Raw genomic sequence first — 576716 nt, 5'->3', positions numbered from 1 at the left:
TTGGTTTCAGAGTATGGGTCTACTGAAGGTTGATTGGTGCCAATATAGATCCCACATCCTCACCAGAAAATACAATTTTCACAGTGGTTCCCAATATTGGATATTTTGAATTCATTCCTCTTCATCTGCGTCTGGGAGACTCGAAATTAGGTGAAAGTGTAGCTACTGCTGATTATATAGAATCAGAACCTGTGAGTTTGACAGAAGTGAAGGTTGGTCAACAATATGAGGTGGTTTTGACAACATTTGCTGGGCTCTATAGGTACAGGCTTGGTGATGTCCTGAGAGTTACCGGCTTTTACAATTCTAGTCCGCGGCTGCAATTCATTTGTCGAAGGAACCTCCTCCTTACAGTCAATATTGACAAGACAACCGAGAAAGATCTACAAATATCTGTTGATAAGGCCACAGAGCTCTTAAAGGAAGAAAACGTGGATTTGGTTGAGCTCACAAGCTATGCTGATCTGTCAACTGAGCCTGGTCACTTTGTAATATTTTGGGGAGCTTAGTGACAAATTAAATGAGGAGATTCTTAAGAGATGTTTCTCAACAATGGACGAGACTTTTATTGATCCAGGTTATCTTGGTTCCAAAAAAAAAACTATTGGGCCTCTCGACATTCGTATTGTCGAGAAAGGTACATTCCGGAAAATTATAGATCACTACATGATCCGTGGAAGGTTGATCTAGAAACAATTGCCAAGGCATTTGGAAAGCATTTTGAAAGAGTACCTAAATTATAAATTTCAGCAGCCATATCAGCAGGCTTTATATTACAGTTCATTACTGATAAATCATCGCATGCGGCAAAGGAATGAATTCCTTGCAGTTCTTCCCCATAATGAAGCAGATAATCTTCTGATTTTATCCCACGGATAACTTCACGGGCATTCTTGAATGCTATGTTTCAGGTAATATGACATCAAAGGAAAATGAGTTCCTGGTTCGGGATATTGAAGACTTTTTTTTTAAAGGGCCCTGTAGCTCCAAACAAGCCGCTTTTTCCATCTCAGCAAGTGGAAGAGAGAATTGTTACACTAGATTCTCGCACAAACCATTATTATCCTGTTGAGGGCCTAAGTGAAAAAGATAAGAATTCTACACTGCTTCATTACATTCAAACTTGAACCAGATTTCAGTTGCCTATGTTTATTTTTAGCAATGGGATTGACACCTGTAATGCCACCTCTTCATCAGTTATCAAGTAGAAGGAGCGCTATTCTATCTTCAGAAAGCGCTGATTGTTTTTTTAGTTTTATTTATTAATAATGATAAAACAAATCCCTGGTTTTGGGGTCGATTGGTTTTCCCCTAAGCAGAGTTTATTTAATGTATTTAAAAATCATTTGTAAAGGTGAGTGAGTGGGGGGAGAGAGTTCTGAGAGCTGGTGGAGAACAGAGAGATTTTATTGTACAGTCTTTGACAAAGATTTTAATGAAAAATACAGCTCTGACCCCTGAGATTCCTGTGGTATGACAATTTAGCATAAGTTTTCCTTCTGTTTCATATGTAACCTGTTATGTTTTCATTTCACTTCATGATCATTTCCAATTGAACAAATGAAGTGTTTAGGTAGAATTCATAATATTTTATGCTCTGCCTATAAGTTTGTTCGTATTTAATGTTTTCTTCTGTTTGACAAGGATTCATCCTCTATGCCCTTGTCAGCTCCTTAGCAGTGTTTCCATCCCATTTAATCTCAATTTGATGTTAAATTTCTTGCCTACCTTGCCTCAGGGGATAATCTGTGTTCTTGATTACATTTCTCAGCTCAAGTTGTTACTTTGCCCATGCAGCCCAGAAAAACCCCATCATTTTATTAAAAACTCCTTTTTTATCAATTTACTAGCCTAAAATCAGTTTCTTTTAAAGTCATCTCAGCCCCTTTTAGAAAACTTTTTGCTGAGATAGACCGGAGAGAGCCCTCTCCTGCCCCGAAGGGCTAGCGACGAGGCTAAGTGGTTTTGATGTTGCCTTGGATTTTGTCCTATTCAGCCTGAGGTCAATTTCGAGCGCTAACATATTGGCGACCATACTGGGGAGAACATTCGACTTGTTGATTGTCTTGTCCCAGTACATGAAATCAAATTGCAGATCTGATGCTGATGGTGGACAGCAGTCAGACACATATGCAGGCTGAACCATTCACCTGGCGACTCCAATTCGATCCAGACAGTCCAGTGCTCGCTGATCCATTCATGCAATGGTAGGGTATGTGGCAAACCCTGCCCTGTGTGAAGCTGTAGAAGAAATAAGAAATGAGTTAGCAGATACTGAATTTGATGAAGATGTTTTCAGTGCCTTGCTTCAATGGTTGAAATCTTCAAAGTTCCCTTGGTTCAAAACTAGATTTTGTGAGTTAATTGTTGAAAGAATCGAAAAGGAGATTCAATGTTTAGATGAGCAAATCCAGTCATATGATTTCCAAGACCCTAAAAAGTTTTTGGAAATTCTTCCTCCATCGAAACAAGAAATAACAGACTTGCCTACAGATGTTTACATTGACAGTGTGCAGCTGGAGGTATGTATTGCAGAGTTGGGGCAGCCAACAGAGTCTGGCTTCCGCGATCCAATTGCGATGTACATGGAAATGTTTTTCAGTTTGATTGATAGATCAGGCTGTCTTGTACGTGACCAGGCTCATTACGTGCATGAAGGGCTGCCAGCAATAACATCTGTGTCCTGGCGGAAGAATTATCAAGCAGCATCATTCTCAGGTTTACTTGAATGGTTAATCTGGCATTTTAGTATTACCTGATCTATTGTTTGTACAGCAGATTAGGGTAGATGTTGTAAATAAATAAGCAGCCAAAGGGCAGCATTTTGTTCCAGTTTCATTACAGTTTAGTTTGAAGTTTGCCGAATTAGTATTTCAATCAATTCAGTTCCAGTTAATAAGTTGAGTCTTCAGTTGTGTCGATTTGCTGGAATGATGACTCCATCGCCTAATGGACAGAGGCACTGTCTGCTCTCCCAAAGTTCTGCGGTTCTTGGCACCTCCAAGAAGTGGCAGCTGCCATCCCAAGTGGAGCCAATGTTAGACTCCGTCTTCTCAAGTCCTCGTCAGAGTTCAATTCAGATAGGTGGCTGTCAAAGTCTCTTTTCAATATGCAGGCTAATGTCAATCATCCACCACAGCTTAGATGTTTGTATAGCTTTGTCTTCAGAAGTGTCTCAATAACATGTGCAGAGCTGGAGAAGGGAAATTGGAAAGTCTTATCTGACCTCATAAAAGAGAGTCTGGGTGAGGGAACAAACATCGAATGTATCATGGCCTTCAGCAATGTATATAATAAGCCTGAAATTGTTGCAATTCTTAATTTCTAGTACAATCTTCAAACTCAATTTCCAGCAGGGAAAGAGTAAAAATATTCTTCAGCAGGGTATTCCATTACTAACACATCTGCATGATGCCCAAAATTTCTCCAATTCCTCCACAACTCTTTTCTTACGACCCAAAATGATGTTGGTGTGATTAGCATTCTCCACTAAATTAAGCTTTTCTTGACCAATCTTGCACTTAATTGCTAAGCTGCACGTTAAAGGAACCACTCCATCCTGTTTTCCATGAATAATCATTACTTTGCACTTTGATTCCCTAACAATTTTCAAATACTTATCCATTGCTCTAGCCGCCCCACATATCACGTTGTGGAAGTTGTGCCAAGCTGAGTAGTGGGTATGACTTGTTAAGTCTTCAAAGACGAAATCCGGTTGTCTGCTGGATCGCAGTTGCTTCGGAATCCATTCCCATACTTGGTGGTTCTTGCATATTATCAAACAAACAGTTCTACCAACATGCTCATACCATTGCATGAAGTTATCCCAAAAACTTGGCCCAATGCTAAGTATATCATTTCTATCATGACAGGGGCCATGGAGCCTTATCTGAAAAAACTGAAACATTATGCAGGCAATTTGCTATTGTTGGTTTCAGAATATGGGTCTACTGAAGGTTGAAATATAGATCCCACATCCTCACCAGAAAATAAAATTTTCACAGTGGTTCCCAATAATGGATATTTTGAATTCGTTCCTCTTCATCTGCGTCTGGGAGACTCGAAATTAGGTGAAAGTGTAGCTACTGTTAATTATATAGTATCAGAACCTGTGAAGTGAAGGTTGGTCAGCAATATGAAACGGTTTTGATAACATTTGCTGGGCTCTATAGGTACAGGCTTGGTGATGTCGTGAGAGTTACCGGCTTTTACAATTCTAGTCCGCAGCTGCAATTCATTTGCCGAAGGAACCTCCTCCTTACAGTCAATATTGACAAGACAACCGAGAAAGATCTACAAATATATGTTGATAAGGCCACAGAGCTCTTAAAGGAAGAAAATGTGGATTTGGTTGAGCTCACAAGCTATGCTGATCTGTCAACTGAGCCAGGTCACTTTGTAATATTTTGGGAGCTTAGTGACAAATTAAATGAGGAGATTCTTAAGAGATGTTTCTCAACAATGGACGAGACTTTTATTGATCCAGGTTATCTTGGTTCCAAAAAAAAAACTATTGGGCCTCTCGACATTCGTATTGTCGAGAAAGGTACATTCCGGAAAATTATAGATCACTACATGATCCGTGGAAGGTTGATCTAGAAACAATTGCCAAGGCATTTGGAAAACGTTTTGAAAGAGTACCTAAATTATAAATTTCAGCAGCCATATCAGCAGGCTTTATATTACAGTTCATTACTGATAAATCATCGCATGTGGCAAAGGAATGAATTCCTTGCGGTTCTTCCCCATATTGAAGCAGATAATCTTCTGATTTTATCCCACGGATAACTTCACGGGCATTCTTGAATGCTATGTTTCAGGTAATATGACATCAAAGGAAGCTGAGTTCCTGGTTCGGGATATTGAAGAGTTTTTTTTTTAAAGGGCCCTGTAGCTCCAAGCAAGCCGCTTTTTCCATCTCAGCAAGTGGAAGAGAGAATTGTTAGACTAGATTCTCGCACAAACCATTATTATCCTGTTGAGGGCCTAAGTGAAAAAGATAAGAATTCTACACTGCTTCATTACATTCAAACTTGAACCAGATTTCGGTTGCCTATGTTTATTTTTAGCAATGGGATTGACACCCGTAATGCCACCTCTTCATCAGTTATCAAGTAGAAGGAGCGCTATTCTATCTTCAGAAAGCGTTGATTGTTTTTTTAGTTTTATTTATTAATAATGATAAAACAAATCCCTGGTTTTGGGGTCGAATGGTTTTCCCCTACGCAGAGTTTATTTAATGTATTTAAAAATCATTTGTAAAGGTGAGTGAGTGGGGGGAGAGAGTTCTGAGAGCTGGTGGAGAACAGAGAGCTTTTATTGTATAGTCTTTGATAGAGATTTTAATGAAAAATACAGCTCTGACCCCTGAGATTCCTGTGGTATGACAATTTAGCATAAGTTTTCCTTCTGTTTCATATGTAACCTGTTATGTTTTCATTTCACTTCATGATCATTTCCAATTGAACAAATGAAGTGTTTAGGTAGAATTCATAATATTTTATGCTCTGCCTATAAGTTTGTTCGTATTTAATGTTTTCTTCTGTTTGACAAGGATTCATCCTCTATGCCCTTGTCAGCTCCTCAGCAGTCTTGCCATCCCATTTAATCTCAATTTGATGTTAAATTTCTTGCCTACCTTGCCTCAGGGGATAATCTGTGTTCTTGATTACATTTCTCAGCTCAAGTTGTTACTTTGCCCATGCAGCCCAAAAAAACCCCATAATTTTATTAAAAACCCCTTTTTATCAATTTACTAGCCTAAAATCAGTTTCTTTTAAATTCATCTCAGCCCCTTTTAGAAAAATTTTTGCTGAGATAGACCGGAGAGAGCCCTCTCCTGCCCCGTAGGGCTAGCTACGAGGCTAAGTGGTTTGATGTTGCCTTGGATTTTGTCCTATTCAGCCTGAGACCAAATTCAAGCGCTAACAGCCTCAACTCAAACAATCATATTACACCATAGTTCAAATATATATATATATATATATATATATATATATATATATATATATATATATAGACACAAGCGGAAAACAGGTCCATCGTTTAATGCACCCACACTCTGTCACGAGTTTTGGATTAGATGCCTTGCCTTTGTATCCACCTTGCACTTCATTTATGACAAATAACACATGGCCTTATGGCCCATGGGTCGGCACCATGCTTGGGGTCTATGCCCCATCCAGGGTGCCTCTCCTAACAATGCACAATCGCCTTAGCTCGAATAATCTTATTACACCATAGTTTAAATATATGTGTGTGTGTGTGTCTCTCTCTCTATATATTCATATATCCTTTAAAACATTTCAACATAAGCGATGTTTCAAATAACACACATCTTATACCTTGTAACACCTCTACATTCGACCTCTCATATAAAACATATAGATATTTTCATATAAAACATTGTATAAGACATTTACATAATAAAACACACTAAAACACTTGCCCCATGATTTGCGCACTCAACAAGGTCGAATAAAATTGATATAAAACATTTCATATGAAATATATATAATCTTACATCACTCCCCAAATTCATATATACACATACACACACGCACATGGGCGCATAAAACATTATAATATGAAATAAAAAACATTTAATATAAAATACTATACACATGTAAATTATTATGTATCTCTTTGAATTTGACCTTTCATATGCGATATATATATATATATATATATATATATATATATATATATATATATATATATATATATACCAAAAAGACTAAACACGTAGAAATGGTGTCATGTGCTCTAATTTTAGCTTTATGAGGCTAAAATTGTCGATTTTTTTACTATATTCATAGTAAATTTACCTACTAAATCCTTCTTGGGCACCTACGTTCTTCTCCAGGCAAATTTAACCCAATTTCACCATTGTGAATTTTTTAAAATAATTGGTGAACAATAACTTTTCCAAACGATTGGTAAACAATCTATAATTTTCATATTTTGCATCTAATTATGGCCTAATCAAGCCCAGCATTGAAAACGTGGATGCAATACCACTTTGTAACGACCCCAACCTCCTTCCTGGCAGCATTACTGCAACCACTACACTTAAAAGTGTCCAATTTCATCGTGAAATTGAAACCCTTAGTGTTCAAATATGAAATGCAAATTTAAACTGCTTGGGGCATGTCATTCATTACATAAAATTGATTTCATCATAGAACAACAAAATTTATTAGCTAAATTAAACATGTCCATTTATATTCATCAACTTAGGGTGTCAAGCAACAATGTATTAACACAATAATAAGTAACCACACTTAAATACATGTCAATATTACGCACAAAAAAAATAAATAATTAACCATTAATTAGTAATTAGCGAGGCTTATAAAAATTAGACACTTATCTATATAAAAATGGCATGTGCATGTGGGATATCCATGTTCCACCCAACCATAACCTCATGGTTCGTCAATCTCAACCACGAGTCACCCTTGAGTTGGGCTTGCAACTCCACAAGCAACAAAAAAACTGATAATAACATGTCCATGGCATAGGCACCAGCCCAACAACCACAAATCTAACCTCTGTGCTCTGCTTCCCCATACATGCACCCAAGTTGCACACCCTTCTTTGGGACTCGATTGTCCCTCTGTGACACCCACCTTCTAGGGAACCTTATGACAAACTAGGAACTTCTCACCAAAAGGGCTCCAAAAGCTCACGCTACTTCTAGGGCTTCTAGGCACCCTTCCTGGCAATAACTAGCTTGATAAATTTCAGAACCTAAGTGGTACACCCTTCTCTATAAATCGTTAGTTCCTCTGTGATGTCCACCTTCCAGGGTTTACCAACCAGTCACCAGAGCCCCAGTTGGTTTCAGAACCCATGTGGCACACCCTTCTCGAGGACCTACCAATCCCTCCATGGTGGCCACCTTCTAGGGCTCACTAACTAGTTCCTTTGAACCAAAGGGAACCATAATCCTCCTTTGATTAATCACCATAATCATAATAGCCATCATGATAATAATACACCACCTCTACAAGAATGCCTATAAATACTTTTTGCATTGCATGGCCTTTATTTGCCATGTGGCACTTCTAAAGTCGTGTGGGCCCCAAGTGCCTTTTTCACCAACATTTGTTTCCAAACACTCTATTTCCTAACACCATGGAGTTACACCTCCCCTCATACTTTTTTCCATGGAGTGGGCTTCATAACTAGTCTCTTTTATTATTATTAAAATATTTACAAATTACATTGTATTACAGTCTTGGCCCTACGACCACTTAACCAACACATGCACATATGCCTAGACACACTAGCCCCACAATACATAACATATTTATATGGGAACACAGGCCACAAAGACACGTAGGTCCATAATATGCATCGAACTCACCAACCTAATATCAAGATACATACAATTATATCATATTTACATCATAAGCCAATAGGTGGTATTACACATAATATCAACGAGCTACCCTATCACATTAATAGTAGGGGAATCTCTTTTCCTCCTACTTGGCCTTCTAAGACATTCCTCTTTAATGAACTTATTATGTTAGGAACATCCTTGATGGGTTGAAGGAGAGGGATTTTGACACACAAATTCTTCAATTCTCCCAAAATTTTATCTTCTTCTGGGTTGTGTACATTGTGGGTGGTCAACTTATCAGGACAAGATGACTTTGTTTTCAGGACAAGGTGACTTGAGGTACATGTTTTTCTAAAGATTAGGATGTCATACAAGTATACAAACACAAAAGAGTTTGTGAATGGCCGTAGGATATCATCCATCATCCTCATGAACATTGTTGAAGCATTATATCAAGCCAAAGGGTAATTCCAACCACTCAAAAAAGCATTCTTTAGATTTGAAAGTTGTCTTCCATTGATCAATTTGTTTGATTGGAAGATAGTGATAGCCTAAATTTAGATAAATATTACTAAATAAATTGGCAACCTTAAGATGATCAATAAGATCATCAATACTAGGGATCATGTATTTGTTCTTGACAATGATTTTGTTTAGGGATTGATAATCAATATAGAGTCTTCATGTCCCATCCTTCTTCTACATCGATACCGTTAGACTCTTGCAAGGTGAGGATCTTGGTTGAATGTGGCCCTTCTGGATGAGCTCATGAATCTAATGTTTTATTTTCTCATTCTTTAAGACATAGTGTCTATAGTGTGTCAATATATTTAACCATTAGGTCAAGGAGCACAAAGTATCAAGTTATTTAGTGTTTGATCTGACATTGTAGATGCACCCCATAGGTGGAGCGAAGATATCTATGTATGTCTCTACAATCTTGTCCACTTGCTTCTGTTATGAAGAGAGGCCTCATGTAGAGGTTTTGGTGGTTGTAGTGACCTTTTTATCACCTTCTTCCTAAACTATGAAAAGAACAAAATTTGTAGTTTGAGATATTACCTTTTGGCACTATTTTGCTAATATAAATGAAATTGCAGTAGTTGAGACTAATTCTAATATCCTGTATGGATGACCTTCGAGAGTAAAAATGACATTACGAGGAAGATACTCATAAACAACATGTCGTTTCCACATATAAGGTTTTCCTAAAATAACATCACAAGATTTAATTGGGGCAACACAATACCTCATCTTTGAAGGGCCATATGTCATAGGACAGGTGACACTTCTGGATGACATAGATTTTTCATCCATGTATCAACCAACCAATGAGCTATGGTTGGGGTTGTGGCACTATTAAAAAATTAAATCTATCGATGACATTAGTTGATATCATGTTCTTTTGGATCTTTCTATCAATGATGAAATGGAGTGGAGTCCCCTTCACCCACATCTATGAGTAGAAGAGGTGCTCCTCCTCTTCACATTCCTCTGACTCATATGGTTGTATATTTTTGGTCATGGTGGTAGAATTAGGCTTTGCATCGATGATATGCTTCCCTTATCCTATTCTAAATCGAAATCAGATGCATAATCTATTTCCTTTTCTTTCAACCTCGACAACAATGATTGTTTCAAGAGACATTCATCAATGTTGTGCCAGTGGATTTTTTTGAACTCACACAACTTTCTAGTGTATCTTTCAAAATTTTTGTTTATTGAAGGTGCCTCGATCGCTATTGGTAGTCATTGAAAGATTTAAGTGAAATTGTCCATCATCTCTAGACATAGTTACCGGCGAATCCACAGTAAAAACCATTTTCCGTCAACGTTTCAAATCCCAACTCGGATCCATCATCAGGACTTTCTTGAATGCTAGTAGTAGAAGAGCTTAATTGAGGTAAGCTCTTCTACTATCAGCATTCAAGAAAGTCCTGATGATGGATCCCAGTTGGGATTTGAAACGTTGACGGAAAATGGTTTTTACTGTGGATTCTCCGGTAACTATGTCTAAAGATATATACCATAGATGTCTTAAATCCAGTGTCCATCATCTCATTCATCTATCACGCAAGTGCTTCCTTGAGAAATAAATTGATAGGATCTCCTACTCCATCATCTCAGTTTTCTTCCACTATGGGATGCCTCTTGGGTTTTTGAGAGAAATTGTTCCCAAGTGAAACTAACTTTAGACCCAACTCTTTGTACCCTGACCTCAATGAGGACATGCACTAAGAAACAACGAGGAGCATATTACTATGATACCACAAATACATGTCATACAAGGAATGAAATGAAATGCTGGAAAACAAATGGAACAAACACTGAGAAATATAATAGGTATTACAATAATGTGGTGAAAACCCAACTTATATTAATAAATGAAATGCAACATTCTATAGAATATAGATTGGCTAGAATGATGGTAATTATCACTGAACAGAAAGAGATGGCAACTATGCAAATTTGAAAAATATATTACAAGAGGTTGAGAGAATGAACATTTAACATAATGAAAGAACCCTAGAGGTACAAAAACATAACCCTAGAATATGAAATGCCTGAATATTTGCAAGCCCCAGTTGAGGTTAGTTGGTACGTCGACTTTCCAGGGTCATAACTTTTGCATACGATCTTTGTTTGACACACTCAACAACCTATTGGAAAGGTCTAGATGAGAAATACACATTTTGATTTGGGCCCAAACAAAAGCCCATGGCTATCACCTCGATCCCTACCACATAAACAAAATTCCATTTAGGGCCTATAAATGGCCATATAATTTTAGGACTTGAAAAACTGTAAAAACACTAACAAAATGGATAATTGTGCTTTGAGCCAGTGGAGTAGGTGGATGGCCACCGATATCCACCTAGATCATTCCTACCCCTTTATGAATAAATTGTATCCATTGTGTTGAGTTCCCCCATCAGATGGGGAAACTTCTATTGAATTTGGATCCTAGTGAGCCACTTCCCTTGGTGAGGAAGATTCCTTGCTTTCACAACCCATTAAAGTTGTATGTGTTGCTAGCGGGTATCCTTTGTCTTGGTGTCTATGATCTAATCCACTTTAGTTGTTTCAATGTAGTCGAGACTAAGTTCTATGGGGGTTAATTTATCAACTACCTCCAAGGTGTCAAACAAAGGTGGAAAATATGGTTAAGGAAACTCCACATTAAACACTGGGTGCAAACCAAGGAAAGGGAAAATGCTTAATTCAAAAGTGTTGTCACCCACTTCCTTTGTGATTGTGTAAGGCCCATATCATAGTGGTATAAGCTTCCGATTGGGGCCTATGGGACACGCTTTATGTAAACACAACAACACCTTATCACCAACCTAAAACTTATGTGAAACCTTGTTGTTCATGTAGCTACTTGTACTTGGCATTTCCTTTTTACAGGATTTCATGGACCTGTTGTTGGAGATGTTGCAGTTGCTCAACAAATTTGGTTTGCTTGTTTGCCTCAACTTGAGCATGGGAGGACTCTTTTGTTGTATATGCAATGGGCATAGCTACATTAATTACGGTCATAGGTTAGAACCCCAAGCACACCTGATACGGACTGTGGCCATTAGAGTTTTAGAGGGCTTTGCTATAGTTGTGTTGAACATATGGAAGGATTTCTTCCCATGTATGTGGGTTCTTAGAGTTGTACATGCATAAGATATGGACAATCATCTTATTGACCACTTACTTTTATCCATCTGATTGGGGATGAAAGGTAATCAATTTGGTAAACTTGATATCCATGAGACACCCTAGGATAGACCAAAAGGTGTTGAGGAACCTACAATCCATATCTGAAATAATGGTTCAAGGTAGCCCAAAATGAACTGAATATTCTTAAAGGAGAGTTTAGTAGTGGCTTCAGGTGTGATATTCTTGTTGTAGGGTGTTGATGACACTGGAAGTCTGCCAACATGTTGTAGCAGCTACAACCACCCTCCAAAATTTTTCCTAAGCTTCGTTTTGGAGCCCCCCTACTAAAATCCCAGCAACTTATCTCACACTGCCCAAGTACTTGTGCTTTAATTGAGTTTTAGCTTTCGCTTTACAACTTGTGTTTTCCTACTTTCTTTGCCATCTAACCACAAGATGACCCCTTGACTTGGTTACAAACCGGTTCTAGCACTGTCTTGATGATATGCGCAATACTTGAGGGCAACCAACCTTGCTCTCACGAAATGCACAATGCAACCCAACAGTGAGCTTCGGCTCTAGAATTGCGTAGAACCAGCTGGAAGCTTGTCTTCAGCTAGGAAATTGCGCAGAGAATGAGAGGAAAAAAGTGAGCCTTCAAATCCAGAATTGCGCAGAGCCACCTGACATCTTGCCTTCACTTGGGAAATTACATAGAACCTGAGAGGCAGCCCAGAGCCACCCAGCCCAAAAATTGCGCAGAACCTACTATGTTCAGAAACTGCTCAGTGCATGAATCAAAGAGTTGCCTAGTCCTTCCCAAAACTACGCAATATTTCTAGGGAGTGCATGAAAGTTTTCTTGAAAAGCAAGAATCCAAGAGGAAAACCATCCCTAGGAAGTAGGGATCTATTATTAGTTTCTTGAAGGTGACACATTTCCATCTTTAGAAGTTTCTACCAAGTGTCGTTGTTGTCCTTGATCTCAAGCGTATGCATCATGAGCTCCATTTTACTCAAATCTATGTAATGGATGCCTCTAGATCTCACTTATACATTCTATCATCAAGCTATAGCTTCCTTAGGAGAGAAAGGAGCCTTTAGAGCATTGTCATCGCTTTTTGGGGCAAGTTTTGCTTCTATCGCCTTTTGCTGCTCTTTCTATCGCTTTTGTTTGGTTAGCTTGTGAGAGTCTTATTTCACTCATTTTGTTGAAACACTGTTGGCGTTTTAAATTGTTTTAGTGTTGTTTCAAGTTATATATTTCTTTTCTAAAGTGTCAAATGAGCTTTCCTATTTTTCACCAACGGTCATCGTTGCAGCGACTCCATTCACAAGCTTCATGTTCCTTAAGTTTGATCCATTGCTACATTTGTATGCATACATCTACATTTTGTTAGATCTACACTCATCCTCACATCATCCTTCACATTTTCTTGTTGGCACACTCCCCATGGACAAATCTGGGCTCCCCCTGCTCGAATCTCATATCACGCTACATGCACTGCGCAATTTGGGAGCTTAGAGCGTCTGCCTTGGCTTCTGGAATTGTGTAGAGCCTATCCTTGGCTGTCTCCAACTACGCACTACGCAGTTCCATGATCTAGACTCCCAGCTTGGTCACTAAGACTACACAATCCACAGTCTCTCCCAAGCCTTGACCCAAACTGAACTACACATTGCACAATTCCAGTCATGAAGCTTCCACACTGACTATTGGAACTGCACATTGCACCATTCCCACATTCAGTTAGTCACCCTTGTCAGTCAAACCTGCACATTTCTTCTCATCATATGCCTTGGTTTCTGCTTGATCATGTTGTGAAGTTAGATTTGTAAGAGCTAATGTTTGCTTGCCATGAGTGTCCTTTCTATCCCACAGGTACCACACTCATGAAGCACTTCTCTCCAGTAGTCATTGTACCATGGCACTAAAGAGAGTTGCTTCAAGAGCGACCACTAAAAGCAGTACTGGGGAAGCAGTTGAGAAAGCGCCAATTTACTTTCTAATATATGCAGATTCCCAACTATTTACAGAAAAGGAATCAACACTAACATGGCAGCAAGACCAACAGTAGTGGCAGAAGGCAACAATCCAATACAAGATCAGGGAAAGAGGAAATTGTTGACATAATAAAGGGAGAACAAAGCTGCAGAGCAAAAGAAGATTCAATCTTCATGTAGGTAGCTTTGATAACAAAAGAAAAAGGAAGCAGAGGACATAGACAACAGAGCAAAGGAAGAGAGAAGAGCAGAGCTTGCAGGTAGTAGAACTAAGATTGCAGCAAGAAGAACAAGAATTGAAGGAAGAACAGGAGTTGAGAAGGAAAGAACAAGAAAAGAAGCAGAAACGTGAAGAAGAATAAAGGTAAGGCACAATGACATAACAAACAATGCCCATACAGGTTGATGAGTTGGAAAAGCCAGCAGTTCAGGAATAGAGTGGACATATGCAGGTTCCCACACCAATGTTAAGCACAATAACTAAGTACAGTTAGAGACCGACAGGTACATGGCGCAGCTAAGGCAAGAGGCCACTAGAGATGACTTGGATTTGAGTGCACCAAACATGCAGAAGCACACTGGTGGTCCTATCATGGTCTACAACACATTGCACATGCTTCAGGATGAGACAGACATAGGTTCCAAGACCATATACCCAAAATGTATGAAGGTAAGAGTCCATTATTAGGAAGACACCATCAAGCAGTTTGGGGACATCATAGCATAGTACCAAGCTTGGCATCAATATCATCAAGTGGAGGTTGTTGAGTTTCTCTTGACCCAAACTTCAGAGTCATAGTGTTGTGTCTTGTTAGGGTGTCTCTAGCCTATTTTGTCTCACATGGGTACATGTGGAAAATGTATATTATTTGTAAATATGTTGTAAGTGAAATTCCAAGTGTCATTAGTGGAATGTGAATAGTCACTATGTAATGTAAAGAGTTATTTATAAAGAAGTTGAAGGGTCATGAGGGTAGTTGAAGATTCACAAAGGGGAATGTCAAGGGTCACCTCACCCTTTATTATAAATAGAACCTCATGACTCATAGAAGGGGATTTTGGGAGCCAAGCTTTTGGATAGGCATTGCTTAGAGAAGGCTTGAAGAGTATTGTGACAAACCTTGACTCCTCCACAACATAGAGTGAGTATATCCCTTTGGACTAGCAAGAAGCGTTGACTGTAATGTTCCACTATTGGGGTTAGTGGCTTTCAATAGTGTATGTATGGATGGAAGTTTCACTTAATAATATAACTGATCCAACACATTTTCATGCATATGTTGTTATTGTAGTTCGACTATTCTGGTTACTTTAGCAATTTATGTTATTTATCTTATGCATTTGTGTATGAACTATTTTTTATGCAATTGTATGAACCTTGTTGAAGATGTGTTGTTGTATTAACCTGTCACGTTGGATTGTGGACTATTCCGCTTCCAGCCTGTGATTTCATTCCGCTCGCGTGTTCCTTTCAGGTTGTGTACTATTACATGCTTCTAAGGGACACACTTCATTTTCCCCTCCATGTGTTAGAACCCTCATGCATTTCACTTGACTCGTTGCAAATTCACACAATTGCTTCCGACAAAGTTATCATACTTACCTCTAAGCGCTACCACGTCCAAGGCACTACTTTACTACCCACTGTTGGGACTTCTTACTAGGGAGATCCCATGAAATGTTGACGTGTCCAACACCGTCAACATTTATGGTGCTAGAAGGAGGGCCAGATGACAAGTTGAGACCTTAAAGTTTGTTTTGCATCTCTGCACATCATTCATGACTTACGTTACAATCTCAACTCTGGGATGTTTTTCTCATGCACATGATTTTGACGCACCGGAGGATGTCATCGATGACTTGTCACAACTAAAGTACAATGGTGAAGGCGGAATAGCCCTACTAAGACATGGAGTTGCCTTCTTAGGATTTTATGAAAGGAATGGAGTCCCCTCGGATGACGTTGCCTGTGGGCTGTTCGCTTACACGTTCAAAGGGCATGTTGAGCAATGGTGTCGCACATTGCCCACAACCTCTATTCATTATTTTAATGATATGATTAGGGAGTTTGGCAGTGCTTTCTTCCATTATGACCATAAATCACTCAATACAAAAATTCTGGAATTACAGAAAGCACTTAATGAATCTATTGCGAAATTTTGGGATCGCTTCTGTAATCTTTCTTTTCAAATCCCTAAGGATGAAATTAGTTGGACATTTATCAAAGAAAGATTTTAGTATCTTCTTCACGTATTTGAAAATACACATGAGTTGAAATCATTCAAACCCCTCCCAACATACCTTGGTGTTAGAGCTTCCAAATCTAAGACAGACAAGGTTTCTATCAGAAGTGACCCTCCATCCTCTTCTCATAAAAAAACTCTAGCTCCGCAGGACGAGGTGGGAGAAGTTGCGAACCAATTTGTTGAAATGTCACCTCCTCCCACCCTCTAATATCTATGCAGATTAGGAATGCAACCTTGATGGTTGTCACATGATCTTGTTCTCTCAACCTTCATCTTTTGGTTCCTATGGTCCTTTAGATTTGACTGTGTTGTGTTCATCCGTTCCAGAATCCACATACGATGTTCATGAGGATCAAGTTGTTGATGAAGTTGGTGTTGAGTAGCCAACCTGCACTATCATTTATGATGAGTATGTGTGGGAATATGAAGAAGAACCTGTGGTGAAGGATGGCCTCCTTTTGTTTGCACCTCATCCGCTCTATCTTGACATCTTCTGTGATCTTGCTATTTCTAATTTTCCTTGTGAAAATTCATTCCTGTATGTTTCTACTTCCGATCATTCACAGGACACACAGGATGTCAGTTCGTCATTTGATTGCGGTGAGGACAAATATTTCTTTCCGAATTCACCCAATATGTCATATTTTCTTTCTGGAAATTTAGAGGGTGAAAACTTTTGTTTCTCATCAACCCCTCTGTATGATTCGTCAGATCATGAGGATGCCTAAGCACATCTCAAATTTTCTGGTTGTGGTTGTCATGATCTCTTTACTCATTCATTTGATCATGATGTTGATTCACTTACTATTGATTTTTCTAAGCCACCGGTCTTTGATGATACATCTGTTGATGAAGTGGAAACCCCTCAAGCTATCAAGGAACTTCAGCCCAAGCTGATGGTTATGTCAGGTTCTCGCAGTCTTGAGGTTAGTTCCACTTCCGATAAAAAAACTGTTGAATCACCCCAGGATCCTCATCACTCTCTCGTGCACATTGAAAATCAACCTGATCTACAGATTTCACATCCTCCACCAAAATCTCATGATCCTATCGCTCATGCATTGGAGGAGTCATACGTAGCAAGTCATGTTGCGAAACAAAATTTTCTTCTTTCTGCATGTTTTCTCATTTGTCAAGATTGAAAGAGTGTACATGCTTGTTGTCTACGCACAATGTGATGCAACACCATGACACGTCTACAGAGTGTTTTTCATGCACTTTTACTCTTTTATTTTCTATGGACACATTTAAAATTTGAGCATGTTGGTTTTCATTGCTATATATGTCTTGTTTGCTGGTCTGCCTAAATATATTTCTTGTCAACCATGCCTTCACTAACATGGGCTAACTAATGCGTCGATGGATGCATTGGAATATCACTTCACGTGAGTAGGCCCATGCATTGTTTAGCTTAGGATTAGAAGTAGTGTTTGCTTTCATGTTTTTTTTTCTTTCATGCTTTTCTTTGCTTACTTTTTTTGTTTTTGTGGTATTGCTTTCCTTTGCTTGTTTGTTTGTTTATGCACTTGTAGGATTAGATTTCACCGAAAATCATGTTTGGCTTCTTGAGACAAGCTAGGGAAATATGTTAGGTAAACTTGACTTAGGATAGAGTCAAAGTTGACCAGGTTAAACAGTGATGGTTTTGGGGCACATGGTATTGTGCACCCATGGTACTCTGCCCATGGTATTATATCTAATGGAGCTTATAAAAGGCCATAAGGACTTCTTTGTAATGCAAGACCTGGAGGTGAGCGGTGAAGGCTCACTTGGTCAGATTGGCCAGGGTTTTGGCCAATGCTAATGAGATCTTATTAGGTTCGGTTTTTCCCCAAATTTGGGGTTTTCCCGAATAAACATGTGTTTATGTGTTTATGGTTGTTGCTAGTTATTTTCATATTTATTCCTCTCAGTGATTCTCCGTAATTATTTAGGTTATGCTGTAAATTTCTTAACAATTGGTATCGGAGCCATCATTCAGGGTTTGAGATTCTAAAGTACGCTTTTAATGAAGGATTTATTTTTAGCCCAACGGATAAAAGGATCAGCGCATAAGTTTGTTGTTATTGCTCGTGAGATCACTGTTGAAAATAGTTAAAGACAATTAAATTCAGATTTGGCATAGATTTGGATCAGCGATGTTGGTCAAAGCCTTGGTGGATAGATAAATTTGCGTGAGAAGAGAACGGATCTATTATGCATATGAAAAGAAGTCAGAGTTGGTCAGATCTAATGTGGATCTGTGGATTAGATCTGGTGGAGGCCTTGATACACTTGTTCGACTCCTCGTAGACCTCTGCACGTGAAGCACGCCAAAGGAGGGTTTGATAATGACGCTGAGAAAAAATGTTGAAGAGTAGTCGTGATGCTCATCCAACAGCAAATTGGATGAGTGGATCTGGGATCGCTCGCTGCTAGAAGGAAAATATCCAAGTTTGAAATGGAGAAGTGATCCATATGACAATCTTTGTGAATATCTGAATGCTGGGATTGGGTAAAGAAGATGTCAAAATACACATCGAGGACGGTGTGTTGGTGATCAAGGGTGAAGGAGAATCAGAGGAGTTGAAATGTAATAGCAGGGTTCGACTCCCCGGGGATGTATTCAATGTTAATGCACATGGAAAAAGAGAGCAATGCGTTGGAAATTGATGGGAGTCGGCGCCGAGAGCCACCGTCTCGCCACACGGATCTCAATTCCCTGTTAAACAATGTTTGGAGTCCCTTTTCACCAGCGACTACGAGTTCCTTAAGCCAAGCCATGGACGCTTCCAATTGCGTTCAGATTGATACCACTCATTGGGTTCTAGACATGTCTGTCTTTGTAGGTCAAGAAAAAAGCCAAGTGAAAGAGATCTGCGTATTCCTCGTCAGCGAAGTGGTTTTTCCTCTAGAACAGGTGTTGGCAGTTTAAGCACAGTATACTATTCCGGACCATGTACACGTGTCACCTAAATTAAAGGCAGTTAAACTTGGTAAGAAGGCAGCAAAGAAACGAAACAAGGATGCCGCAATTGAGAGAGGATGGGTCAGAATTGCAGCAGCAATAAACAAAAAAAAAATAATGAAGTCAAAATTATTGCATGTAAATGGGCATACCACTGTAAGACCTGGTAAGGCATGTGTACCCCTAGGTAATCACCGGTAAAGTCTGGGTTAGACCTAGGTGATAGGGGGATGTCAGGTTAACAATACCCCGGGTAAAAACTTTGAGGGGGGTAAGAGCTAGAGTGAGCGGGATTGTCTCACTTAGCAGGTTTGGCTGGAGTTAGTCAAGGAACCCCAAGTCAAGTTTAAGGGGGGAATTGTTAGGTAAACTTGACTCAGGATAGAGTCAAAGTTGACCAGGTTAAACAGTGATGGTTTTGGGGCACATGGTATTATGCACCCATGGTATTATGCCCGTGGTATTATATGTAATGGAGCTTATAAAAGGCTAGAAGGACTTCATTGTAATGCAAGACCTGGAGGTGAGCGGTGAAGGATCACTTGGTCGAATTGGCCAAGTTTTTGGCCAATGCTAATGAGATCTTATTAGGTTCGGTTTTTCCCCGAATTTGGGGTTTTCCTGGATAAACATGTGTGTTATGTGTTTATGGTTGTTGCTGGTTATTTTATATTTATTCCTCTCAGTGATTCTTCGTAATTATTTATGTTATGCTGTAAATTTCTTAACAAAATACAATATGACTTGTAAATCTATCAATATTGGGTTATCTGTCTATTCCATCTCCTTATGAAGATCTTGTGTTATTTAAATCAATGATACCGTGATGGAAAATACGTTCCTTTAAGAGTGAGTCTTGGTGAAGTCACAACGCTTGCACTTTTAACTAGTACCGTCTACTCTAATTGGTTTTCTATTTTCGGTTAACCCTTGTCAACTCAGTCAAGTAGAGTCAGGTGAGGGGGAAAACCTTAACAAGTATGTCATAGGTATATATAACATCTTTTTTTGTAGGGACAACCTCTTCTACTCTCAATAAGTCGGGATCCCTCTTTCGCCTCATGAAAATAAATAAGTGCCTATGCATAGTTCTTTGAAAAATGAAAAAAATAAAATAAAGATGAAAGAAGAGAAAGGCTTCCTGCATAGGGAGGTGAAGCAAGTAACTCCGCCGGGGTACTATTCAGGCTCGCTGGCAGTGGAGAGATGCTTGTGTTCCTGAAGTGACTTCGCCGAGGTACTTTCCAGGCCTGCTGGTAGCGGAGCAACACCAGAGATGAAACTAAAACTATGATAGTCTATATTAATTGTGCATCAATATACCCCTCATCCCCAATCGAAACAACTTAGTTTACTTGGCTTGGTATGTGCGCTGAATGATAAAGAGAATGGCAGGGACTATATCTTTAACTCAAGCTAGTGAAGGAACCATGATGGTCAAAGAATTGAACAATACTTCCAGAGGAGTTAGACTCGCTTTACATGAGACAAGGTCCATACATAGAGCTGGAGTTCTACCAGTGTGTCACCAATGTTGTAGTGGCTACAACCACCCTCCAAAATTTTGCCTAAGCTTTGTTTTGGAGCCTCCCTACTAAAATCCCAACAACTTTTCTCTCACTTCCCAGGTACTTGTGATTTCGTTGAGTTTTATCCCTCACTTTATAGCTTGTGTTTGCTTACTTGCTTTGCCGTCTAACCACAAGATGTCCTCGTGACTTGGTTGCAAATCGGTTATAGCACTGCCTTGATGATCTGTGCAATCCTTGAGGGAAACCAAACGTTCTCTAAGGAAATGCACAATGCAATTGAATAGTGAGCTTTAGCTCCAGAATTGAGCAAACCGAGTTGACAGCTTATCTTCAGCTGGGAAACTACGCAAAGCATGAGAGGTAGCAAGTGAGCCTTCATCTCCAAAATTGTGAAGAGCCAGTTGACATCCTACCTTCAGGTGGGAAATTGCGTAGAACGTGAGAGGCATCCCAAAGCCACTCAACCTAGAAATTTCACAGAACCTACTATGCTTAGAAACTGCTCAGTGCATGAACCAGAGAGTTACATGATCCTTCCAAGAACTGCATAATATTTCCATGCAGTGCATGAAAGTTTTCCCAAAAAGCAAGAAGCTAAGAGGAAAATCATCCCTAGGAAGTAGGGATCTATTATTAGTTTACTGAAGGTGACACATTGCCATCTTTAGAAGTTTCTTCCAAATGTCATTGTTGTCCTTGATCTCAAGCATAAGCGTCATGAACTCCATTTTTCTCAAATCTATGTAATGGGTGACTCTAGAGCTCACTTATACATTCTATCATCAAGCTCTAGCTTCCTTGGGAGATCAAGGAGCCTTCAGAGAATTATCATCGCTTTTCGGGGGTGAGTTTGCTTTTAGTGCCTTTTGCTTCTTTTTCTGTCGCTTTTGTTTGTTTAGGTTGTGAGAGTGTTGTTTCATCCATTTTGTTGAACAATTGATGGCCTTTAAACTTGTTTTAGTGTTGTTTCAAGTTATAGATTGTCTTTATCAAGTTTCAAATGAGTTTTCCTGTTTTGCACCAAAGGTCACCATTGCGGGGACTCCCTTCACATTCTTCATATTCCTTTAGTTTGATCCATTGCTACACTTGTGTTACATGCATACATCTACACTTAGTCAAATCTATACTCATCCTCACATCATCCTTAAGATCTGCTTTTTTGCGCACTCCCAATGGAAAAATCGGGACCCCCCTTTCCCGGATCTCACATCTCATTGCATGCACTGCACAATCTAGGATCTCAAGGCCTATACCTTGGCTTTTGTAATTGCACAGAGCATGTCTTGGGTTGGCTCCAACTGTGCATTGCATAGTTCTAGGAGCTAGTCTCCCAGCTTGGTCACTTAGACTGTGCAATACGTAGTCTCTTCCAGGCCTTGACCTAGACTGAACTGCGCATTGTGCAATTCCAATCATTACGATTCTACACTAACTGCCGAGATTGCGCAGTTCCCACAGTCAATCAGTCACCCCTGTCAGTCAAAACTACGCGTTTCCTCTCATTAGATGCCCTGGTTGCTGCTTGATCATGTCATGAAATTAGATTTGTAAGAGCTCATGTTTGCTTGCCATGAGTTTCCTTTCTATCCCACACTCATGAAACACTTCTCTCCAATAGTCATTGTACCATGGCACTAAATAGAGTTGCTTCAAGAGCGACCACTGAAAGAAGTATTGGGGAAGCAGTTGAGAAAGAGCCAATTTACTTACCAACTTATGAAGATTCCCAACTGTTTATAGAAAAGGAATCAACACTAACATGGCAACAAGACCAGTAGTAGTGGCAGAAGGCAACAATCTAGTACAAGATCAGAGAAAGAGGTAATTGCTGACATAATAAAGGGAGAAAAAAGCTACAAAACGAAAGTGGATTCAATCTTCATGCAGGCATCTTTGACGAAAAAAGCAAAAGAAAGTAGAGGACACATACAACAGAGCAAAGAAAGAGAGAATATCAAAGCTTGCAGGTAGCAGAACTGAGATTGCAGCAAGCAAAACAAGAACCAAAGGAAGAACGAGAGTCAAGAAGGTAAGAATAGGAAAAGAAACAGAAAAAGGAAGAAGAACAAAGACAAGGCACAATGACATAGAAAACAATGCTCATATAGGTTGATGAGTTGGAAAAGACAACAATTGAGTAAGAGAGTGAACATATGCAGGTTCCCTCACCAAAGCTAAGCACAAGAACCAAGTCTGGTTAGAGGTCGACAGGTACATGGAGAAACTAAGGCGAGAGGCCACCAGGGATGACCTGGAGCTGAGCGCACCAAACATGCAGAAGCACATTGGTGGTCATGTCATGGTCTACACCACACTGCACATACTTCAGGATGAGACAGACACAGGTTCCAAGACCATATACCCAGAAGCTATGGAGGAAAAAGTCCACTATCAGGAAGAAACCATGAAGCAGTTTGGGTACATCATAACATAGTACCAAGCTTGGCATCAGTACGCGACCAAGAATCATCAAGTGGAGGTTGTCGAGTTGGTCTTGCCCCAATCTTTGGAGTCATAGTGTTGTGTCTTCTTAGGTTGTCTCTAGCCTATTTTATCTCACATGGGTACATGTGGAAAATGTATATTATTTGTAAATATGTTGTAAGTGAAATTCCAAGTGTCATTAGTGGAATGTGAATAGTCACTATGTAATGTAAAGAGTTATTTGTACAGAAGTTGAAGAGTGATGAGGGTAGTCAAAGAGTCACAAAGGAGAATGTCAGGGGTCACCTCACCTTTTCTTATAAATAAAGCCTCATAACTCATAGAAGGGGCTTTTGGGAGCCAAGCTTTTGGCTAGGCATTGCTTAGAGAATGCTTGGAGAGTATTGTGATGAACCTTAGCTTCTCCACAGCGTAGAGCGAGTACATCTTTTTGTAGGAGCAAGCGATGTTGATCGTAATGTTACACTATTGGGGCTAGTGGATGTCAATGGTGTATGTATGGATGGAATTTTAACTAAGCCAATACATTTTCATGCATATGTTATTATTGTATTTCAACTATTTTGGTTACTTAAGCAATGTATGTTATTTAATTTATGCATTTGTGTATGAACTATTTTGTATGCAATTGTATGAATCTTGTTGTAGAAATGTTGTTGTATTAACCCGTCACTTTGGATTGTGGACTATTCCTCTTCTAGCCTATGATGTCATTTTGCTCATGTGTTCCTTTCAATCTGCATACTATTACAAGCTTCTAAGGGACACAATTTCTTTCCCCTTTTGTGTGTTAGAACCCAATGCATCTCACTTGACTCTTTGCAAGGTCACACACTTGCTTCCGACAAAGTTATCATACTTACCTCTGTGCACTACCGCAGTCAAGGCACTACTTTACTACCCACTGCTGGGACTCCTACTCCAAACAGTCTGAGGTCTAGTTGGGACTTCTTACTGGGGAGATCCCCTAACATGTTGACGGGTACAACACAATCAACACAACAAAAGGGGGTCTCCGTAGTATGAAGTCCCAATCAAACCTCACACCATTTGGGATAGGAGCCCCATCTGGGAAATTGACCTGACTATCATTATAATGATCTTAAATATTTATGTTGGCTGAAATCAATCAACATAAGAGAAAATGCACATAACTAGTGAGATAAACAAGTAAGTTAGCTCTATGAAACATACAATTGCAATGTGTATAAATAACTTTCATGGATGGGAAAATAAAGAGTGAGCTCTTAGAAGAAAAGTAATAGTACCATCCCAATAAAGACTCACACATACAAGAAATAATTGTTAATTATTTCGCAAAATAGTTCACAAATTAACAACGATAAAAAAAGAAAGTAAGACACACATTTCAATTAAGATGTATACCAAAGCCAACAAAATAGTTTATTTTCCTTAGTACAAATGAACATCAACATACATCACAGATGTGAAAGAATTTTCTTACAACATACAAAATACATGCATAAAAGTGCATCGAGATTCAAAATATTAAGTGAAAGTGCCAAGATACACAATTACAATGATGCATCACTAGCCCCAATAGTGGAACATGAAGCCACCACTTTCTCCTCAAAAGAATGATCTCTCCCTCCTATGCTAAGCTTGAGAAGCCAAGGCTAAAAGTACTTTACTTGAGGCATGGGCCCTATTTATAACAAATTGGGTGATTCTTCACCTCCCATGTGACTCTTGAGCTCCCATATGAAATTTTCACTTCCTAAAGACTCTTCACGTTCCTCATGTGACTCTTATACTTCCACACACAATTTAAAATTTTTATTATTTTTTGCAATTACAAAATTACATTTTCCAAAATTATGGAAAAAATCCACAAAATACAACGAAACACAAAATGTTTGCATTTGTGGGAATGACAACTCGTTAATTGTGACATGAAGCTCCATTGTGATGTGTTGATACCAATATTTATATTGCACTACTATATATCTAATATTTTTTGGTAGATATGGATTATATCTGGTCTTTCCCTCTAAAGCATCTAGATAAATAGTTTTGGAGCTTGATTGTACACTATTCCACAACATGAATAACTTTATATGTAACTTAATTGGTTCAACTACATATTGCATAACGAAGTATTTTGTCACTTCTAAGTCATCTTGCATGGCCTCTCATTTGATACGGTACAAGAATTCCTCTAGTTCTTGCCCAATAGTATTCCTGCCTTTTATCTCCCCAAGTGCACCAACAAAAGGTATTTTGTGTATACGCAGCTAGGCCTCCAATCCACTATACAACTGTGCATATGCTGACATAGTGTTGGTCACATTATTACTGAGCTGCTCATAGACTTGTATAAACATTCTTATCTCTGATTTTTCCATTTTAGCATCATGCCTTCCTTTTCTAACCAACATTACAGGTACATTCAAATACTTGATGCCCCATTCCTGGATTGCATCTATAGTTGCATAAGTTGTCTTCAAGACTTTCAAATTCTCCTATGATCATGTTTTTACCTCATACAAGGGTGCAAATTCCTTATTCAAAGTGATCATTTCCTCATACATTGTGTCTTCTAGTGGCTTGATTTCTTTAAGTATGGCTACCTATAATCCCTCTCTGTTAGCACTGGTGGAAGATATACTTTTATTTTTGAAAAGGAGATTATCAATATGCTGCTTTGAACTAACCAACTCCTTATGTAATTATTCATTCTTTTTCATCTGGAAATTTGTATTCTTTTATGTTGCTACTGCAAAATCTGCATTTTCTGAGGCAAATACTCTATGATTGGTCTTGGTGTTTGACACAATCACCATTTTTGTATTGATGGAAACATGATGATTTGGATCAGTAGGGAAGTAACTCCTCTCTTGTATGATATTGTTCTTTAGCTCATTTGTTAGGCCCCTATAATACTAGTGATTCCCCCATTACTATTGTCATTGTATCCCTTATTGTTATTATTGTGCCCCTATTGTCCCCATATTGTTATTAGTATGCCCCATAGAAACCCACTATTGTTATTTTTGTGCCGTTGTTATTACTATTATGTTGGCTTGATTATATTGTGACCCCTTAGATTCCTATATATAGAAGGGAGGTTTAGTCATTTGTATCATCCAAAAATTGTTCATTTGTATAATCTATCTTTTCTATCTTTTTGTGAGCTGGTTTCCTAACATTTGGTATCAGAGCTTTGGATTCAAGGGTTTCGCTGCTCCAAACAAGTCATCAGGGAATTTTCTCTATAACGTTTTTCTGCGACATTTCAGAAGCGACAAAAAAAAAACCCATTTGAGCTGAAATCATTCTTAATTTTGGGTTAGAATTTCAGAGCTTGTGTCGCTATATTTGCGGAGATATGATATGAGGAAGTTAGAGTTTTTGCAAACTCCCGAATTACATTCCAAACAGGCGACCTGGGAAAAATCATCATAAATTTTGTTTTGAGCATCATATTGAAATTTCATAAGACGTTTCAGAAAGAGGACGGTCTGTAGTTTTCTGTGTATCAGTTTCAGGTACTAAGGTCTAAATAGTGACATGTGGCACGTCATACAAGTTCACTCTACTAAACTAGTTTATAATTAGGTCACTGTGGGAGATTTGGCATAACTCTTCCTTGGAGGATCTAATATTAATCATACTTGTGGGGTTAGAAAGAGGACTCAAAGGGATACCATAGGACAAGATTTCAGATATTCAAGATCCGCAGTTACAGAGATACAACAGATTCAATATCGAGCTCTTACAAAGTGAAAAAAAAAAAGTGTGTAGTTTTTTTTTTTTTTAAATTTTGCATAAGGTTGGTTTGAAAAATTAGTTTGAAGGAATTCAAACGGAATAGTGAAGAATTATTAGCATTAATTAATTCCCCAAAGAAAGAAAATGGAAACACCTAGTAAGCAACCTGAAATCTCTAGCATGACTCGTGAAGAAGAGGAAGAAATGCAACATGATATATCAAAATTACAAGACCAAGTACAACAAATTTCACTCTCACTAAAGGTAAATAAAGCCAAGATGAATGGCGTGGAAGCTAATATGAATGGCATGAAAGTTAAGATGGAAGCTAGGATGGATGGCATGGAAGCTAAGGTGAATGGCATGGATGCTAAGATGAATGGCATGGACGATAAGATGGAGGAATTGAAGATAAATTTGAATAAGTTGCTACAAGAAATGGTCACTAATGGTGAAAGGGTAGTAAAGGAAACTCATGATGAGAATAAAAGAAATGTTAATCATGATTTCATAGACTCTAATGTTGGATTGAAGACGCACCATGTTCCAAAAATTGATATGAGGAAGTTTGATGGCAAGGATCCCGGAACATGGATACTACAGATGGAGCAATTTTTCGATCTCCATAATGTATAAAACACACAAAAAGTACGTATTGAAACTTTATATTTGGAACCAAATTAGTTTGTATGGTTTCGAGGGTTTTGCTCTCGTAAACAAATTGTCACTTGGGCAATTTTTACGGAAGAAATGATAGCACATTATGAGGATACAAAAATCAACACCTTTTTTAGCCAATTGATAAATCTCAAACAAAAGGGTTCAATGATGGAGCACATTGAGGACTTCCAAAAATTGAACATAAGGGTAAAAGATATTCCAGAGGAACATAGGATTGATGTGTTCATAGGTAATTTAAAGGATAATATCCAACATGAGGTTCACCTTTGGGAACCTGATTCATTGGAGAAGGCATTTAGGTTAGCAAGGAAAATGGAAAGCAAAATTATGGCAACTAGGACGCCTACCACTCACAACTATAAAGATGGAAGTGTTGTTTCTCCTAGCCTTCCACAACCTACAAGGTTGACACCACAACAATTGGAAGAAAAAAGAGCAAAAGGGATTTGTTACAGTTTTGATAGCAAATACACTGAAGGTCATAAGTGTGCTGAGAAGAAATTTTTCTACCTAGATTGTGAAGAGGAGGAAGCAAAGGAACAAGAAATGTCAAAAGAAGAGGATATACTCTAGGAAAAAACCCTAGATAAAGAAGAAATAAATTCAACCATATCTTGTAATGCATTGGCTGTAATTACCACTCCTCAAACTATCAAGATAGAAGGACATATCAAGAAGAAAAAGGTAATAGTGTTGATTGATTCGGGAAGTACCCATAATTTTATTCATTGTAATATAACAAATGAATTGAATTGCTTCCTATATCCAGCACCAGAGTGTCAAGTGATGTTTGCAAGTGGAGGAACCATAAATTTCTCTGGAAAGTGCCATAATATCAAGCTATCCATGGGAGAATATGTATTAAATAGCCCAATACTTTCCATTCCAATGGGTGGTGCTAATGTTGTACTAGGAGTTAGATGGCTACAATCCTTGGGTACAGTAGCTTTTAATTTTCTAGAAATTTTCATGAAATTTTGTGCGGAAGGAAAGGAACTTGAATTAAGGGGTATTGCAGGGAAACCGGGAAAGATAATCAGCTCTAATGGTATTAAAAAGCTTCAAAACAAGGAACAATGAGGTGTAATTGCACAATTATGTTCGCTAAAGGTTCCCACATCGAAATCATCTATTTCTCCAGGTCTCCAAAAAGTCTTGGACAATCATTCCAAGGTATTTGAGACTCTCGAAGGTCTCCCACCTATTCGTGATCATGATCATGCTATTCATTTGATTCTAGGAAGTACTCCTCCAAACATAAGGCTGTACAGATATCCCTATGACCAAAAGAGTGAAATTGAACGTATGGTTGTAGAAATGCTAGAGGTTGGTATAATTCAACCTAGTCAAAGTTCTTTCTCTGCTCTAGTAGTATTGGTTCACAAGAAGGATGGATCATGGTGCATGTGTTCGGATTATAGGGAGCTCAAAAAGCTCACTATTAAAGATAAATTTCCCATTCCTATCATTGGTGAATTATTGGATGAATTGCATGGATCAATTTACTTCGCCAAGTTGGATCTTCGTTCAGGATATGATCAAATCAGAATGAAGACTGAAGACATTTAGAACTCATGAGGGTCATTATGAATTTTTGGTCATGCCTTTTGGCCTTACCAATGCACCTTCTACATTTCAAGGTTTGATGAATTCTATTTTCAAACCCTTCCTTAGAAAATTTGTGTTAGTATTTTTTGATGATATACTAATATACAACAAGTCTTGGAAGGATCATGTTGAACATGTTGACAGGGTGCTCAAACTATTGGAGGAGAAACAATTATATCAAAAAAGCTCCAAATGTTTCTTTGGAGTACAAGAGGTGGAATATTTGGGTCATATTTTATCTCATGAAGGTGTTAAGGAAGACCCTAGAAAAATTAAAGCCATTAAGGAATGGAAAATCCCCATATCCATAAATCATCTGAGAGGATTTCTCGGGTTGACAGGGTATTATTGCAAGTTTGTTAAGAATTATGGGAGAATATCAGCACCTCTAACAACATTATTGAATAAAGATGCATTTTGATGGACTCCAAAAGCAATAAAGGCCTTTTAACATCTTAAAGAGGCAATGTGCCAAGCACCGGTCTTAGCTACGCTGGACTTCACAAAAACCTTTATTGTGAAATGTGATGCTTCAGGAAATGGAATTGGTGTTGTTTTAATGCAAGATGAAAGACCCATTTCTTTCGAAAGTTGTCCAATCAAGGGAAAGTATTTACACAAAGCTATTTATGAGAAGGAAATGTTGGCAATACTACATGCACTTAAGAAATGGCGACCCTACCTAATGGGAAGACACTTCAAGGTAAAAACGGATCATGATACTCTTAAATACTTTTTAGAACAAAGATTATCCTCTAAAGAGCAACAAAAATGGGTCACAAAGATGTTGGGTTATGACTTTGAAATCATCTACAAAAAAGGGAAGCAAAATTTTGTGGAAGATGCACTCTCAAGAAAGGATGAGGATGTGGAAGCATTGTTGTGCACCATTTCTATTATCCAACCAAATTGGATAAATGAAGCAAGGGAGGAATGGAAAAATGATGAAGAAGTGTGGGCACTCATTCGAAAGTTACAACAAGATCCCACTACATCTGATACATTTAGTTGGAAAATTGATTCGTTATGGTACAAAGATCGCTTATACATATGTAAGAATTCCCAACTCAAACAAAAGATTCTTATGGAATTGCGCACTTCTCCCTTAGGAGGGCACTCAAAATTTTTAAAAACTTACCACAAGGTTAAGAAGGAATTTTTTTGAAGTGGCCTTAAATGAGATACTCAAAATTTTGTGGCGGAATGTTTGGTTTGCCAACAAAATAAAGTTGAAACAATTAAGACCCCAGGTCTATTACAACCTTTATCCATTCCAAGCCAATGTTGGGAGGAGGTTTCAATGGATTTTATTACAGGTTTACCCAAGTCTGAGGGAAAGAGTGTCATCATGGTTTTATTTGACAGACTTACCAAGTATGCACACTTTTGTGCATTATCACATCCATTTAAAGCCAGTACAGTTTCCACTGCATTTATGGAAACAATTCAAAAGCTACTTGGAAACCCAAAGATTATTGTAAGCGACAGAGATCCCATTTTCACTGGAAATTTTTGGACAAAATTATTTTATTGTATCAGTACTTAGTTAGCTCATAACTCATCTTATCATCTTCAATTTGATGGGAAAACTGAGATAGTAAACAAATGTTTGGAAGGATATCTTCGTTGGCGCAGAATAGAATGAAACAACAAGCATATCAACATCGCAGCGAAAGAAGTTTTGATGTAGGTGACTGGATATTCCTACAGCTATAACCATATAAACAAATGTCCCTCAAGCAAGCTAAGAAGGATAATAAATTATCACCAAATTATTATGGTCCATACAAGGTGTTGCAAAAGATTGGTACTATGGCATACAAATTGGAGCTTCTTGCAGCTTCCCGAGTGCACCCAATTTTCCATGTTTCATGTTTAAAGAAGGTTTTAGGTGACAAGCTCCTAGTTCAAACAATATTGCCAGAACTGGACGAGGAAGGAAAAATCATATTGGAACCAGAAGCGTCACAAAATAAGAACTCGATAGCTACGAAATCGATCAATTTCGGAGTATCTCATCAAGTGGAAGAACTTATCTGCTGAAGATTCCACATGGGAGGACGATAATTTTATACAGAAGCATCCAAAACTACTCAAGAATTGAGGACAATGCTTTTCGGAAGGAGAGGGGCATGTTAGGCCCCTATAATACTAGTGATTCCCCCATTACTATTGTCATTGTATCCCTTATTGTTATTATTGTGCCCCTATTATCCCCATATTGTTATTAGTATGCTCCATAGAAACCCATTATTGTTATTTTTGTGCCGTTATGTTATTACTGTTATGTCGATCTGATTGTATTGTGAGCCCTTAGACTCCTATATATAGAAGGGAAGTTTAGTCATTTGTATCATCCAAGAATTGTTCATTTGTGTAATGTAAATGAGGTTTCCCCCTTGAAGAGGCTGAATTCTAAGGCATTGATCTATCTTTTCTATCTTTTGTGAGATGGTTTCCTAACATCATCAAAGGTGATATTGGAGATATCCATGACACTATCATCAGTTGGAGGAAGAATCCCAAATCATTAAAAGGGAGATGCCCACTAGTTAGAGGAATTGGGGGTGGAATGTTTAGAGTTTATACGATCAACTCAATGATTGCTACCTGGTCATCCTCCTCTCATTCATTATCTATGTTTTGGGCCTCCGCATATTCCTATAACTTTCTTGCGAACTCCTCTTCCTATTTCCTCTTGTTTTCTTCTTTAACTTGTAGCCTCCATTACTCCTCTTCTTACCTTTGTTTTCTGATAGCTTCTTCTTAGTTTCCTACTCTTTTCTCTTATTCAGTTCTTGTTTCTTCCTTAACATGTCCTCTCACTTATTTTTTCCTTTCTCTTCTTTTTTCTTGTGCTCTTCTTCGTGCTCCATTTTCCTACCTTCTTCCCATTCCTTCCTTTTATTCTTTGCTTCTATTTCACCATTAGTGTGAAGATCAACCTTGAATTTTTTACTCCTCTCTTCTTTGGGATCATGTCTTTGCTTCCTCTTTGGCTTATCACTAACCCAAGTAACCATTTCCTATTGGGTCCCTTCCTGATCAATATTTGACATAAGCATTGTATGGTAACACCCTTCTTCATCACCTTGTGAAACTTCTCTAGAAGCATTATACTAGTTATTTGTCTTATCTTCATCTCCCCATAGGGAAAAAAGAATAAGGTCAGGTGTACCTCAACTTTGCACAGTGTTGCAGGGTCATATCGATGGAAGCTTATCTCTCCGAACTTAAGGTGGTTAAGCTCTCCAATCTTTGCTTCTTCTACCTTTAGATTCTTTAATTCATATGACCTTATTTGCAAAGGGAAGATAGGCCATGGGGACTTCTTTGAGCTTTGAAACTAATGTGATCATCATGTGCATATATGGTAGCCAACTTCTTGCATGACTACTTTATCAATCACATACTTTGACATAAGATGTGGAGGCTTGTATGCTCCGAAGACTCTGATGAATGTGCCCTGAGAAAATGTAAACCAATTTGCAACTTATGCAACAACTTATCTGAACCTGTTTGTCTTGCAATGTGCCTCAAACTCAAATATGATCTAATAAAGCATTGCGATGAAGTGCTCAAGTATTTTATCATATACTCCCCTATAGCTGACATCTGCCAATTTTTACAATAAGAGTTGACAGGAGGTTGTTTCTTAGTCCATTTCTACTCAAGGCCCAAGAATTCATTCTAAGAACATATCCCATCAAGCAAGAAGGATGACATGTAGAACTCAGGTTACTCACCTTGCAAAATATTCTTCGCCTTCACAACATTCATTTGTAATTGATGGGCTATTATGTGTGACCAATTGAAAATCTTTCCCTAGGAAGCACATGGGTGATCCATATAAACCCATCCTTCTTCGAAGAACTTTGTGCTTTCACACCCATACAACCTGGAACACATAGACATGAGATACTGATACACTTTCCTTAATGAATTTATTCTATGGATTCCATAAGTCTTATGGAAAAATTTGTTCGAATCCTACCACCATGGCTTGAGAATGTCCATAGTAACAAACTCAAAATGACAAGCTCCATAGAATTTTGATTTTGGGTACTCCTTTGGACTTGGAAGCTTATAATAAGAATGGAAATCACAGGGTTGATACGTAGTGAGCTCTTTCCTGTAGGTTTTAACCCTGTACAAAAATTACCTGCATACGAATTCTAAAAATAGAAAATAAACAATGGCGAGAACATAAAACATAAAATAGATATACACAAAGATTTTCCCCTAGATCCAAAAATCGAGAATACCATATTGGTTTTTCATTATGTTCCTTTCGATGTTACAATACATGTATATCCATGCCGAAGAATTCATAAACCCCAATCCATTTACCGTGGATTAAAACATAATCGTAGTTCCCTTGACCGGATCTACAAAATACCATGGTATGAAAACCATCATGCCCAAAACCATGAAAAAAGACATGCACAAAACCATAGTTAAGTCCACCCATCTAATACAGGGTCCAAAAAAGTTCTCCCGAGGCACTGCCCCAGACCTTGTGTTGAAAATAGCAATAAGAAATGATAAAAATAGAATCTAGAAATTCCATTGTAATTTGTCCTTGAATTAAACTGAGAATTAAAATCGAATTCTATTATCATAGCAACTTGTAAATAGTTAATTCAGTTTAATTAACTAAATTAGCTTAGGAATTTCAAGTTGGAAGTCTTTCTGAAGTCATGTATATGTTCTCCCTATATTATAGGGGTCCACGATGAGTTAATTGTGAGTTGTAATTAGATAACTCTGTTTACTGAGTTAAGTTAAATTATTTCCAAACTGTTTGAGGAAGTAATAGTGTGTCAACAATCAGTTGGTACACTAATGCATTAACTAGTGCTACTCCAGTTAACTGAAGATCCCCTCATCAGAAACTCATGCATGTCGATTCTGAGAAAGACCCAATTGAGACTAGACTACAGGGATAGTGTACTATCAGTTGTATAATTTTCTGAGTTGTGCAAATGGTGCATGAAATCAGGAACTAAACCTAGAAGGGATTGCATAGTTTTGGATGCCTTGGTTTCCCTTTAATATGGGCTAATCAACCATAGGAATTATGCAAGGAAATAGGGGCTTGGAGAGTAGAAGAAGAGGCTAATTTTTTGCTTGAGCTTGCTTGTGAGCTGGGAGATTGATCATGCTATGTGTTGGGATTGTTCTTGTGAGATTTCAGATTTAATGTAATAAAAATAGTGGGGTTTTGAGTTGTGGATTTCCCCAGATACTTATTATGTTATGTGCCATTGATTTGTCTTCCTCTTGCTATTATTGTTTTCATCGATCTATTGGATTCCACTAATTGAAAGTAGAAGTAGATTCTTGCCCTGTGCTTTATTAAATTGCATGAGTTTGTGAATCTACATGAAATTCTACATGGTATCAGAGCTAGAATTGTAGAAAGCATTCTACATGGTATCGAAGTTGAGAAAATTATAATAGAGGAGATTTCAAAGTTCTGAGTTTTGGGTTACAAGTGAAATTCGAATTTACAATACATACTTTAGGATCGATAGATGGAATTCTAAGGTTTAGAGCTCGAGTATGCCTTGGATGGAAGCTCAAAATATATAGTCTAGAAGGACAGGATGGAGGCCATGTTGGAGGATAATGGCTTGAAGGAATTCATTGATCAAGAAATTCCTAAGCCACCAACATCAGAAGCTCAGAATCTGGTCAAATGGAAGAAGTGTGTGGCAACAGCGAGGCAGATAATCCTTGAGGGAGTTTGAGACCATATTTTCTTGAGTCTCCATGGGAAGGAAACTCCACATGATATGTGGAAAGCATTGAAGGACCTTTTTCGGAACTACAGTGACCAAAGGAAGTTGGCTCTGAAAGATAAACTTCGAAAAATCAAGATGGAGGCGGGTGACTCAATTCCAAATTACTTGAGCAAGTTCACTCAATGTCATGATGAACTTGGAAGTGTTGGAATCACTGTCGCTGAGGATGATATGGTGAATTTTTCTCTTCTAGGACTCCCAAAGAGTTGGCATAATTATCAGGACTCTATCAATGGTCGGGAGAAGCTACAAGATTGGGAACTACTGTGGTCGGATTTGATGCAGGATGAGATTAGGAGGAACACCAGTGATGGGACCTCTTCCAAGGAAGTGGAAGAGGATTTTTCCTTAGCGAGTAAGCAAAGAAGACCAAGGGAAATAAGTCCCAAGGCAAGGAGGGTAGAAAGAATATGGACTTGATGAAAGTCAAGTGTTTTCACTGTCACGAGCACGGACACTATGCCAAGAACTGCCCACAGAGGAAAGCAAGCAAGAATGAGCGGACAACAGCAACAACAGTTGAAGCTCTTGCTTCACAATTGGAACTGGATTTCATTCTCATTGCATGCATGGCCAACACTATCATGGGAGGCATGTGGTATCCTAACAACGGTGCCTCATTCCATATGACAGGGAATAGATATCTCTTTAGTGATTTTGAGGAGAAAGAACTCAAGAAAAGCATAGAGTTTGTAGATGACGAGAGGTATAGAGCTACCAAGATCAGTATGATTACCTTTAAAAGGTAGTATGACTCCCCTCTCAGGATCGCAAATGTGATGTATCTTCCAGGACTAAAGAAGAATCTTGTTTCAGTCGCGATATTGGAAGACTATGGCTATGATGTGGTTTTTAGTAAGGGAAAGGTTTTCCTTAGACACATCACCATGGGATAGGTGAAACAGATCGATGCATGTGTCAAGAACCTGTATGCTATTGAGTTTGAAGATGCATGCAAAGCCTTGAGGAGTAAGGAAAAGGTTAGAGACTTGGTAGTTGAGAGAGAGAGTGAATTGCCTCTCAACATGTAGCCCAAAAGGAAGCCTCGGAAGCAGCTTCAAGAAGTTGTGGAGAAGCCACAACTAGAGAAGCTGAGAGGAGACTGAGTGGAGATATCCACTCAAGTAAAGAAGAAGCAGTCTCAGACAATAGTGGAGCAACCACAATTGGAGAAGCAAAGAGGAGATTGAGTGGAAGCATCCAGTCATGTAGAGACCTCTAGTAGGGGTAAATTTCGAGCCAAGTGAGCAGAGGGATCACATGCAGCCATACCTCCAAGTGTGAGGTGGGGCGATGTGAAGTGATAGTCCCAAGAGGGCTAAAATTGGGCAGGGTCCATTGAGAGGTTTTATTTCATGGATTGTACCTTGCTACAGGAGCCCAAAATACATAGTAGCAGGAGGAATTAGTGGGATTGATGTAGTCAGAGATCAAAGTGACAGAGGCTAGAGCAGTCAGATACTTAAGAGCGTAGAGAAGGGTTGAAAACAGTGTAGAAAGGCAGAGTCAACAGAAGCACAAAATTTTTAGTCGACAAAGGCAATAGCAGTGAGAGACTTTGATGACAGAGGCATCATTCTGATTTAGGTTGGATGTTTTTTTGTTTCTAGTGTTGTTGTAGCAACAACAACACTAGAGAGAAGTGTTGCATGTAGAACATTCCAAAGGTTTAGGATCGGGATCGAGTTGAATGCCTTTATTGTTGAGAGGGAGTGTTGAAAATAGAAACAAGAAATGATAAAAATAAGATCCATAAATTCGAGTTTAATTTTTCCTTGAATTAAACTGAGAATTAAAATCGAATTCTATTCTCATAGCAACTTGTAAATAATTAATTGAGTTTAATTAACTTAATTAGCTTAGGAATTTCGAGTTGGAAGTCTTTTTGAAGCCATGTATATGTTCTCCCTATATTATAGGGGTCCAGGATGAGTTAATTGTGAGTTGTAATTAGATAATTCAGTTTACTGAGTTAAGTTTAGTTAAATTAGTTCCAAACTATTTAAGGAACTAATAGTGAGTTAATAGTCAGTTGGTGCACTAATGCATTAACTAGTGCTACTCCAGTTAACTGAAGATTCCCTCAACAGAAACTCATGCATGTCAATTCTGAGAAAGACCTAGTTGAGACTAGAGTGTAGGGATCGTGTACTATCAGTTGTATAATTTTCTAAGTTGTACAGATGGTGCATGCAATCAGGAACTGAACCTAGTAGGGATTGCACAGTTTTGGATGCACCAGTTTCCCTTTAATATGGGCTAATCAACCATAGGAATTATGCAAGGAAATAGGGGCTTGGAGAGTAGAAGAAGAGGCTAAGGTTTGGCTTGATCTTGCTTGTGAGCTGGGAGATTGACCATATTGAGTGGTGGGATTGTTCTTGTGAGAACAAGCATTGCATTATCATCTTGGATTTCTGATTTAATGAAATAAATATGGTGGGGTTTTGAGCTGTGGCTTTCCCCGGATACTTATTGTGTTATGTGCCATTGATTTGTCTTCCTCTTGCTATTATTGTTTTCATCGATCTATTGGCTTCCGTTGGTTGAAAGTAGAAGTAGATTATTGTCTTGTGCTTTAGTAAATTGCATGAGCTTGTGAATCTATAGGAAATTCTACACCCTGTACAGGGGGGATACAGCCCCCTTGAAACCTCGCAATATGGGGGCTACAACCCCCTGTGCCCCCCTTGTTGCTCTCGACGTAACAAACAGGGGGATCTCTCGTGCCCCCTATGAACCCCCTACACGTGTGACTATTCATGGAAACAATATAACACACATCCAACATTTCCCTCTTGCTCTGCTGAGGATTATATTCTTTGAGTCTAGATGCTACAATATCCATCCTATCACTTATACACAATGTAAAACCAAATACCTGCTAGCAATAATATAAAATATGGACTCCTTAACATTGATTTAAACCTCCCTTTCCTCCAAGTAATATGGGAACTCCTCCTTGAAAAAGTCTTTGAAAATCATTTGCCATGTTAAGGTGGTGGACTTATCAATGAAGCACTTTGTGTCTGATAGAATGGGAACTTTATATTTCGGACTACCTACGACACCTTCGATAATGCTTTCAGTTGCCTCTCTTATTGGTCCTTGAGGTGTACCTGGAGGCATAGTGTCTATGGATGATGACAAAATTATATGCTCTAGATCCACAGTACTTGGAAATTAAATTCACTCATGGAAAACAATGATCAGTCCTAGAAAACCATATACTCTATCTTGTTAATTATGAAAAAATCAAGTCACAATGGAGGGATAGTACGATAATTCGTAGTACAAGAGCACAAACTTGAGGCAAGGGTGATGTCACTGGCAACTAGATGTTCGTTATGTGCTAAGGCAAGGAAGAGACATAGTTTGAGTCCATGTCACATCAGCAAGAGATAAATTTTAGGTGCTTAACTACTAAGAATGCACAATGTGCTCATGCTGGAAGAGAGGCCATTTGGAGGGCATAGATCACATCTGCAGTGAGTAGAGGACTACATGTTATCAACTAGAAGTGCGCTCTGCACTATTGAAAGTTAGGTTGGGTGCAAGTCGCAAGTATAGTGAGAGGGGATGTCAAGATTTCTAACTAGAAGTTCATAATGATATCTTAGAGAGAATCTGACTCTTTGATGAGGGCATGTCACAGATCTAAGGAGCAGGGTTTGAGAGCTTACTACTTGGAAGAGAACAATGCACTCGTGACAGGATTATAGATCTTGAAGTTGGCACAGTGTATGGAAACAAAGATCTGTTTGAAAATTTCATAAGTGTTGAATGAGAGAAAGCAAAGAGAATCATAAGAATGAAAAGATTGAAAAGTGCACATACATATATACAAACATAACCATAACTAGAATGCAAAAGGTATAAGCATGTGGAAATACACTAGAATCGTGATGCAAGAACCAAAGTGACACTTGTAAGAGAAAAAATAAGGAAAAGAGACACATGCGAAAGAAAAAGCAAGTAAAAGGGACAATTAAGAAACTTACCCGGAAGATGGTGCACTTGCAACCAAGAGTGAGAGAATGCTCCTTGTACTCAAAGAATGCATAGAGATCCAAAGCAAAAGATGAAGGTGAAGTGAGCTTTGGGATAGACTCCTTATATAGGGAGAGCACACATGCAATTAGGGTTAAATGGTTGTTAAGTGCGCTCAACGCATGCCAGAAAACTAGGAGATGAGAGTATGTTGACTGTCACTAAGAAGTGCGACAACACTAACTTGGGAAAGTGCACTCTCTCTATCAACAAGAATTTCGCACTGAATATCCACAAGAAGTGCACAAGAACTATCTCTGGAAGATGTGTTATGTCTCTAGAAATTGTGTTTTATCTATCAACAAGAGGTGCACTTGCTTGTATTCCAGGAGTGCACCTTGGCTGTCTCTAAGAAGTGTGGTAGGCCTACTTGGAAAAAGTGTACCATGAAGGCATCACAAGCTAGGTATGTGAATGCATGAAGCACTAACACTTAGGATTTTCAAAGAATACTTGAACACTTAGAAAAATATGACCAAGGATGACTTTGTTGACTTAGAATGAATATTCACATGACCATTAAGGGGATCCAAAATTTAAATTAAGGAAAAATTATGGAGGGTGTTGTATAAGCTACGACACAGGGTGCCAAAATGTCCATCTTAGAGAACCAATTGACAACAAAAAACACACAATCATTAACATGCTTTATGGATGGAAAACCTAACATTTAATCCACGGATATTTATTCCCAAGGCTTATCTAGGGTAGGTAGAGGAGTCTACAAACCCTGCTTCTTGATGGTTGGTTTAGTGATGGCATAGGAAGTGCATGATCTGATATAGCATTGGAAATCCTATCGAAGCTTTAGCTATTAGAAATAGTGTTGAATTAATACTATCATTTTCTCCATACCAAAGCATCCTTCCACTTGACTATAATGTGCCTCCAAGATCAACTTGGCATGCTCGCTTGAAGGAACACAAAAGTGACCTAGGTAGCACAAGAGTGGATCCTTGAGGTGGAAGTCCATAACTTGTTTTCCTCCATCAACATCTATTATGTGGAAAAGAGGTTATAGTCACTATTATATAATTATGGCTATGTAGAGGTCTTTTTCCCACAAGAGTTAAGAACTGTGGCTAGCATGATAATTTGGGGCCGACTAAGGAAATCTTTGGTGCCTAAACCCAAATTATATTAATAAATGAAATAGAAAATATTGTAGAACATAGACTAGCTACAATAATGGCAACTATCTCTGTACAAAAAGATATGGTGGTTGTTGGGACAGGGTCCCTTGGGTCAGGTTTTGTTAAAATTTTGTTAAGATATTGTAAAGTCTCTGCATTTTGAGGCACGAAGCGTGAGTAGCGTAGGTAAATAGGAGCCAAAAGGGTTTTAGGAAGGTAAAATCCTCTTAGTTTGTTAAATTCAATTTGTTTTGAGACCCGCCCGTGGTTTGCAAACCATGGTATTGTAATGAAGGAAGAATATAAATCATATAAGAGTCATAGGAAAGCTAAGAAGTAGATAACTGCATAAGTTTGATCCGATTTTGTATATTCTGTACTTGGTAAAAGGGGAAGGCTCCTATAGCTATGTACACAAAGATTTTGGTAAGTTCGCAACTGAGTGTGTGGGCCCCTGTAGCTGTGTGCGTAGAGTTGGAAAGAGTTATATCTAAGAATATGAAGCATAGTAAAGAAATATTTTGAAGTGATATATGTTATATGTGTGTTTCTATTTATTTATGAAATTACAATATTTATGAACTATGAATGCCTTTAATCATGAAAAGTACTTAATAGAATCATGAAGACATAAATCTTCTTATCTATATGATGTTATGCATGTTTAGCGCAATCGATGGACATAAATCTGTTAATTGTTATTTACTATAAGTTATGGGTTTCAAGGATTAAGGTTTGTGAAGGTCAAGATAAAGCCCTAGATCTATAGAAAACACATCACATAGCCCTATGGATGCAGAAACCTAGTTCTATCATCCCCCAATACTGCCTCAGGTGAGACTGGAGCCTGCGCTATGCAGGTCGCTGCCAAAAGGGTCGATAGTGTAGGGTTTTGTTGGTTAACGCAGCTAACTCCGAACCTAGGTCCAAGCCCCTTCAAGTCAACAAATGGTTTCGTTGTCAAGACTAGGATCTATCTGAGGGACGTGTGATGTGGGGTCCATGGAGACCAACAAAGAAGGAAATTGAAAAGTCGATAGATCAGAAGTTGCATGAGTTTGCAGCTCAAGAAAACAGGAATCAACGCTCGTCGAAAGAAGATTGGTTGGAGAGATATCTGTATACAGACGAACACAAAGTTTTCTTTTGCACTTTTCCATGTGAATTATATGAATGGTTGGCTAAATTGGTGGAGGGTCAACCTACTTGGAAGCTAGATAACCCTATTGTGTGGATTCCAAAGTTAGTGAAGTGCCTGGAAGGATCAGAATACAAGGTTGTGAAGGCTGTCGACTACCAGATCAAGAGTATTTTGGGTGGATTTATCAATGAGTTCGTGATTGATATGACTGCCAGTTATAGCGAAGCTAAATGTCGATTTTTCAAAGGACCAAGAGGTAAGTATCTAAAGTCTCTAAAAACATGGATTAAAATGCTATTGTGAGAGAAATGGGTTATGCCACTAAATTGATGTTTAGAAGAGGCTCCACAGGAGCTACGCGAAGTGGGAAATAGTTTAGAAAAGACCTAGATACAATTGCTGAGTACATTCCTTTGTTGGCAACATCTAATAGTGAAGAAGAAAGCAATAACCTGAAGATGCCCCGAGGTGCACCACAGTTGATAGATCAGTGCACTACGGGAATACCACATCCATCCACTCCACCTCCGCCATCACCTCCATCTCACACACCTACACCTCCACCTCCACCTCCACCTATGCTATTTAGTATGGCTAACACTATGAAGATGCCTATATTCAAGGGTTTGGGGACAAAAGACCTTGATCAATTCTGGTTTGTAGCAGATGTTGTGTAGAAGTCACAACATATAATGGATGACGATTTGAAGAAAGCGCAGCTGGTCACAACATTAGAGGATAGGGCATTGTCTTGGTATATCAAGTATAGTACGACTAATCCAACTACATCATTAAAAGACACAAAGGATGTGTTGAATAATGAATTTAGAAATTGAAAGTCTCAAGCCCAGTATGTGATTGAGGTCAAGGAAATTAAGTAGAAGGTGAATGAATTTTCATGGGCTATTGATCAAAGGTTGAAATGTCTATTATGTCAGTGTCAGCCTTTGTAGCCTTCCTCCAGTGATCAAATATTCTCTTACAAAGTGGTCTTAGAGTGTCAAGGTCAAATTTTGTCATTTCAGTGAGTCTTCAAGCAAAATTTGGTCACTAGGCTTTAGCTCTAGGGTTTGTTTTCACTCTTTTCAAAGTTGTCCAAATGGCAGTCCATGTCATAATTCAGTTGAGTGTATCATCATTCAGAGGGTTTTCATCATCATGTCAAGTTCCAATGGGTCATTTTACACCTTGTTCATGCTTCAGTTGCGTCTAGGTGAGTTCATTTCCCTCTCCTAGGGTTTTGAAGGCAATTTCTCTTGAATGGCCAAGTCATCAGAAAAACTTGCATCCTGATGTTCATACACCTTCCCTTATCCTTAATGTATATTATTAAACACTTCCCATCATTGAGATCCCCCAAATTCTTCATTTTCACACAAACCCTAGTTTCTTGCTACAAATTGGCAATTTTCTAGGTTGGGCCTGTGTTTTTCCCTTTTGGACCCCTTCCCCTCACTCGATCTTTGAGATTCCACTTTCTCCTGCTTTCTAATATCCCTCCCTACTTCCAAAAGTTTCCCCAAGAATTTAGAAGCCCCTTATCCCCTTCATTTCGCTTCTTTTCGACAAAATTCCTTGTTTCACACATCGAAATAAGTTTCACTCAAATGATGTTTCTGAGCAATCAAAGATGAATTTGGGAAAAATGAGAGAGGTTTTTGTCCAAAACAGGCCAAGGAAGAAAAACCTTCTTCAATTTTTACACAAGTGTCATGGTTTTTGAGAAATGTCAAAAAATACAATCGCCTTGGGAGAATTGATGCACCTCTGAAGTGACCTTGGGAAAATCAATTTTTCTCCTAGCTTGGTTCGCCAAATAACTTTCTTGATGAGTCAAAGGATAACTAGGTGAAAAGATATTTCCAATGAGCTATCATGAGCTCAATTTGGAGTTGAGGAAGGCATTCAAAAGTTGACTGCAACAACACTCTTCCTTGAGGCAGCCTCATTTGACACATTTTGACCAATCTTGGGAGATTTGATTTTTGACAAGGCAAATGAAATCCAAATTGAACAATTTCACTTGGGTTGGAAATTAGACTCAAATAAATTTCCAACGAGCTATCCTGCGCCTGATTTGGACACCGAGAAGGCCTCCAAAAGCCTCCTGCAAAATGTGTTGCGCATAGAAAGTGTGCGCTGCGCATAGAGAGGTGCGCTGCGCATTGAGCCTCACTGGCCAGTGTAAATTAACAAGGGCGCTGCGCATAGAGGGGTGTGTTGCGCATTGGATTTGTGCGCTGTGCATTGGGTTACAGCAACAAGAAAACTCTATCCATGCAACCAGATCATACCAAATCCACTCCAAAACTTGCAAGTAGGTATTTCCTTGCTGCTCAGTCAATGTTATAATGTTTGAAGTGTGTTTCAAGATGGGAAATTTGTTGTATTGGCTCTTGAAAAACCGAAACCCTATGTTCATGTCAAAATCACTCCTTAAGGGTTTTTTAAAGGACATGCGGGTGGTTTTGTGAAGATTTTCCATCCTCTATGGATGAACAACAGTCCCATACTCATTTGTAAACTCTAGTCAACGTTGCAAAGGGTACACATTATATTTTTGTCCATTTGTCAAATAGTGACTGCTTTATGCCAATTCATTGAAACAGAGCATTACCATTATGGCTTGGTTTTCATGATGCTTTGGTAAACATATTTGGGTTTTGAGTATGCATTGAATTTTTGATTTCAATGCACACTTATGGAGCTGCGACAAATCCGTGAAGACCGACAAGCTGTCCGAAGACATATACATGAGATGACACCCATTGAGCAGGAGATAGAAGCTGACCGGGAGACTTGGCTTGAGAGGGTCAAAATCTACTTGGAGGAACGACTGAAAAAGGCCAATAGAGACAATGCATTATTGAAACACATGGCTATGCATTACAAGGCCCGGAACCTAGTTTGCAAGGCGCAAATTAGGAGTCTAAAGGCAAAATTGAAGAAAGCGGTCAAAAAGAAAAAAAGACAAAAAGAGCTTGATCATCTTCAGATTTTGGCTAAAGCCTCTTTGGCTGAGCATGATACTTGATTGGGGACCCCCAGCCCAAATTTCAAGAAATTTGGAGAAAATTTTGTCAATTTTGAATTTTTTGGCTCTAAAAACAAGTTTTTTGGCTCAACGCGCAACGCGCTACCCATAAGATTGGGAGGTCCAAATCACAAACGGTTTGCATTTTTGGATTTTTCATGATGAAATATACCTGCTCAGCTATTACCAAGGCATTTCATCAAGGTTTGGGTCCCCAAAGGGTCAAAAAACATGCAAAAAATGACCTCACTGCCCCTTGTTGGACACACAGGAAGCAGTCTTGGGAGAATGAACTTTTGGAGGGGCAAATGGACACCAAATGGGAAAATTCCACTTGGGTTGGAAAGTAGACATCCAGGGCTTTCCAACAAGCCAACCTGAGCTCAATTTGGATGCCGGGAAGTGCCTCAAAATCAGCCTGAAAAGTGCGTTGTGCGTAGAGATCAGGGCACTGCGCATTGAGGATTTTGGCCAATTTTTCACCTTCCAGCTCAGAATTCCGACCAGTTTTGACCAGTTTCACCTCTTGATGTAATTTTTGGTTTTCCTTGATTTAATTTGATGTATATGATGTAATTTTGGCACTATATTACCTATTCTAGATGATTCATTTACAAAATAGCAAAAATTTAATGAATGAATCAGTTTCCTAGCATATAGGGGTTAGTTGTTTGACTACCTAGTTTTCAGTTCCTTGTTTAGAATTTGTTGAAATAGCTCCTAGAAGGAGGAGCTCGACCCCTAGAGGTTAGGGAATGAGGTTAGCTTGATCTATATATGTAAATTTTCATTCAGTAGCAAGGGTTGGACTCTTTGGGAAGAGGTTTTGAGACTTTATTGTACATTTCACTTCAGCATTTTGGCAAAGGGAAGACCAAGGTTTTGCAGCACTATTTGGAATTCTTGTGGCTTTATGTCTTGATGGTGTGCTTCTTTCAGTACTTGTAAGTTTGTTATGTATATCATTTTCCCTCTCTCATTTTCTGCAATTGAACAAATGAAGTGTTAAGGTAGAATCCATAAATTTGCTATGCTCTGCCTTTAAATTTGTTTAATTTTCCATGTTTTCTTCAGTTTAAGGAGAATCCTTGAGACTTCCTTGCTCTCATTAGCTCCTCACCTGTCTGATCTATTCACCTCATTGCTTTTAAAGCATCAAAACAATTGCCTACCTTGCTCCAATCAGACCTCTGCATAAACTGTGTCTCATTCCCGCACCCAAAATTGCTTTTCCCTTTGATTCAACAAAAACCCCAAAAAAATCACCTTTAAACCTCTGCACTTAATATCTAGCCTAAGATCAGTATTCCTTATTGGTCATCTCAGCCCCTTTGAAAACCTTTTGCCGAGATAGACCCGGAGAGAGCCCTCTCCTGTCCTCGTAGGGCTAGCTACGAGGTTGAGCGTGGTATGATGTTGCCTCGAGTTTTGCCTTCCTCAGCCTGAGGCAGATTTGAGCGCTAACATAGTGGTGACCATACTGGGGAAGAAATTTTTTATTCTTTTCTGGTTGATGTGTTTATTTCATAAGTCTTAGACGGAGTCTGAAGATATGCCAGGTAGCCTTCGAAACGCTTTTGCTATGCATAAGCGAAAGTAGATAAACGCTGCTTCAGTCAATCTCTAGTCTAGCTTCTAAACGTGACATTTAACTTGTTAATTGCCCCAGTACATGTATCAAGTTCAGATCTGATTGTTGATGGTGGACAACAATCAGACACTGGCAAGGTTGAAATCATTCACCTGGCGACTTCATTCACTGACAAATTCAGAAATCAATGCTTCATGGTGACTTCACTGCAGGGAGATCAGTGGCTATGACATTTTCAAGATGGACCGAATCACAAGAAGATATGCTCCCATGAGCCAAGATCACATTCCAGGTTTTCCAAATAAGATTCCCAAGGTAGATTGGTCAAGGAATCTGCCTACATTTAACGATGATGGTAAGAAGGATGCTGCTTTACATCTAGTTGGATTTCATATGCATATTCGTAAGTTGAAGGTGGATTTTCCTGAAGATTGCTTGATGAAAATATTCCTGGCCACTCTGGAAGGTGAAGCCCAATCTTGGTATGAAAATTTTCCGCTGGCCTGTATTTACTGTTTAAAGGATTTTCATGCCTTGTTCATTGAAAGATATCAAGTATCTTACCCATCATTAAAATTAGTTCATGACTGTTGCAAACATGATTCTACTTTTATTGAAAGCCTTGAGAAATATTATGAAGATGATAATTTTATGGATGATGAGATCATGGAGGCTCTGTATGAGAATCCATTTCAGCAACATGAAGACAACCTAGTGGATACCCATCAAGATGATCAGGAAATTTTGCAGCAGAATCAAGATCAGCTGGTTGAAGATGGCCATATGGCTGGAATTGATGAAAGAGAAGAGCTTGTTTCAAATCTGCCCACAGAAGAAGACAGCATACAGATTGCAGAATGTAATAATGTTAGGACAGCTACTTCAGAACTAGATTCAAATTGTAATGACCAACCATATCTTGTGTTGAAGCCCATCAAAGAGAGCTCTCCTATTGAGATCATAGATAGAGTTTTGGATTCAGATGCTCATAAAAAACAGAATGAGATCTTTGTACAAGTAAGTGATAAATCTCCTTTCAATAACTCAGTAATAAATGATAGTTTGAATGCCCTGTCATATGAAGATAATTACTGTTTAAGTAGAAGAAACAAAAAGCATTGTCTCCTTTGTCTAAAGATGAGATATATCTACTTTTGAGAGGTCTTGTTACAGCCCAAGCTACAGCAGATTTGCAGTGCACACATAGTCAGGAAAGTGTTGGTGAAACTTCTTCCTCTTTTGAAAAAGATGACTGTCTTATAATCAGTTTTGTAGACCAGCAAAAAGATAATTTTTTCTTTCACAAAGATGATAAGGCTGTCATGTTTGATAATCTCGAACATTGTTTTTTGTTTAAGAATGACCTACAACACATTCACACCACAGAAGATCAAAACATTCAGGATTTCCATTCAGATTCATCTTCATATGTTTCATGTGCTGAAATGTTTTTCCAAGAGGAGATATGCTCATCTACCTGTTCAGAGTTTTTTGAAGCCCATGAGCATACTTTTACCAAAGCATATGATGAAGACAGATTATAATTTGAAACAAAGGACACCTTGTTCTTTAAGCAGGAGGTGGAAATGGCAAATCTTCATGTTTTTCAGGATCCAATGGCAGATTTGTTACAGTCAGCAGTGAAAGTGATTATTGATGTGTTCAGTGATGAAGGAGATCATGGTCAGCTATGTTTTTGGATACCCAGTTACCAGTATCTATTGTTGATCATGAGATCTGATTGGGAGAATCAGTTAAGAAGGCATCTGTTTGATTGGTTACATTGGCATTATGATATAGTTTGATGGTATGTTGTCTTGTAAGAAACATAGGCAGTTATGTACTGCCATCAAGTTTTAAGTTTTAAGTTCAGGTCTTGAGTTAGTTTGTTAGAGTCAAGTCTTTTCCATCATTTCAATTTGTCATCGAGTCGGTTTGAGTCAAGTTTCAGTCAGTTTTCAGTCAAGTTTGCATTCAATAAATGTGTCAAAGGTTCAAAATAATGACTCCATCGCCCAATGGATGAAGGCACTGGTCTACTCTCCCAAAGATCTGTTGTTCTTGGCACCTCCAAGGAGCTACCATCCCCATTGGAGCCAATGTTAGTGTCAGCCTTTGTAGCCTTCCTCTAGTGATCAAATATGCTCTTAAAAAGTGGTCTTAGAGTGTCAAGGTCAAATTTTGTCATTTCAGTGAGTCTTCAAGCAAAATTTGGTCACTAGGCTTTAGGTCTAGGGTTTGTTTTCACTCTTTTCAAAGTTGTCCAAATGGCAGTCCATGTCATCATTCAGCTGAGTGTATCATCATTCAAAGGGTTGTCATCATCATGTCAGGTTCCAATGGGTCATTTTACACCTTGTTCATGCTTCAGTTGCGTCTAGGTGAGTTCATTTCCCTCTCCTAGGGTTTTGAAGGCAATTTCTCTTGAATGGCCAAGTCATCAGAAAAACTTGCATCATGATGTTCATACACCTTCCCTTATCCTTAATGTATCTTATTAAACACTTCCCATCATTGAGATCCCCCAAATTCTTCATTTTCGCACAAACCCTAGTTTCTTGCTACAAATTGGCAATTTTCTAGGTTGGGCCTGTGTTTTGCCCTTTTGGACCCCTTCCCCTCACTCGATCTTTGAGATTCCACTTTCCCCTGATCTTTGAGATTCAAAAGTTGACTGCAACAGCACTCTGCCTTGAGGCAGCCTCATTTGGCACATTTTGACCAGTCTTGGGAGATTTGATTTTTGACAAGGCAAATGAAATCCAAATTGAACAATTCCACCTGGGTTGGAAAGTAGGCTCAAATACCTTTCCAACGAGCTATCCTATGCCTGATTTGGACACCGGGAAGGCCTCCAAAAGCCTCCTGCAAAATGTGTTGCGCATAGAAAGTGTGCGCTGCGCATAGAGAGGTGTGCTGCACATTGAGCCTCACTGGCTAGTGTAAATTAACAAGGGCGCTGCGCATAGAGGGGTGCGTTGCGCGTTGGGTTTGTGCGCTATGCATTGGGTTACAACAACAAGAAAACTCTGTCCATGCAACCAGATCATACCAAATCCACTCCAAAACTTGCAAGTAGGTATTTCCTTGCTGCTCAGTCAATGTTATAATGTTTGAAGTGTGTTTCAAGATGGGAAATTTGTTGTATTGGCTCTTGAAAAACCGAAACCCTATGTTCGTGCCAAAATCACTCCTTAAGGGTTTTTTAAAGGACATGCGGGTGGTTTTGTGAAGATTTTCCATCCTCTATGGATGAACAACAGTCCCATACTCATTTGTAAACTCTAGTCAACGTTGCAAAGGGTACACATTATATTTTTGTCCATTTGTCAAACAGTGACTGTTTTATGCCAATTCATTGAAACGGAGCATTACCATTATGGCTTGGTTTTCATGATGCTTTGGTAAACATATTTGGGTTTTGAGTATGCATTGAATTTTTGGTTTAAACACACACTTATGGAGCTGCGACAAATCTGTGAAGACTGACAAGATGTCCGAAGACATATACATGAGATGACACCCATTGAGCAGGAGATAGAAGCTGACCGGGAGACTTGGCTTGAGAGGGTCAACATCTACTTGGAGGAACGACTGAAAAAGGCCAATAGAGACAATGCATTATTGAAACACATGGCTATGCATTACAAGGCCCGGAACCTAGTTTGCAAGGCGCGAATTAGGAGTCTAAAGGCAACATTGAAGAAAGCGGTCAAAAAGAAAAAAAGACAAAAAGAGATTGATCATCTTCGGATTTTGGCCGAAGCCTCTTTGGCTGAGCATGATACTTTATTTGGGACCCCCAGCCCAAATTTCAAGAAATTTGGAGAAAATTTTGTCAATTTTGAATTTTTTGGCTCTAAAAACAGGTTTTTTGGCTCAACGTGCAGCGCGCTACCCATAAGATTGGGAGGTCCAAATCACAAATGGTTTGCATTTTTGGATTTTTCATGATGAAATATACCTTCTCAGCTATTTCCAAGGCATTTCATCAAGGTTTGGGTCCCCAAAGGGTCAGAAAACATGCAAAAAATGACCTCACTGCCCCTTGTTGGACACACAGGAAGCAGTCTCGGGAGAATGAACTTTTGGAGGGGAAAATGGACACCAAATGGGAAAATTCTACTTGGGTTGGAAATTAGACATCCAGGGCTTTCCAACAAGCCAACCTAAGCTCAATTTGGATGCCGAGAAGTGCCTCAAAATCAGCCTGAAAAGTGCGCTGCGCGTAGAGATCAGGGCGCTGCGCATTGAGGATTTTGGCCAATTTTTCACCTTCCAGCTCAGAATTTCAGCCAGTTTTGACTAGTTTCACCTCTTGATGTAATTTTTGGTTTTCCTTGATGTAATTTGATGTATATGATGTAATTTTGGCACTATATTACCTATTCTAGATGATTCATTCACAAAATAGCAAAAATTTAATGAATGAATCAGTTTCCTAGCATATAGGGGTTAGTTGTTTGACTACCTAGTTTTCAGTTCCTTGTTTAGAATTGGTTGAAATAGCTCCTAGAAGGAGGAGCTCGACCCCTAGAGGTTAGGGAATGAGGTTAGCTTGATCTATATATGTAAATTTTCATTCAGTAGCAAGGGTTGGAATCTTTGGGAAGAGGTTTTGAGACTTTATTGTACATTTCACTTCAGCATTTTGGCAAAGAGAAGACCAGGGTTTTGCAGCCCTATTTGGAATTATTGTGGCTTTATGTCTTGATGGTGTGCTTCTTTCAGTACTTGTAAGTTTGTTATGTATATCATTTTCCCTCTCTCATCTTCTGCAATTGAACAAATGAAGTGTTAAGGTAGAATCCATAAATTTGCTATGCTCTGCCTTTAAATTTGTTTAATTTTCCATGTTTTCTTCAGTTTAAGGAGAATCCTTGAGACTTCCTTGCTCTCCTTAGCTCCTCACCTGTCTGATCTATTCACCTCATTGCTTTTAAAGCATCAAAACAATTGCCTACCTTGCTCCAATCAGACCTCTGCAGAAACTGTGTCTCATTCCCGCACCCAAAATTGCTTTTCCCTTTGATTCAACAAAAACCCCAAAAAAATCACCTTTAAACCTCTGCACTTAATATCTAGCCTAAGATCAGTATTCTTTATTGGTCATCTTAGCCCCTTTGAAAACCTTTTGCCGAGATAGACCCGGAGAGAGCCCTCTCCTGTCCTCGTAGGGCTAGCTACGAGGCTGAGCGTGGTATGATGTTGCCTCGAGTTTTGCCTTCCTCAGCCTGAGGCAGATTTGAGCGCTAACATATTACAATAGGCTAATCTATAGATTTTAGACGAGCAACATAAGGATTGGTATATTGCTATGTTTTTGCCTCATTTGAGATTACCATTGTCACAACAGAAGATTACATCGTAGGCTGAAGTGTTGGAAATTTCTATGAAGTTGGAGGCTTTGCCTATTTAGGATACGAATCTAGGCGTACAATAGATTTAGACGCAGTTGGCTAGCCTACATATGGAGTTGTAGGACCTCAAACAGGGAAAAGAGGTAAAAAATGAGACCCATTCCAAAGTATGGTGCTTAAAGTGCAAAGGAAATGGTCATGACAAGGATCATTGCCTAGTATATCAGAACTATTTTATTGGCGGAGGTCCTAACTCCCTGAAGCCAGAAACTTCTGCTAGATCAAGTAATGGTGTAGTGCCTTGGTGTGCTATCTACCAAATAATAGGAAAACACTCAACTCACAATTTCCATTTATTGCAGAAGTTCATTTAGAGTCCCCAACAACTATTCTACAATTTTTGTAAGTCTGTAGGCCATGATGAGCGCAATTGCTGAGGTTATGAGATAATGATGGAAAAAACTCTGACATATAGGGTACAGGCTAAGAGACATCCTTAGCAGGATCAAGGTGCACTTGCAGCACGCGAAGGATTTCAAGGACGCAGAAGAGGAGCTGGAAGAGGTCGTAGACAAAATATTTGTTACAATTGTGGGGAACGAGGCCACTTTGCGCGAGATTGTCAAAACTCGACACACCCCTCTTATCAGTATTGCTGACATTTTGACCACATAATAGAAGATTGTCCAATACTCATTGCAAAGATGCAAGAGAAGAAGAACTAGAAACCCACTCAGAATATCTAGATGATGAGGTCAGAACCACATGAGGATGGCCCAAGTGTTAATATAGTTACGTGAAGCAGTGTAGCTATCAAGGAAGATAAATCCATAGGGAAACAACTAGAAGATAATACATGGGTGTGTAGGGCTGCTGATAAAGATACTAAATTTGATTTGCATAAGGCAAAAAAAAACATTTATGGAGGCAAATAAGATCTTTGTCGATTTAGGAGCTTCCACATCAAAGAACCAAAATGCACAAACAGAGAAGCCTGAAGAGGTCATTGCTGTGCAGGAGACAAATCCCTCAGTATTGAAATCTTTATTATGAACTTGCATGAAGCTCTTAAGGGACCAGAAAGCAGTGGAGGGACTACAAGAATTAATAGAAAAATGCGCTGGCAAAGGCAAGCCGCTACCTGATAAATGTGCAATCCATAAAGTAAACAAAAGTAAGAAAAGGATTGGTCGAGAGATGAGATTGACTGCACAAATCGGGGAATTTGAAATGGACCAAGTGATCCTAGATTTTGGATTTGATGCGAATGTTTTTCCTAAACATACATGGGAAAGAATGGGAAAGCTGCTGCTACAGTGGTCCCCAATTCAGTTGTGAATAGCGAACCAACAGAAGATTATTCCTATGGGACGCCTGCATGGAGTAATTGTAGACATTGAAGGGGTATGTACTATAGCTGATTTTGAGGTAATCGAAATAGTGGATGATAGTAATCCCTGCCTAACACTGCTTGGAATCGATTGGGCATTTGATATGAATGTGGTCATCAACCTAAAGAAGCGAAACATGATGTTTGAGAAGAAGGAACTCAGAGTCATTGTTCCACTAGATCCAACCGAAGGTGCATGGTATACTAAACTAGTTCAAAGTTACTATGAGGAGGACGATATTGAACAAATCTATAATCTTGTTGCACAGAACAAGGATTGGATCAATCCTATGGTGGATGGAAGAATTATTTGGGAAAAGGAAAACTCTCGTAACTTGAATTTAGATGAGGAGCTCGAGCATTGGTATAATAGATTGCATGAAGTATCAACGCTCTATTGCAACCGACTTACTAAATCACTACGGTGTATATCCAATGAGGTACACAATTTACCATATTATGATGGTTTAGAAGATGTAAATTTTTTTCTTGATAAATTTGAAAGGGATGTACTAGAGGAGCATCGGTTCTAGGCATTGGACATTGCATTGAGAGCTACGCCTACTAGATGATGGGGGTACACATAAGGACAATTTCGCAGAGTGGAAGATGTATCGAAGGATGATGAAGTTGCGATTTGGCTATGCAAACACCCATATTACTGAAAAATATATAGGAAAGGATGATCACGTGAGCATTTGGCTCATTAGACGAAGCATGAGGCAAGGAACCACAACTTGAAAGGGTCCATATATTCTACCACACCTTGGATACTATTTCGATGAATTGGTACTTAGAAACAAAGCTACGACATGGAACCACAAAGTGGGACACGTTGAAGGAGAGCTTCTTGCTAACATTCAGTTTTGAGGACAAATTCGAATGTATTGGTGAAGCATTACAGGAAATCAAGGCTGCAATATTCAGAACACTTGTAGAGCCTATCACGTGGGTACAACCTGACTGGAGCATGCAGCTATGCCATGCTCTGGAGTGCTACAATGTTACCACAGAAGAAGGTGAGGAAGATCCCAAGAATATCAGTATCCCTGAGTCAGAGGGACAACGTGAAATTTCACAACCTGAGGTAGAGGTGTCCGATATTTCAAAACCATTGAAGACAAATGAAGTGAACATTGGGTCAGAAGCACAACTGAAGTTCGTGAATATAAGTGATTAATGGGATAAGGACACAATTGAAAAAGTTGCGGAGTTGTTACGCGAATATTAGGACTTGTTTCCAACAACATTCTCTGATCTAAAGGGGATAGTAGGTGATATGGGTGTTATGAAGATCAATATGAAGCTAGATACGAAGCCAGTAAAGCAACGCCCCTACCCTTTGAATCCTGAATACAAAGAAAAGGTGCGTGAAGAGTTGGATAAGATGCTCGCATAAGGGATTATTAAGCTTGTAGAAGAATCACACTGGGTTATTCCTATGGTAGTTCAAGAGAATAAGACAAAGGGTGAAATCAAGATCTGCGTAGATATAAGGAAGTTAAACGATTCTTGTGTACATGATCCATTCCCTACGTCGTTCACAGATGAAGTATTGGAAAACGTTCGTGGTCAAGAAGCATACTTTTTTACAGATGGATTCTCAGGATATCACTAGATCAAGATCACGATAGAAGATCGAAGTAAGACTACCTTCACCACATAATGGGGCTCTTTTTAGTATACAGTTATTCCCTTTGGGCCTAAGAATGCCCTTGTGATATTTTCTAGGGTGGTAGTTGCTGCCTTTAAGGAATTTATTCATAAGTTTTTAAAGGTCTAATTTGATGATTGGACAATGTTTGAGTTAGTTAAAAATCATGTTTCAAGTCTTCACCTGATGCTGGATACTTGTAGGAAGTATCAGATCTCTCTAAATATGAATAAGTGTATATTTTGCGTACCATATGGGATACTTTTGGGTCACGTTGTTTGTAAGTAAGGTTTGATGGTGGACCCTACTAAAATTGTAGTGATTATTAATTTGGATCCCCCAAGGAATGTAAAATAGCTATGCGCAACATTGGGCCATACAAGATACTATCGAAATTTCATTAATGCATACACATAGAACATTGCACCCATGGAGATTTTATTAAAGAAAGATGTGATATTTTTATGGGATGATGATTGCCATAAAAGCTTAGATGTTTTAAAGGAAAAGATGGTTACAACACCTATTCTAGTGTTCCCCGATTGGAAGAAATAATTTCATGTACATGTGGATGCGTCTTGCATAACATTAGGAGCGGTTTTAACCCAAATAGGCGCACAGGATATCGACCATCTGATTGCATTTGCAAGCAGAAAACTGTCGAAGGTAGAGAATAACTATTCTACCATGGAGCGCAAAGGGTTAGCGATGGTATATGCGCTCTAGAAGTTCAGGCATTATCTATTGGGTGCACACTTCAAAATGTATATAGACCATTCAACTTTGAAGTACTTGGTCAACAAGCCCGTGTTGGGGGGGGGGGATTTGTAGGTGGTTATTGATATTTCAAGAGTATGAATTTGAAGTAAGTGTGAAGCTAGGAAGATTAAATGTTGAACTCAATCACCTTTTGTGGATTGAGAATAGTGAAGAACTTATAAGCCTTGATGAAGGATTGCCTGAAGCACAACTCTTTGCTATGCGTGTTGTGGATGAAGTTTTACAAATATAATCCACTTTTTGTCTATAGGTGTAGCTCTTGAAGGATATACGACGCAAAAAAAGAAGGAATTGGTGGTCAGAGCTGCGGATATCTTTGTAATTTCAAGGCACTTGTACAAAATGGGGATGGATGAAGTCCTGCACAGGTATGTGCTGGATTATGAAAGAAAAAGTATCCTCGCCATAACACATGGAGGAGTTTCTGGAGGTCGTTATGTTGGAAAATAAACTGCACAGAAGATCCTACGAGATAGGTTGTGGTGGCTTACTGTTCACAAATATTCAAAGGAATATTGTAGGGCATGTGATGTTTGTCAAAGGATCGGGAAGTCGTTGCGATGGGATAAATTGCCTCTGAACCCACAAGTCTCATTACAGGCATTCGACAAATGGGCAATAGATTTTGTGGGACCTATTCAACCACCGGGAAAGAAGACAAGAGTGCACTACATCATCAAGATGACAAGATACTTGACCAGGTTGGCTAAGGCACAACCTGTGAAGGATTGCAATGCAACTACATTTGTGAAGTTTATATTTGAGTACATTCTATCTAGGTTTGGCTGTCCTAAGATTTTGATGAGCGACAGGGGTTCACATTTTCTGAATGAAACAATCACTGCTTTGCTAGAAGAATTCCAGATGTATCATGAGAAACACATGCCATACCATCCTCAAACTAATTGAAAAGTTGAATATTTAAATAAGATCTTGAAGAATGATCTGACAAAGATATATAACATGAATAGGAATGATTTGGATGTGCATATACCAGTTGTTCTTTGGGCATATAACTACATGTAAAAATTTGACTAGACATACAACATTTTGACTTGTTTATAGACAAGAAGAGGTGATGCCAATGGAATACATAGTGCCCAGTTTGAGGATTGTTGTAGTCACGGAGATGGAAAATCGGGATATAATGGAAGAAAACCTCGCGTAGATACTTGAGTTAGAAGAAGATCGATTCTTGGTAGGTTTTCATCAGCAAGTGCAAAAGGCGAGAGAAAAGGTGTGGCATGATCGCCACATTAAGAAACAAACCTTCAAAAATGGAGATTTAGTAATGATGTATGATAGCAATTTTACTAAATTCCCATGAAAGTTTCAGATGCATTGGCTGGGACCATACATTATCAAATAAATTATGGATGGAGATGCAGTTCATCTCGTGAAGTTGAATGGGGAGCTATTTCCAGAAGAATCAATGGTAGCCGGTTGAAGTTGTACAGGGGCGATCCTGCCCCTGCGTAATGACTATATGGAGGCAAGATAGCCTTAGTACTTCAGGTAGTTGGAAGGAAGTGTGAGACTATAAACTACTATGTCAAGAGAAACGTTTGGTGAAGATATTGGGCTACGCGATGGTTAGGAGAAAGGCGTAGATGGGAGTTGCAACAAAGAAGCTATGCTAGTGAGGTAGGTCCCACACAGCCTGGCCAGACAGTGACTATTGTAAGCACTGTAGATGATTGGATGGCTATTTTTCTATTAAAATGAGCGGGTAAAAGCATTTAAGGAGAATATCCTGGGAAATCTGCTGCCAAAAGAGCATTAATGAGGGAGATTTGGAGGGAATTGATGGATTTTAATTCAAAAAGAGCTATAAATAAAACATCCCACTCCACATTCGAACACTTTGCTTCCAGAGAGATTTCGTTGAGATTTTGTGCTTAGGTTTGAGCATAAATGATTGTTGTATGTCTAGACAAGATTGACAAGAGATAGAGAGGGAGTTTTCATAAAAGGGGCTTGGGTTTGAGGTAGATTTCTTCGAGTGGAAGAAGAAACTCTTCTGGGAGAGCCTTGACAAGATGACTGCAACATTATCAATCCCAACCACAACACCTAGGTCACCGAGGCCAAAACCTACTACCTCTGCGACAAGAGAGAAAAAAAGAAGAAGCCACAATAAGCCCCGGTTCGGAAATCACTGCACAAAATCCCAACTTAGATTAGACAGAAGGGTCGTATGGATAAAAATAAGCAGCCGATGGAACCCCAAGATCTGGATGAAGAAGAGCTGACTATGGGGATTGAAAATATTAACGCAGAGGGTGTAGAGACAATTACTCGGTTACCACCATATATTCCCCCTAGGAAATCAACTGCTAAAGTGACTCAGGACCTTGACTCATTGAAATAGAAGGTATTCACACCATTGCTACTGGAGGAATTACCTATTGAGGGCGACTTGTTGGCCTGGGTATGATTTCTGAAGATGGAGGATTAGGATTTGGGCGATCATGAAAAGTTTCTATATTAGAACCCAGTAAGTTCTTGAAATCGGTCTACTATGAGGAGGCGGGCATCACCAAGCTTGAACCAATGAAGTGGGCGACCGACATTGAGCGTGCAAGGTTTCTCAACATGTTGTATGTCCCACATTTTAGCCACAACATAATTAATACCATATGTGTGCGTCAATTGTTGGCACTTGTTCATGATGGGTGCCTTTGACTGGGAGGGCCCATCCCAATTGACGACATGCTAGTCCATAGAATCACAACGCTACCTTATAAGGGTGCGAACCTCGTAGATGATTTTGTGGGGAAGTCACAAGAGAAAAATCTCGCGGATCAGATGAAGAGCGAATTCAGGTTGGTGAAGAAGTCACGAGGCTACACCATTAGCTCTATCTCAGATGGAGTTGTGTGGTTTGCTGCACAGATTTTGGCAGGAAAAAAAATGTGGAAGTATTGCGTCAATGAAGTGCCGACAATAGTAGTATCCTTAGTTGTGCATTTCAACTAGGGGGTCCAATTCAATTGGGCAAAGTACCTCTACCAATAATTCTTGGAGGATTGCCGTGAAGCCCAGGAGGATGGAAAAGTGTTCCACTACACGTGGTTACTATTACTGATCGTGCTGGTAGCTTGGAGGACGCTTGAGGATTCCCACTTCTGACCAAAAGATCCAGACTTGTGTGAGGCTGCAAAATTTTCCTTACTGTGGGAAACAAAGGACCATGACCATATCATTGAAATTAAGATGTTTTGGGTGTTGTTTGAATCAGAGTTGCGTATGGTGATCAACTGATGACCATGGTTGTCACCCAGTCTACATGCGCAGTACAAAAATATAGCAAACTTCAAAGCCGATTTTTACAATCTGTCCATATGTGTGAAGAAGGATGCCACAAGAACATGGCACAAGTTTCCTTACTTAGTCAGAGAGGATGATATTATGAGGGTAATCAGCTGATCACTGAGTGATTGGCTTACCACGTCTGGTGAAGCCGCAAGAACAAGTAAGGTCGTAGAAGTAGAAATGAGGAAAACAACAGCTGCAATAGAGGCCATGAAAGATAAGGAGAAAGAAGCACAAAAGGCTTCTAAGAAAGAGAAAGAAGTACAAAAGGCTTCTAAGAAAGAGAAAGGAGAACATAAGGCTTCTACGAAAGAGAAGGAAGCACAAAAGTAAAAATATGCGCAAGCAGCAACATCGTAGGTCACCATTGACCTCAAAGAACCTGAGACAAAGTGCACAAATGTTGAAGTTGAAATTGCAGATGAAGAGGAAGGGGGCACAAACCCCTATGTCGGATCAGAGGACTTAGAGTCCCCCTTTAGGATCAAGAAAATACAAAAGCGCAATTCGACGAGATCACGAGAGAAGCAAAAGTCTGACAAGTGTGTGGGTACTGAACCGTTGGCTCTCACAGAGGGGGATCTTGATGAGATAGGCGATCTTGTCTGCTCTGTAACATAAAATATATGGGGGCACATTGAGGACCAGTACAAGTAGGTACTGAAAAAAAGTGCAACAGGGCCTGAAGGAATTACAGGTCCAGATAGGAGTGATCTAGGTGAGTGTGGTTCAAGCGAGCATGAGTCAGGCGAGCGGGAAATCAAAGGTAGAACTGACTTCAGACCTTCGTGTAATAATGCTTCCAGAGGGTTCCATGCATGTCGAAACTGCTGAGGATCAAGGCGAGCTTCTACATATGACCAACATGAGTATCAATCTTCCAACACTTCCTATCCATACCTTGCATGTGCTGCACCAAGGAATCTCAGACGAGCTCCGCATCTGGGAGAAAAGAGCTCTATTTATTATCGACGAAGTAAAGGCTAATAATCAACGAATGTTTGCAGAAAAAGCATAGGCCTTGCATAATCATGACAAGGTGATGCAGTGCAATCAATAGCTAGAGGCAACCCTTACCCAAGTGCGCAGCGAGCTCTGTGAGCTCTAAATTCTAGCCGAGGTAACCTCTACAAAGAAAATTCTTAAGTTAGCTACTGCAATGAGGAACCAAAGGAGGAAATAAAAAAGGTTCGGTTTGAGCTACAACTGTAGATTTCATAGCTTCAATTGAAGTTGCAGCCAACCACACCTCCGAAGGTTAGAGAGAAATGTGAAGCTCCCATTAAAGCATATATGACAACTCTAGCCACTATAGTAAAGGATTGCAGCCAATTATTTGAGTAGACAATGGAAATGTAGACCTCGTTGCAAGAGGACCCACACTTGCAGACGATTGAAGCTGACATCCGTAAAAAGCAATTGCAGTTTGATGAGATCAGGGCGACAACATGAACCTTAGCACCTGTGCAGAGGTTCACCAAACTCCAAGAAGGGAAATTCATACAAACCCAGATTGATGAGTTGCATCGAAAGGCCTCTATCTTTTCCTCTAGGATGTATCCATGGGACGACGAAGCAAGCCAACTGTTGCACACCTATCGCAACACGTCCAAAGCAAGTTAAAAGCCTTCAACAGACACAAAGGACCATGGGCCTTGTAGTCGAAGGTCTAATGATGGAGAAGTTGGTCGAAGAAGTTCGCTAGGCTGCCGCGCAGGGAACAAAAAATATTCAAGCATTGAAGCTTCAATTCAGCAGGTTGCAACCAAAGGTTGAGGAAACACCAACAGAGTGAATTGGGACAAGTCACGACTTTGTGTTGGGGGATTGTTGGGATGAGGTCCCTTGGGTTAGATTTTGTTAAATTTTTGTTAAGATATTGTAAAGTCTCCACATTTTGAGGCGCGGAGCGCGAGTAGTGCAGGTCAATAGGAGTTAAAGGGGATTTAGGAAGGTCAAATTCCCTTAGTTTCTTAAATTCAATTTTTTTTTAGACGCGCCCATGGTTCGCAGACCATGATATTGTAATGAAGGAAGAATATAAATCATAGAAGAGTCATAGGAAAGTGTTGGTGGTGCTGGACCCACCAACATGTAAATGGGATCTCCCTGGTAAGAAGTCCCAATTAGACCTAAAACCATTTGGTGTAGAAGTCCCAACAGTGGGTCATAAAGCAATGCCTTGACCACGATGTCGCACAGAGGCAAGTAAGATAACTCTATTGGTAGCAAGGGTGTGACCACTACAATGAGTCAAGGAAGGTGTATGAGAGGTTTCTAACACACGTGGGTTGATATGAGTGCGCCCCTTGGAAACCTATAAGTGTACTCAGCTGGGAAGGGAACACACAAGCAAAGATGCATCACAAGTTGGAAAGTAGGTCAGTTTGGCAATCCAAAGTGATGGTTAAAATGAAAACACATCTACAACAAGATTCATATAATTGCATACAAAAGTGTTTATACACAACTATGTAAGTTAAACAACATAGATTGCTACAACAACTAGAACAGTACAACTACAATAACAACATATGCATGAAAACATGATGGATCTTATTATATAAATAAATGTAAGTTCCAATCATACAATACATCCATGTAAACCTGCTAGCCACAATAGTGGAACGTTACAACCACATCTGTCTACTCCTCCAAAGAGATGAACTAGCTCCATGCAGTGGAGAAGCCAAGGCGCATTACAATACTATCCAAGCTCTTTCCAAGATATTCTTATTAGAAGCTTGGCTAACCAAAAGCCTATACAATGAGTTATGAGGGATTATTTATAGCAAAGAGTGGGGTGACCCTTGACATTCCCCTTTGTGACAGTTCAACTACCCTCATGACTCTTCACTTTCTCTATGACTGTTACATCCAACTATTGGCACTTGACTTACACTTGACATGATGTTACATTACAATGCACATGTCTTCATGTGAGACAACATGGCTTGAGAAAGCCATACAAGACATCACTGACACTTGGTCCATTGTGATGAGACCAACTCTTTGACATGCTTTTGATGGCAAAGGTGGTGAGTTGATACCAAGCTTGGTCATCCGTGATGGTGTGCATGCACCCCATGGTGACATCTTGTTGAAGCGAACTCTTGCCTCTGTTGCAACTGGTGCATTGGTTTGGCTCCTTCGTCCAAAGCCTCTACTAACATGCATGTTATCTTCTTGGGTGTGGCTGAACCAAAAACACGCTGATGCATATTTTCTGTGCTGCTATTCAAGTATGCACTGGTGGTCATGCACATCAACTTGTCGAAGTACATGTTCAACTCCAATTGGACTTGCTTCTTGTCTTTGCCTTGGTGAGTGTGCTAAATGGGTTAGATCACATGCATGCACACAACGACATGCATGTTACCGAATCCCTTGCATGCGATCAAAAACACTACTTACCATGTCCGCTCTGTGCCAACTGCTGGGATGGATCTTTAACTTGTATAGGTGAAGTTTCATCTGTGAGTGCATGTTGCACCCACTGCTGTTCCTGTTCCTACTGCAACTCATTTGTCTATCTGTGTAGCTTTATGTTCTTCCTTGAATTGCTGCTTCAACACATGCAACTCCTTCTTTGTTCCTTTCTCTATATTCACGCGATCTTCATGTCGCACCGTTACCTCATAGCCCGAGTGTCCAAATTTGCTTTCATCATCAATGGAACTAATTAAGCTTGCAACTTTGTTCCACCTCTATGTTGTCAACAACCTTCCCCTTGCATTCGTTGCATTTGATATGCTACCTTCAGCTGATGTTCATGATGTTGCTCGCTATGATGTTGCTACTGTCATATCTTGATGTCCTTGTCTACGAACAACTTGATATCTTCGTGAGTAGGCAAGCTCATAGACATTTGATCGACTACATCTCTAGGTGTGCTCTGAAAGGTGTCTTCGACTCTGATCTCTTGGAAACCATTGTAACTGCACTTGTTGAGAGGCATATGAACACCTACAATACATAGAGACATGGAAAAACTCATGGAAAGCAATCTGTCACTCAAAAAGCAAAATGAACTTGAGAACTAACTTGCAACATACCTATGTGACTGATTATGAAGGTTGCGTAATTTCGGTCGGGAGGTTGGGAGACTGACTGCCAAGACTGTGCAAGGCACATTCTGGGATACTGAGAGACTAACTGACTATTGGATCTGCACAATGCACATTCTAGCTTCACTGCTGACTGTTGGAATTACGCAATGCACAATTTCAACTAGCAATGACTGTAGGCTCAATGACTACATTGCAAAAAAATTTGGGCCAGTAGTCATTGTCCCTCATAAATGTGCAAAATAGTCCTGAAGGATAGTGCCTAGGAAGAAATGTGCATTTCTTGAGAGGAAGACAGAGCCTTCCCTCTCAGGGTTGCGCAATGTTGTATTGGTGAGGCTCTTGGTGAGGCAGAGTCTAGGCCAAGGCTGCCCAGACTTGGCGACGAGAAACTAAAAGTGAATGTGAGTGTGAATGCATGGTGATACTGAGTGTAAGCATAAGTGAATGATAATGCATGCAAATGGTGAATGACAAATTCAAAAAATGGAACAACATGCATGTGGGTGTGGTGAGTGGTCGAATCGGTGTCCATTCGTTAAAAACAGTTTCATGCATGCGACAACAGTGAGATGGCAACGAAAACTAAAATAGTGCTAGGACAAGCTAGTATACATGTAAATTATAACAAGCATTCAAAGAAATCAAGAAAATAGTACTCACACAAGTGAAAACACAAAAAGAGACAAAAATGCAACACAAGGCATGGAAAGCGGGCTTACCCCAAAACAACTGAGCCAAATGTGCCGACTCCTCCTAGATGTGATGTGGGATGTCAAAGCTGCAAGGTTGATGTGAGGAATGAGCCCTAAAGCATCACGTTGATGAGTTTTGGTAACATCGAGGTTGTGACACGTAGGCCACAAATCTAGGGAAAGCGACACTTGGTGGGAGGTTTCTGAAATGATATTTGCATGTAACCTCCAACTGCTAAACATAGATCCTTGAAACAAGGGATGCCTTTGCATGCTACCTTAGGAGAAGCAGCCCATGCATGCAAGTCTGTTTTTCTCGGTCCTGGAGGGAACTAGTCAACTCATCTACACATGAAAGAGGTTGTTCGACTTCTTGAAGGAAATGCGCATTTATGGTTGGGAGCTGGGTTGAATGCCTAGGAGATTTCCACAATTTCTGGGTAGAGAAACTGATTGCTGCCCAGATTTGCACAAATTATGGGCTGAGTAGCCCTGTTGGGGAAAATTGCGCAATTTTCACTGTGAATGTTGACTGCCAAAATTGCGCAATTCTAGAGCCCAGCAAGCTACCAGTCAGGATTGCGTAATTTCTAGAGGGATGGCTAGTTGCCCTCTAGAATCGCACAATTTCTTGGGGGAGCTTCTTATCCTACAGTTGGACCAAGTCTGGGTGAATAGCCTGTGAGGGGAATGGATCGAGCTTTGATTGCCAGGCTACCTTTGTGCAAGCAAAACACTGAAACTTGTGAAATTGATGAAGCAAGGCAACCTACTGTGAAAGTTGGAAGGGAGGCTTCAAAATGAAGCTAAGGAAAAATTTTGGAGGGTGGTTGTAGCCACTACAACACTTGGTGACACACTGGTATAACTCTAGCTCTTTGAATGGACCTTGTTCGTGAAAATCAAGTCTAACACCTCTGGAAGTATTGTTCAGTTCTCATATCCTCTTGGTTTCCACACTAGTTTGATTGTAAGATATAGCATCTGCCAAGATCTTGGTTGATTGACACATATTCCAAGCAAAGGCAACATAGTTTTTTCGATTGGGGTTGAGGAGTATCTTGGTGCACAAGCAATATAGTCGTCAGAGTCTTAGTTTCATCTTTGGTGTTTCTCCCCTGCCAGCAGGCCTAGACAATACCTCGGCGGAGTCACATAGGAACACAAGCATGGCTCCGCTGCCAATGAGCCTGGTCAGTACCCTGGCGGAGTTACTTGCATCACCTCTTTGCACATGAAGCCTTTATCTTCCTTCGCCTTATTCATTTTCATTTTTTTTTCAAACTTTTTTCACTTTTTGATTTTTCATCTTCGTAACTATACATAGAACTTATTTATTTTCAGAGGCGGAAGAGGGATCCCAACTTATTGAGAGAAGAAGAGGTTGTTCCAAAAGAGAAGTAGCTTATTATACCTCTGACGTGCCTGTTAAGGTTTCCCCCCTCACCTTACTCTACTTGACTGAGCGGACAAGAGTTAACCCAAAAACAACTGACTACAGTAGGTGACACTAGTTAGCATGCAAGCATTGTGTTTTCACCAAGGTTCACTTCGAATAGTACATATTTTCCTTCGACATATCATGGACTGAAAGTAAACATTTCTTCACACAGAGGCAGGATGGAAAATAGCCAAGTAGTGATAGCTGACAAGGCCTCTTGTACTTTACCTAGCTTGTTTCAAGAGTCATACATGGTTTCATGCAAAACTATCCTATGAAACAAAACAAGCAAACTAACAAAAAACAAAGCAAGGCCATAGCAGAAGCAAAAGTGAAAGAAAAGAAAGTAAGCAAACAAGCAAGCAGACAAACAAACAAACAAAGCAAGTAAGCAAACAAGCATGCAAAAAAACAACTCAAAAGAAAACACTACTCCTACTCCTAAGATAACAGTGCATGGGTCATCTCACGTGAAGTGATACTTCCAATGCAGCCACAAGTGCATTGGTTGACCCATGTGTTGGCCCTCAGTTTTGGTCTATTTTTGCTTAGGGAAACCTACTTAATCCTTATATTTTCCATCCATTTTCCATCACATACATCTCATTTTGATGTATTTTATGCATATTCAGGTGTTTAATTTTAATTTTGCAATTTCTAGAAGTTTTTATGAAAATTGAGTTTCAAGTGCAATTTTGGACTGAATCAGAAATTCCCGTAATAGCTATGTGGATGACATGTTTGCAGGACACTTGGGCTCGAGTTTGATGCATGGATGGACAGCTTGGGAACTAGGACTAAGCTAACTCCACTTGGTTCGGCCAGAACAAGCTTTATTAGGCCTGGTCAAGGCTGGTCAAACATGACTAGTCACCAGAAAATCCCTAGGAAATAGGGCAGTTTTGAGATTTTATGGGATTGACCATATTTCTTGGGATGAATTGGATGAGTTCGACTTAGATAGGTGGATATGAGTAGATATGAGTGTTAGAGATAATATAGATCATTTTGTTTCATTAAACCTCTATTTAAAGCCAAGACTTTGATGGCTTTTGTAATGGAATTTGTATGTAACTGTTACATAATTTGAGTTGGGAGCTAATTTGAAGAACTTGTTTCATTCCAATTTGTTGTTCAATCTTGGTTGATTTACTAAAGTTGTTGTAGCTGAGATTTCTTCAAGTGTGCAAGGCAAGGGTGGAGGGCCCCCACACCAAGCTAAGTACACTTCTTGGTTCAATTTTCATAGTTTTCATAGACTAGTTTTTGTTTTAAATGTATTTAGATGTGTGATGATTGCTGAATGAATATTGGTTTAACTCTAATCCACATATGAAGGGACACAAAGGAATTTAAGTTAAATTCCCCTTCTAATGGATCTTGAACTAAAACTGAATTTCATTCTCCATTTCTCATTTGAAGTTATTTCTACATTTCTGGTTTGAAGCAATGGTGATTGTGATATAGTAGGATTGTGAAGAAGGACAATCTGGACCTCCTTAGTTAGGAGCATCTTCTTTTACATCTTCTGCATCATAAGCCATTGTTAATTAGTGCTCTTAGATTTATCTTCATGAAAGTAGTATTGTAGGGAAGGACAACCTAGTTCTCCTAAGTTAGGAGCCTCTTCCCTCATATATTACATAAGTGAATTAGAAATTGTTAAAATAGGTTTATATTTTTAATATGTACTTCTTTAAATCTTCAAACTTTATCTTCTAAACTTGATTATATCTGATATCCATATACAGTGGATTTGCCTCAAGTTTTACAAACCCGGATTGATAATTAAATACTTGTGTTAATTTAGTCAATAAATTAGCCCAACATTTTGGCGCCGTTGCCGGGGAGGTAATTATCACCATAGTCAAATAGAAGATAAACAAAAACACTAAAAATTTAGTTAAGATACATTTCTCTTAGTTATGTTTCTTTATGCCTAGAAATAGAGATCCTAAAATTACGTTTCCAAAACAAAACCCCCCAACAAAAACATAAAATCAAAAAAAAAAAAACTACCAAATCCATTTGCAAGACAAGATCTAAAAATGATGTTAAAGAATAGGCTACAACACTATTCCATTATTCAACATTCTTTCTGATCAAATCTTTATGATCAAATAAATTTTCATCTCCAAAATTTCATTGAAGTATATTTTTCAAATTTGGATATGAGTTTACTTATGATCTTGTTACGAAAATGGATGCACTGGAAATTCTCTTATACTTGAGAGAATGAATTAGTTTTCTAAAATAGAATAGGATAGAATAGAATAAATAAACAAGTATAATAAATTCACAATAAGACTTCCATATTAAATTTGTTTCAAACAATTTCTTCAAATCATTGTTCAATATTCATTTGAAAGGACTACATGGCAAAATGCAATAAGAACAAGCCTATTTTGGGTAACCATATAGGATCATTTTGAAATCATGTTGTTTTTTTACATATCTCTTGAAATCTAGTTTTGGAATCCATTTTGAAGTTTTCAATTTATATCACAAATAAAAATGTGATCAAAATCAAAACTAGGTCTTAAGTGACATGTTAAGAACAGAGTTAGTAGAACCTATATTTGAAGTGTCTAATGGAAACATTTTTATCTGAAATTCATAGGGAAGATAGCCCTTGGAATCTAGTTTCGAAATCAATTTGAATCACTTCAATAAGGTATCATATGAAAAAGTTATTCTTGAAATACTAACTGCTTGTCGAAAAATCTGCATGGTGACAATTCTAGGTCTTGACTGTTCATTGACATATTTGAAATACCAAATAATATTGTTTTCAAAACCTATTTATATGGGAGATATATATTCAAGTCTAGTTTAAGACATAATTTGAATCATCCCATTTGGAGGTGAAATGAAAAATTTATGCCACATTTAGTGACTGCATGTCTTCAAAACAATATAGTAAAACTCTGCCTCATAGGTCTGTTCATCACCAATTTTGTGATATCAAGCATAAGAATTTTTAAAAATTATTTCTACTGGAAATACAAAAATGAATCTACTTTAATCTCCAGGTGGAATCACATTGATCTGATCTTTATCAAAGAAGTTACGCTTCAAACAATGATTGTTGGTCTAGTTAAAAATTAACAAGCAGCTCTATCAAACATGGCACTCCTTATAATTTTTACCATATCATTTTAAATCATTTTGAAAACCTGTTTATACAGGAGGTAGCCATATGAATTCACTTCAACTTGGCTTTTGAATCACTCTAATAGGATATCAAACGAATATTTTGTAATCAAAATACCACTAGGAGGTCTAGGCTGGCCACCATTCCTCAAAGGGGTAAATAAATGCATTATGTTTGTCTATCATATTTGGACTTGTTTTCTAAGCAATGCTTGTAATGATTTACATGTTTATTGGAAGAAGAGAGACTGTACACCTCTCTTCCTCCATCATCTAATGTTGTATTGCAGGCAAGTGCTATGTTTTTGCAGGTCATAGGAAGAATGAAGGAGTGAAGTCCATGGATGAAGTAATATTCAAAGTCAAATTCATATTCCAGAATATGAATACAAATGTTCAAGTCAAAGAAAAGTGAAAATTCACCTGATTTTGAGTTCATTCAATGAAAATCAAACTCTTGAAGCTTGCTCTTAGATGTTGACCAACAACACTAACAAACCCTACAACATGATCGAGATCAAGGCAAAAAGACATGAAGCTAATCATTAGAAGAAGTAGTCAAGTTCAATACCATGTCAAGTCACATCAATCTCCAAAGAAGCCTTTCATATTGAATTCATATTGTTCATGATTTGTTCATCATCATTTGTTCATGATTTGAATTCATATTGTTCATAATCCATACTGTATGTTAAGCTCCATGACCAAGCATGTTGAAGTCCAGACTTACTACTACATCATGACTTCAATATAACCTATTTCCATAAGCTTTCATACTTCCGTACTCATTACACCCCACCTCCATCTTGGAAAAGGAAAAAATAAAAAATAGAAAAAGATCAAAAATAATAAAGGAGTTTGGTTGTGAAAATCCACGAAAGTGGCATAATACAAACTCGAATTCATATCGGAAAACCAACTTGTTTGGCCAATATGAATTCTCTATTTTGTTTTACCATTTTTTCAGTTTAAGCTTGCAAGAATCATCCTCCAGAATAAACAAGACTTGAGGACAAGTCTTCCCATCAGCAACGGGGAAGGTTCACAAAAAGAAACTTAGTTATGCAGCTGCATTGATGACGGAACTTGTATTGTTGGCAGTGGGACCTAAAATATTTTTGAAATCAATTGCAGAGGGACCTGAAATGTTAACAAACACATGTATATATTGCATAAAAATGTACATGAAAGAAGGGACCTGAGTTATTATGAATCAATTGTAGAGGGACCTTAACGACATCAGGAGTATCTTGGTGCATAAGCAATATAGTCGTCAGAGTCTTAGTTTCATCTTTGGTGTTTCTCCACTGCCAGCAAGCCTAGACAATACCTCAGCGGAGTCACATAGGAACAAAAGCATGGCTCCATTGCCAATGAGCCTGGTCAGTACCCTGGCGGAGTTACTTGCATCACCTCTTTGCACATGAAGCCTTTCTCTTCCTTCGCCTTATTCATTTTCAATGTTTTTTCAAACTTTTTTCACTTTTTGATTTTTCATCTTCGTAACTATACATAGAACTTATTTATTTTCAGAGGCGGAAGAGGGATCCCAACTTATTGAGAGAAGAAGAGGTTGTTCCAAAAGAGAAGTAGCTTATTATACCTCTGACGTGCCTGTTAAGGTTTCCCCCCTCACCTTACTCTACTTGACTGAGCTGACAAGGGTTAACCCAAAAACAACTGACTATAGTAGGTGACACTAGTTAGCATGCAAGCATTGTGTTTTCACCAAGGTTCATTTCGAATAGTACATATTTTCCTTCGACATATCATGGACTGAAAGTAAACATTTCTTCACACAGAGGCAGGATGGAAAATAGCCAAGTAGTGATAGCTGACAAGGCCTCTTGTACTTTACCTAGCTTGTTTCAAGAGTCATACATGGTTTCATGCAAAACTATCCTACGAAACAAAACAAGCAAACTAACAAAAAACAAAGCAAAGCCATAGCAGAAGCAAAAGTGAAAGAAAAGAAAGTAAGCAAACAAGCAAGTAGACAAACAAACAAACAAAGCAAGTAAGCAAACAAACATGCAAAAAAACAACTCAAAAGAAAACACTACTACTCCTAAGATAACAGTGCATGGGTCATCTCATGTGAAGTGATACTTCCAATGCAGCCACAAGTGCATTGGTTGACCCATGTTGGTGAAGGCATGGTTCGCGAACAAGGCAGCTGCACGAGCCAACAAACAATAAAGATGTAACAGTGAATAAAAACACACTTTGATCTTACAAGTGACCACAGAACAAAGATGAGTGAAAGTGCATGACATGCATTCTATGGAGTTGCCATGATGTTGTGCTACAATGCGTGCAGATGTTGAGTGTATGCATTCTCTTGACCGTGACATGCAAGCAAACGTGAGAAAGGTAGACCACTTGTGTTGTGCATGTGTGCTTGCTGTGTAAGATTCCTCCAACGTGTGAGCGATGGGATCGTGTAGTTCGAGTGGAGGAAGCAAAATCTGGGTGTTTGGTTGATATTCAATGCAAAGCAGAGAGTGATGAGGAGCCTTGAGTGTTTCAACAATTTCCTGACTGGAAGTGAAACCAATCTCAGGACAGTGAGGGCCTGACATAACCATCAGCTTGAGCTGAAGTGCCTCGATAGCCTGTGGGATTTCAACTTCGTCGACAGATAGATCATTGTAGACCAGTGTCTTGGATAGACTAAAAATGATTGAATCAACATTGTGATCATATGAGGAAGTGAATATATCACAACAACCAAGATCAAAAAATTTGAGATGTTCGTGGGCATCCTCATGATTTGATGAATCGGGAAGAGGGGTAGATGAAAAGCAAAGACGTTCACCCTCTGTGTTTTCAAGAAAGATAGATGAAAGATTGGACGGAATTTCCGAGGAAGATGTGTCCTCTCTGCATTGTAATGACATACTGACATCAGACGTGTCCTGTGAGTGATCAGAAGTAGAAGCATCTGGAAATGAGTTTTCACATGGGAAATCAACTGTGGCAGAATTACAAGGGATGTTAGGATAAAGCGAATGAGACGCGGTTGGAAGGGAGACATCCTTCACTAAAATTTCTTCTCTAGATTCCCACATACACTCATCATGAATGATGGCGCAGGCTAGCTGCATAACACCAACTCTATCAACAATTTGATCCTCATTCACAGCAAGCGAGGAGTCCGGAATGGGAGAACACAAGACAATACAATTTAGACAATCAACAGAATGCGAGGACAGAGATTGAGGGAATGAATCCACATGACAACCAACATGCTTGCAAGCCAAATCTATGCAAATCTCAAGAGCAAGTGGGGTGGCAGGATGTGATATTTCATCAGAGGTGTGTGCATGATCTCCCACATCACTCTGTGATGGTGGAGCTATTTGATGAGGTGAAGAGGACAATCACTTGTGACAGCGACTGTGCCTGCCTGTGATTGCGTAGCTCCATCACTGAAGTGTGCTGAGCGGGGTTCGAATATGTGAAGAAGATACTCAAATCTTCCATCAAGAAATTCCCAATCAATATCATCTTCGGGGAATCGGTATGCAAGATTACAAAAGCGTGTGTGAAACTATTCAACAGATTCATTGGGTGCTTTTCGTAATTCTAGAATTTCTTTTTTGAGTGCTTTATAGTTAAAGTGATTGAAAGCACGATCTATCTTTACGACCAGATGAACAAGAGAATGAATAGATTTTTTGGGCAGCGTGGCACACCAGTGCATTGGGTGTCCTCGAAGTGTGTAGATGAACAACGCGCAACTCATGTATTCTTCAAAGAATCCATGTCTTTCGCATGATCCTACAACGCCGACCGCATGCCTTACCAAGGCTACGTAGCCTCCACCATCAAATGTTTTATGAGACAAGTTATCTGAGAGCCTTTTTGGGATGATGAAATAATTTCCATAAGACATACATTCCGGAAGAGAAGCTCGGTAGTGAGTCATGATAGATGTGTAGAGATTCAAAACAGATGTGAGGACTCAGCTTGTCATCTGGTCCTCCTTCTAGCGCAAAAATTTTGACGGTGCTAGACCTAAAAACATGCAAAGGGGATCTCCCCAGTAAGAAGTCCCAATTAGACCTCAGACCATTTGGTGTAGGAGTCCCAGCAGTGGGTCATAAAGCAATGCCTTGACCGCGATGTCGCACAGAGGAAAGTAAGATAACTCTGTTGGTAGCAAGGGTGTGACCGTTGTAGTGAGTCAAGGAAGGTGTGTGAGAGGTTTCTAACACAGGTGGGTTGAGATGAGTGCGCCCCTTGGAAACATGTAAGTGTACTAGCTGGGAAGGGAACACACGAACGAAGATGCATCACAAGCTGGAAAGTAGGTTAGTCCGAAAATCCAAAGTGATGGTTAAAACAATATCACATCTGCAACAAGATTCATATAATTTCACACAAAAGTGTTCATACACAACTACATAAGTTAAACAACATACATTGCTACAACAACTAGAACAATCCAACTACAATAACAACATATGCATGAAAACGTGATGGATCTTATTATATAAAGAAGTGTAAGTTCCAATCATACAATACATCCATGTAAAACTGCTAGCCACAACAGTGGAACGTTACAACCACATCCACTTGCTCCTCCAAAGAGATGAACTAGCTCCATGTAGTGGAGAAGCCAAGGTGCGTTACAATATTGTCCAAGCTCTTTCCAAGATAGTCTTATCAGAAGCTTGGCTGACCAAAAGCCTATACAATGATTTATGAGGGATTATTTATAGCAAAGGGTGGGGTGACCCTTGACATTCCCCTTTGTGACAGTTCAACTACCCTCATGACTCTTCACTTGCTCTATGACTGTTACATCCAACTATTGGCACTTGACTTACACTTGACATGACATTACATTACAATGCACATGTCTTCATGTGAGACAACATGGTTTGAACAAGCCATGAAAGGCATCACTGACACTTGGTCCGTTGTGATGAGACCAACTCTTTGACATGCTTGTGATGGAAAAGGTGGTGAGCTGATGCCAAGCTTGGTCATCCATGATGGTGTGCATGCACCCCATGGTGACATCTTACTGAAGCGAACTCTTGCCTCCATTGCAACCATTGCATTAGTTTGACTCCTTCATCCAACTCATCTGCTAACATGCGCATGATCTTCTTGGGTGTAGCTGAGCCAACAAAACATTGATGCATAGTGTCTGTACTAATCTTCAAGTGTTCACTAGTGGTCATGCGCATCAACGTGCCGAAGTACATGTTCAGCTCCAGTTGGACTTGCTTCTTGTCTTCTCCATGGTGAGTGTGCTGAATGGGTTGGATCGCATGTGTGTGCACAATGAAATGCATGCTACTAAATCCCTTGCATGTGATCAACAACACTGCTTACCATGTCTGCTCCGTGCCAACTGCTGGGGTGGATCTTTAACTTGTATGAGTGCAGTTTCATCTGTGAGTGCATGTTGCGCCCACTGTTGTTCTTGTTCCTATTCCTACTGCAACTTATTTGTCTATCTGTGCACCTTCATGTTCTTTCTTGCGTTGCTACTTCAACACATGAAACTCCTTCTTTGTTCCATTCGTTGTCTTCGCATGATCTTCATGTCACGCCATCACCTCATAGACTAAGTCTCCAAAGTTTCTTTCATCATCAGTGGATCTGCTTGAGCTTGCAACTTTGTTTCGCCTCTGTGTTGTCAACAACCTTCCTCTCACATTCGTTGCATTCATTGCGTTCATTGCATTTGATATGCTTCCTTCAGTTGTTGTTCATGATGATGCTCGTTGTGATGCTTCTACTGTCATATCTTGATGTCCTTGTCTAAGAACAAATTGATATCTTCGTGAGTAGGCAAGCTCATAGACATTTGATCGGCTGCATCTCTAGGTGTGCTTTGAATGGTGTCTTCGACTCTGCTCTCTTGGAAACCATTGTACCTACACTTGCTAAGAGGTAGATGAACCCCTACAATACCTGGAGACATGGCAACACTCATGGCAAGCAATTTGTCAGTCGAAAACCAAAATGAACTTGAGAACTGACTTGCAACATACCTGTGTGACTGATAATGAAGGTTGCGCAATTTCGGCTAGGAGGTCGGGAGACTAACTACCAAGACAACACAAGGCACAGTCATGGCTGCTGGGAGACTAACTATCTACTGGAACTGTGCAATGCACAGTCCAGCCTAACTACTGACTGCTGGAATTACATAATGCACAATTTCAGCTAGCAATGACTGTCCCTCAGAAATGCATAAAACAGTCCTGAATGATAGTGCCTGGGAAGAAATGCACATTTCGTGAGAGGAAGACAGAGCCTTTCCTCTTAGGATTGCGCAATGTTGTCTTGGTGAGGCAGAGTCTAGGCCAAGGTTGCCTAGACTCGCCGATAGGCAATTGAAAGTGAATGTGAGTGTGAATGCATGGTGATACTGAGTGTAAGCATAAGTGAATGATCATGCATGCAAATGGTGAATGACATATTCAGAAAATGGAACAACATGCATGTGGGTGAGGCGAGTCACTGAATCGGTGACCGTTCATGAAAAATAGTTTCATGCATGTGACAACAGTGAGATAGAAAAAAAATTGAAATAGTGCTAGGACAAGCCAGTATACATGTAAATGACAACAAGCGTTCAAAGAAACCAAGCAAACAGTACTCACAAAAGAGAAAACACAAAAAGCGTCAGAAATGCAACACAAGGCATGGAAAGCGGGCTTACCCCAAAACAAGTGAGAGGAATGTGCCAACTACTCCTAGATGTGACGTGGGATGTTAGAGTTGCAAGTTTGATGTGAGGAATGAGATCTACAGCATCCGGTTGATGAGTTTTGGTAACATCGAGGTTGTAACACGCATGCTACAAATATAGTGAAAGCGACACTTGGTGGGAGGTTTCTGAAATGATCCTTGCATGTAACCTCCAACTACTAAACATAGATCCCTGAAACAAGGGATGCCTTTGCATTCTGCCTTGGGAGAAGCAACCCATGCATGCAAGTCTGCTTTACTCTGTCTCGGAGGGAACCAGTCAACTCAGCTACCCATGCAAGATGTTGTTCGACTGCTTGAAGGAAATGCACATTTCTGGTTGGGAGTTGGGATGACTACATAGGAGATTTGCACAATTTCTAGGGAGAGCAGTTGACTCCTGCCCAGATTTATGCAAATTCTGGGCCAAGCAGCCCTATTGGGGAAAATTGCGCAATTTTCACTATGAGTGTTGACTGCCAAAATTGCGCAAGTCCAGAGCCCAACAGGCTGTGAGTCAGGATTGTGTAATTTCTAGAGGGAAGGCTAGTTTCCCTCTAGAATTGTGCAATTTCTTGGGGGAGCTTCTTGTCCTACAGCTGGACCAAGTTCGGGTGAACAGCCTGTGAGGGGAATGCATTGAGTTGTGATCGACAGGTTGCCTTTGTGCAAGCAAAACACTGAAACTTGTGAACTTGACGAAGCAAGGCAAGTTGCTATGAAGGTTGGAAGGGAGGATCCAAAATGAAGCTAAGGAAAAATTTTGGAAGGTGGTTGTAGCCGCTACAACAGAAAGCTAAGAAGTAGAGAAGTGCATAAGTTGGATCTGATTTTGTCTATTCTGTACTTGGGCGAAGGATAAGGCTCTTGCAACTATGTACAAGGAAACCTTGGTAAGTCCGAAACTGAGTGCGCGGGCCTCTGCAGTTGTGTGCGCAAGGTTGGAAATATTTATAGTTGAGAATCTGAAGCATAATAAATACATATTTTGAAGTGATATCTGTGTATATGTGTGTTAATATTTATTTATGAAATTACGGTATTTATGAACTGTTGAATGCCTTTAATCATGAAAAGTACTTAATAGAATCGCAAAGACATAGATCTACTTATCTATATGATGTTATGCATGTTTAGCGCAATCGGAAAAGGGCATAAATCTATTAACTGTTATTTACTGTAAGTGCTCATTTTCAAGGGTTAGGGTTCATGAAGGTCAAGATGAAACCTTAGATCTATAGAAAACACATCACATAGCCCTCTCAATGTAGAAACATGGTTCTAGAATGCCCCAATACTGCCTCGGGTGAGGCTGCAACCTACGCTACGTGGGTTGTTCCCGAAAGGGCGGGTAGTGTAGGGTTTTGTTGGTTAGCACAGCTAACTCCGAACCTGGTTCCAAGCCCCCTCAAGCCAATAGTGGTATTCAAAAAAGATATTACAAGAGGCTAAAAGAATGAACTTTTAACATAAATCAATAACCCTAGAGGTCCTAAAACCTAAACTTATAATACGAAATTCCAGAAGGTTTGTGGGCCATGATGGGGGTTAGTTGGTACATTAACTTCCTGGGATCGTAAATTTTTGTTGACGGTCCTGGACCCGCCAACATTATGGGGATCTCCATGATATGAAGTCCCAAATATACCTCAAACTATTTGGAGTAGGAGTCCCAACAGTGGGTGGTAGTGTAATGCCTTGACTGCGGTAGCACGCAGAGGTAAGTATGATAAATTGGGTGAGAGCAAGTGTGTGACCTTGTGAGGAGTCAAGTGCAATGCATGAAGGTTCTAACAAACGAAGGGTAAAAGGAAGTGTGCCCATTAGAATCTTGTAATAGTACAAAATTTGAAAGGAACACACGAGCGGAATGACACCACAAGCTAAAATGCATAATAGTCCACAAATTAAAGTGATGAGTTAATCCAACAACATGCATTCAATAGGATTCTTACAATTGAATACACAGTAGTTCATAAGTAAATGCGTATGTCAAACAACACACATTTCTAAAGTAACCAAAATAGTCCAACTACATTAACAACATATGCATGAAAGCATGCTAGCTCTGATATTATTATTATAAGTGAATGTTCCATCCATACATACACCATTGATGACCACTAGCTCCAATAGTGGAACATTATAGTCAAGAACACCTACTCCTCCAAAGAAGTATAATCGCTCTACACTATGGAGAAGCCAAGGCTCTTCACAATACTCTCAAGCCTTCTCTAAGCCTAAGCCTAGCCAAAAACTTGGTTCCAAAAAGCTCGTTCTATGAGTTATGAGGTTCTATTTATAATAAAGGGTGGAGTGACCCTTAACATTCCCCTTTGTGACTCTTTGACTACCTTCATGACTCTTCAACTTCTTTACAAGTAACTCATTACATAACATGATGAATTTTCACATTCCACTAATGACACTTGGAATTTCACTTATAACATATTTACAAATAATATTACATTTTCCACATGTAAAAATATGAGACAAAATAGGATAGAGACAACCTAATAAGACAAAACACTATGATTCTGAAGCTTGGGGAAAGACAAACTCGAAAACCTCCACTTGGTGCTTCTCAGTTACATATTGATGCCAAGATTGGTACTGCATGAAGGTGTCCCCAAATTGTTTGATTGTGTATTTCTGAAAGTGAACTCTTGCCTCAACGGAATCTAGGTATAAGGTCTTGGAACCTGTATCCAACTTGTTCTAAAGCATTTGCATCATGGTGTTGACCTTGACAAGACCACCGCTGTACTTCTGCATGTTGTGCATGTTTAACTCCAAGTCTTCCCTAGTGGCCTCTCATCTTAGTTGGTCCATGTACTCATCGATCTCTAGCCGGACTTGGTTCTTGGGTCCAACATTGGTGAGGGAATCGATAGATGGGATCCTGTGCTTCCCCATCATTACATCCAAGCTATTCTACAACCACACATATGAGGCTTGTATGTTGTTGATGAATGGGGCGAGCTTCTCATAGTTCTAGATCAACATCTAGACCTTTGCTTTCTCCAACTCTTCCTTTGGCTTCATCTTCTTAACCAAATCAAGTGGGGTCCCTTTGTACTGCATTGTCCACTCTTGTACATGGGGTGATGGAAACATGTATGTTATTGAGAGTTTGAACAAACTCTTTGCTCCGTTGATGTAGGCCATGCACATGGAAAACTGCTTTACGCATGGTGACAAATCTATCACAGAGCTTCCACATGGTACCCTAAAGTGTTGATACTTCAGCGAGTATCGATTTCCTCATTTATCCTATTGCGGTAACTGCATTCTACTTTGATGCTCGAAGTTGTTCATTTTGAAAGTTCTTTTCCAGCTACTCATTCTCGGTCGTCGGGTACTTAACACTTGAGTTTTTCGCTCCTGCATAGGCCAAGATGGTTTCGGCAAGGGCAGTCACATGATTCCTATTGTATGACACTATCACCCTTTACTTGATGAATGCAGGTGATGTGTGATCATCCAGAAAGTGCTCTCTCCTTGCTTGTTCAATATTCTTCTGCAATTCGTCAAATGAAAGATTGCACACATCCTTGACCATATCATCATCAAGGAGAACAATATCTCCTTTCTCACTCAGGACTACTTCTGACACTGGATTTTGTGGAGACTAAGAGATGACCTCTGTTGCTCTCAACATAAGGTCATTATCTTCATTTTGTGGCTCTTGTTCGATCTCCATGTCTGTCACTTCAATCAATTGATAAACCTACTGAGTAAGCTCTCGATCCCGCATCTGTTCACCCTATTCCTCATTTGTTGTCTATTCTGACTCATTGACCTGTATGGGCGTTGTTTTCTCGGTGATCATGCCTTGCCTTTATTCTTCTTCCTATTTCTTCTTCTCTTCTATTTCTCTCCTCCTCAACTTCTATTCTTCCTTCAACTTCTTCTATGTCTCCTGCAGCTTCAATTCTGCTTCCTTTAGCCTCTAATTTTCTCTCTTCCTTTGCTCTACTCTCTTTATCCGTTGCTTTCTCTTTGCTTCTACTACCAAAGTTGACTTCTACGTGGTAGGACCTGCCTTCATCTTGTAGCTCTTCTCTGCCTCTGGGTTCTTGAAAATATTCTTCTTTCCCTTGTCCTACACTAGATCCCTACCTATTTTTTTTGTTGTTGTTGCTTCCGAAGCTGTTGCTGTTTACAAAGAAGCCTTCCAAATTGTTGCTATATTGACCAACTCATGGAGTTTGAAGGCATTGTAAAATTATCTCCAAGGGTTCTCCTTTTGCCAATGACATTTCCCGTGGATCCATGGAAAATACACCCTTACATAATGGTCCTTGCAAATACTGTGGGGATCATACCGATTAAAGTATTTGGTGCCAAAATCTGATTTCACTATCTCCTTAGCCTCAACATATGCATCCATAAAACTCTTAATCTCATATAATTCGATCCTCAAAGGAAGAGCGGGCCATGGCACTTTCTTCTTCCTATGCAATATTGCTAACAAAACTATGGAGAGGTGATATGAAACCACTTGCATGATCAAATTTTTAGTGGCATACCTTGGTAGAACATGCAAACTCTTATCTCCACTAAACACTCTGATGAAGGTGCCACCTGGTGAGGCATACCAATTTGCAATGTTTACTATTGCCTCCATTGCTTCTCAGGACATGCAAGGTGGATCCTACTCAAATATAAGCTTGTAAAACAAGATGATAAAATGGTCAATTATCCTTGCCATCACTCCTCGATAGTTGCAGTCAGAAATCCAACTTGCAATAGATGTTGACGATAAACTCTTTTGGTTTCCATGTCCAGTTCATGCCAAGGAGCTGCTATTGGGCACAAATTTCATACAGTAAGTATGCAGACATGTAAAATCTTTCTTGCTCATTCTTGGGTGGATTTTGAGTGTTAGTCATAGGGATATTCAACTGATGAGCCAAAAAATCTGACTAGTTGAATGGATTCCCATCACTCATCAACTGGTCCAGTACGACTACCCACCCTTCAGGAAAGGTTTATGTGTTCTCTTGACCATATATTCTGTAGGCAAATATGATCAATAATTGATAAGCCTTCTTGACGGACTTTGTCTTATAAAAATGATTGGGTGTCTGTCTAAAATTTGATGGCTCTTTCACCCAGCGCTTGATGATATCTCTTGTGTTAGAAAAGATATGAGTGGTATACAAAACTGAGTCCTTGCACTTCACCAGATGGGGTAAATGATACATCTGCTGAAAGTTATCTGTCCTGAAGGTGGCAAGCTCTATCCCGCTGGCACTTCTCAATGTCATGGTATGTTCATCTGTGTGTTAGACAATCCAGTTGATAATGTCCACACATGGGAAGGTGGGGTACCTGCATGCAACCTTGTATAATCTTGACTGCTAGATACTAAGATAAACTTTCCAGTCCTCTAAGTATTCCTTGAATTTCTCTACAAAAGTATCTTTTATTTTCTGCCATGTCAATGTTGAACCCTTCTCAATGAACAACTAAGTATCTGCATAAACTGGTAGATCAAATGATATCTTCTCAACTGCTTCCCCAATACTACTCTCAATAATTTCCTTTGATGCAACTCTCTTGGATGTCATTTAACTGTAACTGCTAGAGAGATGCTCAAAAACTGTTGTATGTGTGGGGACATAGAGGAACCTCATGGCCAGAAAATGTTAGCTTAAAAACCAAAGCAACTTCGAGACACGATCAAGCAACAAGTTGGGCTCATGATGGGAAATATTACACAATTCTGCTTGATAGAGGTCACTGGATGACTGTGGGAACTGTGCATTGCACAATCCCAACAATCAGTCAGGAAGATTGATAACTGGAACTTCCCGATGCGGAGTTCAGTCTTGGGCCAAGGTTGGGAGAGACTGCGCTTTGCACATTCTCAGTGTCTAATATGGGAGGATGGCTCCTGGAACTGCACAGTGCGTAGTTGGAGCCAAGCCAGGGCATGCTCTACGCAATACTAGAGGCCAAGATAGAGGCTTGAGTCCCCATATTGTGAAGTGCATGCTGTGCAGTGTGAGATTTGGGCAAGGGGAGCCCAGATCTGCCCATGGGGAGCGTGAAAATAAAGAAGATCTGAAAGATGGTGAGATGATGAGTGCATATCTGACTAAGTATTTATGCATGCATGTGAAACAAGTGTAGGAATCAATTAAAATAAAGGAAAACAAAGCATGTGAAGAGGGTCACCACAACAATGACCGTTGGTGCAAAAATGTGAAAACACATACGACACTTTGGAAAGGCGATCTAAAACTTGAAAAAAGACTTCTACAAGCTAAAATAAGTTAAAACACTAGCATTATTTCAAAGAAACACATGAAACAACACTCTCACAAGCTAAACAACAAAAAGCGACAAAAGCCTAGAAGAGCAAAAGTCACGACGGTCGCACCAAAGGTTCCTTGATCTCCTTAGGAATGCCAGAGCTCCAATTTTGAATGTGAAAATGAGATCTAGCAGCATCAATTTAATAGATTTTATCAAGTTAAGGTTTATGACGTGCATGCCAAAAATCAAAGAAAAATAGACACTTGGTGGAATTTTCCAAAATAACTCAAGTGCCTCCTTCGGGGTGCTAAAAAAATATCCCTATTTTTTAGGGATTCTTTTTTATTTTTTTGTAAAAACTGTGATGCATTGCTCAGAAATATTGCGCAGCTCTGGGAAGAACCAAGAAACTCTTTAGCTCATGCATTGTGCAGTTTCTAAGCATAGTGGGTTTTGTGCAATTTATAGGCTGAGTGGCCCTGAGATGCCTCTCATGTCTGCACAATTTCCCAGCTCAAGGATGCTTTCCATCTAGTTCTACGCATTTATTGAGCTCAAGGATCACTGGAAGTCAAGGCTATGCAATTCCCAAGAGCAAGGCCAGTTGCCCTCAAGAATTGTGCAATTCTCTAAGGCAAGCCCAGAACCGTCGAAAGACCAATTCAAGGGATTAGCTTGTGGGTTAGAAAATGAACTAAGTGAGCAAACAAAAGCCAATATGAAAGGAATAAAGCTCAATCAAAGCGCAAGTACCTAGATCAGTGCAAGATGAACTTTTGTGGTTTAGAAGGGAGGCTCCAAAAATGAAGCGTAGGCTAAATTTTGGAGGGTGCTTGTAGCCACTACAACATTGGTAACACACTGGTAGAACTCCAGCTCTCTATATGGACCTTGTCTCATGCAGAGCGAGTCTAACTCTTCTAGAATTATTTTTCAGTTCTTCAATTATCATAGCTTCTTCACTTAGCTTAAGTTGAAGATGTGGTCCCTAACATTCTATTTATCAACAACACACAAACCAAGCCAGGTCAAACTGAGTTGTTTTGATTGGGGATGAGGGGTGTATAGATGCACAAGTGAACACTAGATTGTTAGAGTTTTAGTTTCATCTCCGGTTTTGTTCTGCTACTAGCAGGCCTAAACAGTATCCTGATGGAGTCACTTCATGGACACAAGCATTGCTATGTTTCTAGCAAGCCTAGACAGTACCTTGGCGGAGTTACTTGCTTCACCTCTCTATGTAGGAAGCCTTTTCTTTTTTTGCCCTCTATTTTTAATTTTTTAAAGAACTGTGCATAGGCACTTATTTATTTCATGAGGCAGAAGAGGGATCCCAACTTATTGAGAGCATAAGAGGTTTTCCCTTCAGAGAAGGATATTTATATATACCTCTGACATACTTGTTAAGGTTTTCCCCCTCTCCTTACTCTACTTGACTTAGTTGATAAGGGTTAATCGAAAATAGAAAACTGATTAGAGTAGGTGGTACTAGTTAAGAGTGCAAGCATTGTGATTCCACCATGACTCTCTCTGAAAGGAACATATTTTCCATCAAGGTATCATTGACTAGAAGAAATGAAAGATTCACATAAAGAGAGGGAATAGATAGATAATCAAGTGTTTATAGTTGTACAAGTTCCTCTTTGGTTTCACCCTTCTTGTCTAAGAAGCCAAACATGGTTTCATGCAGAAACTAACCTACAAGTGCATAAGAAAACAAGCAAATAAAAGAAGCAAGACAAAGAAAAATGAAGTACACAAGTCAAAAAACAAACAAGAAAAGAACACACTACTCCTACTCCTAACATAAGCGAAGGATAGGCCAACTCACGTAAAGTGATACTTCCAATGCAACCATCAGCGCATTGGTTGGCTCATGAAGGCAAGAGCATCATAAGAAAGAAATATGTACAAGAGAACCAACATAAAAAAAGTTACAAAAATGTAAACCAATAAGTTTGAATCTTGAATTCATCCACAAAAAAGTACAGACAAAAAGCACATGAAAGGCACTCTGCGGATGTATCATGATGTCCTAACACATTGCATATGGAAGACAAGCATGTACACACCTTCGAACTTGAAAAACGAGAAAACATAAAGAAAGAAGAAAACTTCAATTTTGCAATAGTGCCTTTGACGTATGACTCCTCTAATGCACGAGCACCAGGATCGTGTGATTCTGGTGGAGGATGCGAAAACATTGAAATAGGTTGATTTTTAGTGTGAACAATAGAGTGATGAGGAGCCTGGAAAGATTCAACAGATTTCTGATCAAAAGTGGAACTAACCTCAAGGCTACGAGAACCTGACATAACCATCAGCTCAGGCTAAAGTGCCTCGACAACTTGAGGAGTTTCCAATTCATCAGAAGATGGATCATCAAAGACCGGTGGCTTAGAAATATCAAAAATAGGAAAATCATAACCATGATCAGATGAATGGATACAAATATCATGAAAACCACGATTAAAAAAAATCAAGATGATGATAACGACATCCTCATGATATGACGAATTGTACAGAGGGGATGATGAAAAATGAGAAATTTCACCCTCTATGTTTCCGGAAAGGTAAGATGAGATATTGGGAGGATAAAGGAAGATAGGTTTGTCCTCTTTTCATCCCAATCAAACATTCCATGTGTTTTGTGAATGATCGGAAGTGGAAACATTCAGAAATGAATTTTCACAAGATGGAACAAAAATGGTAGAATTATGGAATATGTCAGGAAAAAGCAGACGAAGTGCAGAAAACAAGAGGTCATCCTTCACTGCAGATTCTCGTTCAGATTCCCACACATACTTATAAAAAATGATAGTGCAGGTTGGATGCTCAACACCAACTCCATCCAAAACTTGATCCTCGTGAACATCACATGTGAGATCCGAGATATACAAACACAACACACCAAAATTTAGAGGATCCAAGGGACCAAAGGACAAAGGTTGAGGAGATAAGACTACATGACAATCATTGGGGTTACAATCCAAATATGTGTAAAAATCCTGAGAAAATGGGGTAGGGGGAGATGGTGACAAATCAACAAGTGGATTCTCAACTTCCCCCACCTCGTCTTGCAGAGCTAGAGCTGTTTGATGAGAAGGGGACGAAGGGTCACTTGGGACAACATCCTTGTCCATCTTAGATTGGAAGCTCTAACACCAAGGTATGTTTGGATAGGTTCGAAAGATTCTAACCCATGTGAATTCTCAAAAACATGAACAATATATTGAAATATTTCCTCTAGAAAATCCCAGTCTGCTTCATCTTTATGAAATTCATAAAAGTATTGAAGAAAATGATCGTGAAAATCTTGAAGAGATTCATCAAGAGATTTTTGCAATTTTTCTTTTTATTATTAAGGGCTTTATGGTCATAAAGAATGAATGCATGACATAATTCTCTAAACAAGTGATCAAAAGAGTGTATAGAGGCTGCAGGAAATGTGTGACACCATTTCTTTGCGCGCCCTTTGAACATGAAAGTGAACAACCCATAGGCAATGTCATCCAACGCGACATCATGCCTATCATGTAAGCCAACAAAAGTGACTGTGTGCTTGAACAAGGATGTTCATCCTCGCCATTGAACTTATATTTGGGCAAGTAATCTATGATGCTTGTCGACACTTCAAAATCAACGAAGTTAGAGAAACATGTCGGGGTTATGATTTGGACAGAAGTCATGAAATAAATGCAAAAAATTGAAAATAGACTTCAAGGGATAAACTTGTCATCTAGCCCTCCTTATAGCACCATAAATGTTGATAGTGATGGACCTGCCAACATTCTGGGGATCTCCCTAATATGAAGTCCAAACTAGACCTCAAACTGTTCGGAGCAAGAGTCCCAACAGTGGGTGGTAGTGTAATTCCTTAACCATGGTAGATCATAGAGGTAAGTATAATAAATTTGGGAGAGAAAGTGTGTGACCTTGCGGGGAGTCAAGTGCGATGCATGAAGGTTCTAACACACAAAGGGGAAAAGGAAGTGTGCCCCTTAGAAGCGTGTAATAGTATGCAACTTGAAAGGAACACATGAGCGGAATGACATCACAAGCTAAAATGCATAATAATCCACAAATTAAAGTGATGAATTAATCCAACAACACACATTCAACAAGATTCGTACAATTGCATACAAATTAGTTCATAAGAAAATGCGTAAGTTAAACAACATACATTGTTAAAGCAACCATAATAGTCCAACTACATTAACAACATATGCATGAAAGTGTGTTGGTTTTGATATTATTATTATAAGTGAAAGTTCCATCTATACATACACCATTGACGACCATTAGCCCTAATAGTGGAACATTATAGTCAAGAAAACCTGCTCCTCCAAAGAAGTATACTCACTGTACGCTATGGAGAATCCTAGGCTCATCACAATACTCCCAAGCCTTCTCTAAGCCTAAGTCTAGCCAAAATCTTGGCTCTCAAAAGCCTATTCTATGAGTTATGAGGTTCTATTTATAACAAAGGGTGGGGTGACCCTTGACATTCCCCTTTGTGACTCTTTGACTACCCTGACGACTCTTCAACTTCTTTACAAGTAACTCATTACATAACATGATGAATTTTCACAGTCCACTAATGACTCTTGGAATTTCACTTATAGTATATTTACAAATAATATTACATTTTCCACATGTATTAATATGAGACAAAATAAGCTAGCGACAACCTAACAAGACAAAAAAATATGATTCTGAAGCTTGGGGAAAGACCAAGTTGACAACCTTCACTTGGTGCTTCTCGGTCACATATTGATGCCAAGCTTGGTACTGCATGATGGTGTCCCCAAACTATTTGATGGTGTCTTTCTGAAAGCAGATTATTGCCTCCATAGCATCTGGGTATATGGTCTTGGAACCTGTATCCAAATCATTCTGATGCATGTGCAACATGGTTTTGACCTTGAAAGGACCATCGATGCACTTCTGCATGTTGTGTGCGTTCAACTCCAAGTCTTCCCTAACGGCCTCTCGTCTTATTTGGTCCATGTACTCATCGATCTCTAGCCGGACTTGGTTCTTGGGTCCAACATCGGCAAGGGAACCGATTGATGGGATCCTGTGCTTCCCCACCATGAAATCCAAATTGTTCTACAACCACACATATGAGGCTTGTATGCTGTAGACAAATGGGGCAAGCTGCTCATAGTTCTGGATCGACATCCAAACCTTTTCTTTCTCCAACTCTTCCTGTGGCTTCATCTTCTTAACCATGTCAATCGGGGCCCCTTTGTACTGCATTGTCCACTCTTGTACATGGGCGATGACAACATGTATGTTCTTGAGAGTTTGAAAAAACTCTTTTCTCTACTGTTATAGGCCATGCACACAAACCACTACTTTATGCACGATGAAAAATCCCTCATAGAGCTTCTACATGGTACCCTCAAGTGTTGATACTTCAATGAGTATCACTTTACTCATTTCTCCTATTACGAGAACTGCATTTGGCGTTGACACTCAAAGTTGTTCTGCCGCTTTCCTGACAACCTGCAAGTTCTTTTCCATTTGTTCATTCTCGACTGTTAGGAACTTAACATTTGAGTTTTTCTGTCTTACATAGTGTAGAAAATCTGGTGGTAGGTTAACCCGATAATGCAATATAAATCAAAGAAAAATGCTATAACCTACTTCTATTATCAATTTGCGGGAGCGTAAAGATCGAGCTGAACAATATAACAACAAGAAGAAGAATCAATGGCACAATACACATGAAAATACTTTGGGGAAAGCCTCAACTAAAAACCCCACTATTGTATTATCATACATGGTGGAAATACATAGGAATTATACAAATCCTTAGCTCTCACAGCTAGCCAGCTCTCCGTACAATCCTCACAGATGCTCACAGGCAATCTTAGCTTCTCTCCAGCCTTCCTCTCTACCCTCCAAGCTCCTATTTCCTTGTGATGTTCCTTGTGGATGATTAGCCTCTTACCAAGTGGAAAACCAATCTTCAAAACCGCACAATCCTCAAGGATGAATCCTTGAATGCATGCATGAGTTTTATCCATGAGAAAACACATCCAACTAATAGTACACTGTCCTTGAACATTTATCTCAATTGGGTCTTCCTCAAAATAGACATGCATGAGTTTTTTATGAGAGAATCTTCAGTTAACTAGAGTAGCACTAGTTGAGTGCATTAATGCATCAACTGACTGTTAACTCACTATTAGTTCCTCAAATAGTTTGGAACTAATTTAACTGGACTTAACTCAGTAAATTGAGTTAACTAATTACAACTCAAATATAAGTCAATCTTATCTCCTTAATTTAAGGGATAACTCTTGCATGACTTTAGAAAGACTTCTAACTTGTTAAGACTAAATTCGATTTTAATTCACAATTTAATTCAAGGAAAAATTAAATTGGAATATTCTTGTTGCCATATTTCAACACATAGACCAAGCTAGCTTCAGAAATGTTAGTCAGATGCTTCTTGGTGTTTACCACTATCACCCTTTCCTTGATGAATGAATGTGATGCGTGATCATTCATAAAGTTCTTTCTCCGCACCTGTACAATCTTCTTCTGCAATTCGTTAAATGATAGATTGTATACATCCATGACCTATTCATCATCAAGGAGAACATTTTCTCCTTGCTCGCTCGAGACTGGTTCTAACACTGAAGGTGGAGGAGACTGAGAGATTACCTCTGGTGCTTCAACATAAGGTTAGTGTCTTCGTTATGTGGTTCTTACTCCATCTCCATGTCTATCACTTCAATCAGTTGCTCAATCTGCTAGGCAAGTTTCTGATCCTGCATCTGTTCACCCTCTTCCTCAACTGCTAGTTGTTCCGACTCATCAACCTATATGGGTGCTATTTTCTCCATCATCATGCCTTGCATTTGTTTTTCTTCCTATTTCTACTTCTTTTCTCTTTCTCTCCTCCTCAAACCTTTTTCTTCCTTCAACTTTTTCTCCGTCTACTACAACTTCAGTTCTGCTTCTTGCAGGCTCAGCTTTTCTCTCTTCCTTCGCTGTACTCTCTTTATCTACTACTCCCTCTTTTCTTCTGCTTCTAAAGCTTCCTTCTCTGTTATAGGATCTACCTTCATCTTGTAGCTTTTCTCTGCCTCTGGGTTCTCGACAATCTTCCTTTTTCCCTTGTGCTGCACTAGATTGATGCCTATTGTTGTTGTTGTTGTTGCTTCCGGAGCTACTGTTGTCTTCAGAACAACCTTCCAAGTTGTTGCTATATTGACCGACCCATGGAGTTTGGAGGCATTGTAACAGTACCTCCAATGGTCCTCCTTTGGCCAATGACATGTCTTGTGGATCCATGGAAAATACACCCTCACACAATGGTCCTTGCTATAGATTTTTACTTGTAGAGTCAATAGCTTATGTGATATGATAAAATACAAGAAAGAAATCTACTCTACTCTTCAACGAAAACTAAAATTGATCTATAAAAATAATAAGGAGAAAATGAAGAATATCAATCGCACATAACACAATATTTCTCTGGGGAAAGCAACCGCTAAAAACCCCAACTATCTATATTGCATTAACCAAAATATATGAGAATAAAATACAATGCTTTTTCATCCTCAACAATTCCTGCACTAGTACAATCTAACTCTCTACTTCCTAGGCTAACTCTGGCCAACACCTAACTAATTTACTATCCTTCCAAACCCCTACTTCCTTGCGCTCACAAGGAAGCCTTGGATGAATACAATATGCTTCGCTCAATCTTGAGCTCAACCTGCACAAGTATTTTCTATCCTCTTCCTCACTGAATGCGTTTGACCAATACTTAGCCAAATTCCTAGCCTTCCAAGCTCCTACTTTCTTGCATAATTTTTGAGAGAATTAGCCCATATTTATTGGGAAATTCCCCACTCATAACTGCGCAATCCACCATAGGCCCTCAACTGATTGCATGGACCATCTGTACAACTCAGAAAATTATAAAACTGATAGTACATTGTCCATGAACTCTAATCTCAATTGGGCCTTCCTCTGAACTGACATGCATGAGTTATTTATGGGTGTATCTTCAGTTAATTGGTGCAGTACTGGTGATGCACTGGTGCAATACTCCACTAGTAGATCTATACTAGTTCCTCCAATAGTTAGAACTAGTTTAACTAAGTATAACTCAGTTAGACTAAGTTATCTAATTACAACTCAAAAGAACTCAAACTGGGCACCCATAATTTAGGGATCACTCTACATGACTCTAGATAGAATTCCAACTTGAATTTCCTAAGCCAATTAAGTCAATTTAACTTAATTAACTATTGCAAGTTGCTATGAGAATATAATTTCGATTTAATTCCCAATTTAATTCAAGGACAAATTAAATTGGAATTTCGATATGTATTTTTAACATTTCTTGTTGCTATTTTCAACACTTGCAAATACTGTGGTGATCATATGAATTAAAGTCTTTGGTGCTGAAATCAAATTTCAATATCTCCTTAGCCTCAACATATGCATCCTTCAAACTCTTAATCTCGTATAATCCGATCCACAAAGGAAGAATGAGCCATGGATCTTTCTTCTTCCTATGCAATCCCGCTGAAAACCATGTCGAGAGGTGATATGAAACCCCTTGCATGATCAACTTGTTAGTGATATACCTTGGTAGAACATGTGGAGGCTTCTCTCTGCCAAACACTCTGATGAAGGTGCCACCCAGTGAGGCATACTAATTTTCAATGTTTACTATTGCCTCCATTGCTTCTCGGGACATGCAAGATGGATCCTACTCAAAGATAATCTTGTACAATGAGATGATAAAATGGTTAGTTATCCTTGCCATCACTCCTCGATAGCTGCAGTTGCAAAGAAACTCACAATAGATTTTGATGACTCTTTTGATTTCCATGTCCATCTCATGCCAAAGAACTACAGTTGGGCACATATTGCATCCAGTAAGTACACATACATGTAAAACCTTGCTTGCTCATTCTTGGGCAAATTCCGAACGTTGGCCACATGGATCTTCAACCTATGATCAATAAATCTGACCATGGTTTCTCATCGCTCCTAAATTGGTCTAGTACGACTACCCACCCTTGAGGAAATGTTTTTGTGTTCTCTTGACCATATATTCTGCAAGAAAAGATGATTAAGAATTGATAAGCCTTCCTGAGGGACCTTTCCTTGTAAACATGATTGGGTGTTTGTCTAAACTTTGACGTCTCTTTCAACCAGTGCTTGAAAATATCTCTAATGTTCACAATGCTATGGGTGGCATAGAAAAATGGGTCCATGCGCTTCACCGACTGGGGTAAATGATACATCTGTTAAAATTTCTCTGACCTAAAGGTGGAAAGCTCTATCCCACTGGCACTGGTCAATGTCATGGTTTGTTCATCTATGCATGAGACAATCTAGCTGATAATGTCCACACATGGGAAGGTGGGCTACCTGCATGCAACATTGTATAATCCTGACCACTGGATACTATGATAAACCTGTTGGTCCTCTAATTCTTCCTTGAAGTTATTTGCAAAAGTATCTTTGATTTGCTGCCATGTCAGTGTTGAACCCTTCTCAATGAACACCTGAGTATCTGTATAAAATGGTAGATCAAATGATATTTGCTCAATTGATTCCCTAGTACTGCTCTCAGTGGTTTCCTTCGATGAAGCTCTCTTAGATGCCATGTTAGCTGTAATTTCTAGAGAGATTCTCAACAACTACTGTACTTGTGGGACAAAGAGGACACTCATGGCAAGAAAATGGAAGCTTAAAAACCAAATCAAATTCAAGACACGATCAAGCAACAAGTCGAGCTCATGATGGGAAATATTGTGCAATTCTGGCTGACTGTGAAAATTATGCATTGCACAGTCCTAACAGTCAGTCGAGAAGATTGATGACTAGAACTAAGCAATGCGTAGTTCAGTCCTGGGTCGAGGTCGAGAGTGACTATACATTGCACAGTGTTAGTGGCCAAGCTGGGAGCCTGGCTCCTAGAACTACATAGTGCACAGTTGGAGCTAGCCCAGGCCATTCTCTATGAAATTCTAGAGGCCAAGCTAGAGGCTTGAGTCCCCCAATTGCGTAATGCATGTTGTGCAGTGTGCGATCCGAGAAAGGGGAGCCCATATCTGCCCATGGGGAGCGTGAAAATCAAGAATATATGAAATATGGTGAGATGATGAGTGGAGATCTGACTAAGTATTGATGCAAGCATGTGAAACAAGTGCAGGAATCAACTAAATTGAAGGAAAATGAAGCATGTGAAGAGAGTCATCGCAATGATGATCGTTGGTGCAAAAATGGGCAAAGACATACAAAACTTGGGAAAGGAAATATAAAACTTAAAACAAGTTAAAATTCTAGCAGTCATTCAAAGGAACAACTAAAACGACACTCTCACAAGCTAAACAACAAAAAGTGACAGAAAAAGCAAAAAAAAACTAGAAGAGCAAAACTCACTCGGAAAAGCGACGACAATTACACTGAAGTTTCCTTGATCTCCTCAGGAATGCTAGAGCTCTAAGATCAAATGTGAAAATGAGCTCTAGCAGCATTGATTAAATAGATTTTGTCAAGTTAGGTTTTATGACACGCATGCCAAAAATCAAGTAAAAAGTGACACTTGGTGGAAGTTTCCAAAATAACTCAAGTGCCTCCTTCGGGTTACTAAAAATATATCCCTATTTTTTAGGGATGATTTTTTTTTCTTTTTCGGGAAAAACTGCCATGCATTTCTTGGAAATATCACATAGTTCCGGGAAGAACTAGGAAACTCTTTGGCTCATGCATTGCGTAGTTTCGAAGAACAATGGGTTCTGCGCAATTTCTGGGCTAAGTGGCTTTGAGTTGCCTCTCATGTATGCACAATTTCCTAGCTCAAGGCTGGATTCCATCTAGTTCTACACATTTCTCGATCTCAAGGCTCACTGACGGTTAGGATTGTTCAATTCCTAAGAGCAAGGCTAGTTCTCTAAGGCAACCCCAGAACTGTTGAAAGACCAAGTCAAGAGATCTTCTTGTGGGTTAGAAAATGAACCAAGTGAGAAAACAAAAGCCAAGATGAAAGGAATAAAGCTCAATTGAAGCACAAGTACCCAGATTAGTGCAATATGAGCTACTATGGTTTAGAAGGGAGGCTCCAATGAAGTGTAGGAAAAAATTTGGAGGGTGGTTGTAGCCGCTACAACACTTTTATATATGATTTCCATTTGGGACACTCAGTAGCTCGTTGGAAAGATTTAGGAAATAATTACACATTCTAACCGAGGCTCAAGCCAAAGCCCATGACCATTGTCTAATCCCTTGCCACATAAAAAAGACATCATTTAGGGCCCCAAAACAACCCTAAAAGTTCAATACCCAAAAAAATGTAGAAAAACTGCTAATATGGATAACTATGCTTTGAGCCACTAGAGTAGGTGGATGGCCACCGATCAATATCACCATTAAATTATGAAGAATTTAATGAGGGAGGCATGATGACCCGCTAATTTTCCCATTCTTGAAACAATATAATAATCTTTTCCTAGCATAAGGTCATTACAATAAGTGATGAGATATAACATTCTTAAGAGTAGTGAGCACGATAAGTCTTTACTTGTTATACCACCACAATATGAGATGGTGATGAATAAACAAGGCATGTGATACCCTTTTTATTATGTTTCATTATCTAGGAGCATGGTATTGTAACCTAATATCCTTCGACCATTCCATAACCTAATGGTGTTTTTCTAATCTTTGTGGATCCCTTGTTCTCTACCTCATTTGATAACAAGTTTATATTCCTCCAAATTTGGTAAAATGATACTGTTGAAGTTCTTAAGCAATGATAGAGTTCAATTGATAATGTGAGCATGGCCTTGAGAGGGGGAGTGTCGTAAGACTTCAAAAATATAAGAGAGAATATCACATAATTTTGAAAATTAAGCATTCAACATCGAATATATCAAAACATTCACCATGAGCAACACCAATTATTATATAAAGAAAAACCTTTGAGGTAGAGTAACACCACCAAACACTCTTTATGGAAGGAATCACTCCACAAGCCATACTTGCTACAAAACAATAAAATCCAATACATATCCAATAAAATGATATTCACTTGTATTTATAATTTCTCATTAGTATTCCTAGGGATTTATGCCAAATAACTCTTATTATTATATTAATTCCTCTTAATTACATAATGGACCTATTCCATTATCATAGCCAAATTGCATTCACTATCCCCTTCCTAGGTACATTACATTCCACCCCCCTGGAATGTTTCATCCCTGAAACATGGGAAGAAGTAATATAATATGACCTATTGATTAGTGTGAATAGTTGGTACCATGCATGATGATTCATCCATCCCAGTGAAATGTGGACATGGAGTCCAACTGTGGCCTTTCCTCCTTGATCTTTATTTTTGTTTATTCTTTGGATTTATGTCTTCACTATGATATTTTGATATCTCCTTACATTTAATTTATTCCTCCAAGTTCATCTAATTTAAATTGGATCATTGTATGATTTTTCATGCATCTTAATGCTTTTAGAGTGCAAAAATTGGAGGAATCATTTTGCACGCTCATTTTTACAAGTGGGTACCAATTTGAAGAATTTGGTTCTAAAACCCTCCAAAGCCATTTTGAGGCATTAAATTAAATTTCTTGGGGTTAATTTTTTCTTTCTTTAGAGTAGGACCTTGGCATGTTGTTCTACACTCAAAGAAATTTCCAATGGTGCAAGAATCATGTTTATTGGAGTTCATATGAAAAAGTTATGCCTCCCATAATTTGACCTACTATGTTGACCACCATGGTAAAAATGGATGCCATGTTAGCCCACCAATACTTGTACATGCATTTCTATCAAAAAATGGACTATGAAGAAGACTCTAGAATGTTTAAACCCCTAACTCTAGTTGAGGGTTGAAAGAGTTAAACCTTACCTCTAGTTGTCTATCAAGCTATTTTATACACCAGGCCACCAGGAGGAATATGGGTTCCATTCTTTGTTATTATATTTTATTACGTAGTTGAGAAAAACAATTGAGAGTGGGAAATCAAAGAACATAACAGAGGGGGTTAAGGTTCTGTAGTATTTTCATATACTGCAGATCTTATATAACTCCATAGAGAGTGCCTCTTCCTTTGTACTTGCACATTTTCCATAAAAGAGAAGAAGAGAGTAGATCATCCTCATCTTCTAGTTGGGTTCTATCCCATAGGGGTTTCACAGAACAAATATTTGCGTCTATTATGGATGGTGTGTGTATTTATTTATTCTTTCTCTTTCTCACATTCCAGCTAATTTAATTAATTAAGTAGATATTCAACTAACTAAATGATCTAGAATCTAAGGAAAAAAACAGTAAAGATTTTAGTTATATTATTAGATTTGTTGCGATGAACTATTCTAGAGGAATATCTACAGTAATTTACAAATTAGCCTCCATGTTGGTTACCTTTCTAGTTCCATGTTTATCTATAGTAAGTTTTTTGATGCTCATGCCCTTGCCTTGGCAAATGTTGTTTCCTTGAATGGTGGGGATGATGATGTATATCAATCTTAGCTATCAATTTCTCTTTCTTTGAATCTTCAACATGTAGTTCCTTTAAGACATTTAGCTCCTTAGCTTATTCTTCATATTTATGCCCTTCCTGGGGATTTTTATTTCAAGTGATTTTATGGGCTCCTTTTATGATTCAAGCCTGTACTTCTTCAGGTTCCCTATTGGGTTAATGTTATTTAGTAAGAAATGTCTTGTGATGCAATTTTCTTTTTCTTGTACCAACACTTCAGAAACTTCTTTCGCACATCAATATTGTTAAACACACATGGGCAGCAAGAATAATGTGAAGGATAAAACATGCAAGTACAATTTTTATTAACAACTGATATACATTTATAGTACATTGTTGTGACCACTGTGTTTCACATCCGAAGGTCTCTTAGACTCCTTTTGTCCATTCGGCTTCCACACTAACCCATTGAGGATTAGGTGTCCAACATTCCCCCCCTTAATCCGAAGGGTTATGTATGAGTCCAAGAAGAGAGCTGTAATACAAAATGTGCAAAAAATGCATGGCAGCACTAGGCTGAATATGCTCTCTGAAATGTTGGTATAAAGGGCGGTGGTTTAAGGATGACCACCAACACTGGAACACTTAGTGCAGTTCCCGGAACTCTTCCAAAACTGGCAAGAAGCTAAAGTCTTCTGCTAGAGGAAGTGCTCCTATTGTTTTGAAGAGGGAAACCTTCAACTATGAAAGGGAGGTCTCACCCGGCATAAAAGGGAGAACTTCAACCTAAAAAGGGAAGTCTCAACCTGTGATGGTTTAAGGATGACCAACAACTCTGGAATGCTTAATGCAATTCCTGGAACTCTTCCAAAACTGGCAAGAAGCTAGAGTCTTCTGCTAGAGGAAGTGTTCTCAATTTTGTTCCTGGAATTCTCCCGAAACAGGCAAGAAGTTGAAGTCTTCTGCTAGAGGAAGTGTCCCAGATTGCCAACTAAAGGCATGTTCACGGGCATCTTTGTCTCTGGCTACAACTCTGAAACTGGTGTGGCAGGTTGTGGCTCAGGCTCGCTTGATGTGACTTTGAAGCTTGTAGATGACCATCATTTCCCCCCCTGTCAGATACAAGGTGAGATGATGGAGAAAACTCAACTGCAAGATTGTTTAATACTCTGGAACAAGTTCTGACATGCATTTGGAATATCTTATTGGTTGTTGATGCCCATTGCCAAGAAGCGATCCATCCAAGATGAATCTTTGTTCTTGCAGGACATTTGTTTCTGAAGCATCTGTGTGAAGAATGGTTGGTTTTATGACAGTGCTTACATGGATGAAGATCAAAACAGTGATCTTTCAGATGGCCAACTCGGTCACAGTGTTGGCATTTCACAATATGTTGTTTTTGTTGTTGCTGTGGAAGAGGGGCAGAGTCTGGAACAGCTGAAGCTGAACTGTCATAAGGAGCAGGTGAACTGTCATGAATGAATCCAGCACTCTGAAACTGAATGGGTTTTGAGTAGTCTGGAATATGAAAGGACAAGTCCTTGTCATATCCAAGACTGGTTTTGTGCTTGTTGTGGACAAGCTGTTCCCAAGGTCTGATGATGGGCTTGGGAATTGCAGATTGAGTTTCTGCATCTGCATGTACAACTGCTGCTTTATGGGGTACTAAATCTGAATGAACTGTAACATTATTGTCTTGTTGTTTATGGGAGTTTGTTTCAATCTTCTGAACAGAAACAGGTTCAGAATGATGGCTCCACTGTTGTAATTCTTCTTGCCGAAGCTAAGATTCAAGCTGTAAAAAATCAATTTTCTCTTGTGCATTTTGTAGACATATTTGAACATGAGCAAGATTGACTTTGCTAATTTTTACTGTGTCTTCAACAGTACATCGTATCAGGGTTTTGAGGAACTCTAATACTTCACCAATTAGAGCCATTTATACCTTAAAAACTGATCACAACTACTACTTAATGCAGAAAAGTAATACCCACTCACAGTACACAACAATATCCTTATAAATGTGCAGCAAATGATCAGTGTGCAACAAGAAGCAACAGGTAGAATTCAAAGATGCTGAAACCAGATCAACTTGAATTGCTTTACAGTAGGCCAAGAAAGTCTTGAAGCATACTAGGAAGCAATCTTAAGTATTCATTCAATAGTATAATTCTTTCTTTCTCAAAATTTGCAAGGAGTCAACAAACTAGATAATGCAAATTGGTTCTTATTGAAAACTTTTATATCTCAATACCTGATATAGTCATATAATCTCAGTAATAACATCTACAATAGACCAAGTTCTGGCACCCAATTTCGTTAGCTCATCAAAACTATCTCTTGAATATAAGTCTTATAGAATATCAAAAAACTGCAACAATGTCTCTGAAAAAGAACCAAACAATCATACAACTTGTTTGCAGTTATATCCAAAATAACTCAAAAACAATGTTGGGAAGAGTTCAACTTTAGCAACTGATTTTTTTTTTTTTTTTTTTTTTTCAATGATGAAATTGATGCACCTCAAGCAGTTCCTTCTAAAGTTGAAGTAGGTCTTCCACCTCCAACTATTACAAGTACAGTTAAAAACCACTGGTAGCAAGGAGAATTGTTGGAAATAAAACTGGTGAGCTTGGTGTCAAAAAGGCTTACAACTAAGCCAAAGGAGGATCTTTATGATCAAAAGCCAAAAGAACTTGCATCTACTAGCATTCCTTCAAGTGCAACTATCGCAGTACAGGATGCCTCTTGCCTTTCTCGGTTCACATACATGGAGAATAATTCCAATTCAAACTCAAATGGTGGAGCACATATTTCTGGTCATGTTCCTCATGTCGCTGGAGCAGCGTTCTTAGCATGGACATTTTCCACACGAGATATACAGGAACACATTTGCCACCCTTGAAAAATAGTCACAACAACATTGTGTCAATATGAATCTTAATTTGAGCCTCTAGCTATCAAGCTCTCGGATATTGAAGCTCCATTAGAACCCTTTGCGCTCTATCATGATTTTAATTGCTCTCTGCCTGTCATGCCCCCAAATGCTAATGTTTTGTGCATATTTTCTATTCTAAAAAATATGCTTCTTGGTAAAATTCGTTGAGCATTTGATAGACTCTGGTAACACGATGAACGTATGACTAGTTTGGGAGTTGTTTGAAAACTAGTGTTATTAGAACGGTGTCGGTCTAACTCAGAATGGTGGTATTAAACTACGTCCAGGTTGGCTCAAACTTGAAGCAAGTAATGTATTGATTTTACAGGTGGACACGTATAGATATATGAACAGCGTAATAGGGTAATACATATATATATATATATATATATATATATATATATATATATATATATATATATAGATTCAATGATGAAAGATGGGAATACCACCGGGGTCTATGGGAGAGTTAGCATGTGTATTACAGACAACATATATGCAGTCAACACACAAACAATAATAACGATGCCAAGGACAGCGTGAGAGTGGTAAGGAAGGTGGAGGTTACAACAACGTTCTGACACCAACAATGTTCTAAAAGCGTTCCAGCAGCATGATACCAACAAGAATCAGTACTGAATCATCTTCCTTTACTCCATCAAATTTTCCACATTCTCTAAATGCCAAAATCAAATCCACCTCTCCTCCTTTCGTAGCCAGAATGGTACAAAATTATTTACTCTATTACTCCTCTTTGTCACTACAACAATGAATGCAGTTGGGTAGCAATCCGGCAACTGATTCACCAGCTCCAGATCGGTTCTCATGTCCAAGAATGAGCAGTAGGTCCTGGTTTTGAGCACCTCGAAGGCATCTCTCCGGTATGCGGTTATGGGTGGTAGCGTCGCAGGGCCTATAGCTCAGTGGCAGAGTGCTTGACAAGAGATCAATCAAAATACCTCAAAATATCTCGATGTCAAGAGGACACCGGTTCAAACCCGGTTGGGCCCTCCATTCACTACAAAAGATTGCAGGTGGCTACTATACACACTTTAAAAAACGCCCAAACCTGATGAAATTGAAAACGGCAAAGTAGCTCTGGAATGTGTTTCCAATTTTATGGAGTGCAGTCATCTCGAGTCGGCGTTGCCCATGTATTTTAGCAGATTGAAAGCCATTCAGCGAGTCCACATGCACCAGGTAACGATACTGATTGGAAAAACAGGTTCTGGAAAGAGTACTGAGTTGGTACAGTATCTTGCAGACACGGGGTTTGCCAACAAGGTTCCTTGGTATGCACACAACTCAGAAAAGTTGCCGCAATGTCTCTACAACAAAGAGTTGCGGGAGAATGCACATTCAAGTATTATACCCTTGGATCTTCTGTGTTTTCTCTTGAATCCAACATTGAGAAACTTCATCACTTTTGATATAAATGGTGAAATAACGAGGCGGTAAGTGCCCGACTCGATGGCTTCATCAAAGGCTCTGGCAAAAGGAACCTCTAGAAGATCCGGTAGCAGGAATCCAGCGTCTTTTCCGGCTATAGAAAAACATATGATATCAAAATTCAGGCGGAGAAAAATGTCTTGTATAGCCAACGAAGATTTCTTCTTGCGCGATTCTTCTAGGACTGGAATCAGTCTTTCCAAGAATAGTAATGACAGTTCTGACACACAGGAAGGCCGCAGGAAGGCAAGGTGCTCAGTAGCGTCAAGTATGCATGGAACGTTACAGGTAATGAAGACCAGGCCAATGCTATTCAAGGCAGCTTAGACATAGGTAATGAAGACTAGGCCAGCGCTATTCAAGGCAGCTCAGACATAGGTAATGAAGACTAGGCCAGTGCTATTCAAGGCAGCTCAGACATAGGTAATGAAGACCAGGCTGATATAAAACATTTGAATTTGCAGACCTAGCACACCAATTTTACTATTTCAGTATTATGGGCAGAGGTGCAGGACTGACATGCACATAAAAGGCCACAGAAAAACAAGCGGCTCACATTGGAGCAGGACCAGCAATCGCCTGCTCTGATACCATGTTAAACACACATGGGCAACAAGAATAATGTGAAGGATAAAACATGCAAGTACAATTTTTATTAACAACTGTTATACATTTATAGTACATTGTTGTGACCGTTGGGTTTCACATCCCAAGGTCTCTTGGACTCCTTTTGTCCATTCGGATTCCACACTAACCCATTGAGGACTAGGTGTCCAACAAATATTAACTATACCAGTTGATTCCATCCAAAGATATTGTAAAACATTGTCCACATGATCCATATCTTTGACATAACAATTTGAATGCAACACATGTTTATCCATGGTAATCTTCAAATATTTAAAAAGTTTGAACATTTTTAACCTCAACTTGTGTGCTTTGAATATTCTTTGTGGGTACTTTCAATTGTTTAGCCGAATTAGCATTGATGAATTTATGTTTGCTGCTATGGCTTATCAAAACAATAACCTTCTCTTGTTGAATACATCCACAAACCTCTAATATGAATTTTGTGCATGAAAACAAACCCTTGGTGCTTTATTTACCTTTACCATTAGGGGGATTTTGAGGTCTAAAATGGCCCTCCTAAGGAAATTATAAAATAATAGTGGAAATAATAAAATAAAATTAGATTACATCATCAAATTTTAGAGGGAAAAAAGGAAAAAAAAACTATTTTTTCAATTCGTATTTCTAACTTATCTCCCTGTGGGTTTACTCAAATTTCGAGTGGAAATACTCATTGGATGCAAAATTTGATTCCTCGTCCAAAGAGTACCCATGTGGCATACTTTTAATGGACCCTACTACATGAAAAATGAGAAATACATGAAAAACTTTATTGCAATCACACTTTTCATGTATTTCTCATTTTTCATGTAGAAGGGTCCATCGAGAGTATGCAACATGGGTACTCCTTGGATGAGGAATTAAATATTGCATCCAACAAGTACTTCTGCTCGAAATTTGAGTAAAACCTTAGGGAGATAAGTTGAAAATACGAGTTGAAAAAGTAGTTTTATTATTTTATTATTTTTTAATTTTTTTACTTTTTTAATCCAAAAATAGTGAATCACCCCCCATGGTTGACATCATTATCTTGAATCCTATTGGTTCTTATAAAGTTGATTATGCTTGTAAATTTTTCTTAGGAGGCCCATTTTAGACCTCAAAATTCCTCTAACTAACATGAGATCATTTGTCTAAAAAAAAATTCACACGTTAAGTGCCATCATATTGTAAAAATCAAATTAGTGCCACCACATGGTAATAATGTCTTTGAAACCATAGTGTAGAGAATCATTCTATTTCTTTTGCCATAATGACTTTGGTCCTTTATGAATTCTTCAATGCTATGGATCGTACAAAAGAAATTCACAAAATATATTTTGTGTTTTCTTAAGGTTTAGGCCAAAAATGTAAAATGATCATAGCTTTTGTTGTACTTCTTGGTTTGGTTATTACGACGCTAATTATGAAATGCCATAGCTTCTTTGAATCTATTGGCATTGGTTTGACTAAAATGTGTACGCTCTAACAAAAGATATGCAATCTACGAAATTTGTGGTCACTTTCAGAAGAGCCCTTTAAAAAAACCAATTTAAATCAATGCTATTTCCACTTCTTGAACTCCATTTTGGACAATTTTATTTTTAAAATTAGGTAAATTTTCAAGAGAAATTCATATCTTATGCTACATTCTCTGAATTCTTCATATAAAATTTCATGAATTGACTTGAATGTTGTCATCCTATTTTTCCTAAAATATTAGGAAAAAACTTCTCCCACTTTATGTCTAATAATTCTCCCACACATCGTGCCCAAGAAAGAGCTTTGATATCACTTGTAGTAAAGCTTAAAATGCATAAGAGAGAATGTAGATCTTAACTTTATAAATAAACCCTTGAACGTTAAAGATACCAAAACATTCACCATGAAAAGTGCGAGGTATATGGAAAGAATAACCCTTGGGGTATAGTAACACAATCAAATACTCCCTATGGCAGAAATCACTACATAAGTCATTCTTGCTACAAAATAATACAATCCAACACATCTCCAATACAATGATACTCATGTATATTTATAATTTATCATGAGCTTTCCTAGGATTTTATACCAAATACTCATTATTATGACCTATTTAATTAGATAATGGACCTATTCCATTATTATGACCACATTATATTCATTGTTCCATTAGGTATTCACTAGGTACATCATAAGGAGTTTTTTATTTAATTTAGGCAGTTGCTAACTATCACAATTTCCTGGAAAGGGAGGATCTTCCCTCAAGTTTCTCTTCTTAAAAATATTAATTATTTGTTAAGTAACAAATATATTGGCTTCATTATTGGTTATCATTTTCAAGCCTCATGCCAACTACTATCATCTTTAAAATAAAGAACAATCCATCCCACACTTGTCATCCATAAATAATAAAAAATGTTTTTGATACAAAGTGTAACTAAAATTTATTATTCAATTGTTGCTATGATCAACACCCTCCAAAATTTTGCTCACACTTGAACTTTTGAGCCTACTAAGGATCTTATAATCTATTGTCTTATGGTTACTCCATGGTCGTTTGATGTTGTATGTTGTCACTCACTGTATTGTGGGTTTCAATTGGTCAATATTTCCCAAGAGAAGTGAAGTTTGGAGTCACTATCCTAGGCCATAGAAGATCTCAAAGCTTGATCAGCCCCTCTCCTGTGCCTAGTGCTTAGAAAGAGCTTTCCAATGGTATATAGAAGTCCAAAAAGGGGATCCTGGATCAGAAGTTAGGGCCTGTTGAAGAATTCCTTTGGAAAAGCTTAGATAACCAAAAAATGGCTAAGTATGATGGCACCCCACATTCTCGCATCTTGCACATCGGCAGTCACAGCAACCCTGCAATCACAGCATACTCCAAGAACTTGTGGGTGTCGATCTTGCGATATAATGAGAAATTTCCAGGGAGGGCCAAAAAAATTTAACTCAAGAAAGGCGGACAAAACAGGGGTGGCCCCCCCTTCTCTCTCCTCCACGTGGTGGAATCCCGCACTCCCGCAACCCTGCAGTCCTACAACTCAGTGGATTGACGGGGGTTTGAACTTAAAAGAACTGCGGGGGCCAATTCACTATATAGTGTTGTATTTCCAAGGAGGGAGAGATATCATTTATAAAGGAATTTCATAGAAAAACAAAGGTTGGGCCACCCTCCTTCTGTCTCCTGCATGTGGCAGAATCTGCACTCCCGCAATATCTATGGATCAGCGGGGTTCTGACTTAATAAACCTTGCGGGGGCCGATTTTGCAGTATAACGTGAAATTGCTAGGAGAGGGACGAAAATTTTAACAAAGAAATGCTTGACAAAATTGGGTCGGGCATGCCTCTTTCTCTCTCCTCCACGGGGGGCATGTGGTGGCCTTTCATTGGTCCTCTGAGCTGATAGGGAAGCTGACGTCATCAATGACGTGGTAGTATGGATGCTGATGTGGCAAGGGACACATGGCACTCGGTTTCAGTGTTTTCAAGGGTGAAATAGAGCCATTTCTGTGTGCCATGCGTCATCACTCATAGGGTGACATGTGGAAGTGATGACATCATCCCTGCAGATCGACGATCACAATAGTTAAGGGGAAAATCTAGAGACAATTCTGCTTGTGATTGCGATATGCGGGACTCCCCCACGGATGCGATAAATTATTAAGGCAGGGTCTATAAGGATCTCGCGTCCAGAATGTCAGCCCGCGCTAAGGAAAAGGGTAAAGGGCTCCCTCTCGAGAAGTACGATTGCGATATGTGGGATTTTTCAAAATAAAGGAAAAGGCTTCCAGACATGAGTCCGAAGGCCTTAGTGCCTAAGGGATTAGCCCCTAGTTCCAGGCCCCAGTCATATGAGGAAATCCACATGAGGGGCTATGATAAAGGGGGCTAAAGGGAAATCAAAATGCTTGTTTCGCCTGTTTTAGAGGAAAAAAGCCCATGCCTACGTGACTGTGTTGTTACCATGGAATGCATCTCACCCACTATATCAAGGCACCGATAGTGCAGTACAAAGGTTTAATGGGCAGATGGGCCGGCAACTAGAAGACTTTAATGGAGCATGGTGCAGTGATGGAGCGGTACAAAGGACTCAGGAAGGTTAATGGCTCAGTATGGGGCCTCATCCCTCTACACAACAAAGGACTACAAATACAAGAACTTATAATTGACCGAGCCCCTACTCCATAGAGGAAGGCCTTCAAGTAGTAAACAAAGAAGTGATGGGACCCAACTGAGCAACACGAAAGGCCATACAACAAGCCAACTACAATCTGTAACATTGGCTATGACCGGGATGGGCACTAAGACAATTAATGCTTCTCTTTGAATGATATTCATTTTGATGTCCTGTAACATGCCTTCCTTTCAATGAGGCATTTATTTATGTAATATCTTTTTGGGCCACAGAGCCATTCATGATTGATACAACTAGTCGACCTAACAATTGAATCTAGAGGATAGATATTTTTACTGTAATGTAGGTTCTCTCTACCCTCCCCAGATAAATAGGGGAAAGCAAGACTTAGAAAAGGTTTATAAATTCTAGAGAAAACACGGCATGTTATTTTCAGACTGTATCTCCTTTGTAATACAAATCTTTTCAGAATATCAAGGAAACAATGGTGATTCCTTCTTCAAGTATTACAATATGTGTTCCCCTCATCAAATTCATTTTTATGTTCATTATTCTTCCCTGAATTCATGCAATTACAGTTGCTAGATGTATTTCAAGCTCCCTCACGGATTCATTAGTATCTACATGTTAATGCAAATTCTTGTAACAGTTTCACATATTCATTTGTCTCAACATTGTTTATGTATATGCATGTGTGGACTATTGAAAATAGATCTGTAAATCTGCAACACATGAATCATATCTTTCAACTCCTCTTTCATTCATCATTTATGCTTGTAACTCAAATAAGCATAGAAATCCTTAATGCCTCAAGCTCTATGTGTCAAGTGTAGAATGCTTGAAGCCTTATGCTCTATGTGATGAGCTACTCCTTCTCTTTGCTCTCTCTCACCGACTCTGCAAAAGCTTATTTAGTTGTATGATCTTGAAGCACTCGGCCTCCATTATTAAGGAAAAACAACTTAATGATGTAACTGATTTTATAGCAGAAGAAATTAGCAAATGGCTAGTTAGCTTTGTTAGTATTAATGATGACGTGTCTGTCTTAACTGCTCAATTACAAAAAGAGGCCATGGAGATTGAAAGGAAGATATTCAATCAACATGTTAAGCTATAAATTACAATTGGTCTAATGAAAGATTTCATTAAAGCTACATTGAAGACATTGGTTCAACATGTCATGGATCTGGAAGATAACTAATAGTGAAACAATTAACGTATATGCTTTCACATATTGTAAGTGTCCTTAAATCTTGGCATATTTTTTTTTGTTTACTAGTATTTAGTTATTGGAATTTGTTAATTGTATTAATGTCACCTAGTCTAGTTGGTCAATGTAATTCCTTGTTTTCTTTTGCAGTTTCCTTTTTCCATATTATAGTTCACGGGAGCCCAATCCCAGTCCCCATAGGGATGAACACATTTAATTTTCCAGAATGCAAGAGAAGATGCCAAAATAGCATAGTGAATGAGCTAATGAGTGTAGAAATTATGATGTAGATTTGCAACTGCTCATGAAGTTTCAATCAAGATCACAAGACACAAACCTACTCTAATGCTCCGCGGAACGTAATTCACAATCTAGAACAAAATTATCAAAGATGCAATACGAAATCATACACATGCAAATAATATCTTTCTCAAGGAAAGAAAACTTCTAAAAACCCCAATGCCTGCTTGCATTAATCTAATGAATATAGATGTAGTACAATTGCTTTGCTCAACTGAGCACAACCTTCAAGTGCATAACCTATCTCTCCACTCACTGAGAAGCTCTAACACAAACTTAGTAAATTTATGCCTTTTCTTTAGCCCCTATTTTCTTGTGCAATTCCTAAGGAAATAAGCCCCTATTAATTATGATTTTCCTCCAAAATTCTTGCGCAATTCCTCAGGGTTGATCACTTGACTTCATGCAACACCTGTACACTCAATTAGTTTAGAATTGCTAGTTAACTGCCTAGGAAACTCCACCACGACTGGGAAACTCATATTATTTTCATTCATGAGCTAATTATTACTTGATTGATAAGTTAATTAGATGATCATTGAGTTATACTGATGTCCCACTACTTAACTAACCACCAACTAGTTCTATTAATAGTTAGAACTAGTTTAATTGATTACAACTAAAATTAACTCAACCTAGGCTCCTAAAATTTAGGAATCACTACATACAACTGAAATTCATGCCCCTAACTCGAATTAACTGAGCTAATTGAGTGAAAAGAGCCATGTCACCTCAGTTAACTCCTCCAAGTTGTCTACTAATGTGGAATTTCGAATTTTCTTAATTTAATCAAGGAAAAATCAAATTGAGAATTTCTTGCTACATTTTTCAACACTCCCTCTCAACAAGAAAGGGACTATCAATAAACCCTATCTTTCACCTATGGAATTTACTACATGCAACAATTCTCACTGTTGTTGCTGCTACTGCAACATCTGCAACTAAGAAGCATCCAAAAAAAATTGAATCCACTGTGTCTGCAGCTGTCTACTAGGAAAATTGTGTTGCTGCTAACTCTGCTACTGAGTCTCCTGCTTTGCTATCAACAAAAGCAGGTATCAACACTCCTTAGTATCTGACTAACATTGATCCTCCTACTAATAAATATTTTGGGCCCCCATAGCAAGGTAATGATCCATGAGGAGAATGCCTTAATGGACCCTGTCCAAATTTTTGCACTCCTAGGACTAGGGTTCTACATCGCCCCACCTCACACTTGGAGGTATTGTTGCATGTGCTCCCTCTGCCCACTTAGATCAAACTCTTCTCTCACTGGAGGTCTCTGTTTGGTCCTCTTCATCATCATCTTCCTAGTCATCCCAACTGCTAACTCCTTGAGGCTCCATATTGAGAGTTAAATCATGCTCCCTCTCAACCACAACATCTCTAATCCTTGCCTTGCTCCTCAAGGTTGCACATGCATCTTCCTCTAATATGTAGAGGCTCTTGATGTTAACACCAAATTGATTGATCTGACATGAATCAAGATGCTTGAGGTAGGCCTTCCCATCTTTGAAGACTACCTCATACCCTTTGTCTTCAATCCTGAATTTGTTCATTAAACCAAATTTTTTGGCATCACTGTGATTTTTAATAACTCGGTGAGGGTCTTCCACATAGCAAAGGGCATCTCTTTTCCATGTAATTTCAAGACTATGTGGTCTCTCACACCCTCCAGAATTATCCTCCTAGCTCTCGCTACATCTTTCTTCCATTGAGCTAGTTTTTGGGCATCAGTTGATCTTGGTTTTGGAATGTATATCTTGACATATTCCACAAATCCATTTGTCATCCAATACCACCTCCATGTGATCCTTCCATGCAACACAATTAGAGGTGCCTTCTAAGGCATATTTTAGCCTTAGTCCATTGAAAGTCATCTTCTCAGCGCTGAAGAAATATTGTTGCACTGAACTCCAAATCTGAACCTCCTGTGAAACAACTTCAAAATTCCCGTTCTAATGTGAAATCAACTTTGATACCGTGTAGAAATTGTGGTGTAGATTTTAAACTTCTCATGAAGTTTTAATCAAGGTCACAAGACACAAACATACTCTACTTCTCTGCGAAAAGTAATTCACAATTTAAAACAAAAATCTTTGACATGCAATAAGAAATCACACACATGCAAATAGTATTTTTTCCAGTGAAAGAAAACTACTAAAAACCTCAATACCTACTTGCATTAATCTGATGACTGAAGATGTATTACAATTGCTTTTCTCAACTGAGCACAACTTGTAACTGCATAACCTACCTCTCTGCTCATTGAGAAGCTTTGAACCAGACTTAGCCAATTTCTGACTCTGCTTGAGCCCCTATTTTCTTGTGCAATTCCAAAGGAAATAGGGCCCTATTAATTAGGAATTTCCTCCAAAATGCTTGGGCAATTCCTTAGTGTTGATCACCTTACCTCATGCAACACCTATACATGCAACTAGTTTACAACTGTTGGTTAGCTTCCTAGGAAACTCCACCAAAACTCGGCAACTCGTATTCTTTGCATGCATGAGCTAATTATTAGTTGATTGATTAGTTAACTAGATGATCTCTGAGTTAGACTGACGTCCCACTACTTAACTGACCACCAACTAGTACTGACCACCAACTAGTTCTATTAACAATTAGAACTAGTTTAACTGATTACAATTAAAATTAACTCAACCTAGGCCCCTAAAATTTAGGAATCACTACATGCAACTGAACTTCATGCCCCTAACTCGAATTAGCTGAGCTCACTGAGTGACAATATCCATGTCACCCCAATTAACTCCTTCAAGTTGTCCACTAATGTGGAATTTCAAATTTTCTCAATTTAATCAAGGGAAAATCAAATTGAGAATTTCTTGCTACATTTTTCAACAATGAACTGAGCTATTGAGCATTTTCATTACCGATAAAAGCGATTTCCGTTTAGAATTAGAGTTCTTAATGTTTTGCTTAAGATATTGTATGCATATGTATTCTGACACTGCTCGGAAACATTAATAGAACATAAATTATTGATCACAATTATAATGAATAGTCGATAACAACTTTAAATTTCAGATGTATGTTTAATGTATTGTATTTATTTTAATCATAGCTATGATGATTGAAATCTGATACTTGATACAATTCTTGTTATTGTGATTGTATTTCTTAATGTTAGAGACTTATGCTTTGAGCTCCTGTATTATGCCATGCATACACATGCCAATAATACATAATATAAATGTATTTTTAGCGTTTTTTAATTTTTAAGTACTTTTGTTTTCCATCAAGCTTGAATAATGTTGATTTTTTTAATATTTTAAATTTGCGTAGACTGCAAAAGGCTGAGAAAGGATTTTATTATGCTTTACTTGTATCTCCCTACTGTGCATAATGGAATACTTTTTTCGTATTTCAAAATGAAATTGATATATTGATTTTATACGATTTTAATTTTCGGGTATACATTTGTTTGATACAAAATGTTTTGATCTGAAGTAGAGTATGAACTTTGAGGAAAATGAAGCATTATTGTTAAAAAAAGTGTGAAAATTTTTGTACGAAGAGACTTCATTGTGCGAAAAACTTTCATTGTACAAACTACACAACCTTTAATCAATTAATTAGCAGTAAAGCTTTATGCGGAGAGTTTTCATTGTGGGGAGAGATTTATAAACAATGAATGAAGATTCTGCTACACACATTGTTTTCCGCACATCTCTTTACTCTACCATAACGGAGATATGCATTGCGCATAGTGAAAGATTTGCAAAAGGAAGTTGGTCATCCCTCGGCACTTTGCACAATGAAAACAATGATTGTCTTGTGACATAATGAAAGCTTCCACACCTCTGCATTTCCTTGTAATTCTAAGACATATTGTTGAGTAGCCACATGTGCTAAGTGTGGAGGTGTTGACAAAAGCTATATGTGGAGATAAGAAGAAATGTAGAAACAATTTGTACAATAAAAATTTTGTCTCCACTTCTGCACTCCACACAAATAAAATGTTCACTTCCCTTCCGCACTACGCACAAGAAAATGTGGGCCCCACTCCAATAAAAAATGAACTCTTCCTTTAATGCATTACTATTAAATATGTTCAATACAATGTATGGATCCACACATTGTTATTTTGGACACAACTCCTCTGCATCCCCCACTTTTACCTCACAAAAAGAAAAATAGTCTTAGTATCCAAGACACATTGTTGAAGGGCTACATGCACGAAGTGCGGAGGTTGCAATAAGAGCTATGTGTGAAGATAAGCAAATTTGACTCCACTTCCGCACTTCGTACAAAGAAAACGTTGATTGTGCTTCTACAATGTAGCGTTAGTATCTAATATCAAATGAAGTCTCATTTTAACTAATAAATTATGTTCAATACAGTGTATAAATCCGGGCAATGTACGAATGGACACCTCCGCATTTCGTACAATGTATCAAAAAATCTTGGTGTTTCGTTATAATTCTAAGAGGGAAGCCAAAGTTGTGTAATGAAACTTTGACTATGACGAAATCAAATTTAACTTTAACATCACATTGTCACTTATATAAATTTTCTTATAAAATTATGCATAGGTGCAGAACAAGTAACGTTAACACATTGTGCGGAGATTGGGAACATTGTGTAGAGTGCTTGAAGATTATGTGGATCCTTAATATAGTTGCATGTTCTATTTGATATATGCAAAACTGTTGGATATAGCAGATTCAAATGACACGAGGCAAGTTTTGGAGTGAAAATACTCTTTTTGGTTTTCTAGAAACATAATTAATATGCATATGCATAATCAATTAATACTAACCACTTATTGTTAGTTTTTAGTATAATAAATACTAGATATGTTTTCCTCGCACGGGAAGTAGTTTTGAAAAAATGTTCAAGAAATGTTAACTCAAGGCTATTAAAAATTTTACATTTGCTATTGCTTATCAAAAATAAAACAATGGTGCTCTTATTCATAAGTTTATGCAATATTAAATGAACTGCCTCTTTTGTGTGAAAGAATGGTTATGCAGGATAATCAATAGAAACATTGTTCTATAATGTTTCATATGTTTGTATACATTTCCGTGTGCCTTTCTATATACAATATTACATGTTATCGAGTACATAAAAGATATAGGAAAAAAATTAAAATTGTATAACATGATAATAATAATCAAATGAGATGAAATCAATTTAAAACTCTTTTTCATTTAAGCCTTATAGATTTCGCTGTGCACAGGAGCAATTGCATAGAGCTATGAATATGTGTGGGCTGAAGGATGTGCAAAGTACGAGGTATGTGCGGGAGAACTGGAATGCAGAGGGAATTTTACTCTATAGACGCAAGCTTAATTTGACTAAGAACAAAAACTTCAATTCGAAATGTAATGGGCAAAACTAAAAAAGAGCAGGTGGGGGGAGTTTTTCCGATTAGTGCTCTGACACTAACAACAAGAAAACTATTGCTATTGTGTTTATCTTTTATTATTTTACAGATTTCGTTCTGCGAAACGAAATATGTGTAGAGGACAAAGTATGTGCGGGGAAAACACGCCTCTTAGCAAAGTTATCATTATGTACCATTTCCTCTAACTGTATCTATTATAATTTTCTTCATTTTCTCATATTTCACATTAAATTAATATTTCAAAGCTACCATCGCATATTTCTTCCCAGTTTTGCTTGTACAACCTTTCTGGCGTAGTACTCCCACAACGCTTCTCTTTCCTCTGCATATCACAAAACTAGCAAAATTAAACAAAATAGCAATGTAACATTGACAAGTTTGATTTTGCCATGTACCTCTAATTTTACTCGATTTCTAGAGACAATAAACCAGTATTAAGGTCCATATAATCTTTAAGCATTTCACATAAGGTAACATGACAATTGTAACCACTAATTTTGGTTATGTTATTTGTAAAAGCATTCACCAAGTGTTCATCATGCAATTTCTTTAGCATACACATTACAAATGCATGTTACATCACTTTTCAAACAAGTTGGCTACAAATAAATTCCTTGTCTGAGTTGTACGGTGTTATTTTGGTAGTTGCATGTCATGAGGAATTATCACTGCAAACTCATTTTGAACAAATGTGCAAAACGTGTAGTGTTTTTATCAAGTAAACAATGCATTGTTTCTTTTATATGCAAGTACTTGGAATGTTTATACAGTATACAATGTAGTTTTGTAGCAATGAGGTACAAAGTTCAAATACTAGATAATGTGATAGTGCTAAACATGCTTACACAAGATATGTTATTGTCATATAGTTCTTCCGTTTGAATTACTTCAGTGCTATGAAATTGGAACATCTTCTTTTTCTTATTTCTATATATTTGATATAAATCATATTATCAAAACAACGAAAATGAACACAAGCATAACATATACCATTAAAGGCAATGGTAACTTTGTTAAGAGATGTGTTTTTCTTCAATTTATTGTCATTTAATTATCTTTACATTATACAACCTAGTATTTTTTTTTGGTTATATTCTTAATATACTAATTTTTCAATTTTCATGAAACATATGACACTTAGAGATTCAAATCCACAACAACAATTACAAGGAATAAAATACTTTGAACATTTCTATAAAACATTTGTATTCACTAAAACTAAAATCTATTTAGAATTTATGTATATCAATAATGACTTTGTGTTCTCTGAATTTTTTTTCACTAGTGAGTTATTACTTAGTATCAATTATAATGTCCTTTTAAACAATGATTTCAATGTATTATTTGTGAACAAACAAGATATCGAGTTCAAATGATGTCATAGTAGAGATAAATGAGGGCGTAGAGATAACAATGAGCAGTACTATAGAAACATATATCGCACTAGACAAAATGAAATGAATAGAAACCAATGAGGAAACAAAAGCAAATAAATAGTTCTGTGCAAGTTTAGTTAACTGTATATCAAATTTCTATTTTTTGTTTGTGTTCTTTTTGTTTAAATTAATTTCAATTCAATGCTCATGATTAGGTAAAAAGTAATCGATTTTATGCCATTATTGATTGAAGATATCAATAACAATATAACCGGAAACATTTTTCATGGCGTTGTATTGGTTATATATCAAACATTTTTTAACAAAGCAAACAAGACAAAAGCAATACTCACATGCAGATTTAACAAACAAGAAAGTGGAAATGACGATAACATTGCTTGTGTCAACACAATTTATTGAACAACATGACACGTTGGTGTTTCCATTAGAGATATAAAAATAATTCCAAACCATAAATACGACAGTGGTGATTGTGAAAAACTATTTATCTAAATAGTTGTAGCAATGAAATTTTTTTTGTCATGTTTGTGCATAACACTGAATCTTTCCAAATATGATGATTGCAAACCTGTCGCGTAATGAAGATCCATTTCCAGTTGGCACAATCAATGCTATTGCAATTTCGGTAACACACACATCAATGCAATATGCACTAGAAATAAAAAAAATGACAATTCAAAATAGGACAAGGCAATAGTGAGCTTTGATTTATTTGAATGTTTCATTATTACAAAGTTATTGTCTATCAATTATACAATCTTCATGTATTGTTTTACAAAGGCTACATATGTAACATGTTCAAGTACACGATACATTTGTTTCGACATGTCTTTCAATTCAAAGACAAATGCAAGAAAACGTTTTTCGATTGATCTTGCTAAAAAATATAGTTAGAAAACAAGAAAGATTTTTCCAAACTTCACAATTGATGTTCATATGTCCATTGAAAACAAAAGAGAGTCGAAAATATAAGAAACCTACTTTATTCATTGAGCGGAATATGCACGATAAACTTTATTATATTGTTTATATAAACATAGATAAAGAAAAAAGATAAAAATATATTTAATTTCATGTTACTAGGCCTCTTTTCTCTATATCAATTTTACAGTACTTCCAAGGACACCTAACAACAGCTAGTGCATATACGAATCCATTTGAGATTGTATGTGCGAAATGCAGTAGTCCAATTACAAGTACTATAACTGGATAAAACTATGCTTTATTACACTTCCTGCAAGCAAGACTCTCGCTTCGTTTATTTCCACTAGTTAAACTGTATCATACATGCAAATGGCAGGACTGAAATATATTGTGTTCTAAGAGGCATTGAACTGGAAAAAAATATTACGGAAACTAGGTAAAGTTTCCTATAAGCAATACTGCATAGACAAATCAGATGTCACTGACATGTTGTCCAATTTCGAGACACGCAAATGACTCATTCTTCACAAGAGGACTTCAGTCTCCAAACTTGACGAGGAACTCAACCTCTTCTTCATTGTAAACTTATCATGTCAAAAATGAAAGTAATATGTCATCATGACATTCCAATGAACTCGCTCCATCAAAGTGTGCTCTCTTCAAATATATTAATGACAGTGATCCCACTCATTTCAATTTTGACCTTTATGTGCAAAGAATAGACTCCAACATTTTGGGTTGGGCATCCATTTTTCTAAACATGTCATTCACAAAATAGGTCATGTCCTTAATCACTCACATCACCCAAATACCCTATCATCATCAACCAACAATATTAGCAACAAGGCATCTTCCAAAGCCCTTAGTCATGTAAGAATTTTCCAGAGCAGTGCAAGGTTCATGACAACAAATTGAAGCTTCAAACAATACTTTGCTTCTTAAAACTATACAAAAATGCAACATCTGAAAAAAGGCTTCAATCATACTTCAAATGCTCTCGACAAAGGTGTATGGATCACATATCTCCCTTAGCTGGCTTCTTTACTGAACTAAGACATCTTGGGTTTGTTTTCCCAAGCCTCTAAGCTTCTTTTTCATTATCCTTTGAGGTCTTTTGACCTCCTACCCACAACCTTCCTTCACCAATTTTTTCCACAACACAGGGATTATGCGGTCCTCATTTCTCCTTTTTCCTGAGGCCTTTCACCCCTCTTGCACTTAGAGTTGAATCCATCAGTCTATGGCTAGGGCTAAGGCTATTTGGCCATGATCTAAGGCATTTGATCTCAAATAGAATGAGAAGGGCTAATGACAGAACACAACCTAGAGGAACAAGACAATTTCTTCAAGGTTGCTCTTTCACCATAGCTTTGATACCATGTTGATTTTTCAAGACCTTCTAATTTGATAATTACTTCTAATGATTTCTTAATTTAATTCTTCTTGTGTTCACATTTATCATCAAGTAATTACACAGAATATGTCAACAATAGAAACAATAATGACAATAAATTCATAAAGAGACAACCAAACATGAGAGAAAATTTTATCCTAGGAAAACCTTCTTCTAAGGGAAAACCCAACAACATTTTCTTAGATAAATTGTCCAATTCAACAAGAGATACAATCTAATTTTTCCAGTCAAATAAAGTCAAACTACCCAATAAACATGCCTACATTAAGCCTGGTCAAACTTAGAAATTTCAGCCTCCAATTTCAGCCTCATGCACCTTCCTCAAAATTCAAACCACTGTCCAGAAAGATACACAAAAAACTTTGGTTTTCTCACTTTGGTTTTCTCCCACACATGTGAAGTCAAACAAAGTCAAAACAAAGATAAGATGCTTGGACTAGCCTGGTCAAACTTCAAATTGTTTCTCTCCTTTCTCCTCCGCATAGATGAACAAAAGATATGATACTTGAGTGATGCAAATTAATGTCCAATGAAAGAGGTTGAATGGCCTTTATATAGTCATCAAATGATCCTGAATTGGTATGTCTACATGCTGGACCGGCTTGACCTTTTGGAGGAGTCGACTTGACATTTGGAGGCAAAATAAATTTAATTTTAAATTTTCTTCTTTTCATTTTCTTTTTAGGACCGACTTGAACACCAATTGTAGCTACAAAATTCAACATAAACAACTATCATGCACCTATTTCTTATTTTCTCATTTGTTAAGATTAGATATCAATTTGGTAAAAGCATTTTTACCCCATGGTGTATTGGTAAAGACATTGTTAATGCTTGCGATAAATGGAAGGGTTCAAATTATTTCCACTGACATGTGAAAGTGGGACTCTTATTCCCAAAGAGTGTTGATTTTCCATACAATGATTATATACTACACACACATAGAAAGAGCCATACTAATCCCAAAACTATTATATGTCAAGGATCAAAACCTAAAAGTATGATTAATAGATTTGAGGTTAATGATCTATGTACACTAGCATAGTCAAACAAAGATGTGAATAAAGTTGCCTCCACTCAAGTTGTAGAGGAACCCCCACATACACAAAGACATGAAGCAAAGAAAATTCCCGCTATCTGAAACATACAAGACCTCACCTCACTATATGTTTGTTGAGTTGTATGCTTGCAATAATCCATGAACTTGTAACAATGAAGAACTATCCCTGTATCTAAATCTAAGTAACAAAATATATCGACATCAGTGCATCCTAGACACGAAACTCTAACATCAATTATCTAGACCATTGGTCTCGTTTAAAGCATACATTGCTAAAAACACCCCATGAGAATGGAACTCCAAAATAATAGTTGAACAATTTGCAATGTCACCCATGCTTGTTTTCATCCCCATAACTAATATTGAAACATGCCTTACAATCTCAAGCAGGCTTGAATTTTGACATATACACATGAAATAATGAAGAACCATCCCCATCTCTAAATCTAAGTAACAAAATATATTGACATCAGTGGATCCTAGATACCAAACTCTAACATCAATTATCTAGACCATTGATGTAGTTTGAAGTATACATTGCTAAAAACACCCCATAAGAATGGAACTCCGAAATAATGGTTGAACAATTTGCAATGATCTGCATGCCTGTTTTTATCCCCATAACTAATATTGAAACAGGCCTTACAATATGCAGGGTAGTCTCAAGCAAAGCCTGAATTTTGACATCCCACAAAATGTTTTTTCAGTGTTGGAACATATTTGACAACAATAATTAAATATTAGAATGTAAAAAAATGCATCTCATTAAAACTTCAAAACATAAATTTCATTGTGATATATATATACATATATTCTATGGGAATGATTCTTTGCTCTACATTTATTTCAGTTATGTTGGGTCTAGGGAAGTTGTGAATACTAAGTGGTTTATCACCAACCCTCCAAGGATGGAGTAATATCCGATTCTGATAGCTTCCTTGGTTGCATGGTATGATTGCCAATAAGCAGATTGGAGTTTTTCACAGCAGCCTGTACTGACTGACAATTACTGTATCGGTTTTTAAAACATTCAACTTCTTTAACACCAGTCACCACAATGGAGAGATTTTGAGCTTGCACTTTGAAAAATTGAAAGGGGTTTTGGGATTTTGTCATATTAAATATGTTTCCCAAATCAAAGGTTCAAATCCAAGCAGATGCCAAATCCCAAGTGTTACCTATATGTCACCATTGGAGAAAAGTAAGGGGAAGATTGCAATGGAGCTTTTTACAGCAATGCAGTGACAAAAACCACTAAAACCTTCAAAGTTCTGTTTACAGGAGGAAAGGGCATTGACCTATTCCAAATTTTTGGTGCATAATAAGATATGTTTCAATTCCTAATTGCAATTGCCAAGAATAATTTGCATTTGCATATTTATTTGAAAAGTGATGGGCTTGTCTCTGTACTTTTTCCCCTTCTAAAACATAGGCTGTTCTGAACATTGATCAAATCTCAAAGTAAAATGACAGAAGATTAGAAAGCTCTAGAAGCTTCAAGCTTTGTATAATATGATTTTTTTAAGATGGTAAATAAAATATTATCTTCCCTTTGTTGCATATGTAAACAGTTCTTTTTATTTCTTTTCTAAAGAAACTCTCTCTTACACTTAAATAATAGAAATATTTTCTCTAATAAGAATATAGTAAAAGGATATTTTACCTATTTCCAATAGATAAAGTAACCAATTTTAAATCTACCCTACAGTGGTTGCTAAATTAGACTGGACTAATTTTTTTAGTTTCATCCCCATAACCTCACCCTCAGCCATGAAAAATGTGATACGGTCCCATTAGCTATTGAGCTCCTTCAAGTGCTTGCTGGTTGATTTCTGCCACCAAAATAATAGAATTATAAGAATACAAGTTCTGATTTTTTTTTTTTTAATTAATTGTATATGGATGTTAGTTTGCATTTCATGGTATTTTTGCTAGTGAACTATGCAAAGCAGAAAAGATGGATTTGTCAACATTTATTACAGCTGAAATTGACAAGATTTTGTTTCCTATCATGGATAGGCAGTGGATTTTACATATTGATAAATTAACATATAACAAAAAATGGCATTCTATAGTTTTGCATAAGATGTGAAATGAAGAGCATTCAAAACAGTTAACCATCATCAAATTTTCATTTTACAAGCAAGGTGAAACTGAAATTCCAGGCCTGGTCCCAAGGCATGTTGCTAAAATTATAATCAGATATGGAAACAAATGACATTCACAAATAGGAAACCAAAATGATGAAGTGATTTGTTGGGCATCTCTTTCTGATAGAGTTCAAAAGGTCCAGCACTAGATATGTTGTAAGCCTACAAGACTCTTACATTACTATACACATACATTTTATTCTGTAAAACCATGGTGATGTCCATAGATCATCATGAATTTTCAACAAATACACAAAAGCAAAGGCAGCTTTCATAAAGAGAGTAAAATGATAAAATTAAATGTGGCCTCTTAACAAAATGAATAATCATTCATCTATGTATAATCAGTAAATGATTCAAGGTTCTTGCACATTATACATAGTTCAATAAAAAATAAACCTGTTTGGCATGTGTGGAACATGGAACAAATTGTACACAAAATATAAACGATAACATCTGAGAAACCCTTGTTAATGGATCCAACAATGGATCATCACAGAGGACTCCTTTACTCTAAGGATAATATACTAGGGGCAAGTGGCCGTTTTTCCTTAGAAACAAGAACTCATTTGTGGAGTTTCTTTTGTAGCCAAATTACCCACAATTTTATAAACATCAATTTGGTTTACGACTGAAGTATACCGAAAAGAATACAACTTGTCATCCCACTTTAAGAGGATTCGATTACATTACCTTGACCACCATGTATTCGGTAATACTTCCATATATGTAATCACGTCAATTTAATGTGCAGGTAGGATCTGCAAAGAAATCAGCTAGGTACCCACAAATCACTGAAATACTCTTTGTTGGCCTCCTAATTGGTGCAAAAAGGTTCACAGCTAAAGAACCCGTTTGACATTCTTTCCAGAAAGATGTTGATATCATTAGCTTGTAGGTTGAAACTCCTGATTTCCGTGTATGATATTCAAGAAAAGTTTTCAAATTTCAAAACCATCAAAACCATAATTCTTTAGACGACAAAAATGCACAGTATATTAATTAAAACCTACGCGTATCCGTTGTTTGATTGAACATTTTATGAATCTGTTATATAATAGATTGGATAGACATTGAAAAGTGTCAGATAAATGCAATAATAAAGGCATGGAACAAACAAGCAAATGAATTGTGCTACCTGTATATATATCCAGCAGCAGCCAGTAGTTTTCAAAACTAGTACAGATATCATTACTTGCTGAGCATGCATGTATCTCGCCATCAACCTCAACAGAGACTAGATCTATAAGACTTGCCCAGTGATGTGTAATTATCTTGTCACAGGCTTGCATAAAGATAAGAGCATGTGTGACAAGGAACGTAAACTACGTGGATTCAAAGTTCCATCTTGACATGAGCAACTTGATAATATTCTGTCTCAAAGGCCTCAAAATATATTATCAATGGCACGACTCCTTCAGAATAAGTTATCCCCTGCTCCACATAGAAGTTGCTTATTATGAACAGAAGCACGTAGAATTAAAGAGACAAAAATCTATACAAAGCAATTCACCTTCTGTAGAAACTGTATTATTTTATCTTCCATTGACCACATGCACAAATGTAAATAAGGAAAATGAAAGAATGTGTATTAAAATGACAAAAAGCTAACAAATATTTCATACCCAGTCCTTCCAAAGTGATCTCACTGACTGGTCCTGGACCACCAGTTAGACGGACTTTACCTGAATGTAATTATCAATATTATAAAATTATAATCCAACCAACAATTCAGTAAAAGAAATATCGGCATAAAATCACATGTGCACTCGAGCATATATAATTGATAAATTTCCCCATGTCCATAATATACTTATGCACATACCATATCAACAAAAACCAAGGGATTGAAGTTGATAAATGGCATTTCGGTTTATAAAATCTGGTGTTTTTTCCATTTTCCTTTCCTTGAGGTGCAGTTGATATTTTGATAAAAAATATGACAAATTATACATATAAATCAAATTTGTGGATGCAAGGTCACGCCAATAGTTTGAGCATTTTTACTAAAAGAAATCAGTTGAATCTTCTAGAACAATACTTTTGTAATGTACATTTTCAAAAGGATGATTATATGGTCATACAAAGGAAAAAGATAATTCCATGCCATGTACAAAGGAAGAAAATAAATGCGAGGAAAAAGATAACAGCATACTATACAAAGTTCAAACAAAAAGGCATGAAAAAAAATCATGTGCCTGAGTTTATGTTGGCAATTAAAACATGAAATAAAATAACAATGTGGAACATGTTTGTAAACAATAAATGAGATGACTGGTAAAAGTAACTCATGCAGAAATCACATTGTAGATATTGGCTTTTCCCTATACAATATATAAACGATACTTTAAATCGAAAGGGATTTAACACAGTTAATATTGGCAACAAGCAAAAACTGAGTGAGAAAGAAAGCGTGTACTATTATCATTTATGAGACGTATCATGTGACCTCTGTGCATTGGTTATCTAAGACAACAATCTGATTTGAAATGTTATTTTGGTTGCCAACACAAATCATTCTGTTTTTCCGCATAATTTACAAAGCCATCCCAATTTACCCTCTATTGATTAATAATCTTTTTACAAAAAATCAATATTTGTTCCCAAAGTTGAGAAAACAAGGGAACGAGATTAAACAAATAAGTAACACAAGAAATCAAATGAATATAAGGTGGGAAAATCCAGTATCACTAAACTAGATATGGAGATGCCATAAGTATACTATGATCTCATATCATCAGTACGCATGTTATACTCCCATGGAAGCGGTAAATAACTAAATGAGTGAGTTCCCATCCTAGAATCTAATCTTCAAACAAACCTTCCTTGCTAGAAGAAATCACTCCATGGCTTGCAGTAAGTGGTTTAAGAGTATTACTTCATACTAGATTTGATTGGAAATAGCTGGGAAAATCGGGTACTTATCACTGAATTAGATAGAGAATTGTCAACAGCATACTATGTTCTACTCCCGTGGATGTGGTATGTAACCAAGTGAATGTCTTCCTATCCTACAATCTAATCTTCAAACAAATCTTCCTTGATGACAAAAACTGTTTCCTGTCTTGCAGTAAGACGTTTATTGGCATCACTTCATACAAGAGAATCAGCAAACCACATGCCACTAAAAGAAACACATTGACACAATGGATAGCTGATAATTAGACTTTGAAAAAACATCAAAAGCATTGGAGATTTAAACTTTTAAGGATTTGAAATAGTCAATATCTGTACTCCGGAGCATTTCAGCTTCTTTGGAGAAAGAGGTAAGCTGTCATATAAAATCTCACTTGCTTTTGGTGAAACTAAATCCCAAATTTCAAAAATGGTAATCAAAATGAAAATATCCCCCCCTGAAATGACGAGAGCTTTAAAACATTCTTCAGAAAATTATGAATTGTATTTGAATGTCACAAGCAAAATTGATCATAGAGCATACTGAAGCAGTGTTACTCTGCCTGATTTTATTTTTTAATACGTATTCAATTGTTTGTGCTAGGTCAAAACTAGAATAAGCACAGTTAATAAAGCAGATTAATTTTTCATTGACAGATATTGTAATAATTATTAATGCTATGAACCGCAAAAGCATCAGAAAATTTCCCTTCCAAGGTGACCATTCCAAACAGTTACTTTTGTAATACAACACCTGCTGCAAACTGTATTACAAATACAGAGAATTAAAGTGTCGTTGGGTAAGCAGACATACACCAACTTGAAATCAGACAGAAAATGAAGAAAACAACTAATTTATTGATGTCGAAGAAGAGAACAGGGTATAGAAATTTTAGACTTGAGAAAATTAATAAAACTCCAAAAATTTCACCTCTTTCCTAGAGGTTTCCCAGATCGTAACCCTGTGAGTTTTCATCCTTCATGCTGTTACAAAATATAAATAAACAGCAGGAACAGTGAACAATATTTCACCCCTTAACAACGTCAGTCCACTCGGCAATGCAAGAAAAAGGATACTAAAGAGTGCCAACAAGTTTCTGCCTTCTAGAGCAATCTTCTCATGAATAAAGCAGATCTGAAACTCACTTTATGGTAGCTGTAAATACAGCAGCATATCTACCCTATATTCTTCACTATTAATGTTAAATCACTTAACAATTTCAGCCTTAACTTATGTCAAATCAGCAAGACATACAAGCACTGGAAATTACAAAACCACGAAGAAATAGATGGCTGAAAATCAAATCTGCAAAAGAAAAAATTTTGGACAGCTAACAACTTCATATATATGTATAGAGATGAAGTTCATGTACATATCATAGCCTCATCCCAAGGCTAGTCAAATCCCCTAGCTCCCTTTAACCCTAACAAGGGAAAACCAAGAAAACCCTAACTCACACCAAAGAGCTTCAACAAACAACACAGAAAAGTGCCCTCTGAGGCAAGATACCTCCTCTTCTTTTCTTCAGCAAGTACAACCTAGGGATTCAACACAAAACGCTAATATTCAAGTCCCCAAAGGATGAAATAATAACCCTAGTATTCAAGATGTTCCAAAAGCACCAAGAAACCCTAGTGACTCCAAGTAGAGAGATAAAGTGTAAATGAAGATGCACAAGAGAGAGGAAGACTAGTGCACTCCTACTCACATATCTAACACAAGATAATTGACAAGAATGAGAATGATGAAAGGACTCTCTCCTTCCTCTATATATATGAGAGGTGAGGCAAACAAAACATAAGATGACCTAAACACAAGCAACCTAGAAAGCCACAAGTAGGCTCACATATGTGGAGCACTTCAATTGTACACAAGTCAAGCTCCTAGGTGATGTCATACATAAACAAGGCTCCAATGCAAGGGCACTCATGAGTCATAAGATGTGTCCAATACTCCTCTAAGCCTCCTAGGACTCCAACATTCATCTTAAACCATGTGCTACATGAACATTCCACTACCCCTACATGAACATTGTTGCAAGCCAAGGATCTCCATGTCAACTGCATCCAAGCCACCCTTTGTTGTCTAAGGCTGAACACCCTCCTCTTGAATGTGAAATGTTCATCCTCTGATACAAGGCATTCTCCAAAAAGCAACCTCCTCCATGTGGCCAACATATGGAATGTCACCAAGTTGTCTAAAGATGTCCAATGTCCTAAGGAAGAATGTGATTCAAGCACACAGTTGAGGTCAAGTAACCAAAAGCTCCTCCAATGCAAGGCATTCTCCAAGAAAGAAACTTCCTCCATGTCGCCGACATGTAGAAAGTCACCAAGTTGTTTAAAGGTCTCCAACACCCTAAGGAAGAATGCCATTCAAGTACAACTAAATAACAGCTAAGCCAGCCATATCTAATGTGCAAACCCATCAAAAACTATCTATGGTCTAATAATACACATCCTAACCCAAATCTCATGAAGCACCCCAAACATGGCATAAACACTTTCAATGTAACCCAAAAACTAATGCTCTCTCTTTATGAGGAAATTGTTTTCACAGAAACCTATCAACTCTCTTTGCAACTCTACCAAACCCATTGTTGTCGCAGAAAGTGTCTAGGCACTGCAACAACGCTTAGAGTAAGGGTTGTCACTCTAATCCTTTCTCACTCTGTTTAGACTCTCTCCTAGACAAGTCAAGGGGGGTGGTCCCTAAGGTGAATGGATGAAGATAGTCTGTGGTCAATTAAGATGGATAGACTAAAATAAGACATAACCACAAGATAAAAAAGATTATAGACTAGTGCCTTTATATTGAATTAACCATAGACTAAATAAAAATAAGTTATCCAGAAAAATTTATAAATGTGGCAAAGTGACGATCATGAATTAAATGTCAACGCCCAAAACCTTATCACGCAAGATATTCTAGCAATTAAATCCTATGAAGAATTACGAAATTGAAATGCTAGGCAATTATTCTAGATTTAAAATGATTTTCATTAATAACCCAGATCTAGAATAATTTATCAGGCAATATAATTTTTAAAACATTAATCGCACTTGCTAATAGAGAAATCAATACCACAAAAATTAAAATTTTACACTTAACCCCAATGACACCAAGGAACTTTAAATTTGAATGTTAATTATCCCTTAGGCAATTAATTTAATGTGGTAAAATGAAAAAATTAATTTTTTTAATGTGACAAAAGTAAAACAAATCAAAAGGGTTAATAAATTGAAATTTTAATGGGCCATATGCCACATTAAAAATTTTAATGTGAAAGCGCAAATCCTCTTTTAATTTAATTCTATTAGGAATTTTAAAGTCACATAAATAAAAAATAATAATTTTTAAATTTTTTTATGCTTTTAAATGTTTTTGAATATTGTTTAAATGCTTCTAAAAAAAGGAGAAAAAATAATCAAAATAAAACAAACCTAGGATTAAAAAGTAAAAATGAATCGAATTTGAAAATAAAAAAATAAAAATAAAAAATCTAAGTCAAAGTCATATAAAAAATGAAATGTAATAAAAACAAAAACAAAAAGCAACCAAATAAAAAAAATCGAATTATTAATAAACCTAAACCTAAGCTAACATAAGAAACACAAACAAAAATAAAATCCAATGCTAACCCAAACCTAAAGCATAATATACAAAAATAAAAAAATAAAATCGAATTTTTGAGTGTTTGTGCAAGTCTGGGCTTGGACGGCGGCGGAAAGGGGAGCTCGAGGGCAGAAGGTGATAGCGGCAAAGTGCAGGTGATGGAGACTGCGGGCTGCAATGGACGCAAAGAGAGGCTACAGATGGAGGAGAAGGATGGTAGCAGGAGGAAAACGAAGAGAGCAGCAGAAGCCGCAGGTTGGATTGCGTTATAGGCAGTGTTTGGCAGAGGAGCACGTATATGGAGATGCAGGTTTCGATGGTAGCAAGAGGGATGAGGAAGAAGAATGTTGTGGACGCAGTTTTTTGGATGCAGGTTTTGTAGGTTTGAGGAAGAGAGCTGCAAAGAGGAAGAGCGGAGAGGGGAGCAAGCTTAGCGTAGCTGCGGATGAAGCAAACTCAATGAGGGTTTGCTGGAGATGAAGGGATAGGTAGGCAACAATAAAAAGCGCAGCAGAAAGAAAGGAATAAACCCAAATACGCAGGCAAAGGAATCAAAATTTTTCCAAAAAGGAGAAAACACAGCAGTAGAAGAGAGAGGCTCAATACGGTAGCTAATAGGAGACAAATGGTAGCCAAAAAAACTAAGAAAATTTCCCAAAAATTTCTGATTAAAATGATATATTCTTCTGCTTAAAATTTCCTTTCACAAAACTTATGAAATCCTCTGAAAATTTGAAACCCTTCAGAGTGTAAAATCTTTTGAACAATATCCCTGCAAAATGGTATTGAGGCCAGATCTTACCCTCCAGGGCCTAGATCTGGCTTCAAATTAAACTTCTCTTTCAGATATGCACCCTATATCTACAAAAACAAAAACAAAAACAAAAAACACCTAGAACCTAGATATACAAAAATAAATAAAACCCCAGAAACCCAAGTCGGAAAACTAAGAAAAATTACATATCTATGCACACAAATGGTAGATCTATCAAATCTGAGGAGTACGAGTCCAACTCCGCTCCCAGATCTGATAATCTATGGCTCTCAATAGCCACATCTATCAATTTCCCACATAAAAATTAAATTTTTAGCTTTTAAAGGAGGTGTTTAACTCAAAACTCTTTGTATATCACCACTAAAATCTTATGATAAGCCCAGAGCTAACTTAGCTGGGCTCTTCAGAAAACATAGATCGGGAGTTGGTTGGTCCAACTGAAAATTTCCCCTAATGCCCGATGATCTCACTCAAGATTTCCTTGTAAAACTCAATCCAACCATTAAAAATAGAGATATCTGCTATTATGTTCAAAATTTAAATTATTATTCAAATCCCAGCAACTAAGCAAGATACCTATACTCAAATCACTCTTCAAAAGCAATCATCAATGGCTTTAGAAAAAATTATGCATGAAAATAAAATGTCTTACAGTATTCCCATGAAGAGTAACACCAGCAAAAATTAACCCCAAAGTCTTTCTTTATTTTCCAGAAAAATATTACAAGAGCTTTTTGCTTAGCACACGACTCAAAGATCGGACGGATCAACTGACAAATGACCTTCTATTTAAAGATAAATCCTCCAACGACTAGTTCGAGTGATCTTCGTCAAAGCAATCTCGACCGTTGATGAAGATTAAAATTTCTTTTAATCTCATTCGTCGAAATATTTAAATATTTGGGGAAATTCGAAATTTTTAATTAAATGCATTTTAATTAACTCAAAAATAAAACAATTGAGTTAATTTCCCCAAAAATTTGACTTTGACTTAACCCCTAGGGATCAAGGAAGTTGTTGAAAGAAATGACCTAAAGGTAAAATGAGGTATGTATGTTTGTATTTAATATTATAAAGCCATGTTGTATGGTTGTAGGGAACAAGGATCACTACTTCTATTTTGAGAAGCATGATCAAAGGAAAGGAATCTCCTCCTATGAAAGAACGTTGGAAGGCATGAGTCACACTAGATGAAATCCACATAATATGTCCTCATATGAAGTATGAGGTGGTTGACTACGATTATGGGACTCTGATTGGAAGCCCCTAGGAATGAAGTGTGTGAAAAGGTAGGAAGAGATCGTGATAATACGCAACGAAGGTAGAAGGCATTCAACATCTGAGGTCCAAGAGGATTTGACTAAAAGATCTCCCGGAAGAATGTGAAGACGCTGATGGAAGTTGGAAAAAGATAGACCCTTGACATTGAATATATGTGGGAGATGTGTCAATTTGCATGTAGGACGTTGATACTTACAGGAAGATGTCATGGTGAAAGATCATCACAAATGTAAATCTGATTTGAAGTGTTCAGTGATTATTTTTGAACTAACATCTAGTTGAGCTTATGTAGAACTGTAAAAGGGAAGATCTGCCTCCAAGCAGACCATATGAAAGGATGTAATGTTCTTCCGGAAATATGGCATGAAAGCAGAATGACATGAAGCAAAGCCAAATGGAAAATATGATGGATCACTTTCTGATGAGTTAGAGACATGACTAACTCATGGAAAAAAGTGATGGATGATCTGTGTTGTATATACAAAAGTTCCCAAAAGTTGAAGACTCCTTAAAAGAAATTCATGACATCGAAGAAAGAAGCTCTTCATGCAGCTAAGTATAGGTCCCTGGTTAAGAGGGAGCATGAGAAGAATTTTATTACCAGGAAGAAACTCAGAAATTTCTAAGCCATAAGCTTAGGTACATTCCTCTGTGATAGGAATGGGTACATCAAAGGAATAAAAATCTCCTGGTATAAGAAGGAGAGATAGACATGTTGTTATGTGCTTCACCTGAGAAGACAAAATGGAGGATTGTGTAATCATTTGGCATCTGATGCTCTAGTAGGATGAGTTAGGGAATCCCATGGAAGAGTAGTCATGGGGGACTGATATTCTTTTGGGGACTGGGAAGTCCACGAAAGGAATAGTTCCATGGAGCATATCCTAAGAGAACCCGGGTGGGGTGTGTTCTGAGAGAGACAATGATGAGGATGTCTATAAATCATTTGTCTCGCCAACATTTTGCTCTATGGAGAGTTAGAACTGTTAGTCAAGGCCTTGCTATATAAATGTTGGTTGGTACGTTGCTATACAAATGAGTTAGAAATCTGAATTCTTCTTATGAGAAATTCTTCAAATTGAGAATGACCAAGTACCATTATGAATACCTCCCTAGTTAAGAGGGAGTGTTGAAAAGTGTAACTAGGTTCGGTCTTCATAATCACATGTAATTGTAATGATGTAATGAAAATAAAATTATTTTTGTAAGCCTTGCTTCATGGGTTTCTTGATCAAGAGATTTTATTTTATTAGTAGACCCATTGAAAGCCTTAGGATTTATCATTAGAGTCAAAAGAATTAATGTCACGTATGAAGGGCTCTTCTTGAGCATATGTAAAATGTATATGAGTCTACGTCTATGTCTAAATAGCCATCCAATGGAAATCACAGTCCTCCTCTTCATGTTGGCTTCAAGTAAAAATAAAATATTCATGTTGGCTCACCTCAAATAGACACACCTATTCGGATGACCATGTCGGCCCATTTATGGAGGACAAACTACTATAAATACCCAGCTCGGATCTTCGCATAAGGACAATTTAGAACTCGGACAACTCTGAGATTTTCGGTGCTAATTACAGTCAACTGGTTCGGACAACTCCTAAGATTTTTGGATGTTATATCACAACATGCAATTCGAATAAAAGAGAAGGGACAACGAAGGTTTGGTTCAGATCTCCACAGTCATCAAGCTCAGATTCCTCTGAAATTCAGATCAAAGAAAGGAGGTAAGTTCGGATGGGTTTTTGGAGAGACATCAAAGGGACAATGAGGACCTTTCTAGGGACAACAAAGACATTCCAAGGGACAGCAAGGAAGGACTACAGGAGACAACTCAGATGTCTCTCTCTCTCTGAACTTGGAATGAACAATGACATAAGCAAATGACAGTTCAGATGAAGGTACATGATAAGCTGCAGTTTAAAACTAGAGTTCAATATAGTGCTATGATTCGGTGAAGGTTCACAAGAAGATCTCGGTGTCATGATGATCTGAAAATGGGGCACTTAGGCTTCATGTCCAATTTTCAAAAACCTCTCCCACTTCCAAAGCTTTAAATATTCCCAAGTCTTTATGATTAACCAATGTGGAATTAAATATGTGCTTGAAATAAGGTGCATGCTTATTCCTGTTTTAGAGTTGTTTGTGTTGTGAATAGATTTGCTTAAACTGATATATAAATACATATAACAGTAAATAATTGCAGTAGTAAAGCAAACACATAAAACAACAATTTAATTAGGATTTTACCCAAAACTCTTGGGCTACGTCTCCGTGAGCTCTAGTCAACTCAACTAGGCTCTCTGGGATTATGGTAAAGTCCTTTTTACAAGCTCTTGGCTCAACTCCACTGTTTTACACAGAAACAATGGGTTTAGACACCATTTTATCCCTAGCTCTTGAAGCTCTCACTCTGGCTCTCGGCTCTCGCTTTGGCTTTCTGCCTCCTTTCAGCTCTTTGGGATTCTACTTGACCTCCAAGTGACTACAAAAGTTTCTCTGTGCATTCACTTTTGCTCCCTCGACCTCTTTTCGCTTAAGTCTGCTCTCAATTGAGCTCTCTGTGCTCTCTTTCGCCTTAGCTTCCTGCTTTTTTTTGTCAATTGGCCCTCTGGCTTTCTTTGAGGCATTATTTTGGCTTTTCGGCTTCCTCAGTCGTTTCCCTGCGTTCAATCATGCCCCTGCGGCTCTGTGGCTTCTCTATGCTGTCTGTTCGACTGGCCATTTGGCTCTATGGCTTTGTGGCTTTCAAACGCCTCATTGCCTGCCAAAAACACCCGCTTGTAGCGTGGAATGATGATCAGGAGCTGTTACAAGGGATCTGGGCTGTTTTCCAGGCAATAAGCCGAAAATAGGAGAAAATTTCATTACACAGAGATTTCTGCAAAATACACTATCGAGCGCGTATTGCGGACGTGAAATTCCATCCAATCGCCCCTAAAATCCCTATCGGGTCCGCCATTAGGCAACATATCGCATCGCATATGTGTTTTGGGAAAAATCCCAAATACACGAGAAATACGTGAAAATCTGAATTTCCATATTTCAAATTTTATACAGTCGGGCTTTGAAATCTCATCGGGTTCGGCCTTTTTATCAGCATCGGGGGCCGCTGATGTCGATTTGCCGATTTCGGCGATCACAATGTCGCTCGGCCCGAGGTCCCGCCTTAAGTCCCATGCCATTGTCAATCTTCCGATTTCAGCGATCGCAATGTCGCTCAGCGCGGGGTCCTGCCTTAAGTCCCATGCCATTGCCGATCTGCCAATTTCGGCGATCACAGTATCGCATTGCCCCGAGGACCCGCCATCAAACACAGCGCTATCTCCGACCCGATATATCGGAGATCGGCAATCAAGGGTGGCTTCGCTCTCCGCTTAAGTCTGCCTTTGGCCCTCCTCCAATCTGATTTCCCTTTATAAGGTTTTTTGCCCATTTTAGAGGACTTTTCCTCTTTTTCTAAAGAACATGGGGCATCTTCTTTCTGCGATAACTTCTGCATCCTAAGTCCATTTTTTCCCATTCAAGTTGCAGTGGATTCAGAATGAAAAGATCTCTGCAATGGGGCTATTTCCAGGAGCTTCCTTGGACTTTCATTTTCCTCTGTGAGGAACACTCAAACTTAGAAGTCTATCCAAAATCCATTTTGGATCACGCCTTCCCACTAAAAGAACTTTTGGTCTCCAAAAGACTGATATACTAATCTAACAGTACCTGAGAGTAACAGCACCCTCTTCTTTCAGCCTCCATACACTTGCATTGCATAGTGCCTCTGAACCAAAGTCTTTGACCACTTTCCTTCCTGGATATGCTAGTCCTCTTGGGAAGAACTATCTTCCTCCTTGCCTTCTTGCAGAACTCCTGCTTAGATGGTCATAGAAGGTAGTTTGAACTTCTCTGCCTTGATCATTGATCCGAGGTGGCTCAAACAAATGTAAAGTACACCTGCTCCACAAACTTTCATTTATACTTGTTTGAAACGCTGTCAACAATCAATTGTTAACAACAACAGAAACACAAACAACAACTGGATGGCCTAAACTCCTGCTTCAACAAAAGAAACAGATTTTACATCTTGTGAACACCTCCATGTCCTACATCTGCATACAAATGATGGACTAGACAACAAGCCTACAAAACATGCCTTTAAAACAAATGACCCTTCAAGTCAAGCATGTAGAAAAGGACCATTAGGACTCTTTTCAAAAGATGAAACATTTCATCACTATCTCGATCTTGGAGACCAATTCAACTTTCCTCAAGTCAGCATTGCATCACATGCATGTCAAAGCAATCAACCTTGCAAGTTAATTACACATACATGTTCAAATACAAGGAAAACACCAACATCCCTATGTTCATGCACATCATGCTTATGCATGCATTTCATCCTTCAACTTCCACTTAAGCACACTGTACTTTCTAAGTTGAAATGAAATATAATGTTGCAGCAACAAAGTGAGTCTCCTACTCAACCTTTTTCCATTCACCTTGGTAGAAACCTGCAACTTGCATCTCATCAACAAAGAAATGCAAATAGATGCATCAATAGACATGCAAATTAGAAAAGAACCCTAACCATTTCTTAGCAATCCAGTTGAAAGGTCTTTCCTTTGTCTGCACATTAGCATCAACATGTGAATCATCCTGAGACACATCATTCATGGAAACTTCCTTTCCATTTCTGCCATCTTCTCTTTCCACTTTCTTCAGCTTTTGTGGAAGCATTGTTGGATTCAGAGTCCAACACCTTTCAGCAAGATGCCCTTGCTTAGCATCCTCTTGACAGCATGATTTGCCTTGTCCAATGGACCTTTAGCTCTCGGTTTCTTTTCCTTCAAAATTTTCTTGTATGTGGCCACTCTCTTCCAACATCTAGAATCATGATGGTTATCCAAAACACAAAAGGAACATGCAATTATTTTCCCATGCTCATCTGGAAATTTACCATGCTCTGCAAAATTAAAAGGAATATGATTAGAACCAAATTTATACCTGCCTCTTTCACCTTTATTGCCTTCATGAGGAGGTGAAGCAAATGAAGAAGTGGCTCCCTTTGGAACACCATCAATCTCTTCAAGGCTGTTAGAGTTTCCACAACTCTCTGGTTCAAGTGTGTGCTTCTGAACACCTGCATCCTGCAAGTGATGTTTCAAGCTATTGCATTCCTCCTGAACACAATCTTCACACTTTGCAATGCAACTCCTTCTTGGAGCTATTTCAATGGCCTTCATGGCAGCTTTGGAACTCTCTCCATAAGATTGTCCATAGCCAAGACCCAAATACTTAGGCCTTTCCTCAACTATTATTGGTTCAACAATACCTTGTGCATGCTTTCCCAAGCCCTTTCCTTCATAGCCCATCTTGGACATTAGCTTGGAACCTATGCCTCTAGTATGTTTTTCAAAAGAACCAATATAAGCATTCTTAGAAGAATTTGAAGACAAACTGGAATGGTTTACCTCTTCTTCAAGTTGATACTTGACCAAGGCTTCTTTGGCAACAAAGAGTTGTGACTCCAACTCATGCATCCTTTTCAAGTTCATATTTGCAATACGAAGTTGCCTCCATTTCCTTCAATTTGTCAGAAAGAAACTACTCCTCTTCCTTCATGGAATTCAACTGCTCTCTAAGTATGTTGCTCTTCCTTCCATCCTCGTACATTTCTCTCACCTTGTCCATCATGATGAACAAGTCTTGCTTCATGTCTCCATTAAAGAGTCTTGTGATGGAGGAGGAATTTGAGGATACACTTGTAGAAGTTGTCATTATACCAATGAACAAAAGAACTTCAAACAAGATTACTAAAGAGCTTATTTAAGCAACCTTTTGCAACAAACCTTTTGTGCTTTAAGGACTGCCTTGAGGTCCTTTGGGATAGAAGAATGCCTTCAGCCCTTCTTCCTCCTTGTCCTTCCTAGACTGAGCTATCAATAGCTTTCCCTTCACCTCTGCAACACAGAAAATAGTCAGTCTGCAACAAACATACAATCAATCAGACAATCAATCCTTGACTACCCAAATACCTTTCAGACAAGCAAGCTTTGCTCTGTCAATCAAGCATTCTGATATAATCTTCTTTGAAGGTGGGGTTAACCAAACTTAGGCTCCAATACCATCTGATCTGAAAATGGGGCACTTAGGCTTCATGTCCAATTTTCAAAAACCTCTCCCACTTCCAAAGCTTTAAATATTCCAAGTCTTTATGATTAACCAATGCGGAATTAAATATGTGCTTGAAATAAGGTGTATGCTTATGTCTATTTTAGAGCTGTTTATGCGCTGTGAATTGATTTGCTTAAACTGATATATAAATACATATAACAGTAAATAATTGCAGCAGTAAAACAAACACAAAACAACAATTTAATTAGGATTTCACCCAAAACTCTTGGGCTACGTCTTCGTGAGCTCTAGTCAACTCAACTAGGCTCTCTAGGATTATGGCAAAGTCCTTTTTACAAGCTCTTGGCTCAACTCCACTGTTATATCAGAAACAATGGGTTTAGACACCAATTTATCCCTGGGTCTTAAAGCTCTCGCTCTGGCTCTCAGCTCTGGCTTTCTGCCTCCTTTCAGCTCTCTGGGATTTTACTTGACCTCCAAGTGACTACAAAAGCTTCTTTGCGCATTTGCTTTTGCTCCCTTGGCATCTTTTCGCTTAAGTCTGCTCTCTGTCGCCTTAGCTTCCTACTTTCTTTCTTCTTTTTTTCTGTCAATTGGCCCTCTGGCTTTCTTTGAGGCATTATTTTGGCTTCCTCAGCTGTTTCCCTACATTCAATAATGCCCCTGCGTCTTTGTGGCTTCTCTGCGTTGTCTGTTCGATTGGCCATCCGAATTTGCGGCTCTGTGGCTTTCAAACGCCTCATCGCTTGCCAAAAACGCCCACTTGTAGCATGGAATGATGATCAGGAGCTGTTACAAGGGATCCAGGCCATTTTCCAGGCGATAAGCCGAAAATAGGAGAAAATTTCATTACACAGATTTCTGCAAAATACACTATCGGGCACGTATTGCGGACGTGAAATTCCATCCAATTGCCCCTAAAATCCCTATCGGGTCTGCCATTACGTAGCATATCGCATCGCATATGTGTTTTTGGGAAAAATCCCAAATACATGGGAAATACGTGAAAATCTGACTTTCCAGATTTCAAATTTTATACAGTCGGGCTTTGAAATCTCATCAGGTCCGACCTTTTTATTGGCATCGGGGGTCGCCGACGCCGATCTGCCAATTTCGGCGATCACAATGTCGCTCGGCCCGGGGTCCCACCTTAAGTCCCATGCCATCGCCGATCTGCCGATTTCGGCGATCGCAATGTCGCTCGGCCCGGGGTCCCGCCTTAAGTCCCATGCCATTGTCGATCTGCCAATTTCGGTGATTGTAGTATCGCATTGCCCTAGGGGCCCGCCATCGAACACAGGCCTATCTCCGACCCGATATATCGGAGATCGGTAATCGGGGGTGGCTTCGCTCTCCACTTAAGTCCGCCTTTGGCCCTCCTCCGATGTGATTTCCCTTTATAAGGTTTTTTGCCCATTTTAGAGGATTTTTCCTCTTTTTCTAAAGAACATAGGGCATCTTCTTTCTGCGATAACTTCTACATCCTAAGTCCATTTTTGCCCATTCAAGTTGCAGAGGATTCAGAATGAAAAGATCTCTGCAATGGGGCTATCTCCAGGAGCTTCCTTGGACTTTCATTTTCCTCTGTGAGGAACACTCAGACTTAGGAGTCTATCCAAAATCCATTTTGGATCACATGATGGTGTCACAATGCTAAGAAGGTAAAAGTAGTGGAAGAAGAATCTAGAAAACAAAAGCGGAAGAGGACTTGTGTCTTGGTCTTGGAGTGGCTAATAGGTGAAGGGTCTTGGTCATGGTATTCGTCAATTGGAATCTCTATAAGAAGAATTTGTGTGGGTTTTCCTCTCAAAGAGTGAGAGGTTTTGGCCCTGGCTCATAGCCTACATGATGTGTCTCTTGTGTATTTATGTTCATGCATTGGTTACTGTTTGATGAAGAAGAACAGTAATAATCTAACATGAAAAAGATCATAATCTAAAGAAGTAAAAAGCATCCACAAGTAGTCACTAATGGAAGAGAAATCAACTAAGATTAATGCCCTAGATTTCTCAACAAGGTTTTCCTCTCAAGAGCCTTACAGTACTGTGTCACTTATCTTTTATTATTGGTAATTGTCTTGATGAAAAGAAGACAATAATAATACAATGAAGAAAAAATCATAAGCTAAGAAGTAAAAGTATATCACAAGCAATTATCAAGCATAGAAATCATTTATCTATCCATGGCCTAGATTTCTCAACATCATTCAACATCAAAACCTTCAACGACTGAAACAACAACCCAAACTAGGTCAACTCCCTCATCTCAAAAAAAACAATTAAGCAAGAGTAACACCATGGCCAATTCCCTCTATCTAAGAGAATCCATCAATCTTATCCAACGTTATTAGAATTGAACAGTTGACCGAAACAGTAGACCCCCCAAACTAGGAACTAGTCAAAACTGGACTAGAACAAGTAACACAACAAAACCAAGAAATTCAATCGACCTAAAAATAGATAAAATATTCAAATTTTAAAGAAAAACACTTATATTCATATGTATCCGTTCGAATCCAAACCATTTATACAAAAATATGCAAAAGTTCCCATTTATATAGCAACTAAGAGTGCATATAACTAAAAAAGCACTTAGTGCAATATATCTTTGAACCAAAAATATATAAACAAAAAGGCTTGTTGCCATAAAATCTAGCAGGCCTAATGCAAAGCCTCACTAGGCAAATCCAAACCTCGGGACAACAAGAGATCGACTACCACCTTCACATCCACAACCTTTCTCCAACTATTTAGAATAATTTCATCACGAGGGAAGTTTTCCTATATGCAAATCACTTAATGATATTCTATAAGAAGGGGTCAAGGTGATGGATGACGTCTAATGATTAGGGTAGGGTACTAGCAGAGACTAGAGGGATAATATAATAATTGCCAAAGTACAAGCACTCCAACCTTAGACCACTTCAGGAAAGAAGAAAGTTGTTATAAATTAGGGTTTGATGGATTTTCTATTATGGGGCATTCAATGTCATATAATTCCCAGAAGAAATAGTCTTACAATGGTAAATCAATAAAAATCAAGACTATCAATTAGATATGTAGAGTGTAGGGTTTGCAATAGAGTTTTTATGACTGAAACATGCATAGAAAAGCAATAAAATGATGACGTCAACCCTGGAAATAGGGTTTTAACATGCAATAAATGCTAGATTTTACTTTTCGACAAATTTTTAATGAAATTCTTACTTAGAGAGCAATGACACATCAAACAAAATTACTTTTTTAACAATATTTCATAAAAACCCTAACCTTAACTTTAGATATCCAGAATTTAAGATAGAAGAGAGAGAATTTAGTCAACTTAGAGGGTTGGATCACCACAACCTATAATAGTGCCTTGATCTAAACAGAAAATGGAGTCATCTAGGGAAAATTCAATGAGGACAGCCTTATTGAAGAGGGTGAGATGGAAAGGACATCTACTTACAAACCCTAGTGGTCTCCCTTTTAGGGAGATTTTAAATTTAAGAGATGCACAACTTGGAACTCCCTTAGACTCGAGAAAACAATTTTGCTTACCATAAAGGACCAATATTTCTAGATAAATTTAACAATTTTAATCATGGCACATGTAGCAACCCTACTTCAAGCAATATAACATGCAAAATATAGAAAATATGCAATAAAGTTAAAAAGTTTCCATGAGAATCTCTTCAATCAATCCCAAGAAACCAACTTCAAGCAAAATTCCACCTCCAAGATCAATTCGCACCATATAAATCACATTGCAGCCAAGTAGAAGAGACAAATAGCTAGTGCACATCTCCAAAGAGACGGAAGTGTGATGAATGAATGGCGATCCATATGAAATGAGACCTCCCTTTATTTATATGACGAAAACCAAGTCGCATTTTAATAATTTTACAAGCAAAACCCCTAAAAGGTAACCTTGAGTGTTCAATAGGCTCAAAACATCACAAGTTGACCTTAAAATAGCTCTAAAACATAACAAAATTCCAAAAATAGCCCACACATGGGAAATAAAAGTCTTCATGACCTCATCCTCTAGAAACGATCAAGATTCATTAAGCAAGTGACGAATATGTCCATGAGTGCTCCTAACTCCAAGAAATACTCAAAATACATGGATACATCTCTGAAAAGTGCCTCCTCAACCATGACATCATCCACAAAGAGGCCTACGTCACCCTTCCAAAGCTTTTGGGGATGACATGGCATCATGCAAGGCAAGTGTTGGGGTCGAAGGAGTATGAGCTAGCCCTCCCAAGTCATCTCAATTACAATCATCCTCATCTAGGCTCCAAAACAAGCAACGTACATCAAACAGGGTCAAGGCCAACTTGGGGGCATCCTAGGTCCATCTGGGCTCATGATTAAGTAGTCCAATGCCCAAAATCTATGGCTAACCATTTCAGCATATGCAGGTACATGAAGGCATGCAGTATTGTGTCAAATAATCTAAAAACCTACCGCTCATATTTGGAGGGGCAACTCTGAAGCATCAAGGTCACCTCTAGTCTTAGAATGGGGCAAAACGTCCTTTAAAGTGGTGTTGAAGAGGGTCAAACCCATCCCTCAAGGGATATCTACTACAGTGAGAACACCACCTAACACAAACCTCTCAAGATCAAGTGAGATCAACAATCATTAGGGACAAAAACCATTAAAGCATCGTAGTGAACCATATCTAGTACTAAGGGCTCAAGAACACTTCACACAAAACTCACTTTCAAATGTCTAGCTAGATCAGGAATTATAAAGAACTTACCTCACTTATATTAGGGATGGTTAGATCAACAACCCTATTAGGTGTTTCTAGCCCCCAAGGGGAGTCAGATGTCCTAGGTAAGCCCATCAATCAATAGGTGTTTGCAATAATGGTGGTCATGGAGTGGGAGAGACTTCAAGGTAGGTGTCATAGCCATGAGATTAGCTAATGGGAATCCAATGTTTTGAGTGCACTGATGTGAGGGAGCTTAGATTAGGAGCGCAAGTTTGATTTTATATTTTTCCAATACCCCTTTGTGATGTAGTATTTTCTCACTCATCAAAGGTTGGGACTTTCAAGAGTTCATTTCTTTAGATGAAGTATTAAATACTTGAGGAACTAGGTGATGACTAATGAGGGGGGTAGAGTTGATGCTAGACTTTTGCCCACACGCTAAATATTGTCAAAACCACCTTTTGCATTTTACATTTTCTTTCATAGTGTCTTTATATGCTTTTAAATTTCTTTCAGCTACATCAATCTCTAGGGCAAGTTTTTGGGCCCTAACACAAGGATGTGGATGAAGAGTGCCAATCCCAATGACCAATTACTACCAACCCAAAGAAAGGAGATGCAAAACCGGGAGAGATGGAAAGTGGTTAGTATGGATTACCTTGGACACGCTATATCAATCAGTGCTTTCACAATAGTGCCCTTCCTAAACTATAATGCCTCAAAGGAGGCCCCACTAGACTAGAATCAAACACTAACCTCCTAGGTGAAATGTAGGAACAAGAAAACAATCAACATCATTTAATCATCTAGTTTGCCCCATCATACACATTAATAGGACCTTTTACCCACCATTTCGTGGGTGATATCCCTAGGAGAAATTTTTCTCCATGATGAACCTCAGCCGACATCCAACAGCCTCCTACTAGCTTGTTGTGCCATTTCTCTGCCACTTGAGCCAGCGATGTGGTCCCTCACCCACCTGTATTGATTGTATGTTTGAAGGTGGGCCTCCCGAATCTAAAGGTATGTCTTGTCATTTGGTAATTGAGTATTGGGTTTACTTATCATGGATACTTCTGGGTATGGATTGATGGGGGGATTTGGCGAAAAGGGTGGGGTTAGTTTGTGCTCTTGTCCCCTTGATCTCTTTTGGATGTTACCCTTAGATCTTAGTCCCGTGGGATCTCCTTTATAGACCATTTGGTTCTAGGGTGGTACTACTTGGCAAAACCCCGACTTTGGGTGCATGGCCCCGCTCCTTTATCCACATATAATACTCCCTTTCCACTCACTATACCCCACTCATCATTTCTCCTACCTGGGTCCACATTTACATTTTGGGTCCACATAGGGCCAACCTCCCTATCCCCTTGCCCCCCCCTTAGGTCAGGCTTGCAATGATGCCTCGAAGGTTGAAGCAGCTAAAAGGAAAAGAAAAAAGCATAATTGGCCACATTTGACAAGAAATTATACCACAAAATGCAAAAGATGGTCGAGACAAAATAATTGGCATGTGGGCAAAAGCCAATACATGAGCTCTACCCCAATCCATGGTCATCACCCTGGTTCCATAGGCCCTAGATGAGCCTTCTTTATCATTAAGGAACCCATGATTGTCCCAACCACTAGAGGGCAATGAACCGCCCTAGCTAAAAGGGGGTAATCACTGATATCTCTTACACATCATGCTCTTGTCCTTTGAGCCCCAAGTAGTTGATTAAAGAAAATTCATAAAACAAAAAAGGCATATAAAGAAGGGTGGAAAAATCAAGGTCGGGGCACCTCTTGTACCTTGATTCCTCCCTCCTATACATTAGATACCTAGGTGTGGGCTTCCCCTTATGTAGCTACCCTTATGCCCCAATATGTGGCCCAGGATTGCCCTTCTCATTCCCTACTCCATTCCACTTATTTATCACTTGCCACCCCCATTAGAGGGATGTACCTTGGAAATACTATCCCCTTTAAGGGTTGAAAACTTGAAACCACCTAATAAGGTACTTGGTTAATCCCCTTTGGAGCTTGAAGACACTAGCACATGCCAAAGCCCACTACAAAAGGGTATGCCATTATGAAGTGCCCACTTTGTTATCCATGGTTTGTAAACTCTTTTACATGATTCTTTTAATGACTGGTTGTACTGGAAGCCTAGGTGACACATCAAAACTTATGTAGGATTACAGGTGGTTTCCATTTGGGTTTGGTCTCCCTATACAGGACCCTAACCCCTAGAAGTCGACATTGGCACATATATGGTGTGCATAGAGAGCCATTGGCCTCCACAGCAGCAGACAACACTCCAGGGATCTTTACCAATGCTCAAAGACTACTAGTGATCCACTTTTGGGATGATGGTGATATGCTTGGTACATTCTGCCCAGCAGGCCCCCACAGGAGCACCACACTCTTGGCAGGTGTCCCAAGATTTATACGACGTCATGGCAGCATTCATTCCACCACTCAGACCCTTGAAGAGGATCTATAGGCATCTTCGGTTCATATGGAGACCCATGGGGTCATTTATGTGTTGTCAGACCCATTGGGAGCACCACAGGTCTACTACTTGGAAAACAAGGGGCCACCCACTTGTCCATCATATACCGAGGAATTTATTCCTCAGTATGGCACTTTAAGACATTATTAGGCCTTTGGAGGGCCCCACAACATGTACATATTATTATTTGGCCCATTGTGACGGTTATTTTTCGACTTGTGAGCTAGTTTGGTGGGCTTGTCACCAATAGGGGTTTTATTTGCACATTATTTTATCATTAGGGGCTAATGCAGGCCCATAGGCTAATTCGAACTCCTTAGGAGGCTATATATTGATGTTAGATACATTCATTTGGATCATGAATTGACTTGGGATCTCTCTAATCGTAGAGAACTTAGCATTTTTTTCTTGGAGGATATTTTTGGAGATGGATGAATTTTGATGTATGGATTCGAGCTATTTTTCTTGTCTTAAAGCTTTGTCTTGAAAAAGAAATGTTGGTTGGATATACTCTATAACATTGTAAGTAAATTTTAACATTGTTATTCTTGTTGCTACATACTACTAAAATTAGGGCTAGTTGCTGCATAATTGAAATGTGGAATTAAGCATGTTTTAGCTAATTTAATGTATGGGCCAATGTTATATGAATGAAATGTCCTACAGATTATTTTTCTCGATAAGATTTTATCTTTTTCTTTGAAGTATCAATGCTTGAAGGTCACTTTTCTTTTCTTTCTCTCAACATTGGATGAAGTCGACTTTCCAGACCTTCTTGATCAAGAAACCAAGTTCTTACTCATCATCATCCTTGACTCCATATCCCCAAGTAAATTAGTCATTGATCCCTAAAAAGGGTGGTCATCTCCTTCACCTTTTACCACTTTTTCCCAGGTCAATCCCTCAAAGGTCACCTAGGGCATCAATTTCCCAAGAATTGACCCAAGGAAAAACTTTGATCTCCTACAGGGTACTGCGCTGGTGGGTACCCTCCCTCTCCACCAAATTTGAGGCAATTCTAATAGCGGAATCTTCGAGAATCCCAAGCCCTAGCTCTAGGATCGAATTTTTCCTAGGCATCTCCAAGGCTAGACCTCAACAGGATCAATTCAACGTTTTGAAGTAAATATTCTTATTTGGTCCTTTCTCTTCACCTTGTCAAGGATAGGAACATCATTGGTTGTTGCATTCCATCCTCGAGCCTCAGTTGGGTCCACTTGGCCCTGTGTGGTCCCACTTCTCAATAAAGATTAGTTGTGAAGGACCATTTGGGAATCCAAGTTTCCCAAGGATTATAGGGACTGAGAACCTCGTCTATAGGCCTATTCCTTCTCCCTCAACCCTCCAATCCCCACCCCTTACCCATGGAGGACTAAGTCCCTTGCTTAAAGAGCAAGCAAGTTCCTTTCTTCATTCCATCCTTGGGAAAGGGTTTCCAGGGTCACTTTCCACCTATCCATTGAAATATACTTTGCAAGTGATCCCTACACTATCGGGACTCCTCCCATCAGTGAAAGTCTGTAAAGAGCGGAGAGACTTAGCTATGGTGGCAGTGGACTAAGCCTCCACCGTTGCCCTTAACCTAGTAGTTACCCTCTTAGGAACCCCTTTTAGGTTCCCTATTGGTTTGAGTGGTAACGTTTCTAACGACATTGCCAGGGAGGAAGCAGGTCTGCCTCCCTAGTGAATCATTGAGGAATTGATTCATTAACATCATTCTCATTATTTCTCTGGTGACTCCACCCATTGTCAAAACTCTAGTTTGCTTGAAGGTGAAAACATTCCTCCTTTAACTAGGGTTGCTGCAAGAAGGAAGCACGAGCCATCACTTGCTGGCACTGCTCTCTTTCTTGAATTTGAAAAAGTCAGTGACCCCACTCCGAAAATGACAAATACTTCTGGCACTGAGAACAACAAGACGACCAAAAGTGAAAGACATTTGGTTAGTGTATTTGCTCCTTTGAAGCTGAGTAATGATCCCAAGCCATTACCTGAAAAATACAATCGATGGTTATCCATGTTCAAAGGAGATAACACTATGAATGCTCGTGACTTTGTTGAAGAATTTTATTGTCAACTATCCCTAGGATGATCTTTGATGAAGAAAGAATCATGATGTTGTTTTCTTTATCATTTGAGGGACAAGCTAGAGAATGGTACCTTAGTCTTCCCCTTGGATGCATTAGTGACTCCAATGAGTTTGAAGACCTATTCATGAAAAGGTGGTCTTGCAATGCCCAGCGAACCTTCAACATCGAGAAGTTTTATCAGATATCCAAGGGAAGGGAAGACCTTCAGGAATTCATTCCAAATTTTGATATGGTCGTACGAGATATCCCTGATCACCTAAAGCCTTTTGATGCCAACGTCCTTTACTAGTTTGTCAAAGTTGTTGGGGGCCACCTAACCTATGCCTTAAGAGACAAGAAACCTTCCACATTTGTTGAAGCTAAAGAGATGGAAATGCAGGTTGAGGAAAACCTTCATATCTCAAAAATGAATGTTGATGACCTCCCTAAAGCCAAAACTGAGACTAAGAAGGAGAAATCAAAGGATCAACATGAGGAAACCCTTCTGGCTATCCTCAAGAAAATGGAAAAGCTTACCGAGGAAGTCCATTCACGAGATCGAATTGTTATGAACAAGATCACCGCTTTGGAGAAAGCCCAAAAATCAAATTTTATTCCGAGGGGGAAGCCTTTTCCAAGAAAGCAAGGTGAGGAGGATAAGCCTAGCTCATCTCAAGTCCCAAATACCTTGGCTCCAACCAATATGGTGGTCCAAGATTCATCGTCTGAAGATGAGCCTAGTGAGAGTGATGAGAGTGATGATGATGAAACAAACAAGCAAACTAACCTTGTAGAATCTAATGTACTCAACATTCTACTTGGAGGTTCATACACTCATCCTCCCATCAATGAGGTCATAACCAAAGATGAGAAAGAGAAGCCATTCTAAACACTGATGAGCATAGTGGAAGATTCAAAGGGGTCCACTATTCCCAAAGAGATAATAACAACAACCCCACAAACTCCAAAGAACCTAACAAAGAGGACTCTTTTCCCAAGCAAGATCCTCCCAAAAATGTCCCCTCTAAAGAGCCTCCCAAAGAGAAAGCCCTTTCGAGGAATCCTCTGAAAAAGGATTCCCAAACTAAAGTTGAACCAAAAAAGGGCCCTCAAAAGGGAGAAAACGCCAAAAAGAAAGAAAAGGGAAAACATGTTGGATTTAACATTGACAAGGATGTTGTTATTGGAAAGATGACTGTATCTGTCTCTCTAAAGGAGATTGCAAAACTTCCCGAGCAACAACAGCAAATTAAGAAGTCCTTGGGTTTTGAAGAGGAAGAATTACCTAAAGACTTGCAAAACATTCACATTCCCAAGTGTAACCTTGGACATGAACCTCTTATGGTCACTTTGGCTATCAATGACCTTTATCTCTATAATCGTATGCTTGAATCAGGGGCTCCTGCAAACATCATGCCTTTAACTATTATGAAGCAATTGGGTCTCAACATCACCCGACCATACAAGAAGGTGTGTGGATTTAACTCCAAACCTGTGGAAGTGGAGGGTCTCACTAAAGATCTAAAGGTCTCTCTGCCTAGGAAACCTGACATATCCCTTCTCATGGACATTGTTGTCATTGATATTCCTGATGTGTGGATGTTGCTATGTAGGAAATGGGGAGCCACTGTTGGGGGTCACGTTCAAATGGATCTATCATATGCTACCCTCCCTCAATCCGATGGGACCCCTTTCATCCTTCGTAGAGAACCTACCTACCTATCTCATATAATTGAGCTTGGTCCCTATTATGAAGCACATAACACCGAGAAACCTTCTCCCATTCTCCCTTCGAAAGAGATTCGTATCCTTAAAAGACCAAATCACAAACCAAGCAAAAGGTGGAAACCAAAGAAATAATACAAAATAGGGGACTTGGTCTTAGTGGACAAAGAGTTGGTTCCCGTCAAGATTCATGGAAAAGTTGGGGATGACTATTACTACATTGCCAAACTCAATGACGAACTTTGGCCTCAACCGGTCAAAATAATTTGCATCACTCCTTTCCTTGATACTTGACTCTGTACTATATGCATGTTAGGGTAGGATGCATTGCATGATGATTTTTGCATTAGAACTAACCGCATATGATGTTTCTCATGATAGATTAGATTGCATTTAGGTTTAAAAGAATACATATTTTATTTCTTGTTGGTTTATGGGCTAACATTAAGCATGGGTGATCATAAGGCACTGTGAAAAACATGTTGCCCCATGGCTTTGATCTTTGACATGTGCAAATAACAGGGCTACAGTGACCAAAAGATTGTTGGAGTTCGTGTGACCTCCTATTCAAGCACCCTCGTCCACTTCTTTGAGAGATCACGTCCTAGTTGGAGCCAGATGTTACCCACCACTCCGTGGGTGATATCCCTAGGAGAAATTTTTCTCCATGATGAACCTCAGCCGGTAGCCCCTTGCAACCTCCTACTAGCTCATTGTGCCATTTCTCTGCAACCTAATCTAGCCATGTGGTCCCTCACCCACTTGTATTGATCATATGTTTGACGCTGGGCCTCCTAAATCTAAAGGCATGTCTTGTCATTTGGTAATTCAGTATTGGGTTTACTTATCATGGATACTTCCAGGTATGGATTGATGGGGAGATTTGGTGGAAAGGGTGGGCTTAGTTTGTGCTCTTATCCCCTTGATCTCTTTTGGATGTTACCACCCTTGGATCTTAGTCTTGTGGGATCTCCTTTATTGACCATTTGGTTCTAGGCTGGTACTACTTGGGAAACCTTGACTTTGGATGTGTGGTCCCGCTCCTTTATCCGCATATATTACTCCCTTTCCACTCACTATACCCCATTCATCATTTCTCCTACTTGGGTTGACATTTCCATTATGGGTCCACATAGGGCCAACCTCCCTATCCCCTTGCAACCACCTTGGGTGAGGCCTGGAATGATGCTCCGGAGGTTGAAGCAGCGAAAAGAAAAATAAAATATCATAATTGGCCACATTTAACAAGAAATTGTACCAAAAAATGCAAAAGATGGTCAGGGCAAAACAATTAGCACGTGGGCAAAAGTCAATACATGAGCTCTACCCCAATCCATGGCCATCACCCTGGTTCCATAGGCCCTAGATGAGCATCATTTATCATTCAGGAACCCATGATTGTCCCAACCCTAGAGGGAAATGAAACGCCCTACCTAAAAGGGTGCAATCACTGCTATATCTTACACATCATGCTCTTGTCGTTTGAGCCCCTAGCAGTTTAATTTAAGAAAATTCATAAAGGGCAAAAGGCATATAAAGAAGGGTGGAAAAATCGAGGTCGAGGCACCTCATGTACCACGATTGCTCCCTCCTACAAATTACATACCCAGGTGTGGGCTTCCCCTTATGTAGCTACCCCTATGCCCCATATATGTGGCCCAGGATTGCCCCTGTCATTCCCTACTCCATTCCACTTATTTATCACATGCCAACCCCATTAAAGGGATGTACCTTGGACATACTATCCCCTTTAAGGGCTAAAACCACCTAATAAGGTACTTGGTTAACCCCCTTTGGAGCTTGGAGACACTAGCACATGCCAAAGCCCACTACGGAAGGGAATGCCATTATGAAGTGCCCACTACGGAAGGGAATGCCATTATGAAGTGCCCACTTTGTTATCCATGGTTTGTAAACTCTTTTACACGATTATTTTAATGAATGATTGCACTGGAAACCTGGGGGACACATTGGATCTTATGCAAGATTACCGGTGGTTTCCATTTGGGTTTGGTCTCCCTATACGGGACCCTAACCCCTAGAGGTCTACATTGGCACATATAGGGTGTGCATAGAGAGCCATTGGCCTCCACAAGAGCAGACAACACTCAACGGATCTTCATCAATGCTCAGAGACTACTAGCGATTCAATTTTGGGATGGTGGTGATATGTTTGTACATTATGCCCAGTAAGTCCCCACAAGAGCCCCACACTCTTGGCAAGTGTCGGAGGACTTGTACGACGACATGGCAGCATTCATTCCACCACTCGGACCCTTGTAGAGGATCTACAGGCATCTCTGATTGATATGGAGTCCCATGGGGTCATTTATGTACCCTCAAACCCATTGGTTGCACCACAGGTCTACTACTTGGAGAACAAGGGGCCACCCCCTTGTCCATCATATTCCGAAGAATTTATTCCTTAGTATGGCACTTCAAGACATTATTAGGCCTTTGGAGGGCCCCACGACATGTACATATTATTATTTGGACTTGTGAGGCTTATTTTTCCACTCGTGACCTAGTTTGGTGGGCTTGTCACCAATAGGGGTTTTATTTGCACATTATTTTATCATTAGGGGCTAATGTAGGCCCATAGGCTAATTCGAACTCCTTAGGAAGCTATATATTGATGTTAGATACATTCATTTGGATCATGACTTGACTTGGGAACTCTCTAATCATAGAGAACTTAGCATTATTTTCTTGGAGGATATTTTTGGAGATGGATGAATTTTGATGTATGGATTTGGGCTATTTTTCTTGTCTTGGAGCTGTCTCGCAAACAAAATGTTGGTCGGATATACGCTATAATGTTGTAAGTAAATTTTAATGTTGTTATTCTTGTCGCTGCATACTACTAAAATTAGGGCTAGATGTTGCATAATTGAAATGTGGAATTAAGCATGTTTTAGCTAATTTAATCCAATGTTATATGAATGAAATGTCCTACAGATTATTTGTCTCGATAAGGTTGCATCATTTTCTTTGAAGTATAAATGGTCAAGGGCACTTTTCTTTTTTTCTCTCAACATTGGATGAAGCTAACTTTTCGAGCCTCCTTGATCAAGAAACCAAGTTCTGACTCATCATCATCCTTGACTCCATATCCCCAAGTAAATTAGTCATTGATGCCTAAAAAGGGTGGTCATCCCCTTCACCTTTTACCACTTTTTCCCAAGTCGAGCCCTCAAAGGTCACCTAGGGCATCAATTTCCCAGGAATTGACCCAAGGAAAAACTTCGATCTCCTACAGGGTACTACGTTGGTGGGTACCCTCCCTCTCCACCAAATTTGAGGCAATTCTAATAGTGGAATCTCCGAGAATCCCAAACCCTAACTCTAGGATCGAATTTTGCCTAGCAATCCCCAAGGCTAGACCTCAACAGGGTCAATTCAACCTTTTGAAGTAAATATTCTTGTTTGGTCCTTTCTCTTCACCTTGTCCAGGATAGGAACATCATTGGTTGTTGCATGCCATCCCCGAGCCTCGGCTAGGTCCACTTGGCCCCGTGTGGTCCCACTTCTCAATAAAGATTATTTGTTAATGACCATTTGGGAATCCAAGTTTCCCAAGGATTATAGGGATTGAAAACCTCGTCTACAAGCCTATTCCTTCTCCCTCAACCCTCCAATCCTCACCCCTTACCCCTCAAGGACCAAGTCCCTTGCTTAAAGATAAAGCAAGTTATGTTCTTCACTCCATCCTTGGGAAAGGGTTTCCAAGGTCACTTTCCACCTATCCATTGACATATACTTTACAAGTGATCCCTACACTACCAGGACTCCTCCCATCAGTGAAAGTCTGTAAAGAGCAGGGAGACTTCATTGTGGTGACAATAGGCTAAGCCTCCACTGTTGCCCTTAACCTAGCAATTTCCCTCTTAGGAACCCCTTTTAGGTCCCCTGCTGATTTGAGTGGTAACAGGTCCATAACAGTAAATGAAAGCACATGATTGCAAGAATGGTTAGAGTACATGTCGATAGATGACCCATCGTCATTAAAGAAGAAATGTCAAATGGGAGAGAGATCTGATCAGAACAACAAGAGGAGAATCCTGGTTATGTGTTGACCATCATGGGGTTATTAGCTAGTTGGTTGTCAAACGAGGAGCAAATTTTCTCTTACAGTTTACCCACTTTTTGGTGAGTAACATCTGGCTCCAACTCGAGGACATGTGCTCACCATAGAGTGCATAATCCATGTGCTCGAACGAGAAGTGCATGAGAATCCCAACAATCACGTGCCCGTAGACCAGTTACTTGTATACTCACAACAACTTGTTGATAAAAACTGAACAAGGTGTTTATTGTCACCCTTGCGATATAGGATAAAGGATAACATTGACGTGAAATATTGGCTAAAAAAATCATGACATTTAACTACTACGCAGACATAATAACATGAACAATATCAACAAAAGGATGGACACACAAGAATGCAAGATACACAATGTTACGCAAACTATCTATAAATCAATGCATTAGGTTCCAACGAAAGTTGTGCAGTGTCTGCCATCCACCGGTAATGACAAGGGCTCCCCATCTAGTTTAGCTATGTAAAAATCGTTAACCCCTACTTTCTATGAACCCTGTATGGATAAGGATCATTATCGACAAGGACTAATTCCCCAAATTGGAAATCTTTCCCCCGTTTCTTGACCCACAGTTTCTTTTTATTGTTTTAATGTGTTTGTCTATTGGTTTGGGGGAAAGGAAATTAATTTACTTGGCATACATTTCCTCCACTTTCCTCAACTACGCTTGGTTTCTCGAGGATACTAGGCTCAAAGTGCTTCCATACTATCTATAGGTTTAAAGGCTTAGGGTCCTCTTCCATCTTGCTATGCTTTTAATGGGTAATGGGAAAAGGGGAAAGATCGATGTCTTCTACCATAAGTGGCTCTAGATACAAGATAAAAGGCTTTCCATTGGGTACGTGTCTGGTAACATAGGATAGATCCATCTACAAATACCCACCAACAGAGGCCAATCACTTTCTTGATACGAGCATGCCCCAAGCATTAGGAACATCAGTGACTACTATATCAATTGACACAGCTATTTATTTATTAGTAGAAATGTAACCTTAACATCTTTGATTAAGCCATGAACAGTAATGGAATTCGAGTCAAATCCACATAAATTTATGTAATTTGCAATTTCAATTGATTCATAGCTCTTAAAGGCATGATATTAGCAGAGGCTTTGGAGTTAAGCATGCAATTGTGCAATATCAAGTTATTAATTATTAGAGACAAGAAAAAAGGTGCATGCCCTCCATTCTTATGGTCATAATACATGTTTTGCAATATCACAAGGTCCTCAAGTTCACTATCTAAGCTAAGGATTTTCCTAACTCGACCCTTTTGAGGTTCAAGCTTTGCAAGCTCTAAGAGTGGGACAAGCACATTCACCTTATTTAGGACATTTCCCAAATCTACATCTAATGATACCCCATTATTGGCATTAGAGGGAGCAATCTTGGGAATGCTCTTACTAGAGGGAAGAGGTGCTTTAATCACATTTCTTTGGGGAGCAACACTACTACTTGCTTCAAGGTGGCCTCGCTCATTATTCTTCCTAGCATAATGTAGCCCTGTTTTTTATCAGGTTCTTCAGTTAGCACTTCATGTTGTTGTTGAGGAAGGGATGAAGTATCATCAAGCAAAGTAGTGAAAGGACAAGAGTCACTAATCAACTTCAAATGCTCTAGGCTATCGTCCTCTTCAAGTTGACTATATGTGTAATGAGCTATGGAAATTGATGCACATAGGGTTTTCTCAGAAAATGAGTTTTTCAACAATTTCTTACACTGCCAGAGTTATTATAGTTTATCCCTTACAATTATAATAGATAGGACTACTCTTTCAACAATACATAATGAGGAAATTTCAACTATTGCAGAAACTGGAATTAATTCATCTAACTGTAAAATCAATTACGTAGTTTATTTGCTACGACAAACAACAAATAATTCCCAACTACAATTTTCACCAAAATAAATGTTGCGGAAAATAAAAGCGCTAGAAACATAGAAATGCTAGCACAAACACATAAAAATGACAGTTTTTTTTGGACAAAAGTCCTCAGAAAAACCCAACATGGGAAAACCGGTTGCAGCAATTGAGGGTTTATATTATTATTTGCAGTGGAAAATCTGAGTACAATAATTTGGATGCCAAACTCGCAATCCAATTTGAGAAAATCATTGGCAAAAATATCGTGAGGATTTTTCCTCACCCTATAGCTGATTTCAACTCCTGAAACTGGCCCCTCAACAATTCGCAGTCCCTTCTGCATCAACCTTAGTGCTTGTGCATGCCTTGTTGCTACTACCTCTAGAACCTCTTGAAATTTGCAACTCTGCTTCTCTTAGGCTCTGGAACTAATTCACTAGACCCTGTGATCAAAATCACAGCCACCAACCACTGAATCAATTGCTCCTCTAGCTAGATCGAACTGCACTGTTGTTGTTGCCAATGTCGTCCTTCCGTAGACCCTCTGGGAAAACTCACACTCCCTTAATCTGACTCCTTAGAATTCGAAAATCTTCCTCCGGATACTGCTAAACTTATCCTGCCACCTTCTACTCACCCATTGACTCGATCTTCACTACTGAATCACTCATGCTACTAGGAATTCGACCTACCTGGGCAACTGAGTATCTGTGCTTGTGTATCCTCTATCTACCCATCGACCTCTTCTTATAATCTCCAGTTGGGACTCCAATGGCCACAATTATAACTTAATCGATGGTTGAGATGATCTCCAAGTCGATCCGTGTGAGTTTCTAGAGAATTGTCACCTTTCTCAATTACTTTCTATTAGGTAACCATTTTTCCTAAGTTACTTAGAATTTTTTTAATTATGGTCAATTAATTTAATTGAGCCATCTCTAGGTGGAATTTCCAGAAACAATTTTTGAAGAATTTATGGGTTTTGGAGAACATGTGTTTTAGCCTTTCCACAAAGTCTTGAGACTAGAACACCATCCAATGCTACAAACACTAACACTCCCTCTTAGTGAGGAAGGTGTTCTAGTGTCATAATGCTTCAACACCCTGTCTCTACATCATCCTCTATACATGTTGTTGTTGTCTAGCCACTATGATTGCATGCCATTGCCCACCAACCATTGCACAACTCTGATGTTGTATTTGTGTTGCCACTAACAACGCAATATTGCTGCCAACTCTGGATCTACACTACAACTCCCTCTCAACTGTTTTTGTTGCTACTATAACTACTACAACTGAGAAGCATCCAAAATATTTTGTCCTTGCTACTGAAATGGGTTATCCACCATAACCATCCCTTCTCTAAAATAAATGAACTTCTCTCCCTAGAACTTTCGTGAGTATGTCCGCAACCTGCGCATCTGTAAAAACATATTGTAGCTAGGCCGCTCCACACTGCACACAATCTTTGATGAAATGACTCCGAATATATGTGTTTCGAACTATCATGAAACATTAGATTCTCTGAGGGCTTGATGCAACTCTGATTATCACAGTAGACACTGGTCACCTACATCCTCTACCTGAACAAGCTTACCAGTAGCTTCAAAATTCATATAGATTTGCACGTAGTTGTGCTAGCTACCATATACTCTACCTCTGCAAATCTCAGTGCTACTGACTTCTTCTCCCACTACATCAAGAAACCATCCTTGATCCAACCTTGAAGTAGTACCTAGACGTACTTTTCTTGTCCACTAAAATTCCTTCCCAATCTGCATCTGTAAACCCACATAGTCTGACACCATCCCCTCGAGTATATTTCAATCCATACTCTATTGTGTCGCGCACATACCTCAAAATGTGCATCATTATTGTTCAATGCACCCTCTTCGACTCCACCATAAATGGGTTGACGGTATTGACTGCGAAGAAAATATCTAGCCTAATGTTGACCAGATACATGAGAGAGTTGATGAGTTGTCTATACAAGGTGGGGTCAACATCCTTGTAATCTAATGCATTTATTTTCTTCCAGTTGGTGATCAAGGGCGTCGACATGGGTCTACAATCCTGCATTTTGAATCTCTTCATAATATCCATAGCATATCTCCCTTGACCAAGGAAGATATCCCCGTCCTTCTGCCATACTTCCAATCCTAGGAAATAGTGCATCAACCCCAAATCCTTCATATCAAACTTTGCTGCCAAATTTCTCTTGCAGTCCTCTATGATTCTTGATGACCTTGTCAGGAAGAGATCATCTACATACAACACTAGGATGAGCGGCTCAACCTCTACCATAAAATAGTAAAGGTTGGGATCCGCATCGCTCTTCACAAATCCCATAAGTTGCAAGTAGTTGTCAATCTAACCATACCATGCCCTGGGAGCCTGCTTGAGCATGTATAGAGCTTTCTTGAGCCTGCGCACATGAGTGTGTCTCTCATGAGTCTCGAAGCCCTCTAGTTGTTCTATGTACACCTACCTCTATCACCCTATTCAAGAATGTTGTTGCAATGTCCATTTGGTGAATTTTCCACCCCATCTGAACTGCTAGAGATATAATTGACTGGATAGAAGTGTATTTGGCAACTAGGGTGAAGGTCTCCTCATAATCTATCCCTTCTTTCTGCACATACCCCTTTGCCATGAATCTAGCTTTGTACTTCTCCACGTTGTTGTCTGCAATGTACTTGATCTTGTAGATCCAACGAGGACCTACAACTGACCTATCCTCAAGCCTCGGTAGTACCTCCCAAACATCAATCATCATGATAGAGATGTACTCCTCTACCATGGCATCTACCCACACCTAATGTTGTGTGACTCCCTAAAAGTTGGAAGGTTTTGCAATCTAAGCCACCAATGCTTGGTACCTGTCAGGCTATTTGCGTTCTTTCCAGTTCATCTTAGGAGCTCCAATAAACTCCTCTGCATCTCTTAATGTTTGACGAATCTCCATGCTGGCTCGACCACTAGTGGTGGGAGGTGCAACCAACACCTCCTCGTCCTGCCTTTGCTGCTCTGTCTGTTGAGAATTCACTAGATCCCATGCACCTGAGGAAATGCTAGTACTAGTCACTATACTAGATCCCTGTGACTGTCCTACTAGCGGTCCCACGGTTACCCTTACAGCTGGACCAATGGAGCTTTTCTTGGCTCACTCTGATCTCCTACTGCCATTTCACGAGACCTCTTGAAGGCTCTGTCCTCCATGAACTTTATGTCTCGTCTCACTACAATCTTCCTATTGCTAGGAATGTAGATCTTGTATGCCTTTGAGGTTTTTCTATACCCAACAAGGAACCCCTTTTCTACAGTTTGATCCAATTTGGTGCACTTCTCATCTGGCACATGGCAATAAGCAATGTTGTCGAAAATCCTGAAGCGACTAACCTCTAACTTCTTCCCTGTAAAGGCTTCTTCTAGCGTTCTCTTCCCCAATGCCCTATGAGGAGTCCTGTTCTGAATATACACCGTTGTGTTACATGCTTCTGCCCATAGAAACCTGGGCAAATCTTGGTCATATAACATAGCTTTTGTAGCCCCAACTATAGTTCTATTTTTCCACTACGCTACCCCATTTTGTTGTGGATTGTATGGAATTGTGCACTCTCTTCTAATGCCTTCCTTCGCACAAAAATCTGTGAAGTATTTATCAATATACTCTCCACCATTATTTGAGTGAAGCACCTTGATCATCTCCCCTGTCGCATTCTCCACAAGAGCCTTAAACTCTCGGAACGATCAAAGACCTCATCCTTGGTCCTCAAGAAGTAGATCTAGGTTTTCCTGGAATGGTCATCAATAAAGGTGATGAAATATTCAGTGCCACTGAGAGATCTAGTGGACATCGGGCCACAAATGTCTAAGTGTGTGAGTCCTAACACGCCATCTGCTCTGTTGTCACTTCTTGGGAATGTTGCCTTAACATATTTCCCAAGCACACACCCCCTGCACACATCATCATGTTCCATGCTAAGTTCTGGAACTCCTGTTACTATCTACCTGAGCATTATGAGTGCTCCATGGTGTAAATGTCCCATTTTCCTATGCCATAGCTCATTCAGTTCTTTCCCACTGCTATTGTCACTGCCTACTGGGGTCATTGGAGAATCGAGTTGTAACCTGTAAAACATGTTACTCCTAACTCCGATCTGTCTCACCTTCTTCAAGCTTGGGTGTTTGAAAAACACCTCCTCCCTACGATGTGGACATCATATCGCTTATCCTAAAGCTGTGATACAAAAATCAAGTTCATACCCAATCCTGGCACATGCAGTACATCTGTAATGTTGGTACTTGCTCTTGACTCCCTCTGAAATCAATGGTACCTCTCCCCAGTGTGATGTGAGTTGATTCTCCACTATCTATATACCAGGCACCCTATGAAGTTGAGCCTGATAGGCAAGTAAATTCATCCTCCAATTTGAAAGCCCTCTGAATATCACATTTGTCTATGGCCATACTGGAAATATCTGTAGATATCCCGAGTATAATTCCGTGTGCTACTTCTCTTCCACCCAACGTTGATTCTACTCTAGAAAATCTGCTGCAAAACCCTTTTGCGCCCAGCGATGAAATCTACTTAGCGAAAATATTGATCTACTTCACCGTAATTACTTCTCAGCTTCACTACTGCCTGTTGGAACTGCTACTAGGTTTTGCAAAATTTTCTTGCTATGTGGACTATAATTAATCGAACCCTCTTCACAATACTTCGAACTGCAAGCCAGTCTCTGTGCAAATTTGCAAATCGAACTGCCAAACTCCCTCTGAATTTGGACGATTTCTTCCTTCCGCTTCTAAGCTCCCTGTATGATCAAATTCACTCTAATACCATGTGAAAATTTCAACTATTGCAGAAACTGAAATTAATTCCTCTAATCGTAAAATTAATTATGCAGTTTATTTGCTACGACAAACAACAAATAATTCACAACTGCAATTTTCGCCAAAATAAATGCCGTAGAAAATAAAAGCACTAGAAGCTGAGAAATGCTAGCACACACATAAAAATGATAGTTATTTTTGGACAAAAGTCCCCAGAAAACCTAATGTGGGAAAACTAGTTGCAGCAGCTGAGGGTTTCGTATTATTATTTGTCGCAGAAAATTTGAGTGCAAATAATTTGGATGCCAAATTGGTAATCCAATCTGAGAAAATCACTGGCAAAAATATTGTGAGGAGTTTTCCTCACCCCACAACTGATTTCAGCTCCTGAAACTAGCCCCTCGACAATTTGCAATCCTTTCCGCGTCGACCTCTGCACGGTGCTTGCACAGGCCTTGCTACTTCTGCCTTTGGAACTTCCTGAAATTTGCAGCTCTGCTTCTCTCAGGCTTTAGAACTGATTCACTGGACCCTCTGATAAAAATCCCGACCACCAACCACTGAATCAACTGCTCCTCCAGCTAGATCGAACTACAAAGCTACTGTTGTCGACGCAGTCCTTGCACAGACCCTCTGGAAAAACTCCCACTGTCTAAATTTGACTCCCCGAAACTAGAAAATCTTCCTCCGGATACCGCTGACCTTCCCTGCCACCTGCTACTCACCCATTGGCTCGACCTCCACTATTGAATCACTCTTGCTACTGCGAATTCGACCTGCCTGGGCAACTGAGTATCTGTGTTTGTGTATCCTCCATCTACCCATTGACCTCTTCTTATAATCTCCAATTGGGACTCTAACAGTCACGATTAAAACTTAATCGATGGTTAAGGTCATCTCCAAGTCAATCAGTGTGAGTTTCTAGAGAATTCTCACCTTTCTCAATTAATTACTATTAATTGACCATTTTTCCTACGTTAAACTTAAGAAATGTTTAATTATGGTCAATTAATTTAATTAAGCCATCTCTAGGTGGATTCTCCAAAAACAATTTCTGGGTTTTGGAGAACACGTGTTTTAGCCTTTCCACAAAGGCTCGAGACTAGAACACCATCCGATGCTACAAAAACCAACACACGATAAATCATACAGTGCAAGGATACTACTTAATCATTCATAAATTCAATAACACTTCAACAGCACAGTGAAACAATTCCACAGTACCTCCACAATCCAATACTTCAATAATCCACCACAATTTCGATTAGTGCCAATCTAGTTCTGAATTTAGCAGAGTTTGTGTTACTAGCCTATTTCTGGTCTGACTACACTAGATTGACTTCGGGGTCGAATCCACACTAAAATCCAAGATCGAACCCTTAGGGTTGTTTGAGCTGAAACTAAATTCCAGGAAACAAACTGAGTGGATGATTGAACTTTGCATTACCTCAAGAATTCTTCAACATTGTCACAAAACCGCCCTCGGAAATCTTTGTAGAGTGTGCCATCAAACACATCAATCTACCACTCATATAGCTCTCCAGCAGGAATATGGTTTAAGAAGTCTTCGCTCTATCCAAGTATTAGTCTCAATGAATAATCCACCTAGCCTTCAAGTTGAATCGACCTCAGGAAAACGCAAATCTGCTATAAGTGGCCTCAGAAACGAACCCTGATTTGCTCTAATAGTGATGTATGGCCTCAAAGTGTGCCTCGATCTGACCCTATGGTTTCTGCCTCAGGGAGAGAGTGTGATCTCCTGCAGGAATCCATTGTTTCTTTGGCCTCAAATAATATGTCTACTTCAAGGATACTTCACTCTATCCACCTCAAGGATTGCAGCCTGTTGTAGATGGGTTTTCACAAGGGTTTGGCCACAAAGATCTCACTCGCTCTTAGGCAATTTCATTCAGTCTTTGGCTCAGAAGCAGCTACAGCTACCCCAAAAATTCTTAGCCCGTATCAAGGATCCGTCTTGCTTCAGGAATTCCACCACAACCTCGTTGCTCCTTAGATAATTACATTCCCTATGCCAAAACAATCAAAAGTGCCCAATTTCACAAACCAAACCAAAGTTATCCCCAACAACCTATGCTAGAGTAAGAGAACCATGACTAGGTAGGGTGGGGTCACCTCCACCAAAACTAGTCCAAGAGTAAAAGGGGTCTTAAACACTCAGAGCCTTAGGCTCAAAGAAGAATAGAGACAAAATGATCCAATCCAATGATGCTTCAAGTGCTTCTAAGCCTCTTGTATTTATAGATTTTCATGAGGGGGGGTTTCTCTTTAATTACTTAAGTGATGTTCACACCAAGTCCCAACTTTGGGACATTTTGCCCCAAAACTTGGCCAACATTAGGTATTTTTGGGCTCTCCCTTTTATCGAGGACTATAGCTTACGAGGATTGATAGGCTACTTTGTCCCTTGGGCCAATTAACCCCTCGAGAACATTACAGTCCCCCCTCCCCGACATTGCTTGTCCCCAAACAATGACAAATCTAAGTGCTGCCACTTTTTCTCATCAACCCCTGAACATGAAAAATTTCCTTTAAACTTCAAAATTACCATTTTGAACATAGCAGCGCTTTGAGATGTTATTTCGTCCATTAGAGGTTGTACTCTATTGCCTACACCCATGTCTTTATTAGTTATTCGAAGATGATCACCTTTGTATGCTTCAACCACTATACTTCCATGGACCATGAGGCACAAACTTCATAGGTTCCAATCTGCTAAATTTATGTTGCCAATATTTTCCTCCATCAAAGCTTTCAACTATGTGTATGTTGCACCATTCTCCCTGTTTTATAGCAGTCAATTGACCCATTAGACTTCCACCTTGCTCCCCAATTTTCCAAGAATGTCCTCCAACAAAACTTCTCTGAAATTTTCACCTAATCATCTCCCAAAGTGGTTCAGGAACAAGAAAAATTGGTTCAGAATATAGACATCAACCACTATCCTCAACCCCCTACATTATTTTTTGCAATGTGCCCTCAAGTCTGCTAATCATGCCTGATAAAGATGTTGTAGTCTTGTTTGACCTTGTTCAACAACAAGCCAGTCCACATATGCAACATTGGTGTCGGATGGATAATGTGTCTTCATGCCAACTTCACCTATGTGCCTTCCTTCCCCTGCTATTGTAATTAATTTCTTAGTGACTTCAGCTGGTTTGCTATGTGCAGCTCTAGCGAGCTTTTCCTTGAGCTTAGATTTGGGGACAAAATATATCTCATCATTGTAGAAGATGATTTCGTCTTCCATCTTGTACCTATCATCATGAACGAATCCATCCAATATTTCACAAGCAAATTTATTCTTGGAGTACTCTACTAAGAGATGGGCTCTCTAATCTCTCAAGAGTGTGCCATGTTCTACATGCCTAACCTCATTGGACTATAAGTTGTGACATGTAGTTCTACAAGCTTGGATGCAAGTGACCTCTCCTTCTTTGGGTAGAACCTCCATTTGTCGAGTTGTGACAATGCGGGGAACACCATTGGTTATGCCTCGAAAGACTACCTTACTACCCTTTGGGTCTCGGAATTCCATTTCCATCGTTTGGTAGTTCATCACAATTCTTCCTAGAGAATACAACCATTGTGGTGAGTACAACCACTGAACTCCCAGCACCATGTTAGTATCTGCAAATTTTATCACATAAATATCATCAGTAAGCATATACTTACCAAGAGTGACGCTCAACTATGGAACTACCTGGGTTGCCTCTCTTTACCACTACGACTGCATCAATACAATTGTATGTTGCTCCACCATTTATAAATGCTATGACACATTGCCCTTCTATAGCGCCCTTGGTTTTGAATGTGTGATACCTAGGTACCCCTAAGAGAGTGGTGATAGTACCTCCTCCAATTCTCGGTAGTGCCTTCCTCACTACTTTTGGGGGTGCTGCTTCTTCATAGGTGTTGAGCTCCTTGCTCAGTGCTTGTGATGTATCACTCTCATTGTTGCTATTAGGTAATACTTAAATGTAGAGAATCTTACCTATTACCAAACATCGATGACCTGGTTCCAAGGCCCCAAGGAGCGCCCTTCCTCTTGAATCCACTCCTGAAGCGTGCTCCGCTTAAAAGAGCTAGGGGATTGACCCTGAGAGCGCGCTCCCAATTCACGAATATTTGGGAATGTGCTCCTAGTAAAAAAATCACTCCCTAGTTTCCAAGGAGCAATATAGGGAGTGATCGCTCCCGTATTGCTCCAGGAGCTTATTTTAATCATAGGGAACAATACGGGAGCGATCACTGCTTGATCTTTCCCATGAAAAAACCCACTCTTTCCCTTCCATTGTCCATGCACGACCAAGGAGAGAGGGGCGACATTTTGGAGGGAAAAGGGAGGGGCAAAACCAAGGTTGCTTAGGAGTGGGAGCAGTGTTGAGAAATCTATCTTTGGTAACTGCTTGTGATGTACTTTTAGTTAACTTGTTGTACTTGTAGTTAGCTCTTCTTTAACTTGATTATTATTGTGTTCTTTATTCGTCAAACAAATATCAAACAATGAAGAACAATGAGACAAGAGGACAAAAAATGTAGGCTACAAGCCAGGGCCAAAATCTCTCCTCTTGAGAGGAAAACCCACAAGAATTCTTCTCTTCTTATAGAATGTTCAGATGACAAATTCCAAGACCTATGACCCTTGACAAAGACCCCTCCAAGACCAAGACAAACTACTCTTTGATGAACTTCCTTCAACCTAAGTCAAACTTGCCTCATAGCAGATACAACTTCTCCTTTGACCAATATTTCAGACCTGCAACTTCTTGATTGCAACTCAGTCTTACTACAAAACCCTAGGCCACACGTGTGAGTGAGAATATGGTGAATTGTTCTTTCTTTTTCCTTCGCTAGTATTAGTTCTCCTTGGCAATTCGGTTTGTATACTAGATTAATGTGACACCAAAATTTGGTTTCTTGTAGGGGCCGCAATTCGGCCTTACTCCAACATAATTAGCCTAGTTCTTTTCGCATGAGTGAGAGATTCTTCCTCAAAAATAGTTCTAAAAAATTCGGATTTCTCTTTCCATGGAATCTTCTCTTTCTTCGTTGGTTCTAGGTCTCTTTTCTTTCCTTGATCGAACTTCTTATTGTTGAAGAATGTAACTAGGTTCGGTCTTCATAATGTTAATCAAGGTTGTCATTGATGTCAGTATGGCATTGACTGAGATGTCAATATTCTTGAGACCTGATGCAGGAGCATCCGGACATAGCCAACAATGTGAAAGTTTATTCACATGTTGTGGCTAAACAAGTTGAATTTCATTGACCTGATTGGTCAAAAGTCAGTTTTACTTTGAGGGTTGGAGATCTCAAGAAAAGAGTTGTATTTCATTATTGTAATAGTTAGAAATTGTCTTATCTTAGGTTCAAAGATGAGTTGTTAGCATAGGTGTGTGGTAGAGCTAGGAATTAAAGATTTACTGTTAGATTGATTAAAAATAGAGATTGAGTTGTTAAGCGCAGTTAGAGTAATCTTCGATTGATAAAAGGAAGGAAAAAAATGTAACGGAGAGAGCGAGAGGATTGAGTGAGCGAGTGCCTAGAATTAGTGTGTGGATTTCTGTTGAAACAGAGGTCTTTTCATATGTTGTAATCGGGCCAAGGCCGAGACTCTATAACTATTTTTATTATGAATAAATGACGTTGTGTGATTAATTATCAATTCCGTGTAAATCCTTGCTATGTTTTCAGATTCTTTGTATTCGGGCAGAGTGATTAGTCCTTTGTTTTTTATGTTTCACACCTAAATCACAGGATTGATAAAAGTCGGAGGCTTTTTATAGAATTACCATTGGTTGATGTCGCTTTAATCCCAACCGTTGGATCACGAACAATCGTGGCCCTTGGATCGCGGAAGTAGTTTCGCAACAGTGACAGTGGTATATCGGGCGGGCAAAAAACGGTAAACAGTATTTCAAGGAAGGTCCACGATTCCATTAAGTGGAGGACACGTAGCAGGAGGAGGTGAGAGAAAAACTGCTTTTCGGGCAGGTACTCTCCATGCAAGTTGTGCCCCTGATATCCTTGTGCACCGTTGGATCTATCGCGGGTTAATCGACGATCAAGGATCAGTGATTAGTGTCGTTGATCGGGTGTAACATCAACCGTTGGATCGGTGAATGCAATGGACAGTGGAGATTGACTGATAGAGTTCGAGTGAAAAGGACGGACCTGAGAAATTTATAGATGTGGGCATAATAGATTTGAAGCCCAGCGTTATGTGTTGAAGCGCGTTTTCCTGTGTTTTCGTGTGTTTTCGATTTTATGTGTTGGTCAGGTGTTTGAGGCTTAAATGCTAAAAGAACGCTTCCGATAGGTCATGTGGGCCATAACCCACAGGTCCGTGTGTATTGACTTCATAGTGCAGCTTTGCTGCATCATTTGTGGTATCAGAGCACAGAAGTTAAGGTTGATTGCAGAAAAAAATGCTGCCAAGGAGAGGAGTTGGCATTGGTCGAGGAAAACCTGAAGCAAATGCAGTTCTACTGGAAGAGATCCGGAATCTCCATACGAGAATCGAAACAATTGAGACTGCTCGGAGAAGAACACCTGACGAAGGAGCTGACAGTACTAAAGAAGAATCTTCTGAGGAAGAAGAAGAGGAGGAAAATGAAACTACCAGAGTTATCAAGATGTTGGCGAAAGTAGGAGGAAAAGCAAAAATGGAAATTCCTATGTATGAAGGGAGTCTCAATACAGAAGAGCTAATGGATTGGATTAATTCATTGGACAAATATTTTGACTATAAAGAGGAAACTAACAACAAAGAGAAGGTGAGATTTGCAGTTCCCAGATTGAAGGGTCATGCAGCTAGTTAATGGGATGAATTACAAACATCCAAAACAAGGAAAGGAAAGTCCAAGATCAAGCAATGGGACAAAATGGTGAGTAAAATGAAAGCCAAATTTATGCCTAAAGACTATCACTTGAATCTTTTCAAACAATTGTAGAATTTAAGACAAAAAATAATGTCTGTTAAAGAATACACAAATGAGTTTTATAGATTGAGTATTAGAGAAAGACATGCAAAAGAGGACATGGAGAAGGTAGCTAGATATATCAATGGCTTAAGGTATGACATCCAGGATGAGATCAGCTTGTTGAGTCTGAAGACTATTTAAAATGCCTATCAAGCAGGTTTGAAGGCAAAAGAGAAGATATTGAGAAAACAGAATCAGAGGAATAGAGGAAGAAGCTCAGTAAGAGGTAGAGGAACTACCAGACCAAGGGGACAACAACATCAGCATGAAGCAAGCAGCTCAAGTAGCAGACCACCACAGAGGGGAGAATTTAATAGAGGAAGATTTGCACCCAGAGGAAGAGGCCGAGGAAGAGATGTTCGGTGTTACACATGTGGAGAATGGGGACATGTGTCATGGGATTGTCCTCATAATAAACCAGCAAGTCAGAGGAATGCGAATGTGGCTGAGGCAAAGCCAGAACCACCTCTACTTATGGAAAAGGAAGAACCCCCTGAAGTAGGAGAATCCCTGTTATTGAGAAGGACCTTGCTTAAGACAGAGAAGGAGATTGAAGAACCAACTCAGAGGAAGAGTTTGTTCAGAACTACATGCAAATCTAAAGGTAAATGTTGTAAAGTGATAATTGACAGTGGAAGCACTAATAACCTTGTTTCTACAGAGATGGTGGACAAGCTCGGACTAGCAAAGACAATACACCCTACTCCTTACAGAGTGTCATGGTTACAGAAGGGACATCAGATTATTGTGACAGAACAATGCAAGGTTGAGATACAAATTGGTACGTATAAAGATGTGATATTATGTGATGTAATGCCCATGGATGTATGTCATGTATTACTGGGGAGACCGTGGCAATTTGATCGAAAAGCTACTCATGATGGGAGGAGAAACACTTATACTGTGGAGAAGGATGGAACTAAACATACATTGTGGCCATTGAAGGATGAAGCTGGCAAGGGAGCACTTGGAAATAGTGTTATGCTGATGAGTGGGAAGGAGCTGTTACAAGAGATTGAAAAAAGTGAAGAAATGCATTTTGTTGTCATACGGAGACCTAAGGTAATTTTGACTTCCACAAACTTAGATGATTTACCTGAGGAAATCAAAACTTTGTTGAATGATTTTGCTGATATTGTTGTGGATGAGTTGCCAAATGCATTGCCACCGATCAGGAGTATTAGTCATCATATTGATCTAATACCAGGAGCAAGTTACCAAACAAAGTAGCATACATATTAACTCCTCAAGAGAACGCAGAAGTTGGAAGACAAGTGCAAGAGCTGATGGATAAGGGGCTAATCAGAGAAAGTCTTAGTCCATGTGTTGTACCAACAGTACTCTGTCCAAAGAAAGGAAGAGAATGGCATGTGTGCACAGATTCCAAAGCTATAAACAAGAGCACTATCAGGTATAGATTTCCTTTACCACGCATGGATGATTTAATGGATTGTTTGAGTAGATCAAACTATTTTACTAAAATAGATCTGAAGAGTGGATATCATCAAATAAGAATTAGAGAAGGAGATGAATGGAAGACTGCATTTAAAACAAATAGTGGGTTGTATGAACGGTTAGTGATGCCTTTTGGACTCACTAATGCACCTAGCACATTCATGAAATTAATCAATGAAGTCTTGAAGAAATATGCAGGCAAGTTTGTTATTGTTTATCTTGATGATATTCTAGTTTTTAGTAAAAGTAAAGAAGAACATCTAGAGCATCTTAAGTTGGTTCTAAGAACTCTACAGAAAGAGAAACTACTGATAAATCTGAAGAAATGTAGTTTCATGAAAGAAGAATTAATTTACTTGGGATTTGTATTTTCTAAAGAAAGATTGAAAATGGATCTAGAGAAAGTCCAAGTAATTTGGAACTGGCCTATTCCCAGAAATATATTTGAGGTAAGGAGCTTCCATGGTCTTGCAAGTTTTTACAGAAAGTTTATCAAAGGCTTTAGTCAGATTTGTGCACCAATTCTTGAAACAATCAAGGAGACTAATCAACCATTCAAGTGGACAGACGCAGTAGACATGAATTTTAAGTTGCTAAAAGAGAAAATCACAGAGAAACCAGTTTTGGATTTACCTGATTTTGAAAAGGTATTTCAAGTTGAAACAGATGCTAGTGGAGTTGCAATTGGAGCAGTTTTGAGTCAGGAACAAAGGCCAATAACATACTTTAGTGAGAAACTAAATGAAGCGAAGAAGAAGTATTCTTCTTATGATAAAGAATTTTATGTTATTGTACAAGCCTTAAAGAAATGGAGACATTATTTGCTTCCAGAGGAATTCATATTGTATTCAAACAATCATGCCTTACAGTTCATCAATAACCAGCCAAAGTTGAACCAGAAACATGCCAAGTAGGCAGAATTTTTGCAAAGCTTTACTTTTGTGATAAAACACAAGAGTGGTAAGTCAAATAAAGCCGCTGATGCATTGAGCAGGGTAAGTTTTATTGTGCAAAAATTCAAAGTTGGTGTTGTAGGATTTGAAGAAATGGTTGAAATGTATAAAGAGGATGCAGATTTCAAAGATATCTATATAGCAGTTCAAAATCCACTAGTTCATAACAAAACTCAGTGGTTAGATTCAATGTTGCATTAATCGTTATCGGGATATTATCGGCAAGGGGAAAAAATCGGGAAAAAATCGGTAAAAATCAGGAAAAAATCATAATATACAAAAATATTCCTCTTTTTTCAAATTTTTTAATATCTAAAGCATCTACAACATAAAATAAATACCTTGACACATAAATATGATAAAATAACTAATATATAAGATGTGTAATATCATTTCTAGTGTTACATCACACATAATAGTGAATCATGTCCTGAATAGTAAGTCCTGACTCCCGAGTCCCAAGTCAGCCTCAAAATATCAACAAAAAATATAATAATGTATCTCATATCATGAGTCATAATGTCATATACAATGAAATGAACCAAATAACTAAAGTCTAATACTACTGATTTCCTCTGCCCCTCTGGATGTAGATGTCGGTGGAATTGGCAGTAGACTCTGTTGTGCTCTAGAAGCTGAAGAACTAGGAGCTACAAGAGGTAGACCACGTACTCTACTGGTGACGGGGGTAGTTTGGGTAGGTTGTGTCACCTCCTACTCCTCATAAAATTTTATTTATTTTATTTTATTTTATTTTTCACCGAAAAAAAAAAATTATTGTATTTATCGGGCAATAATATAAAACCGCAATTTTACGATAAAATCGCGATTAGTGCAACACTGGTTAGATTATCTTATCCAAGGAGGCATATTGTTCAAAAGCAACAAGTTGTGCATTCCCAAATGTTCTATGAGGGAAAACATAATCAAGGAGAAACATAGTGGAGGATTATCTGGTCACTTTGGACAAGACAAAACCTTTGCACAGGTAGATGTTTTTTACTATTGGCCAAAGATGCAGACTAATATTAAGAGATTTGTTGAGAAGTGCAGGACATGTCATCATGCTAAAGGGAGAAGCCAGAATACAAGATTGTACCAACCATTGCCAATACCAAACCGACCATGGGATGCAGTTAGCATGGATTTTGTTTTGGGCTTACCTAAAACTCAAAGGGGGAATGATTCCATCTATGTTGTAGTAGATAGATTTTCTAAGATGGCACATCGCATTGCATGTAAGAAGACTAGTGATGCAACACATTGCTAATCTATTTTTTTCAGAAATTGTAAGATTACATGGATTGCCTGTAAGTATTGTGTCTGATAGAGATACAAAGTTTGTAGGACATTTTTGGAGAACTCTTTGGAAGAAACTGAGAGCTAAACTCAGTTTTAATTCAACATACCATCCTCAAATAGATGGACAGACCAAAGTAGTAAACAGGAGCTTGGGAAACATATTGAGAAGTTTAGTGTATCAAAATCCTAAGCAGTGGGATTTAGCACTAGCTCAGGCTGAGTTTGCTTATAATGATACTCCAAACCAAAGTACTGGAATGAGTCCATTTCAAATTGTTTTTGGAATGAATCCAAGAGGTGTGTATGAGCTCAGAGATTTGGGTAAACAGGAGATCAGGGGTGCAAATGCTGAAGAGTTTGCAGAACAAATGCAGAGACTACAAGAAGATGTCGAAGGCAGATTGCAGGAAAGTAGTGAAAAATACAAACAAATAACAGATATGAAAAGAAGAGAGAAAGAATTCCAAGTGGGAGATTTAGTGATGGTGTATTTGAGAAAAGAAAGATTTCCTGCTAAAACTTACAATAAATTGAAAATGAAAAAGATAGGACCATGTAGAATTAAAAGAAAGTTTTCAAGTAATGCTTATGAAATTGAATTGCCAGAAGGGATTGGAATATCGCCTATTTTCAATATTGCAGATTTGTATCCATACAAAGAGGTAGAGACAGAGCTACAGGAGGAAACTACAGAAGATGAAGTTCAAACTGTGAACTGGGAAGAACAAATGCCAAAGATAGCTAGGAAGGAAGTGGAAGTTGTTTTGGAGAAAAGAGTATCCAAAAGAACCAGAGGACAGACTTATTTCCAATATCTAGTCAAATGGAAAGGACAACCAGTGGAGGATGCTAGCTGGTTGACAACAGCAGAATTGCAGAAGTATGGAGTAAGTCCTGAAAGTTTGAAGGACGATTCTTTTCTTCCCTGGGAGTCTGATGCAGGAGCATCCAAACTTAGCCAGCAATGTGAAAGTTTGTTCACATGTTGTGGCTAAACAAGTTGAATTTCATTGACCTGATTGGTCAAAAGTCAGTTTTACTGAGAGGGTTGGATCTCTCAAGAAATGAGTTGTATTTCATTATTGTAATAGTTAGAAATTGTCTTATTTTAGGTTCAAAGATGAGTTGTTAGCATAGGTGTGTGGTAGAGCTAGGAATTAGAGATTTACTGTTAGATTGATTAAAAATAGAGATTGAGATGTTAAGCGCAATTAGAGTAATGTTCGATTGATAAAATGAAGGAAAAATGTAATGGAGAGAGCGAGAGGATTGAGTGAGCGAGAGCCTAGAATTAGTGTGTGGATTTCTATAGACACAGAGGTCTTTTCATATGTTGTAATCGGGCCAAGGCCGAGACTCTGTAACTATATTTATTATGAATAAATGACGCTGTGTGTGTGATTAATTATCAATTCCGCGGAAATCCTTGCTATGTTTTCAGATTCTTTGTATTTGGGCAAAGTGATTATTCCTTTGTTTTTTATGTCTCACACCTAAATCATAGGATTGATAGAAGTCGAAGGCTTTTTATAGAATTACCATTGGTTGATGCCACTTTAATCCAACAGTTAGATCGTGAACAACTGTTAGATCGTGAACAATCGTGGTCGTTGGATCGCGGAAGTAGTTTCGCAATAGTGACAGTGGTATATCGGGCGAGCAAAAAACGGTAAACTGTATTTCAAGGAAGGTCCCTGATTCCATTCAACGGAGGACACGTAGAAGGAGGAGCTGAGAGAAAAATCGCTTTTCGAGCAGGTACTCTCCGCGCAAGTTGTGCCCCCGATATCCTTGTGCACCATTGGATTTGTCGCAGGTTAATTGACGGTCAAGGATCAGCAATTAGTTTTGTTGATCGGGTGTAACGTCAACCATTGGATTGGTGAATGCAATGGACGGTGGAGATTGATTGATAGAGTTCGGGTGAAAAGGACGGACCCGAGAAATTTATAAATGCGGGCATAATAGATTTGAAGTCTGGCTTTATGTGTTGAAGTGCGTTTTCCTGTGTTTCCCGTGTGTTTTCGATTTTATGTGTTGGTCGAGTGTTTGAGGCTTAAACGCTAAAAGAACGCTTCTGATAGGTCGCGTGGGCCATAACCCACAAGTCCGTGTCTATTGACTTCAGAGTGCAGCTTTGCTGCATCAAGATCCTCGGCTCCAGATGATGATGCCATGACTCTTGGTGGTTGGTTGACTAGGACAACATCAATGAAGATGTCAATTCACGAAGAAGTCAAACCAATAACGAAGGAAGCCCTAAGAAGTACTTGAATTAACTATGATGTTGCCAAGTGCCAATCATGTGCCTTGATTGATGATCTAGATCCTAAGTGCCAATATACAACCTCGTGATGTGAAGGATTATACTTGATGAAGCCATACTTTTGATGATGTCATACTCTTGAATGACCACACTTAATGATGGTACTTAATGAAGGTTGGAAGATTAGATGATGACATGGAAGATCTCATTTGATGGTTGGAAGACTATCTTACTATCTTGGAACTTTCCTAATGATGAAGTTGCCTATGTCATATCACTACACTAGTACATGATGACACTATGACATATCAAGATGACATGGATGAAGCATATCATGATGACATTATGACCCTAAATACTAATGTCTACTTGTTTTTATAAATCCCAAACATTATTAAAACAAACATAATCCTTGGCAATGAATATGTTTTGAAACAATATCAAAAATTCCTTATTAACAAATGGCTTTGTTTAATGGCAGACAAACATGGCATACATATGACCATACATGGCAGACATAATGTATAATGTAGGCAGCATGGTTCCCTATGACCATACATGGTAGACATAATGTATAATGCAGCAACATGGTGTTAGACATCACTCGCATGGCAGACAGGGATGGCAGATGGGATACAACACTCACATGGCAGACAAAGCCTTTTTGCATGGTGTTTTATATGGTCCATCTTTCACATGGAAAACAGATGTAATGCATACATCACATGGCAGACCATATAAAATTTGATGCTCTAATGAAATACACATGATGTGCTAAACATTCGTATAACCTTAGTGATATAATTGATTATATTACTATCATGGCAATCCCTTTGAAAAGAAGTTAAGGTTGTCTGCCATAGACAATAAATTTATCTGCCATATATGAATTTCAGCTATGAAAAAAATAATTATTTATGAGCCAACCTACACCTTGGCCTACTCATGTCGGCTTACTTCAAGAGACGTGTCTCTTCGTTGGAGGACTAGTATGTATTGACGTCTGAACTTACCATTCTAGACATCAATTTGGTGAGCATTTCAGAGAAGATTTTCAGTGAAAATCACAGGAATTCAGAGTGAGACAGCAAGGAGACCGAGGAGGATTTTTAATCACTGTTTGGGCATTTAAGATATCTCCTATAAATTCAGATCTACAACTGATTGAAGGCTTGGATTATATAGCACATTCACCTGTGAAGGAACTAGAGCAGTCACCTGAAGTGTCACCTGTAGTGAAGCTCAGATTGCAGACTTGGAAGTCTTCGGATCTGTGTGTAGAGCTTGAACATATAACAGTTTGGATCATTCGGACCTACAACAGATTAAAGCTCGGACTAGGTAGGACAGCCACAAGTCTAGGACCCAGACTAACAATTATCACTACAACTCAGACTTGTTGTTCCAACTCGGATCTGTGGAATAATAGTTGCAAAGAAGGCTCAGACTTGTTGTAGTTCGAATCTAAACTTGAGGAAAGTGTTGTGATTATATCCAAAAACCTGTGACAGTATCTCGGACTATTGATGATGGAGCTTAGACTTAACTTCAGTCTTATACTTTGAAGTTATAGAAGCATCAAAAATTGGACTTGGGCAATTCGTGTGTGGCTACTTGGAGTCTTGAGAACAGTCACTTGTTAAGGCTTGAACAGTGATAAAATTCAGTTTGAACAAGGTTGAAGGAGCATTGTTTTTGAAGATCTTGGAGCATCATTTATGAGCAGTCCTATAGCAGCATACTATGCATAGTTTGGAGAAGTTTTTTTTGAGACAACCTTTTGAGCATTCTATAGACATCTTGGAGCTGCCTCTTGAGTATTTTTGGAGCACACTTAATCATCATTGAAGCAGACTTGAAGTGGACAGATCTTGTTGTTGAGGAAAAATCTTGAAGACTATTTTGGAACCTTGTAGATCTTGGAGAGTACTTTGCAGTTGTCATTGAAGACCAATTGAAGGGAATTGGAAGCATAATAAAAGCTGATCTTGGAGACATCCTTGGAGATCATGATGCACTATTGAAGGCCCTCATGGAATAACCTTGGAGAATTTTGTTTGGGTACGATGAAGAGCAGTGGTGACACCTTCTAAGAGAACAAGGTTGTCATTGATGATGTGACGTGGAGACTAAAGTGAAAACTAAGCGAAGATTGAAAGGGCTCATTGAAGAAGACATTGGGAGCCTTGAAGTATAACCAAATACATCATGATGAAGTGAAGCTGAGGGTTGGAGCCCAGGAGGTTGGAGCCTTGAAAAGACAAGGTTGGTGCCTTGGAGGATAGGGTTGGAACCCTAGAGGATCGGAGTCCTCAAAAAACCAAGCTGGAGCCTGAACCAAATTTAGGGTTGGAGCCTTTGAGTTTGGTGCCTCAAAATTGACAAGGTTGGAGCCTTGGAAGTCCAAGTTGGTGCTTGGCAAATACAGGTTGGAGCCTGGGAGATTGAAGATCAGTGTCTTCATCTAGGGTTGGAAGCCTACATATATTGTACTTGATTTATTGTAAAGAAGAAATTAATAAAAGCAATTATTCTTATTGTTCATCTTGTGTTCTAAATATAAGTGATCTAACTGGTAAAAATAACAATTGAAAAGATATATTGATTCACCCCCCCTCTCAGTATTTCCAACAAGTAATTGTATTTGAGTCACAATGAAATGTACTTACGAAAAATAATTTTATTATTATGACTTATTAAAGCATGAGTTTCATGCTTGGGTCATCATGTTTTAGGTCAAAGTCCTCATTGGGGACTTCTAGGATTTATTCTGATTCATTAGAGTCATTGTCCATTTAAAGAGACCCTTCTTGGGCTTTTGAATCTTGTAAAAAGAATTAATATTGAGTGAAACGGGCTATTTGTCCCCTCCACACCAAGTCAGCCTTGAGGAGATCAAGTCGACCTCAATCTGGCTAATTCGACCTCACCAAAAGCCTATATATTGGAGCAGTTTGAATTCATTTGGAGTGTTCACTCTCTCTCACACAAGTTCAATATCCAGAAGAAAGAACTAGAAAAGTGTGAAGTAAGAAAGAAAGGGTAAAGGAGTGCAAAGTTGGAGGAGAAAGAAAAAGAGAAAATCAAAATTTTGGGCTATCTATCTCTCTCTTGTGTTGATTCCTCTAGTAGATTGAAGTCTCTCTTGTCAAGTCAAAATTGTTGTTGTCACTGTTGCTGCTATTTATTGGGTCAAAGTTGTTGCTAGGTCAAAGTTGTTGTTGAAGGGTTATCATGAGGAAGAAAGGGTTGACTTGGTGTGGAGGAAGTTTGTTTCTAGGTCAAGAGTCTTGGATTGTCTCAGGAAGTTATTAAGGAAGAGTTTTTGACTGGGTTTTCCCCTAGATAAGGGTTTTTCCCTGGTTGTCTGCCTACATCTAGTGTATATGATCTTTGTGCTATTATTTTGTTAATTGCTTGATGAACTAAAAGATAAAAGAAGAACATAAAGATAAAAGAGTCACAAGTAATTATCTATATAAAGAAAATCTTTCTGCCTTTCTGATTTTCTAACATGGTATCAGAGCTAAGGTGAAGAAGGAAAAAGGCAGTTTGAGGATCTACTGAAAGGAGTCTAAGAAACCTCAAAAGGTTGAGCAAGGGATCATATAAGGAGATATTATAAGGAAAGAAGCTTACTACCTTCAAGGACAATGTCTAACACAATAAAAGGAGAGAACAAATTAGAAGGAGCATCAAATTATAGGTCATGGAAGAAAAGAATTGACCTCATTCTTGAAAAGAGAAAAGTCCTGGATTTGGTCAAAGGAAAAGTGAAGAAACCTACCAAAGGATCTAGTGATGCAAATAAAGTGAAGTTTAGAGAGTCAGAAATATTGGCTATGACACTGATGGTAGAAGGTATAAAGGACAATCTTGTCCCATACATTTCCAACATAGACCATGCTCAAGAAATGTATGAAGCCTTATCAAAATTGTTCACTATCAAGAACATCGGTCAAGTAGCAAGTCTTAAGAATGAACTAAGGACCACAAAAATGACAAAAGATGATACTGTGGCTTCCTTCTTTGTAAGGATAGCTAGAATTAGAGATGACCTTCAAGCCATAGATGAGATTGTACCGAAAAAAGAGCTAGTGATCACTGCATTATTGGGATTGCCACCTACTTGGAGTGCTTTTGCTTCAGGACTCAACAGCTGGAAAGAAACTCCTTCATTTGAACAATTATGGAATGCCTGCAACCAAGAAGAGATGAGAATCTCATTAGTAACCAACAATGAAGAAGAGAAAGTTTCAAATGCATACTCCGCTTATCACAAGAAAGGAAACTTCAAGAAGTCAAAAGGGCCAAGAAGGAAGGTAGACATGTCCAAAATAGAATGCTACCAATGTCATAAAATGGGTCACTATAAAAGTGACTGTCCTGACAATCTGAAGAATAAGAAAAGGAACAGGGACCAAGCTAATGTTGTTGAAGAAGGATCTCCAAAGAAGAATAAAGCCGAAGAACTGGATATAAGGGACTTACACGACTAAGTCCTTTGCTCTAAGCTTTGGTTGTTTCATTTTTGTTTTATAAGGTTATAGGTATCACCAACTTCCAAAGATAAGTATCTTATTCCTTGTATTACCTTTTCATTTTTGGTTTCCTTTAGGCTTTACTTATCTAAGTTTGTTTGTATTAAATACTAATCACATTTCTATTCATATTTTCCTTGTTTAGGAAAGGCTTGCTAAATACTCAAGGACTATGGAAGAAAGCCTCACAAGGCAAAGCATTGGAATTACAAGGTTTGTTAAGAAACAAAAGGTATGCCTTACACTGCAAGTTTGGCTCTCTTCATGATAAATATATATTCATTTCTACATTACTAACATTATTGTGTCTAGCTCTCTTGAATCATAAAGATTTTTAAATGGGTGATTCATCATTAGATAAATCTACCCTCCTCATATCTTTGATTATTCTTGTGGAACCCTAAAAAGGTTCTTTGTAAAACCCTAACTTAAAGGTATGTTGATGAAATGTATGAAACCCTAGCCTACTTAGGTTTATTGATATGTCTAAAGAAACCGTTTGATGCTTTGATGATGTCATGTTTGGGGTTTTGATATGGTTATGAAAATCCTAACTTTTTAGGGTTGAATGGTGATGTCTGAAATCCCAAACCTTTGAAGTATTATGGTTTGTTGTGACATGTATTGAAACCCTAGATCATTAGGGTTTGGTAGGGTGTATAAGCAAGCTCGTATATTGTCTTAGGAATGAAATCCTAAGTATACGTGTGTTTGTCCGATCGAAACCCTAGTCTGATCAAGTTTGTTATATGTCTAACTTTAATATATTGATATTTGTGTCATTAGGTTTGACTAACACATGTTATGATATGCTTGTGCATGCTAATGGAATCCTACATATATGTGTTGACCTAATTGTTGATGGTCATAAGTCCTAGGGTTTGGAACTAAGCCCTAGTCGAAGTTTGATTCTCTAGGATGATAGTGTTTGTGAATTCTAGAGTTTTGTAACTAAACCTTAGTAGAAGTTCAATTCTCTAATATATGATGACAGTGTGATAATCTGAGATTTATGAAAGATTGTTGAAATCTGAAATTAAGTTGTGATTGGTTTTGATTGTTGAAAGCTTAGTGTCTCATGTATGGAATCTAGGGTTTGCATTAAATCCTAGTAGAAGTCTAACATATGAATTCAAAATTGTTGGATGCATTGTAGAACTATATTCGTTTGAATTGCTTCTAGGATTTGCAAAATATTGGAGTAGGGTATGTCATATCTCTGGAAGAAATATTGAAGCCCTAGATATAATGAAGGTTGCTATCTTGATTGAGGTGCTCAAGTCTTGATGATGAAATTTAGGGTTTATGCCAAAACCCTAGCATGTAGTTGAAGTATAAAAGTATGTGTTTCTTGATTGTAAACCTAATAAGTTTAGGTATTTGATGCTTCCATTAATGTATAATTATGAAATAGTTAATCTCATGCTTCTATATATGTATTTGTTTGTACCTGTTATCTAAGTTGTGCATGTACATAATCTTCAAAATGTTGAAGATATTCGTAAGTAAAGTTGATTTGGTATATAAGCATGATGAATAAAGTTATATGAATGATAATGAGCAAGATGTCTCGGATAAGAAGAATGGAAGCCATGAAAGATTCTTTGATGTCGTAGAAAAGAAGTTGATCTCCCTAAGTTAAGAGGGAGCCTGGATAAAGAAAGAAGTATATCTCCCAAGTTGAGAGGGAGGGCATACTATAGTCATGATGGATATCTTGAAGAAGAAATTGGAGAACGCATATTAAGGTGTTGCTGAAAGAAGGAAAGATGGATTTGGTTGCTATATGTGAAGCAGGAAAGAAAGATGTATGATTGAGGAATCCTCTGAAACTCCTGCTGTGATAGATTAAGAAGCAACATCAAGTTGTCTGAAAGACCCCGGAGGTTTGTGTTTACTTATGTACATTTGAAAGTTTATTGTTGATTGGGGTTGTGTTTGTACAGGTAAATCTCTCGGAGGTTTGATAGCATGTTTATCAATTTGATCGGGAGAGATTTGTTACCAATTTGTTTGATTGGGGAGGATTTTCTATGGATTAGAATAATCGGGAGTGTTGAGGCTTTGTGTGTAAGACACATTGCCTGGGAGAGCATTTGACCGACACTTTGTGTTGATGTCTGGAATCTGGATCCTGAAGTAGGGAGGGTGGCATTGGTCATAGAGCTCTGACCTCGGATACGCATCTGGATCCCTAAGTTGATGGTTAGCAAGTAAGCCTAATGGTACCTAGACTAGCTTAAAGCTTTAGTTAATCTCAGTCCCACCTGGATAGATTTCCCTGGTCAAGAATCTAGTCCATGGCACAGTGAGTGCCTAAACTATTCGAGGACCTTGGATAGATTTCCATAGTCAGGAATTTAGTCCATGACATTGTGGTGCCTAAACTCTTCATAGTTCATATGTTTTGAGATCTTCCATGTACTTGTATATGTAAGTATGAATACCTCCCTAGTTAAGAGGGAGTGTTGAAGAATGTAACTAGGTTCGGTCTTCATAATTATATTTGAGTCACAATGAAATGTATTTATGAAAAATAATTTTATTATTATTATTATTATGACTTATTAAAGCATGGATTTCATGCTTGGGTCATCATGTTTTAGGTGAAAGTCCCCATTGTGGACTTCTAGGATTTATTCTAAGGCATTATAGTCATTGTCTATTTTAAAAGACCCTTCTTGGGCTTTTGAATCATGTAAAAAGAATTAATATTGAGTCAAATGGGCTATTTTTCCTCTCCACACCAAGTCAACGTCAAGGAGATCAAGTCGGCCTCAATCTGGGTAATTCGACCTCACCAGAAGCCTATATATTGGAGCAGTTTGAATTCATTTGGAGCATTCACTCTCTCTCACACAAGTTCGATATCCAGAAGAAAGAGCTAGAAAAGTGTGAAGTAAGAAAGAAAGGCTAAAGGAGTGCGAAGTTGGAGAAAGAAGAAGAAAAAGAGAAAATCAAAATTTTGGGCTATCTATCTTTCTCTCGTGTGGATTCCTCTAGGAGATTGAAGTCTCTCTTGTCAATTCAAAGTTGTTGTTGTTGCTAGTGGTTGGGTCGAAGTTGTTGTTGAAGGGTTATCATATGCAAGAAGGAAGAAAGGGTTGACTTGGCGTGCAAGAAGTTTGTGTCTAGGTCAAGAGTCTTGGATTATCTTTGGAAGTTATTAAGGAAGATTTGTTGACTGGGCTTTCCCCTACATAAGGGTTTTTCCATGGTTGTCCGCCTATATCTGGTGTATATGATCTTTGTGCTATTGTTTCGGTAATTGCTTGATGAACTAAAAAGATAAAAGAGTCACAAGTAATTATCTATATAAAGAAAAAAATTACGGCTTTCTGATTTTCTAACAGTTGTGAGTTGAATCCTTGTCTTCTAATGTGATCGACTTCCATCTTATATAGGCATCTTCATGGTGGTCGAATGGCCCTAACGAGGCCGACTTGTTCTTTCATGTAGGACGAATTGTTGACTGCATGTTTATAAGTTCTTGGAGGGCCTTTTACGATACTTTTGATTTACATAAAATTTCTTTCACTTGATACATGATGCCCCAACGAGTCTTATACATATTCCAATGACTCAATTGACTTCTTTGACTCAATGACAAGACCTAGAAGCACTCAATGGATGTTTGACCTATAAATAAAATAATCTTGAGCATGAAACCCATGCTACAAAATAATAATCATAAAATTCATTTTTCTCTTTACATCAAATACATAAAATCATGATTACATTAGACACTGTGAAGACTGAACCTAGTTACACATTTCAACACTCCCTTTTAACTAGGGAGGTGTTGACCACTTCTTAAGATTGGCAACCAGGGAAAAACTTCATGTGGGTCATCTTATTCATGGCTAATAATATTTTTATTAGATTCCTCTCGTCGAGAGGTGTAGGATTGATATAAAGATCATCCAATTCCGATAAGTATTCATGAAGATATCAATTTATTTTGATTATGGAATTATTATCAAGCTGACCTACAACTCATGTAGGCTCAGAAGCCCAACAGTCGCATTTATTCACCCACCAACGTTGTGTATAAATATAAGAGGACTTTTCCTCATTTGGACTCACTCATCTCATCACATCTCTCTCTCTCTACTGCGCAGATATGAGTCTCTTCTCTACTGCGCTGAAATGGGTCTCTCTCTCTCACACATGTGAAGCCGGAAGCTGTTGAATTTGAAGATGCAACTGCAGAAGTAAAGATTGACTTGCGTGGCCTAGAAGATCTCCTCTTTGGAACTGCGCTGTAGGTTCATCTGAACCTCCTTTGAAAGCCGCAACTTTTGGTGGTGAAATGAAGTCAATCCGACGAACGGTTTGCAAGATATCGACTGCCCTAGTTTGAAGCCGGAAACTACTGAAACTGAAGCTGCAACTGCAGAAGTAAAGATTGACTTGCGTGGCCTAGAAGATCTCCTCTTTGGAACTGCGCTGTAGGTTCATCTGAACCTCCTTTGAAAGCCGCAACTTTTGGTGGTGGAATGAAGTCAATCCGACGAACTGTTTGCAAGATATCGACTGCCCTAGTTTGAAGCCGGAAACTGCTAAAACTGAAGCTGCAACTGCAGAAGTAAAGATTGACTTGCTTGGCCTAGAATATCTCCTCTTTGGAACTGCGTTGTAGGTTCATCTGAACCTCCTTTGAAAGCCGCAACTTTTGGTGGTGGAATGAAGTCAATCCGACGAACGGTTTGCAAGATATCGACTGCCCTAGTTTGAAGCCGGAAACTGCTGAAACTGAAGCTGCAACTGCAGAAGTAAAGATTGACTTGCGTGGCCTAGAAGATCTCCTCATCTGAACTGCGCTGTAGGTTCATCTGAACCTCCTCTGGAAGCCGAAACTTTTGGTGGTGGAATGAAGTCAATCCGACTGTCGGTTTGTGAGATATGGTCTGCTCTAGTTTGATAATGAAGCCGCTAATGCTGATGCTACTGATCTAGGGTTTGCTGCTGCTGATATGAATCAGATTTATTGTACTATTTCTCTCTGTTGAATTATTGAAGATAAAAGAAGATTTGATCAAAGGGTTTCCCCACACATTGTGGGGTTTGTCCCTGGCTAGCCGCCACATCTTGTGTCTCTTGTCTTGGCTTGTTTTCTGTCAATCGTTTAATGTTCTATCTGCACTTTACTTTATGTACATGTGATTGCTAATCGGTGGAATATAATAAGAAAAAGAAGTAAACTGTTATAAGCATAGAACATACCATAACTTAACATGGTATCGGAGCTGAGGTGAAGACAAAGCCCGAGCAAGAGCAGGAGCAATCATCGAAGAGAAGATTGGAAAGGCTATCCTAAAAAAACTATGGGGTCCTCAACACTCTTTCCTGCTGAAGACAAGCTCTGTGGGAAAGCTGACTATCACGGATGGAAGATGTCTATCGATCTAACCCTAGAAGATCAAGGAGTGTTGGACCATGTAAGAGACAATATTGTTGAGCCTCCATCAAATGCATCCGCTGCTGCCTGGAACAAATGGAAAAATGGAGAAGTCAAAATAGAAGATCATCCGGGACTCTATTGACAAGCACTTGGTGTCCTACATCTCTGAACTGGACACCTCCAAGGAAATCTACAATAGACTGGTGAGTTTATTTAAAGTTAATGATGCAAATCAAGTTTTTTTCTTAGAAATAAGCTGAGGTAAATCAAGAAGAGTAAGGATGAAAGTATGCAAGCATACTTCTTAAGAATCACCGAGATCAAGAACGATCTCCTATCTATTGGAGAAACTATTACTGACAGAGAAATGGCACTCACAACTCTTGGAGGATTACCATCCGAATGGTACGTGTTCAAGACTACTCTTCTGAACTATAATGTAATTCCTGGTTTCAAGGAATTAATGGCTAGATGCATTCAAGAAGAAACAAGGGAAGAAGTGCAAGAAATGCCCATGCCTAAAGGTCCTCCTGCTGCCTTTTCTTCTCATGCAAAGAGAAGAAAGGACTCACACTGGGACTATGATCAAAATCCCTCTGATGGCAAATCAAAGGAATGACAAATTCAACAGCAAAGGTAAGAGGAGAGCTGGAGATCGAGGAAAAGGACAACCATTCAGGAAGGCTAGAAAGTCCAAGATGTATTAAATGCACCTGACCTCAAAAGGAACCTAGTGTCCATCTTGGCAATGGAAGACAAAGGCTACAAGGTAACCTTCAGCAATGGCAAGGTATGTATATGGAAAAATAATGATAAAGATTCCTTTACTCTTGGGTTTAGTGTTGATTCATTATATCAGGTCGATGGAAGTCCGCTAGGTGTCATGTCTTGTGACACAACTCTTTAGTCCGAACTTTGGCATCGGAGGTTTTCCCACCTTCATTACAAAGCTCTACCCGATGTAAGACAGATGGTAACAAGGATGCCCGAATTCCAAGTAGAGAAAGAAGGTGTATGTCCGGGATGTGCCAAAGGAAATCTCAAAAGGGGACCATTCCCCTCAAGCCAAAGCAAGACCTCCGATATATTACTATTGGTTCACTCAGGCATACCTGAGGTTGGCATTAAGAGGGAGACTACTACACCACATACTCCTGAGCAGAATGTTGTGGTGGGAAGGAAGAACTGCACGATGATGGAAGCTGTCCGGGCCATGCTACATGATCAAAGACTTCTGAAGTTTCTATCGGCTGAAACTACAATCACTGCCGTATATGTACAAAATCGATGCCCTCATCAAGCATTGGGTTCCAAGACTCCTGAAGAAAAATTCACCGGTAAGAAACCTGATGTTTCTCATTTTAAAATTTTTGGAAGCCCTGTATACTTTCATGTGCCGAAATAGAAAAGAAATAAATTGGGAGCATCTGGAAAGAAGGGAATTTTCGTGGGCTATGGTGAAAATACTAAAGGCTATAGAATCTATGTAGCCGGTCAAAGGGAAGTCATAATTAGTCATGATGTCACCTTTGACGAAGATATGGCTCTCAGCAAGGTGATCAATCTTCCGACTTTGAGGAGCTCTCAAGAAGCCGACACCAAGGAACCGAAAGAAAAGGATGATGAATCAATGCCTGATGTAGAAGAACCCATGGATCCGATTGATCCTCCTCCATATGAGCCTTCCTCTTCTAGGAAGAGGCCTTCATGGCTTAAGGGGTTACTTGATGATCCTGAAGGACATGTTGCACCCCGAGGAACCTTTCGTGAAAGTAAGAAACCTAATAGGTATCAAGGATACCTGACCATCATGAGCACGATCATACAAAATGAGCCTTCGTCATTCTCAGATGCCGTCAAGCATCAAGTATGGAAGGATGCTATGACCGAAGAATATGAGTCTATCATAAAAAATGATGTTTGGGAAGTAGTTCCCAGACCCGAGGACAAGACTGTTGTTACTTCCAAATGGCTTTACAAGATAAAGCATGCAGCAGATGGAAGCACGGAAAAGTATAAGGCTCGTTTTGTTGCTCGAGGTTTCTCCCAAAAGGAAGGTATAGACTATGATGAGATATTTGCAACTGTTGCCAGATATACGACCATCCGCTCGATCATAGCCCTTGCCGCTTCACAAGGATGGAACCTACATCAGATGGATGTCAAGACTGCGTTCTTGCATGGGTCGATCAAAGAAGAGGTCTACGTGGAGCAACCCGAAGGATTTGAGATTTATGATTGAAAATCTCATGTATGCAGGTTGAAGAAGGCTCTCTATGGGCTGAAGCAAGCACCCCGAGCATGGTATGAGAGGATCGATAGCTACTTGATGAAGTTGGGATTCACTAGGAGTGAAGCCAATCCTAACCTTTACTTTAAGGTTGAAGATGAAAAGCCTATCATACTGGTGTTGCATGTGGATGACCTCTTTCTACAGGTGCAAACCCTCTCATTCACAAATGTAAGAGGGAGATGGCTTCTAAATTTGAAATGAAGGACCAAGGACTTGAAGTGTGGCAGAAGCCAAGGGAAATTTTCCTATCTCAAGGAAAATATGTGGTAAAGATATTGGAAAGATTTGGTATGATGGACTGCAAGCCTGTGACTACCTCGAGGATCTTAACTTTTAAAAGTTATATGGTAGTGATGTCGGACCAGATTTGGGAAATGCCTCTGAGTTTCATAAACTCATTCGCATTGATGTTCTTGGTGAACCTCCATCCGAACATATGTTTTGCAGTTAGCATTGTGAGCTCATATTTGGTTGAGCCTCACTGGATTGATGCCAAGAATCTTCTGAGATATCTTCGTGGCACAATGGGTTAAGATACACTGTCGAAGATGTGAGACTACTTGGATATACTGATGCTGATTGGGCAGGCAATGTGGTGGACCGTAAGAGCACTTTCGAGTGCTGTTTCACCTTGGGATCTGCTTCGATATCTTGGATGAGCAGGAAGCAGAAGTCGGTGACTTTGAGCACCGCTGAAGCAGGATATACTGTTGCTAGCATGACCTCGTGTGAGGCAGTCTGGTTGCGAAAGCTCTTTAGTGAGTTGTTTGGATTTACATTGGATACCATTGTGATTCTCTATAACAACCAGAGGTGGGATTCGATTATTGAGGAATCCCGTATTCGTTGATTGCTCCAGCAAATAGACATCATCTGGGATATGGTAAGTTGATGAGCAAGGAGGCTCCATCGCATTAAGATGATGTACAGGTTGATACACCTTGTCAAAGCCCTGAGGAAAGATCTAATTTGTGATTTTCCCAAACGACTTGGAGTCATCAAGAAACCCTTGTACAAGGGTCCTACATGTTGCATACATTGAGCTCTGGGAGCTCTGAGGGCTTGTGGTTCTTACTGGAGCAACATACGACCACAGGGTGACTCACCCTCCCCTGGTGGTGCGCACTGGAACAAGATGATTCGCTCTCTTGTGCAACAAGATGATTCGCTCTATTGTGGAACAAGATGATTCTCTCTCTTGTGGGACAAGATGATTCGCTCTCTTGTGGAACAGGATGATTCGCTCTCCTATGTAGCAGGATGATTAGTTCTCCTGTGAGGCCTGGATTGATGTGTTCTCCATGGCGATTGTAGCAGGATTGATGTGTTCTCCTATGAGGCCTGGATTGATGTGTTCTCCATGGCGGCCTGGATTGATGTGTTCTCCATGGCGATTGTAGCAGGATTGATGTGTTCTCCTGTGAGGACAGGATTGATTAGTTCTCCTATCGAGGCATCCTACCCATGCAGTCTGAGACTCATGGGAAGTACCTCTCATCTGATCAATGAGCAGGGAAATGAAGTTAGGGACCATAGTAGTACCGATGGACGCATCGTTGTAACTACCGTACTCCCTACGCTAGGATGACCTCCATTGATCTGGGAACAATGATACTGGTCTGGGACCAGTAGTAGGAGTTGTACCATACTATGACGCTGACTCCGGGTCGGTTGAGACTAGTCTGGGATCAGTGGTACATACTCTGAGACTGACTTTGAGTCAGTGGAGGATGATATTGGTCTGGGACCATTGGAGTTGTACTCACTATGACGCTGACTTTGGGTTGGTTGAGACTGGTCTAGGACCAGTGGTACATACTCTGAGACTGACTTTGAGTCAGTATGATACATCCTCGATCATTTCTTCTTCTTCATAGTTCGGACAAAAGCAAAGTAGAACAGAACAATGCAAGAGCAGAGCAGAACAGAACAAAAAAGTACAGATCAGTGAAGGGCAGAACAAGACAAAGCAGAACAGGCAAAATAGAGCAGAGCAGGGCAAGGGTCAGGCTGTACAAGGCAGTGCATTTGATGGATGAATAGTAACGACCGATAGACAGATTGCAGATGAAGTTCTCCATGGTTGAGAGGGAGTGTTAAAATTGGCAACCAGGGCAAAACTTCATGTGGGTCATCTTATTCATGGCTAATAATATTTTTATTAGATTCCTCTCGTCGAGAGGTGTAGGATTGATATAAAGATCATTCAATTCCGATAAGTATTCATGAAGATATGAATTTATTTTGATTATGGAATTATTATCAAGCCGACCTACAACTCATGTAGGCTCAGAAGCCCAACAGTCGCATCTATTCACCCACCAACGTTGTGTATAAATATAAGAGGACATTTCCTCATTTGGACTCACTCATCTCATCACATCTCTCTCTCTCTACTGCGCAGATATGAGTCTCTTCTCTACTGCGCTGAAATGGGTCTCTCTCTCTCACACATGTGAAGCCGGAAGCTGTTGAATTTGAAGCTGTAACTGCAGAAGTAAAGATTAACTTGCGTGGCCTAGAAGATCTCCTCTTTGGAACTGCGCTGTAGGTTCATCTGAACCTCCTTTGAAAGCCGCAACTTTTGGTGGTGGAATGAAGTCAATCCAACTAACGGTTTGCAAGATATCGACTGCCCTAGTTTGAAGCCAGAAACTGCTGAAACTGAAGCTGCAACTGCAGAAGTAAAGATTGACTTGCGTGGCCTAGAATATCTCCTCTTTGGAACTGCGTTGTAGATTCATCTGAACCTCCTTTGAAAGCCGCAACTTTTGGTGGTGGAATGAAGTCAATCCGACGAACGGTTTGCATGATATCGACTGCCCTAGTTTGAAGCCGGAAACTGCTGAAACTGAAGCTGCAACTGCAGAAGTAAAGATTGACTTGCGTGGCCTAGAATATCTCCTCTTTGGAACTGCGTTGTAGGTTCATCTGAACCTCCTTTGAAAGCCGCAACTTTTGGTGGTGGAATGAAGTCAATCCTACGAACGGTTTGCAAGATATCGACTGCCCTAGTTTGAAGCCGGAAACTGCTGAAACTGAAGCTGCAACTGCAGAAGTAAAGATTGACTTGCGTGGCCTAGAAGATCTCCTCATCTGAACTGCGCTGTAGGTTCATCTGAACCTCCTCTGGAAGCCGAAACTTTTGGTGGTGGAATGAAGTCAATCCGACTGTCAGTTTGTGAGATATGGTCTGCTCTAGTTTGATAATGAAGCCACTAATGTTGATGCTACTGATCTAGGGTTTGCTACTGCTGATATGAATCAAATTTATTGTACTATTTCTCTCTGCTGAATTATTGAAGATAAAAGAAGATTTGATCAAAGGGTTTCCCCACACGTTGTGGGGTTTGTCCCTGGCTAGCCGCCACATCTTGTGTCTCTTGTCTTGGCTTGTTTTCTGTCGATCGTTTAATGTTCTATCTGCACTTTACTTTATGTACATGTGATTGCTAATCGGTGGAATATAATAAGAAAAAGAAGTAAACTGTTATAAGCATAGAACATACCATAACTTAACACCACTAGAGTGGCACCTGAAGATTTTTTGAAGACTCCATGCCTAAGGATGTATGAAAGGCTGCTTGTACCATCATAGATCATCATATCACTAGAGTTTTTTAACTCTACTTCTTCTCGTCCTCTTTTGTTGTACCCAAATACCACAAGCTCTACGGAGATGATGTAAAGTGATACAAGTATGATGAGTTTGAGTCATGTAATAAGCCTACGTAACTTGAGACCTTGTCATCAAGTGAGTCTACTCTGCGAGGTTTTTTTCACTTCTTTATTTATCATTTTCCTCCAAGAATTTAATGAATAGTTGAGTTTTTTCCTCCAAGCATACCCCAAAACCCAAATTACGACTTAAAGGCAAGGCCTTGGGTGAGTTCTAGTGCCTAAAGTCATTGTATATTACCATACTAGATCAATTGTAAAATTTCGTGAAATTTAGACCCTCAAAACCCACTTTTCCTAAGTTTTGTGGAAAATGTGGCAATAAATTAGCCCAACAATTAAATAAATGAAGAAAAATAAATATCCACATATGCTCAAATGGTGTGGAAATGAGGTGGAAATTCATCTAAAGGTCAAAGTTGAGTTACCAAGTGATGTGGACTCCACATAAGCCAAAAATCAAGCAAATCGATTTTTTTGTGGAGAAGACAACGAGTTCCAGTGACAAGATTCATGATTTGAGGAAGTTAACTCGGGCTTCAAAGAGATATCATGAGTTGACTTGAGATTGGATTAGAGTTCACTTGAGTGAGGTGGAGAGTTGTCTCCTACCACTCCACTTCACTCTCCCACATGTCCTCTCATCTAATTTGAACTCCTTCATCAAAGATTGCATGGGCCTCTAAGGAAGAAATCAAGTTGTGACTTGGGAAATTTGAATTTGCATGAAGGAGCATTGGGATGGTCACCCATTTGTCTTGGGATTGTCACCATTTGCCTTGTGATTGGCTCCCAATCTTCTACAAAGTGAGCATTGGTCTCTCACTAAGTAATCTTTGGTTTACTAGATATTGTGCTTGCAAAAGCGCTGCTACGTTGCACACTTTTCAAGAATTGCAATAAAAAGACTTTGGGGGTACACTCATGGATGTTCTCATGGTGCATTGTGAGCTATTGATATAATCTCTTCTATTTATGCTTTAAGTTATTTCATTTTCCATATACCCTTGTCAACTTGCTAATGCAAAGTTATATTCTATTAACATTTGATTTTGGAAGTAAGCTCTAGATATTGAAAGTTCTAGTTTATTTTCACATAAATTTCTAGAACTTTAAATTCATTGCTTGGTTATCTAAATCTATATGGACTAATGTGTGATTGGAGTATTATAGAAGAATTATTTTCGTTGGATCAAGCGTGAGGAGAAGTCTTTGAGTGACCAACCTACTCTTGAAGCATCTTCAAAGGAACTCTCATTTGTTATTCGGATTTTCATACAAAAAAGTTTTCTTGCAGGGATCCATTAGACATAGCCTGTATACAAGTAAACCATTTCATAATTTAAATATTTTCAAATAGTGCTTCATTGATTCTATATTAGCTTCTTGAGGGCATTTACTAAACTAAAACAAGTGATGGGTTTCACCCCCATCACTTGATTTGGTTTCTTGTACACTATTTGTACTATATTTATTTGTTTTACAAGTTCTCATTACACTAATTTTCTCTTGATGTTGCAGCCCTAAGTTGGAGTGTTTGTGAAAAGAGCGTTGAAGAAAACATCACTCAAGCTCTACCCATTTTCTTGTAGGACCTGCCAAGCTTTTTTGAAGTTCAACTTCTAAGAGGTCGTGGGCATAGAAGTCTAGCTCCTCTCTTGCAAAACTTCATTCACCATTGGAGGCTAAACTTTGGAATACCAAGAGACATCTAACTCCAATCTTGAAAGCTTATTTTCCACCAGAAGACCCATGAGACCACTACTTGTGCCCCAAAGCCACTTTGAGGCACCACATGACATTTTGCTTGGAGATCAAGGGGCCACCCCCTCTACCATCATTCATTGACCCCTCTTCTTGATCATGGCACTTGAGGACTCAATTAGGCCTTCCAACAACCCTCCTACACCATTGCTACATCATTTTGGCTTCATTTGGATGGCTTATCTTACACTTTATGAGCTATTTGGTGGGCTTGTCACCAAAGTAATCTTATTTTGGACAATAAAACGTTTTTAGGGGCATCTTAGGCTAATTTGAACTCTTAAAGGCTCATATAAAAAAGTAGATCCTCATTTGTATCAAACATCATCATCACACTTGGATATCTCTCTCTTGAGAAATTCACCCTTTTTCTTAGATGCGTATTGGAGCTCTTTTGATGCATTTCGATATTTTTGGGAGTTGAAATCTTGTTCTTTCTTGGAGATGCTATCTTGATCTTGGATTTGATATATCTCTTGCAATGTGCTTTTGTGTTGAAAATTTTTATGTAATAATGTCTAATGTGTGGAAATATTGCAACTAGCTACTTCTTCTTTTGCCCTAATTATTGAATATCATTAAAAACACTGTTAGATTGCAAATTTACGCATGTTACTCACTGAATGGCAATTAGCTGAATGTTCCTAACAGATTAAAACTTGTTTTTATTCCATAAAAGTCCATTGATCTTGGGTGGGTAAATGTTAAAGAGAAGTACCTAGGGCATCACACTTTAGCCTCCTTGAAGACAAATTTTAGTCAGATATCGAATCCAACTAAATTTGGTGGCCACTCTTCTTAACCTCTCTTTTTTCTCCTTTTTCAAAATTTCGGCCCCTACCCCAAATGGCTAGCTAGGGCTGCCTATGAATTGCTTTGGGGAGGTGATCTTGCAAAACCATTTGGATAGGCTACTGTGTTGATGTTTCCTCTAGTGATCCTCCATATTTGAGGCAATTCCCATGGTCGGTTTGTGAGAAAACTCAAGCCCTAACTACATCTTTGGAAGTTATCTTCAATGTCTAAGGTGTTGGAAATATAATTAGTTTTGGTCTTCATAATTGTTATTGTACTCATTTCATGTATCTTATGTAACAAACAAAAGAATAAAAGAAAATTTTATTATTTTAAAGCATGGGTTTCATGCTCATTATTGATGGTCTTCTAGGTAAAAGCAAGTTATTCATGCTTCAAGAATTTTTTAGGTCATCGAATTTATTGTCATGAGTCGAGAGAGTCAACATCATGTTTATAAGACCCTTCCAGGCAATATGTACCTTGTAAAAGGATTTATTTTTGAATCTAGAAAGTCCTAGAAGCCTCCTAGCACAAGTCGGCTCTGGCAAAGACAAGTTGGCCTAGACACGGGTTATTCAACCTCTTAGAAACGCTATAAATAGAGACATCTTTGACCTCATTTGACACACATCATCAGCAAGTTCGATATGCAATTTAAGGACAAAGAAAGAAGAGCGACGCACAAAGAATCAAGAAGAAAATCCTAGCGAAGGAAAGCGGATGATTTTTGGTCACTTTTCTCTCACACGTGCGAGTTTTTGGAGCAATTGCAAGGGCCGAAATTTCTGCAGTCACTGCAGGTCTGAAATTCTATTATAGGGAGGGCTGAAATTTTGAGATTGGTGCACTTCTGGAAGGGTTTCTCTCTAGTTGACTTGGTTTGACTTTGACCTAATTGGAAGGTCTCTTTGGAGGGCTGACTTGGTGCTTGGAGGAGGACTTGGTCTAGGGTTTGGGTCTTTGTTGTCTCATTTGAAGCAGATTCTATAAGAAGAGAAGAGATTTTCTGGGTTTTCCCCTTAGAGGGGTTTTGCCCTGGCTTGGAGCCTAATATCTATGTCCATTGTTTTTACTGTTTTGATCTTGATATTTGTTTGATGAAAAGATCTAATAAAGAAACACAAGAAGATAAATAAAATTCACAAGAAAGTATTAAGGAATAAGGAAAATTTGAACTAATAGTTGCCACATTACATTTTCCAACATGGTATCAGAGCTAAGGTGAACAAGAAGGCAACTGGAAGGATCATCTTGTGGACACAAGAAGGGTTTGCTAAGGGAAATCACTTGCAGAAGACTACATCAAGCCCTCATCAAAGGAAATCTTGAAGAAGAAGATTACAAGAAGGTTGTTGATCTCTCCTGGGAGGAGATCTATTAAAAGACTCATTGGATCTTGGCATTATTCATCACTCTTGGAAGTTGTTGTTGAAGGTATACTAGAAGACATCTTTCTAGGACATCATTGAAGTCTCATTGAAGATCTTGAAAGTCTCAAGATAATGGAGACATCATCGAAAAAAAGGAAGCCTCTTGGTTAACAAGCAAGTATTGTATTGTTGCTCTATGTCTCAATCTAAAGGTCTTATGGGTTCTTTATGCAAGGAAAGCAATAAGGTCGTTGGCTCATTTCCTAGCATGGAAGAAAAGGATTCGCCTAGCACTTACAGAACATGAATGTCCTCGTTGAAGTTATTGAACCTAGCTAAAACGGAACTCAAGAACTAGAAACATACAAGAAAGGGGAAGTAAGGGCACAAAGGATCATTGTTGAATCCATTAAGGATCATCTAGTTCCCTTTGTTGCTAATTTAAAGACGTCTAAGGCTATGTATGACAAGCTAGTAAATTTGTACTCTATAAGTTCATCAGGACAGAAGATGTCTTTGAGGAATAAGTTATATAAAATGAAGAAATCGAAGGATGAGGATATGCCATCTTTCTATTGAAGATCTCTTAAATAAGAGATCCGTTGCAAGGGCTTGAGGAAACAATTTTTTATTCTGAAATGACCAAATGTGTACTAAATGCTTTGCCACCATAATGGAGCAGTTTTGCAACAAGCATCTACTCTAAGAAAGACTCAACCCCCTTTGATGAGTTGTGGACTCAATGCAACATGGGAGAGAGCAGGATCAAGGCAAAGGAGGATATTGAATCTAATGAGCAGTCTCAAGCCTTCATTGTGAGAACCAAGAAGTCGAAGAAGGGAAAGTTTGGGATGTCCGAGAAGGTGCAAGACATGTCCAAGGTTCAATGCTTTGGTTGTAATGAATTTGGACACTTCAAGAGGGATTGTCCAAACAAACCGAACAACAAAAGAAAGGAAAGAAGTAAAGCTAACAGAACTGAAGAAATGGAAGAACCTAAGAAGAAGTCAAAGAAAGAAGATGTCAAAGATCTTTACCATTGAAGAAGGCATCCTCCATGTTAGGTTCTTTAGGAAGTTGGTCTTTCCTTTAGAATAGCATGCATTGTTGTTTTCTCTAAAAGAATTTTGGTTTTGTAAATGCATAGCATCATGTGATAGTACCATATTTAGAAGTCTACTTGATTGAGCTGCTTTGTAGGAATCATTTAGCCTTTCAAGAAAGCGAAGCTTCAGACCATTTTGCATAGTGTTCATACATTAATTATCTAACATTATGTTAGAGGTAGTCATTTTGCTAAGGTGGATCATTAAGATACTATAAGAGCAATCATTTTGGAAGGCTCTTGGAAGAAGCATTATGACAAGGTTGGTATATATTCTATATAGTATGGAACCATTACTCTTAAAGGTTGAAGGAATGTAGTTGGTCAGATTACAGTCTTTTAAAGGAAAGAAAATATATTTCTCTTTAAGTATTAGATGCAGACTCACTTAAGGACCAATGGCTAGATGATTGAATGAAAGCATTGACTTGCATGTTTGAAGTAACTCTTGGGTAGGATTCATGCATATAGAATCCTGTAAAAGAAGTTGGTCATGATATATGCTTAGTATGTTTATATGATGCTTAAAAGTTGACTTGCTCTAGAATGAATACGGGATCAAGACTTTATCACTAGATTATATAGAATAGTGATCAACATCCAGTATAGTCTTCGAAAGAAGAATTGTAGCTTGCTAATCAAGTTCGATCCTTGGGCACTCTGATGCATGAAGGAAGATTCTTGTGGAGATGGAACATGAAGATGTTGATGCCTTAATGAGAAGGTCATCTTGATAAGTTAAGTCTAATATTAATACTTCTAGTTGGTTATCTGGTTAACATATTGTTTTGCTATCTGGAAGGATATTACAAGAATATATGATGAAAGTTGAGGCAACCTCAACATATGATTTTGGCAATTTTGAAGTCAATATGTGTTCACCTTGGTATTAAGAGGTAGCAGTGCGAGAAGATAACCTAAAGGTCAAGTTCGTACAACAATAATCACTTTCATGAGGAAGAAATGGTCAGCATGAAGTTTGAAAAGGCTCAATATAATGCCTTCATTGATAATGACAAGATGAAAGTGATGTGAAAGATTGATGTCCTAGATCATATCATGAAATTGAAGGAAGAATATGGCTCCATGACACTCTGGAAGGAAGCAAGCTCGATGTAATGAGATGTGAAGGAAAGAGGGAACCATGCAGCTATGAAGAATAGGTAGTTGATTCTCTTATGAAGACAAGAATGTAAGGCTTGTGGTGTTGATTTCCCAAATAGAAAGGAAGTCTGGAATCTCCTCTAGATTTGAGAAGGAGAAAAGGAGTCTCCTTGAATAGGAGCAAGGATCCCTGGTCTAGAGGGAATAGGGATATCCTCTCTGGTTGAGAGGGAGTGATGGTGGACATCACTTGTGCATTATTTTCTTCATGTGTCATGCACTTGACCAGGACTAATAGTCGTAAGTCTAAGTGATGACCTTGAAGGGAGAATGGTGGAGGATTGGATAAGCATTTGTGGTTTCCTTGTGGATAAAGCATCCAATAAAGGAAAGGGACCGAGACTGTTTGAGGATATCACAGGTGTCCAACATAAGAGTGGTCGAAGAGGACCGATATTCTTTGAGGATTAGGAATCCAAGATAAGAATAGTCCAAAGAGGACACACCTTGTGAGCATATGAATGGAGTATGTGCCTTGTAGAAATAGTGTTGTATCACATGTAAAGCCTCCCAGCATAATGCTCTTGAATGAAGATGAGCTTGTCTAGTTAAGCCTCAAACACAGTGTTGGTCATAATGTTGATGCTTATAGTTGGCTTATCAATCCGACTTTTCTTATGAGATCTCTTCAATCTGAGAATGATGATGTATTGGTTGTACAATTATGAATACGTCCCTAGTTAAGAGGGAATGTTGGAAATATAACTAGTTTCGGACGTCATGATTGTTATTGTACTCATTTCAATATGTATATTATGTAACAACAAAACAAGAAAAGAAAGAGTTATTATTTTAAAGCATGAGTTTCATGCTCATTATTGATGGTCTTCTAGTTAAAAGCATGTTCTTTGTGCTTCTAGGGTTTGTTAGGTCATAGTATTTATTGTCATAAGTCAAGAGAGTCAACATCATGTTTATAAAACTCTTTCGGGCAAGATGTACCTTGTAAAAGAATTTATTTTTAAGTTTACAAAGTTATAAATAGAGACATCTTCAACCTCATTTGACACACACCATCAACAAGTTCGATCTGCAATAGAAGGACGAACAAAGAAGAGCGAAGCACAAGGAATCAAGAAGAAAACCCTAGCAAAGGAAAGAGGACGAGTTTTGGGCACTTTTCTCTCACACGTGCAATTTTCTGGAGCAAATGCAGGGGCCAAAATTTGTGCAGTGACTGCACGTCAGAAATTTTGTTGTAGGAAGGGTCGAAATTCTGAGATTGGTGCAGTTCTAGAAGGTTTTGTCTCTGGTTGACTTGGTTTGAATTTGACCTAATTGGAAGGACTCTTCGGAGCGCTGACTTGGTGCTTGGAGGAGGACCTGGTCTAGGGTTTGGGCCTTTGTTGTCTCATTTGAAGCAAATTCTATAAGAAGGGAAGAGATTTTTTGGGTTTTCCCCTTAGAAAGGTTTTGCCCAGGCTTGGAGCCTAATATTTGTGTCCATTGTATTTACTATTTTGATCTTGATATTTGTTTGATGAAAAGATCTAATAAAGAAACATAAGAAGATAAATAAGTTCTAATAACATTCCATTGACCTTGGGTGGGTAAATGCTAAAGAGTGGTACCTAGGGTGTTGAGAATTCAATAGGGAAATGAATATGTTAATTCTCTTAACTTGATAACTATTTGTGTTACCTTTTTACTTATTAGCTTTGTTCGTTATTATTCCAATGTGTAATACATCAAACAGCTACCAAAAACAATAAGAATCGTGACAATATATAGGCTGCAAGCCAGGGCCAAAACCCCTCCTCTTGAGGGGAAAACCTGTAAATCTCTTCTCTTCTTATAGATCTTTCAATAGACGAATACCATGACCTAGAGACTTAGATAAATACCCTCCAAGATCAAGTTTACCACAGCCTCCAACTGCAATATCTTTGACCTCCCAGTGGATCCGAAATTTTTCCCCCATCAACTGTTGCAACTACTACTGCTTCTCTTGGAGACTTCGATCTTCCTCTAATCGCCTTCCTCTTGACTTCGCTTGCCTTGTCTTGAGTCTTAGAGCTAATAAGATACCCTAAGAGACCTTTGCTTGCCTTCCCTTCTTTTCTTCTTCCAAGATCGAACCACAGATGATCCCAACGCAGAAACCCTAACTTCGACCTTCACAAGAGAGATAGATAAGGCCCAAAAACACTTTGACTTCTTCGCACTTTCTTCTTCGACTTCTTCTCTTCTACTTTTTCGCATATCAAGAGATGAGTGAGTGATCCAATGGAGGATGAGTACCTCTCTATATATAGGCTTCTTCAAGGGTGGGCATGGCTCTTCATGTAGGTCGACTTGATCTTGGAGGTATTTTGACTCTTTAAAGACAAAATAGATTTTTCTTCACAATTTACAATGTGTGCATAGGATCTTCAATATATGACAATGACTCTCATACCTAGGAAAAACCCTATAAGCACTGAATGGGTGCTTGACCTATAAAATAAAAGAACTTGAGCATGAAACCCATGCTCCAATAATAATAATAATTTCTTTTTCATTTTACATTTACAAGAATACATTTCATACTTATGAAAACCGAACCTAGTTACACATTTTTCAACACTCCGTCTTAACTAAGGAGGTATTCATAAGAGGTACATAATCATTCTCAATCTGAAGAGATCTCAGAAGAGTTGGATTGGTAACCCATTTGCTATGTTGCCAGGAAACGTGGGTGCGGGGACGAGGACAGGGACGGAGACGGGGACGGGGATGGCATTTTTGGAAACAGGGTGCGTGGGTTCGTCGGGTAATATAATAATATTAAATTTTAATAATTATATTTTATAAATTATAAATTTATAATTAATAATATATATGAAATTTGAATTTGTATATTTTTTCAACTTTAAACAAGAAAACTTTAATGATAATCATTTAAACATGTTTAGTGTCTCCCATATAAAAACAAAATTTTTTCATAGGAGATTCTTCTCAACCTGATAGTGGTCTAGACTTTTCTTGATGTCTAATCATCCACCTGCCCCATGCATGGTGTGCTCTGTGGTAAAGCAATCCCAAAAAGTTAAAACAGTGGCAGCCTTACCCTTCCACAAAACACGCTTATTCATTTAGGCATATTTTCCTAGTTTTAATCTTAACATGATGTTATCGGAATGCTGTGAGAAATTGACAGATTTTGATACTTAATTTAGCTATTTTCCAAAATAGCCCTTCGCTATTTAACAACATCAGTTGATTACAGCTTATGGCTGGTCTCAATCCTACTTTCTATTTGATCGAAAATGTATAAACCTGTATGTCTGCATTTACAGTTTATAATTTGATGGTTATTAACTTATTTGGCTCAAGAATGAATGTTTCATAAATTCATTCCAAATTGATTTACAAGAATCTGCAGGCTCAAATTACAGAGTAAGAGGTCTCTTTTCCAGTTCTGGTTTCGATGCCATATAATATTAAAGGCATTGAAGATCCACAAATACAGGAGATTCATAATTTACATTGAGACTCTAACAAACCTTGGGCATAAGTTTTGAAATTGTTTTTATAAATTTATAGCATAAGACTAATGGAGAGACTGATCATAAGAGTCTCCTGCGGTAGGAAGGGACTCATGAATGTGCAAACAGCTACCCTTTTTTTTCCAACTATGGTCATCACCTTATTAAATATTTCCACAAAGCTACAGCCAATATGATATGATATTCTGCTTCTGGGATTGTACACCCATAATGTTCCTTTTATAATATTGAGATATCATAATCATATATGATTTCAGAATACTGTGTCGCTCATAAGTTTTGAAAAACTTATCACTGTTGATAAATTTTTACAATGATTCATTACCCTTGAGCAACACGTCATGCCCACAGAGCAATGCTAAGGCATGTGAACAAAGACAGTCTTTGGAAACTGTAATCTTTGGAAATGATGGCAAAAGATTTCCTTGAGAAACATTTAGAAGACCTTACAACCATCTCTGAAGGACAATCCAGACCAATGACCATCAATGACTCCAAAAATGATATCATTCGTTTATGGCATATATTCTATATTCTATGGCATATCATTCATTTATGGCATATCATTTTTTAAACTTCAATAAAAAAATTATTTGAAAATTAAATTTTTAATATAGTTTTTTTATGAAGAACCCAACCCGAAGAACCCAAAGAACCCAAGAACCCAAGCACACAAAGAACCCGAAGAACCCAAGAACCCGTTAAAGGAAAAGAACCCACATTTTTTTTTTGAAGAACCCGGTTCTTCTGGGTTCGTCTGGGAAGAACCCGTACCCGAATCCGGTACTTGGGTGCGGGAACCCGGGACGGGTTCGAGAACCCCACCCCCGGGTGCGGGTACCCGTGCAACACAGCCCATTTGTCTAGCATCATATTAATCTGCATTGTCACATAGCAAGGCCTTGACTAACAACTCTATCTCTCCACAAGATCAAAGCACAATGTTGGCGAGACCAATGATGTATAGACACCATCATCATTGTCTCTCAAGGTACATACTCCACCCGGGTGTTCACAGAGTATGACCTTCCATTGGACTATTCTTATCTTGGGTAGCTAATCCTCAAAGAATATCGGTCCACGACTACTCTTATCTTGAATGCCCTACCACATTTTCGAACAGTATCAAATGTCAAATGGTTACCCAATCCTCCATTCTTTCTTCCCAAGCGAAGACAAGAATGTTGTGTCTATATCTCCCTCTCAATTAGGGAGGACAAATCAACCAAACCAAGCTTGTCCCTTAAGTATACAAGCTTCTTGTTTGGAAGTGATTTCGTCAATATGTCAGCTACATGTTCATCAATGGAGATATGTCGTAGCTGCAGCACACCATTTGTACTAGCTCTCGAATATAGTGATACTTGTTGTTGATGTGCTTTGTCTTTCCATGAAACATTGGATCCTCAGACAAACGAATACAATTGGTGTTATCACAAAGTATCATTGTAGGGTTCATTGGTCCTTCAAACAAGTCGGATAGCAGCTTCCTTAACCATACTGCTTCTCTGCTTACTTCACATGCTGCAACATATTCAGCCTCAGCACTACTCAAAGCAACAGTGTCTTGCTTTCTGCTCATCCATGAGACCATGGAGGATCCTAAACTGAAACATCCTCCCGTAGTGCTTCTACCATCCTGTTCACTGCCTCCCCAGTGGGAATCTGTATATCCAATCAATTGGACATCATTCCTTTTATCATATTTCAGACAGTAGTTGATGGTCCCTTGCAGATATCTCAGAATATGCTTTGTTGCTATCCAATGATCATGCTTCAGCTCCACTTGGAATTGACTTAGTACATTTACTGCAAAACATATGTCTAGTCGAGTATTCACCGAGTACATCAATGAGCCAACAAGTTGCCTATACTTGGAAGGATCCACAGGGCTTGATTCGGAACTCCTTAGTCTCTTCAAGTTTGTGATCATCGAAGTTGTCATAGGTTTACAATCCATTATGTCGAACCTCTTTAGTATCTCGATCACATACTTTCCTTGACCTAAATAGACATCATTCGGTCCTTGCCAAACTTCTAGTCCCAAATAGTAATGCATCAGCCCAAGATCCTTGATGTCAAATTCTACTGCCAGTTGCTTCTTACATTCTTCAAGTCGATCTTCTACACCTATCAAGAGAAGATCATCTACATACCAAAGAATAATTACAAGTTCATCATTTACAACCTTAATATAAAGGTTCGAGTCAGCATAACTTTTTGAGAAGCCTATTTTCTGTAGGCATGCATCCATTCTGGCATACCATGCCCTTGGTGCTTACTTCAAGCCATATAACGCTTTCTTTAATCTATAAACATATGCCTTCCTACCTTTGACTTCAAATCCCAAGAGTTGTTCTATATAGACTCCTTCATCTGTAGTGTCATTCAAAAATGCAGTCTTGACATCCATTTGGTGGATGTTCCATCCCATCGATGCTGCCAGAGAGACTAATGATCAAATCATTGTATACCTTGTTGTTGGAGCAAATGTCCCTTCATAGTCAATGCCTTCAAGTTGGGAGAAACATCTAGCCACAAACCTTGCTTTATACTTATCTATACTTCCATCAGCTACATGCTTGATCTTATAATCCACTTGGAAGTAACCATGGATTTGTCTTTGGGCCTAAGTACGATCCCCCAAACTCCATTCTTCATTATAGATTGATACTCTTCATTCATGGTATCCTTCCATTCTCGATGTTGTACAACCTCTTCAAAGGTAGATGGTCCTGCTTCTATTAATTTTGTCATGTATGCAGCATACCCAGAATATTTCTTGGGTCTCTTACTTTCTCTAAATGATCCTTGCGCTGCCCCATGACCTTCTGCATCAAGTAGTGTGGATTTCAACCAATTAGGTCTTTTCCTTGTTTCTGGAATGACCACGGGTTGAACAGGTTCACTAGGCCCTTCTTCTTCATGGTGTGATTCTTCTCCTTCCTTGTCAACTTCTTCTCAAATATCGGAAGTTCTTCATCATTAAAATCTATGGAAAGTTCTTTTAACTTCTTGAATGCTATACTCTCATCAAATATGACATCGCGACTAAATTCAATGTGATGTCCATCTTTCATATAGATTCTATAAGCTTTTGATGAGTTACTATACCCTTCATACCGGAAGGATCCAGCTTCTTTCTTTTGTGCTTTGGTATATGAATATACACAGGACACCCAAAGATCTGGAGGTGATCTACAGATGGCTTCTTTCCAGTGAACACTTCTTCTGGAGTCTTGTTATCTAGAAATCTGTGAGGACATCGATTCTGAATGTAGACCATTGTCTTTGTTGCCTCTCCCCATAGAAACTTAGGTAGATCTTGATCGTGTAACATTGCTTTTACACTTTCTTCAATGGATCTATTCTTTCTTTCTGTGACTCCATTTTGTTCGGGATTGTATGGGACTATCAGCTCCCTCTTAATCCCAGACTCCTTACAGAATGCTATAATCTCTTTGGATGTATATTCTCCTCCATTATCAGATCTTAGTATCTTGATTCTTCTTTCTGTAAGGTTCTCCACTTCAGCCTTGAATTCTTGAAATTTTGTAAATACTTCATCCTTGGTTTTCATTAAGTAAACCCAGGTCTTTCTTGAATGATCATCTATGAATGTGACATAGTATAGATGGCCTCCAAGTGATTTTGGAGTCATAGGGCCACACACATCAGAGTGAATGAGATCCAAGATTTCTTTCGACCGCGAAGCACTGCTTCCAAATGGTCTCTTGGTATTCTTGCCCAATGCACATCCCTTGCAGACACCTTCATGATCCTCCTTTAGATTCAAGATTCCATCTACTATGGAACTTAAAGTTGGAATTATTTTGAAATGTAGATGACCAAACCTTCGATGCCAAAGTTCACATGGACTAATCTCAATGTGAATTAGGGCTTGGTTTACAGGAGATATTAATATGTAAAGCCTTCCTTCTCGGATACCAATAACTTTTGCTTGATCTATGCTTGAGTCTTTTCCCCAAACAATTACATTTACATCAATGAAGGCTACTCTATCTCCTTTGTCTTCTAAACTTGAAATAGAATGTAAATTTTTGTGCAAACCTGGAACAAATAGAATGTTGTTGAGGTGGATGTTGCTTCCATCTTTGAGTTTTATGGAATTTGATCCAATGCCTTTCACAGGATAGCTTTTGTTGTCTCCAAGTTCCACAGAGTAAGCAGATTTTCCTTTTGATAAGGTCTTCAATCGGTTGGAGTGGCCAGTCATGTGCCTTGATGCACCACTATCAATTACCCAGATGTCTTCGTCTTAGAATGTAACAAAGAGAGCAGAGAAGAGACCTTCATCCCTTTCTTTGAATGATGCCTTCTTTGAAGAGAATAAGAAACTTCATGCTTCCTTGATACCTTTCTTGAGATGGCTTGCAATTTTCTTGATGACCTTCTTCATTGTAGAGGAGATCTTCATGATGCCCTTAGAGAACCAAAGCTCTGATACCATGTTGAGAATTCAATAGGGAAATACATCAAACAGCTACCAAAAACAATAAGAATAGTGACACAATATATAGGCTGCAAGCCAGGGCCAAAACCCCTACTCTTGATGGGAAAACCTGTAAATCTCTTCTCTTCTTATTGATCTTTCAATTGACGAATACCATGACCTAGAGACTCAGATAAATACCCTGCGAGATCAAGTTTACCACAGCCTCCAACTGCAATATCTTTGACCTCCCAGTGGATTTGAAATTCTACCCCCATCACCTGATGCAACTACCGTTGCTTCTCTTGGAGACTTCGATATTCCTCGAATAGCCTTCCTCTTGACTTCGCTTGCCTTGTCTTGAGTCTTAGATCTAATAAGATACCCTAAGAGACATTTGCTTGCCTTCCCTTCTTTTATTCTGTTAGCACTTGAGATTTCACCCTAGGCTGAGGAAGGTAAACCTTCAAGGCAACATCAAACCATTTCACCTCGTAGCTAGCCCTACGGGGTATGAGAAGGCTCTCTCCGGTCAAACTCGGTAGATCTTTCAATAGGATGAGCTGACCCAATTAGGAACACTGATATTAGGCTAGTAAACTGATAAGGAGGGTTGATTTAAAGTTTTTTGGGGTTTTTGGTGGCAATTGGAGGGAGTGCAATTCAGGGTGCGGGGATTGAGCTCAGTTTTTGCAGGTGGGTCTTTGGGGCAAGGTAGGAGTTTGTGCTAATGCCTTAAGCTGAGATGGATGATCAAGGAAGAAAGAGAGAGAGCTAAAGAGGGCAAACAATGACTTTGAATCCTCTTTAGACAGTGGAAAACATAAATATTAAACAAAATTGAAAGCTGAGCATGGCATGCATGAATTCAAACTTTATCACTTCTTTTGTTTAATTAGCAGCAATAGAATAAGAGATGGAACACATAAACACACTTACAATTACAATAAGAAAACACACCATCAACACAAGAGTCCACAAGAATCCCAATGATGTCTGCAAAACCCTGGTCTTCCTTTTCCTCAAATTGCAGAGATACAAGTAAAATATACAATAGGAGCTTCTCCCTCAAGAGTCCAACCATGAAAATGAGCAAGAGAAGGCATAATATAGATCATCTAACTCCTTTCCCCGCCTCTAGGGGTCGAGCTCAGCTTCCTAGGAGCAGTTTGAACTAATTCTAAACTGAGCACTAGATAATAGGCAGTCAAAACAACTTGCCTCTAAAACTTAGGTAACCCATTCATGCATTTAATATTCACTATTTACATCAAGGAAACTTCTAGAAGTGTTAAAGGAGAGTAAATGTATCCATGTGCCATGAAAATTACCCAACAATCCATCATTTACATGCATTAAGAGTCAACCAAAGTAAAAACAGTGTTTTGCAGGCCGAAATAGTCAAAATGGTGAAATTTCCCTGAGTGGTCGCGCCCCTCCCTTGGAGTGGTCGCGCACATTCGCAGCTGTGTTTGAGGGCCTTCCTAGTGTCCAAATCAGGTGCAAGATAGCTTGTTGGAAAGGTCTATGAGTCTACTTTCCAACCCCACTGGAATTTCTGAATTTGGAGTTGATTTGACCCCTCAAAAGTCATTTCTCCCAAGGCAGCTTTCTGCAACTCAAAAAAGGGGCAGAAAGTCAAAATTTGCATGTATTTTGAGCTTTTGGAAGTCCAAATCTCCATAAAATTTGAAGTCCATCCATAGGCAAGTGTATTTTTGCATGAAAATTCCAAAAATGTAGAGTTTTCCCCGTTCTGAGCTGTCCCCACGAGTGGTCGCGCGCGGGGTGAGACCACTCCAACGGCCAAAACCTGTAAAATTCTCAAAAATGCCCAAAATGCCTCAAAACTCTCAAAATTTCTTGAGTTTGCTGCTAGGAGGAGGCTAATGAGTATCATGGTGAGTAAGAGAGGCCTCAGCCAAGATACGGAGCGGGTTGGTCTTCTTCCTCCTCTTGCGGGCCTCGGACAACTTCCTTTGGAGTATCTTCATTTTTGCCTTGCAAACATGCATTCTCGCCCAATAATGAGTTTTCATGTTCCGTAGCAGCCTTTTGTCTTGGTTGGCTTTCTCCAACAATCTCTCCAAGCGAGCATTTGCCTAAATGAGCAAAGACTCCCGGTCAACAGGCAATGGGTCCCCAGGCCTCCTACGGTTCAAGCCTCTATTACCGCGGATCCTCCATAGCTCATCAAGTTCTTTCTCCGCCTCTAATTGTCTGTTGCGCTGCTCCAGATAAGTGATGGTCCATTGGGCCATTTGGAGCTTCTGCTGCAACACGAGGTTCTCCTCCTCTCTCTGTCTGATAAGCTCATAAAAATCTGAAGAAGGAGAATGAGCATCAAGGTCAATGAAATCATGACGTGTATCGCCAGCTCTCTCATCCTCAACCATGGGCTGCTTGCCCTCCCGTACTGCCTCTGCTGATGAAGAATGCGAGGCCCCTTCCACTTGGTGTGGAGATAACACTCGTTGATCTGAAGAAGATGACGAGACCCCTTCCACCTGCTGTGGAGAAAATATTCGTCGAGCTGCTGCAAATAAGGTCCTATGACCTCTCTGATAGGTGACCCGAGGTGAAGAAGCCACATGTCTCGGAACAATAATCTCGGGCTGGTGTGATGGACCTCCCGCCTCATGAATGACCTCTGGCTCTGGCTGTGGCTGTGGTGGCACTGTAAAAACCTCATGAGAAATGAAGTCTGCCCATGGAATGCCCTGCTGACTCAACTGATGGGAAACAATGAGCTGAATGAGACCATGATGGCACAAACTCCTGTGCCGCTGAGCTGGGGACTGCCTCTGAAACACGGACACCATCCTCTGAATGTCCTGGAAGAAGTAAACTGGGATGTTCATCATCCTCACTCGGGTAAAGTGCATCAACAGGCGAATGTGACAAGCAAACACTCGTGAAAACATTCCCTCACATGTGAAGTAATGCATGATAAGCCGCATGATCGGAGCATACTCCTCTCAGAGGAATCTGAAAGGAAAGTTCCCTGACAAGTGATGTACGAATGCTGGCCTGACATATGGCTCAAAATAAACAAAATCTAGCCATTTGCGCTTTGGCCACACCTCACCCACATTTGGTATCCCGGTAGCCTCTGAAATCATCTCAGGAGAAAACACAAAATTCACCCCTGCAAGAGTAACCTGCCCATCATGAAGGTGCAAAACAAATAGCCGGGCCAACTCCCTGTGGTGCTGAATCTGGGCAAGCCTCTCGCAAAACTGAAAACATGACATGTACTGGAAACAAGTCACTGCCAATGGGCAAGCCTGTAATTCTGCTAAAGATGTGGGCCCTTCTCTCCTATGATGACCACCTTTGCCACCCCTACGAGGCCTCTGCTGTGCCTCAACCTCCGTAGAAGAAGACCGGTCATCACCTTGCTTATTAGTTTCAGTGGTTGACATGGTGTTATTGAGCAAGGTGGAGAAAATAGACAAAGTTGACTGCTGCCCTGCCTGCAAAATGCTGAGAAGTATGCTCGAGCAATTGGTAAACCAAAACGCAATTTTGAGTGGATTTAGGAAGGTTCTGTGAGTGGGAGCCCGAGTGGTCGCGCGCAAGCTCCGAGTGGTCGCGCACACCCCGAGTGGTCGCGTGCGTTAGAAATTTGAACTGTGGAGGAGGCGCCGAGTGGTCGCGCACCGCCCAGGTGGTCGCGCACACTGCCCGAGTGGTCGCGCACCAGAAATTTCCTTAATTCTTCTGCAATTCGCCCTCTTTCTCTCTTTCCGCCCTCTTGCTCTTCTTTGCGCCCTCTTGCTCTTCTTTGCTAGCTCATAGAGGCATAATGAAGATGTTTAGAGGGAAATTTACCTCTTGTAGGTTCAATTTGAAAAAATTAATTTACAAAACCCACTCTCTAATGTTCTATTTTGACATTCACTTTTAACACTGCTTTTGGAGTTGCTTTGTCCTGAATTTAGCTTTTGAGGCGCTTTAACTTCATTCTTTTTGCAGGTTGACCATCTGATGGACTCTGGCGAGGAGACCAGGGTTATTGCCGGCATTTTGAAGACTTTTGAAATTTTCCTTATTTTTTACAAATATCACATGACCTTGGGTTTAAAAAGAGGGTTTTTAAATCCAAGGTATAAATGAGCTGTACCTGATGAAAATATCCATGAAACATATTTACATACCTCCTTCCGGCTTGCTGGGGACCCATGGACCTCTGACTCATGATCTTGCAATGACATTTGACCGAAACCCTAGACCTAAGACTTTGGACTTCAAGACAAAACAAAACAAGCGTGACACAAGTTCATTAACTGATATGACCTGATCCAGCAAAGCCAAGAAGGGAACAAGGACCAGCTCCTCCATCAGTTTTATGGCATGCCTAATGGAATGCAAAACTGACATTGATGAGACACCTACTTATGCATATGCAAAGAGTTTTTTGATCACTGATGGAGGGCATCATGACCGACACTAACATATTCTTCCAAGATCGAACCACAGATGATCCCAACGTAGAAACCCTAACTTCAACCTTCACAAGAGAGATAGATAAGACCCAAAAACACTTCGACTTCCTCTTCTTCGCACTTCCTTCTTCAACTTCTTCTCTTCTACTTCTTCGCATATCAAGAGATGAGTGGTGATCCAATGGAGGACGCGTTCCTCTCTATATATAGGCTTCTCCAATGGTGGATGTAGCTCTTCATGTAGGCCGACTTGATCTTGGAGATATTTTGACACTTTAAAAACAAAATAAATTTTTCTTCACATTTTACAATGTGTGCATAGGGTCTTCAATATATGACAATGACTCTTATACCTAGGACAAACCCTCTAAGCACTCAATGGGTGCTTGACCTATAAAATAAAAAATATTGAGCATGAAACCCATGCTCCAATAATAATAATAATTTTTTTTTCATTTTACATTTACAAGAATACATTTCATGCTTACGAGGACTGAACCTAGTTACACATTTTTCAACATAGGGCATAACAATTTTGGCCTCCTTGAACACAAATTTTAGACAAATATCGAATCACATAGACTCCATAGCCCAAGGGTAAGGCACTAGTCCAAGTGTTGGAAATAATACTGAGAGGGGGGTGAATTAGTATTAGCAAATCACTAACTTTTTCATTTCCATAATCAGATTCATATACGCTACTTCAGTTAAGGGAACCCGCGTGTATACACAATTGTGTTTAATGCAACTAGCGTATATCCATTAAACTTATGATTTAATTAATCCATTATATGTTAATCTTTAATCAGTGCATCAGAACTTCATTAACCATATAAACAGTAAACAGGTGCAGTAAAACAAAACAGATCATCACACATAAAAAACACACATGAACACTATGATATAAGGTGGAAACCCAATGCGGGACAAAAACCACCTGCTGTCGTCTTCCTTTAATATAAGAAAAACCTATTTACAATCTTGTATTAGCACAGACTCATACCAGTACGCAGGCACCCACCTGCAGAAGGCTACAACCTTCTCTCGTTCTCCAACGACTACTAGAAGGGAGCTACAACCCCCCGCCTCTTGTACTAACCGATATGTTTACTAGTACGTAGGTGCCAGCCTACTGAAAGCTCCAACCTTCACTCGTTTTCCAGCTACTACTGGAAGGGAGCTCCAACCCCCTAGCTCTTGTACTGGCTGATATGTTTACCAGTACGTAGGTGTCGGCCTACAGAAGGCTACGACCTTCTCTCTTCCTCCAGGGACCACATTTCATAAATTTTCATACTAGATACTCCTGAAGCACAACACTATAATCTAAACGCCACGTTTCATCCAATTTTCATACTAAACCCATCAACAACATTGAAGCACAAAATTATCACTACTGCAATACAACCATCAACCACATCTACATCATCAATCTTTGAATCACACACAACTGAATCAACCAATCAGAATACTGTCATCATAACACAGTCACCAGAACACAGAGCAGAACCCAGAACTCTTCAACAACAACTAGATCCAACTGCAACTTCAAATATCATACTTCATACTATATACGTGACTTGGATGCGCCGAACCAATGTGTGTACGCACTTTTACTAAAGCGAACCCGCGTACAGATCTGCAAATATTAACTCAGAACTTTGCAGCTATACCAGACATCAGTCATACCCAGATCATAACATTTATACAATAAAATATGTGTCAATAATTCAAATCTAGTCTATCCATGTTCAAACCACATAATGATAATACATTCCAAGCCTTATGATCCTGATCCATCATAGGTGCATCCTTGGTTCAGATCAAGCAAAGCATCACAAACCCATAACCAGCATACTGGATCTCCTACTTCATTAGATATTCCATCCTTGCACACTTGCCCTTTGGCCTAATGATCTTCTTCTCCTTATATAGGTTTAGGCCTCTCTCAATACCATGGTCCAAAACCACGTAGGACCGATACCTTGGACCCAATACCTGGGGTCAATACCTCGGACCAAATACCATGGACCCAAATACCACAGACCAAAACTTAGTTTTCCAACATGTACGCGCATTTCCTTCTATGAAAGTGCGTGTGTACGTTATACGCACCTTTGTACATAGAGAACCTGCGTGTATACGTGACTTGGTCAATGGTGAACCTGCGTATACTTTTTCGTATACGCGACTTTGTATACAATGAACCTGCGTGTATACACGGCTTGGTCAATGGTGAACCTACGTATACCTTTCTTTCTTCATTCTTTGATGTTTACCTACTATATTGTGATCTTTCATCTGAGAGAGTTTCCATCAAGGACAACACCTGTGTCATACCTATATCATAATGCCAACAATCTCCCCCTTTAGACTTGATGGCAACAACCACACCAAGACACTCTCCCCCTTTGACATCAAGGGCAAAGGGCAAACCAAGATATTTTTTCCCTTGATATACATTTTGTTGTCCATACTCCCCCTGAGTACATGCCAAAATCTCTGATTGAGCTCCCCCTTTGTACATCCCAAGATGTACCAATCCGTCCATGCTCCCCCTGAGCACATGCAGAGTCTGCAAAAATATTTTTCAAAAAAATAACATGACTCTACAACTCAACTAAGTGAGTATGACATTCCTATCACCAATGACTCATACATACATCAATCTCCCAACCTAGTGGGGATACACCATTTTAACTCATCCACCCAACCAAGTGGGGATATACCAAATGTTTATACGTGTCAAAACAAGAACATTACTTTATCTATCCCATGCATAGTAGGGTAACAAAATAGGTCATTTCATGACCTTTACATCAAATTATATACATGACTTTTATAACAAAGACCAACAATCTAAACAAGACCATGATAGTCATCAACAACTATCATACACCATATATGATCTGCACCATAAGCATCTGTCAACAGCATCCGGACTTGTAACCTGCAATACCATTCTCTTGACCAACCAACAATAAGTAGCAAGATGTATCATTTAGCCACATAAGCATCATCACCAAAGACTTCTAACCATAATGCCAACAATGCATTATTCGAAGCATATGCTCCCCCTGAACCTATTCCATCTGTTCACTGTCAGATCTGATCATGCATATATCAGCAAGAAGTATCAAGGCATCATCATCAATCAGATATACATCAAGCACTTCTAAATAACAGCACATTTCCACACATCATCAGCAGATTGTAACCATCATCAAACAGAGCAAATAATTGACTGAACCATATCAAACCCTTTTTCCTGAGTCTGTCCCACTGCTTTTCCTCAAACCAACATATACGCGACTGTGCAGCTTCGAACTCACATATACACGCGACTTGTCTTTATGAAACTTGCGTATGAGATTTAGAACACTGAGGTTCCACACTTTCAGCTCCCTCTGAGTCTGTCATGTCTGTATACTCTGCTATGCCACATCTTTCTGACTGTACTTCCTTTTTCTTCCATATCTTCAACTGTGATGATGTTTTCTCCTTTTGGTATGGTGCCCAAAATCTTCTCCTGCATTCCTTTGCTATATGTCCAAGCTTGTTACATGCATAACATCTTACATATTTCATATTCCTTCTGTAGCAGTCAACAGCTTTGTGACCAAACATATTGCAAGAAAAACAATACCCCTTAAAGTACCTGGAATGTGATGCTCTTTCTGTGTGACGATCTTGAACCATTCTACTTCTGCATCTTGCTGCAACATGTCCAATATTATGACATACATAACATTCAACATTATTTATCTGAGAAAATAACCGACTATCACTTTCATAGTTTGGAGTAAAAGATTTTCTTTGACAGATTTCTTTCCTTGGTTGTTGATGTGGTTGACCTCTCATCTCCTTGTTGAACATTTTAAATTTTGCATTAGAGTTCCTTGCCTCACCTTGTGAGCTAGATTCACCTTCAACAGATTCATAAAAACCAAGACCAATTTTGATAGCAGGCAACATTTGACTACTAAGAATATCATCCAAAGTCTTAGTACTTTCTTGAAATCATAATAGTTTATCCTTTTCTTCTAATTTACCTTTCAAGATATTTACCTCAACCTGATGTTGTTCTTCCTTTTCCAGATATTGCTTCTTCAAGATTTCTTCAGACTTTCTTCCTTCTTCCACTTGTTGCCTTAGTTTGAGAATCTCATTTTCTTGTTCTTCATTCTGCTCCTGCAGCATTTGACATACTCTGAAGGCACACTCCAGCTGAGCTTTTAATCTGGTAACTTCTTCTTTGAGGGCACTCTCCCTTTTGTTAAATAGATCTTGTTGATCTATGATTTTATCTAATGCTTCATTTGCTTGTTCATCTTCAATCTAAGGTGATTCAGAATCTGAATACTTGCTTCCACCTAACGGCAGGCTATCATTGTTCCTTTGAGCTATCTTCTTCTTCTAACGCGCTTTCTTTCCCATTGTTCTACAGATCTCCTTCAAGCGATCAAGCTTCTACCAAAGGACCTGCTTTGATACCAATTGTTGGAAATAATACTGAGAGGGGGGGGGTGAATCAGTATTAGCAAATCACTAACTTTTTCATTTCCATAATCAAATTCATATACGCTACTTCAATTAAGGGAACCCGCGTGTATATGCAACTGTGTTTAATGCAACTAGCGTATATCCAATAAACTTATGATTCGGTTAATCCATTATATGTTGATCTTTAATCAGTGCATCAGAACTTCATTAACCATATAAACAGTAAACAAGTGCAGTAAAACAGAACAGATCATCGCACATAAGAAACACACATGAACACCATGATATAAGGTGGAAACCAATGCGGGACAAAAACCACCTGCTGCCGTCTTCCTTTAATATAAGAAAAACCTGTTTACAATCTTGTACTGGCGTAGACTCATACCAATACGCAGGCACCCACCTGCAGAAGGCTACAACCTTCTCTCGTTCTCCAGCTACTACTAGAAGGGAGCTACAACCCCCTGGCTCTTGTACTAGACGATATGTTTACTAGTACGTAGGCGTCGACCTACTAAAGGCTCCAACCTTCACTCGTTTTCCAGCTACTACTGGAAGGGAGCTCCAACCCCCTGGCTCTTGTACTGGCCAATATGTTTACTAGTACGTAGGCGCCGGCCTACAGAAGGCTATGACCTTCTCTCTTCCTCCAGGGACCACATTTCATAAATTTTCATACTGGATACTCCTGAAGCACAACACCATAATCTAAAGGCCACGTTTCATCCAATTTTCATACTGGACCCATCAACAACATTGAAGCACAAAATTATCACTACTGCAATACAACCATCAACCACATCTGCATCATCAATCTCTGAATCACCCACAACTGAATCAACCAATCAGAATACTGTCATCATAACATAGTCACCAGAACACAAAGCAGAACCTAGAACTCTTCAACAACAACTAGATCCAACTGCAACTTCAAATATCATACTTCATACTGTATACGCGACTCGAATGCGTCGAACCAGCGTGTGTATGCGCTTTTACCAAAGCGAACCCGCGTACAGATCTGCAAATATTAACTCAGAACTTTGCAGCTATACCAGACATCAATCATACCCAGATCATAACATTTATACAATAAAATATGCGTCAATAATTCAGATCTAGTCTATCCATGTTCAAACCACATAATGATAATACATTCCAAGCCTTATGATCCTGATCCATCATAGGTGCATCCTTGGTTCAGATCAAGCAAAGCATCACAAACCCATAACTAGCATACTGGATCTCCTACTTCATCAGATATTCCATCCTTGCACACTTGCCCTTTGGCCTAATGATCTTCTTCTCCTTATATAGGTTTAAGCCTCTCTCAGTACCATGGTCCAAAACCACATAGGACCGATACCTTGGACCCAATACTTGGGGTCAATACCTCGGACCAAATACCATGGACCAATACCAAAATACCATGGACCCAAATACCACGGACCAAAACTTAGTTTTCCAACATGTACGTGCCTTTCCTTCTGTGAAAGTGCGTGTGTATGTTATACGCGCCTTTGTATATAGAGAACCTGCGTGTATACGCGACTTGGTCAATGGTGAACCTGTGTATACCTTTTCGTATACGCGACTTTGTATACAGTGAACCTACGTGTATACGCGGCTTGGTCAATGGTGAACCTGCGTATACCTTTCTTTCTTCATTCCTTGTTGTTTACCTGCTATACTGTGATCTTTCATCTGAGAGAGTTGCCATCAAGGACAACACATATGTCATACCTGTATCATAATGCCAACACCAAGTAAATTTGATGGTCACCCTTCTTTACCTCTCTTTTTCTCCCTTTTTCAAATTTTTGGCCCCTACCCTAGACGGCTAGCTAGGGTTGCATGTGAATTTATTTGGGGAGGTGATCTTGCAAAGCCGTTTGGATAAGCTACTGCACTAATGTTTCCTCTAGTGATCCTCCGAATTGAGGCAATTTCCACTATTGATTTGTGAGAAAGCTCAAGCCCTAGCTACATCTTGGGAAGTTATCTTCAACATCTAAGGTTGGTGGTCTCTTTGAGGATCATTTGCACATAAAACTCAAAGGAACTTCATCTCTCTTAACCATTTCTTTTACCCTTGCTTGACCTAGAGATCATATTGGAGGTCTTCCTCCCACGATTACTCAAAAACCCTAGGTATCGCTTTGGCTTCCTTCTAGGTCTCTTTAGTGGAGTGAAAACCCTATTTTAAAGAAGAGTCGTCTTGTGAAGCCCCTTGAGAGGTCTTGCCTCATCTTGAAAGCCTTGGTTCTAGGCATACTCATTATTATTTGAATATCCTTAACCCTAGGTCTTGGTCTTCATCATAGGTCTTTCTTGGAGAGTCCTTAGCTTCTTTTGAAGCATTTGAGCCCTTATTTGAGTCTCTCCTTTAAATGGGCCTTGGAAATCACATCATACCTTGTCATTGATCCTATCATTATTAGTGATTTCACTCATATCGGGACTCCTCCCATTGGTGAAAGTTCGTATAGGGCAGCGGACACTGACTAAGGTGATAGTGGGTCTTTGTTCCATTGTTGTCACTTGGTCCAGTAGTTGTCTCTTAAGTACCCCTCCTAGGACCCTTGCTAGATTGTTTGGCAACAAGGCTCATTGATTCCATGAAAACAAGATGACCAAGACAAATGTCTCAGCTAAAATGTCTTACAACTTGCAGTAGAATTGAGTTGCAAGTAGGAAGAACTAATCCATCATAGAGATTGCCAAGGCATTGGTCTGTGACCTAGATATGTCGATGTATACACCTATCTATATTCTAAACAAGCGTCCTCCTAGAGTTTTGAAGGACAAGACACCAAAGAAGGCATTCAAAGATGAGAAGCCTCAAGTAGCACACTTTTGTGCTTTTGGTTGTCCTCCATATATTCATAATCCTAAGGAGAAAAGGACTAAGCTAGAAACTTCTATTTTGATGAGTATTTTTACGGATGACAATGAGACCTCTAAAGCTTACAAGTATACATTCCATTTTATCAGAAGATAGTTGTGAGCAAAGATGTCAAGTTTTACAAGAATGCATACTCCTCCATGTCTCAAGAACTTCCAACAAAGACTAAGGAGGTAGAAGAGCTAGCCACCCCAAAGACTGATCCACGGATTCTAGACTCACATTCAAATCAGCAAGATTTTGGAAGTGCATTAGATGACTTTTTACCCTCTAGTTCAACCAGAAATCCTAGGTGGTTTTTACCCAAACATTAAAGGATGCACAAAAGTTTGAGCTCCTAAAACTTGATTCATGTGACTCATCCTAAAGAAGTTTTTGAATTATGCGGCATTGATGTGAAGCCATCTAATTTTGATGAGTCCACAAGTTAGCAAGTTAGCAGGTTTGGCAGGATACCACGACTGAACAGTACAACTCCATGAAGAATGATGTGTGGGATATTGTGCTTAGACCAAAGGGGAAATCAATGATTGACTCTAGGTAGTCGTACAAGGTTAAGCTTGCAATAGATGACACCATAAAGAAGTTTAAAGCGTGATGTATGGCTAGAGGTTTCTCCCAAAAAGGAGTGATTATGAGGATACTATGTATTGTTGTCATGTCTTTAGTATCAATCTTTGGTTGCCATTTATATCAAATGGCTGTAAAGATTGTGTTTCTTAATGGTCTAATTAAGGAGGTGTACATAAATCAGCCAAGAAGCTTTGAGGCGTGTTTACACCCAAACATTCAACTGCAGTAGTCAATGGAGACAACCTCAACATTCAGGTTTCTCACTTCATATTGGTTCAAGCCACACCAGCGGGTTATCCCTATGGTGGGATCTAGAGGAATTGTGCTTGCTATGGGTCATGGCATTGAATAGAAACTAGAGATTGTGTTCACATGGAAATGGAGAATTCTGCCAAGCCATCTACAAAGGATGAATCTCACTATAAGTTGTTACACATTTGGCAAGTTCCATACCAAACAAGTGCCTTATTCATGTTATTTACATATATTAATAAGACAGGAAGGAAATTATAATATAAATAAATAACAAATAAAATAATAAAGTAATAAAAGATAAAGAAACAAAAGAAGTTTAGAAAATGACTTAATACTAAATAGTCATAGCCATTCATGATGAGCCACCAAAGCGCCCCCTTAGGATAATTTATACAAGACCCTCTCATTGTAAAAAGCATATCATTCTTTTTATTCATCTTTCATATATCAAACACATTATTATTCTTGTCTTACTGAACAAATTCATCAAGGAGTTGTCATTTGAAATTTCCATTGATATCAAAGCTAAGTCATATAGGATTGTACACCTCAAACAACTGTGACATCATCTGTTATCCATACGAGGCCATCATAATATCCTAGTTGTCATCATCCATTTCCATACATCATCATACCAACCACCAGTGTACCAGCCACCAATTCAACCATCACAGTACCAATCACCGATCCAACAATTATTGTAAACTTTGCCAATGTCGTACATCATAGTATCATACATTGTAATCCATACGTTCAATCAATCATTTGTACACAGTTCCATTGCAAAACATCCATACAATTCCCCAGGTCAACAATTTGTATTGTTTGAAATTATGTACTATCAAAGCCATACAAATTAAATATGCTTATCATATGTACAACCTTCCAAAACCAAATTTCCTATGTTGTTACATGGTTTCGTACATCAATGTTCCATACACCTGAGATAAGTCATACAGCAATTAAAACTTCAACTAAAATTGACCAAAAAAATACTCCTGGAATAACTAGGAAAATGGCATGCACTAAATCCACAATGGACAAACTAGAGAAACAAAGTAACAAGACAGATGCCCAATACAAAAAAGTCATTGAGGAACAAGATAACTCTAGAAGAAGGCTGATCATAACAATAATCAACTGAAGCAAGAGCAAACAAAACTCTAAGGGGTAAGTTCAAAAGAATCATGGCAAAGTAAAGAAATATATAAATGAACTAAGGGCACTCATATCAAGGCTTTCAAACAATGTTAATTGTCTACGTACAACCAATCCACAACCAAGTTCTTCAAGTACAGCTAATCCCAAGCAAGTTCACTAATTACTAAACCACATCCAAGCACAACTATGAATGCCTTATGATCGCCAACCATTCACCACCCATACAAATCCACCAATGAGGGTAAAACTACACTTGTCAAAGTTCAATGGGAATGAAAAGCATTGTGTGACCTGGTTTAACAAAGCAGAATAATACTTTGACAAAACTAATATAGAAAGATGATGAAAAGTTAAGAATGCCTCCATACATCTTGAAGGTGACACATACAATTTCAAAAAGTTATGATTCAAACAACTAGCATCCAATAAAAGCTTGATAATTTCAAAATCTCGTTCAATCCGCCTAGTTGCATCTTGAATAGTTTGTTGAATAGCTTTAAAAACCAGAACTAGCCTTTGAACTAAGCCACCTATCAAACTGGGTTTCGAACTAGAATCAGATAGAACTGGATTCAATGAATCAGTTTAAAAAAAAATACATAAAATAATTAATTTTTAATGAAAATAATTATTTCCAAGATTCCAAACCATGATTCTAAACCATGACAGACAAAATATGCAAAGTTTGTTCATCTATATACCATGTAAAGGTAAATATATCAAAATGGCACCAACTGAAATACATATCAGCAACAAAATACATAATCAATGAGGAAGCAAATGGACTAGAGTATAAAAACCAAGCTACAAGTTACTGGGTCACTAGCCCACTGCAAAAAACTGTCAACATGATCACTCATCACACTCAGAACCACTACTAGAAATGCGATCATCAACAAGAGCTACATTAACATCATCTAAATCAAAGTCTTCAGACTCCTCAGATTCCTCAACATTCTAATATAATAGAAAAACTTTAACATACCTAACCAATGATTTTGGTTTTCATGAAGGGTTATCTCCTCAACTTTCTAACATGGTAAAAAAAAGCCAACATGCATAACCAATTCTTTTGGTTTAAGTTGTTGAAAAACATAACTAGCTTCGGTCTTCATAATTACCTTTGTACTTATAACATTGTATAATTTTTGTAAAAAGAAGAAAAAGAATTATTATTTTTCTCGCATGGGTTTCATGCTTAAGATGATTTGTCACTAGGTCAAGCATGTTCTTCATGCTTCTAAGGTTTTTCAAGTCAAAGAGTCTTTGTCATAAATCTTGAAGTCAAATCCCTTTTGGCCTTTGAAATGAAATTGTAAAAGAAATAATTATTTTGAGTCAAAATGTCATTTTTGTCCCTACAAGACCAAGTCGGCCCTGTTTGGGGTAATTTGACCTCCACAAATGTGTATATATAAGAGTAGCTCGACCTCATTTGGCACATACAACAAGCAAGTTTGATCTCTTGGAAAAGGAGGAGGAAAAATCAGCGAGAAGGTCAAGGAAGAAGTCAAAGGAAAGAGGAGAAGAAAAGTGAAGTCAAAAGAGAGAGAATCTGCCCTAGAAAACCTCACACGTGCAAAAATTTCAGAGTTGCAGGGAGGCAGAAAATTGCAAGTCTGGTGCAGCAGGCTGAAATTCTGTTGCAGGGCCCGAGATCTGAAGTTTGACCAATTTTGGAAGGATTTGACCATCATTGACTTGTGAAGACTTTGACTTGTTGGAAAGGCTTGGAAGGAGGGCTGCTTGGGGCTTGTGAGTGGACTTGGTCTTGGAATTTGGGTCTTCGATTTCTCATTTGGTCTGATTCTATAAAAAGAGAAGAGATTCTTTCTGGTTTTCCTCTTGGAGGGGTTTTACCCTGGCTTGGAGCCTATATTTTGTGTCCATTGTTTTTTATGATCTTCTTGGCTTATGGTCTTCATAGTTGTTTGATGAAGAGAATCTAACAAAAATAATAAGAAGCTAACATAAGTTCACAAGCTTTTATCAAGGATAAGGAGAATTGTTTAAATGGATGCCCTACTTGATTCTCTAACATAAGTGAAGGGTACATTTTTGTTAAGGCCGTGGCAAATGAGTTTAACAATCAATACCACCAACATTAGAGGAGTTCAACTATCAATACCACCAACATCAAGGTACATAAAGGGATTTGTGCACATAATTAAATGCCAACCCCATACACCTCAGACATGATAGAAGTCAATGAAAATGTTGCAATCCTACCAATCCTAAAATCCTCAAAATTGTTAAGTCTACTAAATTTTGAGTGGGATATGAAACTCTACTTTCTTTATATGAAGTCCAATAAGGTTGGAACCACTCAAAGACATCCTGAAAAAATTAATAGTAATGTTACAAATTTAAGTAAAAGGATATCATTTTACCTTAAAAATTTTACATTGCCATAGATTGCCAACACTGCTAGGGTTGAGTTAGGTTTTTAGTTTAATTTTAAGGTTTAGGAGGGGGAGGAATGGTTTTATAGCCAAGGAAGGTTGTTTTGGCAGGGAAACAACCCCACCACTTCAAAAAAATCCATTGTGCGTCCTAGACACCCCCACACCTGTGAGATCTGACCAACCCATTAGGCTACGTTTGTACTAGTCATTTGGGTACCTAACCAGTACAAACCAGTCCTTTGGTCGACTCAGTGGGATGGTTCATCAGCTCACCCAGTTAGTTTTGGAAACAATGGTCTGCTTAGATAGGGATAGTTCCCAATTTCTACCACATGAAGTGGTTTACCCCTATTGAGTGAGCCAATACAATTAAAACTCCTAAAACTTCCCTTTCTACTAGTTCATGACTAAAGCTAAGCCTTTAAATACATCTAGTGATATTCAAAGCACCATTAAAAAACATTCGTTAACCTACTATCTCTTGATTCAAACCAATGAAAATGATTGATCTGCATTACCCAACAACAAATCAACACAAGCAAGGTTGTGAGGGAGCACCCCCGCACCCACTCCCAAAGCACGCTTTGAACGGTAGCATTTTTTAGGAGCACACTCCCGCAACCTGAAAAGCGCTCCCTAGAGGTTCCAACAAGGCTCAAGGAGCGTCGCTCTTGGAGCGTCTGGAATGCTCTCAGGAGCGCTCCGAGAGTGCGCTCCCCATCGCTCCCCAACTAAAAAAAATCACTCCCGACCCATTTTTCCCATCCGTGGCCCAATATGGGATTTTGTTGGTTTTTGGAGGGAAATGGGAGGCCCAAGGGGAATAAAAGGCCAACTCCCCTCCCACTTAACATCATTTTATGAGTTTGTGAGAGAGATTGAGAGGGTTTGATCCTTGAGGAGAAGATTTAACAAGATTGAGAAGATAAGAATGTGGGAGCTTGCAAGGGAGACTAAAGGCTACCATTTGTGAGAACTTGGGAGATTGAAGGCTTCCACCACCATTCAAGAGCCAAAGAGGTAGGGTCTAATCTCATTCTTGTTTTTTTTCCATGTAACATTCGTGTTTTTTATATGTTGAATGAACCTATCAAATCTACAAGTAGAAACTAGTTACTATTATCTAAATGTTCTCTTCTCCTACTCTTTCTCATTCCTCTCTCATTCTATTGCAGGCAAGAATCTCAAGCTTCAAAAACATGATGGGTATATGGCTTAGCCTTATCTTGTTGGTTCCAATTTTGGCTATGATGATGGTGTTGGGAAACAGAAGAAGAAGTGATGAAGATGATGGAGAAGTTGGTAGTGGTGGATTCAGATACTTTAGAGTAGAGGGGGAGTACGAAGAGGAAGAGCAAGAGGAGGATAATGTGAGTGAAGATGATGATGGAAAGTGTTGGAAAATGTAACTAGTTTCAGTCTTCAAAGTTATCATTTGACTCATGTCATGATGTAATGCTTATGTATCTATCAAAACAAGAAAGAAAATTATTTTTGTAAAGAATGGGTTTCATGCTTAAGGTCAAGCATCCATTGAATGCTCCTAGGATTTTCCATGAGTCAAGTGTCCTTGTCATATTGTAAAAAACCCTTTCAAGCATTTGTATCAAGAAAAAGGAAAATTATTTTGTATATAGAAGTGTCTAGAAGGCTCCCAAGACCAAGTCAGCCAGCAAAGAGGAAGTCGGCCTAGAGAGGGCTATTCGAGCCTCTTGGAAGGCTATAAAAAGGAGTGACTTTGACCTATTTGAGACACACATCACACATACATCTCTTGGATTCGATCTACAATTAGAAAGGAGAGAGAAAGTCTTAGAAGAGCAAGGATAAGGCTAGCGAAGAAGGGAAGAAACCCTAAAAGGGTTCGGAGATCTGAAATCTGCCTACTTCAGCTCACACGTATGAGAAACCTAGGGTTTCTAGGCATACCTCAGGTCCGAAGGTTGCAGGAATAGTGGCAGATTCTTCTTGGGGAACCAAAAGGCTAGAAGAGCCTTGCTTTTGAAGAATATTGTTTCGCTGCTCTTGTCTTGTGATGGAGAAGGATGATTGGTGGCTGGCTTGGTTCTTAGTGGTAGCCCTGGTCTAGGCTTTGGTCTTGGAAGTCTCCTTTGAATTGATTCTATAAGAAGAGAAGTTATTTCTGAGTTTTCCCCTTGAAGAGGTTTTGCCCTAGCTTGGAGCCTATATCTTGTGTTCATCTTTGTATGGTTCTGATCTTTATTGTTTTGGCATTTATTTGATGATAAGAACACAAGCATAAAACTAAGAAGAACATAATATCACAAGTAACTGTCAAAGAAGGAAAAGTCAAGTTAACATGCTCCCTTAATCGATTTTCCAACATGGTATCAAAGCTAAGGTAAAAGGCATAGGTAGTTGAAAAATCACTAGTGGGTTTTCCTTGCTCCGAAAAGCCAAAAAGAATGGACTATCTGCATGTATCTTAAAGGGTAAATTGTTCTAGTACAAGACCGAGGAAGAGCAGAAGTTTGAACATGGGATCGAAGGCAAGATTGTGCACTTAAATTCCACTGTAATCTAAATCGAAGGTTTCAAATCTATCTCATGGCATCGAGAGTTGTTTGAAGGGCTAATTTACAAGCTAGAACAGTAGTGACAAGACCTCTATACAAAGCATCCTAGGATGAGGGTTCTAGAATATTAAAGGAGGCTGAAAATCACTCTTCAAGCAGCCCAAGAAGAGGCCTAGCCTAGGCTGCAGAAGTCTGTCTCCCTTGTCAAGAAAAGCGAACATTGTAATCATGTGTTTGAGAAGTCTGTAATGTTTCTTGAAGCCAACAAAGAAAGAGGATACATTACCGCAAGTTGGAGAGGCATTTCAAGCCTAGTCTTAAGTTTTTACAATGACTATAGTAAGCCCTGACCAAAGGGTCGAAGTGAAGAATAAAAGCACAAGCTTCATAGCAAAACAAGGAAGGATTGATGTATACCATTCAAGGTTCGTTTGAAGCAAGGAGTTGTCATAGGAGTCTAGTTTGAGGATTTGTAGTAGCATCTACAGTATACCCTATCCAAAATTCAAAAGGAGCAGCAGTTAGATACCTTGGGAAGAGCATCTTGAAAGATTCTTGTCAAGAGTCTTGGGACTATTTGAAGCAAGCCTACAATTGAAGTGAACCATTGAATATGGCAAATTGACCAAGCTATATGCAGTAAGCTCTTCAGGACAGAAGGTATGGGAACCTTTGTTGAAAGAATGAGTCATCGAATTTTTGAATGAGGTATGTACAAATTTGTTTTATGTACACTTCAAGTTATAAAGGGTTTGTTAAGTAATTAGGGTTTCGTAACATGCTTTGTATGGCTAGAATCTAGGGTTTATAGACTTTGAAGGTTTTGGTATCTAGGGTTCATGAACCCTAGATAGGACTTGGATTAGAAAACCCTAATTAAGTGAAAAACCCTAATTGACTTGTCCCCTCATAGAAGCCCTAACTCTTGATATCTAGGGTTTGCAAGAAAAGATCTAAGGTATATGGTAAACCCTAGCGAGGGTGGAATTGGATAATCCCTAGTATATGACATCAAAACCCTAAGGGTTGATATCTCCAAGGGAAATATCAAGGAATTTAGGGTTTGTGTTTAAGAACCCTAGAATTATACCCTCTAAGAAATCCATGGAAACCCTAGATTGTCAAAATTGACATCATGCTCTTGTATTTGTATATTTTGCTTGGTTGTACTTGTCGGTGAATATTGCAAGTACATAAAGAAGGAAGCAAAATGAGAAGAATGGCTAAGCAAAGTAGTTCTTGTTCTTGTTAATGATGATCATGATGGACAGAGGGAACTATAAGGACCTTGAAAGAATTGATGCTAACAAGTTCAATAAAGGAGTAAGCATGCATCATCTTGTTTTAGTATGGCATCATAGATAGAAGCATGTGAGAGTAGAATATTTAGAGTCTACTTGATTGAATTGCTTTGTAAGAATCATCTAGTCTTTCAAGAATGAGAAGTTTTGGACCATTTTTCATAACTTTCATCCATAGATTATGTTAGAGGTATTCATTTTGCTTAGGGGGATCACTAAGATCCTAGAAGAACCATCGCTTTGGAAGGTTCTTGAAAGAAACATTATGACAAGGATTAGTATACATTTCATATAAGTATGGAAACAATAATTTTAAAGGGACGAAGGAGTTGTAATGTCCCAAACTAGGAAAAACAGTTATATGCAAAGAAAACCATAAAGACAACACCATAAAATTTGTAAATTCAGTTGACACCCATAAAAATTCCAGCAATAACAATCGGTGGAGCCATTTTATTATGATCTGGGAGCAATAGTACAATAATGTGGAAGAGGTTCACCTAGGCTTGCCTCAATGGCAAGTGTGATCAAGCACAGGTGATAATATGTCAAGCCTGGATGGCAGAAAGAGCTTACGCAATGATGCTCTGCGCTGCCCTAGTGAAATTGTGTTGTTTTCTACAAAAATGTTGTTGGAAATCCCACCTCCGATGCTCAGAAAATTCTACCAAATTAATCCCACACTCCTCAAACAAAACCCAGAAAGGGTGTGGCTTGGTTTTGACCCTGGAAATTCGGCCTCCCAAGAGCCACATCCTCCTCCAACGGCTGAAAGGTATGGCCTACTTGTAACTCCTGAAAAATCCTCCCAAAACACACCAAAATAGCTAAGGTAGTCTTTCCCAAACTTCCCCTTATCTCCCCCAGCAAATACTTACTCCACAAATTGACCCACGAATTCCCACGTGTGCCTAGTGAGAAGCTCTTGTGCTGGCCCTGGGTGTTGTCAATCACACTTCTCTCAAACAGCAAGCTCTTGCTCCCAAAATCCTCCCAAATGCTAGTGTCTCCCTGTACTCCCTTCACCAAAATTCTCCCAGCAATTGCTCCCCGGAAGGTCCCTGAAATAGCTATTGTGTGTTTTACCCTACTGCGTCCTCCAGAAATACGCACTGGTTGAGTGATAGTTCAGTTCAAGCTCTGAATCTCCTCATGCAATTCCTCAGAATGATAGAAAGGAACCTCACTAGGGTGGCACTCGTAGTCCGTCGAAGAGAGGGTGAGTTCTCTACTTGGAGAGCTTTATGCTAAATAGCAAGTGACCCGGTGAAGCAACTCGAGCAACTAAGGTTGAGTTCGATAGGCAAAAGATACCAAAATGAGGTTGGGCCTCCTCTATTTATAACTCGTGAGCCTCTTTCCCCCATGTGGGTCCCCTCTAGCTTGCAATTTGACTTTTCTTCCTTCCCCATTCGAAATTCCCTCTACAGGTGGTGCGTACTTTCTCATGTGGGTGGCCCCCCACGCTTTACCAAAAAGACATTTTGGCCCCTTTTTCCTTCCTAGTCTTATCCCAAAAATCACATGGTTCCCATTGGTTCCAAAATTGTCAAAATTGTAGAATAAATAAACCTGTAACAAATTAATTTAGTAAGGGACATTACAGTCCTCCCCTCTCAAATGTTGCTTGCCCCCAAGCAACTTCAGCGCTGGATGCTCACGTATGTACGCACCCTCCTAGGTGGCATCCTCATCCGGCAAGTTCCTCCAACACACCAAATATTCTCTAATAATCATGTTCCTCAGCTTCCTCTCCCTAGTATTTAGAATGGCCTCCGATTCTAGAACCAGATGCCCCTCATCATCCAATGGTGGCAAATCCACAGTTGCTGTTAATTACGGACCCAACACACTTTTGAGGCATGAAACATGAAAGACGTTGTGGATTTTGCTTCCTGGGGGAAGCTCCAGCTCATAAACCACCTCTCCAACTCTTCAAATCAACCTCTATGGCCCATAAAAACATGGTTGTATCTTCTCGGCCCCTTTCTGTTTCAAGGTGGACTGGCGATATGGTTGTAATTGCAGGTAGACTAAGTCCCCCTCCTCAAACTGCCTCTCAATCCGGTGCCTATCTGCATACATCTTCTGTTGGTTTTGGGTTGTCAATAAGTTATCCTTGAGAGCCTTGAGGATGTCTTGGCTCTCTTGGATCCAATCTTTGGCCTTTGGGGCCCGCTGTCTCCAAAAACAATGTCAGCAAAAGATAAAGCATCATATCCATACAAGGCACGAAAGGGTGACATACCGATGGACATGTGGTGGGTGGTGTTGTAGCAGTACTCCCCTAGGTGTAGCCACCGAATCCACGCTCTTTGCTACCTAGTCACGTAGTTCCAAAGATAGCCCTCCAGCCATTTGTTAACCCTCTCAGTTTGATCGTCGGTCTGCGGATGATAGCTCGTGCTAGGTGTGAGCTCAATACCCACTAGTTTGAAAATCTCCTGCCAAAACGCTCCCATGAACCGGCTATCCCTGTCGCTGACTATGGTCTTAGGGAGTCCATGCAATCGAAAGACCTCCCTGAAGAATAACTCGGCCACCTGTGACGTTGTATACTGGGTTGGGATGGCAAAGAAGTGCGCATATTTGGTCAATCGGTCTACTACCACATAAATACAATCCTTCCCCTGTACTGCTGGGAGCCCCGTGATGAAATCCATGGAGATACTTTCCCATTTCCCCTCGGGAATGGGAAGTGGCTGCAACAACCCAGTTGGGTGAGTCAACTCCCCCTTGTTCCTCTAGCAAGCCTCACACTCCTGCACATATCTCAACACATCTCCCTTGAGGCCTTTCCATGCGAACCTCTCCTTGACTGTCATATATGTCTTCCAAAACCCCTGGTGTCTCGAAAGTGGGGAGTCATGAGCTGCGTGGAGAATTCTCTCCTTTAACTGTGAGCCCAGCACCAAGAATATACGCCCCTTGTAGTAAATGACCTCAACCATCACCCTGTAGCGCTCATCAATGTGAATGCCCTCCAAAATCTCGCATGCCCTCTTGTCCTTAGAGTACTCCACCAGTAACTGCGCCTTCCAGTCATGGCAAATGCTCATGAGTGAAACTGTCGCAGGCCTCCTAGATAATGCATCTGCCACTATGTTGTGCTTTCCCTTCACATACTCAATGTCGAAATTGTAGGATACACCTTGCTAACCCACCTTTGTTACCTGTCATTGAGGCCCTGCTACCCCATGAAATGGTGAAGACTGTTGTGGTCTGTCTTCACCCGAAATCTGTTGCCCACTAGGTATTGTCGGAATTTGGCCAATGCATGCATGATGGCCAGCATCTCCTTGTCGTAAATAGAGTACGACCTCTCATGTGGGAGGAGTTTCCGGCTCTCAAAAGCAATGGGGTTCCTTTCCTGAGACAATACTACGCCAATCGCCTCGCCTGATGCATCGCACTCCATGTGAATGGCTGCATGAAATCCAAAAGTGCCAATACTAGGTAGTTGCTCATCACCTCCTTGAGGCGATCAAATGTTGATTGCGCTCTGTCTGTCCATGTGAAATCCCCCTTCTTTGTCAAATCTGTGAGGGGAGCTGCTAGCTGTGAGAAGCCCTTCACGAACTTCCTGTAATAAGTGCATATGCCTATGAATCCCCTCAGCTCGGTTACATTCCTGGGCTCAGGCCATTCTCGGATGGCCCGGATCTTCTCCTCATGTACCCTCACTCCATCTGTGCCAATGATGTGTCCCAAGTAGAGCATCTTCGTCAGACCAAACTCACACTTGGACAATTTGGCATAGAATTGTTGCTCCTCTAGAATACGCAGCACCACCTCCAAGTGCTGCAAATGCTCCTCCCATGTGCGGTTGTAAATCAAGATATCATCGAAAAATACCAATACAAACTTCTGCAACTACCCACGGAATACATGGTTCATGCATGACTGGAAAGTGGCAGGTGTGTTGGTCAGCCCAAAGGGCATGACCAAGAACTCAAAGTGCCCATAGTGGCACCTGAAAGTCATCTTGGGAAAGTCTTGATCCATCACCTTGATCTGGTGGTACCCCGAGCGCAAATCGATCTAGAGAAGTACTTAGCTCCTCTAAGCTCATCCATCAACTCATCAATTCGCGGAATGGGGTATCCGTTCTTCAATGTCTTCTTGTTGAGTGCCCCATAATCGATGCACATACATAGGGTCTCGTCCTCCTTCTTCACCAGTACTACCGATGAGGCGATGGGGCTAGAACTCAGCCTAAAATGCCCCAATGCTAGTAAATCCTTGATAGCCCGCTCTATCTCATCCTTGTAGGCCTTAGGATGCCTATAAGGAGTGGTGATGACCGCCTGCACTCTAGGTTCTAACTCAATGGTGTGCTCAAAACCCTTGTCAAGTGGTTTCCCTGGTTGTATGTCCCCAAACATTACCGGGTACCTATCCAAAATGGTTCATGCATGACTGGAAAGTGGCAGGTGCATTGGTCAGCCCGAAGGGCATGACCAAGAACTCAAAGTGCCCATAGTGGCACCTGAAAGTCATCCTGGGAATTTCTTGATCCATCACCCTGATCTGGTGGTACCCCAAGTGCAAATCAATCTTAGAGAAGTACTTGGCTCCTCTAAGCTCATCCATCAACTCATCAATGTGCGGAATGGGGTATTTGTTCTTCAGTGTCTTCTTGTTGAGTGCCATGTAATCGATGCACATATGCAGGGTCTTGTCCTCCTTCTTCACCAGGCTAGAACTCAGCCTAATATGCCCCAATGCTAGCAAATCCTTGATAGCCCGCTCTATCTCATCATTGTAGGCCTTAGGATGCCTATAAGGAGTGGTGATGACTGCCTGCACTCCAAGTTCTAACTCAATGGTGTGCTCAAAACCCTTGTCAGGTGGTTGCCCTTGTTGTATGTCCCCAAACACTACCAGGTACCTATCCAAAATGGTTTGAATGTTTGGGAGGGGTGTCTTAGGTTGTCCTCCGATCTCTGATAACCTCAGCTCCACTGCCCACGCTATATCTCCATGCCTCAAGTCAACCTCCATCCTATGCGCTAAAACAGTCTATGGAGGATATGAGAGCATGCCCAGAAGAACCACCAACTTGTCATCCGGCCTTGTGAACACCATCTCCAGTTTCCTCTAGTCAATGGTGACCTAGCCAAGGGAGTAAAGCCACTGGACACCCATCACCACATTGGTGTCTGGTACATCCACAACAAAGAAATGATCTGTCACCGAATAGTTCCCCATGGTCACTGTCAATGCAGGAACATATCGGTTGCACTGCATAGTCCTGTCCCCTGGCACCAGGACTGAGAATCCCTCGAACTCCTCTGTAGTGATGCCCCTCCTCTGGACCATCTGGGCATCAATGAAATTGTGGGTGGCCCCACTGTCTACTAAGACTGAGACACGTTGTCCCTGCACTATGCCTCGTATCCTCATAGTCAAAAACTTGGGAACCCCATGCAAAGAAGCAAGGACTCCCCCAGTAGGTGCGAAAGATGCTCCCCTGGGTGGCAGTGGTGGTGGTGGTCCCCTATCTGCCTGGCCCTCGCTATCTCCTCCGCCAAACTCCAACTCCCCATCATCCTCCTGATCACTATCTGAGAAGACCTCTATATAGTGGGCCTTGTCAGTTGTGCACCAGTGTCCTGGTGCACATGGCTTCCATGTAACGCATAGTTTCCTCCTCCGGAGGTCTTTCCTAGTCTCCTCATCCAATTGCCCACGCCCTGGGTTGCTCGTTGTGGTGGGGGTCTAGTCTCACCTCCCTTCTGTGGATAGGGAGTTCGTGAGGGAAAAGGTGCCCTGGTCTTGCAGATGGCCCCTGTAAGTCTCTCGCACAAGTCACTGCCTCTTGCAAGATCGAGGGTCTGCGTGACTTCACCAATCCACGCAAGGGCTCCAACAACTCCTCTATGAAAGTGTACACCCTCCTAGCCTCAAATAGGTCTAGCACCATAACTGAAACCCTCAAAAATTCTTATATGTAGTGCTCCGGCTGGCCGGTCTGTGTAAGTTAGGTCAATTCTCTGAAGCAAGCCTCCGGATCTGTTAAAATTGGCAACTAGGGCCAAACTCCATGTGGGTCATCTTATTAATGGCAACTGATATTTTTCTTGGATCCCTCTCATCGAGAAGTGTAGAATTAATCTAAAGATCATCCGATTCCGATAAGTATTCATGGAGATATGAATTTATTAGTATTATGGGACAATTCGTCAAGGTCGGCGAGCAACCAAATAAACCCCACTTGTGCTCAAGGTTTTAGTATAAATAGAGGTGGCCTTCAAGTCATTTCAACACATGGGATCTTTCCATCTCTACTTGTCTTTGGGTTTTAGTAGGAGGAGAGATCCTGAGGGATAACGCTGCCCTAATCTAGAGGGAGTGCCCTAGGCTCTATGCTTCCCTAACGAAGAAGCCCTAGACGCAAGAGGAAAGGGAGATCTAGCACGGTGAAGGAAACCCTAATGCTGCTCTATGAAGAAGCAGTAATACGCAGCCATGGAGGGTCTAAGAAGACACCCTATCCGCTGTCCTAAAAGGCACCTATACGCAGCCCTAAGGAGAGAGACCTATATGTTGTTCAAAAGAGCCCTAGCCACAGTTTTGTTCGTGCCCTAGTCACAGTCCATATACGCCCTAACTGCTGGCCTTATTCCGCACTAGATGTTGCCCTTCATCCGCAATTTAAGAAGACCCCTATACGCTGGAAATAAGAGGCCTCATCTCCCTAGACACAGTCCTCTAATATGCAATCTCAAGAGGCCTCTATGCTGCCCTAACCGCAGTCCTCAAGGTGATATAATCCGCAGTCAATGAGGGTTCTATGCAACAAGAGGAGGATTCCTATTGGCTGGAAAGAGGAGCCCTTAACGCAGTCAAAAGGAAGACTATTCAAGCATGCCCCAGTCGCAGCCATGGAGGAATCTTACCACAGCTAAAAGATGCCTAATCTGACCTCAGATTTGGACAGCAACAGCGTCAAGCTTCAGGCAGATGAGGAAGGTCTGAAAGCGACTTGTATGACATAGAGAAGAGTGTTGAAGGGTATACATTGAAGTCTGTCCAGCAAGGCAGCATATGTTAGGACTGTGTTGATAATAGTAGTCACTTGGATGGAGAAAAGGGTGTGAACTTGATGAAGGTTATGAACAGTAAATTCTATGAGAGAAATCACTATGTTGAAGACCTTGGTTGGAAACCTTTGGAGCAGCAAAAAGGACTGTTAGAGGGCAGATTTATATAGGCCTATGTTCAATGACATTGGTGGAACTTCGTCATCAATAGAAGGGACAGCAGACTAACATTGGGACAGCTGTATGGTACAGCAGCATGCAAGGGACAGCAAACTAACATTGGGATACTGTATGGTACAGCAGCATGCAAGGGACAGCAAACTAACATTGGGACACTTGTATGGTACTTAGCAGCAAGTACAGCAAGCATGCAAGGGACAGCAAGCAAGCAATGGGACAGTAAACATGGAGAACATGGTTCAATCTTGACACATGGGACAGCAGTACAGCATTAGGTGCAGCAGTCATGAGGTCCAGCATTGTGATGATGGGTGCAGCATGGTGAGGTGCAGCATGATGACGAGATGCAGCACGATGATAGGTGAAGGAGTCACCTTGGACAATTAGTTGAAGCGGCGTGTCTTCAACTGATCTCATGTATCATCTCTTAGAGATGATCTATGCTCTCATCTAGATAAGTCAAATTGTTGACTTCAGTTGTAAATGTACTCTCTCTCTCTCTCTAATGAACTATTGAAGAACATAGAAGAAGAATTGATGAAGGGTTTCCCCACATTGGGGTTTGTCCCTGGCTAGCATCACATCTTGTGTCCTCTTGTCTTGGCTTGTCTTCTGTGATTTATATTTATGTTCTATCTGCAATTTACTTTAATGTTGATGTGATTGCTAATCTGGGAAAGATATTGAGCTAACTGTGAAAATTGAAATAAATTGCTCTAGCATAGAAAATACCTAAAATTAACAGGATCCCTCCTATCAAATCGCTCCACCACTCTCTGTGTGAAGTACTTATATGAGGTCACACTAGCATGACCCAATGTGGATAAGCCATGAAACCACCACTCATGCACCTCCCCTTCCAAGGGTAGTGTAGCCATTTTGATGGCTTCCATCTCTGTCATCTAATTAAGCTGGAAATATGTATCCAGATTCTCCACCCAAGCTCGAGTTGTGCATTTGGAGGAACCATCGTATATGGGGAAAATAACCTGAAGTTATCTTTTGAAGAGTATTGTTTTGTTGCTCTCGTCTTGTGATGGAGAAGGATGATTGGTGGCTAGCTTGGTTCTTGGTGGTAGCCCTGGTCTAGGTTTTGGTCTTGGAAGTCTCCTTTGAATTGATTCTATAAGAAGAGAAGTTCTTTATGGGTTTTCCCCTTGGAGGGGTTTTGCCCTGGCTTGGAGCCTATATCTTGTGTTCATCTTTGTATGGTTGTGATCTTTATTGTTTTGGCATTTATTTGATGATAAGAACATAATCATAGAACTAAGAAGAAGAAGAACATAATATCACAAATAACTGTCTAAGAAGGAAAAGTCAAGTTAACATGCTTCCGTAATCGATTTTCCAACAGAAAGAAAACCAAAATAGACCAAACACCCTTGTGGAAATATGTTACAAGACTTGGAGGAGGGAAAGGGGGTGGCACCACTAAATTTCTATGCCCCCATTGCAAATCTACTAACACAGGTTCATATACCCGTGCGAGAAACCATCTATGTGGGAAAAGGCCATGGAATGGAAATAAATAAATAGGAATCAAAACATGTACAAATGTGCCAACACAACAAAGTGCCAAATATATAAGGGAAGAGGAGGAAACACAATACAAATCATAAAGATCAAAGGTTGAACATGAGGCCACTAGCGCACACAGAGCATTTAGTTGTTGAACAAGAACTCCATCGGCATCCACCCATGTTAATGGATTCATAGCATAGGCACAGACATCCCTTTAAGGCGTAGAACCGTATCAAAATTCCTTGATCAAGGCTGTAGGGATGGCGTGAATGCAAAAGTTTACCAGTTTCTCTTTGCATGTGGCATACCATTCAATGTTCTTCGCTCACATTATCGGCATGAAATGGTTACCGCCATCAATGATGCCTGTAAAGGATACAAGAGCCCTGGGTATGATAAAGTTGGAACTGTGGGACTCGATTGGGAAAAAGCCAAAATCAAAAATGCTTTGGGTAAATTCCTATGTTGCACGGGAACCCGTCCCCACCAAAATTCATGGTGTTTCCTCTGCCCCGACAATCCGAGCACTTTGGAACTCATCAAAAACTTCCCCAATTCGCTGGGAACTCCATTGGGGACTTGGGGACTTCCAAGTCGTCCCTGGGCCGTCCCTCGAAAAATCAGGGACCTTTCGAGGTACTTTTGGACGTCCCCAAATATCATGCACATTAAACTTTAAAAATATTTAAATTAAAAAATAAAATTTAAACCTAAGTTCTAAACTTTAAAGTCAAAAAATTAAAAAACAAATTTTGAAACATAAAACCTATTGCATACTACACACTACACTACACGGCGGCAGTCAAGGTAAACATTGTTACTGAGACACGGCGGCAGTGAAGGTAAACATTGTCACTGAGACATGGTGACAATGAAGGTAAACACTGTTACAAAGACACGGTGGTGAAGGTAAAAACAGGTTACAAAGATTGCAGGTAAACACTGAGCTGGAGCGAAGGTTTTAGGTAAACACGGGTTGCGAGGGTTGCAGGTAAGAGTCGAGAAGTCTGATACAGCGAGTGAAGGTAAATGCGAAACAAAAAACTCCATTCACGGTGACAAAGGTAAACAGAGTTGAGAGAGCTCGAACGAAGGTTGCAGGTGAGGTAAGAGTCGAGCAACTGGGCGAAGTCTGAGATTCTTAATTTGGGATTTATAATTAAACTTTACTGACTTATTCAAGTTTACAGTTTACAGTCACTATACTCCACGAATTAATTTGCCTTCAATTTGAACTTGTCTCTTTCTCCAAGTTTGTGACAAACCTTTTCTTGGCATGAATCTTTGAAATTTCTCTATGCCACAATCACCATGACTATAATACCATGTTAAATATACACAAGAGACAAGGAGGAGAGACTAGATGATATATCAATGTGCTACTATATTACTAGTGGTGTTATTTATATACGTAGCAAGTTCCATTATTCATTTTAGGAATCAATCAACTAATTCCCTAAATACATAAACATCATGGATTATATATAATTTATTTCACTTTATGACATTATTACTTTTGTACATAACATTTGTTACTCCTTAAATAAACATTATTGGCTAACTCATCTTTAATGCTTAAGGTTATAAGGTAAATAGATGGGATGGTAATACTCTTTGTTCTCTGTACATAATAGTGAGTATGAATGATTATGATATACATTACCCTGATGATGCGTCCCACAAGGTTCTTAATTTCTAGACTCTTAATTTAGGATTTATAATTAAATTTTAATGACTTGTTCATGTTTACAGTTTTATTAAATTTTTCTTTTAGTCTTTAAAGTTTAGTTGCTACTTAAATTTTGAAATGATTCATCGTGCATCATAGAATGATTATGTAGACAGTAATAGACTGTAGGTTGTAGCAAACTAGTAGTATTTCTTAAGTTCTGGAAAATGGACAATGATGACGAGATTTGTCTTTGTGATGCGCAATGATGATTAGATAGTATTAGATTTTAGTATTTTATTTTGTAATTTGAATTTCAAAATTAGTAATAGTTCTAATTTTTATATTTTAATTTATCGTTCATGTTCGTGCTCAATTACCAAATTTTATTTTTTATTTCTTTAATAAATATAAAAATTAGTTCACGCACTTGTCGTCCCTAACCTGACATACCCGGAAAATTTGGGGGTGCGCTCTAGTCGTCCCGAAAACTCGTCCCACGTCCCCACAGCTAGTGCGACATTTGTAAATTCACAAACGCTTGGAATGAATATGGGGTATCCATTGTATCAGATGGTTGGACAAATGTAAAAGAAAAGCCATTGATAAGTGTTCTTGGTGTGTTTGTTACAGGTGCAGTCTTCCTTTCATCTTGTGACTACTCAAATAAGTTCAAGATTGGCATCAACATTGCATAACCATTAACTCAAACAATTGAAACTATTGAGCCATATAGTGCCATCCAAGTCATTACTAATAATGCTTCTAATTGTAAGGTAGTGGGAGCAATCAATGAGGATAGATACCCCAACATATTTTGGTCTAGGTGTTTGGTTCACACAATGAACCTTTTGATGCATGACATTATTAAGATAAAGGAACCTAAATACAAATGGATTGGTTCATTGTACAAGAGAGGCAAGTACATGATAAGATTTATTACCAATCATAGCAATGCCCATGTCCTTTTCCGCAGTCACTCAAAGTTGTAGCAGTTGAAGATTGCAAAGACTCGATTTGTTAGCTATTACCTCACCTCCAGGTGACCGACTGAAGGTAAGAGAGGCATTGGCTAGCATGGTATCAAGTGAATCATGGCAAGTATTAAATGACAAGGCTGCAACCACATCTCATAAGATTTTCAAGAGGTGGAGTACATTGTTCTTGATGGTCAGTTTTGGAAAAGTGTGAAGTAAGTTTTGTAGTTCACCAAACCCATTTATAACATGATTCGATTTGCAGATACAAATGCGTCGATGATTGGGGAGGTGTATGAGCAAACGGATAGCATGCTAGGGTAAATCAAAAATATTGTTCAGCCAAAAGATGCCATCTTGTATAATCATATTCACGAACATGTGATCAAAAGGTAGGATAATCTTAATGTTCCAATCCATTCCTTGGCATATGTCCTTATGCCAAAATACTACTCTCCATCTTGGTTGGCCAAACCTACACTTAGGGGTGGGGTTAGGAGAAAACTCCATACAGATCCAGAGGTACAAAATGGGTACATGCTAGCATTAGATAAGTTGGTCCCTGACAAGGAGGAGTGTGCTAGATTGCGTGGAGAATCAAGCCAATACTTCAATCAAACTGGAATGTTTGGTACTTTGCATGTAAATGATGATAGAGATAGAATAGATCTTGTTGAAAGGTGGAACATGTATGGCTCCAAGGGACCTTTGGCAAAATTGGCAGTGAAAGTGCTTTCTCAAGTGGTTAATAACTTAACACTTCTTCTACAGAGAGTTGTTGGAGCACCTATAACTTCATCCACAATGTCAAAAGAAACTTCCTCAATGAAAATCGGGCAGAAAAGCTTGGTTTATGTACACTACAACTTGAGGTTGTTGACACATTATTGTGAGTGGGCTCGATTTGATAGAGCATATATCATTTGGGACTGTTGAAGAATGTACCCAGTGTCAGTCTTCATAGTTGTATTTGAGTCTTCATGTAATGTATTTTTCAAAAGAAAGAAAAACGAAATTTTATTATTAAAGAAATTGACTTATTAAAGCACGGGTTTCATGGGTCAATTGTTTTTAGGTCAGAGCCTCCATTAAAGGCTTCTATGGTTTATGTCTAGTGTCCTTGTCCATGTCATAACGTAAAAGGCCCTTCTTGGGCTTCATTTGTCAAGAAAGAAATTTATTTTAAGGTAAAATAGGTCAATTAGGCCTCCTCCACCAACTTGGCCTCATACTGGACAAGTCAGCCTAACTAAGGGGCAGAAACTCCTATATAAAGGCAGCAACTTGACCTCATTCAATACACTAACTCATCAAGTTCGATTTGAAGCCTTTGGGGCCAGAAAAATTGCAAAATTCAAGGGAAGAAGGAAAAAGGGCTAGCGAAGGAGAAGGAGGTCTCTATCAAGCACAAGAAGTCGAAATTCTCTCTCTCTCTCTCTCTCTCTCTCTCTCTCTCTCACTCTCTCTTGTGTGAATTTGTTGAGTTGTTGGAAGGGCCGAAACTGTAGTGTTGAATCTGGACTGAAATTCTGAGTTGTTGGGGGCCGAAATTATGGATTGTCGTTGGGTTGTGGCTATTGGACAAGAAGAGGCTATTGAAGGTTGTTGAATTTCATTGGAAGGCTGACTTGGTGCAGGAGGAAGGTCGTTTGGTCTAGGGCCTTGGTTTATTTCAACTTGAATTTGCTAGTGGAAGAGTTTGATTGGGTTTTCCCCTATAGAGAGATTTTAGCCCTGGCAGAGTGCCTACATCCACTGTCTTTGATCTTCGTGCTTTGCTTTTGGTAACTGATTGATGAAACAAAGATAAAAAAAAACATAAGAAAGTCAATAAGAACTCAAAGATATCATAAGTAATTATCAACATAAGAAATTCTTTCTGCCTTTCTGATTTTCCAATAGGGACAACAAACTAGAGGAGGATAATTTGGAGCACAAAGACTTACATTTAGAACAGTTCAAAGCAGAATTTTTGGACGATAAGGATCACAGTGATCAAACATCAGCAACAACATCAATAGCAATGCCAGCCCCATCCACTAGCAGGGCTCAAATTGCACCAGCTTTGTCGCCACCTCCATTTGCAGCATTGCGTGGGGCTCATGTGCCTTCTGGTTTTGGACGTAGTTCATAACCATTCAAGAGTAAGACTATGCAGAAGGAGACTCCCATTGTTCATAGATCATGAGAAAAGAAATTAGAAATTTCTCCTGGCAAGAAGAAATTTTAGTAGACAGTAAATTTACTTATCTTTTCTAGTTTCTAGTAAATTTTATAACTATTGACCCTTTCATATTTATTATGGTACTTTTGGTAAACAGTTTATGAAAATTTAAGTTTAAAGCTTGAAGTTGGCATTTATAACTTATTGATAATGAATTATGAATATGATGCTTCGTGAAACGTTTCATTTCATGTTTAATATTCTTTGTTATAATTTGGCAATGGTTACAACTTACAAGTACAACTTTAGGGATGACAAATGTTATATATTGAAATTTGAAACTTTGAAACTTTAAGGTTGATGGGAATCGAGATGTTGTGGACCTGTGGTTGATGAAGATTATAACTACTAGATAATTGATGTCATATGGTTTAATCCATGTTGTTATGCTTTTTATAGCTAATTCATCATTCTAGGTGCTTTTGTTGACATATATGCATAAAAATATGTATTATATAATAAAACACTCCCAAGAACGCTCCCAACCCGAAAGCTTGTGAAAATTGTCGTTGTCGCTCCCGTTCTGTGATATCCCTGCTTAGTGTTTCACTAAGGGAATATCGAAATTTTGATCAATTTTGGCATTCACATTATTTCACTTAGGAAAAGGGGGCCTAGGAGACCCATATGTGATTTTTGGCCTAAGAGGCACTCCAACTATAGTGCTCAACGAAAAATTGCGGCTTTGGTGGAACGTGGGGGCCACCACAAAGGCATTTTCGGCCCACATGGAGAGTACGCTCTCATTGGCTTGAAGAAGGTGGGAGAAAGTCAATGTGGGCCCACATGGGTAGCCTTGGAGGCAATTCAATAAAAGAGGGAGGAGCTCTCATTTTGGTTATCATTCATCATTTCAGAATTTGTCTTTGACAAGAGCACGCTTGAGCAGTGAGCCAAGTATGCATGTGTTGTTCAGCACAACGGGTGTGTCTGAGCGGAAATCCCAGCCCTTACTTCAGTGGACATCGAGTACCAGCCCAAGGAGGGAGTTCTTCTTCAGCCTAATTTGTACCAGCAGCAGAAGGTCAATTTATAGTAGCAGAGAGAACCACAGCAGCATAGGGAGTGCGCAATCACTACTAGAGGCACTCCAGGAGTTTAGCGGTTAGGGGAATTCGAGGTGGAGATTTGGTGGGAAGGAATGGGAAGCCTTCTAACAAGGTTTGCAGGCATTTTGAAGGCATTTCAGTAGCAAATCATCCAGGAGGTCGAATTTCCCAGCAGAAGAGCTAGTCAAACTCAAGGACGTCGAAATTTCAGGGTCAAGCGTTGGCCAAACCCTTCATGCATTATTCTGGATTTCTTGAGTAGATGCCAAAATTGAATTCCCATAATTTTCTTAGTAGAGAGGGCTCTAGTAGCTCTTCATTTCAGACAGCAACACCATTTTCCAGGTTTTACAACACGGCAGTTAGGTCGAATTGACAGAGCTTGGAGGAGGGTGATTCAAGGATCATTGTGGGCTTTGCTAGCTTGCTAAAAGCAAGCCCAGGTGCACTCATTCCAGCACCTTGATTGCACACCTTTTCCAATTAATAAAATGAGTATACAACGCTGTTGTGTAAGCATTTTCATGGTCTGATTGTTTGTTCTAGTTTTTATGATGTTTGTCTATTTTGCTTTGAATATTTACTATTAATTTTCCCTTAGGGATATTACAGTGGTATCATAGCTCATAGACTTGGCACAACCTACGAGAGCAGCGCAGACTATGACACCAGAGGATAGGCAAAATGTGACATACTAGAGGCAAAGGTACAGGAGCAAAGAATGACAGTTAGAGATCACCCCTGATCCTGTGACTACAGAACCAGAGGTAAAGGAACCCAACATGGGGGATAATGAGGGAGACAAAAGGGATGAGGAGAAGGAGTTTTCCCAACTCATACTGAAGGCAGTGCAGGATTTGTCTCGGAACATTGAAGGAATGGGGCAGCAAAATAGCAATGGCAACAAGGGCAAAGGAGTCCAAGGGGATTTCCACTATGGAGAAGGGTCTGGCACATCACACCACCATGCATCTCTCCATGCCAACATGCCATTGGTCCAAAACACACCCCCTAGATCCACCATTCCTACGTTCCTACAATCAGGAGCAGGAGGGCAACCAGAGCAGGAGGAAGCACCCTATGGAGACTATTTCCTGGAGCAGTGTTACTTGGGATCAGGAGCGAACGCAGGGAGCAGGAGCGAAAACGGTTGCAAGAGCGACATTTTCAGAAGCTCCCGGTTTGGGAGCGAATCCCGAAGCGTTTTTTATATAATATATATATCTTTTATATTTTTTATATTTTGATACATATATGTCAACAAAAACATGTAGAATAATGAATTAGATATAAATAAATAAAAAATAAAAATAAAACAAAAAAACAAAAAAAACAAAAACATATAGTTAACCATATAACAACAATCATCTAGAAGTTATAATCTTCATCAACCACGTCCACAAGTTAGTAACATAGTAACATACAACATATTGAGTCTCATGATTCATCAATCTTAAAGTTTCAAGCTTTCAAAATTCAATATATAACATTTATCATCATTGATCGCCAAAGTTGTACTTGTAGGCTAAGTGTAACCATTACAACAAATAATATCTAACATGAAATGAAACGTTATAAAATGAAATGAAATGAAACAACTTTCAACTTTCATGAAGCATCATATTCATAATTCATTACTAATGAGTTATTATTGCCAACTTCAAACTTAAATTGTCATATATTGTTTAAAAAAATATCATAATAAATACGAAAGAGTCAATAGTTATAAAAACTACTAGAAACTAGAAAAGACAAGTAAATCTATTATCTATTTCTTATGCTTGGGCCTCTTGCCACCACGAGAAATGTCTAATTTTTTAGTCTTGTTGGAAAAACAGGATCTTTGTCCTTAATATCACCCTCTAAGCATTAATATCCAGAGGTATCTTTGTCATTACCTCTGTATCTGTATAGGGATCTTTGTCATTAATATCACCCTCTAAGCATTAACATAAGATAGAAAAAGCATAGCATGTCAAGTCAAGATTTTGTTTGAGCGATGCGTACATTTTTAGGAGGGTCGTGATAGAGAAGTTCGACAACCAATGTCACTAACGTCAAGGTACATAGAGGGATTGGTGCTCTTGATTAAATACGAGTTCCATATGCTAATACATGACAAAATTCAATGGAAACATTGCAATCCCCAATCCTGAAATCCTAAAAAACTGATAAGTCTACTGGATTTTGAATGAAATCTAAAATTCTACTTTCTCCATATGAAATCCAGTGAGGTCGGAACCACTCTCAAACATCCCGAATCATTTCATGGTAATGTTAAAAATTTAAGTTGCCCCACTCAAAACTTATTTGTTTCTTTGAAAAAAAATTGTATTTCGAACATTACTGCAAAAACAAATTTGCAAAAAATGCTAAATGCCCCCGAAAAGGCAAGGAGTGAAATTTTTTTTAGGGAGCACGCGCTCCCAACCCACCCGGAGCGCGGATTCGGAGCGGGATCGGGGGGGGGGCACTCCCTCGCAACATTGTCTTGTAGTATCAGTCTTCTGGGCCTGAATTTGGGAGGGTCATCACTTTCAAAGATTTCTGTCAGCTGAAGGGAAACAACAAGTCCAAGGGACATAATGGAGGAGGTTATATGCAGGGGACAGACTTGCAATGCATGGTGGGGAGGCTATTTCTCCCAACCTTCGATGGGTCCTCCAAAAGCTCGGCCAAGGCTTGGGTCGAGAAGATGGATGTTTATTTCCAACTGAACCAAATGATAGAAGGTGAGGCAATCAAGATTGCCACGTTGCATCTGGAAGGGGAAGCCCACAACTGGTGGTTCCACGGATTGACCACGTTGGGGCATGCTCGGGTGACTGCCTATGATGATTTCACCAGGAGGGTGTTGGAGCAGTTTAAGAGCTGATTAAGCTCAGGCAGACTAAGAGTGCAGAAACCTACATCTCATAGTTTCTGCATTTGTTGGTGATGGTCCCATACTTGTCTAGGAGGATTTTCATGTTTATAAATGAGCTAGCAGAGCCATTGTGTGGGTTCGTGAGGTCCAACAAGCCCACTACATTGCATGATGTTGTAGGGAGAGCTCAAGTCCTACAGGATGCCCTACCCAGGACAAGGGCACCATTTCCCCCTCGATAGGGCTTCCAGCAGAAGAGGTAGGATATTAGGGCCCCACCACCGATGGCCAATCAGGGGCGTGCGCAATTGGATGATGAGACCTGAAGAGACCTCAGGCGGAGGAAACTGTGCTTCACTTGTTAGGAGCCATGGGCATCGGGCCACAGGTGTGTAGCGGGCAAGGCCCACTATATAGAGATCTTCTCTAACAGTGATGCAGAGGATGAGACTTATTTTGAGATGATGGGAGAGGACAGCGCAACACCACCAGGGGGAGGAGGAGGACCACCACCACCACCACGAGGAGTTTCTTTCGCACCTACTGGAGGGGTACTTGCATCACTGCGAGGGGTACCAAATTTTTGACCATGAGGATCCGAGGCACTGTTCAGGGCAGCGTGTCTCAGTATTGGTGGACAGTGGGGCTACCCACAACTTCATTGATGCGTAGCTGGTTCAGAGGAGAGGCATCACAACTGAGGAGTTCGAGGGATTCTCAGTTCTTGTGCCTAGGGACAGAACCATTCAGTGCACTCGCTATGTGCCAGCATTGATAGTGACCATGGGAAATTACTCCATGACAGATCATTTCTTTGTGGTGGATGTACCGGACACCAACGTAGTGTTGGGAGTCCAGTGGCTCTATACACTGGGCAAAGTCACGACAGACTGGTAGAAGCTGGAGATGGAGTTCGTAGGGCCAGATGGCAAGACCGTGTTGCTTTGAGGGATGCACTCATACCCACCACAAGGTATTTCGTCCTAGAGGATGGAGGCTGACTTGAGACATGGAGACATTGAGTGGGTTGTGGAGTTCAAGATCTTAGAGGTTGGAGGAAAACCCAAGCCACCACATCCAGAGATACAGGCTATTCTTGACAGGTATCCAGTGGTGTTTGGGGACATACCACCGAGACAACCTCCTGACCGGGGGTTTGAGCACACAATTGATTTGGAGCCAAGGGTGGAGGTCGTCATCACCACCCCTTATCGACATCCCAAGGCTTATCGGGATGAGATTGAGAGGGCCATCCATCAGACCCAGCTCTAGCCCTTTTGCTTCATCAGTTGTGCTGGTGAAAAAGAAGGACGGGTCCTTACAGATCTGCATTGATTATAGGGCTCTCCACAAGAAAATGTTGAAGAATCGCAACCCCATTCCCTGTATAGATGAGATGATGGACAAGTTAAGGGTGGGCGAAGTTCCTCTCTAAGATTGATCTGCAGTCGAGGTATCAACAGATCCAGGTGAGGGACCAAGATGTCCCGAAGACGGCATTCCGGTGCCACTATGGGCACTTTGAGTTCCTGGTTATGCCCTTTGGGCTGACCAACACACCTGCCACATTCCAGTCATGCATGAACCACGTGTTTCATGGGCAGTTGAGGAAGTTCGTACTAGTGTTCTTTGACGACAAACTGATCTACAACCGAACGTGAGAGAAACATTTACAGCGCCTTGAGACAATACTACGCATTCTGGAGGAGCAACAGTTCTATGCCAAATTGTCCAAGTGCGAGTTTGGGTTGACTAAGATATTCTACCTTGGGCACATCATTGGGGAGGATGGTGTCAGAGTGCATGAGAAGATTAGAGCTATCCAGGATTGGTCAAAGCCTTGAAATGTGACCGAGCTGAGGGGATTCGTGGACATTTGCACCTATTACAAGAAGTTTGTGAAGGGCTTCTCACAGCTGGTTGCACCCCTCACAGACTTGACGAAGAAGGGGGCTTTCGAGTGGACCACTACAGCGCAGGAGGCATTTGATCGCCTCAAGGAGGTCATGAGTAGTTGTCCAGTGTTGGCACTCCCTGATTTCACTCAGCCTTTCGTGTTGGAGTGTGATGCATCAGGAGTGGGTGTGGGGGCCGTATTGATGCAGGGAGGGCACCCCATAGCGTTTGAGAGCAGGAAGCTACTGCCCCATGAGCTGCTTTACTCCATCTATGACAAGGAGATGTTGGCCATCATGCATGCGTTGGCCAAATTCAGGCAGTGTTTGGTGGGGAACAAGTTCAAGGTCAAGATTGACCACAACAGCCTCAGGTTCTTTTTGGAGCAAAAACAGCTACAGTTGAGGCAGCAAAAGTGGGTGAGCAAACTACAGGCATATGACTTTGACATCGAGTATGTCAAAGGGAAGCACAACGTAGTTGTTGATGCGTTGTCCAACAGACTAGCCACTTTGTCCTTGATGATCATTGCCCTGGACTAGAGGGCGCAATTACTCCTTGAGTACTCCAAGGATAAGTTTGCATGTGAGATCCTTGATGGGTTGGTGACAGATGATCTACTACCAAGACCAGATTTCGATATCGGGTGATGAATGAGGTGATCTACTACCGAGACCGGATTTACTTGGTACCCAACTCCCCACTGAGTGAGAAGATTTTGCAGGTTGCCCATGATTTGCCACTAGTAGGGCACCGGGGATTTACAAAGACATACCGGACCATTAGGGAGCGCTTTGCATGGAAGGGCCTCAAGGAGGATGTTCTGAGGCATATACGGGAGTGTGACACATGCCAGCGAAACAAGGGAGAGCAGACACACCCCGCTGGTCTACTACAGTCGCTTCCCATTCCGAAGGGGAAATGGGAAAGCATATCGATGGATTTCATCACCGGATTGCCCACCGTATAGGGCAAAGATTGCATCTATGTGGTGGTAGATCACTTGACGAAGTTCGCTCATTTCTTTGTCATTTCAGCCTAGCACTCGGCCTCACAGGTGGCCGAATTATTTTTCAGGGAGGTGTTTCGACTACATGGCCTCCCCAAGACCATTGTTAGTGACTGGGACAGCAAGTTCATGGGTGGGTTTTGGCAGGAGTTATTCAGGTTGGTGGGTACTGAACTCACCCCGAGTACCAGTTACCACCCACAGACGGATGGACAAATGGAGATAGTTAACAAGTGGTTGGAGGGCTCCTTATGTAACTATATGACAGGGTAGCAGAGGTCATGGATACGATGCTTGCATTTAGGGGAGTACTACTACAACACTACACATCACATGTCTATAGGTATGTCACCATTTCGAGCCCTATATGGTTATCATGCATTGTCTTTTGCTAACATTATGTTTGGAGACAGCAGAGTCCCGAGGGCCAAGGACTGGATACAGGAGAGCCAAGACATCTTGAGGGCTTTGAAAGACAATCTGCAAATGGACCAGAATCAACAGAAGCTTTATGCAGACTGGGGCAGAGTTGAAAGGCAGTTCGAAGTTGGGGACTTGGTCTTTTTGACGCTCCAACCGTAGTGGCAGTCTACGCTCAAGCAGAAGGGGGCCGAAAAACTCAAACCCCGCTTCTATGGGCCTTATCTTGTTACTCGGAAGGTGGGGGAGGTAGCATATGGGTTGGAGCTACCACCGGGGAGCCAAGTGCACAATGTTTTTCATGTGTCTTTCCTCAAGAAGGCACTAGGGCAGTAGGTCACCGCTACTACAGAGCTACACCCTATGGACGATGAAGGCCATTTGGTACTGGAACCAGAGGCCATTTTGGATACCAAAGAGAGGCAGTTGCGTAACAGAGTCATCAGGGAAGTTTTAATTCGATGGAGGAATCTACCGAATGAGGATGCCACCTGGGAGGGGGAACAGATACTGCAGCATCCTTCTTTGCAGTTGCTTGAGGACAAGCAACGTTTTGGCGAGGAGGACTGTGATATTCCTACTTAGTGTTTCACTAAGGGAATATCGAAATTTTGATCAATTTTGGCATTCGTATTCTTTTACTTAGGAAAAGGGTGCCTAGTAGACCCATATGTGATTTTTGGACTAAGAGGCACTCCAACTATAGTGCTCAGCGAAAAATTGCGGCTTTGGTGGAACGTGGGGGCACAACAAAGGCATTTTCAGCCCACATGGAGAGTACGCTCTCATTGGCTCGAAGAAGGTGGGAGAAAGTCGATGTGGGCCCACATGGGCAGCCTTGGAGGCAATTCAATAAAAGAGGGAGGAGCTCTCACTTTGATTATCATTCATCATTTCAGAATTTGTCTTTGACAAGAGCATGCTCGAGCAGTAAGCCAAGTCTACATGTGTTGTTCAACACACAGGGTGTTTCGAAGCAAATATCTCAGCCCTTGCTTCAATGGACTTTGAGTGCCAGCCCAAGGAGGGAGTTCTTCTTTAGCCTAATTCGTACCAGCAGCAGGAGGTTGATTTGCAGCAACAGAGAGAGCCACAGCAGCGCAAGGAGTGCGCAGTCACTGCTAGAGGCACTCCAAGAGTTTGGGGAGTTAAGGGAATTCGAGGTGGAGATTTGGTGGGAAGGCTTGGGAAGCCTTCTAACAAGGTTTGCAGGCATTCTGGAGGCATTTCAGCAACAGATCATCCAGGAGGTCGAATTTCCGAGTAGGAGAGCTAGTCAAGCTACAGGGGGTCGAAATTTCGGGGACAAGCGTTGGCCAAACCTTTCGTGGGTTATTCTGAGTTTCTTGAGTAGAGGCCATGATTAAATTCCCGGAATTTTCTGAGCAGTAGAGAGGGCTCTAGCAACTCTTCATTTCAGGCAGCAGCACCATTTTCTGGGTTTTACAGCACAACAGTTGGGTCGAATTGACAGAGCTTGGAGGGTGATTCAGTGAGCATTGTGGGCTTTTCTAGCTTGCTAAGAGCAAGCCCAGGTGCACTCATTCCAGCACCTTGATTGTACACCTTTTTCCATTTAATAAAATGAATATACGGCGTTGTACCGGAGGCATTTTCATGGTCTGATTGTCTATACTAGTTTTTATGATGTGTTGTCTTTTTTGTTGATTTGGGGTAGCATCAGATGTGCTCTAGCCACAAAATTTGGTGGAGAGATTGGGGCACATGAGATCTCCAATACCCAGAAAGGGTTTGGGCAGATTCTAAACAGATCAGGAGATATTAAAATAATTAATATTTTTAATGGAGTCCGGGAAAATAAAATATTAATGTGTATTAATATGAATCTGTGTTAGAATGCAAAAGACATGGATCAAGCCAAATCTAATCTTAGCCGTTGATTAGGGACTTAATCTCGGCCGTTGAGATGTCAACAGGAAAAGTATAAGAGGAGGCTTGAGGGTCACTTGGAGATTACACCAGAGTGATCAGTCATTCTATTCTCTAGAGCGGGGTTTGCTAAGAGAGATAGAATCAGTGATCGGGAGAGCAGCTAAGGGGCATTGAGTATAGAGAAACAGAGAAGGCAGAGATTGTGTCGGGAGAGCAGTGCAGCAGCCAAGGAGAGTGACGCAAAGCCAGCAAGGGCTCACGCAGGGCCGCGCAGAGGCAGCCAACGCTGCGCAGAGCACCAGAGAGGCCATCCTATCTGATGCAGAGGCCCAAAATGCTGACACAGGGTCTTCTGGGGCTAACGCAGGCCATGAAAGGGTGATGCAGGGCCAGTGTGAGACAAAAAGGGGCTGACGTAGTCCAGATTGTGCAGATGCTAGGGTTGTAGAGCAGTTTTGTGCTGAAGAATTGCCAGAAGGATTTTCCAGGGTTTCAGCCAGGAGATTTCTCTCAAACTGTGAGTTATACCTATAGCTGCTACGGAAATTCTTTGTTGGGTAGGTCAATTTCGGCACCCAGATTGTACTCTGATATTGCTTAATAAGAAAACCCTCAGATAGCTACACCGGTTTTCCCACATTGGGTTTTTCCGAGGACATTAGTCCAAAAATAATGGTGTCATGTGGTGTGTTTGTTCTTGTTTCTTTTAGTTACTGATCTGTAATATGTTGAGCATGCATTGGTGTTTATTTTCAGTACTTACATTGTAAATAACTTGTTAAGGACAATAACAAGTAGGTAGGAATAAATCAGATAAAGTGCATGAAGGGTTTTTAAACTAAGTAAACTTAGAAACTTCAACATAGTATCGGAGCATGATTGCAAATCACAGGAGAGCTAAAAGGCATCAACCGAGTGGAGCAATAGCAGCAGAAAATAGATGTCCCGAGGTGATAGACGTTGTTTCTAGCAGCGCAGAAGCTAAGAAGTGTGACGCAGAGCCATGCAGAAGAAGTCGGGAGCTGCGCAGAGCCTCAAAGAGGCCATCATTGCTGACGCAAAGGGCCAGAGGGCTAACGTAGGGCATCCAGAACCGACACAGACCCATCTAGGGTGACGCAGAGCCAGCATGAGGCAGAGAGGGACTGACGCAGTTCACAGAGAGGCAGTTGCTGGAGTCTAAAGGCTGCAGAAATATTGCAGAGTGGAGTTGGTGAAGTACTGTAGTCAGAACAGTACCTGGCAGAGCAGAGCCAGAGGAGTTGTTACCAAGGGTTTCTAGCCAAGCACCCTGGATCAGCAGTGCAGTTGCACAAGATGATCAGAGTAGGGGGCATCTCGACAAGGGGCAGAAGGATTTCTAGAAGGGAAATCAAGACTCAGAGGGAGTCAAGAAGAGAACTTCCAAACAGGAAGTAGGGACTCAAAGGAGTCAAACAGAGAACTTCCAAGAGGGAAGTAGAGGAGCGTCATTGCACTACACGGGGTAAGAGACCAGGATAGATTGGACGGAGCATCGAACTTCGCAGTCTGGAAGGCCTAAATCTTATCAGTGCTTGACAGGAATCGTGTCAAGAACTTCACCTTGAAGGTTATAACTATCCCCATCGACCCCAATGATAACGACAAGTACGAAGAGGCGATGTCAATGGCCAAGTGCATTATCCTTGACGGGGTCAAGGATCATATGGTACCACATATAGCCGAGAAAGAAACAATAGTTGAGATGTGGGAGGCTCTCAAGAACCTGTACCAGCATACTTATGTGCAGAGAAGAATGTTGCTCGAGAACTAGATGAGGTCGTATCAGATGAAGAAGGGTTAATCGATTGACACCTTCCTCGAAGGACTGAATGAGATCCGAGACCAGTTGACTGCTATAGGAGCGACGCTGAATCAGGAGTTTATGATGAGGACAATCCTGAATGTTGTCTTAGAAGATTGGGAAGTGTTTGTCCAGATTATCCTAAGCAGAGGGACTCTCCCACCTTGGGACAATATGTGGGCAGCTCTTCGCCAGGAAGAGATCAGAAGGCAGTCGAAGACAGGTAGCAGAAGCAAAGGGATCAAGGTCAAGCAGGAGGAGGAGGATGTGGCCCTAGCGTCTGAGGGAAAGCAAGAGAAGCGGAAGAAGAAAGATCTCTCCAAAATCAAGTGCTTCCACTTTGGGGAGATGGGTCATTATGCGACCCAATGCCCAAGGAAGAAGAGTAAGGGAGAGTCTTTCGAGACTAAGGCAGCGCCAGCACGGGCAAAGAAGGAAGTTTTCACATACGATGATTGTGCCATGAGTGCACACGCACCACTTGAGCAGAAGTGGGGAGACATCGAGCCGTAGTCAGGCAGACTACAGGCGATGAGGAGCAGGATCCTCGAGGTACCTGACCTCTTGGATTAGACCTTGCTACGGGAGCCCTGACGAGGAGTAGCAGGACTTGCTGAGTGGGTAGAGACAGATGCAGATGGAGTGGCAGAGAGAGCTACAGTGCAGGAGTCCTAAGACAGCGCAGGGCTAGCAGGTTGTAGCAGTGCGAGAGGCACCTGAGTGTTGCACCAATGCAGGATGGCACAGAGAGGTGTGCCACGGTGCGAGATGCAGGGAGTTGTTGCAACAGCGCAGAGGTCAGAGAGGGAGCACTTGTCAGCGGCAAAGGGAGCTTCAGCATCAGTGGGTGTTTTTAGCCCAACAGGAAGGTCAGTTGGGAGATCAATTACTTACTTCTCAGTAACTGAGTTGCAGTGGAGCAGTGGGCAGCACGATGTAGCATGATGAGAGGTGCAGTGCGAATGCAGTGCTAGGAGAAAGGACCAACAACAGCACAGATGCAGAGGGAGTTGTCGTACAGATGCAGCAATGGCAGTGGCAGAACCATGGGCAGCAGTACAAGAGGCAGAAGTGCAGAGGATGTTGGGCAGGAAGACCTAGCATCAGCACAGGTACCGATGTCAGATGATCAGAGTAATACTCAGTCAGGAGTATTGCTAGAGCACAGTCCTCGCTAAGAGAGAGTGTTGATTTGGGTTAGCATCGGATGTGCTCTAGCCACGAAATTTGGTGGAGAGGTTGGGGCACATGAGATCTCCAATACCCAGAAAGGGTTTGGGCAGATTCTAAATAGATCAGGAGATATTAAACTAATTAATATTTTTAATGGAGTCCCTAAGTCTAGACTTAGGGAAATTAATTTCGGTCGTTGAGATGTCAACAGAAAAAGTATAAGAGGAGGCTTGAGGGTCACTTGGAGATTACACCAAAGTGATCAGTCATTCTATTCTCTAGAGCGGGGTTTGCTAAGAGAGATAGAATCAGTGATCGGGAGAGCAGCTAAGGGGCATTAAGAATAGATAAGGCATAGATTATACCGGGAGAGCAGTGCAGCAGCCAAGGAGAGTGACGCAGAGCCAGCAAGGGCTCACGCAGGGCCACGCAAAGGCAGCCAAGTGTTGCACAAAGCACGAGAGAGGCCAATGTGTCTAATGCAAAGGCTCAGAAAGCTGATGCAGGGTCTCATGGGGCTGACACGGGCCAGGAAGGGCTGACACAGGGCCAGTGTGAGACAGAGAGGGGTTGACGCAGTCCAGATTGGGCAGAGGCTGGGGTTGCAGAGCAGTTTTGTGCTGAGGAGCTACCAGAAGGATTTTCTGGGTTTTTAGCGAGGAGATTTCTCTCAAACTGTGAGGTATAGCTGCTAAGGAAATTCTTTGTTGGGTAAGCCAGTTTCGGCACCCAGATTGTACTCTAATATTGCTTAATAAGAAAACCTTCAGATACTGCACCGGTTTTCTCACATTGGGCTTTTCTGGAGACATTAGTCCAAAAATAATGGTGTCATGTGGTGTGTTTGTTCTTGTTTATTTTAGTTGTTGATCTATAATATGTTGAGCATGCACTGGTGTTTATTTCAGTATTTACATTGTAAATAAATTGTTAAGGGAAATAACAAGTAGGTAGGAATAAATCAGATAAAGTGCATGAAGGGTTTCTTAACTAAGTAAACTTAGATACTTCAACTTATTTTGCTTTGAATATTTACTGTTAATTTTCCCTTAGGGATATTACACGCTCCTGCTTTCAATTAGCCTTGAACACAAGCAACCAAACATTTTGGAAACCATAGAGTCTGTCCATAATTATACAAACAGAGAACATAGTGACAGAATATACTATCAAGAGAATATACATGAAACCAGTAATTTGTTACATTAAGGGATAAATAATACAACCATAACTAATTATACCTGCATAACAATACATGTGATAAATTTGGTGTATATCTAGCAAATGAATTAAACTAGTTACAAGCATTAAAAACCATATTACCTTGAGTATGACCGAATAATGGATTAGACAAATGTTAATAAGGCACACCAGACAAACTTGTTTGGAGATCATTGACGTAAGGTTTCTGTTGTTAATGGATTATAGGAAATCTAAGAAATTTATTAAACCATAGAAGATTTTCACATACCATCTCGTCGAACACATATTTCTGGAACATGTTTAACTGTGCCATTAATGTTGTCATTGTAGACTCTGGTCTCAATATCTCCTTCAACATAAACAGATGCACTAGTCCAGAAAATCAAACCATCCAGATAGACATCAGCAACACATTATACTAGGCGAAACAAATATCTGTATGGAAGGATACTAACATACCTATTAAACAATTTACATTAATCAAACCCTTTGTTTTACCTACAGAACTTATTCAGGATTGAATCAAAACTTGGCTTGAGCCGCCAAGGACAGAAGTAAATTCAGACAATGAAATCTATAAAATCCAGATCATACATACTCTTTAATCAGCTGCTGAACAGCATATGCTCCAAGTGGTTCATTATGAACAGCAATTCTATGCCACTGAATAGGTCTGGTGGATTTGTTTATCCCCAGAGTTCTTTGGTCAAACATGCCAGCAGTTCCTACAGTAAATATGGTCACAGTTCGACCATTCCTCAATATTTTCTGTACTGGTGGTTGTCCCACTTTTCCACAGATAATTGCCTGCATGGGCAAACAATGTACTATCAACAAATCTCAAAAGTAATAGGTACACCAGAAAACTGCACAGACAATTTATTCTCACCCAACAGATGAGATACAACCCATCTAACAATTCAGATTCATAATTTCACCAAACAGCCAATTACACAAGTCAAGGAAATGGCAGGAGAATACAAAAACCTTATGAACACCACGAAAACCCCATCCCTTCTTGGGATCTACACTCTGCGGCTGTGACTCTCTCCGGAGAGGTTGTTCACTCTGCTTGGCATCTTCAATTCCCTCCTCCTCATTAGGTTCGTAACCAAGAGTAGAGTATCCTGGCTTTAGTGATCCAAGCAACCCTGCAGTCCATCCAAGCACTTATGAATTCTTCATTGCATATTCCTTCAAAGTTTAAACACAGGCATACAAGAGTACTACTAACTAATTTCATTTGGAATCTAAATGCTGCATAACAAATAGCAACCTTTTTTAAGATTATTAAATCCAATCAGATAAAGAAAAAGGATGAGCTTCAAACAAACGTATAGTCGAAAGATTGGCCTGTCAGAAATACAATCTCTTCCAGTCTTTGAATGTGCCTATATGTATGTGTGTGTGTGCACCCTTGTGCACAGTGCACAATGAATAAAATAATATTATAATAGTACTATAAAATGAGTACAACTAAATCATAGTTCATTAACTCATTGTTTATAAATTAAACAATATCAGCCCAAAGGGTGAGCTCAACCAGTTGTCGCCAATGTTGCCCAGTTTGAATCCCCTTGGGTAAAGTGCACTAATTGACACTGACAGCTTTAATAGGGGAGCCATCCACAAATGTGGAGAAACATCCCTAGGGTTTCCCTGTGAGGTTTTTCTTGGAAAAGAATTATAAATGGTATCAATGAGAAACAATATTAAAAAATATATTTTCCATATCCATTCGTAATTGTGAATAAGTATTTGATCACTGAGCCTGCAAGAGTGAAGAAGCCTCGGCAAATCAGCAAACCCTGAAAATGGCCACCACATTCATCCATGGCAATGACTGTCAACTAAGTCACACGACACAAGGACATGGGATGCGAAGGACACTGAAATGCAAGTGTCTAACACGGGAAATCTCGACCTTGGAAATAGGACACAAAAGCCATGTTACACACACACACATATATTGCACATATATATCAATGTTCTTAAAATCGGCATCAGGATAAAATCAGCAAGGGTCTGAAAAACCAAAAAATCATAAAAATAAGGAAAATAGTGGTAAGAATCAGCAAACATCAGCAAAATTAGGATACCACCAAAATATATTAAAAAAAATCGGCAAACATCAGCTCGGCCAAAAATTCATGATTTCGCAATTTCTTCATGATAAAATCGGGATGTTTGCAACACACAAATATACACAATAAGAAAATTATAAATTACAATACAAAAATGGAATATAGACATAAAGATCCACTAGTTTTAGAGACAAGAACATTTAGAAAACACTTGGGATCCCTTCAAATATCAATTTTACCCTTCATATGCACAAAGAAGGCCCCAACCAATCTCACATGGTTCAGGTTCATGTTCCAATTCAGCAACTATAAAGTTCGATTTGAATTTGAACTTGTCTATGAAGTTCGGATAAGGTATGCCATTAAATTCATCCATATACATATTTTGAAATTTTCAATATATATATACCTCGCTTGCCTTCTAGGGCAAAGGGAAGCAAACTTATAGCTTTATTCTTCAACTTGCAAAGGGTGATGGCTTATCAAGATGAATTCGTTTATATAATTATTCTTAGGATATTTCATTCAAGATTACATGGCCCATACATTGAGAGATGTTATATAGAGACAAAATTCCACAATTTAAGCAATAATTGCATGCAGCAATTAGCCCTAAAAATAGCCAAATTCCCAATCCAATGTATATGACAAAGTAAAACAAGAATAGCATTTAAAATCATGTACTTACATGTAATAGAACATATCCAACCATCCACAATTTGACAATAGAGAAGCTCCAAGACAAAATAAACCAAATCCAAACATCAAAATTCATCCATAAAGCTCCAATTCATCGTCCAAAAAAAAGTGCGAAATTCTCAAGAAAGAGAAGAGATCCAATCCAAAGTGATGATGAGCAAATGAACTCATCTCACCTGTATTTATACATTAACGAGGAGTTTGAATTAGTCTCCTCGGCTTACATAAGCCCCAAAAATAAAATAATGTGCTAATAACCTAACTTTTGGTGACAAACCCACCAAACTAACTCACAAATGAAATAAAAAAGCCTCTTAAGAGATCAGATGATAAATAATACATGTCGTATGGTTGTCCAAGAGCCCTGATGAGGTCCATAGGTGCCATAATGAAGAATAAGACCCTCAAAAGTGATGGACAAGGGGTTGGCCCCTTGTTCTTCAAACAATAAACCTGTGGTGCTCCCAATGGGTGTGGGGGCACAATAACAACCTCATGGGTCTCCAAATGAGTCGAATATGCCTGTAGATCATTTGTAAGGGCTCTAATGATGGTGTAGGTGATGCCACATCATCCTACAAGTCCTAGGTCAGTTGCCAACCAAGTGCATGGTACATCTATGGGGTCGGTTGGGCAAAGGTAAACCAGGTGCATCTTCCTCATCCAATAGGTGAATCTCGAGCAATCTTTGAACATCCTCAAGGATCCATGCAGTGTTGTCTATTGTTGTGGAGGCCCATGGCTCTCAACGCACACCCTAAATGTGTCAATGTGGCCCTCTGGAGGGTTAGAACCTCGTATAGGGAGACCAAACCCAAAATGGAGACCATCTGCAATCTTGCATAAGATCCAATGCATCCCCTAGCCTTCCAATACAACAAGTCATTAGAGAAATCGAGTAAATGAGCTTAGCAACCATGGACCACAAGTGAGGACTTCATAATGGCCTGCCCTTCCATAATGGGCTTCAGGATGTGCCAATGTCTCCCAAACTCCAAATGGGATTAACCAAGTATCCTATTAGGTAGCTTCTACTTCTAAAGGGGATAATATGTTCAAGGCACATCCTTTAAAAGGGGGTAGTGCGTGATAGAGAGGTGAATGGAGTAGCGGATGAGAAGGGGCAGCCCTGGGCCACATGCTGAAGTGCAAGGGTAGCTAAGAAAAGGGAAGCCCGCACTTGGGTTTATAATGTATAGGAGGGAGCAATTGTGGTACATGAGGTGCCCCAGCCTTGATTTTTCCACCCTTCTTTATATGCCTTTTCCTTTTAATGATTGTTCTTTGATTAACCACTCGAGGCTCAAGGGGTAAGAGCATGATGTATGAGATGTAGCAGTGGATACCCCCTTTTAAGGTAGGGCGATTCATTGCCCACCAGGGGTTGGGACAATCATGGGTTCCTATTTGATGAAGGAGGCTCATAGAACCTGTAGGAACCAGGGTGATAGCCATGATGATGGAGTAGAGCTCATGTATTGGCTTTTACCCATGTGTTAAATGTGTTTGTCCTGACCATCTTTTGCATTTTGTGGTACATTTTCTTGTTAAATGTAGCCAAATATGCTTTTACTTTTCTTTTTAGCTACATCAACCTCTGGAGCATCATTCCAGGCCTAACCCAAGGTGTGGGCAAGGGGAACGGGAGAGTTAGCCCTATGTGGACCCAGTGGAGGAATGTGGACCCAAGTGGGAGAAATGATGAATGGGGAAGTAATGAGTGGAAAGGGGGTAACATATGCGGATAAGGGAGCATGACACAACCAAAATCAGAGTTTCCCGTGAAATACCATCCCTAAAGCCAAACGGTCAGTAAAAGAGATCCCACGAGACTAAAATGCAAGGTTAATATCCCTAAGGGTTCTAGGGGACAAAAGCACAGACCTAGCCCATTTTTTCCGTCAAATCCCCCCATTAATCCATGCCCATAAGTGTCCTTGATAAGCAAACTACAATACTCAATTACCAAATGACAAGGCATACCTTTAGGTTCACGAGGCCCACCTTCAAACATACGATCATGACAAATGGGTGAGGGACCACATGGCTGGCTCAGGTGGCGAAGAAATGGCACAACGAGCCAGTTGGTCACTACGAGGGGCTGTTGGTGTTATGTAAAAAATAGTTAATTTTAGGTTTATTATTTAATTTAGGTTTAGTTAGGCGAAAGGGCACGATCATAAGATCATGCCCTTTCCCAAAGGGTGTCCATGGCGGTATTTAAGCCAGGAGCCCCATTGTAATCAGACTTCATCTGTAATTCATCATTTTTAATAAAGTATTTTATTCATTTATATTCTGCGTATCAGAGTTTTCTGTTTCATCTGGTATCAGAGCGGTTTCAATCCTCGACATCAGCATCTCTGCGCCCTGTCCGTTCACTCATTGTTTTGTTGTCATTCCATCGTTGCCCAATTACTTGTGCACGCTCCCTTGTTCTGTCACTTTGTCTTTCCGCCCTCTGTCCTCTCGTCCACAGTATTATTCCCCCGTCGTCCGTTCTCCCTGCGTTGTGCTTCCGTCCCATTCATCTATCTGCATTCGCACCTGTCCGCAGTCCTCTGCACACCGTCCGGTTCCATACCTGTTCCCGCCTACTGTGTTACGACTTCCGTTAAATCGACTGCCAGCTCTGTGTTACGGTAATATTCGATATATTTTTGAATAGCCAAGGGGTTACGCCAATAGACGTGACGGTTTAAAAGTAAATGATATATATAAAAAAAAATTATAACTTGATTTGGTGATTTGGTTATATATATATCATATTTTAATTATATATATTATATATATAATTTAATTAAAAGTTATATAATTTATAACTTTAAATTTTATATATATATATATATATATATAATAATAATTAATAATTATAAATTATAATTATTATAATTTATAATTAAAAAAAATATTAATTAAATTAAATTATTAAATTAATTTAATTTAATTTAAAAAATATATATATATATATATATAATAATAATTAATTAAATTAAATTATTAAATTAATTTAAATTAATTATTTAAAAAAAAAAAAAAGGGAAGGAAAAATATTTTATTAGATATCATTTAATAATGCACTGCGTAAATCCCCCATACTTAAAAATATTTTAGCTGGCAAATAAATACACGCCTCCGCAAACCAGCTCAACGTCGACAATGACAATGGCAGATTTCCAGAAAAGGTTGTTGGATGCAGAGCAAAAGATAAATAACAACCACGACGAGGTCAGTAAAAGATTAAATGAAGTCGAGAGCAAGCTTGGGGAGCAAGCGGACAAAATCAAAAATCTTGAAGATACAACAAATCGAATAGAGATTAAGATGGAAAGCCAACATGTCCAAACAGGAGTAAACTTCAGAGAAGTCTTAACAATGTTGAAAAGTCTGTGTAAAAAGTCGAATTGTACACCCGAAGAGCTATTAAAAGAAGGTGAAGAGAATCAAGAACACATCTCGTCAGATTCAACTAAGTCCACAAACTCTCATGACAAAGTTGAATCCCCAAAAAAATCAGCGACACACCACCAAGAAGCAAGTAACACTGCCTTTACAAACAAGCAACTTTGGGATACCCTTACTAGTCAACACCCTCTTTTTGCTCAACCATTAGCCACATACCAGAAGAGGGTAAAGGTTGAGATGCCTAAATTCGATGGGAACGAAAAAAACAACGTTGCATGGATAAATAAAGCAGAAGAATACTTTGAAATATATGACATCACTGACGATGACGAAAAGCTCAGACATGCATCCATGAAAATGGAGGGAGAAGCATATAACTGGTATATGTGGTGGAAAAAGACAACACACGTCATTAGCTGGAGGAGATTTAAAGATGCATTCTTCAAAAGATTCCAAGGTGTGAAGGAAGAAGAGTTCTTTTCAAAACTCATCAAATTACGACAAAAAGGAAGTGTGGATGAATACACTCAAGAATGGGAGACCTTAGTAACTCGAGTGCCTGGGTTATCGGAATCTCGTTTAATTTAGTCATACATCTCGGGACTTAAAACCCATTTACAAGTAGAACTTGAGATGCATGACATTTCATCAATAGAAGTAGCAAGACGAAAAGCAAAAACAGTGGAAAAGAAATTCGAACAAATATTTTGGTCAAAAGCCGAAAAAACACATGCAAGACGAAGAACACCTCAGTATGCAGACGCAAAAAATACAAGATATGTTCCACCACATCGTCGTGAAGATGAAAAATCTAATTTGGAAGCGCAAAGGATAAAGGAGGGTAAATGCAAGCGCTGTGGTGAAAAGTGGGATCCCAAACATAGGTGTGTTAAAGGAAAGGAACCAAAGAACCTATATAATTGTGAAGCAACCAATGATTCAAACAGTGAAGAGTCTGATATTGAAGAAACAGAAGATGCCCCAGAATTCTCACCAGAACTAGATGACGAAAGTATGCCGCAAGTGTCATTATCAGCTATGACAGGTATATCACAACCTCAGACTCTAAAATTAAAAGGACACATAAAGAAGAACAACGTGGTGGTTCTCATTGACTCTGGTAGCACACACAATTTTTTGGATGCAACCATGGCCAAGAGACTCAATATTTTTTCATTCCCTTTACCAAACATGAAGGTAATGGTAGCAGATGGTAAGAGGATTGAAAAAGTGGGGAAATGCCATAAGGTTAAATTGCAAATTCAAGACTTCAGTTTAGAGTCTCCATTTTTCACAGTACCATTAGGAGGAGTAGATGTAGTTTTAGGTGTCCAATGGTTGCGAACTTTAGGTACTTATGCCGCTAACCACCAAGTACAATTTATAAAATTCAAATGGGGAGGTCAAAAGTACAAATTACATGGGTTCCAAGCACCAGAAAATCAAATTGTATCATCATCTCAGATGATGAAGATGATTCGAAGAGGAGCACCTGCTTATGTAGTACAATGTCATCAGTTAGAAATGTTATCTGCAAATATGACCAGTGAAGAGTCACCAGAGATACAAGAACTAATTAGGAAACATGAAGAAGTATTTCAAGATCTACCTCTAAAGATGCCGCCTAATAGGGAAATTGAGCATACAATAGAAGTCAAGGCAGGATCAGACCCGGTTAACATCAAGCCATACCGATATCCACATCACCAAAAAACAGAAATCGAGAGATTAATCCAAGACCTCTTAAGGTGTGGAATCATCTCGAAAAGTAAAAGTCTTTACGTTGCTCCAGTGGTGTTGGTAAGGAAGAAAGATGGGTCATTCAGGCTATGTATTGACTATAGGGGATTAAACAAAATAACAATTAAAAATAAGTTTCCAATTCCCTTTATCGACGAAATGTTGGATGAGCTACATGGCGCAAGGTATTTCTCAAAATTGGACCTAAGATCAGGTTACTATCAAATTAGAATAAGATTAGAAGACATACCAAAAACCGCATTCCGAACACACGAAGGTCATTATGAATTTAAAGTCATGCCATTTGGATTAACCAATGCACCAGCAACGTTTCAAGCAACTATGAATGAATTATTTCGCCCACATCTCAGAAAGTTTGTATTAGTATTCTTTGATGATATTCTAATTTACAGTAAAACTTGGAAGGAGCACTTGCAACATTTGGATAAGGTTCTTACACTACTTAAAGAACACCAATTTTACGCAAAAAAATCCAAATGTACCTTCGGAAAGGAAGAAGTAGAATACCTTGGACACATTATATCCCATGAAGGTGTAAAGGTGGACCCTAACAAAATCAAAGCCATAAAAGAATGGACCAAACCTGTTAATATATCCAAGCTAAGAGGGTTCTTAGGTTTGACAGGATATTACCGAAGGTTTATTAAAAACTATGCACATATAACTGCACCTCTAACAAATCTTTTAAAGAAGAATTCGTTTCTATGGGATGAGGAAGCAGGAAGGTGTTTTGAAAAATTAAAAGAAATTATGTCTAATGCTCCCGTATTAGCAACACCAGATTTTTCTAAACCATTTATCATTGAGTGTGATGCTTCTGGATTCGGTGTAGGTGCAGTACTAATGCAACAAGGACATCCCATAGCTTTTGAAAGTAGGAAGCTCAATAAAAGAGAGCGCCTCAAATCCACATACAACAAAGAAATGCTCGCTATCATGCACGCACTAGCTAAGTGGAGGCAATATCTTTTGGGAAGTAAGTTTTCTATTCGAACAGACCATAACAGTCTCCAACATCTCCTTCAACAAAAAACGCTTTCCGAAGAACAACAAAAATGGATTGAAAAAATTGCCGCTTTTGACTTGGAAATACTACATAAAAGAGGTAAAGACAATGTAGTAGCCGATGCCTTATCCAGGAAAGATGAAGAACCAACACTACTTGCAATGTCGGTTGTTGTTCCTGAGTGGCTTAACGAAATTCGAAGTGAGTATGCCAAGGATCCAGAAGTAACAGCAATAATCAATAACCTTCCCAATAACTCAAAATTTGAGTGGAAGAATGATATCCTATGGTATAAGGGAAGAATATATCTAAGTACAAATTCCAAGTTTAAGTTTAAGATACTCAAGGAATTACATGACTCACCGTCAGCTGGACACGTAGGATTCTTTAAGACTTACTACAATGCACGTCAATCCTTCTTTTGGAAGGGAATGAATCGTGATATTCAGAAGTATGTAGCAGAATGTGATACATGTCAAAGGAATAAAAGCGAAAATATTACGACACCAGGATTACTTCACCCCTTAAACATTCCAAATCAGAAATGGGAGGAAATCTCGATGGACTTTATTGAACGATTACCAGTATCTGAAGGCAAGGACAAGATTTTCGTAGTAGTCGACAGACTCACCAAATATGCTCATTTTATGGCAATAAAGAAGTCATACTCAGCAAAAGAAATCGCTGAAATATTTTGCAAAAATATATATAAGTTGCACAGTTTTCCAAAAGTCATTGTAAGTGATAGAGATGCCAAGTTCAAAGGTAATTTCTGGAAGGAATTGTTCAACCATGTAGGAACTTACTTAAATATGAGTTCTGCTTATCACCCGCAAACAGATGGACAAACAGAAGTTGTCAATAAATGTTTGGAGGCCTACCTACGTTGCTACGCTACAGAAAAACAAAATAAATGGGCTCAATGGTTACACCTTGCTGAATGGTGGTATAACTCCACCTATCATACATCAGCGAAAATGACGCCATTTCAAGCCCTATATGGATATGAACCCCCGAAATGGAAAGATCTAGCTATGGTCCAAACAAATCTACCTGTTGTTAAAGATCAACTAGAAGAAACCCAGAAAATCGTCCAAATATTAAAAGAAAATCTAAATAATGCAAGGAATCGTATGAAGCAACAAGCAGACCGTAACAGAACCGAAAGAGAGTTTGAAGTTGGAGAATGGGTATTTGTTAAGCTCCAACCATACAAACAATTATCCTTAAAACAGAAAGGAAAAAACAAATTGGCACCAAAGTTTTATGGACCTTATCAAATCAACAAAAAGATTAGCCAAGTTGCATATGGTTTAAGCCTTCCAGAGACAAGTCGTGTTCACAACGTCTTCCACGTATCTTGCCTTAAAAGGGCCCTAGGTAACAATCAAACAGCGCAAACAACACTTCCATCCCTAGATGATGAGGGAAGAGTCATTTTAGAACCAGAAGGTATTTTGTCTACTAGAGAAAGAAAGCTTCGTTATCGTACTATCAAGGAATATCTGATCAAGTGGAAGGACTTGCCCGAAGAAGAAGCTTCTTGGGAGAATGAAGCATTTTGTCAACAACATTCGTCGTTACGTATGCTTTGAGGACAAAGCATTCTTTCGAGAGGAAGGCAATGTTATGTAAAAAATAGTTAATTTTAGGTTTATTATTTAATTTAGGTTTAGTTAGGCGAAAGGGCACGATCATAAGATCATGCCCTTTCCCAAAGGGTGTCCATGGCGGTATTTAAGCCGGGAGCCCCATTGTAATCAGACATCATCTGTAATTCATCATTTTTAATAAAGTATTTTATTCATTTATATTCTGCGTATCAGAGTTTTCTGTTTCAGTTGGCTGCTGGCTAAGGACCATCTTGGAGAAAAAAATTCTCCTAGGGATATCACCCACAAAATGGTGGGTAACAGGACACATCTAAGGCATGTGCCCAACACATGTTTGGTATGTGTCTTGTTGAAGAGAACATGTCGAACACATGTCCTAGCATGCCTATATGAACATAGCACCTCTACCATGTCTATTACTTAGGTTATCAAGCATCCTTAAAAGGTGCTACAAAAGCAAGAGATTTCATGGACTCACTGTTGCTAAACCACCTTGCAAACAAGGGTTTCCATATTCATGTTATAATGCAAGTTCCATATGAAAAAATTTATGTTGTAGATATGATCTAAAAATATAAGATAATGCAAATATACCCAGAAACAATAAGAGAGAAATAGATAGAAATGATTCTTTATTATTGATCTCAAACCCTTAAGGTAGGGCAACACCATACATTCACTCCTTAAGGAAGGAGAGCACTCCACAAGCCATATGCTTGTTCATACAATAATACTTCTCTTCATATATCTCCATGTGGAGTCTCTAGCCTCTATATAGGCCTCATACATACAATACCATGCATCATTACCATGGTTTTCTCGTACCATCAACTAATACCATGGGCCCTTTACATTATTATTAACTACTTGTGGTCCCTTACATGACATGGGTTAACCACCTTATTTATTACTATGGCCCATCCCATTATTACATTATTACCTTGGGTACCTCCCTTGGTACCCCATATTATCCCCCCTAGGTATATATAACATTCCACCCCCCTAAGCATGTTTCGTCCCCGAAACATGGGAAGAACACAAATAATAAGATCTACTCAAAAGAGTAGTCCACTGATACCATGCATGTGCATCTAGCCATCCAAGAGAAAGGTGAACCCTCGATCTCGCTGGTGCCTCGCTCGCTTGAGATGGAAGTTGACCATGGCAGCTCTTCTGTGTTGATGTGCAGTGGGTGGATCTTCTCTCCTCGTGATCCGTCATGTGACGACTTGGTTTCCATCTTGATGGTTGTCTCGCTGGGTGATGTGGGTGATGATATGTTGAAGTTTTAACCCACGATGGCTGTTTCTTTACTTCACCCTGCTGTGGTGCCTGTTGTGGTGTCTTCTTTTTCAATATGACTTCAACCACTGAGCCCTCGTCTGATGTATCATCACCTGTAACCTTTTCTTCTGCAGCCTCTGTTTGTGTTTGATTGTTGATCATCAAAGGCTCATCATCTGATGTGTCAGTCCCTTGAACATCTTCTGCTTCAGCCTCCTTGGACTCTACCTGCTTATTAATGGAAATATCCTGTAATATAATTTTCTTCTTTTTATACCAGAGCTTCGGGAATTTCTTCTGCACATTAATATTGGTAGTACCCACTAATTCCATCCAAGGGTATCCCAAAACAACATCCATGTTATTCGTATCTGAAGCATAAAAATCACCATGAAACACATACTTATCCATAGAAAGCTTCAAATCCTTATAGATTTGAACATCCTTATCATCAACCTGTGTATGTTCAATTTGTTTTGCTAGGACTTGCAATTTTTTTGCCAAATTAACACTAATAAAATTATGTTTACAACTAGGATTGATAGAAACAATGATCTTCTCTTTCTGAATCAATCCATGAATCTGCAATAAGGATATACCAGTAGGAAGTAACCCTTTAGGTTCCATAGTTTCCTTCTTTTCTGTAAAAATAAAATCTTTGCTAGGCAATGTGACCTGACGAGCTAACTGGCAAGCCTCCGTCCACGTGGAAGGGTGGTGAAGTAGAACTTGAGCTTTGATGGCTTCTTTAAGACCGATGATAAAACAGTCCTTGAAGAATGTATCTGTGAGACCCCTAGTGCGGAAGGCTAAGGCTTCAAAAGCGGTAATATATTCCTCCACTGTACCAGTCTGTCGGAGCTTAGTGAGACGACCCAAAAAAGATTCTTCCTGTTCAAAGCGATCTAGGCCCGCCATCATAAAAATATTGGCGAAAAATTGAAATGGTCACAGATCTGTCAATATTGCTCAGAATCCCTATTATAACCTGTTTTTAGAAATGGAACAATCATTCTGCATCTGCCCATGTGATAAAAATCCTGATCCAGGCACTAGAATTCCAGATCTGCTCTGCTACTCTCCCGCCGTCACCCAAAATGTCTGCAAAAAGAGCTGATTTTAAATCAGCGATATCTCCCTCATCCGGACTCCGATTCGACCGATTTTTTTTTTGAAATCGGGTGTTTTTTCCCAAAGAATACAGATCTACAATTAGATTTTGTAGATCTTGCACCAGGGCTTCTAGATCTGCGCCGCAAACTCGCTGCCCTGAAAATTGTCTGCAACCCCACTGATTTTTAGATCAGCGATATCTCCTTCATCCGGACTCCGATTCAACTGATTTTTTTTTTGAATTTGGGTATTTTTTCACAAGGAATACAGATCTGCAATTAGATTCTGCAAATCTTGCACCAAAACGTACAGATCTGATCTGCAAATTCGCCACCCAAAAAATCCCTGCAAAAATAAAAATAAAAATTCCACGGTTTGCCCAAGAAAGTGCTCTGATACCAATTGTTGTAGATATGATCCAAAAATATAAGATAATGCAAATATACCCAGAAACAATAAGAGAGAAATAGATAGAAATGATTCTTTATTATTGATCTCAAACCCTTAAGGTAGGGCAACACCATACATTCACTCCTTAAGGAAGGAGAGCACTCCACAAGCCATATGCCTGTTCATACAATAATACTTCTCCAAGAATATTATAGATCTGATATGAAAATATGATATAATGCAAATAAACCCAAGAATAAGATGAAATGATTCTTTATTATCAAACCCTTAAGGTAGGGCAACACCATACATTCACTCCTTAAGGAAGGAGAGCACTCCACAAGCCATATGCCTGTTCATACAATAATACTTCTCTTCATATCCCTCCATGTGGAGTCTCTAGCCTCTATATAGGCCTCATACATACAATACCATGCATCATTACCATGGTTTCCTCGTACCATCAACTAATACCATGGGCCCTTTACATTATTATTAACTACTTGTGGTCCCTTACATGACATGGGTTAACCAACTTATTTATTACTATGGCCCATCTCATTATTACATTATTACCTTGGGTACCTCCCTTGGTACCCCATATTATCCCCCCTAGGTATATAACAATTTAGCTGTGAAAGGAGAGTTACTTGATAAAGGAGGGTTACTTGATGTGGAAGCTCATGATGGTGGAACCCAATTTGTTGAGGCTTTTGTCTTTAGACGAGGTACAATTCATTGTGAGACCCTTGAAGTTTAAGCATAAGTGGTTGTCTCTTAAGGAGAACTCACACACAAACTTGAGTCCTCTGCTAAATTTTAAACCATATAGATAGGCTCCCAGGAAGATGGGATCTTTGGCCAAGGCTCTACATAATTAGGCCAATAAGGAGGGTCTAGACAAGAAGAGGAACCTAGGGTCTTTCTGCCTCTAGCATTGCGTTAGCACCTTGCCTTGGTATCCAAGGTACCAAAGGACCCATGCCAAGTGTTTAATGAATTGTTTTCTCAATAAGTGTTTGTATAAATGCTCACAATTGATTACAGTGATAGCAAATGTGACGATGATCTTGCGGATGTTTTCAAATTCCATTGAGGTCACATGAGGGCAAAACCATTACAGTGCAATTTCACTCGCTAGAATCTATTGCATCCATTAAGCTGAAGTTGTAGACAAAAGGGGGAATCTCTATGGCCCAATAACACCTTCTATACTTTAGTAAGCAACTACATGAACACCATTTCCTTTTAGATTACAATAATGGTAAGGATTTAGTGTTATCCCTAACTCTCTATCTTTACAGAGGAGGAGGAGGAGGAGGTAAGCATATATCGTCCTCATCCAAGAGCCACTATTTAAGGATGTAGTTAATAGCAAACACTATGCAGCCATGTCCACTTATCTACCCAATGTGTATATTGTGGAGAAATCAAAGGAGGCTCCAACACTGGAGATCACAAAGGAGATAGTATTTGATCTTCCTTCATACTACAAATCCAAGGTGGTCATCTATCGGTTTAAAGGCTTCTTGCCTTCTACACTAGATTTGTACCAATGGCCCTATTACCACTTCAACAAGGCTACATACGTACATTTTCCTTTTGGAGGCCCTGTTACTGCTAAATTTAGCAAGGGTCCTAGGAGGGGTTCTTAAGGGACTAGTACTAGATCAAGTGGCAATAATGGGACAAGGACCCACTGTCACCTTAGTCGATGTCCCCTGCTCTTTATGGACTTTCACCAATGGGAGGAGTCCCAATATGAGGGAAATCACTAATGAATGATAAGTCAATGATAGGATAGGTAGTGATTTCTAAAGCCCATTCACAAGAGAGACTCAAATGATAAGGTTTGCTTGCTTTAGAAGCAAGGTGTGGGGCTCTCTAAGAAAACGCTCAGAGGAGGCCTAGACCTAGGGATTAGAGATATTTCTTGATAAGGGAAGTCCTAGACCTAAGATTCCTAAAGGAAGAAGGTTTCTAGGTGGCCTTGTGAGATAAGGAATGATGAAGATATGGGACCACAAAGAAGCCCAAGAGGACCCAAGCAAAGGCTAGGGTTTCGAGTAAAACTTCAAACAAAATGTCTAGACTAAGCAAGGGAGAAGGAAAGATCAAAAATAAATTAACTTCCTTTGATTTTTATAGCGAAATAGATCCCTTTAAAGGCCGCTAATCTAGAAGTACCAAGGGCTAAATGATTTGGGAGCTAGGGCTTTATGTATCTCACAAATCGACCGTAGGATTGACTTGAAATTTGGAGGTCATGTGGAGGACACCGTAGCACAGTTCCTCACCAACTCGCTGGGCAAACCAATGGCTAGAATGGAATTCATTGGAAGCCCTAGATAGGACGTCTACAATTAGGGCAGAAAATTTGAGAAAGAAGGAGAAAATATGGTGATCATCAAGGGTTTGTAGACCAGTGCCTAGCCCATTGTGGAGAATGGAGTCAAAGTGTATTTGATTTAGGATTTTCACTTCCTCAAGGAGCCCTATTGCAACTTCGCATGCTCTAGAGAAGCAATTACAAGGTCACAACAAGGATTTATACTTCGAATTGCAAATTAATGGAGTTTCAAGGTCAAAGTTTCACAACTCACCCCTAGGAACATTCACTTCTTATTGCCAAGATGAGTAACATATGCAACGAGCCAAAGATCACATGTGTTTCATGAATTCACATCAATATTAGGGCACAAGAAAAATCAAGACATAGTGTTCCATAAATTAGACATTAAGCATAAAAATTTTGCATGAAATAGCACTTACATGACAAAAGAAGTATATCCATCCATCACATTTGCAAAAGAATGAAGCTCCAAAACAAATAACAACTATCCAAACATCAAAATAATCTCCAATTCATCCAAAATAGCAGGTTTGAGTTCTTTCTCCAAAGAGATACAAATCCAAGTGATGATGATAAATGAAATGAACCTCTCATCAATTTATATGATCCTCTACAGGATTCGAATTGCTTAATGAGGCCTAATGATGCCCCTAATAATAAAATAATGTACAAATAACAATATTTTGGTGACAAGCCCACTAAATAGCTCCATAATAAGAATAATAAGCCTCTCAAGACGGCCAAAATGATAGATAAGTGGCTAAGAGGACCACTGAAAGGCATAGTGAAGTCCACTTATGTGCCAAAATGAATGGAAGGGCTCCAAAAATAGTGATGAAAGGGATAGCCCTTTGAACTCCAAGCAAATGACCTGTGGTGCTCCCAAGTGGTTGTGGGGGCACAAAATCACCCTCATGGGTTTCCAACTGAATTGAACAGGCATGTATCCCATCTGCAAGGGCTAGAACAATGATGCAAGCCCTCCCTTTGTCTTCCATGGTGAGACACAACCCCATCTGAGCCTTAGATCAACTACCAAGTGTGTGGTGCAAGTGTGTAGCCGGTTGGGCAAGGTGGTCTAGGTGCATCATCATCATCAAATAAGTGGGACACGAGCGAGCAATGAGTGGTGTTGAAGGATCCCATGGCATGGCTATCTGCTCTCTGCTATAGTGGAGGCCCATGTCTCTCAACGCACACCCTACAAAGACCATTAAGACCCTCTGAAGGGCTTGGACCCGGTATAGAGAGACCAAATCCCAAGAGCAAGACCCCTTTGCAATCTTGCATAAGATCCAATGCATCTCCTCACCTTCCCGTACAACAAATCATTAGCGTAATTGAGCAAATGAGCTTACAAATCATGGAACCAAATGGGCACTTCATAGTGGCATGCCCTTCCATAATGGGCTTTAGAGTGTACAGGTGTCTCCAAGTTCAATAAGCAAGTTAATCAAGGGCTCTATTAGGTGGTTTCCACCTCTAAGGGAGTGGCAAGTCCATGGTACATATGTAATGTGGCAGGTGTCATGTAATATAATGATGAAACGGAGTTGGGCATTGTAGGAATGTTCCACGCCACATGCCATGGTACAAGGGTAGCTAAGATGAGGGAAACCCACACTTGGGTGTATAGATGTAGGAGGGAGCAATCATAGTATATGAGTTACACCGACCTTTGTTTTCCCACCCTTCTTCATACGCCTTTTGTCTTTTATTGATTTTCCTTGCATAATTGCTCGAGGCTCTAGGGGATGAGAGCATGATGGGAATGATATAGCTGAATACCCCCTTAAGGTAGGGCAGTGCATCACCCACTAGGGGTTGGGACAATCATGGATTCCTTAATTATGTAGGGGGGCAATATGAGGGGCCCTAGGAACAAGGGTGATGGCCATAATGATAGGGGTAGAGCTCATGTTAGCTTTTTCCCACGTGCTAAATGTGTATGTCCTGGCCATCTTTTGCATTTTATGGTACATTTCCTGTTGAGAGTGGCAAATTATGCTTTTTACTTTCATTTTAGTTGCATCAACCTCTGGGACATCATTCCAAACCCAAACTAAAGTGTGGACAAGGGGACGGGGAGGCTAACTCCTTGTGGAACCAATGGACAAATGTGGACCCGAATAGGAAATATGTGGAAAGGGTTTATAATGAGCCAAGGAGTGATATATGTGGTGTCGAGAAGTGGGACCATGCAACCAAATCAGCTTCTCCCATGCAGTGCCATTCCTAAAGCTAGTCGTCCATAAAGGAGATCCCACGGGAATAGGATACAAGGTTTACCACCCAATTGGATAAAATGGGACAAGAGTGCAAACCAAGCCCATTCTTTCCGCCAAATCCCCCCACTAATCCATGCCCAGAAGTGTCTATTATAAGCATGCAAAAATACCCAACTACATAATGAAAGCCATACCTTCGGGCTTGGAAGGCCCACCTACAAACATACGATCATGACAAATAAGCGAAGGTTAACAATTAGCTCAAATGGCGGAGATGGTGGCACAACGGGTTATTTGGTCGCTGCAAGGGGCTATTGGTTGTCGACTAAAGACAAATTGGGAGAAATTTTTCTCCTACGAGTGTCACCCACTAGTGGTGGGTAACATCAGGCTCCAACTGGAACGTGATCTCTTCGTAGAGTGCACAAACGTACTCGAACAGGGAGGTCATGAGAACACCAACAATATTTTAAGACTACAGACTTGTTACCTGCACATAAAAAACTAAGCACATGAGGAAGCATGTTTTTGCGGCGTCTCATGATCGCCCATGCTTATGTTAGCCCACCAAAAAACAAGAAAATAAAATCTGATTTTGCATGCAAATTTACTCTAAATGCACCTAAAGAATGAAGCTCCAAGACAAATAGCAATTATCCAAACATCAAAATGCATCAAAATAATCTCCAATTCGTCCAAAATAGCAGGTTTGAGTTCTTTCTCCAAAGAGATACAAAGCCAAGTGATGATGATAAATGAAATGAACCTCTCATCAATTTATATGATCCTCTAAGGGATTCGAATTGCCTAATTAGGCCTAATGATGCCCCTAATAATAAAATAATGTACAAATAACAATATTTTGGTGACAAGCCCACCAAATAGCTCCATAATAAGAATAATAAGCCTCTAAAGAGGGCTGAAATGATAGATAAGTGGCTAGGAGGGCCATTGAAAGGCCTAGTGAAGTCCTTCATGTTTCAAAATGAGTGGAAGGGCTCCAAAAATAGTGATGAAGGGGATGGCCCCTTGATCTCCAAGCAAATGACCTATGGTGCTCCCAAGTGGTTGTGGGAGCACAAAATCATTCTCATGCGTTTCCAACTGAACCGAACAATCATGTATCCCATCTGCAAGGGCTAGAACAATGATGCAAGCCCTCCCTTTGTCTCCCATAGTGAGACACAACCTGATCTACGCCCTAGATCAACTACCAAGTGTGTGGTGCAAGTGTGTAGCAGGTTAGACAAGGTGGTCCAAGTGCATCATCATCATCAAATAAGTGGGACACAAGTGAGCAATGAGTGGTGTTGAATTATCCCATGGCATGGCTATATGCTCTCTACTATAGTGCAGGCCCATGGCTATCAACGCACACCGTACAAATACCATTAAGACCCTCTGAAGGGCTTGGACCCCATATAGGGCGACCAAATCCCAAGATGAAGGCCCATCTACAATCTTGTATAAAATCCAATGTGTCTCCTCACCTTCCAGCACAACAAATCCTTAGTGTAATTGAGCAAATGCGCTTACAAATCATGGAACCAAGTGGCCACTTCATAGTGGCATAAATTTCCATAATGGGCTTTAGAGTGTACAAATGTCTCCAAGTTCAATAAGCAAGTTAATCAAGGGCCCTATTAGGTGGTTTCAAACTCTAAGGGAGTGGTATGTCCATTGTACATCCGTCATGTGGCAGGTGTCATGTGATATAATGATGAAATGGAGGGGGGCATCGCGGGAAGGCTCTAGACCACATGCCATGGTACAAGGGTGGCTATGATGGGGGAAACCCACACTTGGGTTTATACATGTAGGAGGGAGCAATCGTGGTACATGAGTTACCCCGACCTTTGTTTTTCCACCCTCCTTCATATGCGTTTTGCCTTTTATTGATTTTTCTTTTATAACTGCTCGAGGCTACAGGGGATGAGAGCATGATGTGAATGATATAGCATTGATTACCCTGTTAAGGTAGGGCAGTTCATCGCCCACCAAGGGTTGGGGCAATCATGGGTTCGTTAATGATACTGGGGGCCAATATGTGGGGCCCTAGTAACCAGGGTGACGGCCATAATGATAGGGGTAGAGCTCGTGTTGGCATTTGCCCACATGCTAAATTTGTATGTCCCAACCATCTTTTGCATTTTATGGTACATTTCCTATTGAGAGTGGCCAAATTATGCTTTTTACTTGCTTTTTAGTTGCATCAGCCTCTAGGTCATCGTTCCATGCCCGACCCAAAGTGTGGACAAGGGAATGGGGAGGCTAACTCCTTGTGGACCCAATGGACAAAAGTGGACTCTGATAGGAAATATGTGGAAAGGGGTTATAATGAGAGGAGGAGAGTGATATATGTGGTGTCGGGATGCGAGACCACGCAACCAAATTGGGATTTCCAATGTAGTGCCACTCCTAAAGCTAGTAGTCCATAAAGGAGATCCCATAGGAATAGAATACAAGGTTAACCACCCAATAGGACAAATGGGTACAAGAGTACAAACCAAGCCCATTCTTTCTGCCAAATCCCCCCACTAATCCATACCTAGAAGTGTCCATGATAAGCTAGCAAACATACCCAACTACATAATGAAGGCCATACGTTCGGGGTTGGAGGGCCCACCTTCAAACATACGATCATGACAGATGAGCGAGGGTGCATAATGGCTAGCTCAGGTGGCAAAGATGGCGGCACATCGAACTATCTAGTGGCTGCAAGGGGTTGTTGGCTATCAGCAGAAGGCAAACTAGGAGAAAAATTTCTCATATGGGTGTCAGCGACAGGTGGTGGATAATAGGCCCTATCTACGGTATCCTAAACGTATTATGGTTGACCATGGCTAGTCCCATTGGGCTAAGTCCCTAGTCCTCTTGTCCTGTCTAGGATTGGGGGGCTTTGGATGCATCTCGTTGGGACTCATGATTTAGAGGACTCATCAATTTTGTAGGGGTGATCACACATTGTAGGGCTAATCCAGCCCATGTCATTTCCACACAATTGTGTCATTGATTCTATATGCATTCTTTAGCCATGGTATATTTACCAAATAGTTCTCAACGTTGCAGCATCACAATCTTTCAGTAGTACATGTTTTTGAATGCATGTGGTCCCAAGAGGCAAAAGATCAACTTAGCCTCAAAATGCCCAGCAAAAAATGTAGATCAAGATGACACACCACATTGAAATTTTTCCACGGCGTCAAGGCATCATCAAGAAAATGGAAACCAAAGGTAGTCCAACAACATGTGTCAATTTCAGGTGACATAACAAGGGGAAATTTTCGTTGAATGACATACAATACGTCAAAAGTGATCTACAAAATTAGTCGAACAAAACCCAAGGGGAAAAATTCCCAAGTTCAAAGGGCATTGGAGATCCCCTTCTCATTAATGATGTCATCATCATCCCATGCAACATGGAGGTCAAATATGGTAACATTGGAGTCAATTTAGCCATTTCGGCTAGTCGAACAATGAAAGGAATCAAGGATCCAACAAATGGTCAAGCGACCAATTCAAAGCAAGGATGTTGGAGATAAACCTCATTGGGCCAAGTCATACCATCTACTAGCCATTAGATTCAGCAAAAGATGAAGGTTAGATGTCACACAAGAATGTTGAGGGTCCAAGAGGGTTGTTGCATCTCAACTGGACAAAAAGGTAGCCATTGTCAAGTCAAATATGTTGAACAATCAAGGGCAGTTATGTATAATAGGATTCTTCTAAACTTGATAACAATTTGTCAAGCACTTTTACAATTTATCTTAGCTCGATCTTCTTATTATTAGCGTGTGTGTTTACTTCATCAAACTGCTACCAAAACATAGGAAATAAGAACACAAGATATTGGCTCTCTGCCAGGGCCAAAATCTCTCTCTCTTAGAGAGGAAAACCCTTTGGTAAGTTTCTCTTATTGAAGCTTCTTATTGATCAATGCAAAACCCTAGACCCTTGACTAGAATGTCCTCCAAGCACAAGTCAAGTCCTTCCTCCTTTCTGCACTTTGTTCCCCGGCACTTAGTCTTCCTTCTTCTAGCACTTTGCTCCCCGGCACTTCGTCCTCCTTCTTCATTCTTTGATTGGAGATAGACCTTGCTTATGTGAGCTCTAGATGAGATGCTTCTCTTTTATACTTAGTGATGTCCTTTAATTGTGGAGACACCTTTCTCTTGATCAAACGAGATTCTTCTTGAGATGTATATGTAGACTGATGTGACTGTACAGCAGCCCTAGATTCTCGCACGTGTGGTAGGTATCCTTGTGAATTAGGGTCCTTTCACGTTCGCTTGAGAGAGAGTCTTCTTCGCTTGTGTGGGAGGCCTTGTCGGCCTGAGTTTCTAGCCCAAACAAAGATGAATGTGTGACTATGATCTTACTACTGATATACCCGCAAAATGCCCTCCTTTTCCTCGCACGTGACTGTACTTTGCCCTAGAAACAGTCCCAAGACTTCGCTTTTTCTTCCTTCTTTCTTCGTTGCACTTGGAGACCCCTTAAACTTCGTCCTTCTTCGTTTTTTCTTGACTTCTCTTGCTCGCTGGTTTCAGAGGTGTCGTTATGAGGGAGTGGATAGGCTCTATATATAGAGGATTGTCCCTCCTTTAGGCCGACTTGAGGCCGACTTGGTATTTCTTCATTGTTTTATGCTTTTAGAATACTTATCACATATATGCTTAGTTGTACTTGCTTGTTTCCATGCTTTGCTTTGGTACCCTTCATGACTACATCCTCACTTGCTCCAACATTAGATAGTGCTTTTGTTGGATGGCCTCTTCATCATGACCTCTTCGTAGAGTTGAATAAGCTATTTGCACCTTAATATCTCCAAGGCCTTCATAGGTGTCAAGGGTCCTTTGATCTTTTTCTTCCTTTGTCAGAGTTGTCATGCCTTCTTTCAAGAGATGTCTTTAATGGATCTTGTCAGATAGTGATTCCTTATGACCATGGTGTTCTTCACATGCTTGATCTCTTTCTTCATTTGCTTCTTCTTGAATTGTTTAGATAACAACCTTATACTTCCCCATGAGAGCACTTTCTTCTTTTACTTGAACTAGTCAGCATTTCTTCATCACATGTCTTTTAGTTAGTAATCTTGTACTCCTTAGGAGAGTATTTTCTTCTTCACTTGCTTCATGGAGTAGTCAACAACCTTATGCTCCTTATGTGAGCACTTCTCTTGTTGACTTGTACATGCTCTTGAGTATGTCTTCGGTGAAAGAGATCTTTTTGTACTTGATCATGTCTTAGATCTATTCCCATGACTTTAATAATATATAAGATGACATGACTTTACCTTTTAGTGCATACATACCTCATCTTGATTTTGCTTTGATCATCTCAGCTTCATTTGATGGTCCTTCTTTATTGATGCAGCGCTTCTTTGCTTCATCCATTCTTGCCTGCATGTCATTCTTCCTTGTATTCCATGAATGGAATTCTTATTGACACATCTGCCCTTATTTATGAGCCTTCTTTTGAAGACTCTTGTCATAGGATCTTGTTGATCCTCATCCTGCAAATGTATCTTTCTTTTGATGATGGTGGCCTTCTACAATTTACAATCATGATCACTTATTCTTTTATCATGGATAAAGTCTTATAATAGGTATGCTCCTTCTATATGAATATCTTAAGCTATATGTATACTATGCTCCTATATCTAGAAGATGTTTCTAACCATGCATTTCGTTCTATTTCTAAATGCTCCTTCTACATAAGTATTTTGAACCCTATGTACATCATGCTTCTAGATTCTAGAAGATGTTTCTAGCCATGCATTTTTATTATATTCCTACATGCTCCTCTATTACTCAAAACTTTGAAAGAAGACTTTAAGCAATGTAGAATTAGTCATAGTATAGATCCAGAGGATCTTCCCTCTTTTGCTTCTTGTCTTCTTCTTTCACCTCTTGAATCATGTGAGCTTCTTCCCTTTCTCTTTTGTTGTTGTTGTCATTCTTAAGTTTAAGACAATTCCTTTTGTAGTGTCCATATTCTTGACATCCAAAGCATTGGATTTTGGACATATCTCTATTGTTTGTTCTTCGAGGACCAAATTTGCCAAATTTTCCCTTTTTCTTAGCGATGGTTGCAAATGCTTGCTCCTTTGATCCCACATCCTCTTTTGCTTTGAGTATAGTTTCCTCTATCTTGCATAGAGACCATAATTCACTTAGTGGGGTAGCTTCTTTCTTGGCATATATGCTTGACGTGAAGTTGCCCCAATCCTCAGGTAGAGCATTGAGCACTACAGTTGTCATTTCAATGTCATACATGACTTCTCCTAACTCTTGAAGTTGATCCCCTCATCTCGGAGATCTTCATGAAGTATAGAATTATTCCTTCCTTTAATATCTTCAACTTATACAAATCATTTCGAAGAGATATCACTTTTCTAGCTATGCTTACCGAGAATAGCTCTATTAATTTGTCATAGATTTATTTTGATGTTTCAAATTTGGAGACATAAGGAATGAGAGAGTCTTTGATGGATTCTATTAGAATCCTTTGAGCTCTTGTCTCATCCTTATTGTATTTGGCTAAGACTTGAGTTTGTTCCTTAGCAAGAATAGTGATATTCCCTTCGATGTGTTCTAGAAGTTCATTCTCCTTGAGAAATAAATCAATCCTCTTCTCCATGCAAGGAAGTTAGTGGTCCCAACCACTTTATTGTTTTCCTTGCAAAAAGACAGTGATGTATAATCAGAAGGGGGCATATACTTACTTGATAGAGTTTGAGATGTAGTGGACTTACTTTCTTCTTGAAGACTTGATGGCTTGCCTTCCTTGGATCTTGATGTTCTTCAAGTTGCTTTCTTCAAATGGATTTGATTGATTGCTTGATGACTTGGCTTGTAGTGCTTTTCCTTTTGAAGATGGTGTGGCTTGATGTAGGTCCCTCCTTGATTTGCTCTTCTTGTAGGTGCCTTTATACAAAAGGCTTCTCCTTTTGCTTTGTAGTCTTCTTGTAGTCCTTTCTTGTCCTTGATGAGATTGAGACTTGTTGGCTTCATGGTTCAACTTTTGTAGATGTCCTTTCTTGATGAGTGTTCTTGAGATGCCCTTTCCTTGATGTGTCACCTTAGCTCTGATACCATGTTGAAGAATCAAAGGCAGTTATGTATAATAGGATTCTTCTAAACTTGATAACAATTTGTGAAGCACTTTTACAATTTATCTTAGCTTGATCGTCTTCTTATTATTAGTGTGTGTGTTTACTTCATCAAACTAATACCAAAACATAAAAAACAAGAACACAGGATATCAAGACTTAAGGCCGATGTTGATTTAGGGTAGCATCGGATGTGCTCTAGCCATTAAAATTGGTAAAGAGGCTAAGGCACATGAGATCTCCAATACCCAGAAAGGGTTTGGGCAAATTCTAAACAGCTTGGGAGATATTAAAATAATTAATATTTTTAATGGAGTCCCCAAGTCTAAACTTAGGGAAAATAAAATATTAATTTGAATTAATATAACACTCTGTTAGAATGGTCCAAAAGGCATGGATCAAGCCAGATCTAATCTTAGCCGTTGATTAGGGACTTAATCTCGATCATTGATTTGTCAACGAGAAAAGTATAAGAGGAGGCTTGAGGGTCACTTGGAGAACACATTGAGGGAGAACAGCCAGTTCAATTTCTAGAGCGGGGTTAGCTGAGAAATTGAACCAGTGGTCTAGTGAGCAGTCAGGAGGCAACAAGTACGGAACAGAGAGACGGGATCAGCCACTAGAGATCAACGCTGAGGCAGGAGAGGCAGACACAGGGCATTTCAGGCAGACGCAGAGGCAGCAGGAGACTACATAGTCATTAACTGGGCCTGCGTGGGTGACACAGAGAGGCCCAAGGCTGATGTAGTCAAGCAGGGGTTGACGCAGAGGGTCTGAGAGCCACGTAGAGGTCAACCAGGCTGACGCTGGGATTGGGAGAAGCGCTGAAGGATTTTTTTATTTTTTTTCTCTGTGGGTAAGCCAGTTTGGCACCCTGTTGTACTGAAGAATTGCTGAATAATAAAAGCCTCCCTTGCTGCACCGGTTTTCCCACATTGGGCTTTTACGGGGACTGTTGTCCAAAATAACTGTGTCAATGTGTTGATTATTGTGCATATGTTTGTTTCTGTATTACGATGTGATATCCACAGCAATATTTATTCTAACGTTTATTGAATTAATTTCATAAATAACTTATTGTGGAATAAGTAGGAAAAGTAAATTAGTTGCTGCAGTAATAGAATTTTCACATGGTATCAGAGCGAGTAATCAGAGACAAGAAGGGAAAATCAATTATGGGTCGTGACCACGATGCAGAGGCATCCACGTCAGGGGACTCACACAGATTTTCAGAAGATTGCACAAGAGAGATTTCGATTTCTCTATGTTAGCTTCTAGGCTGGAAGAAGAAGTGGCGTGTATGACTGGTGCCGCATCATCAGAAGTATGGTATATAGACACTGGAGCCTCGTGGCATATGACGGGAATCAAGGAGTGTTTCTCAGAATATCGAGAAGAGAAGATGAACTTTCAGATCACCATGGAGAACAAGGCAAAGTGTACTCCAGTAGAGAAGGGTACCATAGTCTTTCAAACAGAATTGGGAGAATGGTTTCGTGCTACAAATGTGTTGCATGTGCCAGGATTGGGGATGAACTTACTTTCTGTGTCACAACTACAAGGCAAGGGCTATGACGTCTACTTCATCAAGGAGAAGGTATATGCCAAACACCCGAGCTGGAAAAAGAAAGTGCAGATCAAGATCAAAAGTAATCGATTGTATAGATTACAACTAGAATCACCAATGGCACTAATAGGCAGTCATGGAGACAAGGACTTGAATGAACTATGGCACAGAAGAATAGTTCACTTGCAACATGGAGCTCTGAGAATTCTCAGGAGCTCTGTAATAGGAGTTCCGGATCTGAGTACGGAATGAGATGATGTATGCAGGGAATGTGCTCTAGGAAGTATGTCGAGGCAACATTTCCTAGGAGCAAACACAAGGCCAAGAGTGTACTAGGATTGATACACTCAGATATCTGCGGACCTATGTCTGCCGAAGCTTTGAGTGGTGTCGAGTATTTCCTTACCTTCGTTGATGACCACTCAAGGAAAACTTGGATTTATTTTCTGAAAATCAAGGATGAGGTTTTTTGTCGATTCAAGGAGTTCAAGGCTCTGGTGGAGAATCTGACTGGGAAGAAAATAAAAGTTTTGTGCTCAGATGATGGTGTAGAATATGTCGATAAAGACTTCATTGATTTTTGCGCTAAGGAGGGCATCAGAAGACAGTGGACAGATCCCTACAATCCGGAGCAGAATGGGGTAGCAGAAAGAAAGAACGGGACTATTATAGAAGCAGCTAGGGGCATGATGTATGATCAGGATATGCCAAAATTCCTGTGGGCGAAAGCATGCAACATAGCAGTCTATGTTCAAAACAAGACTCCTCATCGGGCATTGGGCAAGATTACTCCAGAGAAAGTCTTCGTAGAGAAGACACCTAAAGTCAGTCATTTCAGGATATTTGGGAGATATTGCCGCATACCCGAAGAAAAGAGGAAGAAGCTAGATCAGACTGTGGAAAAGGGATATCTAGTGGGATATAGCGAGAACACTAAGGCATACAGAATCTATCTTCCAGGGAGCAAGAAGGTAGTAGTACGACAAGATGTAAAGTTCATGGAGGACAGGGCTTTCAGAAGATCTCGCGAGATGCCTTCCGTGGAGCAGTCGAAAGAGGAGTTGTTTGTTAAGCCTCTTCAACCAACAGAAGTAAAGAATTCTTCCTCAGAACAAGAAGATTCTCAAGATGAGGAGGAGGAGCGCACAGAAGCACCTGCTGGCAGAGGAAGAACTAGCAGGGAACTTCGTCAAATTCTACAAGATGCAAACGACTTCATTGGTGCGCCAAGAAATAATGAGAGGGAGCGAAAACAGCCAGATAGATATCAGGCATTAGTAGCTCAGGATGGAGAGCCTGCCAGTTTCAAGGAGGCAACTCAACATCAGGTTTGGCTAGATGCGATAATAGAGGAATACAACTCCATAATGGTAAACGATGTCTGGAAGGTGGTGCCAAGGCCTCAAGACAGATCAGTAGTAGGTTCAAGATGGATCTACGAGATCAAATACACTGCAAGCGACAGCGTTGAGAAATACAAGGCCAGGATTTTGGCTAAGGGGTATGCTCAAAAAGGAGGGATTAACTATGAGGAGACCTACGCCCCGGTAGCCAAGTATACATCTATTAGGACCGTGATATCTCTTGCAGCCCAGATGGGATGGGAGATCCATCAGATGGATGTCAAAACGGCATTTATGAACGGGGTAATAGAAAAGGAGGTATACATTGAACAACCAGAGGGCCTTGAAACTCATGAGAATAAGTCTCATGTATGCAGATTGAAGAAAGCCTTGATTGGGTTGAAACAGGCATCAAGAGCATGGTATGGTCGAATAGATTGCTACTTGCAGAAGATGGGATTTATCAAGAGTGACGCAGATCCAAATCTCTACTATCTAATTGTAGAGAATGAGCCGCTAATCTTAGTATTGTATGTGGATGATCTGTTTCTGACAGGATCATCCAAACTCATTGGGGACTACAAGAAGAATCTAGCTACGGAATTCGATATGAAGGATTTGGGACGAATGCACTACTTCCTAGGGTTGGAAGTTTAGCAACAGAAGGGAGAAACCTTCCTTGGGCAAGGGAGGTATGCTACAGAAATCCGGAAAAGATTCGGGATGGAGGACTATAGACCTATGGCTACGCCAATGATCACCAACTGGAAGAAGATTGATGCATCAGAAGACAAGGATGTCGATCCCACCATATACAGGCAGCTCATAGGGTCCCTGATCTATCGAGCCAGTACCAGGCCAGACATTCGCGACACTGTAAACACCCTCAGTTAGTTCATGGTGGAACCAAAGAGGGCACACTAGGCAGCAGCCAAACACATTCTCAGGTATTTACAAGGAACAATTGATTATTGGCTCTTGTACACTAAAGGTAAGGATATCAAGTTGAGTGGATTTACTGAGGCAGATTGCGCAGGAAGTTCAGTGGATCGGAAAAGTACCTCTGGGTACTGTTTCAACATTGGATCAAGAATGACCTCCTGGTGCAGTAGGAAACAGAAGTTCGTAGCTTTGAGCTCATCTGAGGCTGTGAATTTTAGGTATGTTCTATGCTAGAGCAATTATTTAAATTTTCACAGTTAGCAATCACATCAACAATAAGATAAACTACAGATAGAACATAAATATAAATCGCAAAAGACAAGCCAAAACAAGAGGACACAAGATGTGGCGCTAGCCAGGGACAAACCCCACAATGTGGGGAAACCCTTGATCAATTCTTCTTTTATGTTCTTCAATGTTCAGCAAAGAAAGAGAGAGAGAGAGATAACACATTTACAACCGAAGTCAACACTTTGACTTATCTAGATCATTTCGTATAACGATGAGATCAATTGAAGACATTCTGCTTCAACTGATTCTCCAAGGTGACTCCTTCACCTATCATTGTGTTGCATCTGGCTCTCTTGCTGCACCACTACATACTGCACCATGCTGCACTAATCATGATTATCAACATGTTGCCCATATCCATGATCTTATCCATCATCTTGTTGCCTTTTATGTTGCATCTTCCATCATCATGCAGCCCTATGACTAAGCTGCTCTCATCTGCTCTTATCATCATTTTGTTGCCCATGCCCATCATGATCTGAGACTAATCATCCTTATCATTCGCATTATGTTGAGACTGTAACCATCATTGCTTATGATCCTTGTCATTGTGAGTGCATGACTGCGGCTACAGGAATTTACAACGGCTCCATACCTTGACTGCAGTTATGACTGCGTATGAATATCTCTGTGCATAACATGAACAGCGTATATATATGACATATGAACAACGTGTAAATATATAACATGAACAACGTATGTATGTGTCATATGAACAGCGTGTATAACATGAACATCGTTGAACAACGTGTATATGAACTACGTGTAAGGGTATCTTCATGGCTACGTATGAACCCTTTATTAATTGTGTGTTATGACTTTATGAATACGGCTATTCCAGGCATCACGTTGACTGTCCATGAACTGCGTGTAATGATTCCATATGACAACGGATCCAAATTATGGCATCACATTGAATGATCTACGTGTTATGACTTTATGACTGCGGCTGTTCCAGGCATCACATTGACTGCATTTTACTTCTGGACAGCGTAGTGTATAAGGCTTCTTGACAGCGTGTTAGGGCCTGTTCTTGACAGCAATAATTCTTTTCTTAGCTGCGTTATAGAGGCTTCCTAGACAGCGTAGATTAGGCCTCACTTTAACCACATAGGAGCTCCCTTGACTGCGGCTAGGGCATGGCTAGGTGTCTCTGTTTGCTGCGTAGATCAACCTGCGGCTAGGGCATCACCATAAGGCCAGCATATTACTCTTGGTGTCTCACTCCTTCTCCAAAAACCCAAGACGTGGAGAGGAGGAGATCACTCAAGAATGTCGTGTCTTAAATGACATCAAATCCTCTTCTATTTATACCAAAAACGTATAGGTTGAATAGACATGATGTTTGGGCTTCTTGAGCCTACATAAGCGTTGGTCGGCTTGATAATAATTACATAATCAAAATAAATTCATATCTCCATAAATACTTATCAGAAGCGAATGATCTTTGGACCAATCCTACACCTCTCGACAAGAGGGATCCAATAAAAATATCAGCTGCCATAAATAAGCTGACCCACATGGAGTTTGGCCCTAGTTGCCAATTTTAACACTTCCTCTCAACTAAGGAGAACTCCATCCGCTGATCCGTTTATACCAAAAACGTATAGGTTGAATAGACATGATGTTTGGGCTTCTTGAGCCTACATAAGAGCTAGTCGGCTTGATAATAATTACATAATCAAAATAAATTCATATCTCCATAAATACTTATCAGAAGCGGATGATCTTTGGACCAACCCTACACCTCTCGACGAGAGGGATCCAATAAAAATATCAGCTGCCATAAATAAGCTGACCCACATGGAGTTTGGCCCTAGTTGCCAATTTTAACACTTCCTCTCAACTAGGGAGAACTCCATCCGCTGATCCATATGTCCAACTATACTATCTCTGCCATCAGTGCCCTGCACTGCCCTGCTCAGCTCTGCCCAACTCTGCTCAGCTCTGTTGGCTCCGCTTCGCTCTGCTCAGCTCTGCTGGCTCTGCTCTACTCTGCTCAACTTAGCTCTGCTGAACCATGAAGAAGAAGAATTGATCGAGAATGTCTCATACCATTCTCCACTGACCCGAAGTCAGTCTCAGAGTGCGTACCACTGGTCCCAGACTAGTCTCAGCCGACCCAAAGTCAGCGTCATAGTGGGTACCACTCCTACTACTGGTCCCAGACTAGTATCATCAGTCTCAGAGAGTGTACCACTGGTCCCAGACCAGTCTCAACTGACCCGAAGTCAGCGTCATAGCATGTACCACTCTCACTGGTCCCAGACCAGTCTTCCACTGACCCTAAGTCAGTCTCAGAGTATGTACCACTGGTCCCAGACCAGTCTCAACCGACCCGAAGTCAGCATCATAGTAGGTACAACTCCTACCATTGGTCCCAGACCAGTGTCAACCGACCCGAAGTCAGCATCATAGTAGGTACAACTCATACCACTGGTTCCAGACCAGTCTCAACCAACCCGAAGTCAGCGTCATAGCATGTACCACTCTCATTGGTCCCAGGCCAGTCTTTCACTAACCCTAAGTCAGTCTCAGAGTATGTACCACTGATCCCAAACCAGTCTCAACCGACCCGAAGTCAGCATCATAGTAGGTACAACTCCTACCACTGGTCCCAGACCAGTATCATTGATCCCAGATCAATGAAGGTCATCCTAGCATAGGGAGTACAGTAGATACAACGATGCGTCCATCGGTACTACTATGGTACCTATCCTCATTTCCCTGATCATTGATCAGATGAGAGGTACTTCCCATGAGTCCCACTCTGCATGGGTAGGATGCCTTGACAAGAGAACTTAATCAATCTTGTCCTCACAGGAGAACTAATCATCCTGTTACACAATTGCCATGGAGAACACATCATCCGGGCCTCACAAGAGAGCTAATCATCCTGCTACATAATCGTCATAGAGAACACATCATCTAGACCTCATAGGAGAACTAATCATCTTGCTACACAGGAGAACAAATCATCCTGTCCCACAAGAAAGCGAATCATCTTGTCCCACAAGAGAGCGAGTCATCTTGTTTCATAGGAGAGTGAATCATCCTATCGACAGATGAGCGAATCATCCTGTCCCACAAGAGAGCGAATCATCTTGTCTCAGTGCATACCACTAGGGGAGGGTGAGTCACCCTGTGGTCGTATGTTGCTCCAAGAAGAACTGCAAGCCCCTAGAGCTCCCAAAGCTCAATGTATGCAACATGCAGGACCCTTGTACAAAGGTCTCTCGACAACTCCAAGTCATTCGAGAAAATCACAAATTTGATCTTTCCCCGGGGCTCTGACAAAGTGTATCGACCTGTACATTATCTTAATGTGATGGAGTCTCCTTGCTCATCGACTTACCATATCCCAAATAAGGTAGTATCTGATGTCTATCTGCTGGAGCAATCGTCGAATACGGGATTCCTCAATAATCGAATCCCACCTCTAGTTGTCACAGAGAATCATAGTGGTATTCATCATGTGTACTCACTGAAGAGTTTCCACAACCAAGGAACTTCATACAAGGTCATACTCGTAGTTATGTATCCGGTCTCGACGGTACTTATAACAACCGACTTTTGCTTCTTGCTCATCCATGATATCGAAGCAGAATCCAAAGATAACCGGCACTGAAAAGTGCTCTAGTGATCCTCCACACTGCCTACCCAGTCAGCCTTCGAATAATCATGCAGTTTTCATTTTTCCGGCATGTATCTCAATCCATGAGAGATTGTGCCCCGAAGATATCTCAGAAGATTCTTGGCACCAATCCAGTGAGGCTCAACCAAATATGAGCTCACCATGCTAACTGAAAAACATATGTCCAAAATCCAACTCCCTCTGTCTTCTACAAATGAGAGGATCTGCACCTATCAGACATAGGTGCCAATATGAGAGGTCTGTCATCCACAATCTTCGGATGGTTTGGATCAATTTAACTCCTAGTGAATCTCAGCTTCATCAGACAGTTGTTGATCCTCTCATACTATGCCCCGGGTGTTTTGCATAGAGGGCTTTCTACCACCAGCGTACATGAGATTCCCAATCATGAATCTCAAACTCCTCGGGTTGTTTCAAACCTGTGGACCTGTGGCATGAGGGGAATGGTCCCCTTATAAGATTTTCTTTCAGTACATCTCAAACATGTACCTTCATGTTCTTTTTGAATTCAGGCATCCCTGTCACCATCTGACTCACAAACCTTCGGTGCTGAGTCAATGGACATGGTCCCCAGTGGACTTCCTGCAACTTGATACAGCCCTGAACTCAAAAACATCTTTGAAAAATCTATTTTCAAACACGTACCTTTCCATCGATGAGTGCCACCCTGTAACCTTTGACTTCCATTTCTGAAATGGACATCAGGTTCTTCTTGCGATCAGGTACATAAAAGAGATTCTGTAAATGAATAGAGTTACCCTCATTCAATTGAGGGATAACATTCCCTACACCCTTTCCGGGATAGGTGGCATCAGCTCCAAGTATAATCCCACGATTATTTATCCGATGAAGTGCCTAGGGTTCCTTGCTTTCTTTGAAGAGTCGACCATTTCTCCTTGATGAACTGTATTACCTGTCATTCCCTTGACCCTGGAATGATTTGTTTATCTTCATCAAGAGAAGTGTCTCTGCCATTCAAACACTCCTACGCATAACGGCCAAACTTATTGCAACCAAGGCATCCACCTTTCCTTCCATCCTTAGATCCAAACTTCCCAATGAAGTGATCTTTAGATGGGCCATCAGAAACTTCCGCTACGCCATTCTGATAATATGCTCTACTTCGATTTCACCCTTTGTGAACTTAGAAGAGAGATGTGGAACCTATTGATCCTTTTGTCTTGCCCCTATTGTCTTCGGTGATTCTTTCACTCTTGCTTGGGCATTGTCTTCACCTCAACTCCGATACCATGTTAATTTTAGATATGTTCTATGCTAGAGCAATTTATTTAAATTTTCACAATTAGCAATCACATCAGCATTAAGATAAATTGCAGATAGAACATAAATATAAATCGCAGAACACAAGCCAAGACAAGAGGACACAAGATGTGGCGCTAGCCAGGGACAAACCCCACAATGTGGGAAAACCCTTGATCAATTCTTCTTTTATGTTCTTCAAAGTTCAGCAGAGAAAGAGAGAGAGAGATAGTACATTTACAACCGAAGTCAACACTTTGACTTATCTAGATCATTTCATATAACGATGAGATCAGTTGAAGACATTCTGCTTCAACTGATTCTCCAAGGTGACTCCTTCACCTATCATCATGCTGCATCTGGTTCTCTTGCTGCACCACTGCATACTGCACCATGCTGCACTAATCATGATTATCATCATGCTGCCCATGTCCATGATCTTATTCATCATCTTGTTGCCTTTTATGCTGCATCTTCCATCATCATGCAGCCCTATGACTGAGCTGCTCTCATCTGCTCTTATCATCATTTTGCTGCCCATGCCCATCATGATCTGAGACTGATCATCCTTATCATTCTCATTATGTTGAGACTGTAACCATCATTGCTTATGATCCTTGTCATTGTGAGTGCATGACTGCGGCTACAGGAATTTACAACAGCTCCATACCTTGACTGTAGTTATGACTGCGTATGAATATCTTTGTGCATAACATGAATAGCGTATATATATGACATATGAACAGCGTGTAAATATATAACATGAACAGCGTATGTATGTGTCATATGAACAGCGTGTATAACATGAACAACGTTGAACAGCGTGTATATGAACTGCGTGTAAGGATATCTTCATGACTGCGTATGGACCCTTTATTAACTGCGTGTTATGACTTTATGACTGCGGCTATTCCAGGCATCACGTTGATTGTCCATGAACTGCGTGTAATGATTCCATATGACAATGGATCCAAATTAGGGCATCACGTTGAATGATCTGCGTGTTATGACTTTATGACTACGGTTGTTCCAGGCATCACGTTGACTGCGTTTTACTTCTGGACAGCGTAGTGTATAAGGCTTCTTGACAGCGTGTTAGGGCCTGTTCTTGACAGCGTGTTAGGGCCTGTTCTTGACAACGTGTTAGGGCATGTTCTTGACAGCGTGTTAGGGCCTATTCTTGACAGCAATAAATCTTTTCTTAGCTACGTTATAGAGGCTTCCTAGACAGCATAGATTAGGCCTCACTTTAACCACATAGGAGCTCCCTTGACTGCAGCTAGGGCATGGCTAGGTGTCTCTGTTTGCTGCGTAGATCAACCTGCGGCTAGGGCATCACCATAAGGCTAGCATATTACCCTTGGTGTCTCACTCCTCCAAAAACCCAAGACGTGGAGAGGAGGAGATCACTCAAGAATGTCATGTCTTAAACGACATCAAATCCTCTTCTATTTATACGAAAACGTATAGGTTGAATAGACATGACATTTGGGCTTCTTGAGCCTACATAAGATCTGGTCAGCTTGATAATAATTACATAATCAAAATAAATTCATATCTCCATAAATACTTATCAGAAACGGATGATCTTTGGATCAATCCTACACCTCTCGACGAGAAGGATCCAATAAAAATATCAGCTGCCATAAATAAGCTGGCCCACATGGAGTTTGGCCCTAGTTTCCAATTCTAACAATTTTAACAAAGGCGGAATATATGGCAGCAAACACACCTTCATGTGAGGCCATATGGCTTAGAAAACTGTTGGTGAACCTATTCAGAAAGAATATGGAAGCGACCAGGATCATGTGTTACAATCAGAGTCGCATCAATCTCTTTGAGAATCTAGTGTTTCATAATGGGTCGAAGAATATTCATATCTGGTGTCACTTTGTCAAAGACTGTCCAACGAGGAGCTGTACAGTTGAGCTACACTCCTACAGGAAAACAGGTGGCGGACATCCTCACCAAGGCCCTTGGAAGGACAAAGTTTGACTACTTCACGGAAAAGATGGGGATGGTGAAAAACCTGTTTCAGAAGTAGAAATGGAAGTGAAGTAGAAATGGGAGTGATAGCAACACAGATACAAAGGGAGTTGCAGTGCGGATTCAGTGTTGGGAGAAAGGACCAGCAACAGCACAGATGCAAAGGGAGTTGTCATACAAATGCAACAGTGGCAATGGCAGAGCCATGGGTAGCAGTACAGGATGCAGCAGTACAGGATGCAGCAGTCCAGAGGATGATGGACAGCAGGCCTAGCATCAGCACAGGGACCGATGCCTGATGATCAGGGTGATACTCAGTGAGGAGTATTGCTAGAGCACAGTCTTCGCTAAGAGGGAGTGTTGATTTGGGGTAGCATCGGATGCGTTCTAGCCACGAAAATTGGTAGAGAGGCTAAGGCACATGAGATCTCCAATACCCAGAAAGGGTTTGGGCAAATTCTAAACCGTGTGGGAAATATTAAAATAATTAATATTTTTAATGAAATCCCTAAGTCTAAACTTAGGGAAAATAGAATATTAATGTGAATTAATATAAAACTGTGTTAGAATGGTCCAAAAGTCATGGATCAAGCCAGATCTAATCTTAGCTGTTGATTAGGGACTTAATCTTGGTCGTTCATTTGTCAATGAGAAAAGTATAATAGGAGGCTTGAGGGACACTTGGAGAACACACTGAGGGAGACCAGTCAGTTCAATTTCTGGAGCAGTGTTCGCTGAGAAATTGAACCAGTGGTCCGGTGAGCAGTCAGGAGGCAACAAGTACGGAACAAAGAGACAGGATCAGCCACTATAGATCAACATTGAGGCAGGAGAGGCAGACGCAGGGCATTTCAAGCAGACACAGAAGCAGCAGGAGACTGTGCAGTCATTAACTAGACCTGCATGGGTGACACAGAGAGGCCCAAGGCTGACGCAGTCAAGCAGGGGCTGACACAGAGGGTCTGAGAGCCACGCAGAGGTCAGTCGGGCTGACGCTGGGATTGGGAGAAGTGCTGAAGCATCTATTTTTTTCTCTGTGGGTAAGCCAGTTTGGCACCCTATTGTACTGAAGAATTGCTAAATAATAAAAACCTCCCTTGCTGCACTGGGTTTCCCACATTGGGTTTTTCCGGGGACTATGTTGGGTCCCTATAATACTAGTAATTACCCCATTACTATTGTAGTTATACCCCTTATTTATATTGTTGTGCCCCCATTGCCCCCATATTGTTATTAATGTGCCCATAGAATCCCTCTATTGTTATTTTTGTGGCTTTATATTATTATTGTTAGGTCGGCTGGATTATATTGTGACTCCATAGACTCCTATATATAGAAAGGAGGTTTTGTCATTTGAATCATCCAAGAATTGTTCATTCATGTAATGTAAAGGAGGTTGCCCCCTCGAAGAGGCTGAATTTTAAGGCGTTGATCTATCTTTTCTATCTGTTCTTGAGCTGGTTTCATAACATTTGGTATCAGAGCTTTGGATTCTAGGGTTTCGCTGCTCCAAACAGGTCATCGTGGCATTTTCGCTATAACTTTTTTTCTGTGACGTTTCAGAAGTCGCAAGAAAAACCCATTTGAGAAGAAATCGCGCTGAACCTTGGGTCCGAATTTCAGAGCTTTTCGCGCGATAGTTTCAGAGATATGATCTCAGGAAGTTGGTCTTTTTGCAGACTCCTGAATTACACTCAAAACAGGTGACCTGGGGAAAATCGTCATAACTTTCTTTCTGAGCATCGAATTGAAACTTTCTTTCTAAGCGAACTTTAGTTTTCTTTTATATATTTTTCAGAGTCAAAGGTTGAAACAGTGACACGTGGCACTTCATACAAGTTCGCTCTACTGAACTAGTCTATAATCAGGTCACTGCGGGAGATTGTGCATAACTCTTTCTTGGAGAATCCAATTTGGATCAGACTAGTGGCATTGGAAAGAGGGCATAAAAGGCTACTACAGGTCACAATTTCAGAACTGGATGAGTCGAAATTACAGAGATACATCAGATTTAATATCAGGCTTCTACAAAGTAAAAAAAGGTGTGTAGTTTTTATTTTTTATTTTTGCATAAGCTTGGTTTGAAGGAATTCAAAGGGCATAGTAAAGCATTATTATCGGTAACTGATGCCCCGAGGAAAGAAAATGCAAACACCTAGTAAGGAACCTGAAAGCTCTAGCATGACTCATGAAGAAGAGGAAGAAATGCTACATGATATATCAAAATTACAAGAACAAGTGCAACAAATGTCACGCTCACAAAAGCTAACAGATGCTAAGATAAATGGCGTGGAATCTAAGATAAAGGGCATGGAAGCTAAGATGGATGATCTGAAGACAGATTTGAGGAAAGATTTGAAGACAGACATGGCAGATTTGAAGACAGATTTGACAAATTTTCTACAAGAAATACTTACTAATGGTGAAAAGGTTGTAAAGGAAACTCATGATGTGAACAAAAGAAATGTTAATCATGATTCCATAGACTCTAATGTTGGATCGAAGACCCACCATATTCCAAAAATCGATATGAGGAAGTTTGATGGCAAGGATCCCGCCACATGGATATTACAGATGGAGCAGTTCTTCGATCTCAATAATGTGCAAAACACACAAAAGGTACGTATGGCAACTTTATATTTGGAACCAAATCAATTTGTATGGTATCAATGGCTTTGCTCTCGTAAACAATTTATCACTTGGGCAATTTTTACAGAAGAATTGATAGCACATTATGAGGATACAAAAAGCAACACTTTTTTTAGCCAATTGATAAGTCTCAAACAAAAGGGTTCAATAATGGAGCACATTGAGGAGTTCCAAAAATTGAACATAAAGGTAAAAGATATTCCAGAGCAGCATAGGATTGATGTGTTCATAGGGTCTTTAAAGGATAATATCCAACATGATGTTCGACTTTGGGAACCTGATTCATTAGAGAAGGCATTCAGGTTAGCAAGAAAAATGGAAAGCAAAATTATGGCAACCAGGAAGCATACCACTCACAACTATAAAGACGGAAGTGCAGTTGCCCCTAGTCTTCCACAACCTATAAGGTTGACACCACAACAATTGGAAGAAAAAAGAGCAAAAGGGCTTTGTTATAGTTGTGATAGCAAATATACTAAAGGTCATAAGTGTGCTGAGAAGAAATTATTCTACATAGATTGTGAAGAGGAAGAAGAAAAGGAGCAAGAAAGGTCAAAAGAACAGGATATGCTCCAGGAACAAAGCCTAGATGAAGAACAAATAAATCCGACCATATCTTGTAATGCATTGGCGGGAATTACCACTCCTCAAACCATCAAGATAGAAGGACAAATCAAGAAGAAAATGGTGATAGTGTTGATTGATTCAGGAAGCACCCACAATTTTATTCATTGTAGGGTAGCAAAAGAATTGAATTGCTTCCTATATCCAGCACCAGAGTGTCAAGTGATGATTGCAAATGGAGGAACAATAAATTGCTCTGGAAAGTGCCATAATATCAAGCTATCCATGGGAGAATATGTATTGACTAGCCCAATGCTTTCCATTCCAATGGGAGGTGCTGATGTTGTACTAGGAGTCCAATGGCTACAATCCTTGGGTACAATAGCTTTTAATTTTCAAGAACTTTTCATCAAATTTTCTGTGGAAGGAAAGGAAGTTGAATTAAGGGGTATTGCAGGGAAACCAAGAAAGATAATCAGCTCTAATGGTATGACAAAGCTTCTAAAAAAGGAGCAAAGGGGTGTAATTGCACAATTATGTTCGCTAGATGTTTCCACATTAGAATCATCTATTTCTCCAGATCTCCAAAAAGTCCTGGACAATCATTCCAAGGTATTTGAGACTCCCAAAGGTCTCCCACCTATGCGTGATCATGATCATGCTATTCATCTGATTCCAGGAAGTGTCCCTCCAAACATCAGGTCGTACAGATATCCCTATGTCCAAAAAAGTGAAATTGAACGTATGGTTGCAGAAATGCTAGAGGCTGGTATAATTCAACCGAGTCAAAGTTCTTTCTCTGCTCCAGTAGTATTGGTGCACAAGAAGGATGGATCATGGCGCATGTGTCCGGATTATAGGGAGCTCAACAAGCTCACTATTAAAGATAAGTTCCCCATTCCTGTCATTGATGAATTACTGGATGAATTGCATGGATCAATTTACTTCACCAAGTTGGATCTTCGTTCAGGATATCATCAAATCAGAATGAAGATTGAAGACATTCCGAAAACGGCATTTAAAACTCATGAGGGTCATTATGAATTTTTGGTCATGCCTTTTGGCCTTACCAATGCACCTTCAACATTTCAAGGTTTGATGAATTCAATTTTCAAACCATTCCTTAGAAAATTTGTGTTAGTATTTTTTGATGATATACTTATCTACAGCAAGTCTTGGAAGGATCATGTTGAACATGTTGACAGGGTGCTACAACTATTGGAGGAGAAACAATTATATGCCAAAAGATCCAAATGTTTCTTTGGAGTCCAGGAGGTGGAATATTTGGGTCATATTGTATCTCATGAAGGAGTTAAGGTAGACCCTAGCAAAATTAAAGCCATTAAGGAATGGAAAATCCCCACATCCATAAAGAATTTGCGCGGATTTCTTGGGTTGACAGGGTATTATCGCAAGTTTGTTAAGAATTATGGGAGAATAGCAGCACCTCTAACAACATTATTGAAGAAAGATGCATTTTCATGGACTCCGGAAGCAACAAAGGCCTTTGAACATCTTAAAGAGGCAATGTGCCAAGCACCAGTCTTAGCTACACCGGACTTCACAAAAACCTTTATTGTGGAATGTGATGCTTCAGGAAATGGAATTGGTGCTGTTCTAATGCAAGATGAAAGACCCATTGCTTTTGAAAGTCGTCCAATCAAGGGAAAGTTTTTAAGCAAAGCTATTTATGAGAAGGAAATGTTGGCAATACTCCATGCACTTAAGAAATGGCGACCCTACCTAATGGGAAGACACTTCAAGGTAAAAACGAATCATGATAGCCTTAAATACTTTTTAGAACAAAGATTATCCTCTGAAGAGCAACAAAAGTGGGTCACAAAGATGTTGGGTTATGACTTTGAAATCATCTACAAAAAAGGGAAGCAAAATGTGGTGGCAGATGCACTCTCAAGGAAGGATGAGGATGTGGAAGCATTGTTGTGCGCTATTTCTATCATCCAACCAGATTGGATAAATGAAGCAAAGGAGGAATGGAAGAATGACGAAGAAGTGTGGGCACTTATTCGAAAGCTACAACAAGATTCCAGTACGTCTGATACATTTAGCTGGAAAAATGATTCGTTATGGTATAAAGATCACTTATACCTCTGTAAGAATTCCCAGCTAAAACAAAAGATTCTTATGGAATTGCACACTTCTCCCTTAGGAGGGCACTCAGGATTTTTAAAAACTTACCACAGGGTTAACAAGGAATTTTTTTGGGATGGCCTTAAATCAGATATTCAAAAGTTTGTGGCAGAATGTTTGGTTTGCCAACAAAATAAAGTTGAAACAATTAAGACACCGGGTCTATTACAACCTTTATCCATTCCAAGCCAACGTTGGGAGGAGGTATCAATGGATTTTATCACAGGTTTACCCAAGTCTGAGGGAAAGAGTGTCATCATGGTGGTAGTTGACAGACTTACCAAGTATGCACACTTTTGTGCATTATCACATCCATTTAAAGCCAGTACAGTTTCTACTGCATTTATGGAAACAATTCAAAAGCTACATGGAAACCCAAAGATTATTGTAAGTGACAGAGATCCCATTTTCACTGGAAATTTTTGGACACAATTATTTTCTTGTCTTGGTACTCAGTTAGCTCATAACTCATCTTATCATCCTCAATCTGATGGGCAAACTGAGATAGTAAACAAATGTTTGGAAGGATATCTTCGTTGCTTTGTATCTGATAAACAGACACAATGGGTCAAATGGTTGCCTCTGGCTGAATGGTGGTATAACACTTCCTTTCATACAGCAACAAAAATGACCCCATTTATGGCACTTTATGGGTATCAACTACCATCCATCACATCATATTTAAGAGAAAATTCTAAGGTTCAGGCAGTGGAACATCACATCGAACATCAACAACAAGTCCTCCAACTCTTAAAGGATAACCTCGTGTTGGCACAGAATAGAATGAAACAACAGGCAGATCAACATCGCAGTGAAAGAAGTTTTGATGTAAGTGATTGGGTATTCCTACGGCTACAACCATATAAGCAAATGTCCCTCAAGCAAGCTAAGAAGGATAATAAATTATCACCAAAGTATTATGGTCCATACAAGGTGTTGCAAAAGATTGGTACTATGGCATACAAATTGGAGCTTCCTGCAGCTTCTCGATTGCACCCAGTTTTCCATGTTTCATGCTTAAAGAAGCTTATAGGCGACAAGCTCCCAGTGCAAACAATATTGCCAGAACTTGACGAGGAAAGAAAAATTATATTGGAACCGGAAGCAGTTATAGAAACAAGAACTCGACAGCTACGAAATCGATCAATTTCAAAGTACCTTATCAAGTGGAAGAACTTATCCGCTAAAAATTCCACATGGGAGGATGAGAATTTTATGCAGAAGTATCCAGAACTACTCAAGCGTTGAGGACAACACTTTTTTTAAGGAGAGGGGCATGTTGGGTCTCTATAATACTAGTAATTACCCCATTACTATTGTAGTTATACCCCTTATTTATATTGTTGTGCCCCCATTGCCCCCATATTGTTATTAATGTGCCCATAGAATCCCTCTATTGTTGTTTTTGTGGCTTTATATTATTATTGTTAGGTCGGCTGGATTATATTGTGACTCCATAGACTCCTATATATAGAAAGGACGTTTTTTCATTTGAATCATCCAAGAATTGTTCATTCATGTAATGTAAAGGAGGTTGCCCCCTCGAAGAGGCTGAATTCAAAGGCGTTGATCTATCTTTTCTATCTGTTCTTGAGCTGGTTTCATAACAGACTATTGTCCAAAATAACTGTGTTAATGTGTTGATTATTGTGCATATGCTTGTTTTTGTATTACAGTGTGATATCTGCAGCAGTGTTTATTTTAATGTTTATTGAATTAATTTCATAAATAAATTATTGTGGAATAAGTAGGCAAAGTAAATCAGTTGCTGCAGTGATAGAATTTTCACAATCGACTTGTTGACTATAGGCTGACTTGGTGTTTCTTCATTATTTTTGCTGCTAGGAGGATGTCTGTGCATGGAGAGGACTTGACTTTGCTTGGAGATATTTTCTTGGACTCTTATACAAGTTTATAGTGTAACATGCCCTTAAGGGTCTTCAATAAATACATTCACTCTTTGACTTCCTAGAAGCTTTCAAATATGTTCTTGACCTACTTCAATGAGCAAGAAACTCATTGATAAATATAAGAAAAATAATATTTCTTTCCTTGAATAAATACAAATATCAAAAGTACATTTATGAAGACCGAACCTAGTTACACTTTCTTCAACAAAATCATCATCCATTCAACCAAATTGAACTACCAATGGACCAAGTCGAATTACTATGGAAGAAATGAAGCTAACTAAGCCAAATCGAGCCACAAATGAAATCATTGGGTCATCTAAAGAGGAACATTGAGGTGTTTTTGACTACTATTCTCTATTTTCTACCTTTCTAAGATCAATGCAAGTGGAATGTTGTGTTTCCAAGGGTCAAATGAGTCAAGTCGAACTCCCTTAGTGGTAAAATCATTGCAATTAAAAACTATTTTTTTAATTTACTTAGTCTTTGGGTTGTGGATGACAAGTAAAAACAATATTAATTTGGAGAAAGGTCCAACCAGCCATTGAAAGGAAAATAATATAAGGCTAGTCCCTCCTCTATTCTCAGTTGTTGTTGCATTGTGAGATCACTCATGCCATACTAGAAGTTTGTTTGCAAACTCTTTTGTCTCAAAATTGTGGGTTGGTTTTTTTCTATTTTGTTCTCTTCTAGTTCTTATTGTAACAAGTTGAATATAAGATAAACACATGGAATGTAGTTTACACAGACATCAGAAAGACGTTCCACCAAGGGGCTACATGGTCATGTCAAGATTGCAGTCAAGGTGCTAGTCTTCATTGCTCACTTGTTGGAGGTTGGGATTATCAAATCCATAGGTTGGACTTACCCTTATCGAGGGTATCTTCAACTAGGTGAAGATCTCTTCCAATCTCACAATTGACCCGAAGATTAAAGACACTTCGCTAGAAGTCACTCTTAGATGGATCTAGAAACATGTAGGATGTCTTAGATAAAGGTTGGGATGACACAATTTTCTCAATTCCAAACTCACCTCGCTATCCGATTGCAAAATCGACTTAACGTTGAATGTGATTGACAACCCAACGTCAAGAGGTACACTTGTGGCTAAGGTAAGCATTTCTTAACAACCACACTTCTTATTACAACAAACCAGCAATTTTTATTTTTTGTTTATTTAAATATTTACTAGCAAGCACTTTTCATATTTTATTCAATCTTAGCTACTAGCCCTTGGGGTTTTTAAGCATAAATTTAAATCTAGTCCAAGGGATTAGTATACCTTTGTTTTGAGCCTTATAATACCCATACTTAATTGGTATATCGCGTTGATTAGTAGTGTGTCCATGATATTCCATACCACTTTCCATCTTTTCCCAGTATTCCACTCCATTCTTCGCGTTGGTGGTCATTGGTCATGGGGATTGGCACATTTTCATCCTCATCCTTGGGTTTGGGCTAGAAAGCTTTGTCTTAGAGGTTGTTGTTGTGAAAACAAAGTTAAAAGCATAATAAAGCCACAATGAAAGAAAAAGAAAAAATGCAAAAGATGGTTGGGACATTTGAATAGCTCGTGGGAAAAAGCCTAGCACGAGATCTACCCCTCATTAGCCATCACCCAGTTTCCCAAGCTCGTGATGCTCCATCTACAAAAAGAAATTCTTGTATTGTCCCAACCCTGATGAGCCATAAACTAACTCGTCATCTAGAGGTATTAAATGTTAAATCTCAAAAAGAAAGTTTGGGCTCTTGAGCTATAAACCTAAATCAAAGCATATCATAGAGAAGTAAAAGGCACACTAGATGTTAATTTTTCATAGTGCTACATTGTTCGTGTCAGACCAGGAGGTAACTCCTCAAAAAAATTCATTGATATTCATTCAGGTTGGTCTTTATTATATACATGAGGGAGAGACTGTTCATTTCATCTCCCGGTGACTATTCATATTTTCTGTTATTTATTTACATCAATTTCAGTTATTCACCCAATCCTGATGATTAAGTGTCAACATTCCCCCCCTTAATCTAAAGGGATGTTGGTGAGTCCAAGCATCATTCTGAATCTTTCAAGCTTTTCTCTTCCAAGCGCTTTGGTGAAGATGTCTGCAATTTGCTCATTAGTGGAACAATGGCAAAGATGGAATGTTTTGGCCTAAACATGATGTCGAATCAGATGATATTTAGTATTGATGTGTTTCGTTCGATCATGGAACTTTGGGTTCTTGGCCAACTTTAATGTCGAGGTATTGTCAATCATGAGTGGAGTTGATTGTACTTGTTTTACGTGCAAATCTTCAAGAATTTTCCTAGGCCACACAATTTCTTTTGTTGCCTCAACTGCTGCCACATATTCTACCTCTGTTGTGGAATCTACTGGAACTGATTGTTTGCGTGATCTCCAAGAGACAGCTCCTGATCCAAGACTCATAGCATAACCTAAAATAGATACCCCAGTTTCTTTGTCTCCATCGAAGTCTGAATCAAAGTATCCAATCAAGCTGAAGTCGTCCACCTATGTATACTTGATTCCAAAGTCTTGAGTTCCCTTCAAGTACTTTAGAACTCTTTTTGCAGCAGAACAATGTTCCTCACAAGGCTTTTGCATAAACCTGGAGAGGATTCCAACAGCGAATGAAATGTCTGCTCTGGTAGTAGTTAGGTAGTTGAGACTTCCTACAAGTTGTCTATACCTTGTTGCATCCTCAAATTCTTTTCCTTCAATGGATGTGAGCTTTATGTTTTGTTCCATTGGAGTAGTAAGAGGATTGCATTCTGTCATGCCAAACTTGTTCAACAGATCTCCAATGTACTTCTTTTGAGAAAGGAATATGGACTTCGGATGTTGAGTTACTTCAATACCAAGATAGTAATGAACACAGCGCAAATCAGTCATTTCAAAACCTTTCTTCAATTCCTTCTTTATGGATGCAATGTAGCTTTCATTGTTCCCTATCATCAAAAGATCATCTACATATACCACAAGATATACAACTGTTTTGCCAACTTTCTTGACAAATAAAGTTGCATCATCAAGATCATAATGTTTGAAATTGAGTTTCAGAAGATGCTCAGTTAGTTTTTCATACCAAGCTCGTGGTGCTTGTTTGAGGCCATACAAGGATTTCACAAGTTTGCATACTTTATGTTCATGTCCTTTCACAGCAAATCCTTTAGGCTAGGACATAAAAACATTCTCTTTTAGATCTCCATTCAAGAAAGCAGTTTTTACATCCATTTGATGGACTTTCCAACCGTTCTGAGTTGCTAAGGCAAAGAATGTCCGGATAGTAGCCCATTTTGTTGTGGGGGCAAAAGTCTCCTCATAATCGACCCCTTCCTTCTCTGCAAAACTTTTTGCCACAAGCCCGGCTTTGTGCTTGTCAAGTGAGCCATCAGCTTTATACTTGTTCTTGTAGACCCACTTGCAGCCAATTGGTTTGATTCCTAATGGAGGATCAACCAGCTTCCAAGTGCCATTCTTTATCAGGGCATCATACTTCTTTTGCATTGCTTCTTTCCATTCATCATGAGAAGCAACTTTTTTGAAGGAAGTTGGTTTGAAATCTGTAGACAAAATCAATTCACAATCATAAGAAACATCCATATCAACAGGTGAATCAGAGTCATCTACATCACCTCCATTTTGCCGGTTTGAATTTCTAGTTCCTGTCTTTCCAACCTCATCAAGATGAACACTTTCAAGTGTCTTTGTCAACCACTTTGGGGGACCTTTCTCAAATGGTCCAGGCTGCTCCGTTGATTGAGTTGGGACTGAATCAAGATTGAGTCTCCCAATTCTGTCAATCACATTACTTAAAGTATCATCTGTTGTTGGAGTTTCATGCGGGGGAGAGAGTGCTTCAGAAGAAGATTCCACAGGTTGAACTAGTATAGGAATCCCCCCTTCAAGATGTGGAATCTGATTATCAAATTCTTGAAAAGATTTTGCATTTGTGAATCTATCTAAGCGATCAAGTTGTCGCTCAACAACATTGTCAGTTTTGGATGTTTCAAGAAAGATTACATCTCTAGATACAACAAACTTTTTATTGACTTCATAATAGAGACGGTATGCATTAGAGGTGTTTGAATACACCAGGAAGATACACTTACGACTTCTTGCACCAAGTTTGTTTCTATGTACCTTTATCAAGGCATAATAGGTGGAACCAAAGACCCTAAGATGCTTTACCGAAGGAATGTGCCCATACCACATTGCATAGGGAGTCTTGTTTCTGATAGCATTAGATGGACATCTATTCTTTATATATACAGCACATAGAACTGTAGTTTACACAGACAGACATCAGAAAGATGTTCCACCAAGGGGCTACATGGTCATGTCAAGATTGCAGTCAAGGTGCTAGTCTTCATTGCTCACTTGTTGGAGGTTGGGATTATCAAATCCATAGGTTGGACTTACCCTTATCGGGGGTATCTTCAACTAGGTGAAGATCTCTTCCAATCTCACAATTGACCCGAAGATTAAAGACACTTCACTAGAAGTCGCTCTTAGTTGGATCTAGAAACATGTAGGATGTCTTAGATAAAGGTTGGGATGACACAATTTTCTCAATTCCAAACTCGCATCGCTATCCGATTGCAAAACCGACTTAACATTGAATGTGATTGACAAACCAACATCGAGAGGTAAACTCGTGGCTAAGGTAAGTATTTCTTAACAACCAAACTTCTTATTACAACAAACCAGCAATTTTTATTTTTTGTTTATTTAAATATTTACTAGCAAGCACTTTTCATATTTTATTCAATCTTTGCTACTAGCCCTTGGGGTTTTTGAGCATAAATTTAAATCTAGTCCAAGGGATTAGTATACCTTTGTTTTGAGCCTTATAACACCCATACTGAATTGGTATATCGCGTTGATTAGAAGTGTGTCCATGATATTCCATACTTACCACTTTCCATATTTTCCCAGTATTCCACTCCATTCTTCGCGTTGGTGGTCATTGGTCATGGAGATTGGCACATTTTCATCCTCATCCTTGGGTTTGGGCTAGAAAGCTTTGTCTTAGAGGTTGTTGTTGTGAAAACAAAGTTAAAAGCATAATAAAGCCACAATGAAAGAAAAAGAAAAAATGCAAAAGATGGTTGGGACATTTGAATAGCGCGTGGGAAAAAGCCTAGCATGAGCTCTACCCCTCTCATTAGCCATCACCTAGTTTCCCAAGCTCATGATGCTCCATCTACAAAAAGAAATTCTTGTATTGTCCCAAACCTGATGAGCCATAAACTATCTCGTCATCTAGAGGTATTAAATGTTAAATCTCAAAAAGAAAGTTTGAGCTTTTGAGCCATAAACCTAAATCAAAGCATATCATAGAGAAGTAAAAGGCACACCAGATGTTAATTTTTCATAGTGCTACATTGTTCTTGTCAGACCAAGAGGTAACTCCTCAAAACAATTCATTGATATTCATTCAGGTTGGTCTTTATTATATACATGAGGGGGAGACTATTCATTTCATCTCCCGGTGACTATTCATATTTTCTATTATTTATTTACATCAATTTCAGTTATTCACCCAATCCTGATGATTAGGTGTCAACATTCCCCCCCTTAATCTGAAGGGATGTTGGTGAGTCCAAGCATTGTTCTGAATCTTTCAAGCTTTTCTCTTCCAAGCGCTTTGGTGAAGATGTCTGCAATTTGCTCATTAGTGGAACAATGGCAGAGATAGATTATTTTGGCCTCAACATGATGTCGAATCAGATGATATTTAGTATTGATGTGCTTCGTTCGATCATGGAACTTTGGGTTCTTGGCCAACTTTATTGCCGAGGTATTGTCAATCATGAGTGGAGTCAATTGTACTTGTTTTACCTGCAAATCTTCAAGAATTTTCCTAAGCCACACAATTTCTTTTTTTGCCTCAGCTGCTGCCACATATTCTGCCTCTGTTGTGGAATCTGCTAGAACTGATTGTTTGCGTGATCTCCAGGAGACAGCTCCTGATCCAAGACTCATAGCATAACCTGAAGTAGATACCCCAGTTTCTTTGTCTCCATCGAAGTCTGAATCAGAGTATCCAATCAAGTTGAAGTCGTCCACCTATGTATACTTGATTCCAAAGTCTTGAGTTCCCTTCAAGTACTTTAGAACTCTTTTTGCAACAGACCAATGTCCCTCACAAGGCTTTTGCATAAACCTGGAGAGGATTCCAACAGCGAATGAAATGTCTGCTCTGGTAGTAGTTAGGTAGTTGAGACTTCCTACAAGTTGTCTATACCTTGTTGCATCCTCAAATTCTTTTCCTTCAATGGATGTGAGCTTTATGTTTTGTTCCATTGGAGTAGTAAGAGGATTGCATTCTGTCATGCCAAACTTGTTCAACAGATCTCCAATGTCCTTATTTTGAGAAAGGAATATGGACTTCGGATGTTGAGTTACTTCAATACCAAGATAGTAATGAACACCGCGCAAATCAGTCATTTCAAAACCTTTCTTCAATTCCTTCTTTATGGATGCAATGTAGCTTTCAATGTTCCCTGTCATCAAAAGATCATCTACATATACCACAAGATATACAACTGTTTTGCCAACTTTCTTGACAAATAAATTTGCATCATCAAGATCATAATGTTTGAAATTGAGTTTCAGAAGATGCTCAGTTAGTTTTTCATACCAGGCTCACGGTGCTTGTTTGAGGCCATACAAGGATTTCACAAGTTTGCATACTTTATGTTCATGTCCTTTCACAGCAAATCCTTTAGGTTGGGACATAAAAACATTCTCTTTTAGATCTCCATTCAAGAAAGCAGTTTTTACATCCATTTGATGGACTTTCCAACCGTTCTGAGCTGTTAGGGCAAAGAGTGTCCGGATGGTAGCCCATTTTGTTGTGGGGGCAAAAGTCTCCTCATAATCGACCCCTTCCTTCTGTGCAAAACCTTTTGCCACAAGCCTGGCTTTGTGCTTGTCAAGTGAGCCATCAGCTTTATACTTGTTCTTGTAGACCCACTTGCAGCCAATTGGTTTGGTTCCTAATGGAGGATCAACCAGCTTCCAAGTGCCATTCTTTATCAGGGCATCATACTCCTTTTGCATCGCTTCTTTCCATTCATCATGAAAATCAACTTCTTTGAAGGAAGTTGGTTCGAAATTTGTAGACAAAATCAATTCACAATCATAAGAAACATCCATATCAACTGGTGAATCAAAGTCATCTACATCGCCTCCATTTTGCCGGTTTGAATTTCTAGTTCCTTTCTTTCCAACCTCATCAGGATGAACACTTTCAAGTGTCTTTGTCAACCACTTTGGGGGACCTTTCTCAGATGGTCCAAGCTACTCCATTGATTGAGTTGGGACTGAATCAAGATTGAGTCTCCCAATTCTGTCAATCACATCACTTAAAGTATCATCCGTTGTTGCAGTTTCATGCAGAGGAGGGAGTGCTTCACAAGAAGATTCCACAAGTTGATCTAGTATAGGAATCCCCCCTTCAAGATGTGGAATCTGATTATCAAATTCTTGAAAAGATTTTGCATTTGCGAATCTATCCAAGCGATCAAGTTACCTCTCAACAACATTGTCAGTTTTGGATGTTTCAAGAAAGATTACATCTCTAGATACAACAAACTTTTTATTGACTTCATCATAGAGACAGTATGCATTGGAGGTGTTTGAATACCTCAGGAAGATACACATACGACTTCTTGCACCAAGTTTGTTTCTATGTACCTTTGGTATCAAGGCATAATAGGTGGAACCAAAGACCCTGAGATGCTTTATCGAAGGAATATGCCCATACCACATTTCATAAGGAGTCTTGTTTCTGATAACATTAGATAGACATCTATTCTTTATATATACAGCACATAGAACTGCATCAACCCAAAACATCAATTTTACATTTTTTAAAAACATCATGGAGCGCACCATATTTAAGATTGTCCTATTCATTCTTTCAGCTACATCGTTCTGTTGGGGATTATAAGGCACAGTTGTTTGATGTTTGATCCCATGTTGGCGAAGATAGTTTTCAAATTCATTTGAAGTATGTTCTTTTCCATTATCAATACGAATAGAGCCAATACGAGATTGTGCATCATTTTCAATCCATGTATGGAAGTTCTTGAATGTTTGAAAAGCATCAGATTTGTTCTTCAATAAATAAACCCAACATATTCTGGTGTAGTCATCAATAAATGTCATCATATATTTATTTCCATTTGCAGAAGGAACAGGCATTGGACCACATAAATCTAAATGAATGAGTTCAAGTTTTCTATGTGCTCTTGAATGTGAATCATGAAAAGACAGTTTGCTATGCTTTCCTAGAATGCAAGCATCACATTGCTTAAGTTTCCTAGGAATTGTAGGCAAACCAGTAACACCATTTTTCTTCAACAAGCGGAGGTTGTCATAGTTCAAATGTCCAAATCTAGCATGCCATAATAAACTTGATGGAAGTGTACCTTCTTCATAATGAGAGTTGTATGAGAAATGTTGTGCACGAGCAGAGGTACCCTGCAGCGTGAGAAGCCTTTCTTCTTCTATCCCCCTCATGACAAGTGAGTGGTCAAATCATTTTCTCACCTCAAGCTTGCCATCAAACATATGAATGGAGTGACCTTGCTAGCGGATGTGGACCAAGGACAACAAGTTTCTCTTCAGCTGTGGGAGATATAGAACATGATGCAGAAGAAAGTTTGGAAGACCAGGAAATTTAAGCCTGATTGTGCCAAGCCCTGATGGCTTGAGTTTTGATTGGTCTGCTCCATCAACATTGTCAGTAAATTCTTCAAAAAAATCTTTTCTATGATTCATGTGGAAAGTTGCTCCTGAATCAAGCAACCAATCATTTTTCCAAGAAGTAAGTGAAGCATTAAATAAGTCTTCATTTACTGCGATATTACATTGTGCCACAACATAATGAGCAGATTCAGGTGCTTTACCTTTGTCTGTGTCATTAGTTTTACCTTTGGGTTGGTTTCTTTGCTGCTCAATTTTGTCCCAAGGTAACTTGCATGTAAAGGCATCATGTGATCCATTTCTTTTGCAGCGTATGCAGTGCAAATCTGACTTTTTTCCTTGAGAGTGTCTGCCCCCCCTGCCTCTGAAATATCATCCTCTTCCTCTTCGACCACCTCTTCCTCTGGAAGAATCTTAGGCAAGATTCTTATCTTTATGAGCAAGGCACACAGCCTCTTCAAAAGATTCAGGGGTTGTCTTCTTTCCAAAAGCTTTCTCTCTTTCAGCGAATTTTTTCACAAGAGGGTCAAAGGTAATATCTTTGAGATTTCCATTTGCTTGCAATGACTCAAGATAATTGGAGTAAGTAGGATAAAGTGCCTTGAGAAAAGCGATAAGAGGAATATCCAATTCAACCTTAGTGGCTTTGATACCATGCATTATAGATTTTACTTCGGATGCAAGAGCAAGAGGATCATTATTTTGTAATTCAAGAGTAAAGAGTTTAATCATAGTTGAACAACTTCAAGTGCAGAGTGTGAGTCGTAGAGTTCCTTCAGTTTTTGTAAGGCTTCCAAAGCATTTGAAAATGGCGAAATATGTCGACTCACCTGTTCACTTACAGATGCTGCATTATTGCATAGGCTTTGCTGTTCTTATTTTCCCAAATGGCGAACTCCTTGTCTGAGGTAGGCTGTTCTGGCTCTTTGTCTCCGTCTCCTTTCCACAACTCATTGAAAATGAGGGTGTGTTTTATCTTCCGAGCCCACTCAGGATAGTTCTCCTTGACAATGAGAACTACTCCCACAATAGATATGATTGAATGCATTGTAAAATCTGTGTACTGTGGAAAAAAAATACTTTTGCTGCAAAATTTTACTCCTAATGGTAAAAAAAAATGTGATCCTGGTATATGAAAATAGAGGTATTATGTGGGGAAGGTGGTTTATGGGGGAGGGAGATTATGGAGTAGGGAGTATATGGGGGAGGGGTTTATGGGGAGGGTGTATATGGAACGAGATTCATTGAACGCATAATATCATATGGTGGTATGGCGCGCAAAGATACGACCGAGCGGGAGGACTGTTGGTATATCATTCAACGTAAGTGTCCACAACATTATACTATTGAACGGAGTCTACAGAGTTATATATTAAAAACAATGATATACAGTATGCGGGCTTCGCTATATATGGAGTTCAAATAACAGTGGTATATGTAATAAGATCTGAGGAGTCGAGTATATGTAATAAGGTATGGAATATATGTAACAATAATATGGTATGGCGTTACAGTATACCAATAGAGCCGTGACAACAGAGTTGTGGGTGGAGGCACAGCAAAGGAGAGGTATGCAGATTCAAAACAATGTATACCACAAAAGATTCAAAACAATGTAAAACCACATCGTATACCACAACTTCAAAACAACCAGGTGCGGTGAGCGTGGAAATGGAAGCAGAGTTTGGGAGCAGAGTTTAGGACATTCATTCAACGTAACTGGAGCAGAGTTCTATGGTGGTGTGTCGATATTTTACCACAACTTTCGTTGCACTCAATGTAACATCTACCAAACCTCAACGTTTCACAGTCACAATGTCGTCCACAGTACCATGCTTTGCTGTGTACCTCCGGGAAATGCACAGTGGATGTTCAACGCACCAGGTTGCCTCAACGCAACAATACGCCCCCTTCAACAGTAAGATTGAATACGAAACCCAGCGTTTAACACACCAATGCATTCAACAATGCATGAAATTTCGCAGGGATTTGACAGAGATGTCAGTTTGCAAAAGATGCAAAACATAGGCAGAATGGCAGAAAAATGCAGGACAAACTTCTGAAGAAATGGCAAAACGGAGTTACAAAATGGAGCTGGAAGCCAAAAATGGCGTCGGCTCTGATACCATGTCAAACCAAGAGGTAACTCCTCAAAACAATTCATTGATATTCATTCAGGTTGGTCTTTATTATATACATGAGGGAGAGACTGTTCATTTCATCTCCCGATGACTATTCATATTTTCTATTATTTATTTACATCAATTTCAGTTATTCACCCAATCCTGATAATTAGGTGTCAACAGTTCTTTGCTTTGATAATTGCATTTCTCCATTAACACATTAAGTTCACCCCATAACATTATAACATTACTCATATTTACATCATTACTCATCAACATATGCAACTATGTAGAAATAACAATATCATCATCATCAATGCAGCGGACCATAAAGGAACAATAGAAGAAAACCATGCACACATAGAGACACCAGGATTGGTCAGAGACCAGGGCAAAACCCACTATGGGGAAAACCCTTGCAAATTCTTCTTCTTCTTAGATCATCATCAAATGATTCAGCGAAAGAGATTACAATGATTCATATCTTCATCTATGCAACAAAAATAACTATAACATCGATGACATGACCCGTAACATGCTTATACTCAAAAACCATAATTATGAGGATTGTAATGCATTGTCACTCACTGTAGTTAACAGTTGAATATTGTTGTCACTGAGCAGAAACTTCAAAGTATTGATATTTCATCTTTTGGCCCTGGACGCTCCCTGAGACACCTTATGCAAGCATCTAAGACTAACCTAGACGCTCCCAAGTGAACTACATGCGAGTGTCCGAGGCCAAACTGGATTGCGGAAACCTTTGCCTCCCAGACGCTCCCTTAGACACTGTGTGCGAGCGACTGAGACTTCCCGGACGCTCCCTTGACCATACTGTGCGAGCGTCTAGGGATGAAAATCCTTAGTTACGAGCGTGCGTCTGAGAAATAGAAACCCTAGACTCATGCGATCTTCGACCGTGTAGTTTCGGACCCTTTGCGCAAGCTTTCCTCCAACAGACCTGTGCGAACCAAACAATTGAAGAGAGAAGAAAGTGCTTGATGATTGTGTCCAAATGAGCTTGAGGTCTCTTCTATATATAGGCTTTCATGAGGGTCCACTTGATGTTGAGGCTGCCATGCCCAATTGTACATAGGGCCCACCTAATCCAATATACATGAGTGGATAAATAAATACAAAAACCAACTTTTGCTTGTCCAAATAAGGTGATCTTTAGGTCGATTTTGGTCCTCTTGAAAAGAGGAATCTATTGCAATTATTATCTTCATCATATGAGCCATCCAAAGTGGAATTTGACTGCAGTTGCATAATTTTAACAATCCCTCTCAACTAGAAAGAATTCCACATGCCAATATTTGTCCATCGATCAATATGCCATCCTGGTATCTGAAGTGTCATCACATATCATCACTGATCATCTTTGTAGTCATCATGCCATACAAATCATCAATGTACATCTCAATCCATCCCTTGCTTATCTCTTGATTGTCCCTGCTCATATGTTGAATATTCTCAAATCTAAAAGAAGAAGAATTTGTTACCGAAGAGGAGCTTAAGCTACCACCCTCTATTCATCGGGCTATTACCCGGTATCTCTGCCAACGGGCTCCTACCTGGTATCTCAGTCAGCGGACTACTACCCGGAATATCAGTCAACGGGCTACTACCCGGAATATCAGTTAGCGGGCTACTACCCAGAATGTCTATCATTGTATCATCAATGGAGAGCATATCATCAGGGAGCACATCTCAACCTAGAACCGCAACGGGGAGCTACTACTCAACCCGGAATCTCATGGGGGAGTTATGACTACGACCCCATATTGAGCAATAGGTAATATAGGGGAGCTACTACTCAACCCATCCTATCACCTACTGATCTTCCCAGCAATGACCCTCAATAGTCATGTGGTAGAACACCTGCATCATAATCCTAGCTTGGGTGAGATACCTAACTTACCAAAGGTAAGGATCTCACGCCCCCAGGCCTCCTCACTTGTTGGCCAGACGGAGAAGGATAATCCCAACAAGTCCATATTGTGGGTATGATGCCAACTGGTAATACTCTGCAAAGACCAAGATAGGGTGAGCTACTACTCCAACCCTATGGGTAACAGATAGGGGTGATACCCTATTGTCCAGATTTCCCTCAACCCCAAGAGTCCTTTATCTCAATTCCACACCCTGGGAGCTCAGACAAGGGAGGAAGAGTATGGCTTAGTGTCCTCGATCAGCGTTGCTCTCATCATACTCATATCATCTTACTTGTATCAGGTAATCATCATGTATCAATAGCAGTTGTCTCCTGTTCATACAAGACATCAAATCAAATATCATGTTAGAACATAAATAATCATATAAATCACAAAAGGATACCATAATCATCCTCCCTCTCAAGGAGGTGCCAATCACAAGCCTAAGTTTGTCTTCGAATAGTTGCATTGGTTCACTGAAAGCATCTCAACTATATATATGGGATTCTCTACCAATTGGATCCCATTCTTTATCATCACAATGTATCCAAAAACTTTCTCAAACATCTCTTCAAACGCTTCTTCATTCTGCCTCATAGCTAGACATGCTAGCAACATCATACTCAACCTCAGTCGTGCTACGAACCTTTCATCAAGATATCATGGCAGATCTCATACTAAGGCAGCACTCGTATGTGCTCATCTCATCAACACATCCATACAATCATATATCATAGGAAGAATATCTCAGACCAAAAATAGATCGTCCCATGCAAGTATCTCAAAGGGTGCTCGGTGGCAACTCTATGTGAATGAATCGACTCAGGTTCTATGCACATCATGTATGTATACAGACGGATGTTCAAAAACAGAACATCTATGCTTCAATCAATTGTTGGTTGCCAAGTCAAGTTCAACAATATCTCTTCAATCTGAGTGTCCAAGGATTTGCATTTCCTCTTTTCAATACTTCTTCAATAGCTTCACAATATAGATTATCTTTTCCCATTTTTCAGAAATTGATTCATCATGCCATGATTCATCATCTCGAACTTCAAAAGCCATCTCCCTCTTACTTAGATCATCGGAGGCTCATTACCTATCAGGAGTAGACCATCAGTGTAAACCAAAACCAAAACCAAATCAAAGTCATACCTTGGAACACATCATCTTGACTTCACCAGATAACAGTCAACGTGGACACATTCGGATCGGGAAGCTTGCTTCATGTAATGCTTTTTGCAAACATAATACTTTACCAAACCAACTTGCTCAACTTTTCATAAATCAATATTGTACCATCAACTAAGTCAACTCATCAAAGTCATCAATATCACAGTATCAATTCTTTAGTCTAGGTGACAAGTAGGGCTCATATCAAGTCTTGACCTCATTTATTATTATGCCAACAAGTTGTCATCTATCATGCAATATCAATCAAGTCATTCTCATAATCATAATACAAGTCATTTTGTCACAATATAATTCATTGGAAGTGACTATGCTCATATATCATTCTCATCAAGGCAAATCATCAGTTGTCAAATAAAATCATTAGACATTAGGTCAAATCCAAATTTGCTATCATAGAGAGATCTATAGTCCAAAAACATATCTCAATATCAAGTCAGAGTTCTAAATCATTGTCAAGTATCATGTCAAAACTTCAAACACTGCTTATCTATATCAGTCAACCAAATCTCTTGTGTCACAAATTTCAATGGTTAAATCATAATGTCATATCTATATGCTTATCTCGGCCACCTGCAAACACAAGTTCATATTAAATATCTAAACTTTTCCTGCTCACAGATCTTTTTGTCTTCATATCTATAGGACTGACATGCTTCAGGTGGACATCTGACTTTATGCACAATAATTCATTTTTCTATGATCAGCGATTCAACCCAACAACTTCAGAAATCAGTTTACAATGGAAGAATATGTCAGAGACACCTTGATTCAGACTTCAGACAGCTTCAAAAAACTCTGGATGATGGTCAACTGTAGTCAAACCCCTGGACGCTTCCTTTAGGTTATCATGCGAGCGTCTTTAGCTTCTAGACGCTACCTTGGCCTTAGCATGCATGCGTCCAGGGACGAAATCTTCCAGTTATGTGCCTGTGTCCGGAATAGAAACCCTATTTTTGTGTGAGCTTCATATTTGTGACTTTGCTACAATTCAATAATGTTAGATGCATATAAATCATACTTCAACAATTAAGAAGGCAAATAGTAATATGAGTGCTTCAGATCTATGACTTTGCTACAGTCCAATAATGTCAGATGCACATAAATCATACTTCAACAATTAAGAATGCAAATAGTAATATGAGTAAGAATGTTGAGAAGAGATTCTCCCTCTAACTGGGAATCTACTTTATTCATCTTCATTCATGTCATCAACCTGTCTCTACTAGTGTCATGCAACAGCAAATTTGTTAGATCATAAACATATATCTATCATGGTCATCAACATCATGTCATCAATCTTTCATCAAGGGTTAGACTTGAAAGATTAGGGCAGCAGACAGATGTGACATCATATCTCAAGGATCATGAACAATAACACTTTCTCTCATCGCATTTTACCATATGCTATAGTTACTCGTCACATCACCATGCTTATCATTATCAACAAGATCAAGTTAGGTCATTCAATAAAACTTTATCAAAACAACGAGAGTGTCAACCCTTCCATGAGCATAATAGTATCATGTATAAGAATCAAGGGGCTAACCTTCTATGTGAAATCCATCATGTCTTATGCATGTCAAGTATCAAGAGTATCTAGAGTCAAGGTGTTAGCTTTCTTTATGGGATCAAAATATCCAACATCAAGTATATCAAACATCAACATAGAATTCAAGAAGATCAAAAAAATGTTCAATACCAGGTGCACCATTTCATCATAAATCAAATCACCTTCATATGTATGTATGGACCATTTGAGAAGGAGATATTCTCGATAGGGCTTAACAGCTGAAACATAATAGTGAAACAATATATCATGCATACCTTGAAATATTCAAGTACTTGTGCACCTTCTCATTAGATATAGGCAGCTTGTAGCACTTTGTTATCTTTTCATGTAGTGCCTCTTTACCTTTTCCAGCTCTAGCCACCTTTCTTGCATTTCAAATGATCCTCAAGAAGGATCCACTTATCACAACTCATCAAGGAGGTTAGAAACATCCATATATTTAAATACACATGCAGGAAGTATAGACAATAATCATAACAATTAGATCCATAAGTCTAAAGTAAAGACATAAAGAAGCATCATAAGTCAAGAAATACTTATCTTCAATGAGAGGTGATCCTCTTCCTCTTGAACCAACCTTCAAGAGCCATCAATGTCCATTGTCCACATACCAATGTTGCCTTCAATTATCCAACCAAGCCTACTAGGGATTATCCCATCTAGGGCTTCATCAAATATTTCACAAGTGCTTGAGCCTCTTTACATTGACCATACTATATCTCATGTCTTTTCCATAAACCAAGGCTTTTCTCTCCAACCCTAACCTCATAGAATCCATCAAACCCTAATAATCAAGTTGCCTAGGGTTTTCTTCAAACCCTAGAATTCTTTTAGGTCTCCACCATCCTCTTCTTGCTTCCATTAATGGTGTCATCATCGGGGTGATCTCCATGGCTTTTCTTCAGCCTGGATCTAAAACCATGTTAATTTTTCATAGTGCTACATTGTTCTTTGCTTTGATAATTGCATTTCTTCATTAACACATTAAGTTCACCCCATAACATTATAACATTATTCATATTTACATCATTATTCATCAGCATATGCAACTATGTAGAAAGAACAATATCATCATCATCAATGCAACAAAACATAAAGGAACAATAGAAGAAAAGCATGCACACATAGAGACACCAGGATTGGTCGGAGACCAGGGCAAAACCCACTACAGGGAAAACCCTTGCAAATTCTTCTTCTTCTTAGATCATCATCAAATGATTCAACAAAAGAGAGTACAATGATTCATATCTTCATCTATGCAACAAAAATAACTATAACATCCATGACATGACCCGAAACATGCTTATACTCGAAAACCATGATTCTGAGGACTGTAATGCACTGTCACTGACTGTAGTCAATTGTTGAATATTGTTGTCACTGAGCGAAAACTTCGGAGTACTGATAATTCATCTTTTGGTCCTGGAAGCTCCCAAGCGAACTACATACAAGCGTCCAGAGCCAAACCTGACTGCGAAAACCCTAGCCTCCCGAATGCTCCCTTAGACATTGTGTACGACCATCCGAGACTTCCCATGGTGTGCAAACATCTAGGGACGAAAATCCTTAGTTACGGACGTGCGTCTGAGAAACAGAAACCCTAGACTCGTGCGAGCTTCGACCCTGTAGTTTTGTACCCTCTGTGCAACCTTTCCTCCAACAAACCTGTGCGAACCAAACAATAGAAGAGAGAAGAAAGTGCTTGATGATTGTGTCCAAATGAGCTTGAGGTCTCTTCTATATATAGGCTTTCATGAGGGTCCACTTGATGCTGACGCCGACCTATCCAATACTACATAGGGCCGACTTGTCCAATACTACATAGGGCCAACCTAATCCAATATACATGAGTGGATAGATAAATTCAAAAAACAACTTCTGCTTGTCCAAGTAAGGTGATCTTTAGGTTGATTTTGGTCCCATCGAAAAGAGGAATCTATTGCAATTATTATCTTCATCATATGAGTTGTCCAAAGTGGAATTTGACCGCAGATGCATAATTTTAACACTAGAGGGTTGGAAAAAGCAAGCGGAGGATAGGGGTAAATCATGCATCCATGATTGCTCCCTCCTTATATCTATACACTTAGGATGTTGGACCACCATTCGCTGGTCACTTGGCTATGGTACCCTACCCTAAAGTCATTCCCACTTCATTGCCACCATTTTACACACACACTTATGGACTAATGGGCTAACTTGGGACCTACCACTTCCCCTTGGGGGTTGGAAACACCTAATAGAGTTATTTATCTAACCATCCCTAACATAAGGAAGTAATTTGTTTACAAGACTCGATCTATTTAGATAATTGAAGGTGAGCCTTGTGTGAGGCATTATTATGCCTCCAGCATTAGGTATGGTCCACGATGATTGTTGATTTTCACTTGATCCTCAATATTGCAAAGGTCATTTTATCCATTCTAGAGAGCGAATATGACCTTGTTTGGGTACTTGACGACCCCTCATGATGCTTGACACTCCGAGGTACACTCAGATGCTACAACGTTGAGCCAATGAAGCTTGGTGTGGGAATATATTGATGATGTGCCCAGTGGACCCAAGATGCCCCCAGGTTGGCCTTGACATTGTTTGGTGGGCATTGCTTATTCCAAAGCTCGAATGATCTTAGTCATCCATAGTTTTAAAGATCAGTCAGTTAGCTAATCTCAGGATCGAACCAATCCCACAAATCTGATCCATAGGTGTTAAATTTGGAAACTAGGGCCAAATTCCACTTTGGATAGCTCATTTGATGGAGATAATTATTGCATTGAATTCTTCTTTTTGAGAGGACCAAAATCAACCGAAAGATCACTAATGGAGATAATTATTGCATTGAATTCTTCTTTTTGAGAGGACCAAAATCAACCGAAAGATCACTAAATTTGGATAAGGAGAAATGATTTTTTGAACTGAAGCCCACAAATGTGCAAATTGTCAAGGTCGGCCACACCATCATGTAGGCTTATGAAGTCAAAGAGACATGTCTTTTGACCCACATCGACTCATATAAATAAGAGTGTCCTCCAACCTCATTCGGCACCCATCAACTCAACATATCTTCTCTCTCCTCATTCCATTGGTTCGTACAGCTCAATAATTGCAGGCTTCTCTCACATATACGAAGGAGAAGGGGAGCAAAAATCACAAGGCCGAAAATCGAAAGTTGTCTACAACTTTGACTAACATTGACTTTGACTTTTTGGGCTGAATTTTAGTTCGATCTTTTGGGCATCTTTCTGTTTGGGCAAGCCGCACCATTTGGCACAAAAACCAAGGATTTTTGGGCTAGTTGACCATCGTTGACCACAGGATTGACTGCAGCAAGCAGTGTTGATAATATCGCCGAAATATCGGCGATATTCGCAAATATCGCGATATTTTCGGCGAGCCGAAATATCGCCCCGAAAAAATCGCGATATTTGCTTGTTTTGAATTTCGCGCGATATTTACGAGATTTCGGCGATATTTTCATAAATATCGCGCGACGATGGTAAATATCGCCGGCAGAGTTTATAAATTGGGTTTTTGTTTAACGTCAATGCGTCATTTCGTTTTCGTGAGCTGGAGACGCTGCGAACAATGCGAAGGAGGGTTTGAACTTTGGCTACGAAGGAGGGTTTACAGCCTACAGGTATGCTATTATTAATTTATTACTATCATCTAGATTCTATGTGAATGCCGGATGCCCCACCGTTATAATCAACAATGCACATTTTATTATTTTAATGTCTTTTCTACATAGCGTATGATGCTTCAAGCCGTAATACTGGATTATAGTGTTCAAGCCGTAATACTGTCATGACTCATAACTTTTATACCATTCCACTTGGTTTCACGGTTCACCAACCCTCTTACACTCTATAAATCCTCAATAAACAGACTACAAAATTACAATGATTATTTGCTAGTGTTGGGCTGCCAATTCGTTGCTGGGAAGTCATTTTGGTAGTGAAAACTCATAACCACATTGGATTTGCAGCGTGTTTTCATTGCATTCGACTGTCAACTATCATTGATATGTAGCATTAGTCACGTATGTATTATAAATGTTTTTAAATGGTTATTATACACATTAAAAATGGTTATTATACCTTGCTGTCCCCTGACTCTTTGTTTTGAGGTGGTTGTGGTGGGTAGACATACTGGGTACACATCCCCACTTACCCACACTGATGTACCGGAAACTTGGTGTAGCATAGCTAGAAAGTGAAGGGATCAAAATTTCAAATAAAGAAACATGGCCTAATCTGAGATGACGCTGTCACAAGGGGAAGGGGGATTTAGCCAATGCTTATAATCTTAAACAAGTGTGGAGAGGTCAATGCACATTGCAATGTACTTGATGAATGTTATCCTTGGGAGGCCTGGATTAATATGGCTTTTTGGCTTTACATGAATCACAAATACATCCATATTTATGGTATTTGATGGAATAGTAAACCATAATAACATTTCCCTTAGCTGTATTTGGGATACAAGACATCACGGGGCTGCTGGAGGGGAAGTTTATAATTGTGAATAACTTTTGTTGGAAAAGATGAAGGCCTGTGCAGATGCCTTCTTCATATTTATGTGCCAATGTGTTTAGTTCATGTTGTTATTGCTTTATATGTTTAGAAATCTGAAAAAAATGAATATATTATGCATTTTTTATGCTTGCCGATATTTGCCGATATTTTCGCCGATATTTCCGATAAGATATTTTCCGGACCCTCGCCGATATTTTCCCGATACCGATATTATCAACACTGGCAGCAAGCAGTACAGACTTTACCCAAGTTTGACTGACTATTTTGGGACTGTGTTGAGTTGACTTTGATCAGCAAGAGAGGTCGAGTTCCTCTCTCCTTTGACCGAGCTATTTTGGAGAAGTTTGACCAAACTTTGACTATTGTTGACTTTCTGGTTAGGGTTGATTTGACTATTGTTGACTAAAAGCATAATTGGAGATTTGACAGGGTTGTTTTGGACAGTGATTTGGCAAGTCAATTTTGACTTTGATTTTGTATTATTGTACTCTCCCTCTCTCTCTATTGAACATTTTATATTTATAATAAGAAGAATTGATTAAGGAATTTCCCCATCTTGGGGTTTTTCCCTAGCATTAGCCAAATAATGGCGTTCTCTTGTCTTGGTTTTTGTCTTCTACATTTATTGTTTATGTTCTATCTACAATTACTGTTAATGTGATTAATGGTTCATGTGATTGTTATTGGAAAATAAGTGGAAATTACCATTGAGATAATAAAAAGACATTGAAGTAATTGTTGCAAGCATAGAACATACCATTGTTATCTAAAAATAACATGGGATCAGAGAACAAATGAAGACAAAGTCCAAGCAAGAGAAAGAAAAGGAATCACTAAGAGACCTGTTGAACAAATATTATGGGTCAAGTCTCCATGGCCTCTACATCTTACTTCAAGTCTAAGAACAAGCTCAATGACAAATCTGACAATCATGCATGGAAGATGACTTTGGCCCTGACTTTGGAGGAGCATGAACTATTGCACTATGTGCAAGGAAAAGTGGTGGAGCCACCTTCATATGCACTTGTTGCTGCAAAAACGAAGTATAGAAGAGGTGAGGTCAAAGCAAAGAAAATTTTGATTGACTCCATTCAAAAGCATTTGGTTGCCTATATTTCTGATTTGGGAACTTCTAAGGAAATATATGATAAGTTGGTTAGCATGTTCAAAGTGAACAATGGAAATCAAATTCTCTTTCTCAAGAACAAGTTGAAGGATATCAAGATGGATAAAGGGGAATCCATCCAATCCTACTTCATGAGAATAACTCAAATCAAGAATGATTTGCTATCTATTAGAGAAGTCATTACTGACAGGGAGCTCACTCTCATTTCTCTTGGAGGTCTTTCAAGACCATGGGATGTATTTGTCACGACTATTCTCAACAATGACAAGATCCTTGGTTTCGATGAGTTATTGGCTAGATGCACTCAAGAAGAGACGAGGATGATGGAGAGAGATAAGTCCTCCAATGGAAATGATCCTACTTCTTTCTCCGCTCATGCAAAAAGGTAATATGATGTTGGTCCAAGGAGATAGGGTCAAGAATCTAAGAAGGGGTTCAAAGGAGGAAGAAAAGAAAGATGCTACAATTGTAACAGGTTTGGCCACTATGCTAGAGAGTGCCCTCACAAAAAGAATCCTCAAAGGGATGATGATAACAACAACAACAATTACAAAAGCAATGGCAATCAAAGGAACAACATGTTCAACAAAAAAGGAAAGATAAATGCTCCAACTGCTCGGAATGGAAATGGTCGACCTCCCAAAAAGACAAGAAATGCCAGGTATCATGAAAGTAATGTTGTAGAAAAACAAGATGAGTTCTATCTTATTTCTGCTCTATCTACTGCCTGTCCTTCGAATACTTTGGATCACTGGTTGATTGATAGTGGCACCTCAAGGCACTTTAGTGGATACAAGGAGGCCCTTTCAAATTTAGTTGAGAAGAAAACTAATTTAAAGATCATACTTGGAGATAATGCCACCCAGCCTGTGAAAGGGATAGGTATTGTCACTCTACACTTGAATCAAGGTCAAACCATTCATCTACGAGATATGTTGTATGTGCTTAATTTGAAGAAGAACCTAGTGTCTATTTCTGCTATGGAAGACAAAGGCTTCAAGGTAGCATTCAGTGAAAGAAAGGTACATATTTGGCATAGAAACCCTAAAGATGAATTTACTCTTAGATTTAGGGTTGATGGTCTATATCAAGTTGGTGGAGGTCCTTTGGGAGCTTTAGCGAGTGATACTTCTCTTCAATGTGAATTATGGCACCGAAGGTTTTCCCACTTACATTACAAAGCCTTACCTGGGGTAAGGAACATGGTCACAGGGACGCCCGACTTTAATATGAACCATGAAGGAGTTTGTCAGGGTTGTGCAGCTGTGAAACGTACAAAGGGACCATTCCCTTCTAGTAAAAGCAAGACAATCGATATTCTTCAACTGGTCCATTCTAACCTTTCTGGTGCCCTGCCTGTAACCTCATTGGGAGGATACATATACTATGCAATATTTGTGTATAACTACTCATGCAAAACATGGATCTATTTCTTGAAGAGGAAGGATGAAGTGTTCAAGTGGTTTCGTTCTTTCAAAGCATTGGTGGAGAATCAAACAGGGAAGAAAATCAAAATGTTGAGGACCAACAATGGAATTGAATATGAATCAAACGAATTCAATGACTTTTTCATAGAGGCTAACATTAAGAGGGAGACAACCATTCCATACACTCCTGAGCATAATGGTGTTGCTAAAAGGAAGAACTGAACAATCACGAAAGCTACCCGTGCCATGATTTATGATCAAGGTCTATCGAAATTCTTATCGGGAGAAGCTGCCAACATTGTCATATATGTTCAAAATAGGAGCCCACATCAAGCCTTGGATTTCAAGACACCCGAGGAAGTCTTCATTGGTAAGAAACCTGATGTTTCTCATTTTAGAATCTTTGGTTGTCTGGTATATATTCATGTGCCTAAAGAGAAAAGGAATAAATTGGAAGCTTCTAGGAAGAAAGGTATATTTGTCAACTACAACAAAAACTCAAAGACAAGAATATATGTACTTGGTCAAAGAGGTGTGGAAGTAAGCCGAGATGTTACCTTTGATGAAGACACTGCCCTCAGGGAAAGCCAAAGATCTCCCCATCTCAAGGAAGGACAATGATGATGTTGCTGAAAAACAAGACGAACCTCCGATTGATGAGCCTATGCCCGATGTTGATGGACCGATGGATCCTATTGATCCACCTCCTAGTGATTCCTCTACCTCAAGGAAAATACCATTATGGCTCAAAGATACTCTCGAAGATGCTGAGAAACATACTGCTCCGTGAGGGACATTTCGCGAAAGTAAGAAGTCGAACATGTATCAAGGATACTTAGCTACCATGAGTACTATTGTTCAAGTTGAACCATGCATGTTCGAAGAAGCCGTAAAGCACCAAGTATGGAAAGATGTTATAAATAAGGAATATGAATCAATCATGAAGAATGATGCCTCGGACGTTGTGCCTATACCTAAGGACAAGTCCATGGTCACCTCAAAATGGCTTTACAAAATTAAACATGGAGTTGATGGAAGTGCTGAAAAATATAAGGCCAAGTTCGTAGCTTGTGGCTTCTCTCAAAATGAAGGAGTGGACTATCACGAAATATTTGCACCAATTGCTCGATATACCACTACCCAATCCATTATTGCTCTCGCTGCCAACCAAGGTTAGAGCCTAAATCAAATGGACATCAAGATTGCATTCTTGCATGGCTCACTTAAGGAGAAAGTCTACCTGGAACAACCGCAGGGGTTTGAAGTACAAGATCGAAGGACACATGTTTGTCAGATGTAGAAAGCCCTCTATGGGTTGAAGCAAGCCCCTAGGGCTTGGTTCGAAAGAATTGACAATTATCTTGTGAAGTTGGGGTTTACTAGAAGCTATGTTGATCCAAACCTATACTTCAAGGTTGAAAAGGACATGCCTCTTATTTTGGTCCATTATGTTGATGATCTCTTTTTGACTGGTGCGGACCCTCTCATTTATCAATGCAAGAGGGAGTTGACTTCCGAGTTCGAGATGGACCTAGCACTGATGCATTACTTCCTAGGCCTTGAGGTCTGGCAAAAGCCAAGCGAGATTTTCCTTTTTCAAGGAAAATACATTGTGAAGTTGTTAGAAAGATGTGGGATGGTGGATTGCAAGTATGTGACTACTCCGATGGAATTAAACTTCAAGAAGCTCTATGGAAGCGCTGCTAGGCCCGAATTGGCAAACCCTTTTGAATACAAACAACTTGTGGGGGCCCTGATGTTCATGGTAAACTCCCAACCGGACATATGCTTCGTTGTAAATACTTTGAGTCGAACCTCATCACATACATTGGGTTGCAGCAAAGAATCTCTTAAGATATCTTCGTGGCACTATCAACTATTGGTTGAGATACACAGCAAGGATTTTGAGGCTACATGGATATTCTAATGCTGACTGGGTTGGCAATGTGGTGGATAGAAAGAGCATGTCAAGATGTTGCTTCTCATTAGGATCTGCTTCGATTTCTTGGATGAGGAGGAAGTGGAAATTGGTTTCTCTAAGCACCGTCAAGGCCAAATATATTGCAGCTAATATGCTTGTTATGAAGTTGTTTGGTTAAGGAAGCTTTTCAGTGAGTTATTCAAGCACGTTCTGGATACCACCGTTATCTATTGCAACAATCAAAGTGGGATTCGCCTTTCAGAGAATCTTGTGTTCCACAACAGCTCCAAGCATATTGATATCAAGTACCACTTTATTCGGGATATGGTATAACGAGAAGCAATAAGGCTACAACACATCAGGATTGATGAGCAAGTTGCTGACATCCTCATGAAGCCCTTGGGGAAGGTCAAGTTCTTAACCTTCCGGGAGAGACTTGGAGTCGTGGAAGGACCCTCCCATGAGGGTCTCGCTTGAATTGGACATTGAGCTCTAGGAGCTCCTAGGACCCTAGGGTACTTCTTGAAGCTATGAGCGAACATAGGGTGAGTGGTTCACCTTCCCCTGTGATACCCCATGATGATATATGAGAGCATAGGGTGAGTGGTTCACCTTCCCCTGTGATACCCCATGATGATATATAAGAGCATAGGGTGAGTGGTTCACCTTCCACTATGATGGTTGACATGTCTATAGGGTGAGTGGTTCACTTTCTCCTGAGGATGCCCAAGCATACATCCTACCCATGTAGTCTGGGACTCTTGGGAAGTACCTCTTATTTGGAAAATGAGTTGGGAAAAGAGGATAGGGACCATAGCACTACAGATGGATGCATCGTGTACTCTCGTACTCCCTATGTCTAGGATGCATGATGTTCAACAACTTGATCTGGGATCAATTCTAATTGGGGTTCTAGCCCTGGTTATGTGGACTGACTTTTGTCAGTGGAGAGTGGCAAGGTCTTGTAACTCACTCTCGATCAATTCTTCTTATTATCTATATCAATGTTCAACAAAGGTGAGACGAGATGCAAAGATTGTTCATGATGACAGGATGACATGATGATGGATGGAATGGCAAGTGGAAGTATCCCTAGTTGAGAGGGAGTGTTAAAATTGGCAACTAGGGCTAGAATTCATTTTGGACCACTCATTTGATGGAGATAATTATTGCATTGAATTCCTCTTTTGGAGAGGACCAAAATCGACTAGAAGATCACTAAATTTGGATAAGGAGAAATGTGTTTTAAAGTGAAGCCCACAAATGTGCAAATCGTCAAGGTCGGTCACACCATCATGTAGGCTCATGAAACCCAAGAGACACGTCTTTTGACCCACATCGACTCATATAAATAAGAGTGTCCTCCAACCTCATTTGGCATCCCATCAACTCAACATGTCTTCTCTCTCCTCATTCCATTGGTTCTTACAGCTCAATAACTGCAGGCTTCTCTCACACATACAAAGGAGAAGGAGGGAAAAAATCACAAGGCCAAAAGTCTGAAGTTGTCTACAACTTTGACCAGCGTTGACCAGTGTTGACTTTGACTTTCTGGGCTGAAATTTAGTTCGAACTTCTAGGCATCTTTTTGTTTGGGCAGGCTGCAACATTTGGCAAAGAAATAGAGGATTTTTGGGCTATTTGACCAGCGTTGACCGCAAGTTTGACCGCAACAAAAAGTGTAGACTTTGACCAAGTTTGACCGACTATTTTGGGATTGTTTTGAGTTGTCTTGGTCTCGTCGTTTGGGTCTTAGATTTCTCATATGATCTGATTCTATAAGAAGGGAAGAATTTTCTAGGTATTTCCCTGGCTTGGAGCCTACATCTTATGTTCATTGTCTTTATGTGATCTTCATAATGTTGAAAAATGTAACTAGGTTCGATCTTCATAAATGGCATATGTAATTATGATTTTATGTAATTGATGTAAAGAAGAAAATAAAATTATTTGTAATGCTTGACTCATGGGTTTCATGATCAAGGAATTTTATTTTAGTTAAGGCTCCCATTGTGAGCCTTTAGGGTTGGTCATCAAGTCATAGAGTCTAAGGAGTCATTGTCATGTATTAAAGACATGTTACACATTGTAAAAGGTTATTTTGATTACCCTCCAAGACCTTGTCACAAGCTCATCTTCATGTCGACCTAAGGATGCTTCCAGAATGACAAGTCGGCTTACCTATATCACAAGTCGACTTATTTTGATGGACGAAATATTATATATAGGGCAGCTCGGGCTCCATTTGTGGACAAGCAATTCAATCAAGTAAGTCTACAATAAGAAGTGCGAAGATCCCTACGAAAGGAGCTTCATAACCAACAAAGAGAAGAAACGAAGAGCAAAGATTTTGTTGTTGTTTATGGGTATGTTTTAGGACTAATACCTCCACACGTGCAAAGGAAGGAAAAATTGACTACTGCAGAAAAGGTCGAAGTCCAAGAAGCCAAATCAAGGAAGAAGATAAGTCAAGAATGCAAGCTGAATTGATGTAGAAGAAGTCTCCATCCTAAGCGAAGGGATCAAGGGTACGAAGTTGATATAAATACTTCCCACGTGTTGCAATTAGGGTTTCTAAGGAAACTGAGAATTGCAAGTCTGAAACAAGAGGCCAAAAATCTGAAGTATAGTCGAGTTCCAAAGGAAAGCAAGCAGTTTGACTAGTGTTGACTTGGTCAAGAAGGAGAAGCTAGAAAGAAGGGTTTGTGACTTGGTCATGGAAAGGGTGTGTCAAGGGCCTTGGTCTTGGGCTTGGTATTCGTCAATTGAAGTCTCTATAAGAAGAAGAATTTGTTTGGGTTTTCCTCTCAAGTTGGAGAGGTTTTGGCCCTAGCTAATCGCCTACATTTTGTCTCTCTTATCTCTTTATTGTTTATGCATTGGTAGTTGTTTGATGAAGAAGAACGCAATAATAATCTAAGAAAAGAGAATATCCTAATCTAAAGAACTAAAATGCATTCACAAGTAGTTATCATAGGAAGAGAAATCTCCTAATACCAATGCCCTAAATTTCTCAACATGGTATCAGAGCTAAGGTGACAAAGTCAAGGAAGGGCATCTTATCAAGGGACACTAGACATCAAAGCAAATCTAAGAAGATCATCTTGGACTCAAGATCTACAAAGAAGTATCAAAACCCTACATCGAAGAAGAACTCTACACTAGAAGAAGCCTTGTGATCCTCAAAAGACCACAAAGACCTACTCAAGTTAAAGAGATCTACAAATCTTGAAGACTATTCATCCAAGAGAAGCAAGATCTAGGATGTTGTCATCATCTTCAACAGTTCTAAGGCAACTTCCTCTCATTGAAGCAAGGACCTTACCATTGAAGAAGATCATCCACGAAGCATCAAGACATCATTAAGTAGTCATCATTATCAACAAAGACATCACCATCAAAGGATCTAAAGTGATCTCCCTCTTTGTGGGGTCAAGGATCATTCTAGAAGAGAACTACCTTCATCAAGGAGAAGCTCTCTATTAACTATATCATCATCAAAATTCAAGGAGGCAACAAGTGGAAGAAGCATCTTCACAAGTAATTATATTTATGCAATGTTCCACCAAGTCTCCGGGACGGGGAGACGCGGGTGCGGGGAGACGCACAAAGGGGACGTGTGGGAGAACCCTGAAATTTTAGGGAAATTTAGGGGAGACGGGGAGACGTCGAGGTATATATAATATAATTTTTAATTATATATATTATAAATTTATATATATGTATATAATTTTGAAATTTTCATGTTCATATTCATTGTTCAATAATGCTAATTCATCAAGATTCAATACCATAAGATTCAATAATAAAATTCAATATGAAATTCAAATATTCAAATACAATGTACATTGATCCATATCAATTATCATTCATCAATCATCATTCTATAATTTACATTGAAAACCAAAATAATAACTGAAACTAACATATATTCCAAACAGTTGTTTCTATATGATTAAATCAAAAAGTTATAAATAAATTAACTTCTAATATATCTGACCAACCTCTGCTATTTCGCTTTGGTTTTCACTAAAAGAATGACGATAGATGAACCACATACCTGTAATCTTACAATGCTCTTAATTTGTTCACGGTCTAGAGGTTGGAAAACAATATACTCATCAATGCGATTCATGAACTCAGGGCGGAATGTCGTTTGAGCCACTTCCATAACCCTGTTCTTCATTCTCTCATACAGTTCCTCTTTTGAGCCAGGTTCATCATCAAGCCTACTTAGAATGTACTGAGAACCAATGTTTGAAGTCATAATAATGACAGTGTTGGTGAAGCTTACAGTTCGACCCTGAGAATCAGTGACCCTTCCGTCATCTAAAATCTGAAGTAGAATATTGAAGGCATCTGTATGTGCCTTCTCAATTTCATCAAACAGAATAACTGCATAAGGCCTTCTACGTATAGACTCAGTCAACTGTCCCCCTTCTTCATAACCCACATACCCTGGTGGTGCTCCAATCAGCCTTGAAACTGCATGCTTCTCCATGTATTCACTCATGTCAATCCTCACTAGAGCTTCATCAGTATTAAATAAATAGGATGCAAGAGCCTTAGCTAATTCTGTTTTGCCAACACCTGTTGGGCAACGACTGCTAAGTGCTAACAGCAAGACGCTGCGTGGAGAAGAGTGAGGATGCGTTGAAGCTCTCGTGGGCGCAGTGAAAGCAGATGGAAGAAAAAAATGCGTTGAGGTAAGAGCATAATGAATGGCGGCAGAATGAAAACTTGAAAAATGGAGTTAACCCTAACTTGTTCATGTAATTTTTTATTTGTAATTGTTAATTTAGTTTATTTTTATTTTTTATGTTTTTTTAATAAATTAATTTTCATTTTTTTTTTAATTTTTTTTTTGTTTATAAAGGGTAATTAGACAAAAATGAAAGGGGGACGCCCAGAAGAACCCCATTTTCGGGGGGACGTCCAGAAGAACCCCATTTTTGGGGGGGACGCCCATAAGTACCCCTTTCGGGGAGTCGAGTCTCCCACATTGGGGAAACGCACCCCCTTGCATCTCCCCGAGTCTCCCCAAAAGGGGGACGTGGGGAAACGCACCCCCGAGAGTCTCCCCGTCCCGGGTGCGTGGGGTGCGCGCACCCCACCTTGGGGGACGCGTCCCCATGGAACACTGTATTTATGTCTGAATCTGTCAAAATGTATTTTTGCAAGGAAAGCAACAAATTGGTTGGGGCTTCAAACTATCTTGCATGGAAGAAGAGGAAAGATCTAAATCTCATTGAAAATGAGGTTATGGATCATGTCAAAGGATCTATCACAAAACCAGCGAAAGAAGATGCTCAAGAACTTGCAAAGTTTATGAAAGGGGAAGTGAGGGCTCAAAGAATTCTCATAGAATCCATCAAGGATCCCCTCATTCCATATGTATCTAAACTCGACACCTCAAAAGAAATATATGACAAATTGGTAGAGTTGTTTTCTGTAAGCACTGCAAGAGAAGTTATCTCTCTAAGGCAAGAACTCTACAAGCTAAAGATATCAAAAGAAGAAGGGATAGCCTCATACTTTATGAGGATATTTGAAACAAGGGATCAACTTCAAGATCTGGGAGAAATAAGAGAAGACCACTGTAGTACTAAATGCACTACCAGAGGAATGGGGTAACTTCAAGAATTTATGGGACAAAAGAAGCTACTCCATTCTAGGATCTATGGTCTCTATGAAAAATTGAAGAAACCAAATTGAAGGCAAAAACTGATGTAGGATCCAGTGAGAAAAATCAAGCATATGTTGCTATGGCAAAGAGAAGAGGAAAGTCTGGGAAATTTGGTCCTTAGAAAAAGAAGAAGAACTTGGCTAAGGTTCAATGTTATGGATGTCAAGAATATGGGCATTACAAAAGAGATTGTCCTAAGCTCAAGAAGGACAATAACAAAAGAGGTAGAGAAGAAGCCCATATCACCGAAGAAGTGGAGGAACTTAAAAAGAAGAAGTCCAAGAAAGAGGAAGTAAATGATCTCTACTATGATTGAGAGAGTCTTCCTCACCTAGATATTTTCAAGTTCCTGTTTGCTAGTTTTCTATTGTAAGATATGGCTATCATGAGTCATTAAAGAAAATGATAGGATGCATCATGGCACCATAAAAGCATTAAAAGCAAGAGCTCGTGACATCATCATAGAGAAGCATGAAAGATGGTTGAAATAGAAATCTATGGAAGGATATAGCTCTTGATAACCTCAATAAAAGCATAAGTGGCACTTATGAGAAAAGGAAGAAAAGGTCATCTAGCACAAAGCTCATCATACATCAGTCAAGAGGGAACATTTGCTAAATGAGGATACTCAAGATCCTCTATTGGAATCTTCATCGGAAGAATCACCAATCTAAAGAAAGCAAGGGTTTCATCAAGAATTCCATCTTCATGGAATTCATGGGATGATGGTATGATGACAAAAGAGGAGAAGCAGATCAAGGGATTGAAGTTCTTTCAATTAAGGAAGTTGTTGAAGGAAGTCTAGAAGACCTAAAAGAAAAATGAGGTATGCATGCTTGTATTTGATATTGTAGAGTCACGTCATATGGTTGCAAGTAACATGCTCTATTTCGAGAGCATGATCAAAAGAAAGGATCTCCTCCCTTGGAAGAATGCAGGAAGGCATGGGTCACACAATGTCTAGATAAAATCAACATAATATGTCCTCATATGAAATATGAGGTGGTTAACAAAATTGGAGGAACTATGACTGAAAGTTCTTAGAAGGAAATGTGTGAAGAAAGAAAGGAAGAGATCATGAAATATGCAACTATGGAAAAGGCAATCAACATCTAAGGACTAAGATATTTGACTAGGATATCTCCATGAAAGATATGAAGACTTTGATGAAGTCTGAAAAAAGAAAGAGACCCTTGACAGTATATATCTTTTGGAGATGTGTCAATGTGTATGCAGGATGCTGATGCGAACTAGAAGATGTCATGATGAAAGACCATCACAAAGGTAATTTTGATTTAATGTTCATTCCTTTTTTTAATGATATCTGGATGGGCTTATGTAGGGCTGCAAAGGGAAGATCTATGGATATCTTCCACCATTGATATCCATGTAGTAGGATGTCACACATTGTTTAGATAAAATCAACATAATATGTCCTCATATGAAATATGAGGTGGTTGACAAAATTGGAGGAACTATGACTGGAAGTTCTTAGAAGGAAATGTGTGAAGAAAGAAAGGAAGAGATCATGAAATATGCAACTATGGAAAAGGCAATCAACATCTGAGGACTAAGAGATTTGACTAAGATATCTCCATGAAATATATGAAGACTTTGATGAAGTCTGAAAAAGAAAGAGACCCTTGACAGTATATATCTTTTGGAGATGTGTCAATGTGTATGCAGGATGTTGATGTGAACTAGAAGATGTCATGATGAAAGACCATCACAAAGGTAATTTTGATTTAATGTTCATTCCTTTTTTTTAATGATATCTGGATGGGCTTATGTAGGGCTGCCAAGGGAAGATCTATGGATATCTTCCACCATTGATGTCCATGTAGTAGGATGAAAGATCCTTAAGGAAACATGGCATGAAGAAGGCAGCATGGCATGAAGGAAGGCCAGATAGGAACTGATGGATCACTTTCCGATGAAAGGAATAATGACATGACTGACTCATGGATGAAAGTGATGGATGGTTTGTGCCCTACAAAGAAGTCCCAAAACATGAAGACTCCTGAATAAAGAAAAGAAGTTCATGACATCATGAGGAGGAGTTCTTCAAGCAACTGGTTGTCCCATCATCTCCACCTAAAGAGTTGTTGTAGGTCCCTAATTAAGAGGGAGCTTGGTAACAAATTTCTAACTTCGTAGAAACTTAGAATCAAATTCCTAAGACAAGAGGGAGCTTAGGTACATTCTTTCCGTAGAAATGAATACATTCCTTCACTAGAATAGATATGTCCTCCCTAGTTAAGAGGGAGAGATAGACACAGCGTTCTTGTCTTCACATGGGAAGACAAAATGGAGGATTGGGTAAACATCTGGCATCCGATGCTCTTTGAGGATGAGTTAGGGCATCCAAGGTAAGAATAGTCGTAGAGGACCGATATTCTTTGAGGACTAGGAATCCAAGATAAGAATAGTCCTGGTGGAACATACTCTAAGAGAACCCAGGTGGGGTATGTTCCAAGAGAGGCAATGATGAGGGTGTTTATACATCATTGGTCTCATCAGCATTGAGCTCCGATCTTGTGGAGACATAGAGTGGTTAGTCAAGGCCTTGCTATGTGACAATGTTGGATGGTATGATGATATACAGATGAGTTACCAATCCAACACTTCTTATGAGAATTCTTCAAATTGAGAATGTCTAAGTACCTTGTATGGATTATGAATACCTCCCTAGTTAAGAGGGAGTGTTGGAAAATGTAACTACATTCGGTCTTCATAAATGACATATGTAATTGATGTAAAGAAGAAAATAAAATTATTTGTAATCCTAGACTCATGGGTTTCATGATAAAGGAATTTTGTTTTAGTTAAGGCTCCCATTGTGAGCCTTTAACATTGGTCATTGAGTCATAGAGTCTAAGGAGTCATTGTCATGTATTAAAGACATGTTACACATTGTAAAAGGTTATTTTGCAATGTTGCGAACATCGGCATCGAGATAAAATTGGCAAGGGTCGAAAAACCAAAAAATCATAAAAATCGGGAAAATATCGGTAAAAAATCAGCAAACATCGGCAAAATTAAGATACCATAAAAATATTTTTAAAAATCAGCAAACATTGGCTAGGCCAAAAAATCGTGATTTCGAGATAAAATCTGGATGTTATCGAGATGTTCGCAACACTATTATTTTGATTACCCTCCAAGACCTTGTCACAAGCTCATCTTCATGTCGGCCTAAGGATGCTTCCAGAATGACAAGTCGGCTTATTTTGATGGATGAAATACTATATATAGAGTAGCTTAGCGTCCATTTGTGGACAAGTAATTCGGTCAATTCTATAATAAGAAGTGCGAAGATCACTAAGAAAGGAGCCTGATAACCAGCGAAGAGAAGAAAACGAAAAGCAATGATTTTGTTGTTGTTCATGGGTCTATTTTAGGGCTAATACCTCCACACGTGCGAAGGAAGGAAGAACTATCTACTGCAAAATAAGTTCGAAGGTCTTGTTGTTGTCCAAGAAGCTGAATCAAGGAAGAAGATAAGTCAAGAATGCAAGCCAAATTGATGTAGAAGAAGTCTCCATCCTAAGTGGAGGGATCAAGGGTACGAAGTTGATAGAAATACGTCCACGTGTTGCAATTAGGGTTTCTAAGGAAACCAAGAATTGCGGGTTTGAAACAAGAAGCTGAAAATCTGAAGAATAGCCGAGCTCCAAAGGAGAGCAAGCAGTTTGACTAGTGTTGACTTGGTCACGAAGAAGAAGCCAGAAAGAAGGGTTTGTGACTTGGTCTTGGAAAAGGTGTGTCAATGGTCTTGGCCTTGGCCTTGGTATTCGTCAATTGAAGTCTCTATAAGAAGAAGAATTCATTTGGGTTTTCCTCTCAAGTTGGAGAGGTTTTGGCCTTGGTTGATCGCCTACATTCCATGTCTCTTGTCTCTTTATTGTTTATGCATTGGTAGTTGTTTGATGAAGAAGAACACAATAATAATCTAAGAAAAGAGAAGATCCTAATCTAAAGAAGTAAAAAGCATTCACAAGCAGTTATCATAGGAAGAGAAATCTCCCAATACCATTACCCTAGATTTCTCAACACATAATTTATGGTTTTGGTAATTGTTTGATTAATAGAACTTAATAAAGTAATAAGAAGCCAACATAACTTCACAAGCAATTATCAAGTAAAGAGAAATCACCCTAACTGTTGCCCCTATAGATTTCTCATAAAATCAACACTCCTTAGCGAGAGAGGCATTCTCCTTGGCTGCAACAGATTTCCCCTTAGTTGAAATTTCTCCTCCACAAGAAAAGTTCATGAGCTTGTTATGTTGTGCATGTCTATAAATAACTCCTTCCTAGAGTAGGCAATGTAACTCCTCACATGCACGTCTATAGATTACTCCATCCTAGAGTAGGCAATGTGAGTATCATGGGCCATTCACCCTTGGACGAATCAGCATGGCCAGCCAAGTCCTTTTGGCTTCTCAAGTGAATTTCATCTATCTCCTCTAGTCAAATCAGCATGACCCAACCAAATCCTTCTAGATTCTCAGGAGAAGATCGTCTATCTCCTCTAGTCAAATCATCATGACCAAACCAAGTCCTTCTGGCTTCTCAGGAGAAGATTTTCCCTTGGACCATTCACCCCTAGCCAAATCAGCATGACCCATCCAAAATCCTTTATGGATTCTCAGGTGAATTACATCAATCTCCTCTAGTCAAATTAGCATGACCTGGCCAAAGTCCTTTATGCTTCTTAATAGAAGATATGTCCTATCTACAATTGCCCTGGGCCATTCGCCTCTGGTCAAATGACCCAACTAAGTCTTTTTGGCTTCTCAAATGAATGTATCTATCTCCACTAGTCAAATCAGCATGACCATCCAAGTCCTTCTAACATTTCAGAAGATGGTCTGGCTGATACTGCAAATACATCGACACTCCCTCTCAACAAGGAAGACATTTTGCATCATGCCAAGCTTGTCTCTGAAGCATACAAACTTCGCTCTAAACAAAGGCTTGGTGAGAATGTCTGCAATCTGCTCGTCTGTGGATATGTATTGGAGCTTCACTACTCCTATGTCTCGGATGATGTGACTTGATCAAATAGTCCTACAAGAAGCTTTTGAAGCCACATTGTTTCACGACTTGCAACATTGGCTACAATATACTTCGCCTTTAATGTACTAAGTGCAAAAGAAGTCTGCATCTTACTAAACTTGGACATCATAGTCGATCCCAAGTTGAAGCAGCACTGGGATGTGCTCTTTTTGTCGTTTGCACTCTCGGCCCAATCTGAATCTATATATCCCTGCATCCTCAATTCACCACCTGAGGCATATCTCAAACCATACACAATTGTACCGCTCATGTACCTCAACACATGCTTTGCTACAACCCAATGTATCTACTTCGACTACACTATATACTAGCTTAGGGTGTTCTCAGCAAAGCAAATATTCGGCCTGATGTTAACCAGGTACATCAAGGATTCAATCAATTGCTTGTACATCGTGGGATCCATGATATCTGAATCTGAAGCAGAAGCACTCAGCGTTTTCAAATTAAAACAATAGGAGTAGCCATGGACTTGCAGTCCATCATACCAAGTCTCTTCAAAAGCTAGACAATATACTTTCTCTGTCCGAGGAAGATCTCATCAAGTCCCTGCCACACCTCCAATCCTAAGAAATAATGCATCAAGCAAAGATCCTTCATCTCAAATTCCAAGGTCAACTCCCTCTGACACTAAAGCAGGTCTTCCTATGGTAATCCAGGTTGCTCCCTATATCATAGAAGCAAAACTGTTGAGAATTCAATAGGGCAATGTATATGTTAATTCTCTTAACTTGATAATTGTTTCTGTTACCTATTTACTTATTAGATTTGATCTTTCTTATTCCAATATGTGATATATCAAACAGCTACCAAAAGAGTAAGAACAATGACACAGTATATAGGCTACAAGCTAGGGCCAAAACCCCTCCTCTCGAGGGGAAAACCCGAAAATTTCTTCTTATCTTTCAATTGATGAATACCATGACCTAATCTCAGACAAATACCCTCCAAGATCAAGTCTTTCACGGCCTCCTACTAAAATATCTTCGACCTCCCAGTAGATCTAAAATTTTGCTCCCCGACAACTACTGCTACTCCTCTAGGAGACTTCGATCTCCCTCTAACTGCCTTCCCCTTGACCTCGCTTTCCTTTACTTGAGTCCTAGGGCTAGTAAGATGCCCTAAGAGACCTTTGCTTGCCTTCCTTCTCTCTTGCTTCAAAAATCGAACCTCAGACTAGTCCAGTGCAGAAACCCTAACTTCGCACTTCCAGAAGAATGTAGAGAGACCCAAACACTTCGACTTTCTTCGTTCTTTTCTTCTTCGCACCTCTTTCTTTGACCTCTTTCTTCTACCTTCTTCGTATAAGAGATGAGAGAATGAATGATCCAAATGGAGGATGAATTCCTCTTATATATAGGCTCCTTCAAGGGTGGGTGTGGCTCTTGATGTAGGTCAACTTGATAGCTCATTAGGTCGACTTGATCTTGGAGGTATTTCGACACTTTCAAGACAAAATAAATTTTCTTTTACAATTTACAATGTGCCCATAGGGTCTTTCATATATGACAATGACTCTTGTACCTAGGACAAACCCTAGAAGCACTCAATGGGTGCTTGACCTATAAAATAAAAGAGATGAGAGAATGAATGATCCAAATGGAGGACGAGTTCCTCTTATATATAGGCTCCTTCAAGGGAGGGCGTGGCTCTTCATGTAGGTCGACTTGACAGCTCATTAGGTCGACTTGATCTTGGAGGTATTTTGACACTTTCAAGACAAAATAAATTTTCTTTTACAATTTACAATGTGCCCATAGGGTCTTTCACATATGACAATGAATCTTGTAACTAGGACAAACCCTAGAAGCACTTAATGGGTGCTTGACCTATAAAATAAAATAACTTGGGCATGAAACCCATGCTTCAATAATAATAATAATTTCTTTTTCATTTTATATTTACAAGAATATGTTTCATACTAATGAAGGCCGAACCTAGTTACACATTTTTCAACACTCCCTCTTAACTAGGGAGGTATTCATTAGAGGTACATGGTCATTCTCAATCCGAATAGATCTCATAAGAAGAGTCGGATTGGTAACCCATTTGTCTAGCATCATAATAACCAACATTGGTCATATAGCAAGGCCTTGACTAACAACTCTATCACTCCACAAGATCATAGCACAATGCTGGCAAGACCAATGATGTTTATACACCATCATCATTGTCTCCCCAAGGTACATACCCCACCCGGGTGTTCACAAAGTATGACCTCCCATTGGACTATTCTTATCTTGGGTAGCTAATCCTCAAAGAATATCGGTCCACGACTACTCTTATCTTGAATGCCCTACCACATTCTCAAAGAGTATCAAACGCCAGATGGTTACCCAATCCTCCATTCTTTATTCCTAAGTGAAGACAAGAATGTTGTGTCTATCTCTCCCTCTCAATTCAAGAGGACAAACCCACCAAACCAAGTTTGTCCCTTAAGTATACAAGCTTCTTCTTTGGAAGTGACTTCATCAATATGTCAGCTACTTGCTCATCAGTGCAGATATATTGTAGCTGCACCACACCATTTTGTACTAGCTCTCGTATATAGTGATACTTGTTGTTGATATGCTTTGTCTTCCCATGAAATATTGGGTCCTCAGACAAACGAATACAACTCGTGTTATCACAACGTATCATTGTCGGGTTCATCGGTCCTTCAAATAAGTCAAATAGCAGCTTCCTTAACCAAACTGCTTCTCAGCTAACTTCGCATGCTGCAACATATTCGGCTTCAGCACTACTCAAAGCAACGATGTTTTGTTTTCTGCTCATCCATGAGACCATAGATGATCCCAAACTGAAACATCCTCTTGTAGTGCTTCTTCCATCTTGTTCACTGCCTCCCCAGTCGGAATCTGTATAACCAGTTAATTGAACATCATTCCTTCTATCATATTTTAGGCAGTAGTTGATGGTTCCTTGTAGATATCTCAAAATATGTTTTGTTGCTATCCAATGATCATGCTTCGACTCCACTTGGAATTGACTGAGTACATTTATTGCAAAACATATGTTTGGTCGAGTATTCACCAAGTACATTAATGAGCCAATCAATTGTCTATATCAGGAGGGACCCATAAGGCTTGATTTGGAACTTCTTAGTCTTTTCAAATTTGTGATCATCGGAAGTGGTCATAGCTTTACAGTCCATCATGTCGAACTTCTTTAGTATCTCGATCACATACTTTCCTTGATCTAAATATTAGGTTCCTGTCAAACTTCTAGTCCCAGATAGTAATGCATCAGCCCAAGATCCTTCATGTCAAATTTTGCTGCCAATTGCTTCTTACATTCTTCAATTCGACCTTCTATACATGTCAAGAGAATATCATCTAAATACAGAAGAATAATTACAGGTTCATTGTTTACAACCTTAATATAGAGGTTTGAGTCAGCAGAACTTTTTGTGAAGCCTCACCTCTAAAGGTATGCATCCATTCTAGCATATCATGCCCTTGGTGCTTGCTTGAGGCCATATAATGCTTTCTTTAATCTGCAAACATATGCCTTTCTATCTTTGATTTCAAATCCCAAGGGTTGTTCTATGTAGACTTCTTCATCTATAGTGCCATTTAGAAACGCAGTCTTGACATCCATTTGGTGGATGTTCCATCCCATTGATGTTGCCAGAGAGACTAGTGATCGAATCATTGTATATATTGTTGTTGGAGCAAATGTTTCTTCAAAGTCGATGTCTTCTAGTTGACAGAACCCTCTTGCAACAAATCTTGCTTTATATTTGGAAGTACCTACAGATTTGTCTTCAGGCCTAGGTACGATCTCCCAAACTCCATTCTTCATTACAGATTGAAGGCATCCTTCCACTCTCGATGTTCTACAGCCTCTTCAAAGGTGGATGGTTCTGCTTCTATTAATTTAGTCATGTATGCAACATACCCAGAATATCTCTTGGGTCTTTTACTTTCTCCAAATGATCCTTGAGTTGCCCCATGACCTTCTACATCAAGTAGAGTAGACTTCAACTAGTTAGGTCTTTTCCTTGTTTCTTGAATGACCGCGGTTGAACAGGTTCACTAGGTCCTTCTTCCTCATGGTGAAATCCTTATCCTCCCTTGTCAACTTCTTCCTCAAATATAGGAAGCTCTTCGTCATCATAATCTATAGAAAGTTCTTTTGATTTCTTGAATGATATGCTTTCATCAAATATGACATCACGACTAACTTCAATGTGATGTCCATCTTTCATATAGATTCTATAGGCTTTCGATGAGTTACTATACCCAACAAATATACCTTTAACACCAGAAGGATCCAGCTTCTTTCTTTTGTCCTTTGGTATATGAATATACACAAGACATCCAAAGATTCGGAGATGATTGAAAGACGGCTTCTTCCCAGTGAACACTTCTCCTAGAGTCTTGTTTAGAGGTCTGTGAGGACATTGATTTTGTATGGAGACTACTGTCTTTGTTGCCTCACCCCACAGAAACTTAAGTAGATCTTGATCGTGTATCATTTCTTTTACACTTTCTTCAATGGATCTATTCTTTCTTTCTGCAACTCCATTTTGTTCAAGATTGTATGGAACTATCAGCTCCCTCTTAATCCCATATTCGTTACAGAATGCTATAATCGCTTTGGATGTATATTCTCCTTCATTATCAGATCTCAGTATCTTGATTACTCTTTCTGTAAGGTTCTCCACTTCGGCTTTGAATTCTTCAAATTTAGTAAATACTTCATCCTTGGTTTTCATTAAGTAAACCCAGATCTTTCTTGAGTGATCATCTATGAGTGTGACATAATAAAGATGTCCTCCAAGTGATTTTGGAGTCATAGGGCCACACACATCGAAGTGAATGAGATCAAAAATTTCTTTTGATAGTGAAGCACTGCTTCCAAATGGTTTCTTGGTATTCTTTCCCAATGCAGCTCCTTTGCAGACCCCTTCATGATCTCCTTTAGATTTGGTATGCCATCTACTATGCAATTTAGAGTCAGAAGTATTTTGAAATGTAGATGACCAAACTTTCAGTACCAAAGTTCACATGGACTAATCTCTGTATGAACTAGGGCATGGTTCATAGGAGATATTAACCTGTAGAGCCTTCCTTCTCAAATACCAATGACTTTTGCTTGTTCTATCCTTGAGCCTTTTGCCCATACAACTACTTTACCATCAATGAAGGCTACTCTATCTCCTTTATCTTCTAAGATTGAAATAGAAAGTAGATTTTTGCGCAAACCTGGAACAAACAAAATGTTCTTGAGGTGGATGTTGCTTCCATCTTCGAGCCTTATAGATGATGATCCAATGCCTTTCACTAGATAGATTTTGTTGTCTACAAGTTCCATAGAGTATGCAGATTTTCCTTTTGACAAGGTCTTCAATTGGTGGGAGTGACGAGTCATGTGCCTTGATGCACTGCTATCAATCACCCAGATGTCTTCGTCTTGGAATGTCCCAGAGAGAGCCGAGAAGAGTCCCTCATCCCTCTCTTTGAGTGATACCTTCTTTGAAGAGAATATGAGACTCCATACTTCCTTGATACCTTTCTTGAGATGGCTTGCAATCTTTTTGATGATCTTCTTCATTGTAGAAGAGATCTCCATGATGCCCTTAGAGAACCAAAGCTCTGATTCCATGTTGAGAATTCATTAAGGCAATGTATATGTTAATTCTCTTAACTTGATAATCGTTTGTGTTACCTTTTTACTTATTAGATTTGATCTTTTCTTATTCCAATATGTGATATATCAAACAACTACCCAAACAGTAAGAACAATGACACAGTATATAGGCTGCAAGCCAGGGCCAAAACCCCTCCTCTTGAGGGAAAAACACGAAAACCTCTTCTTATCTTTCAATTGACGAATACCATGACCTAGACTCAAACAAATACCCTCCAAGATTAAGTCTTTCGCGGCCTCCTGCTGAAATATCTTCGACCTCCCAGTAGATCTGAAATTCTGCTCCCCAACAACTGTTGCAACTCCTCTAGGAGACTTCAATCTCCCTCTAACTGCCTTCATCTTGACCTTGCTTGCCTTTACTTGAGTCCTACAGCTAGTAAGATGCCTTAAGTGACCTTCGCTTGCCTTCCTTCTCTCTTGCTTCAAAAATCGAACCTCAGACTCGTCCAGCGTAGAAACCCTAACTTCGCACTTCAAGAAGAATGTAGAGAGACCCAAACACTTCGACTTTCTTCGTTCTTTTCTTCATACCTCCTTCTTCGACCTATTTCTTCTGCCTTCTTCATATAAGAGATGAGAGAATGAATGATCCAAATGGAGGACGAGTTCCTCTTATATATAGGCTCCTTCAAGGGTGGACGTGGCTCTTCATGTAAGCCAACTTGACAGCTCATTAGGTCGACTTGATCTTGGAGGTATTTTGACACTTTCAAGACAAAATAAATTTTCTTTTACAATTTCCAATGTGCCCATAGGGTCTTTCATATATAACAATGACTCTTATACCTCGGACAAACCCTAGAAGCACTCAATGGGTGCTTAACCTATAAAATAAAAGAACTTGAGCATGAAATCCATGCTTCAATAATAATAATAATTTCTTTTTCATTTTATATTTTAAAAAAAACATTTCATACTAATGAAGACCAAACCTAGTTACACATGTTTTAACAAAATCCTCTTACTACTGCTGCTCCCTTTGTCACGTAAGCAAGTCCTTCTGCCATTGTTACTCTCTCTGTCACATAAGCAAGTCCTTTTGTTGTCTGACATGGTCCCTTCAAAGAAGGCATACTGCTCCTAGAGACCTTTTGTCTCTGAGCATCTTGACAATCTCAACCCATGACATCCTCTTAGAAGGCTACCCCTTCCACACTTCCTAATTTTCTGCTCCCTCGGAATTGGAAGCTCTTCCGATCATCTAGCACGATCCTGGATGTCCTAACAATTTGTACAATCCTCCTTCTTTAACACCAATCACTCTTGTTGAGTCTATGCTCAAGTCTTTAGGTCATACAAGAACTTGACCATCTGGCAACTGGAGCAAAAAAATATCCTCGTAGTCCACTCCCTCTTTTTGGGAGAACCCTCTTGCCACAACTTTGCTTTGTACTTCTCGATGCTGCCATCTGTTGCATGAATAATGTACCTATTCTTCCTTTCTACAAACTCCATTCAGGAGGCCATAGAAGAAAAATCATAACCAAGAAAAATACAAGGACAAGAGGTTGACCAAAAAATAATAATAATAATAATTAAGGAAGAAAATATGAAGTACTTATCTCTTGATTAAGGAAGAAACTGCTAAGGATTGTCAACTCCCTCTAACAAATCTGTAAGAGAAACTTGGAAACTTGTCATGTGCCTAGAGGCACAACTGCCCACAAACATTACTGGTAGTAGATCCTAAAGGAAGAATTCCTTTGACTTCTTTTGAGGTGGATGCTCATCCTCGTCCTCAACATCAATTGCTGATGCATGTTGCTTTCCTTTCCTTTTTCTTGTATGAACTGTAAGGGTTGGGGTTTCTTCATTCTGTAGATTCATCGAGCTATCTAGCCACACCAAAGGCTCAACAACAAGCTAGCATCAACACCAAGTCATTCCACATGCTATCAAGGAGATAAACCAAGTATACATCACACAAACTCCACTTGCATCCAGCACTCCAAGTCTTGCTCTAGGGTTTCATCCCACAAACCCTAAGACTTTCTCATCCAAGACTTCAATACAAGTCGTAACCTCCAAGTCTTCTCTAGGGTTTACAAACCCTAAGTCTTCCAACTCTTGTACCACACAAGCATAAAGACTCCAAGACGAATACATCAATATTAAAAGCACATACTTTAATACAGGTGTTATGATAGGCTCTCTTCTCGCTTTATATAAAAGTAGGTGAGGGAGGCTTTCTCCTCAGCTCCCTCTGGCTCTGGAGTAACTTCCTTCTGAAGATTTGTAACACTGTCTTCCATTCTGAGACTTGGCACCAATTGACAAGAAATCAAAATCTAGTCAAGTTGTTGAACACTTGTCTCTTAGGCTGACTTCAATGGTTGCTCTTTCAATAAAGCTCTAATACCATGTTGAATTTTCTACAAGAGACACAGTAGAACCAATTTTTTGATCTTATAATTATTACCTAATGATCTTCAAACAAATTATCTCATGCTGGTGATAAAATTGAGCAATTATACACAAAATATCTCAATTGTAAATGCAGTGGAAACAATAAAGATCATAAAGAGACAGCCATGCACAATAAAGACAGTATTTTTACCCTGGGAAACCCAAATTTGGGAGAAAACCCACCAACTTTTCTTAGGAGAAATTCTTCAGCAAGGTTTACAAATCAATAATTTGTCTAGAAATTTGTGTCAATACCCAAGTCAAAATGCAAGACAAATCTAGTCAAACTCCAGCGAGTCAAGGTTGGTCAAACTGTCCACAATAGTCAAAAGTCAATGTTGGTCAAATTGCCCAAAATCTACGATCAAACCAGCCTGGTTAAACTCAGACCAGTTGTCAACTCTACAATCAAATTCGACCCTATAGCTCCTGTGGTTGATTGTGGTCAAATTCAGCCTCATGCAGCTTGGTCAACTGTGGTCATACTTGACCTCTCGCAGCATCATCAACTACAGTCAAACTCGACCTCTTGCAACTCGGCCCAAAACAGACATCCTGCAACTCAATCAAATGTGGTCAAACTAACCTCATGCAACTCGGCCAAACTCCAGTCAACTCAGCCTATTTCTGTCAAATGTGCAGCTACTATAGGAGAGAGAAGATGTGATGAATGAATTGAGCAAATATGAAGTGTCACATCATGTGTAACAGTGTATACATTGATGAATGGAGGTGGCTCTGATGGCGGCATCCATGGTGGTTCAGGGGCCCAACAGCCCTGGGCCTGACGGTTTGGGTATCCCTCTCGGCTCGTCTGACCTCTAACTGTCTACCCTTCTCAACCTTCTGCGCTCTCAACCTCCCACCTCGCGGTTACCTGGGTTACTACGGCTCTTCACCTAGCGGTTACCTGGTTTACTGCGGCCCTTCACCTAGCGGTTACCTGGTTTCCTCACCGTCCCATTTTTCACCTCGACAACAGTAACTTCCACCGACCGTTTACTGTCGGTTACTATGGAGCTGGACGAGGTAGACTATGAGGAGGACCCTCATCCCCAGGAGGTCATTTGGTCTCACCATCGCTCCGTGTCGGGTTCTGGTCCTTTCGCTGCAACCCTACGACCTCTGTTAGCTGCACCCTCCGTCCAGGCACGCCCAGGTCCATCAGCGCCACATCCCCCGCCCTCGGTTAACATCGACGACGCCCCTGGTCTGGACTGTCCCCCTCTATCCTCGGCTACCCTAAACCTACTTGGAACCTGCCTCCAGCCCTCGCCCACCTTCGACGCTCCCATACCCTAGCTCCCCCACATATCCGCTCCATAATGCACCCCGTCCACCTCTCACATCCATCCGTCCGGGCCTTCCTCCCTCAATAACCCTGCTCTCTCCAATGCAACCCTAAACCCTGGTGGCCCAAACCCTAACACCCCCATTCGCTCTGGCTGCTTCAGTTCCCCGATACCCAACCCTAAATCTACCCCTTCCACTCCCCAGACTGTAAATCAGGGTTGTCGAGGACTCCTCAAGGATTATCCGACTGCTCGTCACTCGGACAAGCCCAAGAAAGGCAGGTGCCTCAAATCAGTGGATAAGGACATTAACCTAGCACTGGGCGAAGACATTTCGATGGGTGAAGTTGCAGAGACTGCAAAGAAGGTACTGGTTGGCCGTGTTCGTGGCAGAAATTACTCAGTTGAACGTCTTCGTCTATGGACCACCGAGATCTGGGGCTCCCTGCTCAAAGAACTGCCCATCATCCGGGTGTTGGCTCAAGGGTGGTTTGCCCTGCGCTTCCACAGGGAGGAATATACAAACTGGATTTTATCCCGGTTTTGGCACATTGAATTTGCACCAATCCTGCTAAAGAGATGGGATCCACTTTTCGACCCCGAGAGGGAACAACTGGGAGCTGGGCCAATCTGGGTCCGCTTGTCGGGCCTTCCGATGCAATTCTAGACCCCTGTGGTATTCAAGCGCATTGGAGACGCTCTGGGCACATACCTGGAACACGATCAATCCTTTGAGAAGACTGGAATCATGACAATGGTTTGTATCTTGGTACATTTGGACACAAGGGAGGGGCTGGAGGAAAAGATAACCCTCCATTGGAGACATTTCTCACGTCATCAAAACCTCGACTATGAAGGTGTTCCATTTCGATGTAGAAGATGCCATAAGGTCGGCCACCTCTACAAGGACTGTCCTCTACTCACTCCTACACAGGCTACTACAAGGGGAACGAAGCATCGTCAGTCAGAAGACCCGATTGTGGACGAGCAGCCCACAAGTCTGGATCATTCAAAGGTTGCGGATGGAGTCACTGCTCAGCAAACCAGTGCTCCACAAATACCACCTATATCCCCTCCACTGACTCGATCCCGGTCTGTTGCAGAGGCTGCTCCTACATCGGGTACTGCTTCTAATCCCTTTCCCTCTGCACTGTTTTTTAATAATTTAAATGTCTCTCTGGCTCATTCTGCATCCATCTATAGCATGGTTACCCCCATCAATTGTGCACTTGAACCCCTCTCCCCTATTTTCTCCACCACCCCGCCGACTGTCCATGGACAGAATCATCTTCACCATCCCCCACATTCCCCTACTGCCTTGGGCTCGCACTCCTACAACCTCTGTTCCCATCAACTGACGAACCCTAACCTGTTGGGTCTGGGCATCCCTCCCCCCTCCATTGAGCTCAAACCCTCCCGGGGCAGACCTTCAAAGATATCCAAAGCCATCAAATCTGTGGGGGCAGATGTGGCCCAGGGGCACCAGAACACCATTGAAAGGGCACTTAGAGCACCTGACACCCTTGACTCTGTTCCCTGATGAAGTGGCTTTCATACAACTGTAGGGGTTTGGCCAGCCCCTCAAAAAAATTGGCCCTCAAGCGACTTTTGAACTGTGTACCCTGTGACATGATACTACTTCAGGAAACCCTAGGTCCATCTGAGCAGATTGTTAGGACCCTTCAAGCCATCCTGCCCAGCTGGCACCTCCAAGCTCTGGATGTGGCAGGAAGATCTGGGGGCCTAGCCATTGGGATAAACCCTCTATCAATCAAGGTGATTTCATCATGGGGAGGTCAGGGGTTCCTGGGTATGGACATTTTCTCGGCAGAATTGGGCAAACAGCTTCGTATTATTAATATCTATGCCCCTAATCAAAACAGACTGGCCTTCTGGCAAACATTTCTGGAAAATCCCATGATCAGTCATTCTACTATTCTAGGGGGTGACCTAAATTTCTCCATCGGACATGAGGAATCCTGGGGGCACCACTCACAGCTAGACCCCCTCTCAGATCAGCTGAGCACCCTCTTGGAACAATATGGCCTCATAGATGTCCCTATGAACAAGAAGATGCCAACATGGCATAACAGACGGACTAGAGAAGCAGCTCTAGGGCGAAGGCTAGACAGATACCTCATTCATGAAGACCTCCTACAATCCCTCACCATCTATAGACAATGGGTGGGTTCTGGGGGAATATCGGATCACTCCCCCATATATCTGGAAGTGGCTGGCTCATCCAGAAAACCTAGGGCGCCTTACAAATTTAACTCCACCTGGCTAAAGGACCCTGACTATATCAAGATGGTCTCGGAGTTCTGGCAAGCTCAGCCCCCACTCATGGACCAGAGGAAGGCTGAAGGATTCTGTAGCAACCTGAATCAGCTAAAGAGATTAACCATTGAGTGGGCAAAAAGGAAAAAAGCTAGGGATGAACACACTCTGGCTGACATTGAATCACAGTTGGCCTCCTTAACGGATGAATGTGGTAGAGGTTTCTTATCCATAGAAGCTAAGCTACATCTTGTAGAACTAGAAGCTCAGAGATCTAAGATACTACTTGACCGAGAAGAATCATGGAGACTCAGAAGCAGGGCTATCTGGCTACAAGCGGGGGATGGCAACACAAAGTTCTTTCATAAATATGCAAATGGAAGGAAAGCCAGCAATACCATCTGGTAGATGCCCTCAGACCTGGATCAGATTGCCAACACACACCCACAGCTTGCTCGATTGGGTATCACACATTTCAAGCAGCTATTCAAAGCCCCTCCTGGAACAACACTTGCTGAAATCATCCGCATTGCTGGTCATTTCCCTGGGTTTGTGGAACCTGATGGGATGGAGGACCTTATCAAACCAGTCTCCATGGGGGAATTAGAGAGCACTCTCAAGTGGTTCAAGAAGGACAAAAGTCTGGGACCGGATGGCTGGTCTATGGAATTCTTCCTTGCCTTCTTCGACATCATTGGACACGACCTTCTCGGGGTGGTGGAAGAAAGTCAGATCCTTGGCCGCATTTATGCCCCTATCAACTCTACCTATATTGCCCTCATACCCAAATCGGACTCCCCGCTCTCCTTCAATGACTTCCGCCCTATATCCCTCTGCAACTGTCTCTATAAAATTATTGCAAAGATTATTGCAAATCGCATCAAGCCAATCCTATCTGAACACATCTCACAGGAGCAATTTGCCTTTCTTCAAAATAGACAAATCCATGAGGCCATAGGCTTGGCTCAAGAGGCCCTCCACTCCATCAAGCTGAAGAATCTGAAAGGGGTGTCACTTAAAATTGACCTCTCAAAGGCATTTGACAAGGTCAGTTGGTTATATTTAAGGATGATACTCACCCATCTGGGGTTCCCACTGGTATTTATCAGATGGATTATGGGGTGCATTACTTCAGTTTCCTTTGCAATCCTAATTAACGGATCTACCTCCCAAACCTTTCAAGCGGAGAGGGGAATCAGACAAGGATTCCCTTTATCCCCTTTACTTTTCCTCCTGGTTATGGAAGGACTGAGCAGACTGATTGCGACGGAGAAGAGAGCAGGGAGGCTCAGGGGCCTCAAGATCACAGAACAATGTCTTATAACACATCTGCTATTTGTTGATGACATCCTCATATTCCTAGATGGGGGAATACAGGACATCATTACACTCACAGAGATACTAAAGCTATTCAGTGCTGCTACAGGAATGGAAATAAATGGGGACAAATCTACAATATCTTTCTCTGACTGCACTCAACAAGAAACCCAGCTAGCACTGCAAAATTTCCCCTATCAAATCTTGGCATTGAAGGATGGATTGAAGTACTTGGGCTTCAGGATTAAAGCAGATGGATATAAAATTGCAGACTGGACCTGGTTGATTGCAAAGGTGGAAAAAAGATTAAATAATTGGAGCCACTGATTACTCTCCAGAGCTGGTAGACTAGTGCTCATAAAAGCAGTGCTGGAAGCAACCCCAGTTTTTTGGATGTCCTTGGCCTGGATCCCCCAAGGGATACTACATAGGATTCAACGAGTCTGCTGTCATTTTCTATGGAAGGGACACAAAGAAGGAAAACCCTTTGCATGGGTCAAATGGAGCAGGATCACAACTCCTAAAAAATGGGGAGGTTGGGGCTTAAAACATCTCCCTGCTTTCGCACAGGCACTGGCAGCAAAACTTGGTTGGCTACTCCTGAAGCACAAGAGCCTTTGGTCAGAGGTGGTCACCCACAAATACATATGGCCGAGCTCTGCCTTGGATTGGCTAAGACTACCCTCATGGAACAAGAAGGGTATATCAGTAATCTGGAGGGTTGTAATAAACACTCTTCCCATCATAAGGAGGGGCCTCATATGGAGGATTGGAAATGGTGGGTCTATCCGGATTGGGATCGATCCATGGATAGGCAGTGGGAATTCCTACCAACTTCCACCGGATCTGATTACTCTGCTAAACCTCAATGGAGTACACTACATCACACATCTCGGGGACCCTCACAACACAACCATATATCAACAAGCATGGCAAAAGGGGAGGCATGGGACATTCCGGACCAATGGCAAAGGCAGTGGAGGAATTATTTGCAGGCATTAATAGAATCCCATGTGCGCCTAAGGGACGAGGAGGATGAACTGATCTGGGGTTTTTCAAAGAAAGGGCACTACTCCCCTAAGGAGGGGTATGATATCATACATGCTGACCACAAGCCAGATAGACTGGAGAGTTGGTGGAGTCATCTATGGAAGTTAAAAGCCCCTCCGCACACCAAACTACTGATGTGGAACATCATTATGGACAAAACACCTTCAGGAGAAAACCTCAGGAAACGGGCATATCAAGGACCGACTTGGTGTGTCTTATGCCATGCAGAGGAGGAATCGAACCACCATTTATTCCTCTCATGTACCACAACTCAACATACCTAGGCTCAAGTCCTTCATACACTAAGAATCCCTCATACCTGGAGCGGTGATGATATCCCTAACACCTGGAAAAGGTGGTGGGAATCATCAACAGAGCCGAGAGCTCGGAACCTGCCGCTATTGGTCTGCTGGTACATATGGATGTGTCGGAACAACATTATATTTAGGGGGGGAAATATAGTCTGGCCATTGATCATTCCTAAAATCTATATGAGCTACTTGGAAATCCCAGCAGAGGAACATGCAATCAGGACCCAGAACATCACACAGGAATTCATAGACAAAGAACACCCCTGGGCCTACTTCGATGGTGCAGCACAAGCACAGGGTTGTGGTGGAGGCATAATCCTACATCTGACTGATTCACATTTCTTTCACATCTGCATGGGGTTGGGAGAGGGCACAAATAACTTTGCGGAGCTGCTCACACTCTGACACCTCTTATACTTTGCAATACACAAACAGTGCAGACACTTACAAATATATGGAGACTCCAAAATAGTTATAAACTGGTTCAACAACTTAACAACATGCCATGCATACACACTCAGAACTATTTTGGATGATATTATATTTCTCAAAACACATTTTGATCATGTCTCATGCACTCATATTTACAGGGAGCGTAATGAAGGTGCGGACAAGCTATCGAAAGAAGCAACGCATCATCCTCGAGGAGAATGGATGATTACAGAGCACTCACCTGAGTGGACCTATCGCTTTTTCCACAGACCATATATGGATCAGGAACTACAGAGGGCAGACAGGCCCTAATTTTATCAGCTTCTTTTTGTTTATATCTTTTTTTCAAATAGAACAGCAATCACCAATGGTGAAATTTTGAAACATGTAATTAATATGTATATGATCAGCTGCCATCAGTATACCCATCACAGGGTCATTTTGTAGTAATTTACAGTCTTGTTTTTACAAACTCTTCACAGTTGACTACGGTCACGGTACTTGCATATGCCTATGGCATTTACAGCATGTAATTTTCACAAATTAATGGAAATTATGATATTTTCTCCCCGGGAAAAAAACAGTGTATACATTGATTGAATGGGTGTGAATTTGCTCAAGGGACACACCCTTACATGGTGGGGCCAACTTGTCCTCTTGAGCCTACATGATGCTCCAAAATTTAAAAGAAAAAAAATATATATATTTAATTTCTCTTAAGCAACTTGGAGATTTCCTTTAGCAAGGTGAGAATACCTCTCGATGCTACACAAAAAATCAACACTTTTTAGTCATGCATTTCATTGCAAAGGAGTTGGAGCAATGGCTTCCTAGCAAGGGAGTAGAGCTCAGGCTCACTTTGGCTTTTGAATTATTCATATCCCTTTATTTTCTTTTGCATTTTGAAATTTATGCCCTACTCTTTCTCTTCAACTTTACTATAGAGTTGCATCAACCTCGGGCATTCAAGCCCCTTCTCATGGGATTTTGAAGCATGAACCTTTCTAGGAGACATGTAACAACCCAAAAGAAAGAACAACGAAGAAGGGACAGTTAGAGCATGTTATGTATGGAAAGAGACTTAGGCACTTTACCCTTTTCAAAGATCCCCAATAGTACCCAAGAGTAGCAACACTTGATTAGGAGATTGATGATGACTTCCAAGGTGAAACAAGCCAAAATCCATAGCTTCCAAGCATCATGATTTATTATGTAATTCAATCCATGATTACTACTTTCAAGTCAAATATATTGGGTGTTAAGATTTGATATGAAGCAATGGACAAATGTACCTCATGTGCATCAGGCACCATAATCAACAAATGAGTGAGCTAAACATGGTGTGCGAAGCATCTTCGAGAAATTATCTATGGAGAATCCTGAGAGTCATCCTTGGGACCAATGTCTATGATGTGGATCATCGAAGAAAAAATATCCTCTAGTTACCCTTAGATGTGAGGGGGTAACACCTACATAAGAGTGACCTCTCAAATAGGCTTTGCCCTTCTTGTCTCAAGGCAGAAACAGTGACGGATTTATTTTGGAATTGTCCATTGGCCAAGTCTTGTTGGGAGCATGTTCAAATAAATCTGTCCACTACTCTTCAAAGGCAATTACATTGACATGCAATGTTGTTGGGTGACTTGTGTTCTGTGATCCATTCTTCTCTTGGAAGTTGGTGGTATTTGACATTGCTTGAGGATTTCTACCTTCTGTGTTCTTTAGGAGCTTCAATGTATATACGTTTTTGAAAATGAGGTTAGCTCTTTGTCTACCTTTCGTTTTATGTGAAGAGAAGAGATATGTATGCAGTTGTCAGCAAAAGAGTAATTGTTGATCAAGGATGCCAAATTGTTAAACTTCGGTGCCTATTCAAATTTTATTGCTGTTCTTGTTGCTTAAGGGGGAGGATGTAAATACCATTGTATATACCATTCTGCTTTTTATTTTCCCTAGATGCAAATATTTTTGATAAATATAGTAAGTATTCTTCAACAACAACAACAACAAACTTACCAGGTGATAACTCAATTCTTCCAAGCATCCTATTCAAAGGATGCAATAGATTTATTAAACGTGGTGCCATGCAGTTATATGGATGATAACCAATGAACCTACAAAGACAAGAAACATGAGATTATTATTCTATAATCAAGAGACTGAAATCAATTTTGAAGCATTTCCATGATTATCCAAAAGTTGGAGCTTGAAATGACCACTAAAATGAATGAGAATTCCACATTGTGGGCTCAACAATAAGCTATAGAAAACCATAGATTAGAACAACATTCCCTCCAACAACAAAAACTTTCTCCTACTAACGATCATCTTTTCTCTCTCTCCTACAAAGGCTTTGAATGATATAATGCAGTATAAAGGCACAAATAGTGCAAGTTTAACTTTGACATAAAAAAAATAACTTTCTCCTTAAAGAACAATACTTATAGACATTCAAAATCTACAGTGAAAACTAAACTCAATTGAAAAAATAATATACAATGAAAAGTCACAAACTGAAATAAATGAGAATGCCAGCTCGACAATATGAACAATTAACAATAATATATGAAAGCATAACCCTCACCTTTCCAACACTAATCGAAGTGATGAAAAGTGCAAATTAGACATGGACAGAAGCATAGGCCATACATGATGTAGTTTTTCTACCCTACTATCAAATTTACATTGTTAATGAACATAAATTTGTCAAGCTTTTATTTTAAACTAGCTGCAAATAACATAATGGTAAATCTCATTTTTCTTCCATTTTGGAAGAGTAAATTTAAAAAAAGCAAAGGCCATAATTAAGTTGGCTAAAGTAGACCAACTGGACACTGATTCATAGGTGAAGGACACTGATTCATAGGTGAAGTCAATGGATTCTTGAGCCATCCACAAGTGCACTGTCCTTGTAGTGGTTCCCCAATCTATATGACATGAGTTTCAACGGGATAAAGTTGGCTGAAAGGCATGAGCCATTTTGAAAAAATAGCTACCCCTCAAACCTAGCACATAAACCAAAGGATCACTCTCTGCAGTGCAGAACCTTAGGGTGTGCTTCTTGAAGTAATTCTAAAATATTGTCTAAAGAATAACACATATCAATGAATAGGCCTATATGGGAAATGCATGATCATATTATACAAGCTGCTAATTTGCAAAAGTTAATAATGTATACACTTACTCTCCAAGTGTGATGTCAAAGGCCAAGTAAAGTATAAAAAATTGATAATCAAGAAAGAAATATTTAGAAAAAGAAAGGAACAGAAGAATATTACTTTGGACTTGCATTTACTTTTATATTCACTGTTATTATATAAAACTCTGAGCCCAGGTCTTGATGCAAAAGAGGAACTAACTCACAAGTATTGTTGACAGTGTACTTAGCATACAAACTAAAAAATTTGATGAGAATGAAATGAAAATAATTATGGTCATAAGGTGCCCCCCAGTTGGACAAAAGCCCTATATTTCACCCATAGATGACACTAGAATGCAGCAACCATACATCATGTTGACAATGCTCACTTTACAATGGCTTCAACAACACATGAGTGGACTGTCAAAGATGGTAGACAACAACATAAACAAGTACAAATACTCCATATTCTACTTTATTGCACCATCATCTCATCATTGTGTGCCATACCTGTATATATTTCCAAGAAGAAGAATGACTTGGACAGAGAGTATAGCTTTGACATAATGACATGGTATTGTGTTTCTTTGTTATTAAAGAAAGTGCAGCTCATATTGCAGTAAAGTTTCAAAAAAGTTCTCTGATCATGTTATATTAGACGGCTAAGGAGCTACTAATGATCCACCTTCTCCTGAGCATGCAACAACAGATTGTAAAGAATGAGTCAGTGATCCTACTATATGATATAGATGTTGACTAATGCGGAGCATTTCAGTTTAAGAGGGAGCTGGCAGCAGAGTTTGACATAAATGATCTTGGTTTGAGACACTAATACTTGGGGTTTGAGGTTTGGCAGAAACCCTATGAAATATTGTTTTGAAAGAACCTCCAAGTTTGGTTGATGGATTGCAGACCTATTTTGCAGAAGTTCTGATGTTGTTAATCGATCATTATACCAGCAGCTGATTGGTTCCCTGATATATTTGATTCGATTACTGGGATGGCAGTGCTGGTGATGAGAAAAGTACTACTGATAATTGCTCTTGCTTGAGATCTGCTACGGTTTATCAGAAGAACAGGAAGTAGGATTTTTGTAGCTTGTGCAGTTAGTTGTGAAGCATTTTGGCTCCATGAACCATTTTTCGGCATGCAAGATTCGACCTGATACTTTATGAAGATTGTCAATTAAACCCGATTTTTCATGGAAGGTCGAAAGCACACTATGATGAAATAACACTTTTTGAGATATGAAGTTGATGAGTGTCGAGAAGCTACAATTGGTCTCCACGGATGAACATGTAGTTGATGTAAGGAAAGCTTGAGTATTTCCAAGACAATCTTGGTCTTGTGGATAACTCCTTCCAAACTACTAGGGAGTGAGGATGGACACCTAGTTTCTCCTTGTGTCATGTACCGTGACTGATTAGGATTAACACCCTAAGTCAAGTACAAGGACCCGGATAGGAAAAATGGTGGATTGGATATGCATCATGGACTAACATTCTTGTGTCAAGTACTATGGCTGATTAGGGTTAACACCCTAAGTCAAGTACATTGACCTGGTTTAAGAATGGTCCAATGGGCTGACATTTCCTTATGTCAAGTAATGTGACCGATTAGGACTGGCACTCCTAAGTCAAAAAATATGACACTGAATTAGGAAATGGTCCTGTGGAGGACTTACTTTGAGGAACCTAGGTGGAGTATGTGTCTCAAAGAGGCGGTTGTATGGTGTCCTATTGAATGCCTCCCATCATTGTGCTCTGATCTAGTGGAGAGATAAAGATTACTTGTCAAGGCCTTGGTAATTTGAAAATGTTGGTTATGATGTTATTGATGATTCTTATCAATCCGGATCCTTTCTTACAGAATATTTCAACTTGAGAATATCTCAATGAGTCATTATGAATACCTCCCTAGTTAAGAGGGAGTGTTGAAACTGTAACTAGGTTCGGTCTTCATAATGTATATTTATCATTGATGTATTTATTATGATTTGTCAAGCATGTTCTTCGTGCTAGAATCAAAAGAAATTTTTTTTGAGTTGAAAGAAAAAATTTACTTTATGTCCCCTTCGGACATTTAAAAGAAAAAGAATGTGAATTTTAGTACAAGTCATAAGCCCACTAGATGACCAAGTCGGCCTAGCCCTCCAAGTGGCACCTATTCAACCCTCTTGCACAGCTATATATAAGAGACAAGTTCAACCTACTTGGAAGCTCATTCATTCATCACAACAAGAAGTATCTTCCACACCTAATGAAGGAGAAAGACGTTGAGCCAAAGGAGAGAAGACAAGGCAAAAACAAGAAGAGTATTCCCTCGTTGATCGAATCTTTGACTACCACAACTCGCACGTGTGGAGGTTTGTTTTCTATGGAAGAGCCTGAAATTTGGCCCTAGTTGCAGGTCTGAAATTCTTAAGTTTGAACATATTTGAAGCAGTTTGACCAATGTTGACTTTGACTTTTGAGGTGACTTGGAGGAGGGTTTGAATTGGTATCTTGGTGGCAGTTTGGTATTGGTTCTTGACTTGGATATCTCTCATTTTGATCTAACTCTATAAGGAAAGGATTGTTGGGTTTTCCCCTTGTGGGTTTTGCACTCGCCACTGGCCTAATTTCTGGTGTCTCTTGTCTCATTGTGATCTCTATTTCTTTGAATGATTTAACACATGTATAATTGCTTGATGAAGAAGACATTAGAAGTAATAGGAAGACATCAATTTTTTCACAAGTAATTATCAAAAAGGAGTAATTAAGTGCTTGTGTCTATTACACTTGGTTTCTTAACAAAGTGTTGCTTGTCAAGTGCCTATTTAGCATTAAAAAAAACAATGAGACAAATGTTAAAACCCATTAAGTAGAGAATGCCCATGTGAGGGTTTCCCTTAAGATAGCACAAGATACACTTAGCAACCTACCATTGAATGATGAGTCTAATGAGACTCATGTTGACCACTTTGTGTCAACTACCCTATAGCAGTGCACATTTCTTCAAAGCATTCCATCATGTTTGAGCTATCAAGCATCCAGAATTCATCATCATCAATTAGCAGATTATCAAAATTATGTAATCCAAACTCTGCAGCCCTATGGTGTAGGTTTTAACCCTGTACAGAAATTACCTGCATACGAATTCTAAAACACAGAAAATAAACAATGCGAGAGCATAACACATAAAACACATATACACAGAGATTTTTCCCTAGATCCCAAAATCAGGACTACCAACTTGATTTTTCATTGTGTTCCTTTCAATGTTACAATACATATTTATACATGCCGAAGCATCCAATACCATGGACCGAAAACCATCGCATTCAAAACCATGTGCGAAAATCATGCACAAAACCATAGGTGGGTCCGCCCACCCTAATATACGGTCCAAAAAACAAAATTTTCTGGGGCGCTGCCCCAGACCCCATAGAGGGGGGTTACCTACACCCCTCAAACCCCCTGTGACCCCCCCGCTACGCAATCAGCTCCGCCCCACCTCTAACCCGCCGGTTAACTACATGGGCTAGTCGTGGAAAGAATATAACACAACCCAACATATGGGCCCTATGTAAAAATGATTCTAGTATGTTTATAAAGCAATGTAACACACCTAGGTAAACTTAAGAATTTTCAGCAAAGAGTTTCACTCTAGGGAGTTTTTTAACCTCAACTAATTATTTGTGTTTTTCCCAAGCATCAAACAATTAGCGAAGTTTTTCTCCCAAGCATACCGCAAAGCTAGGGTGGGGCTTGATAGTGAAGTTTTAAGTGAGTCCTAGTGTATAGAGTCGATGTAAATTATCATACTAGATCATGTCTTGAGTCTCGCAGAATTTGGTTGAGTCTAGAGGCCAATTTTTAATTGTCAAATTTCCCCTTTCAATGGGATTTTCATGTAAAATTTGATTTAAAATGTGTTGTCTATAGAAGTTATATGTGGTATGAGTAATCATAATTAGACCTCATCACCTAAACTTACTATTTAGGCACGCTTTGGGGGTCGAAAAATGTGTCTATAACCCCCTAGAGTCATTATTTTTATTTTCTGGTAAAAGATGGCTAAATAATTAGCCAGAAAATGGTCAAAAAATTAAAATGAGAGAAAATAAAAATTCTCTCCAAGTGGAAAAACGAATTTTTGGAGAAAGTGGACATTCCCCAAGGAAGATTAAATTTGAAGGACTCATTTCCAAGGCAGAAAATCCCACAAAAAAAATCGTTGGGCTAGAAAAAATAATTTCTCAAGGAAAATCGATTTTTTTGGTCCAAGTGGTTAAATTGAATGAGGGAATTTCAAGAAATAATATTTTGTGGCCCTCTATTAAGGGAAAAAATAGATTTTAAAGGAAAATCAAGTTATTGGACCATGTTGTTTAAGTAAAGGAGCATTTTTTAAGGAGAAAAAGTTGGAAAAAATATTTTTTGGACTGGGATCAAAGCCTTCTCCAACAAATTTGAATTTTTTCTTCCAAATCAAGGATCAGGGTTAAATTTTGGCATGGATCAATCTTCAACTAGTTGTTATTCTCCGGGATCAAGTCAAATTTGTGCAATTCATTAGACCTATCCATTTCCACTTGGAGAGGGATCTGGATCTCTCATTTTTCTATAAATTGAGCCTAAGGCTCCTCATTGTAATCATCATTGGATGGTGTAATTGGCTCTGGAAGCTCTATAATATTTTTCTCTGATTAATAAAAACAAAAGCATTTGGGGCAAAGTTATGTGTGTATGTCTTCAACTTGTGATGGTAACATTACTCTGATTATTTATGCTTAAATTTCTATTAAATTATTTAACTTGTTATTTTAATTAGCCTAGCGGATTTATTGTAGCTTGTTTGATCCTTTAGTTTGGATGGGGAAACACATTTGATTAGGAAAATCTGATGGTTCTTGTTTATGCTATTAGATTTCCTTCTCGTTGTGCTATCCAATTCCTATGAAACTAACAATATCTTTCAAAATTGTGTAGAAAATGTTTATGTGATCATATATTGAGCACTTGGAGTAATTTTTGTTTGGATCTCCATCTCCTCGAGTCAAGCATTTGGAGTAATTCTTGTTTGAGTCTCCATCTGATGAAAGTTGTAACTAGTGTCGGTCTTCATAATTATATTTGGCTCATTAAATGATGTAATCATTATTATACTTGTCAAAAGAAGAAAAGAAAATTATTTATTTGAAAAATGGGTTTCTTGCCCATGGTCATTGGTCCTAGGTCCAGCACCCATTGTGTGCTCTAGGGTTTTGTCTTGAGTCAAAGTCAAAGTCATGATGTAAAAGACCCTTTGGGGCTCATGTAATAAGAAAAAGAAATATTATTTATGTAAATAAACCACCAAGATCAAGTCGGCCAACTCTTCATGTTGGCCTAGTGGAGGCCCATCCAACACTCAAAGAATCCTATATAAAGGGAGGAACTCGACCTCCATTTGACATACACTCAGTATATATCTCTTACATTTGGTCTACAGATAGAAAAGAAAAGGAAGAAGTGTGAAGTATTTGGGAGAAGGGATGAAGACCAGTGAAGAAGTGGAGGACATCATACATCTTGTTTTTACTCTCTTGTGCGAATTTTCTGTGGAAACTAGGGTTTCCATAGGTCTGAATCTTGTAAAAAACAAGCAACAAACTTTGTTGAATGAGTAAATCTCTTGGTTGGGTGGCTAACCTGGTCTTGGTGTGTTGGCATTGGGTATATGGTCTTGGAAGTGTTCTTTGAATTGATTCTATAGGAATGACTTCTTTGGGTCTCCCCTATTGAGGGGTTTTTCCTTGGCTTGGAGATTATCTTTGGTGTCCTATTGTTGTATTTTTGATCTTCTTGTTTGGAATTTGTCTTGATGATGAACAGAGCATAATAATAATGATGAAGAACTAATATAATAATCACAAGAACTTGTCAAAGTATAAGAGAAATCAAGTTAAGAAATCTAAACTATATGTTGCCCTAGATTTCTCAACACCATCTCATTTGCATATAATAACTAAGAACCCATAGTGGGATTCTCAAAGGCTCATTATAAGAACATCTTTGAAGGGAGTTTCTCGCCTTTTTCTCTACCAAGATCATCCATTTAAAAATTTATCTCACTTATTTTAAAGCATTTTCATTGATATATCTGCTATTTCTAGAGCTATATTATCTTGATCTACCGGCAAAGGTATCCTCATACCCATAGATCATACTTGTAATTTATTTGTAAATATTCTTTCTAACCCTATATATATATATATATATATATATATATATATATATATATATATATCATAGTTTTAAAAATCGGTCGGCTTAGACCGAAAACTGGTCAAACCAGCCGGTTCATTGGGCAACTGGGTCAAACCGGCCAAAAAACCCGATTTAAGGGTCCATTTCGCCAAATTTCACAAAAACCGAACCAAACCAGTCAGTTTATGATGGAACCGGTCAGTTTATGGTCAAATGGGTCAGTACCATCATAAATCGGCCAATTTATTGCCAGGGCAACTATTTGTGAGTTTTGAAGCTGTTTTGAGGGAAATTTGGAGTTGTTTTCCTCCAAAAATAGTCCCTCCAAGAAAAACATGCCTACCCTCTCATTTTCCTGACACATCTCAACACTAGCAATGTTGGCAATTAATGGTAATGTTAAATTCTTATAGCAAAAGTGACATTTCCTTTCATTTTCACTTTCATTTTCATCCTTTTACTTAAATTCTTAACATTACCATGAAATGACTCAAGATGTTTGAGAGTGGTTTCAACCTCATTGGATTTCATATGGAGAAACTAGAATTTTAGATTTCACTCAAAATTCAGTAGACTTAATGGTTTTCAGGATTTCATGGTTTGGGGGTTTGCAATGTTTCCATTTGATTCTATCATGCGTGACGGTATGAGATTGGCATTTGATCAAGAGCATGAAGCCCTTTAAGAACCTTGATGTTGGTGGCATTGATTGTTGAACTTTGTTGATGTTGGTGGTATTCATTGTTGAATTCCTCTACCATGGCCTTAACAAGAATGCACCCTTCACTCAAAGCAAAACAACTGGTTAGGCATGCTAATCTATTTCTACCACATTATAAGGTTGAGGAGATGAACCCTTCACTCAAACCAAAATCATTGGTCAGGCATGTTAAATGTTTTCAATTTCTATCATGTTATAAGGTTGAGTAATCCAAGTCCGAAGACTTTGAGCTAGATGATGTTTATGTATCTCTTGTTGATGATCCCATTTCTAGTAGCGTTGAATGAATGATGAGTTTCATGGGTGACCATGTTGATCAGTGATATGTAGTTTTGATGTCTATTTTTGCTACTACTACTAAAGTTGTGAAGGAGTTTTAGGAGTCCTCAAACTTTGAGCCATATTATTTATGTAGCTCATGTTGATCTCTCGTCTAGTAGTGGTGATGAGTTTGATCATGTTGAGGAGTGATCATGTTGTTGATCATTGATATGTAGACTTGTAGTAGGTCAGTAACACCATAGCTTAGAGCATTGTTTTCGGACTATAGAGGCCATTTAGAGCCTCATTGATTATGTATTTTGTTGCTGATATGTATTGCACTCGATGCCATTTTGATATATTCACCTTTACATGGTATATAGATGAGAAAACCTTGCATATTTTGTCTCTATTGGTTTGGAATCATGGTTTTAAATCTTAAAAATAGTTTTTTATTAAAAACTAATTATTTCATGTATTTTTTTAAAGACCAGTTCATTTAGACCTAACTAGTCCCAGTTTGACCAGTTCCGGTTTGAAACCCGGTTTATTAGGTGGACTGGTCTGGTCACTGGTTCCAGTTTTTAAAACTATGATATATATATATATATATATATATATATATATATTCATGGGTTTTTATCTTAACATTTGCTTGCAGATCTTAAGAAGGAGGGCAAGGGTTTTGATCTAAAATTCTAAATTTCTAGAATCATTTTTCCTGTGGGTTGTTTTAATCAAAGATCAAAGAAGAAATTCAAATCTATTGAATCCTATCCCGTCTCTTCATAAGCCGCTAGGGTTTGAGGATTTTCTTCTCCTCAAATTCAAATTTTTCCTAAGGAAATTCATTCTCAATTTTCTTTGCAAAATTTTTCAAGTGATTTCGTTGGGTTTTAACTTGTTTTTCTTGCAGGCTAAGAATCAAAATTTTTAGAGAGGTCGAGCTTTGAAATCTCTCTCTCTCCTTCATCGATTTAAGGAGGGCTACATCATGTTTTGGCATAGAAATTTTTTGTGTTTAATTGATTAAGCCGCAAGGGTTTTAAAGTTTCTTTCCTCAATACTTCTCTTGTTTGTCTAACAATGGTTTTGCAGTGAGAGGCGAAGGGGTTTGAAGAGGTTTTCATCACGATTTATAAGCCAAAATGTTTTTGTTTGAAGGCTCATTCCCTTAACAAACAAAATTTGCACCAATTGAAACCATTGAAGCCCACTCTCCTTGAAGGTCGACAGCCTATTTGGTAACCTTTTCTCTAGTTCGAAAGGAGCTAATTGGAGGAAGTTGCAAGAGAAAATTTTGATTGAAATCAAGCCTTAAGACCTTCATAAAATTACCCTCAAACTTCAATAAAAATTTTTAAAAAAAAATATCATTTTGTGGCTAGGCCATGAGGCTTTTAGACCTATCTCTAGCCTTGGCCAAGTGTACTTGAAGAGATGCTAACCTTTCACTGTTTTGCAGAGATTTTGCTCATTTTGGAACATTTTTTTCACCAAAATTTTGGCAAGGAATACATTGTTTAAAACTAGTAAATTTTGTCTAAGCTATGAGCTTTGTAGCCTCTAAATCATCAACGCGGTGAGCAATTTCATGACTATATTCATTCCTTGGTTTAAGGTTGTGAGGTTTTAAGGTTAGATCCATCATTTTGGAGGAGTTTTCCATTGGAAGAGTAATGAGATCAGTCTTGTTCTTTGAGGAGAAAGGAGTTCATTATTAAATCAATTTTATTATTGTAATTCTCTTCAAAGTTTTTAGGACCCTTCTCTTTGTCTAGGGATTCATTGTAAAATTAATAATAATAAAGGCATCATTTTGTTTGAGGGAGCTTGGGATCACAATCCCTTGGTATCCTTTTTTCTCCATTAAAAGGGGGATCTTGTTGACTTATTAACCTAGACTAGAGCTAATCACTAACTCATTCCTTGCATTTGCTAACTCTTTTTTGCATCTTAGTTTATGTTGGCTTAGTGGGGCCTGACCCAAGTTCAAAAGTGATTTAGCCAAGCAAATCCCGGTACTACTGGCCCTTTCAGCAACAGTCCACAGAGCGCAGACTGAGGTCTCACCCAAAGTAGTATGGGAGGGTGCTAGAACCAGGTTTCTGCACCCTGGGGATGTCTGAGATGAGGTGATTGGTACGCGGTCCAACCTTCGCACTTACTGCGCTACGCACACCTGCAGGTACCCCACGCCCTGTGATACTGTCTTCGCGCAGTTCTAGCTGCAACGCGACCCGTGTTATTTACCCAAGTCTTCCTTAATTAGTCTCTGTTAGTTGATTACTTAGATTAAATTCACATATAAGCATTCATACGAGTATTCATCAAGTGCGCGCAGTAAATAAACAAAGTAAAAGTAATGTATAACATCAACATAAAGATTCCAGAACAGATGCACAGAATAAACTTCTCTTTATTATCTTTCAATCCCAAGTACAGACCCGACTCTGCCCTACGCACTCAACTGTAGGGGTCCGCGCACTCAACTGCGGACTCTACTAGGCCTCTACGCACTCAGCTGCAGAGCCTCTTCCTACCACTACGACCTAGTACACTTCAAATTCCACTCTATGCTCTAACCATGCCTTCACATCTCTCTCTATTCTCTACTAAGCTTAGCTCTACACTTAGAGCCTTGCTCTATTTATACAATCCCATGGTTCGCAGACCATGGGTAGGCCGACACATCTTTACATTAAATTACAATTCTTAGGGCGAACAACCCTATGACTCGATTATACAATTCGCGCTCCACACCTGTACTTCGCGGAGTTCTACACCATCTTTGACCAAAACTTGGGCTTTAAGCCCCAAAACCTGTTGCAGGGGATCCCATGCCCAACAGGCCCCCAACACAATCATCGTGACTCATCCTGAGTCACTCTGCTAGTGTAGCGATCTTGGCACAGAGCCCCTCCAACTGTGCCTATGCTGCGCGAAGGTCCGCAGCGCACTATTCTGCCGTCTACTGGATCTGCTCCATTTCTGCTTCTGAATCATCTGCGTCTGACTCAATTCTCTTCTTTGGTACTGGCTTCTAGTGCTTGTGTTTATAGTCCCGCACCCCTGTCCGGCTCCTCGGGTCGCGAAGATTGTGCTTCAGTCGGTTAGTCAGATAGCCGGCCCACCCGTGTAGGGCTTCAGGCGACTGTCGTTTACTTTTCCTGGGAAGGGTTCTCCATTAAGTTTGACTAGTTGGACCGCGCCTCCATCTGTGACCTCTTTTACCACATATGGTCCCAACCAGTGCATTCTGAATTTTCCGGGAAATTTTTCGAACTTGCTGTCATACAGCAGCACTAAATCGTTTACCTTGAAGGTGCGCAACTTGATATGGCGGTCGTGCCAGGCTTTCTCACACTGCTTTTGTACCTGCTAGTGAAATCCGGCCAGAAATCGTTCTTCCTCAAGTTCTTCTAATTGCGCGAGCCTTTCTTCCAAAGCTTCGCAGTCCATCATGCCTGTGAGCGTTGCTATTCGTAGACTAGGTACGATGTATTCCATCGACATGATTGCTTCCGTACCATAAACCAACCAGAATGGTGTCTATCCTGTCAATTTCTTGCACGTTGTCCTGTACGCCCATAACACAACAGGAATACGCAGGTCCTAGTCGTCTCGCTGCACGTTACATATTTTGGTCAATGCAGTCTTTAGTGTTCTAGTGAATGCTTCTACTGTTCCATTAGCCTGTGGGTGGTATGGTGTACTTTTCTGGTGATAAACCTGGAACTCTTTTGTGAGTGTGCTAATGGTTTCATTCAAGAAATGTGTTCCGCGATCACTCATTAAGATTTTCGGGCAACCAAATCATGTCAACACGTTTTCGAACAAAAACTTTGCAGTCGTGGCAGTCGTGCAGTCCTTGACCGGTTGTGCTTCCGCCCATCGTGTCAGGTACTCCGTCGTGGTGATGATGTAGCGCGCACCCATCTTTCCCTGAGGTTTGATTGGGCCCACAAAGTCGATTGCCCATTTCTCAAATGGTTGCAGTGTCATTTGGGGATTTAACAACATCTCGTCCCTTCGTGATGGTTTTCCCGTCCTTTGACATATATCGCAGGCCTTACAATGCGCTTTCAAATCCTGGTGCAGGGTTGGCCACCATAACCCTGCGCGAAGAATCTTTTGTGCAATCGCGCGTCCTGCATAGTGTCCTCCTGCAGCACCCCCATGTGCTTCCGCAAGGATCTAACCTCATTCAAATTCAGGTACGTATCTTCATAATATCTCATCGTTGCCCATCTTGTAGAGGTGCCCTGCGATGACAGAAAAGTCCGTCGCGCGCACCACCAATTCCTTCTTCTATTGGATTGAGTACTCCTTCGGCACAGTCCCTATTGTTAGAAAATGGATTATATCTTTGAAGTGTCCATCCGCGACGCGTACTGCAAAGAGTTGTGCATCAGGTAGTCCCTCCTCCAAATTTGTTGGTTCCTCGCCCGTCTCAATTCGTGACAAGTGGTCTGGTCCTACATTTAAGCATCCCGGCTTGACTATGACCTCAAAATCATATTCTTGAAACAGTAGGAGCCATCTGCATATGCGCCCCCCAACACAGGGTTGTTCACCAAGTATTTCAACGCAGAATGGTCGGTATACATCTTAAAATGTCCTCCAAGTAAATAGTGTTGGTATTTTTGGAGCGCGTACACCATTGCCAACCCCTCACGTTCGGTGGTAGAGTAGTTCTTTTCTGCTTTGGACAATCTTCGACTCGCAAACGCGATCGGGTGATCCACACCCTCTACGCCCTCTTGTGTGAGTACGACTCCCAACGCAATACACGACGCATCAACATGTACATGAAATTCCACGTCCCATTTCGGGAAGACCAAAATTGGCGTGGAGGCCAGTTTCCCCTTTAGGACATCCAAACTCTTCATGTAATCATCATTCCAGCAGTATGTCACATCTTTTTTCAATAGCTTTTCCATCAGCGCGGTTATTTGGGCATAACTCTTGATAAACTTCCTATAGTAGCCAGTGTGCCCCAAAGTAGCGCGTAACTGTTTGACACTGCGCGGTGCTTCCAGATTCAGAATAACAGCAATCTTCACAAGGTCCACCATCAGGCCTTGTTTGCAGACCACATGGCCTAACAGGTTGCCAAAGGGAATGAGGAAGGTGCACTTTTTAAGGTTCAGCACAATCTGGTGTCGGCAGCAAGTATCCAGCATCAACCGTAAGCTCGCTACATGGTGCTTAACTAATCCAAAGACAGTCCAATCGTCCAGATAGACCTCCAAGAACTTGTGGATGTATTCTTTGAACGTCGCCACCACTATGCGTGAGAATATTGCTAGCGCGTTCTTCAGTCCAAAGGGCATAACAGTGTACTGAAAGCAGCCCCATTCTGTTGCGAAGGTTGTTTTGCTCCTATCTTCCGGCGCGATCTTAATCTGATGGTACCCTGAGAAGCCATCCGTAAATGAGTAAGCTTCCTGACCACCAACATTCTCCAATACTTCATCTGTGAATGGTGTCGGGAATGGATCGTGAACACAAGCGTCGTTGAGCTTCCTGAGGTCCACGCATATTCTTATTTCGCCTTTCTATTTTTTCTCCTGCACTACCATAGGACTCACCCAATCGGATTCTTCCACTGGTTCGATAATTCTGGCTATGAGCATTTTATCTAATTCGTTGTGGACCTTTTCTTTATACTTTGGGTTCAAGCGGTAAGGTCGCTGCTTAACTGGCTTCGCGTCCGGTTTCAGAGTGATCTTCATCATCCCTATTGTTCCTTAAGAAACCAATTTCCTGGCTGTGGAGAAATTGTGCTTAAGACATTAATGATTATTGTTTGTTGTCACTTATTTGTCACTTTATTGTTTGTTGTGTTCTCAAATGAAGGACCTGGAAAACTTGGTCTTTAGCCTTTAATACATCTATGACCAGAACATCTCAGAATGCCATTTGTTGCTAAGTATAAATGATAAATGAAGAAAGCTTGAAGGAGAAGTTAAAGATAATATGTTGCTTAACGCAGAACCTACTATCCATCACTTAGAAGAATTATGAAAATGAGAACTGAATCATAGACAATATGCTACTTAACACAGAAACTACTATCTGTGACCCTTGGAGAAGTTAAAGATAATATGTTGCCTTACACAAAAACTATTATCTATAACTTAGGAAGGTGAAAACTTCAAGTATAGGAGCGCTCTTTTAAGGAATTTTAACTTTATCCACATAAGCAAATAAAGACCTGCAGCTTCATTACTATACTTGAAAGAAGAAAACATAAGATGACACATGACAGAGAGGTTACAAAATTATACCCAACAATTCATGGAAACTCCTGATTCTTTCATTAATCAACAGTTATATCAGGAATATAGTGGCCTAATCTGAGGGTTCTCCAAAATTCCAACCACCAACCCTTTCTTTGTAAATTTTCCTCCTTATACATTGTGAAACAGTTGTTGATCTTTGGAACTCTCAAACTACTAAACTGCTTCTCTAGCTATATGAAGTAAAAACTATTACAAAATTTTACAGAGGTAAAAGACACCTCAAAGAACATACAATAATAAGAAATAACTGAATGAGAAGATGAGAATAACTGTTGGCTTGCTCTGTTAATCGATCGCTAAGTTCTTCTGTATATGCCTTAATAATGATTAATCTGCTTTAACCATAATAAACAGTGCTTGACTTTAACTTGTGCATAAATCTAGACTTACTTAAGTATCGGGCATTTTGATTGGCCAAAATACAAAGAAAACATGCCCAACTGCCTTCCTCTTCAAATTCGGCTTTAACACTGATTTTTCCTTTTACACAGCAAAATTAATGCAAACCTTTGATTATTATGGAACTCAAAAATAATTAATTATGCTTCATAAATCCATCGGATCCGCTTCATATCGCAAATCGCAATCGGCCCTTTCAAATGATATATCAATATAAAACTTAATGATATGCGATATAACGGACGTGACGGGAGAGTTAAACATAATATATGTAATATCGAATCCGAAACCCATCGCAAATCACAATCGGCGCTATCAATGGATGTATTAACCCAAACCTTAACAATCTGTGATATGGCGGACCCGCCGGAAATATAAAACATGGCATATATAATATCGGGTCTGGAATCCCAATCGCAAATCGCAATCAGCGCTATGAACCAACACATATACATAAGGCATTCTACGAACCCGCCGGCATTATAAAATGCAATATATATGTTTTCGGGTTTGGTCATTTAGCGCTTATTTCTATTATAATCCTTTATAATAGAAATACATATAAAAATGCGTAACCATAATGTATATGAAGGGCTTTTCGATATAGTGGACCCGCCAAAACTTTACAACAAAATATATATATATATATATATATATATATATATATATTTTGGGTCCGCCTGTTCAGTGTTTTATTAACTGCTTATCGCAATCGGCAATCGGTGATTCCCGTGGTAATAATTCATATAACTGCCCACTGCACTTTTTGCGATTGCGATCTAATCGCATCGCTAACACATATATATATAACGAGACCCGCTCCATATAACTATTTATATTGCGATTTGACTTGATCACATGGGCCGATTCTTTAACAATTGTTTCCTTTGTGATTCTAATATATAATAAATAAAATGCTTCATTTCTTTTAGACTTTGCGGATAAGAGAGCTTCATTAAGGTTGAACCCCTGCAATGATTTTTAGACCACACATTGTGATAAAAATGAATAATAAGCTTAAACACAATATAAGCTACAACAATCCCTAAGTCGCCAATGATCTGTTTTAAGTCCGTGATTTTGGTCGGGAACAAGTCTTGGTATTCGCGGAGTAACTCAGCGACCTTATCTACCGTAGCATCATCCCAATAGTCCCCAAGCATCACATACTTTGGCTCCGCTTCTGTATCAATGTTTACCTGCTTTGTTTTTAGTGGCGCGGTGATGTTGGGATCCTCAATTGATGGTCCTCAAACCTCGCGACAACCTTCGGTTTCTGGAATATCAATATTTCGGGGGTCGTTATCATCCTCCTCCACCTACACGTTATAACATTCTAGAGCGCTGCTTAACTGGGTTGCCCATACTAGTTGCAGCATTTCCAATGGCTCCTGTGGTACTTTGAAGATGGCGGCTTTTACTGCTTGTAGCGCATCGTCAACAGTATCCGACCATCGGTCTTCAAATGTGAATGTTAACCAAAAGCCCTCGCACAAGACATCCCATTCGCCTATAACATGTCAGAGTTCTGTCTCAGTATACCAGTTCATGGGTATTATATCCAAGGTATGGTAGAATAAGTGTACCCATTTACGCTGTGGTTCTTCCCTGTAGACCTTGGTCCATTTCGCGAGGTGCGTGCGTGGGTCATCTCGTCCATTGTATTTGTCTTCTAGCCATAGCTACGGTTTGCCAAATTGTATGCGCATCATCCTTCTACATCCGCGCCAGTCCTCGAAATTTCCTTGATGTGTACCCCACCATCGTGCGGGTGTTGCGCGCAGTTCCCACTTCAACGCATCGAACCGTTGTTGTTCCGGTACCGCACTTTCAAATTTGCTCAGGAATTCATCCACCGTTGTCAATCCATCATATGTCAGCAGCTCTCTTGCTTCCGTTGTCACGCAGCGCAGTGATCTAACCATCATGTTGCAATTCAGCGTTGTCACTTCGTGCAACCGATTCTGCCAGCGCTCTACTTCTTCGTCTGAATCCGAAGTGCAAGAGCTTTCGCGCTCCCACGAGATCCTCCCATCTGCAGTCGGATTCACCCAATCCTGGTCTCGCGCAGTTATCTTGTAAATACAATCAAGATCATCATCGCGCATTGGTTTAGTGTAGCGCGCTCCTTCGGCTAGGTCTAGTGGGACTACTACGCGTAGTGACTTTTTCTCGAAGATCATTTTGCGCTTCTTCAGGTTGATGACTCCGTTCATATCGGTGGCCCAGTCTATTCCTAACAACGCGAGATAGGGATTGTTGTCATCGACAATCTCTATTACTTCAAAATCTGCCTGCGCGCTCGTGCCTTCAATATCAATTGTTACCCCTTGCAACCTCCCATGGGCAAAATCTTATGTTGGTTCGCCATTCGTAATTGAATAGGGGACCACTGTAACGCGGGCCTGCCCATGCGTTCCCATGTTTGCTTCGGTAATACATTCACGTCCAAACCCAGATCTAGGATTACCTGATTCATTTCATATTCCCCAATTTGTGCAGTCAACCTCATTTCCCTTCCAGTGTGCAATGCATGCTTCCCCAATTTCTGGATGACGCACGGTTCCCCTGACCCCGCGCACCTGGTGATCAGTTCCTATAGTCCTTTAACCGCCTTGCTGTCGCACAACAGTTTCATGCATGTCTCCAAAAAGGTAGTGAGCATTGAAGGATCCATTCCTGGCTCTGGTTGATCCTTACTACCTGAAGTGGAGGCCTCCACAAAGCTCTTCTTAGCTTCCATGAATGTCTCCTTTGCGTGTTCTAAGTCAAACTCGAGTTCCTTCGCAGGAGCCTTGCGAACCCATGTACTTTCCTCTGGCTGTTTCCCCATATCTTCTCCCGTGGCCGTACCGCTTCTAAGCATCATGTTTACATTCGAGTCTTATTTGCACAGCTCAAACTTCATCATCTGTATATTCTGAGTCGGGGGAGGCTAGAATACCCCTTTTTTGCACATCTTTGTGATCAACATAGGACAGTCTATTGTTTCATGATCAAACTGAGCACAATACGAACAAGATATCCTCGTCGGGTTGGTACAATCGCGGGCATAGTGCCCTGGTCCTCCACAATTGTAACAAATTAACTGTTCGCGGCCCCTTCCTGGTCCCATTCCACCTCATCCCCGTCCTCGCCCCTGAAATCTAGCGCGCGCCATCCCCGTATCTGGGTCAAGGGCTCGCGTTTCGGTCTACACCCTATAGGTTGGGGTTCGATCCATCATTAGCTCATAACTGCGGCAAGTGCGCTCATCGTGGCCTACCGACCTGCAGAAATTACAAAACAATTGTTGCGGTGTCTGTGTATATTTCTACAGCAAATGAAAATTGTCCGTCGTGTGTTTCCCTCCTATCTGACAGATCGCGCACCATAAAGCGGGTGTCGAACTCGACCCTGCCTGCGCCTCCGGTCTCAGCAGCATTGGCCCTCTTCTTGCCAAGTAGTTCACGAACACTGGGCAGTGATCCTTGTCATGGCCCTGGCCTTTGCATTTTATGCACCATACTTCCTCGCGCGCCTCTGGCCGCAATGCCCTATCCTGCTTCAAGCTTTGCATTTCCAAACATAAATTCTGTAGTTGCGTGGATTTGTTGAACTCCCAACCCAGGGTCTTGTATCGAGGTCTCATGTAACCTCATTGCCATTTCCAATGCTTCGGCCTGGGTGGAAAGTTTCTGTTGTGACAGCGTCGTCCTCAAGTGCGGTGCCAGAGATGCTACAAACCATGCGCGATGTTGTCCATTTGTCAACGTCATATTGGCTTCGCAGATCGTACTCTTCAGCCGTTGATCCAGATCCCAAGGAGTCTCGCCCGGGAGCATCGTGATCTCTTTAAACCTGATGATTGATTGTGTTTTTGACTTTGGTCTGCTAAATTCCCTATTCAGCGCATTCTGGATCTCTGTTATCCCTGCATTTGGGTGGTCGTTAGAATGCTTGATATACCATGTTAATGCGCAATCCTGCAGTGCGCTCACCAATGTAGCCTTCTTAATATTGTCGTCCATGACACCCTGTGCTTCCCATACTGCTCTTACCACGAACCAGAATTGGTCCAGATCCTCATTCCCTACTCCTCTGAATACTGGTAGTTTGATCGCACTCGCCATACTGAACTATGGAGGCAGTGGGGGTGGAGTAGGTGGAGATGGAGGTGAGGGAGGTGAAGCAGGTGGCAGTGTGGGTGGAGGTGGTAACCACAGAATCTGTTGCCTTATCAAACTAACCGCGCTTCTCGGAGAAACCTTCGCGAGCTCGTCCTCGCTCTCCCGCGAGGGTGAAATTAAGGGACTGTTTTCTACTTCTTCACTACTTCCGCTTCTGTAGATCTTTCCGCTCCGCGTAGTCCCAAACATTAATTTATTCGCATAACCTGTTTTTCACATAACAACATCTTAATCCAAGTGTTCAAAGATTTAATATACTTACCTCACAGTCCCTTGAGAAAACGTTGCTCTGCCTCATTGTAACTGACGGTCGTGTCCACCGCAAACTCAGTGATAAATCCTCCTATGATTCGGTCGAGCCAGTGGTCCACAGCTCGCGCTATCTTATCCTCTGAGGCTTCTAGTCTGCACACTAGTTCCGGAGTCCACACTATTGGTTTGTCGAGCCTACACCTTCCTTGGCTATCTACTAACTTCGCAATCCACTCATACAGCTCCGACGGAAAGGATGCAAAGAAAATCTCGTGGATTTCAGTGTACAAATAGTGATCCAACCACTGTTCCTTAGATACCCGCGGATTTCTGTTTTCCTGCGCTGCGAACTCGTGAATCTTCTTATCCAACCACTCTTCAATTTCCTTCTTTGTTGGGTTCCAGTGGCACGACATCAGACATCCCTTATGCAAATCCCGGTCCCAGCAACAGAACCATTTGTTGGCTTAGTGGGGCCTAACCCAGGTTCAGAGGTGATTTAGCCAAGCAAATCCCGACACTACTGGCCCTTTCGGCAACAATGCGCGGAGCGCGAACTGAGGTCTCACCTGAAGTAGTATGGGAGGGTGCTAGAACCAAGTTTCCGCACCCTGGTATGTCTGAGGTGAGGTAATTGGTACACGGTCCAACCTTCGCACTTTTTGCGCTACGCGCACCTGCGGGTACGCCGCGCCCTGTGATACCATCTTCGCGCAGTTCTAGCCACAGCGCAACACGTGTTATTTACCCAAGTCTTCCTTAATTAGTCTCCGTTAGCTGATTACTTAGATTAAATTCACATATAGGCATTCATACGAGTATTCATCGAGTGCGTGCAGTAAATAAACAGAGTAAAAGTAATGTATAACATCAACATAAAGATTCCAGAACAAATGCACAGAATAAACTTCTCTTTATTATCTTTCAATACCAAATACAAACCCAACTCTGCCCTGCGCACTCAGCTGCGGACTCTACTAGGCCTCTACGCACTCAGCTGCAGAGCTTTTTCCTGCCATTACGACCCAGTACACTTCAGATTCCACTCTATGCTCTAACCATGCCTTCGCATCTCTCTCTATTCTCTACTAAGCTCAGTTCTACACTTAGAGCCTTGCTCTATTTATACAATCCCATAGTCCGTGGACCATGGGTAGGATGACACATCTTTACATTAAATTACAATTCTTAGGGTGGACAACCATATGACTCGATTATACAATTCGCGCTCCGCGCCCGTACTTCGCGAAGTTCTACACCATCTTTGACCAAAACTTGGGCTTTAAGCCCCAAAACCTGCTGCGGGGGATCCCATGCCCAACAGTTTCATCTCTTATCTTGCATCATTTAACTTGCTACTTAATCTAATCGCATTGGAATATTTCTTTCACTTGATATTCATGACCTAAGTGGTTTTTCTATTTCTTGTTAGCAATCTCATCTGCCATTCTTAAGTTGTGTTTACATCATAAAATATTTACTTAATTCCATTGTCTAAAGTGAGTAAAGATCATCTTTAATAAGCACACTTCAAAGGCATTGTGAGATTTTGCTCTAATATCTAATTGTCATCCATTGCATATCTTTGTTTCATTAAGTAATTATTGTTGCTTCATTGGTTATTGTATAAGTTAATTATGTGTTCTAAGTGTTTATTATAATCTTGTGGATTGGCATCTATTTCTTCGAAGCATATTGATATCATTGTATCTCATTGAAGCATTTGCGTCTTCATTTGCATCCTAAAATCTACCTCCAAGCATAAGCTTAGTTGAATAGAAAGTTAGGACAACCTTCTCCACTATTCAATTTAAGAGCTAAACCCTTGCTCAATGGTTAAAACGAGCGACCTTTCAGTTCTCTTGTGGGAAATCCCTTATAGGAACTTAGGCACTTGGGTCGTTAGAACTCCTCAATAGGTACCATTAATGAGGCCTTAGCCTCCTTCCCTAGCAGTTCTTTCTACAAACTTGTTTAAGACCTACTTCGATAATTGAGGAGAAGGCCTTCATCTAGATTAGGCATTTTAATTAAAATTAACCAAGATCTTGCATCTCACCTAGCTTAGTCTTGCATTCATTCTAACTTTCTCTCATTAAGCATATTGTTGACTAGAGAATTTAAACTTTCTTGCAATATTTCATTACTGCTCTTGTACTTGCCTTTGCTCGTTTTCCTTGTGATATTGTCATATTCTATTTGAGCATCTCTTTGGAGTAAAGTACAAGTTTCTTTCATTTCGCAAGTTATATTGTTCTACTCATATTTCAATATTGTCTCGTCCCTATAGTAACACTTGTTTTGCAACGTTGTTGTTATTGTAACTTGAGATATCTATCTACTTACAAGTATCTTGATTTACATTGAGCATTGTTTGAAGACACTGGTCTATCATCTTTATATTTTGTGTTTGCCTCATTGTTCTTAATCGAATCCATCTCATACACATTGCTCATAAATAATTATACTTGCTCTAATTAATAATCAAGTTACATTAATAATAATTGCCTTGCCCTTAGATCTCTTAGACTACTTGTTCCAACAAGTTTTTCCTTTAATTTCATCCCTTAGGGACTACCCCCCTTAGCTTGCCTAGGAGAGAGCTTAAATGGAGTGAGTAGAGAATAGGTGACAGCCCCTACTCTGAGAGTTGTGCCTCTAAAATTACACCTGGTGGGATTAGAATTTTGCCCACATTGAGGTGTAGATTTTAGGTGACAACAACTCCTACATAATGGGAACATATCAACTAAAAAAAAGATATCTAGTTAAGAATGTGTGAGATGAAGCAAACTCTCAACCAAACATCAATAAAGTGACACATCAAATACTAGGTGTTACCTCTAGAAAATGCAAATAATTAAAGATAAGGAAGCATTATCACATATGTTGAGGCACAATCTTCCAATTGAGGATACTTTTGATGCCCTTTAACATTCCCCGAGCCATATGTATTATGTACATAATTGAAGGCATAATTATCTTTATATATGCCTTTTACATCTCAAAAGGAGTTCTACATATTTAGAGACATGGTAGGGCATGTGGCATTCTCTATGTGGCACTATGGTGAAACACCCATCTTAAAATGAGAACATTTGGCATTCTCTATGTAGCACTATGGTGAAACACCCATCTTAAAATGAGAACTTGTGGCATTTAAGATGCTTTTACAAGGTTGGGTACACCTCTATTCATGAGTTGTCCAACATTTAAGGCAAGACTTTAGTACATCCATGGCATGGATCTATAATTTACTAAAGGCCATTCATCATTTTGTTGAGAAATCTAGGGCATCGAGATTAAGTGATTTCTCTTCTATTGATAATTGCTTGTGAATGCTTTTTACTTTTTAGATTAGGATCTTCTTTTACTTATGTTAGTATAGTGTTATTCTTCATCAAACAACTACCAATGCATAAACCATAAAGAAACAAGAGACACAAAATATAGGCTATTAGCCAGGGCCAAAACCTCTCCTACTTGAGAGGAAAACCCGAACAAATTCTTCTTCTTGTAGAGACTTCAAATGACAAATACCAAGACCAAGACCCTTGACCTATTTGCCACTCCAAGACCAAGACTCAAAGCTTCCTTGATGAGATCCTTAGTCAACGATAGTCAACCTTATGCTCTTTCTTCCTTCTCGGCTTCTCTTCAACTTCGGCTTCCTTCTGCTTCAGACCTTCGTTTATTTCGGCCTCCTTGAATTAGGTCTACAATCTTCGACCCTAATTCAGAAACCCTAGTTTCTCCTTCTAGAAAATGTCCTTGATACCTTCGCTTAGGATAGAGTCTCCCTCTAGCTTATCTCGGCTTCTCCTTTGACTTGTCCTTCTTCAATTTGGTTATCCAAGAGGACTGCAAACTTCTGCAGCAGATAATCCCTCTCTTCTTCACACGTGTGGCAGCAGAACTACCCCAAAACAGACCCAAAAATGAAGCTAAAAAGCTTGCTCTACTTCCTCCTCTCTTGGCTGATCTTCGCACTTGATTTCAGACCAAATTCTTCACCGAAATTCTATCATCTGGAATGAGGTTGAGCTGCCTGTTTATAGTTGTTTCCCAGTCAATTAGGCCGACTTGAGTGAGGTTGAGCCGACATGTTTTTTGGTGGAGATCTTTTATTCCATCTTGAGGCCGACTTGAGTGAGGTTGAGCCGACATGTTTTTTGGTGGAGATCTTTTATTCCATCTTGAGGCCGACGTGAGTGAGGTTGAGCCGACATGTTTTTTGGTGGAGATCTTTTATTCCATCTTGAGGCCGACTTGAGTGAGGTTGAGCCGACATGTTTTTTGGTGGAGATCTTTTATTCCATCTTGAGGCCGACTTGAAAGAGAGTCATTAGCTTGGTCTTGGAGGGCCTTACTATTTTTAATGACTTATACAATTATGTAACATGCCCAAGAAGGGTCCTTCATACATGACATTGACTCAAATTGACTTTTATGACTAGATGACAGAACTTAAAGGTTCACAATGGGAACCTTAACCAAAATAAACTTGATCATGAAACCCGTGATTCAAGTACTACAAAAATAATTTTATTTTCTTCTTTTCATCAATTACATAAAATCACAATTTACATGTCATTATGAAGACCAAACCTAGTTACATTTTTCAACACATTCTAGCCCACATATATCACATCTATTCATGAAAATGTTATTAAAGGAAGCCTTCAAACCATAATTTGTGGAGCGGACCACTTAGAAGACTCTAGAAAAAGAATTTAAAATATTATCTATGAGTATTAACCCTAATTAAAAGAAGCGTCCCACTTAGAAGCCTCTAGAATGGCACAAGGATAAAGAAAACATTTTTTGTGTGATGCCTGGCATCAGAAACTGACAATTCAACCGTTTGACATCTTCGAAGGCTTAGTTTGTGGAAGCAGCCCATTTCTAGGGAGACCTAGAACACTATTAGTATTTTATTTCCTAAGTTACATCAAAATACCATAAAAGGTACTCTTCCATTTGGAAAAGGTGTGTTTTCATTGTGGAGAAAACCCTATAATATTAGGCTGTAATCAATGATATCTCATGCAGATTTGGAAATTATTTGAGGAAATATTCAGAGCTGCAATCATCTATTGTGAGGCTCCTATTGTATCATGTTCTCCTCTTTGTGCTAGAAATATTGCTGTTGTCCTAGGGTTTATCTTCAGCACTCAAAGTCCAAAAATAGACTCGTCTGTCATTTTCAAGACTCTAGTTTCAGATCTGAATTGTGTTATGTACCCGGGCTGTTCTGTAAAATCATATTCGAGCCAACATACTAAGCTTATAAAGATACATTAATACTCTTATTGCATTCTTGTTTCATCATATAAGATCAAGATTTGAAAATTTATATAAAAGGACGACCTTTTATTTAAATTTTCAAATCTCGATCTTATATGATGAAACAAGCATGCAATAAGAGTATTAGTGTATCTTGATAGCTTTAGTATGTTGGCTTGACTATGATTTTACAGCACTGTTATGACCAGGACTGATTGCTGCTTAAGCATCTTCGTCAATTGAATATTGTCCATCATCGTGTCTTTCAAGCCTTTAAGTGTTTTGAATCCATTTTGCTCAAGGATTAGGCACTAATCTACTTGAATTCACCACCATAATATCTAGTGTACATCAGAAACATTTCAATTGCTAGATCTGGTTTGTCAAAGAAGATAATAAGAGTAATTTAGCAATCTCACTTAGGGAAACCACCCTTGTTCTAGAGGAGAACTGGCCTAATGTGAAGGGACATTCCACTGAGGTGGCATTGGGTAGGGCTTCTAGGAAGTTGCCCTAGGTTTGCAATCTTGTTCGGACTTGAATATTTTACGAGTTCAGATTTAAAAGGTAAGACTAAGGAGGGCATTTGACCTAAAACTTCATCCCCGAAGCAAAAGGAGTACAAACTAACTTGCAATCTCCATCCCTATTACCCACAAAAATGGGTAACCCCATAGGAGAAAACATTTTCTCCTATCTTGGACAGACAGCCAGCAAGCAGCCCTACACATTACTCATTGATGATAAATTCCAGTTTTCTCTGCCATTTACACCATTTACACCAGTCATGCACCTCTAACCATCCGGCATTCCTCTTGGATGAAGGTGGGCTACCACGCAACAAATACATTGACCATTTTGCAATCGAGTGCTTTTACTTAATTGTTTCAGGAATTTTAACATGGATAAATGCGTGATCCGGATGATTGTCTGATCTTAATTGTAAACGTGTTCACTCGTTGTACCAGGGGGGTCAGTGTTTAGCCTTAGTCCATGGGACCTCCTCTAAGGCCCTAGGGTCATAGCAGGGGCACAACTTGGAAAACTTGGATTGAAGTAGTGTGTCATTACCCTTTTCCATACTTAACATCTTCCATTTCACATCATTCCTTTCATACCACCTCCATCCTTCAGGTTGACTGTCATTAGTTCATTGGGATTTGGCACTCACATATCCACATCCTTAAGTCAGGCCATAAAACTTTGCCCTAGACATTCACGCAGCTAAAAGAATGAAAGAGCATAAGATGGTCGCTACAAAAGAAAAAGAAAAAGAAAAAATGCAAAAGATGGACTGGACAAAAGTTAGTGTGTGGGTAAAAACCTAGCATGAGCTTTACCCCCCTCATTAGCCATCACCCAACCCTTGCGCACTCAATGCTCCATCTCATCATGAGGAACCCTTGCATGTCCCAACCCTGATGAGCGAAAAATTGTCTCATCTTAAGGGGTAAAAGAAATGCTATATCATAAAGAGCAAGCTTTGAACCTTGAGTTATGCAACATTAAAAACAATTATCTAAAAGAAGTAAAAGGTGCACCAAACGGGTGGAAAAATCTAGCCGAGGAAAGGGGTAACTCTTGCCTCCACGATTTCTCCCTCCATCACATCTATACATTCAGGATGTGGACTCTCATAAGTTGGTCCCCTAACCATGGCACTTGGTCATGAAGTTGTTTCCCCTCCATTGCCACCTATTATCACTAACGCGTATGGATTGAAGGGTTGACCTTGGAAATGCCACCTCCCCTTAGGGATTGATTACCTAGCCACCCACACAAAGATAGGGAACGCTTTTACAAGACTTGGTCTAGTTAAATATTTGAAGGTGATCCCAGTTTGAAATATTTTTATGCCCTTAACAGTTAAGTATGGTCCACTTAGATGCATCTATGGTTATTGTCTCTAATGATTGGTTGCTTTCACTTGAGTTTGAGATGGTTTTTCTTGGTGGTTTTGAGCAGCTGAGGTCATGAGGGCACCCTATTCCACTCCTTCACATGATGCCCAAGCCAAACTACACTTACGAAGAGCATGATGATCTTGCAAATGTAGTGTTGCCCTTATTAAGCAGAGCATTGAGCACCTAGATGATCTTAGCAATTGATGGACACCCCAGAGCACCCTCAGATACCAAAACGATGAGCTTCTCTTGCTCAACATTGAGGATTCTTGATGATGTACTAATGGAACTAGCATGCCCCCAAACTAGCCTTGACACTACATGATGCGTATCATGCATTGACCCAAAACCCTGATGAGGATGATTATCCCCCAGGATGATTGAGGAAGGACTTGTTGCACCTGATGGAACCCCAACGTTGAGAGAGAGTACACTACGTTATCTACTTGACACCCTTAGAGATGACGCAGGACAACTAGAGTTGGCTTTGGGACACATGGAGATGCTTTGAGACTTTATTTGAGGTCCCCTTCTCAAATTGATGGTAGATCATGATGCCTGAGACTCATTTATCCCTTTCGGTGCACTTTTGGAGCATTTTTAGCCCTTCAAGGACATGACATCATGCTTACTAAGGGCTTATAGTTCACACATGTGGAAATTTATTGGCATATTTTGTTGGTTGAGCTAGTGGGTTGGCTCTATTGACCACTCAGTGTCAACTACCCTATAGCAGAGTACATTTTTTGAAACATTCCATCATGATCAAGAACGTAGAAATCAAGATTTGTCATCATCTGATTATCAAAGTTATGTAATCCAAATTCTGCAGCCCTATGTGGCCATTGTAAAAATGTTCTAGTATGCCCTATGTGACCATTGTAAAAATGTTCTAGTATGATGAATATAAAGCCATGTAACACACCTAGGTAAGTTTAAGATTTTTGCTAAAAAGTTTCAATCTAAAAAAAATTCCCCAGCTAATTATTTGTGTTTTTCACTGCATATAATTGGTTGAGATTTTCTCCCAAACATAACCCAAAGCCAGAGTGGGGCTCAATGGTGAAGTCTTCGGTGAGTCCTAATGTATAAAGTCTATGTACATTACCATACTAGATCATGTCTAAAGTCTCGCAGAATTTGGTTGAGTCTAGAGGTCGTTTTTAATTGTCGAAATTCCCCTTCTAACGGGATTTCCTATGTAATATTTCATGTAAAAGATGTAAAAGGTGTTGGCTAGAGAAGTTATAAGGGGTGTGAGTACTTAAAATTATACCTCAACTCCTAAAGTTTCTATCTAAACACATTTTGAGGGTGGAAAAATATGTTTAAACCCCTCTAGAGTCATTATTTTTATTTTCAACCAAAAATGGAAAATGATTAGTTGGAAATTAGTCAAAAATTAAAATGAGAGAAAATAAAAAATTATCTCCAAGTGGAAAATCGAAATTTTGGAGAGGAGGGACTTTCTCAAGAAAGAATAAATGTGAAGGACTCATCCCTAAGGAAAATTGGTCCCAAAAAAATTCGTTGGACCAAAGCAGCTAATTTTCCAAGAAATTCGAATTTCCAGTTCGGGGAGGTTATTTTGAACGAGAACTTTTTGAAAAAAGGGGATAAAGATATTTCCATGGTCCAAAGGCTCCTCCAAAATTAATTTTTGGGTCAACCCAACTCCTAAATCAAGGAAAACGAATTCTCCTTTGGATTTGTGCAATATTATCAAGGGTTCGAATTTTTCTTGAGGGATCAAGCAAACTCACTGTTTTTCCACTTGGAAGGGTCTCATACTCTCTCATTTTCGATATAAGGAAGCTCTAAGCTCCTCATTTGTATCATGAAAAATCATGAGCTCTTAGCTAAGTGAAACTTTGCTACCTTTGTAATATTTTTTCTAAGCAATAAAGTAAAGTCTTTGGGGCAAATCTATGGTGTTATTCTTCAACTATATGGTAATACCTTTCTAATTTATTGTACTTCATGTTCTACTAATGTTTTAATTTTGTTATTTCCATTAGCTCTTGAAGATTCATTAGTGTACAGTTACCTTGCATCATTGTTTACATTTGGAGAAACATTTTAGGTGGAGTAGATCTATTGGTTTTCGGTTAAACCCTTAGACTCATCTTCTACTATGTTATCCAAATCTCTGTGGATCTAACAAGTATTTTGCAAGTGTGTAGAAAATAATATTTTTGATCACATCTTAGATACTTGGGGACATTCTTAGTTGAATTAACCAACTATTTAGGGCATAGAAGTTGAAGAACTTGTTGACCACTGATGTGTCAACCACCACTAAAGCGGGGTACAGTGCAGAACAATCAGAATTTTTTCATATTTCATCATCATCATACAGTGTTTGGTCTTCATATTGTAATCCAAATTCTGCAGCCCTGTGGGCGTTGATGTAAAAATGATTCTAGTGTGTCTATAAAGCCATGCAAAACATCTAGGTAAGCTTATGATTTTTGCTAGAGAGCTTCACTCTAAGGAGTTTTTTTCCTCCGCTAATTATTTGTGTTTTTCAACACTTAATATTTAGTAGAGCTTTTCTCCCAAGCATGCGCCAAAAAGCTAGCGTGAGGCTCGATGGTGAAGTCTTAGGTGAGTCCTAGTGTATCGAGTCTATGTAAATCATCATACTAGTTCATCTGTAAAGTGTCGCAGAATTTGGTTGTGTCTAGAGGTCATGTTTTTATTGCCAAAATTCCCCTTCTATATGGGATGTCTATGTAATATTTGATGTAAAAAGTGTTGTCTAGGGGGTGTGAGTACTTAATTTTACACTTCAATTCCTAAACTTTCTATCTAGACACACATTGAGGATGGAAAAATATGTTTAATCCCCTCTAGAGTCATTATTATTATTTTCTAGAAAAAAAATTAGCTAGAAAATGGTCAAAAAATTAAAATGAAAAGAAAAAAAAAAAATCTCTAAGTGGAAAAATAATTAAAAAGGGAATGTGCATTTTCCAAAAAATGGGATCAAATTCAAAGTGGAGAAAAGTCTCATTTCCAATGCTGAAAGGACCCACAAAAGATTCGTTGGGCCAGAAGGAAAATATTTTCTTAAGGAATTTGAATTTTTTGGTCCATGTGGTTATTTTGAATGAGGGAATTCCAAGAAATTATTTTTGAAGATATTTTTCAATGGTCCAAAAACCACCCAAAAGTCAAAGATTGGCCCATCCAGCTCATCAATCAAGGAATTCAAAATTCTTGGAGATTTGTGTAGCAGTAATCAAGGGATTGAAATTTTTTAAGGAGGACCAAGCCATGGATCAAGTCCAACTAGTCATTTTTTCAACTTGGAGGCTCTCGTGCTCTCATTTTTCTATATAAGGAAGCTCTAAGCTCCTCATTGTATATTATGTAATCTTGAGCTCTTGGTCAAGTGAAGCTCTGCTACTTTGTAATAATTTTTTTGGGCAATAAAAGTCTTTGGGGAAAAATTATGGTGTTATTCTTCAATGATATGGTATAATCTCTCTGATCTCTTGTGTTCTATGTTCTACTAGTGCTTCATATTGTTATTTCCAGTAGCTCTTGAAGATGCATTGGTGTATAGTTGTTGTAAAGTGTAACTAGGTTCAGTCTTCATGATGACATGCAATTATGATTTTATGTAATGAGATGTAAAGAAGAAAAATAAAATTATTATGTTGACTTGCTTCATGGGTTTCATGAGCAAGAGATTTTGTTTTTGAGTCAAGACTCCCATTGAGAGTCTTTAGGAATTATTTGTCATCTAGTCATAAAATGATAGAGTCATTGTCATGTAATGAAGTCATGTTATACTTTGTAAAAGGTCAATATTGTCTATGTAAAGTATCATCCAAGACCTTGTCACTTATCCTCTTCAAGTCGGCCTACAATGATGAAAGAACATGCTGCAAGAAGTCGGCCTAACCTCTAGGGATCATGTTGGCCTAAAGGACATGTGTGGAGGTGTATATATAGCCACACTCGGCCTCACTTAGAGGCAAGCAACTCAACTTGCATTCGATCAAGCAGAAGTGCGAAGAAGAAGGCTACAAAGAGAAGTACGAAAAAGTGAACAAAAGGGTTTCTTCTGGGGCAGCAAAAGAGATTCTTCTTAGCATAACAAAAGAGATTCTTTTGGGGCAGCGAAGAGGAAAGGTTTCTTCTGGGCAAACGAAGGAGAGATTTCTTCTGGGCAAGCGAAGGAGAGATTTCTTCTGGGCAAGTGAAGGAGAGGTTTCTTCTAGGCAAGCGAAGGAGAGGTTTCTTCTAGGCCAGCAAAGGAAGGATTCTTTTGGGTGACCAAGATAAGGATTTAGAGACCGAGTTTCTGTAGAGAAGATCAGTGAAAGCCTAGAGACCGAGATTCTCTAGAGGAAGCCGAGAAGAAGTAGTGTGAAGAATAGAGACCGAGTTTCTCTTGAAGGAGCCAAGGAGAGCAATTCGAGATAAAGAAGAAAGTCGAGACAGGGAAGAGGTAGACCATGACATAGACCCTTGACTCTAGTATCCTCCCAAGAACCTTGTCACTAGTCTTGATGAAAAAAACACAATAATAACATAATGAAGAAAAGACTATAAGCTAAGAAGTAAAATTATATCACAAGCAATTATCAAGCAGAGAAATATTTTAACTATTCATGCCCTAGATTTCTGAACATGGTATGAGAGCTTAGATGTTGAAGTCAAGAAGGGGCATTCAATCAAGAAGGCATCAAAGAAGGATCGTAGCAAATCCAAGGGCTACCAAGGGCAAGATCTTCAAAACCCTAGATCAAAGAAATCTACACCAACAAGGGTCTTGAAATTATCTTCAAGAAGGAAGTAGGAAGAAAGACCAAAACCCTAGAAGCACTCCAGAGTTCATACATCACCAAAGAAGTGGAAGCTCTTCAAATCTAAGGAAGATTAGATCGAAAGGCAATCTTCTCTCTATTGAAGCAAGGATCTCATTTGAAAAGGATCATCCTAAAGAAGGCAGTCTTCCCTCACCGAAGTAAGAACCTTCTTAAAAAGATCATCTGAAGCAACAAGTTCGTCATTAGGTTGAAGATTCTATCTTCACAAGTAAGTACCCTTTTATAAACTAATCTAGTAAAAATGACTTCATGTTTCAAGAAGAACCATAAGTTGGTTGGGATATCAAACTTCCTTGCATGGAAAAGAAGGATAGACATAGTCCTCGAAGTAAATGAAATCATTGATCATGTCCATGGAAAGGTCTCCAAGCCATCCGAATAACAAGCATTATCTAAATGCAAGGAAAGGGATCTCAATGCTCAAAGATTCTCAACGAATCCATTAAAGATCCTCTCATTTCCCATGTAGCCGAACTGGAGACATCTAAAGAAATATATGATACGCTGGTAGAACTTTTCTCTGAAAGCACAATAAGAAAGATCATATAACTTAGATCTAATCTATATAAATTGAAGATGTCAAAGGATGAAGGGATATCGTCATGTCTTTCAAAAGCATCTCAAATAAAAGGTCCATTGCATGATCTAGGACAGATGATATCTGATAACGAAATGATCTCTGTTATTCTAAATGCATTGATTGATGAACAAGGTAAAGTCATATCTACTAGGGAAGAGGAAGCTATCCCATTCATCAAATTATGGTCTCTCTACAAGGCAAGAGAAGACAGGTTGAAGAAAGAAAGTAACAAAAGATCAAATAGAAGGGATCAATCAGTGACAAGAAGAAAAGGGAAATTTGAAAAGTTTTCTCCTCCAAAGAAAAATAAGAGCGTGGCTAAGGAAAGATGCTATGTTTGTCAAAAGCTTGGGCACTGTAAAAGAGATTGTCCTAAGTGCAAGAGGGACACGGAAGAAGCCCATATTACTGAGGAAGTGAAAGAACCTAAGACAAAGAAGCTTAAAAAGGAAGGAGCAAAAAGATCTCTACCCAGATGATCTTCCTCACCAAGAAGGTACTTTCCACTTGTAATTTATATAGGAGGCAGTGTAAATAAGATAGGAAGCATCAAATTAGAATATAACATCGTGATAGAAGCTCCTGGGAATGAAGTGTGAAAAGAAAGGAAGAGAACGTGAAAATATGCAACAAAGGTAGAAAGCATTCAACATCCGAAATCCAAGAAGATTTGACTAGAGTATCTCCCAAAAAGATATGAAGACTCTGATAGGAGTCAAAAAAAGATGGAGACCCTTGACAATGGATATCTTTGGGAAATGTGTCAATCTGCATACAGGATGCTGACACCTACAAGAAGATGTCATGATGAAAGACCATCACAAAAGTAATTTTGATTTAAGTGTTCATCTCTTATTTTTGAACTAATATCTAGATGGGCTTATGTAGGACTGCCAAAAGGAAGATCTGTGGATGACTTCCAAGAGGACCATATTGCGGGATGTAAGATCCTTCTGGAAAATATGGCATGGAAGTAGAATGACATGAAGCAAAGCCAAATGGAAATCTGATGGATCACTTTCTGATGAAATGAAGACATGACTAACTCATGGATGAAAGTAATGGATGGTATGTGCCCTATGAAGGAGACCCAAAAGATGAAGACTCCATGAAAAAAGAACTTTGTGACATCGAAGAAGAGGGAAGTTCTTCAAGCAGCTGGTTGTTCCACATGAGGAGTTGTTGTAGGTCCCTAGTTAAGAGGGAGCCTGAAAAGAAGTTTCTTACTTGGAAGAAACTTGGAAATTCCTAAGCCACGATATAGCTTAGGTAGATTCCTTTTGGGTAGGAATGAGTACATTCCTTTATTGGAATATGTCCTCCCTATTTGAGAGGGAGAGATAGACATGTCATTCTGGTCTTCACCTGGGAAGACAGAATGAAGGATTGGGTAATCATTTGGCATTCGATGCTCTTTGAGGATGAGATAGGGCATCCATCAAAAGAGTAGTCATGGAGGACCGATATTCTTTGAGGGCTGGGGAGTCCAAGATAAAAATAGTCCTCATGGAACATACCCTGAGTACCCAGGTAGGGGATATTCCAAGAGAGACAATGATGAGAGTGTCTATAAATCATTGGTCTCGCCATCATTGAGCTCAGATCTTGTGGAGATAAGGAGTTGTTAATCAAGGCCTAGCTATGTAACAATGTTGGTTGTTATGATGCTATACAAATGAGTTACCAATCTAAATTCTTCTTATGAAAAAATTCTTCAGATTGAAAAAGTCCAAGTACCATTATGAATACCTCCCTAGTTAAAAGGGAGTGTTGAAAAGTGTAAGTAGGTTCGTTTTCATGATGACATGTAATTATGATTTTATGTAATGAGATGTAAAGAAGAAAAATAAAATTATTATCTTGACTTGCTTCATGGGTTTCATGAGCAAGAGATTTTGTCAATGTTACCAGACTCGGAATCGGCAATAAATCGGCAAGGCAAAAGAGCGAAGAGTTTTAATCGGATTGGGAAAAAATCGGGAAAAAACTGGCGAATTCAATAAATAAAGATATACACATATATTAAATTTAAAAAAAATAAATAATTTCATTGATATTCAATAAAGCCATGTCCAAACAATCCATAATATCAATAGATGTCTAAAATATCATGAATGAATAAGTATCTCATATATGTTGAGTCCAAACATGATCCAAAGTATTGAGTCTTGACTCCTAACCAGTGACTACATAGAACTAGAAGCATCTGCTTCTAAAAGTTTATAAAATACTGCATACTAGTCAATAAAAAAATAGTATCTGAAATCTCTTGATTGTTGTTGAAATGATATGATAATGGTTTGCTACTGAAATCTCTGACAAAGCACACGCTGAAGCTAACGCTAGAGCACACTACACACTATGCCTCTATTACGTGGAGTAAACTGAAACTGAAACCATGCCTCTATTACCTTCTCGGCATATGAGTTGCCGGCTTGAGCAGTGAGAAGTAAGTTATAGCCTGGCGTTTAATTTTTAACCTAACGAAAACACGTGGCGAACAATGCAACAACCCTGAATCTTAAAACCCGTGCTCGTTGAGTAGAGGGCTGAAAATCACCTCAGTCAACTAAATCGCAATTAATCGGTGAGTCATGAGTCAAACTCGATCAATGTGAGTTTGACTCGTTCAGAGTTGAATTAGATCGTTTGAGGGAAGAGCAGAGTTTGACTCGTGATTAATCGTGAGTGATCGAAGATTCATGTTTCACTGGATTTTGTTTTTGAGTCAAAATTCCCATTGAGAGTCTTTAGGAATTATTTGTCATCTAGTCAAAATGATAGTCATTTTCATGTAATGAAGTCATGTTACACTTTGTAAAAGGTCAATATTGTCCATGTAAAGTATCCTCCAAGACCTTGTCACTTATCCTCTTCAAGTCGGCCTACAACGATGAAAGAACATGCTGGAAGAAGTCGGCCTAACCTCTAGGGATCATGTCGACCTAAAGGACATGTGTGGAGGTGTATATATAGCCACACTCAACCTCACTTAGAGGCAAGCAACTCAACTTGCATTCGATCAAGCAGAAGTGCGAAGAAGAAGGCTACAAAGAGAAGTACGAAGAAGTGAGCAAAAGGGTTTCTTTTCAGGCAGCAAAAGAGATTCTTTTGAGCATAGCGAAAGAGATTCTTCTAGGGCAGCGAAAAGGAAAGGTTTCTTCTGGGCAAGCGAAGGAGAGATTTCTTTTGGGCAAGCGAAGAAGAGGTTTCTTGTCGGCAAGCGAAGGAGAGGTTTCTTCTGGGCAAGCGAAGGAGAGGTTTCTTCTAGTCAAGCAAATGAGAGGTTTCTTCTGGGGCAGCAAAGGAAGGATTCTTCTAGTTGACCGAGATCAAGATCTAGAGACTGAGTTTCTCTAGAGAAGATCAATGAAAGCCTAGAGATTGAAATTCTCTAGAGAAAACCAAGAAGGAGCAATGTGAAGAATAGAGACCGCGTTTCTCTTTAAAGAGCCAACTAGCACAGTTCGAGATAAAGAAGGAAGTCGAGATAGGGAAGAGGCAGAGCATCAAGGTTAGTGACAAGGTTCTTGGGAGGATACTAGAGTCAAGGGTCCATGTCATGGTCTTGGTATTCATCAATTGAAGATCTAGAAGAACTTTGATCGGGTTTTCCTCTCAAGAGGTGAGAGGTTTTGGCCCTGGCTGACAAGCCTATATACGGTGTCACTTGTCTTTTAATGTGCATATTGGTAATTGCCTTGATAAAAAGAACACAATAATAACATAACGAAGAAAAGACTATAAGCTAAGAAGTAAAAGTATATCACAAGCAATTATCAAGCAAAGAAATCGTTTAACTATTCATGCCCTAGATTTCTCAACAATAGTTACCTTGCATCATTGTTTGGATTTGTATAAACACACTAGGTGGGGCAGATCTATTGGTTTTCAGTTAAACCCTTAGACTCCTCTATCACTATGCTATCCAAATCTCTGTGGATGCAAGTGTGTAGAAATAATTTTTCTTGATCATATTTTGGATATTTGGGGGCATTCTCCGTTGAACTAACCAACTAGCCAAGCATAGAAGCTGAAGAACCCATAGTGGGTCACTTGAAGACTTATCATTCGAATAAGAAAAGGGATTTTCCTTACCATTTTCTCTAGATCTAAATTTATCTATCTTTTAAAAACCTTTCAAATTTTATTTTAGAGCTTTAATGAATAGATCTACTAAATAAAGAGCTTTTACTTGTAAATTTGTGAATAAATCTTGTATATATTTCATTCTAACCTTATATATAATCTCTATTTGCCTTGTATATATTGTTGTCGGGTTTTCTTGTTTTTCTTTGCAGATCAGAATAAGGGCATCGATCTTTGGCTTGGATCTATTGGTATGTATTGTTCGCAGACTTGATCCCATCAAGATTTTGAATAATATCGATTTCTCAAGCCAAGACTAGCCTCCTAGCCTAGATGCCTATGGTTTTGGAGGTCAACAAATTGTTGTCTAGCCTTTTCTTGAAGGTCGCAAGGGTTTTTGAAGGCTTCTTATGCTTTAAGATCAAATTATACAAGGGATTTCACCTCTATAAATTTTTGCAAGATTTTCAAGGGTTTCGCTTGGGGTTTTGGCTATTATTCTCTTCAAATCTCACTCTTTGGGCTAGCTTCTAGCTTACAAGGGTCATATTTGGCATCAAGAGGTTTGGATATTGTTTTTGTGGCTCATAAAAAATTATGAGGCCTTTTCCTTGAAGGTCGAGGGAATTTCTAGACCTCTTCCTCTGGGCTACAAGCCCTCTAGGGCTCTTTTCCTTGCCATTAAATTTTATGTGCTAACCCTTTTGATTTTGCAAGTGTATTTAGTGAATTTTGGAGGGTTTCACCATACATTTTTTTGCATAAAATCGATTTCTTGAGGCATGTGATCACTTAAAAAAAATTTAGGAAGCCGCAAATATTTTTAGGCCTTTTTCTCAAGACCGAGAGCTCTTAGAGGACCCTTTTCCTTGACTGAAGTGAGGGACCTCTTGATAGTTGTGGGCCAGAAACTTTGGAAACATATTTGAGCCTTAAGCCTTGAAAATCACCATAAAACTTCGATAAAATTTTGATAATAATTTAAATAAAAATTTGATTGATTTTTGAGGTAATCGTGAGGGTTTTAGGTGTATAAATTTCTCAATGGATCAGCTAGCTCTGATACCATGTAGAAATTCTCACTATAGATCAACATATTATGCAATATACTAAAGCAAAATACAAAATCTACTTCTACAACCAACTTGCAGAAGCTTAATCGAATATGAGCAAGATCAAATAGAACACATATAACTGAGAGTGAGAAATCAATCACACATGAACACAGAAGAATAACCCGGAGAAAGCCTCAGCCTAACACCCAAATCTTTGTATTATCATACAAGTGGAAATATGTTCAAATTACAAAAAGAATCAGCTCACAAGCTATCCTGCTCTCTCTACAATCAAACAATACAGCTCACAGACTGAATAGACACAAGATATGCCTTCCCTCAGCCCTCCAAGCCTCCTATTTCCTTGCGCAGTTTTTCTTGGGGTCCAATGATGCCACCTGTGTGATTGGCCTCATCACACACTCACTAAACTGAAGAAGTAACTGCACAATCTCCAAGGAATGAATTCCTTCTACATGCAAGAGATATCCTCCATGGAATATTCCTGCAACTGATAGTACATTGTCCCATCATCTGATCTCAACTGGGTCTCTGTCTGAACTGACATGCATGAGTTATTTATGAGAGAATATTCAGTTATCTGAAGTGCAGCAGTTACATGCATGCATGCATTAACTAACTAAACTCACAATTAGTTCAACAAACTATTTGAACTAATCTAACTGGACTTAACTCAGTTAACTGAGCTAACTAATTACAACTCATCCTTATCTCTTTAACTAAGGGATAAATTCCTCAATTAATGGGATAATTGTTGCATGTCCTCACATAGACTTCATGTTTGATTTTCTACAACTAATTAACTCAAGATGAATTAATTAATTATTTTACAAACAGCTGCTAAGATCAAATTCGAATTTTACTTCTTTATTTTAGTTTAGGGACTAACTAAAATAAGAAGGTATCCCGAAATGCTATTTATGGCAGTGCTATTTTTAGCACTTCTATATTTAGCATTTCTTGTTTCTATTTTCAACATTCCCTTGCATAGGCCTTGGGCTTGATTGAATGGTGGTTTCTCTTGATTGAAGGTTGAGTGCCCTTGGAGGGTTAGATCAACTTGCTTGAGGTGTTGGTAATCATCATTGGTGGTTGGTCTTATTCATTTTTGCAACTTGAGGAGATTGTTTGCTAAGTTCTTTTACCATTGTAATCCTCCTTGAGTTGAAGAGTCCTTTCCTTTTGTCAAAAGGACTTCTTCTCTTGTAATATAATAGTAAAATCTTATTCTTGAGGGAGCATGGGATATTTATCCCATGATACCCTGCCTCCTTATTTAAGAGAGAGGCTCTCTTCTCTTTTGCTTTTATCTTAGCTAACTTACTAACTTGTTTCTCCTGCATTGCTAGTTTCATTGTTATCATAGTTTAGATCTCATATATTTAATTGCATTCATTTGCTACTTGATCTAAAGTGTATGTGAAATATCATCTTTTGTTTCATTTGCAATTGAAGATTTAAAGTGGTTTCTCTATTTTCTTGTTAGCAATCTCATATGCCATCATTCAATTGTGCTTTGATCATATGACTTTACTTGTTTCTATTGTCTAAAATAAGTGAATATATCCTAAGAAGTATTTCTTGTCAAAGGCAATGTGAGATATTCCTCTAACAACATATAATCTAATTGCATCTTTGTTTCATTAAGTAATTCTAAGAATTGCTTCATTTAATAAGCTCATAATCTTGTGTTCTGAAGCGACTATTGTAAATCTTGATTGTAAGTTTTCTATTGAAGCATCATTGTAATTGGATCTTGTTGAAGCGTTTGCATTTGCATCCTAAATCTAGATTGCATCCTAAAATTTACCTCCAAGCATAAGCTTGATTGATAGAGATAGGACAACCTTTTTCACCATTCAGTTTGAGAAGCTTGATCCTTAAACAACGGTTAAAACAGTTGAACTTACAGCTCTCTTGTGGTTGAGTCTCTTGTAGGAACGGAGGCACTTGGGTCGTTAGAGGCCCTGGGTAGGTATCGTTAATGAGGCCTTAGCCTCCTTCCCTAACACTTCTTTCTACAACCTTGTTTCAAGACTTGTTTCAAAATAATTGAGGAGGTGGTCTTCACCTTAGAATAGGAATATAATTAAAATCAACCAAGATCTTGCATCTCACATAGGTAGATCTTGCATCTTCATTTTGCATTTCAATTGATTATCTATAATTGGAATCGTGAGCTCAATTTGTTTACTTGCGAATCTTACATTATTGTACTTGTCATTTTCAAGTCTTTTGTTTCTTGATTTTCATCTTTACTTGAAGTGCAAGTTATATTTATACTGCAAGTCTTATTGCTCATATATCCAATTGTTGTAATATTTTGATCTCTCATACTAATTTTGTCTTGTAGCATTGCTTCTCTTGTAACTTGAAATACAATTTATTTTGTGCAAGTCCTTTAATTTGAATTCGAGCATTGTTATTAAGGCATTGGTCCCATCATTGTTTATCTTGTTAAAGTGTCATATTGATTTAATCAAATCTATCTCTAAGAATTCACAATGCTCAATAATAATAATTCACTTGCCAATTAACTTTAAATCAAGCTACCTAGAGAGCTAATTGCCTTGCACATGGTCTCCTAGAACTTCTTGTTCCAACAATTTTTCCTCTTTCATCCATCTTTAGGGACTACCCCCCATAGCTTGTATAGGAGAGAGCTTTAAATGGAGTGAGTAGGGAATAGGTGATAGCCCCTACTCTGAGCGTTGCGCCTTAGGTGTACACTTTGGGCAACAACAAAACCCATAGTGGGTCATTTGAAGACTTATCATTTGAAATAAGAAAAGGGGTTTTCTTGTCATTTGCTCTAGATCAAATTTTATTTATCTTTAAAATCTTTCAAAATTATTTTAGAGCTTTAAAATTATTTGTTATTGAAGAGCTTACTATTGTAAATTTGTACATAAATATTGTATATATTTCTTCTAGCTTTGTATATAATATCCATCTGTTTGTATATATTTGTTGGGTTTTCTTGAGTTTGTTCTGAAAAATTGAAGAGAGACATTGATTTTGGCTTGGATCAAGTTGTATATATTTTTGGCAGGATTGAAATTTGATACCATTGAACTTTGACAGAAAGACATTTTCTAAAAACAAGATCACCCTTCCAGCCTAGACGACTAGGGTTTTAAGGGCAACGAAGGTATTTTCGAAGCCGTCTAGCCTTTCTCTTGTGGCCACAAGGGTTTGGACGGCATGGCCCTCTAATTTCAGTCGCGCAAATGAAATTTGTTGTCCTTCCTCAACATAATGGACACTGAAATAAACTTCTAATTGTTGCAACCAGTGATTTAGCTTTAGAGCGTCGATCTCACCTCAGTACGGCTTGATATCGACATGTTCTTCCATTTTGAACAAGGATTGTGAATGATTCACAACACTTGCACTGGTTTGAACTTTTCGAGTCCTTTCTTTGGTTGGTTCTTTGTTTTTTCCCGATCTCCTAATTTCCCCTCGGATCTATCCTCTGCATTAGAACCCTCGTCTTCTCCAAATATCTCGTGCTTATTACTCAGGGTCGACATGATGAGATTCATATTACAGCTTATATATGCAACTTATGCTTCCAGTCGCGAAAACCTTTCCTTTACAGGATCATGAGGGTCATTCACAGATTCCTCGGCCATGATTAGGGTTTCATGACTTTTAGCCTGGCCGATCTAGATCCCCTGCAAATCTCCACAATATACTTAAAGAAACTTGCTCTGGTACCAATGTGATTTGTAAACAACTATGAATATTCCACTAGACAGTTTGTCACAACAAATATGATAAAACTATATTTAAAAACCTGAAATCTACACTATTAGGGTTTTATTTCTCTTTAGATTTTTAGATCTGTAGATTATTGTTAATTACATATGTTGAAATTTCTAAATGTTACCCATTAGAAATCCCTACTGCATTATCTGGTTTATTTCACCTACTAGTTTATTCCTTAACAAGTTATTTATTCATATAAATACTAAAAATAAACACAAATGCAACCTCAACTCATATATAGATCATCAACTGAAATAATAGACAAACACACAAGGGACACCGTTATTTTTTGACAATCGTCCCCAGGAAAACCCAATGTGGGAAAATTGGTGTAGCAGTTCTGCGAGTTTTATTATTATGCAGATTTCTTGAGTACAACTAGGGTGCCAAACTGGCTCACCCAACATAGATTTCTACACGGCAGTAATACCTCTTCTCGGAAGCAAATGTTCAACTTCTCAGCACTAGTCTGCCCCACGAAAATCCTTTGGGCGCTTCTCCAAGGCTCTGCGTCAACCTGCTAGCCTTTGCGTAGCTCTGGAACCCTCTGCGTCAACCCTTTGCCTCTCTGCGTCAACTCTCTGGCCTTCTACGTCACCCACGCAATCCCCTCAGCCTCTGCACTATCTCTAGCTGCCTCTGCGTGGCTCTTGCTGCCTCTGCGTAACCGCCTCAGTTATTGCACTGACCCTCTGGCACTATCTCTGCCTCTCTACTATGTACTCACTGCCCCTCACTGCAACTTAGATCACTTGTTCGAATTTTCTCAGCAAACCCCGCTCTAGAAAATCGAACTAACTAATCAATCTTGGTGTATCTCCAACTGACCCTCAAGCCTCCTCTTATACTTTTCCTGTTGAGTCTTCAACGACCGAAATTAAGTCATTAATCAACGGCTGAGATTAGATTTGGCTTGATCCATGTCATTTAGAACATTCTCGCCCAATTTTATATTAATACCCATTAATATTTTAATTTTGTTAAGTTTAGACTTAAGAACTTAGGAACTCCATTAACAATATTAATTATTTTAATATCTCTCTAACCGGGTGGAATTTCCCCAAACCATTTATGGGTCTTGGAGATCTCATGTGCTTTAGCCTCTCCACCAATTTTCATGGCTAGAGCACATCTGATGCTACCACAAATCAACACTACCTCTTAGTGAGGAATGTGCTCTAGTAATACTCCACCATTGAACATCACACTGATCCTCCAGCACCAGTACCTGCGCTGATGTTGGGTCTGCTGCCCTACATCCACTACACTGCTGCCTCCTGTACAGCTGCCCATGGCTCTACCACTGTTACTGCTACATTCGTACTGCATCTCCCTCTGCATCCATGCTGTTGCTGGTCCTTCCTCCCAACACTGCATCTGCACTATAACTCTCTCTCAAATGCTACATCATGTTGCCCATAGCACTGCCACTGCTAACTGTTACACTGCAACTCAGTTACCAAGCAGTAGGTAACTAATCTACCCAACTACTAACATCCTTGTCAATCCGGAAGCCTCCTGATGCTGAAGCTACCTATGTTGCTATCATGTGCTCCCTCTGTTGCCTCTGCGCTGCTGCAAACACCTCTGTGCCTCTCACACTGCTACAACCTCCTTTGTGCCTCTCGCACTGCTACAAACACCTATGTGCCTCTCGCACTGCTGCAACCCCCACTGCGCTACTACAGACCTCTGCACTCTAGCACTGCCTCGTTGCTCCATCGCATCTTGCTTCTACTAACATCCGTCATCCTGTTATTGTCATTCGGGGCTCCTGTAGCCAGATATGATCCAAGAGTTTGGGCACCTCAAGGATCTTGCCCCTCTTCTATAGTCCTCTCGACTACAGCTCTATGTCTCCCCACCTCTTCTCTAGAGATGCATGAGCACTCATGGCACAGTCGTCATCAGTCTCGACTTCTTTCTCCGCCTTAGCCGGAGCTGCCTTGGAGTCAGAAGCCTCTCCCTTATTCTTCTTCTTGGGACACTGGGTTGCATAATGACCCAACTCCCCACAATGGAAGCACTTCACCTTGGAGATGTCCTTCTTCTTCCTCTTCCCTTGCTGTCCCGCAGATGCCAGAGCTGCATCCTCCTCCTCCTCTTTCTTGATTTGACCCCCTTTGCTGCTACTCCCCGCCTTGGTCAACCGTCTAATCTCTTCTTGGCGAAGAGCTGCCCACATCTCTTCCCATCCTGGAAGATTAGCTCTGCCCAAAATGCTTTGGACAAATGTCTCCCAATCCTCAGAGACTACATTCAGGGCAGTCCTCACCATGAACTCCTGATCCGACGTGGCCCCTATGGAAGTAAGTTGGTCCTGAATCTCTTGCAACCTGCTGAGGTATAGATCTATCTGCTCCCCCTTCTGCATCTGATACGACCGCAGCTGATTCTCTAATAGCATCTTCCGCTGCACGGAAGTGCCCTGATACAATGTCGTCAAAATATTGCACATCTCCTTTGTCTGTTCTTCTTGGCAATATGTGGTACTACATGATCTTTGACCCCATCAAGGATTATGCACTTTGCCTTCGCCATTGCATCCTCGTACTTCTCATTATCAGCTCGGTCGACTAGGATAACCACGGTTCTCAAAGCGAAGCCCTTGATGCGATGTCTATCCAAAACAGACAGGGTCCTAGCCTTCCAGATGACAAAGTTGGAGGCTCCATCCAACCTATCCTGATCCCTCAGTCCATTCATTGCCATCTTCGCTCCTCCTTCTGGACTCCCTCTAAGATTCGACTTCCCTCCTGGAAATATCCTTCTAAGTCCTTATTTCGCTGCTAGAAATCTTCCCGCCAACTGTCGATCCGATCCTCTTTGCCACTGCAACTCAGATCTGGATTTCTTGGCTAGAAATCCGTCAAGGCAGTGACTCCCTCTACCTTGGTTTTGTCCCGTTAGGTACTGTTCTGCTTCAACAGCAACAACACCCCACCAGCTTCCTAATCCACAATCTGCCCACAGCTCCCTATGCCCCAACAACTGAAGAAACTAAGCCTTCCAGCTCTGCGCAATCCCAACAAAGGCTGAATCACTCCTCTGGCCAACTGTGTCAAGCCTACCTGACTAAGTAGGATGACATGGCTCTTCGTGAGCCTCTGTTGCCTCTCTCTGCCTCTGCATTGGACCTCTCTCTGGCTCGAAATGATGACGCAGACCCTCTACGTCACTCCTTCTCTGCTGCTTTCTACTTAGGAGTAGATTTGTCTCTCGGGACAGCTGCTACTGCTGCAAATAATTTTGATTATGCGGGTGCCTTTAGTCCCCCTGTGATCTGCAATTCTCTGATACCATGTTGAAATTTCTAAATGTTACCCATTAGACATCCCTACTGCATTATCTGTTTTATTTCACCTACTTGTTTATTCCTTAACAAGTTATTTATTCATATAAATACCGAAAATAAACACAAATGTAGCCTCAACTCATATACAGATCATCAACTCAAATAATAGACAAACACACAAGGGACACTGTTATTTTTGGACAATCGTCCCTGTAAAAACATAATGCGAGAAAACCAGTGCAGCAGTTCTGAGGGTTTTATTATTATGCCGATTTCTTGAGTACAACTAGGGTGCCAAACTGGCTCGCCCAAAAGAGATTTCTACGCGGTAGTAATACCTCTTCTCGGAAGCAGATATTCAACTTCTTAGCACTAGTCTGCCCCACAAAAATCCTTCTGGCGCTTCTTCAAGGCTCTGCGTCAACACCTGCTCTCCTCTATGTAGCTTTGGAACCCTCTGCATCAACCATTTGCCTCTCCGCGTCAACTCTCTGGCCTTCTGTGTCACCCACGCAGGCCCCTCAACCTCTGCACAATATCTAGCTGCCTCTGTGTAGCCTCCTCAGTCACTGCGCTGACCCTCTGGCACTATCTCTACCTCTCTGCTATGTACTCACTGCCTCTCGCTGCAACTCAGATCACTTGTTCAAATTTTCTCAGCAAACCCCGCTCCAGAAAATCGAACTCACTAATCAATCTTCGTGTATCTCCAACTAACCCTCAAGCCTCCTCTTATACTTTTCCAGTTGAGTCTTCAATGGCCGAGATTAAGTCCCTAATCAAAGGTTAAGATTAGATTTGGCTTGATCCATGTCATTTAGAACATTCTCACCCAATTTTATATTAATACCCATTAATATTTTAATTTTCCTAAGTTTAGACTTAGAAACTCCATTAAAAATATTAATTATTTTAATAACTCTCTAACTGGGTGGAATTTCCCCAAACCATTTCTAGGTCTTGGAGATCTCATGTGCTTTAGCCTCTCCACCAATTTTCATGGCTAGAGCACATCCGATGCTACCACAAATCAACAACATACACATACAAATTAAAATTATGTAGAAAATAAAGAACGACAAAATAAAAACTCACAAACCACGATTTGACACAAGATATGACCTGTGAAACACTTTCGGGAGAAAACTCAGCTAGAAGGTGAGGTCACTCTGCTCTCTTTTTCTAAATAGAAAATGGATGAGTACAAAAAAGTATGGCCTGTGGCCCGTGAACTACTACAGTGCACAAATCCACTCTATGCACCCTATCTCCTATCCCTCTCAGTTATTTTTGCTTATCTATTGAACAAATGCGCTAGCCTCCTAGTGGCCCAATTATAACATAACCGAATAGCCTAATAGTGATTAGGTTTGATGATCTAAATGTCAAAAAGGTCTTACAAACATGTTAAAAATTCCATTTATGTTAATGTGTGCAACAGATCGATAAGATTGCGAATTAACATAAATAAAAGAACATAAGCCAATATGAGCAAACATAGACAAATAACACAGTATTTGATTACGGAGTTCACCAGAACCTCTCTGGCTACCTCTCCGGGCCGCTTCTCAATCAGCAAACCACTCTTATTAGGCTTCAAATGTGCACTTACAGCAATGACCTCAAAATCAGAGGCTCAGATGCAGAAAAGGACTGCAGAATCGAACTCAGCACAAAAAATCGTGAAATTAGAGTATAAACTCGACTATATTTGGACCAAGTGACCTCTAGACCTACCAAAAGTCATTCTCCACCTACAACACTGCCAAATTTGGATAAAATCCGCCAAAAGAAACAATTCCACTAACTGTAGTGGAGGTCCGCTATCTTTGGCTGGCACTCCTAGTTCCTGCAACTTCAAAACATGTTATGTTTCGTTCCCTCTACCAGGAAGCGCTTTGGCGCATTGGTTTATAAAACATTGTGGGGGAGGGAATGTCACGACCCTACACCTGCGGTAGTCTTCAACCGTTTGTAGCAAGGTGCGGCACCACTGAACGTGTTCTTTTCACCAATACTAACATTCGTGGACTACGCCTACTTTCACATTAACATACTTAGCTTGTGTTTCGCAACTAAGTAAAAGCAATTATCCTTTATACTTAATGAAGCCCATACTCATTCATTATCATCATGCAATTATACCGAGAACAACAACAATTGCAACAAGTATAAAGGGGAGGGGCAACTCCCCGTAATGTGAGTCTGCCCGACAATATATTATATCAGTTTTTCAATAATACAATCATCAAGTATACTTGGCAAAACTCCAAGTCTATACTTAGAATATTTTACAACCAAGGCATAGAACATCCTTTTACAATCATGTGCACCCTTGCACAAAGAGAAGTGCTCACCCAAGCCACTTATCCTCTCTACCAAGTCTTGCACATACAACCCGAACCTCAGCACGCTTGCCTTCACCTCACCCAGCACAAGGATACCAAAACTGCACTTGGGTAGAGCGCATGAGCTATGCGCAGCTCCTTCTCTCCCTTGCACAGATTCTACCTCTCTCCTATGTGTGTAGAAGTGATGAGTTCGAATGATGAAAATGAGCTCAAGGCTCTTCACATATATACCCTTCCATGCGTTGGTTTACATGGGGTGGGCAGCCCCTTGGCCGACCCCCAAAAGTCTTCAACGCACGCCCACAAGCTCCATTAACAAGTCGGCTTGCACTCTTCTTTAACCATCGTATATATATGCGCACGCTCAACACTTAGTCGCATAAGTGTTGTCGCATATATCGTCGCATTATGTCCACGGCTTCGTCGCACTTTCATCACATTTCCACCGCAGCTCCGTAGCATCATGCGCACGCTCAACACTTAGTCGCATAAGTGTTATCGCATATATCGTCGCATTATGTCCACCGCTTCGTCACACTTTCATCACATTTCCACCGCAGCTCCGTAGCATCGTGCACCCGCCCGCGCGCCCACGTGCCTACCCGCGCGCCCTCGTGCACAACCTCGCCCGTCGCACCCGCAACTCGAAGGCCTTACATCCTCCTCCACCTGAAATCGTTGTCGTCCTCGACAACATACCATCCCGGTAGCCATCCACCAAGATCATCACTCATTTGTGATGTGAACTCCTCTTCGCAAGGCAACCATCCTTGCAACATATGTAGAGACTCTTCTCCACTATGTCCCGGCTTAATGACCAACTGCCACCAAGCTCACCATACCAAGGTATGTACCTCCACGGTATGCTCTCCATAAGATGTCATCTCGATCCATATGTCATCATGTGAACCTCTGTCATGATACTCCAGCATAATACCAACACATCTCTGCACACTTTCGGACCCCATGTCACCCCATGTCTGAACTAGTTGGGTAGCTAATCCAACCATCACGCTCATTCCATGAGAGTGAACATCCTCATGCCATCATCAGTTGTTCCTCAAACATCTGCCACATCCTTGACTCCTCAAGAATCCATCTCCATAATCCATGCTCAGGTCCATGGAAACTCCATCCATCTCATCTGCAACATGTCATGATGCTTGATGCCAAGCCATCCCTGCACCATCAATCATACCTGCTCAAACATGTTTAAGGACTCACTGCCATGAGCAGCTAACAATGAGCCCCATCTTCTTCATCCATCTAAGAAGATGTAGAGGGAGTAGAGCCTGAAGGCTCTCCCTCACTAATCAACTCAATCCACCTATCAGGATCCTCAATCTCCATCCTTTGTAGATAAGCAACCCGGTCTTCCTTCTGGACATCCAGCCTCACATATACCTCCTCATCATCATCATCATCATCCTCCACCAACTCTAGCCTTCTTGTCAAATCCAAGATGCTATCTGAAAGTGTCTTGATGACCAATGACTGCTCCACAAGCTTTGTCTCAACACTAGACAACCGCTTGTTCACCTTCTCCTTATCCTCCATTTGCATCACTCCCAATTTACAATCAGGCCTAGTCACACCAATGGGTACATCTTCCCTTCCATCATAAATGTAGAGCTTCTTCAAATGTGGAATGATCATAGCATCAAATTGTTTCATGAACTCCATCCCTAATACAGCTTCATAGTCATCAATCCGCACTATAGTGAAGTCCACCTTCCCGGTCCATTCACCAAGTGTAGTGTCCACCCTCTCAGCTATACCAAGAATCTCAATAGGAGGAGAATTCATTGTCTTCATTTGTGCCTTTGTCGGTACAAATTTCAGCCCAATTCTTCTCGCAGTATCTTCGCCCATGAAGTTGTGAGAAGCCCCACTATCCACCATAGTGAGTACATCAGCACCTCCAACCTTCATTCGAACATACTCCAACTTGTTCCTTTCAGGATCCCTTCTAGAGGCCACTTCCGTAGTAGCAGAAGCACCAAGTATCTACATCATCCTCACAGAAGCATCTTCATTCTTTCCATCAGACTGTGCAATAGCGGCCACCTTCGGTTTAGAGGGACAATTCTTCACCATGTGTGGTCCTGCACATATCCAACACTTCAAAGGTTTCTTCGTCTTCGAACCATCATCCGATTTCGAAGCATCATCCTTCTTCTTTTCTTTCAGCTTGTCGAACTTCTTTCTCTCATCAGAAGTCTCATCATAATGATCCACCAACCTATCAACCGCAGCAAAAGCCTCCTCAAGTGTCCTAATCTTCTGCCTCTTCACCTCATTGCGTGCCCAAGGCTTCAACCCAATAATGAAGTTGAACACCTTGTCCCTCTCCGCCATGTCGGGAAGTTCCAGAGCTGCACTTGCAAACTCTCGCTGGTATGCTTGTAGGCTTTCGGTTTGCTTGATGTACTTAATCTTCGTCCTTGCTTCCCACGTTTCATCCTGAGGACTGAAATGGGTCTGCAAAGCCTTCTTCATGTCATCCCACGAAGTGATGTCATCAGCACTGCCATTGACAATCTGATCCACCCTCCTTCGCCACCACATCTTAGCATCCTTTGTCAAGAACTGAGCAGCCACCTTGACTTGTGTCTCACCATCAGGTAGACTCAACCGTTCCAAGTACTGTTCCATGTCCCATAGAAAGTTGCCAAGAGTCTTTGCATTCCTTGTGCCATCATAAGATTCCGGTTCCTTGACCTTCACATGAGGCACTCCTCCACCTGAGTTATGCCTCACGGCCTTCTTCAACACCGCGATCTCATCCTTGGCTTCATCAAGAGATTTGTTTACCTTGTCAAGAGATTCCTTCAAGTTCATGATCTCTGCAAGACCCTAATCCCTTGCTTCTTCAACCTCCTTGACCCTTATCTCAAGTTTTGTACACATAAGATCAGTGTACTCATGCTGCGTTCGGAGCTCATCAAGTTCTTCCCTTAGCTTCGAGCTGGCCTCTTGCTCCTTAGTGAGCAAGTCCTCCCTCGTTTCCCAAGAAGACTCCATGGCTTCCATCCTCTGCAGTATTCTTTCCATAAGTGATAAAGTCCCGGCTTCATGGCTAGACCCAACTTGAGACCCGGCTGCCATCTCTAACAGCTTCTTCTTCCTTTGCGATCTAGTCTCCACCATCCAACAGCTTCACCGAACCGAAGCTCTGATACCACCTTCACTTCGGTGAAGGTGTGTAGCAGCTACAACCTTCAATACCCGGAATCAGCTGCTCTGATACCACCTGTCACGCCCCTACACCTGCAGTAATCTTCCAACCGCTTGTAGCAAGGTGCGGCACCACCGAACGCGTTCTTTTCACCAATACTAACATTCGTGGACTACGCCTACTTTCAAATTAACATACTTAGCTTGTGTTTCGCAACTAAGTAAAAGCAATTATCCTTTATACTTAATGAAGCCCATACTCATTCATTATCATCATGCAATTATACCGAGAACAAAAACAATTGCAACAAGTATAAAGGGGAGGGGCAACTCCCCGTAATGTGAGTCTGCCCGACAATATATTATATCAGTTTTTCAATAATACAATCATCAAGTATACTTGGCAAAACTCCAAGTCTATACTTAGAATATTTTACAACCAAGGCATAGAACGGCCTTTTACAATCATGTGCACCCTTGCACAAAGAGAAGTGCTCACCCAAGCCACTTATCCTCTCTACCAAGTCCTGCGCATACAACCCAAACCTTGGCACGCTTGCCTTCACCTCACTCGGCACAAGGATACCAAAACTGCACTTGGGTAGAGCGCATGAGCTATGCGCAGCTCCTTCTCTCCCTTGCGCAGATTCTACCTCTCTCCTATGTGTGTAGAAGTGATGAGTTCGAATGATGAAAATGAGCTCAAGGCTCTTCACATATATACCCTTCCATGCGTTGGTTTACATGGGGTGGGCAGCCCCTTGGCCGACCCCCAAAAGTCTTCAACGCACGCCCACAAGCTCCATTAACAAGTCGGCTTGCACTCTTCTTTAACCATCGTATATATATGCGCACGCTCAACACTTAGTCGCATAAGTGTTGTCGCATATATCGTCGCATTATGTCCACGGCTTCGTCGCACTTTCGTCACATTTCCACCGCAGCTCCGTCGCATCGTGCGCCCGCCCGCGTGCCTACCCGCGCGCCCTCGTGCACGACCTCGCCCGGCGCCCGTCGCACCCGCAACTCGAAGGCCTTACAAGGAAGGTCGGAGGTTCGACTCCCCTCGACCCCATTCCATGGCACGTTTTTGGTGATATAACCATTGATTATGCGATTTCATAGTTATATTAAGGTTTCGATGCGCCGGTTGGATATCTGCATGCTAGTTTAGAGGTGGGGGTGGCAGAGCCGCCAGTTATGGCAGGCTCCGTCCCCTCTCCTTTATCTCTGCCTCTGATATTTGCCAATAAATATATCCTCATCCTCTACTATATCACGAACTGTCCACCAAAAAGTTGGCTAGCCAGATTTGGTGAGGTCTTTGTCGGATTTGGAGGTTAAGGGTTTGATTCCCATGGAGTCTGTTGCAACCTTTTTTCGAATTCCTTGGGCCACTTGGCCTCAATCCGAACTGCCACGTGGCAGCTCCGGATTGGCCATGTGGTCCCTACTGTCCAACTGTGCGTGCAGTCACTGTTGAGTCATGGGGTCATGTGGCGCTCCCAGGTGGTGCCATGTGGCCCTTTTTTTTGCAAAACTAGACAAACTTCAACTAAGCATAGATTTTGCATACGATGTCCATTTGACGTGTCGTTCGCAGCATTGGGTGCATATCATCGAGCACTTCAACATGGTACTATGTGTCGATGCATTTGAAGCCTTTTTACAATGAGCGTTTGCATTGATCCACCTAGATCATTTGACTACCTCAACTCTTAACCAAAGTTACAATATGGACTCTTCAAGAGTCTTCTGCATCATAATCACATGGCTAGACCCTTGTCCATGAATAATGGAGGTTGATGTGGCCCTTAAATTATGGTGGTGAAAACAGAAAGGTCAACTTCTAAGTAGCATAACTTTTGCATATGGACTCTGATTGACGTGATTCTTGCGTCGTTGGAAAAGTTTTTGTGTACAATATGAAAAAAGGGAATGGCACAAAGGCAACAAAGTTTTACCACTCAAAAACGTCATTTGACGCCACAAAATGCTCTCGGAAGGTTTTAGACCCCAATTTGCCAAACTGGGTCCCGCCGGTAAAAAAGATCTTCTAAGTTGATTCCTCCACCTTTTCCACTCTGAAAGCATCGAGATGGATGATGAACAATATAATGATCCAATTTGGATCATATTCGAGAAGAATACAACAAAGAGATGTGGGGGGCTCTGACGAAGCTATACCAAAGCGATAACACCAAAAGGAAGATGGTGTTGAGAGAGAAACTTAGGGGCACCAAGATGACCTTTTATATCACCAAAATCACACAGGGTCATGATGAGTTGGATACAATTGGGGAGACCATGACAGATAGAGAGATGGTAAGGATGACCCTGAATGGTTTCATTATGTCATGCGCTCCTTTCATCAAGGGCATTCTGGCGCAAGACAGACTTCCTAATTGGGACAAACCATGGGATGATTTCATCCAGGAAGAGATTCGAGAGGAATCTCAATTAGGAGGCCAACACAGGGGTGATGACGAGAATCTTGCTCTTACTAATCAGACAAGGAAGGGCATGGGGAAAGTCAAGAAGGATACAAGTGGAAAGGCTACTTCACATGCTAGAAAGAAGAAAGATATAAGCAAAGTGAAATGCTTTGTGTGCCACAAGAGTGGTCATTATGCCTCACAATGTCCAAACAACGGTAAACGAAAGGCACAACAAGTTGCAACTTCTGTAGATACTCAAGTCAATGACTTCGTTGCAAGATTCAAGTAAGTTCTCATTGGTGTCTTTCCTTTCTGGCATTGCAACCAAGGGTGCTTGGTTCGTGGACAGTGATGCTTCTAGACACATGACAAAAGCACGAGATATTTTCACCAGTTTGTCGAACGATGACTCAGATATACACATGTCGAGCTTGGCAACAATGCCAAGTATGGTGTAGAGGGAGTTGGGACCATTCAGTTTCAACTAGAGTCAAGATGTCCTCTAGAGGTGACAGATGTATTGTATGTTCCAAGGCTAACCAAATTTATTCTCAATCTTAGCCATAGAGGACAAGGGGTATGTGGTCTATTTCGAATATGGATGAGTACTTGTCAAGTCGAGAGAATTTAACCTTGACTTTGGACCAATTATTGGAGGCAGAAAGGGTAACTTGTACATGCTAAAGCTCTAGCCTGTACGATCCCTAGTTCTTGACACTGACAACCTATGCGAATTATGGGATAGAAGGATGGGTCACTTGCATCACAGAGCTTTACCGATACTGAGGGAGATTGTCACCGATCTTATGAAATTCAATATAAAGCAACAGGGGGTATGCAGGGGATGTGCACTTGGCAAGCATGCCAAGGCTACTTTTCCAAGAAGCGAGAACAAGTCCAAAGGGACATTAGACATGGTACATATAGACGTGTGTGTTCCTATGCTAGTAGGCATCCTTCCATGGTTACAATTATTATGTAACCTTCATTGATGACTTCTCTATGAGGACATGGATCTACCTCATGAGGACCAGAGATGAGGTCATCAGCCGATGTTGGGAGTTTATTCTCTCTTGAAGAATAGATAAGGAGGAAGATTAGAGTTTTGAGGTCAGATAATGGGAGTGAGTATATCTTCAACGACTTCAAGAATTTCTACAAGGAGGCAAGAATTAAGAGGGAGTTAATAATGTCTTACAACCCACTGCAAAATAGCATTGTTCAAGGGAAGGATAGGAACATCGTCGGAGTTGCCAAGGCAATGATTCATGATCAAGATCTACTCATGTTCCTTTGGGAAAAGGCACGTAATGCAACAATCTATCTGTAGAATAGGAGTCCTAATAAGATCTAGGGGGGCAAAACTCTTGAGTAAGCGTTCACAGGGGTGAAACTGGAGATTAGGCATTTTCACATCTTCAATTATCCAGTATATGTCCATGTGCCTTGGGAGAAAAGGATGAAGTTGGAGCCCATCGCAGAGAAGGTCGTCTTTGTGGGGTATAGCGAAACTTCAAAGGCATACAAGGTGTATATTCCAACACAAAGTAAGATTATGAGATCTCAGCCATTCAATAAATCACATGAACCCTTTCTAGCAGTGACAGAGGGCAAGGAGCAAGAGGCTCCAAAGATTGAGAAGAGACCACATCACCTACAACAGGGACTCGATCTTTAGGTCAAGAGGAGGAATTGGAGTCTCCTTCTAGTTCTGTTAGGAGGAGGAATTGGAGTCTCCTTCTAGTTCTGTCAAGAGGAGGCCAAGATGGTTGGAGCAGACATTGAGATATAATCAGGAGCATGTGAAGGCTCCTAGGAGTACTTCAAGGGAAAATAAGCCTCCAAGGAAGTTTCCAAATTACATGGCTCTCATAAGTAAAATCATTGATTCGAAGCCTACCAATTTTGAGGAGGCGGCATACCAAGAAGTTTGGAGGGATGACATGATGGAGGAATATGCTTCCATCATAAAGAATGTGCGTGGGACATTGTACCAAGGCCATAATGGAAATCAGTTGAGAGCTCTAAATGATCTATAAGATCAAGCATGTTGTAGATCGCAGCATCGAGAAGTACAAGGCGAAGTTTGTGGTAAGAGAGTTCTCCCATAAAGAGGGAGTGGACTACAAGGAGACATTTGCTCCAGTCACAAGGTATACTTTTATTTAGGCTATTATATCTATTGCTTCAGGGATGGGGTAGAGGATGCATCAAGTGGATGTGAAGACAACCTTCCTTAGTGGAGTTATTGAGGAGGAAGTGTATATTGAGCAACTTGAAGGCTTTGATATACATGGGAGAGATTCTAACATGTGCATGCTAAAGAAGGCTTTATACAAACTCAAGCAAGCACCTAGAGCATGGAAGGATTAATGGGTACTTGTTGAGCAAGGACTTCACCAAGAGTGAGGCGGATCCCAACCTGTACTACATACTTGTTGGTGATTATTCACTCATCTTGTTACTATATGTTGATAACCTATTTCTCGCAGGGTCAAAGAAGCTCATTGAGACGTGCAAGTAGGATTTGGCTTTAAGTTCGACATGAACAACATTGGCATGATGTATTATTTCTTGGGGTTGGAGGTGTGGCAACAATCAAGCGAGGTTTTTGTTGGGCAAGGGAAATATGTAGTTGATATTCAGTGAAGGTTCATGAAAGTGGATTGTAGGCCTATGAATACAACTATGATCATCAATCTGAAGAAGTTGAGTGCTTTGAATTCAAAGTTGGTGGATTCCACTTTGTATAGGTAGTTGACTAGCTCTTTGATATATCTGGTCAACATTAGGCTAGATATGTGCTTTGCTATGAACACCCTAGGCTAGTTCATGGTGGAACCGAGGTGGGTGCATTGGATAGCAGCGAAGCATGTGCTCAGGTACTTGCGTGTTATACTGGAGTATGGGCTGAGATATGTCATGAGATGGAGTGCGGCTACAAGGCTATACAAACTCAAATTGGGTCAAGAGTGCAGTGGACAAGAAAAGCACCTCAGGGTGTTGCTTTAGTTGGGATCAACAGTGATTTCTTGGTTCAGCAGGAAGTAGACTTCCATGGCACCCAGATCAACAAAGGCAAAGTATATGGAAGCAAGTTTGGCAAGTTGTGTAGCTATATGGCTTTGCAAATTGCTAATAGGATTATTTGGTCAAGAGTTGGATCCTATTGTCATACACTGTGATAACCAAAGTTGCATTAAACTCTGGGAGAATCCACTATTCTATGATAGGTCCACGCATATTGAGATCAGATATCACTTCATCAGAGATAGTCCAAAGGGGGGCGGTGAAGCTTCAGTATATCTCCACAAATGAGCAAGATGCAAATATTTTTACCAAACCCTTGGTGAACAAAGATAAGCTAGGATTGGTGCAAAATATCTTCCTCATTAAGAGGGAGTGTTGATGATTATAGCAGTGGACAAGTACTTCTACATTGGCTAAGTGTCAAGCATGCAAGACTCATCCAAAGTCTCCTTAGCATACTTGATCAATTTATTGAGTAAGTTGCTTTTGTAATTTAGTCTCAATCTAACCAAGGAAAAGCACATAACTAATTATGTGCTCTATTGAGCTAAAGAAACTAAGGAAAAGTAAATTATTTATTTTAGTGAATTTGTTTTAATCTCAACCATTGATCTCAAGTGGGTTAAGATTTAATCCTAGGCATCCATCACTCTGGAGATTAGGGTTAGGGATTCAGCTAAATAACAAAATATAAAGCAAGGCTAAGGATAAGTGAAATACACAAAGAGAGTGTGATACTCAAGGCTAAAGAGAAAGAAAGTGTTGCAGTAGTGGAGGAAAATTCAGAGAAGGAAGATTAAGTGGAGGCAGAGGCCATACTATTTTTTTGAGCACCAGAGTTACAAAGAGTCACATGTGTGAGTGAGTTTCAGCTTTAAAGAGGCCGCGTGAGCAAAAGTTTTGCACAAGGGAGCCACATATATGACGGTTGGGAGTGACACACAAGTCGAGAGAAACCAACAAAGGCACAGATCGAGTTTTCTCAAGTGTTAATAAGCCATGTTTTAAATTGATATAAATTTTCCAATATGTTCTTTGTGGGCCATTTTCTCGGTAAGGGAGCCCTCATTATTCAAATAAACAAAAGTGGAGTAATTGGAGGGTTATTTGTTGTGTGAATTCCTTTGTGTGCTTCCGCTATTTAATTTTCTGTTAAAAATCCCAATGTGTTTTATATTCAGTAACTATAGAAATATTTTATGGATATAAAAAAATTGCTAGGCATTAAAATCAGACCTAGAATTAAGAAATTAACAAAAGGTTCTATAAAAAGAAGTAGAAAAAGCCATCCTCCTCCCTACAAAAGGCTAAAGGGGCAAGATCCAATACTAAACCTACTAAAACTCAAACATGTTGTTTCCTAAGTAGAAAAGTAGATTCTCACAAATTGCTTGTACAAGATGATACAAAGACAAGGCATTTCTAAGATTTGAGGGAGACCAACCGCCCATTAGATCCACGGGAATCAAACGTGTTGGGTACCATATTTTGGGGATTTCTTTCTTCGATCTTTTCTACTTGTTAAAGGAGGGGAGGAACGCAAATTGCTTTTTAAAACATTTGAATAATAAGGAGAAGAAGAGGAAAGATTGACCACCTCCTCTTCCTCCATTCCAGCGTTTGCTTCCTCCTTTTCTAAAACTAAACTTTTGTTATTTTCCCTAGATGGAATCTCTTCCTCATCATGTGAATTGATTTTCTTTGTTTGCACTTGATATGGAGCTAGTTGATCAGAATTGGATGTTGGATGAGATCCTAAATGGGCTTCTGCATCCATATCTTCTTCCCCCAAAGATTGCAATGCTCCAAATCTGTTACTAGAGGGAGTACGTTGGTGTGACTCAGGCCTACTGGCAGGATCAGACCTCTTAGACAATGGTTTCTTTTGCTTCCTTGAAACTTGTTTGAATGCTCGTCCCTCATCATTATCATGAGAAGATGGCTTTGTGTTACAAGGACGCTAAGATGCTAGAGCAATAAGACAACTTTTCACAAAGTGCCCATATCCATGGAAGGAATTGCATCTAAAAGGAACCTACTCATAATCCAGGCCCTGGAGATGGCTCCAACCCTCCATGTCAACCTAAATCACTTCAGAAAGTCCTTTTGCAAAATCCATTTCGACACAAATTATGGCATGTGAGAAGATATTCTCCTTGGGTAGTGAACAAGAAATATAGTAGCCAAACTTGTCTCTAATGGCTTTAAAATACCATCACCCCAACAAACAAGGGGAATATGCGACAATCTTATCTAGACATGTGCAAAAGAAATTTTTGTGTTGGAACTACAGTCCAGTGGGTGAGAAACATTCCTTTGGAGCCTATGAAATAGGGCCCAAATCTAAAGATCAAATCCCTATCCTCCTAGCTTTCAAAAATAAAAGCCTAATAACCTTTTTCACATAACAGAGTACCAAACAGCACATGATCTACCCAATTTTTAGAGATCCAATCCATAACAAAGCTATAACTAGGCCAAAGGCTAGTGAACTTATCAATCAACCCATTTTCCTCAAGGATATTGATGTTCTCTTTCACCAAAGAAGAAAGCCCCAAGTCAAGAGAAGCAATAGTATCCACCCATTTTTCAAACCTACTTTGCTCAATACATTTCTAACCCCCTGAACCACAGGGCGAAGAGACATGACCCGCAGCAACAGGATTGGAAAGACATCCCATTGAACAATATTAGGAGCTCTACAAATCAGCTACTCTACAGTGATGGGGAACTCTTGATCAATGGCCTCATAGAAGGTCGACAACACTACAAATTAAGAGTTGGCTAGCAGCAGCCAGGTCCCATTGTGCTTTAAAAACTTGAAAATTCGTGAATGAAACTCCGGATATGATTTGCAACCTTGCAATCAACTCTTGATCTCAATTGAACAACAATTGGGACGCTCTGCAACTCCTAGCTAGGACGAAGCACAGTGGCTAGGAAACCCTAGCTGCGCATGCCCTCACACTCCAACACAAACATTTTTTCATGTTTTTACATTTTGGTTTAGATACATATTACACTTGGTCTCATTTTGCGATATTCACCATTACGATGCTATATACATGGGAAAACTTTGCACATTTATGTAATGGTTTGGATTTGCATGGATGTTCATGAATATATTTTTCAATCAAAATTTGAAAAAAAAAAACAAAATAGAATTTATATTAAATCAAAATGCTTGCAGTCAAAGGCAAGCAGCAAATTACATAGTGTTGGCTCATAAGGTCTTCAACAAACTTGAACATTCATCTAACGTTAGAAAAAGAAGCTTATACCATATAGGTTGGCCCACATGTGGCATGCTTTACAAAGACAACTAAAAGACATATAACAATAAAACACATAAGAATGATGATAAACTTGAGCATTACCCACTTCTTCATGCCCATCATCAGTTTAGGGAAAGGAAGCTTTATTTCTCTATCTCCATTAGGTTTCTCAATTGGTCAGTTGTCTCTTACTCCTTCAACTTAGCTTGGGTTGAATTCTCTATTTCCCTATTGTTTGATGCCATTGATAAAGATTCCTTGCAAAGATTAAGTGCTATATTGTGAAACATGTTGCATTCGGATTCAAGGATATCAATCATTTTCCTCTATTGCACTAACTAGCCCATGATGTTTGCTTGTCCAATGATTCATAAATGCCCATTCTCATTGACTTTAGAAGATATCATGAGCATTGTATTGCTAATGGAATGAATGAGGTCTTCTTGTTGTCCGTAACTCTTATAAACTCTTGCACATCCCTATTCTCCATATGGGCCAAACCTACACAATAAAGATGATATGGAAAGAGAAAAAGAACACAAAGATTTATGATTAAACAAACAAGGAGGACGTAACTAAGGCTACTATGGGTTCAAAAATCAAGACTTGAATTATTTATTAGGAAGCCATTATGCCCAAAAGCCAAAGTCACTTTCTCAAAATCCAAGGATGATAAGAAATTTCCAGCCTTGCAACTAGGGTCCAAACACGATGTCTCTGCAGAGAAATTATCCCAACCTACTTTGAGATTCCAAACCTAGACAATTAATAATTTATCACTAAGATTTTCAAAATAGCCTGAGCTTCAAGTAGCCAAAATATACAAAATACCAAGGCTACAAGAAGCCCAATGACCAAAAATAACACTTCAAATGAGAGATGTGGGATTCCCCAAGGGCCAAACACCAAAATCTGCCACTAATCACATATAGACTTTCCCAATTGCAATGCCTAACCGACACAAGTTCTAGGATTCAATCAACTCTTGGTTGTCCCTAAAAATCTTTAGAGGGAATGTACCAATGAGGAAGTGGTAACACAAAGAGCCACAACAAAAGCAAGCCAAGAAACCGAAGAAGAAGAGTCTAGGGGTTAGAGACCAAGAAACCCTTGACACCCGACTCTCAAAATTTGTCGTTATGTGAATAAAAACAATCCAAAGAAAGCAAAGGCCGATAAACCACCCAAGACCTACTAAATTACTAATTAAAAGGCCAAGTGCGATGATAAACCAAACAGAATTACACCTAAACCAAACAAAATTGCACCCAATTCCAAACCCTGACCATGCCATTATCACCAAAACACTATAATAAACATCAAAATTGAGCATCCAATTACCACAAACCATATTGCCATTTGCATGTTGTGAGGGGTAATATTTGTCCTTGGATCACTCATCCCAAGCACTCACCACTGTGTTGTAGAGATTTGCCTCATGCACTTAATAAATGAATATGAAAACCCACTTAACCAAGATGATTAGAGGAACAACGTGCAAAGACTTAGCTTAGTGGATTCTTTAGTCCAATGACTGGCTTCTTTTAAATCTCATTTAATATGGCAGCAAGAGACTTTGATGAAAGAGTTGCTTTCTTGCTTAATCCAAGCGATGATATTTTTCGATTTGTGTCCCTCAAGGATGGATTTGAAAATCATTATCTTCATGATTATCTTTAAATCACAGACACTAATAAGGCTCTAGTATTTGCATAAGAACAAGGCCGCACAAAATGGCATATTCTTCTGCCAATTTGTTTCAAAATTGGTCAAGGCCCCAAGTGAATGAAATGACTGATAATAGATTGTGGAGACACCCCCTTGCTTCTGTCGCCCCTGAAATTTAATATTTCAACTATTTTTGGTTGATCAATTTTTGCACTTAATTTTACCAATGTCGATCTAGTTCTAGTCCAATTCTCATATGGTTCCTCCAATTCTCATATGGTTCCATTTTTTGGGGTCGATTGATCTAGTCACAGGTCTAATTCTAATAACATTGCTATGAGCCATCATAGATCCATCTTAACCTTGGATTTCATAAGCACTAAGAGGGATAAAAAGAAACTAAGACTTCATTCTCTCGATGCTTGAAAGACTTGGGATTAAAATGAATCTATGTTGGTTTATTTAATTCTAAATTTTATAATTCTTAGTCTTCTTTTAGTATTTTTATTGATACGGTTAGCTAATTTTTCGAAAGGAGATTCTATAGATTGATCCAAGATAGGGATCCTCCCTTCAAGATGTGGAATTTCGTTATCAAATTCATGATATGTTTTTTCATGATTGAATCTATCCAAACAATCAAGTTGTCACTCAACAGTGTTGTTAGTCTTGGAAGATATAAGAAAAATCACATAACTAGACAAAATAAACTTCTTGTTTACCTTATTGTAGAGACAATATGGAATGATGGTATCTTAATACCCCAAGAAGATGCACTTCTAACTTCTTGTATCAAGCTTGATTCTTTGTACCTTATGAATCGAGTCATGGCAGGTGGAACCAAAGACCCTGAGATGCCTTACAGAAGGAATATGGCCATACCACATTTCATAAAGAGTCATATTTCTAAGAGCATGATTGTTGAGGATTATATGGAACAGTGGTTTGATGTTGAATCCCGTGTTGGTGAAGATAGTTTTCAAATTCAGTAGAAGTATATTATTTTCATTATCAATACGAAGGGAGCCAATATGTGGTTGTGCACATTTTCAATCCATACATGAAAATTTCTGGAAGTTTCAAAAACTTGTGAGTTACTTTTCAAAAAATATACCCAATAAAACCTAGTCTAACCATCAATAAAAGCCATCATATATTTATTGCGTAGGGCCACACAAATTAGAATGAATAAGAGCAATTTTCTACATGCTCTAGAAGTAGAATCATGAAATAGTTCGTTACCATGTTTTCATATGATACAAGCCTCACATTGCTTCAATTTTGTAGGAATAGTTGCAAACCAAAAACAACATTCTTTTTTAGTAGACAAAGATTGTCATAATTAAGATGTCCAAATCTTGGATGCAATAGAAGACTAGATGGAAAATCATTAAAGTTTTGGAAGTTACCTCACCTAGCATGACATAGTATCAAAGCCAAGTTTAGGTGCCTTTGCCCTGCTTAGTGTAACTCCTCTCTCTACCATCCACTCAGCTCGTTAGATTTGTTCGCCTGAGTCTTTCATCTCTCCACTGTTGCAACTGTTTCCTTTTTCTGATGTGTTACCTGCCACCTATCGAGCCCTGGCAGGGAGAGCTCAGAGTAGAGAAGTGGTGGTTGAGTGAGAACAGGATAGAACTCTCAAGATGAGGCTCAGCCAGTATCTCAGTTTCAGTGTAAGCTAGTGGCAGTTGGGCTGACCAGCGGGATGATGAGGAGCATAGCCCAAGGAGAGTGGAGGCAGCCACTTAGTCAGAGACTCCCAGTATAGGGACAGTTTGAGCCAAGTGGGCAGAGGTTTTGGGTAAAGGAGATCAAAAGAGAGTTGAATCTTCTAGTATCACTTCCAGCCAGAAGAAGCAGCCATAGAGGTACACCAGGTACATGGCACTTATGATTGAAGTGATAGACTCGCAGAGTATGGTGAGAAAGAACATGTCTTCAGATCAGGTTTCGCAGAAGAAAGCAGGGAAGACTTCTAGTTCAGAAGGAGCAGCTACAGCAACGGAGAACGTGGTAGTGTCTGAGACAGAACTAGGTGGACGATGTTCTTCCAGAAACACCTTCCTCGCTAAGAGGGAGTGTTGAAAATGATAACGAGAAAGGGTTCCTTGATTTGTGCCTTAATCAAAGGGACCTCAACGAGTTCTTCTTAGCATGCTTGAATTCCTATAAGTTAGGAGCCAATTCCTATAAGTTAGGAATCAATTCCTATAAGTTAGGAGCTAATTCATATAAGCTAGGACGAATTCTTATGATTTAGGATGAGTCCCTACAAATTAGGACAAGTGATGAAGCAGTTAACTAATGAGTTGAAGTGGAAGGCTGAGTTTCTTGTCTTCTAGTGCGAGTTAATTTGGGAAAAAGACAAGGGATTGAATCTCAAGTTTTAGAATTGAGATGAGACGAGTTGCATGAGTTAGTTCCACTTAGTTAACTCATCAATCACAAAAATAACTTTCCTAAAAATAAGACTTGCTAACTTTAGCCATTCGAATTGCTTTAAAAGGGGCTACGAAGGCACAATTGTATTCATTCTTGAGGACGAGTTTTTGGGCTTGTCAACTTGTGAAGGAAAGAACATGCGAGAGGAGCTTGTGCAAGTATTGAAGAAGGAAGAATTTCCTTGGGAATGTGCTAGAAAATAGGGACCAATTCCTAAGAAATAGGAGCAGCCCATGCGCTAAGAAATAGGGGTATATTTCCTAGGATTTGCCCAAGGATTTCGAAGCTCATCCAAGCAAGGCAAGAAGGCATAAGGATCAGGGGTCTAATAGGGGTTTCAAGCTTAGTTCAAGCAGGAAGATCATTGTATTCTTTATTGAAACAATATTGCATTGTAAGAGATCTATTGCTCATTCTTCTTCAATAAGATTCTCAATCAAGCAAAGGGTTTTCCCAGTTGGGTTCCCCAGAAAAATTGTGTTGTTGAATTGTGTGATCACGTATTTATTTATATTCCTATTTTGTTGCAAAATAAGTAGAGAAATTATGTGTCTATATGAAAAGAAATTAGATTTCAGATTGTTCATATTAGCAGTTGCAGAATTTCGTGGATTTTCTACAATAAGGAGACCAACGCCACCTTCATAGGGTTACAACCCTTGAATTGACATGCATTTTTGTTATGTAATGATAATTAAGTCCAACTTGATGAATAGAGACCAGAGTTTAGTTCAACCCTCATTAAGTGACTTTAATCATAATTAGTGGTGCCTAAGAGGAAAACATAGCCATTACTAATCCTAATTAAGATCAACCAAGACCTTTTCTATACATATTTAGACCTCTACTTCAAAAATAACTTATAAGGTTCAATAAGATAGTTTAAGTTTAAACATCGTTTAGGGCTATAATACCTTATGTTTACAACATGTAGATATAACTCATGCATATGTACTTATAATGATCATGATTTTTGGTGTTCAAAGAACAACAAAGGCTCATTAAAACCATTTATAATTCACAAAGGCCTTGTATTTATATTTTATATAATTGTATTCACAACTGGCAACCTACACCTATTAGTGTTTACTATTCAGGCACGTAAAAGTTGCATTCTCAATGCCAATATTTCACATTATCGATTCTAATGTCTATTGTGTCCCTCCATTTCAAAGCTAGTTGATATTGTAACTTCAAGCATTCAAATTACCTTGTCTATTAAGGAAGAAAAGACATTTGTAGGATAACAGCCTGTAATGTTCCCTATTGATTAATTGCCCAAGGGAGGATGGAGTAGCCTATCCAACCCCGTAGGCTATAGTCATTAATAAAGGGGGGAACCCATTATCCAATGTTTTTGGGGCAACAATGGGTAAATTTGGGGTAGTTGGGGAAAAACGCTAGAATTGGGCGCTAAATTTGAAAACCCTCTCACTAAAATAAGGGGGAATCGATAAGGAATCTATAAATAAGAGAGAGATAAAGTCATTTTTATCATCACTAATTGGACTAGGATATCTCTATTTTCTTTGAGCTAAGGCTCTAAGGATTTTAAGACCCCTTCTCTTGATTAGTTTTGGATGTGATGATCCCACCCTAGCTAGTCTTCTCCTTCTCTCTATCATGTTGAAGCATCATATTCTCAGGAAAATTCTTATTTGGTTTGGCAAAGAAAGGGATGAATTCTTTGCAGTTGTTTGGACTATAAGCTCTTGTGGCACCGAGGCTTCTAACTTAAGGCAGTGAAGACAGTGTCTGCAGTCTGCTTGGACATTTAACTTCTGACCTATGTAGCGAATCTATTTTTGTGGTTATCCTAGGGCAGTGAAGGTCTATCTCTATGGTTTCTTGGTTCCCAGAGTCCTAGTTCAAGGTCAGTGTAGAAGAGCTAAACATTAGCCAGAGAAGTGAAGGACATCTAAGCAACGTTTGCGGTCAGATTACTTTCCTGAGGCCACTTCAAGGTAACAGCCTAACAATTAGGGCTCTTCTAGGGCAGCGGTTATATCTATTGATCAATGTCGACCTTTCTACAATAGTCTAGACTGAATTAAGTAACTACATAGCTAGTCACAATCCTGAGCCAACAGCTAATCAATAGCGAGTCCATTCTAGACAGCTCAGGTAGCAACGCAGCCAACAAGGCAGTGGTTGGATAGTACACAGGATAGCGAAGGTAATATAGATCAAAAATCTGATACTAGTTACCTAACAGTGAAGTAGATCTTTGGGGATGGCGAAGACCTAACTAGCAATCACAAGGGTGCCAGGTAGTTTTCAATCCATAACAGTGAGTTGTTAGTTATATAGTGACAATAGAATTGGATAGTGTTAGCGTAATTGTTATTAATGGATTATAGTTGGGATATCGACCCATTGAAAATTAGTATTACATTGGAATTATATTGGTGGATTATTGGTTGTATGGTTCTATTGTTCATTAAACAGTTAGTCCTAACTTATAGGGGCTTGTTGAAGAAACATAGAGCTGTTGAATATCTTTTATACCATTAGCACATTGCATAGAAGGATACCTATTGTTATATGAGTGGATGGATATGCATTGTTGTTATGATATATAATCCTTTCATAATTTGTTGAAAACCCTAGATAAGAATTGAACCCTAAGGGAAAAAAAATCTCTAGGGACATTACAATGGTATCAGAGTTGTGCATCATGCCAGCCTGAGGGATTAAAAATGAGATCTACTTTTGTTTGAGTGACCATCACTCTTTCAAATCAAAACGATGGTTCCTTCCAAAGCAGTCAAGAGGAATTGGAAGGAGTTTTGGTTTAGTCCTATCACTGATCTTCATAAGTATCCAACCATAAAACAAGTGTTTAAGGAACTGAAGGCACACCCAAGTCAACTTACATGGCTATACCCTCCCAAAAAGAATAAAAGACCTCAATCCCTTGAATATGGTGGTATGGGCAACTCAAAATCTTCACCTTACGATAGTGATGGGGTTCAAAATAATTTTGGGGATGATGAGAAGTTTAAATAGTGTTTATCAAATGGACATAATCGAGCCAGTAATATTGAGTTTTCGTGTTTAGTTGATGAGAACCGTGAGTTAGAATCTTGGGGTATTTCAAAAGAGGAACAAAAGCTTGAATTATCACCCTCAGTTGATGTGACTTGCAAGCTTGAAGAAATAGAGAGTGTGGCAGGTGAGGAGAACAAGCTCGAAGAAATTTGTGAATCTCAATCCCAAGGCATTAAGATTGCAAATGGCAGTCCTTAACTATGGAACCGATACAAGGCCATGAAGATGCTCAACACAAAATTAGCAATCTTGGAGCTTCTGGCTCCACTGTGCATCAACACCAGAATGAAAGAGCGTTAATTTTAGGTATGTTCTATGCTTAGAGCAATTTATTTCAATTTTCACAGTTAGCTCAATATCTTTTCCATATTAACAATCACATTAGCATAATAGTAAATTGCAGATAGAACATAAACATAAATTGCAAAAGACAAGCCAAGACAAGAGGACACAAGGTGTGGCGCTAGCCAGGGACAAACCCCAATGTGGGGAAACCCTTGATCAATTCTTCTTATATGTTCTTCAATAGTTCAGCAAAGAGAGAGAGAGAGAGAGATAGAACATATACAACAGATGTCAACACTTTGACTTATCTAAATAAGAGCAAAGATCATCTTTAAGAAGATGATACATGAGGTAGCTGAATTCAGTTGAAGACATGTTGCTTCAACTGATTCTCCAAGGTGACTCCATCACCATGTTGCACCCATCATTGTGCTGCTCCTCATCATCATGCTACACCTCATCGTGCTGCACCATGTTGCACCCATCATCACTATGATGCATCTCATCATGCTTCACTAATCATGATTGTACCCATCATTGTTCTATTGTACTATGCTAAGCTATGTTATGCATTGTTGCTCCTATGTGCACTACACTGCACTGTACAACATGTACTCATTGCAGCTCCCATTGTTGTACTAATGTTGCACCATGTACCATGGCTCCACCATGAACCAATGCTGCACCAAGTATCATTGTTGTCCCAAGTACCATTGTTGCACCATGATTGTTGCACCATGTACTTGTTGTCCCATGTACCATGTTGTCCCAAGTACCATTGTTGCATCATGATTGTTGCACCATGTACTTGTTGTCCCATGTACCATCTTGTCCCAAGTACCATTGTTGCACCATGTACTTGTTGTCCCAAGTACCACTGTTGCACCATGATTGCTGCACCATGTACTTGTTGTCCCGTGTACCATGTTGTCCCAAGTTTCATTGTTGCACTATGATTGTTGCACCATGTACTTGTTGTCCCATGTACCATGCTGCTATGTCAAGCCACCAATTTGGCTCCCATAGACTGCCCAACAATCTGATTCAAACTGACCCAAAGAACGGATCTAACACACATCACAACCATTGCTCCAAATCTGAGTTACAGTTGTAATGTTTGTGACTGGTTAGGGCATATTTCCCTGAAGCCACCAATTTGGCTCCCATAGACTGCCCAACAATCTGATTCAAACTGACCCAAAGAACGGATCTAACACACATCACAACCATTGCTCCACATTTGAGTTACAGTTGTAATGTTTGTGACTGGATAGGGCATATTTCCCTGTTGTAATAACCCTTGATCAGCCACCAAAACAGCCCTCCTTGAATGCGGCCTACTCTTGAAGAGGTGTTGGAACCCTTGGCTATTGTCCTGGGCATAGATAGCCCCTAAACAGCTCCACGTTTCCCTCGAAAGAAAGTTAGGACCTGCGACCCACCTACAGCATCATAGGTTGCCCTTCCTTGCACCCAACACACCTCCACGCAGGTTGAACCAACCTCTCCTTGCCTCGGCCCTTTAGGGAGTTGTCTCGGCCTCCCCTCATAGCAATTCGGCCCTCAAACATCCCTAGAAACAACCCTAAAATACCACGTTGTTTTGTCCCTCTTTGCTAGTTAGGGCATCCTTAAAACAGAGAGTTAGGGAGCCTCTTTACTGTGGTTAGGGTCACCCTTGGGACAGCGTATAAATGAGGGCAGTCTTCCTTGATAGCGTAGAGGGTTAGGGCATAACATGACTGTGTCTTCCTTGCTAGGGCATCATATAAGACTACGTTTAGAGTTCAAGCTTTAGGCTCCTTCCTTACTGCATCTAGGGCTTCCTCCTCTTAGACTTCTCTTCTACTAAAACCCAAAACAAGTGGAGAGAAATCAAGAGTAAAGTGTGCGTTGAAATGACTATCAAGTCACCTCCCTTTATACTAAAACGTTGAGCACATGTGGGGGTTATTTGGTTGCTGGCCGACCTTGACAAATTGTCTCACAACATAAATAAATTCATATCTCCATGAATACTTATTGGAATCGGATGATCTTTAGATCAATCCTACACCTCTCGATGAGAGGGATCCAAGAAAAATATCAGTTGCCATAAATAAGATGACCCACATGGAGTTTGGCCCTAGTTGCGAATTTTAACACTCCCTCTCAACTATGGAGAACTCCATTCGCTGATCCATTTGCCAAACTGTACTATCTATGCCATCAGTGCCCTGCACTGCTCTGCTCTGCTGAACCATGAAGAAGAAGAAGAATTGATCGAGAATGTCTCATACCATTCTCTACTGACCCGAAGTCAGTCCCATAGGAAGAGAGTGTGTCATACCACTCTTACTGATCCCAGATCAGTTCCAAGAGAGAGTGAGTTATATCACTCTTATTGACCCGAAGTCAGTTTCATTGATCCTAGATCAATATCACAAGAGAGTGTCTCAAACCACTCATATTGATCCCAGATCAGTTTCATTGATCCCAGATCAATATCAAGAGAGTGTCTCAAACCACTCATACTGATCCCAAATCAGTTCCAAGAGAGAGTGAGCTATATCACTCTTACTGACCTAAAGTTAGTTCCAATTGATCTCAGATTAATGTAGGTCATCCTAGCATAGGGAGTACAGTAGATACATGATGCGTCCATCGGTACTACTATGGTCCCTAACCCCTTTTCCCTACTCATTGGCCAAATGAGAGGTACTTCCCATGAGTCCCAGACTGCATGGGTAAGATGCCTCGATAGGAGAGAACCATTCATCCTGTCCATAAGTCGCCACGAGGTATCACAGGGGAAGGCTAAACCATTCACCATGTACACAGCACACCACTAGGGGAGGGTGAGTCGCCCTATGGTCGCTTGTCGCTCCAAGAAGTACCCCAAGCCCCTCAAAGCTCCCAAAGCTCAATGCATGCATCATACAGGACCCTCATAAGAGGGTCCCTCAACGACTCCAAGTCGTTCTGGAATATCACAAATTTGACCTTTCCCCGGGGCTTCGACAAAATATCTGCGACCTGCACATCAGTCCTAATGCAGTGGAGCCTTCTTGCTCATGGATGTACCATATCCCAGATAAAGTGGTACCTAATGTCTATATGCTGGAGCAATCATAGAATACGGGATTCCTCAATAATCGAATCCCCCTCTGGTTGACACAGAAGATCATAGTGGTATCCATCATGTGTACAAACAACTCATTGAAGAGCTTCCACAACCAGGCAGCTTCACACAAGGTCATACTCGTAGCTATGTATTCAGTCTCAGCAGTGCTTAAAGCAACCGTCTTCTGCTTCCTACTCATCCAGGATATCGAGCAGAACCCAAAGAGAAACAGCACCCAAAAGTGCTCTTGCGATCCTCCACACTGCCTACCTAATCAGCATCAGAATAATCATGCAACTTCACATTTCCGGCAATGTATCTCAATCCATGAGAGATTGTGCCCTGAAGATATCTCAAATGATTCTTGGCATCAATCCAGTGAGGCTCAACCAAATATGAGCTCAACATGCTAACTGCAAAACATATATCCAGACGGGAGTTCACCAAGAACATCAATGCTAGAATGAGTTTATGAAACTCAGAGGCATTTCCCAAATCAGGTCCAGCATCCCTACCACATAACTTCTGAAAGTTAAGCTCCATCGAGGTAGTCGCGGGCTTGCAGTTCACCATTCCAAATCCGGAATCCAACTCCCTCTTACTTTTGCAAGTGAGAGGATCAGCACCTGTTAAAAAGAGATCGTCCTCATAAGGTGCCAGTATGAGAGGTCTATCATCCACAACCTTCAAGCAATGGTTTGGATCGGTTTCACTCCTAGTGAATCTCAGCTTCATCAGACACCTATCAATCCTCTCATATTAAGCCCGGGGTGTTTTGCATCAAGCCATAGAGGGCTTTCTCGCACCTGCATAAATGAGATTCTCGATCATGAGTCTCAAACCCCTCAGGTTGTTCCAAACCTGTGGACCTGCTACATGAGGGGAATGGTCCCCTTGTAAGATTTTCCTTCGGTACATCTCGGACATGTACCTTCATGCTCTTCTTAAATTCAGGCATCCCGGTCACCATCTAACTCACATCGGGTAAGGCCCCATAATAAGCAAACCTCTGGTGCTATAGATGAGATGTGCCAACGGACATGGTCCCCAATGGACCTCCTGCAACTTGATACAAATTGCCAACCCTGAACCCATGAGTAAAAGCATCTTTGAAAATTCTATTTTCAAACACGTACCTTTCCATCGATGAACGCCACCTTGAAACCTTTGACTTCCATTGCCCAAATGGACACCAGGTTCTTCTTCTGATCAGGTACATAAAGAGATTCTTATAAATGAATCGAGTTACCCTCATTCAATTGAGGAGTAACATTCCCTACACCCTTTCTAGGAAAGGTGGCATTGACTCCAAGTATAATCCCACGATTGTTTCCATTTCTACCAAATTAGAGAGTGCACCCTTCTATCCGATGAAGTGCCTTGAAGCATTACAATCAATAAGCCAGATTCCCTGAGCGTCTGGGGTTCCTTGCTTTCTTTGAAGAGTCGGTTATTTCCTTGATGACCTGCATTACCTGTCATTCCTCTGATCATTAAAGATGTCCATGGAATGCTTGTTATCATCATCAAGTGATGTGTCCCTACCATTCGGACACTCCTAAGCATAATGGCCGAACTTATTACAAACAAGGCATTTGCCTTTCCTTCCACCCTTAGATCCGGACTTCCCATTGAAGTGATCTTTAGGTAAGCCATCAAAAGCTTCTGCTGCGCCATTCTGATAATATTCTCTGCTTCAAATTCAAGAGGGATGAGGAATCCATTGAAACTTTTGTCCTTTCCCAACTGTCTTCGGTGATTGCTCTTTCACTCTTGCTTGGGCTTTGTCTTCACCTCAGCTCTGATACCATGTTAATTTTAAGTATGTTCTATGCTTAGAGCAAGTTATTTCGATTTTCACAATTAGCTCAATATCTTTTCCAGATTAGCAATCACATTAGCATAATAATAAATTGCAGATAGAACATAAACATAAATCGCAGAAGACAAGCCAAGACAAGAGGACACAAGATGTGGCGCTAACCAGGGACAAACCCCAATGTGGGGAAACCCTTGATCAATTCTTCTTATATGTTCTTCAATAGTTCAGCAGAGAGAGAGAGAGAGAGAGAGATAGTACATATACAACAGAAGTCAACACTTTGACTTATCTAAATAAGAGCATAGATCATCTTTAAGAAGATGATACATGAGGTAGTTGAATTCAGTTGAAGACATGTTGCTTCAACTAATTCTCCAAGGTGACTCCATCACCATGCTACACCCATCATTGTGTTGCTCCTCATCATCATGTTGCACCTCACTATGCTGCACCATGTTGCACCCATCATCACTATGTTGCATCTCATCATGCTTCACTAATCATGATTGTACCCATCATTGTACTGTTGTACTATGCTGAGTTATGTTATGCATTGCTGCTCCTATGTGCACTATGTTGCACTGTACAACATGTACTCGTTGCAACTCCCATTGTTGTACCAATGCTGCACCATGTACCATTGCTCCACCATGAACCATTGTTGCACCAAGTATCATTGTTGTCCCAAGTACCATTGTTGTACCATGATTGTTGCACCATGTACTTGTTGTCCCATGTACCATTGTTGCGCCATGATTATTGCACCATGTACTTGTTGTCCCATGTACCATGTTGTCCCAAGTACCATTGTTGCACCATGATTACTGCATCATGTACTTGTTGTCCCATGTACCATGCTGTCCTAAGTACCATTGCTGCACCATGATTGTTGCACCATGTACTTGTTGTCCCGTGTACCATGTTGTCCCAAGTACCATTGTTGCACCATGTACTTGTTGTCCCATGTACCATGCTGCTATGTCAAGCCACCAATTTGGCTCCCATAGACTACCCAACAATCTGATTCAAACTGACCCAAGGAACAGATCCAACACACATCACAACTGCTGCTCCAAGTCTGAGTTACAGTTGTAATGTCTGTGACTGGTTAGGGCATATTTCCGTGCTGTAATAACCCTTGATCAGCCACCAAAACAGCCCTCGTTAACTGCGCCTACTCTTGAAGAGGGGTTGGCACCCTTGGTTGTTTTCCTAGGCATAGATAGCCCCTAAACAGCTCCACACTGCCCTCCAAAGAAAGTTAGGACCTACGACCCACCTATAGCATCATACGTTGCCCTTCCTTGCACCCAAGACACCTCCACGCAGGCTGAACCAGCCTCTCCTTGCCTCGACCCTTTAGGGAGTTGTCTCGGCCTCCCCTCACAGCAATTCAACCCTCAAACATACCCTAGAAACAGCCCTAAAACACCACGTTGTTCTATCCCTCTTTGCTGGTTAGGGCATCTTTAAAACAGCGAGTTAGGGAGCCTCTTTACTGCGATTAGGGTCACCCTTGAGACAGCGTATAGATGAGGGCAGTCTTGCTCGATAGCGTAGAGGGTTAGGGCATAACATGACTGCATCTTCCTTGCTAGGGCATCATCTAGGACTGCGTTTAGACTTCAAGCTTTAGGCTCCTTTCCTACGTCTAGGGCTTCCTCCTCTTAGACTTCTCTCCCACTAAAACCCAAAACAAGTGGAGCGAAATCAAGAAATGACTATCAAGTCACCTCCTTTCATGCTAAAATGTTGACACATGTGAAAGTTATTTGGTTGCTGGTGGACCTTGACGAATTGTCCCACAACACAAATAAATTCATATCTTCATGAATACTTATCGGAATCGGATGATCTTTAGATCAATCCTACACCTCTCGATGAGAGGGATCCAAGAAAAATATCAGCTGCCATAAATAAGATGACCCACATGGAGTTTGGCCCTAGTTGCCAATTTTAACAAAGAGAGAATGAAGAAGCACCATCAGCAAATGCAGTTGCTCATTCTCAGCATAATGAAACAAAGTTTGAGAAAATGGAATCCTCCCATGATGCAATGGCCTCTGCCCAAATTGGAAATTTGATAATAGAGTCGGAAGAGGATTTTATGAATGAGGATTGTGGAGAAGAAGATGCGGAAGATGAGGATGAAGAGGAAAAGGAAGAGGACGAGAAGTTAGATGAAGATGATGTTCATCACTTATCACATCCAAATGTCGATCATGATGACCATGACGTTGGTGAGCTTGGTGAGGATTATGATGAGGAAGATGAGGATGATGAGAATAACTTTATATTGAGATTGGAGGATCGGATCATTGTGTTTGACCATTTCGAAGTTCTTGGTCAAGTTGAAGGTAATTTTCCATATGATCCATTTCATGTGATGCCTATTGAAGAAGGTTTTGGTGCAAGTCAGCGATTCGGATGCACTACCTCTATCTATAACCTTCTTGGAAGGACTGAGGATCGTGGAACAACATTTCAACATTCCCCCCTCATTGGACCATTCGCCCCATGTAGATTACCCCATGTAGATCAATGCATCGTCGAGTCATAGAAAATGATAGGGTTTTCACAGGGAGTAATATTGAAAATAATCTAGCCTCATTACATCTAAACCTTATTTTCCAAACACTTTGAAGTGGAAGGCCAAGAAATCGTTTGAGCAATTGGGCTGATAATAGTCAGCAACTCAGAGGGGTGAGTGGCACTACAGTAGCGATAGTCAGCAACTCAGAGGGGTGAGTGGCACTACAGTAGCGTTAGGGATTGAGGAGCAATTTGTATCTTAGTTACAAAGGACTCAGCCAGTTGATGAGACTCCATCAGACCAAGCCCATAATACTACCTCACATGTTATAAATAAAGGTGTATTAGAATGACAAAAGTTGTACAATCTCAAGAAAATGATAGAACAGAGGAATGTGACCAACCCCATATTGAAGATAATAGTGCCAGCAATACAAAGAGTATTTCAACTCAACTTTCGCAACAAGGTTATATGGAGCAAGGAAATAAGACTACAGGTGCTATTCACCATGACCTTGAGATGCAAGATGAACACAATGAGCAAGTCATGCATGATGTTGAAGTTGTGAGCCAAGATAGTAGTGATAGTGGTGCAACATTATGTGAAAGCATGTGCAACTTGGAAGCGTTGAAGGAACTATTAAACTTGGACAGATTGATGCATCAAGAAACATGGAAGGTGTGCAAGATGAAAACTGCAATAGAGGACCATCCCAACCAAAAATTGTTATAGAGAGCAGTTACGTGCACCTACTCCCAGTGAGCAACAACAAATTATTGTGGCTGCAGAATCTAATTCTATTGATCCTACATTCCTAGAAGCTCTTCCTGAAGAGTTAAGAATAAAGGTGCTTGCTTCCTAGCAAAATCAAGTGGCAAAACCTCCAAATAATCAGCCACCAAATGCATCCACGGGGTCTTGGATAGACGGTGATCACCCGTGTTGTTAAGGCACTCCTAGATGTTAAGTTACCAATGTTGAGAAAATGGTACCAAGAAAGTGTTTCCTATGCATTTATCCTTTTGGCCTAGGAATACACATTAATATTCCTTTCTCTAAGTGACATTATGTGTTTATTAATGTCAAGGGGATAAAGTACCTTTTATGAGTAGAAGTACTAAATAATTTTAATTTATTAAAGTCACATGGGTTATAAAGTGACTTTAAGTGAAAAGTACTTAAGTGCACTTTATATTATTAAAGTGACTTTTATTTTTAGAAGTCACTTTAAGTGAGAAAAAGTGACCATGGTACTAAAACATTAAAAGGTACTAGGAAGTGTTTTTTAAGTGAGGGGGTCATCATGAGAAAGGGGTCAAGTGGAGGCTTGATCTCAACCATAGATCTCATGGGTTGAGATTTAATCTCATCCCTTGCTCTTTAGGGTTAGGTTTCCCTCTCAAAAGAAAGACAAAAGGGAAAAGGAATTCATTATTCTACTCATTCTTCTCAAAGGAAAGAGGGGAACAAAAGAGCAGCTGAAGGGAGTAGAGATTCCTATACTTTTGGGAAGTGAGATCGAATCCTTGGAGAGGCTACTAGTTCGAATCTATAGAAAAGAATAAAGGCACTAGTTTCCAAGTTAATGCTCCAAGTTATTTAAGACGAGTTTGCAGTAGGATTAGTCCAAGTTTGCAACCAAAACTTTAATTGGATTCTAGTCTCCTCTAGGCTGAGATTTGTGGCCGAGTTAAGTCACAGTTTCCATCAGATTTGAGGCCGAGAATTTCGAGAGAGCGGGACTAGATCTGAGGCCAAGATTTTCAGGAGTACAGACCAGATCTGAGACCGAGATTTTCAGGAGTACAGATCCAGTTCTAAGATCGAGAATATTGGAAGAGCAAACCTTAAACTAAGGCCGAAAATTTCGAGAAGCAGACACAACGTGGAGGCCGAAATTTTCTTTTGAGTGCAAACTCAAAACTTTCCACTGTCAGCGAATTTTTTGGAGGCTGCTTCAACGCAAAATTCATAGGATTCTAGTCAGAGTTTATGGCTCAAATCTCAAGGAGAATTACAGCTATCTTCAAGCCCTGAATTTGTGGTACTAGTGTAGAGAATAAGCTTGAAGTTTGAGAAAGTAATCAACCTATGTAAAGGACAAACAAATCAAGGTAGATAAGTAACCATTTTCTCTGTTGCAAAAATTCCTTGAAGAAGCAAAAAGCCTCCTTTCCTAGCTGGTTTTCCAGAATGTGGGGTTTTTCCAAGGTCAAGTTGACCAAAAATTCTTGTGTCTAAAGTGTGTGAGCTTGTTATTTTTCTCCAGAATCAGTTGTGCAAAAATAATTAGTAGAATCACTCTTTAATGTTTCAAATGAATGCATGAAAAATGTATATCAGCATGGCAAAACATGTTGGTTGGGTTTAAAAAACACTTGCAAAATTTGTAAACTAGGTAAGGGTGCAAATCATTCAAATTTTCTACAACCAGTTCAATTCCCCACCCTATTTGGGTGTTATTCTTGGACATGAGCATGATGTAGCCTCACTGTTGTCGAACTTACAAAAAAAAAATCAGCCACCAATGATCCGGATCTTGGGAGTAGGCCCCCAAGATCTAAAAAATTGAAATGCATCCAAAGAAACTTTTTTTATTAAAACAGATAATAATTGTTAAGGCTATAACTCAAAAGCTTTATTATAACCTGTTTTTGGAAATAGAATGACCATTCTGCATCTTCTCATGTGTTTGAAATCCCTATTTGGACATGCTAGAAACTCAGATTCACACTGCAACTGTTCCGTCGTCACGAAAGTTCTTAAAAAATAGTTGATTTTAAATCAGCGATATCTCCCACATCCGAACTCCGATTCTACCAATTTTTATTTTCTTTTAACTGGGTGATTTTTTAAGAGGAGCTCAAATCTACAATAATTTTTTCTGAAATTCTACACAAATATGGCAAAAAATTATAGGAGAGCCGTCATCCACAAATTGTCATCAAAAAAATTTCTACAACACAGCTTATTTTAAATTAGCGATATCTCCCTCATTTGGACTCCGATTCGGTCGATTTTAAATCTAGAGTAGCATTTGGAGCGGGTTCCCTTTCGAGACATGCGCTCCCACCCCGCTTTAGTAGGCACCTACTTCACATTCATCAATTTCAGCATAGCAACATCCGGCTTGGGTTCCTTGGAGACCCTCCAACCCCAAGCTATCTAGGCACCTGCTACTTTATCAACAGTCAGCATCAGGGTTATGGATCAACTGCAAAAAATCATTGTCATCGAAATCCATTTGCTAGGCTGCACACTGTTAGTATCACAATTGGTCACAAGCATTACAAGGTACCTCTATCCTCAGATCTTCTATTGTCATGGTTATGGGTCATCCACAAACCCACACTTCATCGAAGTCCATTTACTAGGCCGCACACTGTCAGTATCACAGTTGATCACAAGCATTACAGGGTATCTGTATCCTCGGATCTTCGTTCATCATGGTTATGGGTTGACCACACAAAACCCTTCTCTTCAGTGGCTCTTCATATTCAACAAAGGTTTCGCAGGAGGGAACTTCACGCAATGGAGACCATTGCTTCTTAAGGAGGGAGGAAAGATCAAAATGGAAAATGGCATCCACCCATGGTATTGTAAGTGGCATCACCCATGGTATTGTAAGTGACATCCACCCATGGTATTTTCCCATGGTACTGTGACATCCACCCATGGAATTTACCTGTGGTATTGTAACCAAAAAAGGCTATAAGTAACAAGTCACATTTTGTAAAAGGACAAAATGTCCACCATAATGTAGTCTTTACAGTTACTATATGTTTTAATAAAAAAAAGTTTCTTTGTGGTTTTGTTATTGTGTGTTCTCCTCTCTTCTTATGGCATTTCAATTTTTCAGATCTTGGGGGCTTCCCCCCCAAGATGCATTTCAATTTTTTAGATCTTGGGGGCCTACCCCCAAGATCCAGATCAACCAAATGCAAAAAAGATTGATCAAGAATTCCTTGCTACTCTTCCTCCAGATATACAAGTAGAAGTCCTTACACAACAACGAGCACAAAGATTGCTTCAATCTCATCGACTTGAGGGATCACCTGCTGATATGGATAGTGCTATAATACTAGACACGTCCCCTCCTAAACTTCGTACTGAGGTTTTTTTAAATCCTCAAATGTTGTGTTGGCTAATTTACCTGAGGCACTTGTTACTGAGGCTCATAGGTTGCGTCGAAGGTTTGGGTATTTGATGATCACCATCTATTCAACATATCAAATAGTGCCAACTGTAAATTTGAATCTAGAAACAACTAGAATGAGCAAGAGGGGCCTATTGGCAAGTAGCAGCGAAAGCTTCATGGTTGGGTGAAAAGAAAGGGGCCACAGTTTGAATGAAAGATTTATCTGAGCAATGGATACTATTGGAATGAAAAAGTTGATGCTAACAAAGATAAAATGTCTTTAAATGACAAGGATTCTTTATATCGTCATAGAGGTAGAGATGAATTTTGTTAATACAAAGATCTAGAGGAAATATATTACAGCAAAACCTAAAGAACGATGTAAAGATAAGCAAGGGGGAAGAGGTGGTTACAGAGGCTTTAACATTAGCATCATCCCAAACTTCAATATTGGTCACTTGATCACTTCAAGGCATTCATGGGCATTTTTTGCAGTGGCAAATATTCGTGATGATGCCAAAGCTAGAGAAAAGCTAGTGGTTGTTGCATCACTTGTTTCGAATGGCAGCAGGTGGTTTGGAAGTGACCAAAAGGAAGGATACAAGGCAAGTGAGCAGTCTTCATTCTTGAAAGCAGGGGGACACATTTTGTGGCACTCGAACTTGCAATTGCTTGAGGACAAGCAACATCGAGAAGGGGGGCACTTTAATGTTCCCCACTGATTAATAACCCAAGGAAGGGCAAAGTAGCCTATCCAACCCATTAGACTATAGTCATTGATAAAGGGGGAAAGCCATTTCCCAATATTTTGGGGCAACATTGGGTAAATTTGGGGTAGTTGGGGCAAAAAGCCAGAATTGGAGGTTAAACTTGTAACCCCTCTCACTAAAATAAGGAGGAGGGACCCCATAAGAAATCTATAAATAAGAGAGAGATAGAATCATTTTTATCGTCATTAATTGGATTGGAATATCTTTGTTTCTTTGAGCCGAAGCTCTGAGGGTTTTAAGACCCCTTCTTCTCTTGATTAGTTTCGGTGGTGATAATCCCACCCAAGCTAGTCTTCTCCTTTTCTCTATCTTGTTGAAGCATAATATTATGAGGCTAATTCTTATCTGGTTTGGGAAAGAAAGGGACGAATTCTCTGTAGTTGTTTGGACTAAGAGTTCCTATGGCACTGAGGCTCCTAACCTAAGGCAATGAAAGTTTTTGCAGTCTACTTGGACACCGAACTTCTAACCTAAGTAAAGAATATATTTTGTGGTTATCCTAGGGCAACAAAGACGTACCTCTATGGTTTCTTGGTTCCCGAAGTCCTGGTTCAGGCTCAACAAAGAAGAGCAAAACATTAGTCAGGGCAACTAAGGACATCTAGGCACGCTTGCAGACAATTTACTTTTCTAAGGCCACTTCATGGTAACGGCCCAACAATTAGGACTCTTCTAGGGCAACAGTTATCTCTATTGATCAGTGTCAGCCCTTCTGCAACAGTTTAGACTGAATTAAGTATATAGCTAGCCACAATCCTGAGCCAGCAACTAATCAACAGCGAGTCCATTGTAGACAGCTCAAGTAACAATGCAGCCAACAAGGCAGTGGTTGAATAGTATATAGGACAGCGAAGGTAATCTAGATCAAAAGTCGGATACAAGCTTACCTAACAATGAAGTAGATCTTTGGGGACAGTGAAATCCCAACTAGCAATCACAAGGGTGTCGGGAAGTTTTCAGTCCATTACAATGAGTTTTTAGCTATATAGTAACAATTTTATTGGATAGTGGTTTTATTTTATTTTTTTTGGATCGATCAGGCGTGCGAGAGTTGAGCTCTGGATCGGTCGCTCCTGCGCGTTGACCTGGTTCTGCGCCACCAGGGCGCTCCATTCGGCCTCCCTGCGCTGCATGCAGCGGCTGGCCCTTGCCTCCGGATCGCCTCAGCCAGATTGGGAGTGCCTGACCATTTCTGCAGAGAGATCCTGACTCTCCCCGGCCTCCCTGCGTTGCATGCAGCGACTGGCCCTCGCCTCAGGATCAGATCGCCTCCTGCGTATCTGTTCTTCCGCTGCATGCTGAGGATCGTCCAGCATCAGAGCAATCTCGCATTCCAGAACCTCTTCTCGCTGCAAATGGAAGCCTCTGGGCTCTGACCTCTCGGCTTTCTCAATGGAGGGATTGGGCTCCCCTCAGTCCCCGCCTCCCCCGCCGAGATCGTCAGCTGAGGCCTTCTCTCAGCTCCTGGCTGGCCTCCCGCAGAAGAAGACATCAGAGGCAGCGAAATTTGTCAAAAGATTAGATGAAATCCCGGTGATCTCCCTTCCCCCTGAAACCCCAATACAAGTCGCTTTGTCGCTAGCAGATCGGGCTCTCATCGGCCAATTTACGGGCTTATGGCCATCTCCAAAGTCCACCGAGAACTGGGTTAACAGAAATTGGGCGCCGCTTATTAAAGAAAACGTCACCTCATATTTTTTGGGAAGGGGATTCTTCCTGTTCGAATTCACAGCTAAAGAAGATAAGGAGCTGATCTTCCAAAATGGCCCCTATTTCATGGGCCCTCAGGGACTGTATCTAAACAACTGGACCCCGGACTTTGATCCGACAGTCGACGTCCCCAAAGCAGTACCGGTTTGGGTCAGACTCCCAAACCTCCCGGTTCACTGCTGGAACTGGGACTCATTGAGGCATATCGGCAACGCCCTAGGAAAATTCATAGACCGAGCCAACAACAAAGATCAATATGACTGTGCCAGGATTTGCGTAGAGGTGGATCTGGAGGAAGGGTTACCGGAGGCCATTACCCTAAAGGTAGGAAGCTGGACGCATCTTCAGAAATTGGATTATGAACAGTTGCCATTCAAATGTCGGAAATGCCACGTCTATGGGCATTTCGCCAGAGATTGCCCTTCCAGCAGCGAGACTGCGCAAGGGAAGGAGGACGGATGGAATCAAGTCAAGAGAACCAAAGCCCATCCAAAAGCTCAGAAACAGGGAGGCCCTCCTGGCAGAGCGAACCAGCAGACTACTTCTCATCAGAACCCAACAAAGACTGCATCAGAAAACAAGTTCGATCCTCTGAGTTCGCAAACAGAGGGCGCCAAGGAGATTGAGATCCAAAAAGAATCAGAATTAGTCCAGGAGACTGAAGGCCCATCCACAGCTCCCCCAGGAAAAAGTAACCCCACTCCTTCCTCCAAAGATCTCATCGGAAAGAATCTAGCAGGGGAGGAAGAAGAACCGGAAACAGAAGAGTCAGAAGAGGAAGGGGAAATAGGTGAATCGCATACCTCAGTAAGAAGATCCACCAGAGGACGGAAAACGGATAAAGAAAAAAGAGAACAGGAAACCTATAGAGAAAAACTCCAGGGCAGTCAACCAACATTGGAAAAACTGCTGGCACCAAAGGCGAAGATGCTAAAAGGTCAGATCCAAGGCTCCAAGGGAGCCCACCAGAAACACAAATAATGAAGATTATCTCCTGGAACTGCAGAGGTATGGGGAGCAAAACTAAGGAAGAAGCAATCAGAATTCTAATCAGAACAGAAACCCCAGACATCCTTCTGGTCCAGGAGACAAAGCTGGAAGACACCGTCTTCATCCAAGCAAGCAAGAAAATTTGGTACAAAAGTGAAGCGAGAGCAATCTCTGCCCGAGGTGCCTCGGGAGGAATAGCCACTATATGGAATATGAGTAAATTTGCAGTCATATTCGAGGTCAGAAATCCCCACTGGTTACTGCTGAAAATGCAGAACCTTGACACTAAGGAAACTTTTTGTCTTTTTAACGTTTACTCTCCAACAGGTGCTGGGGACAAAAAATCGCTTTGGGAATCCTTAAGACACCAAGCCGATTTGGTAAACATGGAGAACATCGTAATTGCTGGAGATCTAAACCTCACCCTTCATTCTTCTGAAAAAAGGGGAGGCAGCATAGTACGTGACCCAGCAAGGGAATGGGCGGAGGACATCTTGCAGGAGTGGGACATGCTGGATATCAAACCGTCTTCCGGTAAGTACACTTGGTCTAATAAAAGACTAGGCCCGGGCCATATAGCCGCTAGGCTTGACAGATTCTTTATTCAAAGTTCCTTTTTGCTGTTAGGACTAGAACCTCGAATGTCCATTCTTCCCAACAGTATTTCGGACCACAAGCCCATTAAATTGGAGCTTCTAGCCCAGTTGGATCTGGGGCCTATCCCTTTCCGCTTCAGCCCGCTTTGGATCAAGGAGCCAGATTTTATGCAAATAGTCAAGGACAGTTGGAACCAGGCGGTCAGAGGCTCGCCTTTTTATATATGGGAAGAAAAGCTCAGAAGATTAAAAAGGGATCTCAAGAGATGGGCAAAATCTCTGTCTAATCCGACCGCAGAAAGAAAATCCCTGAAAATCTTGCTTGATTCCCACCAAAAGAGCATGGAGAAGGACATTATTACTGAGGAGGTGATTGAACAGGAATCCCATTTGCAGCAACGCTACCACAGGGCCTGCCTTGCTGAAGAAGAACTCTGGAGGTTGAAATCCCGCAATCTCTGGCTCAAAGCTGGGGACAGGAACACCGCCTTCTTCCATAAGCAAACACTGGTAAGAAAATGCCATAACTCCATTGCTGAGATCAAAGTTGACAATGTCACTCATAAAGATTTTGAATATATAAAGAAAACAACGTTCTTACACTTCCAAAGCTTATACACCGAGGATAAGGAGCTGAACCAAAACTCAGACCTCCTAGATGTTGTTCCCTCTCTAATAAATCAGAAAACAAAGGAATCTCTTGAGGCCAAAATCACCAAAGAAGAAGTGGAAAAAGCCCTATTTGATATGGACCCGGACAAGGCCCCGGGGCCGGATGGATTCACAGCTAGATTTCTTCAAGCTTGCTGGCTGATTATAGAAAAGGACTTGCTGAGAATGGTGCAAAAATCTCAGATCACTCAGAAGATAGGAGGCAGCACCAACTCTGCGTTCTTAGCCCTTATCCCCAAGGAAAAAGGCGCCAATACATTCAGCAGATTCCGCCCGATCTCTCTCTGCAACATCGGGTATAAAATAATTACCAGAATCATAGCAAATCGATTGAAGCCCATCCTCCCGGACTTAATTCCTGAGAATCAAGCAGGCTTCATCCAAGGAAGGCAGATCGTGGACAATTACCTGCTCGTCCAAGAGGCAATCCACTCAAGTCTTCGGCGAAAAGAGAAAGGTATGGCTATCAAACTCGACTTAGCCAATGCATTTGATAGAGTAAATCATAGTTTTCTGTTTCAAGTTATGAATAAATTCGGGTTTGGAGAAAACTTCATCAAATGGATCCGGGCATGCATCTGGGAACCATGGATCGCCCCTCTTGTGAATGGAAGAGCCACGGAATTCTTTAAAGCTTCGAGAGGATTAAGGCAGGGGTGCCCCCTATCCCCGCTGCTATTTGTCATCCAGGCTTCCGTCCTCAGTTTCCTCCTCAACAAAAGCATGCAAGATCATGAAATCAACGGCCTGTGCATCGCGAGAGGGGCTAAAAATATAAATCATGCTCTGTTCGCGGACGATACTCTCCTCCTGGGGCCTGCCTCGCTCCCCTCTGCAGCAAAATTCAAAAGAATTTTAGATGATCTCAGCAATGCTACAGGCTGCACTGTAAATAAGAGCAAATGTCACATTTACAGTTGGAACATTTCTCCCAGGGCGCTGTCTGATATTTCCAGATGCTTGGGCTTTGCTGCTTCCTCTTCCTGGACATCGTTCAATTACTTGGGGCTTCCTGTGCACCTCAAAAATCTTTCCTGCAAGGACTGGCTTCCACAATTAGAAAAGCTCAAAACAAAAATCCAAGCTTGGGGCTACTCCTGGTTAAACATCGCTGGGAAAGCAACTCTAATCAAATCAGTGCTTCACAGTCTCCCTCTGTTCCAGTTCACTGCTCTCCTCGCCCCTGCAACAATCATTAAAAAAATGGAAGAATACATCAGGAGATTCTTCTGGCAGGGAGGAAAAAACAATGCGAGGAAAATTCCTTTAATCAGCTGGGATATCATCACTAGGCCGCTATGTGAAGGGGGCTTAAATTTTAAAAAGCTCAGCCAACAGAATGTGGCACTGGCTGCTAAGATCCTCTGGAAAATTACTGCTCCAAAGCCAGGATGGGCACAAACAGCAATTTGGAAGAAATATTACAGGGGATCGCGCACCAGGTGTCTAGAAAATGTCAGACAAATGCCAAATTCGTCCTTCCTGAAACTCCACGCTAAGGCTGCCCATCTGATTACAGACCATGCGTTCTGGATACCTGGCAGTGGCAAAAAAATCAAGATATGGAGTGATCGCATTATGAACCAGCAGCCGATTGAAAGCAGAGTCAGCTTGAATGAACTGCGTCGCTGGATGGACAGCAACTCCCTGCGCACGCTCTGGGACATTTCTATTTGGCATGAAGGTTCCTGGGCAGGCTGGATCCATTTCAACGGTCCGGCGCAGCTGGGGAAGGAATGGGCCACGTTAATTAACTGTCTTCAGGGAAACGCACCCATCAGCAGAAGATCAAGAGACAGGAAGGGATGGGGCACGAGCCTTAAAGGCTATACAGTTAACCAAGGATATGCAAAGCTGAGCGAGATCCCCTACGCTCCTCCGGACCCTGCTCCATGGCGCGGCGTGTGGAGTTCTCCTTCGCTGCCAAAAATCGACATCTTTGCATGGCAGGTATGTCATTCCAAAATCCTCACATTTGACATATTGCAGAAAAGAGGTATGAACGGTCCCTCCATCTGCCAGTTATGCAGAGAAAGCGAGGAGACAGCGGCCCATCTGTTCCTCAAGTGCCCATTCTCAAAGCTTATATGGACCGCTCTTAGCCCTCAGCCAGATCTTAATCTCCCCAGCTCCACGGCGGACCTCTTTGCTACTTGGGCCCATAACTATCCAGGGCCTGCCCCTAAAAATCTGATCATAAGAAAGGCGTGGGCAATTCTACCCAAGATCACAAGCTGGCAGATATGGTTGGAGCGTAATAGAAGGATTTTCAGGGACACAAAGCACAACTACAGGACTCTGGAAAACAAAATCAAAAGCCAAATCAAGGAATGCCTGGGGGATACCAGAGATGATACCAATTTGAGTCAGCAAGACATGGCCTGGGCACTGTCTCTCGGCCTTCAAATCAGGCCAGCAGAAAAAAAGAGCCCTATAAATAAATACTGGCAGCTAAGGAAATCTGAAAGTGATATGCAAAGCTGGATTAAAATGCAAGAAAATCACTCCCTCTTTTTTGATGGGGCAGCAAAGAACAACCCGGGCAAAGCAGGAGCAGGAGGAATCGTGCTAACTCCAAAAGGAGAAAAAGTCCAGTCCTTTGCCTGGGGCCTTGGCTATGCCTCCAGCATCCAAGCGGAGGCTTTAGCCCTCTTCCAAGGTCTCCAATGTCTAAAAGAATTAAATATAAAAGAAGCCAATATAATTGGAGATTCCCAGATCATCATCAACTCCATGATTTCCAACTCCCCTGTCAAGGATCTCAAGTTAGCAAGAATGATAACCCGAATTAAAGGATTGGAAAGGCACTTTCAGAAGCTAAGATATTATCATGTGCTGCGAATGCACAACAAAGCGGCGGACAGCGAAGCTAATAAAGCAGTCCTCCTCCCTGAAGGAACTAAGATGAAGGACGGAGAAGAAACTTGGGAACCAATCCCATAACCAGATTTTCGCCATGTTTTATTGCTGGCTATTAAACCAATTTGTCTGCACCTTCAAGTGGGGGAAAATTTCAGACTTGGAATTCTTGATATCTTCAACAATTAGGAAATCGGCAAGCTTTAACTGTATTCTCTATCTCTGCGGAAAGCAGCAACAAAACATGGAGCTATCAATTGTAACAGCTATTACGGCATTCACGCCAAGAGGAATATAACCAACCCATAACCGTTTCTGTTAAAAAAACAATTTTATTGGATAGTACTAGTGTAATTGTTATTAATGGATTACAATTGGGATATTGACCCAGTGAATATTGGTATTACAATTGGAATTATATTGGTGGATTATTGGTTGTATAGCTCCAATGTTCATTGAATAATTAGTTCTAACTTATAGTGGCTTGCTAAAGAAACATGTAGCTATTGAATATCTTATATACTATCAATACATTGTATGGATACTAGAATTGAATATCTTATATACTATTAGTACATTGTATAGATTCTAGAAGGATACCTACTGTTATATGAGTGGATGGATGTGCATTATTGTTATGATATAATCCTTTCATAATTTGTTTAAAACCCTCGACAAGAATTGAAACCTAAGGGAAAAAAAATTCCTTGGGACATTCCTGATACCATAAATCTATGAATTAAAAATAAGATATTCCTTGTCATTTGGTTAACTTTGGAGCTTCCTAGGTGACAATGACATCTGAATGAAAAGTGACATGGAGACATTCAGCACCCTATATTTTTAATAAATTACATGAAATACTTTCAAACATATTAGATTAGCATAGCCGCCTGAGTCTAATAATATAAGAAAAGTCACAAAAATATTAGTCAAGCTTGATTTATTTACTTAATGGGAAGGGGTTAAGTAAGGAAACTTGTCAATTGGATTTGGGTTTATCATGGGTGGTTGGGAGGAATGATTGTATCCTCCCTATCTAGGTTTGATTCCCACAAGTGACATGTTGAACTCATATGGTATGCCAACTTCTTGGCACAATAGGACATAACCATTCCTAATTAAAATGGGAGCTCCCTGAGCTCGAAGAATCTCCAAGATGATGAGCATCACAATTGAGAAGATATACCATGCACTACTTGGATTTGGGGAAGGCTGTATGACAGAGACAAACTTCAAGCTCATCAGAGATCCAAGCTCAAGACGAAGGCCACATCCTTGCTAAAACAATCAGCTGTTGAAGGTGAAAGGTTGGTGAAGGAAAAGATGGAGAAGGTATCCCTCAAAAGAAGAATGGTATACTGTCTTGATATGATCATGAATGAAGTTCTACACAGACAGCTACCAGGCCTTATTGAAAAGGAACTCACAAATACAGTTGCAGATCGAATGGCCGCCAGCCTGAAAAAACCAAGTCGAACAGCTCAAAGGAGCCACGAGTTTGATATATATGTTGCTTGATAGTAATGTCTCTACTCTGTTCTGAATTTGTTTAGTTCTGTCAAGTATGGTTCTGTTTTTCAGCGTGCGTATGTAAAGATCTGTGTATGGGAACAACAGTCACAGTCCCAACTTTGTACATGATTAGTTATGGAAGATGTACTCAAAGCTCGCTTTCAAATATATGCTTATAAAAAAAAATCGATTTTAGATCCATTGTCGCAGTAAGAACCGTTTGAACAAAACATTGAAGGCACTTTCACAGATAAAACTTATCCTAACCTAACAAGCACTGGTAAGTGGCAGTTATTGGGATTTAAAGAAACCTATAAAGAAAACAATATATGATAAGCTTCTTGTTAAGTCGCCATTATTGGGATTTAACGAAAACAAGATATGATAAGCTTGAAATTCGTAGGGCTACAAGAGTCCCGGGTAGGCCATGATGAACTTTAAACCACTTCCAACTTTTGGCGTTAGGGCTTTCATCTGGTACCAAGTTAGCAGATTACATGAGATACGAAACATTACCCACGGTTTATACCCAGTAATCAACTAGACTAATCACAAACTCCATTCATATAATTTTTACTCAATTTAAAGTTTAAACAATTCTGCTCATATGGTTGTAGAAAAGGCCTTCAATGCCCCATTATGCGCAAACCACCCATTATAAGCTTTTCAATGATAGAAAAAAACCCATAGAGAACAACATGGCTAACTAAACTACTACTGAACCATTGGGTGCGCGAGGAACCACTGTTTACAGTAATGGCAAACGCATTCTACTGCCAAAATTATACATGTTTAAATTGAAAGGAAACAGGGCACATAATGCCCGGACATTGAAAACCTACCAACAGAATCTGTAGCTGTCTCTGCGGAAACGAAACTGACGAATTTGAATATGGCACCGTGGACCAGTTCATTTAAATTTTGGTTTAACTTGGAAATCCCATCTCCCCAGAGTTTATGAGAGTGGCTTAAAAATGGTTTCAAGGCTTCTTAACAGCAACTCATTGGGAACGTTGTGTCTAAAGTTCGGAAATATGCTAATGTTGCGGATACCTAAAATCCAAACGTAAGTGAACAAAAACATGTAATTATTGCTTAAAGCCCCTACGCATTACATGTATTATGATAAGCGAGGCATGCAGAGTATGTAGGGTTTTATGTTCGTGAGGTTTAAGATGGCAATTCCCGATCTCAACAATCTCTTGTTTTTACATTTTTTCCGCCTTTCTTTTGTGCAACATCTTTTCGTTCTCTTATCTTTTTGTTCTCTTATTTGTGTAGTTAGCAAAATAATTTATTTTCTAGGTTTTATAGAAATATTTTCGAAAAAAATCACATTATAAAATCTTTGTCGACATGTTTTGAACCAACCAGTGTAGTTCTTCGTTAGGATAAGTTAAGTGTGATGTGTTACGCTATAAAGGTTTTAATTAAGTAAATAGGTTTAGAGTTTTCAAAATTTTAATTTAATTATTAATAAATAATTATTAAGTGGAAGTTAGAGATCTAATCTCCATAAAATATTTTAGAATATTCATAGTAATGTACACAAATTAAAAGTTGAGATTTATCTCTTAAGTAGTTATGTTGTGTTTATGTTGTGTTTTCTTTTTTAATTAAAACAAAAAAGTCATATGAACAAGTGTCATTTGAAGTGAGTTATGTTTTATGGAATCATGGTATTGAACAAATGTAGAATCTACGTGGCAAAATGTAATAAATTTCCATGGTTAAGAATTTTGTTTTATGCTTTTTTTAAAGAATATATGTTTAATTTATATATTAATTTTTATAATAAAATAATAATAATTTAGTTAGTTTATCATTTTTAAAATGTTAACAAATTGAGATGTATAATGAAGTAAGTATTTTGATACTTATTAGTCCTTGCCTTGTAGGACTTAGCAATCGATTTGCTTGTTGACCACTATTACTTTAACATTGACCAAAGCGACTTTTTTTTTTTTTTCCGGAGAAAAAAGCGAACTTTTTATATATAAAATAGATAAAAAGTTACAATCAGATGCAAAGCATTCAGTTACAGTGAGGAAACTCCCTCAGCTGACCCAGAGAAAAGATGCTCTTCTCTGAAACTATCCAAAGGACCAAAGCGACTTATGATGTTTAACTTTGAAAAATAAATATTTATTTTTCAATAGTATTAAAAAAAAATCGAACATTTCATTGGTAAGTACTTGAAGGTCTTATTGCATTCATTGCAAAAGATAATGCCAAGTGGATAGTTTTCTCACATAAATGGATAAGAATCAGATGCAAATAAATATATTTAACAGTATTACTTCTCACCATTATTTATGTTTTCCTCAACATTTATGTAATAGTAAAACTGTAAATATGTAGACTACTAATGGTTACTACCCACCAACATTTATGCAAGTCCATGTGCCAGAATTAATTTAACCACTTCACATTTCATTATTAGTTCCTCCCAAAGCAACACTATAGGATTCCATTTTCCTATTAAACATTATTGATTTAACTAACATTGAACAATGTAAGTCATAATTTTTTATGCATATTTTCCCACTACATATTTTTAACTTTAGTGGCAAGGACTAAGTTGTCCTCCAACACTTATTATGTTACCAATCACTTAATTTATATGGCTACACTAATATAATGTGTAATAACTATTTTAATATAAAAAATTCACATAAAATTATAAAACTATTTTAATTAAAATAGTATGCTTCGCTTGTATACAGGTTTCCAAAATATTATACACTTAATGATTAACCTGGTATACATATTTGAGAAAGGATGATATATAATTCAAAATATCTTCAATATTATGATCAAGATGAATAACTGCCATGTAGTATAGTCCCTGCCTCTACCTCTAATTAATTATTGAAGGTTGTGCTCTCATCATGAAAGCTCTCTGCACAGTGAAAGCTCTTTGCACAAGCATTTGTTAATAACAAATACAAGTGTGTCGTGATGTTTCACACTTTCGTATACATTTTTTTTTTTTTAACATAATCGGGTGCTGTTTTATATTCCAAAAAAAAGTTGAGGAGGCTGAACTCCTGTGTTACAAAGCGTTATGCCAGGGAAGCAAAGAGAGGAAATGCTGCGGGGAAGACAAAATTCCTCTTTGTTCCTGCCATTTCTGACTTCTGAAAAACCTAGACAAGTGTAGATTCTAATGAACTGAAACAACAGAAAACAAGATTTACAAGGCATGCTCAGTCTATGTTAATGTGGCTGATCTGGCGAGCTGTAGATTCTTCGGGCTTGATATCAGCATCAGCGTTCTTGATGCTTGAAGAGCTAGTATTAACAGCGTTCCTATTTTCCATCATAAACTTCAGGATTTCGATGGATTCCTATGCGTGACTGCATTTGTTGGAGAGATCGTTGAACTGCTGTTGGAGCGAAGAGATTCTGTGGAGGAACAGGTTGAGATCAACTTCATACTTGTCACTGGTGAGCCGGGCATGATTGGCGATCTTGGCATCCAGAATCTTCTGATGGGCACGAATTTGCTCCAACTCGGCCTGAAGGTCGGCGCAGTGGAGACAATCTTCATTTCTTGCCATTGCTGTAGACTGAATTTGATGCTTGGAGCACTGAGAAGGCCGGTAAACTGATTGATGTTGAAGCTGCTTGACTTGGATGCTCGGAGCGGGGGCTGCTAAATCCACGAAGCAGGGAAGGGAAAGCGGAGACAGGAGGGGCGGCTCAAAAATGCACTGAGAACAGTCAACAAACTCAGCAAGAGCAAGGAGCTTAGAGCAAGAAGGCAGAGTAGGCAAAATCAGGGAGGGAGACTCAACGCGTGAAAGAGGGACGACAGGCTCGAACTCAGCATGAGAAGAAGACAAGATGCAGGAATGAAAGGAGGAGGGGGCGTATAAGAAGGGAAGGATTAACAGAGGGCCTGGCGAGGGAATGTAAGGAGAAGCAGAGGAAGTGAGACGGGGGAAATCACGGGAGAGAGAAGGACGAGACAGGGAGGGATGGGCGACAAGATGGAAATCGGTTGAGCGGATCATTGCCAGCGATTTGGTGGGATGTTCAAGATGATGCTGAATATCTAGACAGATTTTGGCAGAGGTGAGGATCTGAAAAATTCTTGATAAGGCACAGATGTCAAAGTCATCAGATTGACTGCAGGTCAGACTGAGGCAATAGATGATTTTGGTCATGGGAGATAATGCTGAGATTCAACTGAGTTGCAAAGAAGATTACCCAAGGGTCTGCCGCAGGCTCTGTTGGCATAGGAGTCGGCCTCCTTATTGAGGGTGCGGAGGATGTGGAAAAAGCGCAGATCTGTCATTGATTTATCGAGAATTTGACAACGGCTAATAGTTTGTTGAAGAAGAACATTGGGAGACTTTCTATTATGAACCATTAAACTGATGACTACAGCCGAGTCACCAAATATCATTGTTGTACCTATACCAATTTTATGGAGTTGGACAAGCCCCTGATATAGAGCCAAAGCTTCGGCCCTATTATTGGAGATGGGGCCAAGCCCCCATTCATAGGTAACAATGCGTTCCCCATTGGCGTTGAATATGACTCCTCCTGCCCCTGCAATTCCAGGGTTAGATTTGGAAGCACCATCAAAGAAGAGATAGAAGATGTTGCAATTTCTGAGCCAAGTTGAGAACTCTTCTTCTTTTAATCTTATTTTCCAGTTATGACTAGAATTGTTGAGCAGGTTGTTGGTGATGTTCCCATTTTGGATACTATTGTTTTTGTCCAGCAAATAACCAATGAAGTTCCACTCTTCGACACAGAGACCAGTGATATCAATATTCCTTTGGTTTTTGGCAGAGATGGTTTCTAAGGTGAGGCTCCTTGCCTTGTTGCAAAGTTTTCTTATGACCGTTTCCTTGTCTTTGAAGACCCTGCGGTTTCTTGCCAACCAAATGTTCCACAAAAGAGAGTAGGGAAGAGTGTCCCAGACTCTTTTAACAATATTATTCTTCTTATGCTGCCACGGATAGTTCTTCTTCCAGAGCTGCAGAACTTCTCCTATGGAGTTCTGAGAGTTCCAAGGAATATGGTCGGTGAAGGATATTTCTCTCCAACAGGTGGTAGCAAAGGGGTAGGCAATGAAGAGATGTTGAATGGTTTCTTCAGTAGCTTGACAGTTCGGGCAACGTGAAGGGCCACTAATTCCTCGCTTTTGCAAATTTTCAGAGGTGAGGATTTTCCCTTTAAGGAGAGTCCAAAGGAAGAATTTAATTTTAGGGAGGGCCTCAGACTTCCAAACAGTTTTCCAATGAGTCCAAATGGGTGTGGGATGATTACTATTGCAAATGTGCTGGTGGGCAGCTTGAATTGTATAATTGGATCCAGAAGGATCCCAACGGAAGTCATCTAAACCATTTTTTTATAGGAGCTATGCTATGAAGATTGGCTTGGAGAACAGTGAAACTTGCCTTGAGATCTGTGGGAATAGCCAAAAAAGTCCAACCCGTCCATAAATGGGATTGGGAATCCCACTGGGAAATCTGATCCAAGTGCTGAATGCCTATGTTGTCAAAGAAGGAGAGGATTTGATCAGCTCCAGCTTGGCTGTTGATAGGTTGTTGTCCCATAATTTTATCAGCTCCAATTTTAATATTAGCGCCTCCCTTGGGAACTTTAGATATGTTTTGAGCCATAAAGGGGATTTCTTTCTTGCACAATCTCCAAATTTTGGAGCAGTCTCTGTTAGGAATGTCGTAGTCAAGGAGGTGCTGCCTTGGGAAGTTTAAATATTTAGCTTCCAACACCCTTTTCCACCAAGCAGAAAGGTCGGTGATAAGTCTCCAAGCAATCTTGCCACCAAATGCTAGATTAAGGAACTTGGGGGATCTGATTCCGAGGCCTCCTCGATCTTGGGTTTGAATGACCTGCTTCCAACTAACAAGATTGAACTTCTTTCTTTCATTTTTCCCTCCTTGCCAAAGAAATTATCGGAGGATGATTTCCATTTTATGATGAAAGGAGGCAGGAGCTTGGAGGAGGGTGAATTGGTATAAGGGCAGAGAGGAAATACCTGATTTTAGAAGAACAAGGTGACCTACTGGATTGAGCCAGATGGAACCCCATTGCTGCACTTTCCTTTTCATTTTGTCTATTATAGTATCCCATACTTCTGCCTTTAATGGACCAACACTCACTGGCATGCCCAAATAAGTGAAGTGCTTCCAATCATAATTGCAAGAAACTCCGAAGGTATTGGCGATATTGTGAAGGACTTGAGCTGAAGTATTCCATCCATAAATGCAACTTTTCAACTGATTAACCATTCCTCCAGAGTATCGCATATATTTGTCTAGAAGAGCTTTGAAGCGCTGGGCTATTATATTGGAAGCTCCTCCAATTAGCAAGGTATCATCAGCAAATTGAGAGTGATTTATATTCTTTACCCCATTCCCATATTTGATGCCTGTGATGAGGCCGACCCTCTGATTGAAGTCCAAAGCTTTGCTGAAGGATTCAGCCATCAAAATGAAAAGATAAGGAGAGAGAGGAAACCCTTGTCTTAGACCTCGAGATGATTGGAAAGCAGTTCCAGGTCTGCCATTAACAAGAGGAGAGATCCAGGGGCCAGTAATGCATGCTTTAATGAGGTTCAAAAAAGGCACATCGAACCCCATTTTCTTTAGTACAACAATGAGGAAGGAGTGCCTTACTCTGTCAAAGGCATTGGCAAGATCTAATTTAAGAATAAACCCTTTCTCTTTTCTAGACTGGCTTGAATGGATGGCTTCTTGGACAAGGAGGATAGAATTGGAGATTTGTCTATTGGCCAAGAAACCTCCTTGGTTTTCAGAAATGAGGGAAGGGAGGAGGGGTTTAAGGAGAGAAGCAAGGATTTTGGTCAGGATTTTGTAAGAGGAGTTGCAAAGAGAGATGGGTCGAAATCGAGCAAAGGAAGAGGGTCGATTTTCTTTGGGAATGAGGGCAAGGTGGGTGGCATTGGTGAAGCCTCCAATTTTGCCCTTTCGTTGGGCCCATTTGATCATTTTGATTAGATATTTTTTTATTATTCCCCAATAAGCTCGGTAGAAGCAGATGGGGAAACCATCTGGGCCTGGAGCTTTGTCAAGTTGGAGGGTCCAAATGGTTCTTCTTATTTCTTCCTCGTCGATCTCCTTATTCAAATTGTCGTTCACTTCCTTGCTAATCTCATTTGGGAGATATTGCAACAAATCTGTATAATCTTCCTCCTCTTTTGTTTCGGTTAAGAGAGCTTTGTAGTGGTTTGTGGCTGCTTTTTTAATAGCACCTTGGGTGTTTTATTTATTGCCATCTGCATCCAAAATAGAATTTACATTGTTTCTTATTTTTCGGACAGTAGCCTGCTTATGAAAGAAAGCAGAGTTCTTATCTCCCCCTTGCAGCCAGAGCTACCTCGATTTTATCCTCCATTTATGTTCCTCCTCTCTGTTTGCACGACACAGTTGTGAGTAAAGATCGCTCTCCTGGTCTTTGTTCTCCTGAGAGAGACCGTGCTCCTCTGTTATGCTATGAATATAGTCCAGTTTGCTCTTTATCTCTTTTTTGGTCTTCTCGGGTTCCTTATAGCAATTTTTTGCCCAATCCTTTAAAACCTGTTTGGTATTTTTTAGCTTGGTTTCCCAAATGTAACCAGGGGACCCTTCAATGTGCTGGCACCAAGTGTTTTGAATGATCTCTTTGACAGCTGGAATATAGTTCCATAGGGAACTATATTTAAAGGGAATGGGTCCAAGAGGACGGTGGGCTTCCAGAGTAAGGGTTATAGGGTAATGATCGGAGGCTGAAAAAGGAAGAATGGAGGCATAACCAGCAGAGAAGGAGGAGAGAAACGTGACATTCACTAAGATTCTATCGAGCCTTTCCATAATGTTACCTTTACCCAACCTGCGATTGCTCCAAGTATACCTTCGATTTTTTGGAGCAACATCGATGAGATCATGATCCTGCATGATGTTTTCTAACTGAACTCTGTAAGGATCAGGGGTAAAACTACCTCCTCTTTTCTCATTAGAATGAAGTATAAGGTTGAGGTCTCCCCCGAAAATAATATTATTACTTTCTTCTTCATCTATGTTGGCCTTGAGATCATCCCAACATTGCTCCTTGTCTCTGTAGTGATTAGGGACATAGATATTATAGATGACTAGAATTTGTCTATCTGTTTTGTTTTCTAGAATGGTTTTTATCCAATGCTGGTTAACAGTGTCAGTTATATGATTCCAGATGTTGTGGTTCCAGAGAGTTGCAATTCCTCCGAAGGCGCCCCTTGATTCACTAATGCTGCCATTATACTGCTTCTGTTGATCAATGATTCCAATCATTTCTTGTTGTCCCTATTTTGTTTCTTGTAACAAAAGGATTTCTGGTTTCTCACCATTAATAAGATCTTTTAAGGCAACTATTTTGGAGGGGTGCCCTAGTCCCCTACTATTCCAAGATAGAAATTTCATCATTGGGTATGCGGGGTACGGAGAGGTGCTCGCCCCCCTTGATCCTTGTGGACTGCTTCTTTATCATATTTCCCTAGAATGTATGATTCTATAGGGTTCTGAGTACCCATGGCTATATCTTTCTGAGCGTTCTCATCTCTTTGTTGTTTAGCAGACTTCCTACCCGGCCCATGTTTTTTTTAGAGTCACTAGTTACTCCATGCTCTTTTGAGGAACTCCTAGTAAGTCTAGGAAGGGGATCAAGAGAAGGATGGGAGGAGATAAGTGGAGGAAGAGAGGTTTCGAGGGCATCGGCTTGGACCAAAGGAGGGGGGGTAATTTCAGGGGGGGAGAGGACAGAGAAAGGATTGGATGAAGAGGGAGGTGGAAGGTGAGAGGGGGGGGGAGGGAAGAGGTGGAGGGGGACGAAGAGGAGGGGATAGCTGCATTATGAGCTGGAGGGCCAGCTTCAGGAGGAACTTTGGGCATGGGGCAGTTTTTTTTTTCTTAACCATTTCCCATTGATCGTCTTGTGAACCATTCTCAACATCAACAAGCTTAGTACAACGATTGGCAAAATGGCCATATTCATGACATACCTTACATTTAAACGGGATCTGCTCGTAATCCAACTGCTGAATATGACTCCAGTCATCCACTTTGAGTTTGATGGCTTCGGGGAGGCCTTTGCCTAGATCAACTTCAACACATATGCGTGCACAAGCTTGCATATTATCTTTTGGCTCGTTGCGATCAATGAATCTGCCAACTGCGTTCCCGATTGCTCGAACCGATTCATCTCCCCAACAATGGAGGGGGAGATGAGGAAGCCTAACCCAGACTGGAACAGCACTAGGAACGTCCAATTCTGGGTCAAAGTCTGGAGTCCATTTATTGAGATACAGGCCTCTGGAATCCATGAAATAAGGGCCATTTATGAAGATTAGGTCCTTGTCTTCTCTAGATTCAAAATGAAAGGTGAAGTACCCTTTCCCGCAGAATCGAATGGATATTTTGCCTTGTATTTTATCAGACCAATTTCTTTCGACCCATCTTTGCACAGTCTTCGGGGATGGCCAAAGACCCGTGAATTGACCAATGAGACCTCTTTCTGCTAAAGAAAGGGCTGCCATACGGGGAAGGGCTGGGGGAAGATTAACTTCTTGAAGAACATCTAGTTTTTTTACGAACTTGGAAATGGTTGGTCGGGGGCGCTGCGGTGGTAAAGACTTTACCAAATCAGAGAAAGCTTGTTGATCAGGAGCCGCCTCCAGTGTAGCATCCGGAGGGGCCATGGCGGAAGGCCGAAGGCTAAGGCAGTCGCAGGGCGGCTAGACCTAGCAGAGGTGGAGCAGAGCGTGCGTGGATTATCACCCATAAACACCCACACTTCCGTATACATATTATTGTTAATATTTTAATATTAAATAATCCATATCTTCGTATTGCGAATACGTTATGTCTACCGCTATTTGTAATAACAGTCAGGCAAGTGGTGGACTCATACGATATTATTGGTAAAATTTTATTACTAAATAATCCATATCTTTGTATTTTGAATGTCGCTAGTCAGTTGAGTAAAGGTTGTGTGGAGTGCGGAGAAAACTATGTACAATGAAAGTTCTTTGTACAATGAAATCTCCCACACAAAACTCTCTGCATAAGCACACATGTCGGGGAACACCTCTTGGAGACCAAGTGCAAAAGTGCAAAGAATAGTGATTTTTCCGCACTCCTGCAGAATCAACTTCTTATGTGCTAAATACTTTGCTAATTAATTTATTAAAGGTTTTGCTTTTGTAATGAAGGTTCTTTGCACAAAGCTCTTAACACATTGAAAGCTATCTGCACGAGCATTTGTTAATAACAAATACAAGTGTGTCATGATGTTTCGCACTTCTATATACATATTATTGCTAATATTTTAATATTAAATAATCCATATCTCTATATTGTGTATTGTGTATTGTGAATACCATTATGTCTACCGCTATTCAAAATAATAAATAGGCAAGCGGTGGACCATACGATATTATTGGTAATATTTTAATAATAAATAATTCATATCTTTGTATTTCGAATACTGCTAGTCAATTAAGTAAAGGTTGTGCGAAGTGTGGACAAAACTCTGTACAATGAAATCTCTCTACACAAAACTCTCTGCATAAGCACAAATGTTGGGGAACACCTCTCGGAGACCGAGTGTGGAAGTGAAGAGAATAATGATTTTTACGCACTCCTGTAGAATCAACTTCTTCTATGCTAAAGACTTTGCTAATTAATTGATTAAAGGTTGCGCTCTCATAATGAAGGTTCTCTGCACAATGCTCTTCGCGCAATGAAAACTTTGTTTATGGTTATCTTTGTGTAATTGTGCATATGTGCGAGACTGCAAAGGAAGCTTTCAGGATTTCATTGAGCAGACCTTCACATTCTGTGCAACGGTAAACTTTAAGCAATATTCATACATGCTCACACTCATAAACAAGTTTTTTAATCACAAAATTTACAAAAATACTTTTGTTCATGTTGACACCTATAAACAATGTTGGTCCCCACCACTATGTTATTAGTTGGCTTTAGGAGGAAGTGTGGAAGTGCGGAGAATAGTAATTTTTTCGCACTCCCATAGGATCAACTTCTTTTGCGCTAAGGACTGCTAATTAATTTATTAAAGGTTGTGCTCTCATAATGAAAGCTCTATGCACAGTGAAAGCTTTATGCAAAATGAAAGCTCTTCGTGCAAGCATTTGCTAAATGACTAATATAGTGAGGGAAAAATGTTATTTGTAGTGATACAAGTATGCCATGATGTTCCGCACTTCCGTATGCATTTTCTTTCCAGATAGTTCTTTGGCATTATTATTTTTATTATATATTATTGATAATATTTTAATTATAAATATTGTTAATTAATTTACTAAACGTTGTGCTGAGTGCAGAGAAAACTCCACAGAATGAATACTCTTTGCACAATGAAATCTCTTTGAAAATAAAGATCCCTCTATTTTAATTATGCAGAGTATAAAAGCATAATCGAAACTTTTATTGTAGAAAACGCAAACCAAAAGACCTTTATCTTAATCAATCTATATATTGAGCAAATTTGTATATATGTAACAGGCAAATGTGAAATATCGTTACATTACGAATTAAAGTTATAAAGTTCCCTCGCACATATCTCATCTTATGCACATCCTTCATTTCGAACATCTAAATCTGTAAAAAAGTTAAATGGAAAATAGTTTTAAATTAATTTTCCCTCTGCACCCTCGTTCTCGCGCACATTCCCTATCCTCCACATCCTTTAGACAATGAATGTTTACATTGTGCGGAGTTTCCATTTTCTCCTCCAATTCTTTTAATTGTTTGGTACTTGTGGATTGATGAGGTATTAATGGTGAAGACAAAGGCTTAAAATCAAGAAAAGTTAGTTTGATGGCATATTTAGATTATTGGAGCGACATTGCAAGCATAGAGTTAGATATTAGAGCCATAATTCAAGTGTGGCACAGGTTGAAGTTTATGGAGTGTGATTCTCGAGTTGCAGAGCAAAAGCTCAATATTTCTTTCGTTAAAATGGTCGGTGCTTTGGATTTTCTCATCTCTTTCGTCTCAAATCATGTTGAGATGATTCTATGTGGAGCACAGGTCCATTTCGAGCTTTGAAATCAGAAAATGGCAATATTGGAGTTGAAGCTAGAGCGATTACAATTAGCGAATGAAATGTTGAGTTTTCATGTGGATAATTTAGCTCGGGCAGAGGATGTCAATGCTGAGGAGGAAGATAATGAAGCATATGAGGATATCATGGCGCAACATGGTATTTTAGTGCAACAGGGAGAGAGTAACTTTGACTCCTCCATTGACAAAGATTCCTCTCCTTCTCAGCTTGAGTCGGAGGTTAATGAAGCTGAAGTCACTTCTGTTATGGAGGATATGTAATAATTTAAATAGTTGTTCATGTTTTTTGTTATGTTATTCAAATATATTGTGTTTGTAGGTGTGTTATGGAGACTTTATGGAGCAAATCAGTTTAGAATAGATTTTGTAGCCCAGTTGTGAACTATGTCAATACTTCTTCGAGTTTTTAGACATTACAAGAATAAATTTTGGCTAATGATGTACAAGGTTGTGGCCTTTTAGCTTAGTTCCTCATCGAATTTGAAAATAACGAAATTAATTTTGATGTGTGACATCTATTTGTATCGCTCTGTTTAATTTGTTGGTTATATCCTACGTCAAAGTAAATCACTACTAATTTAGTTGTTGCTTTATTTTCAATGACTTAATTTGCAAAGTTATCTATTTCCCTTTCCGATTAACGTAAGCATTTATTCGGGAAATCGACATTGTATAATGATTATTTCTTTTTAGAAAATTGATCGGTATTATAAAATACTCTTTTCGTTGTTTATTTAGCAAATTTATTAAATGCATAGATAAACATTATTCTACAACTAGTTTATGTTATGGCAGAGTAAAGCGATGTTGCAGCGAAAAAACAATACGTGTGGCAGAATCTTTGTTCATTGTTTTTTTACACTTTCGAATACATTATCCATTTGCACATAACAACATTCTGGAGCGTAAATTACTGAATATGTCATGCCTCCAATCAACAAAACAATTTTTTTTTATAATGCAACAAAATTATCGTGACGAGTTTTATGCCTTGAGACTATCCTCAAACATGTAATTTTTTTTTTTTTACACATATGCTTGCAATACACCAAGGAGTACTCAGTTTGAAAAATACCATTCCCTTGTCTTAGTGTTTCTTTCATGTATTCTAGCTCTTAGAGGTTAGGCATATTTCTCATCAACGACATCTAATGTAAGGACTTCCATTATGGTTCAGAATTCCTATCTCTATACATATATATTTTTTCCTGAAAAATACCATTCCCTTGTCTTAGTGTTTCTTTCATGTATTCTAGCTCTTAGAGGTTAGGCATATTTCTCATCAATGACATCTAATGTAAGGACTTCCATTATGGTTCAGAATTCCTATCTCTATACATATATATTTTTTCCTGAAAAATACCATTCCCTTGTCTTAGTGTTTCTTTCATGTATTCTAGCTCTTAGAGGTTAGGCATATTTCTCATCAACGACATCTAATGTAAGGACTTCCATCATGGTTCAGAATTCCTATCTCTATACATATATATTTTTTCCTATACTTCACGACTCCATAACCTATATTATATCGATGATGATCAATTGTTCTAAACTTTGGAAGAATTAAACATCAATGGTGAGTGTTCACGTTGTAAGGGGAATTGAATATCTTCAAACATAAACTATTTTTATTCCTTGGAATGTTACATGTGGGATTATTTGGATATGATTGCATTTGACGGATTATAGAATACCTAGCCTAGCATTAGCATCATGAACATGTGGTTATCATTTATTAATTTATGGTATGCATACTTTTTGGAAAACTTTGGAACTTGTCACGTCTCATTGGAACCCTTTCATTAAAATGTCAATTGTTGGTAAATGTTACGGCTCATATCTTAGCCATACACCTATAAAGCATTTGATCCAACGACTAATAGACATTGGGGTTAGGTTTAAGGTACCAGAATTTAGGGAATAGGCTCTAATGGTTCCCCATTCTTTTGTTGCACGTTCGCGGGAAAGAACTATAATCTTGTTGCAGGGGGTGATTCCTTTTCTCCGACCCATTTCATAGCAAGGTAAAACCCTCTAGAGCCCACTGGACCCAGAGCTTCGTTGAGCGATACGATTGAAAATAACATGAAGGTATTGCCGCAAAGCCTTACTCATTGCTAGAGGTTTCTGTTTCCAGTGTTTGTTATCCTCGGTTTTTTTTTCTTCCTAACTAATTATGGTATCACAAAATCAACAATGGAGTAGGATAACAAGGTTTGTCGAGTCTGAGCAAACTTTTTTTTTCACAACCAATAATTCAACTTCCTATGGGATCGCTTGATGAGATTTTTTTTTTTTTTTACTAGTGCTCTAAGCTAAGGTATAATATCTTTCATTGTGACCTTGTTCCCATATTTTGATTTCTACATAAAAAAGATAGCGATTGGACAAGACAAAGAGATTGTCGGGCCTCCTACACATTTGCCTTAAAAGTCCTAATCAAATCCACTTTTGGCTTGTTCCTGAATTTTTTTTTTTTTTTGCTATGGGTTTGTCCCCCTCAAGAAGGAGTAACCCTTATCATTGTATTAACATTTTTTATTTTTATTTTTTGGTTGATTATGTGCAGGTTTCCTCTGGAATTTCGATACACATGGATTAGATTAGTGTACTCATTATGTCATTTGTGTTTCGATTATGAGTTCCAGGTTCCATGGTTCTTATTGCTCTTGTTTCCTTTATTATTTCTTCCAGGTCTTCCTTCGAGAAATGGTACTTGAATAATGGTTTAGTTCGAGGTTGTCTTATCAATCACCTGAGATTGTTTCCCAATAATGAAACACTTAAGAAAGGTTCCTGCATAGTATAAAACCTTTTAGGGTCTATGACCCTTCTAGCCTCATGTATTCTATCTATTTAGAGTGACTCTAAAAAGAACAGAATGATTTTCTCTTTATTTTGTTTTTCTTTCAACAATACCTATGAGTAATGGAATGTAGGATATTTGAGCCACGAGTTCGACATCGTGTACTTCTTTTGGCAAGCACAATACATTATAGTTATCTTAATTTTAACTTTGTTTCTACATCATCTTATTATAAATTGACTCAGTTCCTTACATTCTAATTAAGAGTTTTCATCTCTCTCTCTATATGTGTGTGTGTGTGTGTGTGTGTTCCCAACATGCATTACATTTGTTTTCAAGGTTTCTCCTTTTATTTCTCTTGGTAAGCAAACTATGTATTAGGGTTCTAATTCTGGAACTGTGCTAAGCGATTGGGTTCCCCTACCTGAAAGCTTGGTGCTAGCCTAGATTAGATAGGAAGACCCCTTTTTAAAAAAAATTACTATAACCACTATCTTCTTAAAAAAACAGAAGTAGCATTGTTTAGTAACCGCTGAAGAATATAGTGCAGAATATCTTATTTTTCTTTACCATATTCAATATGTATAATACCCCTCTATATAAACTTTCTAAATAGTATATTTTTTTAAATAAAAACCCATTTCTTGTCTAACAATTACATTATATCAGATTCTCTACTCTTCAACTTTTACCTTTCTTCTTGCTCTTGTATAGTCATACCTTGCATTCTTGCAACAATTGGCATATACAAATACGTATACAAGAACTCTTTACCATTTCTTGGTTTACAAGAGTGAATGCAAAAGAAACAACTATTATTTGAGTCTTGTATTTGGTTGGTTTCTTTACAGAATACAATCTACTACCATTGATATGTTATCTTTACAATTTATTTGTTTCCTTTGCACTATGTTGAGAGCATTATCTACAATAGTTATTAGTATTTCATCTCCTTAATAAGAAAAAATAGGAACTTACCTCAGTAATTGGAAAATATACTAAGGACTATGCAAACCTCCTAATAGTAAGCTAGATCCTCAAGTAATTGGAAAATATACGAAGGACTGTTCAGACCTCCCAACTGTAAGCTAGATCCTTCTCTAGCTACCCCTAAGCTAAAATCCCTTCAGTCAGTCCACTAGTGTCTTTTCCAAACCACTTATTTCTTATTTATCCTTGAGCAGAGACAAGAAGCATCTGCAATCTCCTGCAACAACAAGTTACTGTATATAAGATACATTTATCTATACAATTATATTCTCTAGTAAGTCATACATAGTAGTTCTATATTTTGTTTTTGTTTTCATTCATAGGGTTATAGACTTATCTCCAAACTGATGTTTAAGTGACAAGACCTTCTTGACCTCCCAACGTTAAGTCAAATTGTTATCCGACTACACCTGAGCTTTAGCCCTTTTCAAGTCAAGCGATAAACACCCTTACATGTTAGGAAGAAGTCTTTACTTCTAACCCCACGCATCATTCTGCTTTTACAAAGGGTTTTCACCAACATTTATCTCCCACTAGTGGCTTGCAGTCATTGTCTTTTTCTCTCACAGTGACCCAGAATGAGAATATAAGATTAATGACGTATATCTCCAACCACTAACTTTTCTTGCAAACTCTCAATCAATTCTTATCCAATTCAATGGCATTTTTGTTTCCTGCCATCCCTTGGTGCCCCATTACTTTTCCTTCTTTTCCCTTTTCAAGCTCCTTAAGAAAAGTTCATTAAAATTTGGAATCGTTCTCCTTTTTATTATTTCCCAATTTATTGGAATATAACTACTTCTTTTAACTGTTATTTGACTTATAAAAAAAAGGTTTTTTCAACTCTCTGAGTGGCCTTGTCACATTCTTCAAGAATATTTTTATCATTGCTATAAAATATTCATTATATTTGATTTATGTGCACATATTATTGGGTTTGGAACCTGATTATCTTCTTTATTCAGAGGTATCGCCGCATTGGACCCTAGTTCGTAATGCGTTGCTGCCCATAAATGTGTGCCACCAGGGGGGTCCAAGGTTCTTTTTCCCTAGAAGGCAACCCCTTGCTATATATGAGGGAATTGTATTGCGGCTATGTAGATCTGTATTTTGAGCGAGAAAGAGAGAGGAGATTATGTGAGAGGAGAGGGAATTACAGTGGATCTACTGTAGGTTGTATCTCTTCATTTTTCTAGATAATATAAAAGGAAGGACTGGTTGTTTCTCCATGGATATAGCCCAAATTGGGTAAACCACGTATATCTGTGTCTCTCTTGTTTTATGTGTTTTCTATGTTTATATTTCTGCAATATATTTTATGTGTTCCATTGCTCTGTAATATATAATTTTCTAACAACTGGTATCAGAGCCGAAGGTCTATTTGGCTGATAAAATCGCAGGAGAGAAGGGTTCCTAGTTCGAGTGGGAGAAATGGCGGAAGATGGTAGGTTCATGGTTGAAAAAATTAATGGCCAAAACTACCAGCTGTGGAAGATTCAGATGGAAGATTATTTGTATCAGAAAGATTTGTACCTACCATTGAGCGGAAAGACAAATAAGTCGTCGAGTATGACAGACATAGAATTGGATATTCTTGATAGAAAGGCACTTGGAACAATACAGTTGTGTCTAGCGGCGTCGATAGCCTTTAATATTTCAAAGGAAATGACAACATAGGGATTAATATTGGCATTGGCCAATTATATGAAAAACCCTCGGCCTCAAATAAGGTATTTCTTATGAAGCATTTATTTAATATGAAGATGTTAGAAGGTGGATCTGTTGTTGATAATTAAATGAATTTAATACAGTTACCGGTCAGTTGAGTTCTGTAGGGGTAACTTTTGATGATGGAGTTAGGGCTCTATTATTTCTATGCTCATTACCAAAAAGTTGGAATGGTTTAGTTATGGCCATTAGTAACTATGTCTCTGGATCTAGTACTTTAAAGTTTGATGATGTTATGGGTGCAATCCTTAGCAAGGAAATGCATCAGAAAAGCTCCGGTGAGACATTAGGTAATGCTTTGAATGCAGATTCTAGGGGAAGAAAAATGGAAAGAGGAAAGAGCCCAGGATATTGTAGTAAGTCAAGGAAAAGCAGATCCAAGTCCAGATCAGGGATAGTGTGCTGGAAATGTGGGAAGAAAGGACACCTAAAGAAAGACTGCAAGTCTCGGAAGGGAAAAGAAGGAGACGCACAACAAGAAAACAACCATGAAGTGAATGTGACAAGTGATGTGTTGCAATATGCTTTGATTCTTCCATTACAAAGTATTATTGATGCATGTGTGGTAAATTCAAGGGCCTCATTCCATGTCACACCTGATAGGAAACATTTTCATGATTATGTTCAAGGAGATTTTGGACAGGTTCGATTGGGTGATGATAAACCCTTTAAAATCATTGGAATGGGTACAATTTTCATAAAACAACATAATGGAAATCAATGGCTATTGAAGGAGGTAAGGCATGTTCTAGATCTAAAGAAAAATCTGATTTCAACATGGTAATTAGGAGGTGAAGGCTGTGTAGCTAATTTTACAGATAAAACCTGGAAGGTTACTAAAGGAGCCCCGGTAATAGCAAAAGGAGAAAAGGTTGGTACACTGTATTTATGGAAAGGCATTTCTAATTCTGTTAATGCTTTAACTTGTACAGGAGAAGATATGACATTGTGGCATCATAGGCTTGGGAATATGAGTGAGAAGGGGATGCAGATTCTTCACTCAAGAAATTTGTTGTCGGGTTTGAAGCATGTTGATTTGGAATTCTGTGAAAATTCTGTTTATGGAAAACAGAAGAGAGTCATATTTCTCAGAGTTGGGAAAGAAAAGAAGAGCGAAAAATTAGAGCTTGTCCATACATATGTATGGGGACCTGCTTAGGTATCATCTCTCGGTGGCTCTCATTATTATGTTTCTTTTATTGATGATGCAACCAGAAAAAACTTGGATTTATAGTATTCGAAATAAATTTGATGTATTTGATACTTTCAAGAAATGGAAAGCTTTGGTTGAAAATGAGACACAAAAAAGGTTGAAGAGTTTTAGATCAGATAATGGAGGTGAATATTGCAGCAAAGAGTTTGATAGGTATTGTTTAGAGAATGGAATTCGCAGAGAGAAGACAGTTCCAGGAACACCACAAGAAAATGGTGTGTCAGAAAGGATGAACAGGACAATCATGGAGCGTGCAAGGTGCATGAGATTACATGCAGGATTGCCTTTACAATTTTGGGCAAATGTTGTAGATATTGTTGTTTATCTAATAAATATAGGGCCTTTAAGTTCCTTAGATGATGGTATTCCAGAGGAGTCATGGACAAGTTAAAAGGTAAACTACTCATTTTAAAATACTTTTGGTTGTGAAGCCTTTGTCCATATTAATAAAGAAAGTAGAACAAATCTGGAGGCAAAATCAAATAAATGTACCTTTATTGGATATGGTGTTAATGATTTTGGTTATTGCTTTTATGATTACGAAAAAACACAAAATCATTAGGAGCAGAGATGTCATATTCAATGAAAAGTTTTTGTATAAGGATCAGATGTAGGAAAAGAAACAGGAAAAAGAAAACAGAGAATACACAGTGCTTGATGAGATCATAGAAAAAGTGAAGGTGCCTGAAAATCATAATGATCAACAGCCAGAACAACAACAACAAAAAGCACCTCAAACACTTGAAAGTGGTGTTAGAAGATCTACCAGGATAAGTAGACCCCCTGAACAATACTCTCCTTCATTATATTATGTATTGTTGACTGATTCTGGTGAACCAGAATGTTATGAAGAAGTAGTGCAGGTAGAAACTAGGAAGAAATGGGAGCAAGTCATGAAAGAAGAGATGGAGTCCTTAGCACATAAGCAGACTTGGGACTTAGTCAGGTTGCATGTAGGTAAAGCGGCATTGTAGAATAAAAGGGTTTACAAGTTGAAGGAAGAAGATGGAGGTAGAAAAAGGTATAAAGTTAGACTTGTGGTGAAGGGGTTTGGACAGAAAAAGGGTATAGACTTTGATGAGATATTTTCTCCTATTGTTAAAATGACTTCAATCAGAACTATTTTAAGTCCAGTAGCAACTGAAGATTTGCATCTTGAGCAGTTAGATGTAAAGACAACCTTTCTCCATGGGCATTTGGAGGAAGATTTATATATGCAGCAACCAGAAGGATATGAGGTAAAAGGGAAGGAGAAACTAGTGTGCAGGTTGAAGAAGAGCTTGTATGGCTTAAAACAGGCTCCAAGGCAATGGTATCTAAAATTTGACAGGTTTATGTCTGAACAAGGTTATACTCGATGTCACTCTGATCATTGTGCTTATCTCAAAAGGCAAAATGATGGCAGCTATATTATATTGTTATTGTATGTAGATGACATGCTTGTTGCAGGTTCTAACATGCAAGAAATAAATGTGCTCAAAAGAAAATTGGTGAACTCATTTGCAATGAAGGATTTGGGTGCTGCAAAACAAATCCTTGGTATGAGAATAACTAGAGACAAGAAGAATCGAAAATTAACATTGTCTCAGAGTGAGTACATAGAAAAGGTGTTGAAAAAAATTAATATGCAGAATGCAAACCCAGTTAATATACCTTTGGCTAGCCATTTCAAACTAAGTAAGGATGTGTGTCCCAAGATTCAAGAAGAAATGGCTTATATGTCTAAAGTTCCATATGCATCAGCAGTTGGAAGCTTAATGTATGCAATGGTTTGCACAAGGTCTGATATTGCACATGCAGTGGGAGTTGTAAGCAGGTACATGAACAATCCAAGAAAAGAACATTTGATGGTGGTGAAGTGGATTCTCAGGTATTTGAGAGGTACCATAAATCAAGCATTATTCTTTGGCGGTTCAAACATTGCTCTACATGGATATGTTGATGCAGATATGACGGGTGATAGAGATAACAGGAGGAGCACAGCAGGGTATGTGTTTACTGTAGGTGGAACAACTGTTAGTTGGGTTTCAAAACTGCAAAGTGTTGTTTCACTCTCAATGACGGAAGCAGAGTATGTTGTTGCTATAGAGGCTAGTAAAGAAATGATTTGGTTACAAAGGTTTCTGGATGAATTGGGTAAGAAGCAGGAGTTGGGCAGGTTATACAATGACAGCTAGAGTGCAATACATATTGCAAAGAACTCTGCATTTCATTCCAAGACTAAACATATACAACTCAAGTACCATTTCATATGGTTAGTGTTGGAAGATGAACAATTGAAGCTGGAAAAGATACACGCTAGCCAAAATCTTGCAAATATGTTAACAAAAGTTGTAACCAGGGAGAAACTGAGATTCTGCTCGATTTCAATTGGTCTTCAAGTACAATGATGAAGATGAGAAACAACCAAGTCCAAAGTGAAGCCATTGTCCAGCAAACGAAGCAGCGATGGAGTTTCTATAATCAATCTCCAAGTGGGAGATTGTTGGGTGTGGAGCTTGATTATCTTCTTTATTCAGACGTATCACCACATTGGACCCCAGTTCGTAATGTGGCAGCAATGCCGCCCGTAAATGTGCGCCGCCAGGGGGGTCCAGGGGGGGGGGGGAGCTAAAAATAGATGTAAAATTGCCTTGTAAAATGTTGTAATTTCGTAGTCAATCTGGGTCGTTCATTAGGCAGAAATCTGACGGTAGATGTTATGTTTAATTTAGGGTTTTTTTACCCTAGAAGGCAACCCCTTGCTATATATGAGGGAATTGTATTGCGGCTATGTAGATATGTATTTTGGGCGAGAAAGAGAGAGGAGAGGGAATTACAGTGGATATGATGTAAGTCGTATCTCTTCATTTTGCTGGATAATATAAAAGGAAGGATTGACTGTTTCCTCGTAGACATAGCCCAAATTGGGTGAACCACATATATCTGTGTCTATCTTATTTTATGTGTTTATATTTCTGCAATATATTTTATGTGTTCCATTGCTCTGTAATATATAATTTTCTAACATAGATTATAACATAAACACATGACTAATTACATTCTAAATAATCAATCAAAATACATAATTCCTACGAATTTTGAATTATCCAAGAAATTCAACTTAAGTCATAGAGTTCCTGAGTCATTTCACTAAGGACATTACATCTCCCCCCCTAGGAGGGACACCATTCTCGGTGTTTCCAGGTTCCTTTCTTCTTTGGAACAGAGTTGGAAAGGCCTTTCTCATTTCTTCCTTCCATTCTCAGGTGGCTTCTTTAGGCCTAAAGTGCTCCCAGAAAACTTTATTTTCAGGATGGCTCACTTTTCGAAGTAAAACTAACTCTTATTTGAATTCCACATCTCATTCTCAACATGTTCTCATACATGTTGAAAGAGAATCATTATTGTTTAGATTATCTTCTGGATCCATCGCATAAGGATTCTTTTTCATCGACGTTTCGAACCAGCAAAGATGGTTCATCTTTAGGATGTGAAAAAATATTGAAAGACTGGTCTTATTTTTCCAATTATATATATATAGATGCTTAGCCGACATATATACTTAATTTAATTATTCTTTTTTACTTTTAGGTTTATGGTTATATTAATTATATTTGTTTTAATTTTCTAATTTATATAATTATTTTAATTTAATTTTAATTAATTTTTTTCCCATGGAAAAAGTCGTAATTTCTATTAATAGTGAGAAATTACATTCTGTAGATGCCTAGGCATATGCATATTGAGGCTGGTAGCCTCCCGAATAATCAAAAAACGGTTGTTGAACAGCAACAAACATAAACATTGTGTCATCTGTCTCCGTGCAGGGAGGTCATGAAGTCTCAAAAAAACAAAAGCCATAATAGGTAGTTGTTTTGCAAAAAGATTGCCTGTATACTCCACGCAGGGAGGCCGCGTAGATCTCAAAAACCAGCAAGAAAAATATACAGTCTTTGAAACAGCCCATGCTGTTTGACTGTCGAAAAAATTCTGAGAGAGTTATAGTAAAACCATAAAAGCTGTAAATATAAACAGCAGTTTTCTAGAACCGCAATGAGCCAAAAAACCAGGAGTGTGTAAGAGATGGCAGAGAGGTTATGTCTCCCGGTGAGTATGCAGATCTATAAACGGTCTGTGGTAATATTGATGGAAGGTTCCATCTACTTCTTCCTGAATCAACCAGTCCTCTTCCTGCCTGCGCGCTGCCTCCTTTGATAAGTAGTCTACCCCTGTGTTGCACTCCCTGTAAATGTGTTGACAAATTTTTTTATCAAAAGATGCCGAAAGCTTGTGAGCCTCATCCAATATATGTCTCAATGTAAAAGCAGAGTAGTGAGATGTTCTATTGAGCCAATTGCAAACAAGTTTTGAGTCCCCAAATAGTTGGAGATGTGTACAGTGTTTCTCAAGAGCAAAGTGGATGAGATGTTTGGTCGTGGAAAGCTCTGCAAAATTATTTGTGCCCCTTCCCAGGTTCATTTGGATCTTATAGCAGTGGTTGTCCCTCAGGTAGAGAATGACCCCCCCCTGCAGCCCTCTTCTTGGGCTGAACCATCAAAAAAGGCCCAAGGGTGTGCTTTATCAATGAGTTCAGGTTGTATGGTCCTGGAGGGAGTCTATGAGGGGTCTTCAGGTAGATGGATAAAATCGGCAAGGATATGAGATCTGATGGTAGGCCATAGGGGATCCTTACGGTCGAAAATGGCCCGGTTCCTCGCCGTCCAAATAGCCCAACACATTAGGAGGGGTAGATTTCTGTCTCTACCCTTGTGCCTCTCTAGCCAGTCTAGCCAGGCCTCCATGATGGATCTCCCTTGCCACCGATGGAGGGAAGGGGAGGATGCCGTAATGAGGTTCCATTGCTCAGTGATAATAGGACAGTGCAGGAATAAGTGGTCGGTGTTTTCCTCATTGTTTCTACAGAGGTGACACCAAAACGGCCCATGGAAAGATCACTTCATCAAGTTTGTGCCCGTGGGGATTTTGTTGAAGAGGATGGTCCACATAAGCATTCGCGTTCTGGGTGCTGCTTTGAGCTTCCATAGTGTTTTCCACCATTGTTGTACATTCTCTGGCTTGACGTTCTCCATGAGTTTTAGGTATCCTTCCTTGGGAGAGTATCTCCCATTTTTTGCACATGCCCACACTATTTCGTCCTCCCCTTCCGTTATCCTGATATGTGCTTGTGTGAGAGCTTCGGTGAAGCCCTCCCAATCTTGCCGCCAGTGTCCTGGGATGTGGAGATCATGGGCCGACTTCCAGGCCTGCTGGAAAAGAGTGGAGTTTGCCTGGTCTGCAATGTGGGATAGATGAGTAAGGCCCTGATCCACTAGAAATGCTATCAACTCTGCTGGGAGCCTGTGGGCGTTCCCACATCCGATCCAGGGATCCACACCTATACGAACAACACTCCCCTGGTGTATCCGCCATGTTAATCCATCCCGAATAAGGGGGAGGGAGGTTAGGACTGCTTTCCAGATGATGGATAGGCTGCCACTTACCCTATGATCCCTTCAAATCCAATCCATAGTGTTTTCAGGGGAGATGTACTTATCATAAGCTACTCTTGTCCAGAGGCTGTGTGAGGTAATGAGCTGCCATCCTAGCTTTGCAGCCAATGCTTTGGCAAATAGATCCAACCTTTTTATGCCCCATCCTCCCCATTTCTTGGGCCTTGCAATTGTGTCCCATTTTACCCATGCGAATAGATTCCCCTGCTTGTTGCCTTTCCATAGGAACCTGCTGTAGATTTTTTGCAACCTGGCTAGAATTCCCCTTGGAATCCAAGCCAGAGACATCCAATATACCAGTGTTGCTTCCAGCACAGCTTTTATGAGAGTGAGTCTTCCTGCGCAAGATAGGTACTTGTTGTACCAAGTATTCAGCCTCTTTTCCACCTTTGCGATGAGCCAAATCCAATCTGCAATTTTGTAGCCGAAGGTTTTAGCCAGAAGCCTAGATATTTCAGCCCTTCCTCCAGAGGATGTGAGGTGAAGGGGAAACAACGGAGAGTGAATTGTACTTCAAGCTGAGAACAACCTACAGCCGTGAGGGTAGACTTATGAACATTTATGATCATGCCCGTTGCCTTCTGGAATAGGTTAAAAACATACTGTAAGGCTGTGGTGTCGCCAATGCTGCCGTTTAAGAAGATGAGCACATCATCCACAAACAGAAGGTGGGTGAGGAAGCAATTTTCCATTATTTTTATCCCCGTTATCCTGCCCCTTCTGTGTTCTGCCCCTATCAATCTGCTTAGCCCCTCCATGATGAGCATAAATAATAGGGGTGAGAGGGGGCATCCCTGCCTAAGTCCCCTCTCGGCTGAGCAAAAAGGAGTGGGAGCTCCATTGAGGAGGACACTGTAAGACACATCGGTAATACAACTCATAATCCATTTGATGTACATATAAGGGAAGCCCAGATGCGTAAGGAGCAGGCGGATATAGAGCCAGTTTGCTCTATCAAAGGCTTTGGATAGGTCCACCTTTAAGATCATCCCTTTCAGGTTCTTACAGTGCACCGAGTGAAGGAGTTCTTGGGCGGTTCCAATAGCTTCGTGAATCTGGCGGTGCTGAAGGAAAGCGAACTGTTCAGGGGATATGTGAGCTGAGAGTATGGGCTTGAGTCTGTTAGCTAGGATTTTGGCTATGATCTTGTAGAGGCAGTTGCACAGCGAGATGGGCCGAAAGTCATTAAAAGAGGTAGGCTTGTCAGATTTGGGGATGAGGGCAATGAACGTGGATTTGATGGCCGGGGGAATTTTTCCAGAGAGACGACAATGCTCAACCACCTTGAGAAGATCCAGACCCAAAATATCAAAGAAAGCTAGGTAGAATTCAATGGACCAGCCGTCAGGTCCCGGGCTCTTGTCTCTTTGAAAGCCTTGGATGGTAGCCTCGAGCTCCCCCAGCGTTACCTCCTTGATTAGCTCCTCCCCTTCCCCTGCATCCACAAACCTGGGGAAGTGCTCAGCCACTCTCATAATCTCTAGCATGTTGGCTTCCCTCGGGGCCGCATATATATTCTTGAAGTGTGAGGTGGCCAAAGATGCGAGCTCTCTGGAGGTACGGACCTGATGCCCCTGTTCATTTTGAAGCTCCTAGATGGTGTTGATGGCTTTCCGCCCATTTGCAAAGCGGTGATAGAACTTTGTGTTTTCGTCGCCCTCCTTGAGCCAGATCGCTCTGCTTCTTAGACGCCAGCTTGCTTCTCTGTCCTTGAGGACTTGAGTCCTCTGCTTGGTTAAATTTTCATAATGATCTTTCTGTTCCATGGAGGTGTAAGTACCTTCCGACTGAGCTTCAAGTTCTGCAATGGCCTGCTCGGCTTGGTTTAAGATTAAGTCTTCCTGTTCCCTTTTCTTGTGTGCCCAAACTCTGGATAAGCCCTTAATTTCTGAGAGGTTTTTGACAAACCCTTTTGCTAAATCCTCCTCCTTCGGGATTGGATGAGATTTCCAGAAATCCGAGACGAGCTTAATGTAGGAGCGGTCCCGAAGCCAAGTAAAGTTAAATTTGAAGGGGGCTGAGATCTTGTGTCGCCTGTCCCCCACTTCCAGATAGATGGGCCTATGGTCTGAGATTCCTCCGCTGCCTACCCATTGCCTTGACCGAGGGTGGCTGTTGTGGAAAGCCTCCTTAATAATAAAACGGTCCAATCTCCTGGCTAGGCTTTGGCTACCAGTTCGGTTGTTTTTCCAGGTATGTTGTATATTTGCGGAGGGGATATCTATCCAGTGGTGATTCTCTAGCAACTTCTCAAAGAAATCGGATAGCGGGTCTGTCTGCGCCATGTGTCCCCATGATTCCATGAAGCCCAGAGAGAAATTCAGGTCCCCGCCTAGGATCACATTATCAGCTAGGAGGAGAGAAGAGCTGAAAAGCCTTCGCCAGAAAGGTTCCCCATTGTGGCAGGGTCCATAGATGTTGATGATCCTCAACTCATCCTCCAGGTCCTTGGAATAGATATCCGCTCCCAGAAATCCCCCACCCCCCCAAATGTTCTTCAGGACTATGGAACTATTCTTAAACCCAACTGCAATCCCCCCAGAATGACCTGAGACATCTAGGGCATGGAATGTCCATCCCGGCAGCCATGAGATTAGAAGAGGGATGACCGATTCCGCCTTACATAGGGTTTCTTGTAACAGGATAGCATCAACCAATTCAGATAGTAGCAGTCGCTTCAAGGCCAACTTTTTTTCGGGGCTAGCCAACCCTCTGCAGTTGAAAGACAGAAGCTTCATGGAGGAGGGTGGGGAAGGGTGTCCTTTGCTCTAAGAACCCTTTCAATGGTTTTCTGTTTACCCTGAACGACTTCGTCACCTGCTTTTTCTTTTGCTTTGTTTAGATTGGATGGTCTACCTCTACCATGTCTGGGTGAGAGAAAGGGGGGTGCAACATCCAACCCAATGGCATCTGGCTCTCTTTGCTTGGAAATTGAGCGAGTGGTGTACCTCAGCGCGGAGTTCACTGAGGGGGAAGGAGGCGTGAGGGAGGGGATCGGGGTGGATGAGAGAGAGCAAGAAGTGAAAGTGGGCAATGGCTTCAAGAGGGAACAAGTCATGTATGAGTGACCTGTCCTAAGGGGGGGGGGGGAGGGGGCCGGGAATCAGCTACAGGGTCGAGTGCAGTCGTGGAGGGGAGGGAGGGAATCAAAATCGAGGGAGGCAAGTGGGAGGAGAGCGATAATAATGATGAAGAAAGATGAGTAAGAGAGGCAACAGAGGTTAGAGACATACCCGATGAGAAGACGTTGCCTTTTGCTGCCTTGGAGCGCGTCAGAGGAGGTGAGGGAGGCCTGATAGGGTTCTTGCCCCTTTTCTTCTGCACAGGTGAGAGCGGCGCCTCCACTATGTCCGAAGTTTTGTTTTGCTCTGCCTTCTAAGTCACTGTAGCCTGAGGAGGGGGATGCTCGATCTCCGGGTCATGATCCTGCTCTTGGATATCCTGATGATTCTTCTTGAGGAGGGGACAGTCTTTGTAAAGATGACCCACATGGTGACACCTCCTACAGCGGTAGGGGATACCTTCGAAATCTAGCAACTGTTTCCTCGAAAAGGATCTCCATTGTAGTAAGATATATTCCTGTAGACCACTTCTTGTGTCCAAGTGCACAAGGATCCTAGCATAGGCCATCATTCTCATTGTCAGGTATGACTTATCAAACTCCATGAACGTACCCAGAGAGTTCCCAATTCTCCTGAATATGTCCTGGAACTAGTATTGAAGGGGCAAGCCCGGGAGCCTGATCCACATCGGCCTGACCCCAATTTGTTCGGTCTCCGGGTTGAAGAGGGGCGTCCACCTTTTGAGGAGTACAGGTGCTTTTTCGAAGTGCCAAAAGGACGAGAGAACCCAGCTCATGTGGTTGGCCCTGGCGAACCTCAGCGCGAACCATCCCCGCACAAGAGTCTGGACGAAGGGGATTTCCGCCAAACGCTGTCCCCAGATCTCTGTTGCCCATGATTTCAGCCTTTCCGCAGTGTAATTTCTGCCTCTGATGCGTCCCACCAAAACTCTGTCCGCTAATTCCATCGCGTCCCCCCACTGGATATCTTCTTCGAGCCGTAGAATAATGTCCGCTGGCCTGGACTTGAAGCAACGATGTTTCTTTGAGGGACGGGGGGACATACGCTTAGGGTTTGCTGATACCCTCGCTTCTTTCAGAGCAGCGGGCAGGTGAGGAGGGTTAGGGTTTGGGAGGGGATTGGGGATAACTTCAGGAAGGGGGGCACCAAATTAAAACTGTTAGAGGGAACAAGGGGAGCCAGGGGCGGGAGGGGAGCTGCCTGAGGGAGAACTTCGGGGGAGGCACCAGACAGAGGTAGAGGCTGGAGACCTGGCAGTTTCGAGGGGCCTGCGTGGCTCGGCGAGGTTTGAAAGCAATCCGAGAGAAACCCTAGGGTGGTCGGGGAGGGCACAACGAAGGGCGTCCAGGAGGAGGGTTCATCCTGCTGAAGAGAGGCAGAGAGAACAGGGTCAGATGACTGAGTGAGGTCCTCGAAGCTGGCAATCAGGTTTTCACTGTACAAACCACCCAAAGCCACAAACGTGGAGCGCCAGATGGAGCCTTCCACCAGTGGAGAGTCCAAGTAATCCACCTCGTCTATGTCCATCACGACAGATGCTAAGCAGGGTTAAAACCTCGGAACTAGTTAACCGTCGGAAACCGGCACCGACAATAATGGCGGATCGGGACCGTTCGAGGGCGAGAAAAGTGGAGGCAGAAACCTAAACGGGTCGATCAGGTGGGAAACCGACGGGGAGGGGGCAGAGGCCTGCCTGTACATCGCCCTTCTCTTAACAAGACAGAACCCTTAGCAGTGAAAACGACAGGGTAAATGGAAAGAAGGGAAAGTAAAAACCCTCCCAGCGAGAGGTGATAATAGATAATGGCGAGAGCGGGCCATAGGTGCTAGTACCGAGGCGTGTCAAGGGTGGTTGCAGGACCGATGCTGGCCTGCAAAACCCCGTACCCTCTAACCTTGTTCTCAGTCCATTCCGTTCAGGCCATACCGTTCCAAGGCTGCCTTCCCAGATTTGTAATTTTAATTAATTATTTATATTATGCTCCTTTACCAATAGGTGTCATATTTCATGATTGACTGGTAAAATCCCAAATATGTTCATCCTTTCCATGCTGCAAAGGTTCCATATTTTGAAAAGATCAAAAAACTTAAAAAATGTAAAGAGGGTATGCCCTAAAAGAAAAATCAAAGGGTAAAAAGAATGGAATGGTCAAGAGGAAAAAGAAAAAATGATGAACCCCAAACAAAGAAGACCAGGAAAGTGTGCTAAGTCCAAAATGCCACTACTATTCTATTTTTGTACAAAGAATCTCATTGTGTGCAATTAGTTGACTTTTGCCACAGTTGATGGATGGCCAAACAACTTAATCTTGGTCAGTTCATGTTTAAATTTCTTGTTTTAGAGATAGAGAATAAAATCTGTCCAAACAGCTCAATCTTGGCAGATAAGTAGTTAGATAGAGAAGCAAAGGTGCTCAACAGCTAAATCTGAGCCCTTGGAAGAAATAAGGGCAGACTTAGATAGGATTGCAGTCAAAAGAAAAGAAGACAGCAAGGGTTTTCTAGTCCAAGTGCACCCATGTAAAAGGAAGAAAAAATGTTAGGTACTATAGACTGGGTAGGCAGTTTTGGTGTTGCAAAAGCATGCTTATGATTAATTTTTGTTTCTCAAAAGGTTCATCTCATTTGATATCATAAGCACAATGGCAATTGTTTGGTTACAAGTCAAGTGATGCATGTCTAATTTCCCCTCACACTTCTCCCAAAAACACTTACTAACCTTCCCCCCAAGGATATTGAGATCTGCTCAATACTCTTACATCACTCCATTTCATGAAAAAGCCTAAGAAGTATAATAGTGTTGCTTTGAAAAAGAAACCACATTTCTTGTGTATAAACCCTTTTTATTTCCCTAAGCCTAAGTTTTTGACTATATAACTTAGTGCTTTTTGTTCAAACACATCTCTCATACTAACACATTAACATTACTATATAAATCCCTATATTTCTCCCCCCCCGTATTATGTAAAACATATGAAAAACCCCCAAAAAATTTAAGTATCCCGCCCCTGGTTAATATATAACCATAACACTATAAAACAAGGGTTTAATGGTTCACCCGGAATGCATTAAAAACCTCCCCGCACGCAAAAATTCCAAAGTTAATTAACACCAGGTTAATTAACTATTTAAACCCCCCAACGGCCAATCAAACTGTTCCCGATACATTTAAATCCACGTTTATTATGATTGGGCCCCGCGCCGTAGCCCTCCGCCACCTCAGACCCGCGCCAGCCGTTAGATCCGGGCCCAGAGATCGGACGACCCATAATCATATCACGGCACCCCTCCACGCCGATATTTACCGCCCGGGGAGCCGACGGTATTCCCGCCATACTGGGGACACGCGACGCCCTCCCGGCATGCTCGCGGCCCCTCCTCCCGATACCACCTTGGCCCATAAGCGGTGCGGGCCAATACCGCTTACCGCCCCCGCTGACCCCTCCGCTTACGTCACCTCCACGTCAGCATTCCGTACCCCACGTCACGACAAAACATCACGTCATGTTGACGTCATCCGACCAAAAGTGCCAAAAAACCCGCAAAGCCGATTTTTTGTTAAAAAACCCGTAAAAAAACGTCATTTTCTTTCATTTTCATTCGTTGTTTTCTTAAGACTGTTGCATGCAAAAGCACGTCCAGCAGCTGCGCAAGCTCCGGTCTGCCACCCCGACCAGCAAACTCCAGCATTCTGCGCCTCAACTCGTCGGTTGACCTGTCAATTGCACTCATGTGCATCCAAAACACAGGTATTTACCCCGTTCCACCTCCCGAACCTATGTTTTTGGTTTTCCTCTGCAAAATTGTACCTGTAATAGCCAAATTCAAGCCAAAATAGTCCATAATTGCTATACCAAGGCACCCATAGCTGCTTTGTAACCTTTTTTCCACAAGAAATTCAACCTCTGGTTAAAAACACATAAAATTGAGCAATGGAAGCCCCTGTGGCCCTCAATGTCGCGCCTCTCAATGCACCTCATACAGACCGGCATCATTTACCCTTGGCAGACAGAGATTTCCAGATAAAAGACCCAATTGGTATACAAAATCATCTTCACACCTTTTGCCTAGTCAGAAACAGTGATTTGAACAACTCTGACATCTATGGAATATGGGAATCCAATCTCCCCAGGTATTACCTTCCCTCAGTCAATGTGTTCCCTGATATTGTCCGCCACTGCTGTGCCAATTATGACCCTGTCAGTAAAGCAGTTATGACCCCATCACAAACTGTCCTTTTCTACATAACTGCTGAGTCTATCAATGAAATGCTACAATTCCAGCCAATTCAGCCTCTTGCTCCTCTGTCCATGGGATTTTTGCTTGAGCAAGGCTCTCAACTGTCCAGTGCAGAAATAGCCCGGATTGCTAAGTTATTCATGAAACCAGAATGTCAGCCCCAAGGCCCACCTCCTTATTTATATGTCTCATTCAATGAGACTGGAAGAATCCTTCTTGATATGATATCAGTGATCTTGGGATTCAGGTCTAGTGAATTTGTGGATGAGATGGTCCTGGTTCTGTTATCCACCTTTACTCTAGGACAACCCCTGGCTATTAAGTATGATTACACCTCTTTCATTGCTGGCAAAATCCATGGTCAATTTATGAATTTGGAAAGAGAAGGTGTGTTTAAATACACAAGTTTCATATATCATCTGCTATTGTACTATCACCTAGAAATATTTATATTTCCCATCAGAAAATTGGACTCCAAAGGAGAGAGGAGCTCTTTAATCTTTTGGACTTCTGTCTTCCACAGAATTATTGAATCCCCTTATACCTATTGTGAGTTTATTGACCTGTTTATATATCCAACCTCCACTCTATTGATAGGAGCTCCTCCTCCTAGGCTCTCGGGCGACATAAGGAAGATTCTATAGCTCTCCAAGAACTACAGGATAGGTGATTGGTATTTCTACCAGGATCACACTGAAATCAGGATATATGGCTGTGAGTTGTGCCCTTATAAGTTGCCCAAATATGTGCCTATGAGGTTGTTTGCTCTGGAATATTTCAGGCAACTTATTAATGCAGATTTAACTCATTTTTGCAATGTGAAGAAAAAAGCTCAGCTGAGGATAAGAAACCAATTAGGCCCCTTTATCATTAACAAAAGGGAAGCATGGGAGGATGCTGATAAAATATTAGGGGAAGACCTTAAATTGAAGAAAAGCTTCTAGTGGGTACCATATGACCCAAATGGCTTTATAAGTGAAAGAAAAGTAAAAAACCGGCTGTCAGCTTACACACATCATAGGATCCCTGAAGTAGAACAATATGCCAATCAGGATGAATGGATAGAGGGTACATTAGTAGAAGAACTTACTCGGCAACAAAAAATGGAACAAGCTATGAAAGATTTAGAAAAGACCCTTGACCTGGACTCTTTTGGACAGGTATCTTTCAAACTGCCTCAGCAAGCCGGAGTGGGTACGTCTTCTGTTGGGACTTCACAACAACCTATACAAGAGGCCAGCGCACCAGTTTTAGGTTCTTCAAAAGGCAAGGAAGTGGCAGGCACAGAACAACAAGAAATGACAGATCAGCAGGAGGAAATTCCTCCAGTGCAGACCAAAGCACCAGAGATACCAGCACTACAGACTCCTCTAAATGAGGAAAAGGGTAAGAAAAGGGATAGAGAAGAAACTACACCCATCAGTGGACCTGCAGAATAGCCAGGTGCTAAAAGGCAAAGACTCAATCCTCTATCTGAAGAAGAAATCATTGAAGAGACAATAGAAAGCCTAAGAGGTGAGAGGGCAACCAACCCACAGACCTCCCTAGTAATAGACATATCAACCAGCTCACACGGGCAGGAACTGGAAAGGCAGCATAGTGTGGAAGTTTCATCCACAAGGCCACCAAGCAAGCAGACCTCTGATGTCAAGAGAACATTCACAGAAATAAAGGCTAGAAATGACCCATTAAGGATACAAATTTATGACCAATATCTTAAGATGGCCCCCACAAAACAGCAAAGATTGATGTCTGCATATGACATAAAGGAGGGCAAAATGATCATGAGCTATTTCAAGCCCAAGGTGCAGCAACCACAGTCAGCAGCTGATTATATCAGGACAAATCTGGAGGTCTTGGCCAAAGACATTCATCCAATAGACCAGATTGAGCTGCACAAACAGACAGGAGAAATGGTGTATTCTACACTAGCTGACAAGGCAATGTTGGCTCATAAATTACAAAACTCATTGGAGAACACCTCTGCTCAGTTGGATCTAGAGAAAGCTTCTTCTCTAGCAAAGGACAACAGGATAAAATCTTTGGAGGATATTATCATTGAACTGGGACATGATCCCAAAGATGCCAAAGGCATAAAAGCATTAATGAGGAAGAAGGAAGAAGACATTGTTGCCCTCAGAAAACAGCTCAAATGGCTCCTTCTATGCATCCACAGACAACAGAAGTCCGAGGAGGACATGATGGACCTATTCATGAGGTTAAATGAAAGATTGAGTGAGAAAGAGCAGGCATTGGAGAAAGCACTACAAGAAAAGCAGGGAGAGTCGACCTCCCAGCCACCTGAAGTAACTCCAACAGCTACAACTGCCCCTCCCACAGTTATAACAACAGTGCCTCCCACTGTCCCAGCATCAACTGCAGGAATCACCACAGGTACCACAGCAACAGCAACAGCACCAGGCAGCAGTACAGCCATGACCACAGAGCAATTAATTAAAGCCATGGAGGAGTTGAAACTCCAAGTATCTGAATTGAAACAGGTCAAAGAAAAGCTGGCAAAGATTGAGCAAAGCTATGACAAATCTAAAATGACTGTGGCAGAAAAAACAAGGGAAGTCAAAGCATTGGAAAACAAGGTAAGAGCCTTGGAAAAAGATCTCTCTCTACATGAGCCTCTGGCAGAAATCAGAGAAATTTTGTGGAACAACATTATTCAATCACTTAGTGGTGTATGGAGGTCCATTCAGATCATTTATGAACAGATTGATCTGATAAAAGTAGCCCAAGTGGAAGTTCAGAAAACAAGAGCCTTATTGGGGCAAATGCCTGAGCAAGCTAACAGGCTAATCCATTTTTTGAATACCCAGACCAGTGAAGAACTGGCAGCACTTGATATTAGAGACATAACAGGTACCATTTTGGACATCAAGAGAGTTCTAACCATGAGAACTCTAATGCAAAACTTGGACAGAAAATGCCAGGACATGCAGGTAGAAATTGATTCTTTCACAGACAAATTTACAGTCCTGAATCAAAAGGGTTTGCCAAGTCCTGTGGGAGATAATGATCGTTTGATGAAGCACAAGGACTATATACACAAATTAAACACATTTTCTGTAAATCAAGCTAGTGCATCTTCAAGTACTTCAACAGAAAAAGCACTTCCATCTGGCCAGTCCCTGTATGACAGCCTGGAAAATCTTTTTTACATAGAGCATGAGGTGAAACATCTGTTCACCACCCCTCCTAATTTCTTCAGGTACACAGATGTTGATGAGACTTTAAGGAAGATACAGAGACATCAAATACCAGGACCAGAGTGGTGGCAAAGCATGCTAGAAATCCTGTAGACTTATCATTGGTCAAAACAAAATTGTGCTCCATCTGTTATAAATGCGCAGAGCAGAAATGAACCACGGTCCTGCAAATCAAAGCGTATCACATCAGCATTCAAGAAGGCCCAGCCAAAGCAGAAAATCAGCACAGAGGATCCGTAGGAAACAACTGGGAACCAGCTTGCAGCACCTACCTCCAGTACTTCTCATAAAGGCGGATCAACCACCACAACACGAATTTATTGCACCATTTATTGTCTCCCTGTTCTCGAGACTGTCTGTCTCTATCTATGTAAAAGAAACATTAATTGTCAGCAGATATTTATTTCTAGCCGATTTTTTGCATAATATCTTGACATTTTTGTATAAATACCCCCTCAGGCGGAGTATTTGGGGATGGTTGGTGGTGGATATTCATAGCTGTGACTGTAATACTGAACAATTTTTGGAATAAAAGGCTGTTGGAACCATTTTGTCTTGCTCACTGGATGAAGAATTGATGCTAAGGACCATGTTGTAGAATTCTTGAATCATTTATGGATCAATAAGTCTCTTCTAACTTGTGTTTTATAGTTTCTGTGTTTATTATATCATCTATATTTCATGATCTAAATAATAGAGAAAAAGAATAGCCCAGAATTTGCTTGTTTGCACTCTGTGTTCAATCTCTGTTATTATTAATGTTTTCTTCAGAATTAGCATAAATAGTGAATTTTTAATTACTCCTGTTTCCCCTGGTTCTTTCATTTTGAATATTAGCTAAGGAATTCTTAATTGCTCCATAGCAATAATCATCCATTTTCCCTCTGTCAACATGATGAAGGATTCTTAATTGCCCTTCACCCATTGACTCCATTCCATAAACATTTCAGCCTATAAGTTGTTCCATTTTCGAGTACCTTGCTCTGTGATAAATTCTCTGATAAGAAACTTAACCCAGAAAGCCATCCTTCTTGACTCCATCATGCCCAATGGACTGAAATACTTCAGTTTTACCTCACTGTTCTATTGAGTCCCCATCCTTCCAACCAAACTCAAAACCAAAACTTTTGCACTTCATAACTAGCCTAATACCCTTTAAAATAAAGCTAAATTAAAAAGAGAGAGCCCTCTTTGGATGCAGATTGGCTAGAATCTGTATCTAAAAGATTGGTCTGTGGTTACCTCGGCCGTATTCCTTTTCTTACAACTTTGGGGAACACCCTGAGTGATAACAATTTCTATTTTAATTTAATTTTAATTATTCCTTATTTTAATTATAAATATTTCTTATTTTAATTATAATTCTTAATTTTAATTGTTATTTATTTTAATTATTAATTTTAATTGTTTTGATTGTATTTATTTTGATTATTTATTTATTTTAATTATTATTCTAATTAATTATTAATTGTTATAATTATATTTGTTCTAATTTATTTATTAATTATAATTATAATTATAATTGTTGTAATTATATTTATTTCAATTTATTTATTAACTTATTTATTTTTACTTTGTATTTGTATTCGTTTTAATTATATGTCGTGATTATTTATTAAGGCTCCCTATATATTGTCCTATGTTGAGGAGTTTATTATAGTTAAGATATTTTTTATTGATGTTTAATTCCTATGATTATATATATATATTTTTAAGGTCCAAGTGTGTTATTAAATTAAAATGGGTTAGATCTATTAAGTGTGTTCTAGGTTAATTAGGGGAGGATTTTGGTTAGGGGTAGATTTGGATGAGAGGATTGGAACCTAGTTTTTGCTTATGGTCCATCCATCGTCTCCGTTGAGGGTTAGAGAATCATTAGTCGTTACTTATGTACCCAACAATGTCATCAACATGCTCCAAAACCTAGCAAAGGTTGGAAATATGTTTTTAATAAGAGTTAGCAACATTATTGTAAGCACGTAGACCATGGAAATTTCTTTTCTACTTATGCAATGGCTATGCCAAATGATATGGACCCCACCATGTGATTCCACTGTAAATTTTCAAGATATGGAAATATCATTCCCATTTGCACCATTTACATACTGACAATAACATTCTAAGAACCATTTATTTTTCTTTCCTTTTATGGCAATAGCAACTAGTGACTTATTTCACAAGTAACATTACTTGTGCTTTTATCTCAATTTCAGTTGTTGCATATGCATTAATAAAGTTTAGCATAATTGATCCGGATTTAAACAGGAATGCAATAAAATACAGAGATAACCATAAAAACAGATATGCAGCGGAAATAATACTTCATTTCATTACTGTAAAATACTGAAAGATGCTTACAAACAGAAATGGAAATAAACCAGCTAGGGCGATGGTAGCTTATCTCTGAGAAGAGATGTGGCGGCTACATGCCTCTGAACTGTTCCGAACTGTGTTACAATGAGGCTCGAAGGCCTATTTATTTTTGAGAAACAATGGAAAACCCTTCACATCCCAAAACCTAACCCTAGAAGATGAAAAGCCAAATTGTGGGCACCGTTTGGGTAAATTGGTACATCAATTTCCCGGGGTCATAACTTTGGCATACGATCTCCATTTGACGCGTACGATAGCTCGTTAGAAATATCTATCCGAGTACTACCACTTTGGGAGGCAACATAGATCCATGGACCCATGTTGCCCCAGATTCCCAAAAAAACGTCGGTTAGGGCCTCAAAACAGCTTCGGAAGTTCAGGACCTGAAAAACTGCTAAAAATAGTAAACTGTGCTACAATTTAGGAAACTGAAAAAGCTAAAAGAGACAGTTGTGGGGGTCCAAATGGGATAGGTGGGTGGCCACCAACATCCACCTGGATCATTCCTGCCCCCTTAGGAAGCAATGGTCCCCATTGCGTTGAGTTCCTCCCTGAGATGAGGAAGCTTCTGCTGAGCTGGGTCTCTGGTGAGCTGTTCTGCAATCTCTGCTATGACCAGAAATGGTGGGAAGCATGGTCGGCGATGGTCCACATTGAACACTCGGTGCAAGCGAAGGAATGGAGGAATGATGTGCTTCAGAGCATTGTTTCCCGTAGCCTTGGTACTGGTCTAAGGACCATGTCTGAGTGGTCGGAGCTTCTGATGGGCTCTTGTAAGGCGTTCTTTCTGCAGATGTAACCAAACTTTGTCGCCCACCTGAAACTTGTGTGGTACCCCTGTGTGTGAGGAGAAGTTGTTCGTGTGTCTTGTTATGACTGTATCCCTTTGCTTCTGCTGCTACGTGGAGGAACCCTTTGCAGGGGTCATGGATGTAGCAATGATCTTCCCGTTACTTTGGGAGTGAACCAGACAGATGAATTTCCTAGTCTGGGAGATGAGCTTGCTGCCTTTCTTAGTAGTGATCAAAGATGTGGCGGTAGGTGGGTCTACCTCCGGTATCCTGTATAATGAATTATTCAAAGAAATAATGACAGCACGAGGCCTAGACTCATACACAACATGTCGCCTCCACAAGTATGGCTGGCCTAGTAATACATCACAAACATACAGAGGTGTAACATCACACAATACCTTATCTATGAAGGGCTTGATGCTGTAGGGAAGGCAGCACTGCTGGCGAACTTTGAGATCTCGTCCTTCATGAAGCCACCCGATACTGTACGGCTGTGGGTGTGGTGTAGTCGGTAGGCCCAACCGCTTCACGACCTCTGCTGAAATGAGGTTCTTTTGGCTACCACTGTCGACAATGAATTGCAGTGGCGAACCCTTCACCCACATCTGTGAGTGGAAAAGACGCTCCCCCTCTTCTGGATTTTTGGGCTCATCTTTCTGGATCTTGGCGGTGGCAACAGTGGCGCTGGGACCCGCATCAATGATCTACTTCCCTTTGCCATTCCCCTTGTCAGGTTCTGGCTCAGGGTTGGAACATGCATCTGATTCAGAAGCCTTCAACTCAGCCACCAGCGACTGCTTGGTCCGACACTCACTTGTGTTATGAGTGGGACCCTTGTGGAACTCACACCACTTTCCTGTGTCCTTCTTCGGCTTCATGGTGTTGTTCTTTTCTTGCGGCTTCGACGGGTTGTCTTGGGTCACCCCGCCTTGGCTTTGTTCTTTGGGCTTAGGATTTGTAGATCCAAAGTCTCACTTCTTCTGTTTTAACTTTTGGTCGATTTTGACAACGTATCGGTATGCTGTGCCGAGTGAGGAGATGTTCAAGAACCCCATCTCTTCCTGGATGTATCTATGTAGGCAGCCGCGGTATTTGAGTACCAAATGTAGCTTAAAATCTTTGATACCCAACTGTGTGCGAAGGGTATGAAAAATGTTTGTGAACTCCGGTACATCTTGGTCTCGTCCCTGCCGCAGTGTGGTCCATTTGATGTATTTGTCCTCATAGCTTCCGACAGGGTAGTACTGCTCCTTGATGGCATCCCGGAAGTCATTCCAAGTGGGTGCGGTTGAAAATAGTGAGCATGTACTTTCATCCTTCTGCTCGCAGTAGGTTTCCCACCAGTCCTTGACGTGGGGGGCTGCTTTGAGAAGAGCGAAAACAATCTTTTCCCGACTTGAAAATTCATGAACAGAAAAATAACCCTCTAGCAGATTTAACCATTTATCTACAGCATTCGCGTCTATTTGACCCTCGAATATGGGGATTTAAAAATTAACTTGTACCTTAAAGGGCGTGGCATTTCCAGAGTTGCTGCTGGAAGCCGATGTGTCGCTTTTGGGTAGCCGCTGAAGGATCTGGGCAAAGCTATCCATCATCGCGTTCCTTTGCCGCTCGAGCGCTTCTTCGAGCAAGATTTTGATAGGATCTCCTGCCCCCTCATCTTTCTTCTCATCCGCCATGGGAGGCCGTCGGGATTTGCGAGGCTGGTCTTGCAAAGGTTCGACCAGTTCAAGCCCTAACTCCTTATATCCCGACCTCGTTGGGGACATGCAAAGAAAAATAGAGAAAAAGCAGACCGCTCTGATACCACTGATCCGGATTTAAACAGGAACGCAATAAAATACAGAGATAACCATAAAGACAGATATGCAGCGGAAATAATACTTCATTTCATTACTGTAAAATACTGAAATATGCTTACAAACAGAAATGGAAATAAACCAGCTAGGGCGATGGTAGCTTATCTCTGAGAAGAGATGTGGCGGCTACATGCCTCTGAACTGTTCCGAACTGTGTTACAATGAGGCTCAAAGGCCTATTTATTGTTGAGAAACAATGGAAAACCATTCACATCCCAAAACCTAACCCTAGAAGATGAAACGCCAAATTGTGGGCCCCGTTTGGGTAAATTGGTACATCAATTTCCCGGGGTCGTAACTTTGGCATACGATCTCCATTTGACGCGTACGATAGCTCGTTAGAAAGATCTATCCGAGTACTACCACTTTGGGAGGCAACATGGGTCCTTGGACCCATGTTGCCACAGATTCCCAAAAAAACGTCGTTTAGGGCCTCAAAACGGTTCCGGAAGTTCAGGACCAGAAAAACTGCGAAAAATAGTAAACTGTGCTACAATTTAGGAAACTGAAAAAGCTGAAAGAGACAGTTGTGGGGGTCCAAATGGGATAGGTGGGTGGCCACCAACATCCACCTGGATCAATAACCTCTCTTTTTTCTATCATTTTCACGATTGTTGTATTGTTTCCTATTTTGTCCAAGTGGACATAGCTATGTTCGTCTTGGTTGCCTTGTTTTTTTCTTCTTCTTTTTTTTGTCTTTTGGGCACAACCAAGAGTCCACATTCCAACCTTCCTTCAATTTTGGCCCTCTCTCTTTCTTTTTGTTTACCTCCCACATCGCAAGTTGTTGATGAAGGTTATACAATATTTTACTTCCATATACAACTATGGGATTTCTCTCCTTTTGCACTCAAATACACAATATTTGTCTCTCAAATATTGTGTTGATCTAGTATAGGTATCATCATTACGTTGGATATCACATTTTTAAAATTTATATTAATCAACAAAAACAAGATCTCAATTAGAAAAATTTAGGTTTAGAGATTCCTCTTTCACAATTGTGGATGCACCTCTTAGCGACAAACTTTTGCTTCCACATTAAGTTGTTTACCAGTCTTAACTTTCTACAATTCCACTTGGTTACTCCAGATTAACTTAATTACCACCCATATGTCCATCCTGTGGCATCAACATAATTCCATTCTTGGTTGAAACCTTTTTTTTAACTATTTATTTCATATTGCCATGTACGCCTAGCCTAGTACAACAATACTCATACACACATGTACAACAAATGTTTCTTAAGAAAACAAGCTAAGCCCGACCGACAAGGAATCCTTTGAAAAATTAGCATGATAACTATTGTTTTGTGAATTTCGCATACATTCTTTTCCAAAACTTAACGATATGACTGTGTGCCTATAAGCACATGTTCTCTAGAAACTAATAAAAAATATTAATGTATTCATTTAAGGGAGCCTGGCTCAATAACTATTCTCTCATGCAATTGTTTTTTTGTTTTTTTTTACTATTGGTGGTTTCTCAGTTGTGGCAAGCACTCTAAGAGTGGTTTGATAGCCCAACAACAAGCACCTAGGGTGGTTTAACAACCTCCATGGAAAGTGTTTAGTCAATTTAGTGTTCTAAATTGCTTGCATAAATTATCAACCGAGGTTTGTAAACTGATGAAGTGTGTTGCACTATATGTGCTTAGTTAACTTTTCTCTTACTTCGTTGTTTTGTATTTTATGTTTGTTTTGGGGGTTTCTGTTCTTTGATGTCTAAGAATATACAACCTGTTAGCGCTTGAGATTTCACCCTAGGCTGAGGAAGGTAAACCTTCAAGGCAACATCAAACCATTTCACCTCATAGCTAGCCCTACGGGGTATGAGAAGGCTCTCTCCGGTCAAACTCGGTAGATCTTTCAATAGGATGAGCTGACCCAATTAGGAACACTGATATTAGGCTAGTAAACTGATAAGGAGGGTTGATTTAAAGTTTTTTGGGGTTTTTGGTGGCAATTGGAGGGAGTGCAATTCAGGATGCGGGGATTGAGCTCAGTTTTTGCAGGTGGGTCTTTGGGGCAAGGTAGGAGTTTGAGCTGATGCCTTAAGCTGAGATGGATGATCAAGGAAGAAAGAGAGGGAGCTAAAGAGGGCAAACAATGACTTTGAATCCTCTTTAGACAGTGGAAAACATAAATATTAAACAAAATTGAAAGCTGAGCATGGCATGCATGAATTCAAACTTTATCACTTCTTTTGTTTAATTAGCAGCAATAGAATAAGAGATGGAACACATAAACACACTTACAATTACAATAAGAGAACACACCATCAACACAAGAGTCCACAAGAATCCCAATGATGTCTGCAAAACCCTGGTCTTCCTTTTCCTCAAATTGCAGAGATACAAGTAAAATATACAATAGGAGCTTCTCCCTCAAGAGTCCAACCATGAAAATGAGCAAGAGAAGGCATAATATAGATGATCTAACTCCTTTCCCCACCTCTAGGGGTCGAGCTCAGCTTCCTAGGAGCTGTTTCAACTAATTCTAAACTGAGCACTAGATAATAGGCAGTCAAAACAACTTGCCTCTAAAACTTAGGTAATCTATCCATGCATTAAATATTCACTATTTACATCAAAGAAACTTCTAGAAGTGTCAAAGGAGAGTAAATGTATCCAAGTGCTATGAAAATTACACAAAAATCCATCATTTACATGCCTCAAAAGTCAACCAAAGTAAAAACAGTGTTTTGCTGGCCGAACTGGTCAAAACAGTGAAATTTCCCTGAGTGGTCGCGCCCCTCACTTTGACTGGTCGCGCGCATTGACAGCTCTGTTTGAGGGCCTTCCTAGTGTCCAAATCAGGTGCAAGATAACTCATTGGAAAGGTCTGTGAGTCTACTTTCCAAACCCACTGGAATTTCTAAATTTGGAGTTGATTTGACCCCTCAAAAGTCATTTCTCCCAAGGCAGCTTTCTGCAACTCAAAAAAGGGGCAGAAAGTCAAAATTTGCATGTATTTTGAGCTTTTGGAAGCCCAAATCTTCATAAAATCTGAAACCCATCCATAGGCAAGTGTATTTTTGCATGAAAATTCCAAAAATGTAGAGTTTTCCCCGTTCTGAGCTTTCCCCATGACTGGTCGCGCGCGGGGTGAGACCACTCAAATGGCCAAAACCTGTAAAATTCTCAAAAATGCCCAAAATGCCTCAAAACTCTCAAAATTTCTTGAGTTTGCTACTAGGAGGAGGCTAATGAGTATCATGGTGAGTAAGAGAGGCCTCAGCCAAGATACGGAGCGGGTTGGTCTTCTTCCTCCTCTTGCGGGCCTCGGACAACTTCCTTTGGAGTATCTTCATTTTTGCCTTGCAAACATGCATTCTCGCCCAATAATGAGTTTTCATGTTCCGTAGCAGCCTTTTGTCTTGGTTGGCTTTCTCCAACAATCTCTCCAAGCGAGCATTTGCCTGAATGAGCAAAGACTCCCGGTCAGCAGGCAATGGGTCCCCAGGCCTCCTACGGTTCAAGCCTCTATTACCGCGGATCCTCCATAGCTCATCAAGTTCTTTCTCCACCTCTAATTGTCTGTTGCGCTGCTCCAGATAAGTGATGGTCCATTGGGCCATTTGGAGCTTCTGCTGCAACACGAGGTTCTCCTCCTCTCTCTGTCTGATAAGCTCATAAAAATCTGAAGAAGGAGAATGAGCATCAAGGTCAATGAAATCATGAAGTGTATCGCCAGCTCTCTCATCCTCAACCATGGGCTGCTTGCCCTCCCGTACTGCCTCTGCTGATGAAGAATGCGAGGCCCCTTCCACCTGGTGTGGAGATAACACTCGCTGATCTGAAGAAGATGACGAGACCCCTTCCACCTGCTGTGGAGAAAATACTCGTCGAGCTGCTGCAAATAAGGTCCTATGACCTCTCTGATAGGTGACCCGAGGTGAAGAAGCCACATGTCTCGGAACAATAATCTCGGGCTGGTGTGATGGACCTCCTGCCTCATGAATGACCTCTGGCTATGGCTGTGGCTGTGGTGGCACTGTAAAAACCTCATGAGAAATGAAGTCTGCCCATGGAATGCCCTGCTGACTCAACTGATGGGAAACAATGAGCTGAATGAGACCATGATGGCACAAACTCCTGTGCCGCTGAGCTGGGGACTGCCTCTGAAACACGGACACCATCCTCTGAATGTCCTGGAAGAAGTAAACTGGGATGTTCATCATCCTCACTCGGGTAAAGTGCATCAACAGGCGAATGTGACAAGCAAAGACTCGTGAAAACCTTCCCTCACATGTGAAGTAATGCATGATAAGCCGCATGATCGGAGCATACTCCTCTCGGAGGAATCTGAAAGGAAAGTTCCCTGACAAGTGATGTACGAATGCTGGCCTAACATATGGCTCAAAATAAACATAATCCAGCATTTTGCGCTTGGGCCACACCTCACCCACATTTGGTATCCCGGTAGCCTCTGAAATCACCTCCGGAGATAGTACAAAATTCACCCCTGCAAGAGTGACCTGCCCATCATGAAGGTGCAAAACAAATAAGCGGGCCAACTCCCTGTGGTGCTGAATCTGGGCAAGCCTCTCACAGAACTGAAAACATGACATATAACGGAAACAATTCACTGCCATAGGACAGGCCTGCAATTCTGTCAAAGAGGTGGGTTCCTCTCTCCTATGATGACCACCTTTGCCACCCTTACGAGGCCTCTGCTGTACCTCGATCTCTGTGGAAGAAGACCGGTCATCACCTTGCTCATAGGTTTCAGTGGTTGACATGGTGCTTTTGAGCAAAGTGAAGCAAATAGATAGAGTAAACTGCTGCCCTTGCCTGCAAAAATGCTGAGAAGTATGCTGTTTTCAAGGGGAAAAAATCATAAGGGAAATGTTAGGGGAGGGATTTTTAATAAGGAATGGGAAATATGTAAAAACAGGGATTTTTAAGGGATAATTCACAAAATGTCAAACATATCATCTCATCTTCCATCATTAGGAAATCATTTGCAAAGAAATACTTTATTAGGGAAAATATGTATGATAGTCATCAAGGGAAAGGACATGCATTTGCAACAGGAGTATAGGACAGCATAGATAGCTTGCTCCTTTGAGTTTTTTGTTTTTTCAATGTACATCATAAGGTAAACAGTGTTTTTCAAAGGATTTTATGTACATTTAGTCATAGGGGAACAAGGCTTCTTTTACATCTTGTCATAAGGGAAAAGGGATCTTAATTGAACAGGATTTTAGGGAAGGGGTAGAGAGGAAAACAGGGCTTGGTTTTGGGGAGACACAACAATATTCTTTTGCAAACAATATTTACAGCAATATGTCCATTTTATACATATACACAGCTGCATTTTTCTTGTTTTTGCTATGGATATGCAACAGCAGTGTGTCTTCTATTTTCCAATGACTATGCCCAGCAATATCTTTTTTTTTATTTGGTCATTTTGCTATATTATTGCTCTTTTCTCTTTTTACATAACATTTTTATCCTTGCTGTTGTTCATTTATTTTTCTTGCCGTGTGGAGGGTATTAGGGTTTGGGTAGAATACATGAAAGGGCATTAGGGTTTTGTAAAGGGATTTGGGATGAGAGATTTAGTATTTATTGCAATTGAGATAAGATATATATGACATTTGTGAATTTAATAAGAAACAAGGAGGGAATAAATAGGGATTTAAAGCCTTGAAAAAACATCAACCCTAGCATAATGCCTACATGAACAAGCAATCACCCAAATCCATTTCTCCTTACATTTCTTGGTGATAAACATATATATGCAAGCCCATCATTTCATGTTCCAAGCATTCAAACGCACTAGAAGACCCTACCTCGATCAGTTGAGCAAGCAAGAGGGCGATTTAGTCGATTTGGAGTGGTTCTGTAGAAGACAGCTTGAGTGGTCGCGCCCCTGCTCTGAGTGGTCGCGCCCTGCCTGAGTGGTCGCGCCCTTTAGAAAAATACACTGCAGAGGGGTTGCTGAGTGGTCGCGCCCCACCCAACTGGTCGCGCACTGAGCCTGAGTGGTCGCGCCCCTGAGAATGACTCCAACTTTCTGCAAATCGCCTCTTTTGACCTCTCACTCGTTTTTGCAAGCTCTCAAATGCATAATGAGGCTGTTTAGAGGGAAATTTACTCTTTATAGGCCCAATTTGAAAAAATTAACTTACCAAACCCACTTTCTAATGTTTTTGTTTTGACATTCACTTTTAACACTGTTTTGAGTTCACTTTGTCCTGAATTTGATCTTTTGAGTGCTTTAACTCTGTTCTTTTTGCAGGTTGACCATCTGATGGACTCTGGCGAGGAGACCAGGGTTATTGCCGGCATTTTGAAGAATTTTGAAAATTTTCCTTATTTCTTGCAAATTTCACATGACCTTGGGTTTAAAAAGAGGGTTTTTAAATCCAAGGTATAAATGAGCTGTACCTGATGAAAATATCCATGAAACATATTTACATACCTCCTTCCGGCTTGCTGGGGACCCATGGACCTCTGACTCATGATCTTGCAATGACATTTGACCGAAACCCTAGACCTAAGACTTTGGACTTCAAGACAAAACAAAACAAGCGTGACACAAGTTCATTAACTGATATGACCTGATCCAGCAAAGCCAAGAAGGGAACAAGGACCAGCTCCTCCATCAGTTTTATGGCATGCCTAATGGAATGCAAAACTGACATTGATGAGACACCTACTTATGCATATGCAAAGAGTTTTTTGATCACTGATGGAGGGCATCATGACCGACACTAACACAACCTATGAGAAAATTTAAATGGATCTAATGAATTTTAAAGGAAAGGAAAGGTTCCTAAGTTAGTCTAATCTCCTAAAAATGGACCAAGAACTGTTGACTAGTTAGAACCTAATAAGAAAACAGAGCATCTATCTTATCTTATCATTAGTCCTAATCCATGGATCTAATTCTTAAAACCAAAAGTGATATTGATGCAAAAGGTAACTCAATAATTGCATTCATTTAAACATTCAACCATTCAATTTTGGAATATGATGAAATCAATCTCCTTGAAATGATTTTTTGGAATGTCAAGTGATGCAACTAAGTAAGGACCTGAAAGCAGAAAAGAAAAGGTAAAAGCATGTAAAACTAACAATGTACTGAGTAAATTCAATCACTGTATGAATTAGATATTTAACCATTTAAGTTAGGATCATCATCATTTTGAAATGGTTTTTGAAAACATCTATTAACATAGTTAATTGACAGTTCTGTTCTAAGAAAATGAATAACAAAACAGTAAGAAAACTAAGCAACTGTGTATTCTTATTACTTCAATCTTCATTTAGTTTTGGAAACAAAGTCATTTTTCCATAAAATATCTTAGAAGAACAAGGCTGCACAATTGTGATTTTATCCTTACACTATTGGTTAAAAATTGAAATGAAACATCATTCTAAATTAGAAAACAGACTTGTTGAAAACAGAGTAATAGAAATTAAACTGAAAACAACAAGTGAAAAACCTCCTTCAGTGCAAGGGCCCTTTGCAACTGATGTGGCTGGAATGCTAGCTAGTTAAAGATGCACTTTAAACCATCATTGACAAAACGAAGTTTGTATTATGAACAAAACGAAGTTTGAATACAGAGTATTAGCAAAAAGCCTGTAATTCCTTTTAGCTTCTAACTACTTCTCAGTTCCATGCAACCGATATTTATAGGAAAATAACATAATTGTTTAGGAGAAAAACTTGCTATAGGTGGCTAATTCGAATTAAATCTAACATCATTGTTTATGAGAAAAACTTGCTACAAGTGGCTAAATTCGAATTCTAATAGGACTGTTTAACTTCTGATCAGCTACATATGGCTTAATTCGAATTAAATCTTCAATAGAACTGTTAGACTCTTGATTAGCTACGAAAGAGCAAATCAAGAGTCCTACTGCTTCTAGATAACGTATTTGACTCCATCTTTGACCATGACTTTAGGCACGCTTTTCTGTCGATCTGGACTGAGTGAATAAGATAGAATCCATGTGGAGATGATTTTGGAAATGCCCATGTGGCCCAGTTCTTCATTTGACACTTGTAACCTGCCAAACCATGAGAGTAGCTATGGAATCCTTAGTTAGCTGCAGAATAGGCTGTGTTCTGTAGCTAATTTGCAAAAATCTATTAAAATAGCAAGAACATGAAAATATAATATGGTGATCATTTTAATGCTTTCCTAAGACAAAACCTAGCATTTATCATTGATTGGGTCTGTAGTCTTATGAGAAAATGAGAGAAAAAGGTGAGAACAAATGTCAAGGAGAAGGTAATTTTGAGGTTCAACATACCCCCACTGCAAAATCATTGCATGTCCTCATGCAATTTTTCAAAAATGTGAGTTCTTCTTCTCTAATGCATTTGCTCAGACACCTCTACTAGTACATCCAATTTTCTTCTTTTTCTCTTCTTTGAAGTGACTGTCATTCTGGGTTTTCACATAAGAAGGCTGTACTTGAGGTTAATGACTGCTCTGTTTAAAATCTTATTCTTTCTTTTCAACTTCCTGTTTTTCTTATACCACAATCCTAGATGCAAAATGACATTGTCATGAATTGCATTGTCCAATTTATTTTGTTCCTTCAAGGTTTCATTCTCCTATTTGATATGTCTTTTCAATATCTCTAATTCATAAATTTTCTGTTTGAGAGTGTCAATTAGAGGTTCTTGCGGATTGACAGAAGGTTCTGAGTTCATTGAGGCACTTCTCTTCTCCATTTATTCTATATAATCATATATTTGTTGTTGTACTGGGTCTATGCTTGGAGATCTTCTGCTTGGGCTACCTTCAAAATGATGATTAGGAGAATTTTGAGGACTGTGTGTAGAAGGGATGTTAACAGGAGATGTTTCTGGGGTTTCCTCGTCTAAGTTTATAAACTTTGTCCCTTTTGATGATGTTTTCTTTACCAAACCTCGGAGTCTAGAGCTTCTTCTAGGTTGTGGATGACTTACATTCTCCTCATTTGTGACCTTTTTCTCCTTTCTTATCTTTCCTCTTGCCCTGATTTTCTTCGTGATTTCTGTCAGTTCTTCAGAGATTAACTTTTCATCATCTTTCTGTAATGAAGACTCAGGTCTATCTTTAATAGTTATACCAGTCTTCTTTCTTTTGCTTCTTCTAACATTATCTTCTTTAGGTGAATCTGGTGCTTCTTGGAAATGGTTTCTAATGAGGAAATTATCCCAGGTATCTTCTATGCTTTTTAAATGAAACTCAATCAATACCTTTATCAACCCATGATGATACATGGTTGCATCTATGAACTCTATTTTATTTTGCACATTTGAGGCCATCCTTCTTAAACTATTTAGGAGGAAGAAAGGAAGATTGATTTCTTCATTTTCTAGGAAATTCATCAGTAAACAGATATGGTAGACATACATGCAACCAAATCTCCCCTCATAGGTGATAAATTTCTGTAATATCAAGAGCATGTTCCTCCATTTACTTTTAAGAGTTGAAATGGGAATTCCTTTTCTAAAAACAGAGACATCCATACCTGGGTTTTTGAGTATTACTTTCCATGATTCACTATGGAACTCCTCGGTTTTGAACCATCTTTCACCATGCCTTGGAAGTTCTATAGCCTCGGTTATGAATGACTTAGTTACTACAAACTTAATATCTCCAATTTCTACCTTTGTGCCATCAAAAGATTGAGCAAAGGATTTTGTAATCTCCTTATGAAAACCATCAAATTTCTCGATGAATTTGAGCCACCCAACTTTCTACAACATTTATTTGAGTTGTGGGTATCCTTCCATGTATTTTGGTCCTATCGGTTCTGATCTAACAATTAGCCCCATGCCTTCTACTATGCAGAGTTCTCAACCTTCAGAATTACCCTTCCTGGTTTTATGAAATGGATTGACTGCAATATGGTGAAAGGAACTGCAGATTTGTATGAAATAAGTAGATGGTAGGGGTTTTGGAGAAACGTGGACAAGTATGTCACGTCGTATTCATGACCATTAAAAACAAGGAGGGAGCTAATTATGGACCGTTATGTGACAAAATATGGAGGATGTGGCGGATATGCAGTACGATGGAGATTGCAATAAAATCAAATGATGATTTGTCAAGGAAACATATGAATACCCATATTATATATGCTTTATGTTTTAACCTTGCTATTTTAAAATAATTTTTTGCATTTTACCTTTTAGAACTTAACCTTTTCGTTTGTTGTTTCCTTTGATGTTGATCCGCAGATACCCTTTTAGCATATCGGTCTTCAAAAACAAGGTTCTTCAATTCCTTGCAATCATCATTTGTTTGGAACAGAGCTGCTGAATGAGATATGGCTGCAGAATCAAATTAGCTGCAGAACATGATAAAAATGAAGTATGGCTACGGAATATGAATGTGAAATGAAATGGAAATGGATGAAAGTGAAGTGGAATGAAAATGAAATGAAATGAATTTGCAGATTAGGAACTGCAAATGAATGTAGCTTTATGTCACTACTTATTACAGAAAGAAAATGGGAAATATAGGATGTCAGAAATCTCTGATTTTCACCCTGTATTTCCTGTATAAGTATGCCAATGAACAATTGGTTTTCATACTTATACATTTTATTATTATTATTATTATTTTTATGTTTTTTTTTTTCCTAGATATATATATACAAGAAAAAGCTAAGTTAGTGGAGAAGAATAATTCTTCTTCACCAACTTCATTTCAGTGTTATCTTGGAAAATTTTGACAAAATCCTCTCTTGAAATTGGCTTATGATATATCTTCAACCAATGACCATTCACAAGAAGAGGTACCTTTCTTTCATCTATTGTCCTTATTCTCACTACTCCATTATTAAAGACTTCTTCAATCTCATATGGCCCAAGCCAATGAGTCTGAAACTTTCCTTGAAAATCTTTGAATTTTGAATCGAACAAAAGTGCCCAATCCCCTGTTTGGAACTTCTTCTCCTTGATATACTTATCATGCCATTTAACCCTTTGGTGCTTGACTAAACTGGTTCTTTGAACTGCATCTTGCTTGATTTCATCAAGCTCATTGAGTTGCTCCAATCTATGTTTCTGTGCTTTTGATAAATCCAATCCCAATTGGACTGCCATCTTGAAGGTTCTGATTTGAAACTCTATAGGGAACAGGACTTGTCTCGCATAAACAAGCTCATAGGGAGTATGTCCTGTTGTGTTCCTCCATGTAGTTTTGTAGATCCATAAGGCTTCAGGAAGCCTTTCTGCCCAATCTCTTCTATGTAGATGTACAGTCTTAGTGAGAATTCCTTCAATCACCTTATTGGTAGATTCAACTTGACCATTTGCTTGTGGATGGTAAGGAGTAGACTTTCTATGTTTTATCTTGTATTCTTCCACAAGTCTTTCCACCATTTTAGATGTAAATTGAGATCCTTGATTTGTCACAATTTCTCTTGGAACACCAAAACGAGTGAAGATGTCCTCAAAAAGAAAATTAACTACAGATTTTTCATTAGCAAAAGGTAATGCTTTAGCCTCTACCCATTTGGTGACATAATCAGTGCATACCAAAATATACTTCTTTTGTTTAGATGGAGGATTAATTGGTCCAACAAAATCCAAGGCCCATTTTTCAAAAGGTTCAATGAGTACTTGAGTTTGTAGTGGCATTTCATTTGAAGGAGCAGGTTTCCCTACCCTTTGGCAGCTATCACACCTTTTGACATATTCTTTGGCATTTCTGAAGATGGAGGGCCAATAATATCTTAAATGAAGGATTTTATAGGCTGTCCTCTTATTAGCAAAGTGTCCACCACAAGGTTCATCATGACATGCCTTAATAATTTCAGGCATTTCATCTTCTCGAACACATCTTTAGATCATGAGATCTAAACCTGTTTTATACAATTCATTAATAATCCATGAGTAACTTGCATTGGTTTGAATGATTTTTCTTTTCTCCTTATGAATAAAATGTGAAGGTAATTTTCCTATGAATAAGTAATTGGAAATATCTGCAAACCAAGGGGTTTGAGTAGTTACTGCAAAAAGATATTCATCAGGAAATTTATCTTCAACTAGAGTGTCATCTTTGATATTTTGAATTCTAGACAAGAAATCAACAATTGTGTTTTGTTTTCCAGGTCTATCTAGAACAGTGATGTTGAATTCTTGCAGGAGTAATAACCATCTTGTAACTCTGCCATTAGTAATAGGTTTATTCATTAAGTACCTAATTGCAGAGTGATTTGTATGAACAAAGGTTTCATAGCCTGTTATGTAATGTCTGAACTTGTTGATAGCATGAACAACAACTAAGAATTCCTTTTCAGTTACAGTGTAATTTAACTCAGTGGGCTTGTGTAATAGATGGCATAGGGGATCAAATATTTTTGTCCTAATACAACTCCCAGAGCTGTATCTGAAGCATTTGTTGAAATGTGAAAAGGTAGTTTCCAATTTGGACCTCTTAAGATGGGTGCCTCAGAAATTTTTGCTTTTAAAGTCTCAAATGCCAACTGGCAATCAGGATTCCAATTGAATTCACAATCTTTGGTGAGTAATTTGAAGAGTGGGGATGTTAGTTTAGTGAAATTTTCTATAAACCTTCTATAGTAACCTGTGAATTCTAGAAAACTTCTAACATCCTTTTGACAACTTGGAATTGATAATTTAGAGATGACTTCAACTTTAGATTTATCAACCTTAATTCCATCTCCTGAAATGTGATGTCCTAAAACAATCCCTTCTGTAAACATCATAAAACATTTTTCATGGCTTAGTGAAAGGTTTGCTTCCTTACATCTTTTAAGAACTTTTTCCAAATTTTCTAAAGCTTCTTCAAATTTATTCCCATAAACTATAAAGTCATCCATATACACCTCTACACAATCATGTATTAGATCAAAAAAAAATAATAAAAAAAATCCTAGTACTGCTCTTTGGAATGTTGCAGGTGCATTGCACAATCCAAAAGGGAGTACTTGGTAGGCATAAGTTCCCCATGGGCAGGTGAATGTGGTTTTATCTTGATCTTCAGGTGCTACCTGAATCTGATTATAACCACTAAAACCATCCAAAAATGAGAAATACTTCTTACTTGCTAATGTATCTAACACTTGATCTATAAAGGGCAAAGGAAAATGATCTTTTAGGGTAGCTTTATTCAATTCTCGATAATCAATACATACCCTCCATTTACCATTCTTTTTAGGCACAATCACTAGAGGAGAAACCCACTGGCTGTCTGAAATTGGGTAAATGAAGTTTACATTCAACAATTTTTGCAACTCCTCTTTCACAATTTCCCTAAGATTTGGATTCATCCTTCTTTGAGGTTGTCTGATAGGTTTACAATTTTCCTCAATGTAGATGTGATGTATACAAGTCTTAGGACTAATTCCTTTCATGTCAATGTATTCCCATGCATATGTAGAAGAATGTTGTTGTAAAGTTTTGATTAGCTTTTCCTGTTGTAATTTTTCCAAGTTATTGTTTATGTTCAATGTTTTCCCTGGAAAGATTTCAACTGTAGAGCTACCAAATTCTTCCATAGAATAAAGATACATCTGCCTAAATGACAAATATTCAATATTGGATTTTTCTTGAAATTGATCATGTTCATATTCTAGAGATGATTCAAAATTTTCCATTATATTTAAGATTTGACTATCTTCACTAATGGTTGAAATAGTAAAGAGAGGCTGAATATCATTTTCATCATTAATCCATTCTTTGTCATCTATCTCTGTGATTGTTCTTGTTGGAGGATATAGAGTGAATTTCTTAGTCGAATTACCATCAGAGATATACATATCACTGGTTCTACAACTAATGAAAGCATCAGCTGTAGCTAGCCAAGGTCTTCCTAATATAAGTGGATGTCCTCCTAGATTTTTCTTTGGGGTTAGGATCATAAAATCAACAGGGTACTCCCAAGAGTCTAAGGACACTGAAATATATTCTAACACACCATCTAGTTTGATTACAGATCTATCTGCCAATTGTAGTAATGTAGGTGTATAAAGAAGATTAGGAAGTTTGAGCTGTTCCATGGTTTGTTTGCTCATGATGTTTATTGTTGCTCCTAAATCAATCAATGTATTCGGAATTTCAACTCCATTGATATGTGTTTTTACAACTGGACTTCCTGGATCTACATATTTTTGTATGGCAATTTTTCCCATCATTATGTCTATTATTTTTCCTGCTAGCTGAATTCTTTTTACTTCTTTTGTTTTTCTTCCTAGTTTCTTCATGCTCAATTCCTTTATTGTTTTAACTAGAATTGTAATCTCCTTAATGGCTTGTAACAAAGTTATTTTGATACAAACATTTTTCAATTCATCTAGAAAATCATAATTAGGCAACATAATATGCTTTTCTACCCCTCTATCAACTTGTAATCTTTTAGGAAAAGGAGGTGTAGAAGTGGATACTGGTGGTTGCTCTATGATAGGAGTTGAGTTTATTGGTTCTTTCTGTTTTTCATTTTCAGTATTCTAGTTTTGAGGATATGTTCCTTCAAAAATTTTATTTTGCTATAGAGAATCTTCCTTAGAATTGTCTTGTTCTTGAATAACTACAGAAGGCTTTTTCTTTTCTAATATCCTACCAAATCTCAGTTGGACATCATTGAGATCTAAAGGAGTGATCATATAAGTTGGAAATTGTTGTCCTTCCACCATATAGGTATTCTGAGGATTTTTATTGTTGGGGTTTGGTAATGGTTGGGCAGGTAACTGATTTGGTCTCTGTGGGAATGACAGTGAAAGTTGAGGGTTTTGGTTTTGAAGTTGGGGTTGTTGATTTTGTTGAGGAATTTGTTGGGGAGGATAGTTTGGATATGATGGAGGATATTTATAGTATGGAGAGAATCTTCCATAAGGATTTTGCATTCCTTGAGCCCAAGGTTGAGTTTGAGATTGAGATTGAGGCCAAGGTTGCTGCCAAGAATTCCAATTTGGTGGGGGTTGCATATACATTTGGTTGTTAAAACCCTGGTTTTGTTGCCCCTGCCAAGGTCTTCTAGAGACAAAGCAAAGAGATTCTGTTGGATTTGAAATTGTTTCCTCTTGAAAAACAGCCTTAAGACCAAGAATTGAAGGACAACTTTTGGTCTCATGGTTTTCTGAACAAATCACACAAGTCTCTATGATTTTTGCATCCAAAGGGCATTCTCTTAAAGTGTGCTTCTTTCTGCATTTGGGACAGAAAATAGCTAAAGCATCAATCTCGACTTTCTGCTTGTTTTGTAACTTAAGGGTGTCTATCTGTTCACTAAGGCTCCCTAGAATATATGTTTTAAATTCATCAAGCATGTTTCCAATTTCTGCCCTACTCATTGATCCAGTTGCAGATTTATTCACTCTAACAAGAGAAGGATCTCTTGGACCTTTCCCAGTTTTGGACTTTCCTCTTGAGAGATGAACACATAATTCTCCAATGTCACTTAATGGGAGTTGAGAGATATCTCCCTTCCCCATCATGTTAAGGATGTCTATCCACTCATCTCTAATGTCTGTTAATAAAAAAAATTTAAAGTATCTTGATCTAAGTTATCCATTTTTTCTCTTTTTAAGTTATAGTTGAATCTTTCAATTAAATCCTCCAAATTTTCATTCTCTCTTTGCATCATTTTGGACACTTCATCTTTGTGATTGATAGGCATGCAATAATCCAAATCCCTGTCCAAACACACTTTCTTCATGTCATTCCATTTTCTAATAGACTGAGTGACCAATCCCATGAACCATTTTAAAGTAGCTTATTTCAATGTTGAAGGAAACAATTTGAGTTTTTGAGAGTCTTATAAATAATCATAAGTTCTGCACAAGACTTCAAATTCAAATAAGAAGGTTTCAGGATCTTCACTTTTTAATCCATGAAAATTTGGGATGACAGAAGGTGAGATATTTTTCATTATGGCATTTGTTTCTTCATCAACTATAGGGAATCCAAAATAATTATCAACTTCCCTATTTCCTCTACCTCTTCCATTATTTCCTCTACCTTCTCCATTATTTCCTCTACCTCCTCCTCCTCCAAATAGTGAAAATTCTCCATCCTCTCCTTCTTCTGCCATTATAGTTTCTTCAGAGTTAATATAAGATTCAACTTGCAAGGTTAATTTCTCTTCCTCTGGTTCCTATATCAATGGTATGTGGAAGAAAGGTTCTACTTCTTTTTCTCCACTAGGTATTCTTAATTCTTCAACTAAAATATGTTCCCCTGTAGAGGTGAAAAAGGCTACTCCTTCTGTTGGAGATCCAAGATTTTCTTCCTCTAGGACTGCCTCAGTAGATGAAGTAGGAGATCCTCTTGATTGAATTTCTAACCTTAGAACTTCAGGAGGTCTATGGCTAGGAATATGAGTTTGAGATGGAGGTGTATCTCTTCTTAGTCTTGGTGGAGTAAGTGGTGTTGTAGGAATTGAACTCCTGCCTCTAGCTATGAATCTACCCCTAGAGTCTCTTTCTCTACGCATATCATTTTTTTTGGATGTAAGAGATGAAGTTACCTAATTACACTTCCCCGACAACGACACCAAAATGTTTAGTCAATTTAGTGTCCTAAATTGCTTGCATAAATTATCAACTGAGGTTTGTAGACCGATGAAGTGTGATGCACTATATGTGCTTAGTTAAATTTTCTCTTACTTCGTTGTTTTGTATTTTATGTTTGTTTTGGGGGTTTTTGTTCTTTGATGTCTAAGAATATACAACCTATGAGAAAATTTAAATGGATCTAATGAATTTTAAAGGAAAGGAAAGGAAAGGTTCCTAAGTTAGTATAATCTCCTAAAAATGGACCAAGAACTGTTGACTAGTTAGAACCTAATAAGAAAACAGAGCATCTATCTTATCTTATCATTAGTCCTAATCCATGGATCTAATTCTTAAAACCAAAAGTGATATTGATGCAGAAGGTAACTCAGTAATTGCATTCATTTAAACATTCAACCATTCAATTTTGGAATATGATGAAATCAATCTCCTTGAAATGATTTTTTGGAATGTCAAGTGATGCAACTAAGTAAAGACCTGAAAGCAGAAGAGAAAAGGTAAAAGCATGTAAAACTAAAAGTGTACTAAGTAAATTCAATCACTGTATGAATTAGATATTTAACCATTTAAGTTAGGATCATCATCATTTTGAAATGATTTTTGAAAACATCTATTAACATAGTTAATTGACAATTCTGTTCTAAGAAAATGAGTAACAAAACAGTAAGAAAACTAAGCAGCTATGTATTCTTATTACTTCAATCTTCATTCAGTTTTGGAAACAAAGTCATTTTTCCATAAAATATCTTAGAAGAACAAGGCTGCATAGTTGTGATTTTATCCTTACACTATTGGTTAAAAACTGAAATGAAACATCATTCTAAATTAGAAAACAGACTTGTTGAAAACAGAGTAATAGAAATTAAACTGAAAACAACAAGTGAAAAACCTCCTTTAGTGCAGGGGCCCTCTACAATTGATGTGGTTGGAATGCTAGCTAGTTAAAGATGCACTTTAAACCATCATTGACAAAACGAAGTTTGTATTATGAACAAAACAAAGTCTGAATACAGAGTATCAACAAAACCCTGTAATTCCTTCTAGCTTCTAACTACTTCTCGGTTCCATGCAACCGATATTTATAGGAAAATAACATAACTGTTTAGGAGAAAAACTTGCTACAGGTGGCTAATTTGAATTAAATCTAACATGACTGTTTATGAGAAAAACTTGCTACAAGTGGCTTAATTCGAATTGTAATAGGATTGTTTAACTTCTGATCAGCTACAGGTGGCTTAATTCGAATTAAATCTTCAACATAACTATTAGACTCTTGATTAGCTACGAAAGAGAAAATCAAGAGTCCTACTGCTTCTAGATAACGTATTTGACTCCATCTTTGACCATGACTTTAGGCACGCTTTTCTGTCGATCTGGACCGAGTGAATAGGATAGAATCCATGTGGAGATGATTCTGGAAATGCCCATGTGGCCCAGTTCTTCATTTGACACATGTAACCTGCCAAACCATGAGAGTAGCTACGGAATCCATAGTTAGCTGCAGAATAGGCTGCGTTCTGTAGCTAATTTGCAAAAATCTATTAAAATAGCAAGAACATGAAAATATAATATGGTGATAATTTTAATGCTTTCCTAAGACAAAACCTAGCATTTATCATTGGTTGGGTCTGTAGTCCTATGAGAAAATGAGAGAAAAAGGTGAGAAAATATTTCAAGGAGAAGGTAATTATGAGGTTCAAAAGAAAGCACCCTATAATGCAGGATCCCAAATTCAATATAATCACAGTAGTCACAACCACATTACTTTTATTCTCGACATTTACAATCAAAACGAATAGATTTAAATATCAATTATTCATGCAATGTTAGGTGATATTTTAATAATAGTACTTGTACAAGTACTTAGAGAGCACCTAGCTCTCTAATCTTCAAATGATCAATAACTGTGTCAAATGCATATTGTCTTAGCCCCCATGGAAGACATTCCCAAGGTTGGTAACGTAATAAAGGAACTATAATTCATTTTCACGCACTAGGTTATTTTCTTGTCAGGATGTTCATAGAATTCTTACACATACATATAGAAATTTCATTTTTAGCACATCATTTATCTGATTAGTTAGCTTGTTATGCTATGAAAACCACAGTGGGAAAAATAATGCTCCTCCCAACCAATGGGAACTGTTTTCTACAACCATATTGAGCCATTTTCACATCCATGACAATTTTATGACAATGACCACATTTGGTTTAATACAAGATTCCTCTTGGCAACAGCCTGCATGTTCCCTTGACAACGTCATGTCTTTTATTGGAGGGTTCCACCCGTCTTTCTCTCCCAATGGTGTTGTTTGGAAATTACCGTATTTCTTTCCCACAATAATTCCAACTAGACCTGGACTTATGGTATTTATCTCCAGCCATTTTTTCTCTGATCAGTGATGAATTTATAGCTCAATTACTCACTCTTTGGGCCTCTTTGGCATTTCACTATTGTCCACAACTCTATGGCATGTCAAATTATATTTAACACCTTTTCCCACTTTAATTTACATAACCTGACTATATACACATTATCATTAAGGCAAAAAGGAACATTTATGTACATTATGCATGTTGGAAATACTGGGGGGGGGGTGAATCAATATTTTTTTTCAATTGTTACTTTTACTAGTTAGATCACTTATATTTAGAACACAAAATGAACAATAGGAATAAATTCTTTTATTAATATAATCTTTACAATGAATCAAGTACAATATATATAGGGCTCCAACCCTAGATGAAGACACCAATCTTCAATCTCCCAAGCTCCAACCTGTTGCCAAGCACCAACTTGGACTTTAGTGAGGCTCTGACCTCTAGGGCTTTGACCCTATCTTATTCAAGGCACCAACCTTGAGTTTAGGAGCACCAACTCCAAGGACACCAATCCTCTAGCTTCACTTTGTCAAGATATGTTTGGTTGTACTTCACGGCTCCCAAAGTCTTCTTCACTGAGCCCTGTCAATCTTCAGTTATCCCTTCATTTAATCTCCACGTCACGTCATCAATGACAACCTTGATCTCTTAGAAGATGTCACCATTTCTCTTCATTGTACCCAAGAAATTTCTTCAAGTCACCTCATGATGTCATCACTGATGCATCATGATCTCCAATAATAACTCCAAGGTTACTCAAGGCTTCTTAACAATATGTTTTCAAAAGATTGTCCCCAAGAGCTCTCCAACCAAGGGTATCTTCATCAACCTTCAAACGCTTTCTCCAATGTCTGCACAAAGATCTTGACTGCTTCCAAAATGCCTTCAAAGAGATCCCAATCTCAAAGACAATCTCTAAAAGATTGCTTTCAAATGCACTATTAAACTAGGCTTCACTTAGTCCATCACTGTTGTTGTTCAGGAGGAGATTCTGTAATCCAACTATGTCACTGTCCAAGAGGAAGAGAGGTGATACTATAGTCCTCTGTCCAAAGAATGTAGTTATATTTGTTCACCAATGAGCAATCCGAGTTGTTTAGGAGAGGCCCGAGCCAAAACCACAACAATCCAAAGTGAGATTTGAGGCTTGGCAACTGTCACACAAACTGAACCATAGGAGGTCCGAACCACAGTCCTCAACAAATGATCGAGGTTCTTGCTCATAGTCCACAGGTGAGTCCAAGGTAAGGAATCAACACCGAGCCACAACAAGTATGCACAGTCCCGAGAAAGATATGCTGCAGTTCGAAACTGCACAGTCAAGAAATGTCAACTACTCCTGCACCAACACCCTGCTATAGTCTGAGAACATTCACTACTTCTGCAACAGTCCGAGAGCACCCACCACAGTTGAGATCATCTACCATTTCTGCACCAGTCTAAGTCTGTCAAGGGTTCCGAGCCTTTTGTCTGAAATAACACTTGTCAAAACATCTTAAGTATTGTAGGTTCCCACAAGAAATTTATCACAACAAGTTCGAGACAGATAGAGGTAAGGTCCGAGATATTATAGGAGCTACAGTCTTCATAACCCAAAACAAGTCTTCAATTCTGCCTCCTTTAGTTCACGAGTTGTGAACATCTGATAGACTTCTGTCTTTCTAATTTATGAAAAATGATGATGCAAACAAGGAGATTGAACCTCCTATTAATAGGCTTCTTGAATGTGAACCTTGAACATACATGTCTATTTTGTTGGTTGACAAGGTAGGTTTGCTCAGGTCGGCTCCATGTCCAGAATTAATAACTTAACTTCAAAAATTCATTTCTCCCAAACCACTTGGATTTTCAGGCTGAGTAATAGCTCGTTGGAAAAGAAAAATTAAGCTCTTCAAGATGGTGAAGGTATCATGGTGAAATTATGCCTCTAAGGAGGTGAAAATTAATTTTTAATGTGACTGGTTCTTTATGAGTGCATCAATGGAGGCAAGGCAGAATGTCTTTGAGTGTATGACTTCTTTATTGTTTAATTATGTCCTTTTCATGTCCTTGTCTTCTTCAATGTAGGGTCACCATCATGCTTGCCTTCTTCAATGTAGGGACACCATCATGTCCTTGATTTCCTTCTTCATCACCTTCTCTCCTTCAACATTATTGGAGGTTTGTCATCATGTGGTGTCATCATGAAGATCATTGGAGGTAGGGCATGTCATCATGTTTATGTCATATAGGCAGTCTTCCAAGTGTAGTCCACCTAAGTCATCATGTAGTATTTTATCATAGACATGTCATCAAGAAGCATGATTGACACTCCATCAACTTAAACAAGAGTTGTAGTCATCTTCTGGCATCTTCAAGAATATTTGTGATCCATTCACTTTTATATCAACGATCAACTATTTTCATCAATGAAAACCTAGATTAACAATGCATCCATTCTTCACTCTTAACTTGGGTCCCACAATTTGTAAAAGTAAATTTGATAGGGATTCATAACTAACATCTCATGTAATGCAGGTGGTTTTTATTTCAATTTTTCCATAAAATAAATTTACCATGTCATTCATAATCTTCTCAAAAGGAAACTAACACAATAGATACTATTCTTGTACATGCAAATGCACAATAATGTATCAAGAGTACGAGCCCACCGACCATCATTTTAGGGTGTGTAAACAAATGCTCTGTTAAAAAAGGGAACTAGTACCATAGTTAGTGCATGCAAATACATAAAATTTACTCAAAAGGAACTAACCCCTCAACTATTTCCTTTTATGCGCAATTATGTAATTTTTCCAAAAGAGCTAGTACCATAGGTGTTATTTTTATACATGAAAATTGCATGGCCTTATCCCAAAAGAACTAGGATAGTGTAATATTTTCCAAAAGAAATTAACTTGATAGCCATTCTTTTCATGCATGCAAACTATTTTTTTCCAGAATCTATCTCCATATTTTTTTTCTTGCATAAAACATATTTTCTTTCTCTAGAATTCTACCACAATTAGTTATTCCTTTTATGTAACAAATACATATTTCCTTTTCAATAACCCATTTATTTCTTCTCATGCATGCAAAATAAAATATCATAAATATTATTCTTATACACATAAACACTATTCTCTTTAAGAATCTAATGCATATGCATCGTACAAATATCTTTGATAATTTTTTAAGTGAAGTAACTTAGGTTCTTTACACTTCCGAAAACAAAGTTTGCATGCATTTCTTTTTCATGGATTCTTTATCTTCTTGTATGCATGATTTTCATGTATTATTTTTAAGAACTCAAATACAAAATAGTTATTTTTATTGCATGTAAACTTATATATTTTTTTTCAAGAATTCTAATACAAAAGGAATCCATGTAGATATTCCAAGAAGACTAATTTATTTTTTCATAAACAAATCCCTACATTCCTTTCAATAAATGACATGGATTATGTCATCAATTAGCCATTACAGTCAAGTCTTACCACTTGACTCATTGTTTATTTTTAGCATCTAAAGGGATTCTTTCAACATCCTATTATCTTTTCAAGGATAACCCCTACCTTCTACATCCCTTTGTTATCACACAGATCCAATAAATGCATTCATTCTTTATAGGCAGTTCATTGTAACTTTAGTTATGTTCTTTAAATGCGCCATAATCATTGTCATAATATTATTTTTTCCCAGGAAAAATTGTAATCTTTCATTATTTTCGAAAAATTACATATAATAGATGCTTGGCAGCATATGCATCATTGGCCCTTGGCCATCTCGGTGTGTATGAGTAAAAAATATGTGTCTGTCTTACAAAAATGGTGCGGTGTGTAGCATTCATAATTCACCACGCAGGGTGATACCATAAGAGAGTCTAGAATATAGAGTATCATATATGCGATATCTACAATATACATACACCACGTAGGGCGATGTCCATAATATATAGTCTGAGAAAGAAATACAACTGAAATATATACAATATAAAAACTGTGCAGGTCCCAAAAATAAGATTAGGGTCTCTCAGCCCTATGATATGTCTGATCGATATATGGCCTGTGGTAGTATTGGTACTCAGCGGTAACCCTCTGCACCTGTATCATCCACTGGCCTTTGGGTAGTAGCGTGGCCTCCTTGGAAAGCCTGTCAGCGCTGAAGTTATGTTCCCTGTAAATATGATGACAAGAGATGGAGTTAAACTGTGCTTTGAATATGTTCACTTCATCCAAAATATTTCTGAGAGTGTGTGCATGGCAGGAAGTGATGTTATTGAACCAATTTATAATGATTTTTGAGTCTCCATAAATTTGTAGATTGTAGCAATCGTGACCAAGTGAAAAGTGCAGTAAATGGCGGAGGGTGATTAATTCTGTGAAATTGTTTGTCCCTTCCCCGAGTCCCATCTTGACCTTGAAGTGATGCTGTTAGGAACCCTCCCCCACACCCTTGGTCTTGTGTAGCACCGTCAAAATATGCCAAGGGGGTAGATTTGTCAATGGGATTGGGTGCAAGTGATCTTCTAGGATGAGGCCTAGTGTGCTCAGGTAGTTCATGGTAGGCAGAAATGATCTTTGCTGTAATATTATGCTAATTGGCAACAACTTCATCAAAGATAATTCGGTTTCGTATCAGCCAAATATTCCAACATATGAGTAGAGGGAGACAGATCAGCTTAGATCCACAGTGCGCACTACACTAGCTTTTCCAGGCATGGTTTATGTTATCCCCATCCCATTTGCCTGTCAATTGGACCGATGAGGAGATAGACTGCCAGAGATAAGTCGATGATTCACATTTAAAAAAATGATGGTGTGTCGATTCAGATGCTTGTTTACAAAGGACACACCAGTGTGGTCCATGAAGGGCATGATGGGTTAAGGATTCCCCAGTAGGAACTTTGTTATTGAGCACACACCAAAAGAACAGCTTGGTTCGTAGAGGGGAGTTTATCTTCCAAATGTTTTGCCACCAATCATGAATCTGCTCCAGCTGTCTATTAGCAATTAGCCCAAGGTAACCAGCTTTTGGAGTATATACTCCATTCTCCGCAAGGCACCATATAAGCTCGTCAGGTCCCTCCTTGATTCTAATGTGAGATTCACTCAGTGCTGATATGTAAGATAGCCATGATTGGTGCCAATGGGGAGGGATATTGAGTTGATGAACAGATTTCCAACCCTGAGCAAAAATGGTGGTATTTTCTTGATCTGCAATGTGAGTAATAACGCTAATATCTCGCTGATTTAGATGTTGAACTAACTCTCTTGGTAGATGATGCCTGCCTCCCCCCCCAATCCAGGGATCCAGAACAATGTGCATTTTGAGCCATCGTTTATCCTCTAGGCCAGATTATTACGGATGATAGGTAGAGAGTGGAGCAGATCTTTCCAAACAGATGATATGCCTATCCTCGGCCATCATGGCAGACACACCTAATCCATGATCTAATGAGGCCAGATGTATTTATGATAAGTGACAGAGGTCCAGAGGTTCTTTCTAATAAGAAGAGTCCATCCCATTTTAGCGGCAAGTGCTTGAGCAAATAGGTTTAAGTCTTTTAGTCCCCAACCTCCCCATTTTTTGGGCAAAGCAATCTTATTCCATCTGACCTAGGCAAAAATCTTCCTATCTTGTTGACCATTCCAAAGATATCTGCTGCAAATCTGTTGAAGACGGGCAAGGATGTTTCTGGGTATCCTTGCCAAGGCCATCCAGAAAATAGGTGTAGCCTCCAGTACTGATTTGATGAGCACTAGTCTACCTTCTTTGGATAAGAATCTATGACACCAATTTGTAAGCCTTTTTCCAGCTTAATGACCAGCCAAATCCTATCAGCAATTTTTTGGCTGAGGGGTTTGATCTAGAATCCCAAGTATTTAAAACCCCGATCAAAAGGGAGAATGTAGTATGGGAAGTGTTGTTGAGCGAATCGTGACTCTTGGATGGATGTGTGGGCTAAAGTAATAGTGGATTTCCCATGGTTTGCCAACATACCAGTAGCCCGGGAGAAAAGGGAAAGAATATTGGTAAAGGTAGCTGAGTCTCGGATACTACCATCAAGGAAAATGAGGACATCATCTACAAATAGAAGATGAGTGAGGTAACATAGATCATTTATTTTGAGTCCACATAGTCGACCATTCCTCTTTTCCTGTGCAAGGAGCCGGCTGAGACCTTCCATGACAATCAGGAAAAGTAAGGGAGATAGGGGACAACCCTGTCTGAGTCCCCTTTCTGCATGAAAAAAGTGAGAAGCAGATCCATTGATGAGAACACTGAATGTTGGAGTGGTAATGCAAGACATGATCCAGGTGGTGAAGGCATGCGGGAAGCCGAGGTGAATGAGAAGCATTTTGATGTAAAGCCAGCTAACATGATCGAAAGCTTTTTCCAGGTCTATTTTTAATATGATGCCCTTAAGCTTTTTGGACCTGATCGAGTGAATGGCCTCATGAGCCGTGCCAATGGCTTCATGAATTTTTCGATGCTCAAGAAAGGCAAACTGTTCAGATGATATATGATGAGAGAGAATGGGTCTAATCCTGTTGGCGATGACCTTTGCAATGATTTTGTAGAGACAATTGCAGAGGGAGATGGGGTGAAAGTCATTGAAAGATGTTGGGGAGTCAGACTTGGGGATAAGGGCAATGAAGGTGGAATTAATGGCATCATATAATTTACCAGTGGACCTACATTCCTCTACTACATTTAACAGGTCTTGACCCAAGAATTCATAAAAGGCTAGATAAAATTCGATCGTCCATCCATCTAGCCCTGGGCTTTTATCTTTTTTAAACCATTTTAGGGTCCCCTCAAGTTCAATAGAAGTCACTGGTGAGTTGAGCTCGTCTGCCATATCTTCATCCACAAATTGAGGAAAATGACCATCAACTTGAATGATCTATACTAGATTTGTCCCTTGAGGGGGATTTATAGAGATTTTGGAAGTGAGAGGTGCCCAGGAGGGAAAGCTTGTTGAAGGTGTCTGCCACACCTCCATCAGGTAGGGGAAGATTCCAAATAGTGTTAGCCACCTTTCTTCCCTTGGCATAGTTCTGAAAGAATTTTGTGTTATCATCTCCTTCTTATAGCCAGATGGCCCTACTCTTTAGTCTCCATGTTTCCTCTCTTTTCTTCAATATCCTTTCCTTGTGTTTCTCAAGCTCTATGAGGTGGGATTTCTCATTTGCAGATGTAAACCCCATGTTATGATCATCCATTAGCTCACTCAGTTCTGACTCAATATGAGATAAGGTGTAATCATCCCTCTTATTTTTCTCTTTGGCCCAGGTGATGGATATGTGTTTGAGCCGAGAAAGATTGTGATAGAACCCCTTAGCTAGGGATCTATGTCTCGTTATGGGGTTTGCCTTCCAAAAGTCAGTGACCAATTTGGTGTATCCTGGGTCCTGTAGCCATACGTGATTGAATTTAAAGGGTGGCCTGGGCTTTGGATGGGGACCGAGGATCTCTAGGTATATGGGGGAGTGATTAGATATACCCCCAGAACCCACCCATTGCCTATATCGATGCAACAAATGAAGTAGAGGTTCCTTAATCAGGAAGCGATCTAGCCTTCTAGCTAGTGCTGCTGCCCCCACCCTTCTATTCCTCCAAGTAGGAAGGGGCTTGTTTGTGGGGAAATCTGCAAGATATGCTGCTCCAATAGATTCATCAGATACCCTGAGAGAGGATCCACTTGAGCTTGGGATCCCCATGATTCCCCATAACCCAGAGAGAAATTGAGGTCACCCCCTAGGACCAGATGATCGGAGGAAGCAATCGAGAGGTTGAGTAGGCGCTGCTAGAAGTCCTCTCGCTGATGACAGGGTCCGTATATGTTGATAACCCGAAGGTTCATGCCAAGTTCGACCGAGAAAATTTCCAATCCGATAAACCCCGATCCACCCCAAGATGATAAGACCTTAATGGAACGAGGGTTGTAACCAATGGCTAATCCCCTAGAGCGTCCCATTGCATCAAGGGAGTAAAAATGCCAGCCAGGTTTTAAGGATGCCAATGTTCTGGTAATGAGATCAGCCTCACCCAGGGTTTCTTGCAGCATTATGATGTTCACAGGCTCAACTTCGAATAATCTACGCAGGGCTAGTTTTTTGGAGGCACTAGCCATACCTTTGCAGTTGAAGGAGAGGCACTTCATGGGGGAAACTTCCCCGGGGTGTTCAGTGCTCTAAGAACCCCTTCCAAGGTAGATTGTTTACCAGTGACAACTTCTGCCCCAACCTTTTGTATGGCTTTAGTGAGATAGGATTTTCGACCACGAGTTGAATGAACAATAGAACCAGGGAGGGTGAGTCCCAACCCTGTATAGTGGGGAGAATGACCATCAAGATGCGAACGTGAGCGCAAATTATAATTATGAGTTGGATCAAACCCTTCAAAAGAGGGTGGGAGAGGATTGGTGGGAGGAGGTGGAAAAGAAGGAGTGGTGGTAGCTATGGTGGGAGATGACAGGGAGAGAGTGCAGGGTATAGTGGAAGTGTTCAAAATGGATGTAGATTCAAGAAGAGTACTGTATGAAAGTGATACAAGGTGAGAGGAAAGAGGAGTACCTGCTTTTTTCACAGCCTAAGCAGCAGCTTGTGATCTCGTCAAAGGTGGAGATGGTGTCCTGTGAGCACCTTCTGCAGCCATGGAAGTACCGATCTGAACAGGGGTTCGGGGGCCCGAAACAGGAGTGCGATTTGGAAGGGAGGTTGCCTGTACCTTTGACATTCCAGGCACGCTCGGATGATTAGGTGATTTCTTGATCAGAGGACATTCCTTGAAAATGTGCCCCACTTTGTGGCATCTTCTGCAGTGGAACGAGACTCCTTCATAGTCTAGAATTTGTACCCGAGTGAAGTGCCTCCATTGGAGTGTAATTTTTTCCTCCAAACCCTCGCGCATATCCAAATGAACCAGAATTCGAGATAGGGTTCAATTCTTGGTTTGAACATATGACTTATTGTGGTCCAGGTAGGTGCCGAGCGTGTTTCTGATCCTGATGAAGACATCTTTAGACCAATACTGAAGCGGGAGCCCAGGTAAATGAACCCAAAGTGGCCCTGCCCCAATCTGTTCCCTTTCCGGATCAAAAAGAGGACTCCAACACTTGAGAAGAACCGGGGCCATCTCTATATGCCAGTACCGGGCAAGAACCAGATCAGTGTATTCCTCCTTTGTGAAGTGCAGTGCAAACCAACCCCGAGGAAGGACCTGTACCTCCGGCAGTTCTTTGAGGGTGTTGCCCCAAATTTCGCGCACCCAGAGGGTCAATCTTTCCGCCGTATATGCCCTACCATGGACATGCCCAACCAGGACAGAGCCGGCCTTATTTGCAACTTCCCCCATTGCTATACCCTCTCCGAAGCAAATGGTGAAATCCTTTGTCGAAACCTTCACGCACTTGATTTTTCGCTTTCTAGTCCGGGGTGCTGATGGATGATCTTGTAACGGGTCCAAGGAGGTGTTCCCTTCTTGTTGTATTTGTGCCACCGTTTTTACCCTAATCGCAAGCGTTTCAAAACACCCAGACAGGGTATTTGCAGAAGAAGGTGGATTAATGCCGAGATTGGCAAGATCACCCGTAGTTTGGTTTGAGTGCAGTAGCGAGCTTGTTAGATGGATATGGCCGATCGGAAGGTTTGGCTCGAAAGAGGGCGAGGGAAACGAGATCACTGAGAGTAGATGTAGGGTACCAGGGGAGAGCGACAGGCAATCAAGTGCAGGTGAGTCAATAGAGAGAGTGCCAAAATGGAGTGATGAAGCGGTGAGGCCAGGGAGAGTGACCAGTGGGACGGAGCAGGACGGAGTGGATGCAGGAGGTGAAGAGGGACCATAAACCGACAGTTTAATGTTAGGGTTTCCCAAAATGGATTGATTAGAAAATGGGTCTGGAGTATAGTCTAGCTCCTCAATGTCCATGACCTCGTCCATATTCGAAACAAGAAAACGGTACTGTAACCGCTGGCAGAAGGTGACAACAAGTGGTAAACGGACATAGTTGGCTGGCTAGGGGACTGCGGTGTAAAACGACCGTTCTGCAATAAAAAAACCCAAGAGATTACCCTAACCCTTTGCTCGGCCAGCTATACGAATGCTCCGCCATCTACCCCAAGCATAATCCCATATATATCATCATTGTAATAATATTATGCAAAGGTTGATAACTATTCCTCACTATCACTAGTGAGTGCTCATGATTTTTTCATAAATGCAACAAAATTTTTATTGTCTTTTTCCACATAAAGCTTCAAATGTCATAAACAAGGTCTTAAAGCAGACATTATCACTTACTAGTCTTTAATGTGGTTATCATGCATCATGCATCTCATGTCAAAAGTAGTCTACTGCATACACCGTTATAAAGTTTTGATAAAATCATACATGAGTTGATGCCCACTAGCATCATACCTCTAATTCTTTTCCGCTTCCTGATTCCCAAAAGGCGACAGTGTTGCAACCTTTTGCTCTAATACCACTTGTCATGTCTCCAGTTAGAAAAATATTTTTGTTTTTATAATGCAACAGAAAAATAATTTATCGTGACGAGGTTTATGCCTTAAGACTATCCTCAAACATGCAATATACACACACACACACACACACACACATATATATATACTATGTATATATATATATATATATATATATATATATATGTATGCATATATGTATATATATGTATGTATGTATATATGTATATATGCATGCATATATACATATATACATACATACATATATATATGTATATATATATATATACATACATACATATATATATATATATATATATATATATATATATATATACACACACATGCATGCACACACACACACATATATATATATATATACACAAAGGAGTACTCAGTTTGAAAAATAACATTCCCTTGACTTAATGTTTCTTTCATGTATTCTAGCTCTTAGAGGTTAGGCATATTGCTCATCAACAACATCTAATGTAAGGACATCCATGATGGTTCATAATCTCTCTCTCTCTCTCTCTCTCTCTCTCTCTCTCTCTCTCTCTCCCTCTCTCTCTCTCTCTCTCTCTCTCTCTCTCTCTATATATATATATATATATATCGATGATGATGATCGATTGTTCTAAACTTTGGAAGAATTAAACATCGCCTTCTCTTTGCTACAACTCCTTACCATCTTGCGATAACTATGTCGGCAGTTTCACTATGGTTTCAATGGTGAGCGTTCACTTTGTAAGGGTAATTGAATATCTTGAAACATAACCTATTTTTATTCCTTGGAAGGGTTACAAGTGGGATTATTTGGGTATGATTGCATTCGATAAATTATAGAATACCTAGCCTAGCATTAACATCATGAACATGTGGTTATATTATATTAATTTATGGTATGCATACAATTTGGAAAACTCTGGAACTTGTCAGATCTCATCGGAACCCTTTCATTAAAATGTCAATTGTTGGTAAATTTTATAGCCCATATCTTAGCCATACACCAATAAAGAATTTGATCCAACGACTGGCAGAAATTGTGGTTAGGTTTGAGGTACCAGAATTTGGGGAATATGCTCTAATGGTTCCTCATTCTTATGTTGCACCTTAGAGGGAAATAACTCTTATCCTATTGCAGTGGGGTGATTTCTTTTCTCCGACCCATTTCACAGCAAGGTAAAACCCTCTAGAGCCCACTGGATCCAGAGCTTCGTTGGTCGATATGGTTGACAATAACATGAAGGTACCGTCGCAAACCCTTACTCGTTTGCAGAGGTTTTTGTTTCCATTATTTGTTATCCTAGGTTTTGTTTTCTTCCTAACTGATTATGGTATCACAAACTCAACAATGGAGTAGGATAATAAGGTTGATCGAGTCTAAGCATTTATTTTTTCACAACCAATAATCCAACTTCCTCTAGGATTGCTCGATGAGCTTTTTTTTAATTATTACTAGTGCTCTACCCCATAGCTAAGGTATAATATCTTTCGTTGTGACCTTGTTCCCAAATTTTGATTTCTACAGAAAAAATATAGCCATTGGACGAGATAAAGAGATTGTCGGGCTTCCTACAGGTTTGTCTTAAAATTCCTAATCAAATCCACTTCTGGTTTGTTCTTGAATTTTTATTTATTTATTTATTATTATTATTATTAATTATTATTATTATTATTTTATGGGTTTTCCCCCTCAAGAAGGAGTAACCCTTACCATTGTATTAACATTTTTTTTGTTTTGTTTTTGGGTTTGTTATGTGCAAGTTTCCTTTGGAATTTCAGTACACAAGGATTAAATTAGCGTACTCATTTTGTCATTTGCGTTTCAAATCTAAGTTTTAGGTTCCATGGTTCTTATTGCTCATGTTTCCTTTATTATTTCTGCCAGGTCTTCCTCTGAGTATTAGTACTTGAACAATGGTTTAGTTTGAGGTTGTCTTATTAATCACCTTAGATTGTTCCCGAGGAATGAAACCCTTAAGAAGGGTTCATGCACAGTATAAAACCTTTTAGGGTCTAGGGCCCTTCCAACCTCATGTATTCTATCCATTTAGAGTGACTCTAAAAAGAACAGAACAATTTTCTCCTTATTTTTTTTTCCTTCAATAGTACCTATGAGTAATGGAATGTAGGATATTATATATATATATATATTCCCAACATGCGTTACATTTTTTTCAAGGTTTCTCCTTTTATTTCTCTTGGTAAGCAAACTATGTATTAGGGTTCTAACTTTGGAACTGTGCTAAGCAGTTGGGTTCCCCTAGCTGACAACTTGGCGCTAACCCAAATTAGATAGGAAGACCCTTTTTTTTAAATTTACTATAACCACTATCTTCCTAAAAAACATATGCAACATTGTTTAGTAACCACTGAAGAATATAATGCAGAAAACATTATTTTTCTTTACCATATTCAATATGTATAATACCCTTCTATATAAACTTTCTAACTAGTATATTTTTTTAAAAGAAAAAACCATTTCTTATCTAACGGTTACATTCTATCAGATTCTCTACCCTTCAACTTGTATCTTTTTTTCTTACTCTTGTATAGTCGTACCCTGCATTCCTACAACAATTGGCATGCTAATATACATATACATATACAAGAACTATTTACCATTTCTTAGTTTACAAGAGTGAATGGAGAAGAAAAAACTATTATGTGAGTCTTGTATTCGGTTGGTTTCTTTACAGAATATAAGCTTCTACCTTTCATATGTTACCATTACAGTTTTTATTTTTATTTTTCCATTACTCTACGTTGAGAGCATTACCTACAATAATTATCAGTGTTTCATCTCCTTAATAAGAAAAGTTAGGAACTTACCTCAGTGATTGGAAAATATACCAAGGATTATTCAGTCGACCTCCTAATCGTAAGCTTGATCCTTCAGTAATTGGAAAATATACGAAGGACAATTCAGACCTCCCAACCGCAAGCTAGATCCTTCAGTAATTGGAAAATATGCGAAGGACGATTCAGACCTCCCAATCGTAAGCTAGATCCTTCTCTAGTTACCCCTGAGCTAAAATCCCTTTATTCAATCCACCATTGTTTTTTCCAAACCACAGATTTCTTATTCATCCTTGAGTAGAGACAAGAAGCATATGCAATTTGCTGCAGCAACAACTTACCATATATACGATACATTTATTTATATAATTTTATTCTCTAGTAATTCATACATAGTAGTTCTATATTTTTGTTTTGTTTTTAGTCACAGGGTTATAGACTTATCTCCAAACTGATGTTTAAGGGATAATACCTTATCGACCTCCCAACCTTAAGTCAAATTCTTATCTGACTACCCCCAATCCTTATCCCTTTTCTAGTCAGGCGGAAACTCCCTTACATGTCAGGAAGAAGTATTTACTTCTAACCCTATGCATCATTATGCTTTTACAAAGGGTTTTCACCAGCATTTATCTCCGACTGGTGGCTTGTAGTCACTGCCTTTTTCTCTCACAGTGACCCAGAATGAGGGTATAATATTAATGGCGTCTGTTAGGCCCCTATACTACTAGTGTAACCCCTTATTGTTATTAGTACAACCCACTTATTATATTGATGTACCCATGTAGTTCCCATATTGTTACTATTGTGCCCCATAGAAGCCCACTATTGTTATTATTGTGCCCTTACATTATTATTGTTATGTCGGGTTTGATTATGTTATGACCCCTTAGACTCCTATATATAGAAAGGAGGTCTTTTCATTTGTATCATCCAAGAATTGTTCATTTATGTAATGTAAAGGAGGTTGCCCCCATGAAGAGGCTGAATTCTAAGGCGTTGACCTATCTTTTCTATCTTTTCTTGAGCTGGTTTCATAACATTTGGTATCAGAGCTTTGGATTCTAGGGTTTCGCTACTCCAAACAGGTCATCATGTCATTTTCACTATATCTATTTTTCTACAACGTTTCAAAAGCTAAAAAAAAAACCCATTTGAGAAGACATCGCGCTAAACCTCAGGTCCGAATTTCAGAGCTTTTCGCACTATATTTGCGGAGATATGATCTGAGGAAGTTGGTCCTTTTGCAGACTCCTGAATTACATTCCAAATAGGTGACTTGGGGAAAATTATCATAACTTTCTCTCTAATAATTAGATTGAAATTTCGTAAGAATTTATAGAAAGAGGACATACTGTAGTTTCTTCCATATATTTTTCAGAGCCAAAGGTGAAAACAATGACACGTGGAACTTCATACAAGTTCGCTCTTCTGGAAAGGTATATAATCAGGTCATCTTGGGATATTGTGCATAACTCTTTCTTGGAGAATCCAATTTGGATCAGACTGGTGGCATTGGAAAGAGGACACAGAGCGCTACCATAGGTCGCAATTTCAGAACTTAAAGATCTAAAAGTACAAAGTTACAGTCGTTTCAATATCGAGCTCCTAAAATCAAGAAAAAGCAAGATGAGCAAGGATCTGGTAAATTGGATACTTCAGATGGAGCAATATTTTGATCTACATGGTGTACCACTGTTACAAAAGGTATGTATTGCATCTTCATATTTAGAACCAGATCAATTTTTATGGTATGAAGGGCTTTGTTCTCGTAAACAACTTGTTACGTGGTCAATTTTCACGAAGGAAATGATAGCACATTATGAGGATACAAAGAGCAACACCTTCTTTAGAGCAACACCACAACAATTGGAAAGAGTAAAAGGGCTTTGTGACATAGTGGAAAGAAAAATTATGGAAGCCAGGAAGCATACCCCTCACAACTATAAAGATGGAAGTGTTGTTTCTCCTAGCCTTCCACAACCTACAAGGGTTACACCACAACAATTGGAAGAAAAAAGAGAAAAAGGGCTTTGTTACAATTGTGATAGAAAATGCACTAAAGGTCATAAGTGTTTTGAGAAGAAATTATTTTACATAGAATATGAAGAGGAGGAAGAAAAGGATCAAGAAACATCAAAAGAAGAAGATATACGTCAGGACCCACCCCAGAGAAAGAAGAAATGAATCAGACCATATCTTGTAAAGCATTGGCAAGAATTACCACTCCTGAAACTCTCAAGATAGAAGGACATATCAAGAAGAAAAAGGTGCAAGAAGTGAAAGATCACATCGAGAAAGAAGAAATGAATCCAACCATATCTTGTAATTCATTGGTCGAAATTACCACTCCTCAAACTATCAAGATAGAAGGACATATTAAGAATAAAAATGTTCAAGAAGTGAAAGATCACATCGAGCATCAAGAAATGAATCCGACCATATCTTGTAAAGGATTGGAAGAAATTACCACCCCTCAAATTCTAGAGATAGAAGGACATATCAAGAAGAAAAAGGTTCAAGCAGTGAAAGATCACATCGAGCATCAACAACAAGTTCTCCAAATTTTAAAGGATAACGCCACTTCGGTGCAAAATCAAACGAAACAACAGGTAGATCAACATCGTAGTGAAAAATGTTTTGATGTAGTTGGTTGGGTATTTTTACTGCTACATCTCAAGCAAGCTATTTATGAGAAGGAAATGTTGGCAATACTACATGCACTTAAAAAATGGCGACCTTACAGAATGGGAAGACTCTTCAAGGATGAGGATGTGGAAGCATTGTTTTGCGCTATTTCTATTATCCAACCAGATTGGATAAACGAAGCAAGGGATGAATGGAAGAAGGACGAAGAAGTATGGCCACTTATTCAAAAGTTGCAAAATATCCCAATTCAAACAATATTGCCAGAAATTGAAGAGGAAGGAAAAATCATATTGGAACCTGGAGTAATCACAGAAACAAGAACTTGCCAGCTACGAAATTGATCAATTTCAGAGTATCTCATCAAGTGGAAGAACTTACTCGCTGAAGATTCCACATGGGAGGACAAGAATTTTATATAGAAGCATCAAGAACTACTCAAGCATTGAGGACAACGCTTTTTGAAGGAGAGGGGCATGTTAGGCCCCTATACTACTAGTGTAACCCCTTATTGTTATTAGTACAACCCACTTATTATATTGATGTACCCATGTAGTGCCCATATTGTTACTATTGTGCTCCATAGAAGCCCACTATTGTTATTATTGTGCCCTTACATTATTATTGTTATGTTGGCTCTGATTATGTTATGACCCCTTAGACTCCTATATATAGAAAGGAGGTATTTTCATTTGTATCATCCAAGAATTGTTCATTTATGTAATGTAAAGGAGGTTGCCCCCTCGAAGAGGCTGAATTCTAAGGCATTGACCTATCTTTTCTATCTTTTCTTGAGCTGGTTTCATAACAGCGTCTATCTCCATCCATTAATTTTTTTTGTAGACTCCTGATCAGTTCCTATCTTTTTCAATGAATTTTTTGTTTCCCGCCATCCCTTGGTGCCCCATTCTTTATCCTTCTTTTCCATTTTCGAGCTCCCCAAGAAAATTTCATTAAAATTTGGAATTGTTCTCCTTTTTATTATTTCCCAATTCGTAGGAATATAACTACTTCTTTTAATTGTTCTCTAACTGAAAAAAAAAGGTTTATTCAACTCTCTGTGTGGCCTTGTCACGTTCTTTAAGAATATTTTTTTATCATCGCTATAAAATATTCATTATATTTAATTTATGTGCACTTACATAGATTATAACATAAACACATGTTTGCTTACATTTTAACTAATCAATCCGAATACATAATTCCTACGAATTTTAAATTATCCAAGAAATTCAACTTAATTCATAGAATTCCTAAGTCATTTCACAAGGGACATTACTGAATATTGAAAAGCTAATTAAAGCTAATAATGAAATCGTTATGGAGAAGCATTTTGTACAATCAAAACTTTGACTATACCTCTACCCTTCGCAATAATGACAAATTGCAGAAATGTGAGCATTCTCGAATAACGAGCAAATGCAAGCCCTACATAAAGAAGCCTGAACTTAAACAATTAATTAGTAGTAGAGGTAGGGTCAACAAGTGATCTGATAATATTATGATTGAGATTGCTAGTGCTTTGTCCAATGATGTCAAAGCTCATGGGATTTCCAAATATGCAAAAATAGCTTTGAAATGGTGTATTGTGTGTGGAGATAAGGGAATATGGAGAAGCACTTCACATAATAAAAACTTTAACTCTACCTCTGTATTTCGCAATAAGGACAAATTGCACTCCCAATCAAAGTTGCATCAATCGTTCTATCATTAATAGCAAAACTAGTAAATGATAACTAGAATACATGCAATAAGAACAAAGTCCATAATCCATGCAATTTGAACAAATAACAATAGATGCTTTATTATATTCAATGTGATTTTGTTTAGGCATGGTTACATTGTCTAGTTATCTGATTTTGACTAAATGTATCCATGACAAAAGAAATATGCAAATAGAATTGTACGAAGAAAATTTGCGTATCATTTCAATTTGCTATGAGGCATATTGGTTGCGAAAACATGTGCATATACTTGAATCACTAAATAAATGTCGAAAATATTATTTAATAATATCGATAGATACGATTTATTGATGTCGGAGTAAATATTATTGAGCATTTAAGCGATAACGTGATTGCGTATCGTTTGTTAAATATATATTAATAACACTGCTAAGCATTAATTAATTCTTCAATGTTAAATGTGAATTTGTTTGCATCATAATCAGTATCTGCATTCTCTTTGCACACAGTTCTTCCGCATCATTATTATATATTATTGGTAATATTTTAATACTAAATTGTATTATGATACCGTTGGTTAATTGATTAAAGGTTGTGCAGAGAACAAACAAAACCCTGCACATTGAAATATCTCTATGCATAGTGAAAGTTATCCACTCAAATGTCTCTTCATAGTAAAATCTCACTTGATAATGAAAGCTCTCCACACAATCAATTTCTTCTACACTGCAGAAACTGCGCTCTAGATTTTTTCTCGGAACACGTGCAAGAGTGCAGAGAGTGAGTGCATAAATATTCAAAGCCAACATACATTGTCACACGATCAACTTTCCCACACTTGAAAGCCAACATACAATATCAAATCTCATTTATCAAATTTAATATCACATATTGTAGTATTATTTGCGCAGTTTAACATTAATGTTTATAAAACATTTTATTACGTAATCACTCTAATGATAACAAGAAACACACAAATTGTTGGAAGCATTTAGTACTAGAGCATGTGAGAAAGGACAAGTGTGTTATATGCAAAAACTTTGTCCAGACGATATTTTTTACGAAGATGCGGAAACTTGAAAATCACACTTAGCATTGAAGAATTAATTAATGCTTAGAAATGATATTAATATCTATTCAACAAATTGATACAAAATTACATTATCTCTCAAGTACATAATGACATTTACTCTATCACATTGTGTAATTATTAATGGTTGCAAAAATATCAATAAAATTGTATCTATCAATATTACAAAATACTCTTTTCGATATTTATTCAGTGAATTCAAGTATACATAATGTTTTTAAAAGAGTAGCTTCAGCTATAGATGTTGTTGGTGTTGGTGATCATTAATTAGTATCTACATGTGACCAGTTAGAAAGGTTAGTCATAGATGGAGGATATGTGGAGGAAGTACAGTTTACGAGTTAGAGATTAGGTTGGAGGCCAAATGATCATTATGTGAATGGACTTACATTTGTTTCTTCGATGTCAAATTGAATCTATTTCTTGAATAAATAGTTTGAGACTCATTTCTATTATGTTGTGTCTGTATGAAGGTGCAACATGGAGATGGATGGTGTTATTTAGTCTTAGTTTTCTGGTGATGCTTAGAGCTGAATGAATTTCTGCAATGTAATGATCCTCAAAGTTTTCCGGATTCTGAAAGTTTTGCTAAAGAATTATCGATTTTGTAATCTTCGCTTCAAACATTTTCGATTGTTCAAGCTTTTACTTTTCCATCTCATTTGATTCTTTTAGTAAATTGAAAGAAATATTGAAATTCACAAACAAATAGATAAAAATAAAAACACATGTCAGTTACTATTGTCTAGTCCATTTAGAATTATAATTATCCAAGTGGAAAATAACTAGCAGTTGCACCAAATGTTGCGATTGTAAGGCAATAACATAAGAAAGAATAGCATTAACAATGAATATGTCACGTGCAACATCTGGAGCGAAAATCATGGATGTGGTTAATACTCAAAACCAATTCAACAATTTGAAACATTGTGAAAGCATATAAAAGATTTAGAAATATGTTTCTCTTCATATGTTTAGCACAAATACCTTAGCAACTCAAAATATAAACCACTAAATCCCCATCTACATCTGAATTTAAGAAATTATTTTAATCTAAATAATACATGTAATAATTAAAAAAACCTAAAATATAAACCACTAAATCCCCATCTACATATAAAATATAAACCACTAAATACCCTTTTACATCTGAATTTAAAAAAATAAATTAAAAAGATAAATGAGCAAAAATACATTAGAAAAAGATGAACTGACAAAGACTTGAGATGAATATTCTCCACCCAATAAAAATGAATCAATAATAGTTTAGAAAAAAGCAGGGGTGTAATCACACTTTAAAATTGAATGTAGTGAGCACAAAAATATATTTATTAATCTAGAAAATGTTTTCAATGACATAGACTGTGAGCAAGAGTGAGAAATTTAAGATGTTCCCTGTCCCATCTTAGTATCTATGCTTCATGTTAATAGTAAATACTAAGCTATTCTTATAATTCCTATTTATTTACTTTGTGGAGGACATGAGCTTCTTCCTGAGCTCTGCAATGCCACCTATGTGTTTGATTTGCTTGTGTGTTTGATTTTCAGCAAAAGAATAAATAAAAGTAAGATAAGAACAAAGTTAAAGGACAACCTTCCAGCAGAAACATACCTATTTGCATAATGTGTCGGGAATGGAAGATCCTCTACATCATCCTCTACAATTTTTGATTCCATGAAAGTCTCCTTTTGTCTTGCCTTGACAAGTTGATGGGGGCATTGGTCCAGAATTGTGACATTCTTTGCATCAACGTGTTTAACTATCCCCAATGTGGTAAATCCAGTGCCACCTCTGATGTCTACAACAATCATGTCTCTATTATAAATGTCTGTAGGCTCAAGGGGATTTTATCTCATGTCTTCTGCCCAATGTTCGAGATTAATAACATGGTCATATATGATGGAGATGAATCTATAGAACCAAAATCCTTCTTGCTTGTGTTGTTTAAAGTGTAGTTGTGAAGTCGGTCTAGATGGAAATATATAGTACCTAGACATCGGTGGACCAATGCTTCTCCTATTCTTCAATGTTAACATTGGTAAATATAATCATGGAAACAATAATCCACTAATGTCTGCATTGGAAACTTATTAAAAGGAACCAAATACTCGCATGAAATGTGAAACATCTTGCTTCTATTTTTTCCATTTATCATTACCATACCCACTTGAGTCCATGATATTATGTGCCTAATAGGATTTAAAATCTTACCAACTTAGTGAAACACACCCACAGGAGCTACCATCATGAGGACCAATAACTTCAAAATTTTGCATGTAAAACCCTAAAGCTAAAACCCATTAAGAATCATAGATGGTATAACAACACCTCAAAAAACTCACAGTAATGTCAAATCCAAATGCTAAAATCCATGAGGCTCTACTCAATGTCATGGTAATTAAAATCCTAATCAATGCATGATCCAGATACCCCAAAACACAACAATACAAAAATTCCTTTTTCCATATGTCAGAACCTCTCAATAATTAGATTACAAGTATAGGAAACAATGTGCATACTTATGCTGTAATCATTTGTTTGACCATTGGAATTCAATTTATAGATTACACAATTGGCTAGTATTATTCTTGACTAGTATGAGAGTGTACACACTAGCAATTTCTCCCAACATGACATCACGATGAATCTAAACGATGACCTTCCAAATGATCTTTCCATTTTCAAAATCAATGAGTTAAAAGTATTATGGTCATAAGAGACAATTGAGATACTACAAATACCATTGCCAAGCAGGTTGGAATTGTCATGGTCATGGAAGAAATTCTTTGTCAGGAAAAAGAAGAGAAGGAAAGAGCTAAAAGTACTTACATTTAAGTTTCCTTTTTCCCCTAAGCCTCAAGTATTTGTTCCTCCCAATATTTTTATCTTGGTCATGTGCATTTTTAGTATGACTTGAAAAAGATTAGAAATGTTCGTAGAGCTCTAAACATTTCACTGTATCACTCACCTGAGTAAGTCCACACAGAGTTGGGAAAATATCAATATTAGTATATTTTCAAAAGCTTAGTGTTCCCCGATATTCACTTGGGTGAAAACGAAACTACCAAGATGCTCTCACTTATCAAATATACCTGATTTTTTATTCTAGAATCCAAATGTAGACTTAATTGGCAAAATTTTCACTCTGGGATGGAGCAAAATTTGCAATTTCTCCATAAAGTATCCTCATATTAGTAGAGTTTTGTGCAAGTTGAAGTATACGTTGACAATTTTTATTTTATTTTCAATCATGTTGGTTTGTGTGCTTCTAGACAAAATGATATTATGCAATCATAAAATGAGTAAATTTGTTAATGATTGATGTAGAAAAATTATTGGTGATGCATTTGTTTTCCTAGATACTTTAAATTAATATGGTCTCTTTTGATGAAATAAACCAAATCCTGTGACGATTTTTCTTGAAAGCAGAGGCAACAATTATAAACATTCAAACAATACCCAAACCGCAAATCCAGTGTTATCCTGATCCTCCACCATTCACACAAGACAACACGAGCATCTAGCCTCAAGCATTAGCCCAACACATAAAAATCTACCCCTAGTCCCTCCAACAACAAAATTAATCAATAAAACTTGTGTACTTACATTTCAGATTCCTTTTTCCCTTAAGCCTCAATCATTTGTTCTTCCCAATATTTTTATCTTGGTCATGTGAATTTTTAGTATGGCTTGAAAAATATTAGAAAGGTTCGTAGATCTCTAAACAATTCACTATATAAAAGTATTCAACCTTGTATAGAGAGCACTTGTTTCCTTGTGCTTTTGGTTCTACAAATGTTTGGGATGACAGTTCCACTGCTGGGCACTGGTATCAATGATTCTCTAGCATTGGAGGGCAATGTTATAATAATTGAAATCCCATTCAATACATGACCTGGACGCCCCATAAAGTTAAGCAACATCATAGTAATTGAAATCCCAATCAATACATGACCTAGAAACCCCAAAACATACATCAACATAATCTAGATGCTAGAAACACACTAAAAATGATTTAGTTTTAAAAAAAATAGAACAATTCAAATGGGATCCATTGTTAAAACAACTACGTGTAGTTGCTCTTATTGTGAAAAGTGTCACTTTAATCTATAATGCTCAAAAACATTTCTTTGATGTATGCATTTTTATTTCTCTAGCATACCCAAACATAACACTCATGTTAGAATCCTTGATTTCATAGCCCCACATGAACCAATTCCTCTGGACAAGTTACTGTTAATCTTCTGGGTTTCCTACACTTCTGTCACGCATTTGTTTGCCTTCGTTTAAGCTTTTCATATATATACTTGCACTCCATATTGTCACAGGTTTACCACTCAATGGACAAGTCATATTTACAAATTTGGACTGACTGCTAGCCAAAATAATGTCCTCCTGCACTTCTTCGGGCACTTGCTCATGTGCATGATGAACCATCTAGATTACTTTCTTAAAACTATTTATAAAACACACGATTCCTGAATAAAACCCTAATAAAGGGCAACATACATCATCAATTTCAATTCCTCATGTATCCCTGCAACTTTTTTATGGAGATAATTGATTACTCCTCCACAAAGATGTATGAGAACTCGATTTTTTTCTCTTGATTCGTAAAATATTATGCTTACTGTATCATCTCTTTGCTCTGTGGGAAGATCCTCTAAAATCATAACATAATTAATTCATTAGAAAAATCGGTAGTAGTTAGGGGATTGTGCTTGTAATGACACAAAGCTTGACTTTGAAAACCCCAAGCCAAGGTTAAAAACCCAACTTAGTGCTCTCGAACAAAGTGAATTAGAATTCCCTTTGTACTCTGAAGACATTTTCAAAAATCACCCTCAAAGAATTTGAAGCAGAATGAAAATTTTGACTACCTCTTCCTTTGCTTCTGCTACCAATTCCAACTTCTTCGTGAACCGAGAAATTGAGAATATACATGAATTGATTCCTTTTTTGGCTGATTTTTTTTCTTTCAACAAGAGTCTTTACATCATTAGGTGCATTAAGCATCACATGCTTGAGTGAGTGAAGGGGTGGAACCCCAAGCAACCAAATTTACAGTCCCATTTCAGCCATGCAAGGAGGAAGTGGGATGCTTGGGTTTGACTGCTAATCAATAAAACATGTGTACTTACATTTCAATTTACTTTTTCCTCTTAGCCTCAAGCATTTGTTCCTCCCAATATTTTTATCTTGGTCATGTGCATTTTTTGTATGACTTGAAAAAGATTAGAAAGGTTTGTAGATTTGTAAATATTTCACTATATAAAAGTATTCAACCTTGTATAAAGAGCACTTGTTTCCTTGTTCTTTGGGTTCTACAAATATTTTGGATGAGAGTTCCAATGTTGGGCACTGGTATCAACAATTCTTTAGCACTGGTGGGCAATGTCACAGTAATTAAAATACCAATCAATGCATGATTCAAATACCCCAAAACTCTAGGTAATGTCACATTAATTGAAATCCCAATCAATGCATGACCCAGAAATCCCAAAACATTCATCAACACATCTAGATACTAGAAACATGCTAAAAATGATTTAATTTAAAAAAAAATAGTACAATTCAAATGGGATCCAATGTTAAAGCAAGTATGTGTAGTTGCTCTTACTATGAAAAGTGGCACTTCAATCTATATCACATTTTCCAAAACATATCTTTAATGTATGAATTTTTCTTTCTCTAACATACCCAAACATAACACTCATTTTAGAGTCCTTGATTTCATAGCCCCACATGAACCAATTCCTCAAAGAAAACTTATTGTTAATCTTTCAAGGTTCCCTTCACTTTTGTCACGCATTTGTGTTGCCTTTGTTTATGCTTTTCATATATATATATATATATACCTGCACTCCATGCTGTCAATGGTTTAAAACTCAGTGGAAAAGTCATATTTACAAGTTTGGACTAACTGCTAGCCAAATTAATGTCCTCCTACACTTCTTCAGAAACTTGTTCATATGCATGATGAACCATCCAAACTACTTTCTTAAAACAATTTATAGAACACATGATTCCTGAATAAAATCATAATACCAAGTGCATAATACGTTATCAAGTTCAATTCCTCTTGTGTCCCTACAACGTTTTTATGGAGATAATTGATTACTCCTCCACAACTATGTACGTGAACTCAAAAAATTTATCTTGATTTGTAAAATATTATGCTTACTGTATCATCTCACCTCTCCATGGGAAGATCCTGTAAAATCATAACATAATCAATTCATTAGAAAAATCGGTAGCAGTTAGGTGATTGTGCTTATACTGACACGAAGCTTGACTTTGAAAACCCTAAGCCAAGGTTAAAAACCCAACTTAGTGCTCTCGAACAAAGTGAATTGGAATTCCCTTTATACTATGAAGGCATTTTCACAAGTCACCCTCAAAGAATTTGATGCGGAATGAAAATTTTGACTGCCTCTGCCTTTGCTTCTGCTGCCAATTCCAACTTCTTCATGAACCTAGTAATTGAGAATCTACATGAAATGATTCCTTTGTTGGCCAATTTTTTTCCTTTGAACAAGAGTCCTTAAATCATTAGGTGCATTAAGCATCACATGCTTGAGTGAGTGAAGGGGTGGAACCCCAAGCGACCAAATTTATAGTCCCATTTCAGCTGTGCAAGGAGGAAGAGGGATGCTCGGGTTTGGCTGCTAATCAATAAGACATGTCTACTTATATTTCAATTTACTTTTCCCCTTAGCCTCAAGCATTTTTTCCTCCCAATATTTTTATCTTGGTCATGTGCATTTTTAGTATGACTTGAAAAAGATTAGAAAGGTTTGTAGATTTGTAAACATTTCACTATATAAAAGTATTCAACCTTGTATAAAGAGCACTTGTTTCCTTGTGCTTTGGGTCCTACAAATGTTTTGGATGAGAGTTCCAATGTTGGGCACTGCTTTCAACAATTCTTTAGCACTAATGGGAAATGTCACAGTAATTAAAATCCCAATCAATTCATGATTCAAATACCCCAAATCTCTATGCAATGTCACATTAATTGAAATCCCAATCAATGCATGACCCAAAAATCCCAAAAAATGCATCAACGCAATCCAGATGCTAGAAACATGCTAAACTGATTTAACTTATAAAAAACAAAAATAGTACAATTCAAATGGGATCCACCGTTAAAGCAACTATGTGTAGTTTCTCTCACTATGAAAACTGACACTTCAATCTATAACACATTTTCCAAAACATTTATTTGATGTATGAATTTTTATTTCTCTAACATACCTAAATAGAACACTCATGTTAGAGTCCTTGATTTCATAGCCCCACATGAACCAATTCCTCAAGAAAACTTATTGTTAATATTTTAGGTTTCCTTCACTTTTGTCACACATTTGTGTTGCCTTTGTTTATGCTTTTCATATATATATATATGTCACACACACACACACACACACACACACATATATATATGTCACACATTTGTGTTGCCTTTGTTTATGCTTTTCATATATATATATATATATTATATTTATATATACACTTGCACTCCATGCTGTCAATGGTTTACAACTCAGTGGACAAGTCATATTTACAAATTTGGACCGACTGATAGCCAAAATAATGTCCTCCTGCACTTCTTCAGACACTTGTTCATATGCATGATGAACCATCCAAATTACTTTCTTAAAACTATTTATAGAACACATGATTCCTAAATAAAACCTTAATACCAAGTGTAGAATATGTTATCAAGTTCAATTCCTCTTGTATCCTTACAACTTTTTTATGGAGATAATTGATTATTCCTCCACAACGATGTACATGAACTAAATTTTTTTCTCTTGATTCATAAAATATTATGCTTACTATATCATCTCACATCTCCATGGGAAGATCCTGTAAAATTATAACAAAATCAATTCATTAGAAAAATTGGTAGCAGTTAGGCGATTCTGCTTGCACTGACACGAAGCTTGACTTTGAAAACCCTAAGCCAAGGTTAAAAACCCAACTTAGTGCTCTCGAACAAAGTGAATTGGAATTCCCTTTGTACTCTGAACACATTTTCACAAGACACCCTCAAAGAATTCGATGTAGAATGAAAATTTTGACTACCTCTACCTTCGCTTCTGCTACCAATTCCAACTTCTCCCTGAATCTAGAACTTGAGAATCTGCATGAATTGATTCCTCTGTTGGTCGATTTTTTTTCTTTCAAAAAGAGTCCTTAAATCATTAGGTGCATTAAGCATCACATGCTTGAGTGAGTGAAGGGGTGGACCAAATTTACAGTCCCATTTTAGTCGCGTAAGGAGGAAGTGGTACACTCGGGTTTGACTGCTAATCAATAAAACATGTGTACTTACATTTCAGTGTACTTTTTCCCCTTAGCCTCAAGCATTTGTTCCTCCCAATATTTTTATCCTTGTCATGTGCATTTTTAGTATGATGTGAAAAAGATTAGAAAGGTTTGTAGATTTGTAAACATTTCACTATATAAAAGTATTCAACCTTGTATAAATAACACTTGTTTCCTTGTGCTTTGGGTTCTACAAATGTTTTGGATGAGAGTTACAATGTTGGGCACTGGTATCAACAATTCGTTAGCACTGGAGGGCAATGTCACAGTAATTAAAATACCAATCAATGCATGATTCAGATACCCCAAAACTCTAGGCAATATCACAGTAATTGAAATCCCAATTAATGCGTGACCCAAAATTCCCAAAACATTCATCAACGCAATCAGATGCTAGAAACATGCTAAATTGATTTAATTTATAAAAAATAAAAATAGTACAATAAATGGGATCCAATGTTAAAGCAACTATGTGTAGTTTCTCTTACTCTGAAAAGTGACACTTCAATCTATAACACATTTTCCAAAACATATCTTTGACGTATGCATTTTTCTTTCTCTAACATACCCAAACAAAACACTCATTTTAGAGTCCTTGATTTCATAGCCCCACATGAACCAATTCCTCAAGAAAACTAATTGTTAGTCTTTCAAGGTTCCCTTCACTTTTGTCACGCATTTCCGTTGCCTTTGCTTATGTGATTCATATATATATACTCACACTCCATGCTATCAATGGTTTACAACTCAATGGACAAGTCATATTTACAAATTTGGATTGACTGCTAGCCAAAATAATGTCCTCCTACACTTCTTCGGACACTTGTTCATATGCATGATGAACCATCCAAAATAATTTCTTAAAACTATTTATAAAACACATGATTCCTGAATAAAACCCTAATACCAAGGGCAGAATACGTTATCAAGTTCAATTTCTCCTGTACCCCTACAACTTTTTTATGGAGATAACTGATTACTCCTCCACAAAGATGTATGAGAACTCAATTTTTTTCTCTTGATTCGTAAAATATTACTCTTACTGTATCATCTCTTTGCTATATGGGAAGATCATGTAAAATCATAATAGAATCAATTCATTAGAAAAATCGGTAGCAATTAGGCAATTGTGCTTGTACTGACACGAATCTTGCCGTTGAAAATGCCCAAGCCAAGGTTAAAAACCCAACTTAGTGCTCTCGAACAAAGTGAATTGGAATTTCCTTTGTACATTGAAGACATTTTCACAAGTCACCCTCAAAGGATTCGATGCAGAATGAAAATTTTGACTGCCTTTGCCTTTGCTTCTATTGCCAATCCAACTTCTTCGTGAACCTAGAACTTGAGAATCTGCATGAATTGATTCCTCTGTTGGTCGATTTTTTTTTTTTTCTTTTTCTTTCAACAAGAGTACTTAAATCATTAGGTGCATTAAGCATCACATGCTTGAGTGAGTGAAGAGGTGGACCAAATTTACGGTCCCATTTCAGCGACACAAGGAGGAAGTGGCACGCTCGGGTTTGACTGCTAATCAATAAAACATGTCTACTTACATTTTAGTTTACTTTTCCCCCTTAGCCTCAAGCATTTGTTCCTCCCAATATTTTTATCCTTGTCATTGTAGAAATTCTGCTCTCTACACATCTTGTAGAGAAACTGTAGATTAAACTGATTATGTAATGTACTAAAGCAAAATACTTGATCTACTTCTACTATCAAACTTTGCAGAAGCTTAATCAATTTGAGCAAGATCAATCGGAACACATATAACAGAGAAGAAGAAATCATACACATGAAACACCGAAGAATACTCTAGGGAAAGCCTTAGCTAAAAACCCTACTATCTGTATTATCATACAAGTGGAAATATCTCAGTATCACACAAAGCTTTAGCTCTCAAGCTATCCAGCTCTCAGTACAATCCCTCACTGCTACTCATAGACAAAATAGACAACACATATGCCTTCCTTCAGTCCTCCAAGCCTCCTATTTCCTTGCGCAGTTTCTCCTGGGTCCTCCAGCTGCCACCTGTGTGATTCTCACCTCACACACTGCTCTGACCTCTGAAATAACTGCGCAATCCTGAAGGAGTTAATTCCTTCTGCATGGATGAGTTTCCTTTATAGGAAAATTCCTCCAACTGATAGTACAATGTCCTTGTCTTTAATCTCAACTGGGTCTTTGTCTGAACTGACATGCATGAATTATTTATGAGAGAATATTCAGTTATCTGGAGAACACTAGTTGCATGCATGCATGCATTAACTGACTGAACTCACAATTAGTTCCTCCAACTGTTTGGAACTAATTTAACTGGACTTAACTCAGTTAACTAAGCTAACTAATTACAACTCAAATACAACTCATCCTTATCTCCTTAATTAAGGGATAACTTCCTCAATCAAAGGGATAACTGTTGCATGTCTTCACAAAGACTTCATGTTTGATTTTCTCCAACTAATTAACTCAAGATGAATTAATTAATTATTTTTCAAACAACTAGTGAGACTAAATTCGAATTTTAATTCTCAATTTTGATTCAAGGACAAATCAAAATTGGAATATATCCCGAAATGATATTTATAACAATGCTATTTTTAGCATTTCTATTTTTTGCTATTTCCAACAGAGTTGGAGTATATCCTGAAATGCTATTTATAGCAATGCTATTTTTTAGCATTTCTATTTTTATCATTTATTGTTGCTATTTTCAACAGTCATGTGCATTTTTAGTATGACGTGAAAAATATTAGAAAGGTTTGTAGATTTGTAAACATTTCACTATATAAAAGTATTCAACCTTGTATAAATAACACTTGCTTCCTTGTGCTTTGGGTTCTACAAATGTTTTGGATGAGAGTTACAATGTTGGGCACTGGTATCAACAATTCGTTAGCACTGGAGGGCAATGTCACAGTAATTAAAATACCAATCAATGCATGATTCAGATACCCCAAAACTCTAGGCAATATCACAGTAATTGAAATCCCAATTAATGCGTGACCCAAAATTCCCAAAACATTCATCAACGCAATCAGATGCTAGAAACATGCTAAATTGATTTAATTTATAAAAAATAAAAATAGTACAATTCAAATGGGATCCAATGTTAAAGCAACTATCTGTAGTTGCTATTACTATGAAAAGTGGCACTTCAATCTATAACACATTTTCCAAAACAAATCTTTGATGTATGCATTTTTATTTCTCTAACATACCCTAAAAAAACACCCATTTTAGAGTCCTTGATTTCATAGCCCCACATGAACCAATTCCTCAAGAAAATTAATTGTTAATCTTTCAAGGTTCCCTTCACTTTTGTCACGCATTTGTTTTGCCTTTGTTTGTGTGTTTCATATATATGTACTTGCACTCCATGCTGTCAATGGTTTACAACTCAGTGGACAAGTCATATTTACAAATTTGGATTGACTGCTAGCCAAAATAATGTCCTCCTGCACTTCTTCAGACACTTGTTCATATGCATGATGAACCATCTAAAATACTTTCTTAAAACTATTTATAGAACACACGATTCCTGAATAAAACCCTAATACCAAGGGCATAATACGTTATCAAGTTCAATTCCTCTTGTATCCCTACAACTTTTTTATGGAGATAATTGATTACTCCTCCACAATGATGTATGAGAACTCGAAATTTTTCTCTTGATTCGTAAAATATTATGCTTACTATATCATCTCTTTGCTCTGTGGGAAGATCTTGTAAAATCATAACATAATCAATTCATTAGAAAAATCGGTAGCAGTTAGGCGATTGTGCTTGTACTGACACGAAGCTTGGCTTTGAAAACCCCAAGCCAAGGTTAAAAACCCAACTTAGTGCTCTCGAACAAAGTGAATTGGACTTCCCTTTGTACTCTGAAGACATTTTCACAAGTCACCCTCAAAGAATTCGATGTAGAATGAAAATTTTGACTGCCTTTGCCTTTGCTTCCACTGCCAATTCCAACTTCCTCGTGAACCTAGAACTTGAGAATCTACATGAATTGATTCCTCTGTTGGTCGATTTTTTTTCTTTCAACAAGAGTCCTTAAATCATTAGGTGCATTAAGCATCAAATGCTTGAGTGAGTGAAGGGGTGGAACACCAAGTGACCAAATTTACAGTCCCATTTCAGCCGCACAAGGAGGAAGTGGCATGCTCAGGTTTGGCTGCTAATCAATAAAACATCTGTACTTACATTTAAATTTACTTTATCCCCTTAGCCTCAAGCATTTGTTCCTCCTAATATTTTTATCTTGGTCATGTGCATTTTTAGTATGACTTGAAAAAGATTAGAAAGGTTTGTAGATTTGTAACCATTTCACTATATAAAAGTATTCAACCTTGTATAAAGAGCACTTGTTTCCTTGTGCTTTGAGTTCTACAAATGTTTTGGATGAGAGTTCCAATGTTGGGTACTGGTATCAACAATTCTTTAGCACTGGTGGGCAATGTCACAGTAATTAAAATCCCAATCAATGCATGATTAAGATACCCCAAAACTCTAGGCAATGTCACAGTAATTGAAATCCCAATCAATGCATGACCCAAGAATCACAAAACATTCATCAATGCAATCTAGATGCTAGAAACATGCTAAAATGATTTAATTCATAAAAAATAAATAGTACAATTCAAATGGGTTCCAATGTTAAAGAAACTATGTGTAGTTGCTCTTACTGTGAAAAGTGGCACTTCAATTTATAACACATTTTCCAAAACATATCTTTGATGTATGCATTTTCCTTTCTCTAGCATACCCAAACAAAACACTCATTTTAGAGTCCTTGATTTCATAGCCCTGTTTGGTCAATTTAGTGTTGTCTAAATTGCTATCATTAATTGTCAACCCGGGGCTCGTAAGCTGATGAAGTGAAGTGTACAATATATACTTAAGCGGCCTTTTCTAGTTCTTTTTGTCGTTTTTTTAGTTCATGTGTCACTTATCTTCCTAATGTGATGTGATGGAGTTATAAACAAATGAGTGAGTGTGTGTGCATATGGTGGTTTCTAAATGCTTCTTGAACTTTTTAAAGAGAGCTTGAAAAGTGACTTGCAATGGAATTGAAACTTCAAATGAAAGCAAAGCATTAAACAAAGTGACTAATGGCACTAGTCCACTATCTATGCTGCTGATAAGAACAAAAATAGCATCTATGTTAACTCAATGGAAAGTGAAAAACACTACTTTAACTGCAAAACTTAAATGACAAATCATAACACTTCATTCTTCCTTAACTTTCTACCTCTAGCTGAAATTGTTCATGTGAAAAATAGTTAAGAAGGAATCAGTAATATGAGTCCAAAAGCTAATCAAACCAAGCTGCCACTCAATGATATTTTGGTCCAATAAAGGTTAGTCAATTATGATGAGAAGACCATCAAAAGGTTAGTAAGCAACTTGTCAAAAACTTGATGAAGTAAACTAGCAATGAAACTAAGTAAGCAAGGTAAAAATCAGCAGCTAAGACAAGACAACTTCAAATACCATCAGTGATAAAAAGAAATAAAAACACACTATCCCGGGCTCCTAACACACCTGCATAAACAAACTGATCAGTTCTGAAAAGTACTGGAAATGTAAAGGCATGAAATCAAACTGTACATTATTATACATGTTCAAAGAAATGAAAAACTGCAGAAATCAAACTATACATTATTGTACATGTGAAAATGAAAACAAAGAAAGGCAGGAAAATAAAGTTAAATGCTACTGTACATAGGTTGTGGCAGATGGGGGCCCTCCATCCACTCAACCAGCTAAAGATCAGCTACGTAGAGATGAACAGGAACAGTCTTCTTATATTAAATCAGCGTGTCAAAATACAGTGAAAAAGTGCTGTAAAAACAGTCTTTAAAACAGAGTTTGGTAACCAAAATAATTACAGCAATTACAATATTAAAAAGCTAATCTCTAAGCGTTGGCAAACGCTTTATTTATAGGCACAGGGACAAACTGTCCTCTGCGTAAACTAAGCAACTACAGTCTTGACTAATTAACTATGCAGCAACACGCAGGCAACTCCGTGCACGTTTGGAGGAAACGGTCATCATGGGGAGTAAATCTATGGTTAGATCCTGTCCCTTGCTGTCTTCGTGGCGTGGAGGAAGTGCCAGCTGTGGTTCCGTGTCTCATTTGCTCACGCAGAGCCGTGCCACCGCTTGGAACCTTGCTGTTTGACCGTGGTTACATCTGCGTTGACCGGGGGTATATATGAGCGAGTTGGCTTAGCTGATAGCACACGAACCATGTACACAGTCATACCAACCTGCCCATGTGGCCCTTTCCTTTGGAGGACACGTGGAACATAGCAAACAAGAAAATGGCTGCGGAATCTCTGATCGGCTGCGGAAACGCTGTATTAGCTGCGGAATTGCAGCACTTGTACCAAAATTCTAAACCAACAGTCAATCATTAGCACAGTCAACAAATCATGTTAAAAAGACATATAATGCAATGAATTGAACAAGTTGATGGAGGAAATGATGACAAAAGAGAGAAGTGAATAGGGAAAAGCTGTTGGGAGGATAGGTAAATGAGTGCAAGGTTGAGGCTCAACATACCCCCACTGTGAGGGTGTTGCATGTCCTCATGAAACCAAAACTTTGTCATAATCTTTCAGTCCACATGTTCAGATGCCTCTGCCAAGACATCCAACCTTCTCCTTTTTCTCCCTGTTGTCAAATTTGTTCTTGGTTTCCTAACCAAGCACCTGAATTTCAAGTTAACCAAGGCCCTGCTTAATTTCTTGCATTTGCTCTTTAATTTCCTGTTCTTTCTTTGCCAAAGACCCAAATGAAGCATTGTGTTGTCGTGGACCATTTTGTCCACTTTGCTCTGTTGTCTCAATGCTTCGTTTTCCTGTTTGATATGGCGATTGAGGACTTCTAGCTCAAATATTTCTTGCTTCAGAGATTGAACTTGTTGTTCAAGGGGCAAGACAGTACTAGGACCAGCAACAGATTGCTCTAATGTTTCCAAATAATCATATGCCTTCTGCTGGACAGGGTCAATGTCAGGTATTTGTCTTGGCCTAAATTCAAATCCTTGAAAACTGCTTTCTCTCTCTTGCTGGAAAGGACTTTCCTCTCTTGGAGGACTTAGCTCAATATCTAGCCGAATTGGAGTCTTCTCAGGTGTGCCTAAGTCAATGAAATGGGACTGTTTTTCTTTAGTCACACTCTTCTTCTCTATAAGTCTACTGCTTCTTCTCACTTGCAGGCTAGTACTCTTTGGCTTTTGCTATTTTTGCTTTTGTTTCTTTTTGGAGATGGCAGTTTCATGGAGCTGAGCAAGCCTATGAGCTAGTGTTTGGGTATCTTCTTCAATTGAGGGCTCAGGTGAAGGGTATGACTCTTGCAAAATGGCTTTCCCTTTATCCCTCTTTTGTCTTTTAGTTCTGCCTCCCTTTTTCTTTTTCTCTTGAACAATTTCTTGGACAGTTTCTTGGGCAATTTCTTGAAGAGTTTCTGCAACAATTTCTTGGGCAGTTTCTTCAACTTCTACAGCAGTTTCTTGGGCAGCAGTTTCTTCTATAGCAATTTCTTGGGTAACCATTTCTTTCCCTTTTCTTCTACTTCTCTTTGGTACCCTAGGAGAGCTACTAGAGGCTTCAGCTGCCTCTTGAAAATGGTTTCTAACAAGGAACTTCTCCCATGTATCCTTTTTAATTTTTAACTGCTCCTCAATCAAAATTTTAATGAGTCCATGGTGATATAAGTGGGGCTCAATGTTTCCCACGTGTTTCTGAACAGTGGCACTCATTTTTCTTAGACTAGCTAGCAAGAAATAAGGGAGATTGATGGTATGTTCACCCATAAAATGCATCATTATCTTTGCATGATAAACATACATTATACCAAATCTGCCTTCACATGTTAAAAATTTCTGAACTAGCAAAAGTAAGGCAGTCCATTCCTCTTTAATGACACTTACAGGTATTCCTTTGGTGAAGATAGTGGTATCCATACCTGGATTTTTCAACATGTTCTTCCACTCTTGGTCTTCAACAGTTCGATTTTTGAACCAACGTTCCCCAGTACGAGGCAAAGCAGTTGCTTGAGCCAAGCTGCTCTCTGTGACAGTGAACTGCAGGTCTCCTACCTCCACAGTATTTGTTTTTCCATTAAATGATCGGGCAAACGCTTTGGTAACTTCTTTGTGATATCCTTTGAATTTCTGAATAAATTTTAACCACTTGGCCTTCTGCAGGGCATCCTTTGTTTGTGGGTAACCGTCTAGAAACTTAGAACCTTCCGGCTCTGCTCTTAATAACTTGCCCATTTCGGTTACCAGCTCTCTTGCTGCTCTGACAACGCTGTTTGAATACTGGAGGAGAGAGCTATACGGGAAAACAGTGCTCAGCAGTGGGTATTACGGCTACAACAGAATGGCCGTGATGCAATTACAAGACTGGTGGTCAGGGTTTTGAGTGGAGAGGTGAGGAAAATAGAACAGAGAATGTTTACGGTGAAACAGAGTAGTGAATGAAACCGAGAGTGAGAAACGGTGGAATGAGGGAGTGAACAGCAATAGAAATGGGGTTATGCATGCGTAGAAGGGGAGTTATGAGTAGAGGATACAACGGCCAAATCCCTGAACGTCGGGTGGCTGCGTACACTTGGCTGTGGAAATGATCATTTGGAGAGCCGTAGTACACCAGTACACGTCACTGAGGTACGAGTAGTTAATGGAAGGGCAGCTCGTATTAAGTTCGAATCAACAGCAATTAGGGAACCGTTAGGAAGGTGGTGAGGTGGATTACGCAGAATAATGGATGAGGAGTGGACGGGGATCTTGTCAATCATTACATTAAGTGCCTCATACCATAATCCGAAAACCATACATAAATGATATAACTGTTAGTTAGAAATTTAGAACATACCTTCGTGTATTTGCATTTTGATCCCTTTGCTAATTATGATGCTAACCTTTGATTTATTGCTGCCTTTGTATATGCTATGTGTCCTTGCTCTTTAATGATGCTGGTGCTTTTGACTGCAGATTTTTTTCTTTTTGAAACAGAGTTTGTTTTTGTTGCAGGAACAGAGTGTATTAGCTGCAGAATCTTGATATCAGCTGCGGAATTGGCTCCTAGCTGCGGAAATTGCAGCAACACTTTTCTGCCTGCACAAAGAGGATTAAAACAACTTGACTGAATGGAATAGTCCTAAGAGGGACTTTATTTGGTGAAAATGAGATGGAATGAATGGAAAATGAAGTGGAATGAAAATGATGAGATGGATGAGATGGACAGAGAAAGAGAGAGATTTTTTTTGGAAAATATAAAGTGTCAGGTGACCTTGATTTTCATTTCATATTTTCTGCATAAGACCGCCAATCCAAGATTGGTTTTCAGGCTTATACAAGAGATTTTTTTTTCCTTTTTTTTTTTTTTTTTTTTTCAACTGAAAGAAACAAAGGTTAGGCTGATGGAGGAGAAGAATTCTTCTCCACTAGCCTCATTGCAGAATCTTCTTGGAACATTTTAACAAATTCCTCCCTTGAGAGTGGCTTATGGTAGACTTTCAATCGGTGGCCATTCACAATGAGAGGAGTCTGAAGCTCATCAATGGTCTTCACTCGAACTGCTCCATTGTTAAAGACTTCATCAATCTCATATGGCCCAAGCCAATGAGTTTGAAATTTTCCTTTGAAGTCCTTAAACTTGGAATCAAACAATAGTGCCCAATCTCCCTTCTGAAACTTTCTTTCTTTGATGTGTCGATCATGCCACTTAGTTCTTTGGTGCTGAACTAGATCGGTCCTTAGAATTGCATCTTGTCTTATTTCATCTAGCTCATTTAGCTGGTCCATTCTGTGCTTTTGGGCTTCTGATAGGCTCATCCCCAATTGAACTGCCATCTTGAAGGTCTTGATTTGGAACTCAATGGGGAGCAGGACTTCTTTCCCATAAACAAGTTCATAGGGAGAATGTCCTGTTGTGTTCCTCCATGTAGTTCTATAGGCCCATAAGGCTTCAGGAAGCCTTTCTGCCCAATCTCTTCTATGAAGATGAACAGTCTTGGTGATGATGCTTTCAAGAACTTTATTTGTAGATTCCACTTGACCATTTGCTTGCGGATGGTATGGAGTAGATGTTCTGTGCTTGATTTTGTATTCCTCCATCAGCTTCTCCATCAGTTTAGATGTAAATTGACTTCCCTGATCTGTCACAATTTCTCTTGGGACACCAAAACGAGTAAAAATATCCTCAAAAAGAAATTGAACAACTGAATTTTCAGTGGCGGAAGGCAATGCCTTGGCTTCTACCCACTTAGTAACATAATCAGTGCAAACCAATATATACTTCTTTTGCTTAGATGGTGGATTAATAGGTCCAACGAAATCTAGAGCCCATTTCTCAAAGGGTTCGATGCATACCTGTGGCTGTAGTGGCATTTCATTTGAAGGAGTTGGTCTCCCAACTCTTTGGCAGCTGTCACACCTTCTAACATATTGCTTTGCATCTTTAAAGAGAGAAGGCCAATAATATCCTAAAGAAAGGATTTTATAGGCCGTCCTCTTGTCAGCAAAGTGTCTGCCGCACAGTTCATCATGACATGCCTTAAGGATGTCAGGCATTTCATCTTCCCGAACACATCTTCTAATCATACAATCTGGCCCTGTTTTGAACAATTCATTAGAAATCCAAGAATAATGTGAACTCTCCTGAATGATTTTCCTTTTCTCATTAGGAAATAAGTGTGGAGGTAGCTTCCCTGTAACTAGATAATTAGCAATATCTGCATACCAAGGAGTCTTGGTAGTTACTGCAAACAAGTATTCATTTGGAAACTTATCCTCTACAGGAGAATCTTCGTTAGTGTTTTGGATTCTAGACAAGAAATCAGCTACTGTGTTTTGTTTCCCTGGTCTATCTAACACAGTAATGTTGAATTCTTGTAAAAGTAAAAGCCATCTTGTAACCCTGCCATTAGTAACAGGTTTGTTCATGAGATATCTAATTGCAGAGTGATCAGTATGGACAAAAGTTTCATAGCCGGTTATATAATGTCTAAACTTGTTGATTGCATGAACAACGGCTAAGAATTATTTTTCAGTCACAGTGTAATTTAACTCAGTGGGAGTCAAATTTTTACTAGTGTAATAAATGGCATAAGGGACCAAATCCTTTTGTCCCAAGACAACTCCTAGAGCTGTATCTGAAGCATCAGTAGAAATGTGGAAAGGGAGTTTCCAATTTGGCCCTCTCAAAATGGGTGCTTCAGATATTCTAGTCTTTAAAGTTTCAAATGCAGACTGACATTCAGGATCCCATTTGAATTCACAGTCTTTGGTAAGTAATTTGAAAAGAGGAGATGCTATCTTGGTGAAGTTTTCAATAAATCTTCTATAATACCCAGTAAACCCAAGAAAACTTCTAACATCTTTCTGGCAATTTGGAACAGGTAACTTGGAGATGACTTCCACTTTGGATCTATCAACTTTAATTCCATCTCCTGAAATATGATGTCCTAAAACAATCCCTTCAATAAACATCATAAAACATTTTTCATGACTTAATGAAAGATTTGTTTCTTTACATCTAATTAGGACTTTTTCCAAATTTTCTAATGCTTCTTCAAATGTGTTACCATAAACTGTGAAATCATCCATGTAGACCTCTACACAATCATGAATTAGATCTGAAAAGATTCCTAGTACAGCCCTTTGAAATGTAGCGGGTTCATTGCATAATCCAAAAGGAAGTACTCGGTAAGCAAAAGTTCCCCATGGACAAGTAAATGTGGTTTTGTCCTGATCTTCAGGTGCTACCTGAATTTGATTGTAACCACTAAAACCATCCAAAAATGAGAAAAACTTTTTACCTGCTAAAGTATCTAATACTTGATCAATAAAGAGCAAAGGAAAGTGATCCTTCAAGGTTGCTTTGTTCAATTCTCTGTAATCAATGCAAACCCTCCATTTACCATTCTTTTTAGGTACTATAACCAAGGGAGAAACCCATCGGCTATCTGAAATAGGGTAAATGAAGTTTACATTGAGTAACTTCTGGAGCTCTTCTTTCACTATCTCCCTAAGGTTTGGATTCATCCTTCTTTGAGGTTGTCTGATTGGTCTACTGTTTTCCTCAATGTAGATGTGATGAATGCAAGTCTTAGGGTCAATACCTTTCATGTCGGTATACTCCCATGCAAAAGCAGTAGAATGTCTTTGCAAGACTTTGGTTAGCTCTTCCTGTTGGGATTTTTCCAAGTTTTTGTTAATGTTTAATGTTTTTCCTGGAAAGATCTCAATGGCAGAACTACCAAATTCTTCCATAGAGAAAAGAGACATTTGTCTAGATGATAGACACTCTATGTCAGAATCTAACTGAAATTGTGTAGAGTCATATTCTGAAGATGGTTCAAAATTTTCTAATGTATTCAGAATTTGACTATCTTCACTAATCTCAGAAATGGTAAAGACAGGTTGTATAGTATCTTCATCATCAATCCACTCATTATCTCCTATTTCTGTAATTGCTTTCGCTGGAGGATACAGATTGAACTTCTTTGTTGAATTGCCATCAGAAATATACATATCCCCAGACCTACAACTTATGAAAGCATCAGCTGTGGCTAGCCAAGGTCTTCCTAAAATAAGAGGATGTCCTCCTAGATTGTTCTTGGGAGTTAAAATCATAAAATCAACTGGATATTCCCAAGAGTCTAGGGAGACTGGAATGTCTTCCAATACACCATCAGGTTTAATGATTGATCGATCTGTAAGTTGCAGTAAAGTAGGTGTAAAGAGAAGGTTAGGAAGTTTTAACTGGTCCATGGTCTGTCTACTCATAATGTTGATAGCAGCCCCTAAATCAATCAAAGTATTTGGTATTTCTACCCCATTGATATGTGTTTTGACAATTGGACTACCGGGATCTACATATTTCTGCATGGTAATCTTTCCCATCATAATATCTGCAATTTTTCCTACCAAGTGGATCCTTCTGGTATCTCTTGGTTTCCTTCCTGGTCTTTTAAGGCTCAACTCCTTTATTGTTTTTGCTAGAATGGGAATCTCTTTAATGGCTTGTAACAAGGGAATCTTGATACAGACATTCTTCAATTCATCTAGAAAATTATAGTCAGGCAACCAAATTTGCTTTTCCACTCCTTTGTCAATTTGTAACCTTTCAGGAAAAGAAGGTGTGGCCAAAGATGTAGGTTGTTCAACTATGGGAGTTGTGGGGGTTGATTCTTTTTCTTTTTCTTTTTGAGTGTTTGGGTTTTGAAGGGATGCTTCAGAACCCTTATTAGCTTTAAGAGATTCTTCCTCAGAAATGCTTGGCTGTTGAACATTTATAGAAGGTTGATCTAGGATTCTACCTGATCTGAGTTGTACTTCATTGAGAGGAACAATCATATAGGTAGGGAATGGTTGACCTTCTATCATGTAAGCATTTTGAGGGTTCCTATTATTGGGGTTTGGCAATGGCTGAGAAGGAAGTTGATTTGACTTCTGTTGGGATTGGAGCAAGAGTTGAGAATTTTGATTTTGTGGAGAAGGTTGTTGTTGTTGAGGGAATGGCAATGATAGTTGTTGACTTTGATTTGGAAGTTGTGGAGCTTGCTGGTTTTGAAAAGATGGAGGATATTGATAGAATTGAGCAAATCTCCCATAAGGATTTTGCATGCTTTGCATCCATGATTGAAAAGGATTTTGAGGTTGAGGCCAAGATTGTTGCCAAGGATTCCAATTTGGTTGGGGTTGAAAATTCATAGAGTTGTTAGACCCTTGATTTTGTTGCCCCTGCCAAGGTCTCCTTGCAACAAAACATAGAGATTCAAGTGTATTTGGATCTTCTTGAAAGACTGCTTTGAGCCCAGGGATTGAAGGACAATCCTTGGTCTCATGGTTTTCTGAGCAAATTACACATGTTTCCGCAACTTGTGCTTCCAAGGGACATTCCCTTAAAGCATGTTTCTTCCTACATTTCGGGCAAAAGATGGCCAAGGCCTCGGCTTCTGCTTTCTGTTTATTGTGGATCTTAAGGGTGTCTAATTGTTCACTAAGACTCCCTAAGATGTCAGTTTTGAATTCATCAAGCATATTGCCGATCTCAGCCCTACTTACTGATCCAGTTGCAGATTTATTTGCTCTGAGGAGAGAAGGATCTCTAGGCCCTTTTTGAGTTTTTGATTTGCCCCTTGAGAGATGGATACATAGCTCTGCTATATCATTGAGTGAAAGTTGAGATATATCTCCTTTCCCCATCATGTTCAGAATGTCTATCCATTCATCTCTAATGGCTTTTAGTAGGAGGGCTTTCAAGGTCTCCTCATCCAAGCTACTCATTTTTGCTCTTTTCAGGTTATATTGAAATCTTTCGAGTAAATCCTCTAAGTTCTCATCTTCTCTTTGTACCATTTTAAATACCTCATCCTTGTGATTGGTAGGCATACAATAGTCCAGGTACCTATCCAAAAATGTCTGTTTCATATCATTCCAAGACCTAATGGATTGAGTGAGTAACCCCATGAACCATTTCAAAGCTTGTCCTTTCAATGTGGAAGGGAACAATTTGAGTTTTTGAGTGTCATCCTAATAGTCATAAGTTCGACATACGACTTCAAACTCGAATAAAAATGTTTCAGGGTCCTCAGTTCTTAACCCATGGAAGTTTGGGAGGACAGATGGTGATATGTTTTTCATAGTGGCTCGGGAATCCTCATCAACGATAGGAAACCCAAATGAGTTATCCCCATCTCTATTTCCTCCAATGTGACCTCTACCTCCTCCATTGTTTCCTCCTCCTCCTCTACCTCTACCTCTACCACCTCCTTCCTCTGTCATAATGGTTTCCCTAGAGACTTCAGAATCTTCTGGTTCTTCTACAAAGGGTCAATGAGAAGGAATTTCTCCCTCTTCCTCAGATGATTCTACTTCTTCAATTACAATTGGTCTTTCTATAGAAGGAAGGAAAGGATCTCTTTCTGATTCAAATTCAATAGAAGGTGTGGGAGAGTCAATTCTTGCCTCTTGAATTCCAGGAATCCTAGGGCTAGGAGTGTCAGTTGGAGATGAGGGAGGTGTCTCTTGTCTGTTCCTTGAAGTAGATGGACTTGTAAAAATCGAACTCTTGGCTCTAGCTAAAAACCTTCCCCTAGAATCTCTAGCTCTATGCATGTCATTTTTTATTTTTCTTTAAGTCAGGCTAATAATTCTCTTTCTGATCTTCCAGGTTACTCTAGGTGCAAGAAGAGAGCATACTTAAGAAACTATTAAACCAATAACTTTCTCTTTTCTGATCCTCCAGATCACTCTAGGTGCAAGAGGAGAGCATACTTTGAGAGGATATCAATTTCCCTTTCTTGAAATTTTCTTAATTTTTTTTTTTAGAAATTGGCTACCTAATTTCACTTCCCCGGCAACGGCGCCAAAATGTTTGGTCAATTTAGTGTTGTCTAAATTGCTATCATTAATTGTCAACCTGGGGCTCGTAAGCTGATGAAGTGAAGTGTACAATATATACTTAAGCGACCTTTTCTAGTTCTTTTTGTCGTTTTTTAGTTCATGTGTCACTTATCTTCCTAATGTGATGTGATGGAGTTATAAACAAATGAGTGAGTGTGTGTGCATATGGTGGTTTCTAAATGCTTCTTGAACTTTTTAAAGAGAAAGCTTGAAAAGTGACTTGCAATGGAATTGAAACTTCAAATGAAAGCAAAGCATTAAACAAAGTGACTAATGGCACTAGTCCACTATCTATGCTGCTGATAAGAACAAAAATAGCATCTATGTTAACTCAATGGAAAGTGAAAAACACTACTTTAACCCCAAAACTTAAATGACAAATCATAACACTTCATTCTTCCTTAACTTTCTGCCTCTAGCTGAAATTGTTCATGTGAAAAATAGTTAAGAAGGAATCAATAATATGAGTCCAAAAGCTAATCAAACCAAGCTGCCACTCAATGATATTTTGGTCCAATAAAGGTTAGTCAATTATGATGAGAAGACCATCAAAAGGTTAGTAAGCAACTTGTCAAAAACTTGATGAAGTAAACTAGCAATGAAACTAAGTAAGCAAGGTAAAAATCAGCAGCTAAGACAAGACAACTTCAAATACCATCAGTGATAAAAAGAAATAAAAACACACTATCCCAGGCTCCTAACACACCTGCATAAACAAACTGATCAGTTCTGAAAAGTGCTGGAAATGTAAAGGCATGAAATCAAACTGTACATTATTATACATGTTCAAAGAAATGAAAAACTGCAGAAATCAAACTATACATTATTGTACATGTGAAAATGAAAACAAAGAAAGGCAGGAAAATAAAGTTAAATGCTACTGTACATAGGTTGTGGCAGATGGGGGCCCTCCATCCACTCAACCAGCTAAAGATCAGCTACGTAGAGATGAACAGGAACAATCTTCTTATATTAAATCAGCATGTCAAAATACAGTGAAAAAGTGCTGTAAAAACAGTCTTTAAAACAGAGTTTGGTAACCAAAATAATTACAGCAATTACAATATTAAAAAGCTAATCTCTAAGCGTTGGCAAACGCTTTATTTATAGGCACAGGGACAAACTGTCCTCTGCGTAAACTAAGCAACTACAGTCTTGACTAATTAACTATGCAGCAACACGCAGGCAACTCCGTGCACGTTTGGAGGAAACGGTCATCATGGGGAGTAAATCTATGGTTAGATCCTGTCCCTTGCTGTCTTCGTGGCGTGGAGGAAGTGCCAGCTGTGGTTCCGTGTCTCATTTGCTCACGCAGAGCCGTGCCACCACTTGGAACCTTGCTGTTTGACCGTGGTTACATCTGCGTTGACCGGGGGTATATATGAGCGAGTTGGCTTAGCTGTTAGCACACGAACCATGTACACAGTCATACCAACCTGCCCATGTGGCCCTTTCCTTTGGAGGACACGTGGAACATAGCAAACAAGAAAATGGCTGCGAAATCTCTGATCGGCTGCGGAAACGCTGTATTAGCTGCGGAATTGCAGCACTTGTACCAAAATTCTAAACCAACAGTCAATCATTAGCACAATCAACAAATCATGTTAAAAAGACATATAATGCAATGAATTGAACAAGTTGATGGAGGAAATGATGACAAAAGAGAGAAGTGAATAGGGAAAAGCTGTTGGGAGGATAGGTAAATGAGTGCAAGGTTGAGGCTCAACAAGCCCCACATGAACCAATTCCTCGAGAAAAATTACAGTTAGTCTTTCAAGGTTCCCTTCACTTTTGTCACACATTTGTGTTTCCTTTGTTTATGCTTTTCATATATATATACTTGCACTCCATGCTATCAATGGTTTACAACTTAGTGGACAAGTCATATTTACAAATTTGGACTGACTGCTAGCCAAATAATGTCCTCTTGCACTTCTTCGGACACTTGTTCATATGCATGATGAACCATCCAAACTACTTTTTTAAAACTATTTATAGAAAACATGATTCCTAAATAAAACCCTAATACCAAGTGCAGAATACGTTATCAAGTTCAATTCCTCTTGTATCCCTACAAATTTTTTATGGAGATAATTGATTACTCCTCCACAACGATGTACATGAACTCAAAATTTTTCTCTTGATTCGTAACATATTATGCTTACTATATCATCTCACCTCTCCATGGGAAGATCCTGTAAAATCATAACATAATAAATTCATTAGAAAAATTGGTAGTAGTTAGGCAATTGTGCTTGTACTGACACGAATCTTGACTTTGAAAACCCTAAGCCAAAGTTAAAAACCCAACTCAGTGCTCTTGAACAACGTGAATTGGAATTCCCTTCTTTCTTTTTGTCAACAAGAGTCCTTAAATCATTAGGTGCATTAAACATCAAATACTTCATTGAGTGAAGGGGTGGAACCCTAAGCGACCAAATTTATAGTCTTTTTGCAACTGTGCAAGGAGGAGGTGGCTCGCTCAGGTTTGACTGCCTGTACTTCTGCTGCGAATTCTAAGTTCTATGTCAACCTGGAACTTGAGACTCTGCATGAATTGATTCCTTCGTTGGTCTAATTCTTTTTTCTGTCAACAAGAGTCCTTAAATCATTAGGTGCATTAAGCATCGAATACTTTAGTGAGTGAAGGGGTGGAACCCCAAGCGATCAAAATTACAGTCTTGTTTCAGCCCTGAAAGGAGGAGGTGGCTCGCTCGAGTTTCAAGGGTTTGTAGATATGACAAAGGAAGGGTTGTATGTAGCTTTTGCTCTAGCTGTTAGCGTCGGCTAACTGTTTTTCTTAACTATTAATCCGATGACACACAAATCTTCAATCATCTAACATTCGATCCGATGCTGTAGACCGGTGCACAGTGGCAAATGGAAGAGTTATTCTAAAAAAGGAATGCCTTACAACGTAATAATAAATATTTAAAAAAATATTTAAAATTAGGCATTCCATTTGATCATATGATAATGAGTTCAAAAAATTTTCTAACTAGGCATTGAGTATTAATTTAACTAATTTAACAAAGATTCAAAATTGTTAAAAAATATTTAAATTAAACATTCTTTACTTAATAATAACTAATAAATAGCAATAAAAAAATTATATTTATATAATTATCAATAACCAAAACAAATATTTGTAAACTATTCTAACAAAGTATATTATTTTTTCTGCAGCAAAAATGTCTTACTATATTATTTTCACGTTGGTTGGATAAGTGTGCAATTAAAAAGGGGAGGAATTGAAAAAAACGAATAACATGAAAAGAACGAAATTGACGTTTAACATCGATAACCCACAGAGATAATTTGTGAATAATGTCGTGGGCATTGTCTCAGTTGAAGCTAACTTTCACAAAATGTAGAAATTTGATCATTCCAATTCCATTCCAGATAATTTGTAAACATTTTTACTGATACAATTTGATAAAAACCAACACAGATTCTGAACTAAGTTGGGTTGGAGACTAGACAAAACTTTGTGTTGAGCGAGAGGGTGCATCGTCATGGCAGCCAACCAGCGTCTCAACACTGATTTCCAGCGAATGGGCGGCAGGTTATGGGCTTTTGGTTCCTCGTTGAGGTGTCCATGTCTCCTCTAGACTGCTCTACGTGTCGCATGGAGGTTTTTTTACAGTAGCCCTCTGCGTTTTTTCCATTAATATTTTTTTACAGGTTCCTATGGCCTACTGCATGCGCTTCCACTTGTCTTCTCCCTAGAGCCTGTAGCATATGACTCCATCTGTCTCTTCCTGAAGCCCTCAGATGCATGCAAACCTGTACAGATTCCGTCGGTTGACGTAACTATATCTATCTTTGCCTTCTCCCCGTTTTGGTTTGGGTCTCCTCTCTCCTCCTCGCGCCTTTGCACAAGGGGTCTGTTATATTTCCCTTCCGAACACAGTTTGATAGTGGAAGTTTTCTATCCTTTGATCTGATGGTTATGGGGAGATTGAGGAGTCCTCTCTTCGTTATGGTCTTGCTTTTGGCTGGTTTTTCTCTACCTTCGTTTTTGTTGGGTTGCAGCAGTGATGTTACTGAACTGATACTACTTCATGGGCTATGGTCGTGCACTTATCTTCGCGGTTCAGTATGGAAGGTTACTTACTCTATCCAATAAATTCTTATTTGCTGTTTTGAGATGATATTACACTTTGATATGGCGTGAATAAGGTTTATCAGTATGGGATGGAATGTTTTAATTCCTTTCTGTTTTGACTATATCATCATTCTTATGGTATATGAACATATCATCCTAAATTATAGCTTTTTGGTTTTTTCTGTTTACATCACTAGATGTTAGGTTGGTATTTTCTGTATGTCGGTCACTTACATATCTAGCTCGTTTTTCTGGTCAATATTATATAGCTTGATTTGGGCTCCTATCTTGAACTTCAAGAATTACATAGTTTTGTCTAAGCCTTGTTCTGAGTTTAGTGTCAAAATAGGGCCATGGTGGTGTAGGTGTAGACATTGTTTCTGCTGCTGTATCATTTTCCCAGACTCGTCATAGTTTCTCTGAGGCGGTGCATTGTCTCTTTCACTTTTCTTGGGACATATCCCTCTTGGGATCAGTTCTTCAAATTTTGAATTCTCTGGAGATTTCTCACCTAACATCATACAGGGTAAGTAATTCATATAATCAATGATTGCCGTCATTTGGCTTTCCCAAAGCTCCTCTTCTTGTTGATGAGTCTCTTCCAATTATGATGGATGTCAGTCCCGGATCCATCCTTTTAGTTTTTCCTCATATTGGTCAAGGCATATCACGTGTTTATGACATTCTCTATCCTTTTCCGTAAGCCGCCATTCTTGATATATCCTCTTGGGATTTCTATAATATCCTTTGGGATTGGGTTCTCTATTCTTGTAGGGTTTTTTTGGACTGTCATTATTGACCCAAGTCTATCTCTTTTATCCCTTTTAACTTCTCTGTCCTATCCTTAGTATTCTAGTTGTTTCCCGCTTTGTATATGGAGACGCTTTCTGATGCATCTTTTGCATCGGCCATGGTATGGGCAACCATGGACGCTGAGAAAAAAGGTGGTAGGTCTTCATCGAAAGTTCCTTGGAAATCTACGTTGTCCGACCATCTTTTTCCTCACTCATACTTTCCCAATCCTGACTATCAGAATGATGATTTTTGCTATCCGTCACGTAATGGGAATCAACGTCCTGCCAAAACTTCCGCCCCTCCTTCTGTTGTGCATTTGGATAGTTCATTTTTATTGGATAGGATTGTAAGTCTACAGAAACGAGCTTTGGTTGGCCGTTGGCACTTTCCATCTATGGAGGATGGTCAATTTTAGGATCTGGATTGGGAATAAATGGAACGCTTTACTGGGCTATATCCCGACTATTGTTAGATTAATGAACAACTGGTACAACTTCCATTTTTTATCAGAGCGTGATCTCGAGAAGATATTCTCCATTCCCTGGGTTCGAGATAAAAGTTTTCTTGCCTTACATAAATGGTACATAGGTTTTAACCCTTTAAGATCCACGCCTCAAAACAACTACATTTGGGTTAAGCTTCCAGGCCTTCCCATAGAGTTATGGTCCAAAGAAACTCTTGCTATGATCAGGAATGCCATAGGTAAATTTATCTATGTAGATCCAAAATGTCTTGGCGCTAAAGATAAACGCGTGGCTTGGATATTAATTGATATTGAATATAGGGGGGGCTTTCCCGATCATATCGAATTATTCTGGGATAGTCTTGCTATTCATCAGTGCCTTGACTACTGGGGGGTTCCTTTTAGATGTGCCATCTGCCACAAAACTGGACATCTAAAGGTTTCTTGTCCACGTCGTCAGGTTGGTAGGAAAAAAGGTAAGGATCATAACAGACTATCCTCTGGGTCCAAATTTGGTTTAAATAATTCTGTGCCCACTGGTGACTTGGAGATTGACAAAATTCCCCATGCGGATCTGATTCATCCTCCGACTTCTCGTGATATATCTCTGCAGAAATCATCTTGTAGTCCTATTAGAAAGTCTAAGTCTTTGGAAAACATTAAACAAGATCTCAATTCGCCTGTGGAGATCATTCATTCCTCTCCTCATAATACTTAATTTCCTAAATCATTATATGTCTCCCCATCTGATAAGAGATCTCATTTCTTGGCGGTTCCCTCTCCTCCTGAACCTGAACCCGATTGTGCTATTCCCCCTCCTCCCTCTGTGTCACATCCTCCTGTGGTGTTAGCACCAACTCCCAATATCACATATATTTCATCTTCTCCACAGTCCCCTAAACATCGCTCTGGTGTGTCGTATAGGCAGGTCTCTCCTAACACCTTACCATCATCCTCCGCTATACCATTTTTGAGGGTTGTCAATAAAGGCAAGGCACCGACATTATCCTTCACCCCTCATAATTCCCCCGGTTCCTCTCCGCATAATTCTTTTGATGAGGATCTAGATTTCCTGTTGAAACGAGATACTCTTAACCTTCGGCCCTTGTCAATTTCTAAACCACAAAATCCATCTTCTCCTCACATTAGTCCAAATTCGGCTGCTAATATCACTGTTAGGAGGACTGAGAACAGGGGCAACAGGCACTTCAGGGGTAGGAAGAGTATAATTGATATGCATATTCGGGAACTTTCTTTGGTTGATGTCCCCATTGTTGACCTTGCTGGTAACGGGCCGCTTAGAGCAAGTATGCTTGGTGAATGTTCCAAATGACGAGTATAATTTCTATGAATATAAGGGGCCTTGGTGCAGGTCCGAAATATTTAGCACTTAAGGATCTTTTCACATCAACAAACTCTAAGATCATTCTTATCAAGAAACCATGCATGGTGGTCAGGATTCCACTTTGGATCACAGCATTGGCCTTCAGTTGCTTTGCAGGTATTCTTCTCCTGGCAAATATCAGAGGATATAATGGTCCTTTTCATATCCTCAATATATATGTTCCGTATAAAGACCGGTTACGATTTTGGGACCAATTCATTTCTTCTGAGTTTTTTGATATAGATTCACTGATCATTGGGGGAGATTTCAATTGTACATTGAGCTCAGATGAGGTTTGGGGGAACAACAGGAAGAAGGATCATGTGGGTTCCCGGCTTAGAGATGCCATTTTGACTCATAATTTTGTGGATGTTCTTCCTCCCAAAAATGGGCCTACATGGGATAATGGGAGATTGAATGAGGCATTCCTTGCCAAGAGATTGGATCATTTTATCATACACGAAAGTTTGATTGGACTTTTGGGATTTCCTTATGTTTCAAACATTCCTAGTTTCATATCTGATCACCGCCCTATATCAATTAAATGGAATATGGGGGGTCATAGACGGGGTTATCCATTTAAATTTAATAGGGTCTGGCTGGAGGATGAGCAATTTAATTTGATCGTTAAAGATTTTTGGACATCTCACTCATTTGCTGATTCTTTCAGGATGACAAAATAATTTATTGGCCGCTTGAAAGGCCTAAGAACCTGTGTCAAACATTGGCAATGGAATAGGGTGATATCCAACAGGAAAGAACTCAAAAAGATTAATGAGGAATTGGGAGTTCTATCTGACCAGCTTACTACACTAAAATTTTCTGCTGACTTGCGGGCTAAGATCAGGGACCTTGAGAAAAAAAGCAACACCTGTTGGCTATTGAGGAGGCTACTTGGCAGCTCAAGAGCTGAGCCATTTGGCTTACTGAAGGGGATAGAAATACTAAATTTTTTCATAGACATGCGAACAAGAGGAGAGATATCAATTCCATATGGGAGATTCAAGATGAGAAGGGTGACTTAGTTTTCTCTCAGGAAGACATATCTAAAGAGGCTGTTAAATATTTTCAAAAGGCTTATAGTAGTAATGGGGGATGTGAATTTCCAGATATATTATGGGGCATTGACCTATATCCCACTATGTTTAATATGGAGCAGAATGATCTTCTCTTTGCCCTGGTCACTGAGGAAGAACTCTTGGCCATTATGAAATCTTTCCAAAAAGATAAAAGCTCGGGTCCTGACAGTTGGACCATCGAACTTTTCATCCATTTCTTCGATATTATGAAATCTGATCTATTGAATATGGTGGAGGAATCCAGGACAACGGGCTTTATTCCTCATTCAATTACATCTACATATATCGCCTTAATTCCTAAAAAGAAGATAACACTCTCTTTCATGGATTATAGGCCCATCTCTCTTTGTAATACCATATACAAGATAATTTCTAAAATCATTGCAGTTTGGATGAGGGATATGCTCTCTATGCACATTTCTCCTGACCAACATGGCTTTATGAAGGATAAGAACATTATTGAGGCTGTTGCCATAACTCAGGAGGATCTACACTCTATGCACATGCGGAAAATGGAGGCTACCTTTTTAAAAATTGAGCTCAAGAAAGCTTATGATTGCATAGACTGGGGCTTCCTCAGATGCCTTCTCATCAAAATAGGCATTAATATTAATTGTTTGAATTGGATCATGGCTTTTGTTGTTGATGTCAAATGTGTTGTTTTGGTGAATGGTATCCCTACATCTTTTTTTTAGGCAGACAAGGGTTTGCAGCAGGGATGTTCATTGTCCCCACTACTTTTTATTTTAGTTATGGATTCACTCACTCTTCATATTAGGAGGGCAATCAGTGATAAGGTTTATAAGCCGATGGTAATCTGCATAAACTTCTATTTCTCACATAATTTATTCGTATATGACATCTTATTGGTGGCCACGTTATGCAGAGTTTCTTGGGATTGTCTACACATTATCATGATGAAATTTCAGAAAGCTACAAGAATTTGTATTAATGAGGATAAGTCATCTTTTTACATGAAGGATACAAACTCTGAGATGGCTATGTATCTCTTCAATCTTTTTCATATTCAAGTATCTCCCCTACATGCGAGTTTGAAATACCTTGGTTTTCATCTCAAGCCTGTTGGCTACTCCCCAACAGATTGGACTTGGATGCATGAAAGATTCATCAAGCTTATTGAGGGTTGGGAATACAAATGCCTCTCTCTAGCAGGCAGATATATTTTATCTCAATCGGTCCTGGTTCAATTATTAGTTTATTGGGCACATCTTTGTTATATCCCTGCTAAAATCATCCAGATACTGAATCGGAGTATGGCTAATTTCATTTGGGGTGCTAACATGCAACAATTTTTTTTTCATTTGACTAAGATTGTAAACCTTACTTGGCCAAAGGCCCTTGGGGGCTGGGGTATTATGAATATTAGTCTATTCAATTTTGCTCTCCTTTGCAAATCACTATGGAAAGCTATCTTCGGATATTGCACTTGGAGTAACATTATCAAAGCCAAATATTTGCATAACAGAGATATTTTTTTTGGTATAGATTGGGTTCCTTTGGTCCCCCTAAAGGCTCTGCCATCTGGCATAGTCTTCATAAGATAGAAGGCTTTTTTCTTAAGAATTTGGCATGGAATCTTCATTCAGGCAGGAAGACCTTGATTTGTGTAGATCCATTTGTGGGTGAGCCTTCAGATTTCGACTTTCCACAACAACTGCTTCTTCATCTTTAGAATAAGGGTATTTTTTATTGGGATTAGGTTATTGAAAAATGGGTGGGCTCTATTCCCATTTGGAAATCGGCAGAATTGATTGGCCTTTATGGAACTCTGTCTTCTCAATGGAACAAGATAATATCATACATGCATCATAGGGGATTCTTCAAATCAGCGGAGGAAGATAGTCTTTTATGGAATGGTCCAAAAGGGAGAACAACTGTTTGTGTCAAAGACAAATATCTCTTGTTTCAGATGGAGTTCACTATTCAACTAGACAATATTTTCCCTTCTATTTTCTGGAAAGCTCGCTGCCCTACTAAAGTGATTATATTTTCTTGGTTGGTCTTTAATAATAAGAATTTAATATGGGACAATTTGCAAAAAAGAAATTGGCAAGGGCCAGCTATTTGTCCTATATGCAAAGCTAATGAGGAAACAAACTATCATTTATTTTTGGCTTGTCCAATTGCTATTGAGATATGGAAAACGATGGCTGATCTTTTTGGTTTGAATAGGATAACATTCTCATCTATAAGAGAGGCATTTCAATGGTGGAGAAAAATGAGACAGGGCGAGAGGCCTATTCCCCTGATCACAATTTGGTACATTTGGAAATGCAGAAATTGGGCCTTGTTTCAAGATAGGAAGGTGATTATCACTCTTATTATAGACTCTGTAATATCTCTACTTCCATCTTGTAAGGATCCATAGATCCTCCATCCTACAAAGGAACATCTAGGTCGCTCTTTGGACCTGTCCGTTCTTCCCCGTGCATACTTTGATGGGGCTGCCTCGAATGGTTTTTTTGCCTGTGGAGTTTTCATTATTCCATGTGTGGATCAATCTATTAAAATCTTTTGGAATGGTGGCAAGGGATCGAACAACAACGCTAGCTGGCCTCCTTTATTTTTGTGACTTCCTTGGTATTCCTGGATTGTATATATTTGGTGATTCCAAGCTGATCATTGATCATGTGAAATCTATTCATCACATTCAAAACATCAATCTCTTGGGATGGTTGGATAGAATCTCATCTATTTGGCATGCTCACCATGATTACTCCATTCAACATATTGGAAGGTCTTACAACATGGAAGCTGATGCTATATCAAAAGCAGGTCTTTCCACTACAAATCAATCCTGGCAAGTATTTATCACTGTTGGAGAAATTCAACAAGAAATCGTAGAGTTTCATCTCCCTAGTACATAGCGTACACATTTCTTCTCACAATTCTGGTACGTTTTGAATGCACCTTTTGGCTCTATTAATATGAATCTATATATTAGGTATGTAGATGATCCTGTAGATATATTTTCCTTAAGTTTTCCATCTTTTTACTACCATCTTCTCCGTATCTGATGTTTTTATGTAGTCATCCTCAAATATTTGTAATGTATTGAGATGGTACTCGGTCATATATTGTCCTATTGGGAGCTTATTATCTCATTGTCATACTTCAGGGATATTATAAGTCTTATCATCAATTTCTTCATGATATATGGATTCCATATACTATCTGCCACATGATGTATATTCTCATCTTATATGAATATAATGTAGCTTTTTTTCTTGCTGAAAAAAAAATACATTTCTTCAATATTGATTCTAAGACTAATACAAAGAAAATAAATAATAAAGATGCATCTACTGGGAGAACAATACAAAAATAACATTGTGGATGTAGCATTGTTCTTCATGTCCAAAACACCACAAAAATCAACGGCATCTCCATCTATTCAAAATACCCAACAAAACGTCACGCCTCAAATGCAACACAGACATTAAAAAGCACCACGAAAAAATTAGATACATATTTAATACAATAATGTAACGACGGCCAAAACATTTAGTTTTTTTTTTAGACAAAAACGGTTAATTTTATTAAAAGGCGCCAGCGTTAAGGCAAAGAGTGAATACAACACTTTTCTGGAAACTAACCGAGGGCCTATTTTCCCAGCTATTACAAAACATTGCTAATCGGAGATAGAAAACATCCCACTGCTGGAGACTGTCGGCAGAAATCAACGGAAATATCAGCGCTTTACCTTCAGATCTGTAGCAGTTCGCTGGATGCTGAATGGGCCCAGAGGCAAAGGATCTCTCCAGAGCAGCAGACGGATTCATCAGTCCCAGAACACCATGATATGCGCTCTTCTTATTAATCTTTTGGTTGCACTTACAACAGAGAAAAAACTTAGGGCGATAAGTCAGCAGCAAAGGATCCAGGGAGCACTTCTTAGGGGATATTGCAGAAGCAATCGACCTGGTTAACTGACAGCGAACTTATGCTTCGCAGAACGCCTTGGTTGGCTTCCATATCTGCTTGGGAGTTTAAATTCCTGAGGATGTGATAGAAGGAGATCTTGTGGAATTTGGGCAATAAAAGTCTGATTCTCCGGAGGATGGTTGATAAGTGGAGCTGAGAAGGATTCTTTTTGGATTGCAGAGCCTGGATAATAATCCTGGAGTCCCCGAAGACTGAAATGGAACGGACGTTGCCTTTGATCGCTTGAGAGAGCCCCTGCCACAAAGCCAGAGCCTCCGCTCTGTTGTTGGATTCCTTGCCTAAACCCCAAGCAAACCTTAACACCTCAGAGCCATCCGGACACAAAAGAACTCCGCCGCCTCCTGCGAAACCGGGGTTGCCTTTGGAGGCCCCATCAAAAAACAGGCAATGCTCATTCAGAGCCGACCTCCATTTAATGAACTCTTGCTCCTCCAGCCTGATTTCCCAATTGGAGGGAACGTTGGTGGCGATGGTAGCACAATCTTTATGGTTTGGGACCAAACCATTCAGCCAGAGTTCCTCTTCTCTGTTCAGGGCTTTCCCAGATTTTTTGGCAGAGCTGGCATCCAGAGTTTCTCCTAAAAGAGCTTTAACTTTGGTGATGACTTTGATCGGGTTGCAGCTTTCGTTTCTGAAAAGTCTGTTATTCCTTTCCAGCCACAGCTTCCAACAAACGAACTTGGGGATCCAGAGCCAGCAATTTTTGAGGAGGATATTTTTGGAAAGACCATACGGAGATAATTTGCTCCAAGACTGGAAAAGGTGTTGGATGTTCCTGGGGAGCTCGAAATTATCAGAATTTAGCATGAGAACCCCCTTCCAGACTTCTGATGCAAAAGGGCAGGTTAAGAACAGGTGATCAGCTGTTTCTTCCTCTGACTTGCAAAGAATACACCAAGATGGTCCTTCCATTCCGTGCCTACGGAGATTATCTCGAGTGAGAATACTATTGTGGGCTAATGTCCAGCAGAAGAAATCAATTTTGGGAAGAGAGGGGGAATCCCAAATAAATTGCCATTGAGCCGGATTTGGGGGAGCATTCGGGATGGCCATAATACTTTTGTATCCTTCAGCAGCAGAATACGAACCAGAGACAGAACCCCACCCTCGTTTGTCTTTTGCTGAGGCTTTCACTGGAGCTTTCCCTTGAAGCTTATCCAAAAGAACAGAGGCTTCACCCTCCAGCCACTGAGGGACCTCCCCCAATTGCCAGCTTTCCCAGAGACCATCCTCCGACCAAGAGGAGATATCCCAGAGAGTGTTCAGATTGCGATCTTGAAGCCAGGCTCTGATATTGGAGATTTCTTCCACCTGTTTCAACGGTTGGTCACCTAGTATAGGATCATCCCAAATTCTTATTTTTCGCCCATTACCTGGAATCCAATACAGTTTATGACTAAAATGTTCCAAAGCTTTGATGCAGAGATTAAGAACAGGAGAACCTTTGGGGGAACGAGGAGGATGATCCAGGCATCTGAGGCGCTTCCCATGGAAATATTTTCTCCACAGGACCTTCTTGCTCCAACTAATTTTTCCAGAGACAATGTCCCAGAGCAGCTTGGTTCCCAAGGCCAGATTTTGAGCAGCCAGATCGCGGATTTGTAATCCTCCTTCCATAAATGGCTTTTTAATAGTATCCCATTTAACAAGGTGCAGCCTTCTTTCGTTGTTTTTTCCCCCTTCCCACAGGAAGCGCCTGAGAAGAACTTCCATCTTGTTGATGAAGGTTTTAGGGGCCAGGAGGATAGAGTGCTGATATAACGGTAGACTTGAGAGGACCGCTTTCATCAAAATGATCTTCCCCGCATTATTTAGCCATGAAGCTCCCCAGGCATGAATTCTGTTTTTGATCTTGTCCAGCAAGGGCATCCAATGGGCAACTTTGGGAATGGTCCTGAAGATAGGGATCCCCAGGTATTTGAAGGAGTCCCAGGCCCAGGACCCTTCCATATGGAGAATCCTAGCAATATCAGATAATTCCTTGACCGAGCAATTCCAGCTATAGACTATGCTTTTTGTAAAGTTGATCTTGCTGCCCGAGACTTCTCTGTAGCTGTCCAGCTCCTTCTTGAAGGATTTTGCAGAGTTTATGCTTGCCCCACCCAATAATAGCGTATCATCAGCAAATTGGGCATGATTTATGTCTTTGACCTGGTGAACCATGCGGAGTCCAGGAAGGATTTGAGTCTGGAGGTTATGGTCCAGTTGAAAGCTAAGAACTGAGGCTTGAATCGCGTAAAGAAGCGGGGACAAAGGGCAACCTTGTCTGAGGCCCCTAGAGGCTTGGAAGAAGTCTGAAGGTCACCCATTTACTAAAGGCGCAATCCAAGGAGAGGCAATGCAGGCTTTTATCCAGTTAATGATAGCTGGAGAAAAGCCCATTTTCTTCATAACCATAAACAGGAATTCATGCTTTACCCTGTCAAACGCATTTGCCAAGTCTAGCTTAATCACCATACCTTTCTCCTTACGATGGTAGCTTGAATGAACCGCTTCTTGCACCAGCACTATATTGTCAAGAATTTTTCTCCCTTTGATGAAACCACCTTGATTTTCAGGAATAATGGCAGGTAAGATTTTTTTGAGGCGGTTGGCTATAATTTTGGTTATAAGCTTGTAACTGGAGTTACACAACGAGATTGGCCTGAATCTGCTGAAATTAGCTGCTCCTTTCTCTTTTGGAATCAAGGCCAGAAACGCTGAATTGATGCCGCCTCCGATCTTTGCACAAGATTGGGATTTCTTAACCATTCTCAGAAGGTCAGATTTGATTATGTCCCAACAGGAAAGATAGAATCTAACAGGGAACCCATCCGGACCCGGAGCTTTGTCCGGTTCCATACTGTCCAAGGCATTTCTGAGCTCATTCATGCTGATCGGAGCCGTCAGCATAGCGTTGGTAGGATCTTGGACACAATGAGGGATCAAATTCATCGGATAGACCTGAGGATCCAATGGTGGTTCATCCGGGGCTGAGTAAAGATCTTTGAAATGAATGTGAGCTGCCCGCTTGATTTCTTCGAAGTCTTTAACCACTACATTTTGGTGGTGAATTTCTTTAACGGATTTGAATTGCTTGCGGGCTTCAGCTTGCTTGTGGAAGAAGCTGGTATTTTTGTCCCCAGCTTGTAACCAGAGAGCTCTGGATTTCTGCCTCCAGAGTTCTTCTTCTTCCCTGCTTGCTTTGTGAAATTCTTTTTGCAGGTCAATTTCTCTTTGAAGAAGGTCTTGGGTGACTACAGTATTTTCCAAAGACATTTGGTGGGTAGCAAGATTGTCCAGGGCCGTTTTTCTGTTGGAGGAGGGAGATTTCAGCGTTTTTGCCCACTCCTTGAGTCTTCTTTTGAGCCCCCTCAGCTTTTCTTTCCACACATAGAAGGGGGAACCTTGAACCGGTCTGTTCCAGGCTTCTGAAACCATCTCTTGGAACCCCTCATGCTGAAGCCATAATGAGTTGAACCTGAAGGGAATGGGCCCAAGATTTTCCTCCGTGGAAAGCTCAAGAAGAATGGGTTTGTGATCCGAGGTGCTGTTTGGCAGAATTTTGGACGAAGCCATGAGACCACAAGTCAGGAAAGAGGATTGAACCAGAAATCGGTCTAACCGAGCTGCGATATGATTTGGGCCCACCCTTTTGTTGGACCATGTGAACTTCCCAGATGAGGGCTTGATATCCTCTAGTTCCCATCCCAATATGAGATCTTCAACCCATTCTCTTGCTGGGTCCCTGACCGGGGATCCTCCCCTTTTCTCATTTGCAGCAAGAGTAACATTCATGTCACCAGCTATAATAATGTTTTCAGGGTTGTTCAGCGAGAGATAGGACGAAATTGAGTCCCAGCAGGATTTTTTCTCAGAAGGAAGAACAGGAGCATAAATGTTAAACAAACTTACTTGATGGCCGGAGTCTTTATGGAGGAGCTTCGTGAATATCCAGTGGGAGGAGTTATCTTTTTGAATCAGGTCATAGATAGTGCTGTCCCAGAAGGTAGCGATTCCACCGGAGGCGCCTCTTGCACTGACAGCACATCCAATACCTTTTCGCCAGAAGGATTTGCTAGCATTAAGGAGGAGATTTTCCTCCAACTTTGTCTCCTGGATTAGAAGGATTTCAGGCGAGTACATTCTGACTATATCTTTGAGGGCATCTTCTTTTAGCTTGCTGCCTAGTCCTCTGCAATTCCAGGAGACGTACTTCATTATTTATTGGCTTGGGGGAATGTGGCTCCTTTTGGAGCCGAGCCCTGCTTGCGCCCAGACCTTGTATTCATCATTCCCTTGAGAGTTTTTTGGGATCCTTGGAGAACATCCCTATAGGTTTTCTCCTCTCTTAGTTTCTTCTTGGATTTTCGACCCCTGGCTGACTTGATAGGAGTGACTTGAGAGCTGTCTGACTCATCGGTTCTTCCTTCTGAGTCTTCATCCGATTCGGAGGCCAGGCTGATGTGTTCTTCATTATATTTATTTCCTTCAATGCCTCCTGAGGCTGGGGGGGTGAGTATTTCAGTACCCGTTTCTTTTGCTTCCTTCATTGAGTTTTCAGGTGCTTCTTGAGTCTCGATGGTTTCTGCGTTCCCTCCGGAGGAGGTTCCAACTTTTGGATCTTCATTGTTCTTCAGATTGGACTGCGGCTTCTCCCCTGAACCAGAATTTTTCTTCTCTGTTGGTCTTGGGATAGCCTTGCCTCTTTTGATTTCTTTCCATCCTTCCTCGTCTTCCTTAGTCCCGGCTTGGGATTTGGGGCAATTCCGTTGGAAGTGTCCGTGTTCATGACATGTTCTGCATTTGAACGGTAGTTGTTCGTAGTCCAGCTTTTGATAGTGATGCCATTCTCCCACTGTGATTTTAATCGCTTCGGGAAGACCAGCCTCTAAGTCAACTTCCACGCAGATTCTTGCACAAGTGTATTGGCCTTTATTGTCTGCTTTGTCAATGAATCTGCCTAGACCGTTCCCAATCTTTTGCAATGACTGATAGCTCCAGTAGTGGATTGGAAGGTTGGGGAGCCTAACCCAGACTGGAACTTCCTTTGGAACATCTACTGAGGGATCGAAGTCCGGGGTCCATTTATTGAGGTACAGACCCTGATTTCCCATGAAATACGGTCCATTCCTGAAAACCAGATCCCGGTCTTCTTTGGTGGTGAACTCGAAAATGAAGAAACCTCTCCCTACCGGATAACAGATCACACTGTTCTTCAGCTGGGGCCTCCAGTTGCGTTGAATCCAATCGTCCGTGGTTTTTGTAGAGGGCCAACGCCCCATGAATTGCCCGACCAATCCTCTATCAGCAAGGGCAAGAGCAATTTTGATCGGCTGATCTTCTTGCAGGGCTATCTCAGGCACTTCCTCGAGTTTTTTAATGAATTTTGGGATATCTGGGGCAGGACGTTTCTTTCCTTTCTGCGTTAATAATCTCCGGAAGGCTTCTTCAGAGGATAGTGGAGGGGTGGGAGAGGATTCCCCACCCCCAGGATCACCCATGACTGCCACAAAGGAGCGCAACCAGGGATCTCAGCTCATACCCCAGCGCCCCTTCAAATCCGAGAAAACAAGCTTGGATCCAGAACACGGCTCAGATAGACGCCCAACCGAAGGCGCAGCGCAACAGAGTGAAGCGGAACACGGTGAGGGAGCCCGTTCAGTCGCCCAGAGGGCCGAGGCCACCGACACAGTCTCAGAAACCCTAGCAGCCAAAAAATTTCATCTTGTATAGTTAACAAAAATCCAAAACATTTAGTTAGTCAAGAGAGAAATATGTATTACATGGATCCATCGCAAACATATTGTCGACTACAAAGTTATCGATATATAAAACATTCGAAATAGATAGAGATATTCTTTTAGGGTAACTTTACTGCACTCAATAATGTGGTTTGGAGGGATGGTTTTCTATGAAACTTTCCCAGAGGCGATCCACGCTTCTCTAGAAAAGGTCTCTAATATGATTGAGTAGTAGTTGGAGGGGATAGAAATATGACTAAGCAGGAATTGCAGGAGATAGGTTCGTCTCTTGTGATGTTCGTGGATGATATTTTGAAGATGCTAACACTAAAGTTATATATTTAGCCCAGAGAAGCATTTAAAGGCAGACGAGATGTGGAGAATCCTTAAATCATTAGGTGCATTAAGCATCAAATACTTCAGTGAGTGAAGGGGTGTAACCTCAAGCGAACAAATTTACCATCCCATTTCAGCCATGCAGGGAGTCCTTAAATCATTAGGTGCATTAAGCATCAAATACTTCAGTGAGTGAAGGGGTGTAACCTCAAGCGAACAAATTTACCATCCCATTTCAGCCATGCAGGGAGGAGGATGCTCACTCTGCTTGAAGGTTTGTAGATATGATAGAGGAAGGGTTGTATGCAATTTTCACCGTATCTTTTAATGTTGGCTAATTATTTTTTTCCTAACTATTAATTCGATGACACACAAATCTTCAAGTGCACGCAGGAGTTGTTCTCAAATGGGAACGCCTTACGGTGTAAGCACCGCAGTTAATAATTATTTTTATATCAATGTTTGTTAAAACCATGAACGATGCATGATAATAAATAAAATAAATCATAATATAAAAGTGAGAATCTACAATTATACCATCATAATTATAATACTCGCCCATGGTATTTATACATGGATTTTGTAAACAATGGTATTTACCCATGGTATTGTAATTTATTATATTTAGCCACGATATCTTAATTTATTATGTTTTCCCCCTGTATTCACCCATGGATTTTGTAAACCATGGCATTTACCCATGGTATTTGAAATGTAATGAGAGGCATGGGTTTCCGTGAAAGATCCCTGTAAAAAGTATAAATATGAGACTTCACGATGGAGTAAAGAAAACTTTTTGTTCTAATGTAGTCTTACGCTATATTTCACATTCAACAAAACAGTTTTGTTCATTATAATGTTTTACTGCAATATTTCTCATTCTATTTCACAATATTTCTCAATTATATTTCTCAATATTTGGTAAAATATATTCGTTCTTTATAATGCCTTGTTCTCAATTCTTTTCATAATATATATATATTTTGAAATATTTCTCTCACACATTATGACACATTCCTTTGTCACTCGTGAAGTTGCAACTTGGATCACATCCACATTAATGCATTAGATTTCATGAGAACTCCGCAGTTCACATTAATGCATTAGATTTCATGAGAACTCCGCAGTTATGTGCGCTTGGGCCAGAGTAGTACTGGGATAAGGGACTTGTTGAGAATTTCTAGTTTTTATTCTTTTCTCACTCTCTAAGTCTCATTCCTCCAACAATTTGGATCAATGGTATCAAAGCGAGGCTTCTCTTTTCTATTTTTTTATGCACATTTCCACAACAAGGTCAAGGTACAAGGAGCTCGGACTTGAACTATTGCAACCTTTGCAAGATCATCCTCACAGACCCTGACAACCTCACATGGTGGACGAAAAGAAAAATGACAGAGCAGGAGATCTTGTTAAACTATTGCTTGAGGAAGCACTTACACAACAGAGGAGTGAGATGATGGAAGCCTTTACAACACCTCATTGGATGGTGATATTTACAAAGATAAGCCACCATATCTCTACCAGGTGGATCAACAAGCGAACTATCTCAACACAGTTCCAGGTAAACCACCCAATACCCTTGCCACCGAAGTCCATTTACTAGGTCACACATTTTCAACATCACAGTTGGCCCACAAGAATTACAGGGTATCTCTATACTCAGATCTTCATTCATCGTGGTTATGGGTCAACCACACAAAACCCTTGGCACCGAAGTCCATTTGCTAGGCTGCACATTGTCAGCATCACAGTTGGCCCACAAGAATTACAAGGTATCTCTATCCTCGGATCTTCGTTCATCACGGTTATGGGTCAACCACACAAAACCCCTACCACTGAAGTCCATTTGCTAGGATGCACATTGTCATTATCACAGTTGGCCCATAAGCATTACAGGGTATCTCTATCTTCGGATCTACGTTCATCATTGTTAAGGGTCACCCACTAACCCACGGTTATGGGTCAACCTCACAAAACCCTTGTCTTCAACAACACTTGGTTTTGGGTCTTAGGCAAACCCACAATTATACTCCTATTCAACAAAGGCTTCCCTAGAGGGAACTTTACACAATGGGGGCCATTGCTTCTTGAGGGAGGATTTATCTAAGTGGAAAATAATTGTCGTAGTTAATAATTATTTTATATCAATGTTTGTTAAAACCATGGATGATGCATGATAATAATTATTAACGGTGGTATTATTTCCCACCTAGATCAATCCTCCCCCCTTAAGAAGCAATGATCCCCATTGCGTAAAGTTCCCTCCAAGGAATCCTTTATTGAATAGGAGCATAACTGTGGGTTTGTTTATGACCCAAAACCAAGTGTTGTTGAAGACAAGAGTTTTGCAAGGTTGACCCATAACCATGGGTTTGTGGATGACCCTTAACCATGATGAACAAAGATCTGAGGATAGAGATACCTTGTTGGCCAACTATGATGTTGATAGTTTGTGACCTAGCAAATGGACTTCATTGGCAAGGGTTTTGTGTGGTTGACCCATAACTATGATGAATGAAGATCCGATGATAGAGACACCCTGTAACAGTTATGGGTCAACCACACAAAACCCTTGCCACTAACGTCCATTTGCTAGGCTACACACTGTCAGCATCACAGTTGGCCCACAAGCGTTACATGGAATATCTATCCTCAAATCTTTGTTCATCACGGTTATGGGTCAACCACACAAAACCCTTGCCATTGAAGTTCATTTGCTAGGTCACACACTCTCAACATCATAGTTGGCCCATAAGAATTATAGGGTATCTATATCCTCAGATCTTCATTCACCATGGTTAAGGGTCATCCACAAACCCACGGTTATAGGTCAACCTCGCAAAACCCATGTCTTCCGCAACATTTGGTTTTGTGTCATAGACAAACCCATAGTTATGCTCCTATTCAACAAAGGCTTCCTCAGAGGGAACTTCATGCAAGGGGGCCATTAATTCTTAAGGGGGGAATATTGATCCAGGTGGAAAATAATTACAACAATTAATAATTATTTTTATATCAATGGTTGTTAAAACTATGGATGATGCACGATACTAAATAAATAAAATCATAATATTAAAGTGAGAATCTAATCACACAATGATTTCAATTAAACCATCGTAATTATAATACGCACCCATGGTATTTACACATGGATTTTGTAAACCATGATATTTACCAATGGTATTATAATTTATTATATTTAGCCATGGTATCTTTGTAGAAATTGCTTGTAGATTCAAAAAGATAATTGTAATTTACTAAAACAATAGACTTGAATCCACTCTACTCATCAGCGGAAACAATTAAGCGATCACGAAATCACAAAGCATAGAAGAGAAAGAATTCAATCAACACATTACACAATGATTTTTTGGGGAAAGCCATAGCTAAAAGCCCCTGCTATCTATATATTGCATTAGTTAGAAAATATGAGAATATTACAATGCTTTGCTCAAGCCCGAGCAACCTTTACACTATCTCTATTTGTCTCATAGCTTCCTAGACAAATGCATGCCAATACTTAACCAAATTTTTTCTTGCCCAAGTTCCTATTTCCTTGTGTTGTTTCCTTGGGAATTAGCCCCTATTAATTAGGGAAATTCCTCAATTGGAATTGTGCAATCCTCATAGGCCTTCCTTTGACTACATGCACCACCCGTACAATTCATATGATTATACAACTGACAGTACATTGTCCTTGAAATTCAATCTCAATTGGGTAACTCTTAGATCTTCCTGCCGGATGGACTCCTTGCCCAATCTGCATCTATGAAGCCTTGCAACTTCACTCCCTCTGTCCGTCTGTACCAAAGACCAAATTGAGTGGTGCCTCTGAGGTATCTCAACACATGTTTAGTTTCCTTCCAATAAAGTTTGGTTGTCTTAACCATTGCTTAACTAAGTTAGTTTAACTGTAAAACATATGTCCGATTGCGTGTTCACCAAATACATTAGTGAACCCACAAGCTGCCTATAAATAGTAGCCTCCACTACTTCACTTGAAGTAGCATCTTCCTTCCTCCAATTCCCTACTAGAGCAGTCTCCATGGGTTTTCTCATCGCCTTGCCATACTTCCATACCAAGGAAATAATGCATGAGCCCATCTTCAATTCTCTTGCAAGATCCTCTTTGCAAGATTTTACCATCTTCGCATCACTCGTTAGAATTAAATCATCTACATATAATACTATGATCAAAAATTTACCTTCAACCACAATATGGTAAAGGTTTGCATTTGCTTCACTTTTTGTGAAGCGCAACCTGGTGAAATAGTTGTCAATCCTAGTGTACGAAGCAAGGGGTGCTTGTTTCAATCCATAGAACACTCACTTGATTGTGCACACATGTGACTGTCTATTGAAGGTCTCAAATCCTTCTGACTGCTCAATGTACACCTCTTCCTCAATCACTCCATTGAGGAATGTTGTCTTCACATCCATCTGATGTATCTTCCATCCCATCTACCTTGAAAGTGCTAAAATAGATTTCATTAAAGAGTACCTTACTACTGGAGAAAAGGTGTACTCGTAATCAATTCCATCTACCTGAGAGAACCCTCTGGCCACAAATCTGGCCTTGTGTTTCTCCACACTCCTATCTGCTGCTTTATTTACCTTGTAAAGCCATCTGGAACTCACCACTGACTTATCTGCTGGTCTTAGGAGCACCTTCCAAACACTATTTCTGATAATGGAGTCATACTCCTCTACCATAGCATCAACTAATAATGGTTGTTGCACTGCTTCCTAGAATGAGGATGGCTCAATCTCTACACTCTCACTGATCAGAGCCATGTAGCCAGTGTACTGATCTGGTGACCTCCTCTTCCTGCGCTGTGATGTGGATGCTCCCACATTCTCTCTAGCAGCATGTATCAATCTGTCAACCTCTCTGGTGTGCTTCCTTCCATCTTTGGAAGTCTCTGCATGAGTGGGTGCTTCCACTCTCTGCTCTTCTGCATGTGGCTACTCCACATCATCTCGAGGTTCTTCTTTTGGAGCTAAAAGCTGCTCATTTGCATGCAACTAAAGCTCCCTCTCAAGGGAACATCTCATGGCCTTCTCTTCATCGAACTTCACATCTCTACGAACCATTGTCACCCTGTGAGATGGCAAGTACACACGATAGTTGTGAGGTGTATCAATGTACCCCACAAATATGCCCAACTCAGCTATTAACTCTAGCTTTTGCCTTGCATCCTTGGTAACATGACAAAACCGATGAACTAAAGATACTGAAGTGTGCCACATCTAGTTTATTACCTAAAAAATCTTCTTTAGGTGTACTCATCCCAAGATTTTGATGAAGATTCTTGTTCTGTACATATACAACTGTGTTACATGCTTCATCCCACAAGTGCAACGATAGGCCATGATCATGTAACATCGCTTATGCATCTCCCACAATACTTCTGTTCTTCCTTTCAGCCACCCCATTCTGTTGTGGGTTATGGGGTACTATTAACTCCCGTCGAATGCCTTCTAATGTACAAAAGTTATTGAATTAATTTGACACATATTCTCCACCGTTATCACTCCTAAGAGCCTTCACTTTCCTGCTAGTGTCTTTCTCAACAAGTGATTTAAATTCACAAAATTTAGAGAACATCTAATCTTTCTTCTGCATGAAGAAAATCCAACACTTATGTGAGAAATCATCTACAAATATTACATAATACTTGTGCTTGGCCATGGAGGCTGTCGAGAACAATCCACACACATCTGAGTGAACTCTTTCAAGGATCACTTGCACTTGACTGTCCTTATCATGAAAGGTGGCTTTGGTGAACTTACCCAATGTACACCCTTTGCATGTATCTCTCTACTTTAGTATACCCTTGGGAAGTCCTATAGAAATTTGTTACAGGATATTCAAAGCTCCGTGGTGCAAGTGCCCCAATATTCTATGCCACAATTCACTGATGTCTTGGCTCTGCACCTTCTCTACTTTTGTGCTCAAGGCAACACAAAGTTCTACATCCAATTGGTAGAGGTTCTTCACCCAAACCCTGATCGTTTTCACTTGTTCTGAGGTTATGTGATGAAGGAAAGCATTTCCTTTGAAAAATATCACATCGTAGCCACAACCCTCCAACATAGCAACTGAAACCAAATTATTCTTTAAATATGGAACGTACATGACATATTTTAATGTGAGAGGAGAACTAGACTCCCTCTAAAACGTAACAGTACCGATGCCGGTCGCACTATACCTTCCATCATCTCCCATTTCGATGTGCATCTGGAGGTCCTTCTCCTCCAAGTCACTAAAGAATTCTTTGTTGTCTTTCACATGGAATGAGGCTCCACTATCCAAATACCACACACTACCCATAACCGATGCCACTATGCAAGCAATGAGGGTGAAATCCAACTCGAATAGTGAACAAAGAGATTCACCTGCTGCTCCTCTTGAGGGCTTTTTGTTGGCCTTTTTTTGCGGACACTTCGTGGCATAGCGTCCTAGCTCATGACATTGAAAACATTTAATCTTCGACAAGTCCTACTTCTTGTCACCCTGACTAGAATCTGATTTGGAATGGGATGAATTCCCTTTCACTTTCTTTGTCTTTACAGCTAAGGCAAAATTCTCCTCCTCATCATGCTTGAATGAGGATCCATCTCTGGTGTTCCGCCAAATCTCTTCTTGCACCAATTCAGACCACAAATGCTCCTACTCTGGTAGCTTCTCCCTCCCATTTACCGAATCTTGGTAGCTGTGCCAGCTCTAGGGAAGGCTTAGAAGTGCTAGGCTAACCAGATCATCTTCAACAACTAGACACCAACACTTCCAAGCTCACCCCGACAATGGGTGAACTTGGTCAATTACTTTGGTATTGTGTCACCCTTCTCCATCTTGATTTTCCTGAGCTTGTCCTTTAGTGCCAGCTACCTGTGGTCACTGTTGTTCTAAAACTGGTCTGTCAAGGCCTTCCAAATTGCATATGGAGTCTCCTTCGCATTGAGGTTCAAGAGAATATGATCTCGAACTCCTTCTAGTATGATCCTTCTCACCTTTGCAACACATTTCTTCCACTTCCAGATCTTGAACATCTGTTTTTGGAGGCTTAGGAATATCAATGTTTATGAATTCCTTCAGCCTGTTGTCTTCCAACACTGCCTCCATCCTGTCCTTCCAAGAAATATAGTTCGAACTACCCTCAAGGGCATATTCGAGTCTTAATCCGTAGAATGACATCCTGCTAACTCTGAAGAATGATACTACAAATTCGATTTCACCTACAAAAGACAAACTCATATTCTCCTCTTCTAGAATAATTCCTGCTTCGATACCATGTAGGAATTCCTTGTAGATTCAAACTGCTAATTGTAATTTAATAAAACAATAGACTTGAATCTCCTCTACTCATAAGCGAAAACAATTAAACAATCGTGAAATCAAAAAGGATACAAGAGAAAGATTCAATCAACACATTACACAATGATTTCTTGGGGAAAGCCACAGCTAAAATACCCTGCTATCTGTATATTGCATTAGTTAGAAAATATGAGAAGATTACAATGCTTTGCTCAAGCCCGAGCAACCTCTGCACTATCTTTATCTGTCTCACAACTTCCTAGACAAGCCTAGGCTAACACTTAACCAAATTTATGCTTGTTGAAGTCTATTTCCTTGCGTTGTTTCCTTGGGAAATAACCCCTAATAATTAGGTAAATTCCTTAATTGGAATTGTGCAATCCTCATAGGCCTTCCTCTGACTGCATGCATCACCTGTACAAGTTAGATGATTATACAATTGATAGAACACTGTCCCTGAACTCCAATCTCAACTGGGTAACTTTTAGATCTGACATGCATGAGTTATTTATGAGTGAATAATCAGTTAACTAGTTGAACACATGAAGCGTCACCCCACTGTCTGACCTCCTACTAGTTCCTCCATCAGTTGGAACCAGTTTAACTGACTTTAACTCTGTTAAAGTGAATTAATTAATTACAACTCATTAACTCAACCAAGATTCCTATAAAGTAGGAGACACTTTACATGACTCAAGTTAGACCCTCAACTCAAATTTACTCAACCAAATTAGTCAATATAACTTAGTTAACTCGTACAAGTTGTCTTGTGATGTGGAGTTTACAATTTTATTCCTAATTTAATTCAATGACAAAATTAAATTAGGATTTTCTTGTTGAGCAATCTTAAGTTATTATGTTTGTCCATGGTATTCATCCAGGGATTTTGTAAAACATGGTATTTGAAATGTAACCGGAGAGGCATGGATCTTAGTGAAAGATCCTCATAAAAAGTATAAATATGGGACTTCACCATATAGTAGTAAAGCAAGCTTTTTGTCCTAATGTAGTCTAATGCTATATTTCACATTCAATAAAATAGTTTCATTCTTTATAATGTTTTACTGCAATATTTCTTAATTCTATTTCATAATATTTCTCAATATTGCACAATATTATATTTCATTCTTTGTAATTCCCTATTCTCAATTCTTTTCATAATGTTTTTTGTGAAATATTTCTCTCATGCATTATGACATATTCCTTTGTCATTGATGAAGTTGCAACTTGGATCACATCCACATTAATGCATTAGATTTCATGAGAACTCTGTAATTATGAATGCTTGGGCCAGAGTAGTACTGGGATAGGGGACTTGTTGGGAATTTCTAGTTTTTATTCTTTTGTCACTCTCGAAGTCTCATTCATCCAATGATCTGGATCAGTATCAGAGAAGGCCTGTGCTTTTCTATTTTTTTGTGCACATGTCCCTAATGAGGTCAAGGTACATGGAGCTTGGAATTGAACTATTGCAACCTTTGCAAGATCATCCTCACCGACCCCGATAACTTCACATGAGAGACAAAAAGAAAAATGGCAGAGAAGAATATCATGTTAAACTATTGCTCGAGGAAGCACTTACATGACAAAGGAGTTAGATGATGGAAGCCTTTACAACACCTCATTGGATGGTGATAATTTACAAATATAAGCCACTAGATCTCTATCAGGTAGATCGAAAAGCGAACTATCTCACCATAGTTATGGGTCAACCACAACACCAAAGTCCATTTTCTAGGCTGCACACTGTCAATATCAAAGTTGGCCCATGAGCATTACATGGTATCTCTATCCTCGAATCTTCGTTCATCACGGTTATGTGTCAATCACAAAAAACCCTTGCCACCAAAGTCCATTTGCTAGGTTGCACATTATCAACATCACTATTGGCCCAGAAGCATTACAACGTATCTCTATCCTTAGATCTTTGTTTATCATGGTTATGGGTCAACCACACAAAACCCTTTCCACTGAAGTCCATTTGCTACATCGCACATTGTCAACATTCAATTGGCCCACAAGCATTACAGGGTATTTCTATCCTCAAATATTCGTTCATCATGGTTAAGGGTTATCCACGGACCCACAATGGAATTTTACGCAATGGGGACCATTAGTTCTTAAGGAGGGACGATTAATGCAGGTGGAAAATAATTATCATAGTTAAAAATTACTTCTATATCAATTTTTGTTAAAATCATGGATGATGCATGATAATAAATAAAATAAATCATAATATTAAAGTGAGCATCTAATTACACGATGATTTCAATTGTACCATCGTAATTATAATACTCACCCGTTACACATGGAATTTGTAAACCATGGTATTGTAATTTATTATATTTAGCCATGGTATCTTAAGTTATTGTGTTTGCCCATGGTATTCACCCATGGATTTTGTAAACATGGTATTTGAAATATAATGAGAGGAAAGTATAAATACGAGACTTCACCATGGAGTAAAGCAAGTTTTTTGTATGCTATATTTCACATTCAATAAAATCGTTTCGTTCTTTATAATGTTTTACTGCAATATTTCTCTCAATTCTATAATGTTTTATTGCAATATTTCTCAATTCTATTTCGCAATATTTCTCAATATTTTGTAATATTATATTTCGTTCTTTATAATGCCCTATTCTCAATTTTTTTCTTTTTGAAATATTTATCTCATGCATTATTGCATATTCCTTTGTTAGACATGAAGTTGTAACTTGGATCACACCCACATTAATGCATTATATTTCATGAGAACTCTGCAATTATGCACGCTTGGGCTAGAGTAGTACTGGTTTAGGGGACTTGTAGGGAATTTCTAGTTTCTCTTCCTTTCTCACTCTTTAAGTCTCATTGGGATAGGGGACTTGTAGGGAATTTCTAGTTTCTATTCCTTTCTCACTCTTTAAGTCTCATTCCTCCAACAATTTGGATCAAGTAAAATTTTGCAATTTGAGTGAGCAAAGTTTATTTAATATTTGGATAATGAGACAAAGGTAATAAGGCATCTAAGTCACGAATTGACATCTAAGATTTGAAATCACTCCATCTTTTTCACAATAAAAGTTGGCCGATAGAAAAACAAGTTTACATAGTAAATGTCATGAGTACGTGTTGGTTAAGTGAACTTTTGCAATTTGAGTGAGCAAAGTTTATTTAATATTTGGATAATGCGACAAAGGTAATAAGGCATCTGAGTCACGAATTGACATCTAAGATCTGAAATCACTCCATCTTCTGCACAGTAAAAGTTGGCCAATAGAAAAACAAGTTTACATAGTAAATGTCATGAGTACGTGTTGGTTAAGTGAACTTTTGCAATTTGAGTGAGCAAAGTTTATTTAATATTTGGATAATGCGACAAAGGTAATAAGGCATCTGAGTCACGAATTGACATCTAAGATCTGAAATCACTCCATCTTCTGCACAGTAAAAGTTGGCCGATAGAAAAACAAGTTTACATAGTAAATTCCATGAGTACATGTTGGTTAAGTGCATAGATGCCAAAAATACTTGTATTTATTCGCAGGTGTTTCAGGGAAAACTAGTGTCGATTTGAACTACTAGTCCCACTAAGACGGGTAGCTATCTTAGAAACAAACAATGAAAGCTTTTCAAGAGTTCCTTTAAGTGTGATAGATGGAAGAGAAGAAAAGAGGACCAACTTGGATCTTCCGCTTTGATCCTAGCTTGATTTCTCCTTTCCTTTATAGAATTTGCCACTCCTCTCCTCCTTGTCCCGCTTCAAAGAGTACCTGTAGAGTCAAAGTAACAACAAAATATCAAAGCATCTTTATCTAAAACATCATAAACAATATAGAATCAAAAACACATTGACCATACAATTGCATTCATAAACAATAAGCTTCACAAATATATGATTATATGGGGGAAAACTCAAAGAACTTTATTAATAGTAATGTAACAGAGGATTACAACCTAGCTGTTTGATCTGGCATCATCCTCCCAATTGTAGAAGCCCTCTTCACCTCATGAACAAGCAAATCGCCCAATAATGCAATGTCTCTTCTCACCAACAAACCAACAACACTTCCTTACAAAATACAAAATTCTAGCCTCTAGATCTCTCAGATGAGGGATCCATTTATAGATGTCTTACAAGGGTATGAGTCAGCTCTGGGTTTTTGATTAGTGTCATTCCACTGATAGTTCTTGGTTCCACTTGGAGATTTCATGATATCTTACTCATCCCTGGGCGAATTCAGAGAGGCAAGTGTCACAGGAGAAGTTTCTGGAAGATTCCATGATCATCCACCTTGCAAACTGTCTCTGCCATTTGTCTATTCTCGCTCATCACACCCCATATAAGGCCATTTTAGTATGCATCGCACCTGGCCAGTTTGGCAGTCAGTATGCATCGCACCTTGTCCATGGAGCAATCTGTATGGCCCAGTTTTGGCCAGTTCTGAGTAGTTTTTCAAGTGGAACTTCTGGGAAATGATGTAATTAGTTGACCATGATCCTTTAAGGTATGAAACAACACTTTTAGGGACTTAAGGAGCCCTTAGTTTATGGACATATGAGTTTGGGGTTGTAGTGCCCAAATATGTCTATAACAGCTGCCCCCTAAAGCATGAGGTTGTAAATCTTTTGATGTCAGGTGAAATGCTTTATCATGAGGATCCGAGGTATTCGTACTGGAAGGTGACCTGTATAAGATACAATACAATACATCATCATCATATTATTTTCATGATCTAGCTGAGGTGGGCATTCCCATGCTCAGCTTTATAAATTCATTTTCATGTACATAGGACAGACAATCGTCTGCTGTTGTAGACTGGTGATTCTTCGCATGAAGAGTCATCTTCCTTGGCTTAGATGACTATCTGTGTAGCTTCTGTGTGCAATTGATGTCTTTATTTTCCTGAAAATATCGCATCCCGGATGGATGAAACTAGATTCGGGGTCTTCAAAACTCGTCCAATCTTCGCCCGATGTACAAGTCGATCCATGTGAAAAGATGTTCTAAAGTCGAACATGGAAAGACATCGCCTGATTACCAGCCAATGATGTAAGCTGTTAACAGACGCAAGAGGAATCACCGATAATGATGATGACCCTCAAGGTACTACAATACAATTCACATGGTGTGGATATATGAGCCGATTTCGAACACCACACAAAGTCTTTCGGTCGAAGGTCATTGATGTAAACCTGTCGCCAGAAGTGAGAAACTTGCCATTGAGGCATGCAAGCTTCAAAGTACTGAAAGGGTTGTTTCTAAGTCAACTTCTTGGATAATGAGCTGATGTCGACAAGAAGTGACCTATCGTAGGAGGGCCTTGATGTATCCCACATCTACGATGCGAAACGGAGCAAATGATTTTTGTGGAGGTGAAAACGATCTGATGATATAAGGTTCAGGAATGGCGGTCATGAAAAATGAAGGGTGGATGTAATGCAGTGGATGAGGCGTTTGCTGGATGGTGAATTCTCTGAATGAATTCTCTTGAACATATTGGTGACATTGATATGGACTGGTAGCGTTAACCCTATGGATGGCACGACAGGCCAATGGTGACGGTGAATGGAAAAACCCAACCCAACTCAATCACGGTGATGGAGTGAAAGTGTCATGTTCAAGAGCGACCTGCTACCAATAGAGTTCTTCAAGTTTTCTTCCCAATTTTCCCCAGTCATTGCTGGCCAGTACCTCTTTATTTTTGACGAGCTTGAGGAGGATAACATATTCTTGGTCTATAATTTGCCCTTCGGGCAAACTTGTCGCTTTTTGTTTAGCGAGCCTAGCGTTAGTGAGACTTGTTCTTGTTTGGGTGGACAAGTTTGTCGCTATTGTTTTAACGAGTTTAACGACAAAGATAACTCAGTCCTTTTCATGTTTAGAGAGTTTGAAAAGGGACGAAAAGGAGACTCCAATAGTCCTTTTTCATGGCATAATCCCTTAAGTCTGAAAAAGTGTAAAATAATACGAAAGGGATGACTTTTCGATAGTTTTAACGAGCCGACAAAGACAAGCGCTCGATCTTTTTGTTTAATAATCCCTCAAGTCCAAAAAGATTAAAATATATGAGAGGGATGGTGTTCCCTTTACTTTAACGAGCTGGAAAGGCCAATAGCTCGACAATCTTTTTTATTTTTAACGAGTCTAAAAAGAGTTTAAAAGAGACTCGTTTTTTAGGAACGAGTGGTATTTCTGGGTAGCAGCTGGTTCCAGGTAAGTTTGGAACTTCTCAAAACATGGCAGTGTGAAGAGGGTGGCAATCAGAATCACTTGTCGCAGATGTTCCTCAAAAGGGTAAACAATCAAGTGGAAGCGTATGGTCGGCCGAATGAAATGGAGGTGACAGAAGGAACACAACCAAGGTTCAAAAAGGGCTGATAGCAAAGCGATCACAAAGGTTATTTACCAAAGGCGGGTTTATTTTTTAATGAGCTTGAACCTTGTGCCAACATGTGCTCAGTGCAGGTTGATTTTTTAACGAGCTTGAACCTTGCAGGAACATTGCTCTTGATATTGGTCAATGATATTCAGTTTACCGTTTAACACGTTAGATTCTTTCTTCGGTCGTTCAACCTGCTCAATTGCTCCATCAAATTGATTAGAAATACACACATATATGTCTAAAAAATGAATAAAAAACTAACATTTTACTTGGAGTACGTGAATAGTAACATAAAAGGTAGTTTTACCTCTCATTTTTACCATTTCATTTCAAATTTGGGATTTGGAGCTCTGGAGTGGTTTTCCCCCTCAAACTTCATCAACTGATTTTGGGAGATTCGGTGGACTATTCTCCGCGCCGTCAGGACCAGGTAGGAGCTAACCCTGAGCTCTTCATTTTCATTCCATCTTTTTCTGATTTTGAGCAAGTTTTCCCCTTTTTCTGAGCCCCTGGGGTTTGAAGAAATCGTTCTCCCATCATCGCACCTATCCTATATCGAAAGGTGCGATGCATACTGAGTTGTACACTGGCCAGTCAGTATGCATCTCACCTAGTCCAAAGGCAGGGTGCGATGGGCGCAGAAGGGAAACTTTGCACAGTAATTTCTCATGAAATTTTTGCCTGTTTTTTTCTCAAATTTGGATCCTAATTCATATTTTGTCTGTGACTCAGATATTTTTTGGATCAAGATGGTCATCACGTGGCGTGAACACGAGCATGAAGAAGAAGACATGATTGCCTTACATGATCAGGGTACTGTTACTGCATTGCGAAACTGTGGTTTGCTCAAATTCTTCCGTATATCTAGCATGAGGCAACAAATCAGTTTGTTGCAGTATTTCCTCGATGCATGGGATCTGATCAACTAGGTATTCCAGGTTAGAGGTAAATCTATCCCACTAATAGTCGAGGACATCTATTTTTTGACAGGGTTATCGACGCGTGGTGCCCCTCTTTCACTATCGTGATCCGCTCGTGGGGGCAAATCGGTGAGAGATTATATCCGTCAGCTTTGTAGAGATGGATCTCAGCCTAGTAGAGATGACATGATTAATATTTGGGACATCATTGATCGGCCTCTGAGGACCATTTTATTCACCTTTGCTAGATTGGTTGGTAGTGCAACTCTTCATTTGGCGAACAGATCTTATGTGCAGTATGATTTAGAATGCCTGGAACCAAAGGTATTCAACTAGTGTGAGGCAGTACTTCCGGTGATAAAAGAACAACTCTCTAAGGTAAAGAATGGAAGATCCAAGAACTTTGGGTATGGTTCCATTTTGACTGCTTTTGCCTTAGAGAGGATCCCACTGATGCAGCCACAACATATTTCACTAGGATTGCCAGCACCGAGGGAACCCAGGATGCAGAGATGGGTTGATCTCATGGCCAGACATATTGGTCAGCCACATATTACTTTCTCTGATGCCTTCTTTGAGTGGTTCGACCGTTAGGAGATGGTCTTCTTAGAGTATCCATATGTTGGGATGGACTTCCGAGGTGACCCAGATTTGGCGTTGCCGGCTGGCGAGCAGTGGGGTGTGATAGGTAAAGATTTTGACCATATCTTTGTTTATCAGTTTTATAATATTTTGTGATTTATCAAGACTAATTGAACTCATGTACTTGTGTAGATGTTGGGCCAGTGCGACTAGCGGCAGCTGGTGTTCCAGCAGGAGAGGCTGTAGGGAGGGTTGTCCTTCGTGATCTAGACATAGCAGAGACTCTGGCAGTATTGCAGGATCAGGTCGAGGGTCTTACCCTTGGTATTCAGGATGTGAGGAGTGACGAGTTACCTCTGAGGCTACAACTCTATAATACTGGTGTTCCGAGTCAATGGACTAGGCTCCTGCGTATGATTACACATGCGGTGACATGTTATCACCAGCATCATTAGTATAGGATGCTTTCCTACATTTACTTTTGAGTTTCTTGGTCGCGTGATCGATTTTGCCTTGTAAACAAAACATTATGTGAAACTATAAACAATTATATATTTTTGATTTTCAGAGTTTATTTTGGTTAAGTTATGTGATCCAGATGCAAATGTTGATGTAAAATGCTTTTCTTTACAAATGTTGCAAATGTCTGTCTAACACATAATTCGCTAATGAATCAGTTAAAGTGTTTAAGTTTATGGAAATGTGTTGATATTGAATGGAATCAAACTGCCTTTCCAAAATCTTGACCCTTAGGAACATACGATAGATAGCTGGGTTCCGAACTGAATAGACGCCAGTAAGCTGTAGAATGACGAGTTGTGAATCTAGCCTGACAACAAGTTGGCGTATGCCATGTGAAATGGCATCAGAGAGAAGCTCTATCAACGCGCTGTACTCAACGATGTTGTTCGTTGATTGACCAATACATATCCCTCTGAAACTCACTAACTCGTCGCTTGGATCAAAGATGGCCCAGGCTGTAGAAGATAGGTTCCGCGTTCTACGACTAGCTCCGTCGGCGTACCCAATGAATGTTTCCAAAAAGTCCAACATCTGCAATAAATGCAAAGTGGATTACTTAACCAAAATGACAACTCTTGACGAAAACAAAAATGAAACAAAAGCATATTTATAAAGAGATTACTACACTTGATCAAGCATAGTATCGCTTAAGATACAACCTGTTTCGGGGTTGCGACAGTGGAATTCCATCGTAATCTACCAGCTCGTAGGCTCCTTTTGCTAATACCTGTTTAACAATGTAGGGGCCCATCCATAATGATTGGAACTTACCTACTCCCAATTTATCAGAGTCCTGATCGTAGAGTAAGACCAGGTCACCTTCTGAGAAGACATGAGGCTTGACATTTTTGTCAAATTGCGCTTTGACACGTTTCTTATGTGCTTCATTAGCCAGCGTGACGTCACGATGGGTTTCATCCAAGTGGATTAGTTCTAAGAAACGAGCCTCTTCCTCTGAAGTTTCAGGAAGTAGATCGATTGCGAGCTTTAGATATGAAATCTCGCATTGAATTGGTAAGCCAACTTCCAGGCCATACACCAACTGAAAAGGCGTAAATCCGATTGCATTTCTCACCGAGGTCCTATATGCCCACAGAGCTGAGTACAGGATTAAATGCCAATCCCGTTTATCAACTCCAATCATTCTCTACAACATGCGCTTGAGGAATTTGTTGATCGCTTCAACCTGTACGTTAGCTTGCAGATAATATAGAGTAGAACTATTGTGGGATAGTCCTAATTTGGCAGTCAATTCAACCATCATGTGATTGTGAAAATGCGATCCATGATCTGTGACTATAGCCTGTGGAACATCGAACCTAGAGACTACATGATTGAAAAAGGAAAGAGCAACAGTTTCGCCGCTGTTGTTTAATGTAGGCATTGCCTCAGCCCATTTTGTAAAATAGTCGACAATGACTATGATATACCCATGCCCCCCGGCCGAGGTGGGGTTACATGTCATGAAATCTATGCCCCATTTGGTGAATGGCCCAACATACTCTACTAGATGCAGTGGTGCAGGTGGTAATCTAGTTTTGCGATAAAAAATTTGACAAGCATGGAAACTTCTTACTGCTATTATGCAATCTTTGAAGATAGTAGGCCAGAAGTAGCCAACTCGCAAGATTTTCTGTGCGGTAGCGTAACCATATAGATGCCCCCCACATGCACTTGAATGACAGTCATTCATTACTTTTTCGGCCTCGTCATGTGTGAGGCACCTTCGCAGAATTATATCGACACCACGATGGTAAAGTATATCATCGACGATCATGTAGTCTTTTGCTTGGTATCGAGTACGTCGCTGTTCTGAGTGAGAGGTGTTAGGCCTAAAGGATCAGGTTTGGAGATAGATTAGTATATCTTCGTACCACGGGTCACTTGATGATATCAGAAACAATATTTCATCCACAATCGATGCTTTAGATGTTAAATCGTTGGACGACGATGGGAGGTCACAAAGTAACTCCATGAAGACTAGAGATTTCTTTGATTTGGATTTGGTGAATTCTAGATCAAACTCTTGAAAAATGGCTATCCATTTTGAATACTTGCCCCTAGCAACTGTCGCGACAGGATGTAGGTCATAGGGTTGCAATCTGACAAGATGGTAGTTTTGCGAAAGAGTATATAGTGTCGAAATCTTTGTACTGCTTGAACAGCTGCCAAAGCCAACTTTTCAACATAGGAGTACTTGCTTTCCGTATCATTTAAGTTGCGGCTTAAATAATACACAGGATGTTCTATTCCATTGTCTTCTTGTACTAAAACCATTGCGATGGTTGTATCTATGGCAGTGAGATACAGGTTAAAGTCTTTTTGATAATCAGGAGCATACATTAATGATGCTTTTACTAGGGAACTTTTCAAAGCATCAAAGGAAGCTTGCGCAACCTAATCCTAGTTGAAGGGTACTTCTTTTTTCAAAAGACATGTATAACCTTTAGCAAGTTTGGCGTAATTTGGAATGAACCTCCTTAGAAAGTTTGCTTTCCCTTGGAGTTTCTAAATCTGAAGCAAATTTGAAGGTGGAGGCATGTCGATGATTGCTTGAACCTTACATGGGTCGAGTCGAATTTTGTCCTTAGAAACTACGAAACCAAGTAACCGACCAGAACCAACACAAAACACACACTTGTGTGGATTGAGTCGTATCTTGTAGTGTCGGCAACGTAGAAATATAGCTCTCAAATGCTGCGGATGATCAGTCCGCTTTCGCGAATGAGCCAGTAAATCATCGAGATACGGTTGAATGATGTGTTTGATGTCATGGAAGGCGTAGTTCATTGCCCTCTGAAATGTTGCCCCTGCGTTCTTCAAACTGAAAGGTAGTTTGCGGTACACAAATGTGCCCCACGGACATATAAATGCAGTCTTCGACTGGTCCTGTGGGTGGATATTGATTTGATTGTATCCAGAAAATCCATCCATAAATGAAAAGACTTTGCATCCGGCACATTCATCAATTATCTAGTCGATGAAGGGTGTAGGGTAGTTGTCCTTTGGACAAGCTTGATTTACATCCTTGTAATCGACGCACACTCTAATCGTTCCTTGCTTTTTCATCACAGGAACGATATTCGATACCCAATCAGTGAGAGGAATGGGGTAAATGAAACCAGCATGTAAAAGTTTTTCAACTTCTGCCTTAATGGCAGCAGCTTTCTTCGGGTGAACCGGTCGAAGCCATTGTCGTACTGGTTTGACATCTGGATACATCTTGATTTCATGTTCAACGATGCTCAAGTCAATGCCTGGCATTTCTTCGTATGACCAAGCAAAGACATCTCTGAATTCGCGAAAGAGAGTGCAGTATATTTCCAGTTCTGAAGGAGAACAAGATTTGCCAACATGTATATTCTCTACAACATCTGGTTTGGTTGAGATATTAATGGCAATAGTTTCTTCAATATTGGATAGATTTCGCTCTAAATCCACCGTATTTACAGTATTTGATAGAAAATAAAAAACTGAAGGATGATTAAGGTCGTTAGAGTAATCCTCGTTGTTATCTTGAGGTCGGGAATGATGGTGGTGATCTTCCCATGGTGTCTCTCCTATCATCATTGACTGAATGATTCCTTCATCTGTAGAATGTACATGCGACCAAGGATCAGAAGAGGTACCATACTCTAGAGACCTATCTATCCAAACGCTTACCGAGCGTTGATTTGGGTTTGCCACCCATGCCCAGAATATTGATTGCTACAACAATTCTATAAGGCTTGGGGGCAATACCTAGCGATGATCCATGTTAACAAAATGTTTGGAATTCTTATTAATATTTGACGATGTAGAAGATATCATGTGACAGGTTTCCATTGTGGCCACTTTTGCCAGATTACTCAGAGGCGGAAGGGCAAAAGTACCCATTAAGGAAGGGTCTTTTAGGAGACCTACTCTGATATTTTTAAGCGATTGAGAGCTTCCATGGATCAAAGGAATGCTTCTGGTAACTTGAGAACTATTGGGGAGGAAGGTTAGTTGGTCAATGATTGTGATTCCGCCTTGAAAAGGGAATGCAATCTTTCTAAAATATGTTGACACAACAGCTGCCATAGCATAAATCTAGGGCTTGATCACTAGGATGTCGTAGTCAAGGTTGCCATCGATGACTTCGACTTCAATTTCTATTATCTTGCCCCCCAGTTTGATTTACAAGTTACTTAATATCCCATATGGCGTGTATGTTCTTCCATCAAATGCTTTCAATGTCGTTGATGATCGTGTTCTTCCATCGAACGCTTTCAATGTCGTTGATGATTGTGACAAGGGTTGAGAGCCTAAAGTTTTCCAGCAACTCATCGACATTATACAGGTAGATTCTCCCTCATCAATTATTGTTCAATGAACAGTTTTGTTGAGGGCTTTTACTTGTATGAGGAAAGCGAGTTGTGCTAGTAACTGAGGTTCATATCCTTTATGATTAAAGGCCACTAGATTGGAATCTGCTAGGTTAATCCCACCTATCGCTAATAACAAAGCCTGTTTTTGGGATGGGAAATTCTGTAGTACTTCAAATGTCGACATAGGGGATGGTGATTGGGCCAAATCTTCCACTATATTGTAATTCTATGCTGCTCGAGCATGAGGATTAAATGTCGATTTATGTACTACTCCCTTAGGCAGTTTTATTGTTAATTCAGGAATGATTGGTGGAACAACTTCTGACGAAGTTGTTGTCAAACTGCTGGGTTGATCTGTAGCCTTGCTGTTCGACGATTGTGGATTTCCATAATCTTTATTCCTTGTAGATATCAAAGCGTCATTTTGCTGTTTTGAGATGGATAGCATAAGCACTTGGGATGGGGAAGCACGATCACTAGCAACCAGGTTAGTTTCTGGATTTGGAAACAGATCAGTCAATACCGCTGAGGTATTTGAAGTCTTTTTGAAAAACTTCTTGACTTTAGCTTAATGTGGACAATCTTTTGTGTAACGGTCCTCATCACATATGAAACATGGCTAATTAGGTTTCTTCTTTCCAGTAAGGTTTCCAGAAGGTTTCCCAGGAGTCGAATCCTCCTGTTTCTTCTTTTTGTTTGTCCCTTTCTTCTTACCCCCTGGTTTTTAGGATTTTTGCCTTTGTCGGTTGACACGGCATTGTCCTTCGAGGTGAGAGGTTCTTCATATTCTTTTTGACTAGAAACCGTACAGGCTTTTTTAGACGTAGCCTTTGCGGTTTTTGTGCTTGTCGTACTTATCATGCCATCGCCGACATGAGAGTCTTTGTTTGATCTAGGAGGGGGAGGAACGAAAAATTCTGGTCTAGGAGTGTCAGGAATTTTGTCATAGAGCGTGCCAGACTGAGTATAGATCAAGTCTAAATATTGTGCACGATCAATGACTTGCTCTTCAGTGACAACTCCTCCCTTAGCCACATCCTCTGCAATAGAGGGTAATAATAACTTTATAAACCATTCAGCCTAAAGCTGATCAAGAACATACGTCTTCACCATTCTTCGATGATGTCACCACTCATGAATATGATCAGTGTTGAAAATGCAACAAGATGATGGAGCTTAGTGAAAAGAAGTCGCCTTCACTAAGTGGGCCCGCAGGCTATTTTTGGCGCAAAGTTTATTTTTAGACTATGTCTATTTTTAGACATATGGATCATGGTCTATGAGTTGCAGGATGCTATTTGTGGATGATTGGTCATGTTGGTAAAAATAGATGGACTTCTATTTTTAGACATATGGGCGGTTTCTATTTTTAGACTGTCAGGTTAAAAATAGAACAGTTGAATATTATTAGCTCATAATAATATTTGGACTATAAACATTATCTTATCCTCTTGGAGCACTTCAGTTTGAGCTACAGATGTGGCACATGCAACTGTTAGAAGGAAATATGCTTTTCTTATGGGTCAGTTGAGCTATTGCATGATGGACTTCAGTTAGAACTCATGTGGTTGAGTTTGGTGGAGTTGATTGTGGAGTTGATGGAGTTGTGTTCAGTTTGACTTGGTTAAACTAGTTGTATTTAGTCTAACTGCAAATACACTAGTGATGAGTGATGTGAATTAATTGTTAAATTAATTCACTAATTATTAAATCATAAAGCAACTAAAGAATACATCAGTTAACTCAGTGCATGGACAGTTCAGTGGAGACAGGTGTTAGAGGTTGAGATTGCTATCAGTTATAACTATAGTTGTGCATGAGATCTTGCACAATCAGTGGGATTGAGCAATGCCAATGAGGATTGCGTGGTTTAGCCAAGGAAATACGAGTTTTCTTCAGCCATTCATCATTATTCTCTTGCAGGATTGCGCAGTGGAGGCAGGCAAACAATGGAGGAGATTTGAGGCATCAGATCTAAGCTAGTTTGTGTGTAACAGGGGGAGATAGTACTGAGTACTTGTGAGGAGTATTGTACTTTGTATTGTTACATGTTCTCAATCATTATAATATACAGATAGTGTGGGGTTTTCAGCTGTATGCTTTCCCCGGGTTACATACTGTGTTAATGTGCGCATGTGATTGATGTTTCATTGTTTTTAATGCTGCTAAATTGATGATCAACATAGAGGAGGTTATGTATTATGCATGTATTCTGCAATAGTGTATAATCGGGATAATATCTGTGAATAAGTGTCATATTATTCAAAATTTCTACAATCGGATATGTGAGTGGCTGTTGTCTGTTTAAAGTTGGTAAGGAGGTCTGTCACTGTTTCGTACCTTATGGGTAGCTGAAAATGGGTTAAAAAGGTAGTGGCAAGGGTGCTGAAGTTATTAAACGAAGCTCTAGGCAATTCTATATACCATTTAGCCGCCAGACCAGTTAACGTTCGATGAAAAAGGTGAAGCCTAATCGAATCATCATTCAGGGTGTTGGATGAACACCACAAATGGAACGTCATTACATGATTCGATGGATCTTCACCTGGATTTCCATTGAATTTAGGAATATCAGAGGGAAGTTTATGAGGAATTGCAGGCCACCAAGGGGCGTAAGCAATTGGATCATTTGTCAGCCAGTTTAGATCTGGTAATTCTAGAGTTTCGATAAAGGGAAATTGTTGATTCAGGTTAGACGAAGCATACCCAGGATAAGATGGAATCGCCTGAGTAGTAGGTCTTTGCATACCAACATAATGTATTTGATGCTGGTAACTTTGATAAGGTTGATGGGCATAACCATTATAGTATGGTTGTTGATAACCGCTTTGGAAATGCGGTTGCCCGTTACTTACAAAGCCTTGTTGCTCAGGTCCTTGGTATGACTACTGGAATTGCGGTTGTTGATATTGCACCAGCCATGGTTGTTGGACCATTTGCTGTTGTCCAATACTGGATGATTGACCAAGATGCGGAGTGATAGTACCTGTTTGAGCCTGAGTCACTCTAGATAAGGAGGCACTAACCTGAGGTTGTGATTGAATCGCTGAGACAAGAGGCTGTTGTATTGCAACCTGAGAGACTTGAGGTTGACATACAACAGGTAGCGCTTGTACTTGTGATACAGTCACAATAGCAGGTGTACAGTATTGGTACCCAACCGCTTGGTTGCATTGAATATACAATCCTTGGTTGTTGAGGTAGTATTGGTACCCAACTGTTGGATATAATTCCAGTTTGACCTGAACTTTGTTGTAAACTCTCATATGGTTGTTCTCCAGGAGGGAACAATGAAAAGGCATATTGCCCCCCATATGGTGGTAATCCAGTACTCAAAGGGTAGATTGGCGTTTGAAGACACATTGGATCAACTTGTTGAGTTTCAACATAAGAAATACCAGATGAGATTCCGGATGAAGAAATCGAAATAGACCATGTCGTCGAAACAGTCCCTGAGTGGACTCTGGCTTGTTGTTGATAACTAGTCGGGACAGATGGTATACCAACAAACATTGTAGGAACGACAGTAGGAAGCTCCACCGTAGCTGTGTCAGTTGACACAGTCCTAGATGTTGATGGTTGTTCAGACATATTTAGTCTATCCAAAATATTTCCTAGCGATTCGACAGGAACTTGCGATGAAGGATGATTACAAGGACTAACTTTTGTAATAGAAGGATGTAGGTGGATCCCAGTTCCAAAATGCACTAGAGTACTGGGTGGAAGATCCTCTACTATCTCTTCTATGGCAATCAATCCAGGTGGAAGAGGTAGACCGTCAGGTCCGTAAAATATTTCTGGAGCCGAAGAAAGTGTAGCTTCTGCAGTAACAGATACTGGAGGGGTGACACCTTCTGAATTATGGAACTCAACTTCCAGATGTTCAGGCAAGTGAACTTCAGTTTCTAGATCAGTCCTAGGTGGAACTGCTTCAGGAATAGAGGTGTCTACTATTACAGTAGGATCAGTTCTAATGTCCTCTTGTAACTGCAGAACTTCTTCTGTAAAGGCAGATGTACCAGAGATAATTGGAGTAACTGTAGTCTCTGACGATGTTGAAACACAAGTTTCAAATAAATCAGGTGAATTGGACTCAGTTAAACGAGACCATTTTGCCCGGGTTGGTTTCGTTTCCGGAGTCAAAGACGGTTGACTCGCTAGTCTCCGCGAATGACGGGGTTTTGATTGACTTTCTTCCACGATTGCGGATTACTTGATCAACTCAAAAATTAAAGGGGAAAAATGTTATTCCGATTTAAATGATTTTTAAGACACTTTGACGCAACTTGCTTTTTCAATTTTTAAGAGTTGAGAAAAAGCTAAAGGTGACTCTAGTCGCCTTCGATTTTTAATGAGCCTGAAGTGACAAGTGCTCAGATGGACCTTTTCTTTTAAGGAGTCGAAAAGGAACGAAAGTGACTACTTTAGAAATATAGATAGAGGGTTTACCAAACTGATCGTAAAACTACAAAATACACCTTGGTGATAAATGATAGAGAAATTACCAAGGACTTATGTATGACAGTCAGTCTTCCCGAATGTTGTGTTCAATGCATTAGGATCGATAGGGCGACATACATGGCTTCCTAAGGATAAAGGATATCCGCTTATTGTGGTCTCCCAATATATACTCGACGGTACGGGGAGCACAAGTCTGTACTAGCACGTGTCGTATCAAAGAGGAGGAATCAACCAAACTTTGATGAAAACGATAGTTACCAGGTTTTACGACGCCGGAACATGTCTCTAGCCTAGACTTTCTAGATGTGTTGCGTTAGGTTCCAAAGCATTTTTATGTTCATTGAGGTTTATTTTAGAGTTGATCTTGCTTAGAAGTTTGTCTTTCAAGGTTCACCGTGTGGTTTAGATATGAAATTCCTAAATATGCAATCTAAAATGATAAACAATCGTTTATGTTCTTTTAGCAATGAAAATCCTAGCTACAAAGGAAAGAAGATAACGATTTTCTTTCAACAGAGAGCATAGAGCACACACTAAATGCACTTCTCCTAAATCAAATTTCGCATGCAGTCACAATGCAACTACACATGCATGTATTTGTTTTCCACTTTATTAATGTGTGAATTCCAAAAGGAAAGCTAAGTACAGATCTGAACTATTTTCTTTCAAAGTGACATTTCAAATAATTTCTTTTCAAAACGAAAGGAAGACTAAGACGACACTTTTCGATTTTGAAATGAAAACTGTAAAACCACACTTCAAATACTAATATCTCAAATCAAGTACAATGACAAAAGTACAATAAACTATTTAGAAGAGGAAGACTTTACGACACTCTTCTTTTGATTCAGAATGACGATTACGACACTTGCATCAAAGATGACAGTTTGATTAGGCCACTTTTGACAAAGGAAGACTATAAATCATTGAAAAATACACAAAAACATTTACAATTCCTAACTGATGGAGGCTGAAAAATGTGAAGGAAGAAGTTTCAGCAAGAAGACACTGATCATGTACAGCAAAACTACTGAATAAAGCTGAAAACAAGGAGGAAAAAACCAACTTTCAAAGAAGAAAGCAGTATCACTCAATCATCGCACCTGCAACATAGGGAAACAGGGATGCATCTCACCTGCAACACATGGGAGGTGTGATGCATCCAAGTTGGACAGTTACAAACAGTGCGATGGACCAGGGAGCGAAACTGAGCTTGGTTTTTGCTCAATATTTGTAGCTAAGTTCATTGATTTAAGCTGAGTAATGATGGACAATAAAAACAAAGCATAAGGGTAAGATTTGATGAGGTTCTGAGCTACCACAAGGGCACTTAGAATGCTTTGTAAATCAGATGTTCAGTTCATAAACCAACCCAGAGATTGATTGAAGCAGTGTTTATCTACTTCGCAATTGCATAACAAAGGCGTTTTGAAGGCTAGCTGGCTAACTTCAGGCTCCGTCTGTAGTATATAAAGCAAACAATAAACAAACAAAACAAACTATTCGTTTCCCAGTGGAGTCGCCATTTTGTTTCAGGGAAAACTAGTGTCGATTTGAACTGCTAGTTCCACTAAGACGAGTAGCTATCTTAGAAACAAACAATGAAATATTTTCAAGAGTTCCTTTAAGTGTGATAGATGGAAGAGAAGAAAAGAGGACCAACCTAGATCTCCTGTTTTGATCCTAGCTTGATTTCTCCTTTCCTTGATAGAATTTGCCACTCCTCACCTACTTGTCCCGCTTCAAAGAGTACCCGTAGAGTCAAAGTAACAACAAACTATCAAAGCATCTTCATCTAAAACATCATAAACAATGCAGAATCAGAAACACATTGACCATACAATTGCATTCATAAACAATAAGCTTCACAAATACACGATTATATGGAGGAAAACTCAAAGAAGTTTATTAATAGTAATGTAAGAGAGGATTACGACCCGACTGTCTGATCCAGCATCATCCTCCAAGTTGTAGAAGCCCTCTTCACCTCATGAACAAGAAAATCACCCAACAATGCAATGTCTCTTCTCACCAACAAACCAACAACGCTTCCTTACAAAATACAAAATTCCAGTCTCTAGATCTCTCAGATGAGGGATCCATTTATAGTTGTCTTACGAGGGTGTGAGTCAACTCTGGGTTTTTGGTTAGTGTCATTCCACTGATAGTTCTTGGTTCCACTTGGAGGTTTCATGATCTCTTACTCATCCTTGGGCGAATTCAGAGAGGCAAGTGTCACAGGAGAAGTTTCTGGAAGATTCCATGATCATCCACCTTGCAAACTGTCTCTGCCATTTGTCTATTCTCGCTCATTGCACCCCACAAAAGGCCATTTTAGTATGCATCGCCCCTGGCCAGTTTGGCAGTTAGTATGCATCGCACCTTGCCCATGGAGCAGTCTGTATGGCCCAATTTTGGCCAGTTCTGAGTAGTTTTTCAGGTGGAACTTCTGGGAAATGATGTAATTAGTTGACCATGATCCTTTAGGGTATGAAACAACACTTTTAGGGACTTAAGGATCCCTTAGTTTATGGACATATGAGTTTGGGGTTGTAGTGCCCAAATATGTCTATAACAGCAAGAGAGCTTTAGTTAATTAAAATATAATGTGGTTTAGGATATTAATAAAATAGTATCTAAATATTGATTTATAAAGCATGTGAAACAAATCAATCATGAACATAATCATATCAATTGGACTATCTCGAGTTGGAATTTAAGTAAAATGTATATGATTTAAAGTAACCAATTTCACAACAGTCTTTTATGATTAAAGATCAGGAAAACTAGTACTAGCCATATTGATGACGATCATTGATTAATGAATAACATTAAAATCGATAGTAGTTAAATGTTGTTTCAGAACTTAGATGTTAATTTGTGACTTATATGACTTATAGCCTTTGATGCATTATTTGTAGGTGTGCTTCTTATGAAAACAATTTGTCAATCTTCATTTTGTTGTAGACCTATTAGTAAGTTCTAGGCAACCGACTTGCTTTGTTTGTTTTGAAACTGTTAAGTGTTTTCAAGTTTTGCTTTATAATTTGTCTATTGTTTTTTGAATTTGTTACTAAGAGAGAAACAAATGGCCCAAAGAAACAATTGCAAAAGCACACAGGAAGAGCTACATGCATAGAGCCAATATATCTTAATGCTCAACCAAGATATCTTAATGCTTAGTCAAGATATTTTAATGCTAATGGATAATATATTGGAACTTCAACAAATGCTTAGGCGATTCTAACTAGATGTCGTAAGAATGTTGTCAGAAGAGCTCTTGCAAAACATGAACAAAGTAATCATATCTCCCTTTTAACAAAATAATTAGTAGAAGCGTTAATCTCGAGAAAAATGTTCAATTAGTAAAGAAATCATTACCAAATTTTGCTATTTGCTCAAACAATTTTGAAATTCAGTATATGCTAAAGGCTAGGTATTGTAATATTCTCGGCACAGTAAAAAAACACGTTGGACTATTATGGAATATAGAGGTATGTATAGATGCAAAATAGTTTATAAGTTATATCATAGTCTTGCTTAAATTAATTTAGAAATTTGTTTTAGCTGTGTATGATAGTGACTTATTTAGATATTTGTTTATATCTTGCATGAAATAGTTTTTTTTATAGAAAGAATACTAGATTGGTCGACAATGTAAACAATGAAAACCATGATTGTAGAATTAACAACAGTGTCACTGAAAAATGATTCATCGATTATCTTGCGTAACCGAGTTGTAATATTGTCTGAATAGTTATAAAACTTGCAAATATGATAATTCAATAAAATAATGTAAGAAACGAGAGTACAAGAAAGCAAACACGACATAACATAGTACAAAACATATAACCTAAACAAAATACTTCATTGAAATAGGTTTTTGTATAATGTCGTATTAGCATTTGTAATAGTAGAAGCAATCACCTTGTTTTCTCTAATGATTGCATTCCTTATCTTTTTTCTCATAAGTATAGTATATTGCTTGACAATGTGAAATCATATCCCAATCATCTGGTAAAATGAAAGAGATATTCAATAATAGTCCAATTCTTGAACTAGAAACTATAAGGCAATGTTAAGATGCTTGACAATGCAAGCAATAAGAATTATTTTGTTACTAGATTGCTCGATAATGTAAACAAAGAAAACCATCTTCATATACGTATAATCATGTTTTGATGGTTTATTGTAAATGTACCAAGCAGAAATGGAGTTGTCCTTATTATTGCTACATCTACGATCTTTTTGAAAAGGTTGGGCGACTTGGGTTGGAAGGGCCGAAAACAATATTCAACTAAGAATATGTTGTAGTAGCTACAACCACCCTCCAAAATTTTGCCTTAGCTTCATTTTGGAGCCTCCCTACCAACCATCCTTAGCAACATGTCTTGCACTATCTAGGTACATATGCTTCAGTTGAGTTTCAGTGGCTTATCAGCTTGTGTTTGCTAGCTTGTTTTCCTTCCACCCGCAAGCTGACATCCCGAGACTTGGTCATTATCTGGCTGTTGTGCTCACTTGGAAAATTGCGCAGAACTAGAGGGGAACCAACCTTCCTCTCCAGAATTGTGCAGAGTATCAAGGCAACCTGCTGCTCTCCAAAAATGTGCAGAGCAAGTAGGCAACCTTCCCTTTGAAAATTGCATAGAGAAGCCCATCACTGGGCTTGCTCTCAAAATTTGCGCAGATCTGGCTGAAAGCCTGGGCTTCAGTACAGAAATTACACAAAGCCTAAGGGGCAACTAGACCCACTCAGCCCAGAAACTGCGCAGAAGTCACTTTAGGGCTTGCAGTTCGTTGCATGTGCTCCCACGTTGACCGGTTCCCTCCAGGACTGAGCAATATTGATTTGCATGCATGAGTTTCTTTTCCCGAAAAAGAAGTAAGCAAAAAAGCAAACAATATCCCTAAATTTTAGGGATCCATTTTTAGCAGCTGGGGGTTACATGTAAAAGCCGTTTCAGAAACCTCCCGTCAAGTGCTGCTTTTCCCTAGATTTGTGGCATGCGTGTCATATGCCTCAATCTTGTTAAAACTATTTATTCGACGCTTCAGATCTCATTCCTCACTTCGATCTTGGAGCTCTCACATCCCCCATCACATCTAGGAGCATTCAGCACACTCAACTCAACTTTTTCCAGGTAAGTCTGCTTTTCATGTCTTTCACTTTTTGTATTTCGATTTGTGTCAGTGATGTTTGCTTGGTTTTGTTAAATGCTTGCTGTTGTTTTAATGCACATTAGCTTGTAGAAGCATTGTTTCAAGTTTTCCATTACATCTCATTACTGTCGCATGCATGACAATGTTTTTGCACTAACGATCACTATTGCGGTGACTCACTTCACACACTTACTTGTTTTCCCATTACTGAATCATGCACTCATTATTTGCATGGATGGTCATTCACTCTTGTCTGCACTCAGCTTTGCATATACATTCAGCCTTTACATGTTTTCAGTCGCCCGTCGACGGGTCTGGGCTACCTTGGCCAAGACCTTGCCTTGCCCGTCTTACACTGCGTATTTCTGAGAGTGAAGGCTCTTCCTTCCTCCCAAGAATTGCGTAGATATTGCCCAACATTGGCCTCCCAAGCTTGCTCTATGCAATTATGAGAGGCAGTGCCCCGTTGGCGCTCGTAATTGCGTATATTTAGTTGACCAGGTTGCAGTCATTACTAACTAAAACTGCGCATTACGCAGTTTTAGTCCACAGTAGGCCAAGATGGACTGTGGTCTACGCATTTTCAGTAGTTAGTCAACCCACTTACAATCCAAACTGTGTTCTGCGTAGTTTTGGCAGTCAGTTTCCCAGCCTCAAAATTGGGCAAATCTTCCAGTCAGTCCTCAAGTTGCTTTTTGTTTTCAACTGATAGATTTCTTGCCATGAGTGTGCTCTGTCTCCAGGTATCACAGGTGTTTGTCTGTCTCTCAGCATTACAGGTACAATGGCTTCCAAGAGAGCAGGGTCAAAGGACACCGTTGACAGTGCAACTGGAGATGCAGTCGAGCAAGTGTCTATGAGATTGCCCATCTATGAAGACACTAAGTTTTTCATCAATGACATATTTTCAGGCACATTTGAGGAGAATCTGGAGGACTGTAGAGTCTATGTCAACATACACAAGTCTGGATTATACCAGATTGCATGAAGGTATTCCCTGTTTCCATGCGTGGACATGATCCACTATATTGTCTCACATATTGATCTGGAGACACTGGCATTGAATAGTGTCAGTGGAACACAACTTGTTACCTTCAGGGCAAAGGACTTTCAGGAGATGTATCACTTGCCGTAACCGGTGATCACTATGGATACACCCTTCGCCAGTGATCCGGATTTAAACAACAACATAACAAATTATAGATATAACCATAAATAGAAATATGCAATGGAAATAACACTTCATTTCATTAATATCAAATACTGAAATATGCTTACAAACAGAATGGAAATAAGACTAGCTCGGGCGATGGTAGCTTATCTATGAGAAGAGATTTGGCGGCTACATGCCTTTGAACTATGTTACAATGAGGCTCAAAGGCCTATTTATTATTTAGAAACAATGGAAAACCCTAAACATCCAAAAACCTAACCCTAGGAGATGAAGCGCCAAACTATGGGCCTTGTTTGGATAAATTGGTACATCAACTTCCCGGGGTTGTAACTTTGGCATAATATCTCTGTTTGACATGCACAATACCTCATTAGAAAGATATATCTGATTACTACAACCTTCTAATGAAAAAAGTTAGTATAATACCCATGTCGGTCCCTATTTTCCCAAAAAATATCGTTTAGGGCCTCAAAACGGCTTCGAAAGTTTAGGACCCGAAAAACTGCCAAAAATAGTAAATTGTGCTATAGATAAGGAAACTAAAAAACTAAAGAAACAATGGTGGGGGTCCAAGTGGAATAGGTGGGTGGCCACTAATATCCACCTGGATCAACTAGACCCAACAACAATTCAAAGTCAAGAGACATCTTGAAGAGCTGGGTGAAAGAGCCATCTAAGCTTCGACAACACCCAACCAAGTGTACAAGACAAGGATACTGTGGAAGGCATATCAACTCTTGGTCATCTACGCATACTGCTTATACGGCCAAGAGAGCACATAAACCTTCTCGTAGAGTTGGGTGATTGTGTTGGA

The 576716-nt window shown here is 39.6% G+C and overlaps 2 protein-coding genes and 2 pseudogenes across 2 annotated transcripts; 1 reads left to right on the top strand and 3 right to left on the bottom strand.

Moving 5' to 3' along the window:
- Positions 1-4599, top strand: part of LOC149240036 (jasmonoyl--L-amino acid synthetase GH3.5 pseudogene) — a 4728-nt pseudogene extending 129 nt beyond the window's left edge.
- Positions 4600-118514: 113915 nt separating this feature from the next.
- On the bottom strand, positions 118515-427079 carry LOC149240034 (single-stranded DNA-binding protein, mitochondrial-like). The gene is made up of 7 exons (XM_089373616.1): positions 426802-427079; positions 339221-339318; positions 244768-244931; positions 244379-244587; positions 244049-244149; positions 118843-118902; positions 118515-118651 (listed from the first exon to the last, which is right to left on the bottom strand). Exons 2-7 carry the CDS (start codon positions 339288-339290, stop codon positions 118635-118637), a joined length of 621 nt encoding a protein of 206 aa, XP_089229742.1. The 5' UTR covers positions 339291-339318; positions 426802-427079; the 3' UTR covers positions 118515-118634.
- Positions 315335-316290, bottom strand: LOC149240035 (chaperone protein ClpB3, chloroplastic pseudogene; annotated as a pseudogene).
- Positions 427080-451881: 24802 nt separating the features above from the next.
- LOC149240033 (uncharacterized) lies at positions 451882-452574 on the bottom strand. The gene has a single exon (XM_089370038.1). The coding sequence runs from the start codon at positions 452572-452574 to the stop codon at positions 451882-451884; it is 693 nt and encodes a 230-aa protein (XP_089226164.1).
- Positions 452575-576716: the final 124142 nt, after the last annotated feature.

This window comes from Pinus tabuliformis, chromosome 8 (assembly GCF_031772625.1).
Source record: "Pinus tabuliformis cultivar Carrire ecotype Pingquan chromosome 8, CPIR1, whole genome shotgun sequence".
NCBI classification, from domain to species: Eukaryota; Viridiplantae; Streptophyta; class Pinopsida; order Pinales; family Pinaceae; genus Pinus; species Pinus tabuliformis.
Note: the sequence above shows the minus strand (reverse complement) of the source record. Positions and strands in the feature narration are given on the sequence as shown.

Excerpts from the sequence above, each read along its gene's own strand:
- LOC149240034 (XM_089373616.1), bottom strand. The coding sequence starts at position 339,290 with ATGGCACCACGTTTAATAAATCTATTGCATCCTTTGAATAGGATGCTT. Across the intron at positions 244,932-339,220 it reads AAGAATTGAGTTATCACCTG|GGTTGCTTGGATCACTAAAG; the intron begins GTAAGTTTGTTG and ends GATGGACTGCAG. Across the intron at positions 244,150-244,378 it reads GTTCAGCAGCTGATTAAAGA|TGCATCTGTTTATGTTGAAG; the intron begins GTATGTATGATC and ends TTTCTGGACTAG.
- LOC149240033 (XM_089370038.1), bottom strand. The coding sequence starts at position 452,574 with ATGGCGCAGACAGACCCGCTATCCGATTTCTTTGAGAAGTTGCTAGAG.